Here is a 572,959-nt window from a genome sequence, read left to right on the forward strand (position 1 = left end):
TTTGATTTATTGGCTGGCTGAATTAATTCATTATTTACATATGATTATTTTTTGCTGCTGAGAGAAAGACAGAAAAGCTAAATACAGACACACACTGATATATGTATATTCAGTGTATGTTATGGGTATTATACATGTGTATTTATGTATATGGGCGTGTATGATGTTCTGATAAAAGGACAGATATCTGTATCTTGTAGTTATTGAGTATTTTAAGTCTTGATACACAGAAATGGCATTGTAATCACTATTAGTTTCAGCTAATAAAATAAGTTTTATTGCATCTTAAAATATCTGTCTTATTTCAATTGAGAGATAGTTAAGGCTGCTAATTTAGGTGTAATCTAAACCTGAAATTCCTATTTAGAATGTCACATCAAGTAATTAATATAATTAATAGGATATATTATTAATTATAATTAATAATATGCTGTGTCTTACACAGATAGAATTTGTTTCTGTGGATCCCCACATTCCAATTGCATTGCAAGTGTTGACGGAATCAGATATTTTTGACGTTGACATCAATGGAACCATCTGGACAAAAACCAAACTGGACTATGAATCCCAGAAATCTCATGAGATAAACATTTCTTTGACTGACGGAAAAACAATTGACTATGCTGCAGTGTTTATCAAAGTTACAGACATCAACGATAACAGTCCTGTGTTCAGTGCAATCAATGCTACCATTAATGTGCTAGAGAGCATGCAAGTTGGAGCCACTGTTCTCAGTGTGTCAGCTGCTGATGCAGATGATGGCTTTAATGGGCTAGTGTCTTATACTCTAAAAGGTGGAGAGGGAAAGATGGATATTGACTCTGTGACAGGATTAATTGTGCTGAGAAGGGAACTGGACAGAGAAACACAAGCATTTTATAACTTAACAGTTATTGCCAGTGACCAAGGTCAACCGGCTCTCTCTGCAGTTGTGAACTTTGCTATCTTTGTTGATGATGTGAATGACAACCCTCCAACTTTTCCCTTGAGCGGATACGAAGTGAGCGTCTCTGAGGATGAAATGATTGGGAAGGTGCTAGTGACAGTGTCTGCTACGGATTTGGATTCTGGGGCCAATGCTCGGGTGAAGTACAGAATAATTAGTCAGCTTCCTCTGACTTCCTTGCCGATGGTCCTTGTCAATCCAACCACAGGCCAGCTCACCCTGAGCCAGCAGCTGGATTACGAAACTGTCAAACTGTTTGAAGTAAGAGTGGAGGTATCAGATGAAGGGATCCCAAGCCTCAACACCAGTGTGCTTGTTGTTATCCATGTACTGGATGTCAATGATAACCCCCCTGAATTTAGTCAGGCAGTGTACAGTATATTTGTTCTTGAAAACATACAGAAGGACGGCCTCATCTACGCACTCAATGTTACTGACAAGGATCAGGTAAGTCCGACACTACTTAGTTCTTAGAAATCAAGATGATATGGCATTAGAAGGGCAAAGAGAGAGTTTTAAATGCTCAGTGGTAAATATGTTAGGTACGATTTGAAAAAGAGAGAAAATCTATTAGAGCATCATGGGGCCCACGATACTCCCATTGAAGCCAATGGCAAATGTCTCATTGACCCAGTAAGGGAAAGGACTGAGCTTCAACTCTATTTCCCTGCAACCCTGCAAGTACAAGATATAGCAATCTGGTGGCCTTAGAGAAGCCAGACTCAATATAAATACTTATGTAGGCCAGTCAAGAGAGAGCTAGCAGAATGGATGCTTGCCCGTCAGACTACAGAACAAAAAGCAGACATGTAATTAACTGTTTAGATTATCACTTGTTATGTCAAAATAATTGGAAACGCCACTTTAATATATGCTGTAAATCTCTGCTTAATGAGTGTGCCTAGCAGTGTGTTTCTGTGCTGCAGTGAATCTAGCTGTTGTACTGCATCAATCAGGGAAAAAGGAAATCATAGAGGAGTTACTTTCATTTTCTTTTTTTTCCTTTACAAGAAATCACATAATTGCTCTCTGTTGTCCATCAAATCTTTTCTTTCTTCCCCCTCCCCTTTACCTAAAGAAAAATCCTGCTCATGTGAGAAGTTGGCTTTAGGGGGGTGACACTTTGGGGTTCACCCAGAGCATTAAGGGGTTGTGTCACTGCCTGCCATGTAATCCTGGATGCTTCTGTGCTGTCCTGCTTTGGATCAGCACCCTGACACCAGTAGCTTGGCTACAGTGCACTCACCTCACCCTGGCTTCCCCCAGCCTGGGTACGCCTTGCAGGGCGACACCAACAGCCCTTCAAGGCCCAAGTCTCCCCAAAACCATCTCCTCTGCAATGCTCAGCCCCTCTCACTGTAGCACTCACAAAACCGTGTCCAGGTCACTGCTCCTTTACAGAGACAGTCCACAGCACCAGCCAGTTTGTTTGGCTGAGGATTTTACCCATCAGTTTGAAACACTGCACTGAGATGGTTGTGTAAGCAGAAAAGATTACGTTTATTAACAGAGACTAGCTACTTAAGTAGAAGGATACTATGCTTCTGAGACTAAAACCTAACTTAAACTAGAGTCTTTTGTTCAAAATAGTTTTCTCACCACAGTCATTCTTCCAACACAGCTGGCCAGTCCTTAGCTAGGATCCAACACAGAGCCCAAAGCACTTGGTTTCTTTGTCTTCTCAGGTGAAGGATGCCCAAATGGTTTTCTCTCTCTGCTTATATCATCAAACTTTATCTCTGTTTTCAAAGTCAGGAAGCCCTCCTGGGGGCTCACCTTTCTGTGTCCACCAGAGAGCCAGATTAATTTTTGGGGGGGAGGGATAGCTCAGTGGTTTGAGCATTGACCTGCTAAACCCAGGGTTGTGAGTTCAATCCTTGAGGGGGCCATTTAGGGATTTGGGGCAAAAATTGGGGATTTGGTCCTGCTTTGAGCAGGGGGTTGGACTAGATGACCTCCTGAGGTTCCTTCCAACCCTGACATTCTATGTCTCCTCCCCCTGTAGTGATAGTTAAGTGGCTGTTGTGATGGGTTAGGTCACAGAGACCCCCTTGGGACTGCCACCTGATGTGCTGAGACTACCTCTAAGCCTGTTTTCCCTGGCAGCTTGGGACTTCAGTACCCTGTCTTGTTGAGCCAGACATGCTAGCCTGCTGCAAACACAGACCCGGGTCTGAACCATGTCCCCCAAAAGCTGCAGACTTAACTGAAAACAGCTTAAGAAGTGCTCCTGCCTCCAACATCCAGGTACCCAGTTCCCAATGTGATCCAAACCCCAAAGAAATCCATTTTACTCTGTATAGAGCTTATACAGGGTAAACTCATAAATTGTTCATCCTCTGTAACACTGATAGAGAGATATGCAAAGTTGTTTGCTCCCCCAGGTATTAATACTTGCTCTGGGTTAATTAATAAGCAAAAAGTGATTTTATTAAATATAAAAAGTAGGATTAAAATGGTTCCAAGTAATAACAGACAGAACAAAGTAAATTACCAAGCAAAATAAAACAAAAACATGCAAGTCTAAGCCTAATACAGTAAGAAGCTGATTACAGATGAAACCTCACCCTCAGAGATGTTCCAATAAATTTCTTTCACAGACTAGACTCCTTTCTAGCCTGGGCCCAATCCTTTCCCCTGGTACAGTCCTTGTTCCAGCTCAGGTGGTAGATAGGGGATTTCTCATGACTGCAGCCCCCCTTCGTTCTGTTCCACCCCCTTATATATCTTTTGCACAAGGTGGGAATCCTTTGTCCCTCTCTGGGTTCCCACCCCTCCTTCTAAATGGAAAAGCACCAGGTTAAAGAAAAGGAGTACTTGTGGCACCTTAGAGACTAACCAATTTATTTGAGCATAAGCTTTCGTGAGCTACAGCTCACTTCATCGGATGAAGTTAAAGATGTATTCCAGTTCAGGTGACATGATCACATGTCACTGTAAAACTTCATTACCCACTTGCCAGCACAGATGTATACAGGAAGACGTACAAGTAAACAGAGCCATTTACAACCAATTGTCCTGGTTAATGGGAGCCATCAAGATCCCAAGCCACCATTAATGGCCCACACTTTGCATAATTACAATCAGACCTCCGAGTTATATTTCATATTTCTAGGTTCAGATACAAGAATGATACATTTATACAAATTGGAATACCACACTCAGTAGATTATAAGATTTGGATCTGCATGCATCCAATGAAGTGAGCTGTAGCTCACGAAAGCTTATGCTCAAATAAATTGGTCAGTCTCTAAGGTGCCACAAGTCCTCCTTTTCTTTTTAAAGATTTGTAATGATACCTTACAAGAGATCTTTTGCATGAAGCATATTCCAGTTACATCGTATTCATACTCATTAGCATATTTTGATAAAATCATATAGAGTGCAACGTCACAGCTGTCTCCCCCACTCACCAGTTTGATGGTTTTGTTTACTCTTTAGATAAATGTTCTTCATTGTCTCTTGTTCAATTTACATCGGAGACACATTCAAGCAGGCGGAACCACATTCCTTATTTAGAGCAGCGTGACTGGCGCCCTACCTGCCAAACACATTTTAATAACGTATTTCCAGTGCACATTTATAATTTTTCATCTATCACCTGTACAGACACCACACAGTAATAATACTGACCAACATGTTACCAGTTCACTTATGATGCCTTTCATGACACCTTTTAGATACAGATTATGACAACAGTGAGTTGGGGTATGCTGAGTTGGTCAGGCCAGCTGAGACTCACTGCTAGATACCCAGGAGCCTCTTGTCCTCTGGCACTGGGATGCTTTTAGGTCACAAGGGGAAGTGGTTCCCTTTTTGCAGTAGTTGCCTAGCATGTCTCTGAGTTTTAAAACAATTCAGAAGGAAACAAGAATGGAATGAACTAGGTACTACTGTTCACCACCTCACAGGCATGACTCTGAAATGACTTTTAAATGAGGGTATATTAGAGGAGGGGACCGGAAGTCAGGACTCTTGGAGGAATCTATTCTCTTCTCTTCCACTTGCTGTCTGTTCTTGTCTGCATGTGAGTTTGCCCATCTGTAACATGGGGGTAATATGACTTACCAGCTCCCATGGGTGTTATGAGCCTTCCTTTGTTAAATATTATAAAGCTCTTTGTGCTAAAGAAATGCAAAGTATTGATGTTAATAACAGAGAGGTATTTCCATCTTCTCTCCATAACTCAAGTGCTTATTACATCTCTTTTAGGTCGGCTTCTCTCAGGGGTATTTTATTCTTAACAACACTATGTTTGCTGTCAATAAACATGGGATACTTTCAATAAGGAATGACACAGAACTCGACAGAGAATCTACACCGAGGTTAACTTTGCAAGTAAGCTCATTCTGAACCTTTCAGATGGTTTAGTCCACCTTTTGTGTCTTAATCAATCAATTGAAATCTCAGTCAAAATCAAGTAATGTTTTCATTGATTATTTTGGCAGGTATGGGCAGTTGATGCTGAAACGGAAGGGCTCAATTCTACTGCTCTGTTAGATATCACAGTTCTGGATGTCAATGACAATAACCCTGAGTTTCAGATGCAGCCCTTCAGTTTTACAACCCTGGAAGGAGACTATACACAGGATGCACCTACCGTAGTTGGACATGTAGCTGCCACAGATTTGGATGAGGGAGAAAATGCCCACATCACATTTCACCTATTCGCAGAAGATGGGGTGAATCCATTTAGTATCCAACAAGTAAGAATTTGGGTGGGGCATAGAAAATGATGCCTACCTGCTTCTTTCTCCAAGACAGTTAGCCTGGCCAGATAGAAATGATGCACTGATATGAGCCATTGTAGCATCTCTGATATCAATAATGACACCGACGTCTTTGGAAGCTAAGAATATAAATCCAAAGCCTATTGAAGTCAATGTGAAGACTCCCACTGGTTTCAATGAGTTATGAATTAGGCTATGTGGGCAGGGCCAGCGCAGCCAATGCTGCCAGTCCCGCCCTAGGAAGCTCCTGAGGACCTGGGGACTCCAGCAATGCAAGGTTGATATTTACTGCTCCTGCGGCAGCGCAGCATGGGGTGGAGTATGTGCTTGCGTTGTGACAACTGTGAGCTCTGATAATAGTTTGAGGCTGCTGGGGTATCAGGCTGTCCCTTCCTTTAGTACAGTTCTAGCTAGAGTACATTGCAACCCCTCCGTTTAACAGGAATCCTCCAACTGCTATGCTCCCATTTGCCTCCGCAAACATACATGTGCACACAACCTGTTCTGGACCCTGTAGTAGGCTCCCTTCCAAACTGGCTGGTCTGGGAGTTTGGAGGAAGTTGTGAGTGGGATCGGGAAGGAGATTGCATGGCGAATGTTGAGACTTGCAGCTGGGGAGCTCATTCAAACAGCGTTTCAGGGCATCCCAGTTTTTCTCGAACCAACCCTGATTAAGGCCTGGAAACAATGCTGCAAAGTTTCACACGTGAGTCATCCCACTGAAATCAATCACATGAGTATGGCTTTGTACTGTTAGCCATTCTCAGTGGGGCTGATCACCTGCAACTTCCATTAATGTTTGTCTGGTATCAGGTGTCTAAACCTTCAGTATGTGTGTTAAGGGACTACGTAGCTAAGGAGGTGGGTAATGGAAATGAAAAAGTATTTCTTCTCTAGGTTGCCAGCTACTCAAGTCCTGCCAAGATCTGTAGTGACTGAGAATTATTACCATCTAGTGGTGCTTCTGTGGCCTTTGTAAATGAGGTAGGTGGGCTCAGTCCAGTACTTACTGGACAGGAGTCTGCATTACAGAAGCCACCACCATAACTGACCACCTATTTGATAGTCTCATCAAAGAAGCTAAGGTGTGAATGGGTATGGAGACTCCCATCCACAGAGAACGAGTGTGGGACTCCTGTTCCCATCCCTCCAGGTCATGGGTAAGACATATTGGCAGGACACTGTGAAGAAGATTGCCCTGATACTACCAGGCTATACCTGTTCTGTGATGAAGAGAGGACTTCCATCCTCACTTTTCCTGAGAACTAAATGTACACAAACATTGTCAAAAATGTGATATATGTGTTGATTTTTATTCTCCTCTGTAGAATGGAACTATTTTGGCTAATGGGTTTATGGACAGAGAAATCAAAGAGAAATATGAGCTTTTGTTAGTGGCATCTGATAATGGAGTACCTCAGAGACAGGTAAGGAAGAGGATTACGTTATTCTTACATTAACAGCCTTTGATTTCTGAAGTTTAAATGGACTGACTATGCATCTCTTGTGCATGATTCATTTGTTTTCTGTTGTCCACCAGAATTTCACATATGTCACCATAAGTGTATTAGATGTAAATGATAATCCTCCACAGTTTACAAAGACCCAGTATTCTGCAAATATACGTGTAGCAACTGAAAAAGAGGGAGTTTCTGTTCTGTCAGTATCTGCTACTGATCGTGACCTTGCGAACAATTCTCTTATTTCATACAGGTAATTTTGTCTAAGGTAAATAAATATCTTTTAGTAAAGAAAATCAGTGTTATTTGTATTTCCCAGTTGATTACAAGTTGCCCATACCTACTCATTTGATGCCCATTATTATATTTTGCCATTAGTGTAATCAACAACAATATGCCTAATTTTAAAGCTTAGAGAAAAACAGTAGAGAAACATTTCACCAAGCTTGTTGGAGATGATCAAACTACTGGAGGGCCACTAAAATAAAAGACAACCTTAATCAAAAGCCAAGCTTGTTTAGTCTGAAATAGCTGGCTAAAAGTTTGGCACTTCTGGATAGAAAATGGAAATAATGAAATGCAAAGTGATTGCCATTCTTCCCCTCATTCCCCCACTCCCACCCATTAACCTTAAGACATAGATTGTGCATGGAACATTTTAGTTGAAAAAGGTCCTGGGATACAACGATGACTGGGCATTAAAACAAAATACATAGGTTGATATGGATGGTTGAATGTGTCAGAAACTTATGGGGTTACGCACCAAATGTAGCACTTACTATTGTGTGAGATTTAATTGGCTTCAGGACTATGCACATTAGTAATTGTTTCCAGAACCAGATCCTTACAATGAAAGTTACCTGCCTTTCTTGCCATGTCTGCAAATTGATCTATAATCCTTTGAGTTTGCAGTTTGTACTCTGCTCTGTATTCATAGAGGGATCTAAAACTTGTGGGTGGAATAGAAACTGAAAGTCTGAATGCCATCTTGGCTAAGATGGAAGACATGCTAGGAAATATAGTCTCATTTGTTTAGGTTAATGAGACAGCATCTAAAACATGTTATCCTACCACTCCTATAATCATTATAACTAGGCAAATATAATCGATAGGCTGTTTATCATAAAACTTTAATAATAAAGATAGAATACTTCTGATGTGAATAATATGAATGATACAATCACTTCTCTTTAATACAGCTTCATGAACCATTCTGATGATTTCTGGATAAATAATCTTACTGGAGAGATCACTCTCACCAGTGATCTAGCCCATATCACAGCTGACACAGTCATTACATTGACAGTCATTGCTACTGACCATGGGGTTCCTCAGCTAACATCAAATGGTAAGTGATGTGCTTTCACCAATTTTTCTCCCAAGTAGTGCTCAAGAATGTATTGGGCTGCGTGAATATTCAATGTCAAATGTAAACAAACTTCACAAGTTTGAATTAATCACATCCATATGGAGTCCATATTACAATTCCGCAATGAGGTGTGCATTACTCTTCTGATTGTATTTCTTTCACTGATGCCCTCCCATCACATGGACACAGAATCACATTAACACAGAGCAAGATTTATTAATTCTGTTTAAAATTATTGCTTATTTATTTATGGCAGGGGTACCAGTCAAGGATCAGGCCCCAACTGTGATAGGCACGCTATAGTCATGCACTAAAGAGCATATCAGTATAGTATTTTCTGCTCCGTTTTTCCAGCTTTTTTGATTTGCTTAAGAGAACTGGGCAGTCAGGCAGCTTTCAACATCCTAAACATCCTTCTGAGCAAGTTTCTGCTCTTTCAAAATAGATTTTGAGTCACCTGGTATTTTGTATTGTTTACAACACCCACTGACTATCTTTCTTACTTGTTCCTAGGGGATAACTTTGATAATTGATGAATAGGAGGAAAAAACAATTGTTTTAAATTTCACTATTAGTGACTGCAGGGGCATTTGTATGTATTGTGGCCAAAACACAGTTTGGGGGAATCCTTTTCCTTTTGATACAAAATTCTTGTGGTCTAACATTCAACTTCTCTGACCTCCAGAAACAATAACTAATTAGAAGCCTGATTCTGGGGTGGGTAAAGATGTGGTTCTCAACCAGGGATACATGTACCCCTGGGGTTACTTAGAAGTCTTCCAGGGCCTATATCAACTCATGTAGATATTTGCCTACTTTTACAACAGGCTACGTAAAAAGACAGTAGGGAAGTCATTACAAACTACAGTTCATACAATGACTTGTTTACACTGGTCTATATACTATACACAAGCGGGTCTCAAGTTGTGGATCAGGACGCTGTTTTAATGGGGTCACCAGGTCTGGCGTGACTGGCTGGAGTCAAAGTTGAAGCCCAAGCCCCACCGCCCAGGGCTCAGGCTTTGGCTTCAGCCCTGGGTGGCAGGGCTCAGGTTACAGGCCCCCACCAGGGGTTGAAGCCCTAGGGGTTTGGCCCCCCCACCTGGGGTGCTGGGGCTCGGGCTTTGGCTTCCCCCCACACCCTGCCCAGGGTGACAGGGTTTGGGCAGCCTCAGGCTTCAGTCCCCCCTCCTGGGGTTATTTAGTAATTCTTGTTGTGAGAGGAAGGTCATGGTGCAATGAAGTTTGAGAACCCCTGCTGTACACTGAAATGTAAGTACAATATTTATATTCCAATTAATTTATTTTACAATTATATGGTAAAAATGAGGAAATAAGCAATTTTTCAGTAATCTTGTGCTGTGACACTTTTGCATTTTTATGTCTGATTGTGTAAGCAAGTAGTTTTTAAGTGAGGTGAAACTTGGGGGTATGGAAGACAAATCAGACTTCTGAAATGGGTACAGTAGTCTGGAAAGGTTGAGAACTACTGGCGTAAAGGACCTCCAAGTCCCATTGACTTCAGGCCCAGTCAGTGAGCCAAATTCTCCCTTCTCTTTTATTGGAGCAATATCATAACATTCAGCAAAGTGGGATTACTCTGGAATGAGCACTGGATGCTGAGAGGGTTTGAGTTATATCTGTCACAGCTTATTTCTTATCATTGTTGTTTTTTCTTATTATTCCTTTTTCCTATCATGCCAATTTCCATCAGTCTGTTGCTCCTAACATCCTAGACATTTACTTTAGGGAGACAAAACACAGTGCAAGATATTTCACAGCTTTTATCTGTCTTTTCCTCCACTAGCTCCTGTTATTCTCTATTTGCTGGTAAATGACACTGACTTTGGACTGACTTTTGAAAGCTCCAGCTATGAGTTCAGTGTTTTGGAACAGGAACCAGTCACAACTTCTGTTGGCTCTGTGAAGGCCCTGACCGGAAGCATAGCCATTAGAGTCATATACTCTCTCAAGTCATATACTGACAAGTTTTCTGTTAATGACCAAGGAAACATTATGACCCTTGTCAGTTTAGATCGAGAAGAGCAGGATCTTTACAGCATCATTGTAGAAGCCGTTGATTCTGCGATGCCACCCAATTCTGCTGTGACTTTGGTACAGTATATTGCATTTTAAAGTGTTTTGAAAATGCTGAATATATAGTTTAAAAATAAGCAGTGATACCCAGAGGACACCATATTTTTAATGTCACATACTATAGAGAAATGATGGTTAGCAAAAGTATTTTAAGAATCAATTTGTAACTAGTTTCTGATTTTCTTAAAGGGACAATGTCAATTGGACTTCAAAAAGAGAGTAGTTTTCCTGGAGAGCCCCCTGCAAATTTCTGTGATTTTATAACTGCAGTTTCCTCTTTTTAAAAAAAGGTTGCTGTGTGAATGACCCATACAAATAACAAGGAATCTCAGTAACTCCCTATTTTGGGGAAAGATTGAAACTGACTATATACAAAGTGCTGTCAAGTGTACAAAGTAAACAAGTTGAAAAAACAAAGAATTTTTTTTAACCTCTTTCAGTTAGAATAATTTTAGGTGTTACTGCTATCACTGTTAGGCAGAAAGGAACTAGAGCAGTGAGATTTAAGTTGCTTCTGTCCCTTTAATTATAGTATTAGAATTTTGATGTTAGACAGAAGGTAAAGATTAAATGCTTTTTCCATTATAAATTTTGTTTGTAAGAGTTTTGCTAAGTTCCTTATTTTTACATCAGGCTGAAACTATCATAATGAATGCAATTTCTTTAATTTAGCTAAACTAGGTTTAACTTTCAAGTACAGTGTAAGAAGAATAAAGTATTTGCCAGGATTTTTTTTTTCTTCCACTGCATTGGTATTTTGTAGAGATAGGATTGAGTTGGGGAGGGAAAACCCACGGAATGAAATACGGTATGTGGGAAGGACAGAAATATTGGAAGTGTACAGGATAGAAGGAAAAAGATGCAGGGAAAAGAGGAGACAGAAGAAAGCAAAGGAAATAAGGAGGATGGAGTGAGATGAGAAATGGGAGAAGAGGGAAATTGAAGGGAAGGAATGGAGAGACAGGATGAGGAATAAAATAATGAGAGGAGGGTGAAATGGGCAGCAAGGAGTGGGAGAACATTGAATAGAGAATAAAAAGAGAAAGTGGGAGATGGAAGAAGAAATAAAAAAAAAGCAATAGATATAAATGAAAGTATAAAAAGCTGCTGACTTACACACACAGAGCTTATTTGTTGATAAGTTGTATTAGCATTGTAATTACATATTATTCTTGTTCATTTCAATCTGTGTTTTGGAGCAGCAATTAGAATGTGATTTATTATATTTAAATATATATCTCACCATATATTGCTCTGCTTTTTTCTTTTTTGTATTTTAGTAGTGATGGAGGGAAAAATTCATTGTCTAGAACATTAGTGCAGTCAAGATTGCCCCTGGACAAATAAAGTTGCTTGAGGGCATGTCTACATGGCTCAGCAATGCATAGTACAGGGGTGTGATTTCTAAAGTGCACTAAAGTACTGCGTACTAATTGGTCCATGTAGACCCTGTGGGTGTGCACTAAAAGTTCTTAGTGTGCTTTAACATAAGACTGTTTGAAACACCACTACATTAAAATGCACTAGGGAACTTTTACTGCATACCCCCAGGGTCTACATGGACCAATTAGTGTACAACACATTAGTGCGCTTTAGAAATTACACCCCCATAGTGCTCACTGATGCTCAGTGCAGGCATGGTTGAAAGCCACATAGAACACACTGGTTTTGCCTAGACTGTATACTATTCTGTCCACATATTATATTTCATAATTTGACCAAGATGCACCAGCTTGGTCGAGTCCTTGGGATTTAATTCCAGGGAAAGGAGCCCACATTATAGTTGTGTGAGACTGGCTGCATTCTTTTTTTTTTTTTTTTTGACCCCCGTTTTAAATTCCTAGGCTGAGGCCTGGGATGTGGGTTCCAAATGAGAGCAACATTGATGTGGTTTGGCAATACATCTGTACAAACCAAAGCTTAAGGAAGTGCTGACTCCCCTTTGACGAGAGTGACACACATGCAGCTGTTTATCAGAGCAAATCGCAAGAGCTTAACTGCAAGAATGTCACAGCTGCTACAATTCTAGAATGTTGGAGGTTGAATTGAAGGTTGCCACCGAATTATCTGCCTCCCACCCAGCACTGTATTAACTAGGTGAAGTGGGAGATAAGTAGTAATAACAAACTAAGATCAGTATCCTGCAAACAGTTATGCATATGGGTAACTTTATGCACATACATTGTCCCTTGAAGTCAAAGTTACTCACATGGGTAAGTGTTTCCAGTATCAGGGCCTAAGTTGTGACTTTAAGTTATGCAGTTTGGGATAATAATTATTGGGTTGAAATAATTGTTTAAAACAGTAGTTTCCAATGAGGGAAGAGTGGAATGGTTTTCAAAAATAACACTGAGCCCATCTTTCCCCCTCTTCTCCACAAACAACGAATATTACCATTTTACAAATAGAATTGAAATCAAATAAATGTGCAAGTTCTAAAACGTAGAGGCCAAATTCTTTTTGTACACTCAGTTTATAGAGCCCTTAGTGATGAAACACTGCGCGTTCTTGTGTCATTTCCAACCAGAAGCAAAAGTGGAAGAGTTGAAACTGACAAGAAAACCTCTTTTTGTGCTTAGTTTCGCAGACTGAATTGGTTTAATCAGCCTGAGACACATCCAAACCAAATCAGAACTCTGATATTATTGGTACCCACAGCAAATACACCAGCATTTTGTGACTAGTAATCTAGGCTCCCCACTTTCCCACTATAGGGCCAAGTGTGTAACCCTTGAGTTGCCCATGTTCACACACAAGTAATTTGTGTGAGGAAGTCCTAGACCAAGTGAATATTGGAATATCTGGACCTAAATAATGGCCTTCTATGCTGGGTCCCCGTGCCCTGCTGCCACAGCCTGTCTCCCATGCAGCTGTGTACTCTCTGGCCTGCAATGGAGTTTTGATTGCTGCAAACCCGAATCTTGCTTGTGAGGCTCACTTGTGAGTCTAACACTTGCTACAACCCCTTAGATAAGTGGCATTGTTGGGCAAAAGTCAACATGGTTTATGTAAAGGGAAATCATGTCTTACTAATCTATTAGAGTTCTTTGAAGGGGTCAACAAACATGTGGACAAGGGGTATCCAGTGGACATAGTGTACTTAGATTTCCAGAAAGCCTTTGACAAGGTCCCTCACCAAAGTCTCTTATGTAAATTAAGTTGTCATGGGATAAGAGGGAATATCCTGTCATAGATTGAGAACTGGTTAAAAGATAGGGAACAAAGGGTAGGAATAAATGGTAAATTTTCAGAATGGAAAGGGGTAACTAGTGGTGTTCCCTAAGGGTCAGTCCTAGGACCAATCCTATTCAACTTATTCATAAATGATCTGGAGAAAGGGGTAAACAGTGAGGTGGCAAAGTTTGCAGACAATACTAAACTGCTCAAGATAGTTAAGACCAAAGCAGACTGTGAAGAACTTCAAAAAGATCTCACAAAACTATACATATAATATGATGGGAGCTAATTTAGCTACAACTAATCAGGAAAGAGATCTTGGAGTCATCGTGGATAGTACTCTGAAGATGTCCACACAGTGTGCAGCGGCAGTCAAAAGAGCAAACAGGATGTTAGGAATCATTTTAAAAGGGTTAGAGAATAAGATGGGGAATATCTTATTGCCTTTATATAAATCCATGGTACGCCCACATCTTGAATACTGCATACAGATGTGGTCTCCTCATCTCAAAAAAGATATACTGGCATTAGAAAAGGTTCAGAGAAGGGCAACTAAAATGATTAGGGGTTTGGAACGGGTCCTATATGAGGAGAGATTAAAGAGACTAGGACTTTTCAGCATGGAAAAGAGAAGACTAAGGGGGGATATGATAGTGGTATATAAAATCATGAGTGATGTGGAGAAAGTGAATAAGGAAAAGTTATTTACTTGTTCCCATAATATAAGAACTAGGGGCCACCAAATAAAATTAATGGGCAGCAGGTTTAAAGCAAATAAAAGGAAGTTCTTCTTCACACAGCATGCAGTCAACGTGTGGAACTCCTTGCCTGAGGAGGTTGTGAAGGCTAGGACTATAACAGGGTTTAAAAGGGAACTGGATAAATTCATGGCAGTTAAGTCCATTAATGGCTGTTAGCCAGGATGGGTAAGGAATGGTGTCCCTAGTCTGTTTGTCAGAGGGTGGAGATGGATGGCAGGAGAGAGATCACTTGATTATTACCTGTTAGGTTCACTCCCTCTGGGGTACCTGGCATTGGGCACTGTCGGCAGACAGTATACTGGGCTGGATGGACCTTTGGTCTGACCCAGTATGGCCATTCTTATGTTCTTATGGCATCTGAATCAGAGGTGCTAGGTTCTTGTTGGCAGTCAGGCTCCTAATCTGCAAAGCCAGTATTCTAAAAGTTTGGATACTACCGTTCTTTTTATTGTTATTATTTGTATTAGTGCCTAGTAGCCCAAGTCATGAACACAGAACAAAAAGTCAGTCTCTGACTCAGAGAGCTTACAATCTAACTGACTGAGACAGAATTTACTCTTATGTGCTATTTTTATGGCTCAGAAAAATGTCTTTCTTTTATACAGGTTACAATCATTGTGAATGACACCAATGACAATTCTCCTGTTTTCTCAACACTGATTCAAACCAAACGATCAGCTCCTGAGAATGAAGACACTATAGACTTTGGCATATTTTCTGCTGTAGACCAAGATGTAGGAGTGAACGCCCTTATAAGCTACTCTTTGGAGAATCACTTTGAGGGAACTTTCCATATTAACAGTTCCACTGGCAGGCTGACTACAAAAAGAGCCTTGGACAGGGAAATGGTGGACAGTTATGAATTGAAAATAATAGTAAGTGGTCACATGGATCTAACAGTTTGTCAGATACTCAACACAAGGCATAGAGAGGCTGAGAGAATACTGACCCATCATAAGAAAAACACTTTCCAACAGTGAAGTATTGTAATACTGGGCCAAATTCATCCCTTAGTGAGGGACTAAATGAATGAATTTGGGTTAATTCATGGGATCTGATTCTCTACTGATGTAAACTGGTGCAGCAAAGAATTTGCACGATGAAGTTACTATTTTAAAGATTAAATATTATCATAAAACATCAGCATGACTTGATGTGAATAAATTGTTCCTCAATTCATTTCAGGCTGCAGTTGTTGAAGTACTACTGCACCATAACTTTTTTTTTAATGGCTTGGCCAATCCATATCAGGCATCACTCTCAGCTGATGAATATATTTTCTCAATATATACATATTTAAATCTTCTTTTTATATTACTTGATAAATTATTTGTGTTTCCTCATGAAGCTTCCAAAGGAAAACATAGTCCCTGACTGAAGAGCCTTTACATTGTGGGCATGTTTTCATGAGAGTCAGCCCATTGATTTCAATCGGATTATTCTGTGACGAAGTGCTCATTAACATAGTAAAGGTTTCCACACTGGACCACACATGCACATGTAGACTTTCAGGGGCTCTTTGGTTTAAACACATTTATTTATTTAATCTGGCAAAGAGAAGATTCAAGGAAGACAGTCAGAACTATGGGGTAGGGGCATAGTCAAAACTGAGCAGACCCTTTTTAAAAGACAATAAATTCAGAATTAATAAAAGGAAGTACTTTGTATCAATAATTGGGCTTGGAAGTATTACATTATCTGTAAACGTTGATTTCACTGTACACATGCAAATTGATGAAAAAAATATTTCCATCAATGATAATAGGAATTTACAAATAGGCAACATAAGAAAAATGCTGCTTGAGAACTTCTTAGAGTTTGATTTAAGGATATTTACTTCGTAAATTTTGACATGTAATATTGACAATTTGTGTTTTTATGGTTCTAAAACTTTAACTTTTTGAATCTCAGAGTCTACTGTCCTTAAATAACTATTTTCTGACTCCTCATAATTTCCCACAACTGTGAAAATTTAAATAGATTAAAAATAGGCTTAAAATCCATAATAATTTTCAACTGTGAAAATTTTTATTGATAGAAATAGAAAAAATACAAAAATAAACATTGATATTGTCTGTCAATTTATTAAAAAAATCAAATTCTGCCAAGTCTGCCAGTAATTAAGTATTGTATGTTTGTATATACAATATAGATATAATACATTCACACTCATATATCAATATAACCTAGTATATTAAAGCACTCTACAGAATATAGAAAGAAAGAAAGAAAGAAAGAAAGAAAGAAAGAAAGAAAGAAAGAAAGAAAGAAAGTCCCTGCACCACAGAGTGATGGCAGAGCACAGTCATCTTGTAGAATTTAATTTGTTCAAATTTCAGATATACAGATCTGACTATAACAGATGGATTGTTAAATTATTGATTATTGGCCAAATTCTGCAGTTCTTATTTAGGAAAAACACTAGTTTATGTTAATAGGCATAAGTTGCAAAAGTTAATGGGAATTTCACCTGACTAAGGACTGCACAATTTAGCCCTATATTCACTTATGAGTTATTTCTTTACAGGCCACTGATTCTGGATTTCCCAAACAATCTGCAAGTTTAGTTCTCAGCATCACTGTGGAAGATGTGAATGACAACCCTCCAGTGTTTCTACAGAAATCATTTAATGTGACTGTGAAAGAGAATGAGCCTCCAAGTGTGGTTTGTAAACTGAAGACGAAATAGCCTTCTGTTGTGGGATTATTTTCTTTATATAAAGCTTAGAAGTGCTGCCTTATCCTTGGTGGACCTGGATACCTGCCTTACTGATATTAATTAGAGATTTGTAAGACTCAGGGGGAAAGATATCTCATTAGAAATCAGCAAGGATTCTGCCACATCTCAGTCATCTGCATTGCAGTAGATTGTGTTGCCACTCCAGCAATACTGGAGAATGCCATATCAATAATTAAGGCAGTAAATGTAAAATATAAAATCCTGCAAACCATTTGGTCAATCAGTCACTGTGTTACTTATGCTCTGTTTTTTTTCTCGTCTAGATTTTGAATGTGACAGCCACAGATAAAGACACAGGTTACAATGCTATTATTCATTATGGCCTAACCGAAGCAACTTCATTTTATCTTGGAGAACTTTCTGGACATATTACAACCCTGCAGCCTCTGGATTATGAAAATTGTGCCCAACACACAATTGTACTGAAAGCTTTCAATCCTGGAGATCCACATTTCCGGGATACAGCAAATGTTACAGGTAGAGAAAACTTACCTCAGAGAATTTACCCCAGTTTTTGCTGTAAACTTTTCCAAGGCTGCTATGCATAGACACATAACTGTAAGCCATGTATAAAGTCTTCTTTAGTAATATCAACCCGCTAAAGTAAAATATTTTAGTTAATGGCAATGGGATTTTGCCTAGAGTTGGCTGAAATATTTTTCAAAACAAGCTTTTGTCGAAAAAAAATTTTTTTTTCAAAAACAAAACTTTTCACAACAAATAGTCATTACTGCTTCGGTAGATATCAGTGGGAACTACTGAGTGCTCAGCACTTCTGGAAATCAGGTCACGTGATTCTGGTAAGTGTACTTCTGATTATTGTATGAAACAGAAGCTGATGGACATCCAAAGAGTCCTACAAAAATCCTGCCTTACAACTTTTTAACGCCTCCATGTGCTCCTTTATTAAACCTTTATTTTAGGTGTACACAGAACTGAATAGATCCATGAGACCAGGAGATTTGAGATACAGAAATAGAGCACTAGATCCTTAGTTTGTGTAAATCGATATAGCTCCAAGATAATTCAAAGGAGCTACACTGATTTACACCCGCTGAGAATCTGGCCCATAGTCATTTAGACTAAACTCACATTTTCAGTTGTCTATATATCCTTTCATTTAGTTAACGTGGAAGATGTAAATGAAGAAGGACCCAGATTTGACAGGCCTTCATATTACAAGATTCTTCAAGACAATTCAACTGCTGGCATGATGGTAATAGATATCAATGCAACAGATGAAAGCAAAGGTTTTGATGAAGGCATTTACTACAATCTAACAGGTACAGTGGAAATAACCACCTCTGGCATGAATTGCTGTGGTCTTGATAGCACTAATATACTTCTTAAAATTTTGCAACTAGAGTGGAGACTTTTGGAAGGTAAAGCACAACGAAATTGTGCATCTGCAACATCCCATTCTGAGGATTCTGTAATGGGATAACCTTAAGGGCCCGATCCTGGGAGTCCTCTGTGCATAAAACTCCCATTGGAATTCAATGAAAAATTATTAATTATAATTATTATTATTATTAATACATTTTTATATGATAATAGCACCCAGAGACCCCAGTCAGGATCAGGGTCTCCATTGTATCAGGTGCTGTAGAAACAAATTGATAGACATGGAGTGAAATCCTGGCTCCACTGAATTAAATGGGAGTTTTGCCACCAACTTGCAATATGCCTCTCCTCTTAAGTCATGTGTTCCAAACCCCTAATCATTTTTGTTGCCCTTCGCTGGACTCTCTTCAATTTTTCCACATCCTTCTTGTAGTGTGGGGCCCAAAACTGGACACAGTATTCCAGATGAGGCCTCACCAATGTCGAATAGAGGGGAACGATCACATCCCTCGATCTGCTGGCTATGCCCCTACTTATACATCCCAAAATGCCATTGGCCTTCTTGGCAACAAGGGCACACTGTTGACTCATATCCAGCTTCTCGTCCACTGTCACCCATAGGTCCTTTTCCGCAGAACTGCTGCCTAGCCATTCGGTCCCTAGTCTGTAGCGGTGCATTGGATTCTTCCGTCCTAAGTGCAGGACCCTGTACTTATCCTTGTTGAACCTCATCAGATTTCTTTTGGCCCAATCCTCCAATTTGTCTATGTCCCTCTGTATCCTATCCCTACCTGCCACCGTATCTACCACTCCTCCTAGTTTAGTATCATCCGCAAATTTGCTGAGAGTGCAATCCACACCATCCTCCAGATCATTTATGAAGATATTGAACAAAACCGGCCCCAGGACCGACCCTTGGGGCACTCCGCTTGATACCGGCTGCCATCCAGACATGGAGCCATTGATCACTACCTGTTGAGCCCGACAATCTAGCCAACTTTCTAACACCCGCGCTGGGAACCTGGGGACTATGGCCCCCCACTTTTTAACAAAAGAAATATAAGCACAGAATTAATGTCCCCCAGATCCCCCCCTCACACACCCGCAAAATAATACATTCTGTCAGAAAGGCACTGCAGTTACACCTTTTGCCCATCAGGGGCTGCTGTGGCACTACAAGATAGGGCAGGTGGCTCACTGCCAGAGCATCAGCCGCCACTGAGAGGAAGGAGGCACTCTGGCCTTCCCCCCAACACACACTTCTACAAAGGTTTTGGCTCCTTTGGTGCCTAAACATCCTTGAGGATCTGGGCTTAAGCTACTTACCAAGGGTCACACAGGAAGTCTGTGGCAGAGCAGAGACTTAAATTCAAGTCTCTGAAGTCCTAGGCTAGTGCCCTAATTGCTGGACCGTCATCTCAGTATGCATCACTTAATGCCTCTGAATCATTTAAACTTTCCATTTTAATTATCATTTTAAAAATACCCTGTTGAGCCATAGGCCCATGTGCAACCTTCATGGCTGTCACACCACCCACTTCTCCTTTGAATAGGTGATCCTGGGTGCACTGGATCATCTATAGGTGATCCTGGGTGCACTGCTTCTGAGTTCAATACTTTACTTAATTAATTAATTATTTCTGCCTTCCTTCCATAGAGATTTTCTCCAACCACCCATCTACCTTGCATTATTAGTCCCCTTCCTTTAACAGAAAGAAAAACGAACCCTACAAGTTCCTCAGATGATGGAAAATAATCATAATACTTAGCTCATCTATGAATTCACCCCCACCCCCTTGGTTGCCTGTCTTTGTAGGAGTGTGAAGCCCCCAAGGGTTTCCCATTCTCTCTGCTGCTCTCCAGAATGCAGGGCTGGGTCTATGTAGAAGCAAGGTGGCAGAAAACCCTTTGGTCCATTATGATGCAAATATTCTGATGTCATTGTGATCTGGGGCTGTAATGGTACCATGGAGGCCTGCCCATTCGCAAACCCCTTACTGCGTTATTCCACCTTTCCCTTGCCTCCCCATCCCATCCACTTTCACCACTTTCTGTTTTCACTTGGGGATCTGGGATAGAACAGGTTGGCTCCATTGGAAGTTTCCTATAGCCATATTTCTCTCTCCGTAGGTGGGAATTTTGAAGGCCTTTTTAAGATTTCAAGTATCATGGGACAGATCACTTTGACAAGAGACATAGTGAAACAAACTACCACTGTGCAGTATTCTTTGATGGTCACTGCAACAGACTCAGGTCTTCCACCTCTTTCAACCTCTGTCAAGGTACTGAACAATATTGCCTTACCCAGTGCTCACACAGTATATTCAACAAGTTGCTTTGTTCTAAATGGAATGTCACCACACAGGAAAAAAGACCTAAGCATCTATGGGGACAGTTCAATGATAACCTGTGATTAATGCATAGCAGCAGTCAAAAAAGCAAACCATGTTATTGCATGCATGAGGAGTGAGATAGAAAATACTGCAAATATTATAATGCCATTATATACATACATGGCATGCCCCCACCTAACAAAAATAGAAGGAGTGCAGGACACAGGGGAAGAAAATGAGAGAAATGAGACTTCTTTGTGGGATCTAAAGATTGGGACTGTTTAACTGAGAGGACCAAATAAGAGGGAACATGGTGGAGGTATATAAAATAATGAACAGGAGTAGGTAAATCAAGTATTCATATTTACCCTCTCATTATACAAGAAGAGGGGCATTCCATTAGATTGTTAGGCAACAAATTTAAACCCAGCAAAAGGAAATACCCTTTTATTCAATGTTCATAATAAGCCAGTAGAACTCATTGACACAAAATATTGTTGAGGATAAGAGTTTAACAGGATTCAGAAAAGGATTGGACATTTGTATGGGTGAAAAACATGCATGGTTACATTAAACAGAATTCAAAAATATAGAATCATAAGCCCGCATTCTTCAGGGAATAGGACAGCAACTAACTGATGGAGTTTAAACCTAAACCCCAGTTAAAGATGATCAGCCAGTAGGCACTGTCTGTACATAATTTGTAGCCATTTTTTCATAAAATAAAGTACAATTATCTTAAAATAACGAATATATTCTAAAATATTTATATTTTTAAATCTCTCCTCATGCTCTACAAATTCCAGTGGAAGAGTTTGTTAGAAGTCCTATCACACAAATCAATATCCCTTTCCTTGAGCTGTTTAGCAACTGAGCTATCTGATGTGTGCTTTATTATCTGAAACCCCTTTATATCATTAGAAAAATCATACTGGTGAACTAAATTAATCATCAGGCTGGTACCTCACTTACTCAAATTACCTTCAAGAGATTAACATGTCAAACAACATATAACAATATCAGCTGTTGCTCTGTTTTTTAATCATTGACATGTTGCTAGACTATTTTACCGCTGCAAAATGATAAAGGAAAATCTGTTTGCATTGAAAATCTAGTAACATTACTGTTGGGTTTTTCCTCCCAGGTGTCAGTGATGATTGCGCCCATCAACACTTCATTCCCAGTGTTCTCTGCAGTTGTCTACCAGCCTGATGCTCTGAGTGAGAAAGCATTAGCAGGGACATTCGTAGTACAGATCAGCGTGCTGTATAAGAGTCCTGTAATATACACCATTATATCAGGCAATGAAAAGGGTAAGCTGTTTATATGAAGTCACTGAATAAAGGTATGTTTGTGATAAAGAAGCTCTTCCACAACCCATCAAAATACTCTGCTGATTCCCTCCCCCTTTTTTGTGTGTGGATGTTTCTCTCTCTCTCATTCTCTGTGTTTGTTTCTCTTTTTATAAAGCATTTCAGGTGAAATCCTAGCCCTGTTGAACTCAGTGGCAAAACTCCCATTTACTTCAATGGGACCAGGAGTTCATAGGAACATAGAAATTGCCACACTGGATCAGATTATCAGTCCACGTAGTCAAGTATCCTGTCTCTGGTAGTGGCCAGCACCAGATGCTTTCAGGGAAGGTGTAAGAACCTTGCAAAGCAGATGTGGGGTAATTTGTCTCCCACATTAGGTTTCATCGTGATCTCTAATAAAGAAGGGTTTAAGCCTTCAAGTGCAAGGTTGACTATGCCTTCCAAATTGTTTGTTGTCATTAATTGTGATAATTTTGGATATTCTTTATATCTGTATAAATCCATATTTCACCCTTAGAGCTTGTCTAGATGAGCCGTTAGTGCTCAGTAAGCTTGGGTGTAAATCTACTGTGGTCTGCCATGCACTAACCGGTCATGTGCATCCTGCTACATTGCACTAAAAGTTTCCTAGGGCACGCTAACTTCCTGTTTCAAAATGAAGTAGATCAAAACGCACTGGGGAACTTTTAGTCTGCAGTACCGGGTCCACATAGACAGTTAGTGCACAGCACAATAGGGAGCTGTAAATTTACAGCCCAGCATGCCATGCACTACCTGTTTGTCTTGACAGGCCCTAAGTGTTCTTTTTGGAAGGCACTATAACAAGTGAATTTTCTGGGATGGTTTGCGTAATGAGACTTGTATCTCTCGGATAGTTTCAAAAGTTGAGAAAATGGTACACAGTGTAATCTGTGTTTTCTTTCTTTCTTAGGTTACTTTAGTATTGATCAGTTTAGTGGCATAATAAGAACAACAAAGAACCTGACAGTAGAAGAGTTTCCAATCCTCTTTATCGTGCAAGCAATAGATGTGTCTGAAACCAACATCTACAGTCAAACTTCTGTGCAAGTGACAGTCATTGATGAAAATGATTTCCCTCCTGTTTTCCCATCCTCTTTGCTTGAAGCAACACTACAAGAGGTGAGAAAATGTTATCCCCCAAACAATGAAATGTTGTCCTTTGCGCTGAAAGTTAATGTGCTAGTAAACATCCAATGAGGGGAAAAGACTCAAAATGTTGTCTTGACATGTGATAATATATTTGAAACTGAAAACTCCAGCACATAAAGAGAAGTACATGGAAACATAAACACATTGAGGAAACACTGATCTTTCGCTAACGGGACTCCACTGAAAGAAAACATCAAACCCTTCTTGCACATGGGTTTGCCCTTAGAATTTGCTCTTGCACCTTCTCAACCTATTTAGGGAACTGTTGGGCTGCAGATACTTGCTTTGACTTTTCTCTGCCTCCTGCAGTGAATAAGAAGGAAGACTCCATTAAAATAGCTCTTTCCCCTCTGCTTTCTCCAGCAGTATCCATTATGATTTATCTTGCTCATAAACTAACAGCAGCGTTCCAAGCAAACCAGATTTCTGATTTAGTCTGTCACTAAACTTCTTTTTGCCTGCCAAGGAAGCCACACTTTAATTCTGAAAATGAATCCAGCTCAATATTTCAACTAGTGATTTGCTTTTTTTAAATAACACCTCAGTACCTTTCAGCGTCCAGCTATAAAAAAATAAAATAACACACATCAAGGCTATTTTGATATATGCTGTAATGCATGCTTTGCATCTAAGATTAACAGCTGGCCCATACAGATTCCCTTTAAGGAACACAGCCAATATGAAACCTGCTCAGTTTCCAAAATTGAGTTAAAACTTTATTTAGCTACTACCCCTGCCACTGACCCATCTGCTAATTTGGAGGTAGGGTGGGGGTTACAATCACATTTTCCAACCTCCCCAAAAAAGTATACAATTGTCTGCCATATTTCTGTGTGAAAGACTCACACAGAGGAAACTGACTAACTAGGGACCTCCCAGTGGCTTCAGTGGCTTTGGATCAGGCCTTAACTGAAAGAATGAAATTGACTGTGCACAATGTGCTGTCAAAGGAACAAAAAAAAATAGTAAAAAAGCTGAAATTACATAAAAATGTTTTTATTTATTTATCTTTCAGTTATAAGTAAAATTGCTAGGCAAACAATATTCAGAAGCAGTATGACTCTTCAGTTGACAGTGTTCCTTTAATTTCAAAAAGGTGGGGGCAGAGGCTGTTGAGTTTCTCCTTAAAACAAAGCCACACACGTTGCTCTAAAAATTATTCATATTTAAAACAGGAAAAGGCAGCTAATCAAAACATCTTTGACCATTTCTCTCTATTCTGTATTGACAGAATTCAACTTCTACCCAAATCATTCAGCTGAAGGCTCAAGATAATGATACAGGTAGAAACGGTTTTCTCACATACGGCATTCTGAGTGGAGATAGACAGAAATTCAGAATAGATGAAGCTACTGGGATTCTTTACTCCACTGTTCCTGTTGATTATGAAGAGGGACCTACAAAGTATCAGGTTTGCTTTAAACTGCAACTTCAAGTTTTTCCCTATTCCGATTTCTTGTTTTAACCCCAGGGTAATCAGTGAGATTTTGTTTTGTTTTGGTTCAGATGGGTTTGAACATTTTATGTATCACTTAAAAAGATATGCGTCTTTACATAATATCTATTCAAGTCAAACACTGATAGTACGTAATAATTACTAATATAACATACAATAAGGCAAGGATCTTAGGCCCCACTCTGTAAAGATTTAAGCATGTAAGTAACTTTGACTTCATTTGCTTGGGCTGCCCATGGGCATAAGGTTAAGCATGTGCTCAGATCTTTGCAGGATCAGGGCCTTAGAGATAAAAGAGCTCAAAAACAATCCATCCAATTTTTTGTTGCCACATGTGTTACTTCTGTTTTCTCTTTCACCAAAAGCTAATTTACTAATAGGTTCATTTGATAATAATACTTTATATATAGAAACATTTGGATGAGAAAATGTTTCAATTTTTCAGACACATTTCATGCATTGTCTTTAAGGTGACCTTGAAATGCTCGTTTTAAATTTAAAAAAATCAAAAAGCTCTTCCCATTATGCAATTGACCCAGTAGCTATATTTGTGTTATTTATAGGTTGTAATATATGCTGAAGACAATGGGATCCCTGAGAAGAAAAGGGGTTATTGCACTATCATCATAAACATCATTGACATTAATGACTGCCAACCAGTGTTTGACCCAGTCAATACACTCAGTGTTACGGAAAATGCACCTGTAGGATTCATTGTTGGAAAAGTCACTGCAACAGACAAAGATGAGGGAGATAATGCCTTTGTTCTGTATAATCTCATAGGTAACAAGCGATTCTCTTATGGAAACTACTATCTAATTTTGATTCATAATGTCCACTCTCCTGTGAGCATCAACAGCATTACATTTAGAGTCTTGTAGCTCCTCACTATTTAAGACAAATATATATATTACCAATCTACAACTGTACTGTCTTTTTACTCAAACTGATTGAGTAGCAATTGTTGTTGGACCGAAATTTTGCTCACTTTTAAATCATACTACTAACTGCAGTTAAAAATAACCTTTCATCCACCTGAAAAAAACCTCTCTTCTATTCTGAAAACTCTTAACTGATCTGCCACATAAACTGTAATCAACATGATTCATTTTGGTAGAAAGAACACTTTTAATACATGCTGTGTCAGCTTCTGTGTGTTGAGGAAAGGGTTGAGGCCTGATTCTCCTCTGGGTAGAACCTTGGCATTCCTACTTGTGCAGAAGGGGTGTCAAATGCTACCAAATCAGAATTCTCTACTCACACTTGTGGATTCTGGGCATTTTATACTTGCTTTGAAAAGGTGTAAATGATGCCACAAGAGAATCAGTCCTGGCAATGTTTTTTCCCCCTTGTTGGGAGAATGAGTGCACATGTATTCAGCTTATTTTTTCATACTGTCTCTTTATTTCCTATGTGCACAAAGTTCCTACTATGGCTTTGAACAAGTGTGGGCAAAAAGCAGTAAAAACCACAGCAAAGTTTCCTCAAATATAGCAGTACCATGGCCAGATCAACTGCAAAACAGCTCTGTTTTCAAGTTCCTAACCAGACTTCATACTGAATATTCATATCCATACTGAATAAATCTTTCTGAAAGTCATTGAGATTTTTCTGTAGCATGTTTTGGTTGTCAAAAATAATAATCACCTCTTCTCCAAGTATGTGCGTCACTCACCTGCCTGGACTGAGAATCAATTGAGAGTCAAAGCTGCTCCTTCTTAACTAAATGGGATAAGTATAGACTCAGGCCACTACCGCTCCAGCAGTACAAAGAAGGTGGAAAGCATTCGGAGTGTGACTGGGGAAAGAGGCTTGTCTGGAGCACTGCTATGCCTCAGCAATCCCTGGCTGTTGTAATGGCCCTTGGAAGCTGTTGCAGGCAGCAAACTTGGAGCAACACTGAGGCTCCAAGTTATTTCTTGAGACTGAACAGTGACCGGCAAGCTGAAGGTCGGGAAACTGTAATGGTGGCTGATAGCCCTCTTTGTACCCTCCAGATCCCCTGGGCTGCACTGGCCCAGAATAGCTAGTTTTCAGGATTTGGCCCAAGGTGTCCAATATATTGGCATGAATTGTCCAACAGCAGTTGCCATTTATTGTCCTCACTTTACGTATCTTTAAGCATGGAGCTATTTAACCCTTCATTGAGCTGGTGTCTATGCAGTATCTGTTGACCCGTTCTCTTGGTTCCCATCGCAGATATTCATTTCACTCACATTATTTGTTTAGTTCATATCTTTACCATTTCTACTGCATTACCTTGATTGTGTGAAACAGAGGATTGCTTTCAGAGCAAGAAAGATGTTAACAGCTGACTGGAGAGTGTTGCCAGCTACCTGCCTCTCAGACAGTATTAATGTATAATGTTTCCTTGAATGTACCCTAGGTGGTGGTGGAAATATATTTGAAATAGATGAAGTACATGGGAACATTAAGGTAAAGAATTCCCCAGACTATGAAGCCCTGAACAGATACATCCTTACAGTGAACGCATGCAACAATAAATCTGCCCCTTTCTATCAGGTAAGAGCATTTTTATAATACATGGGAACATTACCGCTCAAAGCAGGTCTAGACCACATAGCTGGTAGCGCTCGCCCTGCAACAAAGACTTGTGGAGCTGCTCCAGTGCTAAAGCAGTTGGTGGGGCTGTGAGGCACTGAAAATGTTATGATCTTAAGCAAAGAATCTCCCAGTGCCCCACTCACCGCACACCCTTGCCTTTCAAGGTTAAGCATTCTAGGTCAACTTCTCAAAGCACATCCAAATGATATAAACTTCTAATTTATCATTAGTACATTTTTTACCTTTATAGTAAATATTAGGGGTCATGAAATTCTTTGACTTTGAATAAGGAATTACTAGCCCATCACTGGTGATTTGTAAATCAAGATTGATACGTTTCTAAAAGATCTGCTCTAGGAATTATTTTGGGGAAGTTCTATGGTCTGTGTTATACAGGAGGGCAGACTAGATGATCACAGTGTGGCTTTGGAATCTATTAATCAGAAAATTTGGAGGGTGGATGTGGCCAAAGGGACAGATTCTTCTCTCATACTGACTTGCGACCAGTGTAAGTGCAGTGACTTGAATGGAGTTACTCCTGATTTCACAGTGTTAAGTGGGAGGAGAATCAGACCTTAGCATTGGCTCAAATGTTTTAATAGTTATTATAAGGTACAACTGTTTAAAGCAGCACAGAAAGGGGCTGTCCACATATTCATGTTATGGGTCAGATTCTGCCACCTGTATTCATGATTGATGAGTAGTATCTTATGCCACAACTAGTCCCATGGGGATAAATGTCAGAATCAGGGCCTACATTATTTCCCAGCCAACCTCTGCTGGGGAAGAGGATTGCTTGCTGTTGCTATTAATTAGCATAGTAATTACACTGATATTTTTCAAACCACCAAATACTGATCTCCAGATCAGTGAAAATTAATTTGCAGCAAATCTTTCCAGTTCTGTAGTATCTATTTTTAATTTTGAAAAGCTATAATATAAACATTAAAAAAAATAGCAACACTTTGCCTTTCCCTCATAGCATCTGAGGTATGGTATGCTGTCCCCATACATCACATTGTGCCATGTCTTATTCACTCAGAATGCTATAGACCTTTTACAGTGTAGAATCCAACAGCTCCTGTAAACATGTTGCCTCTTCTCGTATTCATGTCCTGTGTTGATCTTGGATGTAGAATTCTGTGAAGTGAATAAAGAAATTAAAGCTATGCTAATATTATACCACAGGGTTCTTTGGATTCTAATTTGTGTTTACTGTTGCAAGCAAGGATAAAAGAGTCATCTTAAATATTCTAAACATATCTGAAATAATTTTGTTTTCCAGGCCAATACTACTGTCACTGTTGTAGTGGCTGATATAAATGATAACGCTCCAGAATTCACTGAGGACTCCTATTTTGCTGCAATAAACATGACTAATCCTGTAGCAGCTCATGTCATTACTGTGAAAGCCACAGACAAAGATCAGGTGACTGTTAGTTTTTAATTTTAAGACTGTTGTAAGATTTTCTCCACCCAAAATGGGAAATCAGACTCCTGAATTCTTTTTCTGACACTGACTCACTCTGTGATTTTGGGCAAGTCATTTAACTGAGCTGTACTTTCGTTTCCTCCTTTGCAATATATGGGTTATACCTATCTCACAGAAGTGTTGTGCGGCTTAATTAATTAGTGTTTGTAAAGTTATTTGGACTCCTCAGATGGAAGGTAATAGAAAAGTGAAAAATACTGAATATGGGGTATGTACCCACCAGACTGTCATAGAATCATAGAAAATATGGGTTGGAAGAGACCTCAAAAGGTCATCTAGTCCAACCCCCTTCTCAAAGCAGGACCAACACCAACTAAATCATCCCAGACAGGGCTTTGTCAAGCCGGGCCTTAAAAACCTCTAAGGATGGAGATTCCACCACTTCCCTAGGTAACCCATTCCAGAGCGTCACCACCCTCCCAGTGAAATAGTGTTTCCTAATATCCAACCTAGACCTCCCCCACTACAGCTTGAGACCATTGCTCCTTGTCCTGTCATCTGCCACCACTAAGAACAGCCGAGCTCCATCCCCTTTGAAACCCCACTTCAGGTAACTGAAGGCTGCTATCAAATCCCCCCTAACTCTTCTCTACTGCAGACTAAATAAACCCAGTTCCCTCAGCCTCTCCTCATAAGTCATGTGCCCCAGCCCCCTGATCATTTTCATTGCCCTCTGCTGGACTCTCTCCAATTTGTCCATATCCTTTCTGTAGTGAGGAGCCCAAAACGGGACACAATAATCCAGATGTGGCCTGACCAGTGCCGAATAGAGGGAATAATCACTTCCCTCGATATGCTGGCTGTGCTCCTACTAATGCAGCCCAATATGCCGTATGCCTTCTTGGGAACAAGGGAACACTCTCCACAAGTATCCTCAAAAAATTTTACACTGCACACCCGACTACTGTTCACTGTGTTGCTACTCCCAGGAACACCAGTCCTGAGAGTAGTACTTCCACAAATAGTTGCATTTGATCTATGCATTTCTAGTGCACTTATCACTGTGCACAGTGAGTGGTATTGGACAGTTTGCTAGCTCAGCATAGCAACATCATTCCTGAACATACCCCTTTCAGGAGAGGGAACTTCCAGAAGTGCCATCAAAAGAAATATCAGTGGCTGTTGCCTCCCTATTTGATGGGGTACAGATCTGGTCAAACTATGTATCTCCAGCTCTAACTTACTGCTATAATAAAACTAAAAGCTCTGTTTTGCTATGTTCCTTCTCATTTCTTTTCTTCTTTTATTTATAATACTTTTTAACTCTCAGTGTGAATGTAATGCTCATGAAAGATACTGGGTTGACAGCTGGAGAGACTCAAGTCCTCTCTTAATGGACAAAACAGGAACAAGGGAGTTGGCAATGCAATCTTCTTTCACACGCTCCTGACCAAGGGCGTCAGGGAGAAAGAGAGAGTAGTTCAGTCTCCATGTCCATTCAGTCCTTGGCCTCTCTGTGAAGATTGCCTAGAAGTGTGTCAATCACCACCAGTTGTGGAAGGGGTGGTTATGTAAGCGGGGGAATAGTCCTGCTATTGTGGGAAACTTCCCTGGCTTCTGCACTACCCCAGTGAAATGGGCTAGCGAAAGGATCTGAGTCCTCGCTCCCACTTCCTTTACCCAGTGGCCTCCCTGCCCTTGAGGACTCCCCTTCCACTCTCCTGTCCGGCAGAGTCCTCGTAACCCCAACAAGGCTGGGCCCAAAATTACTGGGGGGCTCGACCCCCAACCCTGCTGTGGTCACTTAGGACAGGGGCTAGGGTGTCCCCACTCCGGGGTACTCTCTCTGCACTGGGCACTTCTCTGACCCACTGACCATTACATACAAGTTAAAGCAAATGCAAGTTATTTAATCAACAATTAATTTTAAAAAGAATAAGGAAAAATGGGAAAGGTTAAAGGAAACACATCAACCCGCTCTGTGGCGGGGAACATCACAAACAGTGTCTCTGGAATGTCAGGGCAGTTCACAGTCTGTTCCTTGTAAGTCCCAGGCCTTCTTCTCAGGCCCTGGCTGTGCTGCAGGGATGTAGTGGGTTGGAAACTTGCTCTGGTGGTGGCCACACGCTCTCAGGCTCTCAGTGGTAGGACCCTTCTTCCCAGTGTCGCCCCAGCCATGTCGGGGTTATGATCCAAGCCTGGCCTGCAGAGCCTCTTGGCTGAGGCGTCTCCTTGTGCTGGGCTCGCTGCCCAGGGTCCCCCTCGGTCTCCCCAGCTGCTCACCGCACCCAGCTCCTGACTGCTGCAGCCCCAGCTGCACCACTCTGTCTCTGCACTGCTGCTGCTGCTCTGCCTCCAGCTCCCTGGGCTGCTTCTTTGGCCCCTCTGGCTCTGGTTGCTGCAGCTCTGCTCCCAGGACAGGTCTGCTCTGCAGGCTGCTTCTGTGGTTCTGCTCCCAGCACTGACCTGCTTCCTGGGCTGCTTTTCTGGCCCCTCTGGCTCTGGTTGCTGCAGCTCTCCTCCCAGGGCAAGTCTGCTCTCTCTGGGCTGTGCCTCTGGCTTTGGGGCTGCAGCTCTGCTCCCAGGACAGGGTCTGCTCTCTCTGGGCTGCTTTTCCGGTCCCTCTGGATCTGGCACAGCTCTGCACCCCAGCTTAGCTTGGGCCCCTGCTGTCCCCTTAGCTCAGCCCCACTCTGTCTGACCCAGGCAATTCCAGCTCACACGGAGGACGGGACCTCCCTGGCCTCCTGACTCCCTGATTAGCCTGCTCGCCCTGTCATTCAGGCTGACCTGGAGCATTGTCCTCTCCCCATTGTTCCTGGGGCCTGTCAGTCTCAGGGTCCTGATTCCCCATCGACCCTTCCCCCTTTTTAGTACTGGGAGCTAGCAACTAAAACACCCCCCACTGAATGTTAGTAAGGGGGCAACAGTCCCGTTGCAGTTAGGTCATATGAACCCCCGGCCACTGAGAACTGGACTAAGACCACCAAATCCTATCTCAGGGATGTGTTTCAGAATTAAAGAGGCATTTGAAAGTGCAATTTGGGATTTTTTTCTGCTCTCTCTTCTTGGTGCTTGGGAGGTATTAAAAATAAAAAACTTAAATCATTTCTCTCTTCCTGCATAGTAGTGTGAACACTTGGTGCCTGATCTGAAGCCCGCTGAAGTCAGTGGAAATACTCCTATTGTCTTCAGTAGGCTTTGATTCAAACCCAGAGAGCCTGATGTTCAGCCATTTTAATTTGGCAGATGCAGCTTTATAAGTGGAAATAATTGTGTCTAATTCACTGTGAGTGCGAATTTACAGAAACAATTATACATTAGCATAAAATTGTGCCTGCATTGAGGCCCAGATGAAAATCACATCATCTGTATCCTGTGTTCCATCCTCATACAGAATGACCACTGACATCAAGGTAGGACTCAGAGAATATGGGGCACCTCTGAGAGCTAAGAAGGACAGGGTGTGAATTCTTCTTCTTTCCCTTGTTTTTTCTTTCTCTTTCTGAGATTATTATAAAGGAAAAAAGAGCCATAAATCTGAAACTTACTTAATGTCGATAAACACATGGTAATTCCCAATCTTGCTCCCACTGGAGCCAGTGAAGCACAGTGTATAATACTTTCAAGAAATACAGAGCAAAGTGTAACAGAGCCAACTCTAACATAAAGCCAACCTTTAAAGACTTATTTCAGGGAAAACATACTAAGATCATTTTTCATATGCTTATTATGTAATTGGCTAATTGCCTGTGACATTTTCTGTTTTCTGAAACACCCAGCAAAACTCATCCAAAATTTTAATTTTCTAAATAAGTTCATTGAATGCATTTAGATTTTGTCAAGTCTATTATATTAAACAGTGCTTATGCCACCCTTCAGAAACTTACTCAAATTGCTTGTAATTTTCTTTATTGCTTCTATGTGTATTCTTTCTGGAAATTTAATAAAATTTTGTAATATGTAGCACCTTCTAAGATCTCAAAATCCTTTACAAACATTAACAAAGAAAGCTTCTCAACATCTGTGGCAAGTAAAGATTTATTTTTATCCCTGTTTTACAGATGGGAAAACCAAGGCACAGTTGCCCAGCGTCTAGCAGAGCATAGTATACAGATCTCCTGTGCTTAATAATAGTCTTCTCCCACTTCTCTCTCTGAAATTCTACTAATGTGTTCTTGCCATTGCAGGGGGAAAATGCTCTTATTGAATACTATATCCTGCCGGATGTTAGCTTCAGCCAGTTCTTCCTGATTGAGGATATAAATGAGGGGAAAATAATAACAATTGGAAACCTGTCCAAACCTGGAGAGATGCCTTTGAGAATAATAGCTAAAGACCGAGGTTCTCCTCCATTAAATAGCACAGCCTTGATTATGCTCAATGTGCTTGACAATCGCCCGTTTGTCCCACAGTTTAATCAGACTGACATCAGGTGAGGGTTTTTATTTTCAATTACATGAGTGTCATTGTTCTGAATTCTCCTTGTAGCTGAGACCACATTGCCACTGAATTCATTAAAAGTACTGGGGGTAGTATTTCCAAAGATGGAAATTCCATTTTTCTTTGTGTTGGGAAGAAACAAACAATTAATTTTAAATAACAAAGCCAGAAAATGTCCCTAGTCTAATTGTTTTGTGCATCTGATGTTTGGAACCATGTTTTACATTTTATTGCCTTATTCTTCAGCTTATAAAATGCACTTGTCCTCCAAACTCACCCAGTCAGAGTAAAGATCACCCTCCTTTCCCCCCTTCCTTTTGCACACCATCAATCAGTATTTTGGTATAAAAATGTATTGATTTTATGTCAATAATTTTTACTGGCATATTGTTGTGGGCTTTGAATGCAATTGGTCCTACACATACTGGGCATCAACCCCCTATCAACCACCCACCACCAAATGGAAAAATCTTCCCTAGCCTTGACCCAAGGTCAAAGAAATGCTTGGCCAAAAAGATGAGCCTTGCATTGCTCTTTGAAGGCCAGCATACTCCAGTAGGTATCCTCCAGAGGGGAAAAAGGTCCACAGCCAAGGATCTTCCATCAAGAACACCCTTCTCCCAAGTCTCAAAGGTTCAACAACATGCACTGCCAACAAATCAGGTATTGGCATTTGTGACAGTAAGATCTATCATCACAGTCTGTTGTCTTTTTTCTGTTAGCACAGCTGTGATGGAAGATACAGGAGCTGCACATTTAGTTTACACTTTTGCTGTGACAGAAGCCTTAGGGAGACAAATTGATTACAAAATTGTATCTGGCAATGAGCGTGGTGAGTACAGCTTCTTCTTACACCCTAACGTAGGCAAATATAGCACCATAAACTAGCTCTGGGTGGGAGATCATATTGTATTTAGCAATGAGACTGAGTGAGAATAATGACTATGGAATAAAATGTAGGTATTGAGAGTGACATGATTTCTTACTATATCTCTTTAGTATAAAGAAAAGGAAAGGAGTACTTGTGGCACCTTAGAGACTAACAAATTTATTTAAGCATAAGCTTTCGTGAGCTAAAGCTCACTTCATTGGATGCATCCGATGAAGTGAGCTGTAGCTCACAAAAGCTTATGCTCAAATAAATTGGTTAGTCTCTAAGGTGCCACAAGTACTCCTTTTCTTTTTGCGAATACAGACTAACACGGCTGCTACTCTGAAACCTGTCTTTAGTATAAGACATCACCAGTTTTATTTGGCCAAGTTCAGAAGTGACCTAGGTGGTGGTATAAATTACACGTTGCAAAGTGGGTTTAAGTGGGCTTACATGGGTTTAATTTACATGCCGAAAGAGCAAAAGGGGGAAGGGTCTCAGGAGAAACAACTAACAGGAAGGGGTAAGTAAGTACCTTGTTGTTTGCCAGTTGCTTTTCTATGACATCAGCTTGCACTCACACCAATTTACTGGTGTGCAACTTACACCGACATTTACAACACTTGGGAATATGGCCCCCTATGTCTAAAAACTTGGAATAATGAAAATCTGAGTTAAAAAAATGCAAATCAAGTAGAAAGACAGGTGCAGCACACATAGCTAACATTCTGTCTTCTGTATACTGCACCTTTAAATGTAAGAAGTCTGTCTGTTCAGGAAAAGGACTTTGAGGAGATTCAAGATAGAGAATCAGTGTGGGAGGGTCTTCCAGTGAGAGGCTCACTCGGCTTTCTCTCTCATGGAGATGTTATAGTCTTTCTTCCTCCATGTGTCTTCCCTAATCGAAAACAATGGTGGTCGGCGGAGCACCGCTAGTGAAAAGCTGGCTGGTCACTTGTTCTGCCATTCTGCCTTCTTGTTTCCAGCTGGTAAATGTTTCTAAAAGATAGCTATAAAAACACACGCCACGCTTACCAAATATTACTCTTCCATGTAAGCAAGAGCTGCCTGAGGAATGTTATGCAATCATGAATGGGAAGGATAGTAGTCGACACACTTGCAAATAGGAGAAGAGGTGAGGTGACAAACCAAGATCTCCCTTAAGATGTCATCACACTATGAAAAAGGGTTGAGAGACCCTGGACTGGAATAAGTCATCTAGATTGAAAGTGCACATTTTGCTCTTTTTGTATAGGAAATACAGAAGTATTAACAGGCAATGTGTGAAGTCATAAAAAGCACAGCTGGTGACCTACTTCTGATTGAAAGTTTTTTGAGGTTTTGGTGCTTTTGCCACTCCTGTATTAGTGTTGAAATACGCTACCATTCAGTCCCCAAGGACTGAGGCAGTAAGTAGCATTACAAGAGCAACACAGATAGAAGAGGTGTGAAGGATACAAATGAAAATGTTGACTATATCTCTGAAAAGTGCACATTTTTCCTTTCAGCCCATTTTATACTGGATACAAAAAGTGGACAGCTAAAAACTGCAATTAACTTGAACTATGAGGAAATTTCTCAGTATACAATTACAGTTGAAGCAAATGAAAGTCCCTCCTCTGTCACACGGGTCCAGTATTCAGGTATTTTTTTTTCCTTTGAAGGACATTGCAGTTTGAATTGGAGGGTGTTAAGCACAGGACACTTCTTGTGCATTCTATATTTGCACTAAATTTAGAAACAGAAAATGTGAATTGCTTTAAATGACAAAGCTGTGGTGAAAGATTAAAAGCTGAGGGCCAGATTGCATGGGCACTAGGCAGGCAATGGAGGGCAAAGAGCCTTCCCTCAACCTTGAACTCCTTCACAGGGGCTCACCACAGCCACAGATGGGAACGCAGCTATTGGCACTGGACTTCCCAAATGGCATAGGGCTAGGGCCCCAGCTCCTGTCTGTCCTGGCTAATAGAGCTAACATGCTGTACCCTTTCACCCTGCATCACTCCAGCATGTGCCACCCAGAGGAATTCAAGTTGAGTCAGCCAGAATTCTTCTGGGGACTCCTGTGCTGTGCCACCCCTCCTCACCCCCATTCAGTATAGCCATCGTCTTAAAACTGCCTGCTTTCACATCTGAATGCAATGCTTGGAGTTAACGGAGAAACATGTCTATAGCCTCAGTGATATGTTCTGCACGATACAGGATTTAATTACATTAATGTATTTATTTTTAAAAGGTCTGTTTTCTCAAAATATGGCAAGACTAACAATCTTAGTGCAAGATGTAAATGAAAAGCCAGCATTTTTGAACAGCTCCTACTCTGTTCGGATCTTGAACTCAGTGCCGTACAAATTCCCAGTTGTTAAAGTTCAGGTAGAGTATATTTCTGCCCTTTCTGAGTATCTGAAGGCTTCTGAAAGACTTGGGCTCCATTCACACTGGCCATTAAACTGGGTTAGTGGAGCCATTTTTAAACATGTTTTTAAAATATTGGGTCATCATCTGCCCTGCATCTGAGATCTGCTCAGTGAATGTGAATGATGGGGGACATCAGGGAGCTTGTTATAGTTCCCTGGTGCTGTGAGCTGGTCTGTGCCTGCCCCAGCCTTGGCATGAGTTGGAGCAGCCTAAGGGGTCTGCTCTAACTTATGCCACTGGTGTATGATACCTAAAGGACACTACGCCAACTGAGGATTACCATAATCCCATCCACAGGGTAGGCATGGATCCAAGAGCTGGTGCTGGCCAGTTACAGTCAGAATTCAGCTGCTTTTACACTGCTTGAGTAGCATAAAAGGAGCTAGATCGTAAACAAAAATCTGGCCCATTATGCCTACCCTGCACAGACCAGGTTAACTGTGTTTAGGGCCCAATCCTGTTGCCACTAAAGTCAGTGAGAAAACAGTGACTTCAATGGTGCAAAATGAGGTCCTTAAATAATGATAGCAGGAGCTGTTAGTAAACTGGGTTGATAAACCGGCCCACTAACAGAGTTTAATTGCCACTGTGGGCAGGCCCTTCACAATGCTCTGGAAATCATATTACTAAAATAGTGCTAAGTCATTCAGGAGGGAGACAGAGGGCCCATGAAACTCTGCAAGGTTCATCTCAGGGAATTTCCTTGAGGCTTCTTAAGGAGAGGGACTTGGGGTGGCCAAATGCAGAGGACACTCCCTCCAAACCCATTCCCCTCAGATATAGAGGTCTGTGAGGAAGGGAAACTGCAGTCCTGTGGAGATTCATTGCTTTGACTGCCCAGGTCCTGTGGCTCCCTCTGGAGTCATTTTGCCATTGACTCTCCCCCTGCATCTGAGTGGAATGGGAGTTAATGCTGCACAGAGCACTAATAACTTCCCCATTGATATCCGAGACACAAGGAGAGTGAGGTAATATCTCTTATTGGACAAACTTCTGTTGGTAAAAGAGACAAGCTTTTGAGCTTACATAGAGCTCTTCTTCAGGTCAAACCACTGGTATCTACTCAATTATCCACCAGGCCCAATGGGGAATATGTTGCAGAATGCACCTGGTCTACCATCCCTGCTCCTTTCAACCCGAGTGCTGCCCCCTTGACTCTAGGAGCTGTAGACTCTTCAGCGGGCTCATGAGGATGCATTTCATAGAGCCATTATTTCCCCCTTCCATCAACCTGATTCTGATGGTTTCTGCCCCCTTTTCACTTGTGTTAATGGAAGGGAGGTACAGGTCTATGCATTTAAAAAGTACACAGACCAGTCCCAGGATGCCAGGATTTTATAAATACCAATGGGGGAGAGACCCACAGGCTCTCAAGAGCAATTTACAGTCCAAAAGCCAGAGGCTGAGTACTGCTCCGCTACATTACTGTTGCTTTTTCTTTTCTGAATCCAGGCCACAGACCCAGATTCTGGAGATAACGGGTTTCTGCTGTACAGTTTGGTGAATCATCAAACCAGTGAATTTGACATTGATGAAAATACAGGGCAGATTTATACAGTATCAGTGACAGGAAAGATTGGATCATTTCCTTTGCAAGTCGAAGCTGCAGACCAAGGAGGGAAAGGACTTACAACACAAGCAACAGTCGATGTAAGAGATTAGAAAATATATATGGTTTATTCCTCTTTTCCTTCCATTTCAAAACTCTGTGTACAACTAAGGTTAGTCTTTAAAAAGTCTATCCCATTATTACTATTAAACAATGAAACTGTAGGATGTACTATATAGAGTAGGGTATATGTTGAGACCTGCATGTGGGTTACTATGTTGTAACTTCTATTTAAAAGAAACAACGCACAGGATATGGTTTATGTATGTATGTTGGTATGTATATATGTATGTATGTATGAAAATTGGTGTAACTCAGTAGAGTTGCACCAGGGATTAATTGGCCTACAATGCAGATCTCAAGCACTACAATGACAACTTTACATTTAAAGTTACAACATGTGATGCAGGGCTATTTAGCTGCTGAGTTCACATTGAACTGGCCATATGCACATGCAGATATCTGATTTTTCACATGCCTACCTGGTTGCACAAATAGGTCATGTGCAAACAAATATGTGCTTGGACCTAATTTTGGAAGTCTGTCTATAAATTTGCGTGCATGGATAGGGAATACAAGATGGAAGAAATTTTAGTTTTATCTTGTATCTGCCCGTTTTTTCTTCTAGATGTTATCTATAGGCATAGCATAGTTCCATGTTTCTTCAGCTATAATTTAGTAGGTTCTTAACCCTTTTTGGCGTTGCCTGTAAAATCATCTTAACTTCTCAGTTCCACTGAAGTAATGGAAAGGAAAAGTTCTAAGTGTACTTGATGTCTTCTCATTTTTATCCCAACCCTCAGAAAGCGTTTTCTGCAAGCCAGTCTTGAGAATAAAAAAAATTATAAATGTGGGTAGGAAACATGAAATATAGACTTAATGTGATTCATTTATTATTTTATAGGTAACCATTGATCCCAGTTCCAATGATAACATTGTGGTACTTGTCCTTAGTCAGAAGATCAATATTGTTGAAAGAAACATTCCTGAATTAAAAAGGTATTTATGGAGCTATACAATTTATTCTGATATAATGCCAGGGAAAGATTAAGGCAGGATCCTCTTAAGATCTGGATATGGCAGTCTTAGGGGGGCCAATACAGCTATGAGTCACTCAGAAACCAAGTCCTCAATTGGTGTAACTCAGAGTGGCTCCAATTATTTCAGTTTAGCTATGCCAATTTACAGATATTGAGGATTTGGCTCCAAGAGTTTAGCGTGCTGGAGAGGAAGACCACAGATTCTACTGCGTTTCAATGGACTAGAAAGAAGTCTCTCAGAGTGAGGAGGGAGATTAGGGAAAAATGATCAAGTCAGCCATTTCCACTTTTTATAAACAGAAAAGCAAGTAGCCAAGATGGTGACAAAGTAGTCTAATAGCTCTGACTTTGCTGGGTTGCCATATGACTGAGGTAGTGTCATCACTTAAATGATGTGAGGTTTGTTCAGTTCTGTGGGTTGAAGTCATATCATGGGTGTAGCTAATATTCTGCAATTTGTACTCCCATATTGACCTTCCTTTTCCCTGAAGAAATAAAAATCATCCTGCAAAATAGCCCTGTTCTGCTCTGGCGAGAGCATGGCTATGAGGATGGGAAATGTGCTTGAGCTGGAGAAGGTTGCAGAGGTAGATAGGGTGTCATAAAAGGTCAGTCATCCCAATGGTGGGCAACCTTGGGCAGGAAAGTGCATGTGGCCAGGGCATGCACTGATTCAACTCCTCATTCCTTGGCTTGGCTTCCAAGAAATGAAGCCACAAACTAAAGCTTCCCCACAAACAGAAAATCTCTTGAAGGGCAGCAGCAGCAGCAAAATCTGTCTTCCTGTGGGGGTCAATTATCCACGGGGCACCAGGGAATTAGTTAACGTGTAGGTGGCCCATCATCTCTGAAATATAGCACAAGTATGATGTAATTACATCTAGCCTCGGTGGGTCCGAAATATAAGTGGCCAGTAGAGCTAGTCTCGGGCTGCAGCTCTGGTGGCAATTTCTAGCCTTAAAGATGTGTATGTTCTGCCTTTTCATAACAGAACAGGTAATCATCAAATGATCCATCCCGTCACTCATTCCCAGCTTCTGGAAACAGAGGCTAGGGACACCATTCCTGCCCATCCTGGCTAATAGCCATTGATGGACCTATCCTCCATGAATTTATCTAGTTCTTTTTTGAACCCTGTTATGGTCTTGGCCTTCACAGCATCCTCTGGCAAGGAGTTCCACAAGTTGACTGTGCATTGTGTGAAGAAATACTTCCTTTTATTTGTTTTAAACCTGTTGCATATTAATTTCATTTGGTGACCCTTAGTTCTTGTGTTATGAGAAGTAGTAAACAACACTTCCTTATCTACTTTCTCTACACCACTCATGATTTTATAGACCTCAATCAGATCTCCCCTTAGCCGTCTCTTTTCCAAGCTGAAAAGTCCCAGTCTTATTAATCTCTCCTGATATGGAAGCCATTTCATACCCCTAATAATTTTTGGTGCCCTTTTCTGAACCTTTTCCAATTCCAATGTATCTTTTTTGAGATGGGGCAACCACATCTGCACACAGTATTCAAGATGTGGTTGTACTGTGGATTGATAGAGGGGCAACATGATATTTTCTGTCCTATTATCTATCCCTTTCTTAATTATTCCCAGCATTCTGTTTGCTTTTTGACTGCCTCTGCACATTGAGTGGATGTTTTCAGAGAACTATCCACAATGGCTCCAAGATCTCTTTCTTGAGTGGTAATAGCTAATTTAGACCCCATCATTTTATATGTATAGTTGGGATTATGCTTTCCAATGTGCATTACTTTGCATTTATCAGCATTAAATTTCATCTGCCATTTTGTTGCCCAGTCACCCAGTTTTGAGAGATCCTTTTGTAGCTCTTTGCAATCTGCCTGGTTCTTAACTATCTTTAGTCATTTTGTAACATCTACAAATTTTGCCCCCTCACTGTTTACCCCTCTTTCCAGATCATTTATGAATATGTTGAATAGGACTGGTCCCAGAACAGACCCCTGGGGGACACCACTATTTACCTCTCTCCATTCTGAGATCTGACCATTTATACCTACCCTTTGTTTCCTATCTTTTAACCAGAGCACCTTCCCTCTTATTCCGTGGCAGCTTACTTTGCGTAAGAGCCTTTCAAAAGCTTTCTGAAAATCTAAGTACACTATATCCACTGGATCCCTTTGGTCCACATGCTTGTTGACCCCCTCAAAGAATTCTAGTAAATTGGTGAGGCATGATTTCCCTTTACTAAAACCATGTTAACTCTTCCTCAACAAATTATGCTCATCTATATGTCTGATAATATTGTTCTTTACTGAAGTTTCAGCCAGTTTGCCTGGTACTGAAGTCAGGCTTACAGGCCTGTAATTGCTGGGATCACCTCTGGAGCCCTTTTTAAAAATTGGCATCACATTAGCTATCTTCCAGTCATCTGGTACAGAAGCTGATTTAAATGATAGGTTACAGACTACACTTCCCCTCTCCTGTGTATGCACGAGGTCAGAAACATAGCTGGGTCCTGCTCTTGCATCTGTGAGATGTTGTATGTGTGGCAAATGTTGCGGGGTCGGAGGAGGCAGAAACATATGTCAAGCCCTGCAATATTTCCACTGCAGGGTCATTAACTCTCCCAGCTCCCCCAGTTCTGCCATCCCTGTTCCTGCAAAGCAGGTGGTGCTGGCCACTGTCACAGACAGGATACCGGATTATGGGTTAACCACTGGTCTGATTTGGTATGAAATTGTCTATGAACAATAAAGGGCTCAAGGAAAATAGGTTTTCCGCCTTGCATTTCACCTTTAAGTGGTCATAATAATAGTCCACATCTGATTGCTATAAATATTTTAGATTCATATCTATGCTTTCAGGAAACAAATCAATATTCATTTGGTAAACCATGACACAATATTCCTTGTGCTAAGTAGTATTGCTTGTGAACTGCAAGCAAGAGAATTTATTTCAATTTACATTTTTAAGTTTTCTTTTGGAGCTCATTTATGCTAACATATTTAAGAGTTTCCAGGTTTCATATGAAAGAGTAATGGGAAGTAGCTTAGTCTAGTGATCAGAGCAGAGGACTCAGAGTTGGGAAACCTGGGTTCTCTAACTGACTCTTTGTACATTTACACTGAAGAGGAAAAAAAAACACAGCAGTGAGTCTGACTTGAGATTGCTCAGTGGGGCTAAAAATAGTAATATACACATTCCCACACAGGCTGGAGCCCAGGCTCTGAAACCTGGAGAGAGGAATGGGTCTCAGAGCCCAGGCTGCAGCCTAAGTGGGAACATCTACAGAGCTATTTGTAGCCTGTAGTGCAAGCCCGGCAAACTTGAGTCAGTTTGACTCAGCTGCTGCAAGGAATTTTTTTTCATGGTAGATGTACCCTCTGATACTGACCTACTGTGTGACCTTGGGCAAGTCTCTTAACCTCTGTGCATCAATTTTCCTATCTATATGTAACCCTTCTGCCCGTCAGAGTTGGCAGCAACAAGGGCTGGGTTCAATATCTAGGGGATCCATTCCAATAACACAATGCAAACCGGCTCGAGCCCCCACCCAGTGACCTGGGACAAATATATACCACCCCCGCTGGGCGCCTCCAAGAGGCAATACTTCCCCTCTCGCAAGCACATAGTCTGAGTGTAGCAAAAGCCTTTTAATAACAGAGAAACAATGTGGCATTATGTTGGGGAAACACCACCAACAGGATTCATAACACAACCCATGAGCAAAAAAAACCCACCCCAAGCAAATTGGGGCATGCCCTTTTCCCTTTGGTTCTTGAGTCCAGCAACCCCAAATCACCCAAAGTCCCAAAAGTCCAATGACCCAAAAGTCTCTGTCCCTGGTCAGGGCAGCCCCAGAGTTCGAAAGTTTATCTGCGGAGCTTTACCTCCCAACCTGGGTGGAGATGGGACGGGGGTAAGAGGCACCTTACATGATCTGAAGCTGACCGCTCCATAGCTGCGCTCCGCTCCGCCAGCCGCCCCACGAACTCCTTCGCTCAGCTGCGCTCCGCTCCGCCAGCCGCCCCACGAACTCCTTCGCTCAGCTGCGCTCCGCTCCGCCAGCCGCCCCACGAACTCCTTCGCTCAGCTGCGCTCTGCTCTGTCAGCCGCCCCACGAACTCCTTCACTCAGCTCTGCTCCGCCAGCCGCCCCACAAACTCCTTCGCTCAGCTCCGCTCCGCGGCCCACAAGCAGCTCCTGCCATCCACGAACTGCTCCGCGTCGAACTGCTTCACCAGCCTGTCCACAAGGCACTCCAGCCATCCCACAAACTGCTCCACAATATATCTTCAGGCTCCCCCACTACTTAACACAACACTCAGTGATTTCAGCTCTTAGGTGAATTCAGCTTGTAGTAGGGGAGCCCCAGTGCTGGTACACTGTTAGCCTAAAGTGAGCTCAGCAGCCTATAACTAGACTTCTAATGAAATCAAAATCAGCTCTGATATTCTACAGTGGAGAGAGGAGGAAGTGCAATTAGCATGTAAGGCCCTTACCAAGAGGCCCATACCACCAAGTATTAATACCTGTCCCCAGCCTCTCTCCCTTCACAGAGTTTTGGAACCCATGACCCTTGCCTAGCGAGTGCTACTTAGTTGATGGTGAATCCCTCCATCATAACAAAAAGCCACGTACAGTTCCAAGCACAGTCCCCATAATCAGGGTAATAACAGTTTATTCTTCCTGCCCCAATAACTGAGACACTGGGGATCCCACAGCAGCCAAAGTGACCATTTGGGCAGCTATGGTCTCATTCTAGGCAGGATGGGTGTGCCTATGCAAATGAGATCAGCCCCTGAAGTTCTTTTCCACAACTTGCCACACCTCACCACCAGATGTCAGGGTGGAGCTCATCCTGACACTGCTTACATATAAAACAGGGATGATAATAAACGTGAACCACTATTGTGTTTTGAAATCCTTAGATGAAAATGGTAAATAAATGCATAATATTATATTAAATGTTATCATTGTATAACATTGATTACTTTCTGTCATTTCTAGATAAAAATAATTTGTTGTTCCCCAGTCAATTAAAATTGTTTATTTCAATCTGGTGGCAGGGTTCTAGAAGAAAAACTCGAATGGACTGTTTACATCATTGATGTGTTATCTAAAATTGTTGACAGAAGAGTAAGAGAAAGCACTGATGTAACCCATGTAAAGATTGTTGCTGTTGATCAGACAGCCCAAGCAATACCTGCGGAGCATGTAAAAAGGTCTGTATGATATAGTACAAAGTGTATCATTGTGAGTTACAAAGGTGAATTTTGTTTCCCTTTAAAATATTTACATCTTGATTAGGGATGAATGAACTTGTTAAGATCAAGTAAGAACTGCTCTGAGATGTCCCTCAAAACTCAAAATGAACCACTTTTGAGTTTCAAAAAGTTCAGTTCATTCTCAAAAGGCTATTTTCCTGTAAGTGGTTCCTGCGGGATTTGAAAGTGTTAAGATACCATAGAGACACTATCCTGGTGAGATTTCCAACAGGGTTTTATGGACTCCAGGAGGTTCAGGAAGTTTTGATATGGTTCAGCTAAAGCAACTCTTATGGAAACATCCTACAGAATTCAAAAGGGAAAGATGAAATCAAGAGCATTCTACAGAAATTAAATAGGGGTTTATAGGAACTATTCTAATCAACTCTGGATTTAAATGAAAATTAGAGCCCTACAATAGCATTTAACAGGTTGGCTAAAAATTATATAGACAGCACCAATCTTCTCTAGTTTTAGTCTTTCCTTCACTGCTTTATAAACCAAAGTGAAGGCCTTTTGTTAAATAAATTGATACAAACGTTTTTACTTGTCTGTTTTTAGAAAATGTAAGGAACAAGAGATGGCCATTCAAACTGAACTGGAGAAAATATTTGGAACTTCTGTTTCTGTTGCAGTAGAAGAGATACCTGTTGACTCAATGCCCTCTGAACTTATAGCAACCATAATTCTAAGTATTCTGCTGGGCTGCACTCTTATAGCCTTTGTGACATACATATTTGTTAATGGAAAAAGGTATAAATAAATATTTTATTTAGATTAACAAGGTAGATTTAGATTACAATCCTTACTAAGAATTCAACTTTAAAGGCATAGTGTCAACTTGAAAATCACAGTTCTGTCTGGAAAATTACTAATGTGAAAAGTATCACCTAAAATATGCTGTAAATGAAAGATTAGAGCCAAGAACTATTTTTCTCTATTTTTTCACTTTGTTACTATTTACATTTGACAGCACTTTGTATATAGACAACCTCTATAGCCAGTTTCCTCTTTTGTTTTGTGACAAGGGATCAGTGGACAGAGACTTTTTTTAAAAAATAGGAAAATGTGGTTGCAAGGTCAGAGATAATGGAAGGGAGACACAGATGTAGTACATTATAATACTCTTCACTCACTATCCCCTGATCCTGCACCACTGAAGACATTGGGAATTCTGCCATTGACTTCAAAGACAGCAGGGTAATGCCCTTTTGAAACTGACTAGATTTCAAGTTGACAGTGTCTGTTTAATCATAATCAGCAGCATGTAACTGAACTTAATGTTTGTTTCAGTGAAACAGGAAATAATGGGCCAAATTAATCCCTGTGATAATTCTATTTAAGTGGATAGAGTTACCTCAGGAATTAATGTGGCTCAAAATATGTGCTCACTTAAATTATTATTTGTATTGTAAACGTTTAGAAATACTGCAAGACCAATTCACAAAAATAGGAAACCATTTGCTTGTTGTGTATTTGTCATTTTCAGAAATGCTAAACTACAACTCTTAGTCAAGGAACACAATGAAATTAACAGAAATATAGGAAATCCTTATGCAGCAGACAGTGATGCAAGTTCACAAAATTTAAGGAAACAAGATGACAAGTAAGTATAATTCTGAAGACATGCCACAGCTTGTACAAATCAGCATACTGAAATGTGTGATTGCTTAATTGTTCAGATCATAGGAGGTTTTCTTTCATCTATGGTTAGCTGTACTGGTTGATTTCCAATGAACTGTTGCTGTACTAAAATATAAAACTTCTTAAAGTATCAGGGAAGTTGATATCTTTTAAAGCAAATTTTATGTACTGTGGGCAAGACTTCATGTACTCTTTGACAAGCCATATTGACCTCTATTCATCCCTATAGGAGACAGGAATGTACATGTCTCCAATGAGACTACTCACATAGATAAAGTTTGCAACGTGGGTGAAATACTTCAAAGTAAATGCAAGTTTTGCCATTGACTTCAACAGAGCTAGGTTTTCATGCACGAGTGTTTGCAGGATCAGGGCCTCATACATTATCTTACTCTTTTTCAGTGATGCCCAAGTGATGGAGGTTAAAGATGTGAAAAATATCAATAAAAACAATGATGAGAAGGAAATATTAGTAGAGAAACAAAAATGTGATGACCGTGACATTCTACTATTAGATGTTAAAAATGAACATGAAGAAAATGTAGCACCCAAAGAGACCACTGAGCCTAATAATGTAGCTCCTCAGCTCACTACAGAAGCGGTTACCAAACAGGTAATTTGCATTGAAAAATGAAAGAATGAAGACTGGGTGCAGTAAAGGACTAGGAGTCATTTATATTTACAGTATGTACTGAAAGGCATCTGATTTACTGCTGGTCCAGCAACCTTCACCATTACAGAGATATGCACTCTCTGCATGTTTCAAGTGCAGAACACAGGAAAAAAATATACTTGAGATTTTGCCTGTTTAGAATTTCTCTAATTCTGTACCTTCATGACATTTTGTCTCATTTGTATTATTCGTTATAATTTCTTGCAGACTTGCTTCCTAACAGAAACAAATGATGGACCAGCTTTTTCCTTAACACCTGATCCAACAATGTGTAATAATGGGAAAGGACTGAAAGGAATAAGGTTTTCAGAAGTGGCAATTATTTTGGAGCCAAAGACTGAACAAAATGACCCTGATCTTGACATTTTGGCAGCACTGACAGAGAGGGAGGACGAAGGACCTCATATCTCCACCTTGTGAGAATCACCACCCTTGCTCTTAGAGTCATTTAAAGTATTTTGTTGTTCTAATAAAGACAGGAACATTGTCCAGATTTTGATTCCTATATGTATATGCTGTAAGAGATTGACTGGGAAGTAAATAAGTACTACATTAAGGAGACATTGTAGCTTCTGAAAATCAAGGCTGTGCTCAGCAAAAAAGTGTGTATGATTATACTTCAAACTTGTTTTCCTAAGAGCAATGATATTTTAAAATGTGATTAGTTTTTTGTGCCCTTTCAGACATGATAAGAAAATATCCTCTGTGATGACTTTTCATAATTTAAGGAAATACATTGTCCCCTACTATCAAATCATTTTATATCCTTTTGCTGTTAACCATGTACAACAAATAAACACTGCCCTTATAACAGTTCTCAAAATCATTGGATTAGATATTATATGTATATAGCATGGTTCATCCCTAAGGATTACACATTAAAATCGAGCCCCATCTAAATCAGGAAAGGAAACAACTAGCATTAATAGAGTGAGGTGAAATTGTAGCCAAGGGCACGGCACCAAACCCTCTACTCTTATGAAAAGTGCAAAGGAAATTTTTATGTCCACAGAACAGACAAGACCATTGGCCTAGTGTATCCCCTCCTGTGTGCCCTCTACTAGTGGACCACTCTGCTTGCAGATTTCAGAGTAGCAGCCGTGTTAATCTGTATTCGCAAAAAGAAAAGGAGTACTTGTGGCACCTTAGAGACCAAATTGGTTAGTCTCTAAGGTGCCACTAGTACTCCTTTTCTTTCTGCTTGCAGAGGAGCAGTTTCCACCCTTCCATGCAGCCCTCCCTGGACGCTGAAGATGTGTCCCTGTGGCAGGGGTGCTGGAACAATTTGTATAGTGGGGGTGCTGAGAGCCATTGAACCAAACTGTACACCCTGCATATAATGGAAACCACTTCCAGCCAGGGGGTGCTGCAGCACCCCCCGCACCCCCAGTTCCAGCACCGATGCTCTAGGGCATTGGAGGGGCGGGACTTGGGAAGGGCAGTGTGAGCACTGGCCACAGCCTGGGTCACCCTTTCCTGCAGGCTGCCACACTCCGAGCAGGACTTGCTACAACTCAAAGCCGCACTGGAGTAACTTGCTCGGATCTCAAACGTAGCTGCAGGGAGAACGGAAGTCAACACACCCTGCTGACCTTGAGGGAAACGGGGGCGAGGGAGGGGAGCAGAGCAGCTCGGTGAGGAGCGAGGGAGGGAGTTTTGCGGCTGCAGGGTTGGAGCACGCCGCAGGTCCGCCCCTCTCACGCGCTGGCCGCACACCTCACACCCGTGTCACACCCCCACCGCCGAAGCAGCCGAACACCACGTCCCCCCCAACCAAATCACACCCAACGGCGCCAGAGCCGGGGGGGAGGGGGCGTGTAACGGCCCCGCGTGTCTGTACGGCTGCCCGCCGGCGACGACCAAGTGGCGGCGGCAGCGGCGGCTCTGAGTCCCAGGGACGGTCTCGGCGCCGGAAGCGGCCGGGCAGAGGGGGCGGGGCCGGGCAGGGGTAGCGGCGGCGGAGCCAGCCGGCAGCGCCATGGCCAAGTGGGGCCAGGGGGACCCGCGCTGGATCGTGGAGGAGCGAGCGGACGCCACCAACGTGAACAACTGGCACTGGTGAGCGGGCGGGGAAGGGGGGGCCCGGCGGCCCGGTCCCGCTGCGCGGGCTGGGCGGCATCTTCTCCCCCTCCCCGCCGCGGCTGGGGCTGTCCGGACCGAGTCTGGCGCCGGCAACCGCGGGGTTTGCTGCCGGCCCCACGCTGAGCCTCCCGCGGGCGGCGGCCGCTGGCCGGGGGCCCGAGGCCACGCTCGGTTTGTAGCCAGGGGGAGCCGCGGGGGCTTGCCCCGGGCCCGGCTGCGGCTCACCCCCTCCCCGCCCGCCCTTCTGCCGCAGGACGGAGCGGGACGCGACCGGCTGGTCAAAAACCCAACTGGAGCAGCTGCTGGTGGGGATCGCGGTGGGCAGTGAGGCGGGCAGCTGTGAAATAAGCGACCTGAAGCAAATGGAAGGCGAAGCCTCCTGCAACAGCCGGAAAGGGAAACTGATTTTCTTCTACGAATGGAACATAACACTTAGCTGGAAAGGTAAAAATGCCCCTTCTCGCTTCTCGTGTCAAGAGAAATACAGCAGGAGGCGGTGCTGCCCCTGGAGGCTGCAAACTCGTGCAGGCAGCAACGGCAGCCTTTTTGGATTGTGGAGTGCGCTAGGCTGGTGGGTCTCAAGCGGGGTCCGGGACCCCCTGAGCAGGTCTCAGGGGGTCTGCCAAGCAGGGCTGGCATGAGACTTGCTGGGGCCAGCACTTCAAAGCACCCACTGCATGGGGCTGAAGCCCAGGGCCCTGAGCCCTGCCACCCAGGGCTGAAGCTGAAGCCTGAGCAACTTAGGTTCATGGGGCCTTGGGGCAGTTTTCCTGATTGCTACCCCTTAACGCTGGTCCTGGCTTTTATTTGCAGAAAAACAATTGTTGTGGGACAAGCAGGCCATGGAGTTTTTATAGCATGGGGGGGGGGAGCATGTATCAGAAAAAGATTGAGAACCCCTGCATTAGGACAATAATCTTCTTAATATTTGGGTGTATTTCTCACATTCTTCTCAGCACTTGCTGTCAGTCTTGCTGATGCTAGGCCAGCTAAAAGTGCTATCCATTCTTACAGCTGTGATTGAAGGATTATCATCATTATGTTCTTATTACACCTCTGGCATTTAGGGCAGTGACAAAGCTCCTGCACTCCTGTCTGTTTCTGGCAAGTCTTTCAGTGGTTCCCCAGCTGTGCCCCAGATTTTTCAGCTCGGCTTCCACAGCTCTTCGCCATGTTGTTTTCGGGCAGCCTCGTTTTTGCTTGCTTCAGGTGTCCATCTTATTGCTACTCTGTGATGGAATCAGTTTCCATCTGAAGCACGTGACTGATCCAGCTCCAGTGCATCCTGGTAATAATCGTGCTCAGATCCCCTTGGCTGCACTGTCTCCATAGATCTTGGTTTGAGATTGTTCTGGGCCAAAAGATAGAAACTACCCAGTATTATCCTTTCTCTTAGAAGATTCACTTTTTCTGCTCAAAACTTCGTAATCATAGAAACATTGGGCTGGAAGGGACCTCGCGATGCCATCTAGTACACCTCCCACATTGAGGCGGGACCAAATATTTGTACATCATCCCTGAAGGTCTTTGTGTCACCTAATCTTAAAATAGTAATGAATTTCCATCCTTTGTGTCACTGGAAAAGTTGCTTCAGGTTTGTTTACCACATTTCCACATGAGCGCTGAAAACTGTGGCTAATAAATACAGCATATCTGGACATTAAGACCTGAATGGGGCCCTGTAGGCCAGGGGTGGGCAAACAATGGCCCACAGGCCACATCTGGTCTGCCAGCTATTTTAATCCAGTCCTTGAGCTCCCGCTGAGGATTGGAGTCTGGGGCTTGCGCCGCTCCGGTGCTCCAGCTGGGGAGCAGGGTTCGGGGGTCTCTCTGTGTGGCTCCCGGAAGCAGCGGCGTGTTCCCCTTCTGGCTCCTATACATAGAGGCAGCCAGGGGGCTCTGCTCTGCATGCTGCCCCCACTCCAACCGCCGCCCCGCAGCTGCGATTGTCTGGGAACCACAGCCAATGGGAGCTGCAGGGGTGGCGCCTGCGGATGGGGCAGCACGCAGCAGAGCCACCTGGCAGTGCCTCCATGTAGGAGCTGGAGCGGGGACATGCCGCTGCTTTCGGGAGCTGCTTGAGGTAAGCGCTGCCCAGAGCCTGCACCCCTGAGACACGCGCCCCCTGCCCCAGCCCTGATCCCCCTCCCGCCCTCCGAACCCCTTGGGCTCAGCCCGGAGCACCCTCCTGCACCCCAAACCCCTCATCCCCAGCCCCACCCCAGAGCCTGCACCCCCAGCCAGAGCCCTCAACCCCGCTGCCCCAGCTTGGAGCCCCTTGCTGCACCCTGAATACCTCTTTTCTGGCCCCACCCCAGAGCCCGCACCCCAAACCCAATTTTGTGAGCATTCATGGCCCGCCATACAATTTCTATACCTAGATGTGGCCCTCAGGCCAAAACGTTTGCCCACCCCTGCTCTAGGCAGACTCTACATCTACATGGAGCCCCCTGAAGTCAGTGATGTTCTGTGTGCTTGTGTTGGTCTGGCCATACAAACCTGCTTGCAGGATCGGGGTTTTGTGTGGTAGTGTACACAAATTTCCTGGAATGATTATCCTAGAAAGCAAACTCTTTGATAGGTTGGAGAAGCGGTAATATTTTCATAAACTGAATTGAAATGGCAAAGGAAACGGAGAGGAACAAAATCAGTGAGTCTCAGCTACTAAAATAGGTTATTTTGAAATAATCTTGAAACAACGCTCTCTCTTTCTTGAATTTTTTTCCATACTTTAATTTTATTTCTCCAAAACAGATACGTTCCGATTCATTATTTTTGAATAAATTAGAACATGACTCATTTTACTCTGAAAGAAGCAGGCATTTTCATTGTGACAATCCTGATCTGCTTTTTATGACTTGTTTGCATTGTTTAAAATTATCGAGCATACAGATTATAGGTATTCAATTAATGTGTTCATGGTAGCAGTGAGGAAACGAGGAACTGTTTCAGGAAAAGTGTAAAGAAAATATAGACATCTTTGTAATACAGTATGTAGAGAAAATTGCAAAAAGGAGTGTGAATAATTTCAAGACTTTTTTAAAAGTGAATTATTGAGATACACTAGCCAGTGTGAATTAATACAACTGCTTGATTGATCATGTAATTAGTTCTCTTTAGCAAATTATACCATTCTTTTCAATGAGTATTGTGTAACCATATCTCTTCAGTGAGACGTGTGCTCCACATTTTTCCTTCCCATGGCCAAATCCTAGAGAAGGCTGATGTAAAATAATACACATAGATTGCCATGCTGAAGGGTAGAGTGTTCATTCCCAAAATGTGGTAATTAGCTCTCAGCCAGACTTCAGTCACTACTGCAAGAGAGAGGCTGCATTCACTACTACTCCCATTTCCCTCTCACTCTCCTTGCCCCAAAATAGGATTGTGGTTCAGTGCCGTGAATAGTCCTGCTTTCCACTCCTGTGGGGTGTCTGCAATTTTTCCCTCCCCCTCCATTTAGCTGATGAGCTATTTCATGAAGCTCCTTCCAGTGCTGTGTACATGCCATGCAGAGTCCTGCTGTCCAGCTTTCCTGCAGCTTGGCCACCTGACACAGTAAAATGCATTGTTTATACTGCTTTTAGTTCCCACGTAAGGAGGACCAGGACTGGGGGCCTACTCTCCCAATAACATGCTAGTAACACTCAGGAAATTCAAGACAAGAACATGCAAAGCACCTTATTTTTGTTTCTATTCTGTTTAGGTTCAGTAAAGAATGGAGACAACTTTACATTTTTATTATCGAGTTTGCAAAAAAAACAAAAACAAAACATACATAAATTATACTGATTTGGATGTGTATATGTGCTTATTTATTTGTTTTTCCTAAAGTTAAGTACTTTAGGAAATATTGTCAGAACGCCACCAGCAAGCGTTGAAAAAATTTGTTGTGAGAACCCCTGGGCTAAGAAAACATTCTTAATTGTTGAGATCCATGCAATGTAGGTGTTGAAAATAACTAAAATGAAACAATGTAAAGAGGGGCATGGAGTAGCATCATGCAGGGTGCAGTTATTTAAATAATTTCAATTTAAATTAATTGTAATCAATATTTAAATCACCCAATATATTTTAAAAATAAATATAAAACATTATTTGTCAGTTTTACAAAGCCTCAGGTTACCTTGAAAAAAGTTTAATGCAATTTTAGATTTATAGGAAGTATTTAGATTTATAGGAAGTAAATTTAGATTTAAAGGAAGTATTTCTTCACACAATGCCCAGTCAACCTGTGGAACTCTTTGCTGGAGGATGCTGTGAAGGCCAAGACTATAACAAGGTTCAAAAAAGAACTAAATACATTCATGGAGGATAGGTCCATCAATGGCTATTAGCCAGGATGGGCAGGGATGGTATCCCTAGCCTCTGTTTGCCAGAAGCTGGGAATGAGCGACAGAGAATGGATCACTTGACGATTACCTGTTCTGTTCATTCCCTCTGGTGCACCTGGCATTGGCCACTGTTGGAAGACTGGATACTGGGCTAGATGGACCTTGGCGGGGTGAAAGTAATATTAAATAGTACTTACAGGTACTGGGACCTGGCTTCCCCAGCCAACCCATCCGTGCTGCCTGACCCATGCTGCCTGGGGCTCCGGCGGTGATTTAAAAGGGCCCGGGCTTCTCCCTCCTCCCCCCCGCGTCGGTGGCCCTGCCCATAGGGCCTACCAGAAGGGCTGCCGATGGGCGGGGCAAAAGGGACAGCGACGTTAAAGTGCTGCCATGGCAGTGCTTTAATGTCGGCTGCGTACGGGCCGATACATGGCCGTTCTTTATAAGAACTAAGTTATAAATGCTACATTTAGGGTAGCTTAATTTTATACATTGCGAAGAACAAAATATAATTGTCTTGCTACAAACGTTTCCCAAATAAATAGTTTTTTCCTACCTGCCACAACTTTCTGAGGTGAAAACCAGAAGCGATTAACACTTATGAGCTATTCTTACACTGTGATAAGAGCACTTAATCTCACAGGCATTCAGTGGTCTACCGTATATTAATGCAACTTTCCTTTGTGAACCTGTATTTAAGAGTATTTGCTTGAAGATTCTAATATTCCACTGAAAGTTCTAAGAGCTGCTATTGGTCATGAGTTTGGGTCTGTATCAGTGCTTCCCCCCTGCATGTTCTCTAACCAATTGGAAGTAGAAATAAGATCAGAACTTCTGGGGAGTTTGACAGCATGGAACATTCTCAAACTTAAAGCAATAGTTCTTCCCCCATCTAGTCCTTTTCTGTAATATTCTGCATTCAATCTACTATTTTAAAATGAGCATTTCTTAGCAGAAACAAAATCTATGTAAATCTGAAATTCACTAACAATTAGGAAAGCCTGAATGTCCCAAAATCCACTGTAGCAACATAGACTGGGAAGAAAGTGAAGAACTAGCATCACTTAAATAAAGTAAGTTGATTTAAATTAAAAACATCCGTTTCTTTATTAAATTCTAAAGGTATTATTTGTATCCCCATGGTATTATAAGTATTTTAGTGAAGAGCTTTACATTATGGTGGTAGTTTTAGTAGGTGTTTGTACATGTTCTATAAAAACTACCTATGGACTTGCTGTCCTGGAATCCAGTACACCTGCCGTGCTTTTGAGGAAGGTGCTTTCAATGTTAATTTGTCTAATATTGAAATAACAGTGTCTGAAATGTAATGTGGTCCAGTTGATCCAAAATGGGACTGGGAACCAAAAACTCATTAATACTAGGGCAGTCAAGCAATTAAAAAAATTAGTCACGATTAATCGCACTGTTAAACGATAACAGAATACCATTTATTTAAATATTTTTGGGTGTCTCCTACGTTTTAAAATATATTGATTTCAGTTACAACACAGAATACAAAGTGTACAGTGATCACTTTATATTTATTTTCATCATCTGAGTCAGATGCCACCAGCAGAAAGTTGATTTTCTTTTTTGGTGGTTTGGGTTCTGTAGTTTCCGCATCTGAGTGTTGCTTTTTTAAGACTTCTGAAAGCATGATCCACACCTTGTCCCTCACAGATTTTGGACAGCACTTCAGATTCTTAAACCTTGGGTCGAATGCTATAGCTATTTTTAAAAATCTCACATTGGTACCGTTTTTGCGTTTTTTGTCAAATCTGCTGTGAAAGTGTTCTTAAAATGAACATCATCCGAGACTGCTTTAACATGAAATATATGGCAGAAAGTGGGTAAAACAGAACAGGAGACATACAATTCTCCCCAAGGAGTTCAGTCACAAATTTAATTAACACGTTAGTTTTTTAACGAGCATCATCAGCATGGAAGCATGTCCTCTGGAATGGTGGCCAAAACATGAAAGGGCATACGAATGTTTAGCATATCTGGCATGTAAATAACTTGCAACACCGGCTACAAAAGTGCCATGCGGATGCCTGTTCTTACTTTCAGGTGACATTGTAAATAAGAGTCAGTCAGCAGTATCTCCCTTAAATGTAAACAAACTTGTTTGTCTTAGCGATTGTCTGAACAAAAAGTAGGACTGAATGGACTTGTAGGCTCTAAAGTTTTACATTGTTTTATTTTTGAGTGCAGTTATGCAAGAAAAAATATCTACATTTGTAAGTTACACTTTCATGTTAAAGAGATTGCACTACAGTACTTGTATGAGGTGAATTGAAAAATACCATTCCTTTTATCATTTTTACAGTGCAAATATTTGTAATCAACAATAATATAAAGTGAGCACTGTACATTTTGTATTCTGTGTGTAATAGAAATCAATATATTTGAATGTAGAAAAACCTCAAATATTTAATACATTTCAATTGGTATTCTATTGTTTAACAGTGCGATTAATCGCAATTAATTTGAGTTAATTGCACGCGTTAACTGTGATTAATCAACATCCCTAATTAATATTAATCACAGTTCTGACACTGGAACCTTTGGGGTTTTGGACAAGCCATTTTATCCTTCTGTGTCTTAGTTGCCACATCTGTAAAATGTCAATAATAATATGTGCCTACCTCAAAGTGGATTTACAATGCAAAGCATTACCTCCAGTGAGCAGTGTGGCTCTATCCAGTAAATATTTAGATTAGAATTTGCTCACCGGCACAGATATTTTCTGTCCAACTGACTGATATGTACAGCATTATTAAGTTTTTAAAAAATAAAAATTGAATGTTTAAAAAGCCTCTATTACTGTTAGTCATAAAGTAGACCTTCCAGTTAGTATTATTTGTATCTTTGTTGGGTTTTTTTGTAATGATTACATGGTTTCCCAACACTTCCCTAAACTCTTATTCATCCAGCAAGCTTGGCTAGAAATGCCATCCTGCAGGTATGTGCCCCATTGTTCAAACAATAAGTCTAAACACACATTTTCTTTGGGCACGCTGATTGACTAAGAAATAAAAAAACCTAATTTTTCCTTCAGATATTAACAGAAACTGCACATAAATGTCTTTTTGCCTACTTTAGTGTGAGCTTCACCTGCGGCAAGTCAGGATATATTCATGCATGGGCATTTCTTTCAGTGGATAGTCTGGTGCTCATTCGTGGCACAATCCTGTGCATAAAGTTGTTAAAGGAAGTTTTTCCATTGAGTTAAGTGACAGTTGGATCTGGATATTTGGAAGATGCAACTTCTGAGTGACTTTGTGTCTTTAAGCTGATTCACCCCTTTGCAGCAGTGCCTGTCCCTGCAGGGTGTTACTGCAAAAATGTAGTACATGATATTGCAGGGTGTTTGTTACAGGGTTTTGCTGTGAGCATTGATGAACATCTTTGCTGCTGGGCAGTTGTACATGTTAAAATAACATTTAATGGTATGACATAAGACACTGTAAAGGTAATTGGTGCTATGACAGACTGGAAATGCCACTGGTACAGTCTGAAGAGCATTTAAACCAGATCTGCTGGGTGAATAAATTTAATGAACAACGAGAAACTTTTTAAGAATAAGAGGAGGAATCTTTACTAAAACAAAAGCTGTTCACAGAACTGTAATAATTAAAGCAGAACAGTGTGGACTAAGGGCCTGATCCTGCGACTTCTTGCACTCATGTGCACTGCTGTGCCTGTGTGGAGCCCCATTGCTGTCAGTGTCTGTGTGTGTGTGTGCGTGCAAGTTCCAGGATCATGATCTAGGGCTTCATTTATGATGGCATGTATAGTACAAGCACTGCACACGCCTAGAACAGATGTAAACAGCAGTGTAGATGATGAGACGCTGCTTAGACAAGTAAAGACATACCCTAAGGTTCTGGCATAGCTCCTACACAGCTCTCTCTACACTCCACAGTGCCTCCCATTGCTGTTTTTAGCAGTGTCGTGTCCTACTGCCTCCCTGCTGCTGGAGCCTTTCCCTGCCATAGTGAAAGGTTTTGACAGTGGGGAAAGACTCTCTGGCAGGGGAGAGGCAGTGGAAAAGGCTTCAAGAGCTCCCCATTACTGGAGCTTTTCCTCATCACAGGGAGCTGCTGGAGCCCATCCCTGTGGCAAGGAGAGGCTGTGGCTGGTGGGAGGCCGTGGGGAGAGGTTCTGACCTTTCCTCACTGCCTCCCCCTGCCAGAACCTGTCCCTGCTTTCCACTGTGGAGTGTAGCTACACATACGCTGCACGCTACTGCAAGTGTAGGCAAGGCCTTACTAGCGTAGGGATTACTACCACGAGTTGCCCTGTTGAGGTCAGTGGCACTATTTGCAAAGCAAGTACTTCTCTCAGAAGCGTTTGCAGGATCAAGCCTTTTATTTTTAAACTTCAATAGAGATGTATATAGCTCTGTGCATGTATACATAGTATTGCTGACTTATGTTAACAGCCCTAATATGCTAGGCGATTTCCAGACATTCACAAAGGGATGCTCCCTGCTCCAAGAAACTCTAAGGATAGACAGAGTGACATTAGCAGAAAGGGAACAACAAATAGGGTTGTTTTTTTCCCATACAGAATTCAGTTGGATTCACTAGCAGAAGTAGGCCTTTAAGAAGGATATAATGGTGATGGGGAAGGCCACAACATGCGTAGGGGCTGTATGGAAGAAAGCACAAATGTGATTGTGCAAGAAGTTGACAAATGGACAGATGAGGGTAAGAACATTGGCAGAATGGCAGCACAAAGCTTGATTAGGGAGGAGGTGTTTGTACTCTCATGCACCTACACAGAAGTATCAGTGACTCACTGAGATGATATCCTAAGTTTAAAAGCAGCTTAATGAGTTTGTGTTTTATTAATTTCATTTTAGTTCTTTCAGTTGGTTTAATTATTCTTCTTTGAGTGATTGTTCCTACGTATAGTGCACTTCAGGTTGCGCATGCGCTCAGGATGGCTGTTTTTTCCTAGCAGTGTCTGTCTGGTCCACACACATGCATCCATTCTCCATCAGCTGCATGCCAACAGAATAAAGGGGCCTGTTGGATCACCACCATCTTAGTTCCTTCTTGCCACTTGTGGTCTATGATGGAGCTTCACTGTCCTTGCTGACTACTTCAGCTCTCTTTGTAAATAGTTTTAGAAGTTTAAAAAAATTTCTTAAGTAGTTTTTAGTATAGTTAGATAGTGTTAACGGTTTGGTTTCCTATTTTTTGGTCTGTGTGAGGGGAACCACACACACACAGTTTCAAAAACTGCATGAAGGGCCACAAACGCTTCCTGGTCACAGACTTCCCTGACACCTGTTTGTTATGGATGCCTGGGGGAAACGCACATCCCATCCAAGTGCAGAATCTGTTTCTTTGTCACTGAAATCCTCTTCCGTACTGAAGGATCTGTTGCGCTTTACTTCAACAACCTGAGCTGTGAAAATGACTCTTGACTCCAATGGCTGCAGCTTGCATCCCAGCTCCAGAAGACCTGTTGTTCCCTGAACCTTTTGTCTAAGAGAGCACCAGCCCTTGCAGAAAGGTTAGAAAGACTTTGACCTACTACAGCTCCATGAGACTGATGGGGGTGACCTCTGGTAAACTTTTACCATGTATATAGGAACTTTTGTTTTTTATGTGTTTTTTTTCTGCTTTTGCCCTTAAAAATAAATGCCGTTTGCTTTGGGAAGGCTCCAGGCAAGTGCAATCTCACCTTGCTAATTATGATTCTCCAAAGGATTTTAGCCTCCCTTATTTGGTAGGAGGACAGAGCAAAAGTATGCGTGGGGATACTGTTCAACTCCCTGCTTTCAGTAAAGACTATGATCACACTCACATCCTTCTTAGACTGGGGCATTGACATGGAGGGACAGTCCAAGGGACATGGTCCTCCCAGGAGTCTGTTTCAAATCAGAATCCGATGAGCCTGTGAATGATTCCTCCCATGTATCTGTGGCCAGTCAATCCAGGTGGCCTATAACAAGCAGGGAGGAGTGGAGGCCATCACCCTTTGGAACTATGCAGTCCCATGCAAATTACTTTAACTGCTGCCCACCTGCCAGGGATCCACAAACACCCTAGATTATCTGAGTAAACAGTTCTCCTTAGAATGAGAGTTAGAGCTACGTGACCTGACTCTCCAGAAGATGTTTTTGGGTGTGGGGTCTCTCATCCAAGGATTTTTTTCGCATCCCTTGTGAACAAGTGCAAGAAGTTCTACTCCACGGGGGGTTGTAGTCCAGGCTCTCTGGGCGATGTGTTTCTCAGACAGTGGTTGGGAGCCTTGCAATACCCCTTTATCCCTGATTCCCCTTTTACCTCAGACATTGAGGAAAATCAGACAACATAAAGCACAAGTCATGCACCAGGTTGGCCAACAGTTCTAAAGTACTCTACACTTCTGCAACTATCTGCCTGAGCTCCCCTCTGCATTCTCCTGGTACCTTAACTATTAACCCAGGACAAAGGACAGACCCAGCCACGCTTCACCTGAAAACATGGTATTTGTATGGCTGTTGGGGTTGTTCAGCTGATGTCCAGGCTATCGTAAGCAGCAGTAGAAAGGACTCTACCAGGAAATGTTACAAAGCAAAATGGAAATATTTTTGTTTTGGTGTAACTGACAGGGAATTCCTCCTTCACAGGCAAAGATTCTGAATGTATTGGACTCCTTTTGTCCTTAAATCCTCAGGGCTGTCTTTTAGCTCACTTAGAGTACACCTTTTGGTCATCAGTGCATTTCATCTGCTGGTAGACACTTACTCTATATTTTCCCACTCTGTCACGGTCTGCTTCCTGGTGAGTATGATTTGAGACTTCCCTCCAGTGGCAAAACCAGTACCAACCTGGGACTTGAACTTTGTGTTCTCAACCATTACTAAGTCACCATTTGAGCCCTTGGGATAATAGTGTCCTGGGTTAATAGTTAAGGTACCAGGAGAATGCAGAGGGGAGCTCAGGCAGATAGTTGCAGAAGTGTAGAGTACTTTAGAACTGTTGGCCAACCTGGTGCATGACTTGTGCTTTATGTTGTCTGATTTTCCTCTTTACTAGATCTGTCTGTGAAGGGAACATTTTTGGTCACTATCATGTCAGCCAGAAGACTTGGAGCTAGAAGTGCTCATGGCTGACCCTCTAATTTTATACAGTTTTCCACAAGGGCCAGGCATCTGTGAGACATGCTAAGTTTGTCCCTGAGGTGGTGGTGCATCAACCAAAGTATCTATCGATCTGTGTTTTAGCCTAAACCTCTTTCTAGCTAGGAAGAGGTGGCATGGCACTCACTGGCAACATAGGGCTCTTGCCTTTTTCCTGCAAAGAACAAAGTCCTTTCAAAAGTCTCCTAGACTTTGTCACATTTTCAGAATGTCTGAAAGGAGATGCCATCTCCTCTCACAGGCTGTCAAAGTAGATTTTGGGATGCATCCTACTCTGAGATGAACAATTTCTCCCTTGAGGATAGCATATGAACATACACAGTTTGAGTTTAGGCATCATTGGTAGCTTCACATAGCGATGTCCCTATTACTGACATCTGCAGAGTTCTCTGCACTATGTGCTGGTGCAAGCAGCTGCTTCTAATATTTCTCTAGGCAGGGCAGTTCTGCAATCTGTTGTGCCATAGGATTCCAGGCACCCACCTCCTTAAAGAGACAGTGCTTGTGAATCACCTGAAGTGCACTACATATAGGGACAATCAGTCGAAGAAGGATGCATTAATCTTAATTTGAGTTCTTTGAGATGGGTTGTTCCTGTGTAGTGCATTACCCACCTTTCCTCCCCCCTGTTTAGTCAGTAGAGAGGGAACTGTAATGGTAGTGGTTTATTCCCCTTTATTCCCTTGGTGTGGAGCATGAAGAGTGTGGGGGCAGATATGTGGAACAGATGGACACTGCTAGGGAAAAATCTCCAGTTCTGGGCACATGGAGGGCATGCAAAACCTGAATGCACTATGTGCAGGGACAACACATTTCAGAAAACTTAAGTTACTACAAGGTAAGTAATCCATCCTTTTAAATAGTAGTTCTGCAGAAAGCATTTACAAGGGTAAAACTGCTACGATGGAAAATACAGTTATTTAGTTATTACATTTAAGAATTCATTCTGTTAATGCAGGTACAATGAAAGAATCTGGTGAGGAACATGAGGGATTTGTTGAAATTCCTAACCTGTCAGAAGAAAATGAGGTGGATGATACAGAGGTAGGTAATAAATACTAACATAGCTGTATAGGGCAGGAATTTTGAAATAAAATTAATAACTTTGGCTGCCATTAAATTTTCTGTTAACTGAATAATAGTTACCAAAGGGTTTTAAAAAAAAAAGCGTAATTAGTGAATACCTGGGAGAACAACATGACTTAGCTAGGGGCTCACTTCATCGAATGCATCCGATGAAGTGAGCTGTAGCTCACGAAAGCTTATGCTCAAATAAATTTGTTAGTCTCTAAGGTGCCACAAATACTCCTTTTCTTTTTGCGAATACAGACTAACACGGCTGCTACTCTGAAACATGACTTAGCTGTCTGTCTTTAGTGATCTAAAGATAAAAGATGTCAAGAGCCAAAAACATTAATGGCTCACTTCTGTCCTCCGATACGTAAATACATATCCTCCAAAGTTAGCTACTAAGCATACACAATATCAGACTTTAAAAGATGCAGCTCGTGGTAATACAGAGCCACGTGTTTGAGATAAGAATTGAGCCCTATGTTTGCTTCACTGTTTGTCATTTTTTAATCTTAAGGCCTTTACTTTGGTGCTAGCCTAATGATATAGTTGATACTGTGGTCTCTAAAGAACTCCTGCATAGGGGGAGAAACCTATCTGAACTTCAGCTAGTTCTTGATTTATTATGGAGACAAAATTGCTTGTGTTTCCTTTTAGAAAAAGAAAAAGTATCCAGTTTTAGCTTAAAGGCATGATAAAGTAGGAAAGTTTGCACTTGAAATATCTATTCTGCACCTGTCCTCTGAATAAACCAACACTGTTGTTCCCCAAAAATCAAATTGTACAAAGCATCTCTTAGATTTGTATGTTTGTTTACAGATAAGTGTAAGCAAAAAGAAAGGAGATGGAGATGTGCTAAAGGATCTTATGAGAACAGAAGGAACTTCAAAAGTCAGGGAGGCTCTCAGACATTATCTGAAAGTTCTTAAAACAGGTACATTAACATCATTTCTGTGACTATATGGGCCAACTATGTGCAATCTCCCTGCTTGAATAGATTGATCCATTTTCATCTGAGTTGGTAGAAACGGTTTTCATATCACTTTAAGAACAAAACAAAACCCCAATGCCTTCATTTTAATGCAGTATTATAATTAAGGTTTTAATTTCACCAAAGTCAGGATATTCAAAGTTGTTTGTTTTGGATTAAAGCCCAGGAGGCACTAATCAGGACCAGAACCATATTGTCATAAGCGCTATTCAAACATATGAGGAGATACAGTCCCTGCCTTAAAGATCTTACAAATTAATTGGCTGAGCAAAGCAAGGCCATACACTTAACTCAATGGCATTTCTCTATCTGTAATGTGGTAACTTCTGAAAACAGTATCCAATCAATTCCAAAATTTCAGGGAATGTTCTAGGCATAAGTGGACAGAACTCTATTAATTTTGGTGAAAAATCAAAAACTGCAAAAGCCTGAATTTAGTGGAAATCAGGCTATTCTCATTTTCAGATCTTTACCAAAATAAATATGGCTCTGAGCAGAGGGGGAAGGGCTTGGTTGTAGTGGGGGCGAGGGGCGTAGTTGCGTGTAGAGGTTGGCCTCATGTTAGACGGTATTTTTTACTTCCTCTGTTTACAGAGTTTACTCTGGGAATGATCCTACCAACCAAAACTTCAGCTGGTCTGGAGCTAGCGGTTAAAAAAAAATTGAGTGAGAATAACGTGCAGGTATGCTGGCTTTAGGAGTTACCATGTAAGTTTCACTGGGAAAGGTGGATGCTATTGGCCCCAAACTCTGCCATCATAGGAGGAATAGAGAATTTAAGATTTATCCCGTGACTAACGTCAGATGTACATAGTGCTATAATGTGGAGCATTCATCTGTAACAGTAAGTGTTTGGTGCACTTTTAAAATCACCTTTGGGATGGAGACCAGTAAATTCACCAACATGAATGCTATGACCAGTCTGTGTAGTGCTCAGGTAATGTGGAAATAGAATAATTGCTGGGCCACAGAATCTTCAGACAGTGAAAGGGAGATCAAAGGTGTCCTGTTCTTCAGTTCCAGTGTTCTGTCAGTAACAATGACAGCTTCAAGAGGGAGAGGCTGAAATTTGTCTGCTTCCCTCATTTCCTCAGTCATTATTAATTCATTCCACATTCTGTTGCCTGTCACCAAAAGCATGTTAGGGTTGCCACAGATTTTTCTAGTGCCTGACTGTGGTGCTCACTTAATCTAATCCTAATATAGAATAGTATGTTATCATGTAATTAATGCATATGCACAAGGGAGGAGGCTTACTATTGCTTGGGCAGCCTTAAACTTGGCGTTTCCTAACTTTTGAGTGGTTGACTTTGCAAACTTAATGATGTTTTTCTAGTATAGAGTTTTGGTGTGGAATATATATATATTTTCTATTCATATACAATGGCACTTTATCCTGAGTTTGCTTTGCAGGATTCTGTTTTACCAGTTTCTTTGGATACAGTTGGTGTAAAAATTCCAACAGTAAAGATACTTCTGAAAGAGATGTTTGACTCTCCGGTAGAGGAGCTTTATAGCATCTTCATAACTAAGGAGGTAAGAAGCCTTTTTATAGCAAAGGACCACACGTTCTCAGTGATGTAACGGCAGGGATTGGTGCTCCAGAAAGGAGAAAAGTTATTTTATTTGAAGAGTTTAATTATAATCAGTAATCAGAAATATTATATGTAGGGCCTTACCAAATTCACGGCCATGAAAAATGTGTCATAGACTGTGAAATCTGGTCTCCTCCCATGAAATCTGGTCTTGTGTGTGCTTTTACCCTATATTGTACAAATTTCACAGGGTAGACCAGCGTTTCTCAAATTGAGGGTCCTGACCCAAAAGGGAGTTGCAGAGGGGTGGCGGTATTGCCACCCTTACTTCTGCGCTGCCTTCAGAGCCGGGCGGCTGGAGAGCAGCAGCTGTTGGCCAGGTGCCCAGCTCTGAATGCAGCACCCTGCCAGCAGCAGCACAGAAGCCAGGGTGGCAATACCATACCATGCCACTCTTCCTTCTGTGCTGCCACCTTCAGAACTGGGTGGCAGGAGAGTGGTGGCTGCTGATTGAGGTCCCAGCTCTGCAGGCACCAGCTCTGCCTTCAAAGCTGGGATCCTGGTCAGCAGCCTCCGCTCTCCAACTGCCCAGCTCTGAAGGCAGCACCGCTGCCAGCAGCACCGCTGAAGTAAGGGTAGCAGTACCGCAATCCCCCTCACCCCCAAATAATTTTGCAAAACACACCCTCCCCCCCCACCCACCCACACACACACACACACCCCTTTTGGGGGTCAGGACCCTTACAATTACAACACCGTGAAATTTCAGATTTAAATAGCTGAAATCATGAAATTTATTATTTTTTAAATCCTATTGACTGTAAAATTGACCAAAACGGACCTTGAACTTGGTAGGGCCTTAATTTTATGTAACTTTCATAGTGCAACTAACACATTCCCACTTGTACAACAAAAGTGGGAAATCTAGTCAAACAGGGACTGAAATACCATCAGCTACTTACTTCTAGTAACTTCAGCTATAGTACCATAATGCAAGGTGTAAGGTGGTCTTGGGTCTCTCCCCGTCTGTCAGGGAGGGAGACCACACCCCTTGCTACAATGCCTCTGGAGCGACTCAGTTCAGGGGGAAATTAGCAAACAGTTAATAGGCCCAAACCTGCAATCCAGGCCGGGCAGCAATTGAGTCTGTGAGCCGCAGCCAAGGTGGGGCAGCCAACAAGTAAGGGCTCTGGCCTGCAGTCAGGCAGAACAACTATGAGTCTGTAGGCCTGGGGGCCTCAGGGCAGTGCCACAAACAGTTAATGGCTCTGGCTTGCAGTCAGGCAGAGCAGCAATGAGTCTGTACTAGGACCAGAGCCCTCAGTCAGGGCAGGGCGGCAAACAGTTAACATCTCTGGCCTGCAGTCCGGCAGAGCAACACAGCAGTGTAGGCGGATCAGCTCTTTGGCGGGGCCGACAGCAAAACCGTCTGGCATCCTAGCTCGGGTGGGCAACAGACCGACGCAGGCCTCTTGCCAGGGGTGGGGTGGCAGGGGGATGCAGGCCCACCCAACTCCACTGCGTCCCGGCCAAGGGCCCTAACAGTGGTGGAGTGGTCCACCACTGGGTCAGCAGGTAAATCCGGCCACAACACGTTGGCCGGCTTACAGTCAGTAACACAGCCAAATCCTATTCGGCTTCCCTAGGCTCCTTCCTACACTCCCATTTGAGGGGTACCTGGGTTCCGGGGTCCTTGTTTGTCTCACTGGGGTAAACAGCTAGTGGCAGCCCTAACAGCTCCTTGGTGTCCCTGGTGTCTGGCAGCTCCGGCAGTCCCTCCAGGTCTCTGCCACTGTAGCGGTCTCCATGGGGTCTGAGCTCCAGCTGCGGGGGAGATGCATCTTGCTCCTCCAGCAGCTATCCTCCAACTGAGTTGGAGGGTCTGCCTTTTATATTTCTGGTTCCTGTCCTGCCCCTCTGCTTCCGCGGTGGTCGTAGGTGTCCTAGGTGCAGGTCTCCCCAGGCCCCTGTCTGTCAGGGAGGGAGACCATGCCCCCTCGCTACAAGGGTTCCACTTGTAATTCTAACTAGCACCATTTGTTCTATTAGTGCTGTTGTTACCTTTGAAGGTAAAGAACTATCATAGTGTGTAAAGTGGAGAGCAAAATGGAGATATTTAGTTTATCGGTGTGTGTTTATTTCGTTGAGCTCTGTGTATTGAGGTGAAGCTGGCCAGCTAGCCTTGTCCAAAGGAAGGGTCTGCTAATTTTCCTGGTTCTGTCAGCAGGCTTTTGATGCCATTGCCTGTGAGGAATTGATAACTTACTTTCAGATCTTTCCAAAGTAGACAGACTGGCCCCTTTGGTAGTTCTGTTTTTTTTTCTTTCTGAGCATCCCTAGAAGGTGGTGCTGGGCCATTGTTTATCAACCCACAACAGCTCCACTAATAGAGATTGGGAAGTCTTACGCTTCATGTCATTAGTATGCAAGTGAAATGCAGCTCTGTCTCCTTTGCACTCAGCTTAGAATAATAATAAATACTCAGTAATAATAAATACTTTATGTAAACACTTGTAATCCAAAGAGCTTTACAAATGTTAAGCATTCTTATCCCCATTTTACAGATGGATTCCATTAGCTAGTATGTGTTTGGATATGATTACATCTACCTCTCTTTCAAGGTTTACTGTGGAGAAGCACTAATATAGCAAGTTTAGGATGCATCATTGTCCTCCTAAGAAGCCCTAGAATATATCAGAAGATTTTAGACTGGAATGCTAATACTTCCAAAAATCATAATTCTCAGGAGGATCAGGGATTAATGTCAGTCTTCTGATATGGGATAGAGAATATAACATCTCATGACTTTCTGACTAATCCTGCTCCATGTGTCCAGACTGCTGCTTCCATCTCATCGGGGCAGAAGGAGGATCAGTCTGCCTGTTTCCTAATCCAAATATAGCTGCAGCCACTTCACTTCACTTGCTTTGAACTCTCTACCTCTGTTTTACCTAATGGTCCCTTTTACCTACCAAGCGTGTTTCTCAGAACTTGGTAATGTGACAGAGTTCCTCCTCTGCCTTGGTGGGTCCTGCGCTTATTGGTGGATTTGCTTACCTCAGTTTGGCTACTTTTGCTAGTGGCTCAAATCTGCCGTTCACTCAGCTAACCACATCACTGGCCAGCATGGGGAAAAGGAAGGAGAACAATCCCCACAGAGATAGCTCAGTGGTTTGGGCATTGGCCTGTTAAACCCAGGGTTGTGAGCTCAATCCTTAAGGGGCCAATTTGGGATCTGGGGCAAAAATTGGGGAGTGGTCCTGCTTTGAGCAGGAGGTTGGACTAGATAACCTCCTGAGATCCCTTCCAACCCTGATATTCTATGATCCACATAGTGGGTTGGGGGACAGGCCAGGGACCTTCCCCTCTGGTGGGACCCACAGTCCAGGTCAACTCCTCTAATATCCAATGGGGGGAACCCAGGCCCGCCCTCTACTCCGGGTTCCAGCCCAGGGCCCTGTGGATCACAACTGTCTACAGTGTTTCGTGTGACAGCTACAACTCCCTGGGCTATTTCCCCATGGCCTCCTCACCACAGGACCTTCTTCCTGATGCCAGATAGCATTTGTACTCCTCAGTCCTCCAGCAGTATACCTCTCACTGACTGAAGTGAGGTCTTGAGGTCCTTTTTAAACCAGGTGCCCTTATTTTAGCCTGCCTGTCTTAATTGATTCTAGCAGCTTCTTAATTGGCTCCAGGTGTCCTAATTAGCCTGCCTTAATTGGTTCCAGCAAGTTCCTGATTGTTCTGGAACTACCCATTACCTTACCCAAGAAAAAGGGATCTGCTTAATCTGGGGCTAATATATCTGCATTCTGTCACTCTCCTGTAGCCATCTAGTCTGACCCTGTCACAGTAACTTAATCATATTATGATTTTTCTTAGTGAAGTCAATGATATATTGATTTGACTAGAGCACTTTTTAAAGTTCAAACGCATAAAATTGCTTTTAGAGAGCCATGCATTAATCACAGAACCATTGGCATTAGGAGTGTCCAGTAGCCCTTTTAGTTCATCCCAGTATCCTGGAAGAATGCGTTATATATCACTAAGCTATCCAGAAATCGTAGAAGTTATGTGTTATTGAATAGCTGATTAAATTCTTACACTATGCATGTTTGCTTTTTGTTTCCCTAGTTGGTGCAGAAATTTTCTAAAAGTTGTGCTGTGATCCAAGCCAAAAGAGGAGGGAAACTTCAAATGTTTGATGGTTGTATTACTGGTGAATATATAGAATTGGTAAGTTGAAACCTTGAAGTTTAAAATCAGATGCCATGTTCTGCCCTTTTGGAGTCTCACACTGGTGATGTTTAGGTCCAGAAGGTTCTTAATTTGCTACTCCACAGGGGAGAATACACTGTAAAATGTAACCTTGCTTTAGTTTCTCTAATGCAGATTTAGTTCATAAAAAACAAAATATGACCATGCAGAAGATTCCTGACTTTCTCCTTTTCTGGCCCAGATTATCTATCATGTAGGAAAACCCTCACTTGGAACCATGGGAAGAGGAAAACTGTGTATGATTGCCTTACAGAGTTTTTCTACCACTGTCTCTTTTAATAGAAGAGTTTGGGATTGAGTTTACAGATTAGCGGTAGTACCACTTACCAAACATGTGGATCTCTGGAGAAGCAGATCCCATTCTTTTCAGAGCCAGAAGCTATACTGTCCCTGGCTACGCTCCCCTAGAGCTACATAGGGGCAGCTGAGGAAGGTAATCTAGTGTAGACCTGTATTAACTCCTCCTGGATTTCCACACAAAATGAAGCAAAGAGTAGTGCCATGGAGAGCTCTGCTTTGATGTGGGAGCATGTCCCAGTTACACTTCTTCTCTTGTCAGAGATCAGTGGTATCACCATTCTGAATGTCAAAAATTGTTTCTTAGATGAAAAAACGACCTAGGGAAAATGCTCTGTCCGGAAGCCCTTTAACTTACCATTCAGCTGTGTGTCAATTCTAGCTTCGAATCCCTTAATTACTTAAATTAAATCCTGAGTAGTTTAAGATAGTAAACATTTTTTTGGAATTAAAATTACTGCAGATTCTAAGGATTTAGTTCTAGGTATTTCATCTTTTAGGCATGCCTCAGATTTCCTAAAGCTCGAGATCCCCTTTCCCCCAAATGGACTGAGAGTGCAGTGGCTCCAGTTACAATAAAGATGTTGAAACTTGGGAACACACTGATGAAATAATTCATTTGATAGTGCCAGTGACTGGCTATAAAAAGATACTCCACACATTTCCAGCTGTAACAATTAAAGAAATTCTTTAGGCAACATCCCCGGTCAACAATCAAACAACTGGCAAGTTCCACATCATAGAGAAATAGTTACAGTGGTTATGTTAAGCACAAATGGAACTGAACCTACTTGGACTCTAGGGGAAGTTGTGAATAAAAAAATACCCCTATTTGTAAACCTCCTTGAAGGATGCGCAAACTCCCTGAATAGGAGAATGCACCACTACTCTAAACCAACTGCTGTCAAATCTGTCTTCCGGATTAAGCCTCTGCCAGTTTGCTTTCAGTTCCCTATTTCAGCCAGTTGCTGAGAATGCTGAGACTCCACACAGTCTAGAACTGATGGAAAGGAGCTCTAGAGCTGTGTGTCATCTTACACATAGTACCACAGCCCAAACCATCTATCTCTTCCAGTGGCCTCAAATGTACATTGAGCAAGATGGGGGATCAGTTACCCTCCACTTTTTTTCGGTGATTTCTCAGAGGAAAATACAGAACCACTGCAGTAATCCCAGTCACCCATGCTAAGGTCCATATTATCAATGGCTGCCGATTAGAGCTATAGCTATAAGCATGAACAACTGACCTTTGTCCATTGCTAGGAGAAAGTAGGGAATTGTGCCCAGTTATGAGTGTCACGATTAGACCTGGATAAAAGCTGGGATTTTCAAGTAAAGTGTGTTCTCTCACATTTACTATTTGTCCAACTTTTGCCAGGTGGAAAAATCAGAAATTGAAGGGAGAAGGCCACAAAATTTTATTTCAGAATTTTGTAAAACAAACTTTTACCAAACCAACTTTTTCAAAGAAAAAACTTAATTTGATAAAACCCTGTTTTATGATGGAAAAAGCTTTCTCATTGGAAAATTCTTGGCCAGTGCCAGCTAGGATTCTCTTGGAATGAGATGTGGCAGGCCCTCAGATGAAATTCTTGAAAAAAGGCAGGGGGGACTATAAGTTTTGTCATGATTTTTGTACATCTGTATCTGTCTTACAGTTACCCAGCCAAAGGATTGTCATGAAATGGAGATGCAGGAACTGGCCTCATGGTATGTCTTTTCTCTAACCCAATAGTATTTACGGGTTGGATTTTCTTAGGGGCCTAAGCCCAGTTTAAATTGTGGCTAAAGTTTGAGAAAGCACAATGTAATGCCTGCTGTTAGTCCCCCTGAGGTAAGGAGTTTGTTCTGTCTTTGTTCTTGTAAGTACATTTATGTACATAATACAACAGCTGAGTTCATGAAAGATTGAATTTTATTTAGTAGTATAGTAAAGCAAACTTTCATTAATCAGGTGTTAAAACAAAGGTTATTAATAAACATATTACTGACTATTGTACCGTCTCTTCTTCCAGAACATTATGCAACGGTTGCTTTGAATTTCAAGGATCGGGCAACTCAAACTGAGTTACAGGTAGAGTGCAAAGGAGTCCCTGTCTGTAATGAAGACAGTACAAGACAGTGTTGGCAGAAGCAGCATTTTAAAGAAATACATGTTTTACTGGAACAGACCAAAGTAAATGCTGAATGACGATAGCACTGTAGTTTTATTAACGCATTACTTTTTTTATATATATATAAAAAAGTTTCTCCCTTTTTTGGCCCCCCCCTCTTTTTTTAAGAAAATTAATTTATTTACAGGGGATGAATAAAGATCCACATCTGTGATACTGTATATAATTTAAGTACTATTTATGGATCTTCAGTGAATTAAATGGCCTCTTCCATAAGTGAGATTATGTATTTAGACACCTTCAGTTTGAGACGTGATCCCTGTTTTATCTATAACTTAAATGTGAATGTGACTCAGATGCTATAGACTTCATGGTATTACATCATACTGGCAAGGCCATTTAGTAGAGACTAATTTGGGCCTGGACTAGGCCTACTTAGTAGCTAGAGCAAATAAGTGACATATGCATTGTTTAGTAAGAATCCATTCCTGGTGGGTAGAATACTGTGTTTAAATGCACTCCTGATTAAAAGGTGAACTGGAAAGTCTTAAAAAAATACCCCAGACGTAGTTTGAGCCTGTAAAATCAAATGAGTGAATTATACAGCCACTTAAAATAAAGCATTTAATCTCAAACCATAACAAAACAAGCTGCAGGCTTATCTTTTCAAACAGCACCGCTACAACTTTGAAAGACTCAGTCACCTAAGTCTTTGCTGTTGGTCCTGAGGGTTAACAAAATTAGAGCAACCCTTGTTGACTGTGGGAGATGCTATTATTTTGATCTGTTTTTCTAAACTCCTGTCTTCATCTTTTCTCTGTCAATGGTACCTGTGATGGGAGTTGATGCTCTCTCAGAGATGCCAGGAAGGCTGTAAGGGAAGTAACTTAATTTTGTATTTCAGCAATTTCCATATTTATTTAAAGAGCCATTCTGACTTGGACTGTTTTCTTCTCTTGGAATTCTGAAAATGTTTTTAGCTTAGACCCTTTCAGTTCACCTTAATGAACCATTCCACCCATGGGAATGTAATGAAAGCAAAGCAAATAAAACCCCAACCGTTTGACACAAATGCACCATAAGGGTTAACCATGATGGGTTAATAGTGAAGCTATAACAGTTTAGCAAGAATGGGGCAGAATTCTTAAATGCATTGAGTAATTTTGTAAACAATTGGAATAAAAAATTACTTACCTGTGCAATACTGAACTTAAGGCAAAATTGTGACAGAGGTGACAGACTGCATTTTAATCAAATGCACAGAATAGCAGTCAGCCATGTTAATAAACAAAATTGTACAGTGAGTGTGCTTTGTTTCCTCTAATGTATGCTGTTCAATAAACTACCACATGCATATGACCAGTTCCTTCCTCCTCCTCCTCCCTCCCTCCCTCCCTCCCTGCTTAAAGGATTCTTTAGAGAATCAAGTTTCCGGCATACAGTTTTATTGTGATAAGACTAAGACCACACAAATTTGGACAGGATACCATATGACATTTACATTGTGTGTAAATTTAAATGACATACAGGACGAGAAAGTTTTTTCTCCCTGACAGCCTCAAGTAGAGCAGGGGAGGAGGACAGGGAAAGAGCAGCATTGTGATGAGAGGGGAAAGTAGAGAATTCCATGTTTATTGTACACTGTGGTTTTCATCCTGAAATGGGATGGTGTGTTAAAAAAAAAAAAACTGAGTCAGACCCCCCCCAAAATGCAATTGATTAAAAAAATTTCAGTCACTCTTTTTAAGGTATTAGCATGATTTTTAGGAGAGCAGGCTTGAGATATCATGACTCTCTTAACCAGTGGTTAATTGTACATTTCTTTAGCAGTTTTATAAAATAGAATCAAGGCTGAATTTAGTTGTTCGGAATGTCCATTGAGAGCAACACAGCAAGCACTGAAAGTGCTTGGGCAATGAAAACCAGAAACTTTTACAAAGACATTGCAAACTAAGTTTAAATTAAACCCTTCTATTTGCATATTAAGTGAATCTAATTTCCCCCTAAGAATTAATGTAAAAGGGGGGGTTAGGTTCCAGGGAATTTTTTTTGCCAGTCAAAAGACATGTACAGTATAAGTTTTAAACAAATTAATACTGTCCTCCCCAATGATGACTGTGAAACTTGGTTGAGGCAGGGTCAAGGCCCAGGGGCTTGCCCCGCTCTGCCCGCTATTCAGCCGGGGTGTGGGGGCTTGCCCTGTTCGCACACCCGGCACTCCTGCTGGGGAATGGGGTCAGGGGCTTGCCCGCTACCTGGGTGGAATGCCGGGTGAGTGGGGTAAGGCCCTGTGCCCTGACTCCTTAAACACCGGGCAGGCAGAAAGGGGCAAGCCCCCATGCCCCGACCCTGCTCCCCAGCAGGAGCACCAAGCGGGTGAAATGGGGCAAGCAACCTTATAATAGAACATTGTGTGACTTTAAATGAGTATGTTCTCTAGTAGATCAGCAATCTAATAAAATAGTGTTAACCGGGACGACTTTAAGTGAGGAATTACTATAGCAGAATACCTGCTTGCACCACTTTTGTGGTACATTTCCAGCCTCTTCTTTACTAAGCCACTCTACCTTCTGCTGGTTAAGTCCTGGTGGCGAATGGAAATTTCTATTCTGAATCAGAATGAAGTGTTGAATTTCAAAATTTCTCTTGAAACAAAATTTGAAAAAACAAACAAAAAAACCACACTTTGCAACAACCAAAATCATTGTTTTGATTTTTAAAAATTATTTTTTTAAATTTTAACAAATATATTCCAAAACAAAATCTAAACATTCTGTTTCCATAAGATAAAAGGTAATTTTTAAAAAAATATTGACACATTCCCTATGGAACATTACGACTTTGCTTTTTCAGGAGAAACGTTTCCCATCAACCTTTTTTGACCAGCTCTGTCTACAGTCCTTGTTGACTCTCTTGGATGAAATCCTGGTTCAAGTGCAAAGAGAGAAGGACCGAGAGCACTTATTTTTAGGAACAAATGGATACCAGCAGGCGGGAGCTCTGTTCCCCTTTGTCTTACATGAAGTTGTTCTCTAACAGGTTGAGATATCCCTTTGACACTATCCCCTCCAATCTTCTGGCTTCTTTTGCTCCCTCTGTAGTCCTCACTCGCTTATGTGGATTTTTCCCTTACATCATCCTGGTTTAACCCCCTTTCTTCTTTTGCAACCACTAACCGTCTCCCATTCCCAAGCTCTTTCTGTGCCTCTTGTCTCTCTTCTGGATCCCCTGTGCTTCACTCTTAACAGGAGTCCTCTAAGGTAATTAATGTTCTGCTTCTGACTGGGTCCATGGGCTTTATGGCCATCTTCCTCAGTGTGTTACGGCCTCAGGCTCCATGGATTACTTGACTCCTTGATTCTGTCTTCTCTTTGGATTTTTATGGTTCTCTGATCACTCCTTCAAATGGTTCCCCTCCTCCCCCCTTCCCTCTGTTGGGCTCATCCTTTAGACCCCATCCCTGGATATCTTCATCTGTTCTTTCAACTGCCATCAGTATGCTGTGATTATTTTTTGTCAAGATATAGTGAAGGTGCAGACTCCAGAGAATCATGGTTCACATTGCAAGTGCCCCTCCAAACTCCCCAATTGCCTGCCAGCTCCCTACCCGCCCCGCCTGGAGAGTAGGGTGACTATATTTCCCTACATTGAAAATGGGACATGCGGGGCTGGCCCAAGCTACCTGGCATTGCTGCTTGCTCTCCTAAATGTTCCTCCAGGCATGTCAGATAGCAGACATGGAAGCAGGGGGAGGAAGAATGAGTATGGGCTGGGATCTGGGCACCAAAGCAAGGTGTGTGTGAGAGTACTTTTGAGCTCGGAGGTGAAGTATTGGACTATGATCCAGCTAGTGGGATGATTCCCCTTTTGGGGCTGGGATAGCTGACTGGCAGGAAGGAGGCTTCGGGTAGCGACCAAGGAGCCTCCAGGTAGCAGCCCTGGGGAGGGCGGAGGCCAGTATGTGGCAGAAGCAGGCAACCGGAGGAGGGAAAGCGGCAGGGTGGAGTTGGGGGCAGGAGACAGGGCCCAAAGGACGAGGCACGGGGAGGACACAAGGCGGGGGTGGGAGCTCTAGGGACCATTGGGGGGTGCACAAGGGTGGGGTGGGGGGCTTGGGAGCCTGTGGAATGCTTGGGGACAGGGAGTATGAGGCCAGGGGGAGGGGAGGTCTGCAGGTAGGGGGCCCCTGCACGAAGGGATGGTACAGGACCTGTCAGGCACTTACCAGCCAGGTTACCTGGTAGGGCCCAGGAGTCTCAGCTCCTTGGCCCAGCCACCCATGCAGTCTCAACAGCAAGCAGAAAAGGATTTGCATTAGGGCCCCTATAGTGCTCTGATTGGGCTGCAGAGTGAGCACCTGACACCCTATCACTCCCTGATTGGAAGGGCAGGGCGTCATGGAGACACATTAGGCTCCCCGCAGGGGGCGGGTGTGTGTGTGGGGGGAAATGCCCCCCCAGCCCTGTGCTGCTGAGCCTGCAGAAGTAGCTGCCTGGAGACATGACTCCACCCTGCAGCCAGTTCTCCCTGCTGGGGGTCCCTGTGCTGGGGAGCAGGCAGAGCTCCAGCTCAGCTTCAACCCATGTGGTCCATGGAAAAGCATCTGGCTGCCTAGATTGGGACCATGGTCCGCCTATTGACTACCCGTCTCCACATCTGACCTCCCTCACACCTGCAACTGTTACATCTCCTCCTAGATGTCCAGCCACAAACTCAGATTACACATGGCAAACTGAACTTCTTAGCTTGCCCCAAACTCTCCATTCTATCATGGCTGGAAATGTCACCCTCTTCAGTCAATCACGTTTACAGCCTGTATGTCACAGTTGTCTTCTCTCATCCAATTTTTCTTCCTTCCTAACTGAGCTGCTGGAAAATCATGCCAATTCTTCCTCTCTCTCTCCAAAAATCCCTCATTTCATCACTGTTCCCACTGCCAGATATTCTCCAGTTATTTATCATTTTTACTACTGCAACCTCATCGCTGGACTGCCCACTTCTCACAGCATCTTTCAAGTAGATCCAATTTTTCTTGGTAAAAATATTCTTCCCCCTCCCCAGCACATCCTTCCAATGGCTCCTACTCTCCTTCCATAACAAATTGCAGTTTCCCTACCACGTTGCCTATCAATGGCACTGAACAAACGAGTAATAACAAACATTTTATACCAGTGCTGGTATCTAAGCACTGGGAACTTCTTTGACTGTTGGCTCTCAAACCCAGGGATAAACTGAGGGATGTACTGCATGCCATCACAAGATATATCAACTAACCTACATTTTTCTTTTACATAAACTATGAAGTCCCACTGGTTAAGTCACTGATACCCTTTCTAGTATTTATTAATTCAATTTAGAGGCCAACCTTCTTTCAATGGTGGGACTATCTAAGGCCCAAAGGAAAAGGGAATAATTTACTCTTTTTGGATCAATTTCAATGGGATCAGGAGCAGGTACTAATGAAACTTTCCATGTGGTGTGGTATATAAAAGGTGTTTTGCAAATCAGAGGGAACCCAGGCCTTCTCTAATATGTCCTAAAGCATTATTTGGGTAATTATTGCATGGTTTATGAATGCTCCAAAAGCCATTGAAATCAGTGGGAGATAGGCACCTAAATACCTTTGAGAATCTGGATTGTCATATCTAAGGCTGCGAGTTTCACAGACGTTGCGGATTCTGTGACTGCCTGGCTCAGGGGCAGCTCAAGCAGCCCCTGTGCCAGGTGCACCGGCCGCTGCTGGGGCAGTCTTGGGCACCCACACCCTCCCCCCAGCAACAGAGTTTGGGTGTGGGAGGGGGCAGGGGGTTGGGGCACGGGACAGGGTGAGGCAGGCTCTGGGTGGCGCTTACCTGGGGGGCTCCCTGGAAGTGGCGACATCCCCTTGCTCAGCTGCTAGGTGGAGGCATGGCCAGGCAGCTCTACGTGCTGCCTCAGCCCAGATTGCAGCTCCCATTGGCCGAGAATTGAACTGGGTCTCCCAGGTGAGTGTTCTAACCACTGGGCTAAAAGTTATAAGGTGGGAACCCCACCTCCTCCTGGTTTGTGTGGAGTGAGGCCAGCACGTAACTCATTCTCACAAGAACACCACCGCGACCTCCTCCTGGTTTGTGCGGACAGAGGGAGGCACAAAACCCATTCTCACAGGAAATGATTTAGGTGCCTAAACCGCTTGATTCCAGGATAGGGGTTGCTATTTGTGGATCACTAGTAGAGATAGGCATCTCCCTGCAGCCCTGATTTAGGCACCTAACTCTGTGAGGGAAGGAGGGGGGCAGTAAAGACACAACCTTCTTCTCAAAAAGAAAAGGAGTACTTGTGGCACCTTAGAGACTAACCAGTTTATTTGAGCATGAGCTTTCGTGAGCTACAGCTCACTTCATCGGATGCATACCGTGGAAACTGCAGCAGACTTTATATACACACAGAGAATATGAAACAATACCTCCTCCCACCCCACTGTCCTGCTGGTAATAGCTTATCTAAAGTGAGCATCAGGTTGGGCCATTTCCCGTCAACTGGTTGAGGCAGCTCTCCGCCTAGCATGTTGGCTTTTGTGGATCCCATCCTAAGACCCCTAAGATCCCATCCCATGCATTGCCTGAGGAGCGTAGGCACCTAATTCAGGCTTTGGATCACAATGTTGTTCTTGTGAGTTTTCTAGGGGTCTAAACGTTAGGCGTTGCAATGCTGAGCGTCTCAAAGCCTAAGTCCCTTTGGGATAGAATGGGGGAGGGGAGCGAGTGATAATGGAGGACAGTAACTTGCAGTCAGAAAGAGGGAATTCAGAGGTAGCTGGATCAGAAAGACAACAGTGTTTGCAGAAGACCCAAGCCAGGAAAGTGAATGAGATGATGAGTAGCGGAGTCAGTCCAAAAATGGAGACTGAACGGGCCAGTTAAAGGAGGGGAACCAAGAATCAAGTGGGTCAATGTGGAAACTGAAATCTCCCAGGATGAGGATAAGGCAGTGCAATGAGAGAGATAGTTCATATCAGGTTAAAAGGAGGATGAGTTGCAAGGAGAATGAAGTAGTAGAGTGAGATGGGAACGGACCTCAAAGAAGGCACAGATGGAAGAATGGAAAATTTCTTAACTGATAATTTCCTTTCTGCTAGCAGCGTCTCCCATAACTCTGAGACGTACGGGTTACTCCCTGCCTGTCTCCAGAGCGGGTTCAAAGCTGCAGCACAGCCTGTCCTAGGTTATACCCCTTTCTCCTGTTTGCTGCCAGAGGATTCATTCCAAACCTGTAAAAACTCTTAGACAATGATTAGTAACAATAACTTCAGTGCCAACTAATTAACTATGTACAGTAGACCACTACCTGTGGAGCAACTATCCAAATAAATTACTGACCCAGACTGTAAAGCTACTCATGTTGGGAAGAATTGTGGGAGATGCTGCTAGCAGAAGGGAAATTATCAGTTAAGAACTTTTCCATGCTGCAGCCTAGGGTCTCCCACAATTCTGATACATATGGGAAGTAGCGAGCAGTTAACCGGAGCAGAAAGGGATAGAAAAGTGAACATAAACAGGAAAGATCTCCCTTTTTGAATTGCTCAAATGGCAAGTACTTGTGGCACCTTAGAGACTAACAAATTTATTTGAGCATAAGCTTTCGTGAGCTACAGCCGATGAATTGAGCTGTAGCTCACGAAAGCTTATGCTCAAATAAATTTGTTCGTCTCTAAGGTGCCACAAGTACTCCTTTTCTTTTTGCGAATACAAACTAACGCAGCTGCTACTCTGAAACCTGTCAAATGGCAAGGTTATTCTGAACCACCACCATCTGCAGCATCTTCCTGCTAAACAAGGCATCCGTTAAATCAGCAAGTCCACCTTATAGTGTCTGATAGAGGTGTAAGCCGGTGAGTATGTGGCTGCTTTGCAGATGTCTGTGGAGAAAGCACAAGCTCTTTCAGAATGCAACTTGATTCCTTCTGGGACAGATGTGCCGGATGGCTTTTATACCTCAACAACGTGTAGTATATACAGGAAGGATGGGCTTCTCCTAAACCAAAATGGAACCAGATTGCTGGCACTTAAAGTTAAAAAGGTCGTAGAGCAGTTTTTAAACTAAGGGCTGGGGGAAAGCCGACAGGTGTGGAGGAGCACATGGTTTGGACAGAGACATCCCTTAGGGGAGGATCTATTAATGGAGATTCTCTCTGTCCTAGTAAGGAGGAGGGAAAATGATAAAATATGGGTAGGATTTGATGAGAAACAGTCAAATGAAAGAGGCCCATTCAATTACATCATGTAGTAGCAGACAGCTAAAAAGTGACAAGTTTTTGAAGTGCTTATATACAAATGCTAGAAGTCTAAATAATAAGATGGGTAAACTAGAGTGCCTCGTATTAAATGAGAACATTGCTATAAAAAGCATAACAGAAACTTGGTGGAATGAGGATAATCAATGGGGGACAGTAATACCAGGGTACAAAATATATCGGAAGGACAGAACAATTCGTGCTGGTGGGGAAGTGGCACTACATGTGAAAGAAAGCATAGAAACAAATGTAGTAAAAATCTTAAATGAACCAAACTGTACCGCAGAATCTCTATGGCTAGTAATTCCATGCTCTAATAATAAGAATATAGCAGTAGGGATATATTACCAACCACCTGATCAGGATGGTGATAGTGACTGTGAAATGCTCAGGGGGATTAGAGAGGCTATAAAAATAAAAAACTCAATAATAATGGGGGATTTCAACTATCCTGATATGACTTGCTACATGTCACCTCAGGACAGGATGCAGAGTTAAAGTTTATTGACACCTTAAATGACTGCTTTTTGGGGCAGCTAGTCCTGGAACCCACAAGAGAAGAGGCAATTCTTGATTTAGTCCTAAATGGAGCACAGGATGTGGTCCAAGAGGTGAATATAGCTGGACCGCTTGGTAATAATGACAGTAATATAATTAAATTTAACATCCCTGTGGCAGGGAAAACACCACAGCAGCCCAACATGGTAGCATTTAATTTCAGAAAGGGGGACTACACTATAATGAGGAAGTTAGTTAAACAGAAATTAAAAGGTACAGTGCCAAAAGTGAAATCCCTGCAAACTGCAAGGAAACTTTTTCAAGACACCATAATAGAGGCTCAACTTAAATGTATACCCCAAATTAAAAAACACAGTAAGACCCAAAAAGTGTTACCGTGGCTAAACAACAAAGTAGAAGAAACAGTGAGAGACAAAAAGGCATCCTTTAAAACAGGGTTGGGCAAACTATAGCCTGGGGGCCACATCTGGCCCTCCAGACATTTTAATCTGGCCCTTGAGCTCCCGCCAGGGAGCAGGGTCGGGGGCTTTCCCCTCTCCACGTGAACTGTGCCTGCGCGCAGCTCCTGGAAGCAGTGGCATGTTCCCCCTTCGGCTCCTACACATAGGGGCAGCCAAGGAGCTCCACACGCTGCCCCCGCCCCAAGCATCACCCCCGCAGCTTCCATTGGCCAGGAACCATGACCAATGGGACCTGCCGGGGCGGCGCCTGCAGACAGGGCAGTGTGCAGAGCTGCATGGCTGTGCCTCTGCGTAGGAGCCAGAGGGGGGACATGCTGCCGCCTCTGGGAGCTGCTTGAGGTAAGTGCTGCCTGGCGCCTGCACCTGAACCCCTCCCACACCCTAACCCCCTGCCACAGCCCTGATCCCCCTCCTGCCCTCTGAACCCCTTGGTCCCAGACCGGCGCATCCTCCTGCACCACAAAGCCTCATCCTCAGCCCCACCCCAGAGCCTGCACCCCCAGCCAGAGCCCTCACCCCCACCTCAGCCCAGAGCCTCTTCCTGCACACTGAACTCCTTATTTCTAGACCCACCCCAGAGCCCAGAGCCCTCACCCCCATCCCCAGTTTTGCAAGCATTCAAGGCCCGCCATACAATTTCCATACCCAGATGTGGCCCTTGGGCCAAAAAGTTTGCCCACCTGCTTTAAAAAGTGGAATTTAAATCCTAGTGAGGAAAATAGAAAGGAGCATAAACTCTGGCAAAGGAAATGTAAAAATATAAGTAGAAAGGCCAAAAAAAGAATCTGAAGAACAACTAGCTAAAGACTTTAAAGGAAAAAAAATGTAAGTATATCAGAAGTAGGAAGCCTGCTAAGCAACCAGTGGGGCCACTGGATGATCGAGATGCTAAAGGAGACTCAAGGACAATAAGACCATTGCAGAGAAACTAAATGAATTTAGGGCTGACAATTAATCGCAGTTAACACATTATTAATTAAACAAATTAACTGTGATTAAAAAAATTAATCATGATTAATCGCAATGTTAAACAACAGAATACCAATTAAAATTTATTAAATATTTTAGATGTTTTTCTACATTTTCAAATATATTGATTTCTATTACAACACAAAATACAAAGTGTACAAATATTTGCACTGTAAAAATGATAAATAAAGGAAATAGTATTTTTCAATTCACCTCATACAAGTACTGTAGTGCAATCTCTTTATCGTGAAAGTGTAACTTACAAAGAGACTTTTTTTGTTACATAACTGCACTCAGAAACAAAACAATGTAAAACTTTAGAGCTTACAAGTCCACTCAGTCCTATTTCTTGTTCAGCCAATGGCTAAGACAAACAAGTTTGTTTACATTTACGGGAGATACTGCTGACTGATTCTTATTTACAATGTCACCTGAAAGTAAGAACAGGTGTTCACATGGCACTTTTGTAGCCAGCATTGCAAGGTATTTACGTGCCAGATATGCTAAACATTCATATGACCCGTCATGGTTCGGCCACCATTCCAGAAGAAATGCTTCCATGCTGATGATGCTCATTAAAAATATAATGCATTAGTTAAATTTGTGACTGAACTCCTTGGGGAGAATTGTATGTCTCCTGTTCTCTTTTACCCACTTTCTGCCATATATTTCATTTGATAGCAATCTTGGATGATGACCCAGTACATGTTCATTTTAAGAACACTTTCACAGCACATTTGACAAAACGCAAAGAAGATAGCAGTGAGAGATTTCTAAGGATAGATACAGCACTTGACCCAAGGTTTAAGAACCTGAAGCACCTTCCGAAATCTGAGAGGGATGAGGTGTGGAGCATGCTTTCATATGTCTTAAAAGAGCAACACTCCAATGTGGAAACTACAGAACCCGAACCACCAAAAAAGAAAATCAACCTTCTGCTAGTGGCAGCTGATTCAGATGATGAAAATGAACGTGCATCGGTCCGCTCTGCTTTGGATTGTTATCGAGCAGAACCCGTCATCAGCATGGACAATATCTTCTGGAATGGTGGTTGAAGCATGAAGGGACATACGAATCTTTAGCGCATCTGACATGTAAATATCTTGCGATGCCAGCTACAACAGTGCCATGCCAACACCTGTCCTCACTTTCAGGTTACATTGTAACCAAGACGTGAGGTTACATTGTAACCAAACTTGTTTCTCTGAGTGATTGGCTGAAGTAGGACTGAGTAGACCTGTAGGTTTTAAAGTTTTACATTGTTTTATTTTTGAATGCAGTTATTTTTGTACATAATTCTACATTTGTAAGTTCAACTTTCATTATAAAGACATTGCACTACAGTACTTGTATTAGGTGAATTGAAAAATACTATTTCTTTTGTTTTTTACAGTGCAAATATTTGTAAAAAATAAAGTGAGCACTGTACACTTTATCGTGTTGTAATTGAAATCAATATATTTGAAAATGTAGAAAATGTCAAAAATATTTAAATAAATGGTATTCTATTATTGTTTAACTGCGATTAATCACAATTAATCTTTTTAATCGCTTGACAGCCCTAAATGAATTGTTTGCATCTGTCACGGCCGAGGATGTGAGGGAGATTCCCACACCTGAGCCATTCTTTTTAGGTGACAAATCTGAGGAACTGTCCCAGATTGAGGTGTCATTAGAGGAGGTTTTGGAATAAACTTATAAACTGAATAGTAATAAGCCACCAGGACCAGACGGTATTCACCCAAAAGTTCTGAAGGAACTCAAATGTGAAATTGCAGAACTACTAACTCTAGTTTGTAACCTATCATTTAAATCATAGATTCATAGATACTAAGGTCAGAAGGGACCATTATGATCATCTAGTCTGAGCTCCTGCACAACGCAGGCCACAGAATCTTACCCACCCCCTCCTGTGAAAAACCTCACCTATGTCTGAGCTATTGAAGTCCTCAAATCGTGGTTTAAAGACTTCAAGGAGCAGAGAATCCTCCAGCAAGTGACTCGTGCCCGAAAAACCTCCAGGGCCTCTTCCAATCTGCCCTGGAGGAAAATTCCTTCCTGACCCCAAATAAACCCTGAGCATATGGGCAAGATTCACAGCCAGATACTACAGAAAATTCTTTCCTGGGTAACTCAGATCCCATCCCATCACAGGCCATTAGGCCTTTTTACCATGAATATTTAAGGATCAATTAATTACCAAAATCATGTTATCCCATCATACCATCTCTTCCATGAATTTATCGAGTTTAATCTTAAAGCCAGATAGATCTTTTGCCCCCACAGCTTCTGTACCAAATGACTGGAGGATAGCTAATGTGACTCCAATTTTTAAAAAGGGCACCAGAGGTGATCCCGACAATTATAAGCTGCTAAACCTGACTTCAGTACCAAGCAAACTGGTTGAAACAATATAAAGAACTAAGTTGTCCGACGCATAGATGAACATAATTTGTTGAGGAGGAGTCAACATGGTTTTAGTAAAGGGAAATTATGCCTCACCAATCTACTAGAATTCTTTGAGGGGGTCAACAAGCATGTGGACAAGGGGGATCCAGTGGATATAGTGTACTTAGAATTCAGAAAGCCTTTGGCAAGGTCCCTCACCAAACGCTCTTAAGCAAAATAATCTGTCATGGGGTAAGAGGGAAGGTCCTCTCCTGGATCAGTAATTGGTTAAAAGATAGGAAACAAAGGGTAGGAATAAATGGTCAGTTTTCTGAATGGAGAGAGATAAATAGTGGTGTCCCCCAGGGGGCTGTACTAGGACCAGTCCTATTCAACATATTCAACCAGACCTATTCATGAATGATCTGGAAAAAGGGGTAAACAGTGAAGTGGCAAAATTTGCAGAGGATAGAAAACTACTGACCATAGTTAAGTCCCAAGCTACAAAAGGATCTCTCAAAATGGGGTGACTGGGCAACAAAATGGCAGATGAAATTCAATGCTGATAAATGCAAAGTAATGCATATTGGCAAACATAATGTCAATTATACACATAAAATAATGTGGTCTAAATTAGCTGTCACCACTCAAGAAAGATCTTGGAGTCACTGTGGATAGTTCTCTGAAAACATCCACTCAATGTGCAGCGGCAGTCAAAAAAGCAAACAGAGTGTTGGGATATCATTAAGAAAGGGACAGATAAGAAGACAGAAAATATCATATTGCTTCTATATAAATCGATGGTACGCCCACATCTTGAATACTGCGTTCAGATGTGGTCGCCCCATCTCAAAAAAGATATAATGGAATTGGAAAAGGTTCAGTAAAGGGCACCAAAAATGATTAGGGGTATGGAATGGCTGTCATATGAGGAGAGATTAATGAATCTGGGACTTTTCAGCTTGGAAAGGAGACGAGTAAACGGGGATATGATGGAGGTCTATAAAATCATGACTGGTGTAGAGAAAGTAAATAAGGAAGTGTTATTTACTCCTTCTCATGACACAAGAACTAGGGGTGACCAAATGAAATTAATAGGTAGCAGGTTTAAAACAAACAAAAGGAATTATTTCTTCACACAACACACAGTCAACCTGTGGAACTCCTTGCCAGAGGATGTTGTGAACGCGAAGACTATAACAGAGTTCAAAAAACTAGATAAGTTCATGGAGGATAGGTCCATCAATAGCTATTAGCCAGGATGGGCAGGGATGGTGTCCCTAGCCTGTTTGCCAGAAGCTGGGAGTGGACAACGGGATGGATCACCTCATGATTATCTGTTCTGTTCTTTCCCTCTGGTGCATCTAGCATTTGCCACTGTCAGAAGACAGGATACTGGGCTAGATGGACCTTTGGTCTGACCCAGTATGGCTATTCTTATGCTCCATCTAATAATTTGGCCATTCTTAAGCCCTTGGTACTGCAGAATGAAAGGAAATGAACAGAGAGCTGACTTCCTTGTAGATTCTGTATGCTTGATATAAGTGCTTTTCTGATATTCAGGGTGTGCCGCTAGCATTCATTTGGGTGCTGTGGCCATTGGCAGAATGAAGGAAGTCAGAATCTCAATGGAATGGATGGTTAGAGCTTTCAGCACCAGTGGTAGGTCCCACTTAGGGAAGATTGGTCTGACTGTTAATCTGGCAGACTGAGTGCTCTGAGAAATCTGGATACCTGAGGGTTTTGCCCATGAGTCCAAGGATACTATCAACAGTACACTACTTAGCGCTGAAATGTAGTACTACAATGCTAGGTTGAAGGCCCTTTTCCACACCAAGTTAGCATCCATTGCTCATCACAAATCACATCAAGGGTTTGACCAAGGCAGGATCCGAGATGTCTCACTCCAAGCAAGGATCATACCCCTAGAAAATGAGCTGCTTATTTAACATGAAGTAGGGTTTCCTTTTTTATATATATGTAAAAACTTTGGTCTGAATGGCAATAGCCTCAGTGTGCTGTGTGTCACTGTGACTGGCTCTCCCCCCCGCCCCCCGAGGTGCCACCTGAAACTGGGGTACCGCTGAGCCCCCCTACCCACTAGCCAGCCTGGGGTCCCTTTTACACTATACTGCTGTGACAAGCTGCAAAGCCCTTTCTAGCCTGCAATTTCACCACATATACAGTTAGGAACACAGCCAGCTGCAGTTACATGCCCCCTGTAGTACTCCTGACCAGCCCCTGCATGGGAAGGCTCCAGCTAAGGCACCTCCCAGCTCCTCAGGCACACACCTCCTCTGGAGTGTAAACCCAAAATTATACCATCTTGCGCTGCATAGGGGAACTGTACAGTGTAAGCTCATAAAATTCTCCCCCTTCCTCAACGTGGAGAGGAATATGCTACAGTCTTTTGCCCTGAGTTATGATTCCCACACATGGGTTTAGATAGAGCAAAAATAAGTTTATTAACTACAAAAGATAGATTTTAAGTGATTATAAGTGATAGCAAACAGATCACCTAGTGAATAAACAAAAAATGCAAACTAAGCTTAATATGCTAAATAGACTGGATATGAATAGCAGATTCTCACCCTAAGTGATGATACAAGCAGGCTGCAGATTCTTAAGGGGCAAGCTGCACTAGCTTAAAGCTTGGAATCCCCAGGTGTTCCAGTCACAGGCTAAAAATCCCTTTTGCCTGGGTCCAGCACTTCCTCCAGTTCAATCTTTGTTCCTCACGTGTTTCCAGGAGTCTTCTTGGGTGGGGAGTCAGTGAAGAACCTAGATGATGTAACTCCCCTGCCTTATATAGGTTTTGCATATCGCGGGAACCCTTTGTTTCAAAGCTTAGTTTCCATGCCAGTCAGTGGAAAAATACTGACATCCCAAGATGGAGTCCAGCACCAGGTGACCTGGTCACATGTCCCTGTAGACACACAAGCCATCCCCCACTGGCCGTTTGGAGCATTCACAGGAAGGCTCACCAGGTGGGAGATAAGCTTCTCCTACGGCCTATTATTTCTTCTTAATGGCCCATTAATCTGAATGGACCCTTCCCAGCTAGCTATCTAGACAGAGCATTTTGCCTAGTGGGTGTTGCCTAGGAATAGCTACATTTGAAATAGATACATAGTCAATATTCATAACTTTGGATACAAAAATGATTCATGCATACAAATAGGTTAATCATATTCAGCAAACCATAACCTTTCCAATTACACCTCACATGTCTTATCTTACATAAATACATCATAATTACAATATAATATCATACTAATATCACTATGAAGACTATTGGTGCAGTGATACAGTCATCACTGTCGGGTCTTTTGGAAGGAAGTTTCCTTCTGAAGGTGTGGACACTGTCTTTCACTGGTGGAGATACTGCTGCGCCAATCTTAGATTCCCAAACCATATTGTGGTTTAATCAGGTGTCCTCATTTGGATCTTATGATAACTTCAAAAGATGCAGCAATGGAAAACATGCATCACAATAATGCTCACAAGGAGAGATACTGTATTGACATTAAATAAGTTCCTTGCAGGCCACTGACTGGTATCCTGTCTTTGGAAAGTCTTGTAGGTTGTTGCTGGTGTGGGTTTTTGTTTGGTTGTTTTGTATGTGTGGTACTTCTTCCCCATGCCATTTACAGGGGGAATGTAGTTTATTATTCATCCTGGACTAGGGACCACACACAAGTGGAGGGGTACTGACACAATGTGAAAATGTCTTGTTAGCTGTCCCTGCGAGCCAGAAAGGCTGCCTGCCTGCTACCCCAGGCTAGCATCCAAGTAAGTGCTGTAGGCGAAGACTAGTACCACCTGGAGCTTTGATCAGGAAATCAGGATCATTCTAAAAAGGGGAAAGATTTCTCACTTACCCCTTTCTAATCCCACAAAGGTGCAGTTTCATAGGGAGTGGAATCCTCAAATTCCTCTGTTTTGGTCACAGGCTGCCTGAAGTGCACAAAGCTTTAATGTGGAGCCAGCCTTCTGCTTTTTTGGGACCCAGAATCTCTGGGGTTTGCGGTACTTACCTTATAGTACCAGGAGAATCCCCCAATTCACAGTGCGAGGAAGGGGAGCTGTGTAGGAGCCCTGCTTCTCTCCCCAGGGATTCTAGTACCCACTTTTGGACTTGTGGGCGGCACCAGTAGCCCAGAAAGCATCTCTTCTTTATAATTCTTTGTTGTCGCAGGACTTACCCCAGTTGTCTGGATAAAGTCCTCCTCGTCCTCAGAGCCTCTTCCTGTTCTGCTCTGTCTCTCCTGGTTGGGTTTTTCTGCAGTGGAGTCGCAGCTACTTGCGGGGTGGAGTTATGGGGTAGAGGCCCAAACCTGCCTGTCTGACTTAGAGCCCTGTGCCCTTGCAGAGATAGGGTCAAGCTGGCTGGCTGCCTGGTGCTTGCACAGCTGCTCTGCCAGGCCTGACCGGGGCAGAGGAGCTCAGTGGGATGCATGCAGCGGAGGTGACAGGTGGCTATGATCACCATGCTGCCCAGATGCCAGTACTTGCATAGCTGCTGTGTCATGCCTTGAAAGGGGGCAGATGAGCTTGGCAGGGAGATGCTACAGTGAGGCTTGAAAACAAACAATTTAACCACTCAAAATAATGAATCTACAAGAAAAGGACGGGAGCGAAGCAAACCACCATTTGACTATTGTCACGGAGACAGAAGATCTAGCACCAAGCAGGAAAAGGGAGTGTGGCTAGCACAGGCTGTGCAGCAGTTTATGAAAACTTTGTACAGGAGGGGAATAGCCCATTCGTATCAGAATTGTGGGAGACACTGGGCAGCAGAAAGAGGGACTGAAAATGGCAAGAGGGGGAGAAGAGGAGGCCAGAATGGAGCAAAGGCTCAAGTCCTAGCTGACAGGTCAATATTGAGGAAAGTGGTAAAAGATTCAGTTGGATTCTTTGTATTTTTAAGTTGTTGGAATGAGGTACATTTTACTGAACTGCCCAATTGTAAAGTTAATGCGAAGTGGACAAAACGAATGGGAAAGAACTGAGATTTACACAGCTTAGAATGTATTTGAGAAGCATTTCTTATTCTGCAACTATTTCACAGTTCTCAAGTTGTCTTTGGTTAGAAATCTGAAGACTGAAGCAACGTATGTAAACAAATGAAAAGTCATCACAATCAGTTTAATGAAGTGCACAGAATAGCGATTGATCATGTCAATAAAAATAAAACAATTAATATTACATCAAGTGTGCTTTATTTCCTCCACAGGTATTCTGTTAAATAAAGCACCATATATATACTGCCAGGCCACAGCTAAAGAGGATTCTTTACAGAATCAAATTTCTTGTGGTTGTTTAGTATACAAGTAAACTTAATTTTGATAATAAGAACCACAGCGATCTGAGGCAATCTGCCTCTATTATAAGGTACAAAACTGGCACAGAGGACACCATATTATACACAGTAAAAATGCCATAAGTTTAAATTACATCATACAGGGCAAGGAGGCCCTGTTCTCCCATACAGCCATATTAAATGAAAGCCACTACAGTGAACTCTTAATTACATAAAACATATCCATTATCTGATTGCCCTTTAAGAAAAGTACGGTAGATGCAAAAAATGTTTTAATCTGGAGTTCTGCCTGACCAAGAATTAAGCATATAAATCTATCTTGCCATTCAAGCAGAGAGCACTGGACAAACTGAAGCACAAAACAGAAATAAGCAAAACTTATACAAACAGCATTTTTTGGAAAAAAAAAAAAAGAAAAAAAAAAAGAAAAAAGAAAAAAAAGACTTAAAAGCAGACATGCTCCATCTAATGTCAAGAAGCAGCTTGGTTTCCTTTGCCAGATATCCTTGTGACCACATGAATTGTAGACTCAATGGTCCTACACAGGATGTCTAAAATGTCATGCTGCTGCATGTGACTAAAAAGTCCTCTGGAATGGCCGCAACTGATTGATAAACTATTTTCAGGGTCCTGGGATGGTAAGGCTTGACCGTCGCAGCCTCTTAGATCTGCTAGGTCAGATAGAACTGCTGAAATTGATGTGGTGGGGAACTCAGAGTCATCCTCAACTGCATTGGGATCCTTGGAACTCTGCAGATCTTTAAATTCCTTGCACTCTTCAAATTTACCATTGCCTGACTGCTCTTCTGTGTGTTGTGACCTGGTAGTTAACATCATGTCTTCTGAAAAGGAAGATGGAACTTCCATTCTGTATTCTTTAACAGAACTATTTTCAGGGGAAGGAGGATCTTGCTCAGTGCCAGGATCAATGATAGAAGAGTCTCTTGTCTCATTATCTGAAGTGCTTGTTGGAGTCAATGCCTCCCTTGGTTCAGTTTTCATATCACTGATGCAGCTGTCTACAGTATGCTCCTCATCGCTGCTAACCCGTCTTCTTTTTACAGGAGTAGCTCCTTCATCATCTGTAAAACCAACATACAGTTTGCAGTGAAGTACATTTATCAGATTTGTTTTATATTTACATTCAAGTCTTGAGGTCTTTTATTTTATGTTTTTCACTTTCATATACTCTTCTGTATGTAGGCAAACAGCGCTCACTAGAGATCTCCTCAGAGGCTCATCAGATTGGAGAGATTCATTAACTGTAACTGCCTGCTTAAAATTTCACTTCCTTAGATTCTTGTGTGTTGCATTAGGGGTTAGAATCAGCAAATCTGAAGCTCCAGTGTTAAGCGGGTAACATAATATCTTTACAGCAAGGACTGTCTTTTTGTTCTGTTTGTACATCACCTAGAGTCATGGGGTCCTGGTCCATGACTAGTGCTCCTAAGCTCTGCCACAATACAAATAATAAATAATGATGATAATAATAATTATATTGTTGTTTGTTTAAACAGATTTCATTAAATAACCTCTCTTTAATATGCTCTGATTTGTAAAAGGTTTTCCTCTCCACACTAAGTGTAATTGTTCTGGTCCAAGGAATTAACCCTGGTCCCACTGAGGTCAATGGTAAAACTCTTTTTGATTTCTATACAACCAGGATTTCACCCGTGTGTTTTGGATTGACAATGCATAATGTTATTACATGTACAGCATTATTAGTCAGATGATACAGTACAGCAAATAAAATCAGGTCCCTTACCCGAGAAGCTTACAATCTAGTTTACACATTACAACAGGAAGAGATGTGTGTGAGAAGTATCACACAAAGAAACCGGTAAGTGAGATTTACATACTATAGCCTCATGAGGTTATTTATTGCATCACATACATACTGTGTCAGTTCCTGTTCGTTTATCTCATTTCGGTATGCAAATTTGTCAAAATTAGGATTGTGCTTTTTTCTCTTCTTTTTATGGCACAGGAGTGGAATCAGCACTAGAAAGCTAGTCCAAGGAAGTCGGTGTTAGAATATTTTAAAAGGGGAGGTAGGCTCCATAGTTAGCAGGTTATTTCAGGGATGACACAGGAGAAAGACACAAAGTATGGGGGACGGGAGCAGTTGGGGATGAAACAAGAGTAGTATGAGGAGCTTTGAAAGTGTGGACAAAGGTTTTAATTTCATGCTGCAAATGTGAACCGGTGATGGGGATGATATAGTAAAAGCAGTGGGCAAGAAAAATGACTTTAGCAGAAGTATTTTGGATTATCCAGAGGGGTGGCAAGGCAGGAGTCAGGTAAACCAGAGAGGTGGTGGCTGCTGTAGTCTTATGATTGAGCTGGAGATATATGGAGGAAGAACTGGCAGGATACAGCAACAGTGTGGATATGTGAGGTAAAGGAGAGGGAGTGGGTGTGTGATTACACCAAGGTTATAAAAGGCAAACCTTTAGTTTTTCTTTCTTTGGCTTCTTGCTCTTGTAACGAGTTCCTCTGTTGACAAGCCCTGCATTTGTTTAGCAGTTCTTGCAAAGTTGGAATCAAGGCCGAATTCAGCTGCTTAGGGGTGTGCACTGAAAGTAACAAAGCAAGTGCTCGAAGGTCCTAGAAACATCATAAACAAACACAATTACTAAAATACTTCAAACTTTAAATTTACATTAATCCTACACACACACTATTTGCAATTGAAATAGGTTGATTTGTGTAATAAGCAGAGACCTTACCAGATGTTCTGAATGCTTTTCTGCTTCCAACAGAATAGATTCCTAAACTTTGTTTACACTACCGAAATTTCCCAAAACTTTCCCACTAGTATTAGCAATATCCTTAATGTAGACAAAGACCTACTGTGAAAGAGTTGACAATATTAAGTTGTACACAACAGAATTAACCCCCTTGGTTAGGATTTCTTAATGCTTAATTCCAATGCGTTTTACACTAGTTCTGAACAACGAATAAAACACATTATGGTTGACAACCTGACCGTGGAAAACGCAGCAACAGTTTTGGAAATGCTGTGTTCTTTAGAAGTGGCAATGAATAGGAAGAATAAACAAAATGTAGAATTATTTGAGTGTTTCTGTCAAACCCCAGCTATTTCATACCACTGCTGGTATCTAAGCGCCAGGAGTAGAGGAGTTTGCACGTGCACTGATTTCCTGTGTGACCAGTGTGCTCTGCACGTTGAGAATGCTGGAAAGGTTGTTCCACTTTTAGTCTCCAGACCATTCATTAAGTATGGGCTCCTAAACCCAAAAGATCCTGTTGCCCGGGGTGGGGGTAGGGGTGGAGAGGGTTGTTAATTGTAAGATATCACAATATACATTGGCTTGTCTACATTATTCTGTTATGCAAACTTTAGCAAATTCCACTTGTTAAGTCACTAATACTGGGTCTAGACCACTGTTAATTAAAGTATGTTACTGACCTCTTTTCGATGGTGATGACTTTTTGTATCAATGAAGAACAAGTAAAATGAAGAAAAATAAAAAGAAAAGGGAATAATCCCTTTTTTCTTGTAGAACCAATTTCAGTTAGAACAATGGAAACAGAACTTTTTATTGATTACTAAATATTCAATAGATGGGTGAATGTTTTCCACATGGAAGTTATGTAACAAGAGAGGAATATTAAAAGATATGGGGGGGAAAGACCGAAGGCACAGAGTCTGAAAGTGATCTAAGATACCAACCGTTATCCAATGCATCTGTAACTAGGGTGAGAATAGGCTGTGTAGGGGCAAAGGGAACTCCCTCGCAAACTCCTAGATTTTATCTACCAGTTCAGAAAGGATAAGAACTGGAGGGGTACCTGAATCACCATGTCTATATGACAATGGGCCATTGAGTACACAGAGGCCACCCAACCCTGCAAATGCTTGAAGTGCAGTCTGTAGCTGTACCACGTAGGTGTGCACCGCCATGCGTCCTAGAACTCTGAGGCAGTTCTGAACTGTGAGGCAGAAGGGCCAACGGCATGGAGGTGGGATGCAGTTCTGAGAAGGCCACTGACTCCTAAAATGCTGAGGTGGACAGACACCCCACTGGAGCTGTTGGGCAAGCTTACAACCGGACACAACAGATCTGACTTTTGAGTCCAATGAGGAGTCCATTTCCTCCACCCCTGGGAGAGATGATCTCATCAGTTTCAGGGAGTGGGGCTGAGAGTCTGGAAAAGGGGGAACCAATGAAATCATCACTGGCTTGCCTCTAGATGTAATCCTACACAGAGGAAACGTGAGCATAGAAGTGACCAGTACCAAGTGATGCTCTGGGGCTTCAGTCGGGATCGCAGGAGCATGTGGTTCCAAAGTCGGTTCCTTGTGAGGCTCTTGAATCACGGGAGAAGCCAGTACCAACAAGCTGAATAACTCCCTGGCTGCCTCAAATGCCTCAGGTGTCAATAGCACCAAAAGGTGTTTTTGAGCCTGCAGGATTGAGAGGTGTGTTGATGCTTCGGGGACTGGTCTCAACAAACCCTTCCTGGGTTTGCTGGTTCCGAAATCAGCAATCCCTGCTGGCTCACAGACTGCTCCTGGGGACTTTTTAGGGAACTCCTATGAGTTCTTGTGAACACTTGGCAGTTTCTGGTACTGAATCCCTAGGAGACTTATGCAATCTCTTCTTAAGCACCGGCAATACAGAACTGGCTGATGACTTCGTAAGAACAGGAGGAGCACTCCTGATAGACATGGACATGCTTGGTACTCACTCAGAGCGGGTGAGTTCTGATGGTGGATTGTGCAGAATCCATGAGCAGGTACTTGAGTCTGGCAGCCTTCTCCTTTTTTGAATGATGTTTGTCTCTCACATGCACCTCTCTCAGACACTTAAGGAAGCTGGGAGGAGGGTCACGCACTGGCAGAGACGTTACATGAATGACAGGCCTTGAAGCCAGGAGAATGAGGGGGGGGTATCAATACCGGTACCCAACCAGGGACTGGTAACCCCAAACTAAAAAGACAGTTCTAGGTATAAGTTTACAATACTATTTACAGAATTACTATATAAGACTAAAACTAATATTATAGGTACTACATACACTGAGAGAGGAAAGATATGAAGAAACAAAGATTGCAGCTCCAACAACCACTGTCACTGACAATAGGAAGGAACTGAGAGGTTTTGAGGGCAGTGTGGCCCTTTATACCTGTGTGCAGTGGTAAGAGGTATCAGAGGGAGTTCATAGTGTACTGACAGGTACGGCTAAGGGAAAAATCTCTGACAAGTGTGCACAAGGCATGCACACACCTATAGTGGAATGGACATGTGGAATCACTTGAAGAAGAACTTGTTTTATTCTGAGAAAGTGGCCCAGGGAAAACAGCCCTGGAATTCTTGGAACAAGATTTGGAGAGTTTACCTTTTTTGGTTGACAAAATATGCAAAGAGAAATAAAAACAGAATGGGCGCTTCCTAAACTTCTTTAATGTTTTCCTACATTTTTCAATCTTTGGGATGATCTAATGTCTGTTTCAGAGAAATAATCAGAGGTGTTGGATGGAGGGCAGAGAGAGTAAACTCTTTTTCCATATGATCACAGGGGGGACTCAGGAATGACTTTTATCAGCGCTTGACTCCATTCATAGGAAGGGGTCCCTGGGGCTGGAGTGACAGCAGCCCATCCATATGATGCACAGAAAGAGAACAAGGGGAAACAGAAAGTGAAAAAGTAGGTAGCAGAGAGCTAAAAAAGACAGATGAATTTTGAAGAGATCAGAATGGCATTCCAGAGCTATCTGCCTATTTCCTTAGCAGAGCAGAGATTTCTAGCAGGGAGTTTGTGAGCAGCCCCCTTATCCAGGGTTCAACCTGATGGACACCTTCTGCTGTCTCTGAACAGCTGGCAAAGGGGACCCTGCCTATGCATATAGTTTCAATCAATATGCCCGCTCTCTAAGGCAAATCCTCACACTGGATACAATCTACTGAAGCTCTGCCATAGAAAGTAAACTTGTTTTTAAAAGGTTTTATTATTTTAATGGCTTTGAAAAGTCTTACCCCATTTAAGGTAGAGCTTGCTTTGGAAATTTCAACTCGCTGGCTGCCGAAATCGGATTCAAGGCTTTGATATTGATTTATTAGATTTGTAACCAGAGTATTGATTAAATTGGCACAGTTTGCTTCAGAAAACACCTGCCCCTGGACCTGTAAGAGAATGCATTTATTTCAAAGCTATGAAGACTTGAATTGTGCAAAGTAATACCCTAAACTAATGTGATGCATAATAACTGCATTTCCATTAAATACGAACACTTAAAATACCACATACCTTTAGAAGAAAGTGCGTCAAGAATGTGTACACAATATTGTTGTTAAGAAAAGTTCTTTCATCCATTAGAATACATTTAATGTATTCTGCAAAAACTGGATCTTCACACAGGAGCTTAATACAGTTCTTTGACATAGCAGACTAAAGAGGAAAGAAAAAAACTTTGCAATTTAATGCTGCAAAATTAGCACTGAAATTATGACACTTGTGAGAGCATTGTACATATTTATCTATTAAGGGCAACTGAAAGAATAGGCACCATCGGGAATAATGCCTGCAACATTAATTATCCTAACTAACTAACTGGGTCTGCTAATCAATTCATTCATACTGAAAATGTTTGCCTGGCATTAAATTAAAATAAACTACTACTAAGGACAAAAAGAAATTAATCTGAGTTATCATCTCAAAGGTGTTCTTTGATTCACCTCATTTTATGTGAGGATGGAAGTTTGTCAGGAGTAGTGTGTATTTACTGAGATCCATCTCCCCTGGCCTGCAAAACAACTACTGCCCCCTCTTCTGTGAGTGTAAAGGGTCCTCCGACAGTGGCACTGGTCGAGATCTGCTGCAAGAGGGGACAGGAGCCAGATCTCGGGAGGCCTCAGCCACGAATAATGATAGAAATTTAAATTCACAGTTTTTATGGTCACAAACTATAGTAAAGAGGGGTTACTCACCAGTAATTGTTGTTCTTGAAGAGCATGGCCTCCACATATTCACATTTGTGCGATATGGTGCCTCTGGCATCGAGCTGTGAAATATTACTATCGAGCACTGTCTGTTGGAGCCACTAGTTCCTCTATCTCCCCTCCCCTGGAGGATTGGAGTAGCCCCAATTACCCTTCAGTCTGTTTCCTAATTTAGGAATTCATTAGCTGAGATTCTGAAGAAGTGGTGAAAGTGGGCAGAAGGTGTGAGTATGCAGAGGCTACATTCCGGAAGAACAGTTACTTGTAAGTAACCCCCCAATCTTCTTTGAGTAGCCTCTGCACAGTCCCGCTCATGGGAGATTAGCAAAGAGTACAACCCCTAGGAAATTCTAGGTGAACAAGGAGGATGAGAACTACCAAAACTAGCATAAGCTCTATATGGCAGGTCAAGAGAATATGCTGGCCACCATTCCACTCTCTCATGGGACCTCTGTGAGGTCATGAGACACATATAGAGCTAAAAGAAACAGCTTGGAAATGCTGTGAAAAAGGCCAGCAACAGCTGCTGCTTTTGGGTTAATTGGATATCTTTTGATATATGCAGGTGACTGAAAATCTGACAAGTCTTAACAAGGGTGTAAAAGAGAACTGAGGAAACAGACAAGTTAGTGGTCTATTTGAGATGGAAATGGAGATGATTTAAGACTCCAAATGGGGATTGATGGCACTAAGCATGTCACACTTCTCATACGGACTCCTGTTTATAGAGAACTGGCCATTTGGTATGTATCTAACGAAGTCCAGGAAGTAGCTATGGATATGAGAAATTCCTCTTCTACACTTTACGGTACAGATGATAATCTGACAATAGAAGACCAGAGATCCAGAGAGCTTTGAGAAAGAAGACTCCAATTCCAATTGAAAAGAAATACATACGCTACAGGGAATAACCCTGGAATGAACACCACCTACTGTAATACTCACAGCACAATAAAGAAATCCAGATTCCTTAGTGCAGTCATGAAGCCAAAGCAGTAAGTAACTGTACTGGTCCATGGACAAATCCTTCAATAAACTAGGGTATTACAAAGTGAGGGAGGCCCACTGTCCCAAGCATCTGAGGGAAGCTGAAATCACAAACGCTGCTATTCGAAATATGGTTCTGGAATGTTCAAAAATCTAGAAGTCAGGGTGTCAACTCTTGACAATTCAGGATGAGGTGGAGAGTCTTAATCCAACCTTACCACAAAGATCTAGTAATCTGGAAAGTGGTGCTAACATCAGACAAAGGATACTTGAACCAAATTGCCAAGATTCTATTACAGTTATTGCAACATCTTGGCTGAGTCTCATCTGATCTGCAGACAGATCCCCTGAACCAATGGAACTAGAGGGAATATGTAGTGGAATTCCTGATTCCAGCTGAGAAACGGATTTTGCCAGTGACACTGGCTTTTGTCTGACCCCGAAGTAGAACTGGAGATAAGGGGTGATGGGCTTGGTAATGAACAGGCCAGGTATTATATAAACTTTCCCTTTATATAATACCTGGCAGAGACCTAAGACAGACATTGGTATTTTTGGCAGATGAGTCTCTGGTCTTGATCAATGGGAGAAAGTTTTACAGGCTAGACAAACTGTTTTCAACTCCAGAACCCTAAGGTAGAAGCTTTAATTTCCAACAGTGACCATATTCTGTAAAATGGTTGAGAACAAGATGACCATCTTACTCCATCTGGAAATACCCCTGTCGATAGTAAGGGAAGCAAGAAAGAAATCTCGTGATGAGCATGCGTTATCTTTACCTTCTGCATCTCGAATGGCCCAGGTGTAAGTAGCATCAATAAGGCATGCTTCCCTTTGTAATCAATCTTATGGAGGCCATACAAAGGCTTGGAGAAAAGGTATCATCAGTTATACTGATAAGGACCTATCTGTAGACCAAAGTCTAAAAATAGACATTTTTGCATGAATGATTTGACGTCTGAGACAGTAAGGACAGGATAGGAGCGTTCTCAATTTTTTTAATGCTGTTTTAAAAGCAAAGTATCTTGTGGATACTTGTGATTAACTGGAGTGATAGAACAGAGCTGGGTTTTGTTGCATGAAAAGGGTTGATATAATGCCAATGCCACCTTACAGATAGCAGTTTGCCTTACAGCGTTGCTGTACTGTTTCTTCTTTATTTTTTGGACTGAAGAAAGACTGTGCTAATTAACTGTTAATCTAACTAGAAAGAAAATAGCCCCAAAAGGCAAAATCAAAAGAGAAACTGTCAAGAAAAGCATTGAGGACACTGGGCGTGATTTGAGCTCACTGCACCTTCAGTGGTTAATAAAAGATACAGGCTGGGCCACTCCCTCTTTTATACCCCTGGCATCCTTTGCAAGGGAGGGGAAGGAGAAAGCAGCCCCAAAACATACTGCTCACTAGAAAAATTCTGCAGCTGAATGGAGAGGTGCCATATCCCCCAAGTGGGAATATGTAGCCATTGTGTCAGTAGTGTTACCGCTGTGTCAGCATTTCCACTATAAACTGCGTATTTTTGTGATTTAAAACTTGGTTATATACATCTCTTCAAGCCTGCAACTCGACAAGTAATCTAGGGTGATTTAATTTTTTTAAACTTTACTTGAAAAAAGTTTGTAGTTGTTTTCACATAAGCGCAGGAGTGCTGATGGGTCTCCTGGACAAATTCTAACTTAAGTTAAGTATATTCTAATTACCTAAATTCCTCCTGCACTTTCAACTGGGTATGGTATTCTTCACTCTCTATCCTAAACTGTTGGGTGAAATGGTTGTACGCTATTAAAAAATTCTATTCTAGATCTACAGATTAGATTTATTGATCTTGATATTTATTGATAAATATATATATATTGCACTCTTCATTGTGATATTTGGGTACATTATGGCTCTGAAGTGGCTGGATTTCAATGGTGGGCAAAGCAATCTCTATCGATAAGCACAAGCTCAGAACCTACTAATATTTATGCGTGTGTGTAAAGTTATTAACATACAAAAGTGTTTGCAGGATCAGGGCTATACATGATCTGCATATCAGTTAGTTTTTTTTTGTTTGTTTTTTTAAAAGATCCTTCAGGATGAAAGTCACAATACAAACACAAGGTGTTACTAATTGTTAATTTAAAAAATGTTAAAGTTGTGAACAAAGTAATACCACCCAATAAATTTAAAGTGTACTGAAATTAATTAGTAATTAGTCTTATGAATTGCTCTTTAAAAAGTAACTAGCTTTAAAGAATTTACAGCTGTCACATCTTCTAAATATTCTTGTTCAGTTAGTTCTCAAACTCATTTAAATTTTACCTGAGTCTGGCATAGCTCAGTCCAAAGTTTGGGAAACAATGCAAGATGAAGCGGTAAACCTTCATAAGCAACTAGGACACCTGAAATTTGAAGAGAAAACAAAACTGATAACATAAAGAACTACCTAAAACTGATCTTTGTCGGATATATTTATTTTTTGACCTGAATAGTTTTGAAGCACCATAAAAATTCAGAGGACTATATCCTAAGCCAATTACATATGACCACAAATGTCTAGCATCTAGAATGGTTTTTATAGTACAGTTAGTCTACAGAACAGGACTTCCTTCTACATTTTTACCAGCTGAATCAAAAATGTAGCATCTTATCTCAATATTGTTTTCTTTTAATTCTTTAGCTGGAACAATTTATCAGTTTTCATACTTTTTGAGAAACAAAGCAGCATGAGCACAACAAACAGATTTGAAATTTCTTAAGCTTCATCTTCACCTCAAGCCACAACTTTACCTACATACACTTAATGAAACATTGGCTAGGTGACAGACTGACCAATAGCAAAGGATACACATTCTTGATAAACACTTCAGCAAAAAAATCCCACACTAAATAGTAATGTTGCTGTGTGGTTCATGGCTTGAACAAAGAATGAGTGGGTGACTCAATGGCTTAATGAATTCTTACCTGTAAAAGCCAATCCACACTACCTCCATAATTTGGTAACTAGTCAGAAAGATAGCTCTTACCCAGTTACAAAGAAACTTTGCTCACAACATAACCATGTTTGCATATCTACACCTACCATGCTGCCTAACTATATTGTATTCTGGGAAAATCTGAGTAGCTATTCCAGAAGATGAACACACAGAGGATGTCCTACACAGAGAGAGCTGGGATGAAGAAGGACTGCTGAACTAGCTAGACAGTCACTAAAAAAATTAGTGTGCTGGAATTGTTATAGAAAGGCTATTCTAGGCCTTTGCCAGCGGTGAAACACAGCTGCCATGTGTGGAGGTAAAAACCATTTCCACTAGCTGAGTACAAACTCAGCTAAAAGTTGTAGTGTGATCAGGCCCTAACTCACTAACTAGAATCAGGCCCAGGTATATATAGTGACAGAGTTGGTGCCCTCTGATGGCTTTTTGGTTGCTTATGTAAAATGAATTGGTGGTCTCAATTCAGCTATTACTGCACAGATGAGGTGTCCACATCCCAGAAACCACTGTCAGAGCTGGCACTAATTGGCACACTTGTTAGCAGTCTCAGCAAGGCTGAGGATTAATGTCTAGATTTTTAAAGATATTTAGGTATTGCTGTGCTCAGCTTTGCAAAACATAACTGATTCATGAGCCTACATCTAACTTTCAAAAGGGATTTAAGCATTTTGGAGCCTAAACCCCATTGACTATCAATATACTAAATTAAATTTTTAAAAGTAAGTACACAGTTGTCTCATAAATGCCACTACAAAACACCTCAATGGCTAAGGAAGTCTGTTTAACTGCCATACTTACTCATCTTAACTAAAGTTTCGGTAAACTTTTCACAGTTGATTGCAACTCGACATAATAGATGGATGAACTGATGGTACGAAAAGAAGTAGTCTAGAAGCATACGATCATAAACATCATCTTTACCCTGAAGATTTAAGACGACAATTTATAAATAGATTATGCTTAAATTAAGCAACTGGGCAACTACATGACATACCTAAAAATTTAGTTAATAAGCTTATTCAGAGCCATAAGTTTTCAATGCATTTAATAATATACTGCTATAAAACTGGATGAGAATTTCCGAGACTAACTCAAAATAGATGTGATGTGAATAAAATTAGATGTTAATTTGCAGATCAGTGTACATACATTTAAATGCATAAAATACTATTTTTCATTTTTTAAAGGGCATATCAATAATCAGATTAATATCTTTTGGCAACACCCAAAATGTACTTTAAAGTCAGTTTTATAGATAGGGCCTTAACAAATTCACTGCCATGAAAAACATGTCACAGACATGCTGGTCTTTTGTGTGCTCTTACCCTATATTATCCGATTTCATGGGGTCGACCAGAGCTTCTCAAATTACGATTCTGACCCAAAAGGGAGTTGCACGGGGGTTACAAGGTTATTTTAGGTGGGGCGAGGCCGGCCCACAACATTCTGGTACCTGAGGCGGGGAGCTCAAATGACAGCCCCATGCTCCCTCGCTTGGGCCAAAATTTTGAAAGGTCTCAATTCTGCCTTCTTCCTGTTCTACTCCTCTCATGGTACTGCTCTGCTACCTACCCCAATAAAGGCGAACTAACAACTTAAAATGCCTTGTTCAAAAATTTTAAGTAACACTTAACTGTCAAACGCCTGAACAGCAAATGTAACTTTTCTTGTCTGCATAGTAAACACTGGCATTTTTATCTGTTTGAATAATCAAAGTGGTGCTTTCCACGCCTTCTTGGTTGCAAAGATTTGAACTGCTTCCTGAAGGTCCACAGTTTGGGCCAGCTCATGCTCTATTGAGAATGTTGCAAGGCCGACCAGCCTCTCCTGTGTCATTGTGGAGCATAGATGTGTTTTTATTTAACTTCAGCTTGGAGAAGCTGCGTTCTCCACTGGCAACGGTTACAGGAAGTGTTAGAAGTATGCGCAGAGCAACAAAAGCATTTGGAAAGAGGATGGTCATCTTATTTGTGCACATGTATTCCAGAACAGCCTTTGGAGTTGATCCTGCTGAAAGGTATCTTGAAAAGGCTTTCAGTTCATCACCTAAATCACTTGCATCAATATTGTACATGTCATCACTGTCTCTAGTGCCCTGCATTGCTGGTGTAGGCCTTCTTCAGGTATAGTGAGGAGTTTTGGAATATCATACAACATCCCAAATATATTGCTGTGTTCCTTGAGCTGCATGAAACGTTCTTCAACTGACTGTATTGCACAGTCTAGCACCTGGTTAAAGAATTCAACTTTGAATTGTTGTTTGGGGTCTCTTGTGGGATTATCCCGAGTTGTAATCAAAATATCTTCTTCTTCAGTGACTCTTGTATTCTTGAATGGGTGGGAAAATAGTTTCAGCGTGCAGTGCCTCTGCCAACTTCTGTGCACTCTTCAGAACGTTTTGAAATCCCTCATCTGACTGGTGACACTGTAGGTGTGACTTTGCTTCGTCCAGTTGTTCCATTGCTCCAGATATATCAAGGTCAACACCCTGGAGTCTCTTGCTTACAACACTTATTTCAAACAGTATGTCATGCCACAACACTAAGCCACACAGAAATTTGAAGTTATGTATGTATCTGGTTATTCCATTTCCCTCTGCCACTGTTCTCCCACAAACAGTTCCTGTCATAGCATTATCCTCCATAATGGCAGCTATCTTCCCAATTTGGTGTTTGATAGGCTTTATCGCCTCCACTCGACTTTCCCATCCTGTGGCACTCAGTGGTTTCAGTGTCAGAGAGGATGTTCCAGATGTTGCTTCAAAATTTGCCGTTGATGAGTTGATGCAGAGAAAAATACATAGATGCTTTGAATTACATTAAAAAATTCAGCAGCCTCACTAGAAGCTGATGCTGCATCACTGACCACCAAGTTCAATGAATGAGAACTGCATGGGACAAAAAAAAGCTCAAGGGTTTAACTCTCGGATCAGTGTCTGCACTCCTCTGTTCTTTCCTCTCATGTTGGCACCATTATCGTAGCCCTGATCTCTCATGTCAGCTATTGCAATTCCCGTATCTTCCAGCTTTTTAAAAAGCACATTTGTCATACCAGCTCCTGTAGTATCATCAATGTCAATAAATTCTAAAAAATGCTCTCTGACAGTCCCCATTGCAGGGACATTTTCACTAGGTTCTGTTGTTGTTACAAAACGCACCATTAAAGTCATCTGTTCCGTACGGCTGATGTCAGGTGTGCAGTCCAGAATAACAGAGTAATATCTTACTGACTTCAGATCTGCCACAATCTTCTGTTTGACTTTTGTTGCCAGTAACTATGATCTCATTTTGAATTGTTTTTCCAAGGTAGTGGTGTGTGTACATTTCTTGGGTGGTGACTTTTCTTAGATGCTCCTGGAGTACAGCATCAAACTCAGCCGCCAGCTCCACAATTCTAAGGAAGTTTCCATTGCTAGGTTTTGGGTAGCAAGCATTCTCACAATGGCATCTGCTCACCACTCACATCCTCACTGGGGCCGGAAGGCTCACCGTGAACATTTGTGTCTATGTATCTCAGGAGAGCTCCTTCCTGCTTAGATAGAAATGCTTCCTTTGATGTCTTTCTTTTTCTGAATGCTGCCCCAGAGGGGCGTTTTCTTCTTTCATTCATGACTGCTGTTCTGTGCCAGCTATAGTGGCTCTCAACACCCAATTGAAGGGGACAAATAAGCAGGCTGGTACCAGGGCCTGCGTGAGGGAAGATATCAGCATCTTAAGGGCCTAACTGGCTCCTACTACTTCAGTTGACTGCCTGTTCTCCTCAAGTGGGTTCAGGGAAGCAGCAGGAAACAGGAAGCTCCCTGAGAAGCTGGTGCTAATCAGTCCAGGCTCCTGGGGGTGCTAGAGAGATACATAAGAGGCTCCTTCTCCTCTCTCTCCCTGCAGCTCCTGCTGCATTCTGTTATTCCCTCTCATCTTTTCTCCTGCCTGCCTGTTATGTCTCTTGTGCCCTCCTTCCTCTAGCACAGCACTTCACCATTTCTGTGCATCTAGAGGAGAGAGAATACATATGCACCAGCAGCAGACACAATTTTCTACACTCTGGGTCCTAGTGGTGCCCCCCCCCCCCCACAGTCTGGCACCTGAGGCAGCTGCCTCAGTTCACCTCATGGTAAGGCCAGCCCTGAGGTAGGGGTCATGATATTGCCAACCTTACTTCTGCGCTGACTTCAGAGCTGGGCAGCCAGACAGAGGCAGCAGGCAGCAGCACAGAAGTAAGGGTGGCAATACCATACCAGGCCATCTTTACTTCTGTGCTGCTGCTGGGGGCAGCTCTGCCTTCAGAGCTGGGCTCCTGGCCAAGAGACGCTGCTCTCCAACTGCTCAGCTTTAAAAGACAGTGCTGCTTCCAGCAGCAGTGCAGAAGTAAGGGTAGTGGTACCGCAACCCCCGCTACAATAACCTTGCAACCCCCCTCTCCCCCGCCCCCACACACAACTCCTTTTTGGGTCAGGAGCCCTACAATTACAATACTGTGAAATTTCAGATTTAAATAGCTGAAATAATGAAATTTATTATTTTTAAAATCCTATGACCATGAAATTGACCAAAATGAACCGTGAATTTGGTAGGGCCCTATTTCTAGATAAACTTCCAGAAAACATGGTTACTCACCTTCTCGTAACTATTGTTCTTTGAGATGTGTTGCTCATATCCATTCCAATTAGGTGTGTGCACACCGCATGCACAGCAGTTGTAAAGTTTTCCCCTAGCAGCACCCATTGGGTCGGCTGTGGAGCCCCCTGGAGTGCCACCTCCATGGCGCTCAATTTGTGACCCTGCCGACCCAGCGCCCCCTCAGTTCCTTCTTGCTGGTTATTCCGACAGAGGGGAAGACGGGCGGGTTTGGAATGGGTATGAGCAACACCACTTGCAGAACAACAGTTATGAGAAGGTGAGTAACCATTTTTTCTTCTTCGAGTGAGATTGCTCATATTGATTCCAATTAGGTGATTCCCAAGCCTTACCTAGGCAGTGGGGTTGGAGTTATGGAATCGCTGACTGGGGCACCGCTCCGCCAAAAATTGCATCATCTCTGGCATGTTGAATGATGGCATAATGAGAGATGAACGTATGCATACAGGACCAAGTTGCTGCCCTGCAGATTTCTTGTATCAGGACCTGGGCCAGGAACACTGCCAATGAGGCCTGTGCTGTAAGTGCCAGGGCTCATACCTTGGACACCTCATACTATGTGCTGATGCAGGACATGAGCCAGGAAGATATTCTTTGAGATGAGACCAGGAGACCTTTCATCCGATCTGCCACCACTATGGGCAACTGGTTTGACTTCCTGAATGGCTTAATACATTCAATGTAGAAAGCTAGCGCCGGCCATACATCCAGGGAGTGCAGCCTCTGCTCATGGCCACTGGCATGAGGCTTAGGATAAAAAACAGGCAGGAAACATTGGGCACTTTCTGTTGCTCTGGGTGGCGAACAGATTGACCTGGGGAAACCCGCACCTTTGGAAGATGTAGTGTATGACATCCGGCCGGATGGACCATTCCTGATTGTGGAAGGACCTGCTGAGGTGGTCTGCCAATGCACTCTGAACTCCTGGTAGAGAGGATGCTTCCAGGTGAATGGAATGGGCCATGTAGAACTCCCATAGCCGGAGGGCTTACTGACACAGGGGAGAGGCAGGGGCTCCACCCTGCTTGTTGATGTAAAACATGGCAGTGGTGTTGTCCATCATAACTGCCACGCACTGCCTTGTAGTTGGGCTTGAAAGGTTTGGCATGCTAGCCGCACTGCCCTCAGCTCCTTGATATTGATATGGAGAGACAGCTCATCCTGCGACCATTGGCCCTGTGTTTGGAGGTCTCCTAAATGCGTGCCCCATCCCAGAGCTGACCCATCCGTTACCAGGGACAAGGAGGGTTGAAGGTTGTTGAAGGGGACTCCTTCGCACACTGTCGGAGGGTCGAGTCACCACTGGAGGGACTTGAGTACTTGCTCCAGCACCGTGACCAGAGTTCAGGCTGTCACGCCCCGGGAGATAAGTCGAAGCGAGCCATGCCTGGAGTGGCCTGAGCCTCAGTGTGGAATCCCGGACCACGTAAGTGCAGGCTGCCACGTGGCCAAGGAGACTCAGGCATCCCCTTGCTGTAGTGGTCGGGTACTGCCTGAGGCCTTGAATGATCATAGAATCATAGAATATCAGGGTTGGAAGGGACCTCAGGAGGTCATCTAGTCCAACTCCCTGCTCAAAGCAGGACCAATCCCCAACTAAATCATCCCAGCCAGGCTTTGTCAAGCCTGACCTTAAAAACTTCTAAGGAAGGAGATTCCACCACCTCCCTAGGTAACGCATTCCAGTGTTTCACCACCCTCCTAGTGAAAAAGTTTTTCCTAATATCCAACCTAAACCTCCCCCACTGCAATTTGAGACCATTACTCCTTGTTCTGTCATCTGCTACCACTGAGAACAGTCTAGAGCCATCCTCTTTGGAACCCCCTTTCAGGTAGTTGAAAGCAGCTATCAAATCCCCCCATATTCTTCTTTTCCGTAGACTAAACAATCCCAGTTCCCTCAGCCTCTCCTCACAAGTCATGTGTTCCAGTCCCCTAATCATTTTTGTTGGCCTCCGATGGACGTTTTCCAATTTTTCCACATCCTTCTTGTAGTGTGGGGCACAAAACTGGACACAGTACTCCAGATGAGGCCTCACCAATGTCGAATAGAGGGGAACGATCACGTCCCTCGATCTGATGGCAATGCCCCCACTTATACAGCCCGAAATGCCATTGGCCTTCTTGGCAACAAGGGCACACTGTTGACTCATATCCAGCTTCTCGTCCACTGTCACCCCTAGGTCCTTTTCTGCAGAACTGCTGCCAAGCCATTCAGTCCCTAGTCTGTAGCAGTGCATGGGACTCTTCCGTCCTAAGTACAGGACTCTGCACTTGTCCTTGTTGAACCTCATCAGATTTCTTTTGGCCCAATCCTCCAATTTGTCTAGGTCCTTCTGTATCCTATCCCTACCCTTCGGCGTATCTACCTCTCCTCCCAGTTTAGTGTCATCTGCAAACTTGCTGAGGGTGCAATCCACACCATCCTCCAGATCATTTATGAAGATATTGAACAAAACCGGCCCCAGGACCGACCCTTGGGGCACTCCGCTTGATACCGGCCGCCAACTAGACATGGAGCCATTGATCACTACCCGTTGAGCCCGACAAGCTAGCCAGCTTTCTATCCACCTTACAGTCCATTCATCCAGCCCATACTTCTTTAACTTGCTGGCAAGAATACTGTGGGAGACAGTGTCAAAAGCTTTGCAAAAGTCAAGGAACAACACATCAACTGCTTTCCCTTCATCCACAGAACCAGTTATCTTGTCATAGAAGGCAATTAGATTAGTCAGGCATGACTTGCCCTTGGTGAATCCATGCTGACTGTTCCTGATCACTTTCCTCTCCTCTAAGTGCTTCAGAATTGATTCCTTGAGGATTGCTCCATGATTTTTCCAGGGACTGAGGTGAAGCTGACTGGCCTGTAGTTCCCAGGATCCTCCTCCTTCCCTTTTTTAAAGATGGGCACTTCATTAGCCTTTTTCCAGTCATCCGGGACTTCCCCCGATCGCCATGAGTTTTCAGAGATAATGGCCAATGGCTCTGCAATCACATCCGCCAACTCCTTTAGCACTCTCGGATGCAACGCATCCGGCCCCATGGACTTGTGCATGTCCAGCTTTTCTAAATAGTCCCGAACCACTTCTTTCTCCACAGAGGGCTGGTCACCTCCTCCCCATGCTATGCTGTGTCTGGAGTGCATGGCATCCCCTCCTCTTCCACTTAGGGAGTCCAAAGGTACTGGACTCAACTGTCCCCTTTGCGGAGCAGAAGTCGACGGTGCTGGTTCCAAAGGTCACGGTACTGGGTGCTCCTCCCTGGGACGCGCCCCAGTGGCCGACTCCAAGGGAGTGGGTCTTGAAGGCAGAGATCCACTCCTACCCTCCTTCTGGTGCTGCTCCTGCAGCGCAAGGGAATGGGATCAGTGCCGGACGGTGCCTGTCGGCTTTGGCAGCAGTGCCGCAGGTCCCTATGTCCCGAGACCTTCCATGGTGCCACATCTACCACAGATGCCAGAATGCTCTGCACCGATTAACTTGGTGCTGTGTCTTGCTGCGCCAAGGTGAATTGCCGTCCGAGAGCTGCCTCTATAAGGAGATGCTTTAAATGGCAGTCCCGCTCCATTTTTATTCTAGGGCGAAACCCTTTACAAATCCTACACCTATCGGCCTGGTGCGTCTCCCCCAGACACGTTAGACAAGCGTCGTCGGGGTTGCCCGTTGGCATGGGCTTACTGCAGGATTTGAACCCTTGGAACCAAGGCATGCCCCGTGTCCCCAAGGGGAGATAGGCAGTCGGGGTGGAGAGGAAACCCCCACACCCAATGTCTAAAATTACTAACACTAACTAACTACAAATAAAACTAACACGAACTGAAAGCTAGGAGAATGAGAGGAGAACTTGCTAAGCAAGTCGCCACAGTTCCAATGACCGTCACTGGTGGTAAGAAGGAACTGAGGGGGCGCTGGGTCGGTGGGGTCATATATTGAGCACCATGGAAGCGCCACTCCAGGGGGCTCCACAGCCGACCCGATGGGTGCCGCTAAAGGAAAAACTTTCTGATGACTGTGCACACGGCACGCACACACCTATTTGGAATTGATATGAGCAATCACTTGAAGAAAAAACAAGTTTTCGAAGGCATATATAGCTCTATCAATAAAATCAGGTCTGCAGTTTTGCATTCCAAAGTTTTCACATATAATTTCTGCATCCAAATTTTTGGATTTAAATGCTCAAGCACTGGCATGCACAGATAGTTAGAAATCTAAGTATCTGAGACTCATGCATGCAAATACCATTTAATGAAAAAACACACATGAAAAATACATATGCAAAAATATTAGCAAGAAAGATGGCCGGTGCAATTTTAGAGACTTCTTTTAAAACTGCCTCTTAATGCTAAAGAATTATTAATTATAAAATGTGGGCTCATACACTACATAAATATTTGTAAGGGAAACTCATAATATTACATCATTTTGGGCACAGGCACCACCACATAATTCAAACCCACTGAGGATAATTTTAAATTACGTAAGTACAGTTTTTAAAATTTGCTTACACAGTAAGTTAGTGGGTAAACACATTGTAGAAGGCATCATTTTGAAATCACTTAAAATTACGTTTTCTTTACAAGCTACAAATATGTAATGCCACTGACAGGAAAATAGGTTTCCCTATGTCCATACCTTGCTGGCTTCCATCATCGTAGGCAAGAGGCACATATTGAGTTCAGGACGAGGAGGACGGATATTACTTTTCCCTCCTATTAATTTCAGATTTTCACGACAGGGGAAATAAGGTCCAAGAGACACTGTAGTGTAAATTAGAACAAAATAATAATGAATTAAAAAGGTCAACACTAGCCACCCCCAATGCACACAAAAATCAATTGTACTGAAATTCAACTGTAAAATACAACAATTAGAAATACATACTTGGAATATTACTGTGGTGGTATGTACAATGGTTATGCTGCAGAAATGGAACCAAAGTGTGCAGGAAATCATGAGGGCTTAAAAGCACAAGCTCCTTGAGGACATCTACAAATGAGAAGTTGGTTTTGCTATTACACAAAGTTATTTCTTAAGGGTAAACATGACTTATAGCTCATGCATCTGCAAACCTGATCTATTTGGATTATTTTTGCTAGTGCACATTGTGGAGGCAGGCTTTAAGTGAACAAAATTTAACGTGAAAACACCTGAATTAATCAAGGTTCCTTCACCTCTACCACGAGAAGAAAACCTAATCAGTGTTATATCAACTTTCCCTTAACAACCAATAAGAGGGGTGTCAAATTGTAGGAAGTAGAAGCTCAAGAAAATTACCCTCTTTGCTTCTTCTTTACCATATCAGGTCTGACGCCTGGAAAATGGCAACCAGCAGCAGCCAGGACGACAATGACAAGGGCACTCAAAGTAACAGGAAAAGGCATACAAATTACATTAAAAATAGGTTTAATTTGGACAGTGGGTTAGGCCTTCACAAACAAGAAAAAAAATGCAAATTCTACTCCTTAAAAAAATCAGATAAAGCCTTTCAGAAGAAGTCTGCTAATGCAAGAAGACAAGACTTTCTTGGTATGACGTCCATTCCTACAAGTTAAACACCCCACCAGGAACCAAGAAGCAAGAAACATCATAGCCCGGTACTTTTAAAAGCTATTTAACCTGTCATTTTACTTTTATTGTTGCATTTTTTAGTAAATGGGGTATAGAAATGGACACAGGGAGTTCTTACTCAGAGTAACGAGGTTTCTGTGCTTCACAATAAATGAGTTTTCCCACTAACTTTAAATATTAATTTAGTTACCCTGTGGATGCTAAATTAAAGATCTGGGACTTGATTCTGATTTTACTAACACTGTAGAAAATCTATTGATTTCAACAGAGTTATTCCTGATTCACACTAGTATAAGCGAGAATAGAATAGAATCAGGCACCTGGCTTTTAAACAAGCTAGATGAATAATATAAAATGATGCCTAACAAATCCTAAATATTAATTTTATTCTTGATATACAAGGATTAGTAAGATTATTGGGAAAACAAACAATTCTATTAATGTCAAAAAATTAACAAATCCAATGTGCAGAACATTCATAAATACTCATAATATAGAACTGTTTCTGAATTTTAATTTTAATTTAGTTATCTGGCAAGAATCTTTCCTGACTGCAGTAGCATTAATACAACTTACCAATGCAAGCATTTCGAAGTTCTGAAGGACTGTAAGAATTTAGCAGAGTTAAGAGTTTATGGGCAAATTCAATTCGCTCCTGCCACTGGATTAGCGCTTGCTTCACATCTGCAAATACAAAAACATACTAAGTTATCTATCAGGGGGTAGCCGCATTAGTCTGTATCCACAAAAACAACAAGGAGTCTGGTGGCACCTTAAAGACTAACAGATTTATTTAGGCATAAGCTTTCGTGGGTAAAAAAACACTTCCTCAGATGCATGGAGTGAAAATTACAGGTGCAGGCATTATATCATAATATAGATACTAAGTTATCTGTCACCCAAATTCTTGATAACTTTTAATTCCTGAAGAAAGAAAGAGAATGGTAACCTGGAGCAATTAAAACAATCGTATCAATTTTATAAACATGATCTTAATCAAAGTAGAAACCTAAGACTTGTCACTGGTCTACTGCTGTCAAAACTATACTATTTATTTTTAGATACATTTCAACACTTTAATCATTTCATTAATTTAGTCACTGTTATTGTCTCAAAAAAGAGGATTCCCAAAGGCTACATAGCCACAAGACAAACTATGAAAGAATTTCTGTCAATGAAAATTAATTAGTTCAAACAAACTAAAGCCTTTAATCTCTATAAAAGAAAATCATTACCAAACCTTTTCTCTGAAGATATGGACGTGTTGATTTAAGGACCGAAAGGAATATTGACAAAAGTTCCACCAGGTCTCCAGTCACGTGACAAGCTGTGGCCTCATGATACATCATGTGCAAGGTGTTAAAGGACTACAAAAAAGAAAGTAAAATGAAAGTAAAAGTTTATACTAACAAATTAAAATGTATTATGATTTCTAATTTAATCCTACAGATACTATTTTTACATTTATTTTACTACCACAGAAAGATGTATCAAATGTTTTATGATAGATGCTGACAGATATAAAGTTATTCAAAGAAGAATTCAGTATATACAGTAGGTTGTTCAAATAATGAACAGTTAGTTAACTTTAAACAAAGAAAGTAATTTTAAGTTGTGCTCTAATATCATTGCCCTAGTACAGAGTTTGGTATTATGGAGAGACAGTAGTCTGTCCACGATTTAGACTGTGATTTGCTTTTGGTTATAAGACTGATTTTTATCCCATTCTAAATTTCGCCAATACTAGAGCAATCAGAAATTTCTCACTGTGTGCCCGTGGAAAATGAGCTTAAAAATGCTACTGAAAAACAGAACAAACTCTGCACGTACATGCAAACAGTCTGATTCAGGAAACAAAAAGCTTTGCAAACACATCCAGCTTACTTTATAAAATCTGTAAAACGAAGACATTTGCTTCAAGGTGAATGCAATCTGTGCATGCCTAGCCTATGCAGTTTGTAAGATGCATAAGCTAAACACTTCTGGCTCAAGGCAATTACTTAAGTCTGCGTAAGTAGCAGGTGGAGACATTAAAGTCTAAAACCCAAAGAGCCAAGTATAGCCCAAAACACATAAAATTTTACAAATCTTTAATCCCAATCAATTTGTTTAGTTACAAAATTCTATTTAGGAGGCATGGGAAAGGGACATTTGTTTCAGAAAACAATGGTTACAGAATAATCATATATTCTAGTTAAGTTTATGTGCATTCCTTACAGACATACAATATAAAATTCTATGTCAGCTGAATTATTACTACTGCTTTAACAAAAGCATCTTCTGGGGATTTTTGACTTAGAGAAATTGTAGTGGTATAGGATACTCATATTGCTGGCAATACACAATATTGCAAAGATTTTGGCAGAAAAGGTATTTGAGAAGATGTTTACTCTGCTTGAATGCCAATTATGTTTCAAACATCGAACAGATAAGGAAATACTATTTATAATATTAATCTCCCTCAAACTAGAATGCAAAACCTTAATTATGATCTATATTTATACCAGGAGAAAGATTCAGGATACACTGTCAACCCTCTGCAGTGAGGAAATCTATTCTGCTGACGTGGAAGATTCTTAATGCTGTTTATTTAACATATAAAAACACCTTCAGTAGACAGTGACAGCATATGGTCTATAACATAGTACAACAGTTACAAGTTTAAGAGCAGGTCAGACAAAACATTGCTTATACCACACTGTGGCCTTATCCAGCTTCCAGTGCCTTTAATGGAGTTGTATTGGGTCCAGTGTTAGCCTTTCTGCATGAAGCACCCTTCAACTAGAAGGTGAACCTAGCTGTTAAGCAACAAATCTAGTTACACTTTATTTCTAGACATATCTTTGTAATGTCCTGTGCCAAAACCTCCCCCATAAAAATAAGTTTGATATAGAAACAGACAGAGAGAGAGTTTGGTTCATAAATTTGTTAGCTCAAATTTCTTACATCTAAACATTTCTAAGAGATAAAAGGCAAGCAGCAAAAATGTCAGCGCAAATTTAGCTTAGTAGGTTTACTTTTATATCAGTTTTAAAAATTTACATGGGTTTTATAGTATTGCAGAGTTTTGATTTTATGATTTCTTTTCTTTAAAAAAAGAAAATATTTGTTTAGGCTTTTATATAGCTTTTGTTATTAACATTGTCATCACTGGGAAATCCAAACTTCTGAGATCAATTAGCTAATGATGAACACTTTAAGATGGTTTTATAAGTATCCTAGAATTTAATCACCCCTCTTCCCCTTTTTAGCTAATTTTAAAATGGCTGATACTGTATTTAAAAAAATATTTAAAGCAAGCATATTTAGCAATAAGGAAGTGATGAGACTGCCCTATCCTCTCAGATGATGAGTCAATGGGAAAGGAAGATGCTCATTTGAACTAAGTGACAATGAAATATTTACCTCAGTCATCAGGATTAAGCCTCTATTAAACACAACAAGAAGCCTGTCTTCATCGGATTCTAATAATATTCTGAAGGCACTAGAAAAGAAAGAAACACTTAAAAAAACATGCTTAAGATACCAGTTTTTCATAATTCTCACAAAGTCTTAAAATTATTAAATTTAGCATTAGTGAAATTGTATTTTGAGGTATAAGCACAGATCAGGAGAAAATGAAATGAATACAATTATCACCTTCAGTCCTTTCACTTTATTAGTTTAGAAGTGTTCCTAGTTGTGCCAAACATACTTCTAAAACTAACTGCTTTGATGGACATAGTACCAACTTCCATCTTTTTAATACAAAAATATCTCTTCAAAAAGTATTTTATGAAGATTCTCTCCAAAGTTGTTTTAACAAGTAATGGCTTGAAAATATTAAAAAACTAAAAAGAACAATCCATTCAAAGATGAAGGTTTAAGGTTTTTAAAAAAATGCATTTTAAGTGCAGGGTAAGGTGCAATTAAGCATATATTTGAGAATGCAAATGAGTAGAAATATTTCTGAAAGAGCCATTTAAGCATATAACTAGAAATAAAGGATTTTTCCTGGCCAGTTGAGCATTTAACTGAGCACTCAAATTAAGGGTGTAACTGTACACTAAAAGCAGTACTGAGTTTTAAAATAATTTAGGGAATAGTTCTTGTTCTCATCATATATTGAACACCCCCTCCCTCTTCTTCTTATTTACATACGTGTTCCTTCCTATGTAAGCTTATGCATACAGCTTCTAAGTGCTACCATTTCTTTCACTTAAACAATGGTTTCCAGGGTATTTTCCATGCAAAATAAAGCATTACACCAGAGTATTTAAAAAAAATAATAATTACACACTAATATTTCTACTAAGTTTGAGCATCCAATTATGCAGAGTATCTACTTCCATGCTAAAACAGATGACTACAAATATGTCCTCAGGGGAGTAAAGGAGATTTTCTCTTCTCACAAGAACATTCCAGCCTATCTGTTACTGGGTTTACACTCCCAGTGATGTGACCTATGTGACGCAGCCATTTTATGGTCATATCCATAAATAAAATGGAAAAAAATCACGAGTTTCACATATTCAACACAGAACTAAAATTAGAAAAAGATGCACCTAAAAACTTTAAACTCTTTGTAGATTTGATGTATAAAATAATCTCAGATAATGCAGAAACTCTGCCCACAAAGCCACCATTTCTACCTTACTCATGCCTCACAATTTTGCAAGGGTAGATAAATTGTCACATTGTACATGCTCACCAAGCTATGCAAAACAGGGTGGGTTAAGATACAGAATGAAGTTTCACCTTTACTACGGAATTTCTAGGCTTTATGTCAAAGAAAATGTTTTAATGATACCACTTTGTTATGGCTTTCTAACATTTCGTTTTGAATAACAACAATAATATATGTTTATTTTTTTAAATTACTGATATTTATTATATTTATTTAGTTCCTTGCATGTTGGGAACTTATAAATTAAATTATTATTTTCATGCACAATAGGGTTTTTATGTATAAAGAGACAATTTCTGTATTTCAGAGACAAACTACAACTTTACTGTTTTGTATATGACTTTTATAAAGACAGTATCATAGATTTTTTCAAAAAGTGTATATAATAAACTAAACTATACTGAAGAATAATTTATGATATTTCAAATTCTAAAAAGTGCTTTTTTTTTTTTAAACTAAAAAGGATTAAGCTGCCTCACTAACATTTCAGTACTGTAATACCTTATTAAAGTAGTCCAACAAGACCGTCCATCTAAGCAGCGCAGATAGCAGCTTATGGTTGTTTTCTTAAATTGCTTTATGTCTTCTATCTCCTCTTCTCTCATATCTGGCCTCTGAGCTACAAACAGCTGCATGAGGTTAAACAGCTCTTCAACTGCCTAAAACAAACAAAATAAACATTAGGTTAAGGTAATCTTTCTTAATTAATAAGTTATGGTTTATATTCTCCTCTTCATGACTGTCCATTATTTCTATTAAGCAATACATTGAAGTGATATATATGTGTGAATCTAGAAGACATTTTTATGTATTTTAGAGAAGGGGAAAAATCAGAAAAATACACAGCATTGATATTCTTTAAATATTACCTTATTAAAAAAATAAGAGTACTTAAACATAAATGAAAAAAGAAAAGGAGTACTTGTGGCACCTTAGAGACTAACCAATTTATTTGAGCATAAGCTTTCATGAGCTACAGCTCATTTCATCGGATGCATACTGTGGAAAGTGTAGATGATCTTTTTATACACACAAAGCATGAAAAAATACCTCCCCCCACCCCACTCTCCTGCTGGTAATAGCTCATCTAAAGTGACCACTCTCCTTACAATGTGTATGATAATCAAGGTGGGCCATTTCCAGCACAAATCCAGGGTTTAACAAGAACTTCTGGGGGGGAGGAGGGGGTGTAGGAAAAAACAAGGGGAAATAGGTTACCTTGCATAATGACTTAGCCACTCCCAGTCTCTATTCAAGCCTAAGTTAATTGTATCCAATTTGCAAATGAATTCCAATTCAGCAGTCTCTCGCTGGAGTCTGGATTTGAAGTTGTTTTGTTGTAATATCGCAACTTTCTTGTCTGTAATCGCGTGACCGGAGAGATTGAAGTGTTCTCCGAATGGTTTATGAATGTTATAATTCTTGACATCTGATTTGAGTCCATTTATTCTTTTACGTAGAGGCTGTCAAGTTTGACCAATGTACATGGCAGAGGGGCATTGCTGGCACATGATGGCATCTATCACATTGGTGGATGTGCAGGTGAACGAGCCTCTGATAGTGTGGCTGATGTTATTAGGCCCTGTGATGGTGTCCCCTGAATAGATATGTGGACACAGTTGGCAACGGGCTTTGTTTCAAGGATAGGTTCCTGGGTTAGTGGTTCTGTTGTGTGGTATGTGGTTGCTGGTGAGTATTTGCTTCAGGTTGGGGGGCTGTCTGTAGGCAAGGACTGGCCTGTAGTAGGTTTGAGTGTGTGTTGGGTCATCCTTCAGGATAGGTTGTAGATCCTTAATAATGCGTTGGAGGGGTTTTAGTTGGGGGCTGAAGGTGACGGCTAGTGGCGTTCTGTTATTTTCTTTGTTAGGCCTGTCCTGTAGTAGGTGACTTCTGGGAACTCTTCTGGCTCTATCAATCTGTTTCTTCACTTCTGCAGGTGGGTATTGTAGTTGTAAGAATGCTTGATAGAGATCTTGTAGGTGTTTGTCTCTGTCTGAGGGACATATGCACTGCCAAGCTGCCATATGTCCTAGCAATTGAAGACAACTTCTTGCTAATCTCTGGGGGCTTATTGGGACCTTGGAAAAGGTCGGTTTGTTAGACTCAAACCTGTTGATGGGACAGTAAGCTCTGGCTGCCACTGCATCCAGAGACATCCTTATGAAGTCCATCTGCTGTACTGGGATCAAAGTGGACTTTTCAATGTTGAGTTGAAGTTGTACCACTGCAGAACAGGAACACTGCTGTTGTACTGCAGAGAACTTTGTTGTGCGACCAGCCCTTGAGCAGACAATTGTCGAGGCAGGGGAAGACAATTATTCCAAGTCAATGTAGGTGAGTGGCTACTACTATACTCCTATGACCTTTAAGAAAACTCTCAGGGCAAAGGAGAGGCTGAAGGGAAGCACTGATACTGGAAATGGTCCTGGCTGACCGTAAAATGAAGGTATCTCTTGCAAGACCAGTGAAATGCAATGCAAAGATATGCATCCTGAAGGTTGAGGGCTGCAAACTAACCCCTAGAATCTAACGCTGGAATTATAGCTGCAAGAGTCACCATCCTGAATTTCTGTGATCTCACAAAAGTGCTTAGGAGTCAGAAATCTAATATGGTCCCCATCCCTGATTCTTTTTGGGGACCAGAAAATACTTGGAATAGAATCCCTTCCTCCTGTGCTGGATTGGGACCACTTACATGGCCCCTATGTATAGAAGGGAAATGAATTCCTGTCTCATTAAATGATTGTGAGATGTGCCCCTGAAAAGGAGCAGGGGAATGTAGATGAAACGAATGGAGTAATCCGATGTTGTGGCTTTCAAAACACATCTGTTGGATATAATCTGCTGCCACAGAGTTCAGAAATAAGAGAAATGGTCTCCAGAGGAAGGGATGTTGGAGGAATGGTGCAGCTGAATAGTCCTCAGGTGGGGACATTCCAGACCCTTGACCAAACCATCAAAATTGATGCTTGCATAAGGTGTACATCTGGGTGACAGAATCAGTCGTGGTAAGTGGTCATTTCTTTTGGTATCTTGGCCTTTTCTTAGGTGGCTCAAAAGGCGAATGGTATGCAAAGAACTAAGCCAGATGAGCTCTCAGTGCTGTTTTTGTTCTGCTACATGTTCTTTTGTTTGCAGGTACATATATGCAGAGGGACCTAAGAGTGGCCATGGAATCTTTCAAGGTATGGAGAGATTCTTTGGTGGTCTCAAAGAGGAGTGTAAGTCCAGCAAAAGGAAGGTCTTCAACAGTATTTTGGACTTCCCTAGGAAACCCAGACAGCTATAGCCAAGATGCTCTAGAAATTATGACTGCAGTGGAGACGGAATGGGCCGCAGCATCAGCTGTGTCTATGGAGTCCTGCAATGGGGTTCTTGCTAGGAGCTGACTTTGGCTATGATAGCCTTGAGCTGGCCACGATGTTCTGCAGGGAGATATTCAACAAAATTATTGAACTTTTAATGGCGTGGTTATATTTTTCCATATGGGTTTGGTAATTTGCAATCTGAAATTGCAGGGTCATTGAAGAATAGCTCTTAAGACCAAACAGGTCAAGTTGCTTTTGGTTTTTTTCATAGGGCATATAATTTGTGTGATTTGTCTGCCATGCTCGCCGACAGCCTCCACAACTAAAGAATTTGGTGCAAGGTGGGAAAACAAAAATTCTGATTTTTCCATTGGGATGTAATTCATTTAAGACTCTGTTTGTACATGTGTGGTGTGGTGGCATGACTTTGCCAGATGGTCTTTGCAGGATCCAGTAAGACTTCATTCACTGGTAGAGCCAGGCGACTAATGGCTGTTGTATGCAAAATGTCCAACAGTTTGTTGTGTCTCCTGGCTCTCATGTAACAGAATTTGTAATGAGTCAGCAATGCATTTAACAGGTTTCTGAAACTGTTTAAAATGGTCAGCAAGAGAAGGAAGGGGCATTATCTCCTCACCTTGTGACGATGATGAAATATTAAGTCTTCAGTGTCACTTCCTTGTCCACTCTAGCCTCTTGCTCCTTGAAAGACTTATGAGGTTGGGGCTGTTGAGGAAGGACTGATGGAGCAAGACAATATCCTTTCAATGATCTCCTGGAGAGGATTTAGGTCTTGAGAACTGCTGGTGATAGGCAGCTCATGAATCCCAGTATGGCCAATGAGGTGGACCATAAGGCAAAAGAGGGGGCACCTGATGTTGGCCATGCCAGTGAGAAGGGACAGAAAACTGTTTTTTGCTTGGAATTTCCCTCTCAGTGAAGGTGGTTGGGAAAATGTCCCTTTGACAATGGACAGGAGATCCCTGTACTGAAATCTGGGAGTCAGAGGAATCACTCTCAACATAGTCCAAGGGCAGGGCAGACAGTGAAGGTGAAGATGGCTGTCTGTCCTATGCAGTAGATACTAGAGAACTAGAAGGTACTGGGTAAAGATAAGGGACCAAGTGACCCAGTTATCTTGGTATTGATAGTTGTCAGTACCCATTAACAGTGGAGACTTTGTCTGAAAACAAACAACTCCCTGGAGTATCTAAATTCCTGTAGCACTGGATGTATGGGAGAAGAGGTATTATGAGGCTCCATCATGGCCATGGTACCAAGAGCAGACTGCTTCAGCGGTCCCATTTTAGAAAACAGTGTCGATGCCAATTGTTTCAGCAGTACATGTTAAATAGATGATGACGGTACTGAGGATGTTGGTGATTCTTTGGTGTCAGTAACAGAACCAGTACCGCAGAAGTTTGTAGGTAGTGCTGATCTCCAAGAGGCAGAGTGCTTGGAGTTTCTGATAAAGCTATCATGCTTAGACAGTACCTGAGTTGGTTTTGGTAACAATGTATGTCTTGCACTGTGTTTTTTCAAAGCACTGAAAGTCTTCAAAGAGCTCCCAGTACTGGAGCAGCCTGGAGCCTCAACAGTATTCCCCCAGGGATCTGAGATCTCCCAAGTAGTCAGTCTCTGAGATGAACAGCTTCCCTTTGATGAAGGGTCTCTGTTAGGAGATCTAGCTCCTCTACTTCAAAGCCTCAGCAGTACTCTCCATATTCTTCTTCTGCGAAGATCTTGGTGACTGGATCTGGAGGTTGACGGAGCACTAAGTGTACTCAGAGGCTGACGTACAGGGAGGGGTTTCTGAGCCTGGATCTGAAGCCGGTTGCAGGGCTTGCTCCACCATAATATTCCTACTTTTCGTGATCTACTTTTAAAAGAAATGCAGATCTTGCAAGTGCAAGGTATGTGGTGTCTCAGTCATTAACTAGGGTGAGTTTCTGGCAGGAGAGGCAGCATTTGAATCCCAGGGATCTTGGCATACCTTGCTGACAACCCCCAAGACTGCCCATCATGTAGGAGGGAAAGGGGCATTAACAAAAAAGGGACCCCTTAAATCCAAAGAGGTATAAAACTAAGTGAACTAAAATAATGTCAAACTAACACTAAAAATGTAAGGTTAAGCTAATAAGTTAAACTTGAAGCAGGCATGCTAGATGCTCCATCTCAGATTGTAGGGCTATTGAGAAGGAACTAAGGGAAGTTCTCCTGCACGGTGCTCTATATCTTCAGTATGGGGTATGAGGATGTCAAGAGTGCATATGCAGGCCAAATGGGCACTGCTATCAAAAATCTCCAAAGATGTATGGGGTGCATGTGTACTTAAATGGAGCATGGTCAGGGACACTATTGAAGAACCACCTGTGGTTACTCTCATCTTTAGCATGCTTTTAGGACATCTACTGATCCCACAGTGCTCCATCTCATGGTGGGAATGAAAATTTCTTAGATAGCATCACTGTAACAGAGATAAGGGCAGCTGAATTTTATTCCATCTTAGGAAATAAAATGTGGTCTTTGGGCACCTGCTTGTTAACACACCCCTCAGCTGGCCAGAGCTTTAGAACTCCTGAATAAGATGGACCAGGATAAACTATTCATTTCAACCAGACACATTCCATATGACTGATATCACTCCCAGATGGTCACACAGTTTCATGCCCATTTACAGTACAGTTCTACTCTGAAAAGTGACTGTGTGCCAGATAAACCAGTGCCAAACAAACAAAGTTGCTCAGAAAAATCATGTTTAAATCATTATATACATTAACCTGAAAGAAGACATGCTAATTATTTTACAAGGGAAAATAAGTTGCGGACAACACTCTTTCTTAAGGAGAGATATTATAATGGTCAATGTACCAACAATTTCTAAGAGGTACATAGACCTTACAGTAACAGAACAAATAACTACCCACTGTTTGCACAGGACACAATGGGCCAAATGCAGGCTCTGCTCCAGCAGCTCAAACCAGTAAGAATCCTAGTTTAAGAGATTTCCTTGGTATAGCTAACTTTACACCATACCACCTCCTGGCCTCACCAAAAAAGTTGCTCTTAACTGTTTCTCATGACCAGACTAGTGTACAGAAGTTCCAGGATCAGTGGGAACCATAAAGGTTGCTTAGAGACACCTTTTCATTCCCAAGCTGCTTTGCTGCAGAAGAACTGGTGCTCAGAGGCTGGCCCTATAAGCTTTATGGTTATTCATATCAGGACCGCAAGACTCAATAATATTTTTGCTTTTAGGTATGTAAAGTTGAGCTTTTGTCTAGTTCAAAGTATTTTTTATAAAAAAATATAGTCAAGCAATACAAATGAGGAGGCATTTAGAACAAGTGTCAGAATATCTATTCAGAATGAATGTACTTACTCCTGGGTATTGACTGGCATGTGGTGTGAGATTCTTAAAGGCCCACTGGATATTCTGATGAGAAGCCAGCTGTCTTGTGAATGCAGGTGACTGTTCGCAGCATAACCGCAGAATGCCATAATAGGCAGGCAGCATCCCACGGTTAAAGAGCACCACATCCTGATCATCATGGTCTGCTAGGATGTAATTGAAGGCAATGTTCTTTGTCACCACAGGATTCTGTACAATAAGGCGTACATTTTCTGGGCAGTCAACACATACGTTATACCAAAAAGAGAGCAAAGCCTGTTTATTGTGGTTGGTGGCTATAGCTGGCTCAGAAAGTTTAGGCTGGAAAAGGTTCCACAAGTCCATGAAATAAGTGGAAAACATAAGTTTCTCAGTTTTTGAGATTAAACAGTAAGTCATGAAACTAAAGTAGGGCACCAGTTTAGTAGTGCCATGAACAGCAGCATCAACATACAGCTTTGCTCTTGAAAGCAGGCCAAGAAGCACATTGTAGACTTGATGAAGAACTACTGTAGTATCTGGACTGAGAGGCAGGTCACGTGTAGGGATATGCAAGGATCGAGTTGATCGGAACATCTGACGGAATGAATTGCTTGGAATAAGTGACACCAAAAGGTAGGCTGCAGCTTCAAAATAAAACAAAAAACAAATCTGTCAAATCTTTGAACAGGACATGCAGATTAATATTTATATGAGTACTTTCCATTTATAGCACTTTTCACTAGTGGATCTAAAAGCACTTTACAAAGTTGGGTAAGTACTATTACCATCAAACTGGAGATGGAAAAACTGAGATACAGTAAACCTGAGATGTGTCCAAGGCCATACAGTGAGTCAAGAGCACAATCGAGAACAGACCTCAGAACTTTTTATTCTAATTTCCTGTTCATTGCCCTGCCCTAACTACTAGAACACAATGCATCCAATTGCAGCCTGTTGCTGAGATGAAAATGATTATTTTATTCTTTTATTACTAAAATATTTATCAGTTAATCAGATCTCACTAGATCTTCAGTGTCCCCTATAAATGGGAGCTGCAACGCTGTGCCTCCAGTTTATACACATTGTCTCCCAACCCAAAGCCACAGGAAATCTGTTAAAACAGCATGAAGTCTACTACTACTATTACCACCATTCCTATGGACGTGAGGTTTCTAGGAATAGCAAGGACAGAGGCAACCATGGCAGCATGGCTCCTACCACAACACCAGGGACCCAGAAGAATTTGGAGCTAGTGCAGCGGTGCAGGCTTCTCTGGGATCTGCAAGTTGAAGGGCTCAACCAATTACTAATTTTGGAGGGTCGGGGGAGTGGCGGGGAGAATGTAAAAGGGACAGCAAATACCACTCCCACCTAAAATGCAACTATTTGGTTAAAATTCTAAGGATAACCTCCTGGACTACCCCTTCCCCTGAAGCCATGTGATATTTGGATCATATTAATTTAACTATGTCAGACACAGAAAATGTAAATGTATCATCATTCAGGTTAATAAATCAAATTATGTTTTTCATCGAATAAAGATAACATTGATTGATGAAAGAACAAGAGTACTTGTGGCACCTTAGAGATTAACAAATTTATTAGAGCATAAGCTTTCATGGGCTACAGCCCACTTCATTGGATGCATAGAATGGAACATATAGTAAGAAGATACATATATACATACAGATAATTTGGAAGCTGCCATACAAACTGTGAGAGGCTAATTGTATGTGTGTATATATATATATATATATATATATATATATACATATATCTAATAAGCCTCTCATAGTTTGTATGGCAGCTTCCAACTTTTCTGTATGTGTGTGTGTGTATATATATATATACATATATATCTATATATCTTCTTACTATATGTTCCATTCTATGCGTCCAAAAAAGTGGGCTGTAATCCACAAAAGCTTATGCTCTAATAAATTTGTTAGTCTCTAAGGTGCCACAAGTACTCCTTTTCTTTTTGCGGATACAAACTAACACGGCTGCTACTCTGAAACCTACTATTTACTGATGAGATACAGTAGGTATCAACCAAATTAAAGCTAGCTTTAATGAAGGTAATTATTTCAAGGTGAGTAATCTGTGGATAACAGATAGGCACAATAGCAAGAAAATTCCATTTTCACTTGTAGTAAGAAAACATTATATATAATAACTAGGGCCCTACCAAATTCATGGTCCATTTTGGTCAATTTCATGATCACAAGATTTTAAAAAATCATAAATTTCATGATTTCAGCTATTTAAATCTGAAATTCCACAGTGTTGTAATTGTAGGGCTCCTGACCCAAAAAAAAAGGAGTTGTGAGGGGGTTGCAAGGTTATTGTAGGGGAGTTGCGGTACTGCTACCCTTACTTCTGCACTGTGGATGGCAGCGGCACTGCCTTCAAAGCTGAGCTGCTGAAGAGTGGTGGCTCTTGGAGAGGAGCCCAGCTCTGAAGGCAGAGCCGCCACCAGCAGCAGCGCAGAAGTAAAAATGGCCTGGTATGGTATTGCCACCCTTACTTCTGTGCTGCTGCCTGCAGAGCTGGACCCTCAGTCAGCAGCTACCTCTGTCCAGCCACCCAGCTCTGAAGGTAGCAGTGCAGAAATAAGGGTGGCATGGTTTGGCCAACAGCCACTGCTCTTCGGCTGTCCAGCTCTGAAGTCAGTGCAGAAGTAAGGGTAGCAATACCATGACCCCCCTAAAATAACCTTGTGACCTCCCCTTCTTCAACTCCCTTTTGAGGCAGGAATCCCAATTTGAGAAATGGTGGTCTCCCCCATGAAATCTGTGTAGTATAGGGTAAAAGCACACAAAAGACAAGATTTCACAGCCCATGACACGTTTTTCATGGCCGTGAATTTGGTAGGGCCCTAATAACAATTTATAATCTGAAGAGCCAATTTCTTTAACTTATATAAAACTTACAAGTTCTGACTCTAGGATAATTGTGTGCCAAAAGAAAACGTTCAACCCAGTTCTCCATATTTTGCAGCACCCAACTGTGGGCTAGTTTATTTCGAGGAGTCTGCACTGCCAGCCAATCCAGGCACTGAGATGGATTGTATTCAATCACCTAGAAGAAAAGAGGAAAACAGCAGCAAATAAAATACAGTATATTTTATAGTACTCATTATATCAAAAACAACTAAGAATTAGTAAGATAATGGGTCAATTAAATCACAGTCAATGGCTTTTGCGTTCCTAAGTCACTTACGCACTTTTGAAAATTCCTTCCACTATTATTAAATCCAGCAAATAAACTCTATTTACATTTTACAGTATTGTTTAAAAACGTTTACAAATTTAGGGGGATACTTTCAAGGCTGATACTTAACCAACCTTGAGAGTAATCCCATTTGTAAAAATATTTTCTTTTTGTACTTTTTGCAAGATGACGCATACCTCTCATCTTTTAAAGTGGGACACCTCCCAGTGTGACGGCTGCCATGATGGCCAATACCAGGAATTGAACTGATTACCTCTAGAGCTGAAGGCATGAGTCTTTACAGTTTATGTTGAAGAGAAAGGCTTTCAATCCCTGTACCCTCTTCCCCGTCCCTTCAACTCCTTAAAATATTCTCCCACAAGGCCTATTATCTTGAAGTGACAGGGTGACGGAGAGTCTCCTTGTTTGTTTATAAACTGCCCAGCACATTTTGGGCATTATAAAAACAGATGAATTATTTCAATGTTATGGGCAATCAGCTTATCACTGTTTCTTTGAATGAGAAGCGATGACTAAATTATAACTTCAAACTGACACAGTGGAATAGGAAGGATAACAATGAACACTCCCTTTAAAACAAACTCAGTATTTTAGCAAAAAAAAGTGATCAACGGCAAAAAGAATCCAATATGATTTGTTCTACATACTGTACCTCCCATATCCTCTGCAGGATGTAAGAAGCAAAGGGTGGCATTCCTGGAGGACCTCCAGCAAACTCCATTAGCATGGTCAGCAATTTGAAAAAAGGATTGGCTGCCTGCAATGCAAAAAGATACATATATACATTTTGATCACTTTTAGTCAAGTGATACACTTCTCTAAATAGTTCTTATGTTAAACCAAATACTTGCATAAAAAATCTTTGAAAACAGACCAGATATCAGAACACTTTTCATAATCTTTGACCTATGTCTAGCTGTAACCTCTGAAACATTCATGCATATAGTAGGACTAAGGCTTATATCCTTTGTATGCTGCAGAAATGAAATACAACAAGTAATGATCATACTAGGATAATCAATAGGTAGACTGCAGGCCAAATCCAGACCACCAAATGCTTTAAAAAAGATTTTGGGGTCTGTTCATTTACTTATTATCATTATTGTTATTATTTTTTAATTATTTTCTCTGGAGTCTGGACCTTGACTATACACCTTAGCCAAGAAATTTGGACTTTGACAAAAAATAACTGACTATCCCTCACTAGGGATCTCAGTACTGGAGCAGTATTCGCCAGGAGTGGATAATGTGATCACACACACTTGACTGCTTGGACATTTCTCTTAATAGAGGGCTGTGGTACACTTGCACAGTGTTGGAGGACAGACAACTATAACACATTATTATATAGATGGTATCACTCTCACTGTAAAATTATCATCTTAATTTATTTGCATGAAGGGTAACATTTTCAAATGTGTCTGTCTCAGGAACCTGAAACCTTGAACTTTTACCCAAAACCAACCAATCATTTGGTCATTCAGGGTTCAAATTGATTACTAGCTTAGGGTTACCTTTGAAACTACCCAGCCATTTGTAACCTATCATATTGGCTCTAATTTTAAATATGTTTTTAAAGTTTGCTAAAACTAAACTAAACATTGTTGGATTTTTTATACACTTTACTCTTCAGCAAGGACAAAATACTACCAGGGTGAAGGGAAAAAAACATTAAAATTTAGTAAATGTCAGACCATATGTAGGGAAATGGATTTGTCACCATCTGATATTTCCTCTTCTAATACACAAAGTTATCATGAGATTGCTTTAAGCACGTGCTTCTTTTCCAAGCATGATCAGGTCTCCTCCCTTTGCCATGCCCCTATTTTTCCCTTTACTTGTTTCTGACAGTAGCAAATGAAGATGGCCTTATCTGGGCATACGCTTCCCATTTTGCATATCTTTATCATGTGGAATGCACACAGAGCTCTCAATATGCTTGTTTTTTAGAGCAGAGATTTATTCCACCTAACATTCGTGTGCATCTAACTGCAGAACTTTGCCGAAAGACTTGCACAATCACAGGATAATCTGTTCTCTCCACTTATCTTAGTCCACAGACATTTCTATTTATCAGATCATTTCTCTTAACTCTCTACGTGAAGAATCTAGAAAAGTGCTATTTGGTTTTGAGCAAAGTGATTATCTGGAATTGGGTAATCTATTTTAGAAAAGCTGGTATATAATGCAGTAAGATTTTATTTCCTCTATGTAAGTTTTAATGGCTATCAAAAGATTAATTTAGTCATTTAAAACAGAAAAAAATTAAGACAAATCATTTACTAGATAGGCAGTTTCTTTACATACCTCAGGAGTCAACTTTGCTATAGATGTGAAAAGCATGGACACAATCTTAAAAACAAAACACAAACAAAACTCACTTTTAGATTTATGTTTGTTCAGTTGTAACAATAAATCACCCCAGTACACTGTTCAGTTAAACCCTCTCAACAAATAAGCAGCAGCAGTGGCTGGTACTTACGTGTTCAGCAAGTCGATTATTGTACCGACACAGGCTGAAAATGAGATTGCAGGTTTGCCTGATATTGATGCCATCACGAATATGTTGAAACAAGAAAGGAAAACCCTGTAAAAGGACCAAGGTATTATTAATATCTGACAACTTTTAATGAATTTTTTTTCCCAAGGTAGTTGATTATATTTTCATATTTAGAAATATTACCTTCCCTCCTGTTAATGCTGCCATGTCGTTTTGTGACAAAGTCAAGTGCCTAAAACACAACAAAATATTTATCACTTTAGCATAGAAACCATTAAACTGGATTTATGTACTAGCAACCAGGGAACTGAGTATGTCAGCCCAAGGCGCTCTCTACTATAAATTTTAATGTTACACCTAAGAGAAAATAGATGAATTAAATTAAAACTGATACTATAATTTGAGCATGCTAAATAATTAAAAATTAGGCCTATAAAATGATTGTTCAATGGTCTTACTAGGAACTTCAGTCGTTTGGTCAGCAAAGCACTCAATATTATACTTTAAAATGCCTAAAGACACTGTGCCAGAGTATGATCTCAGTTACACTAGTGTAAAACCAGAGTAACTCCAGATTTACACAGTACAACCAAAGTCAGAATCTGTCCCTTGGAAGTTCTTGCCTTTCTGAGCGAGACTGTTCAACCAGAAGAGCAATCAGGGCAATCATCTTTTCAAGTGCAGCAGGCCTGTATTTTTCTTCTGCTAATGAAAGAATGTCTTCCTCCTCCTCCTCCTCCTCTCCTTCCTCTTCAGATAGCACTTCAACTTGTGGCTGGATAAACAGGGGGGGGTTGGGAGGGGATCCATAAACTCAATAATGACATTATATACCAGAGTTTCAAAGAGACTTCTAAATGTTTTAAATTTTTTTCTCAGTTTTGAGCATTCCAAACACCCTAATCTGCTTGCACAAATCAAATCAAACAGACATCTAATTATCTGCTTTGCATGTTCAAATATTTGTATGTGAAAACTACACAACATAAATTCAAAAGCTGGGTTGAGACCATCCTATTTATTTCTTTATGATAATTTAATTAATTACTAAGAAATTGCAAGCAAGTTTAAAGTGTACATGAAGTGAATTGGTAGTCTCAGTTCACATCTTAGCTGATAGCAGTCTACATAATACAAACTGTTGTCACAAAGGGCAATATTACTGCCAGTCTCAGCAGAAAAACCAAGGATTAAATGGATATGGAAACTGACCTATCCTCTCAGGTCTAGAAGGGGTCACTCTAAACCAGAATTGAGGCACACTGATAGGACAGTATGAAGAACCTGAATGTCTGCTGCTAATTCTGTACTAAACAAAAAACGTCAGTATACAGCATAATCAATCCAGCATTTTTCAGAAACGCTACATTCACTTGAGATGACCATATTAATTTATTTTTCTTTTAAAGTGCAAAATTTACTGAACAGTTTTGATATTATTTATCAGCTGGTAAATTAAAAAAGAAAGCAACAAGGATTACTTAGTCTGAAATATGAAAATCTATTTTTCTACAAAAAAAATATTTTAAACTTACATTTTCAGGTCCTTTAGTTCCCATGTAGAAATGGACCATTGTTGATATGGCTTGCAATGAAAGCAAGAACTGACTCTGAAAATGTAAATATTGAGTTATCTGAGTAATGCACATACATTTATATATACAAACACAATTTCTAAAACTACAAAAGCTATATTCACCTCTTCTTCTCCCATTTTGGCAAATTCATAAAGAAATGCAAAGTACTCCGTGAGATGTTTACTGTGAGGTTTAACACCATGCTCCATAATTGACAAGAGCGTCTTCACGAAGCGAGTTACACATGAGCGGCTACCAATATCTTCCACAGGACCATCCATGTCATCCGAACTGAAAACATAGTTCTATTTAGTACGTTAAACTTGCATTAGACAAAATGATCTTGAACCAGTCCAAATGGAAGTTCAATGAATCTATGTTTATATATTCCATTCTTACTGTAAAGACTCAAGGCTCCAACACTATATCAGCTATGGTAAGTATACCATGGAAGACAATTATACATCACAATATAATCACCCAAATTATAAATGGCACCTACCACTGAAATGCTTGTCAGTGTTATGAGGGTGAAAATGAATTTATTAAAGCATGCTTTTAGTCGGAAGAGGAATTTTATAAAAAAACATAATGGGATTTCATAATTAGTCTCTCTCTAACTTCCATGTCAAATTTTCTCAGTTATCAAGTCAGACAATGATTATTGTACAGGAATGTTATGGTGTTGTTTGCAAATGAGACCTGTGTTTTAGACAAGCGACAGAGATACCAGGATCAGAAAAAAGTAAGTGTTCACCATGTTTAGAAAATTTCTTCTAATGCTTTTTAAATATTCTAATCTCAAAAATGTTTTGTCTTAGAAACTTAAAATGAACCGAATCCTCTCCCTTCCATCCTCAGCAGCTGTGCTCTTCCTGAATACTGTCTAGCCACAAGCAACCTGATTTACTAACTCAGTTATCTGCTTATGGCACCTTCTCCTCCTTCTCACATCCCACCCAAGGGGACAGGCAAATATATATATTGCCTGTGCATTTCCCTCAGACACGTTTTTAGCTTCAGTACCTGTGCCAACACCACTACCAAGAGAAACTGTTAATATCCCTACCATAGTACCTGAGTCAGTTTTGCTTCCCTCTACTCTTCCCTTGGAAAATGAAGTTCCACAGAGGGGCATGTCTCCTGAAGTTATTTCTGGGTGCTAAGAAGAGATCAGGAAATGAGCCCCAACCTGTGTCACATTTTGGGAAAGACGAAGTGGCTTTCCACACCTATATGACACTGTTTGAGACACCAGGTCTCCTTATCCTTCTTGCAGCAGCCTTGTCTTAATGAGGTCTTTTTAGAAGCAGTAGAGTATGGATGCTGCTATCTTTCAACTTTAATGCTGAAATGTTAAGCACCACCACCCTCTGTAAGGCAAAATGTGGTGGTAAAAATTCAGAACCTTGCAGAGGAGAGAGAGATTATAGCAGAATCTTCCCCAGTACTGCATGATCTGGTCTGATCTTCACATTCCCACTCCACCAGCAAGAGGATAGGTCAAGAACTTTCACACACCACAAAAGGAACATGTGATGGCATTTGCCCCCATAGTGAAGGAATTTCTCCGACCCCACTGAGGGAAAAAGACCAGAATTCACACTGGGCTAAGTCATGCTGGGTCAGCGAACTGACACTATTTCTTGAGGCTGCCACCTTTTTCTTTAAAATCTCAGATTTCATTTATAGGAATGTCTGTAGCCCTGATGAGAAAATCCAGAAAACGTGAAATGAGTATGAACAGATACAGCGATTACTGCCTGAATCTGCAAAGAGCCTAAAACAACAGCCCGCAGAGGTATGAACTGTTCCATTAATCCGAATTGAGAGTGTTAACTCAGATCCCCAAAGATGGCAATTTAAAATGTTGATATCATTAACTATTTCACTGCTATCCAAACATGTAAGAAAGGAGGAGGAGGATGACAGATCTGCTCTAACTGCTCTGTTAGTGTCTCTTTTTGGTGCCACAGGTGGCAGCCATTCTGGAGAGGACTGACATATTTTCTGTAGAGCTGAAAGGTCAGAGGGGAGCCCCATGATGCATCCAAGCCCCATGAAGGGAGAGACATCCCACAAGCCCAGTGGGGTATCCAACATCATCAATCAACCATACTAGCAGCCAGGGCCACGTAGGCTCTGGGGGTGTGTTTGTTGCCAAGTGGCTTTCACTCTGTCTGTAATTGCTCCTGCTCCTACATCTCTGTTGTTTGTCTCATGCTTACAGGATAATTTAGGATAATTTAATAAGCAAATCTTTGACACAGTTGTAGCACATTTAATTAAAAATAAAAAAAGGTTTCAGGTGTAAATATTTTACCAGTCTTCCATTCCTGGTTGCAGATACAGATGTGCATGCACTGGCCTCAGTCTCTGTATCACATGAATACACAAGCGCTGGAACATCTGCAAAAGGATAAGTTATAAAATAGACTTCTTTTGTTCACTTTTTTAAGTATGCGTGGGTCTGTGTTTTTATAGTAAAGCATATTCAGGTTCCAAAAACTGTGTTTCCCAATACTAAATGTTTCAAAATTATAGTCACGATTAAGATGACCATATTCTATTTGCTGTCATGTTGCAGTATCAAACTCTAATGTGACAGTCAAACCTGATTTTAATGAACACACTTCATGGCTGGAACCTAGATACGGTCTTACTATTAGTGTATTTTGTATTATAATGAAATGGGCACCTGACAGTGCTTGTCATAAAGGTTACACAATAGTTTCCATTATTTTCTGTTCCTACATATTCATTATTTACTTTTTGCCTGACATTTTGCATACTCTGTCTCTGGGTGTGCGTAAATTTATTTCATTGTACAATAATTCTAATTAAACTTTTTTTAAGAATGTCTATGGCAAAAAATGGCTGAAATTTGAAATATACATTGTACTCATTAAGAACTAGCACATTTGTCTAATATTTAAGCGCACCCAATGAAGCACAACTGCCATTGTGACACTGCTGCATATTTAATGAGTTATACTTTTACACTGCAACTATTACCATAGCATTCTCCCCACTTGACCTGACCAAAGGAGGCACACATAGCAAAATCCTCCCAAAAACATCTTAATACCAGAAAAAGGTAAAACTGTGGTAGTGAGAAAAAAATCACTTACGATTTTAGCGTTTTATTGATACATTCTGCTATAATTTGCAAATTATAGAATTCAAGTACAGAATCTTGCAGATTCTAGCTAAGCAAGTTGTCAGTGGGACTACTTGTATCTTTTTCTGATGCAAGATATAGTCGTAATATAAGCTAATAAAAAAATGCCTTCAGCTAAGCAGCCAAAGTCAAACAGCTTGGTTCTATCTCATTCCCACCTTAGTGAGTTATGAACTTAGAGTAACTGTGAATATTCAAATACTAACACTAAGTACAGATAGCTTTTTCACTTTCATGACTTTTACAGAAAAGGAAATAAAATTCAAAAATTATGTTAATGAAAATGTTTCACAGTTAAAAATAGCACACAAAAAAACAGAAAATGCAAAAGTTAAGGTTTGAACACAAGTATTGACTTGGGAGCGTTGTACTTACAGTATGTATTATTTTTTATTCCTGTTTCTCTGGTTAAGTGTGTAGATCACTATGTCATTTTTTATGTTACAAAATATAAGTTAATATAAACAAATATGCAGTTTGACTGAGTTTATGTTGATGTTGCAAGAATCTTAAATTAAGCCCTATCTGACTTAGTGATTTTGACTGCGAACCATAACACTGCATTTATAACTGGATGGTTCTTGCTCACACAATCAGGGAGTAACTGATTGCCACATGTGGGGTTGCGAAAGAATTTTTCCCCAGGTTGGATTGGCAGATTTTCACTTTCCTCTGCAGTGAGTGGGTGCGGGTCATATGCCAGGATTATCTGAGTATATATCACATAATCATTTTCCTACTACTGCAGGGACTGAAGCACGGGTGCACCTTGGTCCCTCCTACTATCTATCTGTGGCACATAACAGTCTAGTCTCCTTTGGGCTGTTATACTTCGGTCTAATTTCAGCTGGGGAGTTATAGTGCGGGTGCTGGGTGGTGTTGGTGGCCTGTGACATACAGGAGATCAGACTAGATGATCTTGTAATCTCTTCTGGCCTTATATTCCAAGACTCTGAATAGGATTTTGCTATGAATAATATGATGTTTGCATAGCCACATAAACTTCACAAATCATATATACACATGGAGCAGGAAATGAGAGTTATGTGCAGTAATGTGAATGGCCAATAATATTGTACAATTAGTAATGAACAACCATTTCTGCTTATGGATCAAATGGTATTTTTTTGTATAAAATCATATTTTTCTTACCTGCCTCACAATTTGATTGGGACACTTGATTAGAATCTGCATTGGCCACCAATCATCATCAGCCATCCGATCCAAAAACCACTGCATAAAATACATATTATATGCTCTTTATTGTACATTTCAAATTAAGTCATATTATTTTTTCTTACAGTCATCCTTTAATATGCTATTAAAATTCAGAGGATTATTAGAAAGTATTATTATTAAAACAGAAAACATAAGTCCAAGAGAAATCTGAAAATCCTTTGTCCCTGGGGAAGGAAGAAAGAGGGAAAATAGTAACTATACATACGAGTTTGCATGTAATATCTTTAATACTCTTCATGCCAGGATTTCTAAGGTCTGGATTCAGAGAAGCTATCCCTGTTTCAGAAGGGTGCTTAAGGATGTGGTTAACCTTAAATATGCAATTAAATCCCATCAAAGTCAGTGACATTTAAGTACGTATTTAAGATTAAGTACATACTAAAGTGCTTTACAGAAGAGGGATGCTTAGGTGATTCCTGAATCAGGGCCTTAAACGCTTTTCAAAGGTGAGTAAGCATTATTATCTCTATTTTACATTTGGAGAAGATTAGTCTCTGTGAGATTAAATGTTCTTCCAAAGTCAGATGGTGAAAGGCAGTTGGGAGTAGAACCGAGGCCTCCTGAATCATAAAACTATGCTCTATTCACTACACAATGTTGCCACTTTAGAATGAACAATCCAGGTTCTTCTTTTTTTTTTCTTGGTTTAATAGTATTTTAGCATGTTATTCTATTTCTAGGTCCTTCACTTAACTTGTTTTTGGTGTCTTATTCTCAAACCACAGTGATGAATGTGTGTCACCAGATTATTAAATGTTAAATATCAATTTAACAATCTGAAGATTGGATTTGAAAACAAACACTATAATTAATGCATATATATTAGTTAACATCTATTGCAGGATATTAATTATGGCTGAAATTATAACATTATGCAGTAACAGAAGGTTTCCGTCATTAAGACTTGCAATCTCAATGTCATATTGGACACCCTTCTCCTTGCATATTCAGATTAAGACCAAATTCTGTCAATTTTTCCTCTCCTTTATCTCAAAATTCTGTTCTTTCCAGCCATATGGCAACATTCTTTGGACATGACTTCATCTTCAGGGTGCAATCTCTTTCTCCTGGCTTCCCCCCATGCTCCCATTCGTCCATACAAAAACATTAATGCTAAAATCATCCTCCTCTCACAAAACTCCTACCATGTCACTCCATTCTTCTCATCCTTTCACAGGCTTTCCTTTGCCCTCCACATCAAGTTCAAGTCCCTCATCTTCACCAGCAAGGCTCTGTATGAGTTTGCTCTTGCCTATCTCTCTACTCTTACCACTTCTTACTCTCTTTCTTACTCTCTTCACTCCACCCCAGCCTCCCATGTCACTGCTCCTTTTGTTTCCTTTCCCTTGTTTTCATGCCTTCTTCCATGCTGTGCCTTATGCATGAAACTCCCTTCTGATGTCTACTGTACCAAGTGACCAACCTCATGCCACTTAAACCCCTCTGCAAAACCTATCAATATTAAACAGTCAGCCCAAGAGGGTGTAGACAACTATGTCTACTACTACAGTCATGAAAGCGTTTTGCCTTATGGCCTGCCTACAGGCTCACCAGAAGGGGAAGCAATGTCATCCTCTTAGTCCCTGCAACATTCTTCATACAAAGTTTAGGCTTTGCACGGGGGAGGAATTTCACCTCTTAGTACACGTATGTCCAAATACTCCAAAATACCTAGTGATGCTAATCCCTAAAAATGCAAAATTTTTTATATAAAGTTGTTTTTTTACTTTTTTACCTTGTTCAACACCTCATTATTTATCTCACCTCACAAGCTGCCTGACTGTTATTAAACTGCTTTGTTAACAGTTCAATCCACTGAAGCATTGTGGGCTAAAGAGAAATAGGAAAAAAGATTTTAAGATCAAATTCCAACTTAATCTTAAATTTCTACACAACCAGTTAATATATTTAGTCTTAAGAACAAATGCAATCACAATCCATTAAAATGTTTAATGAAACTGAAATAAATCTCTTAACAAAAAAGTAATACATATTTTGGAGATTGAACTAAGTACTATGCATTGTGTAGTCACTATCCTGGCACTGCATTTTTCACATTTAAACTGATTTGATATTAATTACATCCTAAAAAAAAATCTTTCCCAAGTATTGTTTATCCTCCTCCTGCACTCTTAGGAGAAATCATAATCCATGTTTATGTTAAAATCCAATGACTCCAAATACCAACAGTTGTAACTCAACTATAATAGGGAGACCACTATTTTAATTGCCAAACAACACTATTTTAATTGCCAAAATTAATTCTCAACATGATCCCAAAACTAAAGGCATATCAAGAGTTTTCAGTTAATTAAGTGGAAATAATATTTTGTATCATTTTAAGATTTAGAATCTGATTTTAGTTTAAAAGTGAGATTAGGTGATTGATGGTAAAAAATTAGCTAATTTTTAAGAAACAAACAAGTCCACATTAGTTCTCCATAATGTACATGCTACGTTCTTGTATTGAAGTGTATGAAGAGTTTAAAGAAGTTGAAACTGCTGATAAGTAAAGAGCTTTAATTTACTGAATATATATTTTTTTACTTCCTAATTTTGGACTAGATTGTCTCTAGATCTAACACAGCCACGCAGGAATGTAGGGGGAAGTATGGACACCTGCTTGGCTGCATTAGAGATGCCTCAATTGTGGCTCTGGGTGAAAGGAGAAGAGCAGGGGTTATACACTTACAGGTGCCTCTTTCCCTCCCCCCCCCCCCCAATACCTCACAAGTAAGATGGGGGAGGGACAAGGAGCAGGGGGAGCCATAGCTCTGTTTTCTTCCCTCACACAGACCACATGAGTGAAGTAGTTTACTCCTTCGGGACAAGAGAGATGCAGAGCAAGAAATGACTCTCAGAGCCTGAGGCAAGGCAGCTAAGCACACTAAAGGGTGAACCTAAAGACTCAATCTTGCCCTTAAAGATCACCATTCAGTAAAAAAAGGAAGAGCTGAAAATTATTTTATATTCTATTATTTATATTTAATAATATCTGAGGAGCTAGTAAAAGGCTTTGTCACAGCTCTGCTTGATGTAATCTGCTTGATGTAACTACATTAGCAATCCTATTTCATTACTAGATTTATGTGGGAATATACAGACATATACACACACATATACATACATATATATACATATCTAAAAAAAATTAACACTTATTGCCAATAAATACTAGTAAAGAAAATGAGATGGGGGCCAAATCCTGTTTGCTTTACTGATAGAAGTAGTCCCACTTAACTCCTAATGTTAAGCACATGCCTAAGTGCTTTGCTGGATCAGGGCCAGAATCCTGGGCACCTTGCAGGATCAAGCCCATAACACATTTCAGCATTAGCTCACAACAGCTTCAGTTATGAGAAACATTTCATGAGAGATGAAGCGCTAAACAAGACATTGAGCTTTTCCTTTGCTCTTTTCAAAAAAGCCCACAGCCACCAGAGATAGGCAACCTCTTATCTAATGAAAGGTGGTATCTGTAACCTCTTACACTCCATTACAGTGATAGCATTTGAAAAATGAGTCCAGGTATTGTTCTGGAGCAGCTTAAGTTCACAGACCTAGGTCCTGCTGCTACTGTTTGCGTTGGTCTGCTGAAAAAAAACAGCTTTAAACAAGGAGGAACCAGGCTCTTGAGAATCCCCCTGGCATGGGAGATTTTTCTAGAGATGTATGGTTGTCATAGGAGTTCCTACACTACTCTTAGTTTGCTCCGGCATAACTGGGATAGCCAGGTGAAAAGAACTGTGGCAAGGATGCCTCTGCATCTGACTGATAGCCAGGTGCTGGAACAACTCCTGGGAGCTGTGAGCAGCTTGGGCATAAGTAGGGCCTTTTGTTTTGTTTTTTATTTAATTTTCCCCAGGGATTTATCAGTGTTTACTACTACAACAACAAAAACAGGTGGAAATTAGTGGAAAAAACTATGAATAATTTTTATGGGTAAATATTGGGATTTATTTTGGTGGATGAAAGGACAGGGGAAACTATTCAATCGATTAATGCTTTGATGAAGGGCATTCAATGTGGTTTGCTGTAGAACTAAAACAGAACTCAAAACACAATGCCCCCTCTGGGTCTAAGAAAACAATATATCTCTAAACCCCAAATAAAACTTTTCATTTGAATAATAAGTTAACTGTTGTAGACTTAGAACTATTAGCCTATAAATATTTACATTTATTAATTGGGCCACACCATTTGCAGTGCATACACTCAACTTCATCCTTTCCTCCTCTCTTTGTTTTATTTTTAAACTTCCTTGTGTTCTGAAATGTATTCTGATACAGATTTTCGTTTTCTTCCCATTTGAGTGTGTCCGATCTTTAAACTGTTATCTGCTAACAGCTTGAAATGTGTACGTGGTGGGCATGAGATTTGTCAGTATGTTGAGATGCGCATGCACTTCAGAGCTTGCGTGCATGCGTGCCTGTTTGTTTATTGTGTGTAACTTTTAGACCAGAGGTTCTCAACGCTGGGGGGCTGTGAACAGGTTTCAGGAGGTCCTCCAAAATAAAACAGAAAGCAAGGCTGGAGTTAGACTCACTGGGGCCCAGGGCAGAAAGCTGAAGCCTGAGCCGCACTATGTGGGGTTGAAGCCAAAGCCTGCGCAACTTAGCTCTGTGGGGCTCCCTGAGGTTTGGGGCCCCAGGCAATTGCCCTGTTTGCAACCCCTTAATGCTGGCTCTGGGCTGTTAATCTACTGGATACGCAGAAAAACAACTGCTGTGGCACAGGTGGGCCACAGAGTTTTTATAGCATTTGGGGGCGGGGGGGGAGGGGCGACTCAGGAAAAAAAAAGGTTGAGAACAGCTTTTCTAGACTAATACAGAGCCTTACTTCAACAGGCAACTTTGCATGTATAAACAAATTAATGTATTATTGTAATACATGTACCTCATGCAATGTATAGCATTTTCCTAATAAAACAAGTTATTTTTATATATTTGAACGATACAAAAGTAGGGTGAAAATCGGAAAAAATGAATAATACTTTTTATAAAACCTGGGTGTTTTTTCCAGTAAAAATCAGTTTAAATGGAAAACAACGGGGTTTAGGCATAAGTTACAGCAGTCCTAAAGCTGCACTAATTTATGCCAAATTGTGGCCAGACCCTCAATCTACTGGAAACAGTTCTGTATCAAACACAGTCCAGGTGGACCAGAGTATCTGGCACACAATCTTCTTGAACATAAGTGTTATATACTGTATGAAAAGGTCTGAAATTTTTTTTGACTTTTTTTTCCCTTGCTTGTTTTTATATTAGAAATACAGGTCTTGACTAACCTGGATGACTGAAGAATTGACATCACAGATACAAAGAAAGTAAATCAACGGAGAGTTAAAAGGATTTTTATTCGGCCCGATTGAAACTCTTTGTTTTGTGTTTATGTGAATATCTATTTAACTGAAACACTTACAAGCACAACTCTCTTTATTAAGGATTCAACACCCTGCCCCTTTGATTATAGCCTAAAAAAGATTCTAATTCACATCTCTGAATCATACAGTAATTGTTCCATCAAAAAGTGAATACAAGATTTGTCAGTCCTGACATTTCTAAGGGAAAAAAACAACCCAACCCAGCCCAACACTCCCCATCCCTACCACACACAATTTTTCAAGCCTTAAATTTACACTAGAAAGAAGCAAAGAGGCACAAACCCATTTTTATGCTTTTCATTTGAGGGTCACTATGAAATCTGAAACTGTACACATTCTTTGTAGTGACTACTGTGTATGTTTGACTCAAAACCACATCCTTTTACATAAAAGCACAGAGGGACAGGTAAATTTCACTGAATTCATACAACTACTTATTATGAATTTATAAGCAAACCAACACACCTTTTCTTTTGAATGGATAAATGTCTCCAGAACAAAGGAAGTGCTTAACTGCAAGAAAATGTTATACAATTAATCAGTGTCCAGAATTATCATTTAAACATATTCCGTTTAGAAGAAATGTTTTATGATGTTAAGATACTTTACCTTTGCTGTCATTAGGGAGACTGCTTTTGGATCTGGTAATGTGCTTGGAATGCTACTACACAACTGCCACATAAACCTAGAGTCAGTAATATATTTTGTTAATTAAAATAAATTTTAAAAATCTGGATTGAGTAAAAACATCTCAGAATAATATGTATTTACAGCAAAACTTACCCAAAATATGTATGTTCAAAAATGTTCTTGTCTTGAAGAAACTGCATGTTATCATGCCATATCCACTGAAGAAAAAATACTAACATCAGATACAAGAAACCAGTTTTCTTCATTAAAGTTTGTGTGATTTAAAAAATAAAATTAACATTGGTTGACTAAAAACCCAATCTTGTCTCTCAATTTTAGTTTAAAATATAGGTTCAATGTTTTATTTCTACTATGGCAGACGACAGTTCCCAATCGCCCCTCCCTTCCACACACACACACAAACACCTTTCCACATACTTGCTTACTTGTCCAAGATTTTTAAAAATAAGTACCTAATACTAGGTTTCTCAGTCCATATTTAGGTGTCTAAATTAGTGGCACAATTTTCAAAAATGCTAAGCACCCAGCATCTCCCACTGAAGTCATGCAACCCCATTAAAGCCAACAAATAAACATTAGAAGTAATGTCAATGGGGTTGCCTGGGTGCAATTAAGGAGTATGGGCTTGATCCGAAGCTCACTGAAATTAATGGAAAGACTTATGTTGACTTCAATGAACTTTTGATAAAACCCTGAAGGCAGAATTTGGGTCAAAACAACATTTTGTGCCAGATCTCCTTGACTGAAATTTTGTTTTTGACCAAATTGGTTTGCACAATTTTTTTTCCAATATGAATGATTTGAAACTTTAACTCTTTGCTGAAGTCTTCTATGGATTATTTTTTAATTGGGCAGGACTGAAAGCATAATCTGATTGGCTGGCTAAGGACTAGACCAGTGATGCCCAACTTTTTCATTGTTTTCACTGTTTTTCAGTGTTCATTCACTGAGAGCCAAAACATAAAAGTGGCCACAAATCAGTACATTAGGACAGATTCCCTGCTGTTTTTTGTTCTCTAGGGCCACTCCGGTGGCAGAAGAGGAGTTAAAAAAACAAAAACAAACAAAAAAACCCCCAATCAAATGCAAATTCCCTATTAGGGATACCACTGGCACAGACAGAGATGCATCTCTAACAGGCACAGGGTTGACATGTTCAGCTCCTATGCCTCTTTCCCTGCAATTTTTTGCAAAGTATGTGCATGGAGTAGGTGGTTAAGAGACATGGAGGATGTGAGGCAAGTGCATGATGTGTTCCAACTATTTCCTGCTGGCATATAGTCCCTCAACAGCCAAGTCCCTTGGTAGCCAGCTGACAAGTTAGAGCACCCCTCAGTGCTTTTATGTGCTATAAAATAAGGGAGATGCAATGGGTGACTGATTCTCAGCTTCTCTTCTCTTCCTCTCACATCCTCTGCTAGGCACTTCCCTACGTCAAGCAGAGCCAGTTGAGTTCCTATCCTGCTCACAAGTCTGCAGGAAAGAACTACTCTCTCATTTCCCCTCTGCAACACAACAGGCAACTAGTGAATGAGCGCTTTAGCAGCTGCAGTTACTCAGAACACTGTCTGTCATGTTAGAGCTACAGTAGAGGCATTGCCTCATCTTCTCCCCACAGCAACAGGGCTGATTCAAACACTTCAGTTTAACAATCACAGGCCATAATCCCAAGATACAAGCTTTCAATTTGTAATCAATACAAATCTTCTTAATGCATTTTGCGATCAAAGGCCACAATTTAGAGCCTTGAAGGCCACAGGTAGTTTTTGGCCTGGGGCCTTACTACAGAACAAGACACCCAGCTAAATTATGTCACAACAACTGCACAACCTAGTCTGTGTTATGCCTTATACGTATAATGGACCATCTTCTTTATTGTGCTTTCTTTGATGATTATGCTGCCAGCTCTCAATTACATATTCTTTTCACTTTAGAAATATCAGTGAATTTCAGTATTTTATATAATTTAATATCCATTTTACACTTTTTGTCTTGTTGCCAGCATTGCTATTTTTTATTTAAATAAAATGGAACTTACAAAAAATGCAACCTTCCTTTTTTTTTTTTTTTTTAAAGGTTACGAGACCAAGTTTTAGTTAATTTTTACTGCTGGGTTACAAACTCTGGAAAGTAGTGGATTATAATGGAAACACTGACACAATGTTAATTTTAGCAATGTAAAGAGTAATGTTACATTACAAAATGTTCTATGAAAGATGGCAAGCCTTTCAATTATCTTAATATTTAAAATCAAATTTTATTTTCTATATTTACTCAGATCCCACTGATTGGGATAGGATTTCTTACTATATTTTTACATTGTTAAAGCAAACCAACTTGTACCTCCAGCAACTCTGATGAAACATCAAACTTGTAGTCTTTGCCATTTTCTTCCTCTGGTTCCATCCGTTTATAAAACAGCATGTACGCACTATGTGTCTTTAAGGGAAAAAGAAATCTGTATAACTTTTGCTCTACAGAGAGATTACTTAGGTCATAAATTTAAAAATATATTTACTTAGCAAATGAAAGGGGAAAAGGGTACCTTTTCAAAGGAGAAGTCCATAAATTTATCAGTGACAGAATCATATGTCTTGGTCTGTCAAAAAGACAACATGGGTTACTGAAAATATTCATTACAAGCTAGTTATTATGGCCTCATTGTGGATGGTTCTGGTCTCAGTATGCAAGGAGGCATCTCCACTTTATGCCCTCTATGCAGGGTCTGCCATCAATTATATTCCTTGCTCATCGTTAAATAATTTTTAGTTTTTTGTAGTAGCTTACTTTCATTTTCCAAGGTGGCATATGCAGTATTTTGACTCTGACTCCTCTCATATTTCTCCAGACCATATCCTCTTTTTTTGGAGTCTGCAGAAGTTTTGCAGATCTTCTGCATGGAATCAATTTTGTGTTGTACTTTGGCATGGCAACTTTACCAGGTGGAATTTTTTAGCTTGTTCATGGAATTGTTGTAATAAGCTGTTATTAATCATGCAAATCAGGAAAACACATGGCCATAGGCTTTTTATACACTGTGAATGTTTGCAATTGGTTTAACAGTGCTTTGTACTAAAGGTGTGTAAAAATATTCACCCTGCTGACAAAAGGCTGATTCATACGGTAGATTCAAAAGTCAACGCAAGAAGCTGGAACAGCCTTGTAAAGTAATTGGCTTTTAATATTTATTTTAAATCCATGAAACTCCCTTCTCTGACCGAAAGAAAAACTATACAAGGCATAGGTCTGAATACACAAACATTAAACAATTGTTTAGGGATGGGTGCGTGCCTGATTTGCCAATTCTTTCCGGCCAGTAGTCTGAAGAACTACATTTTCTGGCAGCTACTGGTGGTTCCTGAACCATTAATATTAATATGTTTTATACTTATTAGTGCTTCTCAGTCAAGGATCTCAAATGCTTTAAAAAAAGTTATCACTATTGTACAGATCAGGAAACTAATGTAATGTGAATAATAATATACACGAGTTATAAAGGATATCAATTGCTATGCAACTGTTTATTTGGGCAAAATGCACCTGTATTTATAAAGTTAATGTACAGCTATTTCACTAATAGACTTTTTTTTAAACACATACAAAAAACTAATTTGGCTCTGCATTCCACCCAAAAAATTCCCAATTCACCAAAAGAACTTCCCTCTTCATCAACTTACACTCCAGGTAACCCACTCCCTCTCAGGGAAAGTTTGGGCAACCAAACAGACTTTGCACCATGGCCTGAAAATAAACAGACTCAGGCTGTACAGTCTCCTTGTCCCTACCACAACCCTCTCAATGAAACTCCCTTAGCAGCTTCATATACATGTTGAACTGGAGGGGTATGAGGGCAAGGCAGAGCACTATGGAACCCGAGTGACTGAGTCCTCAGGGCAGGGCTACTGTCCAGTACTACCTTCTGAGATTGTAATAAAAAAAAAGGGTGGGGTGGGGAGAAGTCTTGAGGTAAAGGCTACAACTTACAGTCATTTCTCCACCAAAACATTCAGAAGCAAGCTGAGCAGAATCAAACGGTTTTACTTCAGCATCATTGAAAAGATACCTATAAAAGATTAAACTTTTGAATCAGTTGTCTGTTACCTCTCTTACAGTAGACGAAGAATACCAAACATCTACATCAAAAGAATGACATTTATACGTGAAAGATAAAACTATGAGGAAGTAAAGGCAAAATCACATTCACATTGACCAGCTAATTTGTTATTTGTCAATCAGTAGCCAGGAAAATGACATGAGCACCTTCCCTCAAGAGAAAAAGGACTTATTATTCAGAGAGATGGCTTTCCACTAGAATGAAAAGAAAATCATAGATTCCACCCCTCAAGGGAAAAAAAAAACAAGTCTGTGGAGGGAACAGGTTGATTGCCCAAAACCTTTGTACCCATTCTTAGGGGCAGAGAAGGAAGGCTTGGGCACACTCCCAAAATACCGCAACTAGACTTAGACAGCTGAAGGAACATCTGACTGCAAAGGATTGACTTTTTCCCAATGAAGAGGACCGAGTCCTTTTTTCTGAAAATATAAATTTGTTGCCTGACAAGTTAGAGGGGGGTTGAATCCACTGTTTCTCACAAAAATGCTATTCCTTGTTAAGGGAAATACTATTTTACAGACGTGGAACAAGATACCCCACCTTCATGGACAAATTTCATAATGCTCAGCAAACAAATTCAGAGGAGCTGAGGAGCTTAGTGGACAGCTTGAGGGAGTCCAGCACATTATTATTTAGACTACTGAAAGCCAAAGGAACCCTGGATGGATAGATGGATCTAGATCTTTAATGTTTTAGGAAGGGAGCAAAATTTATTTTTCTAAGTCACAGGACATCTTTCCTTCTTCTGAAACATGATCAACAAGAGAACTTATAAAAAATTGAGAAGAAAAGGGCAATGTCAGACTCTTAAAATCCAACACCACTAAGCAAGGAGATTGATGCAAGGTTTTTCCAAAAGTAACCCCATTAAAGAACATTACAATATGAATGTGATGTTCAGCTAAAATGGACACAATGATTGTTACAAGAGGAAGTCTCTGCTGAAGACCTCTGCTAGAGAAACTGCCTCCCTCCCTTTCCCTTTTCTATTTGGGTTAGCAAAAATAAAGGCTACAAAATTTTCAGACATACCACTGATAATTACATCTGATAAGTGTTAAGCACTGAAAAAATTCAACAGATTGGAAAACACTAGCAAATTTGTAAATTCCAGATGAGACAAAACAATATTTTGCATGTATCAAAGAACAGTAAGGACAGATTTTGATAACTGTAACTGTAACTGAGAATTTCCCAGATGTAGAGTTGAATAGATTTAAAGAAAAGCAAAATGAAAAGTTAAGCACCGCCATGAAAATTGATAGTTAAAAACTGAAAACAAAAAGGACAAAGTTGAAGGACAAAGAATAATTATTATCATAATGGAAACAAGTTGGGTTTTTTTTTTCTGAATCTGCTTTACAAAAGAAAATTTAAACATTCTCTTCCAAAGCAGTTGGCATCTCTCTGACATACAGAAACCTAGTCATTTTACCAAAGTTGTTAATGTGCATTGAACTGCTAATAATACATTTTACTGCAATATTAATTAGCATAAGAAAGCCCACAGTGTAAAGAGTAATGATTTTGTTCTGCTTCATATATGTCTTGCATACATCAAAGTTATTACACAAGCATGTATGCTGAAGTGAGCAGTAGCTCACGAAAGCTTATGCTCAAATAAATTGGTTAGTCTCTAAGGTGCCACAAGTACTCCTTTTCTTTTTACTGATTCTTTACAATCTTATGACCTGCATCAGAGCATCTTGTGCTGAATATATGCAAACAGGATTAATAGCATGTGGTGGTCTGCACCTATTGGCATGGCAAAGCCAATGAACTTTACAAAATTGATGTAACACAAGCAAGAAATGTAGGCAAATCTGACCTATCTTTAAACTTTTATAGTTTAATAGAGAACATACTGTGGATTTTAAATAGCTACTTTCTGATCAATCCACCCAATGCTCACCCTCTTTTAAAGGCCCCACCAAAACCAGGAGAAAATGTTTGTTGACTGGAAGAAGATAAATTGATAAATAAATATATTTGCAATCACTTAACAGGACAGTTCAAGCAAGGGAGTTAAAGTACCCTATTTGAAATAGATGACATTGTCATCTTAAGAATTTTCCAATACATCACAATACAAATACATCACAAACAAGAATTATTAAACACTTAACAACTCACCATTTGTTGTTTTTGTAAGCATGGGGATTGACTATATCTCTGATAAAACTGTAGTAGTGACCACCATCTGCTGTTCCTGTATGAACGGTCACGCCTATCAAATCGTACTCGTAACTTTCAGTTTCTTTTAAATATTCACTGTCGTCCTTAAAACCTTAAATAATTTAATACAATATTTAGCAAGTTATTCCTTTAACCTTCACAACACTAGAATTAATACAGATAACTTACAATAAATACTTCTTGCCAAATACACTGACAAACAGCATATATCTTCTAGGCACTGCAATAGGTAGCAGCCAGAAAGCCCACACCCAACAGGTGGAGCACGGGTCACTATTCTTCTGGGGTTGCTTCTGACCCAGAATACAAGCATACACAGTAATGCTTTTGCAGTTTATGTATGCTCCTTACTGGTGGACCATTTTATAAAGTTCAAGAATTTGGCCACCATATTATCCTGCAAATATAAAACAAGTCAACAACAAACTATACATAACAAGCCAGGAATTTTTAATTCATTATAAAAATAGTTTTATCAATAATTTATATTGGTTATTGTGCTGTATTTACAAAGAAAATTATTTAGCAGTCACTGGATATTAAATATAATAAATTACAATTTCTTTGTAAACAAATAAAAATATAGGCTTCATAAGCCTTGAGCCCTGGTCTACACTAGGACTTTAGGTCGAATTTAGCAGCGTTAAATCGATGTAAACCTGCACCCGTCCACACTATGAAGCCCTTTATTTCGACTTAAAGGGCTCTTAAAATCGATTTCCTTACTCCACCCCTGACAAGTGGATTAGCGCTTAAATCGACGTTGCCGGCTCGAATTTGGGGTACTGTGGACACAATTCGATGGTATTGGCCTCCGGGAGCTATCCCAGAGTGCTCCATTGTGACCACTCTGGACAGCACTCTCAACTCAGATGCACTGGCCAGGTAGACAGGAAAAGAACCGCGAACTTTTGAATCTCATTTCCTGTTTGGCCAGCGTGGCAAGCTGCAGGTGACCATGCAGAGCTCATCACCACAGGTGACCATGATGGAGTCCCAGAATCGCAAAAGAGCTCCAGCATGGACCGAACGGGAGGTACGGGATCTGATCGCTGTTTGGGGAGAGGAATCCGTGCTATCAGAACTCCGTTCCAGTTTTCGAAATGTCAAAACCTTTGTTAAAATCTCCCAGGGCATGAAGGACAGAGGCCATAACAGGGGGTAGCAGTGCCGCGTGAAACTGAAGGAGCTGAGGCAAGCCTACCAGAAAACCAGAGAGGCGAACGGCCGCTCCGGGTCAGAGCCCCAAACATGCTGCTTCTATGATGAGCTGCATGCCATTTTAGGGGGTTCAGCCACCACTACCCCAGCTGTGTTGTTTGACTCCTTCAATAGAGATGGAGGCAATACGGAAGCAGGTTTTGGGGACGAAGAAGATGATGATGATGATGATGAGGTTGTAGATAGCTCACAGCAAGCAAGTGGAGAAACCGGTTTTCCCGACAGCCAGGAACTGTTTCTCACCCTGGACCTGGAGCCAGTACACCCCGAACCCACCCAAGGCTGCCTCCTGGACCCAGCAGGCGGAGAAGGGACCTCTGGTGAGTGTACCTTTTAAAATACTATACATGGTTTAAAAGCAAGCATGTGAAAGGATTACTTTGCCCTGGCATTTGCGGTTCTCCTAGATGTAGTCCTAAAGCCTTTGCAAAAGGTTTCTGGGGAGGGCAGCCTTATTGCGTCCTTCATGGTAGGACACTTTACCACTCCAGGCCAGTAACACGTACTCGGGAATCACTGTAGAACAAAGCATTGCAGTGTATATTTGCTGAGATTCAAACAACATCCGTTCTTTATCTCTCTGTGTTATCCTCAGGAGAGTGAGATCTAATTCATGGTCACCTGGTTGAAATAGAGTGCTTTTCTTCAGGGGACACTCAGAGGAGCCCATTCCTGCTGGGCTGTTTGCCTGTGGCTAAACAGAAATATTCCCCGCTGTTAGCCACAGGGAGGGGGGAAGGTTGAGGGGGTAGTCACGCGGTGGGAGGAGGCAAAATGCGACCTTGTAACGAAAGCACATGTGCTATGTATGTAATGTTAACAGCAAGGTTTACCCTGAAAGAGTGTAGCGACTGTTTTATAAAATGTGTCTTTTTAAATACCGCTGTCCCTTTTTTTTTCTCCACCAGCTGCATGTGTTTCAATGATCACAGGATCTTCTCCTTCCCAGAGGCTAGTGAAGCTTAGAAAGAAAAAAAAACGCACTCGCGATGAAATGTTCTCCGAGCTCATGCTGTCCTCCCACACTGACAGAGCACAGACGAATGCGTGGAGGCAAATAATGTCAGAGTGCAGGAAAGCACAAAATGACCGGGACGAGAGGTGGCGGGCTGAAGAGAGTCAGTGGCGGGCTGAAGACAGGGCTGAAGCTCAAATGTGGCGGCAGCGTGATGAGAGGAGGCAGGATTCAATGCTGAGGCTGCTGCAGGACCAAACCAGTATGCTCCAGTGTATGGTTGAGCTGCAGCAAAGGCAGCTGGAGCACAGACTGCCACTGCAGCCCCTCTGTAACCAACCGCCCTCCTCCCCAAGTTCCATAGCCTCCACACCCAGACGCCCAAGAACACGGTGGGGGGGCCTCCGGCCAACCAGCCACTCCACCACAGAGGATTGCCCAAAAAAAAGAAGGCTGTCATTCAATAAATTTTAAAGTTGTAAACTTTTAAAGTGCTGTGCTTAAAGTGCTGTGTGGCATTTTCCTTCCCTCCTCCACCACCCCTCCTGGGCTACCTTGGTAGTCATCCCCCTATTTGTGTCATGAATGAATAAAGAATACATGAATGTGAAGCAACAATGACTTTATTGCCTCTGCAAGCGGTGATTGAAGGGAGGAGGGGCGGGTGGTTAGCTTACAGGGAAGTAGAGTGAACCAAGGGGCGGGGGGTTTCATCAAGGAGAAACAAACAGAACTTTCACACCGTAGCCTGGCCAGTCATGAAACTGGTTTTCAAAGCTTCTCTGATACGTACCGCGCCCTCCTGTGCTCTTCTAACCGCCCTGGTGTCTGGCTGCGCGTAACCAGCAGCCAGGTGATTTGCCTCAACCTCCCACCCCGCCATAAACGTCTCCCCCTTATTCTCACAGATATTGTGGAGCACACAGCAAGCAGTAATAACAGTGGGAATATTGGTTTCGCTGAGGTCTAAGCGAGTCAGTAAACTGCGCCAGCGCGCCCTTAAACGTCCAAATGCACATTCTACCACCATTCTGCACTTGCTCAGCCTGTAGTTGAACAGCTCCTGACTACTGTCCAGGCTGCCTGTGTACGGCTTCATGAGCCATGGCATTAAGGGGTAGGCTGGGTCCCCAAGGATACATATAGGCATTTCAACATCCCCAACAGTTATTTTCTGGTCTGGGAATAAAGTCCCTTCCTGCAGCTTTTGAAACAGACCAGAGTTCCTGAAGATGCGAGCATCATGTATCTTTCACGGCCATCCCACGTTGATGTTGGTGAAACGTCCCTTGTGATCCACCAGAGCTTGCAGCACTATCGAAAAGTACCCCTTGCGGTTTATGTACTCGGTGGCTTGGTGCTCCGGTGCCAAGATAGGGATATGGGTTCCGTGTATAGCCCCACCACAGTTAGGGAATCCCATTGCAGCAAAGCCATCCACTATGACCTGCACATTTCCCAGGGTCACTACCCTTGATATCAGCAGATCTTTGATTGCGTGGGCTACTTGCATCACAGCAGCCCCCACAGTAGATTTGCCCACTCCAAATTGATTCCCAACTGACCGGTAGCTGTCTGGCGTTGCAAGCTTCCACAGGGCTATCGCCACTCGCTTCTCAACTGTGAGGGCTGCTCTCATCTTGGTATTCATGCGCCTCAGGGCAGGGGAAAGCAAGTCACAAAGTTCCATGAAAGTGCCCTTACGCATGCGAAAGTTTCGCAGCCACTGGGAATCGTCCCAGACCTGCAACACTATGCGGTCCCACCAGTCTGTGCTTGTTTCCCGAGCCCAGAATCGGCGTTCCACAGCATGAACCTGCCCCATTAGCACCATGATGCATGCATTGGCAGGGCCCATGCTTTCAGAGAAATCTGTGTCCATGTCCTGATCACTCACGTGACCGCGCTGACGTCGCCTCCTCGCCTGGTATCGCTTTGCCAGGTTCTGGTGCTGCATATACTGCTGGATAATGCGTGTGGTGTTTAATGTGCTCCTAATTGCCAAAGTGAGCTGAGCGGCCTCCATGCTTGCCTTGGTATGGCGTCCGCACAGAAAAAAGGCGCAAAACGATTGTCTGCCGTTGCTCTGACGGAGGGAGGGGCAACTGACGACACGGCTTACAGGGTTGGCTTCAGGGAGCTAAAATCAACAAAGGGGGTGTCTGTACATCAAGGAGTATTTCAGGCAGGACTTCACGGAGGGTTCCAATAAGAAATGGTGCACCTAAGTTATCGTTCTTATTGGAACAAGGAGGTTAGCCTGGCCTCTGATTGATACATGGCTAGATTTACCTCGCTGCACCTTCTCTGTGAGTGACTGCAGTGTGACCTAGAGGAATGAGTCCCCTAGACAGGGGAGGAGGCAAATGAGTACAAAACAAATCTGGTCTATTTCTTGTTTTGACCCACTCCATCTATCTTTTACATCTTTGGCTGGCAGCAGACGGTGCAGAAGGACTGCATGCCATCCACATCTCATGGCTGCTCGGCAGAAGATGGTACAGTACGACTGCTAGCCATCCTCATCTCTTGCCTGCCTGGCAGAAGATGGTACAATACGACTGCTAGCAATCCTCATCTCTTGCCTGCCTGGCAGAAGATGGTACAGTACGACTGCTAGCAGTCCGTATCGCCTGCCCGCTCACCATAAGACGGTTCAATAGGACTGACTGCAGGACTAAAGAGAATGACCTGGTCAAGTCACTCCAAATTTAGTCCCTGCGCCCATGTCTGCCCAGGCGCTCCCAGCCGACGTGGCCAGGAGCACCTCGGACACGACGAGGACGACTACCAGTCGTATTGCACCGTCTGCTGCCAGAAGGCAATGGGTTGCTGCTACTGTGCAGCAAAGCCGTACCGCGTCTGCCAGCACCCAGGAGACATAGGGTGACGGTTACCTGAGCGGGCTCCATGCTTGCCGTGGTATGGCGTCTGCACAGGTAACTCAGGAAAAAAGGCACGAAATGATTGTCTGCCCTTGCTTTCACGGAGGGAGGGAGGGAACGGGGGCCTGACGATACGTACCCAGAACCACCCGCGACAATGTTTTAGCCCCATCAGAGTGCTCCATTGTGACTGCTCTGGACAGCACTCTCAGATGCCCAATTGTTTGCCGTTGCTCTGACGCCGGGAGGGGCGACTGAGGACACGGCTTACAGGGTTGGCTTCAGGGAGCTAAAATCAACAAAGGGGGTGGCTTTACATCAAGGAGTATTTCAGGCAGGACTTCACGGAGGGTTCCAATAAGAAATGGTGCACCTAAGTTATTGTCCTTATTGGAACAAGAAGGTTAGCCTGGCCTCTGATTGATACATGGCTAGATTTACCTCGCTGCACCTTCTCTGTGAGTGACTGCAGTGTGATCTAGAAGAATGAGTCCCCTAGACAGGGGAGGGGGGGAAGCAAATGAGTACAAAACAAATCTGGTCTATTTCTTGTTTTGATCCACTCCATCTATCTTTTACATCTTTGGCTGGCAGCAGACGGTGCAGAAGGACTGCATGCCATCCACATCTCATGGCTGCTCGGCAGAAGATGGTACAGTACGACTGCTAGCAGTCCGTATCGCCTGCCCGCTCACCATAAGACGGTTCAATAGGACTGACTGCAGGACTAAAGAGAATGACCTGGTCAAGTCACTCCAAATTTAGTCCCTGCGCCCATGTCTGCCCAGGCGCTCCCAGCCGACGTGGCCAGGAGCACCTCGGACATGACGATGACGGCTACCAGTCGTACTGTACCGTCTGCTGCCACAAGGCAAGGGGTTGCTGCTACTGTGTAGCAATGCCGTACCGCGTCTGCCAGCACCCAGGAGACATAGGGTGACGGTTACCTGAGCGGGCTCCATGCTTGCAGTGGTATGGCATTTGCACAGGTAACTCAGGAAAAAAGGCGCGAAATGATTGTCTGCCCTTGCGTTCACGGAGGGAGGGAGGGAACGGGGGCCTGACGATATGTACCCAGAACCACCCACGACAATGTTTTAGCCCCATCAGGCATTGGGATCTCAACCCAGAATTCCAATGGGCAGCGGAGACTGCGGGAACTGTGGGATAGCTACCCACAGTGCAACGCTCCGGAAGTCGACTCTAGCCTCGGTACTGTGGAAGCGCTCCGCCGAGTTAATGCACTTAGAGCATTTTCTGTGGGGACACACACACTCGAATATATAAAACTGATTTCTAAAAAACCGACTTCTATAAATTCAACCTTATTCCGTAGTGTAGACATACCCTTAGTTGCTTTTTAACCTCACATGAAGGAGAAGACAGAAAGATGTGGGATTAATTACATGAAAGATGTGTTTAGAATTATTAACTATTTGGATTTGTGTGTATTGCTAAGAAATATTACTATTCCAGGACTTTTTCAAGCTTAATTTCCATGAATTTCACCACATGCCCCTGGCCACCTGGCTACGCAGTTTAACTGACACTATATTACACTACTAGACAAAAATTTTCAAAAGATCGAATTTTCAGCACTGTTCGGTTGTCAAAAAACTATAGGGACAAAGCAAAATCAATTACCTTCTTTTCTGTCATTCTTTCCCATGAGAAAATCTTCTGTGTAAGGTGTCATATCCAAACGTAAAGGGAATGAGAAGTGTGTGTTGACTTTCTCCTTCATCATGGTGACCATATTAAATGTGTATCTCATAGTGTTGAAACTTAAGATGCGAGGCAATTTCTTAAAACATGCCCTAAAGATGCAAGGAATTAATATTTAAGAAAACTGAATTGCTTAGATAATACTGCCACAAAATCTCTCAAAACTTTCTCTCCTGTCATTCATTTCCAGTTCATGTTAGAAATCGTCACCTAAAATTTAAAAATCAGCAACCACAATCCCTTACACAGTATCAGTTAGTCAAATTTTATAAAAAATCTTGTCATCAGATGACATGTAACAGGGATTACATTATGGTACTGGATAGAAGACTGATTTAAAACAGCCTTTATTACAGTAAGCACATAATAGCACTCCCTACAGTGAAGATTACATCAGGGACGTCTTATAAAGAATAATGATCCTGTTTTGTGTGCTGTTTCACACTCCGTTTACAATCTGAAAAAAATAATCTTTTCTGATGGAAAATGTCCATAATTAGTCTCAGACCAAGGATTTTTTTCATTTTTTAAATAAATCATATCAGTATTTTTGAATTATGAAAAGATGATGGGGGGGAGGGGGAGAGAACACTTTCCCAATAGTGTAAGTCTATTTTTTCCTCATTCCAATCACACATGGCTGAAATCTATAATCTGAATTTTTCAACCTGGATAGTCATTAATAAAGATGAGGCCCTTTCTTTACTTGCAAAAATAAAAGATGGTAGACTTATTAGGTTCTAAGCCTCTGTTTTTTTTTGCAGACCCTGGCATCAACATCTGCTAACTACACTGCCATCACCACTCATATATCTATGTGCAAAACTCTTTCTTGTAGACATATTTCAACGCAGAACATAATCTGTACTAAAATCTTTAAACTCCTGAACATATTTATAAGATTTACAGTAAGGAACCTCTCTCCTGTGCCACTTATAATCACTGCAAAAAACAAATGTGAAGCTTCCAACATCAGGTGAAGTTTTTAAAAATAAAATAAGAGGATACAGATAACACACATACTTTCTTTATATATTTTAAAGAGTTCCAAAAGCTACAGAACAATTTTAAAAGCAGAAATCAAGATTAAAGAACCCAGACAATCACTTTGTGTAAAGAGTAATGAAAATATGGAATAAACTTCCAACAAAGTTGACTGATCAAAAACATATACAGTAAATGAGTTCAAAATACACTGAGATTTGTTTCTACAAAAGGAACAGTGAGGATTATGATGAAAAACAAGAGCGTTGAGGTTACGATTTTAGAAAGGCAGATATTATGGAGTAGGTGACCTTTTCCTAAAATGTTTTAGGTAGGTCATTATATTTTTATATTGTAAGCTCTTTGGGATAGAGATCACATCTTTATATGTTTGTACAGTGCTTTAGACAGTGGGGCTAGGATCCTGTTTCGGTCTCCAGTATTATTGTTATTCAAATATTAAATAATTATCATGATTTTAGATTATTTTTGGACTACTACTCTCACTTGATGGAAACTACGAACAGAAATTAATGGAACTCATAGTTAGAAAGAAATGCTAATAACGTTTGTTTATTCACAATTATACCTTTTTTCAGCCCGCACTTTCTTCCCACAGTGAGAGCAGGTATACATGTTGTCACCCTCCAAGGTATCTTTAATAGTTACTTCATCAAGAGATTCCTGTGTACAATGAACAAGAAAAACAAATAAGTGCTTTCACAGCTCAGATCTATCTTAGGTACTTAATCTGTTTATATCAGCTACATATATAGCACACATTAGTGTGGTATCTGAGCTCTTCGCCATATTTCAATATATTTACACCCACAACAATCCTGTGAGGTAGGGAAGTACTATTATCTGTATTTGGCAAATGGTGAATTGAAGCAAAGAGAGACTAAGGGTATGTCTACACTGCTGTAAAAAACCCACAGTGCTGAGTCTCAGAGCCTGGGCCAACTGACTCATACTCAGAGGGTTAAGGCTGAGAGGCTAAAAATGTAAACGTTTGGGCTTGATCTGAGTCTGGGCTCTGAGACCCTCCTTTCTTGCAAGGTTTCAGAGGCTGAGCTCCAGCCCAAGCTCGAACTTCTACGCTCCTATATTTAGTCCCGCGAGCCCAAGTTAACTGACCCGGGCTCTGAGACTCGACACTTTTTATCGCAGTGCAGATATACCCTAAATGACTTGCCCATGGTCACATAAAAATTTTGTGGTGGAGCAGGAAATTGAACCTGGGTGTTCCAAATTCCAGTCTAACACTCTGACCATTGAGTCAGACTTCTTCTCAAAATGCATTAGTGTTTTACTTTGTTAACTATCAGCACATACACAAGTGTCAAAGAAAGGAAAAAACAAAACCAAATGGCTGATTTCATCATCATTAGCATATCTACCATTTTTCCTTTTGACCTAAAATGTTTAATTGGAGAACATACAATAAATTAATTAACACTAACATGCAAAAATTAAGAAGATATCCAGCCCTTCAAATGAGAGGTCTTCCACTTTATTCTGCATGTACTGATAGACCTTGCACTTCTGTAAAGGAGCTTTGCTCATATTAATGGTTTATGGCAAAAACAGTTTGCCAGTATGCAGATCACTTCCAGATGTGTTTGTTACACCCTGGCTCTAGCCTTGGTTATATTGCAGGGTGACCCAACACACTTCCAGTCCTGGATTTCCCCCCAGAAATGTATGCCTTGTACTGCCCAGCCTTCTCCTGGACAGTCCAAATATATTAAGACCATTATTCTTTTAAGGGAATAATATACAGCCACTTGCCACCTTAAATGGAGTTGCCCAGACATTTCAACTTAAACACGCTGGATTAGATAAAACAATGAAACTAGTTTATTAATTAGTATCATAGTTTAATTAATTTATTAATTTTAAGGGATTTTAAGGGAATACAAGCAATGAGGCATAAAAGACAAAACGGTTACAAGAAAAAAGATCAAATGCTTTCTAGTGCCTAAAGTAACAAACTATATTAGAGTCAAGCAAAGTTTCTCACCACATGCTTCCATTAGTCTTACTGACCAACCTCTAGGTCAGGACCCCTCACCCAGAGTCCAAAGGCTGCTTCTTTTGGCTTCTCAAAAGAGATGGACAGGGAGAGAGAGGAGAGGTCCCTTGGGGAGTTTGTTCACCCCTCCCTTTTATAGTTTCAGTCCACCTGAATATTCTGTTCATTCTCTTAAAATCATAGTAACACCAACATTGGCAACAATGTGAGGGGCCACTGAGGTCACCTCATGTAGCCGGGACCATTTCCAGAGTTCGATGGCCTCCTGACATAAATGGGAAGAGATGCTGCCTGATTTGTTGATGTAGTGCATTGCCAGTGTGTTGTCCATCATGATCTGCATTACCAAGTCCTGTGGAGCATGTCTGAAAGCTATACAGTCCAGTCTTACCACTTTAGCTCTAAGAGGTTCATATGGAGTTTAAGGTTGACTGAGGACCAACACCTTTGTACCTGGAAGTGACCCAAATGAGTCTCACATCCCTCCCTGATGTGTCCACCAGCAGCATTCAAGATGGAGCCAGGGCTAGACAGGCATGCACTGTGGTCGACAGTTTTGCCAGTAATATGTGGGAGTGAATAGATTAAAATCTGTCATTTGGTAAGCAAGCTCATACTGCTTGAGAGACAAGTAGAGCTGCTAGGCATTCTATCATATGAGACACAATTTTTCATAATTCACCAGGAGTCCCAACTGAGATAATGCCTGTTGTACTACTGCTAGTTTCATCCAAGGATGAACCCTCAGTTCAGACAATCATCTAGATGTGGGCAGACATGTTTCCCTTGTTTCCTGAGGTTTGCCGCCACCATTGCAATACTCTTGGTGCTATGGAGAGTCTGGAGGGTAGAACTTTGCATTGGTAGTGATCTGGCCTGGCCGTGAATCTCAGATACTTCCTGTGGGCCAGATGAATGGCAATGTGGAAGTACACATCTTGTAGGTCAAGAGCTGCGAACCAGTCCTGGGCTTGGAGCACTGGAATCAAGTGAAGGCAAGTGTTACCATCCTGAATATGAGGTGGCACATGTATCTGTTGAGTTTCCTCAGATTGAGAATGGGATGAAGACCCTCTCTCTTCTTCGGAATGGGACAATATTGGGAGTACCATCCATTTCCCCTTTATTCCTGTGGGACTACTTCTACTGCTCCTGTTAAGAGCAACAAGTCACTTCTGTTTGTAAAAAGCTCCTGTGAGAAGGGTCACTGAAGGAAGATAGGGAAGAAACGCCATCTTGTAAGAGAGATAAAGCAGGGAGCACATCGCCAGTGGTTGAAATGGTGGTCCCGTAAGTCTGGAAAGGACTAGATTGAGATCGCAAGCCAGGTAGGCTGTCGTACTTACGGGTATAGTCTGTCAAGACCTTTAAAGAAACAGCTGATCATTGGATTTGCAAAGACTGAGTAGCCGTCTGTGCCTGAATGGAAGGCGGAGATAGCTGCCAAGTGAACTCTTATTGATGATATGGACACTGCCTATTGCTTAAGATAGAGGAGGCAGTCCAGTATAAATGGCACCAAGGCAAGCATCGGAGATTGATGGTGCTGCTCTGACCAGATGGAGAACCTCTTCCACTTGGCCAGGTACATCGCCCTTGTGGAGGGCTTTCTACTTCCAAGGAGAACTTGTCTGACTTGATCAGCGCAGGACAGCTCCACAGCATTCAGCCATGAAGCTTCCACTCTGTGAGGTGGAGTGACTCGAGGTTTGGATACCGGAGGCAGCCATAATCCTGTGTGATTAGGTCCAGAACGAGTGGTAGGGTGACCAGAGTTACCACAGACATTTCCAGGAGCGATGTGTACCAGTGCTGGCGTGGCTAGGCCAGAGCTACCAATATCACTAGGGCTCGGTCCCTGCAGATCTTGAGGAGCACCTTGTGAATGAGAGAAACCAGAGGGAACAAGTATAGGAGGCGGCCTCCCCACAGAAGTAGGAATACAGTCTGGGCTGTGATTCAGGAAGGAACAGAATAGTTGACAATTCCTGTTGCGTTGTGTGGCGAACAGGTCTATTTGGGTAAAGCCCCAGTATTGGAAGATTGAGCTCACTACGTCGGGCTGGAGGGACCACTCGTGGCCGTGAAAAGACCTGCTGAGACTGTCTGCCAGCTCGTTCTGTATCCCAGGGAGGTATGATACCCGCAGGTGTATCGAGTGGTCTACACAGAAGTCCCACAGCATGAGGGCTTCCTGGCAAAGGGGAGAGGAGCATACATCCCATTGTTTGTTGATATAAAACACTTCCGTGGTGTTGTCCATGAGGACTGATACACATCTTCCTGATACATAGACTCTGAAAGCCTGGCACGCTAGGTGCACCGCTCTCAATTCTCTGACACTGATATGTAGAGCAAGGTCCGCCTGAGACCAGAGGCCTTTGGTCCTGAGGTCTCCCAAATGTGCCCCCATCCCAGATCTGACGCATCTGTCAATAATGAGAAGGATGGTTGGAGGCTGGTGAAGGGGACCCTCGCACATACTACCTAGTATCGGGCAAGGCAGGGCTATGATACTGTCCAAAGTGTCCCGAGCTGGTTGATATACTGATGTTAACCATGACTGGAGTGGACGAAGCCTGAGTGTGGCATCCTGTACTACGTAGGTACACGCGGCCATGTGCCCCAGAAGCTCCAGGCAATTCCTTGCTGTAGTGGTGGGGAACTGCCTGAGGCCCCATATGATGTTGCCCAGTGACTGAAACCTGGCTTCTGGGAGGTATGCCCTGGCCTGAGGTATCTTCTATGAGGTGGAATTATCGCTATGTGAAAGTACGCATCCTTCAAGTCGAGGGCGGCATACCAGTCTCCTGGATCCAATGAGGGGATAACGTAGGCCAAAGAGACCATGCGGAACCAGAGTTTCTTGATGAACTTGTTGAGTTCCCATAGGTCCAGGATGGGCCTGAGGCCACTCTTGGCTTTCGGTATTAGGAAATACTGGGAAAACAAACCCTTGCCACTTTGCTCCTGAGGAACCTCTTCCACTGCCCCTACTGAGAGGAGTGAGTGCACTTCCTGTATAAGAAGTTACTCATGAGAGGGGTCCCTGAAGAGGGATGGGTGAGGGGGGTGGAAGGGTGGGAAGGCACCGAATTTAATGGAATATCCCCTCTCTACCATGCAGAGCACCCAGCGGTCCAAGGTGACATGGGACCAGAAAGGGGACACTCGGGACAAAAGGTAAGAAAGATTGGATGCAGTTCCAGTACTGGTGCGCCGTCCTCGTCTGCACCCTCAAAAGGCTGGTCTGAGGCCAGGCAATGGCTTGGGCTGGCCCGAGCCCTGGCCTGAGGAGGGATGCTGCCTCCTTCTATCGATCCTATTTCTCCTACAAGGAGCGTCCTGGCAGTTTTGAGGTTGGTAGAACCTAGAGGGAGGTTGTGGCCAGAAATGCCTCCATTGAGTGGCTGGTGGGTCTTTCAGACTATGGAGTCTTTTCTCCGTCTTACCGGAAAAGAGGGCTGAACCCTTGAAGGGGAGGTCCTGGATTGTTTGCTGAACCTCATGGGGCAGACCAGAGACCTGCAACCAGGAACCCCTCCTCATTACAACCCCCATAGCCATAGCATGTGAGGCTGCATTTGGTGCCTCTAGTGCAGCTGTGGGGAATCTTGGGAGACCAGCTTTCCCCACTCCACCAATGCCGAGAACTCTGCATGAGTGTCCTGCGGCAGTAGTGCAGCAAACTTTGCCATCGCAGCACAGGCGCTGTGTGAATATCTGCTCACTATGGCCTGTTGATTTGCAATGCAGAGCTGTATTCCCGTGGTGGAATAGACCTTCCTGCCAAAAACGTCAAGTCTTTTTGCCTCCCTGCTCTTAGGGGTGGGTCCCTGGTAGCCCTAGCACTCTCGCTGATTGGCTGCATCAACCATCAGGGAGTCGGGGGGGTAGGAGGCTAGGGGTGTGTATAAATACTCATATCTTTGAGAAGGGACAAAGTACCGCCTCTCATTCCTCTTGGCTGTAGGGGCCAGAGATGCAGGGGTGTGCCATAGGGTTTTTGTTGTCTCAGTAATCGTTCTTATTAAGGGCAAGGGGATTAGAGAGGGACCAGAGGGTGAGAGGATGTCGACAACAGGGTCAAAGTCCTCCACGACCTCCTCCGCCTGTGTGCCCAGGTTCTGTGCAACACCACGTAACAGCTGCTGAAGGACCCTGTTATCCTAGTGCTGGGGCCGTCGACGTCCCTGCCACAGCTTCATCTCGGGAGGATGAGGAGGAGAGGCCTGGCAGCGGGCCCTGCTCACTCCCTTCAGCACCCCATGGGTCCCGCAACACACGGTATTGCTGAGCTCCTAGGTCCGAAGCATGCGGTGCCAGGGCAGCTGGGGGCAGAAATACTGCTGCTGAGGCAGGTGGTGCCAAAGTTGTTGGTTCTGGCAGTGCCGATATCGTCGATGCTGGTGGTACCGATGCTGCAGCCGCCAGCAGTGCCGCTGATGGGAGGGTCGGTCCCAGGGGACAATGGTGGTGCTGGCCGGGGGACGAAGGATGCAGAGGACACCGACCTGGACCTTGGGCCCAGGCCCTGGACCTGTCCCTGGTGATGCGCTCAGGGTGTCCAAAAGGGCCACTGTGTCGAAGGCTGCCACTGCGGAGGCCACGGTGCTAGGTAGTGCTGGTGGTTGCGGCAGGATCTGGACTACTGGCTCCTGGTCCTATAGGAGAAATAGGATTCCGACTCAGACTTCAAGGTCTCTGAGTAGGAGGACCATGGAGGAGCAGTACTCTAGGCTGCCGGAGAGCAGTGCTGAGAGGTCGGGGACCAGTGTGGCTCCCCTGCATGGGTGGGCCGTGCCAGGGAGAGGTTCGCCGGAGTTGGGGATCGGCGCGCCATCATCGCTGCTTTGCTCCTTGATTGGAACTGGAGCCACGCAGTCACCAGTGACTTGTCTCTCCTCTGCAGGGAGGACGGCGCTGAGAGCCATATAAGGTCCTTGGCTACCTCGAATGCCTCTGGTGTCAAGGGGAGCTAGAAGTGATCACCTTGGCAGTCCAGGGACCGTTGAGGGTTCAGACTCAACTGAACCCCAGATGGGACAGGAATCAACCAGACCCTGGAGGGCTGGAGAGACGAGGTGGCCTGACTCGAGATGTGCTTCGATGCCGCAGGTCCCTTGGTCTTTAGATGGGGAGAGCGACCCTTTTCTAGCCTTTTCTTCTTCTGTGGCACCGGGGACTGAGAACGGTGCCAGACAGAAGAGTTTCTTATGAGTGGAGCTGTGAGTCCTTAGGGTCCTTCCCCGGGACCAGCTCGCTCACCGTCGGCACCGGAGCACTGCAAACCGATGAGGAAATGCTCGGCGTGGGTTCTATGGACCCCAGGTTGGATTGTGGATGGAGCGCCACTTCCATTAGCAGGATCTTGAGCTTTTGATCCTGGTCTTTAAGGGTCCTAGGGAGAAATCCCTTGCAGATCCTGCACTTGTCCTTTTGGTGGCTCTCCCCAAGGCACCGTAGACAAGAAGAGTGCGGGTTACTCTTTGGCATAAACTTGCCATAATCCTCGCAGAGTTTAAACCCTGAGGACCAGGGCATACCCCAGAACTGGGGAAAAAGTTGTTGGTGGGGGGAACCCCCAAGAATCACAACAACTACAATAACTAATAACTAACAAACTATTTAACAATGAAGACTGAAGTGAACACTGCCAAAAGCGCTTGCAATGCAAGAGCCACAGTTGTTCCAGCTAGCTGTCACCGGTGGTAAGAAGAAACTGAGAGGGTGCGGGGGTCGGCAGGGCCCTATATTGGGTGCCATGAAGGCGTGACTCCAGGGGTGCCCATGCTGACCCTACGGACGCTGCTAAGGGAAAAATCTTCTGCTGGCGTGCACACGGCACGCACGCACACCTGATTGGAATGGTCATGAAAAAGCACTCGAAGAAGAACTTGTCTTCAGTGATAACAAGAACTAGTTCCAAGATGGAGAAAAGTGCATAGAGTACTCCTCTTTTGTTGAATGTGAAACTGAGGCAGAGACTGGGAGATAAACGAGAGTCTAGTTCTTATGCCCCTGAGGGCATTCTGCGCCCAAAAATTAAAAATTCTGTGCCAAAAAATTAAAATTCTGCATCCATTTTAAAATTCTGCAAGTCTTATTTGTCAATAAATAAATGCAGAGGTTCCAGCATGGCAGTGGGGAGCACAGGCCAATGGCTGCATGAAGGTGGAAGATCACCCTGCAGCCACCCTAGCCCCAGGACATGGATTCAGCGGTGAGGCTGCATCTGACCCTGACACAGCACAAGGCCTGGGCCTGCCCCAGAAACTCTGGGGCCCTGGCCCTCTGCACCAGGTGTGGGCAGGGAGGCTTAACCAGGCAGGATCCAAGTGTGAAGGAGCTCAGTGTGAGGGGATTCAGGTGTGGGGTGAGAAGATTATGTGTGGGACAATCTGGGTACAGGCAGCTCAGTGGCGGGGTCTAGGTGTGCGGGGATCTAGATGCACAGAGCTCGTTGGAGGGGTTCCAGGTGCAGGGGCTTCCAAGTAAAGGTGACTGGGGCTCAGTGGAGGTGTCTGGGTATCTCTGCAGGGGGTTCTGGGTGGGGGTCTGGGTGCAGCTAGTTCAGGGTCAGTGGCATGGGGGTCTGGATGTGGGGCTCAGAGCGGTGCAGGGGCTGGGGCATCAGGATGGGGGTTTGAGGGGGGGGCCTCACTGGGAGGTGTCTGGGTGCAGGGGGAAGAGGTCTGGAGCCAGGGGGGCTGGGTGCAAGGAGGCTCCGGATCTAGAGGCTGATGTTCAGTGGGGTGGGGTTCGGGTATGGAGGGCTAGGGGGATTCTGGTTGTACCAGGTGAGATTTGGCAGGGGTGTCTGAGTATGGGAGATCCGAATGCATGGGGGTTGGGTGGATGGTGGAGTAGCTCCCCATACAGTGACCCCTCCCCCCATCGCTGAGGAGCGATGGGGGCAGCAGGGGTGGATGCTGAGCTTCCTACAGCTGCAGGAGGTTTCTGGGGGTGGGTCTGACAAAGCCCCAGCCACTCCTTTCAGGGGAAGAGGAAGTCCCGCCCTCTTCTGCCTCCAGCCCAGCCAGGACGAGCGGCTGATCCTGGCTCCGGGTAGGAGCCACTGGCTGGGGGTGTCCCCAGACCAGCAGAGATTTACCTCTCCGCCGGCTGCTCTGGGTGCCCAAAATGATGTACCTACACTGCTTGGGAGTGGTGTGTGACTGTTCTTGCAGCTTCCGTTTATTTCCCTGTCAGAAAGTCATTTTTCTGCAGGGAAGCAAAGAAATCTGCGGGAGACATGAATTCTGCGCATTCACGGTGGTGCATAATTCCCTCAGGAGTAGTTCTTCGAAGAGAAAAGGACTCTGTGGATTGATGTTGCCATATTTTCTTCTTTCAATCTGTTGACATCAAAAAATAATGTTGTGAAACTGAGGCCAAAGCCCTATCTGGTCTAGCAGATGTTTCTGATACTCTCTCAGCACTGGGTTTCTGAAAACCCAAGAATACATCTTTGAAGAAAAGCCCGAAGGTGGTTGTGAGTCTGTCTTGGAAGCTGTAGGTTGTTTTCCATAAGCATGGATTACAGATGAAACGCCACACCCAGGTTGTAACTTTATGCAGATGTGGCACAGACTAGGTAAATGTCCCTTAACAAAACTTCTAGATGACTGGGTATGGAGGTCAGAGACTAGGAAATAAACTGTGAAGTAGGCATTCTTTAAACTTAAGTCCTTTTTGTTTTCTTCCAGGAACCCCTCTTCCTGTAAGGATGATGGATCCAAAGTAGTTCCCAACTAAGAAAATGATTTTCTTTTTTTAAACAAACAGTGTTAAACCTATCCTAGTAACTATTAACAACACTAACTATCCTACTACAGGAAAAAACAGACAAGATGGTCAACAATCTAGAGATGGAGAAACCCATCACATCACTGGTTCCTTCTAGCTCTAACATGTACCCCTGCCCCTCAAGGTCCAAGCTTTCCTCTGAGCTTTGGTGCTCTGCACAGACCCACTCTACAGGAGTGGGGACTTGTATGGACAATACTCAAATATGCGATTTTGGCTTAAAACATAGTTCAATATAGAATATAAGAAATGAAATGAACAAAAGCACTTAATACATTAATCAGTTTTGACATTTAAAACTACAAAAACCTTTTGCGACAAATGCAAGATCTTGGAAGTATGGGAACTGCAAAACACTACTATACTGAGATGTGTCAAACTGCCTCAGTCAAACTTTTGTATCTGCGAAGGTTATCTGAATCTTTGTGAGCTGGGAATTATATTCCAGACTGTCTCTGGAGCGAGTGAGGGGCTCCGGCTAGAGCCTGGCTGATCCAGGGCTCCCAGCCGGGCTGTGCCTGCCCTACTCAGAGCCTGGCTGCCCCCGCTCCCAGCCCAGCTACTGCTTGGACTCCCTGCTTGGCTGCTGCCCCAAGGCTCCTGGCTCCCCGCAGGGAGCCCTGGTGCTGCCCCCACCCCCATCTGGCACTTGTCTCCCTGGGGCTCCTGGTGGGGACCTCCACACCCTTAGTCCGGGTGGCTCCCAGGCAGCACCCAGGCTCCCTGCAGAGAGCCTCTGGGCAGCACTCAGGCTCCCTACAGAGAGCCAAAAGGCTCTGGGGAGCCCACAGTGCAGCCTGGCTAGAAGCAGGGAGGGTGCAGCCTGGCAGCTGCCCAGAGGCTCCCGGCTTCCTGCGGGGGGTGGTGGTGGTGGAAGAGGGGAGGAGCCAGGGAGCCCAGGAGCCACTTGGACTCCAAGCATAGAGCAGCAGCTGGGTGGGGAACCGAGAGCTCAGGGCAGCCGGGCTCTTGGTGGCAGGGAACGGGAAACCAAGACCTGAGGGGAGAGCCAGCCTCCTGGAGGAGGGGACTGGAGAGCTGAGAGGGCAGTCAGGCTGCTGGTCGGGAGCAGCGTGTGTTGCTCAGAGCCTAGGCTATCAGCCCCCCACACTGCCCCTTTTCAATCTGTGGAAGCAGTCCTGGTGAGGATGCACACCACCACCAGAAGAAGGGCAGTGTGGACATGAACCACTGCAGTAATTATTGAGGTGGTTGTAAGTCAACCTAACATAGGTCGAATTACATTTCTAGAGTAGACATGCCCTAAGAAAAGCTTTTTGGTATAAATGGGGAGGCTGAACTGAATCAGATGCTCATTTGGCACCAAAAAAATGACATGACTTTGTAATTAAGACAGCAAAACCCTGCTGGAAGGATTTGAAGGACTGAAAACTGCCACAGTCTCCAGGTGGAAGATGGGTGACATCTGGTAAGCTTAGCATTTGTGTAGATTGCTTATAGTTTTATTCTATGTTTTCTCTGTAAGCTATTGCCCTACAATAAATGTACTGTTCTGGTCACTAGCAGACACTATCTTTGTCTCTTCAGAGAGAGAGAATCGCAGGTGCTGCATTAAGATCAGACCTGCTGGGATAAACATAGTGAATTGTAAGGGGTCTGCAAACGTAAAATCCCTGGTTGGGAAGGAGAGGGACATGGGTCCTTGTTGATAGGGGGCCGATGGCTGAAGGCCAAAGACCCAATGGGGCACCTCACACAGGAGGCAGAGCTGCAGTTAACCCTGGAATTTTGACACATTTCTCTTAAAATGTGAATATAAAACATAAAAAACATAGCAGGGAACAAGAAGTGATCTTTTTTATAGTAATAAAATTTATAGTCCAGGATCCTTGAAGGGTTCTAAATCAACTCCTGGGACCATTCACAGATGGCCTGCTGCAATGGAACAGCTGTCACCCAATATTACAAAATTATGGAATCATAACAAAGCCCAGAGTTGTGCTCAAATTAAAGTGCAGGTGTGGAAAGCAGCAGCATATGCAATACAGTAAAATAAGAAATCTCTTTTATATGACTGAGCTAATTTCCTTAAAACATTATGATCTATATTACAACTGCCATCATGGCAGAACTTACATAAATATTCTTCATATCCGCCACCTGGCACCTCACTGTATAGAACTCTTCAGCAGTCTGACTGACATGCTCACAGTCCTCAATGAAAATAGCAAAATAGAAAAGTGGTAAAGGAAAGTCAACGAATTATTCTGATACATTAAAATGGATATTCTAATCTTAGAATGAAGTGGGCAGGAAAGAAAGTGATACTTACCAAAGACACAACATTGTTTGTAATGACCCCTCCAAATAAACTTTTCACTGTATTTTTCTGTGAATAAATGAACGAATTCTGTCAACAAAACTTGAGCAAATCTATAGCTTTAAGAGCCCCCTTTTGTAGCATGTTTTAAGAACTCACCAATTCTGGAGACATTTCCTCAATTTTTGTTATCAGATCAGTGAAGAATTCTGTCATGTCTTTTTGCTCTCCAGTGTTAAGTGGTTGCTTATCCATGGTGTAGGTTTTACAGAAAGGCCTTGGATTGTATGCCTTACATTCACTTTCCTTTTGGGGGGAGAAAAGACCCCCAAAATTATATATGAAAAAAACCAACTTTAAAATAAAATGTATATAAAAACATGAATACAGTTAATATAAAAAATATAATATGATAAAGGAAATTTAAATGCTTCTGAAAAAATTAACTACCAAATTGTTTCAAAATCACTAGCAGAATACAGGTGTAGCATTAATATTACAAATAAATACTTATTAAAAGTAAAATAAAAGCATTTCAATAGAGAGTTGATGATTCACATTTTGTGGATCTGTTCAGATACCAAATACAGTATTAGATAAGCATATGTCAGATAGCAGATATTAAAAGCTTGATCTTGAGAAATGTTTAATCCTCAGTCTTTCTTCTCCAGGGGCAAACAACGTATCATATAGAAAGAACGAGGAGTACTTGTGGCACCTTAGAGACTAACAAATTTATCTGGGCATAAGCTTTCATGGGCTAAAACCCACTTCATCGGATGCATGCAGTGAAAAATACAGTAGGAAGATATATATATACAGAGAACATGAAAAAAATGGGTGTATTTTCCACGGCATGCATCCGATGAAGTGGGTTTTAGCCCACAAAAGCTTATGCCCACATAAATTTGTTAGTCTCTAAGGTGCCACAAGTACTCCTCGTTCTTTTTGCTGATACAGACTAACACGGCTACCACTCTGAAACATATCATATAGTTCACTGGTTCAAAATTGTTTGACAGACATCTATGTTAATGTTATTTTGACCAGATTTAAGGATCTCCATTATATATAATGTGATTGTGAAGAATGTGTTGCATATGGTGTTACTATGTATGTTGGAGGTTTGGGGGATTTAATTATAGCAAAGAGTTTTGTCAGTGAAAGTGGTAAAAATGATGTGTGATGGTTAAAGGTATGTTAAAGGAAAAATGCCTTCATTGGATATTTCTTGCTTTTTAGGAGCCAATTTAGGAGCACATAACCTTTAACCTCTGGGATCACATGAGGAAGGAGGGTCCCAGGCTCCAGCCCAAGCCCAACGTCTACACCATAATTATACAGCCCCATAGCCCGGGCCAGCTGCAACTATTTAATTTCAGTGTAGACATACTCTCAGAACCCCTACAGGGTACATGGAGAGCATGTGCATTAGAGCTGAGGCACAGTGCTTCAAGGAGCCCCGTCTTAGATGGTATACATCAGCACTGTGCTTTAATGCAAGGTTGTTTAGTACCACAATTGTGCTCTCAGTGTTAAAATTTTCTTAACTTTAAACATACAAATATTTAAATATACAAATTTTCTCTACTGCCTATTTAATAATATTGGGTACAAATACATTTATGATCCATAAACTTACAAAAACATAGGGGACTTTCACACTTGGAGCTGGGGGTTTGATTCCCAGCTCGAGGAGACAGACTCGCGTTAGCTAGCATGCTAAAAATAGAATATAACTGCAGCAATGTGATCTGTGGAACTGGCTAGCTGCCCCGAGTACATGACCATGCAAGATCCTAGGCATCTACTCAGGAAAGCTAGCCCACACTGCAGCTCATGCTGCCATAGCTACATTCTATTTTTAGCATACTAGCTTAATGAGAGCTAGCACAAGTCTGTGTCCTCAAGCTGGAAACTACACTCTAAGCTCCAAGCGTAGACATACTCATACAGAGATAATTTTTATCTTCTTCTTCTTCTTCCCTTCCACCCCTCCTCCCTCTTAAGTGCTTCTCAGAACATACCATTAAATATGTAAACATTTTCTGAAGTTCTAGGAGAGTGGTCTTGTGCTTCATGTCCTCTGAATACTAAAAAAGATACATAAAATAGGATTACAACTTTTTCTAATTTTTTTGCTTAGAAATCTCCCCAAAAACCGGCACTGAAAAGTTATAGAACAATTAGCCCAATTATTGCATTTCTCTTTACAAAAAAAAAAAAAAAAAGAATAAAAATTTTAATGATACTTTATTTTAGTATAAATGACAGTCGTAATGATCATATATATTTACATGCATATGCATGCAAGCACACACAATGTGCATGTGTACCTATTCCCCCCCCTTTTTTTTTTTAACCTAAAATACTACAACCTCATTTTCTGCATTTTAGCACATTATTTCACTGGAAACCTAGATTACTTTCTGATAAATGTAGTTTACAGAATGGTTAGTACTTTCTAAAAATTCATGCTAGCCAGACGCCCCTGGATCCCAGTGTATGAATCCAGTCTTCATTAAAATAAAAACAAAAAAAACCTAGTATTCTTAAATTAGGAACTACTACTTCTTTCATTCAGTAATGACATAAAGGTACATGCACCATCCGACCATGCAATGCACCAGGACCAGCCCCTCCCCCCCCGCCACTGTGCAGTGCACCATCCAGCCATGCAATGCACCAGGACCAGCCCCCCAGCCATGCAATGCACCATCTGACCATGCAATACACCATTACCAGCCCCCCCCCCCCACTGTGCAGTGCACCATCCGGCCATGCAATACACCATTACCAGCCCCCCCCCCCCCCACTGTGCAGTGCACCACCCAGCCATGCAATACACCAGGACCAGCCCCCCCCCCCAGCCATTCAATGCACCATCCAGTCGTGCAATGCACCAGAACCAGCCCCCCACACCGTGCAATGCACCAACCAGCCAGGCAATGGGCCGGGAACCCCCCCAGCCGTGCAAAGCAATGGGTGACTCCAGGATGGTGCTGTAATGGGCTGGAGTTCTTAAAGGCCTTATCCTCTAATTACTAGTGTTCTGGTGAGTGGCCAAGGAGCTTCCTCAGTTTCCAGCAGGGCAATCCTGGCTGAACTGTGGTTAGGTGGAATCACAGAATATCAGGGTTGGAAGGGACCTCAGGAGGTCATCTAGTCCAACCCCCTGCTCAAAGCAGGACCAATCCCCAACTAAATCATCCAAATAGCAGCTGACAACAGTGGCTCAGAGGAGGTCCTTCATCAACACTGATCAGAAAGGAACTAGAAGTTAGAGCCATAGATGCCATCCACATCCTATTAACTTCAGGGAGCAGAATGCAATGTTCCCTGTTGCAACCAACGGGCTCACAACTTTAATCTATTAAAAGTATTTTTTAAATATTTATTTATGCTAGCACCCACTCTATCTAGGGCACTTTTCAAACATTCAAGATAGTATCTGCTCCATGGAGCTCACAATTTAAGGACAAATAAGTAAAAAGAAGTAAGAGAAACAGGAATGATAGGCTGTTTATATACAATTTACATAAAAGTCAATTTAATTCACAATAATCTATGGGTGTAGCATGCTAGCAGCATGGATTTAAGAGTGGGGATTTATCACAACTGTGCTTTAAAGAACTATCATATTTTGTATTACAAATATTTAGAAAAAAACACATCTCTTTGCACCTTAGCCACTAACAAAAAATTATCATTTGATCATAATGAAATAATTAATAGCATAGTATGCATGTTTATAAAGGGAACACTCGTTAAAAATAAAACATGAAATCATACCTTAGCAGTAAAAATGGCTTGTCTAGCCTCTGGTATCATATACAGCTGCTGAATAGTGGATGCCAAGTAACAAGTTGCTCCAAGATTAGTTAGACCAACAAACCTGCATTCAGCTCGAACATCATCATGTGGCCAATAATCCCATTTGTAAGGCGCATGGGAAGCTGGAAAAAGTATGAATTACAAAAATAAATCAACTCAAAGTACATTTTTACAAAGACAACAAAATACATAATTACAAAACATTATGCCTTTCATTAAGATATGTTTATATATTCTAGATTTACAGACATAATGAACCAGATTGTGCGTGCACCTTGAGCATGTGCATTGGGGGGACAGAATGAGCACAAACAGGCCCTCCCCAGAAGTCTGAAGCACAGCTGCAGTCCCCACATTCTCCTGAGTGCAGGACATGCTCTCTCCTAGGGTGTCTGCATTGCTGTCGGGAACTGTGATTATACCACATGTAGGTTTGCTAGCTTGCTAAGACTTGCAGTGAAGCTGTAACAGCATGAGCTAGCCACTGAGTACATAGCTAGGTCCCAGGCAGGGTTGTACTCAGGTGGCTAGCCCATGCCACAGCCTAAGCTGCTACAGCTTCACTGCTAATTTTAGTGAGCTAGGTTGCTCAAAGCTAGCTTGGAAATGCTTAACATGTGCTGCAAATCATACCCCTGACTGCAGTGTAGACATACCCCAATAGTGGCCTCAGGATGGCTAGCCAATCCAAAGGAGAAAGGCAGTAGTAATGGCTCACACATCCTTTCCCACCTCCTTCGCTGAGTAGCAGCGCTATGTGGAGGTGCAGGAGAGAATGCCTGTTGCATCTTCTTTAAAACTGTTGCAAGAGATATACTATTCATGTGCTCTGGGAGGCACTGTGACTCCTTACAAGCAGAGTGTCTCAAGGTTTGTCTGCACATGGATAAAAAACCCATAGCTGGCCTGGGTCAGCTGACTCGGGCTCGCAGGGCTTGGGCATCTGGCTCCAGCTTGAACCCAGATGTCTAAATGTTTTTGCCCCCAGCAGCCTGAGCCCCACGAGCCCAAGTCAGCTGACCTGGGTCAGCCACAGCTGTGTCGCATGCTTTTATCCCCCTGTAGATGTACACTTAGAGCTCTACCTGTGGTAATGTTGCTCTGACAGCTCCCCAGACTGTATCATAAAGCCACAATCTGACCCAAAATAGTACACATAGCATAGTTTTCCATCAGTAACAAAGGAATTCATAGATTATAATTATGTATGTTAAGAGTCTTTCATACCTACCAAAGTGTTTTCAAAATATTATTCACTTCTCTTATAGAAATGTATTTCTGGAAAGTTACGGATATTAAGAGAGTCTGTTTTGTATGACGAAAAATTTTCAGCAGGCCTCTGAAATGAACTTAGGAAATCTGCAAGTGTACCCATTTGTGCATGCAAACAGATGTGCTTCAAAATGCCAACTTTGGCACACACAAACTGATGCGCTTGCAAATATTGTGTGTGCATTTTGCAGACTTGCTGAAAGGTGGCCCTTCTAGTATCCTCATAAATATAAAAAGGCAACCACCAAATGTAGCATAATTGTGAAATGTTGTCTTTCCTATTTATGACAAAAAATGTGTGATAAAATATAAAAAATAGGGGACATATTATAAAAATAAGGATCTCAGTCTAATTCAATTTCTTAAATTGTGTGTTTTGGCCCTGACTGCCTCTAACTCCTATCACTTATTGATGCCTTAGCTCAATTTTCTGGAAACAGCACATCTTATCTGTCTGACAGGAAATGCAGTCCTTAATATACTGTAGGATATACTTCCTTTGCCTTGCCCTCTCTGTCTTATTCTTTTTTCCTTCCTTCCTCTTCTCTCTCTCTTTCTCTAAACACGCCCAGCATTAGCTATTAGCTTAACTAATTGACAGTAAAAAAGATGCCAGTTGTTTAACACCTAGCCCTCTCCTCACACACAGACACACTCAGACATACTAGCCACTCAAACCACTCACACAAACACCAGCTACTGGGACTTTCCAACATACACACCAGTCATTCACACTCAGCTTTGTGTCACACTTGGAAGGGAGTCAAACTGAGTCTGCACCCAGAGGCTCCTACTACGGATTCTTCTTGATGTAATAAAGCAATGAACCTGTCCATGATTCATATTTTTAATAGAGTAAATGTAATGTTAAGAATGAATTACTGAATTGCATAAATCCCGCATCTTGAAAAGAAGGCTTAGCTGGTTACAAAGTGACATCAAATGCCAAGATAATAAACATATCAAGCATGATCACAAAGGCAAGTGAAAAAGGTAGCCAGCATTTAAGGGTGGAAACCTTACTGGAGAGAAGTTGCAAAGATGAAACAGAAAAACAGAATAACTATTTAGCCACAATGCTGAATACAAACTTGAATGAATTTTGTGACAGATCTATGGGAATACCACTTTCTTTTTTCTTGACAGTGGGGGAATTTCTGCTATAGTAAAGCCAGGCACACCAAAGAAATTTAAATGCTACAACAGAACTAGGGGAAGGAGAACCAAAGGGGATGTGATGAGTGACCTAAAGGGTCAGAGAGAAGAGACAGAGAATGCACTTTCTGTAATGTTAATCTTCAACGTCTAATCCAAGATATGCCTATACAGTGTAAGACTAGTACTGTTTTAATCTGACAGTCTCTCTCTCTTCTTAACACATCTTGTTCTGTGATATGGCTGCCAACAGTCTGGATCAAGGGGTGAGTTCTATCTGCCAGTCCGGCAGGTGGTAGCTAGTCCACACAAAAGATTTTTACATCTAGTGCATTCTTTGTTTCCCAGCTTGCCAGCAGGCTTTCTGCAGTTGCTCTCCTGCCTTGCCTTTCTGGCTGACATGCCATCTTTCTTCCAGGCCACTGCAGAGCTCTGGAATAGCATGCAGCAAAGAATAATAAAGGTGATTTCATTCCCAAAAATCTTTAGGGAAAAAAAGGCTAAAAATGCACCTCTTGAGTGTCCTCTCTTGGCAAATTTCAGCAGCAGGTCCATTCTGCCCGTTTGCCCAAAACCATGCCCCTCCACCGTCTGGCTTGGAACTGCAACAGCTATGGCCAAGCAGTGACTGGCAGAATTCTAGACCAGAGAACTGGGTTTTACTTCAGCAGCCACCCTGGATAACGAGGACATGCAGAACAGCTTTCAAGTACAACTGGATACCCAAGAACAGGAGCCTCCAGGAGTTCCTGACCTCAGATAGGGGGTCACAGGATCACATGCTGGAGAGAAAAGACAATCAAATCTCTCTTGTGACACCCTCTTTATCACAATGGAACGATCTTTATCTTATTAGTCATTACCTGAATAAATACTGCCTTTGCTGTCTCCATACTCTCCCCAACAAAGAACCTTTCCTCCCTTCCAAAAAATGCCCCCAAAACTTCTCAAAAGAGTTCACCCTCCCCAGCAAACACGCTTTCTGTCCCTTTCCCTATCACAAGGGACCTCTTCTCTGCCACTAAGGGGAGGAAAAGCCTCATCTTTCATTTCCATTCCCTCTCAGACAGGAAGTCTCCCAAAAACCTGAGCTGGGATCAGACCAGCAAGATCAATCCACTATGACAGAGTCCCTTCCACTTCAGATAACTACAACAGGGTCACTTCAGGCGAATAGAGTTACTTGGTGTCCCACATAAGAAACACTGTGGAAATCTCTCTGGTGGAACTCCATCTTCAAAAGATATAGGAAGGTTCCCTATTTTCCTCCAAGTCAACCCTGCAGAGTTGAATCTGTCTTTCCACAAGCTTTTGTGAAGCTGGTAGAAACAAAGTGTGCTTCTCCTGATTCTGTTCCCAAGCTGCGCGAATACTGCTTCAGGTTCTATGAGATGAACCCTGATTTCTGCAGTGCCTGGTAGTCTCACACCACAGCAGATCATTCTAGGTGCTCAGATCTGCTTCCACATATTATTGTATCCCTTCACATCCCCTGGTCAGGAAAACAAAAAAGGCTATTAAATGATCATTTGAGCTGGGCAGCATTCAGATCAGTATCACAATCCTCTTGCACTTCTAGAGTACCAATCAAGTGGCTGACTGAGAAGGAGACAGGTTGTTTCCTCCGAGCTGCCCCCCTTGGTATGCAGGAACCTTGCAAGGGAGCTTATCTCTGTTCCTGCGGCCAAAGACATGGCCCAATATTTTAACAGCTTAGGGGCCAATTTAGGGGCATCTAACCTTTGACCTCGCCCCATAGGGCCCTAAGACAAGGCAGAATATCCTGCAAACTATTAATCATCCCTACCAGGCCACATGCCCAGATCCCAAAGTCAAGAAAAGAAAAAAGGGGTCTTACTCTAGGTACTTCATAGTCCACAGAAGCTGAGAAGATCCAAGATCTAAAATGACAGGTTTCTGAGTAGCAGCTGTGTTAGTCTGTATCCGCAAAAAGAAAAGGAGTACTTGTGGCACCTTAGAGACCTAACAAATTTATCTGAGCATAAGCTTCATCAGATGAAGTGAGCTGTAGCTCACGAAAGCTTATGCTCAAATAAATTTGTTAGTCTCTAAGGTGCCACAAGATCTAAAATGAATTACTTTGTCAAATACCACATGGATTCTCTCCACTCAAGGCTATCAGCTGTAGAATTCAGATAACTATCTGGCATCCACTGAAATTGAGAACTCAGATCCTCATATTCCAGACCAGAGGTTCTGCTGCAGGCCATTTGCACTTCCAGTTTAAAGCTCTAATCTTCAGAAAGCATCATGATTGTCACTAAGGACTAGGATCTGGGCCCAATGGTCCAGAAAACTTCAGCAGCAGTACACATGACCTGACAACATGTAGTTACCTTGGTCTGGTGGCAAATGAAAATACGGCTCTCCTCCCCAGAAACTGCTGTCTCTTAGGAGCCATAATTAATATGGAAGACACACAGGTAATTCCCTTCCTCTGATTGAACTCCTCCATCTCAAGGCCCCAATTCATCCTTTTGAGCTCAGGGAGTCAGCAGCTATCCAGTTGTACATGGCCTGGCTGGAGGCACATCTTACTGTGAAGACCTGATGGAAACGGCTAAGTTCCCTTCTCAATGTCTCCTTGAGTATATGTTAGCGTCCCATGTCACTCCTCAAGAGAGGAAAACTTGGAACATCTAATTCCTTCCCTTCAAGCAATAAAAGTTTCTCTCATTTGGTGACAGGAAAGCAGAGTTTTCTCACCATGAAGAGATCCCCACTGCAGGACAACTGGGATCCTCAGTTAATCACAGATGTGCAGCTTCCACAAATAAGGGTTCTTCACAGTAAGTCCAAGGATTGTGGTCTTCACAGGAATGAAACCACACTTCAGCATCCTGGAACTTAGGGTCATCAGGTTGGTTCTTAAGTTCTTGGAGATCCTTCTTTCAGCCATGTCTCAATCAGGTTAGACAGAATAGCTGAACTGGCCTACCTGAATGATCAAGGAATGCTTTAGAGTATTCCCCTCTAAAGAGAACCCAACATCCTACTACACAGGGAAAAGAAAGACTGGGATCCCTCAATGTCCTACAAGTATCTGGCCATCTGAATGATCAAGGTTATTGGTTGAGCTGCAAGGAAATCTATCCAAGGAAATAGTCCCTCTATTAGGAAAACTGTTGTCTGATTCCAGCCTCTCTCGAATAACTTCTTGCTGGAAGAAGGAAGGGTTCGTGAGCCTTGGATAGGGATAGGTAGTTTACCCCCTCTTCTCTTCCCATGATCTCATTCTGGAGAAAATAGGCAGGACTCAGTGCCATCCAATTCCCCTAGACTCAAAGTAGCCAAGATGAGTCTTCTTCATAGAGCTCCTTAAGCTGTACCAAGACAGCCTTTGCCAACCAGAAAAATAGGATATCGTATAACAGGGCCAACCCTCCACCATGATGCGATTATCCTCCATTTCAAGAATTGCCTCATTGATGCTCTCTCACCTCAAAACCAGGAATGTTTAATCAGTCCTTGTCATCTTTCTCCACTGCTGAAAGAGGAGCCTATCTTTTTTCCTTTTGGTGCAGATATAATCAAATCTTGGCTTTGAGATTCCCTACCCCTTCCATTCTACATTTCTTTCAGGATGGGTCTGACAAAGGGCTCTCTACATGGACCTTAATGTCCAGGCTTCAGAGATTCCATAGGAGATCTCGCAGTGGGATCCAACTTCACATCCAGGTTTTTTAAAGCAGTCTCTTACCTGAGCCTGGTAAGACTCTTGTTCCCTCTTGGAACCCAAACTTGGTGCTAGATGCCATAAATTCATCCTCACCATTCTCTCTCTCAGTTATAGAAAGTGGTCTTTCTAGTGGCCATCCCTTAGGTATGAGAGCTGAGGAAATTACAGACATTGCTCATGATCCCCCATATATTATTTTACAGAAAGAAAAAGTAATTTCTCCCCAAGGTGGCCTCAGGTCTTCCTTCTTAACTAGGAGATCTTACTCCCCAACTTTGGGTCTTGAGATTGGAGCTGAACTCATCCAGTGGAATTTCCTGGATATCCAACAAACACTTAAGCTCTGCTTTTTCTGAACATTTCTGCAAGTCTAGGTCCCTGTTTGTACAGTACGAAGGACCTCATAAATCGGAAAAGGTATCTAAACACCTTTTCCCAGTGAATCAGAGCCTACATTCAGCACTCCTATTTGGTTGTAGGCCTATTCAGAACTGTTTTAAGTTCATTCTACCCAAACTACCCAGGCTATGTGCTAAGCAGAATATAGAGGCCATTGGTAGACATCCTCTGTCAGGCTGTAATTAACTTCTTGAGTCATTATTGGCTGGATTATCAAGCAACAGTTGCAGTGTCTTCAGTCAGCAAGTTTTTAGAGGGATTTTTTCCCAGCAGCCCTAGGGAGTAGATCCACTCACTTTAATGAGCTCTGACTGGCTGATCTCCTTTCTAACTTGTTCTCCCAGATTCTCCCCTTCCATCACCTTACCCTGGCCCACTTTAGCTTCTCCGTAGTTACTCTTTCCCTTCCTGGGTATGATCACTGCAAGTCATCAATTCGTCCAGATTAGTGACAGCAACGTCACTGAAAAACAATTTTGTCTCACCTTATGTTTTATGATGTGGCCACACCAGTTTGGATATCTACCTAGGGTGCCTCAGCCGCAACTGGACTCTGGCTAAGTGACTAGATAATTATCGTAGTATATATAGGCTAACCATCTGCACACCAGGACAATGAAAAACAGGTTGCAAAAATCCTGCTCCCAGGACTAGCTACCATCTGATCAGCTGAGAAGGACAGAAACATTCATTCACAGTAGTGTTGCCATATGAACAATTAGTGAGATAAGAGAAATAGGATTTAACCTGTACACTACCAAATTCACTCCACACACCATGGTGTCTAACATCTTTTTGTTCCCTCACAGTACCAGATGCTATAAATACCCAATGGAAACGAGGTATAGATTAACAGGAAAATATTTCTAAGATAATATGATTTGGTAATGACATACATGGTAAAAGCCCCCACATAGTGCAGTCCAACCAGATCTTGAGTGGCTAAAGGATTTCTACAGTAGTACTTCCTCCGTTACTACCACCAGTGGAGCTGCACCAGTGATAATGCCAATTGTAGAAAATTTTAAGAAAAATGCTAGCACTGACAAGGCCTTACATTGCAGTAATTATGCCAAGTTGCACCTACCTAGTTTGACTCTTACGGAGTGTAAGCCCACCAGTTTTATTACACAGTTTCTTTTGTTTTAATCTGATTCTCGGTAGAGACTCTTAATAAATCTTCTTTTTAATTAGACCATTTGAATCATTTTTGAGTTAAAAAAAATTGCAGTGCATCCTTGAAAGGAAGACAATATTATATCTTCACATGAGAGGCAGCCAGGGAGAAAACAGTACCTAGTGCAGGAGCACTTGGCTAAGGCAATCCCCCAGGAATTGCCACTAGCTTCAGTCAGTAGGGGACACAAGGAAATGTGGTAAAGAGGCAAGAACAGGGGCAATGCAGAGGCAGGATCAGATGACCAAAGGCTACATTTGGTGTAAAGATATAGAATCCCCACAGTGAAATAAAAATAAACAACTAAAACCAAAAAGCGGGAAAAGTTTTTTTGTTTTGCTTTGGTTTTTGGGGTGTGGAGAAAGTGTAAGGAAGAGAAACAAGAGGACTTATGACCAGATTTTATTTATTTATTTTTTTTAAAGAAACAGCGGCTCAGAGCCAAGCAAAGAGATAAATTCCAATTTTAAGATGCTTAGCAAGATCAGAATTGTATCAACGGATCAACAGAATTATAAGGAAAATGGGCCCTCAAAGCTGGGCAGGAGATGAGCAACAGAGAATGGTGGCACCTCAGAAGGGGTTAACCAAACATAGTTTGTACCAAGAGATAGTCCACTTTCATAAGACTGACAGCAATGCAGATGTGGGCTTGCCAAGTGGACCAGATCGATGTGGGGCACCCGAGCAGGAGGCAGACAATCTAGAGAAGACTATGTTAGAGGAAAGCAACAATGAATGCAGTGTCCACAATTAATGGAGGAAAAGCCAGGGACAATATGAGTGGTTAGGATAACTGGAACCTGAAGTGGGAGAAACATCAGCTGGAGCAAGAAAAAAGACTGCAGCTGGAGAGAAACTGGCAGAGAGAAGGTCCACCAGCATAAGGAAAAGCGGCATGCTAAGTGTAAGAGGAAAGTGTGAGAGAGTATGAAATGGACATCAAGGCCAGGATCGGGGTTGGAGAGGATTAACATTAGGCTTCTATTTTTTGAGAATCTTGGCCTAAGAATCTAGATAACCAGTGTCTGAACAGTTCAGTTAAATGGAGACAGAAACAACACATTCAATTCCATATCCAATGTAGATTACAAACTGTTCCTAAAATATAGAGATGGGGACATTTTTGGTTTCTTTCAGAAGGCCTTAAGAAAGAGGGCATATAATAGGAAGTCAACAATGGATAAGATGAGGTTTCTAACTTCCTTTCTGAACTGTAAGGTACTGACAATGTAAACCTGGATATCGTGAATTATGGAAAAATTAAGACTGCCAGAGAAACCTGAACTGACATTTCGAGGCTCATAGAAAGAAATTTTGGGGAGCTCAAAATAGTGATGAAAATTATTATGAATTTGCAAATTAAACAGGAAAATAGCTAAGGAAATAGATAAACAGGAACAGGGTTTCCATTATAGAGAAAGAGTCGGAGCTAACAGGCATGAAATAATTTTATCAACATTGTTATTTAGACTTGTGAGCATGATTGGATATTGACTCCCCAAAATGTTGCACAAGCTGGTAAGATAACTAATCCCTATGAAAACAGCCATGTGAAAACAGAGAAGAAAACCTAAGAGGGAACAGACAGGCAACAGGGGCACAAAGCCTGAACCAGGCAGAGGCAGACATTTTGATCAACCACAGGGAGCAGACTGGGAAGAGATGTTACATCTGCCAAAAGGATGACTACCCCATTAGCCACCAGAGGTCATCTGTACCTCTATAAGGGCAGCTTTCAAATATGAACAATAAAATAAACTGCATCAAGCATCCGCTTGATGAGGAAAGTCACAGGCCATAGCCAACAGAAAAGAATGACATATATGCTATTAAATTCACTCCATGAACAATCTGCATATTTATTGCTTGTCCCCTACCAGGACCAGATGCTCTAAATAACCAATGGAAATGGGGGGAGGGGAGATAACAGATTATATTAATGGGCAAAATATTTCAAAGATATCATTATTTTAAAAATTATGTACATGCTTTTAAAGCCCCAACTGGAGCAAACCAGTCAGCTGATTGGTGGGCAAAGCACATCTACACAAGCACTCCCTCCATTACTACCACAACTGGAGCTGCACAAGTAGCAGTGCAATCGGGGAAAATTTTAAGAAAAATGGTAGTGCTGATAAGGCCTTACTTTATAATAACTTTTCTAAGATGTGCCTACCTATCTTAACTCTTGCCAACTATAAGACTAGATATGTTATGCATAATTTTTTGTTTTAATCTGATTGTGTCTATATAATCTTAATACATCTTGTTTTTAACTAGATTGTGTGTGTCTTAGATTGTTTAGAGGTAAAGTCACTGCAATATGGTCTAGGAAGGAAGAAAGCCTTATGATCACTTGTGAGAGACAGTTGAGTACCTATCCTGGAGCACCTGCCTGAGGGAATCCCTTAATGTGTCAGTATCTAAAGTATATAGGGGACTGAAAGTTATACTCCCCTCCTCATGGGGCAATGCATCAGAGTTAAGTGAAGGTTCTCTGCTCCCAAAAGGATCCATCATGGATGCAAGTAATTCCCCACTGTGACACTGTGCCAGGCTGTCCCAGCATGAGAGTGGGCAGAAAGGCCAACAGAGTGGAGTGTGCACTAAAGGGACACTCTTCTTATCCTTAAGAGATTTTATACATCCAAAAAGTATTACAAAAGCCCAACCCCAAAATGTTAATACTGAAAAATATCTATCTTGCATAAAATACTTACAAAAACTAAACATGAATAAATATTCTTACACTGCATATGTTGTGCCATAACCCAGTTGTGGAGCAGCCTGTAGTTTTCTACAGACCCCTTTACCATTTCTACCAACAAGTCGTAAGCAGCAGCCCTTGAAGAATGTGACTTGCATTTTGGCTGTTGTCTATCTTTTAGACTTGGCAGCAAAAACAGAAGATTGAAGATGTCTCTTAGAAACTCCTGTAAAACAATTCAATCAGTAGGTATATCAGTTTGTACAAATATTAAAAACACTGTTAGATAATTTTATATAGTTTCAAACTTTCTAGGAGGCTTCCTCCATCAGATAAAAACAATTTTAATGTTCTGTAGATAAATTTTGGACTGCAAACTTTGACAGTGTCTCCTTTACACCATCCTCTGTATATTATATAACATAGCAAAAAGCAGTCTTCAAATAATTTGAAGAGAAGCATTGTAAATGTGTTACATTACCATGATGTAAAGATAAATATGTCCACCAAAAAAAGTTAAGACAAATTATCTGTAGCTCTAGCATAACACTGTTATTTGGCATAAAAAACCAGAAAAAAATTAATGAAGACTGCCAAACATCCATAATTGAGTTATATTCAGGTTTAAGTTAGACTTGAAGATTACTCATGTTATGTAACACTGCCAATTTAAAACATCGTTATTCCTACAAATCATATTAACATAATAGGTCATGTATATTATACCAAAAACAACTGTTATAACACTATGAAATTTATACACTTCACAGTTCTGTACAATTATTTTCTTTTTCTTTGTAAATAAATTAAATTATAAAGAAAGAAATACATACTGATGTTACACATGAAACACACATACTACACAAGCAATGATCAACAGAATTTCTGATATAAAAAGATTGGGTAAAATCCAAGTCAATGACTAAACTTCCATTGACTTTAGTGGGACAGAATTTCACCCAGGTTATTTTAATTTACACTGACAAAACTATCCAGGCACACCTTTAAAAAAAAAAAAGTGTCTTTGAAAAGGTCAGTTTCATCCATTACTATTTATCCATAAAAGTAATGTATTATCAGTCTGTGTTTTAATGTTCACATACTAAAATTGATTTTAAGTGTCCCACTGCTGTAGATTCAGGTTTTTGTTTTTAAATATGATTTTAATGACAAATGCTGTATTTTAAATAATGCTCCATGAACAAATTGAATCCATGTTAAATGAACTAAAAAGAGAGCAAACAATGGATGTTCCAAGTCATGTTGATATTAGGCAACAGATACACAGGTAGTAATTTGTTACCCATATTTGCCACACCAGATCAGTATGACAAGAAATTCGGAAGGGAGGGGGACGCGGGGGGGCAGAGAGTAAGTCTAAACTTATCCCTGTCCTGTTTTAGTCACATTAATTCAACAACAATAAAATAAAAAAAAAAAACAAAAGACACATATTACAAGCCCTAGGATTCACATCCCTCTAATAAGATGACCACATTTTTCAAAAAATTACACCACTTTTCTAAATATATAGTAGGGAGTCATAAGTAGGAGGGAAGGTTGTGTGCAGAAAATTTAAGTAGCAAGGGAGGAGTGGAGGCTTTTTTGCAAACAGCAAGAGACAGGTTGGGAGTACTTATTAATGGGAAGGGGGAGAGAGTAGAGGTAAAAGGGCTGACAGCTGGTATGAAACAGGCTGTGTGAGCTTTTCACAGGATAGTTTGAACAGTTGGCTAATGTGTTAAAAATACACTTTGTAAACCACAAATGCTTGCAGCCAGGAATAAATATTTAGGGAATGTCTGCACTAGCCTTTACAAATATGTTACCTGCCTGGCTTTAATTAGCTTCAGGTAAAAAAAAATAATCTAGTGTAGATATACACTTAGGAAGGAGAGGGGACAAGTAAACACTGTAGTGCATTGAACACACTGAGCACTAGTCTACACGACAAAGTTATGTCAACGTAAGTCACCTTGTGTCCACCTATTTGTGCATATGTCTACACTCAAATATGTCTCCCGCTGATGTAAGCGCCCAGTTACAGCAATGCAATATCATCATCTCCCCAAATGGCTTTGAGCCATGGTCAATCTACTGTAATCAATGCAACCCAAGCGTAGTCACTGCAACGTATGTCGACCCTAATAGTTCCCCAGCAGTTGTCCCACAATGCCCAATACTGACCGCTCTGGTCACAACAGTGAACTCCACCGCCCAGGCATCACAGAGACCTGAAGCCACCCTGTTGCTTTAAAACTCCTGTGTATTTTTGAAATGCCTTTTCCGGAATGCCCAGTTTAGCAAGCACACATAGCAGCTCTTCCTTGCTGTGTTGCAACTGCCCAACCAGACCTGTGGAGAGAAGAGGCTGGGCAGGCACAGCTACGGACCAGTCTTAGAAATGTGGAAATTTAAGAAAGACTGCACATGGGATGCAGGTGAAGGGGTATGACAGGGATCAGCAGAACTGCTGAATGAAAGTGAAGGCACTGCAACAGGTGTACTACATGGCCACAGAGGCCAACAGTTCACCTGGTGACAAGGCACAAACTGCCACTTGAACAGAGAGCTGCATGCCATCTTGTCAGAGATCCCACCAGCACCCTGCAGACGACCCTGGATACCTCAGTGGAGGGCGAGATGGAGACCCCTCCAGCTATACCATGAGCCCAGATCTTTGAGACTCCACCACAATCTAGCCAGCCAAGCACTGGCAAACCCAATCCAGGGAAAGGACTCTCGGTGTGTACATGCATTCTCCCTTAAAATTTTTAAATGTGAAGATGGCAGCCAGCTCAATACCAGGCTATCAGGACACAGGTACCTATTGTTAATTGTTTTAGTCATACAAAAAAGAGGTAGAGGTACAACAAACAGAGGAAGAGTTGTTATTGGGGTTTCATTTCCCTGTCGGGTTAAGGAGGGGACCAAGTGCAGTAGTTTGCTTATGTACATAGGCTATTCCTGGTATCTTCCTGAGAGATCTTGATGACACTTTCACAGGGGTAACTCTGCAATCCTTTCTCAATGGTTTCTAAGGATGGCTGACTTATTTCTTCCTCTCAGGTAGGACACTTTTCTATGCCACTTCATGATGACTTCAGCAGCACCACTGCATTAAAGGGACTAGCAGCATAAGGGCCTGGGCAGCTGAGGACGCCATCTGTTTCTGTGCCTTTGTGACCCTCAAGAGTGAAATATCAACTAAAATTACCGTCTGCAGAAAATAGTGCCAGTAACCAGTGCCATTACCCTGTACTTGTATCCATGGAAACAGGGGCCAAATTTCATTGTTTTACACACTGAACAGTTCCCTTATTTCCCTCACCCCTCACCCAGGCAAGCCATCTTCACCATGGCTGCGGCTAGAGAGCAGTGCTGTGCAGAAGTGCTCCAAAGCTTAAGTGTCAGTAAGCATATCTTAATTAAAACTTTTATGAGTAAAAGGGAAGGGAGCTCTGTGTAAGCTCAAAAGCTTGACTCTCCCACCAGCAGAAGTCTGTCCAATAAAAAATATTATCTCACCCACTTTGTCTCTCTAACACTTGGTGTATGTTTGGCTGAAATGGACACAAATGTTTTCCACCATTCTAATTTTAAAGCGCTGTTCTGTAAAGTTTTATAAGTTTGCACTGTATTGTTTTTTAATTGCACATTATTTTTGCACTATTTTTGGTACACAATCCATTTTTATTTTTTGGAAATAAATTAATCTTTATAACTTGGTCATATCAACCACAGAACGCCTAGCGCTACTCAAAACACAAAACCACAACAGAGCCAGGGAACACAGATTCAGGAACAAACAGCGTAATAATTATAAAAATACAGTAAGCACCATATAATTGATAGGTTCATTAAAAGACAGTTTGATATGCAGAAATGTAGATTCAGCACTACACAATTCCTAACGACACACCCCCGCTCCCCCGAAATGTCCAACACAGCACATTACTGTGGCTGACCATTAAAGTGCTCTTTCGAGGCCTCCCTCACCCACACAGCTCTGCGCTGAACTGTTCTAATGGCCCTTTGGTCTGGTTGTTCAAAGTCAGCAGACACCACTCCACCCCAGCAGCAACTTTTCCCCCTTTGCTTCACAGATATTATGCAGAACACAGCAGACAGCTATAACCATCAGGATATTCTTTTCACTGAGATCTATCTAGTGAGTAAACACTGACAGCATCCCTTCAATCTACTGAAAGCACAGTCAACTGTCATTCTGCACCTGTTGAGCCAACAGTTGACTCTTTCCTTGGGGCTGTCAAGGTTATCGTATACGGCTTCATGAGTCCCGGGGACCATGAAGTAGGCTGGGTCCTCTAGGACCACTACTGGCATTTCAATGTAGCCAATGGTAATCCCCGATTGGGGAAAAAAACTTACGCGCTTTCAGCTTCTTGAACAGTCCTGTATTTGTAAACATGTGAGCATTGTGCACCTTCTCTGACTAGCCCACACTGATATCAGTGAATCATCCCCAGTGAGCCATCTATGTTTCAGAACAGTAGGAAAAATAGCCCTTTCTGTTGATGTACTCTGTGGCAAGGTGGGCTAAAGTGAAAATAGGAATATGTGCCTTGTATCACCCCACTGCAGTTCAGGAATCCCACAGTTGCAAATCCATCCACAACAACCAGCACATTACCTAGAGCAGAGGTTCTCAACCTGTGGCCCAATCAATACACAGTTGCGGCCCATGTGACATTCTCAGGGCCATACAGGTAGTATATATATTGTGTGGATGCCGTTCACATAACACATAGAGAGCTGCATATGCAGCTCACAATAGTAAATAGGTTGAGAACCACTGGTGTAGATGCTTCCTACATCAATGGAAGGGGTTTTTCTGTCAATGCAGGTAATCCACATCTCCAAGAGGCAGTAGCTAGGTCGATGGAAGAATACTTCTGTCCACCTAGCCATGTCTACACCTGGGATTAAGTCGACCTAAATACAGTGCTCACGGCGGGAAATATTTTGCAGTCCTGAGTGATGTAGCTAGGTTGACCTAAGTTTTAGGTGTGGACCAGGACTAAATAAAAGGATCTTGCAAAAGAGACCTTCTCAAGGTTTGTGAGGGACTGAATACTCTTCTAACTTGGTGATAAAGCACAGGGCACCCACACAGATGTTACATGTCCACTACTACAATCTATAGACTGTAGTAACAGCAACTAATCCCCAGATATGGGAGGCTTTGGTCAGTGCCTTATTCTATTAAGTCCACTGAGTATGGCGCCTGCTACAGCACTAACAACATTACAAAGATTTCTCCCCAGAAATCTTCTAGTCAGAGAGCCACATCCTGATCTCTGAAAAGTACCCTGAGTGAGATCTTCTATAGGTCAATGTACTTAACCAATGAATATTTAGGGAGTGTCTGCACTGGCCTTTACAAATGTGTTATCTGCCTGGCAATTAATGATGTTCAGGACATTTTCATGCTTCAAAAATCCATTTTAGTAAAAATTCCAGAAGAATTGGAATACGTGGTTTCTTGGAGTTAAATCCTTTTATTTTGGCACCAATAGGAGAGTTTGTCCAAACTCTTGCACAAGCAAAAAGGGCAGAAGGTCTGCAGGAGGCTAAGAGAGGAATATATCACCTTGCCACTCAATAGCCAAGCCATCAGACTCAGGTAGTCTGAATAGGAAAGCCTACCTCTCTCTCACACTTGAGTACATGAAAGAAGACACTGGGAATTTTTTCTTTTGAGAGGGAAGGGGCCAAGGGTGGGAATTTGTGTAGATTTTTCAAGAATTCTCAACAGATGAGAATGACTCTGGCTGCTGAATCCTACATGCTGAAGACCACAGTTCTACCATTGCAGAGGAGTTTCTGCAGGAGTCTTGCTGCTGTGTAAAGATGGGGAGCTGTCAGCATCTGAGCCACTTCCCATGGAGTAATAAGGGTCTATAGACTAGGGTAGTAGTGGGATATCTACCCTTTGTGACTTGCAAATATTGGCCTTTTGCCCACACTATTTTATTGATTCTGCCATGCTGGAAGAGAGGAGGGGAGGAGAGGAGCTTGGCAGGTGCTCCCATTCAAAAAATGACAAAAAATGGACATGCCTTCACTAGAAAAAAAAAAAGGTACATTTTTTAAATGTTTGCTAATGTGTTCAAAATACACCTTTCTTCCTAGTGTAGATATGAGTAGTGTACTCTCCTAGAAGAAGGAAGTCAAAGGAGCAAAAGTACCATTTGCTACTGCCCCAGAACTTAATTTTTAAAAGTTTTGTAACAACAGATAAGGTGGCAGCACCAAACCATCACTTTGTTTGCATGAACAAAGAGAGAGAATCTGAAGTGAAGGTGGAAAAGGAGTGGCCATATTTCAGAATCCGCTGGACAAGACTGAGCTGCCGCCAATATTTTTCAAAGAGAGAGAGAGTCCAAATGTATCACTCTGGAGAAAAGTTTATGATCAAGCAAACCTGCTCCAATATGTTTCCTGGTACTTAAAAGGGAAACTGCCCATTTGCTTCACACCAATACAATGAAATAAACAGACACAGGCTATTTTATAATAGGCAAATCAAATAGTAAATTATAACATTTTAAATAGTTTTTTTTTAATTATATTGGTCAAGACTTATTCTCAAATAATATGTTGGGACCCTAGTCATTAAGCAAAAACAAAATTCTGCTTGAAAAATCATCTGTTGTGGCTGCTGCTCTGATCACATTCAGCTCTTCTTCAAACCCCTTTACTGGCTTCCCCTCAACATACATATATCTCAGGTCCTTTTCTTTAGCTTCAAGGCTCTGCACAATTTTACTCCTCTCTCGTTTTCTTTTAGTCCTCTCCTCACTCCTTTGCTTTACCCAAGCTGCATGACCTTGCCTTCTGTGTCCTCCTCCTTCCCCTCTTCTCTCCGTACTGTCTTCCAAACTGCACTCTATGCCTTGAATTCCCATCCTTCTGGTTTTCAACTTCTCTTCCTTCAGATCTCTCCTTAAAACACACTTTTCCCAAGAGGCCTATAAACTCTTGTCTTTTCAAAGTATTGTTAGCAAAATGAAACACAAAAAACCCAAAAGCCACATAAATTCATTGTAACAAAATTTGTTCTAATGAGAAGTACTAAATTCAACTCCTTAGTAACTTGTTTTTTTTACCTGTCCTATCCCCCCATCCTTCAACTATCTGCTGTCTACTTAGACCGTACAATCCTCATGGGACAGATTAATACTCATTTAGAACAAAAGTATCACACATACGAGATTACACTAATACGTAGAAATACTGTTATTACTGAAAACTAATATTACATTAGGTAATGCCAAAGTTAGAAAGAGATTATTATACTTTCAGATAATAAAATTACCAGGAGGCATTTTACGTTTCTAAATTAGAAAAAGGGACTTTGAGCTAGCCAAACAGGATTAAATGAAGTCACATATACGGGTCTAATTACTGATTGAAACCTCATCATGGACTTGATCCAAAGCCTAGTGAACTCAATGGAAAGACTCTCATTGATTTCAATGAGCTTTAGATTTGCAGATCTCATGTTTCATATATGCCTCTGTAAATCACTCCCATAGTCAGACCAAAAGTTTGAACAGAGCACTGAAGAGTAGAGCAAAAGTTGTGTGCAAGAGCTTTGCTTTTTTATTTTAGGAATGGAATTCTCAGCCCCAACAAGCCAAGGTGCTATGCAAGCTGGTCATGGACACAGGGAAGGATCACAAACACAAGTCCACTACTTCCTCCATAATCACATCTCATCAGGGGATCTACACAACACGTAGGGATGGAAAGAATAGTATAGCATTAGGTGTCTGTCCATATGTGCAGCTGACTTTCAGCTTTAAGCTACTTTAGGATCTTCTACAGGTGCATGAGATGCCCCAGGATGTGGTCCAGGAAAAACAGGTATCAGTGATTCGTACGAACTTGGAAAAAGCTGAGCAGCCCTGAAAATGCTGATGATTAGATAGCTAGATAGACAGATAAATAAAGGATCTCCAAGAGACAAGAATTTTGTCCTGAAGTTAAAAATGGCTAGAAAGAAAAGTGTGTGTGTGTGTGTGTGTGTGTGTGTGTGTGTGTGTAAAATACACATTGCATTGCTGTTTTTTAAAATAAAATATCAAATTAGGAAATATGTTTCCTTCAATCATCATATGACAAGGGAACAGTATTTATGCAACCCCCTACACTGAAGAGAGTAAAACAAAACTTAAAATGAAGCAGTTTACAGTCACAGGAGGTAACGTCAGTTATTTGGTATTTTCCAAGTCCTTTATTCTTACCTGTCCTTCCCGGGAAAATTTAAAAGGTGGTTTGTGTTTAATAACACTCGTTGCAAGCCGCAGGAGTCCTGTAAGACCATCATCTTCTATGTTACCATCTTGATGATCAAGGATTTCTCTGCTACAGAAAAAAAAATTAAGGTCAATATGTTCCATTAAGAATACATAAAATACAAACTTTAAAATAAAATTTACATCCCCAAATCTTACCTTCGAATGCAGTCAGCGAGGTGTCTTGCTAGGGCATCTAAATCAAGCAGCGTTGTCTGAATTAAAAATAAAGGAAAATGGAATACAAATAAAAAATAATCATACATTTTATACGCTCTTGTTTGATTCACAAACCAAACTAAATAACCTTAGTTTGCCGCTATGTATACATTTGAATTGGACTGGATTTTCACATGAGAAGGAGAGGTTACTCACTTTGTTCAGTAACTTGATTTACTTGAGATGTGTGTTGCTGTGGGTGCTCCACTTTAGGTGAGCATGCACCCTGCGCTTTTGATTGGAGATTTTTGGTAGTAAAGCCTGTCCAACCCATGAATGTGCCCTACACATCCTTGTGCCCCATACGAAGGCTACATAGGGCTGTGCAGGTGAACTGCTCTCAGTTCCTTCTCTTCCACAAAGTCCCACAGAGGAAACTCTAAAGTAGAGGGGAAGGAGGGCGGGTAGTGGAGCAACCACAGGGACACACATTTTGAAGAACTCCAGTTACTGCACAAGATAAGTAACCTCTCCTTTCCCTGTGGATGCTCCTCTTCAGGTGACTCCATAGCAGTAACCCCCCCCCTAAGGAGGTGGCAGGTTCAGAACAGTGTCCAGCACTGAAGAAAGAACTGCGATGCCTACTGCAGCATCCAATCTAGAAGCGTGAACTGACACGTAGTGGCTGGAAAAAATATACACCGAAATCCACGTTGCAACTTTGGAGATTTCAGCAACTGCAACATCCTTGAGTAGGGCTACAGACAGACTGTGATCTAGTAGAATGCACAGTTACTAGTAGGGGGAGGCTGAGTATCAGCGAAACCACAGGAGGCAATAACACACCCAGAGATCCATTTAGAAAGTCTGTGTGAAGATATTGGCTCCCCCAGACCCATCCACAATAGAAACAAAGAGTCTAGGGGACTTCCTGAATAGCCTACTTCTCTTCAAGTAAAAAAGCTAATGCTCTCTTAACATCTAGTGTACAGAAGGTAGCTTCCTGTGTTGTCTGATGGGGTTTAGGGAAAAACTGAAAGGCGAACAGTCTGGCTAATGTGAAATTCAGAAGAAACCTTAGGTCAAAATTTTGGATGTGGTTTTAATGATACCTTCCCCTTAGAGAACACAGTAAATGGAGGGCCTGCCATTAGGGCCCCAATCTTCCCAACCCTTCAAGCAGAAGTGATAGCCACCAAAAAGGCAGCCTTCATAGATAAATGTAACAGAAAGCAGATAACTAGGGGCTCAAAAGGCTGTTTCATGAGACAGTTAAGAACTAAAGTTGGATCTCTAATCTGCAGGAAAAGATTCACAAGACCTTTCAGGGATCCCATTGTGGTCAGATGGGCAAAAAGCTGAGAAATTGTTATTGCCACTAAGTGAACCTTGATAGAACTCATGGAAAGACCCGATGTCTTCAATTCCAACAGGTAATTAAAGACTGTGGAAAGAAACGACTTGACAGATGAAAGATGGCGGTTACATAAAAGACTGCATCCTCTCCATTTTTGGAGATTACATGCATCCCGTAGATTCCTTCCTGCTATTTAAAACCACATTTTGTACTGCTAGTGAACATGACTCCTCCTGTCCTGAGGACGATGGAGGGACCAGGTTTGGAATTGCAGAACAATCAGGTCAGGGTGAAGCATCTGAAATAGATCCTGAGATAACAGTTGAGAATTGATTGGGAGCCACCATAGAAGGCAAGAGGTGAGTGTGATGAGGTAAGGAAACCAAACTTGTCTTGGCTAAGTTGGTGCAAAGTTACACTGGCTTGGTCCAGCTTGATCTTGTTGAGATCCTTTAATGGAGTGGTCGATATGCATAAAAAAAAGATCCCTTGTCCATGTAATAAGAAAGGCATCTCCTAGAGATTGGGAATTGAGTCCTCCTCTGAAAGTTCTCCTCTGCAGAATTTGCTGCACTTCACGTTGGCTCCAGTGGCAAAAAGATGACCCTCTGGAAATCCCCATGCTAGGAATATTTTGTTGAGGACTCGAAAGTCCAACTCCCATTTATAATTTAGGGAAAAAATGTCTGCTGAGGTCATCCGCCAAGATGTTTTGTATATCGGAAGGTAAGAAGCTGAAATGACTATCAGGATGGCTATGCATCAATTCCAAAGCTTTATCACTTTGGTGCAGAACAAGGGTGAACATGCTCCTGCTTAACCCTGATGACTGATAAAACACATACAAGCTCCATTGCCTATCATGATCTTGAGTGACTTGCTTTTGATTAGGGAAAGAGTGTAGCACCAAGCTTTTCTGACCACTCTTAACTCCAGCAGACTGATGTGCAAGCGTTGATCTTGTTGTGACCATTTGCCTTGGGCTCTGTGAGGACCCACATGTGCTCTCCATCCCAAGAGGGATGTAAATTGTTATCCTGACCATAGGGGGACTCTGGATGAATGAGATTCCTGCACAAACCTTTAGGAAGGATTCTTCCACCAGGTGAGTGGCTCAAGGACCCAGCTGAGTACAGGAACCTCCTTGTTCAGACTGATTTGTTGGGTATGCAAACTGTCCTGGGGCACACCTGGAGACATCAAAGATGTAACCTGGAGTTTTGTATTACAAAAAACACAAACTGCCATAAGCACCAGCAGTTGCAGACATGTCCTGACTGGAACTTGTGGACTGAGCTGCGTTCTTTGGATAAGGTTTTTCAGAGCGGAGGTTTGTCAGGAGGGAGATAAGCCCTGTCCATCACTGAATCCAAAAACGCTCCTGTAAAAAGGATTGGGGTCAAGGTTTATTTCTCACTTATTTGTAGGCCTAAAGTATGGAACAGTGAAGTTGTTGTTGAACTGCTGACTGCACCTCCTAATATCAGCAGCATTTCAGGAGCCGCTCATCAAGGTAGGGAAACACTGTTTTCCAAGCTGTTGGTGGTGAGCAGCTATGACCCCCATGATTCTTGAGAAAAACCCGTGGGGCAGAAGGAAGGCTGCAGGATACGAGCCGATACTTGTAGTAGTGATTGTGACTGAATGTGAAATGGATGAATTGCTATGTGGAAGTAGGCATGTTTGAGGTCGAGAGTTGAAAACCAGTCCCTGGACTCTAGGGAGGGAATTATAGCTGCCAGGGACATTGACTGCATTGCACCTTTAAGCAGGGAGGGGAGGGAGGAGCAGTTGTCCAGCTTGCCGGGGGGGGTGAGGGGGGGAAAGGAATAGCACTTTATGCCAGGAGTGGGGGAGCGAGGCTCAGAAGCTGCTGCAAAAGGGGGAGTGGGTGAGTGTGGCAATGCTGACTCATCTTCAGGGACCGGAAGGGCTGGGAAGTTCAAAACAGGAGAGAAGCCCCTTTTCGCTGGACCAGGCAGAGCTGCACCCACCCTCCTTCCCCTTGAGGTGGCAAAAATACCAGGTTTAGCCGGGACCTGCTGTGGGCTTCATGCTAGCAGCTCCTTTATAGGGGGGCTGGGAAGGAATTTTTTCCTCACCACCAGATTTGGCTTAGGTGGAATGGGAGGGGGTTTTCACCTTCCTCACAACAGTTTCAGGGAGGGTTCTGTTATGGTGAGTAGGGAGGGGAGTTAGGCTAAGATGTCGCAACTCATTATGTAAGTCTGGGGCAGATGTCCAGTGCAGGTGCTCCATAGGGAAAATATACAGGGACTGGATAAATGACTTGGTAAAGGACTTAAAAAGGAGATGCTGGTTAAAGGAGTGAAAGGTGGGGAGAGAGGGTTTGGGGCTTCTATGACTGTTATGGCAGAAAGCCAACCCCCTTTTCTTATAGTCCACCTTAACCCTTTTTCAGGGGTGGGGGTGAGTGGTAAGGTCCCAGCAACGGGTTGGCTGGGGGACCTGGATGGAAAAAGAGGGAGGCTGGCAGAAGCCCCCATGGATAGATATTGAATGAAAATGGAGATATCTGCCCTGTACACTTTTATCTGTCAGGTAGTCCCAGACATCTAATAATAAAGTTGCAGCCTGATTAAAACCGTATCAAGTGTCTCCTGCCCTTCTTTTGGTATAGCTGGACAATGTCCTGATTTTCAGATGTCTGACATACTTGTTCAATTGTCTGAAATCCAGTAAAGGCCTCCAACACCCATTTTTCTTCGGTATCAGAAAATATCTTGGATGATTTGCCTCTGTGTTGAGCTGGAACTGGTCCTATGGTCCCTAGACTTAGGAGCACTGTGATCTCTGTCTCAGTAATTGATTGTGAGAGGGGTCCCTGAGGAGGGACGGGGAAGGGAGGTCGGAGGGCAGGTAAACTAGATAGTCTAACCCAATGTAATGGCCTCCAATACGCATTTGTCTAATGTCATAGCCTCGCATGCTTGCTCCCATACAGCCAAGAAACTCTACTGGGTGACACGCTTCATTAGGTCCTTGAATTGCCAAAAGTCATCAGCTAAAGATGGCAGTGGTGCGGGGCCAGCTCTAGGCACCAACAAAACAAGCAGGTGCTTGGGGCGGCACATTTCTAGGGGTGGCATTCCAGCACCGGCCATGCAGCCCCTAGAAATGTGCCCCCGCCACCCCCGCTCGGCCTCCTCCCCTGAGCGCGCCGCCACCGCTCCGCTTCTCCCCCGTCCCTCCCAGGCTTGCCACACGGCAAGCCTGGGAGGGAGGAGAAGCCGAACAGTGGCGCATTCCGGGGAGGTGGCGGTGATGGAGCGGAGGTGAGCTGGGACAGGGAGTGGTTCCTCTACCCCCCTGCACCGTTAGTTCTTGCGCTCCCCCCCCCCCGCTCACCTCTGCTCCGCCTGCTCCCCTGAACGCGCTGCCTCTCCCTCACCTGAGAGGGAGGGGGGAGAATCGGAGTGGCGGCATGTTCAGGGGAGCAGGCGGAGCGGAGGTGAGCTAGGGCCGGTGGTTGCGGGGGCGGGGGGGGGAGCTGCAGGAAGCAAGGGGGGGAGAAATGTGGCATGCCTGGGGGAGGAGGCGGGGCTGGGGATTTGGGGAAGGGCTTGGGAAGGGGCAGAGTTGGGGTGTAGCCGGGGGGCATGAAAAAAAAGTGGGGACGGCCAAAATTTTTTTTGCTTGGGGTGGCAAAAATCCTAGAGCCGGCCCTGCAGTGGTGGCATTGCTATCTTATAAGATAATGAGGAATCAATATTTGTAAGTGGGGTCAGTTACTTTTCTGTCCTTGCCTTTTGCTCCTCAAAGGAGTCCTCTGCTGATCCAGAGTGGAAGGAGAGATGGACAGTACCAGAGAATGAGGTCTTCTATGTTCCTAATGAGACTGAATCAGGGCCCCTCTAAATTGCTGGAAGTACATTGCCCAGAAGTCCCAATAAGGCCAATAAGGAGGATCATAAGTAAGGCTACAATTTAGTCACTGAGGTCACGGAATCCATGACTTCCAGTGACCTCCGTGATTTCAGCAGTCAGGAGCTGCAGGGTCTCCTGCCACCAGCAGGGGCCAGGAGCTGCAAGGTACCCCTGCTGCCGCTAGTGGCCCCCACATCTCCTGGCCACTGCGGGCAGTGGGGTACCCCACAGCTCCCACCTCCCACAGGTGGCGGAGAACCTCTGAGCTTGTGTGCGGCGGTGAGGGAACCCCTGAGAGCCTGGCCGCCAGGGGCGGCAGGGGAGAGGAATCCATGAAATCCCAGGTGGCGGTGGCAGGGGAACCTCTAAGCTCCCGGTTGTAGTGGACCCCTGGAGCTGCGGGCGGCAGGAGTACCCCACAGCTCACACCCCCTGCAGGTAGTGGGAGAACCCCTGAGTGTCCCGCCACCACAGGCCCCCTGAGCTGCGGGTAGTGGGGGTACCCCGCAGCTCCTGGCTGACACAGGAGTACTCTACAGCTCCCAGCCCCCACGGACAGCTGCAGGCGGCTCCTCAACCCTGCACAGCTGCCTCACTTTGGGCATATGGGGACACACAGAGCCTCATTTTGTCCCATTTTGTTCTTTTTTGCCTGTGACCTTTCCGTGACTTTTACTAAAAATATCCATGACAAAATCTTAACCTTAATCATAAGGCATAGGGCAATGTATAGATCACTGGTCGTCCCAAGTGTTAACAGGCAGAGGCCTTTTTGCATCTGCAGAGGGGAATAATGTCTCCTGGAGTATACTGAACAGACCTGAAGAGGAAGTCTTGCTCCACTGTAGGTGTATCTGCGCCCCTGTGCCTCTAATCAGAGATTTTAGGTAGCAGTGTCGTTCAGCCCACATATGCGCTCTCCCTCCCTCGATGGTGTGCCTTGAGATTACCTAGCACTAAATGGGGGTGAATCACCCCCATTTCCTTCTCTACTGCAGAGTCCCACCTTGAGAACTCTAAAGTAGAGAGGAGGAGGATGGGCTGTGGAGTACCCATAGGAACACATATCTCGAAGAACCATCCTTACTGTACAAGGTGAGTAACTTCCTCCTCTTCAAGCAGTGTCTCTATGAGCGTTCCACTATAGGAAACTTCACAGCAGCATCCCCCATTGGGGGCTGGAACTTCATAGTGGAGTCTGTTATTGCAGAGAGCTCAGTGAAGCTGAAGATGACATTGGAGGCTGAGGCTCCAGTGATCACATAATGTTCCATGAAAGTATGGGCAGAGAAGCCCAAGTCGCTGCTCTGCAAATTTTCAAGATAGGGACATCTTTAAGGAATGTGACCAAGGTAGAGATCGACCATGCGGAGCGCGTATGGATTCTGGATGGAAGGGACAGGTTGCACCCTTGGTAAGAGTGATGAATGCAACCGGAGACCCATTTGGATAATCTTGGAGACGATATCGAGGAGCCTTTGGATCTTTTCACTAAGGAGAGGAAGAGCTTAGGAGACTTTCTGAAGTCCTTAGCCCCGTCTAAGTAAAATGTTTAACATCTCATGTGAAAAATCGCCTCCCTGCTGTCACAATGTGTGCTCAGGAAAAAAAATGGAGGATGGATTTATTGATTCAAATGAAAGGCAGAGGCCACTTCAGGGAGAAAGCTGAGATACGATCTCAGTATTACTTTGTAATAAGTAAGTCTTTTAAAAACACAGTGAAGGGTGGGTGTGCCATCAGGGCTGCTATTTCTCCTACGCTTCTAGCTGAGGTGATGGCAATCAAAAATGTTGTCTTCATGGACAGGTGTAAGAGTTTGCTTGGACCAGTTCTATTGCCCATAGGCATAACAGACAATCTAAGCAGGGTCTCGTGAAAAGGGTCCTTGCTGACAATGGCCTGAAACTGCTCTTTTTGCACTTCTGGTAAATGTAGAGAGAATGCCCTGAGTTTCCCATAATTCATAAAATCAAATTTGGCCATGACCGCTTGATAATTCGTGACTCTGAACAGTAAAGTCACTGACTAATATGTCTTCCTCCCAAAGAGAGCCATCTTTTCCAATCTCAATCATATGGGTTGACTTACTATGATATTGTTTGCCCCATGTATTGACCAAGTCTATTTCAATCAAGTTGAGCTGAGGGTGTTGAAAGAAGTAGGCTGCCTCTTTGGGAGGGATGTAATATTTCTTGTCAGCTCTCTTGCACATCAGTGCAATGGAGGGTGGTGTCTGTCAGATGACTTTGGCCGGATTTAGAATCGCCTTGTTAATGGGGGGCGCGATTTTGGATGAGGAAGAAGCATGTAGATGATCCACCAGCTTGTGATGAGTATCTGCCACCTGCTGTTGTGGAATTTGCAGCTCATCCACCACCCTCTTAGTGAAGATCAGAAGGTTACTCACCTTGTGTAGTAACTGAGGTTCTTCAAGATGGTTGTCCCTGTGGCTGCTCCACTTTGGGTGTCTTGGTGCCCTGCGCTTGTAATCAGATATTTGAGATAGCAGTGCCCGGTTGGGCCACACACACTCCGTACCCGTCTCATGCCGTTCTGAGCCGTTACATAGCAGTGTGCAGCCAACCACCCCCAAGTTCCTTCTCTACTTCAGAGAATCGATGTGAAACTCCAAAGTAGAGGGGAGAAGAGAGGGTAGTGGAACACCCACAGGGACAACCATCTTGAAAACCTCAGTTACTGAACAAGATGAGTAAGCTCTTCTTCGAGGAGTTTCCCTGTGGGTGCTCCACTCTAGGTGACTGTTGAGCAGTGCCCCTCAGTGGAGGGGAGGGGGTTTGGAGTTGGTCTATTGACTGTGGAAAACACTAAGTCCAAACTGAACAGCTGCTGCTGATTGTTGTTCTAAAGCATAGTGTTTAGTGAAAGCATGGGCTGATGCCCAGATAGCTGCTCTACAAATGTCAATGATAGGTACATTACTGAGAAAGGCCACTGATGTTGCTAACGCTCTGGTGTAGTGTGTGCAAACTCCCGGCGGAGGTTGTTGATTGTTGTTTTGGTAACCCAAATGGATACATCCATATATCCATTTGGATAGTCTCTGTTTTGAGATGGTTTGGCCCCTCAAGAATTCTGTTATAGAAAAGAATAGTCTAGGTGATTTTCTGAAGGTTTTTGTTCTTGCTGTATAGCAAGCTAATGCTATAAGAAGTGTAGCATATGGAGTGAGGCCTCCCTCTCATCAGCATGTGGCTTCAGGAAAAATATAGGTAAGTAGATGAGTTGATTTTAATGAAAAGGGGAGGCGACCTTGGGTATGAATTAAGGATAAAGTAATCCTACAGCCACATCCTAAAAGAATGCAGAAGGTGGGTGTGCCATTAGGGCACCTAATTCTCCCACCCGTCTTGCGGACATGATGGCAATGAGGAAAGTGCATTGATAAGTGTAACAAAGAGCAAGTTGCAAGGGATTCTAACAGTTTTTCCATGAGATGGCGCAGAACAAGGTTGAGGTCCCACATGGGTGTAGGGTTTCTTAGTGTGGAATAAGTCTTTTCTATGCCTTTAAGGAAGCGTTTGATCTTCAAGTGAGCAAATATAGTGACTCTGTCCACCTTGTCATGGAAGGAGATCATGGCAGCCAAATGTACTCTGATGGAGCTTGTGGTTAGCCTCAATTTTTTAAGTCCCAATATATAGTTGAAATTCTCAGTAGGGGGGCCAACAATGGACAGAGCTATCTGTCCTGGCACCAGGTACAGAATTGTTTCCAGTTATGGATATGTGTCTTTCTTCTGCATAGTCTCCGATTGTTCAGTAATATATCTTTCACTTCCTCAAAACAGTCCTTCTTGACCCTTGTCAGCCATGGAATAACCAGGCCTTGAGGTGGAGTACCGCGAGGTTGGGGTGACGGATGCGTCCCACAACTTGCGATAGAAGGTAAGACACTAAGGGAAGGGTTTGAGGGAATTTCACTGCCATGGTGCAGATATGGGAACCACATTTGTTTGGGCCATGTGGGTGCAATGAGAATGACCTCAGATTTGTCCTGCGCGATCTTTTGAATTGCTCTGCTTAGGACTGAAGTCAGGAAAAATACATATATCCGTGGCACCTTCCACTTTAGGAGGACAGCGTCACCTAGAGAGTGGTGTCACAATCTGGCCTGGGAGCAATATCGTGGACACTTGGAGTTCTGAGCTGTTCTAGATAGATCTATGGTGGGGAACCCCCACAGTATGAATATGGATTTGAGAATTCCAGGATCCATCTCCCACATATGGGTTTGTGAAAAATCCCTGCTTAGTAGGTTCACTGCTGTATTCTGATATCCTGGCAGATAGGATGCCGATATCTCTGTGCTGTTGGTGATGCACAAATTCCAAAGGCGTATTGTCTCCGTACACAGGGAGTATAATCATGCTCCCTCTTGGCGATTTATATAGAACATGCATGCCATATTGTCCGTGAGGATCTTGATGACATTGTTCTTGATTAAAGGAAGAAAGCGCTTGCATACATTTCAGACTGCCCTTTGCTCCAGTAAGTCTATGTGCAGGTTGGACTCTGCTGGAGACCAGAGGCCTTAGATTGTATTGGTGTATAGATGTGCCCCCAACCTACTAGGGAAGCGTCTATTGTGAATGTCATGGTTGGAGCTTTTTGTTGGAAAGGAACTCCTGAGCAGACGTTCTGTGGTTGTGTCCACCATATTAGCAAGTCTTTTACCCAGTGTGGCATTGTGAGGTGTCTGTTGAGAGAATGTCTGTGCTGTATATACATTTGTTTGAAGCCAGGCCTGAAAGCATCTCATGTAGAGCCTGGCATGTTGTACAACAAAAGTTGTTGCTGACATATGCCCCAGGAGTTGTAAGCATGTTCTGGCAGATGTGTGTGGGCTGTCCATCACCGTTGAAACAATGTGAGACAATTGAGGTACGCTCCTGTGAATTCCAACTTTTGGACAGGAATGAGTGTGGACTTTTGTACATTTATTTGCAATCCTAGGTCCATGAACAGGGTTGTGGTACTCTGGCGTTTATTCCTTTTTGCTGTGTTAGTGCCCTTATCAGGCAGTCGTCTAAGTATGGAAATATCACTCCTTGTCTGTAGAGGTGAGCTGCAATGGCAGCAAGAAGCTTGGAAAAAACTCTTGGGGCCATGGAAAGACCAAAGGGTAGTACTCTGTACTGGAAATGCTGTTTCCCTAGGGTGAACATTGTGTTCTCATGAATTTGTTGAGTTTTCGTAAATCCAGGATGGGTCTCCACCTACCAGTCTTTTTCGGAGTTAGAAAGTAATGGGAATAAAAACCTCTCCCCCTGTGTTGTGACGGTACGGGTTCCACAGCACCCAATTGTACAAGGTGGTTTATTTCCTGTTGTAACAGGTGCTCATGAGAAGGGTCCTTGAAGAGGGATGGGGAAGGGGAGCGGGTAAATGGGATAGAAATAAAGGGGATGAAGTAGCCCTTCTGAATAATCTCTAAAACCCATTTGTCTGCCGTGATGGTGGTCCAGACTGGGTAGTATGGTGACAGACAGTCTCCGAATGGGCAAGGGTTTCTGGTTCTGGAATCAGAGACTGGAGGTTTCATGCCCTCGACCACATCTTCAAAATTATTGTCTGGAGGTTGATGGTTGAGACATCACAGGTTGAACTTGGTTCTGTCGACGTCCGTTCTGTTTTAGTTTATGCCGTTGGTCGTACTGTCTTTGTGACTGGGAATATGGCGTGGGTCGGAATCTCTGATTGTAGAACCCATTCTGTTTCTTTTTGTTTGCAGGTACGTAAATGCCAAGGGTTTTCACACTCACCCATGAGTCCTTCAGGGTGTGTAGCGAGACATCGGTTTTGTCTGCAAATAATTTCTGTCCTTCAAAGGGTAAGTCCTCAACCGTGGCCTGGACCTTCCTTGGGAATCCGGAGAGATGGAGCCAGGATGCACAGCACATGACAACTGATGTGGCAATGGATCATGCTGCCATGTCTGGAGGGCTGTCCTGGCGACGAGAGACCCTTCAGAAATGTTTGCTTTGTACTGTTTCTTTTTTGTCATGTGGGACGTTTTCATTAAAGGCTGACATCTTGGAGAACAGATTGTGTATATATTTTGCCAGCACGGCCGCATAGTTTGGTGCAGGGTGTGTGAATAAAAATTCAGCTCCTTTTGCTGACACAATACTTTTTGTTAGACCTCTTACACGAGGGTGATGAAGTAGTTGGAGTCTGTCAGATGATTTTCGCAGGCTCCATATTAGCATCATTTACCTGCAGGGCTATCTTTGCTGTTGGGGATGCCTGGAGTATGTCAGTGAGCTTACGTTGGGCTTCTGCTAGTTGTGCCAATGAAATGTCTAGGGATTCAGCAACCCTTTGGAAGAGGTGCTGAAAGGATTTGAAATCATCCCCCGTAGTAGGGGGTGATGCCATTATGTTTTCGTCTGGCAACGAAGATGAGATGTGAGCAGGCGGCGAAGTGTTCTGTTCAGCTGTGCGCTCAAGTTCCTCAGCATCTTCCTCTTGTGTTTCAGAGGGTGCCAGACAGCAGGTGAAGGGGAATCGGCTGTTCTGGACATCGGTGGGCTAGCTGGACTGCGGTTCTGGGTCCTAGACATTGCCCATGGATCCCAGTATGACCAGTTAGTTGGGAACAGTATAAGGGTGGTGCCCATAGGTGACCATATCATCCTCGTATATCTGTAGGTGGTTGTTGACAAAATGGTCCTGGCTTTGGTAAGGAATGATGAGTATATATTACTGCATCATCCTCTTCTTCCTTGTCACTGGAGATGGGGGAGCTGATCTGCAGGGAGTAGTCAGCTGGCTAGGTAGGGATCTGGATGGGGTACCCTTGGTGCCAATTAGAGGAGATTCAGGTGCTGAAGCCACTACCAGGTCCGCATGTCTTATGAACTCCTGTGGTATCGTGAGGCTCGGTGCCAGGGATGGCATTGTGGACAGCACGGGAGCATGAGTTGAAGCAGCTGGTGCCAAGGATTTAGAGCTGTGTGGCACAGGTACCATTGTACCACTCGGTATTGAGATCTTCTTTGGCTCTGTGCGTGCTGAGCTGGAAGGTTTCTCTTTGCTATATGAACCTCCATTACAGTGTGCCCACACAGGGTCTTTAGCTCTTTGGGAACACTGAGTGCCGGAGGTTCCCAGTGCCTCGTGGTCTGATGCTCTCGGTACCGGGGCAGATTTTTCCATTGGAGATGACTTTTGTTTAGGCGATTCTCAGTGCAGAGATGTCTGTGACTGCTTTTTGGTAGCCCTTCTAGGAGTAGGCTCCTTGGCAGCTGAAGTTGAAGCAGAGACCCTGTCAGAGGCTGCCATTGGCAACTGTTGGCCAGGGGGTGACCTGGACTCAGAGTCAGAGGCTGGTCTGAGGGATTTCTCCATCTTGAGGAACTTCTGTTGGAGATCCCTGGCTTTTCTTGCCCTAGCTGTCAATTTTCTGCAGCGTGGGCACTTTTGAGTAACGTGTGTCTTGCCATGGCAGCGGACACACTGAGCCTGGCCGTCAGAAACCGGTATGGATAGTCTGCAAGCCAGGCAGCGTTTAAAACCAGGTGCGCTGGGCATGCTTGAGGGAACGGTCTCTTAAGAGAAAAAAAAACAGGGGTAAACCCTGTTGAGGTAAAGGCTGTATGCCTGCTGAGGAGGCAAGGGTAGATAGGGAAGATAAAGGAAAAACTTTTTTTTTAATTTAAGAAATTAAAGTAAGTCAATAGATATGGAAACTAACTACAACTAAGCTAACCTATCACTATAAACGAACTACTATAAATCTTATCTGAGGTAAGAGAGGGCGCTGCTGATTTCTCTGACTCAATCCAAAGGTGGTAGAGAAGGAACTGGGGGACGGTTGGCTGCACACCGCTATGTAACCACTCAGACCGGCGCAAGACGGCTACGGCCCAACCAGGCACCGTTACCACAAATCTCCGATCATTCTTTACCCCCCCCTTTAAAAAAAAAACAAAACATTAAAAGTCTGAACTACTACTACCACCGAAGAGGGGAGGTCCCCCCTGAAAAGAGTGGGAAGCAGGATATAGAGGTTCTTTTCTTTCTCTTTTTTTATTCCAATGGGATAAACGGAAACTCTAACTATTAAGGGAAATAAAAGAACTATAAGCAACTACTACTTATGGTAATGACGCAGAGAATGAAGAGACAACTGCTCACTCAGTTTGAGGCCAAAGGTTGTCGAGAAGGAACTTTGGGTGGTTCACCTGCACAGAGCTAGATAGCCTTGATGCAACCTCTCGAGGGAGAGGACATGTGTGGGCCGAATGAACACTTTTACCCAAAATCTCTGATTAGAGGCGCAGGGGCGCAGATACACCTATAGTGGAGCACCCAGAGGGACATTACTAGAAGAACCGAAAGTTCTGAGTCAGAATGCTTCTCCACATATTGTACAGGAGGTGACAACCCCTCTTCCTGAATAGTAAAAGTCATAAGCAGTCAGTGACCCAGCAGACCTAGATACCAAAGTGAGTCTGGAGGTTGCAAGGAAGGCTCATCTGGTACCATGAGGTCTTTACAGTACTGGAACTCCTGAGATACCAGGCCACAACAGAGCTTGGTACAGCAACCGAGGTTGTTCCTGATGCCGTTGTCAGAGGCGCTGGTGTCAGTACCAAGGGAACTGTGGATTCCAACGAGGCCGCTCTCTTGGTAGCAGTAGTGGTTTTTGACTCTGTGTCCTTTACCACCGAGGTACAGGACTTAGATGAAGACTTAGAGTGCTTCACAGTACCTGAGTATTCAGAGCCTCATAATATGCCTCTTGGGGCCTGAGGTCTCCAGTGACCTAAATCTCTTTGAGGAGGAACTCTCTATTCTGATCCTCTTATCCCACTCCAGTCTTTGAGTGGGAAGCTCTCTGTATTGCTGGAGCGGTTATTGGTACCTCACTTGTGCAGAGTACCAGAGACCAGGTCTTGACGCTGCCTTCCTCTTGAAAGATCTTGGGGACCATGCTGTTGTCAGAGCACTAACAGAAACAGAAGGTCCTTGTACAGGGGGGTTCTCTGTACCAAGGTCCAAAGCCAGTCTTAAGGCTTGCGCCATCATTAAAAATCTATACCTAATTTCCCTGTTTTTACAGGATCTTCCCTTAAAAGAAGTGCAAATCTTGCACTTCCTGAGGATATGAGTCTCCCAAGCAACATATACAGTGAATGTCTGTCACTGACTGGAATAGCCTCTCAATAGGAGAAGCACCTTTTAAAACCTGGGGAGCCCAGCATCTCAGATAGAAGAAAAAAGCCTTCTGGACCCTTCACAATAGGAGAAAATAGAAAAGTGTGTGTGTGTGTATATTTATTTATTTATGAAAAAGAAAAACAGGAACAACAGTTCCAACAACTATAAGGTACTAATATTCTACAACTACTAAATAACTAACAGTATCTATAATTATAAAGAGAAAACAGGCACACACTAAACTCCATCTCTGGCTGAAAGCGTCTGAGAAGAAACCAAGGGCAGTTCACTCGCACAGTCCTATTTAGCCTCAGTACTGGGCACAAGGATGTATACAGTGCATGTGCTGGCCAAACAGGCGCTGCTACCAAAAACCTACAACCAGAGGTGCAGGGCGCACACGTACCTGAAGTAGGGCACCCACAGGGACACTACTTGAAGAATTCGCAATTTCAGTAACCTACTGTACAAAGAAAAATGTACAGCCATCTAAATGTCATTTTTCAATAAATGCGCATATACCAACAATGTTATATTTTGAAAGTGATATTTATTTTTTCAGTCCCCAGAAACGACAACAATATTATCTATATTCTGTAAAAATTATGAGCAAAGGATCATAGAATAGAAAAGACCAATTTTAAGGGAAGTTTTCAAATTGCTTGCTCTCACTTAGGGCATGTCTACACTTATCTCCGGAGCGATCAATCCAGCGGGGGTTGATTTATCGCGTCTAGTGAAGACACAATAAATCGACCACCAAGCACTCTCCTGTCGACTCTGGTACTCCACTGGAGCAAGAAGCGTATGCGGAGTCGATGGGGGAGTGTCAACAGTCGACCTACCACAGTGAAGACACCGCAGTAAGTAGCTCTAAGTACGTCGACTTCAGCTACGCTATTTTTGTAGTTGAAGTTGTGTAACTTAGACCAACTTAGCTTGCCTCCCCATCCCAAGTGTAGACCAGGCCTTAGTCAGGTGCTGAAAGGGAGTAAGGAGTTCCCTGCATGTACGACCTGCAAAAAGCCTCAGCAAAATAGCAACCCAGCTAACTAAGATGCTCTCTATGAGTATGCAAGTTCTCCAAAAAGATCTCTATGTACACAAATTAGTCTTGTATAAATGTCAGTATTCATGAGGGAGTTTGGGGTTTTATCTTTTTATTTATGTAAGAAACACTAGACAAAGTTATTTGATGGAAATATATTGTAGCGGCTCTACATTACTTTTTAAATAAATATCTATAATGTTGGCTGTAATGTTATACATTTATTTAAAATAGCACAATTTTCAGTTTAATTCAGGAGCAAAAATTTCATCAAATGCAAGTTACCACACAATATTCTATTACTGGATTTGGAGTTACATTGACTTTGGCTGAACTTAAAATACTCATAATAATCAATCTCACAAAACCAAAAGAAAACAAAGACCCATTTTAATGAATGTAAATTAACTGTACCTACCTGACTGGCATCTTTTACATGTATGTTATCAATCAGTTTGCACAGCAACCAAAAATATTCCTTACAACCAGATCGTAACACTGGCTCCTCTTCATAATCCTCTATCTGTGAAAAGAAACGCCTTTTTATTCACAAATCTGCCTGACAAAAAACTTGCTTAACTTAAACTGTGATAAAACAAGATGATAAATCCATTAACTGCTATAGGACTTATTATTTTTTACTTAAATGAGAATGATGGAAAGCAGTTGCAATTCATCTTTAACATAAAGCTGGAATGAAAAATTAAATTCTTACCCGGACAGGTTTCAATGCCTGAGCATCAGGAAGAAATTTTAATAATGTTGATGCAGCCAGTAGCAGAAAGGATCGATTAATTGAGTCTCCCCCATCCAAACCACAGAGAGATAATTTGTACAGACCATTACAGGACTCATGGCGAACTGCAGTCTTCAAGAAAAAAAATTTCATATAAAATCAAATTGTTAAAATAATACTGCATATGCTATTTCCTTTTTCACTTTTGTCTAATATATGTACATACATAACAGTTCTCCAAACACTATTAGACAACTTAGGCAGAGTATATTTCTATGGAAGTATCTTTTATAAAGTGTGGAGGCGTCCAAACTATCTAAAAACTACAAACTAACTACTAAAACTACAAGAACTATTTACACTAAAATTGTCAGAAAAAAACACTAAGAGAAGGATTGCCAAACAATGAGGGGTTCCAACAACCATCAAGGGAGGTAAGAAGGAACTGAGGGGAGCAGGTCGGCTGGGCCCTTTATAACAACACTATGAGCATGCGACACCAGAGGGTGCTGGAGCCAACCCTAAAGATACCACAAAGGGAAAAAATTCTGGCAGCTGTGCCGGGGTGCACACACACACCTACATTGGAGTGGACAAGTGCAAGCACTTGAAGAAGAGCAGGAGTTTATAATGGAAACTGATTAACTGTACACCTTTAACTGTATATGTTGCAACTGGCACTTGCTATATTTTGACTAAAAAAAAGAAAGGTTGAACAGTCTTTTTTAAAAAAACAACAAGGAGTCCGGTGGCACCTTAAAGACTAACAGATTTATCTGACCATAAGCTTTCGTGGGTAAAAACCTCACTTTGAGTTTTTACCCACGAAAGTTTATGCTCAAATAAATCTGTTAGTCTTTAAGGTGCCACCGGACTCCTTGTTGTTTTTGTGGATACAGACTAACACAGCTACCCCATGAGTCTTTTTTAAGTAATAGCATCAGTACGCAACACACTCCTCTGAATTCTGATGGAGTAACATCAAAAGACACTAGGGCTGGATTTTGTCCATATGAATTATTAACTAATATGCAATGATCTTTCCATTATCTTACCTCTGGAATAAGAAGGGTAAGTTTCTTTAGCCAATCTTGTAAATGATCACTATCTGCCAGGCTGGATTTCACCAAAGAACAGCAGTGGGCCCAACTCACCAAGAGCCACATTGAATAATGAGTAACTAAAGGGATAAGAGGTGGAATAAAGTCACCATGTAATTTCTACATTAAAAAGCTTTTTGGGTTGAACAGTCACAAAGGACAAAAGCATATAACATCTCTCTCTCACTTGTGATACTGAGTGACAAAGGACCCTCATTTTGGCATTTAGGATGCCACCAAAGCTGAAGTAATATATCCATTTGGTTACTAAATGTTGATTCTCTTTCTTAATTACACTATACTAATGAGACATCATTCTGAGGCACAATTCCTTCCCTGCTTCCTCACTGCTCAAGAGGTGGGAGGTAATTTGCTGATAGACCATATCAGCACTAAATTATGGCACTCCCTGAACCAGCTCAGCTTTCCCTACTCCTCTCTTCCCACCAGCTAAGGGCCAATTTCTGGCAGGTGACACACACAGGATGTCAGAATTCTGGCTCCAAAATCTACAGATACACCACTCTCAGGCCCTTGGTGACAGGATACAGAGGAGGAGTCCAGAACAAGGCCTAAGGCTAAGGGGAGATGCCTGTGTATTTGTGAACATACAAGCTGTAACTTGACAATGGCTCCTATACAAAGAATTCTCACAGGAATAATCTTAGGGAGGTATGGGGGGATTGCTGGTGGAGTCAAAGACTGCTGCCAGTCAAAATACAGGTGAATATTCATGTCACTTTTACAGTCTTAATGTGAACCTATTTGGAAGGCAACAATTCCCTCAAGCAGCTCTCTCAGGCAGGACTCTTCTGTAGACTGAGCCTCGGGTTGAAACTTTGTACTTGTCTAAAAGAAGCTCCAGGGGAGATTTGTGGTGCAAATACTATCTGCCTTGCTCTGGGGATGTGAATCCCCACCTAGGGCAAAGCAGCTCCAGTGACACAAGGGAACACACAGAATCATAGAATATCAGGGTTGGAAGGGATCTCAGGAAGTCATCTAGTCCAACCCCTTGCTCAAACCAGGACCAATCCCCAACTAAATCATCCCAGCCAGGGCTTTGTCAAGCATGACCTTAAAAACCTCAAAGGAAGGAGATTCCATCACCTCCCTAGGTAACCCATTCCAGCGCTTCACCACCCTCCCTCCTAGTGAAAAAGTTTTTCCTAATATCCAACCCAAACCTCCCCCACTGCAACTTGAGACCATTACTCCTTGTTCTGTCATCTGAGAACAGTCTAGAGCCATCCTCTTTGGAACCCCCTTTCAGGTAGTTGAAAGCAGCTATCAAATTCCCCCCTCATTCTTCTCTTCTGCAGACTAAACAATCCCAGTTCCCTCAGCCTCTCCTCATAAGTCAAGGTTCCAGTTCCCTAATCATTTTTGTTGCCCTCCGCTGGATGCTTTCCAATTTTTTCACATCCTTCTTGTAGTGTGGGGCCCAAAACTGGACACAGTACTCCAGATGAGGCCTCGCCAATGTCCCTCAATCTGCTGGCAATGCCCCTTCTTACACAGCCCAAAATGCCACTGGCCTTCTTGGCAACAAGGGCACACTGTTGACTCATATCCAGCTTCTTGTCCACTGTAACCCCTAGGTCCTTTTCTGCAGAACTGCTGCCTAACCATTCGGTCCCTAGTCTGTAGCGGTGCATGGGATTCTTCCGTCCTTTCAACTGCATTAGCTGGGATGAATCAAACCCATGGTCTGTAATAGTTGTATGATATTTTTGCTATGATCAATTAATAAAAATTAACTATTTTCTACAGCACTAACCTTCATGTCTTGACCTGTGATCAGACTGAGCTTTCAACACCCTGTGCAGGAAGAAAATCAAACCAATTAAATGTTACTACAGAACAAAATAAATATATTATACCTGAAAATGTAAGAACTGAAAATGTACTTTTCTCATATTCACTTAAAATATATTCTTCCTCTCATAAAGTATAATTTTAAAAGTAATTTTACTCTCAGATGTGACTATAATGGCATTATAGGATTCCATGTTTATTGTCACTCAATAGCTTCCACATAAATTCATTTCAGTTTATAAATAAGACAGTTTTTCTAACTATTGGGCCTGAAAACTCAAGCTGGAATCAAAAAGTAAAGGTGCTTTTCTTTCTGGTGCTACCACATATTACCAACAATTGTAAGTTTTTTGATACAACCTTATACAACAAATACAGAAGGTACATCTAAATAAGCCAAAACAATAAGTGTCAAAATGTAGTCCTCAGGTGGCATCGTACGTAAGTGTACACACACATTATCAACACCAAATAGCGAATGGGCACAGGAAAAGGACACATAGCGTTCAAGCAAATTTATTTTAATCTTTTCTCCTTCATACTGTCCTGTAATCAAGACCTGTAACAGCTGCAGAGAGTGCACAGAAGTGGCTCTGGGAGGCGAGATGGTTCATGAAAGGATCATACTGTGGTCCATCATGTGAAATAAGTTTGAGAACCACTTGCCTAAATTAATGAGAGGAACTATACAACCATAGTTTAGTTTATGTTTCATACCCTTTATTCATTTCTGACCTTTGAAAAACCATAGATTTAAGTTTAAAGCTATCATGAAAATGCATACATTTTTTAAACCTTACTACATAAATAAAAAGTTATTGTACCTAGGCGCCAAGTTGTCATACGTATAAGCAACTGACATAAGTCGCTGAATCAAACTTGTTCCCTGGACAAGTACAAGGAATACCTTTAAAAATTGAAGTTAAAAGAAAAAAGTTAATATAACCATGGGGTTAGATTATACTCATTATGTCAATTTTAAAACAAACCAAAAACTGCACGGGTGAGTGACTATACAAGACACACTGGCAGTAAACACACAGTTTTGCATTGTAATTCTCACTTATAGCAGGACCAAAATCCCTATCTTCCAACAGTTCACTGTTTTTAACATTATTAATATGTTGTCCCCTTTAGCATGTAAAATATAATATGAAAACCAAGCTTAAAAAAAGGTTACTGTTGGGGGTGGAAGAATAATAGGGACTTAACAGGTAGGTTCTAGCACTGTTCAACACCAGGTGTGATGGGCCATCTTCCAAAGCAGGAATTGATGGAGGAAACAAAACATAAAAACAATGAGGAGTACGGTGGCGCCTTAACAACTAATAGATTTATTTGGGCATAAGCTTTCGTGGGTAAAGAACCCACTTCTTCAGATGCATGGATCACGAAAGCTTAGGCCCAAATAAGTCTGTTAATCTTTAAGGTGCCAGCAGAATCCTTATAGTTTTCGTGGATACAGACTAACTCGGCTACCCCTCTGATACTTGAAACAAAACATAAAAAGTAATCATCAGAAACATTCAGAAATACCCATTTACTCTGTGTCTTTGGGACATTCTGCACATAAACTTGAAAGTCTAGCTTTTTTAAAACTGCACATCTTTAATCTAATTTTAGTTAATTATGTTATTTCCTGATATGTCGTTTAGATTCATTTTTTAATAATTGTTTTTCAATACGCTATTTCCTCATTTGATTAAAAAGTAATAATATTTTTCACTTCACATCCCCCTTTGATTGATAAAAGAAAACATCTCCCCTACAGCATGTGGGTATTTGTATGTATATATAGTTTGTTTCTTACCTCTGTGAGACGAGGTATATGAAGGCCCTTTACATGATCTCCTGCCGTCTTCCTTGATTTCCCTGGCCAAGTTCTTTTCCTGTGACTCTCTGCTACACCAGACCAGGCAAAGACATCATGATAAGCTAAATCCAAATCTGAGGGGTCTACTGCAAACTGGCATATCAACTTCAGCAAGCAAGCAAGACAGTCTAGCTGCCACTGTGGATAAGAAGAAAATGCAATTTTCCTTTTTCACAAATTCTAGTAATTCTTTGTCTATTCTGGAACTTGAAACACAAAACGAAAATGTCCTACAAAGCTAACAACTAAAGCACTAATTGGCAAGAGCTAACAAGACTTGTACTAGACATTACAGAAACTGGGGCTGGTATTAAAATCTTTTATTTCTTACGAAGAGAGTATTTTCAAGAACTAGTCCAAATTACAGGTACAGTTACGAGATGATATGATATTCTGTGCAGAAGATTCAGTTTTACAGCCTACAGCATTTTAGGCACTTACATTTAACTCAGAAAGCAATATTTAACATGGCTTGTTACTCTTTTAAATTAAACAATTACTTATGTAGAGACAAACTACATTAAAAATACCATTTTGTATTGTAGTATCATCACAAAGAGATGAAAACTTCTGATTCACTCAGTAATTTCTGATTTTTTGTTCCTCCTATTTCCTTCTGGGACTCTGATCTCCAAGATCTCACATGTACTATTACTCCTGCATGTACATTTGCCCAGCACAACCAGCAGGAGTTGTACGATACAAGTGAAACTAACACAATCATAGGCCCAGATCGTACAAACAGATACACTAGCATAGCTCTCTATACCCATTCAGAATCCCACTGAATCTATAAGACTTTGCACACGTGCAGGAGTCTACACTAGAATATTTATTTGAAGGATCAGTGCCTTAGTTGCAATTTGCCACTCCTCCCCTTGCAAACCTAAATGCAAGATCAACTAAGGCACTAATAGACTCTTCGGCTTATGCTGGGAATGGAGAGAAATACACAGCATCTCCCTTCTCCTCACACTGCTCCAGAGAGAAAAGGAGTACTTGTGGCACCTTAGAGACTAACCAATTGATTTGAGCATGAGCTTTCATGAGCTACAGCTCACTGCTGTAGCTCACGAAAGCTCATGCTCAAATCAATTGGTTAGTCTCTAAGGTGCCACAAGTACTCCTTTTCTTTTTGCGAATACAGACTAACACGGCTGTTACTCTGAAACCTGCTCCAGAGAGAGCACCAACAGATGCGAAGCATCATGAGAGAGTTAGAGAAGTGTATATCACAAGTATTTATACAGATTCGAAAGAGAAAAAAACTGAAAAAACAAAGCTCAAAAATATTCTCCTTCCATAAAAAATAAAGCTACTTTTTTTAAGTGTGAGATACTTTAAATATCCTAAACACTGAAACATACACAAGCCATGACACTTTATATTTACAACATGACAAAATGCTCACACTGAAAACAAACAGATAAAACAAACTCAGTCTAACAAACACAGACTGAAAAGAAATCCAAACTGCAAAGTAATAACCAACATAAGGAGAGTTTATCTCACATTAATGGATAGATGAATAGTGATGATAAGATACAGAATTTCATAGAATCATACAACTAGAAGGGAATTCAAGAGGTAACTCTAGCCCAGTCCCCTGCAGTCAAGGCAGGACTGAGCATTATCTTATCTCTAAAGGCGTTTAACCTATTCTTAAAAACCTCCCGTGACAGAGATTCCACAATCTCCCAAGACAATTTATCCCAATGCTTAACTACCCTGAAACTTCGGAATTTTTTCCTAATATCCAACCTAAACCTCCCTTGCTGCAATTTAAGCCCATTGGTTCCTGCCCTATCCTCAGAGGTTAAAAAGAACAATTTTTCTCCCTCCTCCTTGTAACAATCTTTTATGTACTTGAAAACTGTTATCATGTCCACCCTTCAGTCTTCTCTTCTCCAGACTAAACAAACTCAATTTTTTTCAGACTTCCCTCATGGGGCAGCTTGGTATCATCTGCAAACTTTGTAAGTGTACTCTCTATCCATTATTTAAATCACTAGTGAAGATACTGAACAGAACTGGAAGCAGGAGTGATCCCTGCAGTACCCCATGCAAAATGTCCTTCCAGCTTGACTGTGAATCACTGATAACTGTGCTCTGGGAACGGTTTTCCAACCAGTTATGCGCCCATCTTATAGTGGATAGATGAACAGGGAATTGTATTTCCCTAATTTGTTTATGAGAAGATCATGCAAGACAGTATCAAAAGCCCTAAAGTCAAAATAGACAGCATCTACTGCTTCCTCTCTATCCACAAGGCTTGTTACTCTGTCAAAGAAAGCTATTAGGTTGGTTTGACATGATTTGTTCTTGACAAATCCATGCTGATTGTTACTTATCACCTTATTAACTTCTAGGTGTTTGCAAATTGATTGCTTAATTATTTGCTTCATTATCTTTCCAGGTACTGAAGTTAAACTGATTGGCCTATTATTCCCCAAGGTTGTACTTATTCCCCTTTTTATAGATTGGCTCTATATTTGCCCTTTTACAGCCGTCTGGAATCTCTACCATCTTCCATGAGTTTTCAAAGATAATCATTAATGGCTCAGACATCTCCTCAGTCTGCACCTTGAGTATTCTTGGATGTATTTCATCAGGCCCTGATGATTTGAAGACATCTAATTTGTCTAAGTAATTTTTAACTTGTTCTTTCCCTATTTTAGTCTCAGATCCTACCTCATTTTCTCTGGCATTCACTATGTTAGACATCCAATCACTACTAAACTTTCTAGTGAAAATGGAAACAAAATGAAATGAATGAACAAAATATATTAAATGGACTAACACCAGTGTGCACTGTTAGGGAATTTCCTTATAAACCCCTTGACTGTAGTGGTAGTGATTTCTCTCAGTGCCAACAATGGGTTATGTACCAAGAAATAAACACAATACTGCTTTAAAGTAAGATTGAGAAGTACAGGTTTCCCCTTGAAACCACTGATCAACCCCCCTTTTAAATATACTTTTGTTTTCCAATATTCTGACCATGTTATTGCAAACTTAAGCTCTGATCCCATAGTCAGGTCTGTGCAGATGCAAAGCTCCGCATGTATGAATCCAGAAACTAGTTTTCAATCTGGGCGTTAGGGGGGGGTGTATTATTTTTTAGTTCTACAAACCAGCACATTTTTTCTTAGGACTACAGAAAAAAATAATAAATAAAATAACATACAGAAAAGATATAAAAGTGTGGTCACAAAATAGCAAAAAGTCAGAATGATAAAAATAGTAATGTTTTTAAAAGGGAGATTAAAACTGCAATTATTCCAACAATTTACATTTCCCAAAAAAAGAATACTACATTGTACAATTAGTGTTTATTGGCATCAATTTAGCAGCTGGTTTGTATCCATTACAGATGGAAGCACTCAATAAACAACTTTCAATACACAATAATTGGCTTATCAGCAATACTTTTCATTGTTCATTTTATACTGTTCATTTCTTCTCTTTTTTCTACAGAAAAGGTGCAAGTAAATATAAAAAAGGCTGCTAGCAATGGAAGCACTCAAATGGGATAACTATCTTATAGCTGGTAAACACTGACTTGTCACCTACCACAGTCCATGGTTCCTGCTCTTTAGGCTCTAGAATTCCCGAATTAAAAATTTCTAACAATTGTTGAAGCCCTCCAGCAGCAACAAACTGTAAGTAAATTACGATAATGTAAGAAAAATCAGGTACATAATGTTTTTAAAACTCCTTGTCTAAGTTACAAGATACACAATTAAAATCAGAAATAAAACACTGATAAATTATGCTGTTACTTATTTTTTTAAGGACATGAGAAAAATTTGCATAAAAATATAATAAACTGAGAGGCGTGACTTTTGGCAAAAAACACTGAAATTAGATAAGAATTTTATTTTTCATTAATCATTTAGGCCCAGGAACTGGGATTTCCTGACAGTGTCCTAATGCAAAAAGTATTATGCGCTAATGATATGAGCTTGAAATCGAGAGACTCCAAGGAGTGAAACAAAATATTAAAATCTTATACTAACTTAAAAGAACTTTCATTTTATGTCATTTTGAAAAATCTACACTACATATTACAAAATACTTAAGTAAATCAAACCTTGCAGCTCCAGGTGTTTTTACTATTTTCTATTTGATCTTCACTCGAATCATCTGAGTCTGGATAAAGGTCACTATAACTTCCCTGAGGATAAACAGAAAAATAAATTACTGTATCAATACTAGAATTTAAAGTAATAAACATTTCACCCATAAGAATTTAGAAACAAAAACATTTATTTTTCTACTACATAAGAAGAAGTTATATTACCGTAGACTCTCGCCTTATTCTTCTGTTAGGCTTGCCCAAAGCTTCAATGATTTCAAGTGCATACAAAAGTTTATGGGCACTTTTTATTCGCAGGAGATCCTTCCAACTAAATCCATCATTACCCTTAAAAAAAGTTAAGAAAATTAAATCCAATGTTGGCCTGACCATAGAGGCAAAAGTAATTGCATTTTTGAAGAGACAATGGCAAGTAATTTGAAGAGACAATGGCAAAACAGATCCTAGTTCAAGCTTGCACAGTTACAAAATCTATCATAATATCTAAACAACAATTTAAGTTCTATTTTTAAAGTATTTTAAACATGTGTACATTGGGATTATATGACAGCTTTCCCTCTCCCTGCCTTCACTAAATCTTGGGAGAACCTCTGCAGGTCCATTTATAAATTTGTGAAGGGTATGATGACTGCTGGTTAGCACAGCAGAGAATGGATAACCTATTCTTTTCTACCCACCCTTCCTCCCGGTCTCTTCAACACGTATTCAATATGCTAGATTCCTGAGTTTCAAAACATGATTGTTACATTAAAAGACCATCAAAAAGGCAAACAGGAAAGCAGAATCAGACCCCACTACTTAATCCAACCTAATCAAAGAATAAAATAATCTGTCCAATTAATTTTATCCAGGGAAAATCAAACATTTTGACCCCTGCAGCCAGCTTCTCTCTTTGCCGTTAACATCTACTTACTTGCTGACACGAAGAGTTACAAGAGGATTGCTGGCAAAGTAAGGAAATTCTTCCATTTAGCCAAATACATTTTTGCTGGCAAAAATCCCAGTAGTTTTGCCTCTTACAATTCTTTCATTTAAATTTGTTTTGTTCTTAGTGTTTTATTTTCCTCAGGTACATTCAATCACAATTAAAGAGTGATCTTCCAGAACTCTTATTCACAATTTCCTCAGTCAGCTACAATTAGGGGGGACCCTCACATACCTGAACTTTTTACTGCCCATTAACAGGTACTGAAATGATAACCCAACATTTTATTTTCATTAGCAATCATCTCTGAAACATCAGAAAACATGTTACTTTATACACACTCAACTGTGTACGTACATGTGGTTGGTTCATACTGGAAAGTTGCTTAAAATTCACACATTTGCTCTTTTTACATTAAAAATGCTCAGAAGTACTTCAGAATTCAAGATACTTATTCAAGATAATTATCCCAACAACATTTACCCCCAAAAAAGTATAACTGAAATTGAATCATATGTTACCCAACATCCTCCATATTGTTTTAACAAAATATAAAATTCTAAATTCTCTCCCATTCAAAATTATTACAAAAAAATTCACACCTCAATTAATGCCAGTTTTAAATTTAACCTAATCTAAGCACATCCAGAACAGTGGGTGGTTGCTTGCTATTGTATTTTATAATTATGCAAAGCTGGAGTGGGGGATTTAAAACAAGGCACCTGGAAGGCAAATAATACTGTAAGATTCAGTTTTAAAGCCACATAAAATTTGGAGGCTAGAGTTCAAGAATATTGCTTTAGGATCAAGTATATCTGAGGTTATTTACTTCTAAAATGAAACCCACAGAATTCTTGAAAAAAAAGTAATAAATTGCTTCAACCTGCTTTGTACAACTCAAGATGTATGAGATTTAATTTCAACATGAACCAGTAAAGTCACCAGAGATAACATTCACTAATCATTTAACTTATTTAATTCTTATTAAATAAAACCCATTACCTTTAAAGACACAAATCAGGAAACTAAATTAGAAAAGCTACAGGCTTCTTTTGATTTTTATTTCAACAAAGTAAGAGAAGAATAAGTGAAAATGTCCCTTCTTTATTTATTTTCTCACTATACCCAAGACAAAGCCAGAGAATATATATGTCTCTATGACCTGTCCTGATTTATTATTATTGAAACTGTTCTGCCTTTCATTCAAGACAATGTCCCCCTTGCAGAAATTGGTTATTTTTTACTTAACTCTGTTGGATCAATCATCATTCAATTTGGGGTAAACTGTAAAAAGTCTAACTGAATTGCAGATTATATACATTTAAAACAAACACTGTTGGCTGACCTGTTCATCTGAAATATTTTGGAATGCCTGTAACATGTTAGGACATGTAGGTAGAAGCATTAACAGTTCCCAGACACGTCTGGACAGGTTTTCTGCATGAAGGTGGAGTTCTTCACATCTTGCACTCTAACATACACAAAAAAATCTATTACTATTCATAGTTTCTTAAGAAAAGCAACCTCACTGACATTTTAGGGTTTGAAGTTTATTTATTTATTAATATTTTAAACAAAAGCAATTCATTCTCAAATTAAAGTTTATTAAATAAATCTATAAATACAGCATGATAGTTCAGGTCTCACTGAAACAGAAGAAAATTAAGTTACTTTATGCACTACAGTATAAAGACATGCACAAAGATTCAGTGTAAATAAATCCCGGATTTAAATACACAACTATTGATTCCAATAAATTCCCAATGTAAATCCCATTGGTTTATATGGACTTATACGAGAGATGAATATGAGTCACTGAGTTGTACAATATATCTTTAAAAATATGTTTTCAAGCCAAATCCCCTTACTAACCACCATACATGTTTTCAGTAGTACATATCCTTTCCAGAGCAATACATTTTTTATAGTAACTAGTAAATAATATAATACCATTTTGATTATAAAAAGCTTATATATTTATATCTATAGATACAACATTAAATATACAGATAGAAATATTAGATGTATATGATGTTTTGATACCATGGTCAGGGGCCATCAGAAGTAACAGATCAGACAGAAATTAAACTAGACATATTCAGTCATCCTAATCAAAGATCACTAAATTACCTCACTATCTTCCATAGCCATTTCACCAGAAGGAGGTTTAAAAGATGCAAGCATCTCTAACAAATCAAAAAGGGTGGTAAGATGAGGTTCTTGCAAAAGTAAAAGCATTGGAATGTTGTCCTTCTGAGGAGGAGGTAGGCAAGATGCTGGAAGCTGAACACCTTCACCTTTACGCTCCCTCCGTGGTGCACCCAAGGATACAAACACCATCTAGAAACAAGGGGGGAGGCCGGGTGGAGGAGATAGAAAGAGACTATTTTAACAACACAACTACAATGGCCATTTTTTAAACCAGAGACATCTCATAAATAAGAATAGAATTAAGAACCTGGTTTTGGACGATACATTAATATCTTCACTGTTGATCCTTTATCTAACTATGTTTCAACAGAATGTCACAATTCAAAAATGATATACATTGGGCAGCACTGGAGATTTACTTTGATTTCGCCTGACACGGTAAGTACGAAAGGTGGAAGCAGCAGAGTGATTAATTAAAAAGTAATTAATTCAAATGTATGCTAAACTTAGGAGTCAGATCCTCTAAAGTTGCCTTTTTCTTTGACAGGGAGGAGTGACAAAGGGAAGGGTTGTGCAAGGTCGAGTCCTCCAATCTGCAGTGGTTGTAAGGTTAATCCTCCTTCCTGCAAAGTAGACATGTCCTATCTTTCTTAGGCACTGGGGCTGGATTCACACTCTAAGGAAGCTTGCTCATGTCCTGGGCAGTAGGCTGATCTGGGCTGCAAGCCTTGATAGGCCTTATAATAAATGACGATGTGACAGGGATTCTGGACTTTTGAGAGTTGGTTTACAGGATGTTTTGGATTTCAGCATCAAAAGGGAGAAAGGAGACTCTTGACAGCTTCAATGGCTGTTGCCCTCCCTCTTTTCCCTGCTCTCATGTCAAAATGCTTTGAGGCACTATCCTGTTCATAAAATCAAACAGTTGTGACCATTTGGCCAAAATCTTAGTGTTTGATGTTATTTTCACCAGCCCCTGCTTTTCTCTACAAAAGATAAATGGTTCCAAATTTTACTTTGATCCTTCAGCACGTACTACTTCACATTTACTAATACACTCAGAATGTGCCTTTTTAAACAATGACTACTTTTTACAACAGTAAGGAAATAGAGCAGCAGAATGTAAATGTATGTTAATAGGAACTAACTGTAATTTTATTTTGGGTGTAAAGGGGATTTATGCTATACAGCAGAAAACAATATAATGGTTTTAGAAAACAGTCAGATGTTGCCAAAGTGAATTTTACATTTTACCACCTAATACACTTACTGGTCATCACATGACAAAAGCAGAATGCCAAATGATCTTTTTATCTTTAAGTCTTATCTTTACACTGATAATACCTGCATATCCTTAAAGCCCAATTCATGAAGTGTTTTTTCATCATAATCAGTTGTTAGTTCGTGCCCAGATGAAATCATTCTCACAGGTCCCATGAGACCACCTACAATAAAGCACAACATAATGAATTTCTGGAATTTCACTGACTACTTAAAAAGCATAATTTTTAAAAGTAAAATGAATATTAACATTGATACTGCATCTGCTGAAAATTTTTAGAAAAACAGCTCCCTGGTAACTCTCAGGGCCTGACCCAAAGGCACCTGAAGTCAATGGGAATCTTTCCACTGACTTCATTGACCTCTGAATCAGGTCCTTAAATATTTCCTTAGCAGTATGATTCAATTATATCTTGTAATAAAAAAGGCACAGGGAAAAAAATCTGTCTTGTAGGGAGGAAAGAGAGATAATGGATAAATTCCACATTGAAAGAACTATCATTAAATTCTTCCAGAGCTGGAAAATTATTCTATAAGCATTTATTTTAAATACTGATAGTTTTACTAAGTTTGAATGCCACAGGAATTATCTTCTAATTGCCCCTAAAGTGTGTACTGTTAAATCACTATAAAGCACTATAATCTTCTAAATGAAGGCTCTAGGTCTGAAGGATCCAAAAAGGTTCACATCTATCTGCTGTTAAGACTGGAAGGAACGCAGGTGGCAGAGGGAACCATTCCTTCCCTTTTGTAGCCTTGCTTTGTTACACATGGGAACACAGAATGGAAGAACTGGAGGGGCAGGTGAGAGCTTTAACACATGCTGCTATAAGGAGAAGGTTTCACTTTCCAAGCTGCATTGGTCAGTGCAGCCCCTGACTGGGAACATAATGAGGCCACCCGAAGGAAAACCAGCAAACAGTGTAACCAAGCTTAGAGCCTATCTACCTCCAACTTTCCACAATGAATAGTTTGTCTCACTGTTATATGCTGCTTAACATATATTTTGTTCATAATTTCCTCTTCAATCTCTCTAGTAAAATTTACTTATAATTAAGTCAATGTGAACTGGAGGTGACATCTGTTTGTGAACACCAGAAAAAATCTGACTTCTGACCTTACAGCAGGCAGAAGCTGGAGTGAAATAATGGCTTAGGCTCTGTCAAAAGCAAAGACCCTGCCAGTGGAATAGCTATCTAAACAGTGATGAAACGGAGCTGGCAAAGGTCACAGAGTACTGAAAGTGCCAAATGGTGTGGCAAGGCACCAGTCACAGTCATAAACAGAGCAAATTAAAAAGAAAGCAAAAGTGAAGAGGAGGTTACTCACCTGTAACAGGAGGTTCTTTGAGATGTGTGGTCCCTATCTATATTCTACTGAGGGTTATTTGCATATGCCATGTGCCTAGAGCGGGAACTTCTCAAAGTAATAGTGTCCATCAGTCCACTCATGCACCCTGGTACCACTTCATGGTTTCACCAGAGGCAATAAAGGGCATGGCAGACCGACCACACCTTCAGTTCCTTCTCCACAACTAATCTACCAAATCCAGAGCAAAGGTGAAGGAAGGAGGGATTGGAATACAGGTAAGTAAACACCTCCTCTTTGAGTGATGGTCCCAATTGTATTCCACTAAGGATGATTAACAAGCAGTACCTTGATAGGAGGAGGGTGCGAGGATGATGATGGAACAGTAGAATGGAGGACCGATGGACCAAACAAGGCAACCATCACAGAATCTTACACCAGGGCATAGTGAGGAAAAAAAGGCATGCACTGAACTCCATGTGGCTGGCTTATATATGTTCATAAGGGGCACATAATGGACCAGGGCCATAGTTGATGCTTGTGCTCTCATGGAATGGGCCCATATCCCACCTGGTAGGGACTGCCATGACAAGTGATTGCACTGTGGAACCCGCTCCAAGATTCTCTGGGTGAACAAGGCCTGCCCCTGAATTCTCTCTGCTATGGCAATAAATAGTTTAGGACACTTCCAGAATGGTCTCGTCCTCTGTAGGTAAGGGGCCAGGGCCCTATGTATATTAAGGGAGTGAAGCTGTTGTTCCTCCTTTGAGGTGTGCAGTTTGGGAAGGAAGGTGGGCAAATGTATGGGTTGGTCGAGGTAGAAGCAGGAAACCACTCTCAGTAAGATATGGGATGTAAGTGCAATGAGACTTTGTCCTTATGGAAGGTAGTGAAAGGAGGATTGGCCATCATGGCCCCAGTTCACCAATCCTTTCTGCAGAGGTAATAGTGACCAAGAAAATGACCTTCATGGAAAGAAAAGAAAGGGAGCAAAAGGCCAGAGTTTCAAAGGGCAAGCTCATCAATGCCATAAGGACTAGGCAGAGGTCCCACTGAAGAACAATAGGCTGAACAGCAGGGTATTTGTATACAAGGCCCTTCCAGAATCAGGCAGTTAAAGGGTGAGTGAAAACCAAATGCCCCTCCACAGGAGGATGGAGAGCACTGATAGCCGCTTCATGCACTTTAATGGAGCTGAGAGCGAGCCCTGAGGCCATCAGACACAGTAAGTAGTCTAAGACCATCAGGATGCCCACAGCCTCAGGAGCAAGACCTTTCTGCTGGGCCCAGGAAGTGAAACATATCCATTCGAATTGGTAGGATCATCTCATGGAATCCTTCCTGCTACTCGAGAGGACATTTCCCACTGCCAATGAACATTACTGTGCCACTGGAGGTGTCCATCCAAAAACCAAGCTCCCAAATGAAGTGTCCGTGGATCAGGATGCCTGAACCTGCCATTGCGTTGTGTGAGCAGTTCTTGGAACATCGGAAGCGGAGGATGGTTTGACATGCGGAGAAGAGTTGGAAACCAGAACTGGCGAGGCCAGAATGAGGCAATCGGGATGGCCGTCACTCTCTCTCGTCACAGTTTGTGAAGGACATAGGACAGGAGTGGTAGGGGAGGGAAGGTGTAAATTATACGATCGGACCAGTTGATGACCAAGGCGTGGCCCTGTGAATTGTCACCAAGCCCTCCCCTGGAACAGTACTGGATTATTCCTGGGGGAATTCTGCATCACTGTGCATGCGCAGAATTCATGTTCCCCACTGATTTCTTTGCTTCCCTGCAGAAAAATGGCTTCTAATGGGAAAGCAAAGAGAAGCCACAAGAGTGGCAGCACCCTGGCAGTACAGGCGAGTCCATTTGGGCGTCCAGAGCAGCTGGCAGGGGGGTGGAGAGGGGATAGGCAGTCGTGTGTGTGATTGTGACACTCGGTCCCTCTTGCTCGCTATTGTGATATGCACAGTGTGGAGGGGCAGGGCTTTGGGGTGTTTCTGAGGAGGCAGGTAGGAGGTAGGGGGCAGGCTCTGTCCCCTCTGGCAAAACCTGGGAGAATTCTGCACCACTGCGCAAAGCAGAATTTTACAGAAATTATTAAGCGTGCAGAATTTCTTTTCCCCCAACAGAAATGGGCTGCAGTGCTGCTAGCTGCCACTAGCGGCCACTGGACCCAGCAGAGCCCAGCTCGCACAAGGAAGACACTGCTGGGGGGAGGAGAGGGAGCTAGAAGGTTCCTGGCAGCTGTAGTTCCCAGCATGCCCTAAGGGAAGGAGAGGGTGGCACGCAGGAAACTCCATGCAAGCCTGTTACCAAGCATCAAGCTGTTTCTTCTTGTGGATCCCTAGCCTCGGGGTAGGGGGAGAGAAACAGTAACTGGGTTGTCATAGGGATTTCTTTAACTCTACTCCTGGGGGAATTTTCGTGTGTGTCTGTATTGTTACAGACATACTTGCTGACAAGCATTTTGAACTAAATTACCAAAATAATTGAAACCGGCATGATTATGTAGTGTTATTTTGACAAATAAAATTTGCAGAATTTTAAAATATTGTGTGCAGAATTTTAAATTTTTTGGCACAGAATGCACCCAGGAGTAACTGGATGCACTTGCTGTTGGCATGAGAGGAAAAGAGATCCCTGACCAGGGTCCCCAACACCCAAAAACATCAGTGATTACCACGTCACCCAACTCCTATTCGTAGTCGGTCATGAAATTCCTGCTGAGCGCATCGGCAATCATATTCTGGGTCCCCAGGAGATAGGTCACTGACAATAGGATATGGTGTGCATAGCATCACTTCCACAAGCATACCACTTCCACACTCTGTGCTGGGGACCTTGTCCCTCCTTGCTTGTTTATGTAGTAAACCGCAGTGGTGATGTCTGACATGAGAACATGACAAGAGTGGATGGACGGTAAAAATGCATGGCATGCCCTGCGTACCACCCTAAGTTCCAGAGTGTTGATGTGCATCCTGGGTTCCCAAGTGTTCCAAGTTCCCTGTGTCATGTGATCTACCACGTGAGCATCCCAGCCGTCAAGTGACACATATCCTTTATAATCGTCATGCTAGGCAAGGATGGAAGAGAGGGCATTCTGGAGGAAACTTGGAGTGGATATGTCCACCATTGAAATGAGAAGATGACTTCTTGTGGAATGGTAAGAATGGAGTCCATGCGCTGGTGCATAGGGGAGCAGCCATAGTTGTAGACAGCAGAAGCCATGAACAGAGTGAAGGCCTTGACATCTGTGCACACTGCCATATGACCTAGGAGAGGGACAGAAGTTCTGGCTGAGACCGAGGGGCTGGATGTCACTGAAGTGATCAAGTCCAGCAGTGTCTGGAACCTGTCCTTCAGGAGATTAGCACATGTGCATGTCGATGGGTATGCCAATGAACTCCAGGAAATGCATAGGATGCAAAGACAATTTTTTGACTTTCACACTCATCCCTAGAGAGTAGAGGAGTAGAAGGAGCTGGGAAATCAATTCTTGAGCTACCATTTTGGACCATGCTGCCAGCAGCCAGGCATCCAAGTAGGTGAACTGTTATCATGGAAACCTACGTAAAGACTGCTGGAGCAGTGGTAAGTCTGAATGGGAGAACCCTGTATGAGAAGTGCCAAGGACCCACCGTGAACCTCAGGAACTATCTGTGGGTCATGTGGATGTTGACGTGGAAGCAGGTGTCTTGCTTATCAAGAGCCATAACCCACTTGGCCTTTTTCTAGTAAGGGAATGATGGTCGCAAGTGTGACCATGCAGAACTTTGGCTTGCAAATGGAACAGTTGAGGCATCGGAGATCCAGGATTGGTCTCCATCCTCCCTTCTTCTTGTGTACCAGGAAATAATTGGAATAGAACCTTGTGTCCTGAAAGTTTGCACAGACTGGCTCTACTGCTCCTCTCCGCAGTAGGGAATCCACCTCCATGGCAAGGAGGGAATCCACTTCCACTGTCGAGAGCGGAACCTGAGATGAGACCGTTGCGGGGGATGTGGAGGAGGTAGCATCATAAACTCAATCGTTATAGCCAAGTCGAATTACATCCAGGACCCACTTGTCCATTGTTATCATGCTCCATTCTGGCAGAAAGTTTGAGATTGCCTCTGAAAAGGGTGGCTGGCAAGAGCGCTGGAGTGCAAAGTGATTGACAGCGCCCTAGATGCACTCAGAAATATTGCTTATGAGAAGATAGTGTGTGCTGTGTGGAGGATGGCCTTGGTGGGCCAGAAAGATGGGATCTTTGTACCTTTGGGCGCTTCTGTGGAGGCTCAAAGACTTGCTGGTGGTAGAAATGGGGAGCTCTGTAGAGTTGTGTAGTTAGCGGGCGATAACATTTTCTTTTGGACGCTGATTTATAAATGCTTAGCAATCGCAGGGTGGCCAGAAGGCAGCAGATCCAATGTAAAAGAGGGGGCTATCTAAGCAGGTGAGTGGACCAGAGCACATGGAGACCTCATCCCTTCCAGGGCAAATAGTTCATGAGGTCCAGGGACACACTGGAGTCTCTCCAGCATCAATGGTACTCGGTCCACGGATGGAAATGGAGCTGGTTAGGGAACCTCTCTCAGGACCGACGATCCACGAGACATTGGTGAAACCGATGCAAGAGGGGTATGGTGCCCAGGAACCAGGACCGGCACATCCGTCAAGCAGTGCAAATTCTTGTCACCCTTGTGGGCCCTGGAACACACCACTCCTCCATGGCTGGAACTCATGGACAATGCAGCATCTTTACTGGATCTGGAGGAAGACTTATTGCCATGCTTCTGTGACTCATGGCTCGGCCTCAGTGCAGGATCCATAGCACTGGTCCCAGCTGAACCAGACTGAGACTCTGCAGTAAGAGGCGCACTCTTGGAGTTCTCAGGCCGATGTACAGGGAGGGTTCCCTGGCCAGGATCCGACTGCAGTCCCATGGCTACCCCCATGAGGTGCTTCTTAAGGTGAAGGGAAGGAGAGGCAAATCCTGCACCTAGATGCTGCATGGGCTTTCCCCAAGCCGTACAGACAGCACTGGTACGCATCGCTGATCGAAAACGAGCGAGGGCAGGAAGTGCAGCATAATCCAGTATATAGATACAGGTGCTGGGCAGGGGGTGGGAGGTAGCAGGAAACCACCAAAGCAGCGTCCCAAAGTCCTTAATCCTAAGAAATTACTACAAACACTAAAACTACCACAAAAACAATAAAACTCTATGTACACGAATAAAAACAGTTTTTCTATAAAGACTGGAAAGTGCATCACCAAGGGTGAGAGAACAGCAGAAGCTCCAACTCTGAACATGCAGCGCTGAGAAGGAACTGAAAGCGAAGTTGGTCTGCCCTGCCCTTTATCGCCTCGGGTGAAACCACGAGGTGGCACAAGGGCGCATGCGCAGACTGACTGACACTACTACTCTGAAAAGCTCCAGCTTCATGGCACTTGCGCATTACCGTCAGTGGATACAACAGGGCCCATCATTTGGGGAATAAAAGTTATGCGCACACATCTGAAAGTTAAAGTACTAGGGTCAACTCCTTAAATACTTACTCAGTTTTTACACAATTGCTAAAATCAAGCAAACTCCCAGTGAATGAACTGAGTCAAAAAAACTACTTAAGGATGCCAGGATTTGGCCCTTTAAGCAGGAGGATAGTGAAAACATTTACATATTCTGTCACCATGAATGAGGATGCTTTTTGTTGAAACTTGAATTGTTGAACACAACTTGAATTTCCACCTTAATTAGAATGACAGAGCAACCATTTCAGAGTTTCCTAATAAACAGGAGCTGGGTTTAGCAGAAGCTTTACAATACCATTTAAACAGACATGGCTAAAGTAATCAATTTCTTTAACATCAGGCATAAGTAAGGGAAAAAGGATTAAAATATTTCTATTTAATGAGAAAATGGTATCATCAACTGCATCACACAAGTCCAAATCCTGTCCTCAAGTAAGCATTTGTGTAACATATACAATTATTAATATTATTAATATTTATTAGTTGGAACCCCAGCGATGGACCAGGACCCCATTGTGCTAGGTGCTGTACAAACACAAAACAAACAAATAGTCCTTGCCACAAAGAGCTCACGGTCTAAATACAAAACAAGAGACACCAGATGGATACAGACTGGGACTGTAAGGAAACTATTATACAGTATTGGTCTGCAAGGTAGGCTATGGTCTTAGCACACCAGAAGCCTAACCAATGTCAAATTTTTATAGGCATCCTGTAGGTAAAGGAGAGCTTTGAAGGAGCATAACGAGGAAGATGAGAATAAGCAAATGATCAATTTGGCAACAGGATGTTCAGTAATAAATTAACTATTTTAACATAGTTGCAAAAAGACTGAAAGATGCAGTAAAGGAACTCACACCTGAATAGCAGTTAAATACATATTTGTGAGCCCAACATACATTCTGAGTCCTAATTATTTACCTATACAGAGTCATAAATATGCATGGCACATCACAAAATATAAGATGGGTCTCCACTCAGAGGAGTTTACTAACTAAATAAGACATAATAAAATGAATAAAAAGAATAATGGCAATGGGGAAAGGAGAATATAATCGTGGAAGGAAGGGAAGAATGAAAAGTTACAAGTAATAAAAATCGTGTGATGTGAAAAACCATGTGTATATCCCTTGTTACTTCTGAATTTTCTCTCTCTACTTTAAAAGAAACGGTAACACTTACAAAAGCACTGTTTAATAATGAAGTGTGACAGGCTAATGCTAGTTATGAAATAAATGGAGCAAATGGAATAAAACCAACAGTGATACTTGCTATTTTTCCTTAGGTACCCTAATCTGTCAAATACACATCATCTTTCAACCTCTATGGACGATCAATTAGCCAAGCACAAGCTATGGCTAAGAGTATTGTACAACTTACCAGGGAAATCTCCTTTCCGGCTGCTTTGGCCAAACTCCTGAAGCTGAGCTTGCTGGTTTATCTGTTCTTTCTGCAAATTTTCATACCAATGGGTAACCTCAGCCCTTAGATCTGCCACTTGATCACTAGGATACATTTCTATAGTCATCTGAAACATAATGCACACATTTTTTCAGAATGAACAATGAATGTTATGAAACAAAATGATCTAGGAATAAAATCCATTTGGAAAACCAAAGTTCTTTTAACTACCTTGTCAGGAAGTCCAGCTGGCTGACATACAATTCTTAGTGGTAATGATTGTTTATCACTAAGTGCCTTTAAGTGACTGCTGATACCAGTGCCTTCAATCTGCCACTGTCTCAGATGATACGCAAACCTTAAGAAGCATATAAAAATCACACATAAAAACACCAAATGTTTTTGTTAACATCTGTTTAACTCAAAAGCCTGACAAACAGTAGGAAGACAAGAAGGCTGAGAAAGCTCCCAGCTCCACTTCTCTGGTCCTGCAGAGATTCCGACACAAAAAGAAAAAAGACAAGACTTTGTAGTCCTGATATTGCTTTAGTTTAAAACAAAACAAAAAACAAAACACTTTCCACCTTTTTTTAAACATCATGAATAGGGCCCTACCAAATTCACAGCTGTGAAAAATGCATCACGGACCATGAAATCTGGTCTCTCCCCGTGAAATTTGGTCTTTTGTGTACTTTAACCTTATACTATACAGATTTCATGGGGGAGATCAGCATTTCCAAAACTGGGGGTCCTGAGCCAAAAAGGGGAGGCGGGAGAGAAGCAAGCTTCTTCTGGGGGGAGGGTCACAGTATTGCCACCCTTACTTCTGCGCTGTCTTCAGAGCTGGGTGGCCAGATAATGGCGGTTATCTGCCATTATCTGCTCCGCTGCCACCAGCAACACCATGGCATGGTATGGTATGATTGCAACCCTTTTGCGCTGCTGCCTTCAGAGCTGGGGCCTTGGCCCAGCAACTGCCACTATTCAGCCGCCCAGCTCTGAAGGCAGCAGCGCAGAAGTAAGGGTGGCAATACCATACCATGCCATCCTTACTTCTGAACTGCTGCAGGCGGCAGCGCTGCCTTCAGAGCTGGGCTCTCAGCCAGCAGCCACTGCTCTCCGGTAGCCCAGATGAAGGCAGCGCTGCCAGCAGCAGCAGCGCAGAAGTAAGGGTGGCAATACTGCAACCCTCCTACAATAACCTTATGACTCCTCCACAACCCTCTTTTGGGTAAGGACCCTTACAGTTACAACAATGTGAAATTTCAAATTTAAATATCTGAAATTTTAGATTTTTAAAACTCATGAAATTGACCAAAATGGACTGTGAATTTGATATGGCCCTAATCATGAAACAGCAAAAGAGGACAACCATCTTTTTTTTCCTGGCCAAAAACCTTTAACAGACTAAGCTTCACACAAAATATTTGCAAAGTATGTATTATTATCCCCATTTTACACAGAGGAAACCAAATGAGTAATTTACATCTCTGTTTTTCAGTATTTCACTCAACTCAAATTTCAAATGATAGGAAAATAAATTACAATAAATCCCAACTCAAAATATATTGAAGAAATTGTTTACCTTCTCCTAAAAGCTTCAAGGTGTGTCTTTAGCATTAAAAGTCCTCTTTCAATTATGGTGAGACTCGAGTGGGAGTCTTGCTCAAGATTACTGGAAGCTATCATAAGGCTCTCCATACACTTGCTAATAAATTCTTGTTCTTTTTCCAGACCTGTTTTACCTGCAAGTCAGATATTTAAGTAACTATGTGCCGAATGTACTGAAAACTGCAAGTTTTAGCACTCAAGATTAAAACAAGATAAACTAATATTCTTTAAAAGATTTTCTTTTTAACAAAAAAATGACTAAGATTATTTTGTACAATATCCTTGGATTTTAGTATACCCGTGTAAATAAAACTGAGAACTCTTACCATTAATGTAATAAGAATTGATATACTGGATAGCTGCTCGACTGACATCACCAGACTGTGCTCTTAAAGCAATGCCCCAGAATTGGTCCATACCACACAACTGTTAAGACAAATGAAAAATTTGTCACGTAGTTATTTTCTCTTGGGAATCATCTCTCCCCCAGTTTGAGACATTTACACTGCGTCTTTTCCTGTTAATACTGGAGATACTCCCACAGAATGCTGGGATTGGGCCAAGCCACGAATGGGTGGGACCTGAGCATCTGAAGCACTATGGGCAAACTCTAGATAGGAAAGATAGGTCTGACTATTGGTTTGGAAACAAATGCTACCCTAAGGAACCTTGACAACATTGTGCTATCTACCCAAAAACTTAAGCTCATTCAAGTGATAGTACTATTCAGCAGTGAGACTGTCAGAAATGATGGTAGAAGATCTTAAAGCCAAGTCTAAGTCATCCTGAAAGAAACCCATGGAAGCTGGACTGCCTGATTGCTTGAAGTTAATCTTTGTATCTTAGCATCCATCAGAGAACTTTGTGTAAACTCCTGAGTAAGCAAAAATGACACAAGGCTTGCAAAAAGCTCAGAGAGGAATATCCCACGTTGTTTATAGGACTTGCTGCTCAACAGTCAAACTGTTAGGCCCAGTTACTCTTAAGTGGGATGAAGAAGCAAACCCTGAGATGGGAGATCCTGGCTTGCTGGGGAGATGGAATAAAGATCTCTATGAAAGCTACATTGGGTTTGACTATCACAGCATACATGGCCACTTTCATCTGACCCCCTTTTTAATCTTCTGGATCCCTTTTTCTAGTAGTGGAAAGGGGGGGGAGGGAGGAAGGGGGAAACACACAGGAGACAATTCATCTATCTGTGAGCCAATATAAGACAGTTACTTTTTTCCTAACTGGTGTTCTTCAAGATGTGTGTGCTCGCCACATGCACCAGTGCCAGAAGTTTTTCCCTCAGCAGTAGCTGTAGGGGACCAGCTCTGGTACCCCTTGGAGTGGCACGCAAATGCCGTGGTATATAGGTTGCTGCCAGCTCTCATGACCCTCAGTTCCTTCTTGCTGCAAACTCTGACAGTGGGGAAAGAGGGCGGGTTGTGGAATGGACATGAGCAACACATCTCAAAGAACACCAGTTACGGAAAAAGATAATTGTCTTTTCTTCTTTGAGTGCTTGCTCAGGTCCATTCAACTTAGATGAGACCCAAGCAGTACCCCTCGGAGATGAGTAGGAGTTCACGGATGTGTAGACTGCAACACAGCTCTGCCGAACCCAGTGTCGTCTCTGGCCAAGGAGCACGTCGTGGCTCAACAGATATCCTGGATTGGGAAGTGTGCCAGGAAGGCTGCCGAAGATGCCTGAGCTCTGGTTGAGTGGGCTCTGACGATCGGCGGTGGAGGGACTCCCGCCAACCCATAGCAGGTGTGAATGTAAGAGGTGATCCAGTTAGAAATCCTCTGTGTGGACATCAGGAGGCCCTTCATTCTGTCAGCTGTAGAGATGAAAAGCTGAGTCGACTTATGGAAAGATTATTGTCTGTCTGTTCCGCAAACTGGGCTTGCCCATCGAAGGGAAGGTCTTGCATCAACTGCTGAGCCTCCATAGACAAGCCAGAGAGAAGCGGCCAGGATGCCCGGCACATGGCGACAACCAAGGCCATGGTTCAGGTGGTGGTATCTGCTGCATCCAACGCCACCTGGAGCATCACCCTGGCCAGAGTCGTGCCCTCCTCCATGATTGCCCTGAACTCCTTCCTAGAAGCCTCAGGCAGGGAGCCCTTGAACTTGACCAGGGCTTGCCACATGTTAAAGTCATAACATCCCAGGAGGGCCTGATGGTTGGCCACCCTCAACTGGAGACTAGAGGATAAATAAACCTTACGGGCGTCTAGTAACAAGTCTAGTCTCTTGGGCCTGTTCTACACTGGGGGGGGCGGGGGAGTGTCGATCTAAGATATGCAACTTCAGCTACGAGAATAGCATAGCTGAAGTCGACGTATCTTAGATCGACTTAGAATCACTTATTTCGCGTTCTCGTGGGGTGGGATCGACGGCCGCCGTTCCCCCATCGACTCCGCTTCCGCCTCTCACCATGGAGGAGTTCCGGAGTCGATGGAAGAGTGATTGGGGATTGATTTATCACGTCTACACTAGACGCAATAAATCGATCCCCGATAGATCCATCACTACCCGCCGATCCAGTGGGTAACGTAGACGTGGCCTAGGAGTCCTTGTTCTTAGGGGTAGCTCCACGCCAGGAAGTGCCCACATGCGGTGATGCCCTCCTAGGGGATTGGTGACGGTCCGAGGAATGGTAGCGTCGATCCCTCAACAAATCTCTGGAGAGGTACCATGGTCTTGGAGATACTGGGTACAAGGACTGGTACTCCTGCCAGGGGGGCACGTGCCTCCAAAGGTCTGCACCCGGACGCTGGCGAGCTGCACCTCGAGCCTCTCTACCCATGCCCAAGTTCCAGGGACTGAACGGGGCTGCCCTGCATCTGTCGTTCACAGTCAGAGGCGTGGCAGCTACGGGAGGGCGAGCGCTGGTGGGACGTCCCCTGCGATAGGGAACAGTGCCGCTGTGGGGGGGACCAGGGCGGTCCAGGGAACCGCAGGAGCCGGTGTGGGCAGCATCAGGAGGGACATGATCTCCTCCACCACCTGCAAGGCCTCTGGCGTGGACGGTACCCGGAGCTGGCGGAGGCCTCTGCCACTATCTGGGGTGGCTGGTGAATGGGCTGGGCTATCCCACTCAACCGGACCTTGGGCCCGAGATCCCGACAGGGGTGAAGAGTTGCCTAGCATGGGACCTTGCTCGCACACAGTCTTATCCTTTCCCTTGTGGGAGGTTGTAGAGCAACCTTGCACCATCTTCTTGGGCTTCTTAGCTGGAGCAACAGATGGGGACTGGTGCTGGTCAGTGGACGGACCCGGTGTGGCACTGTGTACTGAGGTCACAGTGCTCGGTGCCAAGTCGGAGCATTGCTTTGGTGCTGGGGTGAGAGTCGACTCCACAAGCTGCTCTCTTAAGTGAATATCGTGCCCCTTCTTAGTCCTTGGCTTGAAGGAATTGCAAATTTTGCACTTTTCACTAATGTGCCCTTTGCCCAAGCAACACAGACAACTGCTGTGTGAATCACTAATGGGCATGGGCCTCTTGTTAAATCCTGAGGACTGGGGCATGCCCTGTCCTGAGGCAAAGTCCCGTTTTGGGAGCTACGAAGTCTATAAGGGATTTACTAACACTAACAGAAATCTATATACACGATAATACAAGAATTAACGAGTTCATACAAACAAGAAAGCAACTGCGCTAGCTGAAGCAGCAACAGTTCCAGTACCATCACTGGCGTCAAGAAGGAACTGAGTGTGGGGGGAGCTGGCAGCGCCCTATATACCACGGTATATGTGTGCCATTCAAGGGGGCGCCGGAGCTGGTCCCCTACAGATACTGCTGAGGGAAAAACTTCCAGCACCGGTGCATGTGACGAGCACACATACCTAAGTTGAATGGACATGAGCAAGCACTCAAAGAACTGTTCCTATTGACCTTTGGTCGTCTTAGCTAATAAAGAACCACCAGGCCTTTTTGTTTGCACTGGATGTGAACAGATCCACCTGGAGGGCTCCCTAAATATCAGCTGCAACAATCCTTGCTTAAGGACCACTCTCAGTTATGTATCTGCCAGCAAATTTTTAGTCTGCATTTTTGTACATTGTATCTTATGATGATCAGATAGATAGAGGCTATGTGACCTTGTGCCCACTTGCTGATTTACGTATGCCACAGTCATTGTGTCATGAACTTGAACCAAGATGTTATCCTTTCTCAAGCGATCCTGGGAACCCTGAAAAATTATCATGACCAAATCTCACCTGTGGCAAGCTGATGTTCTGGAGCCTTTCTGACAACATTTCCTGTATAACATGGCAGCACAAGTAAGCTCACCATCCTGCAAGGTTGCCACATCTGAGGTCAGGACTTTGGAGTACAGATTGTGAATAGAGGATGCTACCACCCCATGGTTCTTCTGTTTTCACGAACTGAGGGTTATAATTACTCTAGATGGCATCTTTAATTTGCTCTGCATCTCTCTTTGGGAATGGTTCCGGGACTTTTAAGAGCAATCCCTGAAACTCTCATGAACTGTCTTGCCCATGGAGTAATCTTTATGCAAGAGACCTGAAGATCTAGGTGTACAGGCAAAACAAATGAATGATATTCTAATGCAGGACACCTGATCAGGATCTTCCTGAAACTTTGCTCTGTCAGACAAACTGACTCTTCTTGTGTCTATTTCAAAGCCAAGGTGGACGGCCCTCTAAGAAGGGAACAAGGAGCTCTTCTTTCCATGTATTATAAACCCAAAAAGCACAGAGGAGTTGCAGAGTTTTCTGCCATGACCCCTTGTGAATCAACATTAGGAAGTATGAAGTAAGTAGAATTTAATGACTTGCTAACTGAGCCTTTCCCCATTATTGTAAGTCTCCTATTCCTTCACAATGACTTGTTCAAAGGAGGAGTGAAGGTAGATGGAAAATTCTGTCTTGGATTTGGATGGAGTTATTTACCCTTGGATTTGGTTGCTTTTTTTTTATCCTGATGAAATCTCGATGGTGGTCACCACCTTTCTCCCCATTGTCTTAAATGTGTATGGAGGAAAAAACTTCTTCTAATCTCTGGCATGGTGTTACCTTGGTCTGAAGCTGACAATTCTCTTTTGCAGGGGATCAGATAGAACCTAATGGAATAAGATGAGTATCTGAAAGGCTTCTTGGTATTTTTTGTGTTTTCTGGTCTTTGGAGACTTTTTGCTCCTTTTGCCTCTTAGAGGATTTTCCCTCACATCTGAGAATCTGTCCTAAGTGGTGTTCCCATTTGAGAGATAAGTCAGAGGGATGGCTTTGAGTCCCTGTGTTCCCCCCATTATCCAATGTATAACTGGAGAGGAAATGCAGGAGATCAATCAGGAGAGCCTTCTCCTGGTAAAAAAAGAAGAGTCACAACAAATGCCAAGGGATTCTACTAACCAGTTAAGAACATGAGAGTGGAGGCCGATACTTTTTACCATTTCACCTTCAAGGTAGACTGGACAGATGGAGGAAGCTGAAAGAATTTTGTACTTATTCTCTGATCATTGAGGAAGGACCTGGCTGCTGGATCCCAAGAAGGCCTAACCCACCATTGCAAAGGTATATCTGGAAGTGCCTTGGGTGGTGTGGGAGCCCCAATGTGCTGTCCTTTATAACCTTTCTGCTGACAAAACAAGAGTCTTTAAGCTGGGAGCAACTATGGCAAAGCTCCTTCCTGTGGCTCCTGAGAGGGCCTTCTCTCAAATGGAGTACCTCTTGGCCTTTCACTTAGGATTTTTAGCCTACTTTACTGAGGAGATAGAAACAAATGGAAGAAATGAGGTCAGCAGGTGGCATTATAGGATATAATCCTCAAAATAATTTCATCACCTAGGTGATGGATAGAGGAAGGGAGAATACATCTCATGTCTGCCCCAAAATTTAGCTTTAAAAATAAACATGGTAATGGAATAGGCAGGAATGATGGGTCAATTCTGTATGCATGGCCTGAGGAAGATAATCTGGCATGAGGCTGGAAGTGATGTGACGAAGCCTTAGAGCCCCCTGGAAAAGTATGAACTGCTTTCAGTATGATTCAAAGGGAGATGCAGCCCAAATCTCTCAGACTGGGGGGAAAGGTCATGATCCACAAACATAACCCTCCTGTAAGCCTTACTGCTAATGCTACACTTTAAACACTAGCAAAATTTAATTATAGAGGAATACTTTGATATCCAGTATTCCTATCAAACACAGGAGGCCCATAGCACTGTTAGCTTTGGTTGGCAACCTCCACAGAAACTGAAAGTCAAAACAACAAAGCTAAGCTGCTGAGGTGAATGATTCAGAGGACACTGCTACACAGTACTTTTCACTCCTCAGTTTCTTTGTAAACTGAAAGCTTACGTGTCATTCTTAATTTGTATTTATATATTGTGGTGCCATAAACGTGTCTATAGAACAGGCTTCAGATGTGCGAAGAGCTTTCAACAGGAAGAAAGTAAACAGCGAATAAATGGAATAAAAAACAAGTAGAGATATGAAATAGTGAATAAAGATAGTAAACATAAACTGAAAGTGTCTTTTCAATCTAACCAATACTTCAGGGAAATAAAGGGCACTGAAGTCTGCAGTATTAGAATATATAAAAAAGTTTAAGGCACACACAGATATCCATCAACAAATTCTTCAAGAAGAGTCAAGATTTTTCAATTTAACATACTGTTGACAAATTTACACAGTATTTTAAACAAAGACTTAAATTTTATAGCAAATAATTAAAGGCTATTTTTCAAAGCAGTTGATAATATATTCTCCTCTCAATTAAATGAATGTAATTATTTACTGAGTATTCTACTTAAAGGGTGGAGGGGTAGGCCTCAAAAGTATGTCCAAAATAAATTGTTTTAGATTTACACTTACATATAAATGAAAGAAATATATGTACCAGAGTGTTTCAAACAGTCACTTAAATTTAATTTGCTAAAAACGTATATGATGAATCTTAGCTACAATATATGAAAAATAAAAATCATTTACTTAAACCATAATACAAACTGTGTGACACAAAAGACAGTTACCTGTTCTGTAACTGGTGTTCTTCGAGATGTGTTGCTTATGTCTATTCCACAGTAGGTGTGTGTGCGCGCCAAGTGCACCGGTGCTGGAAGTTTTTCCCTTAGCAGTACCCATAGGGGGGGGAGCACCGCTGCGACACTTGGAGTGGCGCCTCTATATCGCGCTATAAGGGGAGCCGTGAGCTCCCCCCACCCTTGGTTCCTTCTTGCTGGACAACTCCAAAAGCGGGGAAGGACGGCAGGATGCGGAATAGACATGAGCAACACATCCCAAAGAACACCAGTTACTGAACAGGTAACTGTCTTTTCTTCTTCGAGTGATTGCTCATGTGTATTCCACAGTAGGTGATTCCAAGCTATATCTGTTGGAGGTGGGTAGGAGTTCATGAGTTCCCGGGACATAGTACTACTCTGCCGAACCCGGCGTCATCCCTAGTTTGGGAGACGATCGCATAACGCACAGCAAACGTGTGCACTGAAGACCAGGTGGCAGCCCTACAGATGTCCTGGATAGGGACATGGGCTACATAGGCAGCCGACAAGGCCTGAGCCCTCATTGAATGCACCCTGACGATCGATGGCGGGGGAACCCCTGCCAGATCTTAGCACGCGCATATGGACGAGGTGATCCAGCAAGAAAGGCGCTGGGTGGAAATAGGCTGCCCCTTCATGTGCTCGTCCGAGGCAACGAAGAGTTGCGAGGATTTATGGAACGGTTTAGTCCAACCCAGGTAGAAGGCCAGTGCCCTGTGCACATCGAGCGTGTGGAGGCGGCGTTCCCCATTGAAAGAATGGGGCTTGGGACAGAGCACGGAAAGGAAGATGTCCTGTTCCATATGGAAGGCGGAAACCACCTCTGGGAGGAATGCAGGGTGTGGGCGAAGTTGGACCTTATCCTTGTGGAAGACCATATATGGAGGTTCCGAGGTCAAGGCCCTGAGCTCTGAGACACGTTGGGCCAACGTGATTGCTACAAGGAAGGCTACCTTCCAGGAGTGGTGAGACCAGGAACTCGTGGCCAAGGGTTCAAAGGAAGGCCCCGTGAGGCGGGACAACACCAGGTTTAGGTCCCATTGCAGTACAGGGGATCTAGCATATGGGAAAGAATGGTCAAGGCCTCTCAGGAAGTGGGAGGTCATAGTATGGGAGAAGACCAAGTGCCCTTGCACCGGCAGGTGGAAGGCCGATACGGCCGCCAAGTGTACTCTGACAGAGGCGAGTGCCAGCCCTTGGGTCCTAACGGACACAAGGTACTCAAGGATAAGCTGGAGCAGTGCAGACAATGGGGAGACTCCCCGCTCCCCTGCCCACCTGGAAAATCTGGACCACTTCGCCAGGTACGTCCGGCATATGGACGGCTTCCTACTTTCCAGGAGGACCCGCCTGACTTCCTCAGAACACCTCCTCTCCTCCACGTCTAGCCCCCGAGCAGCCATGCTGTCAGGTGGAAAGCGGCCAGACTGGGATGAAGGAGGCGGCCCTCATTCTGGGAGAGGAGGTCTGGACAAAGCGGCAACCTCCTCGGAGGGGCCGCCAACAGGTCCAGTAGGGTCCCGTACCAGTGTTGATGGGGCCAGGCTGGGGCAATAAGGATGATACATGCCTTGTCTGTTTTCATTTTTTCTAGAACATTTCCTATAAGGGGAAATGGTGGAAAAGCATAGAAATGCTGGTCCGACCACTGCAGGAGGAAGGCATCTGAGATCGCATCCCTTCCCAACCCCTGCCCGGAACAAAACCAGGGGCAACGCTGGTTCTGGCAGGTCGCGAACAGGTCCATGTGGGGAATTCCCCACTCTCAGAAGAGCCAGTGAGTGACCTCTGAGTGGACCGACCACTCGTAATGGGGGGAGAAAACTCTGCTGAGGCAATAGGCCTGTGTATTGCGGGCACCCGATAGGTGGAAAGCCCTCAGGGAGATGTCATGGCCTATAAAGAACTCCCATAAGCTCAGAGCTTCCCGGTACAGAGCCGAGGACCGTGCCCCACCTTGCCTGTTGATGTAGAACAGCGCGGTGGTGTTGTCCGTAAGGACTCTGACCACCTTGCAGTGAAGCTGCGTGATGAAAGCCACACACGCCAACCGTATCACCCTGAGCTCCCTGATATTTATATGGAGGGACATGTCCAAGATTGACCACATCCCTTGGGTTTGCATGTTCCCTATGTGGGCTCCCCAGCCCAACTCCGATGCACTGGACACCAGGTCTATTGACGGGGCCATCTCCCGGAAAGGAACCCCTTGGAGCATGTTGCCCGGGGAGGACCACCATTGTAGGTCGGCAATTACTGGGGTCAGTACCGTGAGGACCTTGCCCAGGCCATCCCGTGCCTGGGAAAAGTGGGAGGCTAGCCATTGCTGGAGGGGCCTCATTCGGAGCCTGGCGTGGCAGACCACATATATGCACGCCACCATGTGTCCCAGGATCTGAAGGCACACCCTTGCTGTTGTCACCGGAAAAGCCATGACCGAGGCGATGAGACCTTTAAGGGTTTCGAACCTGCCACTAGGAGAGAGACTGTGGCCCTTAAGGAGTCCAGTAGTGCCCCTATGAATTCTATGCGCTATACCTTGCTGTTGTCACCGGAAAAGCCATGACCGAGGCGATGAGACCTTTAAGGGTTTCGAACCTGACACTAGGAGAGAGACTGTGGCCCTTAAGCAGTCCAGTAGTGCCCCTATGAATTCTATGCGCTATACTGGGACGAGCATTGATTTGGTCTTGTTTACTAACAGGCCGAGACTGGCACATGTAGACAGGAGCAGATCCACATGCGCCCTTACCTGAGACCGTGAGTTGCCCTTGAGAAGTCTATCATCCAGATATTGGAACATCTGGACCCCTTCTCGTCTGAGGTAGGCCGCCGCCACCGTCATACACTTTGTGAATACCCTGAGCGCCATGGATACGCCAAACGGGAGAACCATGAACTGGTAGTGGTTGGGCCCCACCAGGAAACGGAGGAAGCACCTGCATCTTTCGAAAATACGGATGTGGAAATACACGTCCTGAAAGTCCAGGGCCACGTACCAGTCCCCTGGGTTCAGGGAGGGGATAATAGAAGCCAGGGGACACCATGGGGAACTAGGAGCGGACCATAAACTGATTGAGATTCCGCAGATCTAGGATGGGCCTGAGACCTCCTTTCGCCTTTGGGATCAGGAAATATCGGGAGTAGAAGCCCCTGTCCTGGAATTCTACTGGCACTCTCTCCACCGCCCCAGGCGTAGTAGTCCTTCCACCTCCTGACCTAGGAGGTGAACGTCCTCTGGGTCCCCCAAGCCCACCAGGGATGGGGGCATGGTTGGGCAGGGGTGAACTGAACTGCAACTTGTAGCCCTTGGAAATGGTGTTGAGGACCCAGCGGTCCAAGGTTATTCGTGACCATTCCCCGTGGAAGGCAGACAATCGGTTGCCGAACACAAACTTTATTAGTAGGGAGGTTTCCATGACAACTACCCTGGTGCCCCCCTGCAAATAGTCAAAACTGCCTCATTCCCTGCATCTTGCCCTTAAAGGGCCCAGGCTGTGGGGCAGAGCGGGACTGTTGTTGAGGCCAGTGCTTTTGGTCTCTCAGCCTCTTGTAAGGGGGCTCACATCTGTTCTGTGCAGGGTGAGCAGACGTCTGCGGTTTGGCCTTGTCCTTAGCCAGAGGGACGTATAGGCCCAAGGTCTGCAGGGTGGTGCGAGAGTCTTTCATCCCATGCAGCCTGACGTCCATCTGTTCGGTGAACAGGACTTTCCCATCGAACGGCAGGTCCTGCATGAGGGACTGGGCCTCCGCCAAAAGCCCGGACAGGAGGAGCCATGATGCCCTGCGCTTGGAGATTGTGGAGACCATCAAGCGAGCTGCCGTATCTGCCGTGTCCAACGCTGCCTGCAGGGCAGCTTTGGCTGCAGTCGTCCCCTCGTCCACCAATGCCTTAAAGTCCTTCCTATCCCGCTCTGGGAGGAGTGGCTCAAACTTTGGGCAGGGACTCCCACAAATTAAAATCACATCGGCTCAGTAAGGCCTGATGGTTGGCCACCCTGAGATGAAAACTCAAAGAGCACTAAAGTTTTCTACCGAAAGAGTCTAGTCTCCTGGCGTCTTTTTCCTGGGGGTGGGCGCGGGCTGGCCCTGCCACTCCCAGTGGTTCACAGATTCCACTACAAGAGAGTTAGGTGCTGGGTAAAAGTAGAGGTATTTGTGGTTCTTGGCTGGAAAGAAATACTTCCTCTCAGCCTTCTTGGAAATCAGGGCCAAAGAGGCAGGAGTTAGCCACAAGGCATTGAAGTTGTTGGCTACTCCTTTGTGAAGGGGTAAAGCCACACAGTCCAGCACCGAGGGGGACAGTACATTAAAGAGGGAATCGGACAGGCCCTCCATCTCCTCGGCCTGCAGCTGGAGGCTCGACGCTGCCCGCTTTAGCAGGTCTTGATGCGTCCTGAAGTCTTCATGTGGAGCAGAGGGCGGTGGTGCCATGATGGTGTCATCTGGTGCAGGAGAGGAGGCCGGCACTCGGCTGTGGGCCTCAGCCTGTGCCAGGGGATCAACCCCCAGGTCAAAGTCCAGGCACAGAGACGATGACTCATGACCTGTCGACTTGTCCCTCTACCTAGATGAAGCCGATGGGCCCTCGGATGCCCCGGCCACTGAGCGGGTTCCCGCCTGAGTGGGCATCGGCAGCCACGGTGCCCATTGACACCACTGTCCCTGCCATGGGGCCCCTTGCCACTGTCCATGCTGAGGGCACGGTGGCGCTATCTGGTCCGGCTGAGCGGTACGGCCCAGCAAGGGGCGGCTGGGTGCCGAGGCCAAGGTCACCACCGACCGAATGGTACCATAGGAGCAGTGGGGGTGGCGGTGCCTACGATGCTGTCTTCCACGGGACTGGGACCTCGACGTCAAGGACCGGTACCCGCCGGAAGTACTGTCTCGAGACTTGCTTCAGCGCCTGGAGCTGCGGTGCGGGTGACGTGCGGCAGGAGCCCTGTGTGCAGCGCCTGACAGAGCGGGAGCTCCAGCCTTGACGTCAGTCGTGCCAAGACCGGCTTAGATAGCTGCATCGTGAAGAGGAGCGCCTGCTTATCTCAGTGCCTGCGCGCGCTGCTGCATGCAATGGAGGGACCTGGGGACTCCTGCCCAGATGGAATCCTGGTTGGTGTCGAGGGTGGTGGACACGAACTGCAAGTGGACCGGTCGCTGCGTACCGAACAAGGTAGAGAGCGGTCTTCAGAGTGAGAGCTGCGCTGTGCTGGGGAGGCCTGTCGAGCGCCCAGCTGCGGTTTGCCTCGGGACCGGGGGCCCGCCACTGGTGGCGTCCCGGGCACCGGCAAGCTCAGAATGTCTCATGTGGCCTGCAGAGCCTCCAGCGTTGATGGCATCCTGACCGCGGGAGAGGCGCGTGTCGGCGCTGCTGGGCTACTCCGCTCAGCACTAGTCGGAGGTTTTGAGCCCGGGGGGGACCGAGGGCTGCCCAATGCAGGACCAGGCTCTCCCACTTCCTTCTCTCAGAGCCGCTGCTAAGTCGAGCTCTTCCTTTGTTTCTTGGAAGGGGAAAGGTGCCGACTGGTGGAGTGGGCTTCACTGTGCACCGACGATGCGAAGCCCGGTGCCGAGTCCACACGGGGTACTGGAGTTGGAGTGAGCGCCGATTCGATGAAGAGAGCACGAAGCCAGATGCCTCTCTCCTTCTTAGTTCGCAGCTTGAAAGACCTGCAGATCTTACAGCGTTCACTCACATGAGTTTCGCCCAAGCAGTGGAGACACTCAGCATGCGGATCACTCCTTGGCATGGAACAGTGACAGGAGTCACACAACTTGAAGCCTGGAGCACGGGGCACGCCCCGGGCCCACTCTAACAACTGAGAAACTACTTTCCACGAGTTACTAACAACTAGCTAAAGGTACCCCTAAGATCAACTGGAAAGGCTGCAGCAACGCTGGAGCAAGAAGTTCTGATGCACCTTCACTGGCGGCAAGAAGGAACTGAGGGTGGGGGGAGCTCTCGGCTCCCCTTATAGCACAATACAGAGGTGCCACTCCTCCCTATGCGTACTGCTAAGGGAAAAACTTCCTGCACCGGTGCACGTGGCACACACGCACACCTACTGCGGAATACACATGAGCAAGCACTTGAAGAATAAATATTACTACTTAATATACAATTTATATCCACTAATTATTAGAAATCTTTACTCAGGTTTAACAGTGGTGTAATAGATACACAGAATACTTATTTACAGCTGGGGTAGTACATTATTTTTTGTCAAGGTTCAAATTTCTTGGTCAAGGTATAGTCAAGATCCAGACACCCACCCACCTACCCAGCTCCTCTCCATAGCTCCTGATTGCACAACCAATTTCCTGCCAGCTCCCCACCTGACCTGACAGTAGGGTGACCTTATTTCCCTAAACTGAAAATGGGATGCACAGGGCTGGCTTGAGCCACCTGCTGTTGCCACACCCCTTCTTCCTCCAAATGGTCCTGTGCCCCCAACTGAGCCGAGTGGCAGAGATGTGGGCTGGAGGAAAAGGAATTGGTATGAGCTGGGATATATGCAGCAAAGGAGGGTGTGGGTGTGGGTGAGTACTTCTGAGCTCAGAGCCAGGCAGTGAAGCTGCTGGCCTTTGATCCAGCTAGTGGGGCAATGCCCCTTTGGGGACTGGGATAGCAGAGGGAGTGAAAGAGACTCTGGTAGTGGTAGGAAACAAGGAGACTCCAGAGAGTAGCCATGGGGAGATGTGGGGAGGCCAGGATGTTGCAGAAGCGGATGACCGTAGGCAGACTGGGGAGGAAAAGAGGCCAGTTGGGGCGGGAGGGGGCTCTGTGGACCAGCCCCGAAGGATGGGGGTGGGAAGGGCACTAGGCCAGGGTGGGGACACCGTGGACATGAGGCTAGGCAGGAGGAGTCCGAGTGGGGGAGGGGGGTGCTGTGCTAAACTCGATGCCCCAGCACAAGTGGATGCTGCGGGACCCTGTCAGGCACTTACCAGCCAGGTTGCCCAGTAGGGCCCAAGGCCGCTCCATAGTCCAGCCAGCCCCGCTGTCTCCAGGGAAAGCAGAGAAGAATTTGAATTAGGGCCCAGACAGCCCTCTGATTGAGTTGCAGAGTGAGCATGTGACACCACATCGTTCCCTGATTGGAGAGACAGGGCGTAGTGGAGACACAATAAACTGCTCATGGGGGGAGGGGTGTGTCACTGCTTCCCCCACACATCCCTGTGCTACTGCCAGTGTGGCTGCGGCTGCACAAGCAGCCGCCAAGGACACACTGTGCCCTGCAGCCCAGCCCAGCTGTTAGACCCCGGCTGGGGAGCAGCCATGGCGCCACACGGCTCCAACCTGTACGGTCCACTGAAAGTGTCTGGAAGTTCAGATTTGGCCCTTGGTCTGCCTATTGACTACCTCTGCCCTACAGTAACTGTGGTTCTTTGAGATGTTATCATCATGTTGGATCCCACGGTACATGTGCATATGCCTGATGTCCACAATCTCAGTATCTTTTGAACACCAATTGCCATGAGGGTTGTGCACGTGCTTTGCGCTTCCTCACACTACTCTGAGGGCATAAAGGATGGAGTGGTCAAGAGTCTCCCCCAGTCCCCTTGCAATTCATGCAAATGTAGATTCTCTGACTGTAAGGCCAATTCCTAAATCGCTATTTTATTTTTCCAGGGTTGTTGTTTGGCCTCCATGTTGGTACCTCTTCTTGTTTGTTAAGTTGGTGCCCTTTTGAAATTAAGGCAGTAATTGATCATATGTAACAACTGTAATCTGCCTAGAGACAGGAGGTTATATAAGGACTTAGCACACAGCACTCTGTGATGTCCACCCCAGTAGCAGTCGAGTATCTAATGTGTGTGATCCAAGCAGAGACGTCAAGTCAAGACCAAAAGACCATATAAGAAGAGCAGAAGACCTATTTACCTGTTGTTCCCGATCGTTCCTGATTTCCTGCGCTGTTCCTGTGTATTCCCGAGTTCCTGTCCCTGAGTCGTGCATGATCCTGTTCTGTACTATGTTTGCCAGGGACATGGTAATGTATTAGTTTTCTTGCTTTATTGTATACCTACCAACCATCTGTATTGCTTGGGTTCCTTGGCTTCAAGCTTATTCGTTTGTTAACATCAGAGTCCTTTATTGCTTGTTCACTGTTATTGGTTATGGAATCCTTTGTTTAATAAACCTTGTTCTGTTCACACCTTTACTTTTGCCTTCTAGTACACTGACAGTCATCATCACCTGCAGTGACAGATACGGAGGATGAGGGGGGAAGGGCGTGTATCTGGTTGACCTGCTAGAGGATGTGTGTTGTAATAGTAACTTGACTAGCCCATTAACATGACCAGTGGGTAAATATGTAACAGGCCATTGAGAAACTTCAATACCTGCAGGTGAGACAAGACCAAGCGCAGCAGTATAGGATGATAGCAAGCCGAAACAATTGCAATGTGGACCTTAATGGAGCTGAACAAAAGGCCAGAATGCTTTAAACGCAAAAAGAAATCAAGGATCTTCGGGATCAGAGCCGGCAACAGGTCCAGATTGTGTTGGGCTGCCCATATAGAGAACCCCTTCCATTCTGAGGAATAAATCTCTCTCGTACACAGGTCTTTCTGCACTGGATCAGGATCTCTTTCAAAGGTATTGAGCCAGCTAATATCTATGAAGTCAGATTAAATGACTTCAGGTTGCAGTGTTGTGCTTCTGTAAATCAGGTCCAGACATTCTGGGAGCTGGATAGGGGGATGGAGGGACATCTCTAGTAGGTCTGTCAGGCAAAACTGTCTCAGCCAGTAGGGAGCTGCAAGGATGACCATGGCTTTGCCCTGCCTGATTTTTGGATTTCATCTTTGGAATCACGGGAATGGATATACGAGGCTTCAATTCCACAATAGAAGGAAGGCATCCAGAAATGAACACTGGTTCATGCCCGCTGTGCAGCAAAAGTTCTGGAACTTGATGTTCTCCTTGGTGGTGAACAGGTCTATTGTGGGAATCCCCACCAATAAAATATCAGCTCAATGATGGATCTGATTTTATTTAGTTTACTAAACAACGGTAGTGACAGAACTCTGTACTCAAGAAAATAAGCTTTCACTGACATAAGAATGGCCATATTGGGTCAGACCAAAGGTCTATCTCACCCAGAATCCTCTCTCCCGACAGTGGCCAATGCCAGATGCCCCAGAGGGAATGAACAGAACAGATAATCATCAAGTGATCCATCCCGTCGCTCATTTCCAGCTTCTGGCAAACAGAGGCTAGGGACACCATCGCTGCTCATCCTGTCTAATAGCCATTGATGGACCTATCCTCCATTCATTTATGTAGTTTTTTTGAGCCCTGTGTGGACAAAGTTCCTCCTCTACCTTGGTGGGTCTTGCGCTTATTGGCGTATTTGCTTGCCTTGGAGCTTCACGGCAGCCCTCAGCTTGGCCGTTTTTCTGAACCCACAGTCCAGTTCGACTCTTCCTGTGTCTGACTTGTGTCAGAAGTTGGGAGGTTTGGGGGGAACCCGGGCCCGCTCTCTACTCCGGGTCTTCATTGTCTCCAGAGGGTTCCTGATTGTTCTGTTACCTTACCCAGGGAAAGGGTCCTGATTAACCTGGGGCTAAGGGCTGCATTAAGGAGGCTGTGTTGATGAGTATCTGAGTGTTTGTTGTGAGGACAGTGTGACTGTGTGCTGTGTGCTTGACTGGTTGTTTGAAAAGGGGGGGAACTGGGTGTGCTTTGTTCCAGGTGAGCCTTAAGTGGGCCTGACTGCACAAAAAGCCAGTCAGTTGCGAACCAGCTGAGCAGCGAACAGCAGAGCAGCTAACAAAAGGAGTTTGCCAGGGAGTTTGCCTGGGGAGAGCCCACTGAGGCTTACATCTTGCCGGATTCTCTGAGTAATTACTACAACTCCTGAGGAAGCTCGTAGAAGGGAGATAATATGGATGGGGGGTGTTCAGCTGTTGTGACCTGCACTGGATGTGCTATGTTTGTCTTTCTTCCACAGAACAGATGCGACTTTGTCTATACAAAGTGCAAGCTGGTCTCCATACTGGAAGAGAAGGTTCAAGGTCTGGAGCAACAGGTATTGACCCTGTGTTGCATAAGAGAAACTGAAGATTTCCTAGACGGATGTCAGGATAGGCTTCTACGGGCACAAGGTTCTGAAGATTCAGAGCAGGCTGCACATCGGGGACAGAAGGATGGTGAAGAAATTTGGCATCATGTGACCTCCAGAAGAAAAAAGGTGAACGTCCATGTACCAGCAGGGCAGATACAGGTAAGTAACCGTTTTCATGTTCTCTCCACAAGTACTAATGCGGAGAGTGGACCAGATGATACGTCTGAGGGAAGGGAGCAGAAGGAGACTCTACCGATTGGAAGGCATGGGATGCACGGTTCCACGACCACCACTCCCAAGAGAAGGAGGCGGGTGGTGGTGGTCGGGGACTCTCTCCTCAGGAGACTGAGTAATCTATCTGCCGCCCCGACCGGGAAAACCGAGAAGTCTGCTGCTTGCCAGGAGCTAAGATTCGCAGATTCGCGATGTGACGGAGAGACTGCTGAGACTCATCAAGCCCTCAGATCGCTACCCCTTCCTGCTTCTTCATGTGGGCACCAATGATACTGCCAAGAATGACCTTGAACGGATCACTGCGGACTACGTGGCTCTGGGAAGAAGGATAAAGGAGTTTGAGGTGCAAGTGGTGTTCTCGTCCATCCTCCCCGTGGAAGGAAAAGGCCTGGGTAGAGACCGTTGAATCGTGGAAGTCAACGAATGGCTACGCAGGTGGTGTCGGAGAGAAGGCTTTGGATTCTTTGACCATGGGATGGTGTTCCAAGAAGGAGTGCTGGGCAGAGATGGGCTCCACCTAACGAAGAGAGGGAAGAGCATCTTCGCAAGCAGGCTGGCTAACCTAGTGAGGAGGGCTTTAAACTAGGTTCACTGGGGGAAGGAGACCAAAGCCCTGAGGTAAGTGGGGAAGTGGGATACTGGGAGGAGGCACGAGCAGGAGCACGTGAGAGGGGAGGGCTCCTGCCTCATACTGAGAAAGAGGGGCGATCAGCAGGTTACTTCAAGTGCCTATATACAAATGCACAAAGCCTGGGAAACAAGCAGGGAGAACTGGAAGTCCTGGCACAGTCAAGGAATTATGGTGTGATTGGAATAACAGAGACTTGGTGGGATAACTCACATGACTGGAGTACTGTCATGGAGATGTAAGCTGTTCAGGAAGGACAGGAAGGGCAGAAAAGGTGGGGGAGTTGCACTGTATGTAAGAGAGCAGTATGACTGCTCAGAGCTCAAGTATGAAACTGCAGAAAAACCTGAGAGTCTCTGGATTAAGTTTAGAAGTGTGAGTAACAAGGGTGATGTCGTGGTGGGAGTTTACTATAGACCACCAGACCAGGGGGATGAGGTGGACGAGGCTTTCTTCCGGCAACTCGCAGAAGTTACTAGATTGCAGGCCCTGGTTCTCATGGGAGACTTCAATCACCCTGATATCTGCTAGGAGAGCTATACAGCGGTGCTCAGGCAATCCAGGAAGTTTTTGGAAAATGTAGGGGACAATTTCCTGGTGCAAGTGCTGGAGGAACCAACTAGGGGCAGAGCTCTTCTTGACCTGCTGCTCACAAACCAGGAAGAATTAGTAGGGGAAGCAAAAGTGGATGGGAACCTGGGAGGGAGTGACCATGAAATGGTCGAGTTCAGGATCCTAACACAAGGAAGAAAGGAGAGTAGCAGAATACAGACCCTGGACTTCAGAAAAGCAGACTTTGACTTCCTCAGGGAACTGATCGGCAAGATCCCCTGGGAGAATAACATGAGGGGGAAAGGAGTCCTGGCTGTATTTTAAAGAATCCTTATTGAGGTTACAGGGACAAACCATCCCGATGTGTAGAAAGAATAGTAAATATGGCAGGCAACCAGCTTGGCTTAACAGTGAAATCCTTGTTGCTCTTAAATACAAAAAAGAAGCTTACAAGACGTGGAAGATTGGACAAATGACTAGGGATGAGTATAAAAATATTGCTCGGGCTTGCAGGAGTGAAATCAGGAAGGCCAAATCACACCTGGAGTTGCAGCTAGCAAGAGATGTTAAGAGTAACAAGAAGGGTTTCTTCAGGTATGTTAGCAACAAGAAGAAAGTCAAGGAAAGTGTGGGCCCCTTACTGAATGAGGGAGGCAACCTAGTGGCAGAGGATGTGGAAAAAGCTAATGTACTCAATGCTTTTTTTGCCTCTGTCTTCACGAACAAGGTCAGCTCCCAGACTACTGCACTGGGCAGCACAGCATGGGGAGAAGGTGATCAGCCCTCTGTGGAGAAAGAAGTGGTTCGGGACTATTTAGAAAAGCTGGACGAGCACAAGTCCATGGGGCCGGATGCGTTGCATCCGAGAGTGCTAAAGGAGTTGGCGGATGCCAACTGTCATTGGCCATTATCTTTGAAAACTCATGGCGATCGGGGGAGGTCCCAGGTGACTGGAAAAAGGCTAATGTAGTGCCCATCTTTAAAAAAGGGAAGAAGGAGGATCCTGGGAACTACAGGCCAGTCAGCTTCACCTCAGTCCCTGGAAAAATCATGGAGCAGGTCCTCAAGGAATCAATTCTGAAGCACTTACATGAGAGGAAAGTGATCAGGAACAGTCAGCATGGATTCACCAAGGGCAAGTCATGCCTGACTAATCTAATTGCCTTCTATGACGAGATAACTGGCTCTGTGGATGAAGGGAAAGCAGTGGACGTGTTGTTCCTTGACTTTAGCAAAGCTTTTGACACGGTCTCCCACAGTATTCTTGCCAGCAAGTTAAAGAAGTATGGGCTGGATGAATGGACTATAAGGTGGACAGAAAGCTGGCTAGATTGTCGGGCTCAAAGGGTAGTGATCAATGGCTCCATGTCTAGTTGGCAGCCGGTATCAAGTGGAGTGCCCCAGGGGTCGGTTTTGTTCAATATCTTCATAAATGATCTGGAGAATGGTGTGGATTGCACCCTCAGCAAGTTTGCAGATGACACTAAACTGGGAGAAGTGGTAGATACGCTAGAGGGCAGAGACAGGATACAGAGGGACCTAGACAAATTGGAGGATTGGGCCAAAAGAAATCTGATGAGGTTCAACAAGGACAAGTGCAGAGTCCTGCACTGAGGACGGAAGAATCCAATGCACCACTACAGACTAGGGACTGAATGGCTAGGCAGCAGCTCTGCAGAAAAGGACCTAGGGGTTACAGTGGACGAGAAGTTGGATATGAGTCAACAGTGTGCCCTTGTTGCCAAGAAGGCCAATGGCATTTTGGGATGTATAAGTAGGGGCATTGCCAGCAGATCGAGGGACGTGATCGTTCCCCTCTATTCAACATTGGTGAGGCCTCGTCTGGAGTACTATGTCCAGTTTTGGGCCCCACACTACAAGAAGGATGTGGAAAAATTGGAAAGAGTCCAGCGGAGGGCAACAAAAATGATTAGGGGATTGGAACACATGACTTATGACGAGAGGCTGAGGGAATTGGGGATGTTTAGTCTTCAGAAGAGAAGAATGAGGGGGGATTTGATAGCTGCTTTCAACTATCTGAAAGGGGGTTCCAAAGAGGATGGCTCTAGACTGTTCTCAGTGGTAGCAGATGACAGAACAAGGAGTAATGGTCTCAAGTTGCAGTGGGGGAGATTTAGGTTGGATATTAGGATAAACTTTTTCACTAAGAGGGTGGTGAAACACTGGAATGCGTTATCTAGGGAGGTGGTGGAATCTCCTTCCCTACAAGTTTTTAAGGTCAGGCTTGACAAAGCCCAGACTGGGATGATTTAGTCGGGGATCGGTCCTGCTTTGAGCAGGGGGTTGGACTAGATGACCTCCTGAGGTCCCTTCCAACCCTGATATTCTATGATTCTAAGTGTAGAGAGGTGGAAGAATATTACTTGTGTCCGAAAAGATTCCGCTTATGGTCTCCTCTTTCGGTGTGCCCTTAATGTTTATTTTTCTTCTTCCACAGATATCACTAGTGACCCTGAATGAGGATAGCCATAAAATGTTTTAAGTACCATTCTTCTGCCCTCTTTGATGTAGAAGGGAAAGTGGCCAGGGTCTGCCAAAGTTCCTGTGCTGGGCTGAGCACAGCCCCCACTAATGGGGAGGGCAATCCCAGTTGGAGTTAATTTCAGGATGTCAAAGAGCTTACAGAATATTACCTGGAATCACCAAGGTCTTGGGATCCAGAATCTCTTCAATCTGGGTCAATCTGTTCCAGGAGGTCCTGGAACACTCTTGAAATAGTCTGGTGGCAGTATTGTAGCTGTCGTCATTGCCTCAACCAGTGATGACAACTGCTGAAGCACCGCCAGTGCCATCTCAACCTGTTCAAAGAGACTGAAATCTGGCTCCAGCATGGAAGGTCTGGTTCATGATTCTGCTAGAACTTTTTAGTAAAAAGTGGGAGGGGGAATCTGCTTTGAGACAGGAGTAAAGGTAATCCCCAGTATGGGCAGGGCAGCATGTTGTACGGGTACTGGCTGGGTTGAGTTTGGCCAGTCCACTGCCACTTGTGTTTCATTTGTGGTGGAGCACTGAACAGGGAGCCCCCAGTATTTTCTGTTGGATCCTCTCCCAAACACAGGGGAGATGGCTCCCTGCTCGATGCTGGTGAGAACAAATGGCCAATGATCACAAGGAGCATATTTCCTTGAACAGAGGTGATAGAGTACGACATGATCTTGGTCCTAGGGGAGCCAGTGCCAACAATAGTCTCTATGCTGAGGATGTCTCAGGTGGGGATACACCCCCTCCAGTATATATGTTGTGGCAGTGATGGGTTCAATCCTTGGCACTAGAGCTGGAAGGTATAGATGTTGGCGTCAAGATCAGTATCAGGACATTCCTTCTGTGTGTTCTGCCAGCAGAGCTTGTCTTTCTTGTCCTTGAAGCCACAGAGGGCTTTGAGGTTGTGTCTCTGGGAAGACTGGTGTTTACGAACCTCCTGCTAAGATAGACCCATGTGATGTTGGAGCTTTATTTCTGCCTATGCTCTGTCTGGCCCTGCCTCTCAATGACTGTCTATGGTGTTGGGGGAATTGTCCAGGTCTGACAATACTGGACTGGTGTCAAGGCTGCTCGTGCCAGTGGATCTCGGTGCTTTCTTTGCTGCCTTTTTCCGCTACTGGACCACAGTGTGGGCTGCCTTCTCGAGGGGACACTAGCCAAGGGTGGTTTGGTAGTTTCAGTTTCCTCCAAATCAGCATAGACTGCTCTAGTAGAGGCAGTCTGAAATGAAGGTCTATGGACTTCGTTTCTGGAGGAAAAGGAGTGGCAAACTGAACATACATCTGGGATTCGGCTTTCCCCACAGCAATTATGTGGCCATCTGTAAGCAGGATAAGACCGTCACATGAAGAGCAGGGTTTGAATCCAGATATCTTAGGGTCTATCTACACTGCAATGTAAGCCTGGGCTCAGACTCAGGCTTCAACCCAAACCCCCTCTCCATCTACACACAAATCTCTCAGTCTTGGGCTCAAACCTAGGGTCCTAGGATCCTGCAGGGCTGAAGGGTTTGAGTCCGAGTCAAGCTGGGACCTAGGGTTCGAGCCCTATTGTTTTGCAGTGTTGACGCAGCCCTCCCCTCCCACCCCTCAACTTGAGTCCTGGAAATCCACCAAAAATATTCCACAATCCCATGAGTCAATTTCCTTTGTCCTCTCTAGCCCAAGAATCTCCACTTCACGGAAATGGAAGCAGACCATGTATACCAGCAAATAGCAAAGAGGTTAGCAGTGTTGCAAATTTCCCACCTTGTGACCAGCACAGGGAGCAGAGTAAGCAGCTCAAGATTGAGTAAAGGAAAACCAGGGACCAGAACCACAGGTAACTCACCAACATCATGCTCATTTTATGATGAGTTTGACTGGATGCTGAGCACTGCGCCAAAGCCAGAGCCCTGGTGGTGACCGATGACCTGGTCAGCCAGGATGGTGACCTGTTAGCCCCAGAATCCAGCATGGGGGCTGACAGGTGCGAGTGGCAGGCATCAAGTGAGAACAGAGAAGTGACTGTGTTGCTGAAACCGGTTCCAGAAAAGGCTCTGGGGCAAGAGCAGCAACAGAACATCCTGAGGCCTCACTCAGAGGAGCTGTTTGATACCCCACAAAGAACAGCCCGCTGCGCAGCCTGCAGCAGACACGGAAGGGACAGAAGCCACCCTTGAGTGCAGTAAGTTTCTGGCTCCATTTTAATGTTTATTAATACAGCAATGGGAGGGACTTCCGTTCTATGAACCAATGCAAAAGTTATTAGAAGCCCCAGCTAGCAGCTCATATCAGCTAACAGGATTCTATGCCACCAGTATCTCCCCCTCCCCTTCTCCCTCCTCCCTCCCACTGGAGTTCTAAATGGCAACCAGGAAATAAATGCAAACAGTAAAAATGCACTGAAAGTGAATTTTTATTTAAGAAGGTACAGATTTTTGCCAGGGCATGCCTGTTTTTTAAAAATAACCTTACACTGCCATGTCTGTAAGTACACCACTCTATAACCACTCAACGGTGTAATGAGCCGCCTGGAACCAGCGAACTGCAGAGGGGAGAGGTGGAAATGTTTTCCATTTACAAATCTAGTCTATTTCAGTTAAAGGTAGTCCATGCAGTCCATAGGTGACAACATCGTTTATGCCAAATTCAACCGGGGTTTGAAATTCTGTCCAGAAATGTGGCAGGGGAGAGGAGGGACGACGAGAAAGACACAGTCCCAGGTGCTGATAGCTGCAAACTTTTCCTGAAGCAGGAACTCCAGATAGGTAATCAGATCAGGGACGGGGGTATTTTCTAAGGCCATCCCAGTTGTTGACCAGCCCACTCCACTCAGAGATGCGTTGTTCAGTCATTATATGTTTGAATACTTCAGCTACATACATGGGAGGTTTCCCACCAGCAGCTTAAAATAACATCTCCCTCTCTGACAATTGGGCACTACAAGAACTATTATGTCCTCCAAAATGCAGAAGGCCTGAAATAGAAAAAACTTTTGTAGCATGGCCACTGATGGCACACACCCCAAACCCACGTAGTTCTTCAATTTTTAGAAAACAAAAAACAGATCTGAATTTTTAACTTACAATTGTCTCAGCACTTCTTTCGCTGAGATGAACCAGGCTGTGTCCAGGGAGCTTCTCTGGTATGAAGCATCCCTCTCATAATATACTGAAGTTCAGTTTTGAAAAGTAACTTTTCTGTGCTCCTGCACTGACCTATTTGAGACAACTACCCTTTGGGTCTTGTCCTGTTCCAGGCCCCATGACCTCTAGTGGCTGCAGTATCTCCACAGCTTGCCCACATGCAGTAGAAGTCTGGACCAACATACCTTCATGGACCATTCCAAGAGGAAGCATTTCCATGATGAACTTATGGCTGAAGCTCTGGAGAGGGTCAACAAGCAGTCCAGTACCAAAGAGACAGAGGGACATGGCTAGAGGAAAGGCATAGTGAGAGGCAAAAGGAAAGGTTCAGGCTGGATGCACAGCTTGAGGACAGGGTTTCAGCACGGGAGCAGGCACTTCGCCACCATTCCTGTTCCAGGAACTGCGAAGCAAGGGAAGAGGGCAGAGCTCAGCAGAAAGAACTGTTTGAATGACTCATATCACTAATGGCTGCAAGAGTCAACTGTGCAGTATCCCTAAGCATCTTGGAAAACTCTGTGGCTGGGTGTGGCCCATGCAATCGGGACAACAAGATCAGCTGGACAGAGCAACTTTGCCCCATGTAGCCCTCCATATTTACCCCATCCTCTTTAGATGCCTCCACCCCCTACCCCCCCTTGACAGCAAGAGCACAGCAAATAGGGAAGAAAGGGAAAGGAAAACAGAGATCATGCAACGGTAGGGGTTTTCTGTCATGTACATGGTTTCACTGTTTGCTTTTGTTCATGCACTTTGTTGGTGGTTTTGGTTTGGGGTTTTTGGGGATTTTTTGAAGGTTCTGTTGTTCCTGGTGTTTTGGAGTGGTAATGGCAGATGGCATGCCGGGCAATGGGTTATTGTTGTACTTTTCTTATACATGTTTATAAATAAAGCTTTTTATTTTATCAAAGAAGTGTATATTATCACTACATCACATCATACAATGTGTATTTAAAATAATAAAGGGAAACATATGATCAGGGACAATTAGGAATTAGTATGCAAACACTATTCCTTAATACATTTGTCTACATCAATCCATTCTTCAGTCACTTCCTTACATCAATCCAAACTGTGAATCAATGCCAGACCTCCCACCACGCTACATTTGATAAGTGGTCACGTCATTCATAAGTCGATTGCCATGTAGTCAACCCCCACCCCTCCCCAAGCACTGTAACTCCCCAAAATCTATGAGCCCCATATCCCTGCCACAAAAAGCACATTCATAAAGCTACCATTCTATACCACTGAAAGTGTAATTAACTTCTTTTGCCAGGGTCTCTGAAATCAGAGTACAGTTTCATATATCAAGGAAAAAAGGGGTACTCAGGGTACCCCAGAAAACCATGGGGACACGGACTCCATTTATGACACCATCATTTGGTGGGAATAGTGTCCCAGTCTGTCACAAATATAGACTCCAGAATGGGGGGGAAAAAAAACCTGGCATTGTGAACTTTCCCAGTACAACCCACATTTTTATTAATATGTCAACCTCTGTGGTCCATAAGACCTGCATAACAATGAAGTAGTACCCTTTGTGGTTTATGTACTCATGTGCTCTTTGAGAAGGGCAAACTATGGGCACATGAATTTCACCGATGGCCCTGGTGCAGTTTGGAAACCTCATTCTCTCAAAGCCAGCAGTTACTTCAGGAATATCAGTTATATCCGCTAATGCGGAGTAAACCATACACCTAATTGCCTCAAAAACCTCAGCCACCATTTTACCCACAGTCAACTTTCCAACATCAACTTGGTTGGCAATGGACATGTAGCAGTCTGAAGAGGCCAGGTTCTATAGGGTTACAGCAACCAACGAAGCAGGAACATCATCCTCATGCATACGGTCTTCACAGTGGAGGGTCTAGGTAAGCTGCTCACAAAGCTCCAGAAATGTAGCTTTCTTCATGTGAAAGTTCTGGATCAACTGCTGGTCATCTCAGCTCTGCAAGATGATGTGGTCCCACCAGTCTGTGTTTGTGACCGTGCTCCAGAAGCACTGGTCCTCATAGCACGCATCAGTGGCTGTGGGAAGTATCATAAGCAGCATCAGCCAGTTTGGGTCTGCCGTGTCTGTCTCCTCCGCCTCTTCCTTGTGCTCCATCATAGGCTCTGACAGATGCCTTTGGTGAGGTTACAAGACGCGATCAAAACGTCCACCAGCACCTGATGGAAGCTCTGCCTGTTTCCTGACACAGGAGTGAAAGCTCAAGCAGGAGAAGTTCTTCAAAAGACACCGTCCTCCACATTGCTGGGTATGGTAGCTGGGAGTGCACAGACCAAAATGACTGAATAGCCTGCCAACACATCCTACAGAGCAAAATTTCCTGAAACATGCATGGTGGACAGTCAAGTTTTCCTATAGAGCACCATCGTCAAAGCGCTGGACTGGCCACATTTCGGGAGGGAGTCTGGGATACGGTTGGTTTCACTTGGGCCTGCATGATGCAGTGTGGACTCCAGAACCCCAGGTTCGAGCTCAGGTTAGAAAATTCTTAACATAGGGTTAACAATCTGTGAAGATGCTCAAGCCCTGGGTTCACTAACCCAGGGTCAGCTGACTCGAGTCCCAATAACCCTGGGCTTACATTGCAATGTAGACATACCATTAGAGTCCGTCACGATGCATGGCAGTTAGTATTACACACCTGACCCCACTGTACAGGGGGTTTGTTGAACCAGGTCATGGTTTGGGGTTTTTTTGTTTTTTAAATCGGATTTGATTGTAGATTCTTGAAAAAAGGGGAACAAATTCTTCACAAGATGGTTTTGAAAATGAAGAGTAGCAAACACTAAAGACAGTAGCAGAATACACACCACGGAGCTCTCTCTCACTGCCAGGGGCAGCAAAAGGGAACTATCAGATGGTCATGGCCACTCTGCCTTTTATGCCCTCACATGTGAGCATGAGGCAGCACGCGCAGGCCCAGCAGCCATTGCTATTAAAAAGACTCCAATCTCACATGCTTGAGGCACATGCGTACTACAGTGGAATCCAAATTGACACATTCAAAGAACTAAAAATTATTATAAATAATTAAGTTTCTAATATACTATATATAGATTGCCAAAAATTAGATGGGCTTCATCAATGCAAGTGAAATATTTATATAATTTATATCATAATAAATATTTGCATCTTTCTTGTTTTATTTAAATAGTTCCTGAACTAGTTCTAGAACATTATTATTTACTACATCAGCAGCACAAAACACAACTTTCACTATGAGAAATTCAGCCTGGATACTTCATAAGAACAGTACCACTTTTGGTCTTAATATGTGCAACACTGTACATAAAAGACAATGTAAAGTACAGTAACCGAAAGTGAAATACCACCAATGATTAAAAATGTGTTTCATAAGCAAGCTCAACTATTTCTCCTCTTCTTTTTTTTTTTTTTTTTTTTTAAACAGTTTCCAACATGTTTAGTAGCTTTTAATATTTATGACAAGTGTTTCATATAAACATTTTGGGCCAGATTCTGACAGACTCTTACATATGTGCAGAGAAAGGTGGGGGGGAGAGGAAAAAGTACTCAAAAAAACTCCTCACTCTCTTTGCACCACACACACAAGCCTTGTCATAAATCACATTTCCTGACTTCGTAGTGCAGCGACTCGTCTCTGTTAGTGTTCTGGTGGGCAACCACCACCCAAAAGGAACACGGTCCTGTTCTCCTTCTGCATTAGTCTGCAAGGCAAGACCAGTATGCCAGGACTAGCATGCTACACCCAGTGAAAAGGTGTAGTAGCAGGCATGGAGGAATTCTACCAGCTGCTACAATTATATCATTATGGACTTTATCATTCCTGTGTGACAGTTTCATGCTGGAATGGTATGGAGTTGTCACATCCCAGACATCTCCAGGGGTCTCCAGGAGAAATTTTGTTTCCAGAAGGCTTATTTCCATTGGGATCGCCCCATCCAGTAGATAGGTTTACACCATCCCAACCCAGAACTGTGCCTAATAGGCATGACAGAACCTTTACTGATGTAATTGTGATGAATGACTTATTTTATTTTGTCTCTGATTTGTTACTGTTTGTATGCACTGTAAGTTATTTATTATTTAAAAGTATCTTCCACTGCAGAATAGCCACAAGCTATTTGTATTATCAGCATTAAAATCCCCCCTTCCCCACCCCCCAGCTTTTTTTTTTTTTTAAATCGTAGAGAGAAAGCGTATTTGTGAAATTCAGGACGCTAAATTTTCATCTTTCATAAATGGAAATACTTTCAGAGGAGACCTTAAAAACAGAGGTCCTGTCTGGCACACATGAACATTAAAGATCTCATGGCACTTGTTGCAAGAACAGAGGTTTGCATCAGTGAACTCAATCAAAATTTTCACATGCATATCCACACAGGCCCTCCCCACAGGATACTGTTCATCAGTGTATCAACTGGTTGCTAACGTCCACTTCAAATATGGTTTCTGAGGTGCTTTATGGTGTAAGAACACCTTAAGAATCTATCAGGGAGAGATGTTCTATCATCTACAGCATATTATATGAATATAAGATAGATTATATCATGACATATTTCTAATCAAAATGAATATGTTGTTAAGTCTGTGAAGATTATCATGTACTATGCATTTATTATTACTAAAGGTAAACATCACAAAGACCTATTCTGATTTACCTACCTAAACAAATTATTATTTAACACATTTCATTTATGGCCAGAGTGAGAAAACCCTGTAGACATGCACGGGCAGTAGGGAGTGGACAGAAGCAGCCTGCATTTTCTTTGTGGCCTCTCATCGATCCCCTACCCAGAGAAATTAGAAAACAACCCACATAACTGCAGTCCTTGCCAGGGGGCATAGAGAGGAGTCACAATCATAGTCCATTCCTCTCCACAACAGATGAAGAAGAGGAATGCAAGCATTAAGAAGTGGGGCATCACTCACAGTCCCCCATGCACCTAAAAACTTTGAGACCTATAGTTATTAGAGCTCTCACTAGAGTGGACTTCTGCATTGCCTCCAATACAGCGTTGTGATTTAATGCCACTTCATGATCAATACCTCTCACTAAATAAGGATATTAAGGATATTAAGATATAGCTAAAAACGTACAGAGAATTAACTTAATTTTAGGGAAGAAGGGAAATTGTAGCATGATGTCCATACTTACCTCTGAATTTGAGCCACCATCATATGCACTGGTAGCCAATCGGGCCAAGTTGCATAAATGTTGAAACAGGTTCAGACCAGTCATACTAATAGTTTCAGGTTTTAGCTGTGGCATCTAAATAAAATAAACATGCCTTAGTATGAAAAGAAAATTGACAATGATACAGATGACAATGATTTCAGGGCACTTATTCTCTCAAAACACACAATAACTTCACTACCACCCCAAAACAGAATTTAAAATTATAAGGTCAGTAAAGTTTTGTTTTAGCAAAAGATGTGAATCTCTTTGTACAGACAAAGCCACCAATGATGACAATCCTCCCCAATGGACCCCCCTTGAATTGGTGCTGGAAACTGTTTAGACTGGACAACATTTTCAGCACTGTAACATTAGCACTTAAACTGTTGTCATCAACAGGATAATTTGCTAACATACCTGACTCTTCAGGGTTTAAAAACAACTAGGGTACCTATGGACAATGGAATTGCATACCAAGATGTAACAGTCTTACTTTATATAATTAGCAGAGTACATAGAAAAAAAGATAATACATGGCCTACTGTAAGTTCCATTACAGTATGACCATTACCACATAAAACTAATTGATATATATTGTAAGTTTTGCTGAAGGTGAATGAAACAATTTGCTAAAGTGCAGGACTTTGTTGGAGTACATTCTGATTTGCACATAGAAGTGTGGCTAAAGAATTCTATGTATCAAAAGAAGGGAAAAATTCTACTTTTCAGCCTTGTATTTGTAATTTCCAAGTATATCATCAGGGGAATATAATTTTATTTTACTGGATTGAAGTAACATGGTTCAAATTAAACGCTCCATCCTGGACACGAAATCTTTAGTTATCAATTTGATTATCTGAGAAAACATACTTCCTACTTTACAAACTGAAGAGAGAGGGAGTGAGAAGTCTAATGTAAAAATAGATTAAATTGGGGGGTTAAGAAAAGGGAAATGACATTCTCCCCCTTCTCCCACCCCCTACTTAAATAAAGAGGGATACACAATCCATGCTGTATACCAAGGAAGAAAAGGGACAGAAAGTCACTAGCAAAAAAGGTTTTCAATGGCTGATTACTATGCAATTAGTAATCCTGCTCCATGTGATAAACCAGAATAGTCACGGTTTTAGCAAAGGGAGTGGGTGTGTCAGAAAGAAGGGTGGCAGACAACAGGTATCTTCCCTCAAAGTCAGTGGAGCAGTAACAGTCAATTTGCAGCCACTACTAAAATCCTAAGCCTTCTGCTGCTCCTGTACCTCCACTCCACAGAAGGCAAGAACAGTAGATCCATATACTGGCAAACCTCCCCTTCCCGCAGCTTGGCTCTGGTCTGTCCCGAAACCCGACTCCATCGAGATGCACAGAGAGACACTGCCGACTAGAAATCTAAGACAGGCAGAGGGGATGGGATGGACACCTGAATAGGATTCCCCTCCACCTCACAATGCAGAAGAATAGTTCCATTGCACCTGGCACCTACCATTGCTGCAGAAAGGGCAGGATTTCCCACAGAAGTAACTTTAAATATATTAAAATCACTTTGATACAGAAAAAAAAATTTAAACTCGAATGAAGTTCAATTAAAAACTGTTTTCATATACCTTTTCTAAGAAAAGATGCTTGTAGGTTTCCATTCCCATAGCATGCTGATCTTTACTTCGTACTTGATTTAAGAACCAGTGTAATGCATCATCATAGCACTCAGAATCTTCTACTAAACAATGCCATAAAATGTCGACTTGTTCTAAACTCAACCCTAGAAATAAAATGTTGTAAATGCTTCTTTATAATGTCATATAAATTTGCATATTCTATCTAAAACAGGACAAGAGGTAGAAAAGGCATAAAACCCTTTGTCAGGATGATAAGTTTTAAAAATATGTCTAGCAGCAGAACCACCTTTTATCTCCCATATGTAGCAATCAACGGACAAGCATTTCTCTCTCTGGCATTTTTGTGCAGCGTGGAACTGAGTAGTTGCCATGGCTTTTTGTCCTTGATGATGTGAATATCCATACAAACACACTCAGGATTTCATTCCTATCAAACCGCAGGAGGTTTCTCACTTTATACATGTGTTTAGACACATTCTGGACTTCATTTTTGACTTGGAAATGGAGCTAGTGGTTAAGAATTATATATCACGATTTGATTGTTACCTCCTTCAAGGGGAGATCAATAAGCCACTTAGCTCTCATCAAAGCACTGGACTTCATTGGTTTGCACTCAGAAACTGGTGTTCCTGGTTAGGCTGCAGATTTCTTCAAGGGAGATCACTGTGGACTATTTTATCAATGGCACTGTAGGACATTATACTAATTTTTTGCCCTTGACTATTGATATTATGGCTCCTAAATACCCCTCTATTTATGCCATCCTGAGGTCACCTTGATTCAGAGACAACCTATAACAGATGAACTATAAGGGGAAAGAGTCTAGCGTGCCTTTGGTGGAAACTGAACTTGGAGTACGACCAACTGAGGCACAGAGAAATTGTGAGGTTCTGTGCCATACTGACAGCTAAGTAACCTTTCTTTTCTTACATCATGGTACCAATGAAGTCTTGATCAGCACAACAATTCTAAAAGTAAACAGTCTATTTATCCACAAGAACTCACTCACAATTAATATTTTCTCTATTTTAGGAATTTTCTATCTATTGTACTGCATGGACAAAATCAAAGAGATTATGGCAGCACAGCCATACCAGCAGGTGGCAATAATAGTAATATCGTCTTGAATTTTGGTTACTTTTGATGATGCAGATTCTGGAGGTACTTGGAAAGCTGCAGCCTACACACTGTTAGCTGGAACCACATGGCTACTAAAAGCATGATTTGACAAAAATGAGTGGTTGACTAAGTATCGCTTGTTACTGACAGTCTCACTAACTACTATCTTACCTCTAACTCTAATCTTTGTGGCAAAGCAACTGCAGAACCACCTAGAGTCCTCATATTTTCTTCACCCCTGTAAACTGGTATTAGGCCTGGGGATGATACAGACCCTCTATGTTGGTAGCAGTAGATTTTACATTTAAAAAAATCAAATTAGTTTAAATTAAAACAAAGTTAACTTTAGGAGAGTGTACTACTAAACCTGCAGAAGCCTGAAGGATTAGTTATGCTATGCAGCAGATCTTATCATCCATCAGAGGCTGCCTCATCCAAACACGATAAACAGAGTACTGGACAGCCAAGTGGGATATCTGGAGTATTTTTAATGCTTAATCTTGACTGTTCATACTAGAAAAGAAATTACTACAGGAATTTCTAGGCTTATTCACTATTTGGAAGCCGTAGCATGTTCTTACTGTTCATTTTCATTTGCTGTTGTGTATGGAGTTGCATTTTCTTTGGTGCTGTTAGAAAGAGAAGGCCAATAATTAGTATATCTCCCTTCCTCTCTTTCTTGCTGCTGAAACACCTTGTTCACATCTGACCAGGTGCTTCTAATGTGCTCATCAGCAAGTTCCAACAAAATTATGCAATACAATTAATTAGACCGAATGATTATTCTCCAGCCTTTCCTTATGTTATCACACGGAAGTGGAAGTTTATTTAATTAATTATTGTGATTGTATTAATTTTCTTCAGGGAAGTAGTGCCAACACTTCAATCTCATATTCCAGATTCTCTTTGTATGCATCTGTTTCCAGCTGCCACGTTAACTTCTTGGTTTTGCTATACTGTAATAGTGTGCAAGTATTCTGTGAAGTGCTCCTTGATCTCAATCTTCTATTGAAAATCGAACTTTGCTGCTAAATAAATTCCCCCCAGGCCTGCTTTTCCTCTGAATGGATACATGAGCAGCATGTTTGTCCTTCATACTTAATCCAGTCACGTATACTTTAGTTTAAGTGCCATAACTTCATTAGAATCAGTGTTCACTGATTGTTGTTCTAACTCAATAAACTAATGTCATTACAGGAATTAAATTTGTATACTGATCATTTTCATTCTAAAATATTATTTAATTGTCCCCAAATATTACCATTATTTAGCACACAAGACATTATTCCAGAAAACCATTTGTAAGCTACATTATTAACACACAAAAATAAAAAACATTTTTGCACTCATATTGCACTTTCCATCCTGTAATCACTGGGCAGCAGGATATGGAGTGACCTGGCCCCAACCCACTCGGCTCGTGCTGGGGGGCGGTTTCCCCCTGCCCCCCAAGCCAGCTCCTGCCCCCCACAGACCTTTGGCGCAGCCCCCCTCTGCCCCCCTGCAGAGACCTGAGGACACACACACCGCCACAGGGGGGCTGCATAGGGCACCACAATGTCTAGGGACGGCCCTGCCCATTTGTAAGAAAACTGACGCTCAGTGAAGTTAAATGACATGACCAAGCGAAGCTGGGAATAGAATCCAAAAGTTCTGATCTCCAGTTCTGTGCTTTACCTACAAGACTGTCCTCCGCTTAAAGTACAGCGTTTTAGATTAACCCTTGATATTGTGATTTTAAAAAAAATATGGTCATATTAATTCAAAAAATAATCAAATTGTTAAAATATAGATGTGTTTAATTGTAAAATTCAAGGGATATTAATTATCAGGTAATATAAAAAAAACTTACTGAAATGATCTGGTGATCCAAGAGTTGAAAAAACACATGTCAAAAACTGAAGACGCACTTGAACTTCTGCACTGTGGCTGTACCTACATGTGAATATTTTTTTTTAAATAAAACATATTTTTAATTCATTTGCAAATGTTTAATTACTTATATCAATCCTTCTCCATCCCTACACACACACACAAACTTGAGCAAACATAAGAACATAATTTCTCATTAATTTTTTAAAACTACTTTCAAAACTTCAAACTAAGTTCAAAAAGTAATGTAAACCCCACTCATACAGATTGTAGAACAATACAAAATAATAGGAAAAAGAGAACAGGGGGGCAATAGGTGAGTTTTGTGTGTACTTTATGCACCTTTAGTAGGACCTGTATCTGCTCAGCACCATGCAGAATGGCGCCTTCACTAAGTTTCTAATACACCTGCAAAATGCTCAGAAATGTCTGAGCTTCCAATCATTGCATAAAGATGAATTACTCTTCTTTCAGCAATCTTTGCAAGTGCTGCCTAGAAATTTAAACTATATTCCCCACCTATTATGAGATGCAGGTTTAATGAACGTAAATGAGAAGAATGGAACAATATATGACCTAATTTTCAACAATGAACTATTTCAGATAAAAAGCTAAATTTTCAGTCAGCTTCAAACCAGCCTTTAAAATTGTAACTAATCGCACAGATCTCTAACTATGGGATTTGCATGTGCAGATGAAGGTTTTTGTGAAGCTGAAAATTAGACCCTAATTGAAAGCTAAACTTTTCAAAGTTTGCCTGTGGATGCCTAAAGTTAGGCACCTATATCAATATATAGATACATAAATAAAAGTGACCTGATTTTCATAGATGCAGAACTTGTGAGTTGCAAGTGCTCAGCACTGCTATAAATTAGGCAACTTTTAACTGGGTTTAAAAATAGACGTAGGTACCTAATGTTAGGCACCCAGGTTAGAAAATGGGCACTAAAGTTTTAGCACTTGAAGCTAACTGTACTGTCTTAATGAGATTTTATAGCAGAAGGAAAATTAGTAGAAACACCTTAAAGGTTTTTAAATAAACTAATTTAGATGCCTTTGATCAATTTCTGTAAAGAAATCTTTACCTTATATCAGTAAATGTAAACATTCAAAGCAATAATGATTAATAAGGATCACTCTTAGAAAGAATTAAAAAGATTAACGTGTTTTTAAAATTAAAGGCAGATATGTAACATGCTAATATGAGACACAAAGGATGATCTTATTAAAATCAGTCTATAAATATCTGGCTGAAGACATAATACGGTTGCAGCAAGTCTTCCTACTGCTCATCTTTCTTGCACCTACATTTCCCCAACAAGAGTTATTAATTATTATAATAAAAAGAGAATTGTCTCAGAAGAAATTGCCATAAGGACAAGAACAGAAAAATTAGTTTAAAATTATATAATTATATTCAATACTCACAAAATCAGATGCATACACTATACTTACAATGCATGTTTATGTCGTCCTTCCCTCACTGCTTGAATGTAGTGTATCAAATTATCAAAGAAGAGTTTCATCATATTAAGTTCTTTTTCTGCCCACCTGTGCAATTTAAAGGGAAAAAATATTTTGCTTAAGTGAGAAATATATTGTAGGAAAATTCATATGCAAATTAACAAAGCTAACAATGCACTTTCCATATGCCTGGAGGTGTGCCTCATCACTTATAGAATCTTGAAAAGTCTCCACAATGTTTCTCTGCTCTGTCTTCTCACCCTTAAGGCTCCATAGTGTGGCCATCATTTTCTGGCCTAGGACTAACAGATGGAACTTCCTTCAGAGCCTATCAACACTGCTCTTTAAGGCTCTGATTCAGCAAAGTATTTAAGTGTCTAACTTTAAGAACATCAATAGCAGTTCCAATGACAAACTATATTTTAGCCAAATATTTATAGACCAATTTTAAGATCTTCAATGGGACTACTCACATGCTTAAAAGTTAGTATGTGTTTATGTACTTTGCTGAATAAAGGTCTAAATGGCTACAGGAATTGCTGATGAGTGACATAATGCACTACCCTTCCAAAAAACCCAGGTGTGCTTCCTCTGCAGCACTCAAAACTTCTGCCAGTTCAGGGACCAAAAACTGAACCTGATTTTCCCCTAAGGCAGAACAGCACTACACAGCCTCGACTTTTCATCAGGAACTAAAGACATCAAACTCATTTCATATAGGCCACCAGATGGTAATGACTTTGAGTAATAATCAGTCTGAGACTTGGACCAGATTTGAATGTGTTATCTAGATGTGAAAGGCTCTTTATCCTATCAACAGCCCTTTGGCAATCATCACTTTCCTTTTTTTGGGGGGTGTAGGTGAGAGAAGGTACTTTTACTTACATTGTTATCCAATGTGTATCATAACTGCTCCCAAATTGCTGAAAGGTACCAAATAACTTTGGAAGAAGACGAAGTGAAACTACTACAGATCTAAAGGGAGGAAAAAAGAAATAACTGGAATATGATTTTGTAAATTAAAATCACTGACAGTATTTAAAGTTATTGTCAAGGGTGCATGCGCTTCACTGACAAATTCACTTTCAATTGAAAGTATTGGGCAGATTTGGGTGAAGTCCACCTTTGTATGTACCCCTCTCATGAACACAATTTGGAGTGTGAATATTATAAATATTTATATATAATAATACTTTACGTACAATATTGCTCTCAAGTATAAAATAAAATAGTATTCACTTTGTTCATTCTAGAAGTCTGATATTTCAAAAGATTATGCCAAATACACATTCATTAATATATTGGATTATCATGCTAAGAGGATATATATTTTCTTTTGAAATTTCAGCAAAATAGGTCATAGATATGTATATGTAGGTTGTGGGTGCACACCTGAGGAGCAGGCAAAAAACAAGGCTAATTGCTGAAAACTTCAACAACCCAAGAAGTGCCCCAATGGCCTAATGTTGCACACTGCTGTTTGGTGTGCTGAATTATATTTCATTTTTAAAAACAATTATAAGAGGTTTATATAATGCGTCTAATACTAAAAAAAAACAGTTCCTAATAAAAATGGTAACAGAACATAACAGGGAAGTGATTGCAGCCATTGTTTCCCTACAGCTTGGTCACCTATTTCACCTGAATTAGTTTTTATTTATGCTGAGCTTCAGACAGAATATAAATGAATAATGTGCTAGACTTACATGCCTAGGACATACAGCACCACTGCAGACCCCTAGTTGGGGCAAGGAATGGCCCAGAGGATCTCCATTTACATACTGAAGCTAAAATAATTCTCCATTTAAGCATCTTATTTGATATCTTTGCAGTAGATCTGCTTGAAGAATTTAGCTCTAAGACTGAAATCACCGACCCTTAACTGGTTTGTTAAGGGCCCTAGATAGTCAGATCTATGGCTGTGTTTGTGTCATAACCACATCTGTCATGACAAATACTATGCACCATAAATCATGGTGTTAGTAAATCAGTTAGCCCACTATGAGCAAGATTCCGCTATGAAGTTTTATCAGTTTGGTTCTGGATTACCATATTGGAGATTAACCTGTTTCTTTAAGTAGTTTAAACTATTAATTATTACAAAGCTATTTCAAATAATTTTTATTACAAAATAAAAGTTATTTTGCACAAAATAATGTGAGCCTGAACTTCATAATGTCTCCCAGGACAAGCAACCAGCCTTAGTCACCCTCATGAAAAATCCAGTTTCAGAAACTCAATTAGACCAGGGTTTTGACCAAATTGGAATGAGACGTGGTCCAAAAAGTGCTAAATGTTTCTTCTGAGTTACAGGCATGCAGGTTCTCTCTCAAAACTATGAAGAGGACTGAAGTCTAAAAAGATTTGTTGGCACTGCGAAGGTCTAAATCTCTTCTATGTTAGCCATAGTTAAAAGCACCAAAGGTTTATTAAGATAACTCTGCAGTCAGCAAACTTGTCCTGCCTCAGTAAACACAGGCTGTGTGCTTCATCTTCTTCTGGTTTGCTTAAGTGGGTCTAGGTCTTCCAAGTGTGCATATATAACTCCCATGAAAGTTAACCAAATTTACTAATATCCCGAGGCGAAAATAAGCATATAAGAATGTAACTAAATATATACACACATATCAATTTAAGGAAGATGTATAAAAAAGAGGAAGTTATTTACTGTAACTGGAGCTTCTTCGAGATATGTGGTCTCTATCTGGATTCCAAACAGAGGTGCGCATGCGTGCCATGCACCAGAGCCAGACCTGTTCATAGTACTATCGATTCACCCACGCGTGTCATGCGTCAGGCACAGAGGTGCGGCCGAGGCTTTAAGAAGCTGCGCGGGTCGACGCTGATCCACTTCCCTCTTACCCAGCAACAGAGGAGCCCGGTACAGAGGGGAAGGAGGGTGGGATTGGAATCCAGATAGGGACCACACTTCTTGAAGAACCTCCAGTTACAGCAAAGTAGTCTTCACTTCAAGTGCTGGTCCCTATGTGGATTCCAAAGGCAGAAGAGTAGTGAGCAGTGGTCAGGAAAGAGGGGGATGTGAGGACTATCAAAAAGACCAAGTCTGTATGACATCGTGACTGACTGCAGCATCCATCGTTGTGGAGGGAGCAATGGCATAATGAGTGAAAAAAGTGTGGATGGAGGACCAAGTGGCAGCTTGACATATGCCTTGCCATGGAATGTCCACAAGGAAGGCGGACATGGCAGCATCAGCCCATGTGGAGTGGACCATGATTCCTAGTAGGAGCAGAGTGCCCGATAGGTCATTACTGGTCTCCATGCAGCGAGACATCCACTTGGAGAGACGTTGCAAAGAGAGGGCAGAGCTGCGGCGACACTCCACGATGGCGACAGAGACCGAGGGGGTTGGGCGGAAGGCATGGGTGTGATGGATATAAAAGGTTAGCATCCGACAAACATCAAGGGAGTGGAAGCAGCGTTCCATGGGCAAGGCGTGGGATTTGGAGTAGAAGACTGGGAGGCGTATACTTTGGTTGAGGTGGAAAGAGGAAGCCACAATGAGCAGAAACGTGGGGTGTAGACATAAGGAGACTTTGTCCTTACGGAAGATGGTGAATAGGGGTGGGGGTCCATCATAATGGTTGTCAGTTCACTGACATGGCATGCAGAGGTGATTGACATCAAGATGATGACCTTCATGGAGCGGTGGGTGAGGGAGCAGGTGGTAAGGAGTTTGAAATGGGATTTGGTGAGGGTCAAGAGGACGAAATTGAGCTCCCAAGGTGGGGCGGGCTATTGTACAGGGGAAAAACATTGAGGAAGCCCCAGAGGAAGCAGGAAGTTGTTGGGTGAGTAAAGATGGAGAAGCTATCCATGGGTGGGAGGAAGGCACTGAGTACAGCTAGGTGAACACGGACAGAGGAGTGTGCTAGGCACAATTGGCGGAGATGGAGGAGGTAGTCCAGGAGAGTAGAAATGGAGACAAACTCTGCTGGGCTGTGGTGGTGGCATGCCCAGGCAGTGAAGCAATGCCACTTAGCAATGAAACAGATGAGAGTGGTTTGGAGCCTGCTCTTAGTGAGGATGTTACGGACGGGCACAGAGTAGGCCTGGTCTACACGTGATCCCCAACCAAATACCAGGCTGTAAGGTGAGGAGAACATGGATTGGGGTTTGCAGTTGTCTGCAGACTTGCATCAGGAGATTCAGGATTGCGGGGTGAGCAGAGAGGCGGAGAAGGTTGCTGTACCACTATTGACGAAGTCAGGAGAGAGCTACAAGGATTACCATTGCCCAGTCCCAGTGTACCTTGTTTAAGACCTGGGGGAGAATGGGAGCAGGCGGGAAGGCGTAGAGAAGATCCGAAGTCCAGGGAATGAGAAGGGCATCGCCCCAGAGCCCGGCCCAGCCCCACACCCCTTTAGGAGTAGAACAGTGGAACCCTTGCAGTTTATTGGTGTTGCGAGGAGATTCTAGCACAGCGTGCCTGTAGCAGAGAGAAGACTCACCGGCATGGCTCCTCCTGCTGGTCGACTGGGAATTAGCTCTTTTCCAGCCTCTGAGTGCCCTCTGCTGGCCAGTGTCTCACCTGCCTGTTGATGTATATGATTGCTGTCATGTTGTCTGACAGTATTTGAACACAGGGGGAGCAGAAGCAGGGTAGAAAGGCTTGACAGGCAAGGCGGACTGCTTGGAGCTGTAGTGGGGGAGGGATAGCTCAGTGGTTTGAGCATTGGCCTGCTAAACCCAGGGTTGTGAGTTCAATCCTTGAGGGTGCCATTTAGGGATCTGGGGCAAAAATTGGGGATTGGTCCTGCTTTGAGCAGGGGGTTGGACTAGATGACCTCCTGAGGTCCCTTCCAACCCTGATATTCTATGATTCTATGATGTTGATGGGCATCTGCGCTTTTTGTGGTGACCAAAGGCCCAGTGCTGTGCAATCGCCAAGATGGGCGGCCCAGCCCACCAATGTAGCATCTGTGATAAGGGTGGTGGTGGGTGTGGGGGGTGTAAACAGTAGCCTGCTAGGACTGTGGATGGGTTGCACCACCAGCCAAGGGAAGCTAACAGAATGGGGGAGGACGAGCAATTCGTTTAGTCAGTCTGACTGCGAATCTTAGACAGTACGGAGCCAGTGTTGAAGGAAATGCATATAGAGGCAGGCACATGGTGTAATAGCAGTGCAAGCCGCCATGTGGCCCAGAAGGGAGAGTCACTGACGGATGTGTATGTGCAGACGGAGTCAGAGCATCACAATAAGGGAAATGAGGGTGACGAAGCAGTCCTTGGGAAGAAAGGCATGGGTCGCAACAGAGTCCAGCTGTGCCCCTATAAAAGTAAGCGTGCGGGTAGGGACAAGGATCAACTTTTCCTTGTTGATGCAATATCCAAATTGTGGAGGAGGGTGCATAGAATCAATATGGTGGTAAGGAGGTGGAAGCGAGAAGGTGCTACGAGAAGCCAGTTGTCCAGGCAAGGAAAAAGGGTATGGCCCTGTCGGCACATGTTGGCAGCCACAATCACGAAGACCTTTGTGAAGAGGTGGGGGGGAGGGGGTTGGTGGTAGCAATCCCTAAGGGAAGGATGCACAATTGATAATGATGATTGCAGTGAGTGGGGTGGAGGTCTGTGAAAGTATGCATCTTTCATACCGAGAGCTGCGAACCAAGCTCCATGGGAAAGGGAGGGGATGATGAGGGGAAAGGTGACCAACTGTAATCGAAAGCTGTGAATAAACTTGTTCAGGGATCAGAGGTCCAGGATAGGGCAAAGATCATTCCCTTCCTTTGGAATGAGGAAACAGTGGAAATAGAAGCCACGGCTGTGATAGCATCATGGAACAGGTTCTATGGCACCCTTGTAGAGGGGCATTGTGGAGAAAATGGTCTTGTGAAAGGACCGGAGGGTGGCCAGAAGGGAAGGAAAGGAATGGAATTCGATGAGGTAGCACTGATGGATGATGTCCAGCACCCAACAGTCGGAAGTGATTTCCGGGCAAAGAGGGCAAGACGACTCCCAAAGACGACTTGTGGCGAGACAGGAGGGTCCAGGGAGGGTACGCAGGTCTCGAGGGTTGTTTCGATGGTCAGTGAAAGGTAGAGGTGGAGGAAGAGGAATGTCGGGGTTGTTGAGAGCAAGGGCAAGGTGAGTCAAATGGGGGTATGGTTGGTAAGTGGTCCATGGGCAAGGGCGGAGGGGTGGACGGTGTTGTCAGCGGGTGGAGGCTGGAATATCGATGCCCAGGGAGCGAAGTGTAGCTCACATGTCCTAAAGGGAGTGAAAGGACTCATCCGTTTTGTCACTGAATAATTTATTATCGAAAGGAAGGTCTTAGAGGGTCATCTGGACCTCTTTAGGGAAGCCGCTAGACTGGAGCCAAAAGTCGCAGTGGAGGACTACGCCAGATGCCAAGGAGCAAGATGCAGTGTCTGCAGTGTCAACCCCACCCTGGAGCATGACCTTGGCTACCAGTCTGCCCTCATCTGGAATCCTGCTGGCGGTCTAGTGGAAGAGAATCTTGGATGTCTGCCAGTTTGGAGTAGGACAGAAAGTTGTATTTGGCAAGAATAACCTGGTAGCTGGTGACGCAGAACTGTAACACTGTTCATGAATAAACCTTGCGACCCATCAAGTCTAGTTTCTTGACAGCACAGTCAGGGGGGTGCATTTGAAATGTTGCTGATGGGCATATTCAGTGGTGGCTTTGACCACCAGGGAGTTAGGTGGTAGGTGGGTAAAAAGAAAGTCGGTGCCCTTAGAGGGAATGAAATACCAGCATTCTGCCCTTTTTGGTGTAGGAGTACAGGATGCTGGCGTGTGCCACACAGCCTGCGACAGTTGTAATATGATGGTATGGATGGCTAAGGCCATACGAGAGGATCTGGGTGGTTGAAGGATGTCCAGGAATTGGTCCTTGGAGTCCTAAACACCTTCCACCAGGAGACTGAGAGAGGTAACCATGTGATGGAGCAGGGACAGGTACTGTCCCTGGTCATCTGGTTGTGAGAGGGAAGGTGGAATAAGGGCGTCATCCAGTGATGACCAAGTGCCTGAAGGGATGGGTGGTTCCGACGGTGCAGCCGGGGCCAATGGTGCCGACGGAGAGGGAGCAACCAGGGGTTCTTCCTGGAGGGTGGCAGTATGGGCAGAAGATGAACAGCACAGGTGATGCATACTGCAATGATGGTAGGGGTCCAACGACGGCCAGTAAGGCCAGGAGTAGGGGTCACCATGCAGCAGCTGTATCTGTGGGTGTTGAAACCATGGGTCAGCCACAGGACCACAGTCCAAGGGTCCAGATTGTAGGAACAGGCTGGGGAAAGGTCCATGTCCGGGTCGGAAGACAAGGAGGGAAAGGAGGAGCCATCGGCACCGGCGAGACCCACAGTGCCAGGCGTGGAGCAGGAGGGCGGTCAACAATCAAGTGGGGCTCGTCTGTCACCAGAGCCAGCAGAGAATGATGGAGGACAAGGAGTTCATTGGCCGGAGAAGGGAGCCTGGAGACGGGCGGAGGTCTGGAGTGCGGTGGAGTACTCGCAAAGGGCAACATAAGCGCTGTCGACAATGTCGGACGCAATAAACGGCCCCAAGTAGGTGGAACCAGGTGTGTCAAGCCCGAGGGTCCCAGTGGACTTGATGGTGCTGGGAATGAAATAGAAGGTCCCAGTGTTGGGATGGAAGGCGGGGCCAATGGTGAGTGATGGCGTTTGGAGCAGAGCTCCTTGTGCACTCTCTTCAGGGCTGAAGTAGAAGTTGAACCTTCTGCTGTGACGCGTGATTTCTCATCCGACTCATCATGGCTCTGGGAGGTAACGCTGCGTTTTGAGGCAGTCCTCATCGGGGAGCCACCTTGGTGCCTGTACTTGTGCACGCAGTGGGGCTTAGGCGGATGTGACGGTGCCGTCGGTGCCACATGAGGGACCTGATGAGGTGCTCACCGCCAGTGATGGGCACCGCTCCAGTGGCTGCATCAGAGCCGGGTCCGGTTGCGCACGTGGACCCACTGCCCCCTCCATTAAAAAATTACAGAGACAAAGTTCATGAGCTGCTCGGGTCAGACAGCAATGAACGGCAGATGGAGCAGCGGGAAACTACTTGGGCTTCACCCAGGCAGTATAGGCAATGGATGTGTTCATCGCTCACTGTAAAGGCGTGAGGGCACGAGGCACAATTTTTGAAGCCGGTTGGATGGAACATAGAACCGGAGCTGGAAGGGAGGAGTCCCCAGGAGGGGAAGTCCAAAGAGAGAACCTAACTAGCTACAATGAATAACGGACAACTAACTAGATAAGAAAACTATATACAATGAAAGTTTAGAACGCAGTACTTTTAGGTGGCTAAGAGCATAGAGGAACTGGGGTTCAGACTCTGGCCATGTGGCGGTAGGAGGAAACTGGAGCAGCCTCTTAAAGCCTCGGACATACCACGTGCCCGACGCATGATGCATGCGTGGGTCAACAGGCACTACTATGAACACTTCCAGCTCCGGTGCATGGCACACATGCTCACCTGCATTTGGAATCCACACAGGGACCAGCACTCGAAAAACAGTTACCTACCACTTCCATAATTGTTGTTCTTTGAGATATATTGCACATGTCCATTCCACTTTAGGCATTCGTGTGTCAGTGCACCAGAGCCAGAGAATTTTTTCCCATAGCAGTACCCTTCAGGGCAGCACATGTGCCTTCCACAAGCTCACAGAATCAAGGGATCAGAGAAATGTAGGGTTTGAAGGGACCTTCAGAAGTCATCAATTCCAGCCTCCTGTGCTGTGGCAGGACCGAGTAAACCTAGAACACGCCGATAGGTGTTTGTCCAACTTGTTTTTTAAAACTTCCAATGATGGGGATTCCACAACCTCCTTTGGAAGCATATTCTAAAGCTTAACTGTTCTTAGAAAGCTTTTCCTAATATCTAACCTAAATCTCCCTTCCTGTAGTTTAAGCCCATTACTACTTGTCCTTCCTTCAGTGGACATGGAGAACAACTGATCTCTCTCCTCTTTATAACAGTGCTTGAAATATTTCAAGGTTTATTAGGTCCCCGCCTCAGTCTTGTCTCAAGACTAAACATGCCCAGTTCTTTATAAACTTTCCGGGGAAGCCAGGTTTTCTGAATCTTATCATTTTTGTTGCTCTCCTCTGGACTATCTCCTATTCATCCACCTTTTTTCCTAATGTGTAGCACCAAGAGTAGGACGTAAAACTCCACCTGAGGCATCACCAGTGCCAAGTACAGTGGAATAATTACCTCCCACGTCATACATTAGACACCCCTGTTAATACACCCCAGAATAATATTAGCCTTTTTTGCAGCTGCATCACATTGTTGACTCAAATGCAATTTATGATCCACTATAACCCTCAGATCCTTTTCAGGAGCACTGTCACCTATCCAGTTATTCCCGATTTTGTAGTTGTGCATTTGATTTTTCCTTCCTTGCACTTGTCTTTACTGAATTTCATCTTGTTTAATACAGACCAATTCTCCAATTTGTCACAGGCATTTTGATTTCTAATACTGTCCTCCAAAGTGTTTGTGACCCCTCCCAATTTGGGGTCATCTGCAAATTTTATAAGCATACCTCCAACTCCAGTATCCAAGTCATTAATGAAAATATTGAATAACAAGACCCAGGACAGACCCCTGCCAGATTCCACTAGATATGCCCTCCCACTCTGACAGAAAACCATTGATAACAACTCTTGAGTATGGTCTTTCAACCAGTTGTGCACTCACCTTATAGCAATTTCATCTAGATCACATTTTCCTAGTTTCCCTGTGTCAAAAGCCTTACTAAAAATCAAGAAATATCAGATCTACTGCTTCCCGCCCGCCCCCATCCACTAGGCAAGAAAAAGGAAATTAGGCTGGTTTGGCATGTGCTGTTCTTGACAAATCCATGCTAGCTATTCCTTACAACCCTAGTATCCTCCAGGTGCTTACAAGTTGTTTAATCATTTGTTTCAGTATCTTTCTAGGTATTGAAGTTAGGCTGACTGGCCTATAATTCCCTGGATCGTCTTTGTTCTCCTTTTAAAACACAGGTACTATGTTTGCCCTTCTCCAGTTTTCTGGGACCTCACATGATCTCCAGGAGTTCCTAAAGAAAATTGTTAATGATTCCAAGATTGCTTTAGCTCAGCAGTTCTCAACCTGTGGATCAGGACCCCAAAGTGAGTCATGGCCCCATTTTAATGGGTTCGCCAGGGCTGGCTTAGACTTGCTGGGACCCAGGGCCGAAGCCCAAGCCTCACCATCCAAGGCCAAAACCTGAGGGTTTCAGCCCTGCATATTGGGACTCAGGTTATAGGTCCTGGGCTTAAGCTTTGCTTACCCCCCAACCTCCCGCCCCGACAGTGGGGCTTGGGTGGGCTCAGGCTTCCACTCCCCATCCTGGGGTCGTGTAGTAATTTTTATTGTCAGAAGGGGGTCGCAATGCAATGAAGTTTGAGAACCCCTGCTTTAGCTAGTTCCTTAAGTACCCTAGGATGAATTTCATCAGGCCCTGCTGACCTGAACGCACTTATCTCAACTAACTTATCTAAACATTCTTTAACCTGTTATTTCCTTATTCTGGTTTGTGTTCCTTCCCCCTTGTTGTTAGTATTGCGTTGAGTATATGGTCATCACTAACCTTTTAATAAAGACTGAAGCAAAACAAACTGAACACCTGTGTTAGTGAGAGGGAAGCAGGAAGTGAGTCATCCTACATGAGCAATGAATCTGGTACTGACAAACACAGGAGGTCCCATGCTGCTGTGTATGCTGCAGGTGTGGTTGGTACCAACAAAGCTGTATACGAAGTTGGTGCTGCAGACGAAGTCGGCTATATTGACAGTATCTGAGTTGATGACTCAAAAGAACCCAAGTGTGGTACTGGGGACAATCTTGCAAAGGCTGCCCTAACCTCGGTACTTGACTTCTCATGGTGGGCCAATGGGGACTGAGCCCTTGAAGAAAAAGCAGGATTGCCTGCTCCTTGCAGGGCCCCAGAGGGGGAAAGCAATATCTTCTATCAGACACCCTTCAATATTGGGTGCCACTAAGTCTGGCAGTGTGCTGAGAAAGGGTGTGGAATCCGAGTCTCCACATACCAAAAGGCTTAATACTGAATGGGGGCACAAAGCTGCCTCCATAAGAATGTCTCTGACCCAACTTTTGTATCTTTCTCTGTCTTGGTCCAGAGAGTGAATCCCTTGCAAACAGGGCATTTACACGTAATGTGACCATCACACTGGCACTTTACAGAGCTGGAGTGGGGATTGCTGAACAGTATTTGAAGCCTAGAGACTTCAGCATGTCCCAGTTCAAAGCAATATCAGAAAGGTTCACATCACTCTTCAGATTGATTTTTTTCCCTTTACTTTGATGTTTTACCCATATCAGCTTTAACAGGCCTTTGAGTAAGATTAAGAACCTAATATATATTCAGCATGACCATTATAAGGCATATGCTTAAAGAAAGAAATGGCTATTTTGATACATGAACATAGAAACAGATAAATGTAATAATCTGTGATAGCATAAATAATTTCAGTTACCTGTTATTTGCTAAATTTTCCAGGCAGCCTTCAATGAATCTCATTCGGATCTGCCTATCAGTAAACCAGCACACTAAGGAACAGAGCAGCTTCTCTGCTTCATTTATTAACCCCTCAGAGAGATGAATCTACAGAAAGTAAGAGAAAAGATATTGACAAGCATGTATTTATTTTCTTTTGGAAGATATTCTTTTCTGATATTTAACTTACTGCATCTTCATCCTGGACCAGATCCCACAAAAGAGTATTTCCCTTCTTACAAACATTATCCAAGTTAATATCCGTCACTGCGTTGTTGTTGTACTGGTGTTTATGAACGGCTGGCCCTAAGCAAAACACAGGTGCTATTATTGAATATGCACAAAAAAAAAATTAATTTGTAAATTGCTTCAATGTATGGCTATTATTAGTTTCAAAAAATCTGTTTAAAAACTCTGTTTATTATTTTGTCAGATTTTCAAATCCAAAAAAAGCATAATTGAAAACTTTCTGCACACATGGAAACACTCAAAAAGAAAACCAAGGCAACATAACCATGCAAGAATGATTAACCAAAGGCTCATAGTTTGCATCTGTTAATGGAAGACATGCTTGCATACACTTCTTTTAAAAAAAAAAAAAAAAAAGTCGATCTGTAGACCTGAGGACTGGAGTCTTCATAAACAACCATCTTGGGGAGGACACAAGGAATGTCAAAATTTTCCTCCCTTACATTGTACTGTGATTTTTAAGTGGCCTCTTCCATCCAACAGAGCAACAATAAAAACAGGCATTTAGTTTTCCACTTAAAAATTAATATTTCAGTAACAGATTTTTTTAAAAAACCACTCTTTTGCATCTAGAATCCATAAGGCACAAACACTTATAGGGGCATTTTTGCTTCTGAAATTGTGTGGGCACAACTGATACCATTCAGATGTATAAGAAAATAAAATGCAGGCAAAACCAAGTAGATGTTTAAAATACATCTGTCTGCAAACAATTGTATGTATTATGTTGCAATTATTTGCACATGCAAAATTAAAAATACCAAAAGGAAATTAGGTTAAGGTCCTTTTCAAATTCATAATTTGGGTCTTCATAAGGAAAAACAACTGGATAAGATCTCAAGCAGAATGCTAAAAAAGTGATTTACAGTATACTAGTTTCTATTTTATCTTGCATAAAAATCATTTGACAAAAGAAATGAAAGAAAACATATATAGAAATATATTTATATAGCATACATGTACAAAGAAATCCTTTGAAATAATATAGCATCTTCCGAATTGTTAATAGTTTTACACACTTCCTCCGTGGGGGGAGGGGAGATTTGTCTGGTGGTTTTGTTTGTTCGTTTGCTTTGCTTCTAAAAATTATCTATTTGTTGAAATTACTGGAGAGTTTATTTTTAAAAAGACAAAATTAAAGTTAGAAGTACAGAAAAAGGGTTGGGTTTTTTTCTTACTATTACTAACTCTTACCTTGACTAAGGTGTTCGTGGTAGATAGAAGCAAGGTTAGGAAGGTGCTGTTGAAGATGAGATGTTAGCTCAGCATGTGAATTAATCTGTACAAGTTCTTCTTCACAACCAGACTCTTCACCATCAAAATCAGCCATATTTTTTTCAGATTTTGCACTGACCTGGGAACTACTACAACTGACATCATCTGCACTTAGCATATCATCAACCATGTGTCTATAAAATACAGACAAGCATTAAAATGAATAATTTCAGAAACATGTTTTGTACAATAAAGCTAATTTTATAAATTCCAATTACCATATAATTTCAGAAATAATTTGTCACAACAGATGAAATAATAAATATTTTTACTAGGGTTATCAAGCAATTAAAAAATTAATCGTGATTAATTTCGTGATTAAAAAATTTATCACGATTAATTGCACTGTTAAACAACAATAGAATACCATTTATTTTAAATATTTTTGGATATTTACTACATTTTCAAATATATTAATTTCAATTACAACACAGAATACAAAGAGTACAGTGCTCACTTTACTTTTTATGACAAATATTTGCACTGTAAAAAAAAAATTATTTTTCAATTCACCTCACACAAGTACTGTAGTGCAATCTCTTTTTCATGAAAGTTGAACTTACAAAGGTAGAGTTATGTACAAAAAACCGGCATTGAAAAATAAAACAAGGTAAAACTTTAGAGCCTACAAGTTCACTCAGTCCTACTTCTTGGTCAGCCAATCACTCAGACAAACAAGGTTGGTTACAATTTGCAGGAGATAATGCTGCCTGCTTCTTGTTTAAAATGTCACCTGAAAGTGAGAACAGGCATTCTCATGGCACCGCTGTAGCTGATGTTGCAAGATATTTACATGCCAGATGCGCTAATGATTCATATGTCCCTTCATGCTTCAACCACCATTCCAGAGGACATGCTTCCATGCTGATGATGGATTCTGCTTGATAACGATCCAAAGCAGTGCGGACTGACGCATGTTCATTTTCATCATCTGAGTAAGATGCCACCAGCAGAAGACTGATTTTCTTTTTTGGTGGTTTGGGTTCTGTAGTTTCTAAAAGCATGTTCCACACCTCGTCCCTCTCAGATTTTGGATGGCACTTCAGATTCTTAAACCTCGGGTGGAGTGCTGTAGCTATTTTTAGAAATCTCACATCAGTATCTTCTTTGAGTTTTGTCAATTCTGCTGTGAAAGTATTCTTAAAACCAACATGTACTGGGTCATCATCCGAGACTGCTATAACATGAAATATATGGCAGAAAGGGGGTAAAACAGAGCAGGAGACATACAATTCTCTCCACAAGGAGTACACTCACAAATTTAATTGATTCATTATTTTTTTAACGAGCATCATCAGCATGGAAGCATGTCCTCTGGAATGGTGGCCAAAGCATGAAGGGGCATACAAATGTTTAGCATACTTGGCATGTAAATACCTTGCAATGCCAGCTACAACAGTGCCATGCGAACGCCTGTTCTCACTTTCAGGTGACATTGTAAATAAGAAGCAGTCACCAGTATCTCCCATCAATGTAAACAAACTTGTTTGTCTTAGCGATTGGCAGAATAAGAAGTAGGATTGAGTGGACTTGTAGACGCTAAAGTTTTACACTGTTTTATTTTTGAGTGCACTTATGTAACCAAAAAAAAAATCGGCATTTGTAAGTTACATGATAAAGAGACTGCACTTCAGTACTTGTATGAAGTGAATTGAAAAATACTATTTCTTTTATCATTTTTACAGTACATATATTTATAATAAAAAAGAAGTGAGCACTCTGAGCACTGTGCACTTTGTATTTAATGTTGTAATTGAAATCAATATTGAATATGTAGAAAAACAACCAAAAATATTTAATAAATCTCAATTGGTATTCTATTGTTATAAGTGCAATTAATCACGATTAATTTTTTTGAGTTAATCACGATTAATTTTTTTGAGTTAATCACGTGAGTTACCTGCGATTAATTGACAGCCCTAACTTGTACGTAATGAAGCAATTCAACACAGCACACGAGTCTGTTAAACTTATCTACATGAAGAGATACTTATATACAGATAAACACAGATATGAACCACCTGGCAACATAGTTTATCACTATGGAAATTAGAAAGACAACTAAAAAGCAAATCTTCGGCTTCATTAATGAAAGACGAAGTCACCATGTTGTTATTACTAGCTGAACAATGTAAATTTGCCAACAAAAGAATCTTAGTGTTTTCTTCTAGCACATCTTTGCATCCAGTATAAAAACTTTGCAAGCAACTTTAATTAGACAATAAAATAGATTGTTGTGCAACTATTTGTAGGATATTAAAAAAGTAATCATCTGAATGATCCAGGAACATGGAACATCTTCTGAACATGTTTGAAGTGTACATTTAGCAATCACTTTTATTGCTATTGTAAAGGAAATTAAAAGAAGCATAACCAACCTACCCTTCATGATGGTGATGGTGGTGGTGGTGGTGGTGGTGGTGGTGGTGATGATGCTGTGGCCCAATAAACTGCCGACAGTTAAATAATTCATTTCCAATGGTTTCCCCAAGGAAGTCCCCTGTATGTGTTATACAAGAATCCTGAGACCCTTGTGATATGTGAGCCGGATTCATTTCCCCCGTCATATCATGTTCTGCATCTTCAGTGTGTGAACAGGCATCTAGCATTCTAATTCGACTATCCACTGGAGGCACAGACTCAGTGTTAAAAACATGGTCCTTTCCTGACCCATTGCTTGCACCACTCCTATCTGCTGCCCCTTGTGAATCTCCTAAACAAATGCCTGCTTGTGATTCTATCTTCCTGCTGAGTAACTCTGTGCTCCTACTGTTTTTCTGAGGATTATGACCACTATCCTCCTCTTCTTCCTCATCTTCTTCTTTGAGAGCTTCAATATCTGCAATATCTTCTGATTGCACCTCACTCCCTGGACTTCCTGCAGACTGGCTTGCATGACTGGAATTGGCCTCATTACTGGATCCATCACTGTGGCCACTGCTGCTACCAGGACCACTGCTGCCATCCTCACCACTGTTTGCTGTCTCATCAGAACTTCCTTGCATAGACTCCTATAATGTTACAAAAATTGATTATGTCAAAAATAAATTTTAAAACATATTTATACATATATAAAATCAACATTAACAAAATATTTGTTAGACAAATTCCAAAATTCTTTAATTGTAAGGATATACATCAAATCTACTGTTTTTCATCGATTCTTTAGGAGTTCTTTCGCTGTGCAAGTGCTACAACGTTTGTTCTGACCAAGATTTAGGTACACAAAATATTAAAAAAATCAAATTACCCTACTCATAATAGATCACATACTCTACACACATATATAGTGTGGTACCAAAGTTCATTCCCAAGTTCATGCAGTCATTTGCTAAGTTATAGATGATACAAATACACTAAAGTAGAGTTTCACTTAAAAATATTTTATGATGCAGTATTCTTTTACTTTACTGTGTCTGTTTACTTAGGGCTAGACTGGGCCTTGGCCTTAGGTATCCAGGCAGAGTAGTAACTTGAAGCAAGGTTTCCTGACCTCCCGCCACAGACATAAGTAAGTAAAGAATATATGCATGCATACCGTGAATTGTGTTTGTCTCTTAAAACTATCCTAAAGTCTCAGAAAAATTATTCTCATAACTGATTAATAGCAAATCAATAATTAAATACAGAACATCTGTAGTTGTACCTCTGTATCTGAAAGTCGTTGTTGCACAAGTTTGTTTCTGTTGAGTAGCTGCTCCTCCATTTCAATGTCACTGCCTCCACTCTGATGGGTGTCACTGTTGTCACTACTTTGAGGACTAGCTGCAGGTGACCCTATTTTAAAAGCATACTCCCAGTTACAATGTTACTTTCACTAACCTATACGTTAACAGTATTACACATATCTACCTAGTCTCCTTGATCTCAACACCATATTCCTGACAACACCTCAACAGGGGATGTAACTCAAAACGTAAGCTGGACTCATTTAAATACAATATTTTTGAAACGTAGTCAGCATTTTGCTGCAAATCATGAGTTCCAATGTTACTTTTCTAATCTGACAGTGATATCAATTTGTCAGCTTCTATACAAAAAGGAATTTTCTGCTGACTTCTCATTAAAATATACTTTAAAAATTGTGCAAACTCATTTCTGATATACAAAGCCTATTGCTCTAGATGGCATTCGTGCTATCAAAAGATTATAACTTAGGTTGCAGAGTATTTCTAGTACTCAACTTACAAGGCGATGGGGCTGCTCTTCTGAGCTCTTCTTCCTCTGAAGGGAAAGGAAAAAACAGGAGGGAAACATTCTAAGTGACTGAGCTTCTTTGGGTCAGCATATCAGTTGCTTATAGTATATAATTAACAGTGTCAAAGGAAGGAAACCTACAATAAAATACGTCCACACCACCTTCCAAAGTGGCCGTCCGTAAGTGTCTAGACAAAAAAGCCTAAGAAAAGAGGAGCAGTATGTAATGTCAAGGAATGAAAATTAAGTGAAACATCAGGTAAAGATTTAGAAAACAAAAGAATGCACTACAGCTGTAAACATTCAACAGAATAGGTGCAGTCAGCTGGTGCCCCAAGGAAAGGAAAGGAAAGGAAAGGAAAGGAAAGGAAAGGAAAAAAATGTATACAATAGAGAATGTATAAGCAGAATTGTTTGTGAATGGAAAGGTTTTCAAAGATGTTCATGAAGCTTCAATGTCTCTTTACAGGTTATGAGTGGGGATAGATGTAATCTCCTTGTAATCTTCTTTTTTATCCTTTACTTGAAAAGTATGCCTCAATGATACAGCAAGCCCCATTTTACAATTTTACTTTCATATGGTGTCTACTAAAAAACCCTACACATGAGCTTATGGTTCAAAGTTACCAGTTAGCACTGATTGATAAAAAAAATCAAAGACTAAACTATATTATCTACTTTGGAACAATACATAAACATTACACTGCAAAATATATACTCACCTTTCTTATTTCCCATGGGTAGATTAGTACTGAGTAAAGATGCAAATGAACTCTGTTTTGATAACTGGGCCTTAGCTGCTAGTGCATTATTCCACAGTGCTTTTATAAGCATTGATGCCAAATATAAGGTCTATAAACAAAACCAGATTATAGTACAATGAAAAAGCAATTGGTTTTCAATGCAAAAGATACACTTATTGCTTCTTCTGCACTCCAATACTATGGAACATGAAAGTAAATAACTCATGAAAACAAGTGAATGTTTTGTTATACAAAATGGAGAAATGTCCAATATTAAACATAAGGAACTTTATCAACTTCTAAATATATACTTTTCTAAAACAGGTAAATATCAAAATTTAAAAGCCAGAAAGGCTATTTTAAGATGCAGCACAAAAATCCTATTTGGTACACTATTGCATATTCCTACATTATAAGAATTATGAAGAGAAATAGACTTTACATGTCCAATGAGCTAATATCATGTATATTTTCTTTTTCTTATCACAAATGACACTGAAGAAATTAAAACATGTACTATTGTACTTCAGGGTTTGTTTTTTTGGTTTTTTTACCTGTTCAGTATGAGCACTTGGATGAAGAGTTGAGACTAGATTAAGAAGATGTCTAAGCGGGACAGGGTCCAAGTTCTTGATTAATGAAGGAAACAGATCATGTATATAGCGACTACAATGTTTCAGCTACAAAATACAAACAAAAAGACATAAGAGAGAGAAAAATAATGTTTTTATAAGAGTTATTCAACCATTCATAAAATTGTCTTCATTAAAACGCTTCTTCACATAAAAATTCTCAGGAAGCTTTATTATTCAAAAACAATTCTGAGCAGTATCAAACCTTCAGTTTTTATTTAACCTAACTTCTCATTTCTAAGCACCTGAACTTTGGTAAAATGAAACACAAAATCACTGAACTCCTGCTTAGTTTTGAGGCTATAAGAGTTTGGGGGAGGTAAAGAAAATTGTTTAGAACTTATTCTGCATTTTTGATTTAACTATAAATTCAATCAATTAAGTTTTGTGTATAAATTCCCAAGGGACAAAAGAGTATTTACATTTGCGGTGAATACAAATGAAGGCACTAGAAATTAAGACGTAAACTATAAAACAGAATTTATCAAAACTGTTTTTAATTACCACAGAAATAGTAGTGACTGACTTTTTTAATGGAACCTCCTATTGCACCAGAAAGTGACAGTGCTCAAGGCAAAACAATGGAAAGTTGACTTCAAAGTGTTGCATGAATATGTTCCCAACTTTCACTTTTGCTTTGAAGGATTAATATATTTTTGTATGGATCAAACACTCAGTAAATAATATACATAATAGTATAATAGGCTCTGGATTTAGGTTAGCAAGTATGTACTTCAAAAATATATTATTTTAAAAAAAACTGACTTTCATTTTACCATCAGCCTAAAAGAGAAAAAGGAGTAGGGGGTGGTCATTGGTCTGTACAGGGGTCACGTGGGAATAAAATGGTGCAAATTTTCTACACAAGGGTGAATTTCATCCATTGAGCGTAAAAGTCAAGATGTACAATTTAAGAAAAAGAGATTTATGTCACAATTTAGAGTCTGAAGAAGGAGGGACAAGAGATGTTTTAGCTCTCAACTTCTCTAATGACGTTTTTATAAAATTATTGCTTTTCTAAAAAAAAAATCATTACAGCCGTCAAATAAATAAAGGTATCAAAATAAGAGTAGGATCCAGTTTTCCCTTGAGACATAATTTCACTATTTTCAGATACATTGAATAAGACTGACATTTTTCTCATCAGCACCTAACTGAAATTAGTTTGCGTATTTTATTGTATGAGATTTCTAAAATGTATATGACTGGAATTGAAGAATAGTTAAAAAACTATCTGTCCTTGACAAAAACTAGTATCAAATCGATATGCACTCCTTTTCAACTTTGTGCCCCAGTCCTGCAATCGCTTAAGCATATACATAACGATTCACATGCATAGTCACATTGACGCCAATGGAACAACTCATATGTATAAAATTATGCATGTTCTTCTGTGTCTGCAAGATCAGAACCTTAGTTAATAACAAAACAGATCTTTAACAGGTGCCTTCTGGCCTTTTTTTGTCTTTATCTTCTTACCACCATCATCCAATTGTTGTTGAAATCTCCATTCCAAAATAGTTTGGCTAGATCCAAAAGTTGCTTGACTATTCAAAAACGTACTTACTACCTTTTCCAGTTTGAAAACTTCTTGCTCCAAAAGCAAAAGTTGCCTCTTCCAAATTTAGGAACATTTTTGTTTCACCAGTCTAAATAGCTGCACAGTCCAAGTAATATTGTGTGTCTTCTTCCTCTTTCCATTGCTCTGTCTAAGCAGAATACAGGTGGGAAAAGCTAATCTTCTAAACCAATGGCTCTCAACCTTTTTGGATTCAGGACCCATCTGTAAACATTTATGGCCTGTTGGGACCCAAAAATAGTCTGGGGGTTGAGGCCCTGGGATAGTTTTGGTTGGATCCTGCCTGGTACTCACCCCACAGTGGCAGTTCCTGAAGCTCTTATGCTGTGAGGCTGGCTGGGTTTGGCTCTCCATTTTGTGGTTGCAGCGCCACTCAGGTTTGGCCCCATGTCCCTGACTGAACCAAATATGTGAGAGTGGAGTTGTGACCTGGCTCATGGGGTTGCAGTACCTCTCACTCAAATTTGGCCTACCAGGACTCTCATTATCATGACGGCTGGGCCAAACGTGAGTGGTGCTGGAACCTCAAGAGGTTGCACTGCCCAGTGCCTGGAGCAGGAAGGCGAGACCAGCCATCCCTGTGGAACAGGAGCTGCCACACAACCCTTTGAAACATTCTGGTGACTGAATTTTGGGTCCCGACCCACAGGTGGAGAAACCCTGTTCTAAACTCTTTTCAGGGAAGCAATTTAGACCTGCTAGGTTCTTACAGCAAAAAGGAATCTTTTTGAGCACAAAGCAAAGAAAGAATTAAGTCTCATATCTGGAGTATACTATTGTTAAGGAAAGTTTCTTTTATATTTAGTGAGCACTGATAACAAACATCAAATTTAAACTTGAAAAAAGTTTCTATTTCCAATCCCTATTTCAGGAGTTCAGAGGGCTTTTTTCATCTTTATTTCCCTACTTAACAGAATACACACAATGCAATTCTATGAAAAATACATTAATGCAACATTATGTCTGGGAAATTAAACACATGAAAGGCAAGAAACACAGATTTAAGGTTGAAAGAGCTAATTAACAGCTGCAGCTTAAACTTCTGCCAATGAATGAGACCTACTGATACTGATTTAGTTACTGTATGTGAAAGCAACAATGAAAGTAGGCTATAACTTAAAATTATATCAAAAATAAAGTGCTAAGTTTTAAATAGATCTTTCAGCTCTCTTCTAATCTAGGCATTGAAGCTGCAGCATTGATAATGTTACTCTTGAAAGTGGAGAAGTGCTTTGGCTTAGTACATTAATTAAATACAAATGATGCTTTCAGCCTAGATCTCCTTTCTGCAGTCCCAGGATTCAGTCATTCCCTCTCCATCTTACTCTTCCTTCCATCTCTACTTTTTGAACAAGCAGCACAATTCCCAGAGTTCTGTAGCCTTAAACTCTAACGCCAATGTGTTTCTATTGCTATCCATGGGTCAGGCTCTTTGACACTGATTTAACTATTACATGGGGAAGCAGTAATAAAGATAAAACATTATTTCTTGTCCCTTTTAAGCTCTTTGGAATAGTACTGCTCTGCTAAGAGATTTTTTTTAAAGTTAAAAATGGCAGTTTATCTTCCTTGCTACCTCCATGGAGCTGCATGAATATAAAAGATCCTTGAAAAGCACAACAGCAACAGCACTCATGTCTAAAACCAGGATTCCAACAGTACTATGGAACTGGAGTGCTTGCACAAAAGTCGGTGTAGTGAGAAAAGGAAAACAGGTGTATAAGGAAGGAAAATGGGAGAAAGAAATCAGGAGATAACCACAGAGAGATGGTATCAGCTCTCTGCATTTAATTAACACAGTCTGCCAAAGATCCACACCCATTATCAGCAATGAAGGAAAAAAACTGATTTCAAACTGTAGAAACATGTTATTAATTAAACAAATGTAGGCCTTAATTTTCATTAACACTATTTTAATAAATGGCATTTTAAAATAAAAGGAGTACTTGTTCGGGGTGAGGGATAGCTCAGTGGTTTGAGCATTGGCCTGCTAAACCCAGGGTTCTGAGTTCAATCCTTGAGGGGGCCATTTGGGATCTGGGGCAAAAATTGGGGATTGGTCCTGCTTTGAGCAGGGGGTTGGACTAGATGACCTCCTGAGGTCCCTTACAACCCTGATATTCTATGATTAGTCTCTAAGGCGCCACAAGTACTCCTTTTCTTTTTGCGAATACAGACTAACACGGCTACTACTCTGAAACCTGTCATTTTAAAATAACATTTTGAGGAGTGACCTTGGGAAATGTTTTATAAAGAAAGCACTAGCAACCTTCTTCAGACAATCTAATTGCAGCTTTCATTCAAAACCAACTTACAGTAACTAATAACACAAGAAGCCATCAGTGCCCATTTCTATGAAAACTAATAACCAAGTATAAAAATATACAGATATAGGTTTTAATATATCTGTTCTGGTGTCAGAATTAAACAAATGAGAAATATTCTTGAAAACAGAAAACATGTATTATAGCCCAAAATCATAATAAATTTAAAAGCACCCCCAAGTCATACTTTTCTTTGCTTGTGATCAAATATATCTTAATCTTTATTCATTCCTCTGCACTACACTGAGGTTTTTTCCTTGCACAGTGTGTGTGTGTGTGTGTGTATCAGAATACACAAATGTCTGCATTACTTAAATCTCTAACAAAAAAAGAATTATTGAAAACAATTACTGAATTATTGAAAACATCATACTAAACAAAATAATTCAAACAAGTCAGCAAATATGATCTACAAATAGTTTGTTCTCAATATAGCCAAGGGAAAATTCAATACCACATCTCACTGTTTTCTAGAACTTCAGATTTTAGGGTTGCTTTTACAGTAGTAAATATCACAGCCACAGTTTTCCAGAGTAGCACTATCAGTGGTAAATTATTGTGCACAAAGGACTCAGACAGTTTCACTAGACAACACAGTAGTATAAATGCATGAGCCACACCCTACAGCTTCCATCATTGCTCTCAATGGTGGAGCTGTGCCTGTAGCAAATCAGAGATGCAAAATTCGCTAGTGTAGATGCAGTATAGGAAAATCTGCATATCTTACTCAAGTTGCAGAGATGACTGCATGGTAAATCCTGTAGTATGGTATGTAGTAGTATGGTAAATGACGAACAGGAAAGAGTAAGAAACATTGCTTTGTGAATCTAAGACCAACTGGAATTCAACTGGCTATTTTATTTCCTTCTCACAAATATAAATATTTTATATACCTGCGCTGCTGCCCAAATGCAGTCTATGTGCTGAGTACTAAGTCGCCCTTCAGCTGCAAGAAAATTGAGAATCACTTGGCACTGTTTGATGATCTGCAAAGAGAGAACATATTTAGGATAGATTTAACAGAATAAAGAATTACTCCTCCATAAATACACCAAAAATCAGATTATTTTACACAAACCTCAATATGTAAATTTGGTCCAAAAATATGCTCAACCACATTGTTGCTGATAAGCCAGTCTGCAAGCTCTTTTGCAATGGACCTACATATGAAAAAGAGTATTGATATGTATATAAATTCTTTATTTGTCTATATTTCATATTAAGTCATTTCCCTAATACAGTGTTCTTTTACTCAATTTTATTTGTATATTCACAATTATAAGAAAACTATTTTTGAATCTGAAATGTGTTCAGCTGGTATTCACAAGTACTGACAAAAGTAGAAATTACACAAATTACTTTTCTAGGGGAGCAATTTTTAAACTTTACCTTCTCATCAAATCTTGCTGAAATAGCAATTCACATAGTTTTAAAAGTCTGTGTTATTTACATGACAATGCACCTAGTTAATTACACATGCACGGTATTTCAAAATCACATTTTAGTTTGATCCATAACAGAATGACTCCCTGCCAAGAGCCAATCAAAAAATAAATTGTCAAATAGAACGAGATAAGGGGATTGAATTTTCCTAACTAAAAACTGAGTTCCCCCCAATCTGGAAACGAACACATATATCCTTGTTCCTCCCACGCAAGCAGATGGACCAATTTGTTTGCCAAGATTTGGGCATCAGGATCAATGTGTGATAATTTTGGTGTTCAGAGCACAGACTGTAGTTGATGGGCTGTTGGGGTAAAATCCTGTTCCCTGCACACAACCCAGTTATGACAGTTGTGCACGGGGATGGGCTACAGGAATTTGAGTGAAAGGCCCTCATGGCCACTACTACAGCCTCAGCATCTCCAGTCCTGATGATCACCTACAGTAAGGAAACAAGAGTTCACAGGCTCAAAAAGGAGGGAGGCAGAGTCCGCAGCATGGAGCTGAGCCTGCAAGTAAAGCTTAATTTCCTAGCACTGGTTGTCAATTCCCTAACTGTTCTGAAAAACCCAGTCACTAATGGTAAGCCTCAAGAGACCTTCACCATCAAAAGCTATTTGTTATGAGTGCTCAATGCCTGCCCTTCTCTTTCCTTTCCTGTAGTAATTCCAGAACCTAAGGGAAAAAAACACTCACCAGCCTTATACCCTTTGGAGAACACAATGTCCCATCACCTAAAGTAATATATGAGACGTAACTGGCTTACAAGATGTCACAGTCTACTGACTATCTCCTCAGCTATCAGCTATAGGGTGACCAGGTGTCTGGTTTTCAACCAGAACAGCCGGTCAAAAAGGGATGCTGACCGGGACGTTGACTGTCCGGTTGGCGGTGCGGTGGGACTGGCAGGCTCTCTGCTAGCCTCCACGCAGCTCCCAGGAAGAAGCGGGCCTTGGACCCCCCACTGGCTCCTTCGCATAGGGGCAACCAGGGCACTCCACACACTGCCTCCGCCCCACGCACCACCCCCTCAGCTCCCACTGGCCGGGAACCATGGCCAATGGGAGCCGCAGGGGTGGCGCTTGCGGACAGGACAGCACGCAGAACCTCCTGGCAGCACCTTTGCATAGGACCCGGAACGGGGACATGCAGCTGCTTCCGGGAGCCGCTTGAAGCAAGCGCCGTCCAGAGTCTGCACCCGACCCTCTTCCAATCCCCAACCCCCTGCCTAAGCCCTGCTCCCCCTCCCTTCCTCCAAACCTCTTGATCCCAGGCAGGAGCACCCTCCTGCACCCCAAACCCCTCATCCCCAGCCTCAGCCCAGAGCCTGTACCCCCAGCCAGAGTCCTCACACACCCCAGCACCCGAACCCCCTGCCCCAGCCCAGAATCCCCTTCTGCCCTCCAAACCACTCAGCCCCAGCCCGAAGCACCCTTCTGTACCCCCCAGCCAGAACCCTCACCCCCCCCCGCACCTCAACCCCTTCTGCCCCGATCCCAGAGCCCCTTCCCACAATCCAAAACCCTGAGCCTCCTCCTACACCCCAAACCCCTCATCCCCTCTCACATCCCAACCCACTCCTTCAGCCTGGAGCCCTCTCCCGCACTCTGAACTCCTCATTTCTGGCCCTACACCAGAGTCAGCACCCCCTGCCGGAGCTCTCAAGCCCTCCCGTGAGGGCTTCGGCAGGGGGTGCGGGCTCCAGTGGGGAGAGCAAGCAACAGAGGGAGGAGAGATGGAGTGAGCGGGGGGCAGAGCCTCAGAGGAGGAGTGGAGCAGGGCAATGGCATTCAGTTTTGTGCGAGTAGAAAGTTGGCAATCCTAATCAGCTAGTACTCTTTCATAAAACAAGGCCCTCAGGCACTATGGAGGATCAATGTGACAGGATATCTGAAACTGCTAGGAGAGGGATGAGAAACTAAACAGTTTTAAATTTTTAAAGTTTTAAAGTTTTAAATTCTGGTGTTGTGGGAACAATGCATGGGAGCTTGAGACTGGGCTAGATAGAAACCTTCTCGGTCTGGAAATGCATAATCTCAGGGCCTCGTTAAGAATTTCTACACTGTTATTTGCTGTGCATTTCATATAAATTCTTGGCTACTGAATGTCTGGTAAAGAATTACAACATCCGATGAAGAGAGCTGTAGCTCACGAAAGCTTATTCTCAAATAAACTGGTTAGTCTCTAAGGTGCCACAAGTACTCCTTTTCTTTTTGCGAATACCGGTAAGGTGATTCTTAAACCAAAAGGCTTCTCAAAATTTTCTGGTTTTACAATATTATCCAATCTGGGCTCTGAGCCTCTGTTGGCAGCCCGGAGGACATCAGCCACGATGCCCGCCTCATTGCCATGGCTATGACCATGGACCTTGCAGCCGAGTCTGCCGCATCAGAGGCAGCCTGGAGAGAGGCCCTTGCCACAGTTTTACCTTCCTCAAGGATGGCAAGGAACGCTACCTTGGACTGCTCAGGCAACAAGTCCACAAATTTGGACACTGACTGCCAAACATTAAAATCATATCTCCCGAGTAGGGCCTGATTGTTCGCCACTCGGAGCTGGAGGCTGGCAGACGAATAAACCTTTCTCCCAAGTAAGTTGAGCCTCTTGCCATCCTTATTTTTGGGAGTCGGGCCTGGTTGCCCTTACCTCTCTCTTTCATTGTCCGTTGAGCTCACAAGGGAGTTCAGGGCCAGGAGAGGATATAAATACTCGAACCCCTTAGCGGGGACGTAATACTTCCTTTCTGCCCTCTTAGAGATGGGCAGGAGAAAGGATGGGGTTTGCCATACAGTTTTTACAAGCTTTCCCAGCCCTTCATGCACAGGGAGCGCCACCCTGGAAGGGGCCACCGCGGCCAAGCTGTCAAATAAGCATCAGAGGGTTCTGCCAACTCTTCTGCCTGTAACGCCAGGCTCACTGCCACCCTCTTCAGCAGCTCCTGACGTGCCCTGGCGTCGTCCTGTGGCACCATCTGTGATGGTCCCGCCACTGCCTCATCAGACGAGGACAACAAGAAGGCGAGGGAAGGAGCAGGGGTTGGCACTGCCTCCTCTGGTTGGGTGACCTCCACTGCAGCTGGAGAAGGCTTGCGGGCACCTCGCTCAGACTCTGCACCTGAATCCGGGAGTGGTCAAGAAACGGTGGTCGACCTCCTCTCTGATGCCCCTGATACAGAGCACTGCATGAGTGTCCCTGGTGCCTGCAGAAACCCATATAGGTTCCAGAACTGCCATACGGTAGGCCATTGGCCTTGGGCCCAGGCACGGGCCGATGGCACTGGGGAAGCGCCCCCAGGTTTAATCAGGCACATCTGGCCTGAGGGATCCAGTACCTCCGAGGAGAAGGAAGAAGGGTGTTGCCTTGGGGACCACTGCAGTGCCAATGAGGCCTCAGGATACTCTTCCTGCCTGCTTACATGACACTCATGGTGGGATGGGGGGTTGTAACAGAACTCCAGATCCTGGCGTCTGCTTGGGGCCAGGGTACGGAGCGGCGGATCAGCAACGGGTATCAGCAAGGAACTGCAGCAGCAAAAGGAACAGAATGTGGGGTCGCCGGCCAGCCCCATGCCAGCAGCTCCTCTACCATGGCTGTACTGCCCCCAGTCCCCAGCCCTGTCCTCTGGCAGGGCTGTTCAGACCCCAGACAGGAGAAAGGAGATGCAGCATCGCAGCTGTGTGAAAGGGCTGGGGGCGATACAGCCGTGCTAGAGGAGCTGCAGCCATTGCGGTTCCCTGCCAAATGTGCCCCTCCAGAGGTGTCTGGGGAGGGGCACGTGACCCTTCTTGTCCCTCCCAGGCGTTGCCTTTGTGGGGATCAGCCGCATCGTGGCTCCACTGGGGTCCTGTGTGCCGGGGAGCAATGTCTCCTAACTGGAGACCGCTGCCATTCTGGTGACCGGTGGTGCACCGTGGCCCTGTGCTGGCCACTGAACGACCAACACCATCCCACGGGGGACTTGTGCCAAGAGTCCCGTGAATGGTGCCGGGAACTCCAGTAGGTCTGGGAAGGTCAGAAGCACATCCCCGGGGATTGTCGCTTCAACACCAACCACTGCAATGCCTGGGAGCGATGCTGCACCAAAGGGGACCATGGTATGGGTCCCAGTGCTCGCTTCCCCCTGGAGACAACCACATCTGGACAAGGGGATGGGGGCACCGGCAAAGACAATGTCTTTTGCACCCTGGAAGGCCTCTGGAGTAGACGGGACTTCCAGGTACTGGGGACCTCCGTGACTACCTGGGGTTTGCGATGGGTCCCAAGAAGGGCTAGCTGGCCTGGCTGGCAATGTCAGTGCCTGGCTGGCCTCTGGAGGCTTACTGTCCCTTAAGAATCTATGCTCCCTTCCCAGATTTTCCCTTTGCTACATGGGAGGCCATGAAATGCCCTCTCCCTTGGTGCTTCTTTTGCTTCTTTGCTCGTTCCAGGGACTGGGACCGGTGCCGGGAGGCCGGTGCTGGAGGCGCGCTTTGCACTGACACTGCCGCACTCACTGTCCAGTCTGACTTCAGGGGCTCGGAGCCCAGAGTAAGGGCCAATTCCAGGAGGAGCACTCAGTCTTATGTCCCACTCCCTGTTTGTCCTGGGCTTGAAGCTTTTACAAATGCAACACTTATCACTGATATGAGCTCCTCCAAAGCACGTCAAGCAACTTTGATGAGGGTCGCTAATCACCATAGGCTTCCGACAGCAACCACATGGCTTAAAGCCGGGAAGCGGGGCACGCCTGGTCCCTGGGCTAAGTCCCAGAGGGGGACTATCTAATCTATCTACAACACTAACACCCTAACTGTTAAGAAAACAAAAGAACTACTTTTCTAACTATGTACAACACTAAGAGAAACCACTGGTAAGTAAGCGCTTGCTGAAGCAAGGAGATGTTCCAGCACAGTCACTGGGGGTAACAAGGAACCGAGGGTGGGGGGATCCAGCAGCGCTCCTTACACTGCAGCATGTGCGCACCGCTCCAGAGGACGCCAGAGCTGGTCCCTTACAGATACCACTGAGGGAAAACTTCCGGCCCCAGTGCATGTGCGATCACACACACCTAAAATGGAATGGACATGAGCTAGCACTCGAAGAAAAACTATTGTGTTCCATGTCTCAAGTATTTATAGATACCAGACTCCCAAACTTTTTTCTAAATACACATATGATAACATGTCCGCAAGTCAGGATAAATTACAAATTAGTAAATACCTGAGGGGTATGGCAATACATTGTACCTCTTACCCAATGTTCCCAGAATATCCATATTTCATAATTCTTTAGTGTTCAAGGAACTCGTGTCAATTTGCTAAGAATCTGTGTGGATTTACTCTGGTTGTACTACCACTAAATTTGTTAGAGAGATATGGAAGGAATTACTGAAAAAAGCAATTTTAGTGGTCTCTTAGGGTAGCTCCTGCAAAGTGTTGAGCACCTTCAGCACTAACTGACTTCAATGGGAGTTAAGGGTGCTTAGCATGTGGCAAGATCAAGACATTAATACCTGGAAATATGAAGCATACAAATGTGGTTCTAGCTGTGTGGTTTGAAGAGGAGTGAGGTTACAACTGAGAGGTAAAGATCCCAATAACAGAGTTAAGAGCATCTGGTGCTAAGAAGAAAAACAGGTCTATTCACCCTCTTCTGTAATCCAAGAAAAGAGAGGATTTCTGTAAATTCTAAGAGAAGAATGATTGTCTGGCTAAGCTAGAAGGAGGACAGGAGACACTGGATGTGGTTTAATTAGGCCATAACTTTAGTTGTGTACCCAGGAGATAAAAGGATACAGTGCAGGTATTTCCATAATCATTTCAATATATACCCAGGACATTTCCATCAGTACCTACCCATCCTGGTTCCCAGCCAACCCACTGCTGGGACCTCATCATCCCTCTGCTCCAATGAGGGTTAATGAGGGACTATAAAGGAAGGGGGGGATTGGCTCCCTGCCATACCAGTCATAGGAGCCCTGAACCCCCTCTATTTCCACTCCTTTAAATCCTTTACCAATTCATTTTATCTGATCGTTGTATTCCTACCCTATGGAATACCTGCACTGGATGCCCACCCCTAATTTACATAATGAGTTGCAACATCATGGCCTAAGTCACACATCCTGTTCACTCCAATTAAGCCCCTCTGAACCCCCTGGGGGAAGGTAAAAAACCCCACTTCATTCTTTCCCAGCCCCCACCACGACCCGAGAAAGGAGCAACTATCACAATGCCCACAGCAGATTCTGACAAAACCCAGTACTTAACTACTTTCAGAGGTGGGAAGGTAGGTGCTGCTGTGCCTGGTCCAGGTAAAAAAGGGCTTTTCCTGCACTGGCATGGACCTACATATAGTCCCCCCACCCCAGTCACCTGAGGGAGGTGTGGGTAGGTTTCTGCATCCCTACGCTGACCTGATCAGCAGCTGCAGCAGAAAGTCATTCTCCGGCTCCCTCACCCTTGAACAGCCCTTACACACCATTTCCAACAAGCCCCTACCACTTAATGTGTAGTGAGGTCACTGGATAAACTTGTCAAAAGATTATCTGACTATAATACTATTTAAATTTAAAATTGATAACCATATTTGGTACTTCGGCTCTTTTCTGAATTAGCTACTGATTTTCTTTATCAGTGACCTGTACTGTTTCAAAGTTGAACTTCAGTTTATTTTTAGTAATATTAAAAAAGTTAGGATGGAAAGAGGCCAGAAAGACAGACTATGCCCATCCCCTCCTTGATTCAGTTTCACAAGTGCTGTTATACAAGAATTTTGCAAGTCATAAACATTTTTAATCTATTAAGTATAAATCCTTTTGCAATGTTTATATTAGATTGGATACACATGAAATGGGGTTCTTTTATTTCGAATTATTAGAAAAATTCCACAGACAAGGGTTCATTTTTTTGGAATTAGCATAGAATACTTTGTATGTGAGGAATCTTCTTTACATGTAAGGTTCTCTTCATATTTTTGGGAGTCGTCACAATTACAAGCATGAGCCATAGTTTGTACACTGATCCTGTGCTTTCACCAGCTATATAATCAGTTGATAGGCCCTTCCAAATATTTCATTGACACAAAAAGGTAAAACCATCCACGTCAAAATGGATGGTCTATATTTTGTAATTTACTATGTTAACTCTACAACTAAAATTATTTTATATGATGTTAATAGTCTACTTCACCTACAGTTTAAGAAGGTATCTTTTTTCAGGTATTTTATTTTTTTCTTTACTCCTTTGCGGTAGTTGCTATCCCTATTGCCACATGATTTTTCAGGTGTTGTTATTAGTAAGTATCCAGTTAGCAAAACTGTGGTCCACTCTATTAAACAAGGTTAAGGACCCACTTACATAAATGTAAATTAATAAATTTAATCTTTGTTTCCACATTAAATTAACACAATTTATTAAAATGTAAATGTAAACCCCGATTTAGATTTAACTCCATCATAATTTAATTCCATCAATCTGAGTAGGGTTACACTGATAAGTACAAGAGCAAAGTCATTGTCTGTAGCACATAAACTGAACTTCTCTTCATTTGCTAGTCCTAGTGTAAACGAACTCTCCCTAAATATAACATTTGTCAAATGAGGATAACAACACTTCCCACTTTATGGAAGATTAGTTCATTAAATGAATGTGAGCTGCTCAGATGCTTCACAGATAAGCATTATAGAATAGCCTATAAATATATAATAAATGAAAACACAGTGAAAGGTATGAAGTAAGTGCCTAATTATCATGACAACTGTCCTTTCTATTTTCTATTCTGGGTTTCTTTTGTGTGTATATTTATTTTGTAAGTAAAAGCAGGAAGTTTGCTATTGACTCATTCTGCCTTCTGTCATGGTATAGGAGTTCCCCAGGATCCACATCAGTCCACTGCTTCTCACTATTTATTCATAATCTGCAGGAATTTTCTTCTAGACAAAGAGTTCAAAGTTTCACTTTTGTCTGGAAATTATACAAATTTAATTCTCATTCTCTCCAAAATAATTGTCTGATATTCAACTAGAAGACATCCTATCATTCTTTCCCAGTTTCAAATGACCAGTATCTTGAACTTAATGTAGAAAAAAATGTTGCAATGATAGGTCCTTAACATAAACTGAACAAATTCACTTTACCCGTTATACCTATTACCATGTTTCAAAATACTGTTACCAGACAACTTTTATAAACCAGACACACTAAACGTGAGATCATTCCATTCAGCACAAAAAAAAGTTAATGCAAAATTGTAATACCATATTTCTGATATACACATTTTCTTCTACAGTTCTCTTTTGTTTCTAGTGGTGGAAATCTGACAGTGCAATTCTGATTATATAAAGTTCTTTGTCGACACCAATAAACTTCAGATAACTGGAGGACATTTACCACTTCTCTCCTTAGGATGTTGCATGTCGCTAATATTTGTAAAATATCTTGAAAATTTAAAGCACTATATAAATGTTAAGTATTATGATTATCACTAGAATACCTCTTAATCCTAAAACTCTCTTCCAGACTATTTCTCTACTCTGACTCTCAATCTATTTTCAAAGGTAGATGGAAAAGGGTTTATTTTTAATCTAATTTTTAGCTAAACTGGAAGGAGGTGTGTACCGGTAATTGGTATTTTATTTCTTCTCAAATGCTTTACAAGTCTAGAGGCATTATATAGGATATTTCTAAGAAAAATCTCAGAATGTTTTTACTGCCCACACTCGAAAATTTAAAACAATTTTATCGGAGAAACCTTACAGTTATCTAGTGTGCTTAAACATAAGTACTCAAAATAATGTTCCTACTTACGTTTCTGTGTCCGAAACTAACGATTCATTATTACACACATCATTGAAGGTGTGAAGTTGATTCTAGAGTTAGAAAAAGGAAGAAGAAATTAAAATCTAACTTTAACAATATTTTGTGTGGTAATTTTTCTTACGTATAAAAATGTTAGCAGTGACAAGAAATAAATAGTGAAGCTAACGTTTTGGATAATTAGATTATTTAATCACAAAAAATATATTAAACAGGTATGTACAGCATAATTTGTCTCATTACCATAATTTTCATAAAATATTCTAATACTAAATACTTTTTCAAAACTTGCTAATCCAGAATTAGAAACGTTTCTGATTAAATTAACAGAACAACATACTAATTAGTATTCTCGGTAAGTAATAGGGATAGGGTAAGTTTATTTATTAAACCAGAAAATGGCTTTTTGAACACTTATTTTTACTAAACCAATGTTTTGACATATATAATCTTCACCCATTCTAGAACTCAAGCCAGGCTTCTACCAGTAATTCTGTAAATCAGTTTTTATTGAAAATGAAATTAAAATTATACAGATGGGCATTTTAGGGGAAGCTACCACGTTATCCGATCCTGCCTACTATAGCTTCTCAGAAGTGATTTATTAGTAGCTTTATAAAAGAGTCAAAAAAGAACTGAGTGAGGGAAATGAAACTGAAAAAATATAATGAAGGCTTGTGGGGGCTTTGAATTAATGGATCCATGGCTTCACAGAAAGAAAAAGAAAAAAAAGCTAACTTCAGTTAAGAAATATCATCTCTCTCTTATGTCCACCAGCCCAACTTTATATAAGTAACATCTCCAACAGCAAAACAGATAGCAAAATTGTTGGATCATATTAAAAAAGTTCTGTATTAAAATCACAAATGAGTTTGATTCCCCATAGTTTAAATTCCAGGATATTACTAATTAAGAGAAAAGGAGTACTTGTGGCACCTTAGAGACTAACCAATTTATTTGAGCATGAGCTTTCGTGAGCTACAGCTCACTTCATCAGATGTATTTATTTGAGCATGAGCTTTCGTGAGCTACAGCTCACTTCATCAGATGTATATACATCTGATGAAGTGAGCTGTAGCTCACGAAAGCTCATGCTCAAATAAATTGGTTAGTCTCTAAGGTGCCACAAGTACTCCTTTTCTTTTTGCGAATACAGACTAACACGGCTGCTACTCTGAAACTAATTAAGAGGTCTCTTGGTTTTTGGTACTGTTTCTCTCCCTCTCTGTGTGAAACTTGCAAGCTGCTAATTGTGTTAGTACATTCTAAGACAGAGTCTGTTCTCAAAGCAATTCTTTGTAACAACTACTACTCACACAGAGAGGGACTCACAGCAATACTCTGTAACAACAGAAACAGCACCCAGAGACTCCCCACCCTTTTGCTGTATTCATCTCGCTTTGTTAACAATTGTGATTAAAATAGAGATAGAGGATGTATGTGGATGGATGCATGGTGTGGATAACAACTGAATGATCAGGGACGTGCCAGCCTAAGAATCCAGTGTCCATCGACTGAAGAAAGCATCAAGTGGAAATAACCAGAGGATCCCCGGAAGGCAGACTGGAATCCACCCAACAGCCTAAGAATGGGAGAACCCAAGAACAAGATAACATCTGACAGCACGGAGCCGTCAGGAATGTGCCATCTGCTGACTGATTCAGCAACAGCATGATGAAGCAATTCCCATAGACTGGCATAGGAAGAAATTCCTATAAAAATGGACTCTAGAAAGGGAGAACTTTGGGGTCTGATTCTGCAAACCAACTTCCAGCAGCATCAGATGAGCATCTGACAAGGCCCTGCTCCCTCCTCATGTCCAGGCCACCTGGCCAGTGGCTTGGCATGAGCAACTCCAAGGCTGGTACCTATGATAACAACCTTACAGAATATATGTGTGTGTGTGAATAAATATGAAATTGAATGGAATGTTATAGCTATAACTACTGCTTACTATGATTCTTTCTGTATTCAAAATAAATCTGGCATTTTGCTTTTTCCCCTTTAATAAGATCCTGATGGTTTTAATTTTATTGGTATAACACAATTTCCATAGCAAAAAATTCTGATTGTATAGTTAGAGTTGAAATTTTGTTCACATTACCTAAGACTTTGTTAATAGACCATTAGAGTTCAAAATTTAAATGAGGAATTGGTTGGTTTTTTTTAATTTGTTATAACACTGACCGTTACTATGCTCCATTTATAAGGCAGAGAGATCTTGCCTATTTACTATATGAGCTTGAATCCTTCTCCTCAGAGCTCCAAATCACCCTCCAAATATTGCCAAGAGAATCCCCTCATATCTCTATGCCCACTACTTCATCCTCCTGATATCGTCAGTTAAAATGAATTCAACTGATATAGGCCAGAATGGGTGGGATTATGTGATTTATCAAAAAAATAGTACAGGATGGTATGGGAGGGGTAAACCCATTTCATGAAATTATATGTAGAGTAAAGGAGGAGAGGGAGAGAGACAGAATTAAGGTTGGTTTTAAACTTCAGCTCAAAACTTCATAACATTATCAAAATTCTAAATCCTAGCTATCTACTAGCTATGTGGTTTTTTTGGTAGGCTAAATAAATGTACTACCCTGTGTATTGAATATTCTGAATGTGTGAATTTTCTTAGTGTTTATAAATAATTCTTTCATGTAGGCCCCTTCACTGGAGGCATGATCCCAGAAGAGATGAAATTGCCATGTTTCTCCAGTATCTAATCTGACATAGATTGCACTCTCCACAGTATATTACTAGCTGCAGAAATCCTTTTAGTCTTCTAGTTACCAAGTTCTAGCGACAATAATTCCTGCAGCACATATTGATTCATATCCAGATATCTGCATCACCAGTTTTCCAGACTTGCTGACATCCACTCAGTTCTTAACCCAGTCATTAACAGAGTCAATTTGTAATGAAACTTGTAATAACCTTTTTTTTTAAAAACAAAATGTGGTCAAAAATTAATTTATACTCTAGTTTCAAGGAGAATTAGGGACACAGTAATTTTGAACTTATGGAAGTCAGACTTTTATGAATTACAGTATGACTAACCAAAAATGTAAGTTTCTGGCACAAAGGAATCTTGAGCAAACTGTCTCAGATATTGAAAGGTCAGACTTCTCAGATTATTACTCTTACCATAATTTCAACACAAATCTTACTAAAAATCCTAGATAGCAATAAAAAAAAAAGAAAGGGGCAAAAACTGAGGGGGAATTGTTGCAAACTGTGTATCAAAAAATGGTATACAGTTTATAGGGATCTATTAGCAATTTATTTTCTTAATACAGTAGACAAGGTAATTTCAAAAACATGAGCAAGCTTTATATGTTTGCAAAAAGAAAAGGAGTACTTGTGGCACCTTAGAGACTAACCAATTTATTTGAGCATGAGCTTTCGTGAGCCACAGCTCACTTCATCAGATGTGTACCGTGGAAACTGCAGCAGACTTTATATACACACAGAGAATATGAAACAATACCTCCTCCCACCCCACTGTCCTGCTGGTAATAGCTTATCTAAAGTGATCAACAGGTGGGCCATTTCCAGCACAAATCCAGGTTTTCTCACCCTCCACCCCCCCACACAAATTCACTCTCCTGCTGGTGATAGCCCATCCAAAGTGACAACTCTTTACATAATCAAGTCGGGCTATTTCCTGCATAGATCCAGGTTTTCTCACTTCCCCCCCACCCCCATACACACACAAACTCACTCTCCTGCTGGTAATAGCTCATCTAAACTGACCACTCTCCAAGTTTAAATCCAAGTTAAACCAGAACATCTGGGGGGGTGGGGGGAGGAAAAAACAAGAGGAAACAGGCTACCTTGCATAATGACTTAGCCACTCCCAGTCTCTATTTAAGCCTAAATTAATAGTATCCAATTTGCAAATGAATTCCAATTCAGCAGTTTCTCGCTGGAGTCTGGATTTGAAGTTTTTTTGTTTTAAGATAGCAACCTTCATGTCTGTGATTGCGTGACCAGAGAGAATGAAGTGTTCTCCGACTGGTTTATGAATGTTAGAATTCTTGACATCTGATTTGTGTCCATTTATTCTTTTACGTAGAATATTTATTTTTTTTATTTATTCTTTTTACTCTACATAAAAGAATAAATGGACACAAATCAGATGTCAAGAATTCTAACATTCATAAACCAGTCAGAGAACACTTCAATCTCTCTGGTCACGCAATCACAGACATGAAGGTCGCTATCTTAAAACAAAAAAACTTCAAATCCAGACTCCAGCGAGAAACTGCTGAATTGGAATTCATTTGCAAATTGGATACTATTAATTTAGGCTTAAATAGAGACTGGGAGTGGCTAAGTCATTATGCAAGGTAGCCTGTTTCCTCTTGTTTTTTCCTCCCCCCACCCCCCCAGATGTTCTGGTTTAACTTGGATTTAAACTTGGAGAGTGGTCAGTTTAGATAAGCTATTACCAGCAGGAGAGTGAGTTTGTGTGTGTATGGGGGTGGGGGGGAAGTGAGAAAACCTGGATCTATGCAGGAAATAGCCCGACTTGATTATGTAAAGAGTTGTCACTTTGGATGGGCTATCACCAGCAGGAGAGTGAATTTGTGTGGGGGGGTGGAGGGTGAGAAAACCTGGATTTGTGCTGGAAATGGCCCACCTGTTGATCACTTTAGATAAGCTATTACCAGCAGGACAGTGGGGTGGGAGGAGGTATTGTTTCATATTCTCTGTGTGTATATAAAGTCTGCTGCAGTTTCCACGGTACACATCTGATGAAGTGAGCTGTGGCTCACGAAAGCTCATGCTCAAATAAATTGGTTAGTCTCTAAGGTGCCACAAGTACTCCTTTTCTTTTTGCGAATACAGACTAACACGGCTGTTCCTCTGAAACCTTTATATGTTTGTACTTCTTAAAACTTCCAAACAGTAATTTTGAGTTACTGACCTACTTGTAGATATTGTAAGTATTAGAGAACAGGTGAATGCTTGGGCTTCTTGCTGGCCACGATGAGTAGAGGAAAGATTAAGCTGCTTGCAAGTAAGCAAGAAAATGGAAAAGACTTCACTGCTTAACTCTACTTAATCATATGTTCATTGTCAAGGATATATACTTCCCACACAAGAAAGATAAACATGTCTATTTTCCAAGAGGCATGTCCTGGAAGTGGCTACATTTTACGTAATGTTGTTTAAGATTGAAGATCTTGTAACGTGGAATTGAACTTTGGAGTCTCAGGGCATGTCTACACAGCAATTACACACCTTTAGCTAATCCTTGTCACCTGATTAGGGCTCATGGGGCTGTAAAACTGCTGTGTAGACATTCAGGTTTGGGCTGGCGCCCAAGCTCTGGGATTTAATGACGGGGGAGGATCCCAGAGCCTGGGCTTCAGACATACACTTCAATTTTACAGCCACACAGCCTGTGCCAGCTGACACCAGCCAGCCATGAATATTTACTGCTGTGTAGATATACGCTCCAGGACCAAACTTCAATACTGTCTTTGGACAATAATCTTTGACAGAAAGTGAATTTTTAAAATCTTACCAAATTTTAATAACTACTTGTCTAAAACTCTGCTAAAACTGTAGACTTTGAAAGAGTAGATGGGAAATTGGTTCTTTGCTAAATTCTCTCTACACTATGGATAAGGTCAAAAACTGAGGATAGAAAATCATTTTAGTTGTGAGTCTTCTCAAATGTCTTGGTGAAATACAGAAAATGGAGCTTAATCTGTGCTGTATGTGAAATTAAAATTGAGAGATTATGAGAAGCAGGGCACTCAAAATCTGTTTCCTTGATGATTTACCAAACAGTTTCAAACTAGAGACATTGATAGAAATACAGACTATGGAAAGCTGGAGAATAGTAACCAAGGTTCCTCTGCAACAGAGGTTTCAGAGTGGTAGCCGTGTTAGTCTGTATCAGCAAAAAGAACAAGGAGTACTTGTGGCATCTTAGAGACTAACAAATTTATTTGAGCATAAGCTTTCGTGGGCTAAAACCCACTTCATCTGATGCATGCAGTGGAAAATACAGTAGGAAGATATATATATACACACACACACACACAGAGAACATGAAAAAATGGGTGCTGCCATAACTGATCACTCTCGTTATAGTGGGTAGGACAACACCCATTTTTTTCATGTTCTCTGTGTATATATTTATACACACACACAGAGCATTCTTCAGCAATGATATCTCTTTTGCAATTCCCAGGATCAAACAAGTTATAAATCCTCAAAGGTTCATACAATTTTATACTAACACCAATATTTATATATATATATATATATATATACACACACACACACACACACACACACAAAATTTGTAGACTCGAACATTTTTATTCTGAAATCCATTTTTGGTAAGGACACACAAAGGAAGATATGTATGTGCATAATTCAAAGCAAAGAAAGAGGATAATGGCATACAAAGGTGTAAGTAAATTGCTTAGAAATTACATCTCAAGCAACTAGGGAGACTTTTCTTACTGTAGCTCATGAACTATGGAGGGGGGGATTGTTTGGGGTTTTCAGGGGGCTTTAAGAGAATCTGACTGTACTATTTTAAGTTGATGTAAGACTTTTATACTTCAACCCAATTTGAAATTTATCACTTCTGTATGAAATCAAATTTATCCTCAAACTAATGGTCATACCTTAAAATACCTCTGTCAGATGATAACACACAGACATAAAAGTATACACTTACCACTGCGTATACAGTATATACCATTATAAGATTAATACAAGTCTATCCTTTTACAGAAGAGTAATTAAATTAAGGCTGCCGATTAATTGCAGCTAACTCACATGATCAACTCAAAAAAATTAACCATGATTAATCGCAGTTTTAACCACACTTAAACAATATCAACTGAAATGTATTCAATATTTTTGAATGTTTTTCCACATTTTCAAATATATTGATTTCAATTACAACACAGAATACAAAATGTACAGTGCTCACTTTATATTATTTTATTACAAATATTTGCACTGTTAAAAAGATAAAAGAATTAGTATTTTTATTTCACCTCATACAAGTACTGTAGTATGATCTCAATCGCAAAAGTGCAACTTACAAATGTATATTTTTGTATTATATAACTGCACTCAAAAACAAACCAATGTAAAACTTTAGAGCCTACAAGTCCACTCAGTACTACTACTTCTTCAGCCAATCACTAAGACAAACAAGTTTGCTTACGTTTACGGGAGATAATGCTGCCCGTTTTTATTTATAAAGCCACCTGAAAGTGAGAACAGGCATTGGCATGGCACTTTTGTAGCCAGAAGTACAAGGTATTTACATGCCAGATATGCTAAATATCCATATGCCCCTTCATGGTGCCGCCATCACTCCAGCGGATATGCTTCCATGCTGATGATACTTGTTAAAAAAACGTGTTAATTAAATTTGTGACTGAACTCCGTGGCGGACAATTGTATGTCTCCTGCTCAGTTTTACATCCATTCTACGATATATTTCATGTTATAGCAGTCTCAAATAATGGCCCAGCACATGTTGTTCATTTTAAGAACACTCACTGCAGATTTGACAAAACGCGAAAAAGGTACCAACGTGAGATTTCTAAAGATAGCTACAGCACTTGACCGAAAGTTTTGAGATTTCTAAAGATAGCTACAGCACTTGACCCAAAGTTTAAGAATCTGAAGTGCCTTCCAAAATCTGAGAGGGATGAAGTGTGGAGCATGCTTTCAGAAGTCTTAAAAGTTCAACATGCTGGTGCGGAAACTACAGAACCCAAACCACCAAAGAAGAAAATCAACCTTCTGCTAAAATAACGAGGAGTCCTTGTGCCACCTTACAGACTAACAAATTTATTTGGGCATAAGCTTTCGTGGGTTAGAACCCACTTCATCAGATGCATGGACTGAAAATACAGGAGCTACCACTCTAAAACCTTCTGCTGGTGGCATCTGACTCAGATGATGAAAATGAACATGTATCAGTCCATACTGCTTTGGATCGTTCTTGAGCAGAACGCATCAGCAGCATGGAAGCGTGTCCTCTGGAATAGTGATTGAAGCATGAAAGGAATATGAATCTTTAGCACATACATATGGCATGTAAATATCTTGCAACGCCGGCTACAACAGTGCCATGCAAACGCCTGCTCTCACTTTCAGGTGACATTGTAAACAAGAAGCGGGCAGCATTATCTCCTGCAAATGTAAACAAACTTGCTTGTCTGTGTAATTGGCTGAACAAGAAGTAGGACTGAGTGGACTTGTAGGCTCTAAAGTTTTTACCTCGTTTTATTTTTGAATGCAAGTATTTTTTGTACATAATTCTACATTTGTAAGTTCAACTTTCATGATAAAGAGATTGCACTACAGTACTTGTATTAGGTGAATTGAAATATACTATTTCTTTTGTTTTTTACAATGCAAATATTTGTATTCAAAAATAAATATAAAGTGAGCACTGTACATTTTGCATTGTGTCATAACTGAAATCAATATATTTAAAAATGTAGAAAACATCCAAAAATATTTAAATAAATGGTATTCTATTATTGTAAAACAGTGCAATTAATCGCGATTAATTTTAATCACTAGACGGCCCTAAATTAAATCTTCTGAAAATTTTTCTTTGAAAAGAAACACTCTGAAAGTTCACTGCATACTAATTAAACACAACCAGAAATCTAAAAATCAGACACTGAATATATTAAAATGCTGTCATTTTGATGTTTCATCCACAAGTTATGTTTCTGGATAGCTTGTTTTTGAAGATCCAACTGGATGAATAAAATTATATTACAAGCAACCATACATTCACTTAAATGAAAAATTGATCTGAAAATGTGTCCAAAGTTCTGTAGATTCAGTTACCTTTTAAACAAGATTGGGATAATACTGATTCGATGCAATGTATGAACAATCAGAGTTTCCTTTACTACAATTAGTGCATCTCCTCTAATGTAAGTTAACCACATTCCTTGCACAAGGAAAACTAATAATTGTATGTGAACTATTCACTGGTTAGCTCAAATCCACTACTTTTAATATTATTTTCAAATATTTCTATATATTAATTATATTACACAATTGTATAATTAAATTAGACTTAGAATTAGATTTAAACTCAGTTGTCTAATATTAGCTTTAAACTCAGTTGTGAACAGAATTCTAATGTGATTTAACCAAAAACTGTGTGGACAGAACCAAACCCTGGTCAGAAAAACATACACAGGCCCTAAGTAGAAGGGGAGGTTACTGATCTGTAACTGGAAGTTCTTTGAGATGTGTGGTCCCTATCTGTATTAAATGCATGCGTACCATGCACCTAGAGCCGGAGAATTTAGAAGTACTGTGTGTTGGTCCGCAAAGGCACCCTGGTTCACCACATGCCTCCATATGAGGGAATAAAGGGCAGAATTGATCAACCACCTCTCCAGTTCCTTCTCTACTGCAATTCAGATAAGATCAAAGCAGAGGGGAAGGAGGGCAGGTAGTGGAATACAGATAAGGACCATACATCAAGAAGAATTTCTAGATACAGGCCAGTAACTGCCCCTTCTTCTTTGAGAGACGGTCCGATTGTATTCCACTGTGGGTGACTGATAAGCAGTACTTAAGTAAGAGGAGAGTGTAAGAGTGTAGACAGTAAAGCTGTATAGCGGACTGCCATCCCAAAGGAGGAATAAGCAGAGAAGTCCTGCACCAGGCTAAAATATCTCACAAATGTGTGAACTGAGCCCCACATGGCCACTTCACAGATGTCCAGGAAGGGTACCTCCTGCAGTTGTTGCTTGTGTTCAGGTGGAATGAGCGCTTATTCCATGAGCGCAGGGGTGTGTGGAGTGGGGGAATCAAAAGGTGATACAGTAGAATGCAGCCAGAGATCTATTTGGAGACTCTCTGGGTGGAAATGGTGTCATAAATATAAAGGGAAGGGTAACCACCTTTCTGTATACAGTGCTATAAAATCCCTCCTGGCCAGAGGCAAAGCCCTTTCACCTGTAAAGGGTTAACAAGCTAAGATAACCTCGCTGGCAGCTGACCAAAATGACCAATGAGGACACAAGATACTTTCAAAGCTGGAGCGGGGAGCAAACAAAGGTCTGTCTGTCTGTGTGATGCTTTTGCCGGGAACAGATCAGGAATGCTCTTCATAACTCCTTAAGTTAGTAAGTAATCTAGCTAGAAATGCGTTAGATTTCCTTTTGTTTAATGGCTCATAAAATACCTGTGCTGAATGGAATGTATATTCCTGTTTTTGTGTCTTTTTGTAACTTAAGGATTTGCCTAGATGGATTCTCTATGTTTTGAATCTGATTACCCTGTAAGGTATTTACCATCCTGATTTTACAGAGGTGATTCTTTTACTTTTTCTTTAATTAAAATTCTTCTTTTAAGAATCTGATTGCTTTTTCATTGTTCTTAAGATCCACGGGTTTGGGTCTGTGTTCACCTATGCAAATTGGTGAGGATTTTTATCAAGCCTTCCCCAGGAAAGGGGGTGTAGGGCTTGGGGGGATATTTTGGGGGGAAGACGTCTCCAAGTGGGCTCTTTCCCTGGTCTTTGTTTAACACGCTTGGTGGTGGCAGCATAGGGTTCAAGGACAAGGCAAAGTTTGTACCTTGAGGAAGTTTTTAACCTAAGGTGGTAAGAATAAGCTTAGGGGATCTTTCATGCAGGTCCCCACATCTGTTCCCTAGAGTTCAGAGTGGGGAAGGAACCTTGACAGATGGTGTGCCCCCTGATTCTTTTGGCTATAGGAATATCCTGATTGGTTTTCTTCTTTGCAGGTAAAAGGCCAAGGCCCGCCGAACATCGAGGGAGTGAAGTCTTTGTTCCTCTGTGGATGCATGTGGTTTTGGAAAGAACAAAGGTAAGTGAATGAATTGGTTAAGGTGAAATTCTGAAACTACTTTAGGAATGAGTTTGGGGTGTAGACACAAGGAAACCTTCTCCTCATGGACTACAGCGTAAGGAAAATCTGCCATCCTAGCTCCAAACTGACCAACCCTTCTAGCTGAGGTGATGGCAACAAGGAAAGCGACCTTCATGGAAAGGAGAAACATGGAGCAAGAAGCTAAAGGTTCAAGGCTGAAGTCCAACTGGAGAGGAGGTTTCTGAATGGGTGGAAAGGTTCTGATTAGGCCTTTCCAGAATCCATTGATCTGTGGATGTGCGGAGACCAAACAGCCCTAAAAATGGTGGATGGTACGCACTGATTGTCATCAAGTGAACTTGCCAAGAGCTGAGGACAAGCGTGACATCTTCTAAGAGAGCATACAGTCCAAGATGAAAGGAATAGCTACAGTTTCTGGGAGATGCCTCTTTGATGTGCCCCAGAATAAAAGCGCTTCTATTTACCTAGGAAACATCTTCTTGCCAAGTTCTTTCTACTATGAGAAAGGATGTTTCACACAGCTGTGGTGCATGAACGTTCTAAGGACAATGCCCATGCAAATACAAAGCCCTGAGATGGAATGGACGCAGATCAGGGTGCTTGGGAAACATTGGGAGGATGACTGGTGGTTGGGATGACATATGTAGGAGATTAGGAAACCAAAACAGTCTGGAACAGCAGCGGGTGATCAGAATGACCCGTGCTCTGTGCTGCTAGATTTTGCGTAGAACTCGTGGCAGGAGCGGTTGTGGACAGACGGTATAGTTGAACTGATCCGATCAAGGAAGAAGCAGTGTCACCTTAGGGTGGTACACTTCCTGTTTAAGAGGCGAACAGATCTCTGGTTGGGGTTCCCTAAAGAGTGAAAATATTGCACAATACCAAGTCATGAAGCTCCCACTTGTGGTTGACTGTGAAATGTCTGTTGAGGAAGTCCGCAAGCACATTTGCTTCACCGGAAGGTAGGCCGCCGATAGGGTGATTCGATTGGTGATACACCAGTTCCGAAAGCTGACTGCTTCTGCACACAGGGAGATGGATCTCACTCTTCACTGCTTGTTGATGTAGAAGACAGTTGTAATGTTGTCTGACATTAAAAGGACATGGTGAGCATGGATGAATGGAAGAAAGGACTTGCAAGCTTTCTGGACTGCTTGCCAGCTGCAGGATATTGTTGTGCATCCTGGACTCTTTGAGATTCAAAATACAACATGGTTTTACAAAAGGTAGATCATGCCAAACCAACCTGATCTCCTTCTTTGAGAAAGTAACAGATTTTTTAGACAAAGGAAACGCAGTGGATCTAATTTACCTAGATTTCAGAAAGGCGTTTGATACCGTGCCACATGGGGAATTACTAGTTAAATTGGAAAAGATGGGGATCAATATGAAAATTGAAAGGTGGATAAGGAATTGTTTAAAGGGGAGACTACAACGGGTCCTACTGAAAGGTGAACTGTCAGGCTGGAGGGAGGTTACCAGTGGAGTTCCTCAAGGATCGGTCTTATTTAATCTTTTTATTACTCACCTCAGCACAAAAAGTGGGAGTGTGCTAATAAAGTTTGCAGATGACACAAAGCTGGGAGGTATTGCCAATTTAGAGAAGGACAGGGATATCTGTCATACAGGAGGATCTGGATGACCTTGTAAACTGGAGTAATAGTAATAGGATGAAATTTAATAGTGAGAAGTGTAAGGTCATGCATTTAGGGATTAATAACAAGAATTTTAGTTATAAGCTGGGGACGCATCAATCAGAAGTAACGGAGAAGGAGAAGGACCTTGGAGTATTGGTTGATCATAGGATGACTATGAGCCGCCAATCTGATATGGCTGTGAAAAAAGCTAATGCGGTCTTGGGATGCATCAGGCGAGGTATTTCCAGTAGGGATAAGGAGGTTTTAGTACCGTCATACAAGGCACTGGTGAGACCTCACCTGGAATACTGTGTGCAGTTCTGGTCTCCCATGTTTAAGAAGGATGAATTCAAACTGGAACATGTACAGAGAAGGGCTACTAGGATGATCCGAGGAATGGAAAACTTGTCTTATGAAAAGAGACTCAAGGAGCTTGGCTTGTTTAGCCTAACTAAAAGAAGGTTGAGGGGAGATATGATTGCTCTCTATAAATATATCAGAGGGATAAATACCGGAGAGGGGGAGGAATTATTTAAGCTCAGTACCAATGTGGACACAAGAACAAATGGCTATAAACTGGCCATCAGAAAGTTTAGATTTGAAATTAGACGAAGGTTTCTAACCATCAGAGGAGTGAAGTTTTGGAATAGCCTTCCAAGGGAAGCAGTGGGGGCAAAAGATCTATCTGGCTTTAAGATTAAACTCAATACGTTTATGGAGGAGATGGTATGATGGGATAACATGGTTTTGGTAATTAAATATTCATGGTAATTAGGCCTAATGGCCTGTGATGGGATGTTAGATGGGGTGGGATCTGAGTTACCCAGGAAAGTATTTTCTGTAGTATCTGGCTGGTGAATCTTGCCCATATGCTCAGGGGTTAGCTGATCGCCATATTTGGGGTTGGGAAGGAATTTTCCTCCAGGGCAGATTGGAAGAGGCCTTGGAGGTTTTTCGCCTTCCGCTGTAGCATGGGGCACAGGTCACTTGCTGGAGGATTCTCTGCTCCTTGAAGTCTTTAAACCACAATTTGAGGACTTCAGTAGCTCAGATATAGGTGAGAGGTTTTTCGCAGGAGTGGGTGGGTGAAATTCTGTGGCCTGCGTTGTGCAGGAGCTGACTAGATGATCATAATGGTCCCTTCTGACCTTAGTATCTATGAATCTATAAGAAGTTGCCTTACAAGTGGAGAACCAGTGCTGACAGGGCCAATTCAATCAGGGGTGGATGTGGTCCACTCCCAATAATTGATGAGGAGATGTCAATACCAACAGAGGGAAAATTGCTTTTGTAGTGAGCCAGCCACTCCCAGTCCCTATTCAAGCCCAAATTAATGGTGTTAAATTCCCCTCTGCCATGTACATTAGCCAAACTGGACAGTCTCTGTGTAAAAGAATAAAAGGACACAAATCAGACATCAGGAATGGTAACATACAAAAGCCAGTAGGAGAACACTTCAATCTCCCTGGACATTCTATAACAGATTTAAAACTAGCCATACTTCAACAACAAAAAAAAAGTCAAAAACAGACTTCAAAGAGAAACTGCAGAGATACAATTCATTTGCAAATTTAACGCCATTAATTTGGTTTTGAATAGGGACTGGGAGTGGCTGACTCACTACAAAAGCAATTTTCCCTCTGTTGGTATTGACACTTCCTCATCAATTATTGGGAGTGGACCACATCCACCCTGATTGAACTGATCCTGTCAACACTGGTTCTCCAATTGTAAGGTAACTCCCTTCTCTTCATGTTTATGCCTGCATCTGTAATTTTCACACCATGCATCTGAAGAAGTGGGTTTTTACCCACAAAAGCTTATGCACAAATAAATCTGTTAGTCTTTAAGATGTCACCGGACTCCTCGATGTCTTGACCAGTACTCGAGGGCTGTTTGTGACTGAACTATGATATTGTTCATGGTCTGGAACCTGTCCTTGGGCAGGTACGCTCTTGCAGTGATAGAATTCAAGGTTGCCCCGATGAAATCCCAAGGACAGGTTTTTTAGCATTTACGCTGATTTCCAGTGGGGAGAGGAGGTGTAGCATCATAGAAACTGACATGTAGGCTTCCTGGCAGGACCTGGTGACAAGGAACCAGAAGTCCAGGCAGAAGAAGACAATGAAACCACGACATCTGATGTGAGCTGCTACTACAGAGACCTCTAGTGGCAATCACTATTCGGAAAGACAGTTCTCTGTATTGAGACTGGTCAGAGCCCACCATGAATATGAGGAAACGTCTGTGAGCGGGATAAATGTCTGTGTGAAAATAGGAGTCCTTCATGTCAAGAGCTGTAAACCACATACCCTTTTCTAAAAATGGGATTATAGATGTCAATGTGATCATGCGAAATCTGAGTTTGTTAATGAAGTGATTGAGACACTGGAAGTCAAGGATTGGTCCCCAACTGCCCCTCCCCCGCACCTTTTCTTTCGGAGCACCTGGAAGAAAGTCGAGTAAAACCCTCTCCCTTGGAATTGAGGAGGGATGTGATCTATCACTTCTCACTGCAATAAGGAATTCACCTCTTGTTTCAGAATACTCTCATAAGAGTGGTCTCCAGATGGGGGGGGTTTGGAGGAGGTAAGGATGCAAACTATCATATAGCCAGAGCAGATGACACTCAGCACCCATCTGTCCATTGTTATTGCACTCCAGGTATTGAAAGAGTGCTAGACGAGCCCCAAATGGTGTGTGGCGGTCGGGAGATGTTGGGCTTAGTGTTTCACAGTTCTCTAGCACCAGTCAAAAATATTGTCGAGCCAGGGACTCAGACTGATGCAGAGCATGTTGCAGACAGTGCAGGAAAGTGGGAGTTCTGAATCCTCTGTCTCTTGCATGGAGATTCATAGGGCCTCTGATGGAAAAACTGCTGAGCCATATCTTTAGGTCTCAACGATAAGCAGTGAAATTTCTCCTTGGGGCAGGCATATATACCCCAGGTGAACAGAGGGTATCCCTGGAGTCCTTCAGGGTATGGAGGTGTGATTCATCGAAGGGGAGATTCTCAATAGTATTCTGGAACTCCCTAGGGAACCCTGACACATAGAGCCATGACTCCCTAAACGTGATAACAGCAGTAGCCAGAGCTCTAGAGGAGGTATCAACAGCATCAACTGCAGATTGGAGAGTGGTCCTGGCTATCAGTTTGCCTTCATCTATCAGAGCTTGCAAATGAGCTCTGTCCTGCTGTGGAACTCTGTCAGTAAACTCCGCAAACTTGGTGTAGTTCAGAAAATCGTATGGAGCCATTAGTTCCTGGTAATTAGCTAAGCTGAACTGGAGGCTAGATGAAGAAAAGACATTTCTCCCAAACTCTTTATCAGTAGGAGTAGACCAGGGATGTTCCTGTCTAGCCTTTTCAGAAATGGCCTGGACTGCCAGTGAGAAGGGAGTGGGGGGACAAAACAAAAATTCTGTTCCTTTAGCCTACCCTTTTCAAAGTGGGAACACAGGTAGTAGTAGTATGCCAAACTGTCCTATCTGGCTCCAGTATGTCTTCATTAACGGGGAGAGTTATTTTGTTGGATCCGGATGAGTGGAGAATGTCTAAGAATTTGTGCTGGAAGTCCTGGAACTCTTTGAGAAGAATATGAAGTTCTCCAACAGCTCTGCGAAGATGATCCTGAAACTGTCTGAAGTCATCAGGAGGAGGAGACATAGAAGTAACCTATTTGTCCGGAGATGAAGCCAGCAGTCTTACTCGTTTCAGTGGAATTGCCAGATCCAGTGTGTAGCATTCCCTCTCCTCCTCTGTAGGATCAGAGAGAATTGAGCGACTCTTAGAGGGGGGACAAGGGATGACTCACTAGCAGATTGGATCGACTTTGCAAGGGGGGACTGGTCTCAAGACCCACAATATGGCCAATAGAAAGGGTTTAAAGGTGGTCGCGGGAGCCTCCTATTGCATAGGGTACCAATAGCTCAGAGTTAGATGAGAAAGAGGTTTGCCCCAAACCAGTGCAGGTCTTTTGGGAGGCAGAGGATACATAGGCTTGGCGGGGGAGAGAGAAGGTTCATTGGGTGGTTCAGAATGTCCCAATAAACAGAATGCTGATTCCAGGTCCAGTGGCAGTACCGTCAGTGCCATTGGACAGGCAACAAGCTCTGTCCAGCAGGCAGATGGTGTTATTATCTCTCTGGAGACAGAGAGGCCCTGACAGAGGAGAAAATTCTCAGTCCAGGAGAGTAAAAATTTCCTGTGAAGCAACAACTGATTTAGATCTCCCCAGTGAGAGAGGGATTCCACTTGTTCAAGCCACTGAAGCCAGCAAGGAAGACAATGCCCGAGTTGATGATGATCAGACTTTGCCAGTGCTGACGGATCTGGGGGGCTTTCGAGGGGCCGAGGATGACAGTACCGACATATCATGATCCAGGACAGGTATAGCCCAATGTTTATGAGCTTTCTTGTCTTGCCTCTGGGACTTAGGATGTACTAGAGTCGTCATGGGCTGAGCTGATGGGCTTACTTAGAACTAAATCCAACTGCTCTGAAGTGGATTTAGAGGAAGACATAGTTCATGCTTAGGAGTGTGCTTCCTGTCCCCTAACTGCCCCGACCCCTATCCACACCTCCGCCCCCTGACAGGCCCCCCCGGGACTCCCACGCCCTATCCAAAGCCCCCGTTCCCCGTCCCCTGACCACCCCACCCCCAGAACCTCTGAACCATCCAACCCCTCTGCCCCCTGACTGCCCCCCGAGACCCTCTGCCCCCTTATCCAACCTCTCGGCCCTGGCCCAGCACACGCTGCTCAGAGCAGTGGGTCAGAGCCAGACATACTGACCCGCCAGAGCATGCAGCCCCGCCCCCCCCAGAGCGCTGCTTTACCGCATTATATCCGAATTCGTGTTATATTGGGTCGCATTATATCAGGGTAGAAGTGTAGATGAAAATAGAAAAAATGCTTAAAAATAAACATTGATATTATCTACTAAAGTGATAAAAAAATAAAAATGCAATTCTGCCCAGCCTACCCATAATATATATATTTTATACTACAAGGTCAGATGCATCTGTTGTCAGAGTACTTTCTCCTCCACGCCCATCATTACTTTGTAATGGAATCTTTACGGCAGCAGGAATTACAAAATTATCAAAACTGAACAGAACATGGAAGACTGAGCTGGTGAACAGAACTGATAAAAAATTAAAAGAACAGCATAACAACAAACTGAGTTTCAAAGACATGATGGCTAGGCTTAGTAATCTTTTCTTTACTTTTTCCTAGTAAAAAATATACTGCAAGTAGGAAATACGTCAAAACCACCCAGAGCAAGACACAACTATTTTACAAAAAATGTACTGTACTCCAAATCAGTTTTAACAAAGAGGTGTTATTTTTACAACTGAAAATGAATATAGGTTATTGATATCACATATTTAAACAGTTGTGATCATAGGTCTCAAAAGTTTCAAAGTAGTTTATCCAAAGGGCTTCTTTGCATGTTTGAGTCAATTTAGCAATTATGTACAAAGTTACCACTTTCATATAAATGTATCTGAATTTGTAGAAAATATTAAAAATGTTATTCAAAGATAAAACCATTAAAATTACAAGTTATTATTTTGTGTTTGTATTTTATTATTTTAGTTTCTAAGTTTCCAAAATTAAAAACTTCTTTCTTAACCTCAAATTTCAGAGTAACAGCCATGTTAGTCTGTATTCGCCAAAAGAAAAGGAGTACTTTTGGCACCTTAGAGACTAACATCCGATGAAGTGAGCTGTAGCTCATGAAAGCTTATGCTCAAATAAATTGGTTAGTCTCTAAGGTGCCACAAGTACTCCTTTTCTTTTTTCTTAACCTCTTCCTCTGTTGTTTTTTTAATGTTTTCTGTTGCTAATATCAATTGTTTCAATCAAATTCTGAATGATGCTAATGATGCATGAATGCTCTCACCCTGAGGAAAAGGGCTATAATGAACAATTGTCAATAAAAGATTCTACAGTATACAGAGGAATCCACTTATATAGGATTTCCGATATAAGAAAACTTAAAAAAAAAAACCAAAAAAACAGATTTAAGTCCTATATTAAACTACAAACACAACCAAATATAAGGACCTAACTACATCATGGCTGTCCCACAATATGGTTAAAGCACAGTACCGTTTTGTATAGTAAATGGTTCAGGGAAAAGGTTAAGGTCCAATATATTGCAAAAAAACTGAGCCATGCTTCAATCATCTCTCTGAACACAGTTTATTTTAGCACAGTCAAAATCTGATGAGTATGACAAAGGACAAATTACAATCCCCACTTTAAGGACTATCTATTTATCATGCATTTTCTGTGACTGCTTATAAGATAGTTCTGCTGTCCTTTGTTACTGTTTCAAGAAAAAAATAATAACTTGTAAACAGTGGGGGAAATAAAACATTTTTTCCTAAATATAATTTTAGATTAAAAAAATCTTACTGTTATTTGACTCAATCCAGCCAACCTCATTGTTAAAGTTGGAGACATAAAGTACTTAAATGCAAGATCAAGACTTTCTTTATCAAAACACAAGGCTGTATCCAATGGCTCTTTAACTGTACTCCACATTAAATCTGCCATGTTCCGGGCTGCACTCTGTCGCAACTCTTGGTCTGACAGTTTACATAAATACCTAAAATAAATTATACAAAAAGAAGAAAGAAGAAATATGACATGATTCCAAATAAAACGTATGTGAAATAATGATCCAGCAAGATTATTTTAAATATATATTACGAGCAGTCTTTATGATAGTATTAATCCTAAAACATACATTAATATTAATATAATACAGTTGCAATGGGCAATCTATAACTTAATAAATCATATAATAGATAAAAAGAAGAAAGAGTTGTATAGAATAATTTAGGTTCTATTAGTAAACATGATTCTGATCACACAACCCCCAAGGCTTGAGAGACTGACCTGATGCCTGAACAGCAACATCCACACTGCTACTTTTAGGGCACTAGCTCGAGCCCCACCGACATGAGTCTGTCTACCCAGACTGGGAGACTCGCTCCCAGCTGCAGTATAGACATACCCTATATCCTTGTCTGTGGCCCTACCTACAGGACTAATAGAACCATTGTTGTATAACCAGGTCCTGACATAGTTAGAGCAAACATGTCATATTCAGAATTTCTCTCTCACAACCATATGTCAACTGTGTTTGCATGACACCTTCCATGCTGCATAACCATTTTTGTATCAGTAAAGTCTAGGAATATGTTACTTGAGGAGGAATTCTGCACCACTGTGCAGGTGCAGAATTCATATCGTCCACAGATTTCTTTGGTCCCCCACAGAAAATGGGAAAGAGACTTTAGAATAGGACTGAATCCAATATTAAAAATGGTCTTACTTAGTTAAAGCCATTACTAAAGTTACTGTGACATGGATTTGCCCCAAACTAACTGATATTTTGATTCTGGCTGCTGAAATTTTAAAGATTCAAAGACTTTAAGGTCAGAAGGGACCATCATGATCATCTAGTCTGACCTCCTGCACATTGCAGGCCACAGAACCTCACCCACCCACTCCTGTAATAGACTTATAGATTTAAAGACTTCAAGTTAGAGAGAATCCACCATTTTCACTAGTTTAAACTTGCAAGTGACCCATTCCCTATGCTGCAGAGGAAGGCGAAACCCCACTGGGTCTCCACTAATCTGACCTGGGGGGGAAATTCTGTCCCGATGCCAAATATGGCTAATCAGTTAAACCCTGAACATGTGGACTAAACAAAGAAACGGCTTGAACTTTGAGAAACTCTGAGTTCTAGTACAATCCAAAGTTCTAAATGTGTTTTGTCAAACAATGAAACTTTTTGTTATATTTAAAGCTTACCTGATAACATAGGTCCTAAAGGGTATAATGTGTTGCATGACAGCAGGGATGTGTAGCCATATCCTGATCTATACAGCAAATACAAAAATAGATAAACTGTAACTAGAACAATTAAAATGCAAAAGCCAGTAATAAGGTTTAAAAATGCAAAACTTTGTCTAAAGAAATAAGGCTTTGGGGTTGTTGCCTTTTTGTGAACTTGTGTAACTTCCAATCAGATTGTTTCCTATTTTGAAAAGTATAGTCTGGAGCAAGTTTCTATAGCTAATAGATTAACCCAGATCCAGAATCACATTTTTTTCTGCTAATCAACAGGAAAAATAAAATAAAAATTAGTGTAAACAAATAACATACACTGCTGTGCTTTAATGCCTTTCATTTCTCAACTCTGTATTCCCTGTTTCTTCAACCTAATGCATTCTATAGTTCCTATTCTACCCTCCATTTGTTAATTGACTTATCTTCTAAGGGGTCTACAAGAAGCTTACATCCTTTTTGGCCATGTTGATCCTACCCATTTATTTGAGTTTTGTGGAAGATTTGATACTATGGGCTCATTAACATGACAACTACAATTGTGATTTTGTTACCAGTTAGAGGCATGACCATCTTACCCAGTTAAATGTAACATGGTTCAGAGCAGCTTTTCTGCCATCATGTTTGCACATCCATATTTAGCAGGCTGCTAACCTTGTTTGTATCAATGCATTCTGGGAAAAAACAGAGCAACTATCTCATACTCCCTCCGCCAAGGACTGGAATGTCCAAAAGACAGATACACAGAATGTGTGATAAGTAATGCACTCTGGGATGCCCCACTGCAAATGAGTTGAATTCACACTACCCTTCAATATCCACCTATCCCCAAAGTCATTAGTACACCCTCTGAGAGGCAACCCACTGTTGTGGAGTTAGTGTGCCCCCAAGAGGCTGGCCCTATTCACGATCCTCACTCTACCCTTTACTCCTCCGCCCCCAGCATCCTAGCCACATCCATGAATATGTACGTGTCTGTACCGGAAGAGGTAGGCAAAGCCACATCATTTCTGATATTAGCACATCTTCAGGGCAAGAGCTGATCTACACGTCTGTGCTCTCTTCCCCACAATATCAATTCCTGGAGACCCCTTGCAATACCCAGTGCTCTTTTCAGTAAGAGAAAAAAATCTGTATCCTGCATTCCTGAAAGCAGAAATTGAACATCCAAGCCATGAGACAAACAGGAGCTCTAACCTTAGAGCACATCACCCTGAGGTATTGCACAACAGTAATATCAGATGTATTTCAACTCACTGGCCTCTTTCTCTTCCACCATGCCTGACAACATCACTTGGATCTGGCAGTAGCTCCCTACTGTAGCCATTGCCGACTCACTCGTGAAACACTGTGCACAAGCCCACAAAGTGCAGTAGTGTAGATGAAAAAATTAAAGAAGACTTCTAAATCAAATGTCCTACTCAGGATATCTTTGCACACAGGATGAACCAGTGGATTACCGAAAAATCTAGCAGTGTACCCACTTGCTGTGCACGTACTCACAAGTTTACATTCATGTGTTACTCTAAGACCTTGGAGGCCTTTCTTTTTCTTCCAGTGCATAAGATTATAATTCCCCAAAATAAAATCTCCACTACTCAGCAGCAGTGTTTGGCAACATGCCTCCAGATCACTCTCAGATTTCTGCCAAGAGTGCAGGAACAGTTTTTATAGTGGGGGTGTTGAGAGCCATTGAACTAAACTGTAAACCCTGAATTCCACTGAATGCATCCGATGAAGTGAGCTGTAGCTCACTAAAGCTTATGCTCAAATAAATTTGTTAGTCTCTAAGGTGCCACAAGTACTCCTTTTCTTTTTGCGAATACAGACTAACACGGCTGCTACTCTGAAACCCGTATATAACAGAAACCACTTCAAGTCAGGGGGTGCTGCAGCACCACCCGTACCCTTAGTTCCAGCACCTATACAAGGGTGGGTTTCAAACTTACAATACCTGGGTATAGTTCAGGTTCAATGGCCTCCGCACGTCCCCTTGAGCCACTCAGGTCCTATGAAAACTGGCTGGCTAGTGACTGTCTTGGGTAGTCTGTCTGCATGTGTACAGCGTAATTAATTTGGCACATGAGTGTGCAGTGTGTGTCTATCTAGACAACTTAACTGTTTCCTGAAAAACACTTTCAACAGTGCATCCGCAGGGGACCATGGGTGTCATGCACTAGCTGAGGTAAATGTCAAGCAACTGACTATTCAGGGCACGAGCACAGCCATGGTTTAACATCCGGGTCTGCACACACACAAAAAGTTGTAGAATCTGCCAACCTTTAAAAATGCTGTTTTTTTCAGGGAGCTGTGTCTCAGGAACTCCTTGCTCCACCAACCTCAAATTTGGACTACTAATCTTATCCTGCACCCCGATGAGGCATATCAAATTTCAAGGAAATCCAAGCAAGTACACAGATTTTACAGTTGTTCTTTAAACAACAAAGGCTTCTCAACATCAACTATTGCAAAGCGAGCACTCGCTGTAATACATCAAATGAATAACAATGTTTTGGTTCTACTTCCAACTGAGTGAAACTTATGAAAATGTTAAGAAATGGTTAAAAATAATTGATTTCCACATTATTTTTATTATTGATTTAAACCATAATTAAAATCAAACTTTATATTAAAATTAAATCTAATTTAAATCAATCCACACTCCAGTGGGAGAAATAAATATTACACCAGTGGTTCTCAACCCGCAGCCTGCTTGCAGCCCAATCAGCACACAGCTGCAGTGCATGTGACATCCTCAGGGTCCCACAGGTAGTATATATAATATGTGAATGTGGCCCACATAATGCATAGAGAGCTGCATATGCTGCCCATAATGGTAAACAGGTTGAGAGACAAAGTACTACACCCTATTACAGAGGAGTAAACTGAGGCACAATGAGGTTAAGTGACTTGTCCAAGGTCAGTGGCCATCTTGGGAACAGAACCTAGGAGTCCGACTCAAGTCTTCTTCTTTAGCTACTAGAATACACTAATGAGACTGGGAATAATTCGCCTGAATCAAAGCATATGAACTCATAAGCATTTCATATCTTTCTTCATACTTTTTTTTCTTGTCTCTGCCTGCTAATAATTAAAATTTACCACAAACTTTTCTATTTTTAAAACTTAGATTTTTTTTCTATTTTGTTCTGCGTTATCGTCAGCCCACTGCTAAAAGGCAATATGTTTCCATCACTCCAGGAATTTTTTAAACATAACTTGCTAAATTTTATACAATAAAATTAAAAGTAGCAACTTAGAAGTAGTCATCAGACCATTGTTCACTATTTCTTCATCACTAGTGTGCGATGATTAAGTAATTCTTCATGACAACTGCAGGCCTACAATAGTGAAGAATTAAGTAATCATAGCCTTCTCCAGTCAGAATTTCACACCTGCACAGAAGAAACTAGAAGTTAACACATTTCTTTGCAACTGCTGGTAGACAGGACACGCTTCTAGTTCTCCATTATGGAGAGCAGGAGAACAACAGGGAGTGAAGGAGCACAGGCACTAGAGCTGAAACCTGGGTTTTCCAGGGAAAGGTCAAGAGAAGAAGGAACCAGACCAGATGGATAGCAAAAAAAGGGGAAAGCCAGAGAATGACCGAGATGGCCAAAAAGAAGCAGCCCTAGTGCAGCATCGCTCTTTCTCACTTTCAAAGCCTATGGTGTATGGCAGTGGTTGTCAAATTTTTTTTTCTCATAGACCACTTGCTGAGGGTCTCGGCGGACCACTTATCTTTCCAAATGTTGTTTGTACTGTTAGCTAACTATTGTAAAGCGCTTTGGATAAAAGTGCTATATAAAAAAACCTTAATAAACTTTTTTTGTTCTACAAATAAAGCACACAACTCATATTTTAGTATCAGTAGTCTTATCTTTCTAATGCGATGGATGTGCCCTTTCTCCTCCGCTGGGGCTAGGAAGGAGGGGGGGTCTCTCCCTCCTTCCCCCGCCACGGCAGCCCCATGGCTCGGGCTGGGAAGGAGTGGGGTCTCTCCCCCGCCACAGCAGCACAGAGCTGAGGCTGGGAAGGAGAGCCATCTCTCCCAGGCAGCTGCAGCCCCGGAGCTGGGGAAAGTCATCTCTTCCTCTGGCCACCACAGCCCTCCCAAATTCCCCCACCCCCTCCTCTCACCCCACTGCCCCCTTTCACCTACTCCCTATTCCTCCTAAGGCCACCACCTCACATTACATGTGCATCTTCTCCAGGGTCCAGGCACCTAATTACTGGAGCCGCGCCCGCGCAGCTCCACTAATTAGGTGGGTGGCCCTTCATTCTCTCATGTGCAACTGCCCAGGCGCGCACCTTAGAGGGAATTATCCACGGACCCCCTGAATGGAGCTCGTGGACCACAGTTTGAGAATCTCTGGTGTATGGCTTCCCTTCATACACACTTTAGGAGACACTCAAGGAGCTGTTCCTCTTCCTCCTCCTCTCTTGCACACCTTGGGGCAAATGCTTTCTAAAATGATAGATAACTATGCAAACTTGTCCACTAATGTTGTCATCAAATGTTCTCTATGACTTTAGTGTCTTCTGTGTCCAAAGTCCTTCATTTACTCTTATTAAATGAAGTCCATCACTGAGTCAGCAGTGTGCCCTTGTTGCCAAGAAGGCCAATGGCATTTTGGGATGTATAAGTAGGGGCATAGCGAGCAGATCGAGGGACGTGATCGTTCCCCTCTATTCGACATTGGTGAGACCTCGTCTGGAGTACTGTGTCCAGTTTTGGGCCCCACACTACAAGAAGGATGTGGATAAATTGGAGAGAGTCCAGCGAAGGGCAACAAAAATGATTAGGGGTCTAGAACACATGACTTATGAGGAGAGGCTGAGGGAGCTGGGATTGTTTAGCCTGCAGAAGGGAAGAATGAGGGGGGGATTTGATAGCTGCTTTCAACTACCTGAAAGGGGGTTCCAAAGAGGATGGCTCTAGACTGTTCTCAATGGTAGCAGATGACAGAACGAGGAGTAATGGTCTCAAGTTGCAGTGGGGGAGGTTTAGATTGGATATTAGGAAAAACTTTTTCACTAAGAGGGTGGTGAAACACTGGAATGCGTTACCTAGGGAGGTGGTAGAATCTCCTTCCTTAGAGGTTTTTAAGGTCAGGCTTGACAAAGCCCTGGCTGGGATGATTTAACTGGGAATTGGTCCTGCTTCGAGCAGGGGGTTGGACTAGATGACCTTCTGGGGTCCCTTCCAACCCTGATATTCTATGATTCTATGAAAACTTTTGCTTTCAGAGACTCATGTTTCTGAAATATAAGAAGACAGGCCAAAAAAATTTGAAGAGCAACTAGCTGAAGACACAAAAACAGCAAATTTTTTTCTTTTAAGTACATCAGAAGTAGGAAGCCTGCCAAAGAGCCAGTGGGGCCACTGGATGATCAGGCTGCTAAAAGAGCACTCAAGGAAAACAAAGCTATTGCAGAGAAGTTAAAAGAATTCTTTACATCACTCTTCACTGCAGAGGATGTACAGGAGATCTCCACATCCGAGCCATTCTTGTTAGGTGACACATCTGAGGAATTGTCCCAGACTGAGATGTTAATAGAGGTGGTTATTGAACAAATATGAGAAGAGATCAGAAAGACTGGAACTGTTTAGCTTAGAAAAGAGACAACTAAGGGGGGATGAGACAGATATCTTTAAAATCAAGAATGGTGTGGAGAAAGTGAATAGGGAAGTGTTATTTATTTCTTCACATAATACGAGAACTAGGGATCACCCAATGAAATTAATAAGCAGCAGCTTTAAAACAAAAAAAGGAAGTCCTTCTTCACACAACGCACAGCCAACCTGTGGAACTCATTGTCATACGATGTTGTGAAGGCCAAAAGTATAACTGGCTCAAAAAAGAACTACATAACTTCATGGCAGATAAGTCCATCAATGGCTATTAACCAAGATGATCTGGGATGCTAATCCATGCTTCCCTAAACATCCAACTGCCAGAAGCTGGGACTGAGTGACAGAGAAAGGATCAGTCTAAAAGTTGCCCTGTTCTGTTTATTCCCTCTAAAACATCTGGCACTGGTCACTGTCAGAAGACAGGACACTAGGCTAGATGGATCATTGGTCTGACCCAGTATGGCTGTTCTTATATTATTAATTTTTTACTAATGCCCTTAAGAATAGATTGGATTTTACTGCCTTGAAAACTAAACTGTTCACAAGTTAATGATGGACATATCTCTTGTGAATCCTTAGTTATATTTGGTCTGTTTTCCCTACAGAGGAACATGAACCAGACAATTTTCAAAAATTTCCAAAGGGAGACAATTTTTATTGCCTTCACCTGAAAAAAACTACTTGCTGGATTTCCTTGAAATGTTCAGGAAAAAAATGAAATTGCCCTTGTGAATTAACTGTAAAATTTGGAAGCAGAACCCTTTATTTTAAATGTACAAGGATAGTGGTGATCAAATTTTGTACTATGAGACACTTATTGCCAGCTTGACTATGGAAGGACTACCAGTCTCTCCACAATCTAATCATTTTCAGAAAAACAATTTTTTAACCGATAATATAGTTGCTAGACAGGTTATGAAGACAAAACAACATATCCTTCCCCAGGGCTCCAAATTAAATCCAAGACTCAGTGTGCCTAAGAAACTTTACAATAAGAGCTGGTTAACTGCCATTCTCAAGAGCTGCTACTATTGTGAAAATACATTTAACTAACATTACACTACAGTTCTGAGTTTACACATCAATTATTATGCAACAGCTGAGACTGCAGAGCTACCCTGCAGATCTGCTTACTGGGCTATCATTCACAGGGCCACTCATAAATCTTGCATTAATTTATCTGTGAAGCTCATAAACTGAAGTGGATGGGACAAAAAGTCACATAGTAGTTGGGTTTGTACTAAAAAGGTATTCGATTTTCTCCACAAAAATGATGGTAAATATTCTCTGGTAAATGTGCACTTGTTTTATTGCAGTTCAGTATTTCATTTCATGAGCAATCAAGCATATGTGCACCATACTGAAAGGCGAGGGGAAAGGATTTAAGTAAACATTTAAACTTATGTACCTTTGTTAAGTGAAAGAAAATTCATTTAGCAAATTTATCTTGCCAAGACCATTATATGTCACATTTAGAATTAATCAAACTTCTTATATTTTAAAGAGAACAGCATTACTGTCCATAGTAATTATAAACAGAGACATCAATAAGGTTCTACTTGAATTATGGGATGACTGTCAAATAATTGCAGCTGAGTTGTGGACAAGACCCAGAAAATTGCGGTCCCCAGAGCTTAGAGAGAGAGAGCTCCCACCGCCCCAGGGCTGACAGCGGGAGCCCCCGCCATGCGCAGGGGTGTCAGTGGGGCTGACTGCTAAAATGTAACATACACACACCTGAATTGAGCATAAAAATTGAGATGGAAGCCTAACATTGTAGGATCTGCAATTTCCGCAATATCGTAAATTAAGCAGGGCCTTAGATATCAAATGTTTTGTTACAACTGGCTAAATAAAGCGCACTACATACAGAAGCACAACCCTGCCTAATTCAGTGAACCACTGCATAAGAATATATATATTCCAGTAAATATAAAAGGAATCTACTTTGCCGAATATAATCTACATCTATGCATCTATGTTTAACTTACAGACTTAAGTCTAAAGTCAGTGTGACATTCATAGTAAAGGGTCTGGCTGAGCTACAACTGATGCAGTACTAGGGAAGGGTGGGGAAAGAAAAGGACAACTTAAAGGCATTTTTATATTTCCCCATTCTGGCAGCTGCCAGGGGCTGATTTCGACCCCAGTATAACTTACAGCAGTAGTTCTCAAACTTTTGTACTGGTGACCCATTTTACATAGCAAGCCCCTGAGTGCAATCCCCCCTTATAAATTAAAAACACTTTTTTAATATATTTAACACCATTATGAATGCTGGACGCAAAGCGGGGTTTTGGGTGAAGGCTGACAGCTCATGACCCCCCATGTAAGAACCTCGTGACACCCTGAGGGGTCCCGACCCCCAGTTTGAGAACCCCGATTTACAGCCTCAGAGCTACTCTAAATCAGGTCAGCTGAAATGACTTCCTAAGGACTACTCCAACAGCTCAAGATTGAGGGAGTTCTGCATTCCCTAACCAAGACCCTCTAGTTTTTGGCTCACCTGAGAATCCCCCCCTAAACCAGAAGCAGGTGGTGTAGACTCACCAGTGCTGGCTTTCTTTCAATCACAGCTATATAAGATTAAATCTCAGCTGCTTTACTTAGAACAGCTTTCCAGCTACCCTGTGGCACCTGAGAGTAACATAGGAATATGGGAGAGGGGAACACCCAGGATCTGATCCAAAGTACTTAATACTGAAATCAAATCATAGAGTGTCATTACACAGCATTTCATTTTAGTTACACTCATTAAGTATTTACAGTTAAACTTAAGGGGCAAAATTCTGTTTTCCTTTACACCCATGTTCCTGAGCAAGACATCCCTTTCCATCACATCCTCATGCCACTCCTAGTCTCCACATGACCACCTCCACAGACATGTTTTAACTCCCACTACCAGAGTGTTCCAGTTCTTGCCAGCAGTGACAAAGGGATACCTTGATAGCCTAGTTTCGCTGCAACCAGAATGTCTGGGAAGAGAAGGGAAAACAAGATATCCTACAGATGCCACTATTCCTCCAACAGATCTCAGGGTAACGACTGGGGTGAAATGATGTCCCTTCTGGACAGGGCAATCCCCAGACATCCTTCTCTCTACTAGGGGAAAATTGCTTCCAGGGCCCTCTTCTTCAAATTTTCCCAGACTTAGTCTCTCCCACTTTATATTTGTTGCATTTTGGTTTAAAAATTTAACGAACTCAGGGCAATACTTACATTAGATACCACTGTGATAAATGCATGTGCTATAAGAAATGGCAATGTATCAGGGGTTCCATATTCAAAACAATCCTTCATGAGGGAAAGGCCATTTTTTCCACAAAATAGACAAACATAACGAAGCAAGTGCAATGGTACTTCTACATCCTATAGAAACAGGAGAAGAATATAAAAGTTTTATTTAAAAAGAAAAACAAATTACTATTGAAAACAAAAAACTAAATACATATAAGGTAAGAGTTCAGATGAGCAATATCAATGTATCATACGTTTATAAAACACTAAATATGACTATTTTACAGTCACCAAAAACATGTTAATTGTATCTCATAATGCTCTCTATAAATACATCAGAAGGATAAACACCAAAGGAGGGAGAAAAGTTATTTAAGTTAAGAGACAATGTTGGCACAAGAACAAATGGATATAAACTAACCATCAGTGAGTTTAGGCCTGAAATTAAATGAAGGTTTCTAACCATCAGAGGAGTAAAGTTCTGGAACAGCCTTTCCGGGGCAGTACTGCAGGGAAAAATCTAACTTGTTTCAAAACTGAGTTTGATAAGTGTATGGAGGGGATGGCATGATGAGATTGCCTACAATAGCGTATGGCCCATTCATGACTGCTATTAGCAAATATCTCCAACAGTCTCAAATGGGACACCAGATGGGGAGGGCTTTGAGTTACTACAGAGAATTATTTCCCAAATGTCTGGCTGATGGATCACACCCACATGCTCAAGGTTTAACTGATCACCATGTTTGGAGTTGGGAAGAAATTTTCCCCCAGGTCAGATTGGCAGAAACCCTGGAGGGCTTTCACCTTTCTTCGCAGCATGGGGCACTTACTGTTTTGAACTAGTGCAAATGGTGGATTCCTTGTAACATGACATCTTTAAATCAAGATTTGAGGATTCCAGCAACTCAGATAGAGATTATGGACCTATTACAGTAGCGGGTAGGTTTTGTAGCCTGTAATGTGCAGGAGGTCAGACTAGATTATCGTGATAATTTTGATCACTTCTGGCCTTAAAGTCTATGAATCAATGAAATATATATGACTTACATTCATATCACAGAACGCCCCTAATATATTGCTTTCTTGGGCAGAAATATCCTGGTTTAAAAGAAAAGAGATAAATATAATTAGCTAACAGTAGGAATAGAAACAAATTGTATGAAGGAAACAAAACCGAAAGACTCATGATGCACACTCCAGAAACCTAATTTTATAAAACTCAAGCAGCTTAAGTGTGTTTAATTTTAAAACTGTCAAACTGACTTTTGCATTTTCCGATTAAACTATTTTTTTTACATTGTATTTACAAATATGTACTTATAAACTGAGGACAATGCTCCAGCCATAAGTGGAAATTTCTTACCTAATAGTTTTCCTTCTTGGAGTTCTTCTATACCAGTTCAGATGTTTCCATTACCAGCAGGAAAGTAATGTACCCAAACATCTGAACTGCCATAGGTAAATGAACAGAGAATATACTGTAAAATCATAAATCTAATGAATATTCAAGAGCTAAAAAGTGTAAAGTTAGTCATTCTAGTTCAGTTTATTAAACTTCTTCAAGTCCACCTGTAACATTTTTACACAAATATCTAATTGACAGCTTGTAGAATCAGTATCTGGTATCCTTTCAGGGAAACTGTCAAATTACAAATCACATTTCTCTCAATTTTTAAATCTATTATTGTTCCACGTAACACTGAAGATTACTATAATTAAAGAGTTTAATAACTTCTTTTGATATATGTTTACATTGTGCATTGGATAGCATTTTGTAGACAGTTTATTTTATAGTTTCCCCCATTAAATCAATTTTCCGTATTGTTTGTATGAAACTTTCACATAGCAAGGGAGAAAACATTTTTTTTAAATTGTAAAATGTGATTATAAAACCAAAAAACTTACTGAAACACTATCAAACTAATTTTAACTTTTTTAAAAAAATTACTAGTTTTCATGTTCACAATTTCCCTTTAAATTCATAGGGGGAGGGAAGGTTTTTAAACATTTAACTTAACTGAAGTTTTTGGAGTTAATTTCAAATTGACTAATTTCCAGAGTATCATTTAAAACTACATTACTGGGGGTATTTTAGTTGTGATGGAATCAAACTTTAAACTATTCACTAAGGTTACAATATAGGAATCTAAATATATTACATATTTCCCCCTCATGTTGAACTCCAAATCATCACTAAATTAATCATGTTCTTTGTCAATTATTTTTACATATTAAAACAGCTTTGTAGTGAGTAGACAACACATTTTTCTGGCCAATAGATAAGAAAAATGGGTGTTTCTGTGCTCTGCCCATGCCACTACCAGAAACAGATTATGCATGGGAAAATTATCAGTTGCTGAGGGAAGCAGAAACTGTTCATCAGTTAAAGTACTGCTCTTAGCACCCGGCAGCTGAAAGACAGTGGAAGTCTATGCATTAAGCCCTTAGAGTTTAGTGAAAGTATATCTGGAATGTCAAGTAGCTGCTTTACATACTTCTTGTCTCAAGAATTCTCTTCCTATGAAGTAGCCATATTGGAGTAATCACTGACAACAATGGGGCAAGAGATCTCTGCAGCATTGGAGAGACAAAAGATTTGACTTACTTGGCTAGAACGAACCTGAAAATTTGACAGTCCTACTTTGGCGTTCTAAACAGAAAATTCAGGGCATTGAGATTTCCACAAGGTCACCTTTTGAGCCAAGTAACAGAAGAGAGTGTTCCCTATGAGAACCAAAGGCAGCACAAAAACCTCAAAGGTGAAACACCTTAATAGATGTGTGATGGTGGACACAACCTTGGGATGTGTGATGGTGGACACAGCCATGGGAACAAAGCTATAACAAATTCATCCTACTAGAAAAAGACTTATATGGGAACTGCCACCAGAGCTGCTAATTGCCTCATTCTGAGCCAAAATGTTGGGGGAAGCATAAAAATAAAGTAGACAGATGCCTTTCCTTACTGTGTTACCCTCTATTGAGCCACTAAAGACCGGTTTGCTAACTCCTTTAAAGTTCATTGTCTAGTCCTGCCTGGAGGGATTTTAAAAGGAAAACAGGAGCTCACTTTGTGGTTTTTGCCTCTTCTTCTACATGGTTTATAGAAAGTAATCACTTCAAGTAAAATGAAAAAATTCCTCTTTCTAGACAGAAGCATATTCTGTACTTTCTGAAATACCTATCTCACAGACCCTCTGCATAATCTAAGTCTGAATAAACAAATAGACCTGACAGAAGGTCACGGATGCAGGACATTTAAAATTAACAGATGTCTCAAAACAGCCACAGCAGGCCTGCAGACCTCATGCAGCTCAACCATTTCAGGGATCTCCAGATTACCCTTGTTTGGGTCCTTGTGGTTTTTTTAAAGTGTTTTTGCTGTCAAAGTTCTCAGTCCTGTGAAGAGCACATGCAAGACTGAATGTTTATATGATAAAAATGTATCACAAGCGAAGATCTCTCTTTGGATATCAAGAACGTTAACAGATACTACTTTTGCATTGGGGTAAACAGGTTTGTTTCCACATAAGTTTCTTCCTTCAAGGTTTATGCCCTCAAGCGGATTTTCTTCCAACTGACCAAGTCCAATTGTGGTATTCCTGTGCCCAAAGACACACACAGATTCACTAGAAAGGAGATTTTTCATCTGATTAGCAGGGTAGACTTTTGTACCACCATTCTGTTTTTGTGGTCCCTGTTGATTTTAAACAGACCACAACCACAAACTTGTCTGAACTAAGATGTACTTGTCTTGTCCAGAGGTTTAAGACTGCTAGTCTTATTGCTCTCAAGTCTAACAAATGTATATGCCAGTTCTGTGTCCTTGAAGGCCATGTCCTCTGTGCTGTCAATATGACTATGTGGGCTCCCAGTATTCTGGGCTGGTGTCCGTTGTCAGCTGCACTCTTTCTGGTTCCTAAATGAAATTTTCCTTCAGGATGTTTTCACTGTTCAGCTCAGATAACTCATTAGTCTCTTCCAGTTTAGCCTCTATGTTTGCTATAATAGAGATGCATGTTGCCAGTTAAAAAAAATTCAAGGGGTAGAAACGTCCCATAACCCATGGAATTTACAGCAGGACAGTAAAGTCCCCAGTAGGCTTTTACACCAACAGATCATTTTTTTTCTTGTTTTCTTGTTCTTGTTAGATATTGCAGTTTTGTGACCCTTTCTGACAGAAGGGAATTCTCCCCATTATAAATCTCTCTTCTCCCAGATGTGAGAGTATCTGCAAAGATTCCACCAAGTACCTGGTAAGAGCATCAGAGCTCTTCTGACTGATGCCAGAACCAACATTACCTTTTGGTCGAGATAACCAGGTAATGAGTGTGTGAAATGAGTAGAAATTATTGTTTGCAGCTGTAATTGTTCTGTATGAGACTGCTGAATGACAATTTTACATGTCAAATTTTACCAGACTTCTTAGCCACAATGAAGTGGTGTGAATGCACCTCTACAAACCTGAGGAACTCATGAAACCAGCTACACAGCTCGGAAGATGATCTATTTTGAATTGGAAATCTTCCTTTTTTCCAGAACAGACATTAATGTGAGGATTAAAAGCATTTCCTCATAACTCAATAAAATGTTAATGTGCACAGTACCCAGAGCACATGTTCCATGGGGAGAGAAATCCCACTTTCACATATAGTAGTCGGGAGCTTTCTCTACTTATTTTTAATCTGATTTTCTTGGGGATATCTATGGGACTTGCGAAGACCTGAATAAGAATTCTGTGTAAGCTCAAAATCTTGTCTCTCTCACCAACAGAAGCTGGTCCAATAAAAGATATTACCTTACCCACCTGGTCTCTCTAATATTTAAAAAAAAAAAAAAAGACATATTTGAGTTTCAGTTTATACCTGATACAGAACGTTTTGAAGGAATGACCACACTTCACATTTGCCCATAAACCCACTGAAGGATTTCGTCATTAGCATTATTATACAGTATTATGATAGAAATCAAAATGTGCTAGAAGATTTCAAAACATAGATCTATCAATCCTTGCTCTGAAGAAATTACAAATTTGGTATGAGAAACTAGTTGAAAGTGGGAATCATTTTTTTGACTTGCCTAGACAGCAAATAAGTTTTCTTCTCTCTCGTCTCTCTCTCCAGACCACGATTTTGATATATTCGTGGAGTAACAGTGCTTGCTAATCTGAGTGGTCAGTAACTCAAGATGTCATATTTTTGAGTGTACTGGAGAGCCACAATGCAGCCACCCAATTTATGTTAGAACCTGGTCCTCTTACACTATGTCAGCACATCAGCCAAAAAAATCTTGCCAATGTCCCTTTTGAGATTTCTAATTCTTCAGGGCACAATGACAAAAAATAAGGCAGACAAATATTTCCAAAAAGAAAAAAAGATTGTTGTCTTCTCTCTAAGAGAAGCAAGTCTATTTATACATAAAAAATTGCTCCAGAGCTGTTTCTGCCATGTTCCTGTGAAGGCAGGGAGAAAAACTGAAGATCAGTTTTTTTAATTACCCCATGAAACACAGAGGCAAAATCCCTTTCGTTTTAACATTAGTTTTAACCAGTATGAAAAACAAAAAGATAGACCTACCCTCACTGGTCTCTACTAGTGGGCAGATGCATCACAGACCTATTTATGATGATAACGTTTAAAAGGAATTATGAAGACCATACTGAAATGTGGTAGGAAAGTCTTACTTACTGGAATTCTAACATTCTCTGGTTCATTAATATAGGTATACTTGAGATCACATATATTTGTAAACACAGTTTGACATTTTAACTTACAGATTTATACTCCAACATGATCGAATATAGCAAAGATACTCAAATATGCCCCAAACAAAACAAAAATCACTCATCTTCCCAGTTTAATAATTTTAAACTAAACCAACATTTATTGCCAAATTTGGTGAGATCCACTTATTCACGGACTGAATATAACTCATGCAAACACAGTAGCACATATGCCAAATCACATATCATTTATGTATATCTTTACAAGTTAAGAGCAAATAGTGTAATAATTTGAAACTGAAAGCTTAACTACTCAAAGCAGTGACAGAGCTTTTTCATACTTTAAGTTTGTGGTTTTGGATAACTATTTTAATGTGCCAATATTTTGTAACACCCACATAAACATATTCATGTGTTCTCTCGCATTTTCTCAGTATAAGCTTTCTTAACAATGGCAAATATACTCGTATCTCAGTATGTAAGTGTAGCATGTGCTCTATTTAGTCAGGAACAGATTTCCACAGGTGGAACTAAAAATAAACCTTTTCAAGAACAAAATTATTTTAATTTGACAACTAGAGTCCCAAATGTAGCTACAAAAGCATTTCCTTCTATATCTAGGAATAAAAAGTTGGTAAAAAAAGAGTTCTGAAAGTGAATTTTTCAAAATAAATTATGTAAAAAAATATATTTAGCAGTAACAAAGTAACATCACAATGAAAAATGTATAAAGATAGTAGTCCAGTTTGCAGAGCTGCAGTTGTAACAGTTATTCAGTTGATTACGGCATAGCAAAAAAAGTGTGGTCTCATGCATGTTTTAGTTCGTAAATTTTGTTTATAACAACAGATTTAACGAAAAGGAGTTAAGCTACTCTCTATTATTTTTGGAAAGAAGCCATATTTATGGTCCCTTTTTGCTTTCCTGCTACTGTGACTATATGATAAATTATGCAATTATATCCAACATTTTATTAACTGCTTTTGCCTAGACCAATCAAGAATTATTTTAAGAAAGTAATTAAGGGAGTGGCTCATCTCCCAAAAAGTGTCAATGGAAAGACCCACTGAATTCAGTGGGAGAGCTGAATCATCCCCATCCACCTGGTTTGAAAACTACAATCACTCAAGCAGAGTCTACCCTTTGATGATAACTACACTGTGTTTCACAAAAAAACAAAATATGCACAAGTTAGAATAAGATATACCTCTATTGTGGGATGAGTATTATGCTTGTAAGCAGTATACAGAGGAAACTGAATCTGAAAGATTTTTGCCACACACAGCAACAGTTTTTCCTTCTCATCAGTGCTCCATAAGCTAAAAGCATCAGTGCTCTTTGCAGATTCTTCCTCTGTCAGGATACAAGTTCTTGCAGAGTCGAACTTTTTCTCTATGCATTTTTGTCGTTCTCCATTTTCTTCTTCATGAGACTCTCTTTCTACATTCAGTGGCTCATTGGCTTGATTATTCTGATCTTGCCATGTTGAATCTATGTTAATAGTGCAATGTTTACAGAGCTGGTCCCGTAGAGCTTGAACTTGGGCAATCACTAAGTTAATAAGCGCACATACTACTTGGTTAAAGATCTCCAAATGCTTATACTCCTTGAAGCAGCACAGACATTGTCTGCAAACAAAAACAAAATAAAAAAGTGAAAATTCCTGGAGTGGCTCAGAATTAAAATATCTAAAAATGAGAAGTTTGGACTCCATCAACTTAAAGAAACTAATAAATAGAAAGAAAAAAAGACTGATCTTAATTTTTTTAAAGTGACTAATTATAAGGAAGTTTCACATTTAAATATATTTTAAGTAACAAAGCATGTGACAGACCAACAAAGACAGGAAATTCAAAGTGACACTGAGACTCCAGTGTCAAGCACCAATACTGAAGACCTCATTAATCCCTGTGGGCATCCCATTTATTTCCAGACACTCACAGAGAACTACACGGTGCCAACTATTGTTCAGCAGTTTTAAATTATTTATGTATTTTACAATGGTCGCTATGGACTGCATGTGTTCATCTTGTTGAGTCACAGCACCAGGATATTGTGAAAAAATCCTCATAAGACACTGAAATTCAAAGTAATAATTCTTGATTTTTGCCACATTTTCTTTAGAAAAAAAAGTATGTGGTAGGATAGTTCACATTAAGCAACAGCATATATAAGGTTTTATAATATTTTTCATTACTATCACTTAGCCTGTTTACTGCTATGTTCTTCAACAGCTTCTGGAATGCCAGTCAGTGATTCAAAGGTGTGTTCTCCACACACACCTAGCAGGAGACATGGCACAAAAGTAGTTACATGTAAATGAAGGCCAGAATTTCCTTTATTCTCCCATCATTTTAGTCACACGACAATATTGTATTCACTTTACTTATTCTATTCACTCTACTACCCGCATAGTTTTTACAATAAATGGGGTCCAATATGATGAGTTTAAAGACACTGATTAAAATACCTTTGCGTCCAGGAGTTGATATAAGCAAATATCTTGAGTGCATGTTCCTTTCGGAGCTGCAATCCATCACCACCTTCAATGTCAGATACTGAAGAAAAAGAGTAAGTTGTTAATGGCATATGTAATATTTAATGTGACTTTTAACTGCTACATTAAACATAAAATATCAAACATAAATTTTGTTCCAAAAGGACCAAATTAGAAAAATTAGACTCAGAACAGGAACTGCATTGCTAGCCAGAATACAGTAACATAATATTACAGATGTTTTTCCAGCACAAAACTCTTGGATCACCACACTTACCTTCATAGATCCAGTAACCTCCTCAACTCCAAGAAATCTGTTATCTACAGCCAGGCACTCAGATACCACAGAATATGCTCTGAAGAGAAAGTCCAGGATATACACCTTACATGTTCAAAAACAGCCTTTACCAAATTAGGACGCTCCATCAGAGAAGTAGATCACACCATGGAATGGGCCACCCAAATATCCCAAGAGAACCTGCCTCAATCCAGAAATAAAACCCTCTCCTGCCAAACACCCCTAGTTGTCACCTATCACCCCATACTGGAATCTGTACTGGGTATCATCAAACAACTACAACCCACACTCAGTGGGGCCCCATCCTGAAATAACTCTTTCCTGAACTCCCTCTTCTAGCTTTCAAACACTCCCCAACATCTCCAAGCTCCCCTCAGACCAGGACACACCAGCTCAAAGCAGCACCAGACCCTGCCAGAACAACAGATGCAAAACCTGCAGACATATCTCCACTGTTACAATGATCCACACCCCCCAAAACACACCTTTTAAAATCCATGGGTCCTACACTTGCCTTTCACATGTGGTGTTCCTCATACATTGCACTAAATGCCCCAACAACAACTATGTGGGTGAAACCAGATAATCACTAAACTCTCAAATGAACTCTCACAGGAAAACGATAAAAGACAAAAACACACTGGCTTTGTCTACACTGCCAATTGAATGACAAAACTTTTGTTGTTCACAGGTGTTTAAAGAAACACAGACACACACCCCTGCCAAAAGACAAAAGTTTTGCCGCGGCAAGTGGCAGTGTAAACAGCTCGTTGTCAGCAGGAGCGCTCTCCTGTCGACAATGCGAACACTGCTCTTACAGGGTGGAAGTATTTAGTCCGCAAAAGTGCCGACAAACAGCATTTACGCTGCCCGACTTTTAACGACAGACGTGTCAACATGGCTGTGCCACTAAGATCTGTGTAGTGTAAACAAAGCCACTATCACGAACACTTCTTGCAAAGCAATCATTCCATATCTGACCTATCAGTCCTCATCCTCAAAGGAAACCTGCACAACAGTTTCAAAAGACGAGCCTGGGAGTATAAATTCAGAACTTTGCTAGACACTAAAAATCATGGTCTTAATAAAGACACTGGATTTATGGCTTATTACAACAATCTGTAATCCACTAACTCCCATTTTTGTCCTATGACTACAGGGGTGTTAATGAGCCACTTCACCTTGAATGGTTCCTTAGAATGGTTCCTTAGAATATGTACTAACTACTTATGCTAAACTATCTGTTCAATCTTGTATTTACCTGTGACACTTTAAGGCAAGGTGTGGCCAATCTGAGCCTGAGAAGGAGCCAGAATTTACCAATGTACATTGCCAAAGAGCCATAGTAATATGTCAGCAGCCCCCTATCAGCTCCCCCCGACCCCGCCACTCCCAGCTCCTCCTGCCTCCCACCCTCCCTCCCAGCTCTCCCCAGCCCCACCAATCAGTGCCTTCTCCGCCCCGCCCCGTACCTCCGGAGTACCTCCAGATCGTGAAGGAGGCTCTGGGGGAGGAGAGGGGAGGAGCGAGGGCATGGCAGGCTCAGGGAAGGGGGCGGGAAGGGGTGGAGTGGGGGCAGGGCCTGTGGCAGAGCCAGGGGTTGAGCAGTGAGCACTAGGGTGACCAGATGTCCCAATTTTATAGGGACAGTCCCAATTTTGGGGTCTTTTTCTTATATAGGCTCCTATACCCCCCACCCCCTGTCCCGATTTCTCACACTTGTCGTCTGGTCACCCTAATGAGCACCGGCACATTGGAAAGTTGGCGCCTATACAAGGAGCCACATATTAACTTCTGAAGAGCTGCATGTGGCTCCAGAGCCACAGGTTGGCACCCCTACTCTAAGGCCTTGTCTACACTGGCAAGTTTCTGCACAGCAAAGCAGTTTTCTGTGCTGTAACTCCCGAGGTGTACACAATGCCAAGCCACTATGGCCCCATCTACACTGGCAAGTTTGCGCACAGTAAAGCAGCTTTGAGCGCTGTAACTCCCAAGGTGTACACACTGCCAAGCCACTTCGTGCGCAGACGCAGCGCTCTTAAAAAACCACCTCGACGAGAGGCGTAGAACTTTCTGCACCAGGGCTACAGCGTTGAGGTGCCAGTGTAGATACACCGTGGTGATTACAGCGCTGAGACTGGCCTCCAGGAGGTGTCCCAAAATGCCTGTTCTCACCTTTCTGGCCATCAGTTTGAACTCTACTGCCCTGCCCACAGGTGACCAACCATCAGCCGCACCCCGTACATTCCTTTGCAAATTGAAAGTGCCCTTCCAGTTTGCTAGGTGATGCAAGCAATGATCTCAGTGCATCTTTCCAAGTTGCCATGCCTGCTCCACGCACCAGGCAATCTCCCGCTTGGAGCAATGCCGAGCTGCTGGACCTCATCGGCATTTGGGGAGAGGAGGCAGTGCAATCACAGCTGTGCTCCAGCCATCGGAATTATGATACCTATGGACAGATTTCTAGATGCATGATAGAAAAGGGCCATGACCAGGACACATTGCAGTGCAGGGTTAAAGTGAAGGAGCTGCGGAATGCCTACCACAAGGTGCGGGAGGCAAACCACCACTCCGGTGCTGCCCCCACGAGCTGCCAGTTCTACAAACTGCTGGACGCGATACTCGGTGGTGACCCCACCTCCACTGAGAAGTCCCCTGTGGATATTTCATTGGCTCACATGCCAGTCGAGAGTGGACCAAGCCAGGAGGAGGCAATCTTGGATGAAGATGGGGAGGGAGAACCAGAGGCAGAGGATGACTCGGAGGCCAGAGATGCATGCAGTCAGGAGCTCTTTTCTACCCCAGAGGAGCCTAGCCAGTCACAGCAGTCGGACCTTGGCGAAGAGCAAACAGGAGAGGAGGCCCCGGTAAGTGGATCTGATTTGGGGAATTGCTGAAGCGAGTTGTTGGGGACAGGAGGGTTGCAAAAAGCAGACTTGTCTCCCACCTCATGCCTTGTTTGAGCGGCGGAACTGGCTGTTGATACACTCCCTCACTTCACGGGAATCTCCCTCAGAGATCTCCAGGAAACTCGTGGAGATACTGGGCAATCCGCTCCCACAGGTTCCTCGGCAGAGCTGCTTTGTTTCTTGGCCCATTAATGGTAAATTTCCCATGCCACTGTGCCATCACAGGGGGTGGGGGGAGAGATCATTGCTGCACACAGGCTAGCCGCATAGGGGCCAGAGCGGAAGCCACAGGCTTGGAGAAGACCCTCCCTTGATTCCCTGCTCACCCTCAGCAGCAAGATATCTTCCATAATGATCACCACCTGTGGTAAGTGTTGGGACAGGAATGATTATCAGAGCCCCCCTACAGTGCTGGCTCTCTCCAAGTGCCCAAGAACCACATGCCCAGTGTACAGCAGGGTCCGGGAACAGTGATTTACCCTGCGGCTACTCATCATTTTGGGGGTCTTGTGGCTTGTGTGCGCTTGCCTGGGGTCAGCCAGTTAGTGACAGGTGTGTGAGTACTGGCTGTGTTTTAAAGCACTGAAACAGTGTTGTCTGTGTTGCAAACAATACTGCTTCTGTAAAATGTTGCATTTAAACTTCACAGAGATGACCTTGGGAGCACAGCCTCCCTCTTTGTTATCAGCGGCAGAATGGTTGCGAAGAATTAGGAAGCGGTCAAGAAGAACTAAGGAGGACTTTATGCGTGACGTTACGATGCACTCCGCCGCTGAGTGGTGGGACAGCAAGAAGAGGGAACAAAAGGAGAACGCAGCACACCAGAAAGAAACCATAGAGTGGCTCTTAACAGTTATGGAGCACCAAGTGGACACGCTCCAGGTGATACGAGCTCTTCAAACCGAGCAACTCCACACCTGCCCTCCCCTGCAGCTGCTGTCGCAAAATTCTTTCCAATGCGCCTCCCCACACACACACCGCCAACACACTCTTATCAACCTCCTGGTTCCACTCTCTACCCACAGTATTCCACTCCTCCCACCTCACAGTCCAGCAATGTGGACTCCCAATACCCACTACACTCAAAACCCATGCATCCGCAGTTTGGCCCTGCTGAAGTACAGCACCCGCTGCATCGTACTCCAAAGGAGAAGGTTGGGTATGATCCCTGGACATACACAAATCTGTAGCCGTCCTGGGACCCCACCTCCTCTTGAGACCTTCCATTCCCCCATCACCCATCCCCCTCCCTGCTGATGAATTTTTTCGTTTGACTTTCTCCTCTGGTTTGGCTTTCAATAAAAGAATTGTGTTTGTTTGAAAGCAATCTTTATTCTATTAAGTGAAAGCAAAAAGACCACTGCAAAGCAACATACAATTATGTTAAGGCCCCTTCTTGCATGATATGCACAAATCACCTCCTAGCATTACAAGCACCACAATCCCGAGCATAGCAACTAATATTAGTGGCTTTCAGCTTCTAACTGCTGCCTCAAAGCATCCCTGACCCTGATGGCCCCACGATGTGCCCTTCTAATAGCTCTGGTCTCCAGCTGTTCAAACTCAGCCTCCAGGTGCTGAGCCTCTGTGGTCCAGCCCTGAGTGAAGCTTTCACCCTTCCCTTCACAAATATCATGGAGCGTACAGCACGTGGCTATAAGCATAGGAATATTGTCATCGGCCATGTCCAGCTTCCCATACAGGCATCACCAGCGGGCTTTTAAATGGCTAAATGCATACTCAGTCATTCTGCATTTGCTCAGCCTGTTGTTCAACTGCTCCTTGCTGCTGGCAAGGTGCCCCATGTATGGCTGCATAAGCCACGGAATTAAGGGGTAGGCAGGCTCTCCCAGGATCACAATGGGCATTTCTGACTTCCCCTAAGGTGATCTTCTGGTCCAGGAAGAAAGACCCTGCTTGCAGCTTCCTGAACTGGCCAGTGTTCCAAAAGATGTGTGCATCGTGCACCTTTCCGGACCAGCCTCCGTTAATGTCCGTGAAACGGCCATGGTGATCCACAAGCGTCTGGAGAACCATTGAGAAATACCCCTTCCAATTAATGTACTCAGTGGCTAGGTGGTCTGGTGACAGAATTGGAATATATGTGCCATCAATCGCCCCTTCGCAATTAGGGCAGCTGATTTGTGCAAAGCCATCCACAATCTCATGCACGTTGCCCAGAGTCACGTTCTTTTGGAGCAGGATGTGATTAATGGCGCTGCACACCTCCGTCAACACAACTCCAACGGTCGACTTTCCCACTCTGAACTGGTTAGCGACCTATCGGTAGCAGTCTGGAGTAGCCAGCTTCCACACTGCAATCACCACACGCTTCTCCAACAACAGGGCAGCTCTCATTCTCATGTCCTTGTGCCACAGGGCTAGGGCAAGCTCATCACACAGTCCCATGAATGTGGCTTTCCTCATCCAAAAGTTCTGCAGCCACTGCTTGTCATCCCAGACATGCATGATGATGTGATCCCACCACTAAGTTCCCGTTTCCCGAGCCCAAAAGCAGAGTTTCATTGTGGTCAGCATCTCCATGAATGCCAAATGCAATCTCGTGTCGGAGCTACTACGCGTGGCGAGATCGATGTCAAACTGCTCTTGCCTTTGTAGTTTAAGGAATAACCCCACTACCACTTCTGCCGTGTTAGTGAGAGCGACCAGCATACTGGTCAACAGTGCGGGATCCATTTGTGCAGACCGAAGACGCAGAGCACGCAGTACACGAAACCATTGAAAGATGGTGCCAAATGCGGACAGAAGCACAGGGATTGCTGGGATGCAAAGCAGTGCATCACAGGGCACTGAGACAGGACCTAGGATGCCCCGCAACCCCCTCCGCCTTCCCACAACTTTTAGTGGCAGAAGAGAAAGTGATGCTCTGTGGGATAGCTGCCCAGAGTGCACCGCTCCGAATACCACTGCAAGTGCCACAAGTGTGAACACACTATTGCGCAGGCAGCTGACAGTGTGAACACACAACAGCAGTTTCCCTTCAGTGCTCTCTGAGCGGAGCTGTAACTGCCAGCACTGTAACTCTGCCAGTGTAGACATACCCTAAGAGTCTGTCTATCTTACAGCACTGCAGGAGCAGTGTATAAGAAGTGTGGTGTGTGTGGTGAAGATGCTCTACAGAAGAAGCTCTCCCACCAACATAGCGCTGTGCACATGAGCACTTATGCCGGTGTAACTTACGTCACTCAGGAAGATGGTTTAGTCATACCCCTGAGCAACATAAGTTTTGCCTCCCGACAGTGTAGTGCAGACACAGCCTTAGTGCTATGGAAGAGTTTTGTGTAGCTTGAAAGCTTGTCTCTCTCTCTCACGAACAGAAGTTGGTCCAATAACAGATATTACCTCCCCTACCTTTTAGTCTACTATCCTCTGCCAAAATTCAGCTAATGCCAGGTATTTCAAGCAGAATGTAAAATCTCTATAAATCATGTAATTAAAATGTACCTGATCCCTATGGTGTCTAGGCACCCAATTGTGCAACAGCATATTGTGGTTGGAAAGTTTTTGTGCTCCTAGCTAGCAAAAATCTTACAAACAGAAGGATGAGGATTCTTATGAGTGTAACTGAAAATGCTAAGCAAGCTTTTCAAACTAGCTACTAGAGTAAGGCTTTTAAAACCATATAATGAAGCACATATATAAGTGGCCTGATTTTCAAGAGTGTTAAGCGCCAACTATCTCTCATCAACTTCAGCAGGAGTTATCGGGTGCTCAGCACTTTTAAAATGAGTGCTCTTCAACAATTTCACTGAGCAGCACACTTGAGCTTGAAGAATCAGATATACTGTCCGAAATTTTTGAGGTAACCATGCATCCTATCTTTCTACTTAACAATTCTTGACAGTGTTTACATTTCACTTTAGATGTTATCTATTTTTGTTATTTCTGTTTGTTTCTGACCATTTCCTTCAGTTGAGTCAGAAATTTCTACACTGATGTTTACCAGTGATTAATCATCCATTTGTAGTATTTGTCACATTTACTAGAGCTAGAATCTGAAACTACCTAGTGAATTCAACACAGAGAAGAATTAAAAATAAGATGAGCTAGCCAGTTTTCTATCAAACCATATCAGTTGTCCTGCCCAGATCCCAGAAGTGTATAGATTCTGGCAAGCCAAACTCCAACAACAGTACTCAATTCTACCTACTCCACTCTCTTCAATATCAAGTCACAGATGATTCTACCCACTAGTTCCATCCCTTTCTCCTGCCAACAATAACTCCAACTATTCTTATTCCCCTTTAGGCTTCTAGATCATTCTAAAATTTTCTTATTGCTTTTCAACCAGCACAAAATAGAATCTTGACATTCTGAACACTTCCTTTATAATTTTAAAAATAACATTTTCATTAGCTGATTATATAGTGGAAACACTGGTCTCTAATTTCAAACAACTTGAAAATATAGACACTTCAGACACTCAGAAGTTGGGAGGAAAAAAAAACAAAGTAGGTTTAGGAATCTAAAGTGCCTTCCAAAACGTGAGAGACACAAGGTGGGGAAAATGCTGTCAGAAGTCTTAAAAGGCAACACTCAGATTCGGAAAATACAGAACCCGAACCACCAAAAAAGAAAATCAACCTTCGGTTGGTGGCATCTGACTCAGATGATGAAAATATATGTGCATTGGTCCTCACTGCTTCGGATCGTTATCGAGCAGAATCTGTCATCAGCATGGAAGCATGTCCTCGAGAATGATGGCCAAAGCACAAAGGAACATACAAATAATTAGCATATCTGGCACGTAAATACCTTGCAATGCTAGCTAAAATAGTGAACACCTGTTTTCACTTTCAGGTGACATTGTAAATAAGAATTGGGCAGTATCTCCCATAAATGTAAACAAACTTGTGTCTCTCAGCAATTGGCTGAACAAGAAGTAGGACGGACTGGACTTGTAGGCTCTAAAGTTTTACACGGTTTTGGTTTTGAGTGCAATTATGTGTAAAAAAAAGTTTACCTTTGTAAATTGCACTTTCATAATAGAGATTGCACTCCAGTACTTATATGAGGTGAACTGAAAAACACTATTTCATTTATCTTTTTCACAGTGCAAATATTTGTAATCATAAATAACAAAGTGAGCACTGTACACTTTGTATTGTATGTTGTAATTGAAATTAATATATTTGAAAAAAGTAGAAAAACATCCAAATATATAATAAATTTAAATTGGTATTATATTATTAAACAGTGCTATTAATACTGTGATTAATCGTAACTAATTTTTTAATCTCGTGAATTTGTTTTGCATTAATCACTTGAGTTAACTGCAATTAATTGACAGCCCTAAGAAAAACCTAATAAAACTCACTGATCTGAGGGGTCTTCCCCCCTGGGTGTGGGGGCTAAGGGTTTTTTCTGGCTCCAATCTCATTTTTTCTGGCTTCCAATCTCATCTTGAATTCCTTCACAGTTTTGCAAGCCCCAGTATAGACTACTGCCACTACACAATTCTAAAAATTAAAAATTCCAGTGTAAAAACCTTTTAACTTGAAAGTAAGGTTAAGAAACATATCAATTCAGAGAACAATCATTAAGAGAATACAGAAGTTTCCTTTAAAATAAATACACTACACACACAGAAATTACAGTGCCTATAAATGTGATGTATCAGAAGAGACACCATCAACTTAAAAAAAAAATCACACTTGTCTCACTTTTTTTATATCTCGTATGAGCAACACCTAAGATTACAATAAATGAAAAAGGGAAAAAATAGGGGTTTTTTTCAGTTTGATTTATATATTTGACAACACAACACAAAGTCAGTTTCCTTGTTTTCCCACTGGTTTGTGTGGGCTTTAGACATAGCCACTTTGGAACGAAATTCTTTACAAAATAAAAGTGATTGTAAAGCCAAAAAAAACCTGACTCAATTTCAAGTTCACTGTTTAAAAATAAACCAGGAAATTAGGGAAAAGTCCCCTAATTCTGTCCACTTATCACCTTCCTAAACATAACCAGAAACATATAACAACATGATTCTCAAAGAATACTGGTTTATTACTATTAGTAAAGTTTTTGTTATGTTTTAGTTTTGCACACTGCTACATCAGAGATCCATCTGCATTTGCGTTTTACAACACAAACTCCCATGATACTTGGTTTCTTTAAGACCACACCAGAGCACTGCAGAATCCAAGAACCTTGCCACAGACGTTAAGTCAAGCTTGCCACGTAATACACAGAGTCTTGACTACAGTACACTTACCACATTCCATGTACGAGCAAAATGCTACCATATTTAAAGATATCTTAGGCAGGTCTGCACTGCAAACATACACTGGTATACCAAAGTCACTCAGGCGTGTGAAAAATCCACACCCCTGAGCGATGCAGTTATACTGACCTAACCTCCAGCGTACACAGAACTATGACAACAGGAGGGCTTTTCTTGTCAACATAATGACCACCTCTCATGGAGGTGGATTAACTACACCATCAGGAGAAGCTCTCCTGTTAACATAGCAGCGGTTTCACTGAAGCACTACAGTGGCAGGGCTACACTGGGGCAGCTGTGCCATTGCAGCTTTTTAAGTGCAGACATGCCCTTAAACAGCTTAAACAACTGCTTTAAAAGCTTCCAGAAAGGGTTCAGAATTTTGGAAATTTAGTTGTATACAATCTACCTGAAATGAAAAATAGGAGTTTAACTGTATATTTATATGCTTTCCATTTTTATTTTTAAAGGAAACTACAATGTTCTCTTAAGCTTTGTTTTTCTCTGAATTTTAACTCCAGGTAATCAGATGTTTGGTTTGTTTGTTGGTTTTTATTTGATTGTTTGTTTTTAAACTGGCCTGGAAATCCTCCTCCTAAAATCAGCATGTTTCACTTCCTCAGGGTGAATTGAAGATAATGGAAAAGATGCTTACCAAAACATTTTTAAAAGATTATCAAAGAACAAATTGGGTTTATAAAAATAAGATTTGGAGCCAGTACCATGAGAACATCAATTCAACCCTGGGGGTATTTTCAATCTGCTCATAATTTTATCTCTTGATGCCTACAAAGCATTTGACAGTGTTGAATGGAAGGAATAGTTCTATACACATGCAATATGACAGGTTTCAGAGTAACAGCCGTGTTAGTCTGTATTCGCAAAAAGAAAAGGAGTACTTGTGGCACCTTAGAGACTAACCAATTTATTTGAACATGAGCTTTCGTGAGCTACAGCTCACTTCATCGGATGCATACTGTGGAAACTGCAGAAGACATTATATGTCATTATAAACTGCTCAGGAGAGTGAGTTTGTGGGGGGTCGGAGGGTGAGAAAACCTGGATTTGTGCTGGAAATGGCCCAACTTGATGATCACTTTAGATAAGCTATTACCAGCAGGAGAGTGGGGTGGGAGGAGGTATTGTTTCATGGTCTCTGTGTATATATAATGTCTTCTGCAGTTTCCACAGTATGCATCCGATGAAGTGAGCTGTAGCTCACGAAAGCTCATGCTCAAATAAATTGGTTAGTCTCTAAGGTGCCACAAGTACTCCTTTTCTTTTTACACATGCAACAGCTTGTTTTGAGAGGTGTACTATTAAATTATTAACATCTAGACTTTTATTTCAGCCTAGACAAGTTTATTTTGGTCAGCATCTATAAAAAATATTGCAACTTACTGTGTAAGAAGTTCAGCGTTAAGGACGTAGTATTGAACTTTATGTAGATTTATACACTTGTGTACACTAAGAATCCTTCCTTTTCTCTCCTCTAATTAAAACTGTACTACAGAAGTTTGGCAAGATGTTCCATAAAATTATACCAATTTTGAATGTGCATGGATGAATAAGCGTTTGTAATATCTGGAATCACCATCCTAAGAGATGAAAGAGATTTAATCACCTGTTATGGACAAACTAAACATAGGAAATGCCATCCCAGCTCAGAACATCAGTCCATCAAGTCCAGAATCCAGTTTCTAGTGATGGCCAGTAACAGCTGCTTCAGAGGATAGTGCTAGAAATTCATGAGAATATCTAACTTCCAGCACCTCTTTCTCCAAATTACCCCCCAAAAAAGGTACTTAAGGATACAATGTGTGGTCTTTTAGTATACAGTGACAATGTAGTGTTTTTGTGTATGATTTTTCATTTTTATTTTCATTCCATAAGATCTTTTTGAAAGTGCTGTTGCCTCGGAAGGTTGAGAATGGGAACAGACAATGAATGGGGAAAGGAGAGAGAGAGAGACAGGAAGGAACTGAGCATACTGAAGGCAAATTCAGTGGGGGAAGGAGAGAGTGACGATAAAGGAGCTCTGAAAGAAGGGTGAAGGGGTTAATTAGGGAACCAGGACAGAGAGGTGCCCTTACATTCCTAGTCTGGGACCATTTGGGAGAGAAAGAAACTGCGGGAGGCCACACAAGGAGAGTTGGATGTGGAACAGGGGGATTCCTGGAGGAGGTGTTGCTGGGAGATCACGGAGTGAAAAGGGCAGGTGCTAAAGGTTACTGGGGAAGGTGCTGCATGCTGCTGAGGGAAGGAAGGGGGAGGTGTCAGGATTGAAGGCTGCAGGGGGCCAGGTAGGGGCTTGAAGCATTGGAGTAGGAGTGCTGAGACACAAATAGCTGTCCTGAGCTATTTATAGCTCAGCCAGCACACAGAGGGAGCAATGGGAGGGTATTTCTTCTTTCATATGCATCACAAGTCAGTATCTAGACTGTTCAGCCATCTAACTGCTGCATCATCCAGGGTAGCAAGGTGTTGTAGTCCACCTTCCAATCTTCTAATTGTGCACTTCACCCCCACTGTCTGTATTGCTGCCTCACAGTCAGACTATCGAGACTGGGCTAAGCCAATTTCTGCATTATGACAGTCACTCTGGCGGTTCCAGTCAATGGTCTATTAATCTTAGCCCAGGATCTGCATCCCACGTTTCAAACAGGTGAATATAAATTATGGCGTTTGAAATTCTTCAGCATGCCTGTCTAGCTATCCCATGGTTGTTTCAACTCCGGGAAGACATAGCTGACAGCCCTGATAGGCCAACATGCCTATAGCCTTCTTGTAAGATGCCCCAGGAGTAGCATAAAGTGAAACACAAGTAAACAAAATGCTGAACACAGGCAGGGAGGGTACTGTGGAGATGGCACTTCCCCACTCCCGCCCATGACAGGCCTGACACTGCCACCTACATGTGTGGGGCTAAAGACTACCAGCAGACAAGTACAGCAGCATCTGAACTTTGCAGCCTATACAAGAATCCCATTGATACAAAGCTGTAACAAAGAGGAGAGTGAGGGCTGGTGTTTCAGGCCCAAAGCCTGGGAGGCAATGCAGTGTTCTGTTTCCATAATGGACAGATGAATGAGGACTCTAAGCTGTACAGTGCTCCCTCACACCATCAACTCATTTCAAACAGAACTATAACATGCAAATTAAATAGAGAGGAAAGATGATGACTGGTTAAGCCACCTCTGTCGTCACTGTGACACTACTTAAGAATAACTTGAGCTGCTGAATGGGCCCCAAAGTTAAAAGTAAGTTAAACAATTATTGGTTTCAGAGTAGCAGCCGTGTTAGTCTGTATTCGCAAAAAGAAAAGGAGTACCTGTGGCACCTTAGAGACTAACCAATTTATCTGAGCATAAGCTTTCGTGAGCTAGAGCTCACTTCATCGGATGCATAAAGATGAAGTGAGCTGTAGCTCACGAAAGCTTGTGCTCAAATAAATTGGTTAGTCTCTAAGGTGCCACAAGTACTCCTTTTCTTTAAACAATTATTGTTAATAACTGCTTGATATCAGTTTACTTTCTTCAAGTGTGCCTATTCCCAGAATATTCAAATGTGTTTCAACTTTCTAAAAAGTTTAATAGGTTAATAATATGCCATTGTTAGCTAGAGGGGCCCGAACATAAGACTCAAAGGAAATGCCTTTTACATTTAAGACACCATTTTTACCCTGTTACATGTGAAAAATTAAATGCAATCTTAACTATGGCACCACAATCAGACCTCTCCATAATAACATGAATAGCTGATATACACTATAGTACTAAAAAAACCACCATGAGTTTCCATGTCAAGACAAGGACATTTAAAAACCTGCAGGGTACTAAGAGACTGCAAAAGATGAGAAATTTAAATCAACTAGAAGAGGAGAATGTATAATTCCAAGTGTAAACAAATGAAGCTCAGATTATAAATACATTTTTAGCAAGAATTTCAGGGCTAAGAGAACAGATTGTAATTAGACCTCAAGGACAACCATCATGCAGGGTATCTTATATCTAAAGGTCACTCACCGCTAGGGTTGCCAACTTTCTATTGGCACAAAACTGAACACCCTAGCCCTGCCCCTTCTCCGAGCCCCCCCTTCCCTGAGGCCCCACCCCCACTCACTACAGTCTCCCTCCCTCAGTGGCTCACTCTACCCTCCCCTCACTTTCACTGGGCTGGAGCAGGAGTGCGGGCTCTAAATGGGGGTGCAGGCTCTGGAGTGGGGCCAGAAATTAGGGGTTCAGGGTGCGGGAGACGGCTTCAGGCTGGGGCAGGGAGTTTGGGTGTAGGAGGGGGTGAGGGTTCCCACTGGGGGTGCGGGATGAGGTGTTTGGGGTGCAGGACGGGGCTCCAGGATGGGGGGTGGGGCCAAGGGATTCAGAATGCGGGAGGGGGCTGCAGGCTGAGGCAGGGGGTTGGTGTGTGGGAGGGGTGAGGGCTCTGGGCTGGGGCTGCTGGCTCTGGGGTGCAGGAGGGAGCTCCAGGCTGGGGCCGAGGGATTCAGACTGCAGGAGAGGGCTGCGGGTTGAGGCAGGGGTGCAGGAGGAGGTGAGGGCTCTGGGGTGGGGCTGGGGATGTGGGTTTTAGGGTATGGGAGTGGGCTCTGCGCTGGGGCAGAGGGTTGAGGTGCAGGAGGGAGTGAGGGCTCTGGGCTGGGCCCGCGGATGAGGGGTTTCGAGTACAGAAGGGGGCTCCAGGCTTGGGGGGACTCAGGGCTGGGGCAGGAGGTTGGGATGCAGAAGGGGGTACAGGCTCTGGGCTGGGGGCTTTGGGGTGGGGCCAGGGATGAGGGGTTTGGGCTGCAGGAGAGGGCTCCGGGTTTGGGGGGGGCTCAGGGCTGGAGGGTTGGAGCACCGGCTTACCTTGGGCAGCTCCCAGTCTGCAGCACCGCGGTGCTACCTGTCCTGGCTCCGTGCTGCACCCCGGAAGCAGCCAGTAGGTCTGGCTCCTAGGCAGAGGGGAGGGGGCAGGAGACTCCACGGCACGCACTGCTCTCACCCGCAAGCCCCCCCAGTTCCCACTGGCTGGGAACAAAGCCAGTGCTTCAGGCAGGGGCAGCATGCAGAGCCCCGTGGCTCCCCCCACTAGGAGCTGGACCTGCTGTCCGCTTCCAGGGCACAGCAGGGTGCCCCAGGACAGGTAAACTTTTAACGGCCCGACTGGCGGTGCCGCTAGGGTCCCTTTTAGACCAGGTGTTCCGGACAAAAACCGGAGACCTGGTCACTCTACTCACTACACAAGTGCAAAATCAAATTGTAGTTAAAAACATTCATTTAAAAAAATTATTATAAACCTAGAAGAACGTAAACAATCACAAAACAGTCAAATAAACAAAACACAAATGTAGATATTAAAGAGACATTACAATTTTAAAGATGTTAAATTGCAATGACAGCAATTTTGAATATATGGAAGCTAGTGATTAAGCTATACCGATAGATTAATACTTATGCAGGGACAGAACCTACCTACCTACAAGATAGAAAACTGTAAAAAAAATTATGTCTTCCTTTTTATATACAGACTGAATAGAGAGAACTGAAAATTGTGAGCTATGTTAAAAAGCATAAAGGCAATAACATCGGCCTCAGAGCATACATATAATTGTGTTGTGCATACAGAATTACAGTCTTGTTCAAGCAGTGAACTGGACAGGCCTTCAGGCAGCACATGTTTTGTACGTATACACATAAATTGAAAACTATTTATTTTAATTTGTTTTCTCTCTTTTGTTATTGATGGTAAACAAACACAAATGTAGGCACTGTGTTGGCAAAGATCTTTCTCTGGTATATAAGAAAGGCCTGAAAAGTTGAAAACTAAACTCTGCTTTTTTTCCCGTCCCTTTAAAAATATGAGACGTATTAAGGTTCTCTTCCCGTTTTTTGTTAGAGGAATTCTTAAATGTTTAAGACTTGGGCATTGGCAGCTATCTCAGCCCTCACAGGAGCAGAAGTATTGAATTCTAAAAGGACACTGTCAACTTCATGTTGTCAATGTAAGTAGTTTCAGGTATTATACGTGCCCCCAAATCCTCCTGCAAACTTTTGTGATTTTACACTCAGATTTTCCTACCTACTTAAAAAGTCTCACTCTTCCATATTGCTGTGTGAACGATCCATGCAAATGACATGGGAAACAGATTATACACAAAGTACTGTCCAATATATATAAAAACCATAGTGAAAATATATTCTCTATTTCAAACTCAAATGTTATAGACGCATGTTGAAGTATGGAAATGTACAGTGAATACACCCGAACAACTATAATTCTTCCCTGTAGTGACACAATGCAACAGCCATATGATTAACGCATTTCAGTATTTGTGGTCCCAAATGAGATTAAGCTGATTTTTAAAGACATAGATTACCAGCCCTCAACCCCCATCACATCACTAAAAAGAATCACAGAACTGGAAGGGACCTTGAGAGGTCATCTAGTCCAGTCCCCTGCACTCAAGGCAGGACTAAGTATTATCTAGACCATCCCTGACAGTTGTTTGGTCCAACCTGCTCTTAAAAGTCCCCAATGATGGAGATTCCACAACCTCCCTAGGCAATTTATTCCAGTGCTTAACCACTTTGACAGGAGGTTTTTCCTAATGTCCAACCTAAACTGCCCTTGCTGAAATTTAAGCCCACTGCTTCTTGTCCTATCCTCAGAGGTTAAGAACAATTTTTCTCCCTCCTCCTTGTAACAACCTTTTATGTACTTGAAAACTGTTATCACATCCCCTCAGTCTTCTCTTCTCCAGACTAATAAACCCAATTTTTTCAATCTTCCCTCATACATCATGTTTTCTAGACCTTTAATCATTTTTGTTACTCTTCTCTGGACTTCCTCCAGTTTGTCCACATCTTTCCTAAAATGTGGTACCCAGAACTGGACACAATACTCCAGTTGAGGCCTAATCAGCGCGGAGTAGAGCGGAAGAATTACTTCTCATGTCTTCCTTACAATTCTCCTGCTAATACATCCTAGAATGTTGTTTGCTTTTTTTGCAACAGCATTACACTGTTAACTCATATTTAGCTTGTGATCCACTACGACGCCCAGATCCCTTTCTGCAGTACTCCTAGGCAGTCATTTCCTAGGCAGTCATTTCCCATTTTGTATGTGTGCAACTGATTGTTCCTTCCTAAATGGAGTGCTTTGCATTTGTCCTTATTGACTTTCATCCTATTTACTTCAGACCATTTCTCCAGTTTGTCCAGATCATTTTGAATTTTAATCCTATCCTCCCAAGCACTTGCAACCCCTCCCAGCTTGGTATCATCCGCAAACTTTATAAGTGTAGTCTCTATGCCATTATCTAAATCATTGATGAAGATATTGAACAGAACTGGACCCAAAACCGATCCCTGGAGGACCCCACTCGTTATGCCCTTCCAGCATGATTGTGAACCACTGATAACTACTTTCTGGGAACGAGTTTCCAACCAGTTATGCACCCACCTTATAGTAGCTCCATTTAAGTTGTACTTCCCTAGTTTGTTTATGAGAAGGTCATGCGAGACCATATCAAAAGCCTTACTAAAGTCAAGATATACCACATCATCTGCTTCCCCGCATCCACAAGGCTTGTTACCCTGTCAAAGAAAGCTATCAGGTTGGTTTGACACGATTTGTTCTTGAAAATCCATGGGGACTGTTATTTATCACCTTATTATCTTCTAGGTGTTTGCAAATTGATTGCTTATTTATTTGCTCCATTATCTTTCCGGTTACAGAAGTTAAGCTGACTGGTCTGTTGTCCAGGTGTCCTTATTTCCCTTTTTATAGAAGGGCACTATATTTCCCCTTTTCCAGTATTCTGAAATGTCTCCCATCTTCCATGACTTTTCAAAGATAATTGCTAATGGCTCAGATATCTCCTCAGTCAGCTCCTCGAGTATTCTAGGATGCATTTCATCAGGTTCAGGTGATTTGAAGACATCTAACTTGTCTAAGTAATTTTTGACTGTTCTTTCCCTATTTTAGACTCTGATCCTACCTCATTTTCACTAGCATTCACTATGTTAGACGTCCAATCGCCACCAACCTTCTTGATGAAAACCGAAACAAAGAAGTCATTAAGCACCTCTGCCATTTCCACATATGGTAGCATTGGGGTTGTTTGGGTGCCTTAACTATATATTTCAGTAACATAACATGTTTGACAGGTTTCAGAGTGGTAGCCGTGTTAGTCTGTAACAGCAAAAACAACGAGGAGTCCTTGTGACACCTCAGAGACTCACAAATTTATTTGGAAATAAGCTTTTGTGGGCTAGAGCCCACTTCATCGGAAATTCATGTTTGAACTTCCTTTAAATTAAATCCTAACTCTGCGTTTCATGCATACATAATACTTGGGATAGAGCTAACTGCTACATCCCTGTAAGATATTTTACTAAATTTCTGATATATATTCTCAACTCTTAACTCTATCTTAACAATTTTTTTGTATTAAAAACATCATAGGCGAATAGCAAACAAGAAGCCCAATGAAAATATTACCATACAATGTAATGATCTGATTATATGAAGTATTAATTTTTTTATATTAATTTTTATGGCAATATTCACCAGTATACTGTATAGCTGTTTTATGTCACTCTGGAGCAGCACAAAGCAGCAGAACATACTTGCCAGATCGCTGGCATTTACAACTACTTTGCATTGCCACAGTGCAAACCAGCTGCACTGCAGATCCCAGTTTCTCCTTAGCTCCTGTCCTCCAAAAATCCCCCAACTCTTGCACCTCCCTACATTTCACAGCACATACCATCCAACTTCTCCCTCCTCCTTGTATCTCACACTCCCTTGCACACATGCAACACACCAGTTCCCCCCCCTTCCTGTTCCACTCACCCTTCCACATATACACCTTGTTTCCCCCTCCTACCATCTGCTGAGGAGATCTGGTGCAACAGGTAGCCTTTCAAAATACATATATAGGATTAAGTTTTGTTTATTTTTCTGCCATTAGTTTTTGAAACTGAAAGTTTAGATATCAGCGGAGGCTGGTATATAAAAATCTCCTCCTCCAGAAAAATTTCAAAACTGGTGCCACCTCCAATGATTCTCAGCTGGACTGAGATCATAGCTGCCCTCAGGTAAAATGCCTTCTTTCAAAACGGCCACAGCCTCACAATGTTTTCAGGGAGAGTTAAGCAAGTAGTCTGTGTCCTCTGTCCTACTAAGAACAACTGGAAATGGCAGCTACCATGAAAGAGGGCAGTTCTAGGTGGAATTATTTTAAGTAGAACATAGCCAGGAATAAAACAGGAAGCCGGGGGACAGAATGAAGAATGGGGAGAGCACAGAAATTAGGAGAGAAAGCGAGGCAAAGGAAAAACATACACATAGAAAAATAAAAGAAAACTCTGAAAGAGAGGACAGACAAGAGAAGAACAATGAACAAGGTAGGCCACAGATCAGGGAAAAATAAAAAAGAGAAAGCGGGAACTACATATACAGGGTAGAAAATATAGGAAAGAAAGGGGTAGCGACTTAAAAAAACAAGAAAGGAGATTCACAGAGGCAGATACTTCTCACACCCCCCCCCACACACACACACACACACAGTCAACCTGTAGAATTTGATGCCCGGGGATGCTGTGAAGACCAAAAGTAAAACTGGATTGAAAAAAGAATTAGGTAAGTTCCTGGAGGATAGATCCATCAATAGCTATTAGCCAAGATGGTCAAGGACGCAACCCCATGGTCCAAGGTGTCCCTAAACCTCTGACTGCCAGAAGCTGGGACTGGACGATAGGGATTGGATCACTCGATGCTTGCCCTGTTCTGTTCATTGACTCTAAAGTATCTGGCACTAGCCACCGTCAGAGACAGAATACTGAGCTAGACAGCCCATTGGTGTGACCCAGCATGACCATTCTTATGTTCTTAAGAATTAGAATTATGTTCTACAGTTTAAAATTTTAAAACTAAACATTTAAAATTAAATTTGAAAGTGACAACCTGTATTAAGGCATAACTTACTATAATCATTAAATACAAAAAAATATTAAGCAGTATATGTTTGCTACCAAATTTTAAAGAAAATCAGGCCACTGAACTGGTGGAAATTCCTGGCTAGGCACCTGGAACCAGAGTTGGAGTTCTAAACCAGCTTTTTACAGCAATAGCCTCCTCTGCAGGTGCGGAGAGACTATTTTCTTTTCAGCTTATTCAGCTAGTTCAATTCAATGACTAGTTCAAACTAGGTTTCAGAGTAGCAGCCGTGTTAGTCTGTAATTGCAAAAAGAAAAGGAGTACTTGTGGCATCTTAGAGACTTAGAAATTTATTTGAGCATAAGCTTTCGTGAGCTACAGCTAAGTGAGCTGTAGCTCACAAAAGCTTATGCTCAAATAAATACGTTAGTCTCTAAGGTGCCACAAGTCCTCCTTTAGCTCAAAGTAAAGAGCCCAAATGGGAGATGAAAAAGCAGAAGAGCTCGTTTTCCTCTTCCAATCTATGAATGAAAACTGGATCTGAGAAGATGAGTTCTACTACTTCTAAAATTTTGAAGGGCATGGTGACTAGAAACAATCAGTTTAATTCATCAACTGCAGATACTACTACTTTTGTTAGTTTTAAATGCCAAATGGCTTGATACAAATTTTCATCCAAGGAGGCTGACACAAATCTCAAGTAAAAAATTAAGCATTGCTTAGTAAATAAGAGCTGCATCATTCACCATCTTCTAACATAATAAAAGATGGAAAAATTAAGAATCTGAATAATGTAAGTTAAGCTAAGTAGATGCTTAAATAAATTTATACAGATATAGTGTAGCCTCCTGGTTAGTAAAAAGTAGTACCAAAATTTGCATGAAGGCTAAATGTAGTTGTAAATAATAAGTTTTAATGGCTATCAGCTAATATGTATAAATCGCTCTTTAGGAAAATAACTAAAAGGTACCAGTGCAAAATACAATTAAAAGCAATTAATTTAAGGTTGCCTACTTGCTGACTTAAATCGCTTTGCATTAAATCAATCCACCCTGCCCATCCTACTCTAAATCAGACAGACAACCACTCATAACATCAGGGAGATGTTGAAGCAGCAGAACTCTTACAGCAGTGGTGGGCAACCTGCGGTCCGCAGGCAGCCTGTCAGGGTAATCCGCTGACGGGCCGCCAGACAGTTTGTTTACAACAAACTGGCCACTGCTTCCCGCAGCTCCCATTGCCGGGAACGGTGAACCACTGTCTGGAAATGTAAACAAACTGTCTGGTGGCTGGCCAGCAGATTACCCTGACGGGCCGCAGGTTGCCCACCACTGTCTTACAGGAATCAATGTTGTAATGAGCTGCATGGTCAGGAACTTTTATGGAAGCACAACACACCTGGCACATGTCTCAGGATCTGCTTGGAACATCCACAAGTTTAAAGACACCAAACCCACTTCTTGTTAAACAGAGTGAAAATCAAACACCCCACAAAAAGTTGGAAGAAAACTTCTTGGGACATCCATAATAATATTAAAGCTATTTTATCTTGTCTCCTTAATTCTATTTGAATAATTTACTCATGTAAACAAGAAGGGCTGTTACTGTAGAGACTGTGCAGAATCATGATCAGGTATATGGAAAGAAGGTGGCCCATCAAAATACTTCTATCTTAAAAAGATCCACAACATGAAGAAGTTTGAGAGTCACTGCTATAATGTGATTTCCCCAATACCATTTTCTACTATAAGAAATGTATCTCAAGATTAAATCATAATACTCATTATATACAAGAGAAAGGTTGTAGTAACTGCTTGATTTGGTTCATAACACGATAAAACTGAGTAGAATTGGATTTACGTAACTAATCTTCAGCATTAATAATAGACTGGTTTGTGTAATGGGAAAGACCTATCTTCAGTAGTATAAATCAGACAAATTTCAGGACAAAAGAAAAAACAGTGTTATTTTAGATAAGACCAAATAATGGCAAATTCTGAAAGTTGCATGCACAAAAAATTAATGACAGGTTTCAGAGTAGCAGCCGTGTTAGTCTGTATCTGCAAAAAGGAGAACTTGTGGCACCTCAGAGACTAACAAATTTATTTGAGCATAAGCTTTCGTGAGCTATAGCTCACTTCATCGGATGCATTCAGTAAATGCTCACGAAACCTTATCTCAAATAAATTTGTTAGTCTCTAAAGTGCCACAAGTCCTCCTTTTCTTTTTACAAAAAACTAAGGCAGCTTTCTAATTTTGGAAACCTCTTTAAGCTAGAATTCTTACCAATTATAGAGTGCTTTTCATCTTCAAAGTGCTTTACAATTACAAACATTAACGTGAAAGTTTAGACATTATCTTTTACTCTCACCTTAGTTTTTGCTTTTTAAAGTTATTGTTTTCGTTTATTATGTCAGTTTTATTAAGGGGGAGGGGGTCTCTCTTGCCATTTTACTTTTATGTTTCTTCTTCTTTCCTGGTTATTGTCACCTACTCAGAGCCAGGCTCTACAAAGCTCACAGTCACAAGCAACCCCTGGAGAGGGATCTATTAATGTAAAAAGAACAAGGAGTACTAGTGGCACCTTAGAGACTAACAAATTTATTAGCGCATATGCTTTCGTAGGCTAAAACCCACTTCATCCTTCTATCTTCATAAATGATCTGGAGGATGGTGTGGATTGCACTCTCAGCAAATTTGCGGATGATACTAAACTGGGAGGAGTGGTAGATACGCTGGAGGGCAGGGATAGGATACAGAGGGACCTAGACAAATTGGAGGATTGGGCCAAAAGAAATCTGATGAGGTTCAATAAGGATAAGTGCAGGGTCCTGCACTTAGGACGGAAGAACCCAATGCACAGCTACAGACTAGGGACCGAATGGCTAGGCAGCAGTTCTGCGGAAAAGGACCTAGGGGTGACAGTGGACGAGAAGCTGGATATGAGTCAGCAGTGTGCCCTTGTTGCCAAGAAGGCCAATGGCATTTTGGGATGTGTAAGTAGGGGCATAGCGAGCAGATCGAGGGACGTGATCGTCCCCCTCTATTCGACATTGGTGAGGCCTCATCTGGAGTACTGTGTCCAGTTTTGGGCCCCACACTACAAGAAGGATGTGGATAAATTGGAAAGAGTCCAGCGAAGGGCAACAAAAATGATTAGGGGTCTGGAACACATGACTTATGAGGAGAGGCTGAGGGAACTGGGATTGTTTAGTCTGCAGAAGAGAAGAATGAGGGGGGATTTGATAGCTGCTTTCAACTACCTGAGAAGTGGTTCCAGAGAGGATGGTTCTAGACTATTCTCAGTGGTAGAAGAGGACAGGACAAGGAGTAATGGTCTCAAGTTGCAGTGGGGGAGGTTTAGGTTGGATATTAGGAAAAACTTTTTCACTAGGAGGGTGGTGAAACACTGGAATGCGTTACCTAGGGAGATGGTAGAATCTCCTTCCTTAGAAGTTTTTAAGGTCAGGCTTGACAAAGCCGTGGCTGGGATGATTTAATTGGGGATTGGTCCTGCTTTTGAGCAGGGGGTTGGACTAGATGACCTCCTGAGGTCCCTTCCAACCCTGATATTCTATGATTCTTTTTGCTGATACAGACTAACACGGCTACCGCTCTGAAACCTACTAATGTAAAGAACCTATTTTCATTTTTTTAAAATTGCTAGCCTGTCCCCTTACAAAGAATACCTACCTTATGTTTTCACGGCTATGTAAATTGATTGCTAGTTTTTAAAAGAAACAAGCAGCAGGGCTCCACTTCTCCCACAGTTGCACTAACACACTTTTTATATAAAAGTGAGTCAGTTATCCCAACAAATCCACCCCACAATCTTCTGGAAGGTTCTGCACATAGAGACGTGATAATGGTGGACAGGAAACGATTTAATTTGGCCACAATAGATACAGCAAAATGTTTTACAGGCCTCTCCAAAACTACAAAGGCTGGCTCTAGACAAGTAAGATCATTAACTTCCAAATTTAATGATAACCACTGAATGACTAGGAGAGGTGTAGCAGGATTCTGCCTACAACAGTTGCAAAACAAGTACTCTGTATTTTCAGTATTTTAATTTTTTCATATTATTGGTTTGAAAGGAAATGTGTTCAATATCCACAAACAGGTCACTGGAACAGTATTTACCACACTAAATGTGAGAAAACAGGTTGAGATTAAAATAGTTAGGTGTTAGTGATATACAACCCAGAGAAACCAACTAAGTACCATGAAATCCTTTTCAGGCTTTGTCCACACTACACAGCTTTTAGCAACACAGCCGTGTCACTACGAGTCAGGCAGCGTAGCCGCTGTTTGTCGGCACTTCTAGCAACAAATTTCCTCCACCCACAATGAACAGCGTTCGCATTGTTGACAGAAGAGCGCTCCTGCTGACAACACGCTGTTCACACTGACACTTGCCGCAGCAAAACTTTTGTCTTTCCAGTGGGGCAGGGCGGGTTTAGCACCTCTGAATGACAAGTTTTGTTGCTCAATTGCCAGTGTAGACATAGCCTTAGTGATATTTTTTTCCCGTAACAGAAAATTAAACATTAAGTGTACTGGAAAAATTTGGGATTTTTGTTCTACTTAATTGTAAGTACAGTTTTACTGTGTTAAAGGTTCAGTAAAAGGAGGTTTCACTGCACACAGAATGTTACTAGGATTGCCTCATCCTCCAGGAAGGTCTAGTCCTCATGCATTACTAGATATGTATTATATCCCTTCAAGAGCATTTGATAGAAGGCCAAACCAGCTGTCTTCAGTACCTAAGTTATAAAAACTAGCAAAACCCCTGAAGTTGGTTTCAAGTGTTTGATAGGTTTCTAGTTTAAAAATGCATCAATTTATTTTGTAACAAATTTTGCAGACCATCTGAGAATTCTGAAGGACATGAAGCTGCCTGTAAATATTTTATGATATGCCCATCTGTTTGCTAGTTATTGTGCTGTTTGGAATATGATTACAAGACAGGGGAGAGGTTACTATCTATGCAGGAAGGGAGACAATTAGTTAATAGCAACTGCTGTGAAGTCTAACCCTGACCCCCGGTTGGCCACATAAATTGGTTTAAGCAGATTCAAGAGACAATGGGGAAACAAATAATTTTGGAACTAATCAAAAGATAACCCCTAAAGAACAGGGGAGAGAGAGAGAGAAGCAGCAACTGCAGGGAAGGAGGCCAGATGAAGACAACAGGCCAGTTACCTGAAGGGGTGCACTCAGATGTGAGAAGAAGTCAAAGGTGCAGCAAGCCCTGACCAGTGACAAGAGTAACCAAGAACAGGCCTTTGTAATGTTTGCCGAATAAGAAAGACAGCCATTGGAGTTTATAAAAAGTCACTACACTCTGTATGCACAACTCATAAGTTTGTTTTGTTTTTTTAAAGATGCAAGACTTATAAATATATTCCATTCTTAACTCTTGGAATATTTACCATTTTTAGTCTGGTACCCACATGAATCCTTAGGAGTATGCACGTACAACATTTTCTGTTTTCTCCAGAGAGTTGGTACACAGTCACAGTATACAACATAGCAGCTGTAAGTGTTATCACACCACATGCTGTAAATGTATACCAAGTATGCACATGTTTCTAGGCTCATAAGCTCTTTGAAGCAGGGACCATTTATTTCAAAATGTTTGTACAATGCCTAGCAAAACAGGGTATTACACAGCTAAGTTTGACATGCTTAAATGTAGCACTTAAGCTTTGTATTTTAAAAAATAATTACGCTGATCACTACCGTTCATGAAAAACTACAATTTTTTTTAAATTATGGGCCCCATATTGCTACATTTACTCAAACTGAGTAGTATTTACTCATGTGTAGACCCATTGACAAATGCTATAGGTTACAGAATCAAGCCTAAGGACCTGAGATCCTGCAATGAGCGCTCTCTGTGCAGACAGATCCCTGTACCAATATAGAGGTCATTGCTGGACTGGGGCTCCAATCCTGCAAACACTTATGCACATGCTTTATCACACTGAAGTCAAACAGGACTACTAATGTGCTTAAAGATAAGCTTGTGCATAAGTATTTGCACTATCAGACCCTAAATTGGTAAAATTCATCTTTCTGTCCTTCCCAAAGCAGGCACGGCTCTATGAACAAAAAAGGGAATTCCTATGTGCTCTCAACAGAGCATCGAGGCTCAGCAGTCTGTTTCTCTGTTGAATCTCCTGTAATACAAACAATTCCAGATAATTACATCATGAATTTTTAAGTAAATAAAGACAAAAGGCAGAAGTATTTTTGCATGGAGGTTATGATGTATAATAACTGCCCTCTAACAGTGAAGCAAGATGATGCCATTGAACTTCAGTTTACATTCTTGGATCTCTGTCAAGATACTAATTCAGTAGTTTTAGTACAGTTAAGCGGCAACCCCAAATGCTTAGCAGACAGGAAAGAAAATTGCTAGGAGTCTCTGGCTCACACATTTTGGGCATCATTCTTATGATGATTTTTCAAAATGAGGAGTGCAATGATTTTTTTGGTGCATGTAAATTAAAAATTCATGTAAATAACGCAAGGGCTCTAAAGTAAAGCTATACAAATCAAGATATTAATAATAAAGCTAAGACTCCCTCTTCAATTCACTCTATTACATTTAGGTTTTCCAGGTAGCTTATATATTGCACCACCAGTATTTTAACGTCTAAACACAAAAAATTATATTCAGCCTTATTACAAATGACATTGTTTCTGTGCGTTTAAGACAGGCTTTTTATGTTGTTTGAACAGAGTTTATAGAGGTTAAATGTAAGACAACAGTAAAGCGTAATTTTCCCCAGGAAATTAACTACCAAAGTCATCTTCCCTTTTCAAATTTAAGAATAGCAAAATCACATCATTAATATATCGAGAACCTACTACCCTATTTACAGATAAGCCACTCTTAAAAAGCAAAGGCATACATCAAACACTTATCTTTAATTAATGATCAAATTATCTGAACCCCAATTAAAAAATGGTTTCCAAACTAGATTAATTATAGAAATCAAGTAACACTAGGCTTCACACATTGAAATGTATGTTTTATTCCAGCCTAAAACATTAACATTCAATGTTAAATCAACATTCAACATACCAATCTTTATTAAACTTATACATTGAAGCCATCAGGCCACTACCAAATGAATTCTCTCTTCCAATAAAGTTATCAGACTAATACACCACTGATAACTGAACTAGTCCTACAGTCAATCTGTTAAAGATCAGCTGTTTGAAATAAACTGGCAGATCAAACACACAATCTACATTTTATCAAATTTTGCCCTACTCTCCACCCCAAATATTGTACTGGGGGAGGGATGATAGGATAGCATATGTATGCAGAATTGTTGTAGCCCTGTTGGTCCCAGATATTAGAAAGACACACAAGGTGGGTGAGGTAATATCTTTTATTGGACCAACTTCTGTTGGTAAGAGAAGCTTTCAAGCTTAAACAGAGCTGAAGTTGGTCTAATAAAAGACATTACCTCACCCTCCTTGTGTCTCAGGATAATAATGATTAACATAAGTAAACAATGCAAAACATGCACTGCTCAAAACATGATGTTAAAATTACAAACTTGACCAAACCAGCTAGTAAAGTGATTTTAACAATCAAGAGTTGCCTGAGGTTAACTTGTAATCTGATTTACTCATGTCTCCAGGCCGTCAGGCCTACTGACACTTGGGTTTATAACTAAAATATTTCTCAAAAATAGTGATGTTGATCATAGCTAAGTTGCAAGGGTTTACAGCAAGAAAAAAGGGGGCACTAAAACACATGTAAACAGAGACAGATATGTATGTATGTATTTTAAAACTGAACAACCTCTGTGATCAGGCTTCTCAGGAGTTAAAAAGGAAATGAGTCCTACGGCAGTACTTGTAAAATGCTCTACATTTCACTCCATCACAGTAAGATCTGCCTCTAAACTGTGTATACATTAATATCTAAATGGCATTTATTAAATGTAAACCTTTTCAAACTTGCTTCTAGTCACAGATTTAGACAGATACGTTTATTAAACGACCCAGCATCTCCATACCAAAGGTATTTGATGAAGTTGATTTATTTATTAAGCACTGCCTACGTACACAACATTACAAAACACGGAAGAGATACTGGGCCTGCCCCCGACAGCTTAGCTAGAACCGGTTCCAAGAGATGCCCAAGGCCTGCTGCACAGGAGGTGAAAGATGCTTTGTACCAGATTGGGCTGGGCTGGGGTGAAGGGCCTACCCCCCAGGGCTGCAAGCGTGCGGGGGGCCCCCCAAGGTAACTCCCACTTGTGATGCGGAAACTTTGGAAGGAGGCAAGAGCCAAGTCTCAAGATCTGAAACACCAGGGAGCTCGCCGGCCCAAGAAACCGTTTCAAAGCAGGGACAGACGCGTGTCAGGGCCGGGTCCCCCGCAGCCAGCCCCGTCTGAAAATAGCGACACAAGACTGTTGCCCAGCCGAGGACCTCACTCTAAGGGTGGGGGGGCGGATCATCCGCCCAGCCAGAGCCGCCTTGCCTGCTCACAGGGACCCTGCCCAGGCCTGGCCTCCAGCTCCTCAGCCACGGGAGCAGCTCGCAGCCAGCTCTTCGCCCGGCAGCGCTAGGCCTCGCTACGGCTTCCCAGGCCGCGATGGAAGGAGCAGACTAGGCGGCCCCGGGAGGGGCCCTTGGGGGAGGCCCAGGAGCGTTACAAGGAGGCGCGACCTCGCTGCACTGAGGGGCCCAGGCGGGGAGAGTTGTGACCCCGCCCGGGGCCCAGCCAGACGGATGGTCCCTACCCCGTACGGAGGGGTCTCCTCAGCCCACCCCCGCTCTCCAGGAGGCCCAGCCGGGCGGGAAGGCCGTTATACCCCGGCGGGGGGTCCCGGCCGGGCGAGGGGGCGGCCGCACTTACTCTCATTTAACACCTCCAGCAGCTCGGCGCAGCTCTCACACATTGTTCATTAACAGCAGCAGCCGCCGCCGCCGCCTCCTCCCGACCATTGATTGATCCACTCGGTGCTGATTGATGATTGATGGGGGGCCGGGCGGGGGGAGAGGGGCCGGCCTGGGATCCGGGCGGGGGGAGGGGGCGGCTGATCAATGCAAATGAGCCTGTGGCGGCGGCGGCGGCGGCGGCGGGGAGGAGAAGCCGAGTCACTCACTGGCTCCCAGGGACTCCACACGCCGCCATTTTGCTGTGGGGGAAGGAGGAGGGGGGCAGGGCGCTCGGGCTCAGCTCGGCTATTTCCGACCAGGCAGGGGACGGAGGCAGCCGAGTCCCGCCGCCCTCGCCCCTCCCTCCGGGGCCGGCCCTCTACCCCTCCCACCCCGGACGGAGCGCGGGGGTGGGGCGGAAGTCGGGGCCGGAAGCGTAAAATGGCGTCGGCTGCAGCTGCTCCTGGCTCAGGCTGCCCCTCCCCCACCCGACTACCAGCCGAGTGCCAGGGCAGGGGGGGCTCCCCACAACCCCCCCCACACCCGAATGCCAGTGCACGCGGGGGGGGCTCCCCTCAACTCCCTCTCCCCCACCCGCGTCCCCTCCATGGCTTCAGTGAAGAGCGAGCTGCTCTGCCAAACGCACCGGCTGCCTGGAGCCATTTAATTTCACGATTCTTACTCCTGTCATCAGTGAGAAATCTAACATTTTCAGAAAAAAGTCAGGCTTTGGAACAATATTTTATTTCTTTAACACTTCAAAAAAAAATTTTAAAAGAAACCTAAAGTTTCCACAAGAATCTAGTTCTGACATCTTGCCTTTGCAGCTACCCATGTGCAGTCACTTATCCTAATCACATATTCAGCCTAAGTCTCTCAACCCACGCGTTCATTTAAGACATGACTTTTCAGATAAACCTTGCAGTTTTCAGTACCTGAAGAGGGCACCTATGGCCTGAATGTACCTTTACCAAAACATACGTCTATTGCAGGTATCACATGGTCTCCTTTGACTGCTCTTTCCCAAAACCCAGTATTTTCTACATTTTAAAAACTGCTTTTTCGTTCATGTTGTTCCACCCCATGGTGAAGTAGTGTATTGTTCTACATAGATTTACATAACCGATATTCACAGGCTATGTGCCAAAGAATAGATGCAATGCAAAAGTTGGGATTTTGTGGGCCCCACTCTGCTTGTTGACATATATGACCATCGCCATGTTGTTGGAGAGCAGTTGGACAGAGCAGGAGTAGAGGAGTTGCAGGCCAGGCAAATGGTGTGGAGTTTGAGGACATTCTCACTTCCCTAAGCAATCAGAGGCCCTGGGCCATGTGGCTTTCCACATGCACTCTCCAAAATGCCTAAATCAGTGAGCTTTGACTGGAGAGCTTGGAGAAAATCTCTGCTTGGTTACCCCACAAGTGTGCATTTGTCTCTTCATATTGAGGGAGAGGTGGACCGGATATTAAACCCATATACTGGCCAGATTTGACAAGGGCCAGATGGTACTGCTCGGGGGTCCTAGGCTGGGAAGCTGGTGATTAGAGAGCTTGCGTGTAACTGCATGTGGGTGTATCCCCACTTGTGTGAATGTTGGTGAAAGTGCAGACTGGAAGGCTTTGCAGCTTGTCACAGAAGTAGTGTGAGAGGGAGCCCAAGCTATTGGATCAGGGGGGCTCAGTGGTACCTCAGTTCCAGGTGGCACCCTGCAGGGAACCCATCACATGCGGTTCTCTGTGAAGGAGTCAAAAGTTTTGTCTAGAGGAACGGTGGGTGAACATAGAAGCGGTAGAGGTGGTAGACTGCCGCAGATGGCGGTGAGGTTGCTCAGGTTAGCATTGGGGGTAAGATTGATATGTTTTTCGGGGGTGGGGCAGGAGGAGGATTGGTTTTGCCTACAAGTTGGGCAGGGGTGTAGAGGCCCAGGGATCAGAGGGTGGCTCTGGAGTCTTTTAGGGAGTGAAGGGACTTATCAGTCTTGTCACTGAAAAGTTTGTGGTTACTGAAGGGAAGGTCTTCAAGGGGAGTCTGGACCTTCTTAGGGAAGCCGCTGGATTGTAGCTATGAGTCGCAATGGAGCACCACCCCAGAGGCCAGCGATCAGGAGGTGGTAGCTGTGGCGTCCTCTGCAGCTTGAAATGAGACATCCATGAGCGACTGAAAGTCCTGTTGTTTCTCCAGGGGAAGGAAGTCGAGGAACTCTGAGCTTGGTATATGAATGGGAATCATACTTGGCCAGGATAGCTTGGTAACTGGTGATACGGAATTGGAGGCCCACAGAAGAGTGAACCTTACATCCGATAAGGTCAAGTTTTTTGGCTGCCTGGTCCGGGGGATGGAGTGAAGGTGTTGTTAGGGGACACGCTCCATGACCACCAGGGAATTCAGAAGCAGGTGTTGAAAGAGAAAGTCCATATCCTTGGGCAGCACAGAGTAGTGGGATTCAGCCCGCTTAGGAGTAGATGCAGGAAGCCACTGTATGCCAGACTGCCTGTGGAGGCTGAAGGATGGCATTAGGAATGGGTAAGGTAGTATGAGGAGGACCTGGAAGCTGAAGACTATCCAGGAACTGGTCCTGTGGGTCCTGGACATCCTCCATGGGAAGGTTGAGGACAGTGGCTACATGATGAAGAAGGGCCTGATATTGAGCATGGTCGGCTGGAGGCAAGAGAGAGGGAGGGATGAGTGCATAGTTGGGTGAGGAAGAGGCACCCGTAGGGACCTACAGGGCCTACAGTTCCGGCAATGCCTGTGGCATGAGCAGATCGGGCGGATCAAGGATGTCCGAATGAGCACTGTAGGCGGTGGATGGAGAGCGTTGACGGGCAGGCAAATCATGGGTTGGCAAATTGTCCGGAAGCTGGTGGGTAGGGCTGCCATCTGGGGTGGCAATGGGCTGGCGAGAAGGCAGGATCTGCATCAAAGAGTCAGTCCGAGTCTGATTCCGGCAGAGGCGGAACCGTTGTAGCAGCGGGAGGCAATGGAAGGTGGTCCATCAATAGGAAAGGCTCCTCAGCTGGGGACAGAGGATCAACGGTAGCCGCCAGTGCGGGCCGCGGTGTGGAGCCAGCAAATGGGAGCATCAGCTCAGCCATAGCAGTCAAGGGGGACAGGTGTTCTGGTGTGCACAGAACTGAGTGGGAGAGAACGGATAGTCCCAGTGAAGTGAACAGCAGTGGAGGCAAGGGCTGGGGAGCAGTCACCAGGGCCGAGGTTGATGTTGTCGGAGCACGGTGCCTGGACTTATGCTTCGAGCGAGACTTCAGGCACGGCTCAGGGAGGAAACGCTGCACTTGTGGGCGGACTCCATTGGGGGAGCCACCCTTGTGCCCATGTGTACTTCTTATGCACACGATGCTGTTTGGGCAGATGCAGGACGGGATGGGAGCTGGACTGGCTGCTGGGGTGGAGCAGTGGTCCGACGGATCCATTGGTGCCTGATTCTGTGGCGCACAAGGGCACATTGTTTCTTGCATCAGGAACTTACCGCAGCGAAGCTCATGAGCTTCCTGGGTTCGGAGCGGGAAGGAGCTGCAGATAGAGCAGCACACAGAAACATGAACTTCACCGAGGCAATAGAGGCAGCATTGATGCTTGTTGCTCACAGAAAATGAGCAAGGGCAAAGAAGCACAGTACTTAAACCTGGCTTGCCTGGGCATAATCCCCGGCTGAGGAAGAGTCCCGCCAAGGGGGAAGGCTTTGATTCCAATTCCTAATCTAACAAATGGACTATTAACAAGCTGAGGAATGGGGAAAAACGAGGACGGACAACTATACTATGAAGAACAATATACAGCAATAACAGGAGAAGCGCAGTACTCAAAGCAAGTTAAGACCACTGAGGAACAGGGGGTTTCAACTCTGGCCATGCAGTCAGTGTAGATTTGTTCCTGTGCTTCTTTAGGGAGTTTCTTGAGCAGATGATATAGTTTCTTTTGGTAATCCTCAGTGGGGTCAGAGGGTAATGGCCTGTACAATGTGGTGTCAGAGAGTTGTCTAGCAGCCTCTTGTTCAAATTCAGACCTATTCATGATGACTATAGCACCTCCTTTGTCAGCCTTTTTTATTATGAATGTCAGAGTTGTTTCTGAGGGTGTGGATGGCATTGTGTTCTGCACAGCTGAGGTTATGGGGCAAGTGATGTTGCTTTTCCACAATTTCAGCTTGTGTGTGTTGGTGGAAGCACTCTGTGTAGAAGTCCAGTCTGTTGTTTCGACCTTCAGGAGGAGTCCACGCAGAATCCTTCTTTTTGTAGTCTTGGTAGGAAGTTTCCTGTGGGTTAGTGTGCTGTTTGGTGGTGTGTTAAAAATATTCCTTGAGTCGGAGACATTGAAAGTAGAATTCTAGGTCACCGCAGAACTGCATCATGTTTGTGGGGGCGGTGGGGCAGAAGGAGAGGCCCCGAGATAGGACAGACTCTTCTGTCGGGCTAAGAGTATAGCTGAATAGATTAACAATATTGTTGGGTGAGTTACGGGAACCACTGTTGTGGCCCCTTGTGGCATGTAGGAGTTTAGATAGTTTAATGTCCTTTTTCCTCTGTAGAGAAGCAAAGTGTGTGTTGTAAATGGCTTGTCTAGTTTTTGTAAAGTCCAGGCACGAGGGCGTTTGTGTGGAAGATTGTTTTTTTAAGAAAGTTTCTAGTTTTGAGAGTTCATTCTTGATCTTCTCCTGTTTGCTGTATAGGATGTTGATCAGGTGGTTCTCCAGTTCCTTTGAGAGTGTGTGGCACAATCTCTCACTATAGTCTGTGTGATATGTTGATTGTAATGGATTTTTTACCTTCAGTCCTTTTGGTATGATGCCCATTTGTTTGCATTTGGAAAGGATGATGTCTGTCTGTATCTTCACGAGATTTTTCATGAAGTTGATGGATTTCCACTTCATATGGCTAAATTCAGTGCCTTGCATGGTGACAGGTGTCACAGTGGTAGCCATGTTAGTCTGTATCAGCAAAAACAATGAGGAGTCCTTGTGGCACCTTAGAGACTAACAAATGTATTTGGGCATAAACTTTCGTGGGCTAGAACCCACTTCATCAGATGCATGGAGTGGAAAATGAAAGGATGTGAGTTGCCTTACCAAGTGTGAGGTCAGTCTGACAAGACAAATCAATTAACAGCAGGATACCAAGGGAGGAAAAATAACTTTTGAAGTGGTAATGAGTGGCCTATTTCAGACAGTTGACAAGAAGGTATGAGTAACAGTAGGGGGAAATTAGTATTGGGGAAATTAGGTTTAGGTTTTGTAATGACCCAACCACTCCCAGTCTTTATTCAGACCTAATCTCAGGATTCAGTGGGAGTGTCTATCCTGCAATGTAAACCCATGCTTAAGCCCAGGCTCAAGGCTAACTCAGGGCTGAGATCCAGGGCTGGAGGGTCTGAGCTTGAATGAAGCCAGGATCCAAGCTCTGAGCCCTGTTGCTTTGCAGTGTTGACTGAGGTCCCAGGATTCAGCTGGAAGTATCCCACAATTTTGTGGGACCACTTCCTTAGTCCTTGCTATCCCAACAATCAGTAATCCATTATACTGAAAGTGGAAGCCACACTCCCTTTGCAAATGGTAGCAGCTCAGGTCAGCATAAGAACAGCCATACTGGGTCAGACCAAAGGTCCCTCTAGACCAGTATACCGTCTTCCGACATGAATGGCCAATGCCAGGTGCCCCGGAGGGAATGAACAGAACAGAGAATCAAGCAATCCATTCCCTGTCGCTCATTTCTAGCTTCTGGCAAACAAAGGCTAGGGACACCATCCCTGCCCATCCTAGCTCATAACCAGTGATGGACCAATCTTCCATGAATTTATCTAGTTTTCTTTTTAACCCTGTTATAGTCTTGGCCTTCACAGCATCCTCGGGCAAAGAGTTCCACGGGTTGACTGTGCGTTGTGTGAAGAAATACTTCCTTTTGTTTGTTTTAAACCTGCTGCCTATTAATTTCATTTGGTAACCCCTAGCTCTTGTGTTATGAGAAGGAGTAAATAACACATCCATATTTACTTTCTTCACACCAGTCATGTTTTATAGACCTCAGTCATATCCTCCCTTTAGCCGTCTCTTTTCCAAGCTGAAAAGTCCCAGTCTTATTAATTTCTCCTCATATGGAAGCCGTTCCATACCCCTAATTATTTTTGTTGTCCTTTTCTGATCCTTTTCCAATTCCAACATATCTTTTTTGAGATGGGGTGACCACGTCCGCACACAGTATTCAAGATGTGGGTGTACCATAGTTTTATAGAGAGTAGGGCTGTCGATTAATCGCAATTAACTCATGCAATTAACAAAAACATTAATTGCCATTAAAAAAAATTAATCACGATTAATCGCAGTTTTAATTGCACTGTTAAACAATAGAATACCAATTGCAATTTATTAAATATTTTGGATGTTTTTTTACATTTTCAAATATATTGATTTCAATTACGACACAGAATACAAAGTGTACAGTGCTCACTTTATATTATTATTACAAATATTTGAACTGTAAAAATGATAAAAGTAGTATTTTTCAATTCACCTCATACAAGTACCATAGTGCAATCTCTTTATTGTGAAAACGCGACTTACAATGTAGATTTTTTTTTTGTTACATAACTGCACTCAAAAACAAAACAATGTAAAACTTTAGAGCCTACAAGTCCACTCAGTCCTACTTCTTGTGCAGCCAGTCGCTAAGAGAAATAAGTTTGTATACATTTACAGGAGATAATGCTGCCCGCTTCTTATTTACAATGTCACCTGAAAGTGAGAACAGACGTTCGCATGGCACTTTTGTAGCCAGAATTGCAATGTATTTACGTGCCAGATATGCAAAACATTCAGATGCCCCTTCATGCTTTGGCCACCATTTCAGAGGACATGCTTCCATGCTGATGACGTGTTAAAAAAATAATGCATTAATTAAATCGGTGACTGAAGTCCGTGGGGGAGAATTGTATGCCTCATGCTGTGTTTTACCTGCATTCTGCCATATATTACATGTTACAGCAGTCTTAGATGATGACCCAGCATGTTGTTTGTTTTAAGAACACTTTCATTGAAGATTTGACAAAACACAAAGAAGGTACCAATGTCAGATTTCTAAAGATAGCTACAGCACTCCACCCAAGATTTAAGAATCTGATGTGCCTTCAAAAATCTGAGAGGCACAGGGTGTGAAGCATGCTTTCAGATGTCTTAAAAGAGCAACACTCCAATGCGGAAACTACAGAACCTGAACCACCAAAAAAGAAAATCAACCTTCTGCTCGTGACATCTGACTCAGATGATGAAAATGAATATGCATCGGTCCACACTGCTTTGGATTGTTATCGAGCAGAACCCATCATCAGCATGGACGCATATCCTCTGGAATGGTGGTTGAAGCATGAAGGGACATATGAATCTTTAGCACATCTGGCACGTAAATATCTTGTGATGCCAGCTACAACAGTGCCATGCAAATGCACTTTCAGGTGACATTGTAAAGAAGAAGCGGGCAGCATTATCTCCTGAAAATGTAAACAAACTTGTTTGTCTGAGTGATGGGCTGAACAAGTAGGAGGACTGAGTGGACTTGCAGGCTCTAAAATTTTACATTGTTTTATTTTTGAATGTAGATTTTTTTGTGAATAATTCTACATTTGTTAGTTCAACTTTCATGATAAAGAAATTACACTACAGTACTTGTATGAGGTGAATTGGAAAATACTATTTCTTTTGTTTTTTTACAGTGCAAACACTTGTAATCTAAATATACAGTGAGCACTGTACACTTTGTATTCTGTGTTGTAATTAAAATCAAATATTTGAAAATGTGGAAGACATCCAAAAATATTTATATAAATGGTATTTATTATTTTTTAAATTGCACGATTAATCACAATTAATTTTTTTAATTGCTTCACAGCCCTAATATAGAGGCAATGTGATATTTTCTGTCTTATCTATTCCTTTCTTAATGATTCCCAACATTCTGTTCGCTTTTTTGGCTGCCATTGCACATTGAGTGGATGTTTTCAGAGAACTATCCACAATGACGCCAAGATCTGTTTCGTGAGTGGTAACAGCTAATTTAGACCCCATCATTTTATATGTATAGTTGGGATGATGTTTTCCAATGTGTATTACTTTGCATTTATCAACATTGAATTTCATCTGCATTTTTTTGCCCAGTCACCCAGTTTTGAGAGATCCTTTTGTAGCTCTTCACAGTCTGCCTGGGATTTAACTATCTTGAGCAGTTTTGTATCATCCTCAAATTTTGCCACCTCACTGTTTACCTTTTTCCAGATTGTTTATGAATATGTTGAATAGGACTGGCCCCAGAATAGACTCCTGTGGAACACCACTATTTACCTCTCTCCATTCTGAAAATGGACCATTTATTCCTACCCTTCATTTCCTATCTTTTAACCAGTTACCAATCCATAAGAGAACCTTCCCTCTTATCCCATGACAGCTTACTTTGCTTAAGAGCCTTTGGTGAGGGATCTTGTCGAAGGCTTTCTGTAAATCTAAGTACACTATATCCACTGGATCCCCCTTGTCCACATGCTTATTTACCCCCTCAAAGAATTCTAGAAGATTGGTGGGGCATGATTTTCCTCTACAAAAACCATGTTGACTCTTCCCCAACAAATTATATTCATCTATGAGTCTGATAATTTTGTTCTTTACTATAGTTTCAACCAGTTTGCCTGGTACTGAAGTCAGGCTTACCAGCCTGTAATTCCCGGGATCACCTTTGGAGCCCTTTTTAAAAATTGGCATCACATTAGCTATCCTCCAGTAATTTGGTATAGAAGCTGGTTTAAATAATAGGTTCCAAACTACAATTAGTAGTTCTGCAATTTCACATTTGGGTTCCTTCAGAACTCTTGGTGAATACCATTTGGTCCTGGTGACTTATTACTGTTTAGTTTAATCAATTTGTTCCACAGCTTACCTCCACTAATGACAGCATTAACCCATTCTGTTCTGATCACCAATCTGCAAGCACACTATCAGAGAGCCTCCTGGTTTTGCAAAAAAGAGCAAACCTATAAAGCTATTTGCAAAACAAGCTGTTTCCTGGTAATGTGCAGGGCATGCAGTAAAGTTTTCCCCCGAAGTGCACCATGGTCTTAAGGATAGAGTGGCCACATTTCAGGGGCAGGGTGGTCGGGGAGAAAAGGCCTGCTAGGGACTCTGGGATAATGTTACTTTGACTTGGGTCTGCACACTGCAGTGTGGATGCCAGAGCCCTAGGTTCAAGCACGGTTCAGAAAATTCTTGCCCTAGGGTTAAAATACAATGTAGATGCTCAAGCCCAGTGTTCCCTAACATAGGTCACCTGACTCGAGTCCCACTAGCCCTGGGCTTACATTGCAGTGTAGACATACCCAATGTCTACAATGGAGTGTGGTAAGTCCAAATCCCAGTCTTGCAGTCTATAATGGGTCATTTTTAGTGTACACAATTGTGTGCAGCATCAGACACTGGCTGATTCAACCAAGGCAGTACTTCTGGTAAATTGGTACAGTTATCCAGAAAGGTTGGAATCCATTGCAGTGGAGAATCCTTGATTTCACTAAAAGGAAACTTGTACAGAGAAATCTCCTTTTTTGTATCTCACCACTGGTAAAAGTTAAACTTACTTGTGAAAGTCTACAGCTGGCTAAAATGCTCACCACCAGTTTAAATGATATATATTTTTGAAGGGCCACATATGATAGATTTTTTCAGTCTGCTCAGTGCATATAAATGTAAGTGGTTCCCACCCCTCCATTTAAATTTCAAAACTAAACTAAACTAAACTCTTGCAATTATACTTCAGTGACTCAAACAGGGTATTTGCATGTTTAACCATTTGTTTTATAAGCCTTATGTTTCAACCAACACAACTAGACTTTTAAGTCAACATCTTGTGAGGATGAAAAGTCACAACATTTGACTTTCCCTAGATTAGAGAGAATAAACTGGAAGTAATTTCTAGTGATGTATATTAGGACACATATTTAACATGTTATATAACAATAGGTAACTCTCAGGTACAGCTGAGTCTTACTAAGTTTACAATGAAGAAGATGTCTAACTGGCTTTTCAACATTTCAGTGGATGAATTAAACTCTCCTTTGTGTGCTATATTGAATAGAAAGACATGAATGTTAACAACTACTGTGGGGTGTGGTAAGAATCATAGTGCGTATATTGAAAGATTCTGGGGTCCCAATGTAGAGATGAATCTCAGGCCAGGTCTGCTACACTGGCAAAAATGTCTAATGTAATATCAAGTTGGGGGACTGATTTTTTTGCCATATTTCTATACTGGCAAAACCCCTAGTGTGCATCATCCCTCTTGTGTTGGGTGGAGGTGGAGCTGATGCTTTGGTGTCTGACCCTGAACGAGAGGATCATCAAGTGCCATCAACACCTAAATAGTCTCACCCTGGTGGGACAATGGAGGTTATTGGCAAATCCATTAACTTTTAATGACACTCTGTCAGCACTTCCACTCAAGGGATGACAGAGAAGGTAAGAAAAGAAGAGAAGGTATCGCAGACTGATTTTTTAAAGAGAGATGTCTTTCTAAGCCAGGGGGAGATGCTATCGGCAGAATGAGAAAATAGAACAGGAGAAGATTGGGCAGGGAGGGCCTGGACACCTAAAAGAATGCTGACTAGGACCAAAAAGGCTCTCAGGAATTGTGAGGAAACTAAGGGTATCTTTACAGTCCGATAAAAGATCTACAGCTGAGCTATTGCTGCCTTAGGTTAGCTGACTTAGCCCTGGTCTAGACTACAAGTTTAGGTCGGATTTAGCAGCGTTAGATTGGTTTAGTCCTGCACCCATCCACACTACAAAGCCATTTTTTCCAACTTTAAGGGCTCTTAAAACCGTTTTTTGTACTCCTCCCCGATGAGGGGATTAGCGTGGAAATCGACCTTGCTGGGTCCAATTTGGGGTAGTGTGGACACAATTCAACGGCATTGGCCTCCGGGAGCTATCCCAGAGTGCTCCATTGTGACCGCTCTGGACAGCACTCTCAACTCAGATGCACAGATAGACAGGAAAAGCCCCACAAACTTTTGAATTTCATTTCCTGTTTGGCCAGCGTGGTGAGCTCATCAGCACAGGTGACCATGCAGTCCCAGAATCACAAAAGAGCTCCAGCATGGACCGAACGGGAGGTACTGGATCTGATCGCTGTATGGGGAGACGAATCCGTGCTAACAGAACTCAGTTGAAAAAGACGAAATGCCAAAATATTTGAAAAAAATCTCCAAGGGCATGAAGGACAGAGGCTATAACAGGGACTTGCAGCAGTCCCACATGAAACTTAAGGAGCTCAGGCAAGCATACCAAAGAACCAGAGAGGCAAACAGCCGCTCCGGGTCAGAGCCCCAGACATGCCACTTCAATGATGAGCTGCATGCTATTGTAGGGGGTGCCCCAACAACTACACCAGCCCTGTGCGTGGACTCTGTCAATGAACTCTCATGCAACAGGGATGCGGATTTTGGGGATGAGGAAGATAAGGAGGTTGAAGCACAGCAAGCAAGCAGAGAAACCATTTTCCCTGACAGCCAGGAACTGTTTTTCACCCTGGATCTAGTACCCTCCCAACCCACTGAAGGCGGGCTCCTGGACCTAGAAGGCGGAGAAGGGACCTCTGGTGAGTGTACCTTTGTAAATATAATACACGGTTTAAAAGCAAGTGTGTTTAATGATTAATTTGCCCTGAAGACTTGGGATGCATTCGCGGCCAGTACAGCTACTCGAAAAGTCTGTTAACATGTATGAGGATGGAGTGGAAATCCTCCAGGGACATCTCAATGAAGCTCTCCTGGATGTACTCCCAAAGCCTTTGTAAAAGGTTTCTGGGGAGGGCAGCCTTATTCCGTCCTCCCTGGTAGGACACTTTACCGTGGCAGGCTAGCAGCATGTGGTCTGGAATCATTGCATAACAAAGCATGGCAGCGTATTGTCCCGGTGTTTGCTGGCATTCAAACAGCATCCGTTCTTTCTCTTTGTGTGTTATCCTCAGGAGAGTGATATCATTCATGGTCACCTGGTTGAAATAGGGGAATTTTATTAAGGGGACATTCAGAGGTGGCTGTTCCTGCTGGGCTGTTTGCTTGTGGCTGAACAGAAATCATCCCCGCTGTTAGCCACGAGGTGGGGGGGAGGGGTGAAGTGATCATCCCAGACAATTGGGTGTGTGGGGTGGGAGGGTGGTTAGTTGGGTTTGTGCTGCACGTTAACCCGAAAACCGCAGCCCTTCCTTTTAAATGGCCAACCCAACGAGTGCTTGGTATGTGAAATGGGGGCCCTGCTGTTTGAAACCATTCCCACATTAGGAAGGTTAAAGAAGCCAAAAGACTAGCTTACCATGTCTGCCTGCAAGCTGAATTCTGTTGCCTGCTGGCCCTGCGTGTGTGATCTCTCACACCGTACCAGCAGGCCCTTGATACGAGAGGCAAAATGCGACCTTGTAAAGAAAGCACACGTGCTATGTAATGTTAACAGCTTGGTTCACCGTGAAAGAGTCGACCCATTGTTCTCTAAACTGTCTCATTTTAAAGACTAATCTCCATTTTTCCCTCCTGCAGCTGCAAATGTTTCATCAATCCACGTATCATCTCCGTCCCAGAGACTATCAAAGATTAGAAGCTGAAAAAAACACACTCACGATGAAATGTTCTCTGACCTCATGCAGGCCTCCCACGCTGAAAGAGCCCAGCACAATGCGTTGAGGGAGACAATGTCAGAGTCCAGGAAAGCACAAAATGAACGTGAGGACAGGAGGGACGAGTGAGAGGAGAGGAGGGACAAGCAAGAGAAGAGGCAGGATGCAATGTTGAGGCTACTGGAGGATTAAACGGATATGCTCCAGCGTATGGTTGAGGTGCAGGAAAGGCAGCAGGAGCACAGACCACTGCTGCAGCCTCTGTATAACCAACTGCCTTCCTCCCCAAGTTCCATAGTCTCCTCTCCAGATGCCCAAGAACACAGTGGGGGAGGGGAGTCTCCAGGCACCTAACCACTCCACCCCAGAGGACTTCCCAAGCAACAGAAAGCTGGCATTCAGTAAGTTTTTGAAGTGCAGTGTGGCCTTGTCCTTCCGTCCTCCCCTCCTCCATCACCCCAGCCAGTGCTTCCCTCCTCCCCCACCCCGCCCGGGCTACCTTGGCAGTTATCCCCCCATTTGTGTGACGAATTAATAAAGAATGCATGAATATGAAACAACAATGACTATTGCCTCTGTAAGCAGTGATCAAAGGCAGGAGGGGAGGGCGGTTGGTTTACAGGGAAATAGAGTGAACCAAGGGGGCGGGTTTTCATCAAGGAGAAACAAACAGAACTGTCACACCATAGCCTGGCCAGTCATGAAACTGGTTTTCAAAGCTTCTCTGATGCGCAGTGCACCCTGCTGTGCTCTTCTAACCACCCTAGTGTCTGGCTGCACATAATCAGCAGCCAGGCGATTTGCCTCAACCTCCCACCCCGCCATAAATGTCTCCCTCTTATTCTCACAGATATTGTGGAGCACACAGCAAGCAGTAATAACAATGGGAATATTGGTTTTGCTGAGGTCTAACCAAGTCAGTAAACTGCGCCAGCATGCTTTTAAACGTCCAAATGCACATTCTACCACCATTCTGCACTTGCTCAGCCTGTAGTTGAACAGCTCCTGACTACTGTCCAGGCTGCCTGTGTATGGCTTCATGAGCCATGGCATTAAGGGATAGGCTGGGTCCCCAAGGAGAACTATAGGCATTTCAACATCCCCAAAGGTTATTTTCTGGTCTGGAAATAAAGTCCCTTCCTGCAGCTTTTGAAACAGACCAGAGTTCCTGAAGATGCGAGCGTCTTTCCTGGCCATCCCACGTTGATGTTGGTGAAACGTCCCTTGTGATCCACCAGTGCTTGCAGCACCATGGAAAAGTACCCCTTTCCGTTTATGTACTGGCTGCCTTGGTGGTCCAGTCCCAAGATATGGATATGCATTCCGTCTATCGCCCCACCACAGTTAGGGAATCCCATTGCAGCAAAGCCATCCACTATGACCTGCACATTTCCCAGAGTCACTACCCTTGATAGCAGCAGCTCAGTGATCGCGTTGGCTACTTGGATCACAGCAGCCCCCACAGTAGATTTACCCACTCCAAATTGATTCCCGACTGACCGGTAGCTGTCTGGCATTGCAAGCTTCCAGACAGCTATCGCCACTCTCTTGTGAACTGTGAGGGCTGTTCTCATCTTGGTATTCTTGTGCTTCAGGGCAGGGGAAAGCAAGTCACAAAGTTCCATGAAAGTGCCCTTATGCATCTGAAAGTTTTTCAGCCATTGGGAATCATCCCAGACCTACAAAACTATGCAGTCCCACCAACCTGTGCTTGTTTCCCGGGCCCAGAATCAGTGTTCCATGACATGAGCCTGCCTCATTGCCACCAGGACGGCCAAATTGCCAGGCTGTACTTTGAGAGAAGTCTGTTTCCATGTCCTCATCACTCTCCTTACTGTGCTGCCATCGCCTACTCGCCTGCTTTTGCAGGTTCTGGTTCTGCATATACTGCTGGATAATGCACGTGGTGTTTAGAATGGTCATAACTGCCACGGTGATCTGAGCGGGCTCCATGTTTGCTGTGGTATGGCATCTGCAGGAGAGCAGGGTGGCAGAGGAAGTGGCAGGTAGATGGCGATGCTGACAGCAATATGGCGCCCGCACGGAAAAAGGTGCGAAACGATTGTTGGCCGTTGCTTTCGTGGAGGGAGGGAGGGAGGGGGGAGCAAGGGGTAGGCTGGCAGCAGACGGTGCAGTACGACTGCTAGCCGTCGTTGTCTCCTGGGTACTCGTGGTGCTGCTGGCTGGGAGAGCAGCCTGAGGCAGAATGGCCCCCTCAAGGATTGAACTCTCAGCCCGGGGTTTAGCAGGCCAATGCTATCCCTCTGCCAATATTCCAGGCAGGACTGAATCTCCATTAGACAAAACTTAAAGAACAGAATGACCTGAGTTACTCCCATTTATGTCCAGGCGCCCCTGACAAACCTCACCGAGGTCTGCCAGGAGCACCCATGTCTGCCCAGGCATCCTGACCGACCTCACCGAGGCCAGCCAAGAGCACCCAGGAGACAACGAGGCTGGCTACCAGTCGTAATGCACCATCTGCTGCCACAAGGCAATGAGCTACTGCTGTGTGGCAATGCAGTCCCGCATCTGCCAGCACCCAGGAGACGTACGGTGACTGTGAGCTGCGTGGGCTCCATGCTTGCTGTGGTATGGCGCCTGCACAGGTAACCCAGGAAGAAAAGGTGCAAAATGATTGTCTGCCGTTGCTTTCACGGGGCGGGGGGGCTGACGACATGTACCCAGAACCACCCGCGACAATGTTTTTTGCCCCATCAGGCATTGGGATCTCAACCCAGAATTCCAATGGGCAACAGAGACTGGGAACTATGGGATAGCTACCCACAGTGCAACGCTCCGGAAGTCAACGCTAGCCTTGGTACTGTGGACGCACTCCACTGACTTAAGGGTCTTAAGTGGGGACACACACAATCAACTGTATAAAGTTGCTTGAAAAAAAATAGACTTCTATAAATTCAACCTAATTTCGTAGTGTAGACAAACACTTAGGCTCATAGTGCTCAAGCTGTGGGGCTATAAAATGGCAGTATACACATTCGGGCTCAGGCTGGAGCCTTAGCTCTGATACCACATGAGGGGAAAGATCCCAGAGCCCAGGCTCCAGCCTGAGCCCAAATCTCTACACTGCAGTTTTTAGCCCTGTAAGCCCAAGTCAACTGAGAGGTGGTGTCATAAGGACGGCCATACTTGTCAGACCAAAGGTCCATCTAGCCCAATATCCTGTCTTCTGACAGTGGCCAATGCCAGGTGCCCCAGAGGGAATGAATAGAACAGGTAATCATCAAGTGATCCATCCCATCACCCATTCCAAGCTTCTGGAAAACAGAGGCTAGGGACACCATCCCTGGGTTTTTATGACAGAGTAACCATATCCTCAGGCAGGCAATTGGATACAGGTAGTTTGCATTCAGTAAGTTTCTTATACTTTTCATCAGTAAAGTGTGTGTGGTTAAGAAATTCCTTTGCAAAGCCTGTGCTCTGATAGCAGCCATGTGGTCCCTGAAGAGTTAAACTGTAAACTAGTGCCCACTCTGGCTAGAGTGTACATAAGCTACTGAGGAGACTTGTGGGGTTCAGCATGGGTCTTCAGGTATAGGCAAGCTGGGCCATGGGGACCCCACATTCCAAGAAGGTATACAAGACAGAGTCTGCATCCCAGGAGTGTGCCTGAGAGGCCAGACCTAGAGACACTGTCTGGATACCACTTTGAAGCTCATGGGGTCCAAGTATATGGAATCCAAAGATTGGGTCCAATGTAGCAGACTTGTGACAGTCCACAGGAGGAAACTCAGCCAAGACTGTAACCCCAGCATAGGCTGCATCTACCTTCAGAGCTAAGTTCCCTCTAAGTTGCGTGGCCAGCTATCAAGGACCATGCAGGCGGAGAGAGGTGCTTCTCCCTCGGCCCAGCCTGGCCTGGCCCAGCCCAACCCAGCCTTGCTGGAGCTGCCATGGCCGGGGAGAGGCACCCCAGCCCCGAGCTGCTGCGGCTAGAGTGAGCTCGGGGGAGTCCTCTCATCCTGCTGCAGCCCCGGGGTAGCCTCTCCCCCCACTCCCCCAGAGCCTGCACCCCCAACCAGAGCCCTCACCCCCCCCAGACCCCAATCCTCTGCCCCAGCCCTGAGCCCCCTCATGCACCTCAATCCCCTTATCCCTGGCCCCACCCCAGAGCCTGCACCCCCAGCCAGAGCCCTCACCCACCCGCACACCAACCCTCTGCCCCAGCCCTGAGCCCCCTCCCAAATGTCAAACCCCTCGGTCCCAACGCCACTACACATCACCTCCATATTGGTGCACATAATAAAATTAATTCCACACATGGCTGTAAAAAGTATAAGGGAACACTGGATAGGAGGGTTTGCTGGTATAGATATATTGGGGAAGTTGTTCTACTGTAGACTAGGCTTCCTCTACTGTGAGTGGAAAACCCTATTCATAGGTCTCAATTTTGGGGAATAGACCTAGAGAGACCACCACACACATTACATATAAACATTAGTTATGTGTGTGCCATATCAAGGTATCTCCTTGCTAGCGCTCCCCAAAATCCTCAGGTCAGCTCTGTGAATGGTGGTATGGTCATGGCGGGCAGGAATATTTTACAGGAAGGTGGGTAGGTAATACAAAAAATTGTTTTGCAGGCCCACCCAAAAATGCCAAGTCTGGATTCAGTGTTCAGCTTTCAAAGAAGCACTAACAGACCAAACAAAACCTTACGTCATTCGGCACTGACAAAGGTGATACAAAGTTCTACTGAAATGAAGCGGGTTGTATCTGCAGCACCACTAAAAAAATCTTTATTGTAAAAAGTAGACTTCGATCCACACACTTGTTATACAGCACATTTCCTTCACTAAAGCCAGTTACTATGGCTTCTGTAGAATGTAGCTTCCTGCCCTGCCCCACCCCCAGGCTAAGTTCATCAATACCTACTCAAAGTCTTTAATGAATCAAGAAAGATTTAGGATTTGTGATAATACTAGCAGAACATGAATGGTCAGAAAGCTTCAAGTATGTCAACTAAATTTACATACAGATTTGTCTAAGACAGAAAACTGAAACTAATTGAGAGTAGTAGTTTGAGGCAATGGCATTTAAAAAAATATTTACAGAGTGGTCAGATTTTTCAGGTGAAAAATCAGACCCCTTGTCATGGTGTGGGAGAGCTCACTGGTGATATTTTACCAGACTCAGGACAGCGTGCACAGGAAGTTTTTGGCATGTAGGAGGTGGCAGGGAAGAAAAAGCTTCTCATTCCTTTTTCCTTACTCACCCCTCTTCTCCATCTTGCTTTAATTTTCTCTGTGGTTCTGCTGCCCTTTTATTCTCATCCTTGTATCTCTCACTCTCGCTGCCATATCCTCCATCACCTCCATTTTCAATCCTGCCTCCCCCACGCTCCTTTTTGTTTCTCCTGTCACAATCCAGTGATCACCTGTGGTGCAAGGGAGATAAGCAGAGGCATTTCCAGCAGTCCCATAGTGCTGCATATGGCAATGAGCTAGAGGCTCACCAGTTGCAGCAGTGCCCACAGTCTCAGGTTCCAAATGGATCCAGAAAAGGGGTAGTGTGAGAAGGATGGTCATCAGGAGACTGCATGGCAACAACAGTATATCACAAAACCTGGGGATGGTCCATGAGGTGCACATGCATTCACCCAACATGCTGTCAGTTTCACCAGCACACAGTTTTACCAGATTCCATCAGGTAGCCAGTCTCTTCGGTTTTACAAATGCTAGGAACAAACATTACTTTCTATAATAGTGCTAAGACAGATCCTGAAAACCAGGACTTCTCCAGTCCAGGGACACACACCTATCCTATTTACACAAAAAAGAGATAAAATGGTTACTAACCTTTCTGTAACTGTTCTTCAAGATGTCCAGTCCCATGGAGGCGCGTGCGCACCCCAAGCACAGGTGATGGAATTTTTTCCCCTCATGGTATCCATTAGGTCGGCTCTATCACCTTCTGCGCCGTGCACCCATAGCGTTGGTATGAAAGGCCCTGCTGATCCTGCACCCCTCACTTCCTTCTTACCAGCTGACTCCAACAAGAGAAGGGGGGTGGGTTTTGGAATGGACATGTGCAACACTTCTCAAAGAACATCAGTTTCAGAAAGGTTACTAACCTTTTTTTTTCTTGGCGCACTCGCACATTGCAATTCCAATGTAGGTGACTCTCAAGCAGTTGCATCGGAGGTGGGCTCGGAGTTCATGAACAAGCTGATTGCAAAACTGCTCGGCCGAAGCCAGCATCGTCTCTGGCCTGCTGAGTGATGGCATAATGTGTTGGGAACATGTGCACTGAAGACCAGGTTGCCATTCTGCAAATGTCTTGAATAGGGACTTGCACGAGGAAAGAGGCCTGCGATCTTATAGAATGAGTGGTCAGGTTCACAGGAGGTGGAACACCAGCCTGCTCGTAACACGTGTGAATGCACAATGTAATCCAGGGTGAGATTCTCTGGGCAGAGGCAAGACGGTTACCTACCTTTTGTAACTGTTGTTCTTTGAGATGGGATGCTCATGTTCATTCCATTCTAGACATGCGCAGCCGGAGATTTTTGCCTAGTGGTACCCGTAGGGCCAGATGTGGTGCCCACTGGAGTGCCGCACTCATGCTGCAGTATCTCAGGTGTCGCTGCCCGTACACCCTCTCTGTTCCTTCTTGCTGACAACTCCAACAAAGGGGCAGGAGCGTGGGTAATGGAATGGACATGAGCAACACATCTTGAAGAACAACAGTTATGAAAGGTAGGTAACTGTCTTTTCTTCTTTGAGTGCTTGCTCATGTTGATTCCATTCCAGGTGACTCACAAGCAGGATCAGCGGAGGTGGGCTCAGAGTTCACAGCCTCACAGCACTGCTCTGCCAAAGCCAGCATTGCCTCAAGCCTCCTGGGTCAGCGCGTAGTGTGACGCAAACATGTGGACAGACAACCAGGTCGCGGCCCAACAGATCTCGTGGGTTGGCACCTGCGCCAGGAAGGCAGCTGACGATGCCTGCACCCAAGTTGAATGAGCCATCACGATCACTGGCAGGGGGCACCTTCACCAGCTCGTAGCAGCAGCGGATGTAGGCCGTGATCCAAGATGAGATTCTCCGGGCTGACACTGGGCAACCTTTCATGCTATCCATGACAGCAACAAACAACCGTGTAGACTTACAGAACGACTTTGTTCTATCAAAGTAGAAGGCCAGCGCCCATATGACATCCAGGATATGCAGCCTGCACTCCTCATCCATCGCATGAGGCTTTGGACAGAGGACTGGTAAGTAAATGTCTTGAACAAGTGTGGAACTGGGAGACGACCTTGGGCAGAAAGGCTGGGTGTGGACGTAGCTGGAACTTGTCCCTATAGAAGACTGTATAGGGGGGCTCTGACATGAGTGCCCTGATTTTGGACACCCTACGGGCCCAAGTTATAGCGACCACAAAGGAGACCTTCCAGGAGAGAAGCAGAAGGGAGCAGAAAGCCAAGGGTTCGAAGGGGTGACCCATGAGCCTGGACAGCACACGATTCAGGTCCCAAGGGGGGGACCAGGTCTCGAACATGCAGGTGAAGGTGCTCCAAACCCTTCAGGAAGCGCCCCATCATGGGATGGGGGAAGACCAGTTGGCCTTGAAGCAGAGGGTGGAACACCGAAATGGCTGCCAGGTGTACCTTGATCAAAGATAGAAACAGACTCTGATGCTTAAGGTTCATTAAATAGTCCAGGACGTCTTGCAGCGGGGCCTCTTCCACATGAATGTGTTGATCCGAGGTCCAACACATGAACCACTTCCACTTTGCCACATATGTTTCCTGCTGCCCAGAAGGATCTGCTGGACACCAGTGGAACACCCCCGTTCGTCCGTACTCAGCCACAGAACAGCCAAGCCATCTAGTGCAGCGACTCTAGGTTTGAGTGCTGCAGGTTGCCATGGTTCTGGACAGCAGATCCAGCCGAAGAGGTTGCTGCATCAGGGTGGCTGCTGAGAGACTGAGCAGCATGCCGAACCAATGTTGACGAGGCCATGCTGGGGCTATGAGGATGATCGTTGCTTTGCCTTGCTTTCCCTTGGGCAGGACTCTGTGGATTAATGGTACTGGCGGGAAGTTGTATATCAGTGCTCCCAACGTCAGGATTAGGAAGGCATCTGACAGGGAACCTTTGTCCCCGCCCTGCAGAGAACAGAACATGTAGCACTTCCTGTTCTGTCTTGACACACAAAGATCCACCTCGGGAGTCCCCCACCTGCGGAAGATCAGGCTGACCACCTCCAGATGGAGTGACCATTCGTGGCAATACAAGAAGGTCCTGTTGAGGCGATCTGCCAGGACGTTCTTGGCTCCAGGCAGGTGGGCAGCTACCAGACGAATGGTATGTCACACACAAAAGTCCCAGAGGCTGAGCACTTCCTGACAAAGGGCCAAAGTCCTGGTTCCACCCTGCATGTTGATGTAGTACATTGCGGCTATATTGTCCATGAGGACCTGCATCACCCTGCCCTTCAGGTGGAGCAAGAACACCTGGCAGGCCAGGTGAACTGCTTTGAGCTCCCTGACATTGATGTGAAGGGCCAGATCACTGTGTAGCCAGTGGCCCTGGGTGTTGAGCTTGCCCAGATGGGCTCCCCAGCCCAGGTCAGACGCGTCCAAAACCAGGGTAAGCGATAGAGACAGGGTTACAAAGGGAACCCCCTGTAGCACCGACTTGGGATCCAGCCACCAGTCCAAGGACGAGAGGATGTGACTCAGCACCGTGACCACTTGGTCCAGGCGTGTCTGCTAGGGATATAGACCGAGGCCAGCCATATCTGCAGAAGTCGTAGATGAAGATGGGCATGGCTGACCATGTATGTGCACGCAGTTATGTGGCGCATTAGACGCAGGCACGTATGGGCTGTGGTAAGCGGTTGGCTCTTCACGTGGGCAATGAAATCTGACATGGCCTGGAACCGAGCTTCCAGAAAGAAGGCACTGGCTCGTGTGGAGTTCGAGAACCACTCCAATAAACTATGCGTTGGACCAGTGTTAATGTGGACTTTTCTGTGTTTATTAACAGGCCCAGATCATTGCAGACGGACCACACCAGGCCGAAGCTCCGTCGGACCTGCTCCAGAGACCTGCCTTTAATGAGCCAGTCATCGAGATACGGGAAGAGCTGGAGCCCCCCGCCCCCGATGTCTCAGGTAAGCCGCTACCAGAGCCACACACTTAGTGAGGGGGCCGAAGACAGGCCAAAGGATAATGTCTGGACACTACGAAACGCAGAAAGCACCTGTGGCCCGGGAATATGGAGACATGAAAGTAAGCATCCTTTAAGTTGAGAGCAGTGTACCAGTCCCATGGATCCAGGGAAGGAATGATAGAGGCCAGGGAGACCATGCGGAACTTCTTGAGAAACTTGTTGAGGCTATGCAGGTCCAGGATGGGCCTGAGGCCTAATCCTGAAGGTCAAAGGGGGGAAGTAGCGGGAATAGAATCCTCTTCCTTCCATGTCCTGAAGAACCCCTCCACAGCCCCCAAGCTTCTCTAACTCCGGAACGAGAAGTTGCTTGTGAGAAGGGTCCCTGAAGAGGGACGGGAAAATGCAGAGGTGGGAAGAAGGGGCGGCCAAAAACTGCAGGGTATACCTCCAAGCCACTATATCCAGGACCCAGTGGTCCGACGTAACCCGCAACCAGGCCAAGTGGTAAGGGAAAAGGCAGTTCAGGAAAAGACAGGTAAGGTCTGGTCAACTGGGACATAGCTCTCAGGCACACCCTAAATGATCATTTCTGGCCCCCTGCGTGTTTGGCCATCCCAGGCTGGGCTGGTGAGTGGGAGGAAGAAGGGCGACAGCCACTAAAACTAATGTCCCTTCTCCTTGTATGTCCCTGACAAGGCTGCCAGGGTCTTGGCAGTGGCAGAGGTCAGAAAGGCTTCCTAGCTGATTGTGGCGTGTGCATGCCCAACGAGCGAAGGGTAGCCCTAGTGTCCTTCAACCCATGCAGCCTGGCGTCCGTTTGATCTGAGAACCAACCAACTCTGTCAAAGGGGAGGTCCTGGATCGAGGCCTGCATCTCCTGGGAGAGGCCTGCCATCTGAAGCCAGGAACTATGTTGCATGACCACTGCCAATGTGACCACCCTTTCCGCTGAGTCCGTGTCCCATGCCATTTGCAGGGAGCATCTGGCTGCCACCATACCCTCCTCCATCAGAGTGCCAAACTCTTGGGCCAAACCCTGAGGAAGGGATTCCTAGAACTTTTTGAGACCATCCCAGAAATTAAAACCCAAAATTGCAGGCTAGGGGTAGAATAAATCTTTCTCCCAAATAAATCAAGCTTCTTAGCATCTTTGTTTTCGGGAGTCAAGAAATGGGAACCTGCTTGTCTTTTCATTGGCTGCAAATACAACCATTGAGCCCGGGGGCAGGTGGGGATAGAGGTATTGAAACCTTTGGCTGGCACAAAGTATTTTTTCTCTGCCCATTTTGAGGTGGGCGGGATGGAGGAGGAGGTCTGCCACAAAGCTATCTTTGGCTATCTTGAGGACCCCCTCATGCACAGGACGACCAGGACGGGCACAGAGGCCAAGAGGATGTTGAAGACAATGTCCTCATGCTCCGCCCTCTCCTGTACTTTGATCCCCAAGTTCTCAGCCACATGCCGGAGAAGGGCTTGATGTTCCCTAAAGTCATCCAGCGGGCTGGCTGTGGAAGGTCCCACGACCGCCTTGTCTGGGGACAACAAGGAAGACTGGACCACTGCTGGGGGTGCTGGAGTCTCGACCACCTTCGGAGAAAAAGGCTTTGGGGTGGTTATAGGTTCCTCCGCCCTGACCTCAGAACAGGCTTCCAGTACCGGGTCCGGTGGGGCCGCCACTCGATGTTCTGCCATGGCCACCGAGGAGTGCTGTGAAGGAGGCATAGTCACAACCAGTACGCCCCGTGCACTCCAATAAGGCCACTGTGCTGGCCACTGGCCATGCTCCCAGTGCGGTGCCGCAGACAAGGGAGCGGGCTCCGGTGCCCAATCATGCCAATGAGACCTTGGCAATAGGCTAAACTGGCCCTCCGTCCCGGAGGAACCCCCTTCCGGCAACCAGGGAGGGGTTGTCGACGCCTGCGTTTGTTTGGTGATCGTGGCTACTAGTGACAATTGCCCACGTGTAACTGAACAGTAACTGTAGTGTGGAGAGCAGTACCAGTGCTGGGGAGACCAGTATTGGGACGGGGAAGGCTCCCACCATGCTGGTGATCGGGACAGATGCTTAAAGAACGGCCACCGAGAAAGTGAGCAGTGTCAGGAATAGTAATGGGAGTGGTGGCTCTGTGCCGGAGAATAGCGTCGCGGGGATCTGGGAGCTCGACTAGGCGACCCGCGACACAATGGGGATCTGCCCCGGGATCCCTGACATGGCGGCGAAGATTGACGCCTCCTGTCCAGTGACTGGCATTGTTCCCCTGTCCCCTGAGGGATCTTAATGGTGGGCTTGGCCTCTTGGAGAAGCTTAGCTGGGTCCTGCAAGACTGGGGTTGTCATCGGAGCACGTGGAGACCTGTGCTCTCTCTGCACTGAGGGAGCTTGGGATGATGAAGGTGCAGGCAGAAGTATGGGTCCCAGACTGCTCCCAGGAGTCGGTGGCAGGCCTTTAAGGGGGCTTGGCACCCCAACCAGGGAGGCACGATCTTGTGACTCCGGAACAGCCTGGAGGGAGGCCCAGGTCCCTTGATAGATGACCGTGGGCCTTCTTGCTTGGTGCCGCGGAGAGCTTCTTGGCCTTCTTCTTTGGCATCAGTGATGGCAAATAGTGCCAGGAGGAGCCGGATGCCGGCGATGTGCTGTGCATAGAGGCTGTGGCATTCTGCACAACCTGTCTGCATGGCTCAGAAGCTGGGCGGAAGGTGGAGTCCATCAGGAGAGCCCTGAGGCAGATGTCCTGCTCCTTTGGGGTGTGGGGACGAAAGTTTTTGCAGATCCGGCACCACTCCTTAACATGGAACTCCCTCAGGCACTTAAGGCAGCTGCCGTGTGGGTCACTCACAGAAATAGGCCTGCTGCAGTCCGAGCAGGGCTTAAACCCGGGAGACCGGGACATGCTGCGCCTGGGGCAAAGTCCTGCTGGGACCCTAACTACTATCACTTAACTACTTAACTATTTAACTACTTAAGACTAGCAAAAGTGAATTATGTACAACGGCCTTAAGGCATGATGTTCAGAATGGTAGACAACTGCTAGCTCTTACTAAGCAAGAAAGGTGCTCCGACTGACCACCATGGGTAGTAAGAAGGAACTGAGAGGGTGCAGGGACGGTGGTGCCTGATATACCAGGACATGGGGGGGAGGGATAGCTCAATGGTTTGAGCATTGGCCTGCTAAACCCAGGGTTGTGAGATCAATCCTTGAGGGGGCCATTTAGGGAACTGGGGCAAAAATTGGGGATTGGTCCTGCTTTGAGCAGGGGGTTGGACTAGACGACCTCCTGAGGTCCCTTCCAACCCTGATATTCTATGATTCTATGAGCACGGCACTCCAGAGGGCACCGCAGCCAGCCCTATGGGGACCGCTAAGGCAAAAATCTCTGACAGCCACACATGTGGGCTCGTGCACACCTAGAACAGAATCAACATGAGCAAGCACTTGAAGAAGAAGGGAAGGCCTTTCACCCTCTCTGCTATTGCTATGAATAGCAGAGTTGATCTGTGAAACAGCTTCATCTTGTGTATATAGAACGCCCGGGCTCACCTAACATCCAGAGTGTAGATGTTGCTCCTCCCTGTTCAGATGCAATTTCGGGAAGAACACTGGTGGGAAGATTGCTTGACTGCAGTGGCGCTGTGAAACCACTTTCAGAAGGAAAGGTGGGTGCGGATTCAGCTGCACCTTATCCTTAAAGATCATATATGGGGGTGCCGACGTGAGGGCATGAATTTCCAAAGCCCTTCTGGCTGAGGTGATGGCCACTAAAAAGGCCACTTTCCAAGGGCGGTGAACCCGCAAGCACGTTACCAGTGGCTAAAATGGGGGACCCATAAGCTAAAATAAGATGAGGTTCAGATCCTAAGAAGAAATACAACCTGGAAGAAATAGGATCTCTAACTTGGGCATGGTATAACCTCTCTAGGCCTTTAAGACCAGAGATTGACCGGGGCTGGAAGGCCAAAATCGCTGCTAGGTGGACTTTGAAGAAATAGCTAGACCTTGTTGTTTCAGATGCAAAAAGTACTCTAATATAGACTGCAACAAAGATTGCACTGGTGGAACTCTGCGCTGGGAAGGCCAGGCGGAGAACTGCTTCCATTTTCGGAGGTAAGTGGTCCGGTGGAGGGGTTCCTACTGCCTAACCAAACTTTACAGACTTGCTCAAACCATGTTTGCTCCTCAGGATTCAGCTGTGGAGCATCCAGACTGTCAGATGAAGAGAGCTGAGGTTTGGGTGGAGCAGATGACTGTGGTCTCAGGCGATCAGGTCCAGGTATAGCGGAAGCAGAAGCGGGGCCTCCACAGAGATGGGTGGTGAACCAATGTTGCCAGGGCCATACAGGAGCTATGAGAATGACTCATGCCTAGTCCCACTTGATCTTCATCAGAACCTTGTACATTAGTGGGATAGGAAGAAAAGCGGAATACAAATGATCTATCCACGATAGCAGTAAGGCATCCATAAGAGACCCCAGGCTGTGGCCTCGGAGAGAGTAGAACTGGTGGCATTTCCTGTTGCTTCGGGTACCAAACACATGTATCTGTGTCTATCTGGGGAGCCCCCCACAGTTGGAAAATAGACAGTTACCTTGTGTTCTTCAAGAGGGGTTGCTCATGTCCATTCAACTTAGATGTGTGCGCTCACCAAATGCACTAGTGCCAGAAGTTTTTCCCTCAGCAATATCCATAGGGGACTGGCTCCGGCGCCCCCTGTAGTGGCACACACGTCGCAGTATAAAGGCGCCGCTGGTTCCCCGCACCCTCAGTTCCTTCCTGCAGGAATCTCCGACAGTGGGGAAGGAGGGCAGGTTGTGGAATGGACATAAGCAACACATCTCGAACACCAGTTATGGAAAAGGTAACTGTCTTTTCTTGTTTGAGTGCTTGCTCATGTCCATTCAACTTAGGTGACTCCCAAGCAGTACCCCTCAGAGGTGAGTAAGGAGTTCACAGATATGTAGATTGCAACACAGCTCCTCCAAACCCAGCGTTGTCCCTGACCTGCTGAGCGATGGCGTAGTGGGCCATGAACGTGTGCACAGAGGACCATGTCGCAGCTTTACAGATATCCTAAATTGGGAAGTGTGCCAGGAAGGCCACCGAAGAGGCCAGCGCTCTGGGCGAGTGGACTCTGACTCTTCACGGTGGAGGGACTCCCGCCAACTCATAGCAGGTCTGAATGCAAGAGGTGATCCACTTAGAAATCCTCTGCGTGGACATTGGGAGGCCCTTCATCCTATCAGCTGTAGAGATGAAAAGCTGAGTAGACTTACAGAAAGGCTTTGTCTGATCTAGGTAGAAAGCCAGAGCACTTCTTACATCCAAAGTGTTCACTAGTCTCATGGGGCTTAGAGCAGAAGACTGGAAGGAAGATGTCCTGGCTCATGTGGAAAGCAGACACCACCTTGGGAAGGAAGGCCGGGTGGGGCCGGAGCTGTACCTTGTCCTTATAGCAGACTACGTATGGTGCGGTTCTGAGGTCAGGGCTTGCAGCTCGGAGACTTGCCTCGCCGACATCATCACCACCACCAGGAAAGCTACCTTCCATGATAGATGAGACAGAGCATGAGACCAAAGGCTCAAAGGGCGGGTCCATGAGCCTGGCAGAACCAAGTTGAGATCCCACTGAGGGGCTGGGGACCACACTTGAGGAAAGAGTCTCTCAAGCCTCCAAGGAACCTGACCGTCATGTCATAGATAGAACACAGTCTGCCCCGGATTGGCGGATGAAAGGCCAAAATGGCCAACAGATGCAACGTGATAGAAGAGTGTACCAGGCCCTGGTTCTTTAAATTAAGCAGGTAGTCCAAGATCGACTGCACTGAAGAATACAAAGGGGACATGCGCCTTTTGGCCGCCCCACGGGAGAACTTTGTCCACTTTGCCAGGTAGGTCTCCCTAGTCGAGGGCTTTCTACTCTTGAGGGCGACCTTCCTGAGTCCTTCCAAACAGGCCCATTCATCTGGGTTCAGCCATGCTGTGAAGTGGAGGGACACATGGTTGGGGTGCAAGAGTCGGCCATGATCCTGTGACAGCAGGTCCGGTCAGTTTGGCAGGGGCCAGGGAGGGATTGCTGACAAGCTTGATAGCATCCCGAACCAGTGCTGGTGAGGCCATGCCAGGGTGATCATGATAACCAGCGCCTTGTCCCTCTTGATTTTTGCTAGGACCTTGCTGATGAGCAGAATCAGAGGGAACGCGTACATCAGGCTTCCTGCCCACGGCAGGAAGAAAGCATCTGAAAGGGAGCCTTGCCCAGACCCCGTCTGGAGCAAAACCTGTGGCACCTCCTGTTCTGCCTGGTGGCAAATAAATCCACTTGGGGAGTTCCTCACCTCTGGAAGATCATGCTGGCTACCTTCGGGTGGAGCATCCACTTGCGGTGAGAGGAGAAATCCCTGCTTAGGTGATCTGCTAGCGTGTTTCTGGCAACTGAAAGGTGACATGCTTCTAGATAGATTCTGTGATTGATGCAGAAGTCCCAGAGTGCCTCTTGGCAGAGGGCCGAGGATCGTGCTCCACCTTGCCTGTTGATGTAGAACATTGAGGCTGTGTTGTCCATGAGGACTTTGACTACTCTGCCTGAAAGGTGAGGTAGGAAGACTGTGCATGCTCTGCGCACTGCCCTGAGCTCTTTGATGTTTATGTGTAGCTCCAATTCCTCTGGGGACCACATACCTTGGGTCTGGAGGGTGGAGAGGTGTGCCCTGCAGCCAAGGTCCAAGGTGTCCGAAACCAACTTGACTGAGTGAGGAGTGCTGACCAAGGGAACTCCTTCCAGGACTTTCCTGGGGTTGGTCCACGATCGCAGCGAGGTAAATACTGTCGTGGGGATGGTGACGACCTTCTCCAGGTGGTCCCTGGACTCGGAGTTAAACCGTCGCCAGCCATTGTTGCAGGGGTCGCATCTGGAGCCTGGCGCGGTGCACTGCATATGTACACACTACCATGTGACTTAGTAGGCACAGGCAAACCCTGGCCATGATCAGGGGAAACGTGGAGACCTCCACAACGAGGTCCGTCAGTGCCCTGAATCTCTCCAGCAGCAGGAATGCCCGGGCGCAGGTCGAGTCGAGCACCGCTCCAATGAACTCTATCCTTTGTACCAGAACTAACTTGGATTTTTTGTTGCTCACCAACAGACTGAGGCAATGGTAGGTGGCTAACAGCATCGCGACATCCCTTTGGACCTGGCTCTGCCCTTGACTAGCCAGTCGTCGAGGTATGGGTAGATCTGGACACCCTGATGTCTGAGGTAGGCAGCCACGACCGACATGCACTTGGTGAATATCTGCAGTGCTGTCTCTAGGCCAAATGGGAGGACCGCAAACTGATAGTGGTTGGGATCTACCATAAACTGGAGGGAGCATCTGCGTCCCATGAAGATGGCGATGTGAAAGTACGCATCTTTCAGATTGAGGGTGTTATACCAGTCTCCCAGATCCAGGGAGGGGATGATAGAAGCCAGGGAGACTATTTGGAACTTGAAGTTCTTGAGATAGCAGTTGAGGCAACGCAGGTCTAGAATGAGATCTGAGACCCCCTTAGGTTTTGGGATTAAGAAATAATGGAAATAGAACCCCTTTCCTCTTAAGTGATGTAGAACCTCTTCTACGGCTCCCACCCAAAGGAGGGACTGGACTTCTTGCACCAAGAGTTGCTCGTGACACAAATTGGAGGATGTATCCCACTTCTATTGTGCTGAGCACTCTATGGTCTGAAGTAATGCAAGCCTAAGCACTGAAGAGGGACAGGTGGTCAGAAAATAGAGGGGTAACTGGATTCGATGTTACAGGGCCTAAGATGTCAACCTCGAGCCTCTCGTCAAAAAGAGTGTTTCAAGCTCAGAGTGCCTGGGGGTGGCCTGCACCAGCCCTGTAGGGGGAGCTGGTGGAGGTGGTTTATGCCTGAACCCCATTCTTCCTCCCCTGCGGGTCCTGAGTGGCTGGCTGGGCAAAGTATCAGCCAGTCTGTTGGGGCCTGTAATGCTTTCTAGAAGCCACTGGGGTAGATAACCCCAGGGATTTCAGAGTTGCCTTAGAGTCTTTAAGACCATGGAGTCTAGCATAGGTTTGCTCTGAGAAGAGCGAGGACCCTTCAAAGGGGAGATCTCAGAGGGTTTGTTGCACCTCCTGGGGAGGACCCAACGACTGTAGCCAAGAGCTTCTATCCATGGTTACAGCTGTGGCCATAGACCAGGCCATAGAATCAACTGTGCCCAGTGGTGCCTGTAAGGAGGCTCTAGCTACTGTTTTCCCATCGTTGATCAGTGAGAACTCCTGTCTGACATCTTAAGGGAGCAGATCTTTAAATTTCTGCATAGCTTCCCACATACTAAAATCATAGTGGCCCAGCAGCGCCTGCTGGTTTGCTATACAAAGTTGCGACCCTCTTATAATGAAGGTTTTCCGGCTGAATAGGTCGCACTTTTTGGGTCCTTTGCTTTAGGCACTGTGCCCGACCGTCCTTGGAAATTTCTCCCATTGGCAACAACCATGAAGGAATTGCTGAAGGAATTGGCGGCTGTGATTGCGGAGCCATTGGCCATTATCTTTGAAAACTCGTGGCGAACCGGGGAAGTCCCGGATGACTGGAAAAAGGCTAATGTAGTGCCAATCTTTAAAAAAGGGAAGAAGGAGGATCCTGGGAACTACAGGCCAGTCAGCCTCACCTCAGTCCCTGGAAAAATCATGGAGCAGGTCCTCAAAGAATCAATCCTGAAGCACTTGCATGAGAGGAAAGTGATCAGGAACAGCCAGCATGGATTCACCAAGGGAAGGTCATGCCTGACTAATCTAATCGCCTTTTATGATGAGATTACTGGTTCTGTGGATGAAGGGAAAGCAGTGGATGTATTGTTTCTTGACTTTAGCAAAGCTTTTGACACGGTCTCCCACAGTATTCTTGTCAGCAAGTTAAGGAAGTATGGACTGGAAGAATGCACTATAAGGTGGGTAGAAAGCTGGCTAGATTGTCGGGCTTAACGGGTAGTTATCAATGGCTCCATGTCTAGTTGGCAGCCGGTATCAAGTGGAGTGCCCCAAGGGTCGGTCCTGGGGCTGGTTTTGTTCAATATCTTCATAAATGATCTGGAGGATGGTGTGGATTGCACTCTCAGCAAATTTGCAGATGATACTAAACTGGGAGGAGTGGTAGATACGCTGGAGGGGAGGGATAGGATACAGAAGGACCTAGACAAATTGGAGGATTGGGCCAAAAGAAATCTGATGAGGTTCAACAAGGATAAGTGTAGGGTCCTGCACTTAGGACGGAAGAACCCAATGCACAGCTACAGACTAGGGACCGAATGGCTAGGCAGCAGTTCTGCGGAAAAGGACTTAGGGGTGACAGTGGACGAGAAGCTGGATATGAGTCAGCAGTGTGCCCTTGTTGCCAAGAAGGCCAATGGCATTTTGGGATGTATAAGTAGGGGCATAGCGAGCAGATCGAGGGACGTGATCGTTCCCCTCTATTCGACATTGGTGAGGCCTCATCTGGAGTACTGTGTCCAGTTTTGGGCCCCACACTTCAAAAACGATGTGGATAAATTGGAGAGAGTCCAGCGAAGGGCAACAAAAATGATTAGGGGTCTGGAACACATGAGTTATGAGGAGAGGCTGAGGGAGCTGGGATTGTTTAGCCTGCAGAAGAGAAGAATGAGGGGGGATTTGATAGCTGCTTTCAACTACCTGAAAGGGGGTTCCAAAGAGGATAGCTCTAGACTGTTCTCAATGGTAGCAGATGACAGAACGAGGAGTAATGGTCTCAAGCTGCAGTGGGGGAGGTTTAGATTGGATATTAGGAAAAACTTTTTCACTAAGAGGGTGGTGAAACACTGGAATGCGTTACCTGGGGAGGTGGTAGAATCTCCTTCCTTAGAGGTTTTTAAGGTCAGGCTTGACAAAGCCCTGGCTGGGATGATTTAACTGGGAATTGGTCCTGCTTCGAGCAGGGGGTTGGACTAGATGACCTTCTGGGGTCCCTTCCAACCCTTATATTCTATGATTCTATGACCAGGGATCCTGGAGGAGGATCAGAGCATAAGAACTCACAACTCTTGGCAAGTACGAAATACTTCCACTCCATGTTTTGCTGTGGGAGGGAGGAAAGCGTGGGTCTCCCACAGCACCTTAACTGGGTTCATGACAGCCTTGTTGTGGGATAGAGCCACCTTTGAAGGACCTGTCACCATCAGAATGTCCAGCAGACTGTGGGAGACCTCCTTGACCACCTCTGCCTGGAAACATAGATTCGAGCCTACCTGCTTTAGCAAGTCTTGGTGAGCCTTGTGGAGGGGACGTGCCCACTGCCCCCACAGCCTCATCTGGGGAGGAGGAAGAGGAGCTGATTAAGGGACCTCCAATCCTCCCTGTCTTGACCAGGATCTGCAGAGCCTCCTCTTGAGGTGCAGTGCTGAGCTTGGTACCGGAGTCCATATTGGGAGTCTCACAGCGAGGTATCAGTAGTCCTCTGCTCTCAGAGACCACTGAGAAGAAGTGTCTCAAGAGAGTGCCCTGGCCTGGGCAGAACCACCATGGGTTCCAGAAGGGCCATTGCATGGGTGCCAACCCCTATGGACCAGGTGGCCAAACTTGGTGGTATCCCCCCGCTTGGGGGCATAGTGGAGTAGGAGTGCCTCCATGGGAGTAGCGCAGGCAGCTGCGATGACAAGAAGAGTAGGACCCCACTCCCGACTCAGACAACAATGAAGAGTCCTGGGGTGTGTGGACCCTGTTGGTGCTGGCGATGAGTGCTGCAGTGAAGCCTACGATATGACAACCATGGATGGTTTTCCGCTGAAGACAGTCCTGGTACCAGGTGGTGGCTGGGGGATGCATCCCTGCTGCTCAATAGTACCAGCAGCGCTGAATCCTGCATCACCAGAGACACAGATACCGGCAACAAAAGTAGGTCCCTGGCTGCCGCGAATGCCTCCCAAGTTGATGGTAGTGTGAACAGGTTGCGACCCGTGTTTCCTCTAATTTTTCCCACCCATGTATGAAATGAATTTTATGTATACCAATATGGAGGTGATGTGTGACACATCACCTCCATATTGGTGCACATAAAATTCATGGGATGAGTGTGGGGCCGAGGGGTTTGGAGTGTGGGAGGAGGCTCAGGGCTGGGACAGAGGGTTGGGTGCAGGGGGTGAGGGCTCCGGCTGGGCGTGCAAGCTCTAGGGTGGGGCCAGGAATGAGGGACTCAGGGCTGGGGCAGAGGGTTGGGTGCAGGGGCTGAGGGCTCCAGCTGGGGGTGCAGGCTTTGGGGTGGGGCCAGAGTGCAGGGGGGTTTGGGGTGCAGGAGGGTGCTCAGGGGCTATGGTGGGGAGAAAGGACTCCCCCAGCTCTCTCCCCTTGCAGCAACACCTGGGCTGGGGGCAGGGGAGAGGCACCTTTCCCTGTGGCAGCAGCTCTGGGGCTCAGGCTGTAGGATAGGCACCCCACTCCCGGCCTAAGCAGGTCCGGGCTGGGGGAGGGCTGTGCCACACCAGCCGCGCCTGGGGCTGGGCCACTCTAGCCCAGCAGGTCTGGGTGCCCCAGCCGCTACAGGAACAGGGGTTTCTATTCCTGGTACTTTTTAATTCCAAAGCCCAAGGGTGGTGTACGGTCCATCCTGGACCTGTGAGAGCTCAACAAGTACCTAAAGAAGTTAAAAGTCCGCATGGTTTCCCTGGCTTCGGAGACTGGTATGCCACCCACAACTTGAAGGACGCATACTTCCACATAGTGATCTTTCAAGGACACAGATGTTTCCTCCAGTTTATGGTGGGGCCCCACCACTACTAGTTTGCAGTCCTGTCATTTCGCCTGGCGACAGCACCAAGGGTGTTTACCAAGTGCATGTCGGTGTTAGTGGCTTACCTCAGGCATCGGTGTACCCAGATCGACCCATACCTTGACAAGTGGCTCGTCAAGGGCAGTTCCAGGTCTCAAGTCCAAAGAGTTGCAGTGTTTCAAGCCACGTGCTGCTCTCTGGGCCTTCTGGCAAACAACGAAAAGTCAATGTTAGTGCCAGTGCAGAGGACAGAGTTCATCAGAACAATCCTTGACTCGACCTGAACCAGGGCGTTCCTGCCACAGGAAAGGTTCCACATGCTGACGAACCTCATCGCAGAAGTCTCCCCATTCCCTCTGACTACAGCCAGGGACTGTCTGCACAGCTGTAGCAACCCCTTTACCTTCTGTGCGAGGAGACTCTCATGAGAGGGGTCCCTAAAGAGGGATGGGGAAGGTGGGTGGGAATGGGGGGTAGAAAAGAACTGGAGGGTATAACCCTGTTTCACTGTGCTGAGGACCCATTGGTCCGAGATTATAGTAGTCCAAGCAGGGAGAAAAAGGGAAAGGCAGTTGGAGAACACTGGGACAGATGGATCCGGGGAATAGTCTGGTAGGTCACCCTCAGGCGCACCCTCAAAATGACTGTTTGGCCCCTTGCTTGGCACGGGTTGAGCCCAACTGGGAAGAGGGTGGAGGCAGGTGGCTTGGATGTCGCTTGTAGCCCTTGGCTTGCTTGTGGGACTCGTCCTGCCGAGGCTGGCTCCCCTGACCCTGAGGCTGCTGCTGTTTGAACCGCTTACGTGCCGGGGCTGGGACATAAGGACCTGCACCACCCTGAAAACCCTGGGAGTCCTTGAGGCCATTCAACTTGCTATCTGTTTGCTCCGCAAATAGGGCTCGGCTGCCGAAGGGCAAGTCCTGTATTGACTGCTGAGCCTCAGATGACAAGCCAGAGAGGAGCAGCCAAGAGGCTCACTGCATGGAGATAGTGGAAGCCATGGTGTGGGCAGCATCAGTGGCGTCCGACACTGCCTGGAGGGCTGCCCTGGCTGCGGTCGTGCCCTCATCGAGGATTGCTTGAAACCCCTTCTTGGAAGCCTCAGGGAGCGACCCTTCAAACTTGGCCATGGCTTGCCACATATTGAAGTGATACCAGCCAAGGAGGGCTTGGTGGTTGGCCACTCTCAGCTGAAGGCTGGAAGACAAATTTTGCATCCAAAGAGATCCAGCCTCCTCGAGTCTTTATTTTTGGGGGTGGCCCCGGGTTGCTCTTGCCTCTCTTTGTGGTTAACTGCCTCTACCACAAGGGAATTGGGGGCAGAGAGGGAATGTAAGTATTCATGGCCCTTGGTTGGCACAAAATACCTGCATTTGGATCTCTTAAAGATAGGGGCCAGGGAGGAGGGGGTCTGCCACAGGGCACTAGTGATTTTGGAAACCCCTTATGAAGGGGTAGGGCCACCCTGGCAGGAGCTGAGGACATCAAACAGAGAGTTAGAGGGCTCTTCCAGTTCCTCTGCCTGAAGCCCCAGGTTGGAAGTGATCCTCTACAAAAGTTCCTGGTGCACTTTGGCATCATCCTGAGGAACCGGGTGAGGGTGCCCCATGATAGCCTTGTCTGGTGACGATAAGGATGATGCCAGTGCTGCGGAAACCTCCATGTCCATTGGTGGTCCAACAGCTTGCTCCCCTGGGTCCTCCTGGACCTGCGGGGTCTTTCTTATCGCCCAAAGCTTTGAGCACCAGACGGGCTACCGAGGCTGCTGGCCTCTCTGAGGCTCCCGACACTGATTGGGCAGCCTGGGACGGTTGGGTGAACCCCCAAGGGTTCATGGGTACCATGACACTGCCCACTGCGCTTGGGGCCATGGAACCAGTGTTGGTGCCGTCGATGCTGGCGTCACTGTAGGTACCGGGGCTTGTCCCACAGTCAAGGAACATTGCTCTGTGCCGGAGCTGTAAGTGGAGCGGTTGGTACTGGGCAACTAGGAACGGGCGGAGCGGTGGCTTTTGTTTGACTGGTGCCAGTCGCTGTGACCCAAAGCTGACCTGTCTGAGCGAGTCAGGCATCTTGGCTGGGGTTTCGGAGACTGACGGCATTCAGCGGATCTGCGTCAGACACCCAGGGATCCACGCCTCATGCTGCTTGACTGGTACCGGGATGTCGAACAGGACTGAGAGCCACTACAGGCCAGCTGTCGGGAGGAACCTCCTGAGAAGGGTCATCTCCTCCTGGGAGACAGATGGCGACAACCGGGCAATCGGCGATCTCTGCTCCCCAATCAGTTCTGTGATTGGTACTGGGCCCTTGGAGACAGTTGGGGCCAGTCCTGGAGATCTTGCCAGACTGCACATGCCCCAGAGGGTTTGTGCCAATCCATCAGCGAGGAATGCCTTGAATCCCTCAATTGGTGGCCCCAGTGTGGGTTATGAAGGGAGCTCCGCAGAGCCTGTCTCTCTAGTCCTGAGGCATAACGGCTTTGCACAGGCAAGCAAGGGTGGGACATCCCTCTCGATGGGGAACAGTGCCGCTGAGGCAGGGACACACATAGGTCCCAAAGTCAGTTTTCCCCAAGACTGGGGTACCACTGGAGCGGGTGTGGGTGGCACCGGGAGCGTCAGGATCTCCTGAGCTGCTTGAAGGGCTTCAGGCATCTGAAGCTGGTCATGGCCTGCACCGCTATCCGGAGTCGCAGACGAAGTACAGGATGGGCTGCACCGCTTGACTTGAGCTGGAGCCCAACTTCCTGAAGGGGGTGTTGAGCAGCCCAGCACGGGGCATGGCTCGTCCCCAATCCTCTCCTTTCCCTTGCGAGAGGTAGACCATCCCTTCACATTCTTCTTTGGCTTCATGACCAGAGCCATGGAGGGTGGATGGCACCGGCAGAACACTGCACACGGAGGCCACGATGTTCGGTGTGGAGTCGGGCTGCTGCTCTGGTGCTGGAGTGAGTGCCGACTCCATGAGGAGCGCTCTTAGACTGATATTGTGCTCCTTCTTTGTCCTAGGTTTAAAGGACTTGCAGATAAGGCACTTATCACTTATGTGCCCCTCGCCTAAGCACCTTAGGCAGCTGGTATGTGGATCACTGACGGGCATAGGCTGGTTCCAGCGATCTCATTGCTTAAAGTCTATGGACCAGGGCATGCCCCGTCCCCTGGCTGAGTCCCGTTTGGGACTAACAAAGAGTTGAAAACTACTACTAAGTGTTTAAGGAACTACTAACTATATACAACTATTTTACAGGTTTTCAAAGTTCACAACAACACAGAACAAAACAACTCTAGCCGAAGAAGCAGATGTTCTAGCACCGTCGCTGGCAGCAAGAAGGAACTGAGGGTGGGGGGAGCCGGCAGTGCCCCTTTTTCATGCCATGTGGGCACCACTCCAGAGGGCGCTACAGCCGGTCCCCATCAGATACTGCTAAGGGAAAAACTTCCAGCACAGGTGCATGTGGTGAACGCACACGCACCTAATGTGGAACAGACACAAGCAAGCACTCGAAGAACGACTACTTTACGGCTACTTTCTGTTTCTTCTTGGACACTGGTGCTGAGATTCTTGATTGGCAGGAGTGCGCCGCACCAAAGCTAAGGTGCTCGGTGCACTCCAAGTGACTTGGCTCTGAAATAGATCTCAGGGCTTCCTCCATGAAAAGGACCTTCAATCTTGCCTCCCAGACCTTTTATGTGGAAGGTTTGAAGTCCCTGCAGATCTGGCAATGGTGCTTTCTATGAGACTCCCACAGCACTTGGGAGAGCTTGAATGTGAGTCACTCAATGGCTTCAGGAAGCACAGGGCTGGAAGCCCAGTGACCAAGGAATGTCCTGGCATTAGAGGCAGACGAACTTTGCTAACTGAGAAGTCCAACTACAATATAACTAAAAACAATCACAACTTTAAACTATATACACTAGAAAAATAGAGAAATAGCAAAAAACCACTGGGGAGTTTGCCAAAGCAAACAAAAGCAGTTCCAGCAACTTACAGGCAGTAAGAAGGAACGGGTGGGGGGAGCGGGGGTGCAGGGTCGGCAGGGCCCTTTATACCAATGCTAATAGCATGAAGCACCAGAGGGTACTAGAGCCAACCTGACGGATACCACTATGGGAAAAAATTCCAGCAACTGTGCTCAGGGCACATACACCTACGTTGGAATGGACATTTGCAAGCACTCAAAGAAGAACGTGCTGTTCATTCAGATTAATATCACAAGGAACAATTTGGAATGGATTTTTTTTGTTTTGATTTTTAAAGGTTAGGACAGTACTGGTGGCAAAATAATTTGCAGGCCAGATTGAAGAAAAAAAAGCCACAGGAAGCCCTGACAGAACCAGGTATTTTCACTGTAATCATCCAGCAACCTTTGCAATAACTCTTTGAGGAACTCACCAGTTCTCTTTCCTGCTGTACAGAATCTCAGAACTTCAACTGGGAGTAAACCATGAGGGTAACCTATGGACATGTTTCCTCTCCAGGGACCTAGGACTCTAATTCCCAAGTTGTAACGCCTTTGCTTTTGTCCCAAAGCTTGTTTTCTAGCTTCTCCATTAGATCACCGACTTCCTTAGAAGTCACTCAGTTTTGTTGATGCACCTTCAACTTTAAAGAAAAAGGTTAATTATTTCTTCACACTAATTGCAGGTAGAAATGAAGTGCATAACCTAAGATTTTTCTGAAGGGACTAGTGATTTTGGGTGCCTCAATTTTCAGGTGACCAAACTTGACCCAGTTAAAGGAGCCTTGGATTTACACAAGATAGCCTTCTGAAATGAATTCCAGCTTCCAAAGTTAGGAGACTAGATACCTTTGAGGATCTGGGCCCAAGTCCTTTGCTAAGGATGCTGCTGCTGCATCAACCTCAGAAATGAGGGAATACCATGGGAATTGAGAACTCTATTGAATTTCAGCTCCTAATTGAGAGGCAGGGGGTGGGAAAGAGGAGTATTTTCATCATTGCAGCTCAAATCAGCTTTCAAAGCAGAATTGAAATGCACTCCCATCTGCATGTCTGGAAAACGAGAATCTGAAAGAAAAAAGTGTGATCATGCTCCAGACAAGTCTGAGCTGCTGCCTTTATTCACATGAAGAGAAGAGTAGCTGAAGTATCTCAGACTGTTCACAATCTAGAACTACATCCTTATGAATTCTCCAAATGGGTAATTTTTGTGCCCAAGACTTAGTGTGGTATTCTAATAGCTCCCTGACAGGTTCTCACTTCTGTTGCCCTTTCTGCATTTTATCAAGGCAGTACTTGCAATATCTTTCTTCTAGTTCTGTACTCTGTGCACGAACTGGCAGCTGAAGTGTTGCTGTCTACTGCCCAACGCATGTCGGCCACATCCCTTTGGCTTTCTGTCAAAATGAGTATTTCCAAAACTTTCTGCATAAATCTTAAAACCTTATTGGAAATTAGGTCACAGTTCTTAACAGGTTAACAGACACTGAATATTATCAGTTTGTATGTTAGAACACTACCCAAGAAAGCTTTTGGAACAGAATTTTGCTGTAAAATATACTAAACATTTTATGGTAGCCTGGAATGAACATTTAGGGAGTGTCCACACCAGTCTTTACAAGTAAGTTAACTATCTCAAGTAAATTGCCAACCCATTAACTTGAAGTTAAAAATTCGAGAGAAAACAAGCTTTTAAGTGAATATTAACACAACAAAATGTATGTATGTATATACACAATAGAGGATTTGTAATTTTGAAAAATGGCCAGTGCCAGATGCTTCAGAGGGAAAGGACAGAACAGGGCAATTTCAAGTGATCCATCCCATCATCATCCAGTCACAGCTTCTGGCAGTCAGAGGTTTAGGGACACCTGAAGCATGGGGTTCTGTCCCTGGCCATCTTGAGCTAGTAGGCATTGATGGACCTATCCTCCATGAACTTGTTTTCTTGCGTGGATTAGTACACATAACCTGGATGACAAAGTGCAATTTTTTACTAAAGGTCATATAAATATGACAAATGCTGTATCCATACAGCATGCATAGTTCCATGTACAGTAACGCCTCACTTAACATTGTAGTTATGTTCCTGAAAAATGCAACTTTAAGTGAAACAATGTTAAGTGAATCCAATTTCCCCATAAGAATGAATTTAAATGGGGGGGGGGGTAGGTTCCAGGGATTTTGCCATACAGTACTATAGTTGGGAGGTGCCCCCGCCTTACCCCACACAGGCACAGCCCACTGGCACTGGAGACAATGAGGCAGGCAAAGAGCCTGAAGGTGCCACAGGCTAGGAGAAGTATGTTGTGCAGCAGCAGCAGCTTCCCCTACTCTGCAAGCACCATGGGCAGGTGGCTCAACTCTCGGCCTGCCCACTCCACCCCTTTCCCCAAGCCCCCACCCTTAACCTGCCTCTTCTTCCCCCCTTCTCCCCCTTTATTCGGTACACCTGAATGTCGCAAGCCAGCTGATTGCTGCTGGCGGGAGGGAGGGGGGAAGAAGAGCGAGGACACAGGGCACAAGCTCCCCCTCCCTCCAAACACCGCAAGCCAGCTGATTGTCGCAGGCAGGAAGCAGCGGAGAGGCGCACTGTGTCCTCCCCCCGTCCCCGTGGCAATCAGCTGGCTTGTGGTGTTCAGGGGGCAGGACGGGAGAACCGAGGACTTGGTGCGCAGCCTCCCCCCTCCCCTGCCTCCTGCCTGTGGCTGGTTTGCAGCGTTCAGGAGGCAGGGGAGGGAAAGGGAGTCTGTGCACAGAGTCCTCGCTCCTCTCCCCTCCCTCCTGAATGCCACAAGTCAGCTGATTGCCACGGGCAGGAGGAGCACAGGGAAGGCGCTGATCCGTGGGGTCTGCCAGCAGGTGGGAGGTGCTGGGGGGCTGCCAGCTGTGGACAAAGCAGGCAGCCAAACGACGTTATAGCGAAGCATCGCACAACTTTAAATGGAGCATGTTCTGTAATGGAGCAGGGACGCAAGATCAAAACAAGGTTAAGTGAGAGGACATTAAGTGGGGAGTTACTGTACTTGGTAACAGGCATGAATCCTCATAGATCCATTAAATCTGCAGAAGACAGTGAAAGGCACCAATATTCAGGAAAACAAAGTAAGACCACTGTGGAGTCTCTAGGTTAAAAGGAACCTCCAAGTTAGAATGAATCCAAAAACATTTTAAATTTGCAGCTGCTCCAAAATGTTAATTCAAATAATAAAATAGCTGTTTGCTGAGCCCCAATTTAAATAAATTACCATGGTAGGATGTGGTCTGAGAAACGTCAATTTAACCTGAGAAAAATAAATCAAGCTGTGGGTGTGAGAAATCAGCTTCATAATGGGAGAGTTGTTTCAACCTTAACTAGAGAGATGATGGAAAGATTTCTTCTCTTTCCATAATTATTATTATGGAAAAAGTATTCTATTTTTCTTTCCATTAAATAGGCTGAGTTATTTTAAATTTTATGTGGAAGGCACTTCTTACCTTCATCTATTTTTAGGACTTCTTATTTCTGCTCTTTGTTGACCAGAAGAATGGGGCATTCATGTGATACAATCTCTTTACAGAATACTTCCTGAATTTTCTCCATTTTAATAGATCATATTTTATCTATTTGATTTCTGCTGCACATGTGTATTCAATGAGCTCTCTCACTGCCTAGCTCTCTTAAATTACAGCCAACTCAGAACAGAGTATGTACAAGTAGTTTAACTTATCCATTTCAAATAAACTTTACCTTAGATTCCTCTCCATCATTACTTGTATTTAGAAACTGAAATATTTTATCTGCTTGTTGCAACATATGTTCAATTAGTGGATAACAAAGTTACGCTCATTATGGATATTAATGTAGCCCCGTCTCTGAAGAAATGTCTGCATAAACGGGGAGAGCAATAGCTGCACTACAGCCAGTATGGAGTTGAGAGTCTTATGGCTCAACCTAACGAAGTTATATCGTGTCCCAGGACACAAGAGGTTTGAAAATCACTGGTCTTGGTATTGCCCCCCTCTAGCATTAATGGCTCAGGTTAACAGCATTTGTGTTGCCAAAGGTTCTGCAGACAGGTATGGATCGGTCTTTATTAGTACTAGGCAAAGGAATCAAGCAAGCAGAGATGTTCTTAGGCACAACTGTGGAGAAAATGCCCAGACCCACAAACATTTTGGTTGAGTATGTTCTACGTAGACACTTGCTGACTAATGAACTTTAATTTGATTTGAAAATAAACGCACAATACAAAAAAGTAACTACAGTATTCAAATTTTATATAAAAAAGGATCACACTAATCAACTAACCTCATTTCCTTTACAACTTCACATGAATGTTGTATTTTAGTATCATTGTGACAGTCTTAAGACTGCAGACCAGAGGAATGCAAGCTGTTCCAAGAATCAAGACATCAATAGTTTGGATAGACATACATTCCTTTGTTAGATGGCAAAGGAGAAATGCTAGAGAGGGGAAGCTAGGATGTCAAATCAAAGTGTTCAGTTTTCTTGCCTTTGGTCTCACTACTTCATATACCTTTGAAAGGCATTAAACTACAAAAATGTAGGTGAAAATAGTTTCATATTGTTCAGACCTGCTGATGCTAGCCTAGTCAAAATCAGGCATCTCATTTTTAATTTCTGAACTGAAAACAAGTGTAAGCTCTTCTTGAAGAGCTCTTGCATGTTAAAGTTTGTCATTGCAGTTACAGGAGCATTCATCTAGCCTGATATTCATCTACCTCTTATGTGGTTCTTTTTCTATAGAGTCAAACATTGAAGTGATCACTGCATTTTTATCCAATAAAAGATAAGCCAAAAGAAGGAAAATAAATGTAAACCAATTTTATTTTGCTTTTAAGTAGTGTTCTTAAAGCACTACAGCATGGTAAACAATGTAAATTAGTATAAGTCATCTCAAAAGCCAGAGTTCTCTTTTTATGAGTTGTTAAAAAGATGCAGCCTATTCTAACAGGATAAATATTTTAACCATTTCACTTCGAGTTAATGAAGGCTCACAAATGAGCAACACTCCTCATTGAGGAAAACAAAAAGCTGTTGTCGACAAAGCGACAGCACACACACAAAAACAAAAGAACTGTGTAAAAATAACTAACTGTACTGTGTTCCCATAGTCTTTTGAAGTTGCTTTACAATGGGATGATATGCACATGATCTTGATGCAAACTTGTCATATTACTTGCAAATACATGTAGCCTAGCCTTACCGTTCAGTCCAAAAGCTGCTAACTGTTCAGGTAATACTCCTCTGCTTACCATCAACTCAATATGTTTTACTCATTACCTTTTCTTCTAGACTGCAGGGCAGGTTAGAAAGAAAATGATCCCCTCATTAAAAATTGGTACTCTTATAGGAAAAATGTGTAATTTTGCAATAGACTTAACAAGTTATGTTTTGCCTCTCTTTTCCCCTTAGCCACAAAATGGGCATGAAGTATTGGGTTTTTTTTTTTTTAAAATGCCTTAATTCTCAACTTCATGCAAATCTAAATAAAGATGACCAAAACAAAAGCTTAAACAATGGAAGGATATTTCACAGAAAATTTCTTATACAAAAAACACATAAGAAAAAGGGCCACTAGGTGACATTTTAATTTACAAATTGGCATCATTTTGGTCAATATCCAAGTGCTGTTTTCTTCTACCACAACAAAGCAGCTGTACAGAAAGAAAACTGCATAACTGGTTTTATGCATTTTAATCACACATTTCCTCAGGAATTTCATGTGGATTAAGGATGCCAGGGACAGACATCTGAAGCTTATGTTTCTCCTCCTGAGCCTGTCGAAGGGCTGTTTCTCTTTCTTCCAGGAATAAATCGGATGTGTCTTCACCTGCAAATTCCTACATAAAGAAGCAGTTTAGTTAGTTCAACGTGTTTTGAAATCCAAGAATAAAAAGTAAGAAGCTTCCAAAATCCAGACATTTTATATATAAATATGAAAAATCAATTTTTCACACTTGACTGTCAGAACCAGAATTTTAAAAAAAGTATTTTCTTATGCAACAGTTGTTGCCACTAAAACCTAAATCAGTATAAGGAATGTAGTAGCATCCTGCATAATATTTGCATTTTCACTAGCTGCTGCAGGTGGGGATACCAGCCTCAAGTTTTGAATGGTCAGTTTTTTGGGTCCCATTGAAATGTAGGCATTATAACATCAAAATGTTAGAACTTGAATATACATTGTAATTCTATTTAGGATACTTTACTGAGGGACATTCCTTCCTTTAATTACCTCTTGAAGGCCAACTTATTTCTAAAAGGAAATAGAATGAAACCCTGACTCTAGGAGATCCCAACAAAGAAAAGTTTAGGGTTCTGAGGACTGAAATGCTTTTGTCTATCCCAGCTTACTGGGTTAAATATAATAGCCTGTGATACATAGGAGGATCAGCCTAGAAGATCTAATAATAGTCCCTTCTGGCCTTAAACTATGAAACTATTCCAAAACCAGGACTGCAATATGGCCTCTGTTTAAAAATGGGCTTACTACACATCTCCCAGTTTGGAAAGACTCACAGCTTCATAGAAATCCATAAGGTGCATCTATCCAGTCTCTCAGTCTAAGGCAACAGGCATTCCTCTGCACCCATACTGAGGTGGCCAATAGTCAAGACTGTGCCCTACAACTCTGAGACGGTGAAATATAAAAACATGCTGACCTGTTTGTTGCATGACTTTTTATAAGTGATGAACCAGGCTCTTTAGTTTTGAATATCACATTCAACGGTCATTTAAAATTTACACTAACATTCCAAACATACCTTAATTTGGACCAGGAAATCCCTAAGGTGTTCCTTGAAGGCAGGAATATCCTGATTTAAACTGAAGAGTCCTGTTACAAATAGCTTAACCTGTGCACTAAGAGTAAAAATACTAATTAGTACATGGGAAACAAAAGAACCACACTCAAAAAAAAAAAAAAAAAAAAAAAAAAAAATTAACAGCCACAGCACACTTACTCTTGCAGATGAGGAAATGCAGATTTAAGAAGATTAGCGACATACTCCTGAATAAACATTTGGTTGTTCAATGGATTTCCAGGGTTTAAAGGTGTACTTATTTTTCCTTCTTCTACTAAATTGAACATGTACGCAAGAATTGATGCATGCATTGTCAAACCTGCATATGTAAAGCAGAAATGAAATTGCTTGTTACTCAAAATAAATTCCTTTATTGTTTAATGATTGCTGTACTGTTTCCCTCAACCTCAAGCACTCTTACCAGCAGTATGTGAAGTATCTGTCACAACAGAAAAAATATGCTGCAGAATGTCACAGAAATAAGTCTGATAAAAACTCTGAGCAGCAGCCTCTTCTTGCGCAACATTCTGTAATAGAGTATAAAGTATCTGAAGACCTGAAAGAAAGCAAAAGGGTGAAGATGACCAAAATCCTTTACATTACTTTTCCTTTCCAGAAAAAATTGCATATAATCAAGAAGTTCAGATTTGTGCACAGAGAAGTCTGACCTAGACAGAATTATGAGAACCAATATTGAAAGATTTTTCAGGAATTTCTTCAAGCAGCTACCATATTTTTATGGATTTTACATTTCATTATGATAACTAAGTATCAAGACCTCAGGCCTTTACCAAACAAAAACCGTCCACTTAAGTCCTATCTTTGCTGTGAGAGCGCATATTTAATTGCAATAAGCATAAAATCATAAAAGCAGGTCAAGTAAAGCGGACTGTAAAACTCCTAAAAAAAAAAGTTTGTTGGAATTTGCTGACATCTAAACGTTTTGCAGAAATGGTTAGATTTAGTCAAACTTCCAAAGAAATCCAGATTTCCTTCAGTTTGCCCGCCTGGCTTCTCCACAGTTCATCTGGTGGTCTGCTGAGACCAGGCGCTTCTAGGGTCCACAACTCTTGGGCAACTGCCAGGCACTTTCTTGGAGCCAGGGACCCCGTGGCTTCTAAGACTTCTGGGGCCAGGTAAATTCCTGACTCTGGGCGTTGAGTCCACAGGAGCCCTGGCTCCCAAGCTCCTCAGCAGACCACCAGGTGGGCTGTGGCCCAGCTGGCACTCTCAGGCTCCCCTTTAGTTCACCATATGGCTTGAAGGAGGGCTGGAAACCTCAGCTCCTGGAACTCTCAGAGCTGGCACTCCCTGGCTCCCTGTCAGTTGGGCTACCAAGATGCATCCAGGCTCCCCACATGGCAGGCTGCAGCAGAGCCCGGAACCTTGGAAGCCATGGCAGCTAAGACTGAAAATGACAGTTCTTGTCAGGTTCACTGCTGCCCTGAAAATTGACCAGACTCCTGTCATTTTCAATCCACAGCAGCTATGATTTTCGGAGTCCCTGGTTCCGCTGCAGCGACCAAGCAGACAGCTGGGGACCTCGGACAGCATATTTCATTTTGGAAACATCACATTTTGCTGTTCCAAAAGAAAACATTATAGGATTTCAGTTCTGCATATTTTTTCCAAGTTTTGGGCTTTTCATTCCGATTTGGGATGATAATAAAATGCCTGAAAATTAAGTAGTTTTTGCAGAACTGAAATTTGGTTTCCCAGTCAGCTCTACAACCAACCAACATCATTAACATTACAAAAATGGCAGACACCAAGCCCCCTCCACCACCACTGTTTGGCAACAATTTAGAGAACCATCTTATAGTTAGATACTTATTTAAAAAACAGACATCCTCATCAGACCTTGCCTCTATCTCTATACAACAGGCTGCATTGCCTACAATGGGAGAGAAGTCTAAGGCCTGTTACTCTGCCAGTGTATTTGAAGGTACTCAGATGGCCTGCTCCAGCATCTCCCCCTTCCTGAGGGACACCCTTCTAGTCCCAATATGGGTGCCTCCTATTGGGGTTTCCTTCTTGTTGAAGGCTGGGGAGACAGTGAGCTACAGGAAAGGAAAGGAAGCTAGAAAGGGGAGCAACAACAACAGGTACCCTCCCTGGCTGTAGGAGACAACTACATTCAAATATTTTAGCTTTATACACCTGGACAGACAGCAGAAGCCTGTGAAAATAATGACTAATGGAAAATATTGATACAATACAGCAATACCACCTCCGCAAATATATATTTCCCTAAGTTGACCTACTTATCACATACTCCCTCAAAATATAAAATTCAGACCAATTAACTATCTGTATTTTTAAACTTGAATATAGCCAAACTCTACTCACCTGTATCTGCAACATTTCTCATTGTGTGTTTGAAAGCCCAAATAATAGAATCCAAAACAAGTTTGAACTGTGCAGGTGGAATGGCCAGGAATGCTGGAAAGCAATGAGAATTTACTGCCTGGAGTAGCAAGAAAAAGTTTGTTCTATGTTCAGGATACTCTTCAAAGTCCTAAAAAGAGAAATACATAATGAAATTCCAAGTTCCTTTAGCAGCTATACAACACACCACCAGCTATCACCATAACAAAAATCTGATCCAGTAGCAGAAAGAGCAGCAGCTTTCCAACCCAGGACAGCCTTTTTCCTTATAAAAAATTATTATAAAAGGAAATATTAACAATTTCAGGCCAGCATGTGGACCCAATGCAATGCTTTTTGACTTAAAGTCTGATAATCTTATGTTCTGATGAGTTCATCAAATTGAATCATCATTCAAGCCGGAGTTCTACTGTAGTTAGCATGTAAGAACTGTGCAAGCCATTCACATACCACTTATATTTAACTGTTGTATAGAAACTTAAGAGTCAGACACTTCACAGCACAGAAAAGGGGCAGAATGGTTGCAGCAGAAGCGGGAAGGGTAGTTTCACAATATGCTTGCCTTAGAGCACCAGAAGCCCATTAGAGTCCCACCGTACAACCACTACTATTTTGTGAGGTTAGGTGTTTGGTGTAGCCACAAGTCAGTTACTTTACATAGCATGCTCCCTCCAAATCTGGTGGAAGCTACATTGTTCACTAGTACGCATGAAGGCCGGGGAAGGGTGCAGGAGGAAGCCAATGGTAAATGCCATAGTACAGTAGCAGAGCAGACCCTCTTCCAAGGTGCTCTGGATTCTGCATGGATGGAACCTGATTACACTGATGCGCAGGCTCTACAGGGTTTGGAAACTGTACCCCCCTGCACACACACACTTCCTCCCATAAGATGAAACACAAATTTCCCTGAATTTTTCTTCTTATTGCCTATCAGGATAGCAAGGGTGGAAAAAAGGGGACAGCCATTTAGACCTAATTGTTAACTCCAAACCACACAATCTTTTCCTGGTTGCTTAGAGAAGTATGAAAACCATAAAGGAGACTAAAAGGACTTTGGACCAGTTTCTAAGAAGATGATAAACACAGTTATAATTTAAAAACATTTGGAGAAATGTTCAGGCAATAGTCTAGAAACAGATCTGGGTACAGGTCTGAGGACAGCATGAATCCAAAGCATGTTTCTCCTCTTTAAAAAAAGTGCTCTAATGTTTATAAGCTACTAAATAAACAAGACACTTAGAAGCAGGTTAACAATTTGTCTCATACAATGAATTGCTGTATTTTCTCACAATGGGGTATCACTTTTCACGAAGATTCAAGGGCTATTCATTACAAAATTATGACTGGAGTCTTGTGCACCTGACAGCTGTAGGAAGAGCTGGGACAAAATTCCAGTTCTTTGAGTCTGAAAACCTTAATTGCTTTTGGCAAGAAGTTTTCATTAGTAACGTAAGTCTGGTCAATCCGCAAAGTAGAGGTAGCTTGATGTGTGGCTCAGAAACAGCACTAACTCTGGTGTTAATATTTTGGGAATTATTTCTGGCTATTTCTTCGTATACTACCTTACTAAAAGTACTTCTCACTTTGACACGTCAAACATTATGAAATTATGTACATATCACTGCAGGTTATACCATAAGGATTTAATCACACAAGGTATTTTACCATATAACTGCTCTAAGGATAAGTTAAGTTGTTTTTCTTAGCTTCCAAAAAGGAAGGACTAGTAAGTAGAAGTCTTAATATTCTTCAATTAAGAAGTCTTTGGAAGTTTAATGCAGTGGTTCCCAACTGTAATCTACAGGGACCTAAAATGTCACAAGGCTGACTCCTACTAGCTTCCTGCTGTACAGACTTAAAAGCTCTTAATTGCAAGTTCCCTTTCAAAAAGCCAGGTCATTAATAAAAAATTTAAGTCTTGAGAGGCTAAAAACAAGACGCATAAATCCACATTAAGGCACCTATGTTCAAAAAAGTAAGCTCATTCAGCACTTAAAAATAAAAATCAATAGTTTCCTAATTTCTTCACTACATAAGCACTTGCTGCAATTGCTACAGGATTGTTACATAATTTCAAAAAGGAGGGGAGGTGGTCCACAAGACACTATTCAGATGTGGATCACTGTGAAAAAAATTGAGAACCCCGAAGTGTTGACATTTGGGGCTGGATTCACGAAAGCACTTACGCCCTTAAGGCCCAGAATCAGGCCCCACTGATTCACAAAACCCCGGTTAATGGCCCCTGAACCCTGTAGGCACCTGAAATCATTTGGCACTTGAATTACTGCAGTAAATATTCCCTAGATGTCTATATTTCTGTCTCTGAGCATGTGTTGTACAGCCCCATGCCAGAAGTCCAGATGCCTAAAGCCCAGAGCAGTGCACAAACTGGGAGAAAATAAGTGTTCCTCCACTTAGCTTGTCTCTGGGACCCGATCCAATAAGCGTGCTCAGACCAAACTTACTACCCTGAATCTTTATAGGCGAGCTTACACAAAAGCAGCCAGTAGTTGGGGAGAGGAGACCCTCTCTCATAACTTTTAGTCCACTGGTTAGGGTACTCACCTGAGATGTGAGAGACCACTGGTTCAAGCCACTCTCTCCCCACTGACAGGGAGAAAGGATTTTGAACAAGAATTGCCGCTTAAGTGAGTGATCTAGCCACTAGGCCGGGGTGGGCAAAATACGGTCCACGGGCTTTGGATCCGGCTCACGGGATTGCCACCCCTGTGGTGCCATGGGTCCCCCGCTGCTCCGGGAAGCGGCCAGCACCACGTCCCTGCAGCTCCTGGGGGAGGGAGGGCAGAGAGCTCCACGCACGGCTCTTGCCTGTGGGTACCTCCCCCAAAGCTCCCATTAGCCGGGAACTGGGAACCAGAGCCAATGGGAGCTTCAGAGGAGGTACCCACAGGCAACAGCAGCACATGGAGCTCTCTGCTCCCCACCCCCATGAGCCACGGTTGCCGGCTGCTTCTCGGAGTGGAGCCTCCCTTGGCCCCAGTGGGTGCCACTGCCACCCCGGAGCTGCTCCAGGTAAGTTGCACTGGGTCGGAGCCCGAACCACTCCTGCACCCCAACCCCCTGCCCTGAGCCTTCTGCGTGCACCAAGCACCCCCTCCTGCACCCCAACCCCCTTCGCTGAGCCCCCTCGTACACCCCGCACCCCTCCTCTGCCCCAACCCCTTGCCCTGAGCCCCTTCTTGTACTCCGCACCCCCTCCCACACCCCTTCCTGAACCCCAACCCCCTGCCTGAGCCCTACATTCATGGCCCTGCAAGCAATTTACCCACCCAGATGTAGCCCTCGAGCCAAAAAGTTTGCCCACCCCTGCACTAGGCAATAAGGCATTCCAATATCAGGAGAGACTAAACAAGCCCCTATGACAGTGTTCCTCTTGGAGCAGAAAAACTGGATCCTGGGTCTCCCTACACCTCACGAGTACTCCAATCACCAGGCTATAGACACACTCATGCTTGCCCTCTCTGGCCCAACTATTCCTTTCTGTATTTACCCACAGTGCAACTGCTTCACCATTGGGCCGAAGAGAGGACAAATACAAGAATGACTCTGTAGACTGGTGGTTAGAACATTCACAGGAGGTAGGAGACTTAGCATCCAGTCCCCCGCTCCCCAGGAGAGACTGAGGGAACATTCACATCAGAATATCTTATAGCCGAGTGACTATGGCACATATCTGAAAAGTGGCAGATGCCTGTTCAAATCCCTTCTTCCCCTCAGATGGTGATGGGAGGACTTGAACTGGGGATCTCCCAGATCTCAAGTGAGAAAAGTTGAGGGAGGCCCTCCCCTGCCTTACAAAAATCACATCAGCACCTAACACCAAGAGAGGGTTTGCAGCTGAGAATCCCAAGCAGAGGGAGGTGCCTCACCACAGCCTGGACCCAGGCACCTATCTCCAACAGGGGAGGGGCTAAGTACACATCCCTTAGCTTAACACCTCTCACTGGCTACCTTGGGAGGAAGAGCCTCCTGGCTTTTGTGAACACCATTCTGAAGGGCCTCTCTCTCCCATTCATTGTAAAGGGAGCCGAGGCACTAACTCCGGCTTTGTGAATACCAGTGATTTTCTAGGCACCTAAAAGTGATGTATGAGGACACTCAACATCATGCGTAAGGTAAGTCTATACAGCAGTGTAAGCCCGGGCTTGAACCCAGGCTCAAGTCTAACTCCCTCCTTGCACCCATACATCAATTGTGCTAACCTAGAGCTTGGACCTAGGATCCCAGGACCCCACAAGACTGGAGGGAGGACCTAGGGGCCAAGCCCTATTGCTTTCCTGTGTGCACGTAGCCCTGGCTTGACTTGGCTCCCAGAAGTCCTCTGGATGTGTCCCAGAGTTCCCAGAGACAGAGTAGGAGCACTGAAAGCATTACTGCATGGCTGAGCTTGCTTCCTGTTTCTGCTCTTCTCACAGCGGTGGCAGTTCCTGCTCTGGCTCCTCCTCGCTGCTGCGTGGAGCTTGCCCGGAGCAGGAAGCAAAGGTGACAGGCAGGAAGCAGCTTCTGGCTGCCAGGATGTTGGGGTTTAGCCCTCCCCTGGACGTGCTGAGCCAGCAGCTCTGCTGTCGCCCCTCCCTGCAGGTCAGCCACTTGGTCTGAGACTGCTCTCTGTCCCTTGCTCCTGGACTTGCGTGTGCAGAGGTGCCCAAGCAGCATGCACTATGAGGGCAGCAAGTGGGAGCCAGACCAGAAAAATCCCCCCAGCCTCCCAGGGATCCCTTATCCCTGCCTCCCAGAATGTGGCAAGGACAGGAATAAGGGATCCCTGAGGGGTGCTGGAGCACACTGCACCCCAATTCCAGGGGATGTATTTCACCACTCCACAGCGAGCAACAGCCAGGATGGGGTGCATGAGTGATTTTCCTCTGAAACCTACATTTTATGTCATTTCAAAATAAACCAATCAACCAACTCCTTAATTGAACATACCATTTTAAAAATTAAGAATTACAAAGTTTCATTTTAATAGTTTGACAGTCATGCAGACTGATGTCCTAATTATCATTTGAACAGGTGCACGTGGGCATTTTCCTGCCAATGTGACTCAACCTAGAGCTGGAGAGCCCAATTTTCAAACTAGATGGTAGTTCAGTATAAAGCCTTCTCAGACTGCAGTCATTCTACTGAGATAGCCACCAAAGGAGCTTATTATGCAGTTTAAGTATTCATGTGCTCCCTATGGGCACCTGATCTCATCAATAGCACCATCACAGCTGGGAAACAGGGTGGGAAGTAGAGTTTGCCCACAATGCACCACATTCCCAGTGCTAGAATTTTGACACAGGGTGGTGGGTGTGCTAGGCACTCTAGGATAGGGTCTGTGTCCTGCAACATGGGCACCAGAGCCCTAGGTTCAAGCACGGGTCAGAAAATTCTGAACGTAGGGTTAAAATGCAGTGTAGATGCTGAAGCCCATGGTTTCCTGACACACGTCAGCTGACGCAAGTCCCACTAACCCTAGGTTTACATTGCGGTATAGACATATCCTAAGTTTCTTTGTGAATATAGTACTTGGCTCCTATACTTGGGAAAATGCTGTAATATCACCCATCATGGTCCTTCTGTATAATCAACAGCAATAGCCAACACCCTAGCGGGCTTTGTGGAATGTTTGATTCTCCTCCCATTTCAGAGGAGAACTCTGCTTGGGATATCTTATTTGGTTGGTTTTATGTGATGTATTATGGAGACTATAGGTATCCAAACACAAAAGATTAATATACTTACCTTATTAATCATATTTAACGTGCATTCAAAAACAGCATCAAATATCTGAGGTATTTCAGCAGTAATGTGTCCCCCCAATTTATTTACAATGATAGCCATTGTACTGAGTACTTCAGGTTCTCTAGCAGCTGGAACGTTTCTCTGGTAATCAATGAGAACTGCATCCAGCAAAGGAGGAACAAAATTTTCAGCTACCTGGTAAAGAAAGCAGAACTTTGTTAGATATCTAAAAGACTGCCTATAATAATTGCATAATTAATGCTTTGTAGCAGAGTATGAGCTATTTTACATACCTACAAATAATTTAGGTCCTAAATGCATTTTTTAAAAGTAGCTTGCCAAATATATACATGCATATTTTTCATGTAAGCAGCAGTGACTTCTTTAGAATTACTTCTAATCATTGTTTTAGATTATTGATCATGTAGATCCAGATCTATTAAATCCTCTTGGCTATAGCTCATAAAATTGTTGCAATATCACTTAAATTATGTGACTCTCACTCGGCCTTGAGTCCTAGAGTATGCATTACGTATGTTTTATGGACCTCCTGAAAATGAGTTGCTATGACAAAAGCAGAGTGTCTTAATTATACTTTTGTTCTGCTGTAAAGATTGTAGATTTCTCCCAGAGTGTCTTATTTATGAATATTGCTTGTTACTTTAAAAATCCACTTACCATCTGCGGATCGTTGGACCTGCTCACCCAACCAGAAATTAGTTTTAGAGTTTCCCTTTTTACTGTCCTCATACTTCTAATCAAAGGTTGTTTGGTAACCATTTCACCTGAAAAGTTTTAAATTTTATTACAACTCAGTTAAAAGGGTTTGTTGATACTTGAATATAAAGAAAACTGACTTTTTACACAGAAGTTTTATGTCAAGCTGTTGTCAATCCCACATTTCATTTAGCAGCTCACGCTCTTTGTACATGCCTATCCCATGCACCAAGTAGTCTCTCAATTGGGAAAATACTGCATCAGTTCTAATCTCCCTTCCCTTTCACTCAATGCCCCACATATTTTGGTCTCCTTCCTTTTGCTCTGTCCATGGCATATGATGTCACAAGAGCAAGTCAAAGGCATTACAAACGTGCAATATAACTGCTAATCTGCTACAGTATACTACCACTGGCAGACAGACATGCTCAAAACAGCCTCCAGCTGTGATTTTATTACATTACACATTCCAACCTATAAATACTATGAGACACACTGGCCCGTCATGTACATTCGCTCCTAAACAGTTAGTTGCTCTCTCCCCCTATCATCTGTTCAGAGATTGCAGGACCTCCACACTACCTACAACTGATTGGAGTGGGTCTTACTTTACAATCCTAGAGACATTTTGTCAGAGCCATGTTAAATCCTGAGAGAGGTGCGATCCAAACTGTGGGATTACCCAGTAGTTGCAAATGCAGCACTGCACCCCTAAACTGCAGACAGAGCTTCAAGAACTACCTAGCAATAACTTCTGAACTTCATAACTACCCATTTCTAGGCATGGACAACTTCTGGCCTTTGGAGCTGCATAGAATCAAAGATATACTCTCTGGTAGGGAAGGCTTCACATAGATCAATTGTACAGCAACTCTATAAACATCAAGTACTGCAACTCTACTCTCACTATTCATCTGTGCAAGTTCTACCTGCATTATGTGATGAATATGTACGTTCCCAAAAAACAGCATGTGGGTAGTGCTGACTGGTACAGCAGAGATGGAAAAGCCTTTAATTGCTCCATTAGAACATCCTATGGCACACCAAAGGGAAAGCAAGACCTGTTCCCAAACAACTGCAACCACCCTCCCCCACCCACCTCCTTTGAGAGAAAACACCTTATATGTAATATTTGTATTTTGTTTGACAAAAATGCAATCCAAGTGTTAATTTCTTTCCAGCAATAACTTTTGATTAATAAAGTCTTGGCCTTGAATTTCAGTACAGATCATTTATTAAGAAGACAAAATGCTCTTAGTTAACATCAAAATACTAGCTTAATATATTAGCACTTTTCAAACAGGATAACTGAAGAAAGAAAAGGGAGTTCTTGGCTCTGATTTAAAGAAACTACAGTAAGACACATTTCCAAGTGTGGGTTGGGGCTTTTATTACAAAATTTAGGATGAGTTTTCACTTCCACAGAAAAATATTTACTGTGTTTTACAACCCCACAATTCTTCTTATTCATAGTTTAACAGTATCATCTATTTTTCCATCAAGAGACAACAGACGTTTATCTGACTATAAAGGCTAATAAGTCTCTCAATCTGAAAAGTCAATATAAAATTAAGTAAGCTATTTCTTACAATAAGCACTTTGTTATTTACTGATTAAAAGGTGGTAATAACAGTAGATAGTATTATTCCCATTTTGTTAGAAATAACATGGAAATGCTTACCATTAGCCTGAATAGCTGCAGAAATATTTTCACTTAGGCACTTGTACACATTCAGCATATCTAAATAAATTCTTCCAAGCTGAATCACAAAGGGGTGTCCAACTGCTTTACATGCTCTTACATTTGTTTTCAGAATGCTACCCAGCTGTTTAACTGTTTCAGGATCCTTTAGAATATCAACATTCTATTGAAGAATAGTAATTAAGTTAGTTTTGTTCAGTTAATGAGACTGAGCTTCTGGTAATTTTTTTATGAAATAAAAATTCAGTCATTTCAAACATTTATCCCATCTATGTGGTAAGACTATCTCAATGCAGGAGACAGCCCCTATACTGCTGTTCTGACTCATGGCACTTAGTGATGCCAAGAGCAACAATGGGATGAAATTGGGATTACTTCAATATTGCTTTTCTGGAGAAGTATCATGTACATGAGCAGCAGTACAAGTATAACCCTAAAAGAAGGAAGAACATAAGGACAGAAGAATGGGAGAAAAGGCACACGAGAGGGCGAAAAAAAAAAGTGAGGAGAAATAATGGTCCAATGGCAGTATAAAGTAGAGAACAAAGCTTGTTCTTGTCACAGCAGGGATCTGCAAAGAAAAATAGGTCTCTTACTTTCCTTCATAAAAGGGAGGATTTTTTTTCAGTGCATAGCTATTAGCAGTGGCTGGAGGAGAAGACAACTCTCCTACCTGGAGTAGTATTACAGTAAATGTGTGGGGCATGTGAGCAGGGGAAAAAAGAGTAGATCTCCTCTGAAGACACAAATTAAGCCCACAGACAGGTAAACACCATTTTATATTACTACAAGAAATATGCTGCTAAGTTCTTTAAAAGACTATGAAAAAAAGACACTTCCCTTTTGTTCCCTTCCCCATTTTCGCAATACTTCTACAATCACGCCAATTATCCTACTACCCAATGTTTGGCCAGGTACCGCCAGAATTAGTCCACACAATGCCAGATCAAGCACAAAATTAAGCCTTATTAAAAATCTAACATTTAGCAGGCTCTCTCTAGCGGAGCATAAAATATTTAGAAGTTAACATTTCCATAGTGCTCTTACTTTTGTTGCCTGCTGAATTATGCTGTCCCACACTTGATTAGGGAGCAGCATGTATTTTTCGATCAAATGCTCCTGTACAGTTTGGTCAGTCTGTGCCCCAATCATGTATCCAACAGCTTCATAGAATGTATGCACCTGATTTGAATGAGAAACAAGTGAGATAGGAAGGAAAGTTTTCAGAGTTAAGACCTAATGTTAAAACAACACTTCTTTATGCAGCCATTCCTGTATCTCTAGTGGTACATGCACAATTTTTAAAAGTTGTTCATAAAGAGTTGAAGCAGAAAGTATGTTTTAACTGAATCTAAAAATATCCCCAATACACACTTCACAAAGATTCCACATTTTTAACCAAACATCAAAACTGACTATTTTTGGATGTTTGCTGGACTCGATTAAAACATTTTCAAACATCAGATTATTTCACAAGGTTTGTTTGCAGGTTCCCAGTTTTTTTTTTTTTTTTTGAAAGAGCAAGGTTTATATCAAACTGGGGTATCAGGTGTGCAGCAGGGAGGAAGGACTGTTTTAACAAATCCTATGAGGTCCATCAAAGTAAGGTACCTGTCCTACTGACTCACTAGGCTATACGTTGCTGGGATAATAGTGCAGTGTACTGTAGGGGAAAATGGAGAAGGAATGGGGAAACAAATACTGAAACATTTAAAAACTGTTTAGATAGAATACTCAACATGGGTAAGAGTATTTTATTCAGTCCTTCTCCATGCACCCCATTTACCTCCCTCCTCTCCTTCCACTCCTTTGCACCGCCTTCATCTTCCTTTCACATTCTATCAGTCTGTCTTCCATCCTTATTCTGCACCCCTCACAGAGCCACAAATTGCAAGACGAAGCAGCTCATATTCATGCCAACTAACTCCTTTTTAGTACGTCTCCCTCCAATTTCTTTTAGGGTACATTTGGAGGGTGATTAAAAAAATCACTTACAATGGGAAGCTAATTATATCTTTCAACTATGGAGTGGCTACCACCACTCCCTAAAGTCAGGGGTTTTGGCCCGAGGGCCACATCTGAGTGGTGAAATTGCATGCAGGGGCATGAATGTAGGGCTAGGGCAGGGGTGCGGGGTGCAGAAAGGGACTCAGGGCAAGGGGTAGGGATAGAGGAGGGGTATGGGGTGAAGCAGGGGGCTCAGGGCAGGGGCTTGAGGGGCAGGGTGCAGGAAGCGTTTGGGGTATGGGCTCTGGAGCAGCTCCAGGGTGGCATAAGCATGCACTGGGGCCAGGAAAGGCTCCCTGCTTGCCTGTCCTGGCCCCATGCTGCTCCTGGAAGCGGCCAGTGGCATGTCCCTGCGGGAGGGGGGTGAGGGCTCTGCATGCTGCCCTCGCCTGTGGGTACCTCCCCTGAAGCTTCCATTGGCTACGGTTCCGTGTTCTCCACGTGGAGCCTTCTGCTCCCCCCACAGGGACATGGTGCTGGCTGTTTCCGGGAGCGGCACAGGGCCTACTGCGCCATGGCGTTGGCAATCCCACGGGCTGGGTCCGGCCCGAAGTTTGCCCACCCCAAAATAGATCTTCCCCAGATGCTAAGCCATTTTACGCACAGAGAAAATTGCAAGTATTATTGCTACACCATATATAGTAAGTTTGTGTTTGTCTCTAGTTTTATCAAACTATGGTTCCCACTTGGCATAATATGTACTGTTTGTTTTACCTGTATTCTTGAACTTTTCAGTAGTTGCATGTTGTTAGTGGGGATACTACTCTATGCCATGTTAAAACCATTAACTAATAAAAACAATTAGGTGGGGAATCTTAAAATGTTTATCCCAAAAATTATTCAACCAGAACTTAATTCTTGTTAAAGAAATAAATGGGAACCCATTAAACCCACTTAATCTCCTGGAGAGGACGAGGAACAAAGTCTGCTGAAGGGTGTTAACTAAACCCCCACACAATGACATAAGCATTCTTCTAGTGCCACAGGATTATGCCCTACTAGCAAGACTAGGAAACTGAATTCAAATCCCCTAGAAAGCACCACCATTTCACCTTGACTTTTAAATATTAGCCAGAGCCACTACATATCATTACTTAAATTGCTGTATTTAACATACCTGCTGTGGCTGAAGATCACAAATGATTGTATTAATATTGTTCAGGATCTCATCAATGAATGGCATGACTTCTCCCACTTGCACCTGAACAAAGTGCCGGCGGCATTTCTGTGCTATTTTTATGAAGGTATCACAAGCCATATCCTGGACACCATCATGGGTTTCTAAATTAAAATAGAATTGTGTGTGACTTTTATGCTCTTCACAAAAATTCTACACGTGTATATACACACACACACTCGATCAGCAGCTCCAATATGAAAGTAATATTTGAAAATTTAGGTCCCCAAAAATTTAAGTGTTAGTGAGCAGAAAAGTGATGAAACATATTTACCATGCATGAATTCAAATAGCTTGTTGACTACTGTCTTCAAAAATTTCCAGTGAGCTCTCAAAAACCGTGGATATTGACCTACTATATACATAATATTTGATGCAATAATAGCTTTGTTATCTTTCCCTCGCTTTTGTTCACAGAGTCCCAGAAGATCCTGCAAAGAAAAAACAACCTATATTTGTCTTCCTTTTCAAGTTTAATGTTTATATTTTCTTAGAACTGTGATGGGGCAAAATTTAAAGTACTATAATAATCAATGCTAAAACTGTAGTTTGGCAATACCTGACAAATACCCAAAAGATCACCAAATCAGGCTTCATAGTTGTTTCAATGCATTTGAACAATGTAGATTAAAGTTAGGATATTAGAAATACAGAGATTTACTAAAACTTTTTGGAAGGACAAGAAAGCAGTTTTCTACCCAGAAATTATTTAAATACACCTCATTAAGAGTTTTCAAACTGATTTTTTTTTAAAGTAGCCTACAGTATAGTTTTGAGTAACATGAGTCAGTCTTCTTGTGAATTATAGGTTGTCTGAAAAACACAGAAAAAACCTCAAGCCAATCAACAACATGTAACATTAATCTCTGCTACGAATGTACTCATACCTGGTGTCACATGAACTTAAATTCACTTCAGGCATGGATATAAAAGTGTAAGCAATCCTCAGTGTTTTGTACCAAATGAAGGCAAGCACAAATTTCAAGTCTGCGAAATTTATTTAACAAAAACCAAGCAGTCTTAAGTTCTTCCTGTAGCACAAGGGACTGGCTACCTACTAGTCTTATATTGGTGAGTGTAAAATAAATGATAATTGAAAGAAATAATTTAATATGAATTACTGTGTGAATCTTTAAAACATGGTAAGAAATGCCTCTTTTCTAAGGAATCTTGAGTTTTTACCAAGCAGAGCCTCAATTTTGACAGGTTTTCCACTCTGCCAAACATCTATTGATAAAACTAAACTTCTAATAAATCTAAAATGTATATAGTAAGAATGCTGTTCTCCCCTCACAGACCGTAGTAGAGAAAGGTACAACCTTAAAGGAAAGAGAAATGCATGATAAACTTAACTTCTTCTGAATTAACCCAGTGTAAAACTTATCTGGGCTAATTTCCTTTATAGGCATGATAGCCAAGGCTCCTTTTCACATAGGATATATTAAATTTTCGTAAAATTGACTAGTCAGTTTGCTTTTTTCTACAATGTAGTTAAAAAAAAAACAAAAACAAAAACACGTGCATCAAATGTTAATATCTTCAAAGAAATTAAAAGAAATCGCCATTGCACTTTTTGAACCTACCAGCTGTTCTGGCGTGAATGTGAGGAACCCACTAGTTTTATGACATTATACCTTAATTACTGTAACAAGAAATCGTTTTTCATCCTCTTCATGCATTGCTCCACTGATTGACCCAATAGCCCAACACAGAGTATTCAAATTCTTCCACGACCATTCTGTTCCATTCACTTGATTGTGAAGTTTTTCTGTCATTATTCGTTCAGTATCTGCATAATCCAGATGTGTAAGATAAACTAAAAGAAACAATTACATTTTAACATATTACAAATCCACTTTTTAAGTAGCCACAGTACATTATGGAGGTGCTGGTCACAACTCCATTGCAGAGATTGAGTTCTATTTCATACATCTGTAGTTTTCATACAAAACATATGTTTTGTATGAAAACTACAGCATATCCTTCCTAAAGTTACAGTCCAGTGTGAATTTTGGAAGGATTTAAGTAAACGTTAGTTTAGGATTTAAAAATAATTTAAAACAGGGTCCTATAAAAATTTTACATCTATGTCAAGTTTTTTCTTTGTCCTAAACATAATGCAGATAGTTCACACTTTCTATATAGTTAACGTTAATTGAAATCTTGTTCATAAACTGTATGTGGAGAACTTAGACTGCTATTAAGCTAAATTACTAATAATGGTTGTATCTAATTGTTAAGATTATATAGGCTCCGGTAACCCATAAGTGAGGCCAATGTGATGTAAGTGGTAAATCAACCCATCCCCCTAGTTAGTTTGCATGCAATAATTCTATTGGTTGTAATGACTCAGTGCTATAATGGAGATGGAGTTCCCACTGGTAGATTACTTGATGCAACTGTCACTCTTCTTTAAAGAGTCTGTGGATGCATGCTACCTTGGGCCTCCCGATAAAAAGCCCTTCACAGCAGTGCTGCCTGAGCTCCAGTTGCACACAGGCACTTTGGGACTCAGAGACAGCTCTCCCAACCCTCAGTTTTACACAGCAATGCTCTCATTGACTGTCCTCTACATCAGTAAGTCAGTTGCAACTTGAAGGCCAGATTCACTAATATGCTTTGGCTGCTCTGTCCGCTCTAAACCCAGTTTAACTAGCTGGTGCACTCTGGCTACTTTGGTGTACCAGTAAATCTACAGTAAAAATAAAAAGTGACTTAAGGTTGACACGTATCTTTACATTGTATTGCAGGGTAGCAATGTTTCTTGTTTAGTGTTCGTGTATGAAATTCTATTATTTTTTTTTTAAAATAGAGATAAGGAATTTCCCTGAAACTAACTACATCAAGATGGAGTTAAGGTTGAGCATATGCATCAGTAACAAACGTAAAAAAAATTACAGGGATATGATGGTGGTCTCAAAACTAAGCACTAAGGCACCCAAGCAGCCTTAACTCTGCCTGTAACGTCAGGAGGGGGGAAAAAAAGGAAAAAGTGTTGATTAAACAAACAGACTAAAATAATCTGGGACAACCACCATTAAAATGCCTTACTCATAAATCTGTATTTATTCCACAATGTCGCAGAGTTGGGTGCCTTATGTTTAGATTTCTATTAAGTATATCTTTAACTCTGAATTTCTAGGGTTTATAACAGTGTTGTAAGAAAATTACACCAGTGTAATTTTTTTTTTAATCCTGAAGTTACTGATGCACACTTTCAACATCAAGTTTTTTTGGTCTAGGAATATATAAGATGAACACAGTACATGGCTAGCATTCAATGACCAAATTGGAAGGTGAAGAACCATCACTGAACAGATGAAGATACCAAGCAGAAGAATAGATATATCACATACTTAGAACAAAATGCTGAAGACTAGTGTTTCTTAGGTATGTAAAAAACACTGATCAGGTATTCTACAGTGTGTTCAAAATCAAAGGATATGATAATTTTCACAAAAAGAAAAGGAGTACTTGTGGCACCTTAGAGACTAACAAATTTATTTCAGCATAAGCTTTCGTGAGCTACAGCTTACTTCACTATAGCTGTAGCTCACGAAAGCTTATGCTCTAATAAATTTGTTAGTCTCTAAGGTGCCACAAGTACTCCTTTTCGTTTTACGGATACAGACTAACATGGCTGCTACTCTGAAACCGATAATTTTCACAACTCCTACAGATATTTCTCTCAGACGGTCTTAAATATGGTGGTTCACAGTGGTTGCCAGAATTATTTATGACTAATAGATGCACATTTTGTATTCTAATAACCCAAAGTAGGGTTTTTAATTTTTCTGAATTTCCTTTAGTAAACATATTTAATTTTTTTTAAATTATACTGAAGTATTTTGTAAATTTGTTCAGCAAACATCTTGATATTTTCTAGCAGCATTGACTCTTTCATAATGCTTAGTATGAATGATTTTGAATATCTTTCAAAGTTGTGATATAATGGGAAAACCAATTTTATTTCAACTATGCATGATACTGTCAAGATGGTAGCTTGTTGCTGGTTCTTTTTTCAAATGAATAGTTAAGGTTACTAAGAATTACACTGCATTTTTTTTTTTTTAACTGACTACACCTTCTGAAAAATTCTCCTCTGGAGCTGGTATGTCATGTCTCAGACAAGGAGATTTGTAAAAAGTTATTCAAGGACAAAGCAATTCATTCTGAGCTACTGGAGAGTTAAGCTCTACCTATTTTAGCTTGAAAGTGCTGGGTCTGCTCAAAAATAACACAAATACAACTGAAAATAAAATTTAAAACCAACATGTCATTCTGTAGATCTCCACAAAGTTCCCAGCTAGCTTAGGAAAAAAATGTTTCTGTGAATGCTCAATGAGCATTTACTAAGATTTTGGCAGAGCTGTTTTCCCCCCATGTGACATACACAGATTGGGAAATTGCATATTCTCCTAACCCAGCTCAGGAAGACAAGAACAATGAGCCTCCAAGCACTGCCCCAAAGTGAGTGGAGCTAGCAGTGTCCAGCTTGGCAGGTGAGTTTTTTGGGGAAGATCAGTGGTGCCACAGTTGCTGCTGAGTATAGAGGGATAAGGAGAAAAGTCTAGCCAATAAATTATTAGAATGCAGGTTAAGCAGTAGAGCTGGTTGAAAATTCTGACAGAACAGTATTCTGTCAGAAAATGCAGTTTGATCAAAATCTAAACATTTTGTTTCAACTTAATCACTTAGAATTATTTACTAGAATTAAGGATATGATTTAGTCATGGGTTCAGTGTCTTTACTGGACCTCCATGACTTCAGCGGTCAGTGACAGAGGCAGAGCTGGAGCTATGCACCCTCCTCACAGCTGTGGCAAGAGTGTGGGCTGTGCCCCCGTCCACCACTTGAGCCAGGGCTGTGCACCCCCCCGCCTTCATCCAGGGCCAGAGCTGTACATTTTGGTACAGCATAAAGCTACAAAGATAGGCACCAAGTAATGTATAAAATGAGAACTAATGAGTACTCATGCTGTTCTCTTCCATTCAGACTCCTCTACTGCACCCATCACCACCATGGTACCTGAGCCCCTTCCAGCAATGCATTAAACAGGACTCATGTGTCATGAGTAGTTCCTTCTCAGAGGAAAACAAGAATATGGAATTCTAGAAGAATTATGATGTGCCGTCTGGTTTCATTTGATATCAAAGACAAAACGTGCCTTGTACTGCCAAAGGAAAGTGACAACACTATAGGTGGTTCTTACGTCCTATAGGCTTTCCAGTCTTGGTCCAGCCCCCAAGACTGTTTAGGCCTTGTCTACACCACAGAGTTTTGTCAACAAAAATTATGCCACTTCAATTAAAGGGCTTTAAACAAACTGCAGTTGAATGTGCTGGCAGAGTGCATCCACACCAGCAGCTCTTGCATCGACAGAGAGACCAATGCACTATGGGTAGCTATTCCACTGTGCAACTGGTTGCAGGGTGCTTTGGGAAGGGTTTGCAATGCCTCATGGGGCAAGTACAGTATATGATGCAGGTTTCTCAATCCCACCATTCCATGGGCATCCTACTAGACTGCCAGCTGCTTTTCAACAGAAGCGAATGTAGTGGAAAGGGGGGGAAGAGTGTGTGACAGGGAGCGTGAGGGGGAGACGGAGACAGAGACAGTGGGCATGTTAGGGGAGAGTGTGGGGGCATGTTGTCTCCGAGATCAGACAGTGGCCTGAGCAACCAATCCTGGGGGAACAGGACACCCTCCCACATCAACCCCTGGCTCCGCACAGCAGTCTCTTCTACTCTCCCCCTCCCCCTAGCAGCAGCCCGCTCTGCCTGCCTGCCGATTCCACATTAATGGTTCTGTGATTCCTCAGCCTCCTCAGCTACCAGGAGCACCATCTTCAGCAGCTCTGTCAGTTCTCCATGCTAGGTTGCCAACTTTCTGATAGCAGAAAACTGAACACCCTTGCCCTGCCCCTTCCCCGAGGCCCCACCCCTTCACTCCATTCCCCTTCCCTTAGTCATTCACTCTCCCCCACCCTTGCTCACTTTCACTAGGCTGGGGCAGGAGGTTGGGGTGCGGGAGGGGGTGAAGGCTCTGGCTGGGGATGCGGGAGGGGGCTCCAGGCTGAGGGGTTTAGAGAGTGGCAGGAGTCTCCAGGCTGGGGCAGAGGGTTGGGGTGTGGGTTCTGGAAGCAAGTTTGGGTGCAGGAGGGGCTCAGGGCTGGGGTAGGGGATTTGGTGTGGGGTTCAGGCAGCGCTTACACGAGGCAGTTCCCGGAAGCAGCAACATGGCCTCTGACTCCTAGGTTCAGTGGCGGCAAGTGAGGCTCCGCGTGCTGCTCTTGCCCGTAGGCACCATCCTCACAACTCCCATTGGCCACGGTCCTGGCCAATGGGAGCTGCGGATCTAGTGCTTGGGGCAGGAGCAGTGAACAGAGACTCTCTGGCTGCCCCTGCGCTTAGGGGCCCCAGGTAGAATCATAGAATATAAGGGTTGGAAGGGACCCCAGAAGGTCATCTAGTCCAACCCCCTGCTCAAAGCAGGACCAATTCCCAGTTAAATCATCCCAGCCAGGGCTTTGTCAAGCCTGACCTTAAAAACCTCTAAGGAAGGAGATTCTACCACCTCCCTAGGTAACGCATTCCAGTGTTTCACCACCCTCATAGTGAAAAAGTTTTTCCTAATATCCAATCTAAACCTCCCCCACTGTAACTTGAGACCATTACTCCTCGTTCTGTCATCTGATACCATTGAGAACAGTCTAGAGCCATCCTCTTTGGAACCCCCTTTCAGGTAGTTGAAAACAGCTATCAAATCCCCCCTCATTCTTCTCTTCTGCAGGCTAAACAATCCCAGCTCCCTCAGCCTCTCCTCATAACTCATATGTTCCAGACCCCTAATCATTTTTGTTGCCCTTCGCTGGACTCTCTCCAAATTATCCACATCCTTCTTGAAGTGTGGGGCCCAAAACTGGACACAGTACTCCAGATGAGGCCTCACTAATGTCGAATAGAGGGGAACGATCACGTCCCTCGATCTGCTCGCTATGCCCCTACTTATACATCCCAAAATGCCATTGGCCTTCTTGGCAACAAGGGCACACTGCTGACTCATATCCAGCTTCTCGTCCACTGTCACCCCTAGGTCCTTTTCCGCAGAACTGCTGCCTAGCCATTCGGTCCCTAGTCTGTAGCTGTGCATTGGGTTCTTCCGTCCTAAGTGCAGGACCCTGCACTTATCCTTATTGAACCTCATCAGATTTCTTTTGGCCCAATCCTCCAATTTGTCTAGGTCCTTCTGTATCCTATCCCTCCCCTCCAGCGTATCTACCACTCCTCCCAGTTTAGTATCATCCGCAAATTTGCTGAGAGTGCAATCCACACCATCCTCCAGATCATTTATGAAGGTACATTCTGGCTGCTTCCAGGAGCCTTAGCCCAGCTGTGCTGCTGACTGGACTTTTAACGGTCCGGTCAGTGGTGCTGACTGGAGTTGCCAGGGTCCCTTTTCGACCATGCATTCCGGTCGAAAACTGAACGCCTGGCAACCGTACTCTATGCTAAGGAATGTCAAACCTTCCTAGAACTTTTGAAAGTGGAAGGGTGAATACCTGCAGGGCACCAGAGTTCAAAACAGCGAGCAGAGCGGTCACAGTGGGCACTGAGGGAAGCCATTAATGTTGATATAATGAACAGCAGCATCTACAGTGACGATTTGTCAGTTTAACTTTGCCACAAAAAGCTTTATGCCTCTCGTTGAGGTGGTTTTATTTTATCAGCAACACAGTGAGAGTTTTGCTGCCAAAAGTAGCTTTGTTTTGTGTACATCTCCACTATTTTGTTTGCAAAAACTGCCTTTTGCTGACAAAACTGTGTAGCATAAACAAGACCTTAGTTTCCTTCAGCAATGAGCTTTAACTGCAGAGCTTGGTCCTACGTCCCAATAATTAAAAACCTTTAAGATAATGCCCTAAGCTACTTTTCCCTCCTAAAGACATTTCTTTTTCCATTAACTTAACTTTTTTTCTGGTGCTACTTATTTAAGATGGTTGCATCTGATCATAATAAAGTGAAAGATAAACTTCAAGACAAAAAACTGAAAAGGAAAAAACTCCAAAAATTAAGTCAACTGCTTCTCAGGGAAAAAAGTCTTCCTAGAGTAGCACTCCATTCCCCATTCTTGCATTTCCTCTCCCTCATACCTTCCCCCCCACTTATCTCGTTCAGTAGTTATTCTTCCTTGCATTTTCTATCCAAATTAGATTATAAGAGCTAGCATTTAGTCAAAGGATTTCATATTTTGTTGCTGTATATTCATAAGATAAGTCATTAACTTACCCAGCGTCTCCCTCATATTCTTGTACAAGTTTATAGAATCTGTATCCTTCATGAATTCTCGTACGACTTCCCCCTGATCGTTTTCCACAACCAGCACTTCTTCTGGCTTAGCCATACGGCTAACCATTAACAACCGGACCTGTGTTTACCAGAGAATCAACAGTTTTAGATTAAGAAAAATTTAGGGTTGGGCATTTGACCAGTTCAAGAGTAAATGGTCAACTGACCAGTCAAATATGGTCAAATATTTCAAAGCACTTATTTGTTAGGAGAGTTTAAAAAAAAACAAAAAAAAAAAACGACTTCATGGTCTCCAATAGGTTTAGCCTTAGACAGACACTTATGCCTACTTACAAAAGAAGGTACTAACGGAGTTATTTTAACTCAGAAGAATGCCAAAAACAATGCTCTAAAAGAAAGGCAGCATGACGCAATTAGAAAATAGTGGAAAGAGGAAGCCTCAGTGGAAGAGGCTAAGACAAGGACTACATTTTGGCCTTGAAATACAGAGCACATACACACTTTAACCAAAATACAAACAGGACTTCAAAATATATGCTTTAAACCAGTAGACAAAGATAATCTTAGATGACCTGACATGCCAACTGGGCACCTCTCACAAACAGACCAAAAAATGCCCTGGGCTGTCTGAACAGTGGCCAGTGTGGCTGGCCCCGGGGCCGCTCTACTAAGCGGCTAGCTGCGGAGCTGCCCAAGCGGCAACTGGTGCAGCTGGCCCCAGAGACAGCTGCTTCCACAGCCCTAGGGTCAGCCACACTGGCTACCACAGAAGTCACAGAATCCATGACTTCCGCGACAAAAACAGAGCCCTACTTATGGTGCATTTAATTAAACAAACATTACCTTTGACAGAACAGGCAGATAAAGCTGTCTCCTGGGAGGAACATCAAAATGTTGACTTCCCGAAAGCAATGGAGAAGCAGATGTTGAAAATGGACTCTCTCTATACAGTTCAGCAGCCAAATGATTCCAGTATTCAAGACAAATCTTAAAAATTTCAGTTTCTTCAACTTCTGACACCAGCAACATATAGTGAAGAGCCTACAGAAATGTGATTTACACAAAAATTGGGTGATTGGTCAATCAGTATTTTTTGTGGATAATACCTTGACACTGAAGGTTTATTTATCCAAATATTTCTAGTGAAGGGCTTTTTATATATTTTTGCCATAATCTCTAGAAATAAAAGGAATTAATATGTTATAATTACAATTAGAGGTCAGCATCCCAAGAACTGATCAACAGCCATGACTATGACTACAGGGAACTTTTCCAACATATGCACCTATACTTTTGAAAAGTTACAATAACCTGACTAAAAGGTGATAATGTCTCAAAATACTTGAATCTCCATGTATAATTCTTGATTGATCAAGATAATCATCTCTTGAGTCTCTGCAAGACACTGTGGTTTTACAGTCTCCTAACCAAGGTGTTTGTCAACAGGACAATACCAATATCTGTCTACTAGAGATTACTACTGCCTTAGTGTTGTGGAGCTCAGCATTTTGAAGAAGTCTTTGTTGAGTGCATCATCTTCTGCTGCTCACAGAAGGTAGATGTCTAGACTGCTGACAGAGAAAAGGCAGACATTCCTCATTTGCACTCAACGAAAATTTCTATCAGGACATATGAAGGGAAATAAAAGTTACTTTTATTTATAACTTCCTTTATCTCCTGTGACAGGGTCGGGCCAGATGGCTACAGGAGAGTAACAGAAGACAGATATACTAGCCCCAGGCTAAGTAGGTCCCTTTTCCCTGGGTAAATTAACAGGAAAGGTTCCAGAACAATCAGGAACCTTCTGGAGACAATTAAGACAGACAGGCTGATTAGAACACCTGCAGCCAATCAAGAAGCTGCTAGAATCAATTAAGGAAAGCTAATCAGGGCACCTGGGTTTTAAAAAGGAGCTCACTTCAGTTTGTGGTGTGCATGTGAGGAGCTGGGAGCAAGAGGCACTAGGAGCTGAGAGTGAGAAATCATACTGTTGGAGGACTGAGTACAAGCATCATCAGACACCAGGAGGAAGATCCTATGGTGAGGATAAAGAAGGTGTTGGGAGGAGGCCATGGGGAAGTAGCCCAGGGAGTTGTAGCTGTCGCACAGCTGTTCCAGGAGGCCCTCTAGACAGCTGCATTCCACAGGGCCCCGGGCTGGAACCTGGAGTAGAGGGCGGGCCCAGGTTCCCCCCAAAACCTCCCAACTCCTGGTCAGACACAGGAGGAGCTGACCTGGACTGTGGGTTCACGAAAACGGCCAAACTAAGGGCTGTCGTGAAGTTCCAAGGTGAGCAAATCCGCCAATAAGCGCAAGACCCGCCAAGGTAAAGGAGGAACTTTGTCACACTCTTTACTGCAATGGTGCTAACCAACATACAGACCACAACTTTAAAAGGAATCTATTTGGTATATTTCTGATATAGAATCATGAGATGGGGCTACATGCTCCAACATTCAATGCTCTCTTAGCTAACCTTTCCCTTCAGCTGATCACAGCATCCCATATCACCAGCCACCTGTGGACAAGATCAGTTGGAGGTGAAATATCTTTAGATGTAGTCCCCATAGGCTGTGCACACTAGGAGAATCAAGTGATCCATAACTGAACTGATTTAAAACAAGGCAATGTGTTCACAAGAGTTATGTCAAATCAGTTTCAAAATGACATGAACACAGTTCTAAACAGTTTCATTTACAATGCTATGTGAGTAGCACAGAACCCTGCATAGCTCCCACAAGCAGAGAATTGAGAGATTTCAAAAGGTCCTTGATGCAATATGGGGTAGCAGTGGAAGGACTAGTTGAACTACTACTATATGTTTGCCTTCACACTGGCAAAAAACATTTACTAACCTTTCTGTAACTTTTTCTTAGAGATGTGTTACTTATGTCCATTCCATGCTAGGCGTGTGCGTGCTACATGCACTATTGCCGGACATTTTTCCCTTAGTGGTATCCATAGGGCTGGCTCACTTGGATATGTGCTGGTATCAGAGGCGCTGCCGGACCCACACCATCTCAGTTCTTTCTTGCTGGTAACTCCAACAGAGAGGTAGGAGGGTGGGTCATAGAATGGTCATGGCAACACATCCCGAAGAACAACAGTTACGAAAGGTTAGTCACCTTTTTTCTTCTTCAAGAGCTTGCTCATGTCCATTCCATGCTAGGTGACTCAGAAGCAGTACCCCAGGAGGTGGGCTCGGAGTTCATGGACATACTGACTGTACCATTGATCTCCCAAAACTGGCATCATCTTGTGCCTGTTGGGTGATGGTGTAGTGGGTTGTGAGGGTATGAACCAACAACGAGGTCATGGCTCTGCAGATTATAGAATATCAGGGTTGAAAGGGACCTCAAGAGGTCATCTAGTCCAACCCCCTGCTCAAAGCAGGGCCAATCCCCAACTAAATCATCCCAGCCAGGGCTGTCAAGCCTGACCTTAAAAACCCCTAAGGAAGGAGATTCCACCACCTCCCTAGGTAACTCATTCCAGTGCTTCACCACCTTCTTAGTGAAAAAGTTTTTCCTAATATCCAACCTAAACCTCCCCCTCTGCAACTTGAGACCATTACTCCTTGTTCTGTCATCTGGTACCACTAAGAACAGTCTAGATCCATCCTCTTTGGAACCCCCTCTCAGGTAGTTGAAAGCAGCTATCAAATCCCCCCTCATTCTTCTCTTCCGCAGACTAAATAATCCCAGTTCCCTCAGCCTCTCCTCATAAGTCATGTGCTCCAGACCCCTAATCATTTTTGTTGCCCTCTGCTGGACGCTTTCCAATTTTTCCACATCCTTCTTGTAGTGTGGGGCCCAAAACTGGACACAGTACTCCAGATGAGGCCTCACCAACGTCACACAGGCAGAATGATCATGTTCCTCGATCTGCTGGCAATGCTCCTACTTATACAGCCCAAAATGCCATTAGCCTTCTTGGCAACAAGGGCACACTGTTGACTCTCATCCAGTTTCTTGTCCACGTCCTTTTCTGCAGAACTGCTGCCTAGCCGCTCGGTCCCTGATCTGTAGCGGTGCATGGGATTCTTCCGTCCTAAGTGCAGGACTCTGCACTTGTCCTTGTTGAACCTCATCAGATTTCTTTTGGCCCAATCCTCTAATTTGTCTAGGTCCCTCTGTATTTTATCCCTACCTTCCAGTCAATCTACCACTCCTCCAAGTTTAGTGTCATCTGCAAACTTGCTGAGGGTGCAATCCATGCCATCCTCCACATCGTTAATGAAGATATTTAACAAAACCGGCCCCAGCACTGACCCTTGGGGCACGCCGCTTGATACCGGCTGCCAACTAGACATGGAATCATTGATCACTACCCACTGAGGCCGATGATCTAGCCAGCTTTCTATCCACCTTATAGTCCATTCATCCAAATGTCCTGGACTTTACCTGCACAAGAAATGCTGCTGATGAAGCCTGGGCTCTTGTGGAATAAGCAGTCATGATGGCCGGAGGCAGGATATTCGCCTGCTCATAGCAAGCCCGAATGCACGTGGTGAGTCAGGACGAGATTCTTTGGGATAACACAGGTAGTTCTCTCATCCTTTCCGCTATTGCTACAGAGTTGTTGTGATTTGTGGAAGGGCTTACTTCTTTCAATATAAAGGGCGAGGGCCTGCCTAATGTCCAACGTATGAAGTCAATATTCCTCAGTGGATTTGTTGGGTTTTGGGAAGATAGGTAGAAAAATGATCTGATTATGGATTTGTGACATCACCTTTGATAGGCTGAATTGGGGTGCAGTTGGGCCTTGTTGTTGAAGAACACCATTTAAGGAGGTTGCGACATAAGGACTTTGATCTCAGAGACCCTGCTGACCGAGATAACAGCCAGCAGGAAAGTGACCTTTCAGGAGAGAAGCAGTACGGAGCACGATGCTAACAACTTAAAGGGGGGGGACCCGGTGAGCCTCGACAGGACGAAGTTTAAGTCCCTTGGTAGGGGAGGGGTCAGTTTGCAACCGTGAGGATAGTGTCTTTCCAACTCCTTGAGAAACTAGACTGTCATCTCGTGGGAGAACACCAATCTGCCATTCACTGCAGGGTGGAAGGCTGAAATGAATGAACCTTAATAGATGAGAGAGCCAGACCTTGCTGCTTTAGGTGGAGCAGATAGTCCAAGACAGACTGCAGAGAAGATCAGAATGGAGAGAGATTCCATTCAGAGGCCCCCAAAAAAGAAATGTTTCTACTTGGTCAAGTAGGTAGCCCTGGTGGAAGGCTATTACTTTGCAAGACCTGTCAAACCTGAACCGAGCAGACCTGTTCCTTGGGGTTCAGCATCCATGCAGTCAGGTGCAGTAAAGCCAGGAGATCAAGTCCGGGTAGACTAGGAGCGTGAGAGGTGCTGCCACCGAGAGGTCCAGAGCTGTGCCAAACCAATGCTAGCGTGCTATCAGGATAACCCTTCCCTTGTCTTATTTAATTTTTAGGAGAACACTGTGAACCAAGGGGATTGGAGGAAAGGTCTGTATAGTAGATGGTCTGCGCACAAGAGGAGGAGCCCACACAGCGAGCAGTACTGATGGCATTTCCTGTTCTGCCTACTGGCAAATAGGTCCAACTGGGGAGGCTCCCACCTCTGGAAGATGACACTGATGACTTCCAGGTGAAGAGACCACTCATGGTGAGAGGAAAAAGCTCTGCTGATGTGATCCGTCAGTACATTTCGGGCTGAAGATCGAGCACCTCCCTGCTTTTTGAAGTAAAACATGGATGTGGTCATGTCTGTCAGGACCTTCACCACTTTGCTTGAGATCTGGGGAAGGAACTCGTGGCAAGCTAAGCCCTGAGTTCCCAGACATTTATGTGTAGGGAGATTTCTTCTTCAGACCAGAGGCCATGGGTCCTGAAGTTGTTGAGGTGGGCTCCCTACCCTAAATCTAACCGAGATTAAGGCTACAAACAGTTGAGGAGCAGCAAAGGGTACCCCCTAACATTACCAATTCTGGGTCTTTCCACCAAGTCAGGAAAGTGAGGACTGGAGGTGGGACAGTGAGTCTAAATGTTGTCTACTCAGGGAGTAGACTTATGTCAGCCACATCTGGAGGTGCACCCTTACATACTATACCACGTAAGTACATACTGCCATGCGTCCCAATAGTTTGAGGCACACCTGAACAGTCATTATTGGATAAACTGTGACATTGGATATCAGATCCGACATAAGTTTGGAATTGGGCCTCCAGAAGGAAGATTCTGGCTTGTGTCGAGTCAAGCACTGCCCCGATTAACTCTATTCTCTGAGCTGGGACCAGAGAGTTGACTTTTGTTTGTTTAATCAGCAGAACCAGTGCCTGGAAGGTGGGCCGGACTGTACTGATGCTGTGCTGTACCTGAGCATGTGACTGACCTTTGATCAGCCAGTCATTGAGGCATGAATAGACTTGGACACATTAGTGGATGAGGAAGGCTGCTGCTGCTATCATACACTTCATGAAGACCTGTGGGGCTGCCAATAGGCTGAAGGGGAGAGCGGTGAATTGGTAGTGGCGTTGACCCCCTACAAACCTGAGAAATCTTTGGTGATTGTGGAAGATAGAGATGTGAAAGTAAGCTCCATTAAACTGAGGAAGGCGTAGCAGTCTCCTGGATCTAGGGAGGGTATGATGGAGGCCAGAGAGACCATGAGGAACTTTTAGTTTCTTGAGATATCTGTTGAGGTGATGCAGGTTCAAGATGGGCAGTAGGCCTCCTTTGGCCTTTGGGATTAGGAAATACTGGGAGTAAAAACAACACCAAAAAAACTCTTCCCTCTCAAGGAACTTCTTCTATGACCCTGTAACGAGGCAGATTGGTCACCTGCAGACCCCGAGGGGGAGGGGCTCCTCACTGAACCTTGGTGGGCGGAACCACGCCACACTCCACTTTCCTGCCAGAAGTCAGTAGACGGGACAGGAAGTACAAAAGGTGGGCCGGAGAACTCAGTTGAGGCCCCAGCCGCCAAAGGAGCCAGAATCCTCCTGCGAACTCTAGAGCTGGGTGGCTGCTGCAGATCCTGAGGAAGTGGAGGACTGGCCAGGACCATTTACAGACCTGAACATGGAGGAGATGCAAGCCCTGACAGAGGCCCTCTTCCCCAACGACCAGGACGACCCTCTAGAGAGCCAGGAATGCCCTGAGGGGGGAGTTAGGAAGTGGCCCGGGGTAACCACCCCATCTGACTGCAATCCTGACAGCAGGTGAGTCAGTGAGTTGCAGTCATGATCCCCGCTGACCCAGTGGCAGACCACTCTGCCACTGCTAGGACCCTGGGCCGGGATGCAGTGGAGTGGGTGGGCCTGCGTCACCCCCCACGCCACCCCAACCCGTGGGTGGCAGTCTCCCCCTCTCTTAGGTAAGAAGCCTGCACTCGTTGACCCTCTGCTACAGCTAGGAGGCCTGACTGTTTTGCTGCTCAGCCTGAGTACAGGCCTGAGCCCTCAGACTCTACTTCCCCACCCTGATCAAGGGCCTGGGCTAACTGACTGTTTGGCTACCCAGCCAGAGTACAAGCCTGAGCCAGGGACTCTTTGCTGCCCCGCCCTGACCAGGGGCTGGGCTCCGTGTTTGTCATTTGGCCCTGATCACAGACCTGCCCTGCATTTCCCATGCCAGGCAGACTCCCAGAGACGTAGTGAGGCCGATTGGAGAGGGGCTATTCCCCCCAATGGACTACAGGCCCCCACAAGTAGGAGGGATTGCATCTCCCCAGCGAGGAGTTGCTGGTGAGAAGGGCCCCTGAAGAGGGACTCGGGTGGGGAATGGGAGGGAGGGGTAGATACAAACTGGAGGGTGGAACCAACTGTTACTGTACTGAGTAACCAATAGTCCAACATTATCTATGACCATGCTTGGCTGAAGGGCAACAAGATGGTCCAAAACCAAGAAAGGCGATGAATCTGGAACTCAGACTGGTGTAATGCCCTCTGATGCACCTTTAAAAAGCCTGCGGATCAGTGGCCATTGTGCCAGGATCATGAAAGGCTTGCTCCTAGACAGTGCAGAGGTGGTTGGTCCTGGCATGGAGCTCAGCGCTTCCTGCTCTTTCCTATCCCTGGCTGTCCTGGCTGCCGGAGATCCTTGTGGGGTTGGCAGAATTGGGGGAGACAGGTCCTTCATCACTTGAAATGCCTCTGGCGTTGAAAGAGGTGGCAGACACCTAAGCACCATGGTTGCTTCCAGGAGTCTATGGTGGGTCCCAAACCAGACTAGGCACTCTAAGTGGAGTTGGCAGTGCCATCAGTGGCTCGGTGAGGACAAGTGACCTGACATGGGTCTCACTGAGCTGTCCATTTCCTGCACCACAGAGCGCCCTCTCTCTGTGTCCTGTTTCTTATGCTTCTTCCTCAGCACCGGAGATGAGGAACGGTGGCAGAAAGAGCACTGTGCCGAGGGAGTGCTTTGCATGGATATCGAAATGCTCAGCATCGATGTGGAACAGTTTGGTTCCGAGACTGGTCTGAGGGCCACCTCCATGAGTAGGACATTCAGATGATGGACACTTTTTTCTCGTGCGAGGGCTGCATTTTTGCAGATCTGGCACTTATCTTTAACCTGAGACTCCCCCAGACACTTTAAACAGCTAGAGTACAGGTCACTCACCTTGCATTAGCTTGCTAGTGGCAAGAGGCCCAGAGCTTGAAGCCCAGGGATCAGGACATGCCCAGCCTCTGCGGCAAAAAGTCCCTCGATGACAGAGACAACTATTCACACTAGTATATACGCTAATACTGAGAACTAACTACAATAACTACACTAAGAATAAATGGAGAAAAGTCCAAACCACTTGCCGCAGCAAGAAGGATCGTTCCAGCAACCATCATGGGTAGTAAGAAGGAATCAAGAGGACGCGAAGCCGGTGGCGCCCCTTATCCCAATGCGTCTGTACGCGACTCTAGAGGGCACTGGAGCCGACCCTACAGATTCCACGAAGGGAAAAATCTCCAGAAACAGTGCACACAGCATGCACATACCTACCATGGAAAAGACATGAGCAAGCACTTGAAGAATAAATCAGTTCTTAAAACTCCAAAAGCAGAGTCTTCGCAACCAGTTTTTAAGAACTTTTGTAAAACCAGTTGAAGCAGTTGCATAGGATTTGAAGTGTTTCATAAGCATCCCAGGGACTTAAGCCCACATTTTTAAAAGGTATTCAGGCTTTGCTGGGTCACTGTTGCAACACCTGATTTAAGAGCCTAAATCTCATTTTCAACAGGGACTGAGGCACTTAGTCTAAATTCCATCAACACTTGGTGACCAAGCAACACCTAAATACCTTTAAAAATCTGGTCCCTGGATTCTCAGAATACTGATTTTTTTCTAAAGAAGAAAACAAATCTATATAATCTTATCAGTTGCACCTGACAGAGCTACGAAGCCAGAATGAAGAAACTGTGCTATGAAGAACACCTCAAAAAGAGGTCTTGTCATTACTAAAGATGTGAATCTTTTGCAACTAAACTCACTGTACTGAAGCAATTTAACGACAAACAATTCAACGTATTCATGCTAGCTATGCTGAATCAGTTTAAGATATTTTGCAGTGTCTGCCCTATGTCCTCACTAGCATTGTCCTAAACATTGTCAGCTGCAATATTCTGAACCCTGATCAGAGTAGTTCAGCTTCCAGAAGCAATGCACTGAGGGAGATTTCAAAAGGCCACCACACTACAATGTGGGACAACAGTTGAAGTAGCAGGAGACCCATGTCAGCTAATATGCATCCATAGCGGTGCTTAAACAAAGGCAGAAAGTGAATCTAGTTCCACATAAAACTTTTGAAGCAGTTGCACATGAATATGAAAATACTTAGTTGTTTGAAGGGCTGAGCAGGAGAGAGGCAGAAGCAGCAGCAACACAGAACAGCCGACACCCAGCACAACTTTGAATCGCAACACATGACTAAAGAGACCTATCCTACGACTCAAATCCTAGAATCATCTTTTAGGTTCTTGTGGGCCATGGGCCAAAACAGATTGAGAACCACTGTTCTAATACTTCTGATGGTGCAGAGCAGTTTTCTGCAAAATATTCACAAGTACCTTGCCCAGTTCAGTTTTAAATGATTGAAAAAATGGGGCTTCTTACACTTCCATTGCAAGATTATTCCCCAGTCTAAGGGCCTGTCTAGATTACAAACAGACTCAGGGGACTCCACTGTAACTGTTCTATACTTGCTGCTTAGATAGATTGCCCTTTAAGTGTTTGATAAAATCTTCCAGGGTTTCAGTTTCACACCCTTTTCAACTGCAACTGAAATTTTCTTTTATTCTATTTCACTGCATTGCTCTTAGTTATATTTCATGACTGAGAGGAAAAAGGAATGCAGCAGCAACTAGGAAAAGAAGGGAGCAAGCAGAATTATAGTAATACTGTAAGCTTTGACTACTACAACATATGTACAGCATTTAGCACAATGAGGCCTTAATCTCTAACTGCAACCTCTAGGGATATGTCTACATGGCAATTAAACACCCATGGCTGGCCTGTGCCAGCTGACTCAGGCTGGGGCTTGTGGGGCTGTTTAATTGCAGTGTAGATGTTCAGCCTGGGCTCTAGGACTCTGCAAGGTGGAATGATCCTAGAGCTCAGGCTGCTGCCCCAGCCCAAACATCTACACTGCAATTAAGCGATCCCTTAGTCCGAGCCAGCAGGCATGGATCAGCCACAAGTGTGTAAATGCAGTGTAGACATACCCTAGGTGCTGCTGCAATGCAAATATGGTCACCAAGAGTACATGGTAAATAGGGCTTAGAGTTCCGCTGTTGGATCATATTAAAGAAGTTCTGTATTAAAATCACAAATGAGTTTGATTCCCCATAGTTTAAATTCCAGGGTATTAAGAGGCCTCTTGGTTTTTGGTACTGTTTCTTTCCCTCTCTGTGTGAAACTTGCAAGCTGCTAATTGTGTTAGTACATTCTAAGACAGAGTCTGTTCTCAAAGCAATAGTCTGTAACAACAGAAGCAACACCCAGAGACTCCCCACCCTTTTGTTGTATTCATCTCGCTTTGTTAATAATTGTGATTAAAATAGAGATAGAGGATGTAAGTGGATGGATGCTTGGTGTGGATAATAACTGAATGATCAGGGAGGTGCCAGCCTAAGAATCCAGTGTCCATCGGCTGAAGAAGGCATCAAGTGGAAATAACCAGAGGACCCCCAGAGGGCAGACTGGAATCCACCCGACAGCCTCAAGAATGGGAGAACCAAAGAACAAGATAACATCTGGCAGCATGGTGCCATCAGGAATGAAGCAGCAATTCCCATAGACTGGCATAGGAAGAAATTCCTATAAAAATGGACTCTAGAAAGGGAGAACTTTGGGGTCTGATTCTGCAAACCAACTTCCAGCAGCATCAGATGAGCATCTGACAAGGCCCTGCTCCCTCCTCACGTCCAGGCCACCTGGCCAGTGGCTTGGCATGAGCAACTCTAAGGCTGGTACCTATAACAACAACCTTACAGAATGTGTGTGTGAGAGTGTGTGTGAATAAATATGAAATTGAATGGAATGTTATAGCTATAACTAACTGCTTACTATGATTCTTTCTGTATTCACAATAAATGTGGCATTTTGTCTTTTCCCCTTTAATAAGATCCTGCTGGTTTTTATTGGTATAACACCGCCACTATTAACCTGTAAAGATTACCCCAATGGCATGTATTACTGCAATGTATCTCTCTGTTATTACATAATGATGGGATACTTCCCTCAACTAGGTTGCTTAGTTTAATACTGAAAGTTTGAAACAGCTCACTTTACGGAGGTTATGATAAATACAGAGAAGACACTAGGATAGTTTAAGTCGAAAGCTAAATGTTATATTACACATACATACACCCCTCCCTCACACAGCTTTCAAGTTTTACCATGTAGTTCTTTAGTAGCACTAACTGTATCTACCTATAAATTTGTACATATAGCACAAAGGGGCCCTGATCATGACTGCAGTCTTTGGGCATCGTGATATAAATAATGTAAGGTCACTGCATATAAAAGTGCAATCAGCAGGTGTTACCAAGTGCAATTAGCAGGTGTTACCAAGTGAAATATCTTTAATGTGTCTCAGTCAGGGGTTTAAGTATTTGTTAGTTATGGGAAGGAAACTCAAGTACTTACTTCTCTAACTGCATTTCTTTTGTGGTGAGTGCTACAGATTTAGTTCAAGTAACTGCACTAGGGACACATCATTTGAGGTACTCATCCAGCACAAGGACATACAAAGTACATTAACTGCCACTAGAGAACTTACCTCCATTAACGTTTCCCTCAGATTTAATCTCTTTTCTATAAGTTGACCATGTTCCTTGAGAAACGTGCAAAGAAACAAGCTGAGATTCTGAATGAAGTTTTGTTCATCATCTTTTCCATTGGAGTATGCGAGTCGAATATTGGTGTTTAAAGGAAGCATCTAAAAAAACAGGAATGAAGTTTCTAGGTCAGCAGTTTTTAAACTTTTGTATAGTACGCATCACACCAAATAGGTATCTCAAACAATATCTCCTCCTGTTTGCAATTGTGCAATATTACCTGAAGACGACAGGGAACATTTGGGTGTTTTTAAACAACAAATGACTTGTCCCTTTTAGGAAAAAACATTTCTGCTAATCACTGCATTCCCCTCCTTACAACCACTCTGCAAATGCTTCTCCCCTCCACCCCACCAAAAGCACACAGATATATCTGTATGGAAAGGTTCCAAGAAATGGGAACAAATTCCATTAATCTTTAATATACTATACCGTGCCTGTATAATAGGGCCTTGGCTTTCAAGGGCTACCCACAATATAAATAAAAATAATCTCAATGCCTTACGTTTGATGACTGCCTTAAAACAACAGTATTGACATTAAATTAAGTGTTTCAGAGGACCTAAATCTTTAATTATCTGCCAAGATTATATTTTAGTGTTAAATTAGTTTGGTTCTAATATAGTTTATCTTTATAAAACAAACTAATTCAGTCAAATGAAGTCTTAGAGTAAGAAGAAGGAATTCAAATGGAAGTCTCTGGGCCAAATTCATTCAGCAATGGTATAATGTGGTACTAAAATGGGTTTACCCAATTTGTGGTATATTAAAATACTTATTCAATTGGTACATAAACTGAATAAAAACTCAATAAGCCAGGCAAATTTAAGTAGAAAGAAGTAAAAGCACGTAACAGGAGCATGGAAGAACAGAACACCAGCTGCCAAATTAAACAAAGAGTAATACTCAGAACTCTGACATGTCTGAATTTAGCCCAAAAGGGTATAATCCCCATTTTCTTCAATGGGAGCCACATTAGGATTGCAAAAAATCCTGTTTAAAACACTAGCCATATGTTTCCAGATGCTTTAAAACTTGCAGGTCCACTAGATGCTGCAAGTGAACAAACAGAGGAAAATTAAAAGAAAAACTCATGTAGTCATTTATGAAAGATGTCTTAAAAAGGACTACAAGCATCCACACTAGGAAGATCTGTTCATAAAAATATACAGTATTCAAGTTGCTGAAAATGCCATCCAAGGATGCAGAATAAAATATGACAAGGATATTGATCAGAAAATGAGAGGTGAACTTTACGTACAATCAAACTTAGGTACAACCATATCTGGGTGCATAGCATGCTATTTGAGTTTGAGAAAGTAATAAACTTGATCAGCCTAATGCATATTGTGGAAATAAATTCTTAGGCAACCAGCAACTGCTTGGTGAATGACTGGTTGAAAGAACCGGTGCCCCAGATTTTCACTGACACACCAAGAAACTCAGGAAGACTGCTACTACATTTGAATCCAACTACCATGTTAGATTTCACACTGAGCATGAGGACTACACTTCTATCCCGATAAAACATGAATTCAGATATAACGTGGTAAACCAGCGCTCTGGGGGGCAGGGCTACACGCTCCAGCGGATCAGTGCATCCGGCTCCGACACACTCCTCTGAGTGGCGTTTTAAGGGTGCCTGGCCGGGCCGAGGGGATGGATAAGGGGCAGAGGGTCTCAGGGGATGGTCAGGGGACAGGAAGCGGGGGGGTTGGATGGTTTGGAGGTTCTGGGTGTGTGGTGATCAGGGGATGGGGAACGGGGGTGTTGGCTAGGGAGTAGAAGTCCCGGGGGGCCTGTCAGGGGGTGGAGGTGTGGATAGGGGTCGTGGCAGTCAGGGGACAGGGAGCCGGGGGGTTGGGTAGGGGGTGATTAGGGACCGGGGGTATGGGGAGGATCCTCTCTGGAGGGGGCGGTCAGGGGACAAGAAGCGGGGGAGGGGGTGGACAGGCTGGGGGTTCTGAGGGGACAGTCAGGAGGTGGGAAGTGACTATTAACGGAAATGCTCGAGGCCAAAGGAAGTTCGATACAATGTGGTAAGATTTTTTGGCTCCCCAGGACTGTGTTATATCAGGGTAGAAGTGTAGTGTACTTTGATTAAAATAGCAGCATTCATATTACACAAGGAATGCTTCTCATCAGAGAGCCACTGAACTTAAACCTTTTCCAGTTGCTTTGAGAGACTTGTCAGATTACAGGCTGACACTACTGTCACATCCTCAGTGGAAATCTGTCTTGCTCCAAGAACTATCACTATCAAAAAACCCCCAACCAATCAAAACAAAAAAACCCCATACAAACCAAGAACTGAATCAAAGCTAAGGAACCTTTTCCATTACTTAGCCAACATGATTGTCTCAAACACAAGGCCATCCGTTGAGTCTATACAAGAGGAAATAAATTGACTACTGAGGACATAATTTAGTTCATTTCTTGTCTTCCAATAGTTAAAATTGAAGATCCAAAATTCAAACCAATAGCCTATACTTGTGAAAGAGGTTGAGCATAATTTGCTGCATGAGGATGATTGTTAATTGTGGAAATAAAGTCATGGAAGACAGAACCACTGAAAACAAAGTGTTGTATTTAGAATTGATTTCTGCACTTCAGTCCAGCAAACTTGGCATCAGAAATGCTCTCAGCTCATTTGGATAAATTTGGCTCAAGCTTTGTAGTAGTTTAGATGCTGAAAAAGCAAGTACATTGGTAGAAGTGTTTTGATATATTAGAGCAAATACACTTATGTTTCACAGAATAGTTTTCCATTTTGGATAAAGTTTATGTCTGTGTTTGAGGAATAACTGTAATTAAACACATCACATGGGATGTATTTTATTTCAAACCATTCTTCTCCCTGCCCCCCCCAAGATTGGGTAAACCACAACCCTGAGTTCCATCCCTTTTTATCAAAGCCAGATTTTATCCTAACAAAATCCAAGTCAGCTATTCATTTAAATACCTACTGAATGCCAAACCAGAAGAAGATACAGTACTACTTTGTTCAAAAATGCATTTTAGTAGTACAATCTACGCCAAGGTTGAAACTTAAATTGTTACCACCACCACCACCAAAGCTGGTTTAAGGTCACTATGAGACCTTTATTCATCAAGAGTTGACCTATAACATGAACAGATTGCTAGAAAATGCAAACTTTGATCTCAAAGATTTTTGTTGGTATGAATGCTATATTCCACACACACCTCAACTGCTTCACTGTCTCAAAACAAATTTGCACACCACACCGCAAAATCCTAGATCCATTACTGTCCCCATGTCAGTGGGAGAAAACCCACGAGATGGTTTGGGGCCGGAGAGGAACAAGCTGTTTAGTCCAAACAGCTTGCAAGCTCAGCCAGAGCAATTTTTATGCATAAACTTAAGGAAATTTCCTGTCAAAAAAGCATTAAGCTACAGTGAATGCTGTAAATTTGTGTTACCTGAAGGAAAAACCCTTGAACATTGTGATCTTCATAGAAAGTCACAGTCAGCACTAAAGGTCACCAACCAACTTAAGTTTGTCATGAATCACCTAAGTAATGCTGGGTCAGACCAATGGGCCATCAAGCCCAGCATCCTGTCTGCGACAGTGGCCAGTGCCAGAAGCTTCAGAGGGAATTAACAGAACCCTGTTGCCCAGTCCCAGCTTCTGGCAATCAGAGATTTAGGGACATCCAGAGGATGGGGTTGTGTCCCTGACCATCTTGGCTAATAGCCATTGAGGGACCTATCCTCCATGAACTTATTTAATTCTTTTTTGAACCTCATTGTGCTTTTGGCCTTCAAAACATCCCCGGTTGACTGTATGCTGTGTGAAGTACTACTTTCGTATGTTTGTTTTAAGCCTGCTGCCTATTAATCTCATAACTATTGTGTTATGTGACAGGATAAATAACATTTCCCTATTCACTTTCTCCATACCATTTGTGATTTTATGGATCTCTATCATATCCCCTACTAGGGGTCTTTTTTTTTTTTTCTTTAATAAGCTGACCAGTCCCAGTCTTTTTAACCTGTCCCTGTATGGAAGTTGTTCCATACCACTTATTTTTGTTGCCCTTCTTGGTACCTCTTCCAATTCTAAAATATCTTTTTTGAGATGTGGAAACCAGAAGTGCACACAGTATTCAAGGTGCGGCCATACCATGGATTTATATTTTGGCATTCTGATCCCTTTCCTAATGGTCTCTAACAAAGTTAGCTTTTTTGAATGCCACTACACATTGAGCAGATGTTTTCAGAGAATTATGCACAATGACTGATCTTTCTCTTGAATAGTAACAGCCACTTTAGCCCCTGTCATTTTGTCTATATAGTTGGGATTGTTTTTTCCAACGTGCATTAGTTTGCACTAATCAACACTGAATTTCATCTGCTATTTTGCTGCCTGGACACCCAGCTCTGATAGATCCATTTCTCAGTCAGCTTTTGACTTAGCTACTTTGAGTAGTTTAGTGTCTCTGCAAACTTCGCCACCTCACTGTTCACCTTTTTTTCAAGATCATTTATGAGTATGTTGAACAGCACAGGTCCCAGTACAGATCCTTAGGGGACCCCACTATTTACCTCTCCACTGTGAAAACTGATTTTATACCTATCCATTGTTTCCTATCTTATAATCAGTTATTGATCCATGAAAGGACCTTCCCTCATATTCCATACTGCTTAATTTGCTTATGAGCCTTTGGTGCGAAACCCTGTCAGACCCTTCTGAAAGTCCAACTACACTGTATCAACTGGATCACCCTTGTCCACATGCTTGCTGATACCCTCAAAGATTTTTCATGGATTGGTGAGCCATGATTTTCCTTTACAAAAACCATGTTGATTCTTCCCCAACATATTGTGTTTATAGGTCAAATCATTCTGTTCTTTACTATAGTTTCAACCAATTTACCTGGTACTGAAGTTAGGTTTACTTGACTGTAATTGTCAGGATCACCCCTGGAACCGCCCCCCTCCCTTTTTTTTTAAAAATCGGCATACATTAGCTATCCTCTAGTCATCTGGTGTAGAAGCGGATTTATGCGATAGGTTACAAATCACAGTTACGAGTTCTTTAATTTCATATTTGAGTTCCTTCAGAACACTTGGGTGAATACCATCTGGTCCTGGTGACTTATTACACAGTTTAATTTATCAATTTGTTCCTAAGCCATCTGACACCTCAATCTGGGGGCAGTTCCTCAGATTTGTCACAGAAAAAGAATGGCTAGGTTGTAGGCACCTCCCTCACATCCTCTGCAGTGAAAACAGATACGCGTATTCATTTAGTTTTTCTGCAATGACTTTGTGTCTTTCTTGAGTGATCCTTTAGCACCTTTATTGTCCAGAGGCCCCACTGACTCCTTGTCAGGCTTCCTGCTCCTGATGTACTTAATTTTTTGCTGTTCATTTCTGTGTCTTTTGCTAGATGTCCTTCAAATTCTCTTTTGGTCTGCCTAATTATACTTTTACACTTGACTTGCCAGAATTTATGCTCCTTTCTGTTTTACTCACTAGTACTGGACTTCCAATTTTTAAAGGATGTCTTCTTGTCTCTAATCACTTTTACTTGGTTGTTTAGCCATAATTTGACAATTTTGATTGATCTTCTTAATCATTGTGATTAATTTTTTTAAAATCACTTGATAACCCTACTTACATTTAATTACCAAGCAGTTTAGCTATGTTTACCTCTTGAACAGATAAAATGGTTACTAACTTTACATAACTGTTGTTCTTTGGAATGTGTTGCTCATGTCTATTCCATGTTAGAAGTGTGGGCGCCACGTGCACCATTGCAGGATATTTTCCCCTCAGTGGTATCTGTCGGGCTGGCTCTAGTACCCTCTGGAGCCATGCACTCATGCACTGGTATAAGGGTGCCATCTGCCACTCACCCTTTCAGTTCTCTATTGCTGGTCAGCTCCAACAGAGGGGTATCAGAGCAGGTCGTGGGCTTAGGAGGTGGGCCTGGAGTTCATGGACATGCTACTGCAACACTGTTTTTCCGAACCGGTCATCTCAAGCTTGTTGAGTGATGGCATAGTGGGATGCAAAGGTATGCATCGATGACCAAGTTTCTGCCCTACAGATGTCTTGGATTGGGACTTGTGCAAGGAACGCCACTGAAGAGGCTTGAGCTCTCGTGGAGTGAGCTGTTAGGATGGCTGGAGGTGTAACACTGGCCTGCTCGTCACAAGCCCAAATACATGCGGTTATCCAGGCTGACATCCTCTGGGGCTGATACCGGAAGCCCTTTCATCCTTTCTACTACTGCTACAAAGAGTTGCATGAATCTTCAAAAGGATGTAGTTCTCTCAATATAGAGGACAAGGGCATGTCTAACATCCAATGAGTGAATCCGCTGATCCTCAGACTTCTTGTGAGGCTTCGGGAAGAAGACTGGCAGGAAAAATAGCCTGGATAGTATGGAATTGTGAAACCACCTTTGGTAGGAAAGCCAGGTGGGGGCACAGTTGGACCTTGTCCCCGAAGAACACTCTGTATGGTGGTTCTGATGTAAGGACCCTGATTTCAGAGACCCTTCTGGCTGAGGTCACCTTCCAAGAGAGAAGTAGTAGAGGGCACAAAACTAGTGGCTCAAAAGGAGGGCCCATGAGCCTTGACAGAATCAGGTTTAAGTCCCAAGGAGGGATCAATTTGCAGACGTGAGGGTAAAGTCTCTCCAGTCCCTTGAGAAACCGGACAGTCATCTCACTGGAGAACACTGACCTGCCGTTCATTGGCAGGCAGAAGGCTGAGATTGCTGCTAAGTGCACCTTGATAGATGCCAGGGCCAGACTTTGCTGCTTCAAATGGATTACGTAGTCCAAGATAGACTGAAGGGAAGAATAAACCAGAGAGACCTCGTTGAGATGCCCACAATGAGAAGCGCTTCCATGTGTCTGTGACGTTAAGTGTAATACTTTCTTACTGAAAGGTGACACTGGGCCAGAAAGAGTTAATTAACTCACAGACTGACATGACCCATGGCTGAACTTTAAAGACTTGTTAGGAAGATATGTAAATAATAGAGCTTTGAATGCAAGCCTGCATTGTTAGGGATAGAAGAGTAGCTGTTTGCTCAGGTCTTGTGTTGTAAGCAAAGAAGTCGTGTCTATTACTATGGCTTTGATTCAAAGATCAAAAAAGGAGTATTAACATTTAGGAAGACACTTGAGTGAAACAGTATTATTGTCTATAGGTCTCTTTGAAGGTTGTGGTAACCTGTATCTGAACTGTATAATGGATAAATTACCCCCTATGCTAATTGCCATGATGTTTGAGAGACGGAAAGTTAAGCCTATTGTTTTCTCAGGCCAAGAGGCTGCTGGAAATATATAAAAATCCTGGGACACGACCCTTCTTCATCTCAGATCTGCTTTGGGTTTCAAGAAGGGGAAACCTTAAGCCATAAGAATTGAGATCCCCAGTCACTGACTAGAGTCACCCTGAATAGAGACATTGAACTATAACCTATGGACTATTTCTAAAAGAATTTTTGGCAACTACACTCACCATCTCTGCTATAAGAAAAGGAGTACTTGTGGCACCTTAGAGACTAACCAATTTATTTGAGCATGAGCTTTCGTGAGCTACAGCTCACTTCATCAGATGTTTACCGTGGAAACTGCAGCAGACTTTATATACACACAGAAATCATGAAACAATACCTCCTCCCACCCCACTGTCCTGCTGGTAATAGCTTATCTAAAGTGATCAACAGGTGGGCCATTTCCAGCACAAATCCAGGTTTTCTCACCCTCCACCCCCCCACACAAATTCACTCTCCTGCCTACAGACAGCCCCTTGCCTACAGACAGCCCCGCAACCTGAAGCAAATACTCACCAACAACCACATACCACACAACAGAACCACTAACCCAGGAACTTATCCTTGCAACAAAGCCCGTTGCCAATTGTGCCCACATATCTATTCAGGGGACACCATCACAGGGCCTAATAACATCAGCCACACTATCAGAGGCTCGTTCACCTGCACATCCACCAATGTGATATATGCCATCATGTGCCAGCAATGCCCCTCTGCCATGTACATTGGTCAAACTGGACAGTCTCTACGTAAAAGAATAAATGGACACAAATCAGATGTCAAGAATTATAACATTCATAAACCAGTCGGAGAACACTTCAATCTCTCTGGTCACGCAATCACAGACATGAAGGTCGCTATCTTAAAACAAAAAAACTTCAAATCCAGACTCCAGCGAGAAACTGCTGAATTGGAATTCATTTGCAAATTGGATACTATTAATTTAGGCTTAAATAGAGACTGGGAGTGGCTAAGTCATTATGCAAGGTAGCCTGTTTCCTCTTGTTTTTTCCTACCCCCCCCCCCCCCCCAGATGTTCTGGTTTAACTTGGATTTAAACCTGGAGAATGGTCAGTTTAGATGAGCTATTACCAGCAGGAGAGTGAGTTTGTGTGTGTATGGGGGTGGGGGGGATGTGAGAAAACCTTGATCTATGCAGGAAATAGCCCGACTTGATTATGTAAAGAGTTGTCACTTTGGATGGGCTAGCACCAGCAGGAGAGTGAATTTGTGTGGGGGGGTGGAGGGTGAGAAAACCTGGATTTGTGCTGGAAATGGCCCACCTGTTGATCACTTTAGATAAGCTATTACCAGCAGGACAGTGGGGTGGGAGGAGGTATTGTTTCATGATTTCTGTGTGTATATAAAGTCTGCTGCAGTTTCCACGGTAAACATCTGATGAAGTGAGCTGTAGCTCACGAAAGCTCATGCTCAAATAAATTGGTTAGTCTCTAAGGTGCCACAAGTACTCCTTTTCTTTTTGCGAATACAGACTAACACGGCTGTTCCTCTGAAACCTGTCATTATGCATCTCTGCTATGTATCTGGACCTCAAGAAATTGAACTCAAGTCTGTATGTATATCAATCTTTCAACCAACTCTCCTTTTTTAATAAATTTTAGTTTAGTTAATAAGAATTGGCTATAAGCGTGTATTTGGGGTAAGATCTAAGTTATCATTTGACCTGGGTCTGGGGCTTGGTCCTTTGATATCAGAACCTTTTTTCTTTTACTGGGGTATTGGTTTTCATAACTGGTCATCCCCATAAGAAGAGCAGTGCTGGTGGCAATACTGGGAAACTGGAGCACCTAAAGGAATTTCTTGTGTGACTTATGGTTAGCCAATGGGGTAAAACCAAAGTACTCTCTGGCTGGCTGGTTTGGCATGCCTTAATAATAAAAGAACACCCAGTTTTGAGCTGTAACTGCCCTGCTCTAAGCAATTTGTCCTGAATTGATACTCCCAGTTGTGTCCTACTAAAGGCCGCATCGTTACAGTGTCCAGGCAGGTAGCCCCAGTGCAAAGCTTCCTACTACCTAGCAAGACCTGTTGAACTTGCTCTGAACAGGCCTGCTCCTCTAGGTTCAGCCATGTAACATCCATGCAGTTAGGTTAAGGAATGCAAGGTTCGGGTGGAGCAACCAGCCATGGTCTTGTGAGATCAGGTCTGGGTGGAGTGGATGCAAAAGAGGAGATGCTACTGATAGGTCCAGCAGCATGCCGAACCAGTGTTGACATGGCCACGCTGGAGCTATGAGAATAACTCTTGCCTTGTTACTCTTGATTCTCAGGAGGACTTTGTGAATCAGAGGGAACAGGGGAAAAGCATGGAGCAGAAGTCCTGTCCATGGGAGCAGAAACGCATCAGAGAGGGGGCCTAGACTGCGCCCAGGCAGCAAGCAAAACTGATGGTACTTCCTGTTCTGCTTGGTCCCCTGGGGAGACTCCCACCTCTGGAAGATGAGCCTGGCGATCTCTGGGTGAAGAGACTATTCGTGGTGAAAAGAGAAGGATCTGCCGAGGCGATCTGCCAGTGCATTCCAGGCTCCCGAAAGGTCTGATGCCTCTAGGCGGACGGAATGCTTCACACAGAAGTCCCATAAGCGGATGGCCTCCTGACACAGGGCAGAGGATCAAACTCCTCCCTGTTTGTTGATATAGAACATGGCCATGGTCTGTCAGAACTTGCACCACCTTGCCTAAGATCTGGGGGAGGAATACCTGACAGGCTAAACGTACAGCCCTGAGTTCCCTGCTGCTTATGTGCAGGGCGAGTTCTTCCTGGGACCATAGGCCCTGAGTCCTTAGGTTGGGAAGCCTTACTTCCACAACCTCGGTCTGACATGTCCAAAACTAGGGAACCAATGGCTATGGGGCTCGAGAGAGCACCCCCCATCAACACTAATCTTGGATCTTTCCATCTGACCAGAGAGGGGAGGACCAGGGGTGGAACAGTGACCACAAAGTCCAGGTAGTGTCTGTTCAGGGAGTAAACTGATACCAGCCACATCTGTAGAGACTTGAGAAGCAGCCTTCCATGCTGAACCATGTAAGTGCATGGAATGCCATGTGCCCCAGCAGCTTGAGGCAAACTCAGGCTGTTGTAATTGGGTGGACTATGATTTTGGATATCAGATCCAACTGTCTGGAATCAGGCCTCTGGAAGAAAGGCTCTGGTCTGGGTTCAGTGAAGCACTGCCCAAATAACCTCTATTCTCTGAACTGGAATAAAAGTTGACTTTTATTCATTTAAAAACAGGTCCAGTGTTCGGAAGGTGGCTTGGGCTATGCTGATGCTGTTCCATATATGAGCCACTGACCGACCCTTGATAAGCCAGTCAACAATGTATGGGTAGACCTGGATGCCTCACCACCTGAGGAAGGCCACTACTAGTGTCATATACTTTGTGAAATCCCGTGGGGCTGTAGACAGGCCAAAGGGGAGAACGATGAAGTGGTACTGGCATTGGTTCACAAGAAATCAAAGAAATCTTCTGTGGCCACAGAAAATAGAAATGAGAAAGTATGTGTCCTTTAAGTTGAGGATAGTGTACCAGCCCCTTGGATCTAGGGAGGGTATAATGAAGGAGAGGAAACCATGCAGAACCTCAATTTCTTGAGATGACTGTTGAGGTGATGTAGGTCGAAAACAGACTGGAGGCCCCCTTGGGATTAGGAAATATCAGGAGTAAAACCCCTTCCCTTTCAAGTCTTCAGCTATTTCCTCCACAGCCCCCAGTTCCAGAAGAGACTATATCTCACGGGCAAGGAGTTGCTCGAGAGAAGGGTCTCTGAAGAGGGATGGGGGTGGATGAAAACTGAGGGTACAGCCAATTGTCACTGTGTTCAGCACCCAGTGGTCCAATGTTATGCAGGACTATGCTGGAGCGAAGTGGGACAGATGGTCCAAAAATAATGGGGAGGCAGGATCTGAAGCAGGAACTGGTATAGTGCCCTCGGACACACCCTCAAAAGGCCTACTTAGGCCCACCGGAGCATCTATGAGACCCCACCTGGGAAGTTGAAGTGGACAGGAGAGGCGGACGCTGCTTGTAACCGCTCCCTTTCTTTTTACAGGGTTCCTGTCTCAGAGGTGGTGCCGAGAAACGAGGTGGTTGTTGGGGCCTGAAGAGCTTTCTGAAACAGATGGCGCGTAGAGGCCCAAGGACAGGAGGGTGGCCCTTGAGTCCTTCGGGCCATGAAGCCTCGTGTCCGATGCTCCAAGAACAGTAAGGAGCTTTCAAAAGGGAGGTCCTGGATAGACTGCTGGACTTCATAAGGAAGTCCCGAGTACTGGAGTCACGTGCAACGCTTCATGGCGACAGCTGAGGTCATTGTCCTGGCTGCTGTGTTGGCTGTGTCCAGAGCCACCTGGAGAGAGGTCACGTCACATTCTTACCCTCTTCGAAGAGGTCACTGAATTCCTGCCTTGAATCTAGAGGCAGAGAGAGTTTTAAAATTTGGCCAGGGAGTCCTACGGATTTTTGTCCTTCTTCCTTGGCACCTTGCTGGTTAGAGATACACAGTTGAAGGCTACCTGTTGAATAAATCTCTCCCCCAAAACAGGCAGGGCGCAAAAAACCTGGACCTATCCCCTCTTGTTGGCTGCCTACACAACCAGATCCCCACAGTGGGGTGTGTGAGCAAGGATAGGTACTTGAACCCACATGCTGGCACATATTTCTTCTCTGACCTCTGAGGTGGGAGCGGGGCGGAGGGGGCGCAGAGAAGGAGTTTGCCAGAGAGCCTTGACTGGACCCAGTAAAGCCTCGTTAATGAGTAAGACCACTTTGGAGGGAGCTGCCACAGCCAGAATGTCAATAAGGCTGTGGGATGTTTCCTTAAGCTTCTCAATTTCCATCCCCATGTTAGCTGCTATCCACTTCAAAAGGTCTTGATGGACCTTGAAGTCATCCTGCAGGAGCAAGCTACTGGGCGCTGAGATGACCTTGTTTGAGGGGGGAGAAGGCGGCAGCGGCAGCTTCCTCAATAACATCCATGGGAGCCACATCCTGTTTGTATCGGGGTTGCGACAAGTGAGAAGGGGTGGTAGCCCACCTCTTCAAGACCACAGAGTGCCATCGACGGGAGGGAGAATCCAGTACTGGGGGAAAACCCCAAGGGTTCCAGTTTGGCCACTGACCCGTTGGCCAGGTGCTGGTGGGGGGAATCTGCTGGGTACCAGTGGTGGTTCTTAGGTTTCCCCTTTGGACTTTGATGAAGGGTCCTCCCTTGGTGACTACAGTGGAGTGGTATACCTCTCTGCCTCCATACAGTGCAGAGAGTCCCGGGACCGGTGGCAGACCGTAAGTTGTGACGACAGGATCAGGGTTGATTTGCCCTTAGAGGGTGCCGGGCGCCCGGTGCCCAGAAGGAGCTCAACGCTCCCTGCTCCCAGTCATCAAAGCCAGCAACTGTCCCATCGGAGTCGGGGGGGTTGGGCGGGGGAGGGAGAAGACGACGGACACGACAGGGGACCGGGAGTGATAGTAAATCCGACTGCTGCAAAGGCTTCTGGCGCTGCGGTGGTTTCTGGGTCTCAGCGGAGGGTCCCGCATCAGACTCAGTGCTCTGGGCGGAGTTGACGGTGCCACCAAGGGACTGAGGGTGGAGTGGCAGTCCAGCACGAGTTGCACTGCGCAGTCTTCCCCATTCTTGTCCTTTTTCTGCACCGGTGAGTGCCCCTCTGTCGGTGCACTGTTTTTTGTCCTTCTTCCTTGGCACCAGAGATGATGAACAAAGCACTCCTCTGGCACCATACCAAAGCCAAAATGCTCACTGCAGAATGGTAGCAACTTGGCTCTGAGGCTGGTCTGAGTGGCTTCCATTAGGATAGCCTTCAGTCTTTTTTCTCTGTCATTTTTGGTGCAGGGTCTAAAGTCCTGACAAATCTGGCACTGGTCCCTTACATGAGTTCTCCTAAGCACTTCAAGCAGATGCAGTGCGGGTCGCTTACAGGCATACGTTTGCTAAAGGAGGCACAAGGTTTGAAGCTCGGGGATTGGGGCATACCCAGCCTCTGAGACGAAGGGAGTCCCTCGACGATAAGCACTAACACTAACTACAAAATCTGTGTACACAAAAAACTATGTTTAAACAACAAACTAAAAATTAGAATCCAGAAGCCGCTGGGAAGAAGCCTTGCCGAAGTAAGCAGGGTCGTTCCAGCAACAGTAAGAAGGAACTGAGTGAATGTGTGGCTGGCAGCACCCCTTACACTGGTACATGAGCATACGCGGCTCCAGAGGGTACTAGAGCCAGCCCAACAGATACCACTGAGGGAAAAATCTCCAGCAATAAGGCACACAGTGTGCACCCTCCCCACCCCCCATATGGAATGGACATGAGCAAACACTTGAACAAGAACCTATGCTCCACTTAGGACTAAATCAAGAAGAGTCTCTCCTCTTGTAGGTTCCAGGACAAGCTGCTCCAAGAAGCAATCATTAACCATGTCTAGAAATTTTACCTCTGCATCCCATCCTGGAGTGACATACACCCAGTCAGTCAATATGGGTATAGTTGAAATCCCCCACTATTATTGGCTTTTGTTTTTATAGCCTCTAATCTCCCTGAGCATCTCACTATTACCATCATCATCCTGGCAGGTGGTCGGTAGTATATTCCTACTGCTATACTATCATCATCAAACACCAAATCTTTTTTTTCTAATATAAAGACCAACCACAAAACTAAAACCCAGAAGACAATTCTGTACTGAAACAATGCACATCAATATACCAGTAACTGAAAACTTAAAAGTAATCTAAATTCACTTATTGATAGACTGACTGAACCAGGGTGCAGCATGTTCTTACAGAGAGGCCATCCTTTAAGGTCAATCAGCTGGAAAAAAAGTCACACTGCTTTTATATAATTTAAATAAACACAAACACTTCCAAGGGTATCATACAGGATAATCTCCAGGGCGATTCCTGGTTTCAGCTGAAAAAATGCATCCTTCTGAATGACTTAGTGAATGAAGTGAGCTGTAGCTCACGTAAGCTTATGCTCAAATAAGTCTGTTAGTCTCTAAGGTGCCACAAGTCCTCCTTTTCTTTTTGCGGATACAGACTAACATGGCTGCTACTCTGAAACCTTAGTTTAGACATGTAACTACCATACCTGAGGCTACAAATTTAACGGACAGGTAAAATATTATGTAACGTACACACTCAAGATGCACTGATTTAGTGAATTTACTACACAACAGCCTGCAGCGTTTTCTGAAGTCCTTATGAACGCTTCCATCAAACGCATTAACTTTTTTTTTTTTTTTTTTTAGAACACAAGCTAGATGAACTTGCAAGGTCAAGTCAATGAGGGCAGGACAAAAACAATGGCGGTTTAGATAATCTCAACTATGCATTTTCATGTTTTCTGATGTTTTTGTTTTGTTTGTCTTAACCTGATCTTCAACTCTTGAATATAATAGTAGCCTGAAAAGACACTCTTCAAGTAACCAATAGATACTTACAATCTTAACTTCAGTTTAAGAACTATTTTGCTTGTGAACCTTTAAGATTTATTCAAAAGTTGTTAGTTACATCTTTAAAAATAAACTTACAGTATAACATTTTGCTGCAAAAAGATAGCTAGCTTTCTATAATGAATGTGTATTGGCAAATATAAGCTAAGCTTCCTCTATTAAATTGATTTTGCTAAATAAAAGGCAGTCAAAATTTAAATCAGGAAAGTTTATTTTCTATTGTTCAAAAAGTTACCTGTTTCAACTGCATCATGGTCAGCGTAAAGAGGGTTACAAACTGTTCCTCGTACTGGCTTACACTGACACCTGCAATCTCTGTGAGGCACTTCAAAGAGACGTTTCGAAACATGGGAACATTTAAAAACTATAAGAAAGATTTCAGAAAGAAGATTATAGATAGTACAAAAAAGCAAATTACATATTAAGCATTTTATTTCAGCTAACCAAAGCTTCCATCTTATTTGCTAGTAGACATCAATAAAAGAAAACAAAAACCAAACCAAACCCCCGATTACCTTGTATATTAATGTGCTGATTAACTTGGTCTCAAAAATGTATCCCAGTGGAATCCAGTTAAGGAATCGTAGCAAAGTTTCCAAAGTTGCATGAACAAGAGGAGCGTTTTGGGAATTTTCCTGTAATGGAACAATACATAAACTAGTTTACCCTCTTCCTACGAAATTCCACTCTATTTTAAAAAGTTATTGAAATTAAACTTACCATCACAAACTGACACAGTTGAAATATCTGAGAGAATTCGTTGCACATACTAAAAAAATTAAAATAGTAAGATGTTAAACATTCAGCATCGCCACATTTAGTGAACTACACTACACATTTCAATAATGGTGCTTTTGCAGTAAGAGAGAAAAGTTTCTGTGAAAATTATACAAATAACTCTCCACATGCAAATTTTGGTTTGCAATCACAGGCACAGAACACGAAACACCATACCTGCTCACAATTAAGAGGGCAGAACTACAATACCTATGAATGTAGAAGCTGATAAAGCAGAAGTGTACACAGCTGCTAAATGAGTCTGGTAAGGTTTAACAGTGTCACTAAGAAAAAGGGAATCATCAAAATAGTCAAATCTCAAATTTAAAAAGCTACTATGGTAGCTAGCCAAAAACCTTCGATGAGAGCGATTCTCGAGCAGCAACTGCAAATGTGATGTACATTAGGAGTATGTGAAATATTACAGAATATTTTACTTGCCTGTCTTTCAAATGCTTGGCTTTCACTTGAGTTATCTGCCCACTAGAGAAGTCAAAAACTTCTTCACTTAACAGTTTAAGGATCACCATATTGTTCTGGCAAAGACTCTCACTTGTCCGGCTTGCCCCTACGATATCACTTATGAATGTTGGCCAGTGTTTGGGCCATTCCTGTTTCAGTATCTGAAAGTCATAGAACATCCATGTGGTTGGTACAGCTTTCTTTCTAAACATTCCATATGCAAAACCAGTTCTTCTTGTTAGATTTGTTAAGTGTGTAATTTTCTTAATACAAGATTAAAAATGCACTAGGAGCTAGCGTTTACCTGAACAAGAATCATATTCAGTTTTCCAATATACACTTTTTCTTTCTAGAGTAGAGAAAAAGAGAGTTAAGTTATCAGTAATGCTTCCCTCCCATTCCACTTCCCCTAAAGAGAATTCACTTACTTCTACACATGTTGGATCAGATGAGGTCTTGATAATTAAGCCGACAACATACTTTTTTATTCCTACGAAGAGAGTTAAAAATTAAATTTTCAACCTGATCTGTTACTATGGATAAATCACCTACACATGGAAAACCTGAATCCAGAAGCATTAAACAGTTTCTCAGCAGCGTGCACATGTACAACCTCAAGCTAGTTTTAATTACACATGCACATCAACTGGAGGATACAACCCAAAAACATCTCCAAAGAATATCAGTTAGTGTCTTCCAATCATATGCATATTTTAGTTGCATGAACTGCATCAGATGGAATTCTTGCTGTTAAAACAAAGGAAGCTGCAGAATGACTAAGGATTAAAATGTTAAATTTTCATATTTTAAATTTAAATAGACTGCGTGCTCTAATCCAAATGAATCTATGTGCTTTACTGCCCATAGAAGTTGTGCCAGGTTTCTCGGGCTTCACAAATACGGAGGCTGCTGCAAAATCTGAAAGAAAAGACACCCCCCGGTACCACCTGTGGAAAGCCTATTAGGCTACTTTTCCCCAGAACTGAGTCTCACGCTAACCAGTCAAAAATGTCAAATATAGCCAATGGAAGAAAAGTTCTGTGTAGCTCGAAAGCTTGCCTCTTTCACCAGCAGAAATTGGTCCAATAAAGGATATTTCCTCACCCACCCTGTGTATCTAATATTCTCGGACCAACACGGCTACAATATTGTGAACTTAAGCAATTGGCAGCTAAGGCAATGCTGCAAGAGAGTTCACCGAGTACAGTGTATTCCCATCCCCTATCACTTTTAGGGGTTGTCTACACACTGGAAATCTTAACAACAAAAACAAAACAAAAACACACATGCGTTTAGCTAGACTGGTGTTAAAATGGTGGGAAATATATAATGCAGACAAGGCTCCTACAGCCAGACCTGTTTTAACCAACACTTTGAACATTTTTCAGTTGGTTTAACAAAAATGGCGGTAAAAACAGGCCCGGCCTTCTCTACATTATGTTTCTGACCATTTTTAATATCATTTCAACTCATCTAGTGGGAATGTTTTTGTAAATTTCCCTCTGTACAGGCACGGACACAGAGATATTATTCTGTTTAATCTTACCCATTTTAAATCATTTGGAAAAATGTAACACATTTTTAAAAGTTTCAGTCATATTTTTTACATCATCAGATGCCATGTGTGAGCCTATCAAAATTATGCTTCCCTACAGTCTCATTAACTTTTTCCATCATCATCATGACACGAGTCACTAACACATGAGTTCACGTCCACAGATTGGGCCTGGACTGATATATATTTGTAATAGTTTTACAAGGTTGCCACAGATTGAACTCACTTTGCTTTTTTGATTTTAAAGCAAATATAGTACTTATTCATTAACAGTCCCACTTCTATTTGACTTTGACACAGCAATTAGAGAATCTGTCACATACTAGACAACTGAAAAGAAACTTTTCTAGAAATATTTTTTTCTGTTGAATAATAGTTTAAATACACTATTTTCAGAAACAAGATATTATAGCCACTTAACGCCATGTACCATTTGGATCCATTGCCTGCTGTAAAGTGATCTGAGCAGTGGTTCCCAAACTGAGAGTCATAAGGAGTTGAAAATCTATGCAAAAGCTGATGGGCCAAACCTGAGCAGGCCCATGTGGCGCTGGAAGTCATGTACATGTCATGCACAGTGTGTACCACTTTGTTAACCAGGCTCAGGGTGAGGCACAAATACTCCTTGTGGTTGTATTGGTGAGATCCTCTGGCAGTGGGAACCTGTGCAAGAGCCAATGTGTCTGTCCAGTGCCTGAACACACAGGTGCTGCGCGACCACTGCCAGGAATGGAAAGCTAGGCAAAGACCACCAGCAGTGTGGTGTAGTGGGGATGATGTGTGGGCACTCGGCGCCTTCTACCCCAGCAGCCACTGATACCTGGGGCTGCACAAGTGCATCCAGAGCTGGGACAAACTTAGCAGCTGCCCACAGCAGGAATAAATATCCTCCATCCACTTCGGTGCTCCCTGCACATGGTATTGGTGCCTCTCCACAAACCTGGCTGATCCAAGCAACTATCTCCTCACCTCCACCAGACCTTCCTTCCATCCCACCTCCAGTCAGCCCCCTTCATACCCATCTCCTCTCCTCCCACCCCAACAAGTCTCTTCCTGTGCTCTCCTAGACACACACAACTCCTCTTTCAGCCAACCCCATCCAAGTATCTCTCTCTCGGGACACAAGGAAGCACTCCCCCTCTTCCAGCCCAGGGGTCGCGTTAACAGAGCTAAGCCCAAAAGGGGACATGGCATGAAAAAGTTTATGAGCCACTAGATTAGAGGCTCTCAACCTTTCCAGACTACCATACCCCTTTCAGGAGTGACTTGTCTTGTGCACCCCCAAGTTTCACCTCATTTAAAAACTACTTGCTTACAAAATCAGATATAAAAATACAAAAGCATCACCACTCTCTATTACTGAAAAACTGCTTACTTCCTCATTTTCTCTGAATGAAACTTTAGTTTGTCCTGACTTTGCTACTGCTTTTCATGTAACCTGTTGTAAAAACTAGGCAAATATCTAAATGAGCTGATGTACCCCCAGGAGTACATGCACCCTGGTTGAGAACCACTGCTGTAGACAACAATGGACTAGGAACTAAAAGCTCTTTGCATATAAATGGTCACATGACCAACATAAATGACTGTTTATAGATTTCACCTAGTTACTGAGAAGTAACATATTCTTTACCCCAGGGATGGGAACCTTTTTTCTGTCACAGGCCATTGACCCACAGGAAAAAAAAAAAAAAAAAAAAAAAACCACACACAATCACAGGCCCACTCACCCATAGGAGGGCATGGAGGCTTGGGGCTTCTCCCCAAAGCGAGGTGAGCTGGCACTCGCAGATCCAGCCCCGGGGGGTCTGGGGGCAAATGAAATTAACCAACGGGATAGATTCGGCCCGTGGGCCATAGGTTCCCCACCACTGCCGTAACCCATTAAGGAGCCTAAACTACCTAGTTCCCATTGCTTTTTGGGGGCTAAGATTATGCATTTCTACTATAACTATATATTACTTACAGGGAGTATTATGCAATACTACTCCAGAATCTTTTAACAGACCAAGTCAAAGATCATATTTCTAAATAGGAGTAAAAAATATTTTAACTTTAACCCTTTGATAAAGTTTACAATAATGTTTCATTTTTGAGAGCAACTCAACAGAACTGTTGTCACAGGATAAGTTTAAACAAGTTTAAACAGTGAGTCAAGCACATGAATAACTTGTTTCATAAACTGCATTCTCCATGACTTCTTCTGTTTAATATCTATTAACAAAGCTTCTTAACACTCTGGAAGCACACTGAAAGCTTCATAGAAGTTTATTTTGCGGTCTTCCCCCATATTGTAGAAAAGAATGGAGTGTTCATAAACCACAAATGAACAAGAGCAGAATGTCTCTTTCTCAACCAAGACACCAGTTAGAGCCATCTTAGAAGATTACAGGACTGACTGTAACGATACACCTACACAGCAATTAGGCCAGCCGCAGGTGTTTGAGTCAGTCAACTCTGGCTCAGGGGGACTGTAAAGTTGCTATGCAAGACATTCAAGCTCGAGCTGGAGCCCAAGATCTGAGACCCTCCAAGAGGGGAGGATTCCAGAACCCAAGTTCCAGCCTGAGCCCAAACACCCACACAGAATTTTTAGCCTTGCAGCCAGAGTTAGCAGACGCAGGACAGCTACAAGTCTTTTATTCCAGTGTAGACATATCCTAAAGATCTTTCAGAAGGCACTCCGCTGTGGAGGAGCAAGTCTGTACTGGGAAGTTGGAAGCCATGCTGGAAGGAAAGGGTTTCAGGGGAGACCCTGGCTAAACAATGGGTTGAATGAACAGCTGGACAACAGCGGCGGATACAATACCCAAGTTTAATAAATACTGTAATAAACTTAACTAAACTGAGAAATGGGAAATGCCTCCCACACTTTGGCATGTTTGCTGCTTTTTAAAAAAACAAACACACACATTTTAGGTTGTAATCCCTTGTCTGTATCTGAACAGACCCACGTTCAACAGGGCCTCAGTCCTGACTAAACTATAACATCTGTTCCTATCCTCTATTACATGACAATGTGCACCCTTAACTGGATTATACAAGTGCATGCAGATCCTCAGATAGGAGGAAGGTACTACATAAGTGACAAGTATGTCACAAAACTATCATGTGAACGTAAAACCTTTATGCATAATACTGAATTTTAAAACAGATATATAGCAGTGAAATCCCATCCATCTAAAAGCAAGTTTAATATTTTTATAGTCAAAGTACTGTTAAAAATAAACTAACCATCTGTGAGACAGACAAATAAATACCCCCACTTTATACAGAAAGGGAAACAAAAGCAAAACTGAAGTGAATGGCCAAAATAATTAATCATAATTAGGACTAGAATTCAAGACTTCTGGACTCCCAATCCCATACTCATACCTCCAAGATCACAGATCGAGATCCATGACTCTTGTGATAATTGGTCAAGGTACATGAACAAGTTTTGAAATACTGTCTTCTTACTCTTTAGAAAGCTATAATACTTTCCCCACTATCTTAAATTACTTTTAACACCTTAGAGTTGAGATTGGTTTGCAAATGAAAAAAGGTTGAAAACCACTAGACTAGATAATCACAATGATCTTTCTGGCTTTGGAAATTATGAATAATAAAAAAGAGTGGCATTTAGTACAACATCTTATTTTCTTGTTCTCATAAAAAAGTAGGGAAAAAACAGATCTTTTTTCCCCTTCCTGTCTATGTCCTCTCCCTGAAAATCTTATGCAGACACTTATTCCCCCAACTAAAGTATATCAGTATGAGCCCTCTCCTCATCAATGAAGTAAGCCAACTAGGGCTGTCAAACAATTAAAAAAATTGATCGCGATTAACTGCACTGTTAAACAATAGAATACCATTTATTTAAATATTTTTGGATGTTTTCTACATTTTCAAATATATTGATTTCAATTACAACACAGAATAAAGTGTACAGTGCTCACTTTATGTTTAGATTACAAGTGTTTGCACTGTAAAAAAATAGTATTTTTCAATTCACCTAATACAAGTACTGTAGTGCAATCTCTTTATTATGAAAGTTGCTTACAAACGTAGAATTATGTACAAAAAAACTGCTTTCAAAATAAAACAATGTAAAATTTTAGAGCCTGCAAGTCCACTCAGTCCTACTTCTTGTTCAGCCAATCATTCAGACAAGCAAGTTTGTTTACATTTGCAGGAGAGAATACTTCTTGTTTACAGTGTCACCTGAAAGTGAGAAAAAGTGTTCTCATAGCACTGTTGCAGCCAGTGTCACAAGGTATTTACGTGCCAGATGCGCTAAAGATTCATATGTCCCTTCGTGCTTCAACCACCATTCCAGGGGACATGCATCCATTGTGATGATGAGTTCTGCTCAATAACAATCCAAAGCAGACTGACGCATGATCATTATCTGAGTTAGATGCCACCAGCAAAAGTTTGATTTTGGGTTCTGTAGTTTCTGCATCAGAGTGTTGCTCTTTTAAAACTTCTGAAAGCATGCTCCACACCTCATCCCTCTCAGATTTTGAAAGGCTTGGGTCGAGTGCTATAGCTATCTTTAGAAACCTCACATTGGTACCTTCTTTGCATTTTGTGAAATCTGCAGTGAAAGTGTTCTTAAAATGAACAACATGTGCTGGTTCATCGTCCAAGACAGCTATAACATGAAATATATGGCAGAATGTGGGTAAAACAGAGCAGGGGACATTAAACTCCTTGGGGGACAATTGTGTCACAAATTTAATTGACACCTTTTTTTAACAAGTGTCATCAGCATGGAAGCATGTCCTCTGGAATGATGGCCAAAGCATGAAAGGGCATACGAATGTTTAGCATATCTGGCACATAAATACTTTGCAATGTCGGCTACAAAAATGCCATGCAAATGCCTGTTCTCACTTTCTGGTAACACTTGTAAGTAAGAAGAGGGCAGCATTAGCTCCTGAAAATGTAAACAAACTTATTTGTCTTAGCGATTGGCTGAACAAGAAGTCGGACTGAGTGGACTTATAGGCTCCTAAGTTTTGTAGTGTTTTGTTTTAGAGTGCAGTTATGTAGCAAAACCAAAAACAAAACCTACATTTGTAAGTTGCACTTTCACAACAAAGATTGCACTACAGTGCTTGTATGAGGTGAACTGAAAAATACTCTCTCTTTTGTTTATCATTCACAGTTCAAATATTTGTAATAAAATACACGCTGATTATAAATTACAAAACAGAATACAATATGAAAACAGAAAAATATCCAAAATATTTAATAAATTTCTATTAGTATTCTGTTTAGCAGTGCAATTAAAACTGTGATTAATTGGAGTTAATCACAATTAAATAGACAGCCCTAATGCCAACCTAATTCCATAACCCACTAGAGCTGTAAAATGGAGGAGGGAGGGGAGGAGAAGAGTCCCTCATCACACCCCAGGAATAAGCTGCTTCTACAGTTCCCTGCCTTTGCTAGTTCTAAACTAAGCCCCTTGCTCTGAGCCAATGCGTTATACTGTCACTGAACATGTTCACTGTTAAATGATGCTAGAGAAAAATGCTCACATTTCATAACAGACTTGATTAAACAAGTGTCCACACTAACTCAGTGAAAGATAAGCTACCTTCAACACAAAAGTAGAATTTCATTTCACATTACGAAGTCAATTATCTCTCTATTATTGGACCATAAGCACAAAAAACCAAGGTATCTTTCTGGGCAAACTTTCCATATTTTGTAGCAGAAAACCAACCTAGTTCTCAAGTTCCCATTATCATGGGACACTCCCTATGTGTGTGCTCTCATTAGTTTAGAGTAATGTAATAGTGGACTACAAAATTCCTAATACTAATCAGCCCAATACAAAAACCACTTATAAAAATTTTTAAAATTTAAATAAGCATCAGAAGACTGCATAAGCAATCACTAGTGAACATGTAGTATTCTTTCCTTGATTTTATTAATTCAAGTGCTTATATTCAAGACTGTGTGCCATTTTACTGCTCATATACTCAAAAGACACTAGAGGGGATTGACTGCCTCAAGTTCAATGTATGGACGGAACCAACACATCCTTCTTCCCACTCTACCCCTCAGAGGCCTTAATATATTTTCTTCCAGAGCTTGCAAAGTCACTGTGTACACTGGGAATTGACAAAAGCAATGCACTCTCACAGGGGCTGAGCACCCTAACAGCAAGTCTAGCTCATCCCTATTGTGACCCGTATCTTGACACCTCAATATGGCAGAGACCAAGTTGCCAACAGTACACTGGTGCAGACACTTGGTCTTTATACTATTTTTTTTAAATCTGAACATCTTCCCAAGAGTTCTGTATTCCAAGAATCCAGGTTTGTCCAGACAGCTTTAATTTGACAGGCATTTAAAAACATTAAATTTGTAAAGTAGTTTAGACCACTGACTTTATCTTTGTTCCTGATCTGGAATCAAATCATGAAGGATACAGTTAAAATCTGCACAAAAATGACCAACACATTGATCAATTTTAAAAACTAAACTACAATACTTGAGAAAACCAAACGCAGCTGTGCCCAACTTCAAACGCAACAGTCCCAGAACATCTCAAAATGCCAATCTCCAGTAGGGCTGTACGGTGTTGAGAAATTCAAGGCAAAATGAGAGTAGAAATCCAAGTCCAAAGGACACGTCTTCAGAAGATAGCTTCCTGTATTTGGAATTTTGGACTGAAGGCAAAAAAATAATCCCAATGAATGGAAATTCCACTGGTCCAAGACCTACTACTACTTAAGCCCACATCAGTAACAATAAATGTGGCCATTCTGAGGAACCAATAATAATTTTTAAACAGTTTAATTAGTTTTTCTCTCACAAATAAGACTAGAAACAAATGCTGTACCCCGAAGGAAAAATTAAGAGGTTCAGCTTTCCAATGGTACATGGCATTGGTTTATCTCCCCACAGACTTATCTCCCCAAATCTTTAAGTCAGGTCATTCCAATAACATTGTTTTCTTCCATTCACACTTCAATCCAGACCTGATTTTAACAGCCATGATACTGAGAAGTGCTGTAGCTACCAGTAGAAACCAATGTTTTTTCCATCTGAAAATAGCGGGCAACCCCAGCTTTCACGATTATAGGTCATTATGTCTTTAACTACGTTTCAGTAAAAATTACTGCGAAAATCCAGCCAGAAGACGGTAAGCGTTGTGAAAATAAGATTGTAACTAAAATTACCTGATTCATAGAATCACAGAATATAAGGGTTGGAAGGGACCTCAGGAGGTCATCTAGCCCAACCCCGTGCTCAAAGCAGGACCAATCCTCAACTAAATCATCCCAGCCAGGGCTTTGTCAAGCCTGACCTTAGAAACTTCTAAGGAAGGAGATTCCACCACCTCCCTAGGTAACGCATTCCAGTGTTTCACCACCCTCCTAGTGAAAAAGTTTTTCCTAATATCCAACCTAAACCTCCCCCTCTGCAACTTGAGACCATTACTCCTTGTTCTGTCATCTGCTACCACTGAGAACAGTCTAGAGCCATCCTCTTTGGAACCCCCCTTTCAGGTACTTGAAAGCAGCTATCAAATCCCCCCTCCTCATTCTTCTCTTCCGCAGACTAAACAATCCCAGTTCCCTCAGCCTCTCCTCATAAGTCATGTGTTCCAGCCCCCTAATGATTTTTGTTGCCCTCCGCTGGACTCTTTCCAATTTTTCCACATCCTTCTTGTAGTGTGCGGCCCAAAACTGGACACAGTACTCCAGATGAGGCCTCACCAATGTCGAATAGAGGGGAACGATCACGTCCCTCGATCTGCTGGCAATGCCCCTACTTATACATCCCAAAATGCCATTGGCCTTCTTGGCAACAACGGCACACTGTTGACTCATATCCAGCTTCTCGTTCCGAAGTATTGGGTGTCATATTGCTTATTTTGTTACTGAAGGGCAAACTCCTAAAAAGTCAGTCTTAAATCTGGCCCTGTATTTTACTTCTACCCACTAGAGAGAGTCTTGCCCTTCAACTGGATGATTGGGTCAAACTGAGCAGGCCTCAGTATGTTCAGCTTGCTGGGCAATTAGATAGCCAGATGAAGGTTGGAAAAGTGCAGTTCCCTGCTATCAGGTCCCAGCCATTAGTTTAGAAGACAAAATAGATGAAAAAACGGCAGAGCTGAAATACCCATTCAGCAGGCTCTACCCCTCCTCTATCTGACGCTGCTAAAGCCAAAAAGATGGAGCCACAGAGCCATACCACAACTCTGCATATCCGGCCCCTCTCCCGTTCCCGGAACAGTTCCCAGGATATAGGGCAGAAAACAGAGGAAAAAACAGAAGTAGATTGTTTAGTTTTAGAACTAGGGTTGTATTTTAGTTTTTTTAGCCACTAGTCCAACTATGATCATTATTATAGCAGTAGCTGAAAGTAAAATACAATCCCAGCCCTAATATTGGACTGATAGTCCCAATCTGCCAAAAGACAAATGAAATTAAAGAGTACAGTGTAGACGAGTGTGATTTTCAATAGAGTGATTATCATCTACTGTTACAAGTAACATCTAAGACAGTTTGGTCTAAACGGCAATCTACATGCTCTCTCCCCCCATACCTCTCACACAACTGGTTTTATCTGGCCTGTGAACTCATTAATCCAATGCATGTTTAAGTAATTTACTCATGAAAATGTGTTATATTTGGTCAACCAGTTCACTCCTGCACCAGATATCCCGAGCTTTTACCACATCTTGTGATGTTGGGACTGTTGCCACCTACTGTTTTACCCCTGCCTCTCTCCACTAGGGGCCACAAGCGGTGCTGAGTTAGTAACTACTCTATCCTCAGCATCAATTGCTGACCCCCCAGCTTTCCCTCACCTTCCAGCTCCAATTGTAAGGAAGTCTGAATAAGCATCAAATATCTCAATCAAGCTGCCAACTGTTTTGCAAGTGAACACAGAGTGGATGAAGGAGAGCAACTATGGTAAGCACTGTATAGAGAAGTGGGGCAAGAGGAGAGGAACAGAGAGCTTATTTTACTTGGGGACCCTATCTGATATTGTGGGCATCTTAGTTTTTATCCAACAATCTTTCCCACAACGATCCTATTCAAAATTTCAACTGCCTTATTCTCTGCCTTCTGCGTTTGTCTTCTTGAATCAAATAAGCATGTTTACAGCCAATTTCTTCCCCCCAATTTAAAATAAATCTACATAGTAAATTATGCCCTGCCAATGGTTCCATCCTCTACCATCTGAACATCTATTAAACGTGTTCATCTGACTAAACTTCATATATAGCCTGTACCAATTCTCTATTCTCAGTGACCCATTTTGCTTGTCTTACACACAGCAAGAAGTTTTGTTGTTTTTTGGTTTTTTTTTTTTTAGAAAAAAGCAAACAAAATTAAACAAGCATAGTACCCAAACCTACTGTTAAAATTTACTAGATTTCAAGTTGAAGATGTCCCTTTAGAGCCCTGAAAATTTCTCTAAAGTTTTACAGAGATTAGTGTTTTTATCTTGGCTTTGACGCCACTTCCTGAGAGATTGTGTGACTTCCCTCTACTGATGTCACAAACAAACTCCACTTCCACATCTATTGTTGGAGCGAGAATCTTAAAAATGGACAAAAATATCACATGGGATGGGAAACAATGATTTTTTTCATTAGTCTTCATCAGATAGTACTCTTCATCAAGAATAGGTCCTCTTTAAAACCTGGAAACTGCAGTGCTTAGCAGAAGAGAAGCAGCAGCACAAGTTCATGTGGCATCACAAAACTTCACTGTGAAAAATCACAGCAGAAATTATACTTTTAAGTCTCCTGGAACTTCAGAAATGTTTTACAAAAACCACTACCAGTAACAAAAGAGTATAAGAAGTTTAGAACGATTACAACCATTGTCAAGAGTTTTTTTACATAGCTAACACTACCAGGAAATTAGTTTAAGGTCCAAATTTCCTGACTTGCCTGAGCTAGAAACATCTTGATGGACCAACTATTCCTTCTCACTGGCAAAGGACAACATCTGATCAGTTATAATAACCACTGCAATTTTTAAAGTCATAGAATATCAGGGTTGGAAGGGACCTCAGGAGGTCATCTCGTCCAACTCCCTGCTCAAAGCAGGACCAATCCCCAATTTTTGCCCCAGAACCCTAAATGGCCCCCTCAAGGATTGAACTCACAACCCTGGGTTTAGCAGGCCAATGCTCAAACCACTGAGCTATCCCTCCCCCCCAACTTGTGCTGTAGACCAGTGATTTTCAATCTGAAGTCCAGAGCTCCCTGGAGGGCTATGAGCTGGTTTTAGGGGGTCCGTCAAGCAGGCCAGCATCAGACTCATTGGGGTCCAGGTCAGAAAGCCAAAGCCCCACTGTATGGGGCTGAAGCCAGAGGCCCTGAGTGCCACCATCTGGGGCTGAAGCCTGAGCAGCTTAGCTTCACGGGGCTCCCTGTGGCCTAGGGCCCCAAGCAATTGCCCTGTTTGCTACCCACTGATGCCGACCCTGGCTTTTACATGCAGAAAATCAGTTGTTGTGACACAGGTGGATGGTGGAGGTTTTATAGCATGCTGGGAGGGGATCTCAGAAAGAAAGAGGTTGAGAACCCTTGCTGTAGACTAGTGAGAGAAAGGAGAATAGATCCAAGAATCAAGACTGAGCCATGAGTTCAAAATTTCTTTAAGAGCAAAAAAGCAATGTTATTTTGAATAAAATTGCCAAAACAACTTACACATCTCTTTTTTTAAACTACCTAAGGAGCTCTATAATGGTCAGCAGACACATCTATGGCCTGATTATCAGAGTGCTAAGCACTCTCTACAACATCATTACAATTCATGGAAGCTGCAGGTGCTCAGCATCTCTGCTAATCAGCCCTGTAACGAATAGAAAACTTTTCCTGCTAGGCTCACAAATGTTACAGTATGGATCCCTCATCTACTAAATCCAAAAGACAGACTAACTATATTTGAAATTGAAAGTTATTTAGATGTCAACAAACATAGTTAAGTATCAAATTCAAAATCATCATACAAAATGTAGTGTATTTTCCTACCTTCACACTGGTTCCTTGGAAGAATTTTCCATCTTGTTTTTATCACATTTTCCAAAATTTGAAGTCCATAATACTGAAAATTGGAGAAGAGCATTATGTGAGTATGTTATTGTAGGACTAACAATAACTTTTAGGATTCTCATTCAAGCAAACATTCACACTTAACATCTAAGATTTCAAAAATATTAAACTAACAAATTTAGTTAAAAATAAAGTCTATTCACCCATTTACTGAGTTGTTCATGCATTTTTCTTGTTTTTATTGTTTGCTACTCTAAATAAGTCCTGCTGTTTGATCATGCTCACACCAGGAGGAGAAATAAAAAAAGCCATTTGGCAGCCAAAGGGGCTATCTGTAGAAGAGAAAGTAGCAGCCAGATATGAATTCATAACATAAATGACTGCTCATATGTTCAAATATTAAAACCACCAGGCTCCTAAAAAATTTAGCAGCTTGGATGGTTTCCTCTACTATCCCTCTGAGATGAAAAATCTTGGCTTAGCATTATATGTATTGTCACTGGCACTTTCTAAAGAAAGTGGTTCCCAAACTTCACTGGTGTGTTACTTAAGGAACAGCAAGACAACCCACAGGTTTACTTAATTTCAATCCCCACCCCTACGGCAGCTATTTCTACAATTTAAAGATGATCTTTTTTGCTCAGTCAAAAGTAATTAAAATTTTAACATGCACTCTGAAATCCTTTTACCTTTCAGGTATTGCTTCCTGAGCTCTGACCCAAAAATTTGGAAAGAGTTTATTGGGGCAGGGGGGAGGCCACTTCATTCAATCCATTTTGTCCCTACTGCCTACTCACCATAAGTAGTAAAGAGAATTCTGGCATGACCAGCAACTTAATAGGTCATGCACTTTAAAAGTGAACAGACAGAAAGGAAAAAAGGGAAAAGGAATTTTTTGTTTCTTTAGTCAGTGGTTGCTTAGGGAGGAAGACAGTACCAATGCCTGAAAGGTAAACTTATTCATGTCTATCTAGTAGTATGACTAGAGTTTGGCTGAGAATAAGAGTTCATCTTTAAAATGGTTAGTTGTTATACAAAGTAGAATTCATTAGCATTTCAACCACAGGGATCATGTAAACTGCACACTTTAACAGCACAATATAGACTGTCCCAAACTACATTGTACCCAAAAACATTAACGTTTTTGCTGTTCTCATCTTGACAGTGTTTACTTCTATATGCCTTCCTGCTCGCTACCAATTTTTGCCTGTTTCACTCAATAATTCCACATTGCAGAATATTCCTTAGACTTCAAAAACATTGTACATAGTTATTCTGCAATTACAGAAAACAAATGCCAATTTTTTTTCATAATCAGTAGTAAATGTTTATCTTCTGGATTTTGTTTTTAAATTTGTACAACTAACACTAGCTGAAGTGAAGCCAAGGAAACATTTGTATAGGAGAATGATTCACAAGCATACAATTTCTTTAAAACAGCATGCTCTACTTTATAGCAAGCAACCTCAGCAACTAAAATAGTTTTATAGGTATAGCCTCTGTTTCTGTTACAGGTAAACAGAAGCTAACAAAAACAAAAAAAATGTATAAAAGCTGGTGATAAAATTCAACCTAAACTCAATGGTTGAACACTGATATCAGGCAGTATTAACATTCCCAAAGCAGCTCTGAACCACTTTAAAGTTCCCAAATTGTATGGCTGCAGTCACATTAATAATACACTTAAAGCTAATGGCTAGCCAAAACTGTATCTTTACTTCCTTAACAACCCCCGAGAGCTGTATTTTCAACAAATCAAATCAATTTGCTTTGAAAGGGGGATGGAAACTTTTTGTTAGAGCCCCCACCCCTGCCCACACACACACACAAAAAGTGACCCGAGACTTCCAGACAAACTTAATTCATAACTTTTTAATGATACAGGCAAATGTCTAACCATTATCCTGTTTTTCATTTATTTCCTTTTCTAGATTCCTTGTCTTTTACCCTTTCTGTCCACTAATTTTTTACGCATTTACTTCTCCCAGTTTACGTATAAGAAAGAAGCAAAGCGAACCTTGCCAGCTTCAACTTTGCTGTACCACTTGCACATGAACTGAAACAGAGAAGGCAAATGCCTCAACATCATTACTGTGTCCAATCCACCCTCCTGGCATACCATGCTAGAAGACTATGTAAGCCACCTTGTGGAATAAATGCTGATGGCTCCCAGTCCCTATCCTGGACGATATAGTCTTTTTAAGCCTTGTTTTATTTTATAGTCAGTCATTTCTGGCACTGTGTTTCAAGTACCTGCCCTGCTCCAATAGGTGGAATTCTTTTCAGCCCAGAATTGCAAATACTGTCTAATTCTAAACATCTTGGATTTTATTCCAGTAACGTATAGATGTCTATAAAAAGTACAAGCACATTTATGTAGCACTCAAAATTCAGGTAATGTTTTTCTAGTAGTTATTTAGTCTCTGGTTTTATCTTATGCTAAATATCAGAAGCATTGCACAAATCGACTGCTGAGTTATGAAGGTGAGGGACAGAACAGCAAAGACTAAATGAAAAAATGCATGAAATGATCCCTATGGCAGAAATTTCTATGGTACCCTTATTAATTACTTATTCTATGCATTGAATCCCCTTTCCCTCCCACCTCCCAAGAAACAAAAACAATTGATGAACAGAATTCAGTTAAAGGGAATCAAAAGGGTAGACCTTGTGGAGGCCTGCCGTCAAAGCCTAGCTGTGTCAGTTGCACAGGAAGACACCCCTTTTCTTCCTATTACAAGCAATCAACATAATGGAACATTATGATTAATATCAGATAGTGTTAACAGCTTTAAAGATAAAATATGATTGCATAAAAGCCAAATGTCATAGTGCATAAATTTAGCACCAAATCATTTGCAATTTATGTAAATTGAAGAATTCTTTACCTGTTGCTTTCTTTCTGTTCCTCTAATCATCTCATTTTTCACAAGACAAATTTGAGTTTTTAAAAATACTGTTGATAAATCAACTTAAACATTAGTAATGTCTGTCAGTATAAAAAGCAAAGTTTACCAGGCAAGCAAACAGGCAAACACTGTTACTTAAAGGTTAGCACTTTGAGGAAGTTCTTAAACTGTTTTCCCCTAAAATTTACAGAATAAATTTTAAAAAGTTAGGACTGTTTCATGAATACTATCTGAATTCAGAAACACACCTGAACATGGCTATTTTCTGTTCGAACACAAAGTATATTAAAGTAACGTGTATCAAGCAGAAAACCATGCATAAAAATTACTTTAAAATTAAAGAGAAGTGTGAGTCAAACTTAAGACAGTCAAAACACATTTTGATCAACTCTTCTGTTCAAATTGCTTAGAAGTCTTAGAGTAAAACATGTAGAATTGCAAATAAAAACTGAGTTCTGTCCCCTTAATCAGTCACTATAATGGTGGCAGGTTTAAAAAGTTGTACAACTTAGTGTGCTCTGCAAGCCAATACAGATTACAGCCAACACTACAAAGTGTTTGGGGTGCCTTGCTTGTATTGATTAGACTGCCCCAAATAATCCCAATCTGATCATTGTGTGTTCTGCTCTACCTTCAAAATACTTAGGAACAAATTCTGCCCTCAGTTATGTGCACATGGCTCCCAATAATGACAGCAAACATTTATTCAAGGACAAAATTTGGCCCTAGCAAATTTTATATTACTCAGATCTGTACATATACCAAACTCATATGAATTCTGCATGTGCCTTGAAATACTTTATTTCTAATTTATCTCTTCCTTAAGAAAACTGTGTCAATGTAAAGGGAAACTTAAATGCTAGGCCTATTTATGGTAGAGTTAAATTTAAGGCAATTTTAGGAATAAAACAATAAAAAATGTGGTTTGAAGCAACAAAAGCTAATGCTAAAAATGAGATACCTTCCTCAAAGTTTATGAATGGAAGAAAGGGAGAAAAGTCAATTAAAGACCAGGTGCTTACTTTGGTGTTCATATTCTGAGAGAACTCCAAAATAGTATCAACTCTGGTCCATGCATCAGGATGTTCTTTTAAGTGAGTCAAGACTTCCTGTGCCATCCTTTGCTAAAGAAGGATAACAAAACACAATTAAATGCATTTTAGAAGCTATTTACAGTAATAAAATAAAATTTAAAAAAGGTTAAAACAAAAATGTTTTTTGAACAGTTTAAACACTTACCACATTAAAACCAAAAGCAGTTTGAATTACGCCAGGAGCAACAGATCACATCAAATGTTTTCTGACTCTTTGGGTCAGCAAGTTTTGTTAACTAACACTTTGGCATTCTCTCAAACCAGAATGGAATGGAATTAGTCCATAAAGAGAAAATGTTCAGAATAAGTTCTACTTAATACTCTAAATTTACAAGCTTTCATATATTCATAGAACTTGAGGCCTGAAGGGACCAATAGATCACCTAGTCTGACCTCCTGTATCTCACAGGCTTTAGTGCAAGTACTTGCATTACTCTACTTGCATTAGAACCCACTGCATCCTGAAATAGAAGGCACTTAAGTTCTTCAGGTAAAGAACTGGGCAAATATGAAATAGTATTATTGTACTCGAGTGACTTTAAAGCAATATCAAGGGGCTCCACATTTATGGTCTTGATTTCTGTTGCCTTACAAGTAAAAAGAGGTATTTCTAAAGACAACACTGCATTCTTTCCTTCTCCCTCATTACAACCATTAATAACTAGGGCTATCAAATGATTTAAAAAATTAGTTGCAATTAATTGAGAGATAAAAAATAATCACAATCGCAGTTTTAACAGCACTGTTAAACAAGAATAGAATACCATTTATTTAAATATTTATGAATGTTCCCTACATTTTCAAATATATGGATTTCAATTACAACAACACACAATGCGTTGCTCACTTCATATTTCTGAGTACAAATATTTGCACTGAAAAAAGGAAAAAAATGGTGCTTTTCAATTCACCTCATAGAATACCGGAGTGCAATCTCTTTTTCTTAAAAGTGCAATTTTTTTTTTTAAACCTAACCACACTCAAACAAAATTATGTAAAACTTTGGAGCCTACAAGTCCACTCAGTCCTACTTCTTGTTCAGCCAATTGCTTAGACATACAAGTTTGTTTACATTTATGAGAGATAAGGCTGCCCGCTTCTTATTTACAATGTCACCTGAAAGTTAAAACAGGAGTTCACATGGCACTGATGTAGCTGGCATTGCAAGGTATTTATGTGCCAGATATGCTAAACATTTGTATGCCCTTTCATGCTTCAGCTTCCAGAGGATATGCTTCCATGCTGATGATTGGTTCAATCCAAAGCAATGTTGACTGACACACGTTCATTTTCATTATCCAAGTCAGATGCCACCAACAGAAAGCTGATTTTCTTTTTTGGTGGTTGGGGTTCTGTAGTTTCTGGATTGGAGTGTTGCTCTTTTAAAACTTCTGACATGTTCCACACCTTGTCCCTTTCAGATTTTGGAAGGCACTTTAGATTCTTAAATCTTGGGTTTAGTGCTGTAGCTACCTTTAGAAATCTCACATTGGTGCCTTCTTTGCATTTTGTCATATCTACAGTGACAGTGTTCTTAAAAATTGAACAACGTGCTGGTTTGTCATCCAAGACTGCCATAACATAAAATATATGGCAGAATGCAGGTAAAAAAAAAAAATCAGAACAGGAGACATACAAAGGAGTTCAGTCACAAATTTAATTAATGCATTTTTTTTTAATCAACATCATAGGTATGGAAATCTAAGGGGACTGTGGACCCCTTACTGAAACTTAGTGGGGTTTTTTGGTTGGCCATCTCCCAGTACCAAAAGAAAGTGGAAGGGCCAATGAGAAATCAGGACCCTGAGACTGACAGTACCAGGTCCAATGGGGAGAGGCCAAAGCTCCAGGTCAGCCTCATTGACAGGACAGACAGGCCAATGATGGACTCAGAAGCCTGGGGGTCCCATCTTCTGTGAGAGCTGGAGCCGACAATGGCCAGTGTGGGCTGAGCTAAGGACAGAGCAGGAGCCCAAGCTGAGCTGGGGAGCAGAGCCATGCCAGCCAGAAGGGCAAGTGGCGCAGCCCAGGGAGCTGAGCTGGAGGCAGAACAGTGCTGAGTCAGAGTGAAGCTGGGGCTGGAGCAGTCCAGAGCCAAGCATAGTGAGCAGCAGAGCAGAGCAAAGCAAGGAGGAGACGCCACCAGCCAAGAGGTCTTGCAGGCCTGGGGCAGGTGGGGGCTGGCTGGCACTGGGAAGAAAGGTCCTACCATCTAAAGCAGAGGTGGACAAACCTGAGCTCCTGGCCCCCGGCCCCTCCCCTGCTGTCCGCTGTGTCACCAGCGCTTTGGCCCACCGCTCCTGCTGGGCAGTGCGGTGGCATGGCTGTGAGTTCCTGCCACTCTGAGCGGCATGGTGCGGGGAATGGGTGCATAAGGGGCAGAGGGTCCGGGGGGGTGGGGGGACAGTCAGGGGACAGGGAGCGGTTGGCTGGGACAGAGGTTCGGGAGGGGGGCAGAAAGGGGACGGGGGTGTGGATAGGGGTCAGGGCAGTCAGGGGAGAGGGAGCACAGGAGTTAGATAGGGAGTGGGGTCCTTGGAGGGGGCGGTCAGGGGACAAGGAGCGGGGGGGGGTTTGGATGGGTTGGGGGTTCTGAGGGGGGCAGTCGGGGGAAGGAAGTGGGAGGGGGCGGGGTCCAGGCTGTTTGGGGAGGCACAGCCTTCCCTATCCGACCCTCCATAAAGTTTTGCAACCCCAATGTGGCCCTCAGGCCAAAAAGTTTGCCCACCCCGATCTAGAGCCTGAGGGTATGCGGCCACTGCCAGAGCAAGTGTCTGACCTATTGCATGCCTGCGGCACAGCCAGGGCCCGGCACGTGTGAGGAACAGACTGAATTTCCCTTATCCTCCAGAGACAGATGTTTTTGTTTCCCCCGTGCTCACAGAGTGTGGTTATGTGTTTTCCTTTAACCTTTCCAATTTTTTTTTTTTTTAAATTGGTTGCTGTTTAATAATTGTATTTGCTTTGAACTATATGTAACATCAGTGGGGTCAGGGAAGCATTCAATGCGAAAAGAAAATCCTGGACAGGGGACACCTTAGCCCCTGTCTTAAGTGACCACAACAAGATTGGGGGTCAAGCCCTGCAGGAATTCTGGACCCAGTCTTGTTAGGGTTACAAGAACTCTGCTACACAGGAGAGGGGAAGGGGAGTCCTTGAGGTCAGGCAGGCCTCTGGGTAAGGGGAGTAGGAGCAAGGACTCAGATTCTTTTGCTAGCCAATTTCACCAGAGTAGTGTGTAAGCCAGAAAAGTTCCCCACAATAGCGGGGCCATTCCCCCGCTTACATAGTTATGTCCTCTGGATTGGTGGCTGAAGCATGAAGGGGTATATGAATGTTTAGCATAACTGGCATGTAAATACCTTGCAACACTGGCTACAAAAGAGCCATTTGAACGCCTATTCTCACTTTCAGGTGACACTGTAAATAAGAAGCAGGCAGCATTATCTCCCATAAATGTAAACAAACTTGTTTATCTTAGTGATTGGCTGAAAAAGAAGTAGGACTGAGTGGACTTGTAGGCTCCAAAGTTTTACATTGTTTTGTTTTTGAGAGCAGTTATGTAACAACAAAATTCTACATGTGTAAGTTGCATTTTCATGATAAAGGGATTACAGTACTTGTAGGAGGTAAATTGAAAAATACAATTTTTTACCTTTACAGTGCAAATATTTGTAATCAAGAATATAAAGTGAGCAATGACCACTTTGTGTTGTAACTGAAATCAATATATTTGAAAATGTAGAAAACCGATATTTAATAATAGAATACCAATTGGAATTTATTATGTTTAACTGTGCGATTAAAACTGTGATTAATAGTGATTAATTTTTTTAAATCGAGTTAATTTGTTTTGAGTTAATCGCTTGAGTTAACTGCAATTAATTGACAGCCCTATTAATAAAGATTATACAGGCCAAAGTAGACCCTTGGTGACCTGTCCATCCATCCTGTCTTCAGTGGGTGTGCAAAATAACTATATGAAATTTAGATTAGTTTATATATTTGAGTGCTTAAGATCAGACTCCTAGATCCACACTTAGAAAGCCAAGTAACTGGGCACTTCTGGAAAAAACGCAATTCCCAACAAAACCACGGCAATCAATGGAAACCTGGTGTTTGGCACCTGATTTTATGAGAAGGCAGGTTTGAAATTTTTGCCATACTAAACAATGGCGCATAAAAGGCCTAATAGAATCTACCTCACTCTCCCAAGTATAACACAGTTAAAGCTTACTTTTTGTCACTCAAATTAGCAAATAGGCCTGACTGAACATAAGGAGCAGATCTGTTGAATAAGTATGTGCATTTTTACAGTTACTTTTCAGAATACAGTTGCACTAAGACATTTGTATTCTTAAGACACTGGAAATAAGCATATTATGTACCTTAAATATATTATGTACACACACATAAGAAAGACAGTCCCCTGGCCCAGAGGGCTCAAAATCTACATGTCCAACAGATGGCAAACAAGATGGACAAAATAAATATGGTGGGGCTGAGTTAAGACACCTGTATGGAATTTTATATATTTTACATTCAGATCAAAATACAGAACTCAATAATCATAACTTTAAAAGATCTAACTTGGGGAAAGGCAGGAATGATGAAGTTAGTAAGAATAACGTAAACAGGAAAAGAAAGGAGGGGGAAGATGGGCATTCATAGTTTCTCACTTGCGTACCTGATAAGCAGGCTGAGGGTTTTGTAATCACTATGGCAAAAGTGAGCCTTAAGGACAGAGACATTTTTTCCACATGTAAGTGGTTTCAGGGGAGGAAGCACGGAAGTCTTTAATGTTTAAGAGAAGAAATTTTAAATAACTTAATCTCAGCTAACTTTGCATTCCTATTGCTTGAGCCAGTTTTGAAGCTGTGCTCTGTGCCAAGTCTGTCTTTTAGAGGCAGTGCTTCTGCTGGTACTAGTGCTTGTTGTGGCAATATACATACGAGAGTCAGTAATATAAAGATACTCACTGAAAAATGAAAAGGAGTACTTGTGGCACCTTAGAAACTAACCAATTTATTTGAGCACAAGCTTTCGTGATGCATCCAATAAGTGAGCTGTAGCTCACGAAAGCTTGTGCTCAAATAAATTGGTTAGTCTCTAAGGTGCCACAAGTCCTCCTTTTCTTTTTGCTAATACAGACTAACATGGCTGTTACTCTGAAACCTGTCACTGAAAAATGTGTGCTTCCACAGGAATACACACTTTTTAATACACTACATACTGAGACTTTTCATGAAGAAGCCATGTATTTATGCTCTGATGCAAACTGTTTAAGCATATAATTGTTTTTGACAATTTTAGTTCATTGTCCTTTTTCAATTCTTTTGCCATTAGCTTATCTAAGTGTCAAAAGCTTAAAAGACCCACAAATCCAATGAAATTGTACCCATTTGATTTATAAATGGAACCACTCAATCTCTTTCATTGACAGAGCAATGGCATTTTTTTCAACAAAATTGTTTAGTATTCTTTGTTGAATTGGTATTAGATGTTAGGAGGAATTACAACTGGAATATATCCTCTGAATGCTGAATACTAAACAGAAAGCAGATATCTTAAGAGCTCCTTTAAGACTTGCTGCATATACTGTTTAAATAGCAAATATTTAGGAGTCCATACTATGTTACTTTGCATAAGAAATTTCAGAGCTTCAGAGTATATGAGAAATTGTCATATTATGAACATGAACTTGTGACAGCTTAAGTTTGGAAAGGAGCTCACACATTGTACACATCCCAGAAGATGTACACAAGGTCAAACAATGGATTTTAGCATCTATAAGAATCTACACTAAGAAAGCTGGCATAGCAGACTGCCCTTTATGGAGGTACCAATATACAAAGTGGGTATATATGTGGTTGGTTTTATTTATTTTAGTAAGGGGGATCTGGGAAAGGGGACAGAAGAAGTGTTAGGTTACAAATATTTAGCCTCTTTATGATGCTGTCACATTCTTCAAGTCTTGTTCAATGTTTGACACTTTAGGGTGGGATACTAGCTACAAGCCATTACTTGCCACAAAATCTGTGACACTGTACAAGTATTATAAAACAACAAAAGTATGCCAGAAAAACAGACACGTTAGTATTGTTTGAGCAATACTTATCTTTAAAAATGAAAGACCTAGCTTTTATATAGTGCTTACATAAACTGATTTAAAAAGGCCATAAAAGGTTCACTCTTAGACAGGTAGCATAAAGCAACTTTAAAATACAGTGAGTACGAAGTGCCAAAAGTCTCAATCCACTGGATGTACATGGAAAGAGTGGCAAAAGAAGGAGTATAAAGGAAAGAAGAGTCCAGACATCACATGCATTTTTATAATGTCTTTTGTTATGTACAATAACCAAAGTTATTTTAAACAAAAGGTTTCTCCCTTAAATATGATCCTGGAGTGAAGTCAATGGTGAATTTGTGACATCACAACTATTTTCATGCTAACAATGTCAAATATGGCATGATTATGACTTCCCTGCAGGAATAAAGTATAGAAGTTGGGCTGTGATGGATACAGCTCTTATCAAAGCACACTTTTCCATACCTTCAACAAAAGAAGAACGACTGGGTAAGCAGATCCTTTTAGATATAAATGTTCTCTTCATGTTTGTCTTATCTTAAAGCCTCCTTTAAACACTGGGACACAAATCAACATCAGGTAGTCTGCCAAATTTGTAAGGTACCTTGTCACCAATACTACCAAATAGTCTTTCCATGAGAATTCTAGTCATATCAGAATGAAATTCCCTCTGGTTTCACTCCTTGCTTAAATTTGTTGGGTGAACTTGAAATGAATTGAACTATTTGACTTAGCTTTCCTCTAAGGATTTATAGACTAATGTAAAGTTTTAATAAGGCCAACTTTATAATACTCTTGAATTAAGACTTCCATATTTTTGGACATATATTTTACCTGGGCTCCTTCTCCATGGTACAGACAATTCACCACGTTGTCCAAGAGATTGATATCCAATTTCTGGTTGAAATCCAGCAGCTGACGAGCTGCATGGTCTGCTAACATTGTCATAATTGCTGGCATAGATTACTGCAAAATAAAATGAATCAGATCAAATTAGAGAAGTTAATCATAGTTTCTTACAAACTTGCTGGAAACTATTTCTACAGCTGCTTATAAGCGACCTGTTCAATATACCCATCTCACTTCAAAACTGGAAAGAAAACTTTTAACTGTGTAGTTTTTCTTAGACCTCGCAGATAAAATTATATGTCAATGTCACCGCATGTTGAATTATGAAAGTGCAATACTGTAAATATTAGAAAAGCTTCAATATTGACTATGTCTATCTGAAAACTTACAAATTATAATGCCAAACAGGTTGGCAGTAGATTTTACACTGGGAGACTTAATACATGTGAATAAACTTAAGTTTAGCTGGCCTTAGTTTCCATTCCAATTCAGGTAAGACTGTAGATATGAGAATCAGAATTCAACATGTTACAGCATTAGCAAGCCACACTAAAAGCCAAGCTAGGTTAATAACAAAATTTGCAAATATCTGTTTAAAATTTAACTAATTTGTTTCAACTGGAGGTAATTTTTTGTTTGTTAATTTTTTGCAAATACTCTAGCAAATAAGTTTATTGACAGGAATATTTGCCAAAAAAATTAAATTTAAACTAATATTAAAGAATATTCAGACAGACTTTTGAATTTCCATATCAAATATGCACGCTTGAAGTCTAGTTTTATGATTTTTGTGGAACTGTCACCTATGTATCCAATCAACAGCAGCCCAGACCAATCTTCAAATATTTGCAATGAACTGCTCACAATTGAGAAATAATTCTTGGTGCATCTCTCACACAAGTAAATTGGAGAAGTTAGTGCTAGGCTTAGGAGCAATTTTTCAAACAGAAGAACACAAAATGTATTCATTAAGTTTTCAGCATAACTTACTTGCCCACTTCTAATTAAAAAGAAATCTGACTAAAAGGGGACAGTGAAGATCTCCCACACTAAAGGAATAAACGTACCAACAACATATTTTCCACCCAAACATACATATGTATTAAAATACAGTGCAGTAAAATCTAGAGTTCGAAAAATTTACAGGACTTTTACAAGCCAAAAAGTGATAAAAGATTGGAGGGGCATCCACAGCAGTGAAGGCAAGGCGCTCAGCTCAGATTAAGGTATTATTTGGAAGGGAATTATCATCCTGGAGTGTGGCTGGTGGCTCTTTGCATATCAACCTTTGATTTGTAGGTATCTGATCAGCTTCATGATTCACTTTGTCTGCTGGGAGAAAGGGCTTTCACTCTCACTCACACACACTCCCACTGCCATTAAGGGAGTTTTCTATGGCTTTACCATTCCTCAGCCTCTTGCTCATAACTTCCCCATACAGCTACAGAGTGAAATTAAGCATGACCATCCATTTCAGTTATACCCATAACATTGGCTAGCAGCAGCAAAACCCCTGAACAGCAGCAGAAGCACTGGAGATATCTGGGAGGCTGAACATAGCCACAAGGACTATTAGAAGCTCTATTTCAAAACAAGCTTAATACTACAAACATTGTTGGATTAGGTCCCCCTGATTCACCAGCAAAACTACTGGAAGTAATCTGTATCTTCTTTCCCAAATAATTCCTAGTGTATATTAAAAAGTTACCATTTCTTGTTTAAAAAGAAACCAGGTATAACTTATGCCATCCAAGTTGAATTGTTTAGCTTAGAAAGGAAGACAGAGGCTGTGTCCCAAGTCTGTCCAACTAATTACTACACAAAATGCGAGAGAGACTCGTGCATCGAAGCGCTCATTCAGAAAATTTCTTTCATTGGGATTTATATAACCAAACATGCTAAATAAGTGTTCCAGTACCAGAGGGGCACATCTTTATTTTGAACTCAGACAATTCACTCCAGGATTAGTGTGCTGGCAAAAAGTAAATATTAGAGCAGTGGTTCTCAAACTGTGGGTCATGATCCCAAAGTGGGTCCCAACTCTGCTTTTATGGGGTCTCAAGGGCTGGGCTAGACTTGCTGGGGCGCAAGGCCAAAGCTGGAGCCCGAGGGCTTCAGCCCTGGGTGATGTGGCTGAGGTTCCAGACCCCCTGCCTGGGGCTGAAGCCCTTGGGCTTCAGCTTTGGCCCCCCGACCTCCACCCAGAGCAGAGGAGCTCGGCTTTGGCCCCCCACCCAGGGCAGCAGGGCTGGGGGGGAGGAGGTTCAGGCTTCGGTGGTCCCCCCCCCCGTGCCATGTGGTAATTTTTGTTGTCAGAAAAGGGCCATGGTGCAAAGAAGTTAAATAATCCACCACGGCTGTCAAATATTTCTTCACTCCAAATACAAATTCCATACCCCACTATGGTTATACAAATGGCAGATTCAAAAATGATTTCTTTCTGCTTCTTCAGATTTGAAATGTGAGATTCTTTTTAACCCTGAACCCCTCCTTCCTTGGACAAAGTGCCAACTGGTAAAAAGGCAGTAAAACTATTCAATTCATATAATCTTCGAGTTACATTTAACTCCCCCCTCCTCTGCATACACTTTCAGACACGCCCCCTTCCGTTCGCATCTGCTGCACATGGCTAAACAGTGAAGTAGGAAAGCTGCTTTTAAATCTAAACAACGTTTAAATTGACATTCAATTTAGGTGTAAGCTGCCTCCAATTACTTTAAAACGGTCTTAAGAGCGCTCTTCAGCCTCCACGTGACTAGAAGTTATTAGTTATTAGTCATGGAAGCAGAAAGGAAACATTTCTAATAGAGCACTTTGCCACTCCCAGTATTATCTTCAAAATGACCTACCTACTGGTGAACTGAAATACAAAAATGGCGGCTTTCTGGTCAATGCCAACTGCGATTAACTTGATTCCCTACTCCCAATAATGTGCCTACATCAAGCCTACAGTATTGTATGCAATCTGCTAGACTCCCACCCCCATCCATAGATCAGCCTGCACCTAAAAACGCTTCTAGAGGGCAAAATATATTAATACAACAGTGCTAATAAAACTGGAGTGAAAACAAACCAAATACTATGAAAATTAATAAACATGGGAAGAATCTGACACTTGCCGAAGCCCGGAAGAACGGAAACGTAATGCTTATATAGCTACCCGATGTCTCAGTGGCCTTGTGCAATCAAGTGCAAGAATACTTAGACCAAGTGTACCGATTACCGTTTCATAAAGAGATTAGAATAGCAATTTAAAAATGATTTGGGCTGGGTGAATTAGAACATACACGCAAAAACCAAGTAAAAATCTGCTTAAAACACGGGAGTTAAACTCTAGGTCAAATACAACTCTCTACAAAGAGAGACGGCTACGCTACTTCGGGCTGCGCGGGGGCAGCAGCACGCTTCATTTAAGTACAGAAGTAGGAGAAACATACAGTTACCCCGCCCCACTCAGCGAGCAAACAGCTCCACTTCTAACTACAATGAAAGTCAAATCAGCATCCCACCACACTCTTCCACACTAACTGTGATTATTTATAGCACGCAATTAAAAGTTCAGTTTCTTCTAACTGTTCAACCTATGCACAATTAGACATGCACAGCACACCACACATGCATTATACACCAATATAGACACATACACAAATATAGAGCATTTACGTTAAAGTTAATACCGCAGTTCCAGACGCTACTGAACGAGCTTGTTTCCCTCCCCCGAATACGTGTGTGGATAGCAATAATGGGTAGCAGAATTTTGGTTAAATTTCCTTGCAAAGCTGCAGACACATCACATTACCCAACATTTATCCAATTCAATGTAAATTCATTGGAATTATTATCAGCAAGATATTTGATGTGCACAAATACAGCACACACACACACACGTGAACACACAGACGCACACCCACCCAATGTAAAGGCGGTTGCTGACTTCCCTTGCAAAGCAGCAGGAATACCGCAGTACATGGGAACATTTATACCATTAAAACACACAACTACACACCAATCGGTTTTCCTAGCAAGTAGTTAATACTAAAGTATCTACCGGACGGGGGGGTGGGGGCGGGTGGTGTAGGTAGTTAGGAATAGGAGGCTGTTTGGTGGGTTTCTTTGCAGAGAGCAGCAGGGACACTGCAGCCCCTCCCTCCTCTAGGTCCCTGCGTTGTATACAGGGCCACCCCACGTGATCCAGGCGGACGTTTCAATACTGCTGCACAGACACACAAAAATATTTCTGGAAACTTCCACTCCTAATAATTTACAGATTATGTCCCTAGTTTCCCGAGTTCTCAACGCCAGTCCCAGCCCCAGCCTTCACCTATATGAAGGGCACAAAATGACCATAATCTACCCCCACGAGCCCTCACAGCAGCCTCCCAACAACATCTGCTCACGCGCTCCTGCTTTCCCCACATCCATGGCATCAGTGGTGGAAGCTGTACTCTCTAGTCAATTGCACAGCCGACACGTCTCACGGTGGTACCCCAAGGAGCCCCATGCTCCCGCCCCGCCTCTTACACCCCACTGTGCCTCTCCTACCCCACAGACTTTCTGCCCTCCGCACACATCCCCCCTTCTGCTTCTGGCCCCTTTCTGGCCTCCCATTTTGTCCCCCAATACGTCTGACCCCGCACCCCATGATTTCCACCCCCCCCCCAGTATTAAGAGTTACTTACCTAAATAGTTATTACAGCCTCTGCCTTTAAAAAAAAAATACGGGCGGGAGGGTGAAGTTTCCAACCACACAAAAAAAAAATAGGAGAAATCACACACACGCGCGCCCTCTCCCCTACTGAGCGTTTATTGGTGTCAACCTTCTTCCCCCACCGCCTCCAAGACAAGCGTGCACGGGGCTGGTTGTATGACACACGCTCAGCGCTGCTGCCCCTTGGCCAGGCTCACTTACTCCCTGCTGCCCCTGGCTCGCCCTACAAGGACTCGGCCCCCAACTCCCCGCTCCAGGGCCAAGGCCGCCCAGCGCAGGGGATGGAGCCCCTCCCTTCCCGGCTGCTCAGCTCTGGCTCCCCAAGCCCCGGCTCGTTGCTTTCCTGGAGCTCCTTGATTCCCTAGTTCCCCAGGCCCCGCTTAGTCGCTGCGTTGGTGGGCCCCGGGTCTCTCGCTCCCCAGGCCCCGGGCTCCTCTGGCTGAGTCTCTGCCTGCCCGGGCCCCCGCTGCTCCCCCTGATCTGGCCGGTGCTCAGTTCACCCCCATCTCCCCCCCGCTCGCACTAAACTTTGCCCCCGTGGATGTGTCGGCGGCTCCCCCTGCGGGCTCCCCTGTGAGCAGGTCACACACACAGCGGCGGAGGCAGCGACGGCGGCGGCAGGGAGTGAGCGCAGCGTTTCTCCCCCTCCTAGTGCCACAGACTCGGAACCGGCTCAAACCGGTTCAGACTGGGAGATTCCATCTCGGTTTAGTTTTCAGCCCATGGCGCCGCGAAGCGTTTGGAAACCTCGGGCCTCCGCCCAGCTGCTGCGCCCATTGGTTCCGAACACGGTCGCTGCGCAGGCGGCCTCGCCTCTCATTGGACAACGGGCCTGTCCGTCTACTGCGCTGCCCTGACAAGGAGGAGCGGGAGGCCCCGCCTCCTCTCCAGCAGCGATTTGCCCGCAGAGGGGGGAGGTGGCGGAGCCGCAACCCTCGCTGATTGGTCACGCAGAGCTGTCGCTCAAGGGCGGTGCCCGCCCACAGCTCCCGACCCGCGGGCGCAGTTTTTACCTGCTGCCGATTGGTTGGGCGCTTGGAATGACGTAGGGGTTCGATTGAAGCTTTTTAGGACCGTGCATGTAGAAGGGCGCGCGGTTGAGTAGAACGGGCAGTGAGGCGCCGAGAAAGCGCGGGGAGAGATCGCGGGATCGCTGGGCGCGGGGAGCGCGTAGGGCCCTCCCACAGGATTGTTCCTAGTAGGAGCAGCAGGGGCTTGTGTCTCGGCGCTCGCTGGGAGGGGGCAGGGGCGAGTGGGTGCGGCTGTCGCTGGTTCGTAGGGGCAGCGGGAGAAGGGCTCATAGAAAGTACCGGGGAGGGGCTGCTGTGTGTGTCAACGGGAGCCCCCGCGGTTATCTTCCCTCAGGTACTTGTGTGGGAACCCATCACCGTAGCGCCTCACGGCCGTTAGAGTCTTTGTCTTCACAGCACCCCTGTGAGGCAGGGCGGGGCAGCCCCGTGGTGCAGCAGGGTAGCAGGCACGGAGGGTAAGTGGCTCGCCCAGGGCCCGCAGGGCAGAAAGTCCCTGGCCGAACCGGGAATGCCCTGGCCTGTTAGCACTTTATACTGAATGGGGGTGTTGGGACAGCGCTATCCTGCTCTCTGGTGGCTAAAACTGGCCAAGCGGTGACTGTAACTCTCTTCAAGAAGCAATTCACTGACAAGGGATGTGACCTGGGAGGGTGGGAGGAGGCTCTTAATAACCACGGTTTGATGGGGACATGATAGTGTAATTATAGGGTGACCCGTTTTGGCTGGACAGTCCCTTTTTTAAGCCGTGTCCTGCCTTTTTTTTTTTTTTTTTTTTTGGCAAAACCGTCTGTTCGCTCTTGCCAAGTCAGCATCAGTTGGCAAGAGCAAACTGGACAAATGAACAGTTTCCCCAAAAAGTGGGATGCGACCCCTAGAAGGGCACGGAGAAATGTGTGGGGTGTGGGAGGGGACAGGAGCAGTTGGGGCCGGGCCAGCCTTGCCCTGCCCCACGTGAGCAGGTGGCAGGGGGTCTTGGGCTGGCCCCGTGCACAGCAGGTAGAGGGGAGCTTTGGACTGTGGGGGGGGGGCTGGGGCCACTCCCACCTGCAGGAGAGAGAGGGGGGCCCCAGGGTGGCCCTTGGGCCCACCCCAAGTGGTGTCATGTTTTCCCTTTGGGAAAATGTGGTAACCCTATCTAGTTATAAAAACAATGAGGCATCCTTGTGGCACATTAGAGACTAACATTTATTTGGGCATAAGTAGGTTATAGTCCACGAAACGTTATGTCCAAATTAAATTTGTTAGTTTCTAAGGTGCCACAAGGACTCCTTGTTGTTTTTGCTGATACAGACTAACATGGCTACCCCTTTGAAACCTATCTAATTATGAAGACTAGGGCACATTCCTGATTTGCTTTCTTTTTGCAATAGCATTGTTATATGTGAATGTGTTTAATTACACTCATTTTCAATAAGTATTGGCATAACAAGGTATACGGTTCCCAGAATTAGTATGCTAAGTAGTAAGGTCTGTTCAAATACTACTTGGGAAATACTGTAGGTAGGAGTTTGTGTTGTAAAATATAACCAATTTTTAATTGGAGAAAAGAAGTTTGAATCTTCTAATGCATTTTTCAAATATTTAACCCTCCTTCCTATAAAAAAAAAAGTATAGACTTTTACCACATATATTCTAAAAAAGTTTTGTTTTTCAAGTGGTATATGAATCAACAACACCATGATTTGAGCACCAAATCCCTAGCACAAGGAGTTTCCTTGGCACCATAAAAGTGATGCCTTTCAGTTGTAACATGCTTTGTTATTTTGGTGTTTTTTCAAAGGAAAATACATAGTTTGTAATGCTAAATACTGAATAAAGTTAGACTTAAAGACAGATTATTTGCTTTGTTTCACAGGAGTTGAAGATGCTGCTTAAAAAGTATATAGCCAAATAGGAGGAAACACCTATACAACTTGTGTTCAGACACTTTTGTGTAAATTTTCCCAAGTAACTATTCATGATGGGATGGCTAACTTGAAACCCTGTAAAAGACATCTCACTGCTTGCCCTCACAAAATCAAGTTCCTTTAAGGTGTGTTTAAACTGATATCCTAAAACTAAGACTCCCAAAAATCACTAACTGCCTTAGAAAATTTAGGTCAATTACAATTAGTCTTTTAACTTACAAACAGCCATGCCACATAATACTTCTGGTGCCATGCATGGGATGAGAAGAACTCAACCAGTGCTTCTTGATGTTCAGTGCTTTTTATTCTACTTTTGTTCTTTGTTTTACTGTACAGCAAAATGTTTGTTGTACTCTTGCTAGATGCTTTAGTGCAGTGGTTCCCAAACTTTTCGGCATCATGCCCCCTTTTTAATTTTCGAGAAACCCTCACACCCCCACCTCTCCTTTACCATCATCCAACCCTCCCTGCTCCTTGTCCCCTGACTGCCCCCTCCTGGGACTCCACCCCTTTCCAACCCCCCCCCTGCTCTCTGTCTCCTGACTGCCCCAACCCCGTCCATACCCCCACCCCCTGACAGGCCCCCCGGGACTCCCACACCTATCCAACCTCCCCGCTGCTGTCTCCTGACTGCCCCCGCAGAACCTCCACCCTATCCAACTGCTCACTATCCCGTGGCTGCCCCCCCGGGACCTCCTGCCCCTTATCTATTCCCTGCTCACCGCCCCCTTACCAGGCTGCTCAGAGCGGCAGGACTGGCTTATTGGAAAGCCTGGGAGGTGGGCGAGCACAAGCAGCACTCCCTGTGCGGTGGTGTAGCTGCGGTGGAGGGGGCCGGTTTTGTTCAATATCTTCATTAATGATGTGGAGGATGATGTGGATTGCACCCTCAACAAGTTTGCAGATGACACTAAACTGGGAGGAGTGGTAGATACACTGGAGGGTAGGGATAGGATACAGAGGGACCTAGACAAATTGGAGGATTGGGCCAAAAGAAATCTGATGAGGTTCAACAAGGACAAGTGCAGAGTCCTGCACTTAGGACGGAAGAATCCAATGCACCGCTACAGACTAGGGACCGAATGGCTCGGCAGCAGTTCTGCAGAAAAGGACCTAGGGGTTACAGTGGACGAGAAGTTGGATATGAGTCAACAGTGTGCCCTTGTTGCTAAGAAGGCCAATGGCATTTTGGGATGTATAAGTAGGGGCATTGCCAGCAAATCGAGGGACGTGATCGTTCCCCTCTGTTCAACATTGGTGAGGCCTCATCTGGAGTACTGTGTCCAGTTTTGGGCCCCACACTTCAAGAAGGATGTGGAAAAATTGGAAAGAGTCCAGCGGAGGGCAACAAAAATAATTAGGGGACTGGAACATATGACTTATGAGGAGAGGCTGAGGGAACTGGGGATGTCTTCAGAAGAGTCTTCAGAAGACAAGAATGAGGGGGGATTTGATAGCTGCTTTCAACTACGTGAAAGGGGGTTCCAAAGATGATGGCTCTAGACTGTTCTCAGTGGTAGCAGATGACAGAACAAGGAGTAATGGTCTCAAGTTGCAGTGGGGGAGATTTAGGTTGGATATTAGGAAAAACTTTTTCACTAGGAGGGTGGTGAAACACTGGAATGCGTTACCTAGGGGGGTGGTGGAATCTCCTTCCCTAGAAGTTTTTAAGGTCAGGCTTGACAAAGCCCTGGCTGGGATGATTTAGTCGGGGATCGGTCCTGCTTTGAGCAGGGGGTTGGACTAGATGACCTCCTGAGGTCCCTTCCAACCCTGATATTCTATGATTCTATGACAGGAGGGGAGGGGCAGGGCCGGGCGCCAGCCTCCCCGGCTGCGTGCTCAAGGGCCGGGCAGCCTTGTGCCCCCCTTGGAATTTCTTCACGCCCCCCAGTTTGGGAACCGATGCATTAGAGCTTACCTAATCAGGATTCCTCACTTTACATGGGAAGTACTTAAACAGTAGTCCCATTAAAGGCTGCAGATGAAACAAAGATTGGTACTTAAGACTATAACTGGCCATATATGGTATCATGAGTAAGCCTTCATCACGTTATGGTGGTGGATATTTTTAAATAAAAACAAAACACGACAGTCCAGGGAAGAAAAATTATAAAAAGCAGCCTAAGAACATCAACAAAATCTGCTTTTGTAGGAAGTGGTTGGTCCCTTTTGTATTTCCAAAGTGGAAAATACTACACCCAGATCTCTTGATTGTATCACTGAAGGTAAAAGAGATAGTAAAAGAAGGGGTTCGTGTAGCACCTGACACAACTGAGTAGTGAATTCTCTGAGATTATGTATTATTGGCCAAAGTGTATCTACAAGGAGATTTAATTTTGACTGCCAACATAGGTTTGTCAAGCTTTGCTTGCTTGCTTGCTTGCTTGCTTCCGTGATGTAACTTAAGGAGAAAAGTCACTGAACGACTGTTTTTAAAAAAAAACTCTTAAATTCCTGGCTTTCTATTGTTTAAGGTAAAACTTTTAAAAATAAACTGGAAGTATGGGAATGTAGTAAAGATGCCCCCATCCTCTTCCATCAACATATGCACTGTCCACGTCAGATGTTTCTGAAAGTACTAGAGTCATAACTACTTGATATCTCTGTGTACAATGTCATTTGACCATGTACTCTATCACTTAGTCTAGGCTATGGAATATAAACACCTCAATTGCTGGGGGGTTTTCCAGTTTGTCTGAAGATGTTAAAAAGTCGCTAGTTGTAGACCCTGTAAAATAATACCAGCATGGTTTAAAGAGGAAAATGTATCTAAATGAACTGTGAGTTGGGTAGGTATATGGGGAAATCTTCCCCCACCCCTAAAATCAAATACTGAAGCACTATGCACTGGAACCTGAAAGTGATAGTAAAATAGGATAGAGACAAAAATGAAATTGACTTGTCTGTTTTCATTGGCCAAGTTGAATACAACAGCAAATATAAGTTAGTGGTGATAAATATTTTTTAAAAATACCTACGGTTTTAATCACTTGTTAGGGTCAAAAATAATTTTTAAGGCGTATGATGTAAAAGTTACGCTATTTAGTTTAAGTAATTGTGAGAAAACGTGAGCGATCTTCACAGTGTGTTGCACTGTAAAGAAAATACTAATAGAAGTGGGAGATTGTATTTTACCTACTTTACACAGACTGGACTTGGAAATGTGAAATACTCTATATTTTGCCTTTGAGTTACTTTCTTCCATATATCTCCTGCTTTCTCTATGCAATTTATAACACCTTTGCCTCTGCTGTATCTGATAAAGGTTAATAAGAAAAAACGGTTATAAGTTAGGTTTCTAGTTCTGAATAAAATACTATAGTCCATCTTTTTGCCAAGTTATGGACTGTATCACACCAGTAGTTCGTAAGCAGAAATCTGTTATATCATTGGTGATTTCTGCTTAATAACTGATGACATGGTCCTGCCCTATGTTTGTATGAATATGTGTCTATTATGGAAGGCAGATTAGAAGATTGCAGATAGCTTTCCATTATAAAATGGATTTTGGTACCCCACCTCTTAACTTTGTCAAAACTAAGACAGTAAACACCCAATTGTTTGTTTGGTCCTTTGCCAGAGAAAAATTGTCGAATCAAATTTAAGTTATGATAGAAAGTATGAGAGTTTTCACTTTAAGACTGCATTTTTTGGAATGGCATCTCAAAAGCAGTTTGAGCTAGAAAATCAGAATTTGTTTAATTCACCTGTCCTTAGGAACCTTTTTGGAAAAGTATCATGCTTAAGCTGAGTTATTAGGAGCTCCAGTAGTTCCACTGCAAACCTTTTTAATGTTCACAGACTCTAAAATATCATAATCATCTTGCATTGTGGAACTAATGGCTTTTCATTGCACTATTCATGTCAGCTGAGCAATGAGATGATAGACTTTATTCTTTGGTGGAAAAAGCCTGAAGAAAGAAAAACTATCTACACATTTCTTTACATGGACTCTGCAGAAATAAGGCCATGTGTACACTACAAATGTTGATCAATGCAAGTTATGTCAACTTAAAGCTGTTAGTATGGGCACATGCGTACTTGCATCAGTGTTGTGCATATTCCCCAAGAGTGCTTATGCTAATGTGCATTGCTCCATGGGTAGGTATATCAGTGTGCAGTTTGCCACCATCTGACTCACTGTCTTGGGAAATCATGGCAATGTCTGGTGGGGCAGAAACGAGTTCTGCAGGGGTGACTGGGAGCAATGGGTCAAGTCCCTATCATGCAATTTTCTTCATCCTATAGTGCTATCCATGTCCCATAATTTCCAGGACCTTTTCTAAACATCCCACCAAACTACACAGCTCTTTTCGCTGTCTGCCATCTGTGGCAGAAGGATGGAGCCTGCACAGCTCCATAACGGTTGTTATGAATATTGTAAACATAGGACAAACAATCCTGGTATTTGCAGAGCCACAGGAAGAACTGCAGCAACAAGGGACATGGTGATTTCATGGAGGACAGATAGCTGTGAGACATAGCAAAAGCCGATTCAAGGATGCTGGTGGCGTTCTCAGAGCCACTGCAGACAGTGGAGCGCTGCGTATAAGCTCAAGAAATGAGCACTGACGGATGGATTGCATCATAAAGCACGTTTGGGATGATATGCAGTGGCTACAGAACTTGCACCTGTGCAAGGCCACATTCCTGATGTGTGTGCTGAGTTCCCGCCAGCCCTCCGGTGCAGGGACACCAGAATGAGTGCTGCACTGACATTTGAGAAGCAGGTGGTGATAGCTCTATTGAAGCTTGTGATGCCAGATTGCTACTGGACAGACGGAAATCATTTTGGAGTTGGGAAAATCCACAGTGGGGCCTTTTGCCACGCAGGTGTTCAGCTCCATTCATTTTTTCCTGCTAAACAGGACTGTTACTTTTGCTAATGTGCAAGACATAGTCCACAGGTGGCCAACCTGAGCCTGAGAAGGAGCCAGAATTTACCAATGTACATTGCCAGAGAGCCACTGTAACACATCAGCAACCCCCCGTCAGCTTCCCCTGCCCCCAGTGTCTCCCACCTGCCAGCAGCACCACCGATCAGCACCTAACCCTCCATCCCTGCGCCTCCCGCCAGCCGCAATCAGCTGTTTTGTGGTGTGCTGGGGGTGGAGGGGTGGGAGGAGGAGGAGCAAGGGTGCAGCAGACTCGGGAAGGGGCAGGGGCCTTGGGGGAAGGAGTGGAGTGGAGTAGGGCTGAGGCCTGGGTCAGTGCCAGGGGTTGAGCAGTGAGCACCCTGTAACACATTAGAAAGTTGGCACCTGTAGCTCCAGCCGCGGAGTTGGCGCCTATGTAAGGAGCCGCATATTAACCTCTGAAAAGCCGCATGTGGCTCGGAGCCACAGCTTGGCCACACCTGACATAGTTGATAGAATGGAAGTAGCAGGGCTTCCAAGATGCAGTGGGTTAATAGATATTGTGCATATCCCTGTTATGGCACCAGCCCACCTTGCTACAGAAAGGGCTACCTTTCCAGGATTTTGCAAGCACTGGTGGATTGCCAGAGACACTTCAGTGATATCAATGTTGGCTGGTCAGGGAAGGTGTATGATGCTTGCATCTTTAAGAACACAAGACCGTTCAGAAATCTGCAAGCAGGGATGTTCTTTCCCAACCACTGCATTGCTATTGGCAATATAAATGCCAATAGTGACTGTGGGGAGATGCATGCTATCCCTTGGTCCCCTGGCTCTTGAAGCCATGTGTTGGCCACCTCAACAGCAACAAGAAAAGATCTAATTACCTGCTCAGCAGGTGCAGAATGATAGTTGAATGTGCTTTTGGTAGATTGAAAGGATACTGGTGCCGTGTACTCACGGGATTGGATCTCAGTGAGAAAAATATCCCAGTGGTTATAGCTGCCTGTTGTGTCCCGCATAATATCTGAATGGCAAAGAGGGAAAAGTTGCCACCACAGTGGAGGACAGAGATGGGTGTCTCGTTATCTGAGGGCTAGTCTACATTAGAATTGCTACAGCAGTGCAGCTGGACCAATGTAATTGAGCCGCTGTAGTGCGGCTAGTGCGGATGCTCTATGCTGATGGGAGAGAGCTTTCTCAATAGAAGAATTTTTCCACCTCCCCAAGCAGCAGTAGCTATGTCGGCGTGAGAGTTTCTCCTGCTGAGATAGTGCTGCCCATTAGGTCGGTGTAACTTACATTGCTAAGGGGGATGGCTTTTTCACACCTCGAAGTGACTTAAATTGTACTAAAGTAAGGGCTAGTATGTCCAAGTCCTATGTTTGAACAGTCAGACGCAGGGGTTATTAAAAGAGCTCAGTGCGGAGCTATGAGGCTGAGGGAGGCCTTGAAAGAGCACTTTAACAGTCAGTCATAGTAATGTGGTATTGTGGACTGTGCTTCACCTGGCCCTGAAGTTTTGGGGGCTATTAGGAATTGTGGGGTACTTGATGTACACTTATGAATATAACTGTCTTAATGTGCCTGTTAAGTTTGTGGTGCTTGCTGTACATTTATAATTATTACATTGTTTGTCACTGATCCTATGAGTTCGGTTATTGTACAGTGTGACAAGTAGTGGATGCTTTTACTAGAACTAGTAATAAAGGATGAATTATTTACCAACAAATAGATTGTTACCAAAACAAGATGCAATTAAAAACAAATACAATAAAAGCTTCTGAAATGAATAGACCTTAAAGGGGAGAGAACATTCATGTCCATTTTGCTACCCATACAACAAAGCATGGCTTCTAGTTCAGTGTATTTGGAGCTGTGATTGTCCTTACTGTCTCCCGGCATGGCATGGTAGGGCTAAAGATATTGCCTCTGATGCCATGTGGAATGTTGGAGGTGCAGGGAGATGCTAAAATGGAGTTCTTCGTTAACTGCAAAGGGAAGTGAGCCCATGATTGTTGAATCTGTAGGTCAAACAAGAGTCTCCAGCATTTTTATTTACTACTAGAGAAGCCACATTAAATTCTGGTGCAGCTCCCTCTCTGACTCCTGGCCCTTTCTCATGTCTGCTCTTTCCTTCTCCATATTGTCTGCAGTATTCACCCTCAAGGCCTTCTGTTCACAATCTAATGGAACACTGGCTTGCAGGATCTCACTGAACACATTCTCCCATATCCTCTTCTTTGTCCGCCTCATCATGGTCAGGCATTTTATGGGTGTGGAGGGGGGAAACCTCAAGGCTCTAACAGGCAGCAGCTACAGATAAAACAGATATAATTATGTGTATAGTCACAGGGGAAAGCGAAAGTTAAGTTTCAGAACTCCATCCCCTTGCTCCCCTAAAGTTTTAAACACAGTGTGCCTATTGACATTTCAGCCTTGGGGTGCCTGTGCACAGCACTGCTCTCCAGGCTGAGCCATGGCCCAGCAGGGGTCTGGAGGGTGGAGAGGGGGAATGAAGAGGGAATTTTTCAATTGCATGAAACATCTTTCAGCCCCTATTTCCATGGGTATGGATGGAAGGCAATGGCACTGAGAACTGGCACTATTCTCCATACCCAGTGGTGATTTTTGGCTGATACCTCGCTCTTTAGGGTAACAAAGGCACAGAAAGTACAGCTGCTGCTGGCTTATTAAAGCCCCCTCGGCCCATATGCTGCTAGCCCATCTACTGCAATGATGCCTGCTGAAGTCATCGCACACCAGCATGGGAAGTGTCCTACTGTAGAGGAAGAAATTAGGCTGCCGGCCCTAGAAACTTTTGGGAGAGGATTGCAGAGTACCTACATGAAAGTTTCATTGAGTTCTCTCAAGAGGATTCAAGGGACATCCCTGGGTATGTAAACTGCTCTGTATGCTCCCCCCCAAGCTAACTCTACAGGGGAATGAAAAGTAGATAAACTACTTTGTCTGTTTGTTGTACCACTGCTGCTTCTAATATGAGTAAATTAATGAAAAGTCAATACCTGTGTCTGGCTACATTGGGGAGGGGTGCCATCAGTATATTGCAACATTATAATGAGAAATGCATTCACATGCTTAGGTTCCTTCTCCTGCATTGGGTTTGGCCATGCTTTGCTGCCAGGACAGATTAGACTGCAGTGGTGTTTCAAACAGATCCGGGCTCACAGCATAGCTGGAACCCCCACCCTTGGTTACATGTCTCCCATCTTCTACACTGTACAACGGGTCTGTCTCGTGATCCACAATGTGCGGCAAAGATGCCACCAGTGCCCACAAAATATGGCATGAAGCTCATAAAAGTGGTAGGTATGTGGCTTGTCCCCAAGATCTATTATTGGCTTTCTGGCATGCCTGCCAAAGTTCCTTTGCTTTCCCCTGGCACTGCTGCTGATCCCTGTTGAATCTCTTCGCCTGAATCCCCCATGCAGTCTGTAGTAGATGTCCATGTTTGTACGACTGCTCTGCAGCTGTGCCTGCAAAGCTGCTTCTCCTCGCAGTCCTAGGAAATCCAGTACCCGTCTACTCCAGACAGGAGTTCATCTGGAACTTGGAACCAGCATGGTCAATTGGGAAGTTGCACACAATGCAGAGATGCTAGATGTGCTCACCAAGCTGGGCAATCAGGAAAAGGCATTTCAAAAACACATGAAGGTTTTAAAAGGCAGCGGGGTTAGCTTTCAGTCTCTGACCTCTGGGCATGGGAGTTCAACAACTGTGACTAGAGCAATCAGTGTCAGGCATCGTGGGACAGCTGCTGGAGAAGTGTTAAGGTAGACATAGGTCACATATTGTCTACACTTAAACGGTGCTGACCACAGTTAGTCAACCAGGGCTCAGGGAGGTGGTGTTACTGCATCACCATAATGGGCACTTACATCAGTTGGGGACAAATTTGAGTGCAGAAACATGCACAACTAAGTAGATGCAAGGTGACCTATACTGATCTATCTTTGTAGTTTAGACCAGATCTCAGACTGGTTCACAGACTTTAGGGGAATGTGCAGATAGTCTCCTCAGACCTACTCAAGCCTGCCAACTCTTTACAATCTTTAGAACAGGCTAGTTTGAATGACTTTAAGAGGTCCTCAGACAGAGCTTTAAAGAAACTTTGTTGCAGAAGACAAAGAGGCTAATTTACACAGTTATCATCAATAACGCAATCAAATGTACATAGGAGAGCAACAAAAGTGATTAAAGGTCTAGAAAACTTGACTGTAATGGGGCAGGAGTCACCACCATGGCGCCTACTGCTGGCAGTCCTGGGAATTACCTCTCGGCCCTTCCAGTCCGCCTTCAGCTAGTGATGTCATACTTGCCGACACTGCTGTCTCCACTCTTTAGACCCACGTCGCTCCCCAGACCACACTGTCCTCTTCTGGGCACAGCTCTCTGGCTATGCCCCCATTGTGCTTTCTCCCCCACTTTCTGGGGGGACTGACAGTCCTTAGTCTCACCACTTGCCTCAGCAGCCAACTGCAGTCCAAGGTCCAGCCCCTCACCTCAGGAGCAAACTGCAGTCTGGATACTGGCCATTCTCCTCATTGGCAAGTGCGGTGCAGAAGGGGAGGGGGGAACCCAGGCCTGCCTGCTACTCTGGGTTCTGACCCAGGGATCCTATAGCCAGCCACTATCTACTGCCCTCCTCCAACCTGCTGCCTATTTTCCCTGGGCCACTTCCCTCATAGCCCTAGTACCCTCTCAGCCCTTGTTGCAAGACCCCAGCCTGGCAGTGGCCAGCCAGCCAGCCAGCCAGCCAGCCAGCAGCTTGCCCTTGCCCTTGCCCTCGCCCTCGCCCTCGCCCTCGCCCTCGCCCTCCAGACAGGCAGGCAGGCTCCTCCCTTGCCTTCCAGGGAGAGATTGCCCTCTGCTTTACTGAGCAGCCTTTTATACATGGCCCTCGCCAGCCCTGATTGGCTGCTACAGCAAGCCTTCCTCCTACTGGTGGGCTCAATAACCCTTTTCCTGATTCATGGTGCTAGCTTCCCTGGTGCTACTTTTAACCCCCTTCTTCTCTCAGTGTGGGGCAGTTGCCCTGCCACAATGACCTACAAGAAAATTTTGAAAAAAATGTGTTTGTTTAGTCTGGAGAAGAGAAGACTGAGAGGGGACATGATAAATCGTCAAATACGTAAAAATTGTTATAAAGAAGAGGATGATAAATTCTTCTCTGTATCCACTGAGGACAGAACAAGAAGTAATGGGCTTAAATTGTGGCAAGGGAGATCTGGACATTAGGAAGAACTTCCTAACTGTAAGGGGAGTTTAGAACTGGAACAAATTATCTAGGAAAGTTGTGGAATCTCCATCATTGGTGGTTCTTAAGAACAGGTTAGAGAAACATCTGTCAGTGATGGTCAAATAATTAGTCCTGCCTCAGTGCAGGGGACTGAACTAGATGACCTTTGAGGTCCAATCCTATATTGCAAGGACAAGAGAAAAGATTAATAAAAAAAATAACTAAAAGTAGGGTTGAAGAATTAATAACAGAAGTGCCCTCAAGAGTATCCTAACCACATACTTCGTGATCAAGAAATCATACTGTAGGAGCACTTATACATTTACATATGCTGTTCTTCCACAAAGATGTTTACCCTAATTTCTGTGCTGTTTAATTTAAAAGACTTTCTGCTCACTGACATTGCCTGAGTTTTTGACCATTCTGAGTTGAGGGTTCTCACCTTCCCGTGCATGTGCATAAATGACTTCAACACAGTTTTCAGGCTGAAGCAGGAGTGCAGAACAAGTGATAGTCATATGGAATTTCAGAGTTGGCAGTTAGTGACACCCAGATCCGCAAACATACCTAGGTGCCTAAACCCCAGATTCAAGCACCAAACTCCTAGTTTTGGCTCCACTGAGATCCATAAAACTCCTACCAAACCCAGTAGGCACCTAAACTCCCTCAGTGCCCAAGTTTTCAGGGTAAAAGTTCACTAGTGGCCTGTGTTTTGCCTCTGAGCATGCACACTACTGCCTCACAACATCTGGATGCCTATCTCCTGCCTAAGTCCCCGATTCACAAACTGGGGAAGATAGATGTTCAGAGATGTTCTGACATGGACTTCCTCAGTCTTTCCTTTTGAAGCTCTTCCACTGTGGCTAAATAATGAAAGACTGATTAGAGCAGGGGGACTGAACCCAGGTCTCCCACCTCCCATGTGAGTGCTCTAACCACTGGATTACAGAGTCATTCCCATTCTCTCTCTCTGGACCAATGACTATTTAAGTATTTATCCACTGGAATAGTTACTGGCCTAGATAGAGAGGAAGTGAGAATGATGCTGTGGTCCAGTAATTAGGGCACCCTCCTGTGAGGTAGGTAGGATTTGAACAGGCATTTCCTTTCTCCTCAGGCAGAGGAGGGAATTGAACCTTGCACATCCCCCTTGGCAGTGAAGCAGACAAAGGCCCCAGCTGGAGAACAAAGGGAAGAGGTGTCAGGTGGCTGGGTTAAGAGCTGGTCTTTGGAGAGACTCACTAGGAATGAAGGAGAAAGAGACAGAGACAAGGAGAGAGAGTGAAGATGGCTTTGATGGCAGCATGGCTCAAGGGTGCCTTAGTCTAGTGTTTGCCAGGCTGAACTCTATCTTTACTAACAAAGGACTTTCAGAATCTGTATGCCCGGTGACTAATAATATTGTTACCTTGTTTTGGAAAGGCTGCCTAGTGTCACTGTAAATACTCACTGAGACCATTGCATCTTGAAGAGGTACAGTACAAGCCTTCAACAGGAGCCTGACTGGCCTGGATTTGCTGCAGGGAGCCACAGAGACAAGAATTGCTGGGCTTGATGGGATTGCTCCTGTGGAACTGTGTGGGTTTTTAGGGCCCAGTATACTAAAGAGGTCACTCCCATGGGACTGGTCAAGGCCTGTGGCTTAGACCAGACCATGTGTATCTATGACAGCTAGTGGGATTTCAGGCTTTGGCTGGATCCTTCCTGCAGTTTCTTTCCCCACAGCCTCATGGATTGCGGGAGGGAGATGCTACCTGGGTCCTAGTGCCCAAAGGGGTCTCCGCTACACAGTTCTGAGTATGGAGGTTTTGGAAGGGAGTGTCACAACTGGGGTGTGGGCAGTCTGACCTAGTGGTTAGAGTAGGACTCAGGGATCAGGGCAGGTCCAATACCAGAAGGTCACAGTCCAAAACAGGCCAAAGGGCAAACTGAGAGTCAGGCAGGGTCAGGTTACCAGGAGATCAGAGTCCAAACCAGGAGTCAGGTGTCAGGCAGGGTCAGGAGATCAGGAGCAGGTATCACAGGGGAAGCAGTCCAAAGCAGGGAGAACCCAGTTGCATGGACAACTTCCTGTTTCTGTGCTGGATTTCTATAGAAGTTGTGACCCAATCAGGACCCCAACATTCTGCCAGTCAGATTCCATGACTGGAGTCCTCCGTCAGAATTCACTCCTATTCTGAGGACAATAAGCAGGTCACTGATGGCAGGTTGGAGCTTACTAGCTCCAAAGAGCCCTGTGGACCATAGTCCCTGACAGAGTATCTTATATGGAGTTGATTGGTCCCTGTTTTACCCCTACCACCTTGTGTAGTAGTCCCCGCTTAAAATGCTTTCTGCAGTTTTGATTGGATGAGACCTGAATGTTTGTGTTTGGTTAATGAAAGCCATAAGTGAAAGCTGTTCCATCCTTTGACCCACAGGAGTCTTTAACCTAGCTTATTTCAGGGATCAGAAGCTGTAAGGCCAGCCCTGTCTGTCCTTTTGCATTTAACATCTGATTTTTTTAATGAATGTATGAGTTACACTTGCCGCTTTAGATCGAGATTCTACTATAGCTATTTAACTCCTCAAAGATTTTTGGTTGACTTTTTCACTTTATTTTCCAAATTTGTTTATCTGATTCTATGTTTAACTGATCATCTTGTACAGAAGGAAACAACTGGTGTGTCCAGCTAAATGTTCCAAATTAATAAGCAGCAGATTCAAAACAAACAAAAGGAAGTATTTGTGAAGCCAAGACTATAACAGGGCTCAAAAAAGTACTAGATAAGTTCATGGAGGATAGGTCCATCAATGGCTATTAGCCAGGATTGGCAGGGATGGTGTCCCTAGCCTCTGTTTGCCAGAAGCTGGGAATGGGCAACAGGGATGGATCACTTGATAATTATCTGTTCTGTTCTTTCCCTCTGGGGCACCTGGCACTGGCCACTGTTGGAAGACAGGATACTGGGCTAGCTGGACCTTTGGTCTGATCCAGTATGGCCATTCTTATGTTCTTAATGAGCCAGACGAGGGTGTCAACAGAATGTTAATAAAATTTGCAGTTGATACTGTGACACCCTGGCACCCCAATATTCACCACTGTCATGTAATTAGGATATGTTTTGTATAAAGTATGCCTTGTGAAGTATCATTCTAAAAGTCTTGATCTGCTAGACATTAATATCTCATTGGACAGTATGTGCTATCATTGTATGTGACGTTATGAAGTTTGGCTATGTCTGTGTTACCAAAACATGTTGTGAGGTTGAAAAACTTACACTGTACTGATCTCTGTGCAGTGCAAGATGGTATAATTTTGGGTTTATACTCCAGAGGGGGGTTGCACACCTTAGGAATTGGGAGAACCTGTGTGTATGTAATGTTGCCCTGGATTTAAGGGGTGTGTATACCCCAGAATATGATTAAGTTAATTGCAACCATATTATATGCATTCAGCCACTCTAAATTCATAAAATAGAACACCACATAGTTAAGGTTTAATTTGGAGACAGGCTTTTCGAAACAAGGTCATATCTAGCTGGCATTTCTGCTAACCAGAATGGGAAAAGGGGACAAATAAGTAAAGAATTAAGATTAAAAACCTTGTTGGTTAAAAACCTTAAATCTCTAGACAGCTCTAATATTAAACGTTTATGAAAAATGTAAAAAGTAATAATATTGTAGGGATCATTATAACTTATGTGTTTTATAAAAGTTAGTTATAAAAAATTATCAAATAAAGTGTATGTCAAGGTTCCTTCCCCACTCTGAACTCTAGGGTACAGATGTGGGGACCTGCATGAAAACCCCCTAAGCTTATTTTTACCAGCTTAGGTTAAAACTTCCCCAAGGTACAAACTATTTTACCTTTTGCCTTTGTACTTTATCACTGCCACCACCAAATGTCTAACACCGGTTACTGGGAAAGAGTCCATTTGGAAACGTCTTTCCCCCCAAAATCCTCCCAAATCTCACACCTCCTTTCCTGGGAAAGGCTTGATAAAAATTCTCACCAATTTGCATTGGTGAACACAGACCCAAACCCTTTGATCTTAAGGACAATGAAAAAGCAATCAGGTTCTTAAAAGAAGAATTTTAATTGAAGAAAAAGTAAAAGAATCACCTCTGTAAAATCAGAATGGTAAATACTTTACAGGGTAATCAGATTCAAAACAGAGAGAATCCCTCTAGGCAAAACCTTAAGTTACAAAAAGACACAAAAACAGGAATCTACATTCCATTCAGCACAGCTTATTTTCTCAGCCATTTAAAAGAATCAGAATCTAATGCATATCTAGCTAGATTACTTACTAAGTTCTAAGACTCCATTCCTGTTCTGTCCCTGGCAAAAGCATGACACAGACAGAGAGAGAGACTTTGTTTCTCCCTCCCCCCAGCTTTTGAAAGTATCTTGTCTCCTCATTGGTCATTTTGGTCAGGTGCCAGTGAGGTTATCCTAGCTTCTTAAACTTTTACAGGTGAAAGGGTTTTTCCTCTGGCCAGGAGGGATTTTAAAGGTGTTTACCCTTCCCTTTATATTTATGACAGTGTACTTTAAAGTAAATAAAGTGTACTTTTGAGAGACATTTTTCCTAACAACCTTTCTCCCCAGTGGGTGAGCAACTGGCCACTGCAAACCTGCTGTTAATTATTCAGTACCGTTCTAGATGTTAGGTAAATATCTGGGATGTTCTAAATCTATTGCTTATGTTTGTGTGTGCTTAAATCTAATAAACTGCAGTTTTAAATAAAGCATATTTCTTACATGAATCTTATGAGATGAAATTGCTGTGTTCCTATTAATTTATTTCTAACACTGCCTAAAGTGAAATAGTTAAGTTGTCCCTGTCGGAGGTTCTGAAAACCCTGGGTAACAGATTTTGGCGCATCAGCCAGGAGCTGGTATAGAGGAAGGGAACAATTGATGCAAGTGGTTTGTATGTTTGTTTGTTGCAATAGGTGAAAGGGACAGTGGAACAGGGTAACCTGTAATTCTCCATGCCGTAGTCTGTGAGTTAATTTATGGTCACATTCCGTTATTGATTTATGGGCTTAGGCTCAAAAGCCTGGTTAAGTAAAAAGATATGTCAGAAGGACAGGGAACACCTGGAAAGAAAGAAAAGCTAGAAGTAAATTTGGATAAGAACTTGGCAAATTTAATGTAGGTGCATAATAATGGTTTTTGGAAGCCTGAGAGCTTTACCAATCCCAGAGCATTCTGCAGCTCTGTTAGTATATGGTAACGATGCTAGCACATAAGCAAATAAAGAAGTTAAAGACAGAAATAAAGAAAGTTAAGACAAAGAAATATCCAGACTGAGGGCAGCTCAAATATTGGCACTGAAGAAGCAGGATTGTGACAGTGAGAGAGAGAGATTAACAGGTTGGAGCAGGAAGTGTCTGGATTGAAACAACAGAAAACTGAGTGAATCTGTTGTTACAGCCTTACCAAAGGAATCCCAGGATAAGAGCCAGGCCAGGCAGATCTCGGGGAATGTAAAAGTCAAAGTTAAGCACTCAGCTCCATGTGGGGAGAGCAAAAGGGAACAGTGGTTACAATTCATGGGAATCGTAGCCTTAGAAGCGGGGGGCAGTCAGATGAGGATACCGACTCGTATTCTCATTATAATGATATGAGGTGTAATCCCCATGAGCTTCCTTTTCCCTTGTACTCTTCTAGACAGTCTCCGTAGGGTTCCTGGCTTGAAACACTGGAAGAGCTGAAATTGCCCACAGCCCCCATTGAAAGTGAGATTGGTCCCTAAGGGGGTAACCCAAGAGGGGAAGAATGGGTAGAGGTCAAGCTCTTCACCCTTAACCACGCTAGAGCCACATGAAAACTGGTTGACCCGTTAACCCAGAGCACAGCCTTGAAATGACAGGCAAAGATAGCTGGCACCCACGATCTCTGGCAGATGTGGCAGCAACTCCCACTCTCCTCTCGGAGCCAGGATAGGGGCTAGGGGTCCAGATGCTTTGGTCTGAGGAACCCTACTTCTAGATTTGTTGTTGCTGTCTGTACTTTCCTCAGCTTAGGTTTTCCTTTCTCCCTAAGTTGTTCTTTTTTCACTCCCCATCTCCGCTTCTTCTCCCTCTCTCTCTCTGCTTTTCTTGTCTCCACCTGTTCTTTGCTTTTTCTCTTTCTGTTTCCCCCTTCCGCCCACTTCGCTGAAAGTATTTACTGTCTTTGAAAATATGGTTGCCAGGAGAAGGATCGGGCCCAAAGATTGAAAAGTTTGTGTCCACAGGAAGCAATCTTGTTTAAAGCCATGGCTCCTCCTAAATACAATTTTAAAGGAGGGCACATAAAAAGGGGGGGAAGTAAATGACGATAGCACCTTCAAGGGTTGAGTCAAAGCTCTTAATCCCTGGTGGGTGGAAATTTGAAGACAGCTTTTAAGGCTTGTTCACCCTGGAATTTTTGTTAAGGCTGGCTGAGCATGTAGGGAAAATCCAAGTGCACTGCTACCACTGCCAGTTGCCTCCCTGTAGGAGGCCTGGACCCCTCAACTTCCTCAGCAGTGACACATTTGGACACCAGTGGATGGGGGAGATTCATGGTTTATGTGGAGTTTGAAGGAGGGGCGTTCAGACAGAATTTGTTGTTAGATACAGGTGCCACTTACTCCTCAATAAGTATCCAGAATAAGAATTTCTTTGGCCCTCTGGCTGGAGTTAAGACCTTACAGGGATTTAATGAAACAAAGAGTGTTGTTCCCTTTGCAAAAATATTTTGTATTAAATATAAAAAAATAAAATAAAAAGAAATTTGGCTTAATCAATTTTTTTTAAATTAATATTTTTTAAAAATTAAGAGTATCAGCTAATTTTGCTAACAGGATTCTACGAAAAATGCCTCCTGGCATATCCTGGGAACCAGTGAAGATTTTAGCAAGTTATCAGATAGCGGCCCTTAAGGCATCTAAAGAATTGAAGTGGCCCATGTGGAATCCAGAAATTTTGGCAATTTGTGGACCAAAAATAAAATAGAATGTGGTAAAATTGAGGCAGAAATCCTAGTTACAGACCCTGATCCCCCACCCCAGAAGCAGTACAGGTATCCAAAGGAGGCAGAAGTCAGCCTGAAAGAAACAATTTATGGGCTTTAAAACCAAGAGGTTTTAGTCAAGACCCAATAATGCTGCTCTCTGATGGGTCCTTAAAAGTGATGGCAAGACCTGGGGCTAGTAATTAATTTTCGCCCCTTGATCGGGTGGCACCACTGATAGCTCCCACAGTGGCTAAGTATCAGGAGGTGATGACCTCCATTGTGTGTGTGTGGGGGTGGGCGGGGAGGGGGAGCAGGGGGCGGGAGCACAGTGGTTCTCAGTTTTGGATTTGGCCAATGCTTTCTTTGCTATCTCTTTACCTTGGGACCACTATTACAAATTTGCTTTACCTTTCAAGTGAAGCAGTTGCGTTTTGCCAGGGTCCCTCTGTAATTAAAACCTGGGATGGGATGCCTGAGAAAGACAGTGTGATTTTTTAATGTAAATAACATCCTGCTCTGTATTTAGACCAAAAAAATTTTTTTTGAAAGTACTGAATAAGGTGTTACAAAAGATTCAGAAAACTAGGTTTAAAGCAGTGGTGGGCAACCTGCGGCCCGCATATGGCCCATTAGGATAATCTGATTGCAGGTGCAAGATATTTTGCTGATGTTGACTGTCCACAGGCACAGCCCCCCGCAGCTCCCAGTGGCCGCGGTTCAGGTTTACGCCCTGTGAAAAAGGAGGTTTTGGCAGTAGTTTGGGTTTTGCATTACTGGGAATATCTGGTGGGATTATCCCCTGTTTTATTGAAAACTGCCCACTCCCCAGTGAAATATGTGCTTGCTGGCAAAATTAATAATGGTTATGTCTTCAGCCCATTCGAGCCCTAAGCAAATTAGAGATGATAAATTTGCTGAGCCCCCAGTGGGTGCTCAAAGCACAATTAAGAGTTAAAAAGCCCCTCCCAAAGGAAAAAGGTGGAGGGGGAAAGGACTTAGGCCCAAATGGGTCTAAGTACAGACTAATAAGTTAGTCAAATGTTTAAGTTATGTTTAAATGTATACTTCCCTCTATATAGGGAGGGCAGACATTTTGTTTTGCTTTGTGTTTTAAATTATTAATTATGTGAATGCTGGAAGATGTTGGAAATGATGCATTCCTGAGTGCTGTTTTGGTTGGCATTTGGATTGCAGGCCTCCTCCTCTGATGGTCTGAATTCGGAACTTGGTGTGCCCGCAGCATGGGAAAACTTCCTGTGGATGACAGTGGCGTGCAAAGTAAATAACACAGTAAAAATTAATATAGATCTTGGTGACCAGAAACGTCTCCAGCAGTGCTGCCAATACCTCTTGGACACGGTCAAATGTCAATTGGACAGAAGTGACCCCACCCACAACTCACCTCCAGAAGCCACAACAAAGCATCTACTTTGGTGGAAAGAAAAAGCAACAGCAATATGGAACTTTGGGACTGCAATTTGGTGACAATTTTAGTTTAAATTTTAATTCTTTTTCCACCTGTAAACCCCTTTGAGTTCATTTATGAATGGACATTCCCAAGTGGACAGCACCAGGAAAAAAGACAATTTATGTTAGGCTGAAACACTCCCTTTTATACCCAAACATTGGGCAGGAAAGTTTGGAGGCAAAACTACAAATAAAAACACCATAAAGGGAATAAAAGGCTCTTTTGCCTTGCATTTAAAAGGGCCGAGGTCCTCAAAAAATTATAAAAAACCAAAAAAATATTTAAATAATAAAATAATTAAATGGTGCTTCAATAAAATAGTCAAAAATATAAAAATATAAATTTTAAAACCACCTGTAATTAATTGAATTAAAGCATATATATTTCACCCCAATGTAAATAAGCATATACAAATAAAAAGTAAATTAACAGTCACTTATGTAAATGTACGGTAAAAACAACAAAATAATATCAATAAAAATAATTATAAATAAAATAAATGCAACGGGTCAACACCTAAAAAATTTAGCAGTGCCCCAAGGATATTTTTAAATCAGGTAAGCTGCATACAGGATGGGGTGGCACAAGTTTTACAAAAATAAAAGCAATCCCCAAAGAAGAACTATCTCTACCTCTTGCAGGCTGTTGGTGCCCTCCAGGGTAATGTTTCCTTAGCCCTGGCATGCATGCAAATGCAAATTATTAATATAGTAAAAAACATAATTTAAAAGAATAAAAGTAAAATACTCCCATTAAAAATTTAACGCCTACTTAAAAATTTAAAATATAAAAATCATAATACCTTGCATAAATACCTTGCAGCCACAAAATATATATTTAAAAATAACAAAAAAGCCTGTATTTATTAAAATAAATTTAATTATTATAAAAATGTTATTTAAGCATTCCTATTTAAAAATTATTTGTAAGTTGCTAGGCAAAAGGCACCCAAAGTCATAATTACCATCCACCATGCTTCTAATTAAATTAAATAAGTAATTAAAAGGGTTAGCAAAAATTCAGAACAAAATTAATAAAAGACATTATTAAAATGGTCCCCCACAGCATTGGGGATTTAATTTGACCTTACATTTAATTGTGGTAATTCTAATGTTTCAGGTGGTGTTGGTTGTTGTGCTTCTTGTACTGATATGCTGAATTCAGAGGAAGAGTGATTGGTTGCAAAGTCAGCTGTTTTATAGACCATGAGTACTCCCCAAAAATAAGTGCATAGAGTTTGGTCCTTAACAAGGGAAGGTGAGGGGTGAAACCAGAAAGTGCCAGCGAGAAGATTTTTGCTTAGTCTTGGTCGAAAGCCTTGAGCCTAATGCTAAAAACCTTCAAAAGTAACTCACTAAACTCGTTATATACAGTATATGTAAAGGCCTTAATATTAAAAATATATGGCCTTTAAGGAGGGGAATGTTGCCCTGGATTTAAGGGGTGTGCACCTCCAGCCAGAACCTGCACCCCTTCCCGCACCCCTGCCCCAGCCCTGATCCCCCTCCTGCCCTCCAAACCCCTTGGTCCCAGCCCAGAGCACCCTCCTAACCCCCAACTCCTCATCCACAGCCCCACCCCAGAGCCCGCACCCCCAACCAGAGCCCTCACCCCCTCCCACATCCCAACCCCAATTTTGTGAGCATTCATGGCCCACCATACAATTTCTATTCCCAGATGTGGCCCTCATGCCAAAAAGTTTGCCCACCCCTGACCTAGTCTGATATCATGCCTTTCATCATGACCTATACTGTGCCTCCAAGAAAGACATACAAACAATGTAACTAAGACCTGGTCTACATTAGAAAATTAGTTCAGTTTAACTACGTGTCAGGGATGTGAAAAATCCACACCCCTGGGTGGCATCGTTAAGGCGACCTTAATCCCCATGTAGACAGCTCTAGGTCAACAGACAAATTCTTCCATCCACTGAGCTTCTCCTTCTTGGGACGATGGATTACTTACACTGATGGAAGAACCCCTCCCATCGGTGTAGGTAGTATCTACACTGAAGTGCTACAGCAAGGCAGCTGCAATGGCGTTGCTGTAGCTTTTTAAGTGTAGACAAGCCCTAATTTGTGTAGAATCTTATGTCTTGTGGGACTATTTTCTCAGCCCAAGAGGGTGATCAACTAACTCCCTTTATTATATAGTTAGAATCTTGCCATCACCTTTCCCAACTGCATATAGCTAATCATGAAATTATCTAGTCTTCTCAAAACCCAAACACACTATTAGGCTGTGTCTACACTATCACTTTCAGCACTAAAACTTTTGTCATTCAGTTTTAGCCAGTTTCAGCCTGGCTCCCGGCGATAACACTACTACTGCTCATTCGGGTGGGGTTTTTTTTATTGCCGGGAGAGCTCTTCCCTGGCGATAAAGCGTGTCTACACCGCCCACGTCACAGCGCTGCTGCGGCCGCGCTGTAACTTGAGTAGTGTAGACATACCCTTAGTCATGGTGACTTCCTGTGGCACAAATTAGAATGGAGCATCGGATTGCTTTTTTGCTATACTCTCAGTACACTTACACACCTTCTTTCAAGTCTCTTCTTCACATCCTCAGGCTAATCCCAGTTTTCTCTCTAGTTTCACTTCATAAACAAACATCACACTGTTCTAATCCATCTTCATCACTCCTTTATGACCTTTTTGAGATGAGGTGACAAGTTGAATTTTGTAAACCAAAGAGCTGCATTCTTTGCATGCCTTAAGCTCCTGTGGACTCCAATGGGATTTTTGGACACACAAGGAATGAGAATTTGGCCCCAGGCAAAGACATAGCTTTAGAGTATCATTTTTCAATCTTTTCTCTTAACGCTGCCAATTATTCTATATTATTTTTTTCCCTTCTGCTGTACATAGACCAGATATCCTCACTGGACAATCGTCTGACACTCCTTGGACTTTTTCCTTAAATATCCTATGATTAGGGAGTCAATCAGCATATGAGAAATTTAGAGATGTATTAATGGTATTAATTCTTACATTTATTCAAGTTACATTAATCTACCCTCATGACAGGAGTAGTGGAGCACTTCCATTTTGTTTAGATCCATCTGGAGCTTGTCATAATTTTTTTGCTTGTCTGAATTTTTTGCTTGTCTGAATTTTGTCCCGGATAAATTTCACTCATTCACTGTCACCTTTCCTCTCCAAATTGTGGTTTAAAAAGGTTATTTGCCATTGTGGTTAATCATCATTCCTTCTAACCACAGAGGATTTATTTAAGGCAAAATAAGGTGTGATCTGCAAAGTTGCTCCACAACAGGCAATGTACTAGTCCAGATACTGAATGAAGTCAGTGGGTTGCGTATTAATAATGCTATAGTAGAAACAGACACGCATACCTGTTGTAAGGGAGCCAGCTATACCTACAAAGGTGATGTCAATGACAATTTAAATGTCAACATTTCTAACTATGTATCTGCGAATCAAAACATGTAAGAAAGGAAACGAAGAATCATGTCTGCATTTCCCAAAGTGTGGGGTGCATGAAGGACTAGCAGGTGAGAAGTAAAAGAAAGATGTGTAGGTCTTTAATAATATATAGCAGAACTGCAGGGTGGGAATGGCTCAATCAGATTAATTTCCCTGAAGGAAGCTCAGGATTAAAATTTTAGAAACACTGGTCTGAGGGATTGCCTGCCCAGAGAAATTGGGAATTTGTGTTGTATTCTCATCTAAACCACGGCTGCACCAACAATGTTCCAGGAAATTGGTCCCGATCAGAGTTAAAACCTAATTTAACAACAGTTTGTGACAGTGTTGTGTGGATGCAAACCCTGTTCTATGGTTGTTGCCATCAGGGATCTATGGCAGCATGATTTCCCTGACCAATGTGATTGTGGATTTAGTCTGAGAATTGTGTTATAAAGTAAAACCACACTATTGGCATTTACTACCATATCTACAAGAAAAAGCTATAACATTATTTGGATAGCACAATTCTCTGCTAGATGGCTCCTAGCAACAAGTACCTTTAAATATGATTGAACCTTGCATGTTTCAGATTATAGTGGGGATAGTTCCTTGGATTTCTAAGCACTCTTTTAGAAGTTACAAGAAGTTTACAAGAAGTTTTAAAATTACATGTCAGTGTAAGAGCCACAAGACTGAAGAGATCCTCATACTTTGTACTTGGAATAAAATTACTGTTTTCCTTAGACTCACAAATTTACTTTGTATTTAAAATTATTGGGTTAAGAGTTACAAGAAGTAGGGAGGCGGGAAATTATTTCTAATCAACTGACTTAGCCTTCCAGCTTTATGAGTTTTAGTATCTTTATGGCAGAGAAGAGTGAAGAATTTGGACATTTAACTTTGGGCCAGCAATATATGTAAAGGAAAAAGTACTTGACAGTTTGATACAAATATTAAAATAAACCTATTGTGTAATTAAAATATAAATTATTAGACATCTCTTCCATGAGAAACTCATACTCATATTAATTTTGTTTCTCTTATGGAAAACATCATTGGTCTATAACATACTGAAAATATTACCATACTTTAATATTATTTTTAGCACTTAAATTCCTGAAGTTATACTGCAGGGTAACCAACAAAAATACATGTGTTCAGTAGGTCATCCAAGTATAATCAATACCCCATTAGAAGGAATCTGGCACTTTGGCACTTTGACAGTTACCACTATCTAATTTTATCTGCTTTTTAACTGTAAAGTGTAGTACAAAGAAATGATACAGATGGTTGAATTAACATACATCAGCATTGTATCATAAAAACAGTTTCAAAAACAAATACATTCACTAGCAGCCAAACATAAAACAAGCTTGTTACTAACCTGGAAATATACTAGGTCTTGCAACTCTGTCTGTCTATTCTCTGTGGTTTGGGGAGTAAAGGAGAGTAGGAGCCTCCAGTAAATTAAATAAAGACATTCTTTAGCATCCCAGCCATGAATGCAGTGAAATTCCTTTACAGCTATGCAATATGCTTAAAAGAGCTTCAGCTGTGTAGTGTTCTGCATGTAGTAGCAAATAGCTAGTGGAAAGGGGCTAAACAGAAGTATTTAAGATTCAAAATGTTTTATCTATAAACAACCCTGAGAAAATATAAAACTGACATTTGTTTCTTTATCAGGTAATATGGTGATGTAATGACTAAAAAGATGTTCTCTTTATGATCAGGGCTGGCCTTACCATGAGAGGAACTGAGGCAGCCACCTCAGGTGCCAGACTGTGGGGGGGCACCACTAGGACCCAGAGTGTAGAAAATTGTGTCTGCTGCTGGTGCATATGTATTCTCTCTGCTCTAGATGCACAGAGATGGTGGAGTGCTGCGCTGGAGGAAGGAGGGCACAAGAGACATAACAGACAGGAAGGAGAAAAGGTGAGAGGGAATAACAGAAAACAACAGGCGCTGCAGGGAGAGAGAGGAGGAGGAGGAGCCTCTTATGTACCTCTCTAGCACCCCCAGGAGCCTGGACTGATTAGCACCAGCTTCTCAGGGAGCTTCCTGTTTCCTGCTGCTTCCCTGAACCCACTTGAGGAGAACAGGCAGTCAACTGAAGTAGTAGGAGCCAGTTAGGCCCTTAAGACGCTGATATCTTCCCTCACTCTGCTACCAGCCTGCTTATTTGTCCCCGTCAATTGAGTGTTGAGAGCCACTATAGCTGGCACAGAACAGCAGTCATGAATGAAAGAAGAAAACGCCCCTCTGGGGCAGCATTCAGAAAAAGAAAGAAATCAAAGGAAGCATTTCTATCTAAGCAGGAAGGAGCTCTCCTGAGATACACAGACACAAATGTTCACGGTGAGCCTTCCACCCCAGTGTGGATGTGAGTGGTGAGGAGATGCCTGATCTTCCAGTTAGTCAGAGTGCAGGTGACCTGGCAGCTACTGCAGCATCCATATCTCCATCTCAAATGGATGTAACCATGCACATTACTGAAGAAAAGTATAGATCGGAGAAGAGTGTGGTGGAGGCACAAGAAACAGCTGCTGCTGAGTTTAGTTCCTTACGTCTAGGTGATCCAGGACTGTGGACCCACTTGAGCACTAGCCTGAGGGACTTCCTTGTACTGCATGGGCCACAGCAAGTGAAAAACTTCATGTTCCCCAAAGACAATGAAAATAGAAGTTTCCATCCAACACATTATTGGCATGAAATCCCCAATGGTGCCAAAGTGGAGGGGCCATGGCTTATGTACTCAAGAACCCAGAATGCTGCATACTGTTTTTGTTGCAACCTCTTCCAGTTTAATGTTCCAGCCACATTGGGTTCTACAGGAACCCAGGACTAGAAAAATCTGGCTAGAAATCTGGCATGCCATGAGAAGGCAGCAAATCACCAGAGAGCATTCCATAGGTGGAAAGAGCGTGAGATGAGACTAAGGTTAAAGGCCACCATAGATGATAAGCATCAAGAGAAGATTGCATCAGAGTCTCTTTACTGGCAAAATGTTCTGAAAAGGCTCATTGCCATTGTGAGAGTGCTTGCTACCCAAAACCTAGCACTGTGTGGCACTTCAGATCAGCTGTATGCGCCAAACAATGGAAACTTCCTTAAAATTGTGGAGCTGATGGCTGAGTTTGATGCTGTACTCCAGGAGCATCTAAGAAGAGTCACCACGCAAGAAATGTACACACACCACTACCTTGGAAAAACAATTCAAAATGAGATCATACAGTTACTGGCAATGAAAGTCAAATAGAAGATTGTGGCAGATCTGAAGTCAGCAAGATATTACTCTGTTATTCTGGACTGCACACCTGACATCAGCCGTACGGAACAAATGACTTTAATGGTGCGTTTTGTAACAACAACAACAGAACCTAGTGAAAATGTCCCTGCAATGGGGACTGTCAGAGAGCATTTTTTAGAATTTATTGACGTTGATGATACTACAGGAGCTGGTATGACAAATGTGCTTCTCAAAAAGCTGGAAGATACGGGAATTGCAATAGCTGACATGAGAGATCAGGGCTACGATAATGGTGCCAACATGAGAGGAAAGAACAGAGGAGTGCAGACACTGATCCGAGAGTTAAACCCTCGAGCTTTTTTTGTCCCATGCAGTTCTCATTCATTGAACTTGGTGGTCAGTGATGCAGCATCAGCTTCTAGTGAGGCTGCTGAATTTTTTAATGTAATTCAAAGCATCTATGTATTTTTCTCTGCATCAACTCATCAATGGCAAATTTTGAAGCAACATCTGGAACATCCTCTCTGACACTGAAACCACTGAGTGCCACAGGATCGAAAAGTTGAGTGGAGGCAATAAAGCCTATCAAACACCAAATTGGGAAGATAGATGATGCCATAGTTGCCATTATGGAGGATGATGCTATAACAGGAACCGTTCGTGGGAGAACAGTGGCAGAGGGAAATGGAATCACCAGAAACATACATAACTTCAAATTTCTGTGTGGCTTAGTGTTGTGGCATGACATACTGCAGCGGATCCCCGGGCGCTTTAAATCACTGAGGAGCCCTGGGGGCTCCTGGCTGCCACTGCTACCCCGGAGCTCTGGACTCTGGCAGAGCTTTAAAGGGCCTAGGGCTCCGCTATGGTAGCAGCTGCTGGAGTCCCGAGCCCTTTAAATCCCCACCTGAGCACTGCTGCCTGAGCCCCGGGGGTAGCGGTGGCCGGGCTCCATCGGGGATTTAAAGGGCCCCGGGGCTCCAGCTGTCGCTTCCACCCCGGCCCTTTAAATGCCTGCCGGAGCCCCACCGCCACTACCACAGGGCTTTGGCAGCAGGGCTCCGGCGGGGATTTAAAGAGCTCCAGGAGGGTAGCAGGGGCTGGAGCTCTGGGGTCTTTTAAATCCCGGCCTGAGCCCTGCTGCCCAAGCCCTGGGGTAGTGGCGGCGGGGCTCTGGAGGGGATTTAAAGGGCCCCAGAGCTCCAGCCGCTGCTACTGCCCTGGGGCCCTTTAAATCCTGGCCTGAGCCCTGCTGCCCGAGCCCTGGGGTAGTGGCGATGGGGCTGTGGCGGGGATTTAAAGGGCCCCGGGGCAGTAGCAGCGGCTGGAGCTCCGGGGTCCTTTAAATCCCCACCAGAGCCCCGCCACCGCTACCCCAGGGCTCAGGCAGCAGGGCTCAGGCCGGGATTTAAAGGGCCCCGAGGGGGGGCAGTAGCAGCAGCTGGAGCTCCAGGGCCTTTTCAATCCCCACTGCAGCCCTGCCGCTGCTACACCAGGGCTTTAAATTGCCCTCTCTGAAAGCCGGTCCTGGTACAGCGCACCGGCTCTTACCGGTACGCCGTACTGGGGCGTACCGGCTTACTTTCACCTCTGTTTGAAATAAATGTAAGCAAGAGACACGAAGGTGTTGATCTTGATATATCTGGAGCAATGGAACAACTGGACAAAGCAAAGTCACACCTACAGTCTTACCGATCAGACGGGGGATTTCAAAACGTTCTGAAGGGTGCACAGAAGTTGGCAGAGGAAGTTCACACTGAAGCTATTTTCCCACCCATTCAAGAATACAAGAGTCACTGAAGAAGAAGACATTTTGATTACGAGGCATGGAATAATCCCACAAGAGACCCCAAACAACAATTCAAAGTTGAATTCTTTAACCAGGTGCTAGACTGTGCAATACAGTCAGTTGAAGAATGTTTCATGCAGCTCAAGGAACACAGCAGTATATTTGGGATGTTGTATGATATTCCAAAACTCCTCACTATACCTGAAGAAGGCCTACACCAGCAATGCAGGGCACTAGAGACAGTGATGACATGCACGATATTGATGCAAGTGATTTAGGTGATGAACTGAAAGCCCTTTCAAGATACATTTCAGCAGGATCAACTCCAAAGGCTGTTCTGGAATACATGTGCACAAATAAGATGACCACCCTCTTTCCAAATGCTTTTGTTGCTCTGCGCATACTTCTAACACTTCCTGTAACCGTTGCCAGTGGAGAACGCAGCTTCTCCAAGCTGAAGTTAAATAAAAACACATCTATGCTCCACAATGACACAGGAGAGGCTGGTCGGCCTTGCAACATTCTCAATAGAGCATGAGCTGGCCCAAACTGTGGACCTTCAGGAAGCAGTTCAGATCTTTGCAACCAAGAAGGCACGGAAAGCACCACTTTGATTATTCAAACAGATAAAAATGCCAGTGTTTACTATGCAGACAAGAAAAGTTACATTTTGCTGTTCAGGTATTTGAAGGTTAAGTGTTACTTAAAATTTTTGAACAAGGCATTTTAAGTTGTTAGTTCTCCTTTATTGGGGTAGGTAGCAGAGCAGTACCATGACAGGAGTAGAACAGGAAGAAGGCAGAATTGAGACCTTTCAAAGTTTTGGTCCAAGCGAGGGAGCATGGGGGTGTCATTTGAGCTCCCCACCTCAGGTGCCAAAATGTTGTGGGCCAGCCCTGCTTATGATAGTATTAAGTTTGTCAAGCAGTCATTTCGTTTATCATTAGGGGGAATGACTTTTGGTAAGGCCAAATTCAGCTTGCCTTTCATAAGCTGTCCCATTGCCTCCTTGTGCATTCACACAGTAGGAGTAGGGATTTCCTATAGCCTATTCCTGTATTTGACACATTTAAAATCTTTGTTTAAAAGAAAGTTTCTAGCTCTTCTAAATTGAGAAAAATAACCTTGAAAACATAAACCAACAGAGAGAAGAAACACGGATTTTAAACATCATATTCCCTCCTACAGTATTCATATCAGAAGTTTACAGTAACCAAATTCTGCATGAGGCTGTCTTCCGAACATATATATTAAAAATAATTAAAACAGTCTGAACAGTGAAATAAATCCATTAATATAGTCTGGAGAATCAGCAAAATACCAGTAAAATCTTGGAATTTCAGAACTTGCAAACTGAATTTGTTTCATTCACTGTAAATTAGTGTCATTACTTATCTTTCTGACAGTAAGCAGTGGAAGGTCACTGCTCAGATTCAAACAGAACAGTTTAAATAGTTAGTGCCTCAGAATTAAAAAGCAGGCAACATAAACACTGTCAAAAAGAGAGAGTTCAGTCTCTGCTAGTTATATCCACTGCTTCTTGAGGTGCTGGTAAGAGCTTTACGTGGTCCTATGTAGTAATCCAGGAGCAGTGCTGTCATCTTCAAAATGCATTGTCTTCATGTATATGATTTGTTGTGGAAAGGCTATCAAAAGCAAAGCCAACAAATGTATTTCAGCTAAAATTAGCCAGTGTTTCTGTACTTGGAATCTCAAATTCCTATCAGAGTTTTCAATATCAGGCAACCAAAGTGTATAGTGAACAAATTTTGAAATTGAAAAAACAGGACGCTTGTTGAGGTGGGCACACAGAGTATGTTGGGTTTAGTGTGTGGGTGCTGGGTGGCGTTGGTGGCCTGTCATATACAGGAGTCAGACTAGATAATCTAATAGGCCCTTGGGGCTTAAACTTTAGGGGCATGTCCACGCTAACCTCCTTCTGTCAGTGGTGCACTGACTGAAAAGGGGAAGTGTGGGGGGAGAGGGGCCGGGGGGGGGGGGGGGGGCCTGAGAGCCAGGGCTCGCAGCTCCCACTGGGAGCCCAGCTGCCTACCTGGGCATCTCGCCTCCCTGCTCTCAGTGGCCCGGGCTTCTCTCCTCCTCACTGGGAGCAGGGGACAGCTGGCCTGGGTTTCTTAGCTCCCTGAGCGGGGAGCCAGAATGGGGGGCAGCCGGACTCTAGCAGGAGCCCACCAGCAGCCTGGGCTTTCTTGTCAAATTTACGGCTGCAGAACGGAGCCATGAACTTGACAAGAATGACAGCCAACAGCCAATGTAGATAACACAGTATCTGCATGGACACTGCTTCACCCTAACTACACTGATATAAGCCTCTCGTGGAGGTGGAGTTATGATGTTGGTGTAGTAGAGCACTTACATCGGTGGGACCAGGCTGTAGTGTAGACACTATTATTAGGCCAACATAAGCTGCCTTAGTTGAGCTAACTCTGTAGAGCAGACCAAGCCGAGGATACTAGGAGTATGCTTGTAGTGGGGTGTCAGGGAGGTGTGCACAGGAGGGTTTTGGCAGTGGAGTAATAGAGAAAGAAAGGCTTCCTGCTTCTGTCTCTTCCCCGCCAAGCCCAGCAGCACTCCTGAATTTGCCTTCTCTGACACCCTGTGGAATGGACTGTGTGTGCAGGGAACATCTGGGTAGAGGAATTGTGTAGAAGATGGTTGCTGGGCAGGCTCATGGGGCCTGCAGCTGTTTACAAAATCACTGCTTTGTAAAATGACAGGATGGTGGGACATTTGTGTTTTATTCAGGGACACATCAGCCTAAAAGTGCTGATCCTGTAGTTCCTGTTCCCCACTCTGGTATGCTGGATGTATTGGTGATACCACAAAAGTGAGAAGCAATAGCGCTAAACCTAATAACGACTCTAGGGCCCGGATCCATGGAGGGAATTACTCAGCATCACAAGGCTAACTTTCAGGCACTTAGAAAATCACAGGAACAACAATGCAATCCATAAAGCCCACATTAGGCACCTACGTGTCCTATATGATGCATGGGGAGAGATAGAATGGGATCCACAAAAGCCAGCACACCAGATGGGAAGATGCCTAAGCTAGCCCGTGGGAGATGCTAAGCTGAGGGGTATGTCCTAAGTCCTGTCCCTCTCAGAGTTTGGAACCTAAGTCCAGGCTGGAGGGAGGCCCCTATCTCTGCTTGTGATCCACAACTGCGATCCTCTCTCCTGCAGCCAGGCAGCTTAGGCACCTAAGCTGTTTCTTGTGGAGGATGAGTTAGGCCTGCCTCACTGCACATAAAATGTGGGGGAGAGGAAGGTGGTAGTTCCTGCCACCTGCCTTATAAGCTTTTGCCCAGTGCTTAGAGCACTCCCCCGGAATGTGGGACACCCAAGTTTAATTCCCCTCTCTGCCTGCTAGGGAGAAAAGAGGTAAAGATGCCTGTTCAAATCCTAAGGGGGTATTCTAATCACTAGTGATGGCATATTCTCATGTGGGCGGTGGAGGGAAATTCTCACTCTCTCCTGTTGAAGCTAAGAGACATAGGAGCAGGGGGACTGGACCATGAGTCTTATCTCCCCATGGGTACCCTAACCACAGGACTATACAGTCATTCTATTCTCTCTGGCCAAGTGACTCTAAATATTTATACACAGTGGAACAGCTTCAACAAACAGGAGAGACTCAGGAGCCACACATCAGAATATGGTCTAGGCACCTAAGCACCTTTGTGGATCTCAGCTTAGGTGAAAACATGAGTCTCTCCAGTTTCCCAGTCTTGCATAGGTGCTGGAACTGGCTCAAAGTGGTTTCCATTATATACAGGATTTACAGTTTGGTTCAATAGCTCTCAGCTCCCACTACAAAAATTGTTCCAGCATCCCTGCAGTCTTGATCTTCCATGCTGCAGTATAAGTCACAGAAGCATGTCTTCCTTCCATTATGCTGTTGGTGATTGGATACAATCCACTGATGAATGAGAAGTCAAAAAATACAAAGGGGGGGGGAGACAGTTAAATGTATCCTTCTTGCAGAGAAACTTTTCACCCTTTGGCCACTGGGGCTATTGCTTTTCACTTTCTCTGGACTCTGAACCCTTCCTTCAGGTGATCTCAGAGGGTATGTCTACATAGTAAAGCAAAACCCATGGCTGGCCTGTACCAGCTGACTCAGGCTCAAAGGGCTCAGGCTTAGGGGCTGTTTCATTGCTGTGTAGACTTCCTGGTTTGCGCTGGAGCCCAAGCTGTGAGACCCTCCCACCCCACAGGGTCCTAGAGCCTGCGCTCCATGCTGTGTCCAGAAGTTTTAGCCTATACAGCAATGAAACAGCCCCTCAGCCTTAGCCTGAGTCGGCTGGTATGGGTCAGCCACAGATGTCTAATTGCTGTGCAGACATACCCAGAGACAGCTGCTTTACCCAGGGCTTCTATTCAGCAGTTCTGAAAAAAATTACTTCTGCTGTGCAGAAGTATCTAGTGGAGATGGGACTGCAGCTATATCTACATCTTACTAATCAGTTAGGAGTATTGCTTTTCCCTCCCTTCTTCATACCTGGCTTTATGCCTGTGAGTGGAGAGCAAGTTAGACCTAGTTTACAATGCAATATGGCGGCAAAAAAACAACGCCCCCCCCCCCCCCCAAAACCAGTGCAATTTTAAGTGCATACACAAAGGCATCATGTCATGGAGCAGAAAGCATTACAGTCACTATGGTTTGATATCTTAGCTGAAATCCTGACCCTGCTGAAGTCAAAGGTCAAATTTCCTTTGACTTCAACTGGGTCAGGGTTTCACCCTTGGAATATTATATTCTGTTCTAGGCAACCATTACTAAAATTATTTTTGCAAACAAAAACAATTCAGATGAAGGGAACAAAAATGAGCTGCGGCCTGGAGGGAAGATATGAGCAAAGATTAAAATAGCAAAGATCAAATATAGCTTGTCTGACTGTTAGTTACAATTATTTGATGGGAAAGGAAAGTAGAGAGTAATTATTCTGCGCAGTTTACAGAGGTAGAGTTAGCAGATTGGGATGAAAGAAAGAAAAATATTAGGAAACACTTTGTGATAGTGATACATATTAGGATGTAAAACTGTCTCTCAAGGGAAGTGGTAGAAAGCCCATCACTTAAAACATTTAAAATAAGATAGGCCAATACACTAAAAGTGACTGTAGGGAGCAATCCTACACTGGCAGGGTGATGGACTGGATGATCAAATCCGTCTTCCCCCTCTCTAACTTCTGTGGTGATTCTAACTTCTTGCTAGCTCCAGCATTTGTTGAAGTTAGAGTGCAAATTAGAGTGCAAACTGGTCCTTCAAACATTCCTCCTCCAGCTGAGATAAGAGCAGCTACTGCAGTGAAGAAGGCTTCCATTGTTATACCACTGCCCAAGGGCAGGTTTGCAGCTGCAACTCAGGCATCTTCTGATAAGGTCAGTTTAAAACTTTGAGGAGTCTTACTACAAATGCCACCACTGAGGGAACAGAGTTGGGCAGAATCTTACTTTTCTCGTCCTCTGGGACAACTCCTGCTTCTCCTAATCATCATAATGTGAAAGGCACAGACATGTCTGACTTGAGGGGCATCGCAGAGGAAGCCCCTGACTCCTCTCAGTACTTCCTTATGGAAGAACTGCCTTTTCTGTGCACTAAAATCACTAAAATCCTTCCGATTAAGTATAGTGCCCACCTTTGTTATCATCTCAGGGGAGCTTCTCCTTATTATAATAGAAGACAGACCACATAGTACCAGTCAGCATTCTCATTAACAACATCTGGGCATCCCTTAATATGAAGTTTATCCTTCCCAATAATTCAGCTTAATTCTACAAGCTTCCCACAGAAGAAATTGAACTGTGGTTCCCAGTTCCCAAGATGTAGCCACAAATATTAAGAGTTTTATGTTAGCACCTAGAAACCCCAATCAACAATAATGCCCTGTTGCTCTAGGCAGTATACACATACGCAGTGAGAGAGAGTCCCTGGCCTGAAGAGATTACTGCACAAATGGACAAGAATTGGGAAAAGGATACAAGCAGAAGATTAGGAATTAGAGAAATAGACTAAGAGACTTGCCCAAGGTCACACAAGAAATTTGTGGCAGAGCTGAGTTGAAGCCAGATCTCCTGAGTTCCCGTTCCATTGTCTTAACTACAAGACTGATGTGAAGCAACAGGCTGGAAAGGAATGGGTTAAGAAATGTGTATCAAATGGGTAAGTGGGGTATATAAGGAATAGGAAGGTGGGGCCAGAGGTCAACAGGACTAGGATGTCTCCTGTTTTTCCCCTGAGTGGTAGAGGCAGGGGAAAACCTCTGGGGAACGTAGCCTGCATTTGTCAATTGAGTTGTTTTATTTTGTATTGTTTGTCCTTTGCTTTTAAACAATAAATCACACTGAGAAGCAAGGCCCATTAAGAACATAAGAACGGCCATACTGGGTCAGACCAAAGGTCCATCTAGTCCAGTATCCAGTCTTCTGAGAACAGCCAATACCAGGTGCCCCAGAAGGAATGAACAGAACAGGCAATCACCAAGTGATTCATCCCCGGCCGCTCACACCTAGGTTCTGGAAAACAGAGACTAGGGACACGATTCCTGCCCATCCTGGCTAATAGCCATTGATGGACCTATCCTCCATGAACTTATCGAGTTCTTTTTTTAACTCTGTTATAGTCTTGGCTTCACAACATCCTCTGGAAGACTTCCACAGGTTGACTGTGTTGTGTGAAGAAATACTTCCTTTTGTTTTAAACCTGCTGCCTATTAATTTCATTTGGTGACTCCTAGTTCTTGTGTTATGAAAAGGAGTAAATAACACTTCCTTATTTACTTTCTCTACACCAGTCATGATTTTATAGACCTCTATCATGTCCCTTAGTCATCTCTTTTCCAAGCTGAAAAGTCCCAGTCTTATTAATCTCTCCTCATACGGAAGCTGTTCCATACCCCTAATCATTTTTGTGCCCTTTGCTGTACCTTTTCCAATTCCAATTCCAATATATCTTTTTTGAGATGGGGCAACCACATCTGCACTTAGTATTCAAGATGTGGGCATACCATGGATTTATATAGAGGCAATATGATATTTTCTGTCTTATTATGTATCCCTTTCTTAATGATTCCCAACATTCTGTTCACTTTTTTGACTGCTGCTGCACATTGAGTGGATGTTTTCAGAGAACTATCCACAATGACTCCAAGATCTCTTTCATGAGTGGTAACAGTTAATTTAGACCCCCATCATTTTATAAGTATAGTTGGGATGATGTTTTCCAATGTGCATTACTTTGCATTTATCAACATTGAATTTCATCTGCCATTTTGCTGCCCAGTCACCCAGTTTTGTGAGATCCCTTTGTAACTTTTCACAGTCTGCTTTGGACTTAACTATCTTGAGCAGTTTTGTATCATCTGCAAATTTTGCCACCTCACTGTTTACCCCTTATTCCAGATAATTTATGAATATGTTGAATAGTACTGGTTCCAGTACAGACCCATAGGGGACACCACTATTAACGTCCCTCCATTCTGAAAACAGACCATTTATTTCTACCCTTTGTTTCTTATCTTTTAACCAGTTACCAATCCATGTCCCTGTTATCCCATGATAGCTTACTTTGCTTAAGAGCCCTTGGCGAGGGGCCTTGTCAAAGGCTTTCTGAAAAGCTAAGTACACTATATCCACTTGGATCATCCTTGTCCACATGCTTGTTGACTCCCTTAAAGAATTCTACTAGATTGGTGAGTCATGATTTCCCTTTACAAAAACCACATTGACTCTTCCCCAACAAATCATGTTCCATCTACGTGTCTGATAATTCTGTTCTTTACTGTAGTTTTAACCAGTTTGCCTGGTACTGAAGTTAGGCTTACCGACCTGTAATTTCTGAGATCACATCTGGAGCCTTTTAAAAAAAATTGGTGTCACAATAGCTTCTGTACCAAATGACTGGAGGATAGCTGATTTAAATGATAGGTTACAAACTACAGTCAGTGGTTCAGCAATTTCACATTTTAGTTACTTCAGAACTCTTGGGTGAATACCATATGGTCCTGGTATTTCATTATTGTTTAGTTTTTCAATTTGTTCCAAAAACCGCCTCTAATGACATCTCAATCTGGGCCAGTTCATCAGATTTGTCACCTAAAAAGAATGGCTCAGGTTTGGGAATCTCCTCACATTGTCAACCGTGAAGACTGATAGAAAAAATTAATTTAGTTTCTCCACAATGGCCTTATCCTTGAGTGCTCCTTTAGCATCTTGATCGTCCAGTGGCCCCACTGGTTGTTTACCAGCCTTTCTGCTTCTGACATATTTTAAAAAGTTTTTGCTGTTACTTTTTGAGTCTTTGGCTAGCTGTTCTTCAAATTCTTTTTTGGCCTTCCTAATTATATTTTTACACTTCACTTGCCAGAGTTTATGCTGCTTTCTATTTTCCTCAATAGGATTTAACTTCCACTTTTTAAAGCAGGGGCGGGCAAACTTTTTGGCCTGAGGGCTGCATCGGGTTTCTGAAATTGTATGGAGGGCCGGTTAGGGGAGGCTGTGCCTCCCCAAACAGCCAGGCATGGATGGCCCCCGCCCCTTATCTGACCCCCCCCTGCTTCTTGCCCCCTGATAGCCCCCCAGGGACCCCTGCCCCATCCACCCCCCCGCTCTCTGTCCCCTGACCGCCCCCAGGACTCCCCACCCCTAACTGTCCCCCCCATCCCATCCAACTCCCCTCTCCTTCCTGACTTCCCCCCTGGGATCCCTGCCCCATCCAACTACCCCTTCTCCTTGACTGCCCCTGGAACCCCTGCCCTGACTGCCCCCCACCGCCCCATCCAACCCCCCTCCTTCCTTACTGCCCCCCCAAGGACCCCTGCCCCTATTAAACCACACTGTTCCCCACCCTCTGACTGCCCTGACCCCCATCCACACCCCCGCTCCCTGACCACCACCCCGAACTCCCCTGCCCTCTATCCAACCGCCTCCGCCCCGACTCCCTGCCTCCTTACTGCACTGCCTAGAGCACCGGTGGCTGGCAGCGCGGCTGCACCAAGACAGGCAGCTGCGCCACAGAGCACTGAGCACTGGGTCAGGCTGTAGGGAGAGTGGTCACTTTGGATGAGCTATTACCAGCAGGAGAGTGAGTTTGTGTGTGTGTGTATGGGGGTGGGGGCGTGAGAAAGCCTGGATTTGTGCTGGACATGGCCCACCTTGATGATCACTTTAGATAAGCTATTACCAGCAGGACAGTGGGGTGGGAGGAGGTATTGTTTCATATTTTCTGTGTGTATATAAAGTCTGCTGCAGTTTCCACGGTATGCATCCGATGAAGTGAGCTGTAGCTCACGAAAGCTCATGCTCAAATAAATTGGTTAGTCTCTAAGGTGCCACAAGTACTCCTTTTCTTTCATTTGACTGTTTCTCATCAGATCCTATCCATATTTCCATCCTCTCCTCCTTACTAGGACATAGAGAACCTCCATTAATAGAGCCTCCCCTAAGGGATGTCTCTGTCTGAACCATGTGCTCCTCCACATCTGTCGGCTTTCCCACAGCCATTGGGTTTAAAAACTGCTTTACAACCCCTTTTAAATTTTAAGTGCCAGCAATCTGGTTCCATTTTGGTTTAAGTGGAGCCCATCCTTCCTGTATAGGCTTCCGCTTTCCCAAAAGGCTCCTGTAGTCTGTTAAGGGGAGTGGTGCCTCCCCCTCTGGGTCTTTGGGTGGCCAATCCACCCCACTATGTCTCTGGCAGGTCACCTGACATGGGGAATCAGCGGGACGATGGGCAATGTGAGCTTGGGTCTCTGATCAGGCCCAAACAACAAACACAATTATGGAGTCCCAGCCCCTGGTGGGGGCAGGGCAGCAAAGAGTTTCTGGCTGAGGCCTGTACTCAGGCTGAGCAGCAAGCAGTCGGGCCTCCTAGCTCTGGCAGAGGGCCGACAAGCGCAGGCTTCTTGCCTAAGAGAGGGGGAGGCTGCCACTCACGGATTGCGGTGGTGGGGGTGGATGTAGGCTCACCCACTCCACTGCATCCCAGACCAGGGCCCTAGCAATGGCAGAGTGGTCTGCCACTGGGTCAGCGGGGATCCTGACTGCAACACACTGACTCACTCGCTGTCAGCGTTGCAGCCAGACAGGGGTTGGCTACCTCTGGGCCACTTCCTAACTCCCCCTCCGGGTGTACCTGGCTCTGTAGAGGGTCGTCCTGGTCATTGGGGAAGAAGGCCTCTGTCAGTGCTTGCAGCTCCTCCGTGCTTGGGTCTGTAAATGGCCCTAGTGGTCCTTGGCTCCCTCGGGGTCTGCAGCAGCCTCTCAGCTCGGGAGCTCACAGGAGGTGCCTGATACCTCCGGCGGTTGCCTCCCAACTGAATTCTCCAGCCCACCTTTTGTACTTCCAGTCCCACCCACTAACTTCCAGCGGGAGGGCTGAGCGAGGCGTGGCTCCACCCACCAGGGTTCAATGAGAGGCTCCTCCCCCTCCGAGTCTGTGGGCGGCCAGTCCGCCCCACTACAGACACCAACCCTCAAGTCCAGCTCCCAGTCTTCAGGGCTAGTCTCTTGATTCCGCCCTAAGCGGGAGAAGAAATCAGCATTGGCGTTCTCCTTACCTGCCTGGTGCTTGACAGTAAAGGTGTATTGCTGGAGGTTAAGGTAGCAGCGCATCAGCCTGGCGTTAAAGGTTCCTCATGGTGTTTAGCCACTTCAGGGGTGCATGGTCGGTGATCAGGACGAAGGGGGCCCCCCAGAAGATAGTATCTGAGCACGTTGATTGCCCACTTGATGGCGAAGGCCTCCTTCTCGATGACCGAGTATTTACACTTGCGGGGAAAAAGCTTGCGGCTAAGGTAGAGGATGGGATGTTCTTTTCCATCCATCTGGTGGGAGAGGACAGCCCTGAGCCCCGGCTCCAAGGCATCTGTTTGAACCAAAAACTCCCAGTTGAAGTTGGGGCTGAATAAGATGGGTTCCTGACATAGACTTCCCTTAAGATCCTGGAAGGCGTCTTCGCATTCAATCGACCAGCATACCCAGCGGGGGCTTTCCTTAGTGAGGAGGGCCGTGAGGGGGGCTGCGATTGATGCAAATTGGGGCACAAAGCACCAGTAGTATCCAGTTAGGCTTAAGAACTGTTGTACCTGGCGCTTTGTTGTTGGGGCTGGGTACTCTTGCAGCGCCTGGACCTTTCTTATGAGGGGGCGGATGAGGCCCCGGCCAAGGGTATATCCCAGGTACGTAGTCTTCTGCCAGTAGATTCAACATTTTGGGGGTTTGGCCGTGAGCCCGGCCCCTCACAGGGTTTGGAGGACGCTGGCCACCTGATTTAAATGCTCATCCTACTGACGACTGTAGACCACGACATCATCCAAGTAGGCCACGGCATACTCTGTGTGGGGATCCAGGAGGCAGTCCATCAGGCGCTGGAAGGTTGCCGGGGCTCCATGGAGGCCGAAGGGCATCCGGGTCAAGTGATAGAACCCGCTCAGCGTAGCAAACATGGTCTTCTCTTTGGAGTTAGGGTCCAAGCAGATCTGCCAGTAGCCCTTCATGAGGTCAAGGGTCGTGATGTATCTGGCGGTCCCCAGATGATCAAAGACTTCATTGATCCTGGGCATCGGGTACGCATCGAACTTTGATATTGCATTCACCCTTCAGAAATCTATGCAGAATCAGAGGGTCCCATCAGGCTTCGGAACCAACACGATGGGACTGCACAACTCGCTCTGTGATCATTCCACGACTCAAAGCTCAATCATCGTTTGGACTTCCCTTTCAACAATTTCCCGTGTCTGTCGCAGGAGCGGGCGAGTGGTTTCCTGAACCACCTCCCTGGGGTTCATCTTAATGGTGTGCTGGACAATGCTAGTCTGGCCTGGGTGGGTGGTAAAAGTTGTATGAAAAGCATCCAGCAGGCACCGAGCCTTTTTCTATTGTCCCGGGGAGAGGGTGTCCCCCAGTTGAGGCTCCTCGGTCTGGGCCATATCAAGGACCTGGGGACGTAAGTCCGGCTTGGGAGGGCGAGGGGTAACTAGCAGTCCACCCTGTGCATACCAAGGCTTCAGAAGGTTTGTGATAAATCTGCTTCTTTCTTCTTCAGTCTGGTTGGTGGACTTCGTAAGTGACCAGCCCCACTCACCAGACCACGTCATAAGGGCCCTGCCATCGGGCAAGCAGTTTTAACTCCTCAGAGGGGAGAAGGAGGAGTACTCAGTCACCAGGATTGAAAGTTCAGTCTCAGGCCCCCTGGTTTTAAACACTGCCCTGGGTCCCTTGTGCCTCCTGGGGATTCTCCTGTACAAGGGCCCCTGCCCGAGTGAGTCAGTCCTGCAATTGCAGCACATATTGGAGAAGTCCATGTGAAGCTGAATCAGTGTGCTTCCAGGTGTCTCTCATCAGATCCAGTATCCCGCAGGGTTGTTGTCTGTACAGGAGTTTGAAGGGGGAGAACTTGGTGGATGACTGGGGTACTTTGTGGATGGCTAGCAGCAACGGCAGGAGCAATTGGTCCCACTGCTGCAATTCTTGTGGAGGGAACTTCCTCAACATACCCTTCAAAGTCCTGTTGAAGTGCTCGATGAGCCCATCTGTCTGCAGATAATACACTGATGTCTGCAGCTTCTTAATGCCCAACAGGGTACACATCTAACAGAGCTCCCCAGTTTGGGAACCAATGCTCTAAGGGAACACCTACCACAGGCAAGGGGACCAAGGTCACTTTCGGCACCCCTGGGCCAGTGGCCAACTGGCATTCAGGCATGAGCAGCAATAGTCTCTTATCTCCTGATGGTCTCCTGGCCAGTAGAAATGGGATAGGGCTCAGGCCAGGATCTTTTCTTGCCCCAAATGGCCGGCCACAGGAATGTCGTGTGTGAGCTTCAAAAAGCCTTTCTGATGACACTGGGGAACAACCAGCTGGGTCCGAACCGCCTGTGTTTGTGGGTCCCGCTCCACCCAATAGAGGCAATCTGTTACGAGTTCAAATTGGGGCCATCGCACTGCTCTTTGGGTGTCCGTCATGGCCCCGTTAATCCTGGCCACCTGGTCATAGGCATCACTGAGTGTAGGGTCATTCTGCTGGTCTTGAGGGAAGTTGCGTAGGGAGGTTATCGAGGGGCCTTCCCCTAGGGGATATGGAGGCAGAGTCAGGATCCCAGACTCATCAGGGTCCTCTCCTTCCAACCTCCCCTCCGCATTTTCAAGGGTGTCCCCCATCTTCGGCGTTGGTGTCCCCATCTCCAATGGAGTCTCCCTCTAGGTCCGGCTGGGTAGGAGGTACCCCAAGGCTGTCCTCCTCCAGGAGGTCATTAAAGCCCAGCCAGTCTCAGGCGAGGATGACAGATAGGCGAGAGTGGGGGCCAACCCCACTGTCATTTCCTCTGTCACACCATTTATCGTCAGGAGTTCCCTGATGCGGGGTATGCTCGCACATCCACATGGATACACTGGAGTCTGCTCTCCCCCTCCATCACTCTAGGGTTGGGGACAACTCCTTGACGGATGAAGGTCTGCCCACACTCCAAGTCCAGGAGGGTCACGACTCATCTCAGCCCCACCACCATGGGTGTCATCAGCTTTGGGGTGGACTACTTGTAGGCACAGGACTCTCCGGTACAGACCTGGCCGAAGCTGCAGTCCATCTCAGGACATTCCCGTTGTAAATGCCCAAAATGGCTTCAGGAGAAGCAGGGTCCCACTTCTGGACATCCTACTCACGGTGGCGTCTCTGGGGGAGAGCTTCAGTGAGAGTCCCAGACCGCCTTGCTGGGTTGCTCTGGGTGTCCGCAATACACGGGTCCAGATTGCCGAGGGATGTCCTGGGGCTGGCCGTCGGGGCTGCGGACCCTCAGTTGGCATTCAGTCTTGGGTTTGGGTCTCCAGATCGGTGCGGGGCCCATCAGCACGGGTTTCTGGACTGATGTGGGTCTCTGTGGCCAAGAAGTCTTCCATCAAGGTGACTGCTGCACTCTAGGTCGTTAGGTGGTGGTGGGGTACCCAAGCCCTACCACGGAGTTTGAGCACCTGGATGAACTGCTCTAGGGCTCGCCGAGTGTCACTCTGGGAGAAGCCATTGCCAGCAGAGGTCTTTAATTGCCTGGGCTACGATGTGGTGCCGGCCACCCAGCGGGTAGGTCATCGTCCAGAACCACCAATGGAAGGTCTCTGGCGTGATGTGGAGGGCATCTAAGATGGCTTACTTCACCTGCCCATAGTCTCCTCCAGAGGAAGCCCCCAGTAGGCGGTCTGCGCCATCCCAGTCAAGTAGGGGGTCAGGAGATTGGCCCACTGTTCCTGGAGCCACCCTGCCACTACGGCGATCCACTCAAAGGTGACAGGGAAGGCTTCCAGGTCATCCTCGGGTCCCGTCTTGGAGAGCCTTAAGGGCACTGAGGGAGCAGTCGGATTCCCTGGGGCTGGACTAGGTCTGGGAAGCAGGGTTGAGAGCTGCTGGAGGTGCCATTGCTCCTGGTGCTGGGCTCCCAACTCCAAGAGTATTAACTGCTGCTGCTGTGCCCCCAGCAGCTGCACTGCTGCTGGCTCTCAGCTCTCAGCCAGATATTTGATGAGCTTCTTAAGCTCCATTTTTCTCTCTTTTTTTTTAGGGTTCCAAACGGCGAACTGCTGCAGTGGGGCCCCTTACTGCAGGGGTCGGGCCGATGCCCACATTCTCTCCCAAGGGTAGTCCGTTGGAGGGACTGGCTCTTCCCCCACCGGATCCGGGTCTAATCCACCCCACTACATGTCCAAGGGTCACCTGACGTGGGGAATCAGCGGGGCGATGGGGACGTGAGTTCGGGTCTGTAATCAGGGGCGAACAACAAACACAGTTACGGAGCCCTAGCCCCTGGTGGGGGCAGGGCAGCAAAGAGTTTCTGGCTGAAGCCTGCATTCAGGCTGAGCAGCAAGCAGTCCGGCCTCTTAGCTCTGGCGGAGGGCCGAAAAGTGCAGGTTTCTTGCCTCAGAGAGGGGGAGACTGCTACCCACGGATTGTGGTTGGGGGGGGGGATGCAGGCCCACCCACTCCACTGCATCCCAGACCAGGGCCCTAGCAATGGCAGAGCAGGATCCTGACCGCAACATGCTGATTCACTTGCTGTCAGCGTTGTAGTCAGAGTGGTCAGCTACGCCTGGGCCACTTCCTAACTCCCCCTCAGGGTGTACCCGGCTCTGTAGAGGGTCGTCCTACTCATCGGGAAAGAAGGCCTCTGTCAGTGCTTGCAGCTCCTCCGTGCTCGGGTCTGTAAATGGCCCTGGCCCGTCCTTGGCTCCCTCAGGGTCTGCAGCAGCCTCTCAGCTCGGGAGCTCACAGGAGGCATCTGGCTCCTCTGGCGGCTGCCTCCCAACTGAATTCTCTGGCCTGCCTTTTGTACTTCCTGTCCCACCCACTAACTTCTGGCGGGAGGGCTGAGCGAGGTGTGGCTCCACTCACCATGGTTCAATGAGGGGCTCCTCCCACTCTGGGTCTGTGGGCGGCCAATCTGCCCCTCTACAGTTACCCAGTTCCTAATCAATCTAAACCCCTCCTCCCTACACCATAATCTCTTCTAAGCATTGAGACCCTGAAGTTTTGCCTGTCTACCTGGCCCTGCGCGTGGAACTTCAATCTCTTACTTAGCAGCCTAAATTTGGCCTCAAGGACATCTCTCCTATCCTTTCCTATGTCATTGGTACCTACATGTACCACAAACTCTGTTTCCTCTCCAGCACTACACATAAGTCTATCTAGATGCCTTGAGAGATCCACAACCTTTGCATCTGGCAGGCAAATCACCATGCGGTTCTCCCAGTCATCGCAAACCTAGCTATTTAAGTTTTTAATGATCGAATCGCCCATTACTAATACCAGTCTCTTCCTAATAACTGGAGTTCCCTCCCACAGAGAGGTATCCTCAGTGCAAGAGGATACTACAACATCATCTGGAAGGAGGGTCCCAACTATGGGATCATTTCCCTCTGCTGCAGTTGATGCTCTACTTCCCTGTGACTTCCATCCTCCTCCCCTGAGGCTGTCAGACCAGGGGTGGTACCGTTCTACTTTTTCCCAGTACATTAAGGTACTTGGTTTGGCATTTGCCTCCCTTCCATGGCTAGGGAAACAACCCAACAGTTTACCACATTTTTCACAATAGTCTCCTGCTCTAGCAAAATTGCCTTTCCACAGAAGGAAACGCCATGCCTATGGTGCCTTTAGAAAATAAAGTAGATGGGGCCCTTAGAAAACCTTGTGAGTTTGCTGTTGCTCAAATTGTAATTTCAATCCACTCCCTATTTATATGGTTACACAGCGTTGGGGTAGGGAATTGCTAGCACCTTCCAAGAGACCCACATCTATGTAGCCCATGGAATCTCTATCCTCTGTGATTTTCTTGCTTCCTTTATTCATGAGGCAGTTTATGCTCCCTGCTTTAATATAGCTATTTTCATTGTAACCACTAACCTCTATAGATTACATTCCTGGACTAGAAGGCAACTTTCCACAAAATGTAAATATATAGCTGTGATACTCTGTACCTCAAAGCGGCACCCTGGAACCCCCATATTCACCACTGCAATATGATTATATGTTTTATACAAAGTATGCCTTGTGAGGTGTCATTTTAAAAGTCTTGAACTGTTGAAAATTAATATCCTGTTGGATTGTATGTGCTATCATTGTATGTGAAGTTACAAAGTTTTGCTATAAATGTTATTGAAATATGTTGTGAGATTCCCACAGCCAGATTTTCAGTAAGGCCAAAGGCGCACCCATCACTGACCAGACGGGCATTGATGGCCCATTAAAAAAAAACAATCCACTATCCCAGAGGCTCCTTAGAGAAGGCATGTACAGAATGGAGACTGCTTGATCAATGGGGACTGACTGGTCCCCTTTGTCACAGCAAAGATCTTTCTAGCAGCTGGAAGAAGGTATAAAAAGAGAGACAGTGACATCATCACTTGTCCTCTCTCTCTCCCCCTCCCCTCCCATTTCAACACCTAAAAAATCATCTGGAAGACAAAGACTTTGAACTGGAGAAGATTGGTCCTAGGCTCGAAGTAGGTCCAGTCTGTGTTTTGAGGAACTGTAAGCTGCTTGTACCATCTGTTAGGGTGAGACTGATCCAAATCTTGCTTAGTCTGTTTAAGTTAAAAATAAATTTGCAGTCTAAATTCTATTCCTTAGGTAACTAACTCTGATCTCTACACCTGCTATTTATAATCACTTAAAATCTATCTTCCTACAGTTAATACATCTGTTTTATATTTTACCTAAAACAGAGCATTTTTGGTTAAAGTGCTTGGGAAATCTCAGCTCAGATTACAAAGGCTGGTGTATGTCCATTCCAGTGGCGAACTATTTAATGAACTTGCACTGCCCAAGGGAGCCTTGAGCAGTTTAAGCCAGTACAGTTTAGGCGTGTAAGGCTGGGAGCTGGGGGGAATTGGCTGAAGCCTACTGATGGTTCATGAATGGCTGGGAGATTATTCATGTAACTCAGTTGGGTGTATCCCTTCCTGTGGATGGCTATGTAAGTGCAGTGCCTGTCAGAGGCTTGTAGCTTGACATTAGCTCACAGTGTGAGGGACAGCCCAGTTTGGTGGGCTCAGTGATCCCACCATCCAGGTAGGACACCACACATCAAAATAGCATTTTTGTACTCTGGAGGGAACCCTTCACAAGGCTTATAAGGATTTTGCAATATTATATTAGAATTAGTATTATACTGGCCAGCAGGGAGAAACCTGAATCTGCTTCAGCTTCTCAAACCTATCACAGATATGAATCTAATTTTCATTATTCCTCTTTTTATCAGAGACTACTCTGTGGTTTAAGGTTCAGCACCACTACATTGTCAGAGAGAGAGATTGCACCTGCTGAGTCTCCTACTACTTGGTGCTGACACTATCTACTTGGCTCGCTTCTGGACCAGAATTTAACAATTTGTCTTCTCTAGAGACCAGCTTTGAACAAATCCATTCCCGTTTCCTCTCCTGTTGGTTTGTAGAGATTCTTCTGCAAAAAGGCCCCCTATTACAACCCTGCTACTGAAGGATGGAAAATTGTCCTTTTCTCTGGAGAAGATTCCCCAGCAGCATTAGCACTCAGGGCTGTGAGGTAGATAACTGTTAGAATTCAGGACTCCTTGGCAAGTCTTGCAAGGTACTGAGCACCCCCTGTGAACTAGGAGTAATCAGCACAGTGTAAGCTTAGTCAGGATAGACAATTCAGCAGGGGTTCCCACATCCACAGAGTTCATCTTTGGAAAAAGTTGAGAAAAGAATCTCCTTCTCAGGACGCATTGTCCCCCAGGAAAATCCAGTGACCTGGAAATGGTCTGAGAAACAGTGTGGTACTAGTGGAATTGGACCTCCTTTCCTTGGTGTTCCAGGCCTGGGGTGAAATCTTGGTCCCACTGAAGTCAGTGGCAAGATTTTCATTGACTTCAGTGGGGCAAGGATTTTACCCTGGTGTCTTAACCAGGAGAGGGAAGTCTCTCCTTAAACCTGTTGATTCCCTTTTTGAATGTCATCCTTCCCTAATTTTGCAGCCACTTCTTTGGGTGTACTAGGAGGAAGAGAGGGGCCAATTCTGATGGATAAGTTTAGTCAAATGGTGGGATTTTTTTCATAAATGTAATACCAAAACATTTAAAAATCATTTTTAAAAATAAAATGAAAAACAAAAACTTCACAGAAAATTTTGAAAATGTAGTATTGGAAACTAACAGAACAAAGATTTCAAATATTCAGGATTTTCACCAGTTTATTTTGATGTTTTCCCAACCCCTCTAGAAATAATTAACCACAAATCAAACACTGCAACACTTCAGACAGTTGTCTTTTCCCATTCCAGTCCTCACTTCTTCCCTCTTTTTTGTGATCATCTTTGCTTTTCTCCTCCCATTGCTATCTCTCAAATCTGTTCTTCCAGCCCTCTTCTCTCCTTGTTTGCTGTGCCTCTGAGTCAGACTCCCTCTTTATGCTCACATCATGGTCTCTGTTCTGTTCTCTCATACCAGCCCCCTTCCTTTTCTACTTTTCCTTACTTACATACAGGCTCCTTTTGCATTCTGTACAGTGTGGATGGAGAGGCAGTATGGCCTAGATCTTCAAAGGTATTTAGGCACCTAAACTCTATGGGAGTTAGGCACCTGAAAACCTTTGAGGATCTGGACCCATATCCTTAGGTTTTCCTCCAGCAGCACCCACTCCTGCCCCCTCTGTGCAGAAGCAAGAAGAGAGGTCCCAGAGAAAACTGATTGAAATGTCCAATAACTGTTTTGTTGGCAATTCAATTTTTGATGAAAATCCACACAAAAATAAGCAGATAATTACCCTATGATTCCATAGCCTTTAACATGTGCTTCCATGGTGAACACTTGCTATAAAACTAAGAGTTGTGTGAGCCCTGTGAAATGAAGTGAAGCCATAATATTTCTATGGAAACATATTTCATGAAGTCATATAAATACATAACTATAGTTTAACTTTGCAGCAATGAGAAAATGGTATCTTAGTGAACTACTTTTATTTCTTAGAGGTTCTGAAAATTCTCCATCAAAATATTACCAGTACAAATTCCATGCTTTATAGAATATAAAACCCTTATTCCCAGTTATGCCAACATTCTTCACTCCATTTGTTCTTCTCTTTCCTCCCTAAGAAGTAAAGCTTTCCAACATATATTTATAACACCAAAGCATATAGATGATAATTGTTCGGGAATCTATGTCCCTTAGCATACATCCTGTGTTTATTTCAGAATTATTAGGATTTTCCATCAGAAAAATTGTATGCTGAAGCCTACATGACTGTATTTATGCAGTGAATGATTCATACAGAAGCATCATCAGAAATGAGAGTACAGATGACTAATCCCAAGAACTCCATCTTCACTAGAGAATTTTGGCATTTAAGGCCAATCCAAAGTCAATAGAAGGGCTTCTACTGACTCTTATGGATTATGGATCAGACCCTTACAGCATTTGTTCAAGCACTTGGAATGTTTGTAAATTGTTTCATAGATCATAGAATCATAGAATCATAGAATATAAGGGTTGGAAGGGACCCCAGAAGGTCATCTAGTCCAACCCCCTGCTCGAAGCAGGACCAAATCCCAGTTAAATCATCCCAGCCAGGGCTTTGTCAAGCCTGACCTTAAAAACCTCTAAGGAAGGAGATTCTACCACCTCCCTAGGTAACGCATTCCAGTGTTTCACCACCCTCTTAGTGAAAAAGTTTTTCCTAATATCCAATTTAAACCACCCCCACTGCAACTTGAGACCATTACTCCTCGTTCTGTCATCTGCTACCATTGAGAACAGTCTAGAGCCATCCTCTTTGGAACCCCCTTTCAGGTAGTTGAAAGCAGCTATCAAATCCCCCCTCATTCTTCTCTTCTGCAGGCTAAACAATCCCAGCTCCCTCAGCCTCTCCTCATAAGTCATGTGTTCCAGACCCCTAATCATTTTTGTTGCCCTTCGCTGGACTCTCTCCAATTTATCCACATCCTTCTTGAAGTGTGGGGCCCAAAACTGGACACAGTACTCCAGATGAGGCCTCACCAATGTCGAATAGAGGGGAACGATCATGTCCCTCGATCTGCTCGCTATGCCCCTACTTATACATCCCAAAATGCCATTGGCCTTCTTGGCAACAAGGGCACACTGCTGACTCATATCCAGCTTCTCGTCCACTGTCACCCCTAAGTCCTTTTCCGCAGAACTGTTGCCTAGCCATTCGGTCCCTAGTCTGTAGCTGTGCATTGGGTTCTTCCGTCCTAAGTGCAGGACCCTGCACTTATCCTTATTGAACCTCATCAGATTTCTTTTGGCCCAATCCTCCAATTTGTCTAGGTCCTTCTGTATCCTATCCCTCCCCTCCAGCGTATCTACCACTCCTCCCAGTTTAGTATCATCCGCAAATTTGCTGAGAGTGCAATCCACACCATCCTCCAGATCATTTATGAAGATATTGAACAAAACCGGCCCCAGGACCGACCCTTGGGGCACTCCACTTGATACCGGCTGCCAACTAGACATGGAGCCATTGATCACTACCCGTTGAGCCCGACAATCTAGCCAGCTTTCTACCCACCTTATAGTGCAATCTTCCAGCCCATACTTCCTTAACTTGCTGACAAGAATACTGTGGGAGACCGTGTCAAAAGCTTTGCTAAAGTCAAGAAACAATACATCCACTGCTTTCCCTTCATCCACAGAACCAGTAATCTCATCATAAAAGGCGATTAGATTAGTCAGGCATGACCTTCCCTTGGTGAATCCATGCTGGCTGTTCCTGATCACTTTCCTCTCATGCAAGTGCTTCAGGATTGATTCTTTGAGGACCTGCTCCATGATTTTTCCAGGGACTGAGGTGAGGCTGACTGGCCTGTTTCACCCAAATATTCAATCTTGGATGTCAAAATATGTATCCTGTTGATTTCAGTATGATTAGGTGTAGTTAGGCACTTACCCATGTCAGTAAGGGTGGTAGAATCAGGTCTTGTATAAGCAAATTATCACAGAACAATTTACTGCTGTGTTATTCCTGTTATGTTTGTGCCTCATCCGGACAGATAACTTCGGAGACTTGTGAGTGCTCAGCACATTTAAGGGTCAGAGACTAGCAGTCATAGTGCACTGCAACAAAAGCACACAACAAATGCAAGTCTTGCAGCTTGTGGGGGCCACAGTTAAAAAGGCCAGGTTTGGTCAAGGACCCTAACTTTGACCAGTCTTTGTCTATGAAATGATGTTAATTTCAAAGTGATTAGATTTTTGCTGTTACATCTGATGTAGGGCTCTGGTGGATTTCACTTGTCAAATATTGGTATACATTGTTTTCATAAGACCTGCTTGTCATGTGTTTATTTTTAAAACTTTAGCAGCCTCTTACATATATTGTAATGCTCTCCCCACTTTTCTATATAATCTGAAATCTTGCCACCTGAGCCTTGTAAATTTCCACTCTCTTATCTAACCCCCAGAGGCATTTTAGCAACTATTATAGCTGATTCCAGACATTCCTGCTGTAATTTGTCAAATTACAGGAAATCTAATTGGTCTTAATGATAGGTTTGTCATCAGAAGTTGACTTGACCAACAAAAGTTGCACACCCATACATATTTTTTTTGAAGATTTCCTTTACACAGGAACACACCCACATTCCTAGCTCTGTCCACTTTACCTTCATTTTTGCAAGGTGCTGAACTAGTTGTAATGTGCTGTACATGCAGATGAGCACCCTTTACAAATATATCAATATGCATCAAGTGGGATGTAGTATGGTGGGTCGGTCCACTGACTTGGGGACTAGACAGTCACACCCAACTCTGTTTTAGCCTTCTGCTCAAGTTCTTTTATTTTTCTGCCACATAAACACAAGAAATATAGAAAAGTAACAAAAGTGATAGTCCTGATCTGAACGAGTACTGCAGGGTCCTCTACCCCCTAGTAGCTCAAAGGTCACAGCCTTCCCTTAACCTAAAGGGGAACCACAGTGTTAGCCAGCCAGCCAGCCAGCCCGCCCCCACCAAGGAAAATGTTTCTTTCTCCTAGCCTTTCTTTTCCTTTAGGCAGCTAGGTCTTCACTTATATCTTTTGGCTGGGAATCGGAGCCAATCGTTAGCTGCTGCTTAGCTGGATCAACTGATTATCAACAGCTGCCTATTGGACTGCTCCTTAGGCCAGGGCTTGCAGCTCCCTAGCTCCCCAGGCATTGAAAAGGACAGAACACGCTGCTACATGGGGGGAGGGTTATTTTTTTCATGCCTGGCTGTTTAGTGTTGTCATATGTTACAGGACTGTGTTTATTTTTATATGTATTGAATCATTTACCCAGTGTGTTCAGACAGGCACCTCTTGTTATTTAAAAACTCTAAATAAGTAAATAAATGAAATTCCTTATTCAACCTCTTCAGGGCAGATTTGGGTGCACATCTTTTAATATCTAGCCTCGTGAGTTTATAGCAAAAGTAGAAATTAGCTAGTTTGAATATCAAATAGGCAGTATCAGCTATCGGACCAATTTGAATGTTTTAGGAGTGACAGTCATTAGGATAAAAACTAGGGATGTGTAACAACACTATCTTGAAGATAGTACAGTAAATATTTCACCATATTTGGTACAGTAAATGGTTTATGCCATCTACTGGTCCAGTTAGGATGTGCATTTTCAGCCTAAAGAAAAACTGAGAATGAATTTTATTGTAGTGCATTCTGTAGTGCAAAATAGTAATACAACCTGCTCACCACAACCCTCTAATAAGGTTTAACACCATTAAACATATCTACAATAGGTGTTTCAGTATGTGATATTTAAAATGTGTTAATTAAAACGTTAGCTAACTTTTTTTTGTTTAAAACACCTTTCCCCCTAGTCTAGAATAGGCTTGCCATCTGTCCATGTTTTCTGAGGATCAGTCTGTGACGGTACCCCCCATAAGGCTTTATGGAAATATGCTTATGAATAAATATGACATAACTGGAATATGTTCTATACTACATATGTCATGTAACATATCTATGTAAAGGTTATGATCTACTGAATCTATTAATCCTATTTGTATGCATGTATCATTTTTGTATTTGAAGTTATGAATATTGGCCATGTACTGGCTTGATTTCTAAGTAACCTTAATAGAACATTTGGTCAGTTCCTGGAGAAAGGAATTTGCAAGGTTAAGTGCCTAATCAAGAATCACTTAAGGAACAATGACAGGTTTCAGAGTAACAGCCGTGTTAGTCTGTATTCGCAAAAAGAAAAGGAGTACTTGTGGCACCTTAGAGACTAACCAATTTATTTGAGCATGAGCTTTCGTGAGCTACACGATGAAGTGAGCTGTAGCTCACGAAAGCTCATGCTCAAATAAATTGGTTAGTCTCTAAGGTGCCACAAGTACTCCTTTTCTTTTTAAGGAACAATGCATCTTGGAATGCTCCAATCTACATAAGAAGTCTTCCTGAGACATTCAAGATACCATGTGGGCAATGGCTTCTGCCTGTAAAAACCGTGAGTCATGCATGGACATGTGACTTGCCCAGATGACTCCTGAACTCCATCTTGGAGCTGGACTTTGCATAGGAAAGAAGAGGGGGGTCTCCACCCACAAGAGAAAATCTATTTAAGCTCTTGGGAGACCCCTCCATTTTGTCTTGAGCTGGCTAAGGAGATAGCCTCTCCACCCTCAAGGATACCTGAAAGAAACTGGAACAAAAGACAGCAACTACAGGGGATGAGAGTGATTGCTGGACCCGGACTAGAAGGAGATTAGTCTGTAAAAGGAAACTTACTGGAAATGGTGAGGTGTTGCCTGTATTCAGTTTTATTAGACATAGACTCACGGGTTTTATTTTATTTTGCTTGGTAATTCACTTTGTTCTGTCTGTTATTACTTGGAACCACTTAAATCCTACTTTCTGTATTTAATAAAAATCACTTTTTACTTATTAATTAACTCAGAGTATGTATTAATACTTGGGGGGGGGGGGAACAGTTGTGCATCTCTCTATCAGTGTTATAAAGGGTGAATAATTTATGAGTTTACCCTATATAAGCTTTATACAGGGTAAAGACCCCATTGGGAGTTGGGCATCTTAGTGTTAAAGACAGGCACACTTCTGTAAGCTGCTTTCAGTTAAGCCTACAGCTGTTAGGGGACATGGTTCAGACCTGGGTCTGGGTTTGCAACTGGCTAGCGGGTCTGGCTCAAACCAGGCAGGGCACTGAAGTCCTAAGCTGACAGGGCAGGAAAGCAGGGGCAGAAGTAGTCTTGGTACATCAGGTGGCAGCTCTGAGGGGGTGTCTGTGATCCAACCCGTCACACAATCCTTTTCTGAGATAGCTCTCCCAGGAAATCTGTAAGGGTGCACTACCAGCTGGCTAGTTTTATGGGTTTAGCATCATCCCAGGTATCCTGGATTTTTGTACCTGAGAGGTGGCAACCTTAGTCTAGACAGGGGCTAGAAGCATTTCTCCTGGTGAGTTTGATCCCATTTACACAGATTTCTTAACTGAACTTAACAGCCATAGCTGAACATGGTTTCATCTGTGGCCAAACTGGGTTCTGATAGGGTTTGGCTGGCCACTGTGGGTGCAGTCAAACTATGTTACAATGTCTTAGAAATACAAAAGATCCCATATCACCTCAAGTTATAATAGGGTAAAGTACATTCCCCTTCCCCCATAGTGGTTTGATGTTTACATAAATGTTAAAGGTGTAATAAAAGAGATGCTGGTAGAGGATGAACTGCAGCTTGATTAACTCCAGTTTTATGTAACTCCCATTTATCTGAAATGCTTTGGTATCCCACAACCTAATAGTAGGCTATTGTATTTTTCCCTGTTTTTATGAAACCCTGACTCATCAAAAGTCTTGGATGTCCACTCAGACTTCTGTGAAATTGAGATTTATTTGCATTTTGAAATTATACCAGGCATTAATTTGGCATTAAAGATTCAGTATTCAGGTATTTGCTCTGAATATCCGTACTACTGCTTCAGTATACAATACAGTTTTAGTATTTGTTCTTAATATTATTGTTACCAGACTCCCATAAGGTCTTTCAGCCTTTTGCATTTTCATAGGTTTTTATTTCCACATGTGGCAAACACATAACCAGCGGATTCACAAACTGTAATTTCGCTGCCTGAAAAATTGTTACATATGTGGGAACAGCAACCTTGAAGTAGCATTACTGGAGCAGATGCCCACTACCTAGTACAGCGTGGGGATGAGGATTCTGTACATCAACACCACCTGCAGCTGGTTAAATGCTCAGTCTGGTTACTTTGGCTGTGGGGGTTCTGCAAGGGCCTGGCCCTAGATGAGGCGGCAGTGTGGTCTCGTAGAAAGAGAGCGGGACTCAGGAGATGGGGGTTCTATTACTAGCTCTGGCACTAGGTTTCTGGGTGACATTAAGCAAGTCACTTCATCAGTCTGTGCCTCAGTTTCCCAATCTGTAAAAAATAGTGATAATGGTACTGACCTCCTTTGTAAAGCACTTAGATCTGCCCATGAAAAGTGCTATATACGAGTTATTAGGTGGATATTTTGTGCATATCTACGTTTGAGGCCCAGTCAGATGCCATGTGGAGTGCCTCCTGCAAGGTGTGACTATCCTCAAATTCCTTAGGTTTTGGCTGTTAATTTGGATTGTGTTTGGCCTACTGGTGACATCTATGGTACCAGAAGTTTACCATCCCTCGCAGAGGGTGGCACATATAATTTGTTTATTTTTTGAGAGTTATCGAACTCTCCATTTACTATGACATCAGGTCAAAAATTAGTAGAGTGAATACATGGGGTACTGGGTTGTATTTTGAAGGCAAAATCCTAGACCTATTGAAAATCAATGGTAAAACTCCCCTTAACTCCAGTGAGGTAAGATTTCATGCTGAGTCCCAAAAGGGATTCAATATACTGATGGCAAAAATCACCATTAAAATACTCAGCTTTTCAATTTTCTTTCTCCTGCAATAGCAGGAGATACACAAGATGTCCTTATTTGCTGTTCCATGATTGATTTCTATAATTATGTGTAAATAAATTACAGTAAGTGCACAGAATGCAACTGCATGAACAAATAGCTAATTATGGTCAGATTATAGTAATTATGATCATAGCAATTGCTCATGCAAATTAAGTGCATAATTGCACATCTAACTTGTTTTAAAATATCAGGCTACAATTCTCCATCTCAATAGCATTTCTTTCTGCGCCTATTATTTCCCAGTGAGTTTTCTTTATGTTTTATTTTATTTTGTTTCCTTTTGGAGACTGACAGATAATACCACTGAAAGAATTTCCAGCTGTTACTCCTAGATCTGAAAAAGAGAATGTTATCAAGCTCCTTTAAAGATAGTTTGTTTGTTTCTTATTAATGACCATTAGCGTTACGACTTCAGCTAGGTAGGAATACGCATACAGAATGGATTATCCCTGGCACAAGTACTCACCAAGGGAAAGGGAAGATGGGTTTGACAGTCTTTATTTACTACCTCCCCACTTCCAAAATAAAATTGCTTGTTAGACGTTACAGTGGCTGTTTCTAGATAAGTTACAGAACTCAGTATGGCTTGGCTAACAGGCAGCAGGCAATGTGCCCCACTGAATACAGTGCTGTGCTGGGCACAGAATAGGGACCAAGCAAACCCTATCCTGGAGTTGCTGTAGGGCAAGTCTGGGCTCAGGAACATTTTGGTTCTGCCTACATCTCTTCCCACCTCAATCCACTCACTGAGCCAAGGGATCCTTGGGGAGGAGCATGTAGAACCAGCAGAGCTAACTCTGAACCTGCCACCCAGGCTCACTGAACCAGCAGCATTTTGCAAGTACCTATGCTATCCTTATGCTTGTTTTGCAGCCCCCTTGCACCAGCATAACCTGTTCCATGGAGCCATTGGGTACCAATGAATTTGTCTAAAAAAACCTACCTCCTCATAATCTATTTTGAATTAAAGAAGCACACAAATATATATTTACACATACACACTATACCTGAGCTCAGTGCTGCTGACATCAATGGTAGCTGGGTTGAATCAATACGGAGAAATAAGAAATATTTGAGTTTTAGAAGGGAAAAAAGCTTAGTGTGAAATCCTACAGACCCACAATGAAATGTAATGGCAACTAGATGATTGATTAAACAATGAGTCTGAGTGAATGATGGGGGTCACCTCTTGTGGCTGCACAGGTGTTAGTATTTGCACAAAATTAGACTGAGCTGATGCACTTTGAAAATCAGCCTACAAACGGTCCTTCTATTAAACTGAGGAGTTTGACATAGAAGAGTCAGCATTTTCCAGTAGTTGCCACAGTGTCATCTATACAAAAATTATTCTATAGTCTTGAAAATTTCAGATCATGAATCCAGCACTAAATTGACAGACATCTTAGATAGTCAAACAGATTCATGTGCCTAAAATTTGCTTTCCAACAAGATTTTTGCCCTTAACTTGTGAGTTTGCTTCAGGTTGGAGTTCTTTTAACTCAAATCAGAATCTGATCAATATGAAATAGAAATTCTAGTCTTAATTGCCAGAGTACACATTCAGAACTCTGTTTTGTTTTGCAGACAGAGTGGTTAGTCTCATCCCAAAGGATAGTCCTTACAGGTTGGCTTGGAAACCATACAAGACTCTAGCTTTCTGAAATTGCCTTCATGCTATCGAAAAACTTGCTCTCCACCCCTGGACTATGCACAGCTCTCCAGGATTGCCCTCGTTCCTCTTGTAAAGGACACAATATACAGGGCTGGCAGTAGACGTTGGAGTGTGGGTCTCTCTCCAGAATCTGCCGATAAGTCATCTAGAGCAGCTGAAAGGGAGTCACAAATAACTCAAGGTGCTCCCTATCTTCCATTGGTCCCAGCCACTATAAAAGCTTAGGACTGAGTTTAGGGCCCATATTCCAATTCTTCACATGATGATATTGTGAATAGTGGGCATTCAGTGCGCCATCAGATTATTTGATCCTCCCCACAGGAATCAGCCAAAGGCAGGGAGACCTCCCCTTTTTCTTACTAGTGCAGAGATGGAATTAAAAAGCCCTCTGCACCCATGGAACCCTGCTGTTTTTTGGAGTCAGTTATTGCATCTAAGAATTAGATTCATTACCATGCACCCTCCCCCTCTCTAACAAAGTCATTCCCAACATCACACCCACACAGTTATATCTGGTCTTCAGTTATCAGATGTAGCTTATTCCTAAGGGATTTCAGCATTGATCAAACAAAGGGCTGTAGTCCCTCATGTTAGAGGAGGTCTCCCACCTTTCCCCATGAGGGTACTTGTTTATTATGGGTTTCAGAGTAGCAGCCGTGTTAGTCTGTATCCGCAAAAAGAACAGGAGTACTTGTGGCACCTTAGAGACTAACACATTTATTTGAGCATAAACTTTCGTGAGCTACATCCGATGAAGTGAGCTGTAGCTCACGAAAGCTTATGCTCAGATAAATGTGTCAGTCTGTAAGGAGTACTTGTGGCACCTTTTCTTTTTATTTATTATGGTCAATGAAGTACTAATGATGCCAGCAGGGCAGGCTAGATCCCTTCTCTAGACACAGGGAAGCATAGCTTGACACTTAATGGTAGACAAGGTAGGGTTGCTGAAGCACAGAGTTCATGTTTTCTGCTATCTTGGGGACTTCATTTAAGATTATCTGCCACAAGGGCTACGTCACTGATTTTTGCATAACTTGCAGATAAAGCATCCACAGAAGTTCTGTTACTTAGGGCCCTGTAAAAGAGTCTCCCGCAACCTAGCATCATACCCTGCCTCTGCTTCAGGGTCCCTACTCATGTAAGCCATCAGCCCAGCTCACCAGCCAGCTGTATTCCCCCACTGTCAGCATTTCCTTCCCTTTTCCTAGGTAGGGATTTATTATTATTCAAACAATTCAACATCAGTCACAATAGGTAAACCAGGTCCTGCTCCCTAACCCTCCTGAGCCTCAGAGGCCTTTTGCTATTAACTGCACAGGCCTTTCGCCTACCTGCGATGGCAAATCCCCTTCCAGGGCCTTTCCCTGATCCAAGATCTCTACAGGACTCTCCCCACACCTCTCCCTCTGAGCAGAGGCTGCCCTTTATAGCCTAGCATGTCTGGCTCTGCTTCACACTCTTCTACCTTGTCATCCTTCTGGGATTTATTGCCTTCACCTGGGAAGGCAGGCTGAGGCTGGCACCAGTCTCCTTGTAGAGCCAGCTCACCCAGTGACAGACCCACAGTTATAAAGTTTGTTGGGAGAAGAGCACGATGCATTAGTTCAGAGCAGCGCATTACTGCCTCATGTTCCAGGGCTAGATGAAAGCAGTCTGGAGTCTTACATATGTAGTCTCCCCCAGTATGGGACCCTGCCATATGCCCATGACCCCATTATGGCCCATCCAGTTTGGGGTGGGGTTAATGGTGGCAGGGGCCACCCATACAAAAGCTGTCTGCTTGGCTAGTGGGAGGTCTACCACTGCTTCTCTTTGGACAGGCTGGAGCCCCCCTCATCCCTGGTCCACCACTCCCTGTTTATAAACAGGCTGAGGTCTGTCGAGGAGGAGGGAAGCCCTGCTTCCACCCATATGAGCAGAGGGCTTAGTGCAGGGACGAGGGGGTCCTTCAACCACCTTCACAGCAGAGGCCCTGTCTGCCACTCCAGCAGAAGACGAGTGTGGGAACCTCTGCTGACTCCACTGACCACCAAGAGGGCTCTGTGCCTTAGACATTCCTGCCCCTCCAGCAGAGGGCTTTGTGTGTAGGGCATATCTTGTGAAATCAGCTACCAGGCTGCACGTGCATGAGACATAGCCAATTAAACATGATACTTGCTAGAAAGGAGGCTTGATCTCTGTGTCTCTGACACACTAAATCATTACAAAATAGCTAGCTAAGAGCATGATCTGTTTTTGCATGACAATCAATTGCAAAACTCCCGTTGACTTCAGTGGGGACAAGATTAGGTTCTAAATTTAGTTGCAGCAGCAACAGATTTCTTGCCCTGTGTTTCATCTCCTGTTTAAATTCGCTCTCTTTCTCACTCTTTCTCTCTGTCCCCCCTGCTCCCCCTTTAGCATTCGCCATGGACTGTAGAGGATGGTGAAATGCACAGAAACACTAAATAACGACAGAATACTGCCCTGCCTGAAAAGTTGCAGCAGGTTCTGCCAACAGACAATGTTATGCAGACTGGGGAGTGAAAATTTACAAACAATATGAACTGTAATGGGGAATCACTTCTGCTGCAACAATTGCCCACCCCGTTATTAAACATGACACTCCGAGAAGAAATTCAGTAATAGGAAAGAGCTATAAATCTTACATTCTGATGTTGAAAATATCGTTGCCATAGATCATTTTAATTTAAGAGATGAGCAGACCATTTGGGGTTATGTACCTCTTGCAGGTGGCAAAGGAAACTTGCATTATCCATCCTGAAGTACGGCTGTTAATTCATAGGGCCATATCCTGAAATGTTTACAGCTTTTGATCAGTCCTTACTCAGGCAAAATTGTAATTGTTTCAATCATGATAATTCCAGGAGAAAACATAAATAATAGCAAGCATGACTATGAGAGTAAAGGGCTGAGTAGAAATGAGTATGGGCCACAGGACTTAGTCCAGTGTCTTTACAGTCTTTTACTGTGCGTTGTACACCGTTATGTGATAGCACTTGCTTGTAGCTCTTAATGTTTCACACCAATATAGAACTGTAAATATGCTACTAAATAGTAATATGAAATTGTCATCCATTATAAAAAAAGACTATCACAAAGCCCATTCTGCTAATGCATAACATGGGAATGTTTGCAGCTTTCTAGTTAAACTAACTGCAGTCCTGGCTCTAAGCTTATATACTTGTTTTACATGGCACTCTAGTAACTTCTATGAAAAGATCTGGGTAAAGGGTCAAAACAACAATCCAGCTATTTAGCACAGTTCTTTCATAAACAAACCACCAATGTGTTTGACAAGCATGAAGTAATAATCCCTCAGATGTATTTTCAATAACTGCTCTTTAAACAGATATAAATGTGTTTCATTAACTGGTATAACTGTTTAAAATCAAAAGAGAAAAATAAAGTTGTGAATGGTTTGTCACTAATAACCTCTGGAGCGGATACTCATGTTTTTGCTCTGATCTTGTGAAATGGATGAGATTCAACATATCATGTGCTTACTAGTGTTATCTATATTTCAATAGTACCTCAAGAGTGAGACCCCCTTGTGCAAGATGCGGTGCAGACACATACTACTGTGCTACTGATCTGTAGTAAAAGACATTCCCTGCTCCACTCCAAAGCGCTTATGATCTCAATAGCCAAGAAAAAGGGTAGGAGAGAACTCTTAATCCTGTTTTTTGTAGCTAAAAAACAGGGGCCCTGACTTGATTAAGTGACTTGCCCAAGGCCATATGTCTGTGGCAGAGGAGAGATTTGAACCTCAATCCAGTGACAGACACAAGACCATCTCTCTTCATCTCTTATTGTGATTTATCAGTCACAATTAATGTCATGGTATCAACTGTACACCCAAGTGAGGGCAAAATGCTGTAGATGATCTGTGTGTGCCAGCCTTACATTTCTGCAGGGCTCAGTTTTGACTGCAATTGCGTAGGAAAGAATTTGATGGTTATTTTCAAATAAAAGGAGACTAGATAGAAGATGTTGGATGTAAGCTAATTATTTAAATGACTCAATACTGTAACAGAGCATGCTCTTGGGTCAGCCCACATAGATCCATTATTTCTTTGTTCCGTAATTTGATTTCTTCAAAAGGCATACAAGCTCTGCCAGAGTGTCTACACAATGCGTATTTTACCACAACCCCTATCTAATAACAAAGATCCTAATGAACATACTGTAGCCAGAATATTTCACTCCTTACCAAAAATAACCCTATTACACAGAATACAACAGTTCACACAATTGTTTACTAAATATAAAGGCTGCAAATATCTCAATATAATCTCCCAGCTATGGAGTTCCAATGTCAAGGTGGTCAGAGAAGAGGATAGTGGTCAGGAACCTACCTGACTGCTCTTGTGAACTATGAGGTTCAAAAACAGCACATATTGGCTCAATTATTCAGCATATCATCAATTCCACCATGAAGCTGAAAAGCGGTTCAGTTCAGCTGCTTAGGCAGAGCCCATGCAAGGCACAATGTATGATGCACCTAGGTAACTGGACCTGTGCTAGGGGTTTATGAGAAGAATAATACTTTCCAGGCTATTAAAGCCAAGGTGATTCAAAGTTTCAGCCAGCCAATCCATGTTATTAGCACCAAGAGAATTTAAAACACCAGGCAATTTGGGCTTTTATAAAACAGTAATAATTATATGCAAAGTGTTGTATCATCACTTTGTCTATACTCTGAGACTCTGGTGCAACAGAGATGATTTAAAATACCAGTCAGGCTAGATTGTTATTATTGTAAAGGTGATTTACAATACCTGTCAGAACAGGCTGATAACAGACTAATAAATTAACACAGAATGTAGCCATTTAGACAATGTCATTAAAAAAGTCATTTTTCAAACTTTAAGAATACACTATAGCAAGTGTTTTGCACAGCACTGGAAAGTGATACTTATGTTACTCCAAAAAGAAAAGGAGTACTTGTGGCACCTTAGAGACTAATCAATTTATTTGAGCATAAGCTTTCGTGAGCTATAGCTCACTGATGAAGTGAGCTGTAGCTCACGAAAGCTTATGCTCAAATAAATTGGTTAGTCTCTAAGGTGCCACAAGTCCTCCTTTTCTTTTTGCGAATACAGACTAACACGGCTGTTACTCTGAAACCTGTCATTATGTTACTCTGTATGTCTACAAATGATCTAGGACACTAATGTTTTCTGGGACATAGTCTAGAGCTGAAGCCAGAAAATGTAGTCTGTTTCACTAGTGGCAAAACCCATGTAATATATTCAGCATTTCTTGTCCTCATGATTTCAATACTTTAGATAGTTTACATACATGTTGCTTATTTGGAATTTACACATAGAAGCAGGAGTTAATCATCAGCTAAGCTAGCTGTCTGCCTACCTTGTCTTATCAAAGGGGATAACAGAACAGCACTGGGACTGCCCAAACAACAGGCCATCTCTAAACCACTTCGCTACCAGTTGCACATGTAATCCATATACTAAGCATCAGCCCATCTCATAAGATATAACATTAGATACCATGACCATCAGTACTGTGGGAGGCACTATGGTCTAGTCGCTAGAGTGCAGGACTAGCCCTCGGGCAATGTAGATTCTCTTCCTGGATCTGCTACGAACCTGCTGGGGGACCTTGGCTAAGTCACTTCTGTCTCTGTGCTTCGGTTTCCCACCTGTTAAATGGATACTGTGGCTTGAGATCTATTGATGAAGCACCATATAAGAGCCAGGTATTGGTGGTGATGATTTTAAAACCTAAGTTAAGTTTGTGCATTTATGATGATGAATTACTAGGAAGGGGCATAAATAAGAAAGTAGAAAACAAGACAAAAAATCATCAATTGGTTACATTTGCTGGAAGAGTCGCAAAATTGTGATCCTTTAAAAATGTTTAATCAGAATGCTTTTTCCTAACAGATACAAACAATGTAGAAATGAAGATACGCAAGTATAGAAAGAATTCATCCTACAACTGTTCACATCATCCTCTAGCCCCTCCACTCTGCCAGTACCCCCAGTCTTGTACGCTGATTTGTCAACTTCTCATACAGTCACCTCCAGGTTTCCTTCCACATGGCCCCCTATGCATGGTACAACTTCTCGGAACTCATTTGCAAGCTCACTCTGTGTATATTTAAAATACCTCTTTAAGATCCATTTCTGCCATGCTGCCTAGAGTGAACTGAGTTGATGTGTGTATTAATTGCCTGCGGATGTTCTCCTATCCCAACCTCTGACTACTTGTGTTTCTGTCTTTAGACTGTGAGCTACTCTGAGTAGGGACTGTCCTTACTGAGTATTTAGAAAGCACCCCGCACAGAATGAGCACTACATATATACATACATACATACATCAAATATCAACATCAACACTGACATTAATGATCTGATTTTGATTGAATTGTAGATTCTCACAAAGGGGTTTTTGAAAGGTGAGGTCCTGAACAAACACTCTCAAAATGGTCTATGCAAAATAAAACCAGTACAATAATAATTACTATCTGCAGATACCTGAACATGAACTTCTGCCATAGGACACCTCTATGACAGGGAGCATAAGCCTTTTGGGGATCAACAGATGAAGTTTTTGGACAAGAACTGCCTCTCCCCCAGTTTTGTCTCTACTGGGACCATCTCCCAATGTCCTTGCAGAAGAGGTGGTGCGATAGGTCAGCAAGCCACAGATTATGTTCTAAAAAGATCAGTTACTGCTTCCAGGCAATTTGAAGGCTCACTCACAGGGAATTTTGTTCCTCACCATGTTTCTAACTGAAGGCTTGTCCACACTTGCCGGGTGATCGACACACAGCAATCAGTGCATCGGCGATTGAAGACCCACTAAATCGACTGCAAATTGCTCTCCTGTGGACTTCTGTACTCCACCGGATTGAGAAGAGTAGGGGGAGCTGACGGGAGAGCGTCTCCTGTAGACATCGCATAGCGTGGACCCCGTGGCAAGTAGATCTAAGCTATGTTGACTTGAATTGCGCTATTCACGTAATTCAAATTGCGTAGCTTAGATTGGCTTTTCCCTGTTGTGCAGACAAGGCCTGAGTTCTCTGCGGGTCTGTGAGAGCAGAACTGCAGAATGAGTGGGTGTGAATTCCACCCTCTCTTTCTTTTCTGAAGCTGTTGCAAAGCAGGTGAGCCAGCTGACCTAGATATATTTTCAAAGAGTCTCTGATTTGTGTGCACACAGCACACACTTGTACATGGAAACAAGCGCTTCTGTACACAAATCAGGTCGATAGGCACGTTGTTACCACTTCATATGCCAGAATCTTTGTGTATGCAAACTGAAGTCTCCAGTCAGTTATTTTTCTCATAAACAAATCAGTGGAAATATGGAAGATGTCTTGTCTCCTCTCAAAAGGGATAAAAGAGGGAGAAAGAAGGACCTTTTCAGAAACACACAGGAGGGAGCTTTTGTATTTTAATATCGCATTGTCTCTTTACAGTGTTTATTTCCCTTGTTTTCTTCCACTATTTATTAATGTCATACCTTGGGGAAATAGGACCTGTGACTTGGGACTATGAGATTTTTCTATTATTGCAATCATGGGAAACAAGCCATATAAACCCTGGAAAATGGTTTTCTGTCTTTTACCATGAATGACAGAACCTGGGTCTGTTTAGCAGCATTGATCCCAGCCTCTTCCTCTGTGCCCTTTCCCACTTCTGCTCTGCCATTTTAAAGGGAGATTCTAAACAAGAAGTTGTATTCAAGTCTTAGCTGGGATGGGTGTTAATACCTTTGCTGCTGAGCATCCTGAAAAGCATGTATGTTTTGGGTACATTTGTTGTGTGCATCAAGTATTAATAAAAATATTAATTTTAAAAATGGCTAATTAATCAAGAAAGTCAAGTCAAACTCATATAATCCTTGCTAGAGATCAGAGATGGGCCAGAACCAAAATCCCAGACCCAAGCATCTTCACACTTCAGCTGCTTCCAGCTGCTGAACATGGCTGTGAATATCACAGTTAACTTCTTTCTAGGATTGTTGTAACCAACCCCAGAGTCAAACATCCCCAAATCTTGGGGCATTTGAAATCTGGGTCTGGATCTGAATATTTAGAGCAGGTCAGCAAAGGAATATTTGGAGGAATCTGAATATTTAGAGCAGCAACTTGTATTAAACTCCCAAGGTTACAGCTTTTTTTCTGACCTTGGGTTGGTAGATGCTGCCACCACCCAAGTGCAAAAAAACCCCTTTGAGAACCCAGGCAGGTGAACTTGGTAATTCCTTCCCGTGGGGTACCCTCAAGCCCTTTCACCCCCCCTCCGGGGAAGAGCTGAGAAAGTTGCCACCAACTAATCAAATAACATATGTACAAACCTCTTAGGGACACAAAAATCCAATCCTGTTCTTTAAAAAAAAAAGGGTAAATTTTATTAAAACAAAAAGAAAGAAATACATCTGGAACTTAGGCTTTTTGCTAGGTTTAAAAAAAAACAATTACAAGGATTAAACATCAAGATAGTTTCTTGAGGTCCAGCTTAAAGGTTACAAGCAAAACAAAAGCACCTAGGGTTAGCACAGAGGAGTCCACAAGCCATAAAAAAATAAGAGATAAACCTAATCACGTCTTCCTAGACATTTCCTGATCTACTTACATATCTGGGGTTTCTAATGAGTGGTTTCTAGGTATGATCTGATGATTTTCATACCTGGCCCAAAGCTTTTTACAGCATCGCTGCTCTATCCCCCCTCTCCGGAGAACCACAACAGAAAGACAAAGGGAAGTTTTTTTTCCCAATTTTAAAAAGTTCTAGCTTTCCCATTGGTTCTTTTGGCCAGGTGCTCACTCCCTTCCTTTACCTATGGCCTTTTTAACCTTTTACAGGTAAAGCAAGTAGAGAACAGCTACTAACAGGGATTTTATAGCTAACTGGCTGGCTGGGTGTCCATAAAAGGGAGATAATCTCTCTCCCCCCTTCATTTATCACACGCCCCCCAAATCACAGACGGTGCTGGCCAGCCTGGTTTAGGTCAGGTGCACACCGGCTGGAATTTCTTCATGGAGGTTTAGGAAACAGAGTTAATAAGATACATGCACCTTTAATTTTACTACTAATTACATGGAGAACTAAACAGTATTTTTTACATTTCAAGGACTACAATGACTTAGAATACAGGGACATTTTTACCCAGCTGATTCTGGGAAACCTTCCCGGGAGAGTGCATCAGCCACTTTGTTAGAGGCTCCTGAAATGTGTTGTATTTCAAAATTAAAGTCTAGAAAAGCAAAACTCCAACAAAGAAGTTTTTTGTTAGTTTCTTTGACTGTGTGAAGCCATTTCAGTGCAGCATGGTCAGTCTGCAGGTGGAAATGCAGTCCCCAAATGTATGGGCGTAGCTTCTCCAGAGCATACACAATGGCGTAACATTCTTTTTCTGAGACTGACCAGTGGCTTTCCCTCTCAGAAAGTTTTTTGCTGAGAAACACAACAGGATGGAATTGTTGATCTGGTCCTTCCTGCATTAAAACTTCTCCTACACCACACTCAGATGCATCTGTGGTTACGACGAACCGTTGGTCAAAGTATGGGGCCCTTAGTACAGGGTCAGATGTAAGCTGGTTACAGGCTTTCTGACACTTCTCAGTCCACTGAACTGCATTTGGCTGTTTTTTCCTGGTTAGGTCTGTCAGTGGGGTGGCAATTTGGCTGTAGTGTGGTACAAATCGTTGGTAATACTCGGCCAACCCCAAGAAGGATTGGACCTGCTTTTTTGACTTAGGGACAGACCAATTTTGGATAGCATTTACTTTAGCCTGTAGGAGGTTGATAGTTCCTTGACCCACCTGGTGTCTAAGGTACACTACCCTGTTTAGGCCTATTTGACATTTTTTTGGCCTAATGGTTAATTCTGCCTCCCTTATGTGCTGGAAGACAGCTTGGAGATGTTTCAGGTGTTCTGCCTATGAATCTGAGAATACAGTCACATCATCAAGGTAGGCGACTGCAAATTCCCCAAATCCAGCCAGAAGGTTATCTACCAGTGTCTGGAAGGTGGTGGGTACATTTCGCAGTCTGAAAAGGAGCACAATAAATTCATACAGTCCTACATGGGGGATGAAGGCTGACCTTTCCTTGGGCATCTAGCGGCACTTGCCAGTACCCCTTAGTTAAGTCTAAGGTGGAGATGAACTGGGCACATCCCAGTTTCTCCAATAGCTCATCTGTGCGTGGCATTGGATAGTTCTTTGGGCGAGTTATAGCATTCAGCTTACGGTGGTCCATGCAAAAGTGGATTTCCCCATCTGGTTTGGGAACCAGAACCACTGGAGAGGCCCATGCACTCTCAGAGGGGCAGATTACGCCCATCTGTAACATGTCCTTGATCTCCCTTTCTATTGTGGTTTTGGCTTGAGAAGCCATCGGTAGGGTTGGGCTCTAATTGGGCGAGCATCACCTCTGTCAATGGAGTGGTATGCCCATTCTGTCCATCCTGGAGTGGCTGAAAACATTGGTATGAAGCTGGTGCACAGCTCTTGGATTTGTTGTTGTTGCTTAAGCCCAAGGGTTATGGAAAGGTTCACCTCTTCTATGCCACCGCTGCTTTTTCCTTCATAGTAGACTCCTTCAGGCCACTCAGTGTTGTCTCTCTCTTGGTCTGTAAACTGGAGAACCTTGATTTCTTGGGAATAAAACGGCTTTAGCGAATTAACATGATATACTTTAGGTTTTAGGGTAGGGTCTGGGAACACTTTGAGGTAATTAATAGCTCCCAGGCGCTCTCGAACCATAAATGGGACCCCTCCCACAATGCTTCCATCTTATTGGCCTGGAGCGCTTTCAAGACCATGACTTGGTCACCTACTCTGAAGGAACGCTCTCTGGCATGTTTATCATACCAGGCCTTTTGCTCTTGTTGAGCATCCTGTAAGTTTTCTCAAGCAAGGGATAGAGAGTCTTTGAGGGTGTTTTGCAGGTTGGTTACAAAGTCCAAAATGTTAGTTCCTGGAGAAGATGTAACCCCCTCCCATTGCTCCTTCACCAACTGTAATGGCCCCTTAACTTCATGGCCATAAACAAGTTCAAAGGGTGAAAACCCCTAACTGGGACGTGGTACAGCCCTGTAGTCAAAGAGCAACTGCTGCAACACTAGGTCCCAATCATTGGAGTGCTCATTCACAAATTTACGTGTCATGGCTCCCAAAGTCCCATTAAACTTTTCCACTCGGCCATTTGTTTGATGGTGGTAAGGGGTGGCAAACAAGTGGTTCACCCCATGAGCTTCCCAAAGACGTTTCACGGTTCCTGCCAGGAAGTTCGTTCCCGAATCCATAAGGATGTCAGAGGGCCATCTACCCTGGCAAAAATGTCTGCCAATGCCTGGCTCATGCTTTTAGCCCTGGTGTTGCTTAGAGCTACTGCTTCCGGCCATCGGGTGGCAAAATCCATGAAGGTCAGTATGTACTGCTTTCCTCTGGGTGTCTTCTTAGGGAAAGGACCCAGAATATCCACAGCAACATGCTGGAATGGAACCTCAATTATGGGGAGTGGCTGGAGAGGGGCCTTGACCTGGTCTTGGGGCTTTCCCACCCTCTGGCACACCTCACAAGACCGGACATAGGTAGAAACGTCCTTGCCCTTTCCCTCCCAGTGGAATGACTTCCCCAAATGGTCTTTGCTCCTGTTCACTCCAGCATGGCCACTAGGGTGATTGTGGGCTAAGCTCAAGAGATTTTCCAAATACTTAGTTGGAACTACCAACTGTCTCGGAGAATGCCAGTCCTCCTTGTGCCCACCAGAAAGGGTTTCCTTGTATAAGAGTCCTCCTTCTACAACAAACCTGGACTGATTAGAAGAGCTGAGAGGCGGTAGGTTGCTCCGTGCCATCGTCCAAGCTCCCTTGAGGAACTGCTCCATTGATGCTGGAGACATTAGTTCCTCCTCGCTTGGTTGTGGACTTGGGCTTGGTCCTACTGGAGATGATGCAGGTGATGGGGATGTCTCCGTCAACAGGAACCACTCTCCGCTGGTGCATAAGGAATGGGGAGTGGTACCTGGAGAAGGACTGTTAAGGCTGCCTGATTGATCCAGCTTAGCCTTTTCCAGCTCTCAGCGCTTCAGCTCCACTTCCAAGTGGTTCACCTCCACTTCTGCCTCCAAGTGCTTCTCCTCCACTTCCAAGCGCTCCATCTCTAGGAAGAAATTCCTTTCTTCTTCAGTTAGAACATGGCCTGGGTTAAGCACATCCCTCCATCCTGGCACCAGGATCTCAGGTTGGGGAGGGCTGACCCTTCCCTTCTGGGAAATTCCTGGTTCCCCATCCCCTTTCTGCATTTCCGTCACGGAGCTGGATGTCTGGGCTTGATCTCAGTCTGTCTTCTCTGTGGCATACCACTTTGGGAAGACTGGTTCCTCTAAGATTTTGGTGCCTGACTGCAACCTCATGCACAGGGCTGCCCTACTCTAGCCTAGCTATTTTGTTGCCACGAAGCTAGAAAAAAAATAAACCGCTTGTTGGACTTCCTGGCTTGGCAGGCTGAACCCTTTTTGTGCCTGTTCCACCCTCAGGTAGCTAAGAAAAGAAAAAAAACCCTCCCTGGCTTTGCAGGCTGCCAAAAGGAAAAATGTGTCCTTTTAAAATCCTGAGGTCTGTGCTTCTGCCACCATGTCAAGGCTGATTCCCCACTCTGGCACTTCGAGTGCAGAAGGTGGGGGCCTGCAAGGATTCTAAAAATTAATACTGGCCACTCCAGGCTTGTATTAAACTCCCAAGGTTACAGCTTCTCTCTGACCTTGGATTGGTAGATGCTGCCATCACCCAAATGCAAAAAACCACTTTTGAGAACCCAGGAAGGTGAACTTGGGAATTCCTTCTTGTGGGGTACCCTCAAGCCATTCCCTCCCCCCTGCGCCCTCCCCCCGGGGAAGAGCTGAGAAAGAGAAAACAAAGGAAATCAGCTGTTGTCACCAGCTAATCAAATAACATATGCACAATCCTCATAGAGACACAAAATCCAATCCTGTTCTTTAAAAAAAGGTAAATTTTATTAAAACAAAAAGAAACAAATACATCTGGAACTTAGGCTTTTTTCTAGGTTTAAAAAAACAATTACAAGGATTAAGCATCAAGATAGCTTCTTGAGGTCCAGCTTAAAGGTTACAAACAAAACAAAAGCACCTGGGGTTAGCACTGTGGAGCCCACAAGCCATAAAGAAATAAAAGAGAGAAACCTAATCACGTCTCCCTAGACATTTCCTGATACATATCTGGGATTTCTAATGAGTAGTTTCTAGGTATGATCTGATGATTTTCATACCTGGCCCAAGCTTTTACAGCATCGCTGCTCTATCCCCCCTCTCCGGAGAACCACAACAGAAAGACAAAGGGAAGGTTTTTTTCTCCCCCCAATTTTAAAAAGTTCTAGCCTTCCCATTGGTTCTTTTGGCCAGGTACCCACTACCTTCCTTTTACCTATGGCCTTTTTAACCCTTTACAGGTAAAGCAAGTAGAGAACAGCAACTAACAGGGATTTTGTAGCTAACTGGCTGGCTGGGTGTCCATAAAAGGGAGCTAACCCCCCTTCATTTCTTACATAAGTCCTCCTCGAAGCCTGATCTGTTTGGATATGAATCTGTTATAGTCTCAGTTAAAGGACTTCAGCTCACGCTCAGGCTTTTTATTGCTGAAGGTCCCTGGTTCAATCCCTGATGTTGGCCATCCATCTAATGGCGGATCAAGGAGTCAACAGAGGTCAGGGACGTTTAGAAGCAGGTATGCAACAGTGAGATATAATGGATAACCTACCATAAAGGGGAAAACTCATAGAATAATTGGAAGAGAAGATCTGGGGGCTATATTGTAACTTCACACTTTTTTCTGAAAAACCCAGAGCACAAAAAACAGTTCAGGGCCAAATTATTGCATTTAACCACTGGCTTGCATAGGGAATCATACAAAGCCACCTGCTCCATGGGAAGCTTTATGAGCAACCAAGAGGTGGCTCAAGCTTTTGGAACAGGGAGAGGATGAATCTCCTCTTTCCCTTCCCTTTATGGGTGTAGGGACAGATGATTTCTAGGCATGAGATCTTACTCTCCAACTCTAGAAACCCGTGCCAGCCTAAGAATCCAGTGTCCATCGGCTGAAGAAGGTGTCAAGTGGAAATAACCAGAGGGCCCCCGGAGGGCAGACTGGAATCCACCCGACAGCCTCAAGAATGGGAGAACCAAAGAACAAGATAACATCTGGCAGCACGGAGCCGTCAGGAATGTGCCATCTGCTGATTGATTCAGCAACAGCATGATGAAGCAATTCCCATAGACTGGCATAGGAAGAAATTCCTATAAAAATGGACTCTAGAAAGGGAGAACTTTGGGGTCTGATTCTGCAAACCAACTTCCAGCAGCATCAGATGAGCATCTGACAAGACCCTGCTCCCTCCTCATGTCCAGGCCACCTGGCCAGTGGCTTGGCATGAGCAACTCTAAGGCTGGTACCTATGATAACAACCTTACAGAATATGTGTGTGTGAGTGTGTGTGAATAAATATGAAATTGAATGGAATGTTATAGCTATAACTAACTGCTTACTATGATTCTTTCTGTATTCACAATAAATGTGGCATTTTGCCTTTTCCCCTTTAATAAGATCCTGCTGGTTTTTATTTTATTGGTATAACAAGTTAACATTCCATTGTGATGAATGGGGCAATTTATATTGCTTTCAGAACTCTTGCTTCAGCCCATCTGCAGACTCAAAACAACTCTGCATTGGTTTATAGTCATCTCGTGTTTGGGATGGATTCTTTGCAAACAAAGGTGCTAGAAACATAATTTAAAAAAAAAAATAGAAAACTTAGCTTTCAGACCATGGTTCTCTGGCAAGGGGCTGTGGCTGTGGAACTATGGAATACATGAGTCCGTACTACATGCATAATAAATTCAGATAAATTAATAACACACTGCATAGTGTGACTGGGAACTGTGTATCTGTATAGTGGCAGGGGCATTTTTGGTCTCCTTTTGTAGGTGCTTGTGCCCAAATCCTGAGTTGTGTCTAGGAGGACTTGGTGTAGCTCAAGAGAGGGACTCACCTTTGCTGCCCCCTCACCCTGGGGCCATCCTGGTGCCTGGCTTGTCCTGGGTATGAAGTAGAGTAGCCTGAAAGTGGCTCTATATTATGCTGGAGGCCTGTAGCCCCAGGGACCATTTTGGCAACTAGAGATCACAAGGACTGAGGGATGAATTGGCCATGCCCCGTTTCCCCTAGCCATTACCCCCATGTTGGTGGCCAAGGAAGGAAAAAAGGTTGTGTAGGCTTTACACTTACACAAAGGAAATCCTCCAGTGGCTGGCTACATTAGATTTAGGACAGTTTTGCTCTGCCTGAATGTTGCAAGGATGTCCCATAACACCAAAGGATTGAGGCCCTAGGGTATGACCTTTAATGGGAGTCTTGCTTGAAGAAAGAGTTTAGGATCTGAACCACAAAACACTATTGACACAAGTGGAGTGTGTGTGCCATTCGTTTCCCCTAAGGAAGATCCAATATTCTACATTTCTGAAAGAGCTGGGTTTAGAAAGAAGTGATTCATTATACTTCTTGTTCCTGTTCTGATATGATGGAGGAGCTGTTTTGGAACTGTCAAATATCACACCAGTAATCTACCACATACTGTGTTCAAGACATTTTCAGGCAAGATAACTAACTTGAGCAGATACTCAAGTGAAATCAATTGAATTCCAAGTGAAACTGTTACTTATTTCTAAGAAATTGTACTGACACAATTGTACTGTCACAGAACCTTTGCAGTTCAGTAATGGACTTGTGGCAGGTTCACCATGTATGACATTTAAATTTAAAGATGAAACTGAAGCTGACACTATAAAACATCCTACTTCGCTGAACGCTTCACTCAGGGCTTGTCTACATTACCCGCTGGATCGATTGGCAGCGATCGATCCAGCAGGGGTCGATTTATCGCATCTAGTCTACACGCGATAAATCGACCGCCGAGCGCTCTCCCATCAACTCTGGTACTCCACCAAGGCAAGAGGCGCAGGCGGAGTCGACGGGGGAGCATCAGCTGTCAGCTTACCACAGTGAAGACACCATGGTAAGTAGGTCTAAGTACATCGACTTCGGCTACGTTATTCACGTAGCTGAAGTTGCGTAACTTAGATCGATTTCCTCCCCTACTGTCGACTAGGCCTCAGCTAAGAAACAAACAAAAAGTTGGATCATATTTCACTGTTCTTTAGACGGACCTTGGCCAGGCTCTTCAAGCATTTGGAGGCAAACCCTCTGACCCTTTTTTTTTTACCAGCATAAAGGGTGCTGAGTGCCTTCAACCTTTAAGCAGTATGGAGAAGGAATGTTACCTTTCAAGCTTTAAACAGACTCTGTGCATGTTGCCAGAGATGATCCTTACGACTTTCATCACTACTGTGTTTCAACGGACTTTCAGTTGCCAATATTAGCTCAGGCTGCTCTTCAAGTACTTGGATACCATCTCTGCACACCAGTTTGTTGAGTGTGAGTCTAGCAGAAGTAGGTAATGACACGTGGGGGGTTGTTTGTTTAGCTTCCCTTGGGATGGCAGAAGGTCACCTCTCAAAATAAAGTTGCTCATTGTGGTAAATTTCATGACACTACATTTGGGCACAATTCCTTACCCAAATCCATTCTCATCCAATAGGTGGCTCACAGATAACTTACAAAAAGCATAGCAATGGTCAGGAGGATCAGGTTTTGCTATTACATTTTGCAGTCCTTGACCCAGAGGTCAGGTTGGAAGGAACAAAGAGGATCCATGCTGAATTCCCTCCTGGAGACTGCAAAAATGGCTCTGAAGTGCACGAATTCTATTCAGAGGTCTGGGTCTCAGTGGCTGCTGAATCTGGCATGGGATACAGGACTGGGTCTATAGTCACTAACTTGCTATGTTCAGGTGGAAGATTTCCAATTTTCTTTAAGATTTCCCATATTCCTCCTGGTCAGGAGTGTCTCCAACTCCAGATTTTGAATCTGCTGGTAACATTGTATGTGATGCTCTCAGGTTAAATCCAGGATGAATCTCCTGGTTTTACACTTTTAAAAGTTGGCCAGTATATACATACTTGGTAGCACTTTGGATTACATGAAGAATTAAAATGTGTCCATTTTCATAAGGCACAGTGATATGGGGACACATGGCTAAGGATGAGAGTGTGGTAGTGGATTTAGGTTATTACTCCTGATTCTGATTCCAGCCACGAGTGATAAATAGATGCCCATTGTGAACAGTGATGCTAAGTCAGTGGCAAATCTCCCTACGGATGTCTTTAGGAATTTGTCATGCCTTTGTCCTGTTTGTTCAGTGTTTCAGTTTTGTCAGGTGGATCTGAATGTTGCCATTGTGTCTTCTTTGCATATTGTTTTAAAGTATTCTTACAGATCTGATATGATTAATTTAATAATATTCCTGTGTCTACACTGGACACATGGATAATATGCTTGTCTGTTGACAAAATATTCAACAAAGAACTAACTGGAATAAAAATAGATTGTTGTCAATAAACTTTAGAGCTGGGTGACTGGACCACTCATCCTTAAAACTCTTTATTCTGTAGGGAGTTGTTTTAAAAGATACACCGTTACCAGTGATAGGTGGAGCCAGCATGTCCATATACCAATGCAAATACTTCCAAAGTTGGGGGTTATGATTTTACACATAAAGAAAAGGAGTACTTGTGGCACCTTAGAGACTAACCAATTTATTTGAGCATAAGCTTTTGTATGCATCCGATGAAGTGAGCTGTAGCTCACGAAAGCTCATGCTCAAATAAATTGGTTAGTCTCTAAGGTGCCACAAGTCCTCCTTTTCTTTTTGCGAATACAGACTAACACGGCTGTTACTCTGAAACCTGATTTTACACATGAATGCAGAGGCCAGTTGATGAGATTGGATATGTATCAACTCCAAATCTGAAGTTCATCATAGTTGGGGGAGTTCAGATCCCAGATTTAGGCTCATTTTTAAGTCAGATATTCTTCCAATGTTTTATCATGTCGATGTGAGGCATGATTGGTTCCAGCTATGAAATTCAAAGTTGGTTCACAGGGTTTGTGGTCTCTCTAAAAAGCTTAAATATACATAACATAACTACTATAGTCCCTCCTTTGCCCTCAGTACATTTTATCACTCACTTTCCTATGATGCCACAATCTCAGCGATGAGCTGTTCTTAGGGCAGCAGAGGGGAAAGAAGGAGTTCAGATACTACAGTGAAGAGTGCAGGATAGGAACCTATACAGAACAGAACAATACATAGAACAGAATAGAATAAAAGAGAGAGGAGAGAATGATAATACAAAAGGTGGAGCAATGGCTCTAAAACACCTAATCTGGAAGTTGTGGAATAAAGGAATATTTTGTAAACTTTTCTTGTTAAAAAAAAACAACTTGGAGCTCTGTATTCCAAGCTCTATATTCTAAATTCTGCTTCACACTTTGGGCATCCCCAAAAAGCTGCAGCCAGGAGGGAAATCGTGGGGTGCAATTGTTGCACCCTGATCCATGGTCCTCCACAACTGTGGAGCTGAAACTCTGCAGCTCTTCCATGTGTCCTCCATGCATTGAGCAACACAGGAATATTCTGGGGCAGATTTTTAAAATGAGGGAGATTGAGGGAATCAACAGAAAACTCTTCTTGCTAAATGCCACTTGGCATATCTGTGGCTTTGCTAAAACAACTCATGCTCACAAGCATTTCTTGAAGAAAACAGATTGCTTTCCCAATAAGAAAGCTACGTGATCTCTTTGTTATGCCACCGTGTGCTCACTGGTCTGACTTGAAAAAACAAAGACAAGGTTGGTGAAGTAATATTTTTATTGGACTAACTTCAATTGGTGAGAGAGACAAGCTTTCATGTTTAGTTTGGAAAAGTGGAGATTAAGGGGGAATATGATAGCGGTCTTCAGATACTTGAAAGGCTGCCACAAAAAAGATGGAGAAAAGTTTTTCTCTTTTGCCACAGATGGCAGGACAAGAGGCAATGTGTTCAAACTACAGCACAGCAGATTTAGTTTAAATCTCAGGAAAAATTTCCTAACTGTAAGAAGAGTAGGACCATGAAACAGACAGCCTCAGGAGGCTGTGGAAGCTTCTTCACTGGAGGTTTTCAAAAGGAGGCTGGATAGCCATCTGTCTTGGATGGTTTAGCCACAATAAACCCTGCATCTTGGCAGGGGGTTAGACTAGATGACCCTTGCGGTCCCTTCTAACCCTATGATTCGAAGCTTGCATAGTCAGTCACTCTCTGAATAGCTATTACTCATGCGCTTTCATTTGGTGTACTGTAGAGCATGTTCAGATTGGTTCAGTGGGACAAATATTTTTCAGTAAACAACCAGAAAGAGAAGAGTTTTATTATTAGCAAGTTTCCTATGTGAAAATACTTGTGACATGACAAACAGTGATCGAACACATCATCATAATATCTTGAGAATTTCTGTCTTCAGTAACAAGTTAAAATAGCTTTTTTGCAGATTGTTTCATAATGGATATAATAAGATAATTCTTCATATAATGATATAGATTAAAAATCTTAATCTGCAAATTTTTAGAGGGCCATAGAACTTGCCTGCAAAATGATATGTTATGAAAAGCGATACAGGGATACTGATGCAATCTGATAGCTCCCTTTGGAGTCCTCAGAAGTAAATTTAGTCTGTTAGAGCTTGTGCCAACAGATTTCTAGCACAGAGGATGTAACAGATCTCTTCACTTGGCAGTTGCTCTTCATCTACTGCAGCAGTTTTCAAACTATGATCCAGGGAGGACTGGTGACCAGAAGAGCACTTGATGGTCTGTGGAGATCCAGATGGTCACATGGTGCTGGCTCTCCTCTTTGTTACCAGCACCTCACTTGTATTAAAGTCAGCTAAAAATACATTAATACTTCCCTAATATTGCTTTTTCACTGGAGGAATTGCTGTAAGTTGCCACAGGGGTGTTATAAAATCATAATTCTCTATTCAGAATTGGACCAGGCCATGCACTGAATCGCCTGAGGCCAGCTTTCAGTACACTCCAGTTTCCTTCACACTGATCTACTCCTCTGCTGACTTTTGAGCTTTCATTAACTCCTGGAATTAATACAAATCCACATATTTGTAATACTAGAAAGCAGACCTAAACCTGGAGGATCCTTGGGTAGTGCAGGGTTCCTATACCACCCTCCTCTTGAATGCCAGGAATACCTAGGTTGAAAAGTAAGCTTGAAAGTTTGTCTCTCTCCCCAACAGAAGTTGGTCCAATAAAAGATAGTACCTCACCCACCTTGTCTGAGTTTTAAAGGGGCATTTCTGAGGCTTCCCAGCAATCTCCAGCTGCTGTAATTGTCCCTTAGAGCTGTTGGCCACTGGTACAAGTCAGAGTATATTTCAGGAATCCAAGAATCAGAATGCAGAATGCAGAATGTCTAGTCACTGAAGAAAATGTACTGTTTGTTATGACTTTCTGCTCACAACCTATAGCTCTATTTTCTGTTTCTTCTCTGGGGTCCCTCTTTCCAGTCTGCATTACTGCCAGATGCAGTTTGCATTTGGAGCTATGAAAAGCCAAATGCAAGAATACATCTTTGTGGTGTTCAGGTGAATATATGGACGGCTCCCCAGTCCAGTGAAAAACATTTCAGATCTTCTGGCCCACATCAGGCTTCCTCTGTGAAAATTTCTTCTGCTAAACAAAGAGATCCTGAGCTTTTTTTGCCTCTGTTTTCACTAACAAGGTCAGCTCCCAGACTGCTGCGCTGGGCATCACAAAATCGGGAAGAGATGGCCAGCCCTCTGTGGAGATAGAGGTGGTTAGGGACTATTTAGAAAAGCTGGACGTGCACAAGTCCATGGGGCCGGACGAGTTGCATCCGAGAGTGCTGAAGGAATTGGCGGCTGTGATTGCAGAGCCATTGGCCATTATCTTTGAAAACTCGTGGCGAACCGGGGAAGTCCCGGATGACTGGAAAAAGGCTAATGTAGTGCCAATCTTTAAAAAAGGGAAGAAGGAGGATCCTGGGAACTACAGGCCAGTCAGCCTCACCTCAGTCCCTGGAAAAATCATGGAGCAGGTCCTCAAAGAATCAATCCTGAAGCACTTGCATGAGAGGAAAGTGATCAGGAACAGCCAGCATGGATTCACCAAGGGAAGGTCATGCCTGACTAATCTAATCGCCTTTTATGATGAGATTACTGGTTCTGTGGATGAAGGGAAAGCAGTGGATGTATTGTTTCTTGACTTTAGCAAAGCTTTTGACACGGTCTCCCACAGTATTCTTGTCAGCAAATTAAGGAAGTATGGGCTGGATGAATGCACTATAAGGTGGGTAGAAAGCTGGCTAGATTGTCGGGCTCAACGGGTAGTGATCAATGGCTCCATGTCTAGTTGGCAGCCGGTATCAAGTGGAGTGCCCCAAGGGTCGGTCCTGGGGCCGGTTTTGTTCAATATCTTCATAAATGATCTGGAGGATGGTGTGGATTGCACTCTCAGCAAATTTGCAGATGATACTAAACTGGGAGGAGTGGTAGATACGCTGGAGGGGAGGGATAGGATACAGAAGGACCTAGACAAATTGGAGGATTGGGCCAAAAGAAATCTGATGAGGTTCAATAAGGATAAGTGCAGGGTCCTGCACTTAGGACGGAAGAACCCAATGCACAGCTACAGACTAGGGACCGAATGGCTAGGCAGCAGTTCTGCGGAAAAGGACCTAGGGGTGACAGTGGACGAGAAGCTGGATATGAGTCAGCAGTGTGCCCTTGTTGCCAAGAACGCCAATGGCATTTTGGGATGTATAAGTAGGGGCATAGCGAGCAGATCGAGGGACGTGATCGTTCCCCTCTATTCGACATTGGTGAGGCCTCATCTGGAGTACTGTGTCCAGTTTTGGGCCCCACACTACAAGAAGGATGTGGATAAATTGGAGAGAGTCCAGCGAAGGGCAACAAAAATGATTAGGGGTCTGGAACACATGACTTATGAGGAGAGGCTGAGGGAGCTGGGATTGTTTAGCCTGCAGAAGAGAAGAATGAGGGGGGATTTGATAGCTGCTTTCAACTACCTGAAAGGGGGTTCCAAAGAGGATGGCTCCAGACTGTTCTCAATGGTAGCAGATGACAGAACGAGGAGTAATGGTCTCAAGTTGCAGTGGGGGAGGTTTAGATTGGATATTAGGAAAAACTTTTTCACTAAGAGGGTGGTGAAACACTGGAATGCGTTACCTAGGGAGGTGGTAGAATCTCCTTCCTTAGAGGTTTTTAAGGTCAGGCTTGACAAAGCCCTGGCTGGGATGATTTAACTGGGAATTGGTCCTGCTTCGAGCAGGGGGTTGGACTAGATGACCTTTTGGGGTCCCTTCCAACCCTGATATTCTATGATTCTATGATTGATTCTATATTTGCTCACTTTCCTAGTCTTATTTTCTCCTTGGACATTCTCAAGTCTCCAACTCTGCATTTTCCTGCATTGGATATTTATGTATTTATTTCTCAGTTCAATATTGACTCCTTTTGAATCTGTGCTGGTCTGGGAATTGCATCACCCATTGCATCACCTTTCAAGCTTAATTTTCCCCTTGCTACAGTTTAACATCTTCAGCTGACAGGCGGTGAGTTGCAAATTTTTTCCTGTGATTGTTTTCTCATATGTTTTTACAAGGAAAAGACGCTTCTTTGAGCAAATTTTCATTTTCTGCATAAGTTCACATGAGACTTCCAAATTAATCCATCTATTTAATCAAAGTGAAGGATAAAACCATACAAGATTTTCTTTAACATGGAGCAATTCATCTACAATCCCCAGAAAATTTGTGTTTCTAGGATTGACAAGATTCTTAACTCAGCAACCTGAACTAAATCCTGGGATAATTCTAAAAGGGGAATAAGGGCTAAATTAGACAGTGTAATTTGAAATCCTGCTTTTCATATTATAATCAGAATAGAGCTAAAGTACTGTTTTTTCTCATTTTACTGGAAACACAGGATACACTTATACAAGGTTCATGGTTAGCGGCATTTTGATTCGGATTATTGTGCAGTGTCAGTAAGTAAAATTGAATGTAACCTAATGTGGGTATCTGGAGAGCCAGTTGATTCCCTGTTTCAGCATTATTACTACTTTACTAACAAGGAGCCTCCCTTCAGAAGATTCAGAGGTTACATTTTGTTTGGATAAGCACCCAAAAGTTTCCAAACTTTATCAAAATGAACAGAACTCCAAAAGCTGGGCTGGAAACCTCATGGGAATATATTTTCTTGTAAGATTTCTGGTCCTTCCTATTTATGAACAGGTAAGAATCAGGAAGTACAGAACTATGCCAAGTACATATGATCTTGATTCAGATCTCCCAATCTGAACCACAGATCTGTATCTAAATTCATAGCTTGAACATATCCCCATAATGGATTTAGTTCAAACACCAAATCTAAATTATACCCCTTCTGCCCCTTAATTTAAAAAGATTTGGAATCAGATCCAGATTTCAAATCACCAAATTTAGATAATTTAGATCAAGAGTCTTGTTTTGTATTATAGAAATAAGACATTCCAATCTTGGTTCAGTCTTCTCTGTAATGCAAAATTAAAAATATTCGGGGGAACATTACAGTATACAAACTTTTCTGAACCTTAGAAAAGATTCAGTGGAGTGTAACTTATATTTTAGATGAAGGTTTGAATCCGTTCTGATTTTATCCAATGGTTCCCTAACTGGTACTAGCTGTTTACTTAATCTATTTTTCATCATCTTTTAATAACTTTGCCTCTAATGTAGTCTATAGTGAAGAAGCCCTAGTGGAACTATTCATAGTGAAGAATCTGATTCATCATAACTGAAAACTGTGAGCCATTATCTGCTTTGCCAAGAAAATTAGTCATAACAGAGCTGGCCTCTCGTGCACTTGGAAGACAGTATCAGAATGAGAGGATGAGAATCCATCTACTAAGCTGGTTGGCTTTGACAGTGCATCACCCCATTATATGTGGAAGATCCTGAGGGGAATAGATTCACAAGATGTGGGTAGGTTGCTTATCTATGATTGCTTGCCAAAGCCAGCAATATAGGCACCTCTACTCTTTATCTGTTTGTCTTATAGATTGTTAATTCTTCAGGGATCATGCCTCCTTTTATGTTTGGAAAGTGTCTAGCGTGTTGTGTGAGCTACTGAAAACAATTCACAAATAGCCATTGTTATTATTTAACAGGATGGAATATTTTTTCAGATTGTGTTTGGGAATGTCAGAGTGCTGGTCAACTGAAATATGCTCAGGTTTGATCTCTGAACCAGGAACCATCACTTTGAATTAAGCACCTTACCAATTATAACTAGGTTTGAACCATCCCTTTAGGGAAAGGTAATTGAGAAATGGGTGGCTGAGTAACTTTGATAGAACCTGCATAATGTAGGATTTTCAACATCTTCCCATTAGATATCCCACCCCAAATGCTATGGTGATGTAATGAATTGTATAATGGACAATTTTTTTTGTTGAAAGCAGCAGTGATGCAGCTGCTTTCCATGCTGATAATATTAGATCTAACAACTATTTTCAGTTAGGGATGGGCAATTGGGTGGAGTTTCAGATTTTGAGAACCTCTTGACCTGTCTAACTCACAGAGTTCAAAAAAATAAAAAAAGACGCTTTCTGCAGCAAGTGGGGAGAAGTGGAGGGCCACTGCGGGATCACTTGCACAGTGTGTAAACCATCTATGATCTACGAGCATGTACACTGCAAGAACTATAGCTGCAGTGAAGCTCTTAGAGCATGCAAGATGTGTGGCCATACTTTTACCTCTTATAGCACGCTTCCTTCTCCTCCACCTCCATTGCTTTTTGGTGGAGTGGACCCCTGGCAGCACCTCACTTCTACTCTCTGAGACACAAACTTAATAGCATCCAATTTCACCACCTCGTTTCAAAAGCCCAATGTCAGTGAGTTTGAAGCTAGGCAAAACTAGTCCACATTCCTACTTTTTATACTGAGGTGAGCTACTCTGGTGTGTAGGTTGGTGATGATCACTTTTGAGTAGTTCCATTCATTTGTTATGGGATGGGTATATCCGAGTCTCATAAGCCATCTGGGTCCTCCTGTTTGGTTTTGTTCAGTATGTACGTGGAACCTCACAAAGAGCTGATAAGGCAGGGGAGTTATCACTACTATCATGATCTGTGATATTACCATGATCTGTGATGCTGATGTTACCTAGCATCAAATATCATCACCCTTTCTGATCATAGAGATTCCAATCTACTGTTGTCTTGTTGCCTGATTCAGATTGTATCATGGTGTGAGACTGCTGTTTGTGGCTCAGCCTGGATAAGATGGAGGACTTTCAACAATCACCAAATAGTGAGATTTGCTATTCTCTCAATACAAGTCCAAATTTATCCTCCCGTCACGTTCACCTCCAGCAGGGAATGAGGACAATTCTACTCACTGTTACTACCCTGTCATCTATTCTACGCTCTGTATCACAGGAGGGACAAGGAGGAGGTGTTTGGCTCCAGAAATTGAGCGCTGGCAGAGAAGGAGATGATAACTGTAGGAGGAGGATGTCGGCACTGGGGAAAGGGGGAAGGCCAGAGGGAAAGGGAGGGATGTTGCTGCAAATGAGAACACAGGTATCTAAAATGACCTCTGCTTGTGGCAGCAGCCATATTAGGCACTTGACATTTGTACAGCTGTTGGGGATTTTTTTTGCATTTGTATGAATATAAATAAAAATGAAATGCTATGATTCGTATCTGAAAAGCTAAGTCACTTCTCAAAACACATTTCTACTGCTAAGTCCTTGTTAACCCACAAACTTGCAGAGAAGTAACTAAATCAATTTTAATCCACACCTTTTATTATTTGGGTGCAAGTTTGTGTAGACAAGGACTTAGCCCTAAAGCTTTCTGTGTTAGTCCTCCAAAACACTGGAGATGTAATAAGAAGACCGGAGGTAAAATATCAAGTTAAGTAAAATAAATGAACAAACCAAAATAGAAAAACACTGACAGCATGAAGCCTTGACCTTCTAGCTAAGAGGTATTTATTATGTATGTATATGATTGTGATGTGTGTTTAGATTTATGTTTGGATGGCACTGTTACTTCTAATGTTAGATTGCAAACTTGATGGGACATTTCTTTTTGCCTTTATTAAAGTGCCAAGCACAAATTTGTACTCTTAATAAATAACATTTAATAACCTGAAATGAAGGTTCATCCCATGCATCTGTATTCACATTATTTTTGCACTTTTTCAGTTATCTAATTATGAACAACCAATATTTGATTAATCGCTTCTGAGCTGAAAAAGGTAGAGCACCTGGAATTTTCTTTGGGGTTTTTTGGTCTTCAGACAGACAAAGACAAGCCACAACAAAAAGAACATAAGAAGTAACTCCCAGTATTTTACACCCATGTGTATTAACTACATAGAATTACTTCCCTGGGCAAGTTAAAACAGAAAATGCCCTGTTTTTTCAACACATTTATTTTTACAATTGTCTTAAACTGACCTTTCAACATATCTTCCATGTTCATCTTTTGTGAATAACTCCTTCCTTCCCCTAAAACTAGGCCCAAAGTCCTGCTCCTGCAAACTTTTACTCGCACAAGTAATTCCATTGATGTCACTGAGACTAGGGAGTAAGAACTGTTTGCCTGAGTAAGGGTTTATAGGGTAAGGCCCCAAATAAGCGCCTGGCTCTACAAGGTAGTGAGCTCCTCCCTGTGGGACTGAGTATCTTCATTTTCCAATGATATCAACAACCTTGCAGCATTGTGCTCTAAAACAGCTCCATTCGAATGCATGCTTGGCTGATGCAGACACCTCCCCACCCTTAAACATAGGGGACATACCTGATAAGGACATAGATTCATAGATAGATTCATAGATATTTAGGCCAGAAGGGACCATTATGATCATCTAGTCTGACCTCCTGCACAATGGTTGAGTATGCTATGTTCTGCTGATTGCTGTCAGGCAGAATAGTGCCTAGGGAGCCATTACAAGTGTGTGAACCTTAGAGAACCTCTGAGGTTTCTCTAAGTTGAGCCAGGGACTGACCTGTCCAGATATTTCAAGGGATCAGAATGGGAAAGATGTTAAAAACCTCCTTTTTCCATCCCCCAACCTCCCAGATACACGGATCTGCCTGACTAACTTCCACTAAGATACTCCTGAATGACATCAGAGTAACTGAGAAGGGAGTCAGGTCTGATTTCTGTTACAGAAGTGCAGTTCATTATGCAGTCAGAGATGATTTTTGCTCATTGATATGATGGATTTTTCTCTGGTTAAATTATAGTTTATATATTGTGTTAATAAAAGAGGGCAAGATACAACACTGCCTCTTTCCCCATCATCAAATTGCTAACATACTGGTGAGCTGCCTGAAAGGAGCATGGCAGATTTGGTTGCAGTCTGTATAATAAAAGCTTTAATGTTTAAGAGGACATTGTTAAGATAAAGAACATATATTTACAACAATTTCCCATGAAACCTGTGACACGTTGGGTCACAAAAACCCCCTTGGTGCTGCCACCTGATGTGCTGGGACTACCTCTGAGCCCGTTTTTCCTGGCAGCTTGGGACTTCAGTACCTTGCCTGGTTGTACCAGACATGCTAGCCTGCTACAAACACAGACCCACATCTGAACCATGTCCCCCAAAAGCTGCAGGCTTAACTGAAAACAGCTTAAGAAGTGCTCCTGACTCCAACACCCAGATACCCAGTTCCCAATGGGATCCAAACCGCAAATAAATCTGTTTTACTCTGTATAAAGCTTATACAGGGTAAACTCATAAATTGTTCATCCTCTGTAACACTGATGGAGAGATATGCACAGTTGTTTGCTCCCCCAAGAATTAATACTTGCTCTGGGTTAATTAATAAGTAAAAAGTGATTTTATTAAATATAAAAAGTAGGATTTAAGTGGTTCCAAGTAAGGACAGACAGAACAAAACAAATTACCAAACAAAATTAAACAAAAACACGCAAGTCTAAGCCTACTACAGTAAGAAACTAAATGCAGGTAAGTCTCACCCTCAGAGATGTTCTAATAAGCTTCTTTTACAGACTAGACTTCCTCCTAGTTTGGGTCCAGCAATCACTTACACCCCTGTAGTTACTGTCCTTTGTTCCAGTTTCTTTCAGGCATCTCTTTGGGGTGGACAGGCTATCTCTTGAGCCATCTGAAGACAAAATGGAGGGGTTTCCAGGGGCTTATATAATCTTTCTCTTGTGGGTGAAAACCCCTCTCTCCCCCTGTGTAGAATTACAGCTACAAGATGGAGTTTTGGAGTCACATGGGCAAGTCACATGTCCATGCATGACTCAGTTCTCTACAGGCTGATGCCATTACCCACATGTTAGTTTGAACGTTTCCAGGAAAGCTCAGATGTGGATTGGCGACTTTCAATGTTCATTGGGAGTACTCCTAATTACTTGAATAACCCCTTCATACTATGTTGACAAAATCTGTTTTATGTGCTTCCTACAGCAAACACTTGAAATACAAGCATAGAGCCAACACTCATAACTTCAGATATAAAAATGATACATGCATACGAATAGGATGAAAACATTCAGTAGAACATAACTTTTTCAAAGATATGTTACATGGCATATGTAGCATAAAACATTCCAGTTATGTCATATTTACATTTATAAGCATATTTCTATAAAGCATTAAGGGGTGTAACATCACATAGCCCATTCAACTTCTAGAAGTTAGAATAAGTTTAAAATGTATCTAACTTTATTTTAATTTCATTTCACGTACCGATTATGGTTGTAGGTCTGGAAATCTGGAGATTTTATGTTTATGAGCTAGTGCCCAAATATACATATTTGAGGAATATGCATTACACCATTGTGTGACAGTCTATACCATTATGTTCACCACTTTTACAAGACTATGATAAATTTTGTACAAAGTATGCCTTGTGAGGTAGTATCTGAAAACTCATAATCTGGTGAACATGATTGTCATTGTAAAATATGTGTGGCAACATTGTATGCAAAGTTACAAGATCCTGCTGTATAACATTTCTGTAACATGTTCCAAAGTTAGAAAGACAGGCCCAAACCAGTTTTTCAGAGACAAAGACATACTGGTGCCCCAGACAGGTACAACAACGTCAAGTGGACTATCACTTAGTTAAGCGACCATTGTCTGGCAGGGGGAAGGCAAGAACAATAAATTTGCATTTCATCACATGGATAGTTCAAATCTCATGTCCACAAGAGACTATTTGTCACCATGACTCAGCAAGAATGTTTCTAGCACAAGAAATTGAATTATAAAGAGGGAAGAAAAATGCTTAAACTCACTCTCCTCCTTCATCTCTGCTCATGACATCAACGACTGTTAAATAACTGAACTGGGGGGAGGAGGGATGGAGGGGAGTCCTAGCTGAAAGAAAACTCAGCCAGCAGACTGCAAAGCATTTGGTGAGAAAGATATTTGCTTTTAAGTTCACTTAGCTTGTTAAGTTTCAGAGGAACAGCCGTGTTAGTCTGTATTCGCAAAAAGAAAAGGAGTACTTGTGGCACCTTAGAGACTAACGAATTTATTTGAGCATGAGCTTTCGTGAGCTACAGCTCACTTCATCAGATGTTTACCGTGGAAACTGCAGCAGACTTTATATACACACAGAGAATATGAAACAATACCTCCTCCCACCCCACTGTCCTGCTGGTAATAGCTTATCTAAAGTGATCAACAGGTGGGCCATTTCCAGCACAAATCCAGGTTTTTGTGCTGGAAATGGCCCACCTGTTGATCACTTTAGATAAGCTATTACCAGCAGGACAGTGGGGTGGGAGGAGGTATTGTTTCATATTCTCTGTGTGTATATAAAGTCTGCTGCAGTTTCCACGGTAAACATCTGATGAAGTGAGCTGTAGCTCACGAAAGCTCATGCTCAAATAAATTCGTTAGTCTCTAAGGTGCCACAAGTACTCCTTTTCTTTTAGCTTGTTAAGTTAGGCATTTAGTTTGCATTTTATCTTTTTCTTTTCTTTTCTTTTCTGACCTTTACCCCTCATTACTTGTAGTCACTTAAAATCTTTCTTTTCTTTCTGTAGATAATAAACTTATTTCACTGTTTTATCTAACCAGTATTTTTGGATTATTAAAGTGTGTGGGAAACTCCATTTGGAATAACAAGCCTGGTGCGTATCAGCTTTCACTGATGAAATGACAGACTTCATATGAACTCATTTTGTCCAGTAGTATGCTGGACAATACAAGATGCATATTTCTGGGGGAAAGTCTGGGACCAGAGAATCTGCTAGTGTTTTTCTGCAGTGTAATTCATGAGTGGCTAGCTAGTAACACTCAATACCATGTATCTGGGAGCAAGTTACATGCTGGAGACTGTGTGTTAACTGGCCAGGAGTGGCTGATCACCAGTAAAGCAGAGTAAAAGGCATCCCAGGTTGCAGAACTGAGGAGACACAGCTATTCAGCAGTCCACACTGTAGCCTGGGTAATGTCACACATTGGCAAAACCGTCCCCCACAAAATCCACCAATTCCTGCCCCCCCCCATGCTGTCAAATTTATCAGTTCCCCATTCAGATTCCCCCATCCCTTCCTTTGTGTTCCCATTTCCCCCCCTTAAGATTCACGTTCTCCTTCCACTTTTCTGGTTTCCCCCTCTTCTTCCCCTCTCTCTGGTTCCTCCCCCACTCTGCCCCTTGAGTTTCCCTGTCTACAGCCCACCAGATTTCTGAAAGAATTATGAGTTTTACAATAAAAGCATGAAATTTGCCAAAAATCTTCAGGCATGACCTAATAAAGATTTTTAGATATGGGGCCTTTGTGAACTCATGTTAGCTGTAGCAGCCATTTTAAATTCTGAATGCATTTTTTCTACTGATGTTTTTCTGGTTTCT

At 43.1% G+C, this 572,959-nt stretch overlaps 4 protein-coding genes across 7 annotated transcripts; 2 read left to right on the forward strand and 2 right to left on the reverse strand.

Annotated features, from left to right (window-relative positions):
* Nucleotides 1-773: 773 nt before the first annotated feature.
* On the forward strand, nt 774-47,387 carry LOC125633571 (protocadherin Fat 4-like). The gene is made up of 29 exons (XM_048843017.2): nt 774-1,393; nt 5,159-5,284; nt 5,395-5,652; nt 7,005-7,103; nt 7,217-7,389; nt 8,336-8,484; nt 10,313-10,620; nt 15,146-15,415; nt 17,068-17,205; nt 17,544-17,757; nt 18,405-18,563; nt 20,755-20,906; nt 22,102-22,270; nt 23,205-23,413; nt 24,675-24,854; nt 25,463-25,682; nt 27,286-27,422; nt 28,750-28,893; nt 33,087-33,331; nt 34,062-34,171; nt 35,719-35,853; nt 36,447-36,583; nt 38,081-38,278; nt 39,142-39,236; nt 44,318-44,473; nt 45,077-45,268; nt 46,005-46,121; nt 46,562-46,772; nt 47,040-47,387. Exons 1-29 carry the CDS (start codon nt 809-811, stop codon nt 47,250-47,252), a joined length of 5,499 nt encoding a protein of 1,832 aa, XP_048698974.2. The 5' UTR covers nt 774-808; the 3' UTR covers nt 47,253-47,387.
* Nucleotides 47,388-48,479: 1,092 nt separating this feature from the next.
* Nucleotides 48,480-72,040, forward strand: LOC125633468 (activator of 90 kDa heat shock protein ATPase homolog 2). Its single transcript, XM_048842782.2, has 9 exons — nt 48,480-48,890; nt 49,168-49,358; nt 61,351-61,436; nt 62,283-62,397; nt 63,049-63,137; nt 63,868-63,990; nt 68,127-68,228; nt 70,226-70,277; nt 70,583-72,040. The coding sequence occupies exons 1-9, from the start codon at nt 48,811-48,813 to the stop codon at nt 70,756-70,758; spliced, it is 1,014 nt and encodes a 337-aa protein (XP_048698739.1). The 5' UTR covers nt 48,480-48,810; the 3' UTR covers nt 70,759-72,040.
* A 16,379-nt stretch (nt 72,041-88,419) lies between these two features.
* On the reverse strand, nt 88,420-361,316 carry USP34 (ubiquitin specific peptidase 34). Of its 3 annotated transcripts, XM_048842771.2 has the most exons (81): nt 361,010-361,315; nt 332,697-332,784; nt 331,434-331,854; nt 325,553-325,603; nt 324,485-324,634; nt 315,592-315,659; nt 314,182-314,374; nt 295,227-295,288; nt 286,076-286,157; nt 285,891-285,983; nt 281,017-281,142; nt 280,442-280,571; nt 279,711-279,746; nt 279,169-279,299; nt 277,905-278,533; nt 275,442-275,656; nt 274,189-274,304; nt 273,979-274,106; nt 263,354-263,443; nt 262,460-262,555; nt 260,985-261,067; nt 259,714-259,761; nt 258,002-258,156; nt 256,380-256,493; nt 227,421-227,520; nt 227,069-227,228; nt 225,715-225,841; nt 225,463-225,610; nt 217,325-217,425; nt 215,960-216,169; nt 215,175-215,300; nt 213,109-213,231; nt 212,899-212,982; nt 212,379-212,465; nt 208,743-208,943; nt 207,757-207,839; nt 206,895-206,935; nt 205,070-205,194; nt 203,994-204,146; nt 203,697-203,801; nt 187,798-187,853; nt 187,588-187,708; nt 179,357-179,540; nt 168,860-169,023; nt 167,095-167,160; nt 165,227-165,373; nt 165,080-165,136; nt 164,884-164,961; nt 153,532-153,626; nt 151,878-152,050; nt 145,110-145,263; nt 142,847-142,925; nt 141,408-141,461; nt 141,206-141,301; nt 138,995-139,059; nt 138,821-138,896; nt 138,677-138,724; nt 134,593-134,658; nt 132,742-132,822; nt 130,732-130,817; nt 128,531-128,699; nt 128,367-128,441; nt 127,455-127,606; nt 127,015-127,063; nt 126,814-126,918; nt 126,639-126,683; nt 124,984-125,088; nt 124,031-124,178; nt 121,107-121,741; nt 114,918-115,075; nt 113,156-113,234; nt 110,991-111,117; nt 110,327-110,434; nt 109,064-109,168; nt 108,815-108,939; nt 100,345-100,468; nt 98,873-98,952; nt 94,890-95,030; nt 94,619-94,765; nt 91,064-91,220; nt 88,420-89,695 (listed from the first exon to the last, which is right to left on the reverse strand). In XM_048842771.2, exons 1-81 carry the CDS (start codon nt 361,050-361,052, stop codon nt 89,085-89,087), a joined length of 10,713 nt encoding a protein of 3,570 aa, XP_048698728.1. In that variant the 5' UTR covers nt 361,053-361,315; the 3' UTR covers nt 88,420-89,084. The 3 variants fall into 3 exon arrangements, with proteins under 3 accessions (XP_048698728.1, XP_048698729.1, XP_048698730.1); XM_048842772.2 differs by lacking the exon at nt 279,711-279,746 and having other exon boundaries at nt 361,010-361,316; XM_048842773.2 differs by lacking the exon at nt 259,714-259,761.
* A 42,060-nt stretch (nt 361,317-403,376) lies between these two features.
* Nucleotides 403,377-484,491, reverse strand: XPO1 (exportin 1). 2 transcript variants are annotated; one of them, XM_048842767.2, is made up of 25 exons: nt 483,972-484,491; nt 479,278-479,409; nt 472,284-472,385; nt 468,332-468,404; nt 456,203-456,264; nt 456,079-456,123; nt 455,754-455,935; nt 455,256-455,304; nt 455,051-455,170; nt 454,771-454,899; nt 439,670-439,828; nt 428,265-428,462; nt 427,401-427,539; nt 420,747-420,928; nt 419,387-419,543; nt 419,053-419,216; nt 416,976-417,110; nt 415,908-416,091; nt 414,188-414,294; nt 413,510-413,704; nt 407,723-407,891; nt 405,795-405,929; nt 405,533-405,692; nt 405,335-405,431; nt 403,377-404,410 (listed from the first exon to the last, which is right to left on the reverse strand). In XM_048842767.2, exons 2-25 carry the CDS (start codon nt 479,401-479,403, stop codon nt 404,264-404,266), a joined length of 3,216 nt encoding a protein of 1,071 aa, XP_048698724.1. In that variant the 5' UTR covers nt 479,404-479,409; nt 483,972-484,491; the 3' UTR covers nt 403,377-404,263. The 2 variants fall into 2 exon arrangements, with proteins under 2 accessions (XP_048698724.1, XP_048698725.1); XM_048842768.2 differs by lacking the exons at nt 479,278-479,409; nt 483,972-484,491 and adding an exon at nt 471,020-471,083 and having other exon boundaries at nt 472,284-472,372.
* Between the last annotated feature and the right edge of the window lie 88,468 nt (nt 484,492-572,959).

Source organism: Caretta caretta, chromosome 3, assembly GCF_965140235.1.
Source record: "Caretta caretta isolate rCarCar2 chromosome 3, rCarCar1.hap1, whole genome shotgun sequence".
In the NCBI taxonomy this organism is placed as follows: domain Eukaryota; kingdom Metazoa; phylum Chordata; order Testudines; family Cheloniidae; genus Caretta; species Caretta caretta.

What these genes read in the sequence shown, in the direction of transcription:
- XPO1 (XM_048842767.2), bottom strand. Translation starts at nt 479,403, where the DNA reads ATGCCAGCAATTATGACAATGTTAGCAGACCATGCAGCTCGTCAGCTG. An exon ending in AACTGTGTCAGTTTGTGATG is followed by an intron (nt 455,171 to 455,255) that starts GTAAGTTTAATT and finishes GTTCCATTACAG; the next exon opens with GAAAATTCCCAAAACGCTCC. An exon ending in TAATTCAGCAGGCAACAAAA is followed by an intron (nt 416,092 to 416,975) that starts GTAAGAGCACTA and finishes ATTCTTCAATAG; the next exon opens with AATGTTGATATTCTAAAGGA.
- LOC125633571 (XM_048843017.2), top strand. Translation starts at nt 809, where the DNA reads ATGGATATTGACTCTGTGACAGGATTAATTGTGCTGAGAAGGGAACTG. An exon ending in TCCTCAGCTAACATCAAATG is followed by an intron (nt 8,485 to 10,312) that starts GTAAGTGATGTG and finishes TTCCTCCACTAG; the next exon opens with CTCCTGTTATTCTCTATTTG. An exon ending in TTTAATCAGACTGACATCAG is followed by an intron (nt 33,332 to 34,061) that starts GTGAGGGTTTTT and finishes TTTTTCTGTTAG; the next exon opens with CACAGCTGTGATGGAAGATA.
- USP34 (XM_048842771.2), bottom strand. Translation starts at nt 361,052, where the DNA reads ATGTGTGAGAGCTGCGCCGAGCTGCTGGAGGTGTTAAATGAGA. An exon ending in CTTGAAGCTTTTAGGAGAAG is followed by an intron (nt 225,842 to 227,068) that starts GTAAACAATTTC and finishes ATGCTTCTTAAG; the next exon opens with GTTTGCGTATCATCTGAGAC. An exon ending in TGGGCTTTAAGGATATGCAG is followed by an intron (nt 216,170 to 217,324) that starts GTATTATCAGTG and finishes CCTTGTTTCTAG; the next exon opens with ATGGTGTTTGTATCCTTGGG.
- LOC125633468 (XM_048842782.2), top strand. Translation starts at nt 48,811, where the DNA reads ATGGCCAAGTGGGGCCAGGGGGACCCGCGCTGGATCGTGGAGGAGCGA. An exon ending in GCATCTTCATAACTAAGGAG is followed by an intron (nt 63,991 to 68,126) that starts GTAAGAAGCCTT and finishes TTGTTTCCCTAG; the next exon opens with TTGGTGCAGAAATTTTCTAA. An exon ending in ATGCAGGAACTGGCCTCATG is followed by an intron (nt 70,278 to 70,582) that starts GTATGTCTTTTC and finishes CTCTTCTTCCAG; the next exon opens with AACATTATGCAACGGTTGCT.